General features: G+C 38.9%; 60 protein-coding genes and 4 long non-coding RNA genes across 112 annotated transcripts; 29 read left to right on the top strand and 35 right to left on the bottom strand.

Annotated features, from left to right (window-relative positions):
* Positions 1–9,592: 9,592 nt before the first annotated feature.
* LOC117569076 (transcription initiation factor TFIID subunit 7-like) lies at positions 9,593–10,519 on the bottom strand. The gene is made up of 2 exons (XM_034250090.2): positions 10,226–10,519; positions 9,593–10,170 (listed from the first exon to the last, which is right to left on the bottom strand). Exons 1-2 carry the CDS (start codon positions 10,322–10,324, stop codon positions 9,646–9,648), a joined length of 624 nt encoding a protein of 207 aa, XP_034105981.1. The 5' UTR covers positions 10,325–10,519; the 3' UTR covers positions 9,593–9,645.
* A 12,062-nt stretch (positions 10,520–22,581) lies between these two features.
* LOC117568654 (pickpocket protein 28) lies at positions 22,582–25,399 on the bottom strand. Its single transcript, XM_034249451.2, has 7 exons — positions 25,260–25,399; positions 25,007–25,207; positions 24,665–24,955; positions 23,986–24,092; positions 23,841–23,929; positions 23,188–23,773; positions 22,582–23,114 (listed from the first exon to the last, which is right to left on the bottom strand). Exons 1-7 carry the CDS (start codon positions 25,397–25,399, stop codon positions 22,804–22,806), a joined length of 1,725 nt encoding a protein of 574 aa, XP_034105342.1. The 3' UTR covers positions 22,582–22,803.
* Positions 25,400–26,014: 615 nt separating this feature from the next.
* On the top strand, positions 26,015–27,921 carry LOC117570223 (probable palmitoyltransferase ZDHHC24). The gene is made up of 3 exons (XM_034251722.2): positions 26,015–26,657; positions 26,724–27,714; positions 27,772–27,921. Exons 1-2 carry the CDS (start codon positions 26,426–26,428, stop codon positions 27,332–27,334), a joined length of 843 nt encoding a protein of 280 aa, XP_034107613.1. The 5' UTR covers positions 26,015–26,425; the 3' UTR covers positions 27,335–27,714; positions 27,772–27,921.
* Positions 27,922–28,395: 474 nt separating this feature from the next.
* On the top strand, positions 28,396–30,410 carry LOC117570224 (probable palmitoyltransferase ZDHHC24). 3 transcript variants are annotated; one of them, XM_034251724.2, is made up of 4 exons: positions 28,396–28,705; positions 28,764–29,582; positions 29,655–29,771; positions 29,827–30,410. In XM_034251724.2, the coding sequence occupies exons 2-4, from the start codon at positions 29,540–29,542 to the stop codon at positions 30,408–30,410; spliced, it is 744 nt and encodes a 247-aa protein (XP_034107615.1). In that variant the 5' UTR covers positions 28,396–28,705; positions 28,764–29,539. The 3 variants fall into 3 exon arrangements, with proteins under 3 accessions (XP_034107615.1, XP_034107614.1, XP_034107612.1); XM_034251723.2 differs by having other exon boundaries at positions 28,764–29,771; XM_034251721.2 differs by lacking the exons at positions 29,655–29,771; positions 29,827–30,410 and having other exon boundaries at positions 28,764–29,489.
* Positions 30,399–30,943, bottom strand: LOC117570225 (uncharacterized). The gene is made up of 2 exons (XM_034251725.2): positions 30,740–30,943; positions 30,399–30,690 (listed from the first exon to the last, which is right to left on the bottom strand). The coding sequence occupies exons 1-2, from the start codon at positions 30,917–30,919 to the stop codon at positions 30,487–30,489; spliced, it is 384 nt and encodes a 127-aa protein (XP_034107616.1). The 5' UTR covers positions 30,920–30,943; the 3' UTR covers positions 30,399–30,486.
* Positions 30,944–31,400: 457 nt separating this feature from the next.
* LOC117572495 (28S ribosomal protein S29, mitochondrial) lies at positions 31,401–32,823 on the top strand. Its single transcript, XM_034255345.2, has one exon. The coding sequence runs from the start codon at positions 31,528–31,530 to the stop codon at positions 32,728–32,730; it is 1,203 nt and encodes a 400-aa protein (XP_034111236.1). The 5' UTR covers positions 31,401–31,527; the 3' UTR covers positions 32,731–32,823.
* A 994-nt stretch (positions 32,824–33,817) lies between these two features.
* LOC117572493 (KH domain-containing, RNA-binding, signal transduction-associated protein 1) lies at positions 33,818–36,498 on the bottom strand. Its single transcript, XM_034255343.2, has 4 exons — positions 36,018–36,498; positions 35,317–35,899; positions 35,147–35,256; positions 33,818–35,079 (listed from the first exon to the last, which is right to left on the bottom strand). The coding sequence occupies exons 1-4, from the start codon at positions 36,283–36,285 to the stop codon at positions 34,838–34,840; spliced, it is 1,203 nt and encodes a 400-aa protein (XP_034111234.1). The 5' UTR covers positions 36,286–36,498; the 3' UTR covers positions 33,818–34,837.
* A 150-nt stretch (positions 36,499–36,648) lies between these two features.
* On the top strand, positions 36,649–39,512 carry LOC117572494 (KH domain-containing, RNA-binding, signal transduction-associated protein 2). The gene is made up of 5 exons (XM_034255344.2): positions 36,649–37,106; positions 37,160–37,664; positions 37,778–37,879; positions 37,953–38,137; positions 38,881–39,512. The coding sequence occupies exons 1-5, from the start codon at positions 36,842–36,844 to the stop codon at positions 39,024–39,026; spliced, it is 1,203 nt and encodes a 400-aa protein (XP_034111235.1). The 5' UTR covers positions 36,649–36,841; the 3' UTR covers positions 39,027–39,512.
* Positions 39,513–40,147: 635 nt separating this feature from the next.
* LOC117572498 (DNA polymerase epsilon subunit 4) lies at positions 40,148–40,837 on the bottom strand. The gene is made up of 2 exons (XM_034255349.2): positions 40,551–40,837; positions 40,148–40,479 (listed from the first exon to the last, which is right to left on the bottom strand). Exons 1-2 carry the CDS (start codon positions 40,741–40,743, stop codon positions 40,190–40,192), a joined length of 483 nt encoding a protein of 160 aa, XP_034111240.1. The 5' UTR covers positions 40,744–40,837; the 3' UTR covers positions 40,148–40,189.
* Positions 40,838–40,917: 80 nt separating this feature from the next.
* LOC117572496 (KH domain-containing, RNA-binding, signal transduction-associated protein 3) lies at positions 40,918–42,559 on the top strand. The gene is made up of 6 exons (XM_034255347.2): positions 40,918–41,161; positions 41,219–41,340; positions 41,406–41,770; positions 41,825–41,911; positions 42,058–42,143; positions 42,382–42,559. Exons 1-6 carry the CDS (start codon positions 41,005–41,007, stop codon positions 42,519–42,521), a joined length of 957 nt encoding a protein of 318 aa, XP_034111238.1. The 5' UTR covers positions 40,918–41,004; the 3' UTR covers positions 42,522–42,559.
* A 2,731-nt stretch (positions 42,560–45,290) lies between these two features.
* LOC117572497 (uncharacterized) lies at positions 45,291–50,339 on the bottom strand. Its single transcript, XM_034255348.2, has 3 exons — positions 49,942–50,339; positions 46,555–46,734; positions 45,291–46,449 (listed from the first exon to the last, which is right to left on the bottom strand). The coding sequence occupies exons 1-3, from the start codon at positions 50,000–50,002 to the stop codon at positions 46,160–46,162; spliced, it is 531 nt and encodes a 176-aa protein (XP_034111239.1). The 5' UTR covers positions 50,003–50,339; the 3' UTR covers positions 45,291–46,159.
* A 4,490-nt stretch (positions 50,340–54,829) lies between these two features.
* On the top strand, positions 54,830–64,560 carry LOC117570049 (uncharacterized). Its single transcript, XM_034251476.2, has 3 exons — positions 54,830–55,504; positions 63,768–63,965; positions 64,037–64,560. Exons 1-3 carry the CDS (start codon positions 55,435–55,437, stop codon positions 64,357–64,359), a joined length of 591 nt encoding a protein of 196 aa, XP_034107367.1. The 5' UTR covers positions 54,830–55,434; the 3' UTR covers positions 64,360–64,560.
* Positions 64,561–64,784: 224 nt separating this feature from the next.
* Positions 64,785–80,397, bottom strand: LOC117569081 (neogenin). The gene is made up of 7 exons (XM_034250097.2): positions 80,351–80,397; positions 76,659–76,833; positions 67,747–67,962; positions 67,360–67,682; positions 66,735–67,289; positions 66,484–66,676; positions 64,785–66,430 (listed from the first exon to the last, which is right to left on the bottom strand). The coding sequence occupies exons 2-7, from the start codon at positions 76,714–76,716 to the stop codon at positions 66,276–66,278; spliced, it is 1,500 nt and encodes a 499-aa protein (XP_034105988.1). The 5' UTR covers positions 76,717–76,833; positions 80,351–80,397; the 3' UTR covers positions 64,785–66,275.
* Positions 80,398–81,854: 1,457 nt separating this feature from the next.
* Positions 81,855–83,525, top strand: LOC117568629 (uncharacterized). The gene is made up of 4 exons (XM_034249420.2): positions 81,855–82,312; positions 82,369–82,485; positions 82,545–82,604; positions 82,908–83,525. Exons 1-4 carry the CDS (start codon positions 81,911–81,913, stop codon positions 83,523–83,525), a joined length of 1,197 nt encoding a protein of 398 aa, XP_034105311.1. The 5' UTR covers positions 81,855–81,910.
* A 19-nt stretch (positions 83,526–83,544) lies between these two features.
* On the bottom strand, positions 83,545–87,942 carry LOC117568625 (neurotrimin). The gene is made up of 6 exons (XM_034249415.2): positions 87,539–87,942; positions 85,881–86,360; positions 84,785–85,228; positions 84,658–84,723; positions 83,871–84,005; positions 83,545–83,804 (listed from the first exon to the last, which is right to left on the bottom strand). Exons 1-6 carry the CDS (start codon positions 87,717–87,719, stop codon positions 83,605–83,607), a joined length of 1,506 nt encoding a protein of 501 aa, XP_034105306.1. The 5' UTR covers positions 87,720–87,942; the 3' UTR covers positions 83,545–83,604.
* A 1,799-nt stretch (positions 87,943–89,741) lies between these two features.
* Positions 89,742–93,241, bottom strand: LOC117568621 (RNA polymerase-associated protein Rtf1). Its single transcript, XM_034249407.2, has 4 exons — positions 93,095–93,241; positions 92,004–92,964; positions 90,773–91,948; positions 89,742–90,700 (listed from the first exon to the last, which is right to left on the bottom strand). The coding sequence occupies exons 1-4, from the start codon at positions 93,173–93,175 to the stop codon at positions 90,594–90,596; spliced, it is 2,325 nt and encodes a 774-aa protein (XP_034105298.1). The 5' UTR covers positions 93,176–93,241; the 3' UTR covers positions 89,742–90,593.
* A 2,323-nt stretch (positions 93,242–95,564) lies between these two features.
* Positions 95,565–150,838, top strand: LOC117568616 (kazrin). Of its 8 annotated transcripts, XM_034249386.2 has the most exons (13): positions 95,567–96,468; positions 112,680–112,713; positions 133,443–133,990; positions 134,673–135,192; positions 138,853–139,242; positions 139,800–140,702; positions 140,771–140,831; positions 141,579–142,264; positions 143,040–143,201; positions 143,305–143,449; positions 147,502–147,613; positions 149,088–149,111; positions 149,172–150,838. In XM_034249386.2, exons 3-13 carry the CDS (start codon positions 133,877–133,879, stop codon positions 149,607–149,609), a joined length of 3,555 nt encoding a protein of 1,184 aa, XP_034105277.1. In that variant the 5' UTR covers positions 95,567–96,468; positions 112,680–112,713; positions 133,443–133,876; the 3' UTR covers positions 149,610–150,838. The 8 variants fall into 8 exon arrangements, with proteins under 8 accessions (XP_034105286.1, XP_034105285.1, XP_051860087.1 ...); XM_034249394.2 differs by lacking the exon at positions 147,502–147,613 and having other exon boundaries at positions 95,566–96,468; positions 149,172–149,448; XM_052004127.1 differs by lacking the exons at positions 149,088–149,111; positions 149,172–150,838 and adding an exon at positions 147,860–149,072 and having other exon boundaries at positions 95,566–96,468.
* Positions 130,855–131,645, bottom strand: LOC117566495 (uncharacterized). Its single transcript, XM_034246035.2, has one exon. The coding sequence runs from the start codon at positions 131,568–131,570 to the stop codon at positions 131,025–131,027; it is 546 nt and encodes a 181-aa protein (XP_034101926.2). The 5' UTR covers positions 131,571–131,645; the 3' UTR covers positions 130,855–131,024.
* A 47-nt stretch (positions 150,839–150,885) lies between the features above and the next one.
* Positions 150,886–151,479, bottom strand: LOC117568636 (uncharacterized). The gene has a single exon (XM_034249426.2). It carries the CDS (start codon positions 151,211–151,213, stop codon positions 151,049–151,051), a length of 165 nt encoding a protein of 54 aa, XP_034105317.1. The 5' UTR covers positions 151,214–151,479; the 3' UTR covers positions 150,886–151,048.
* A 104-nt stretch (positions 151,480–151,583) lies between these two features.
* LOC117568635 (uncharacterized) lies at positions 151,584–154,253 on the bottom strand. Its single transcript, XM_034249425.2, has 2 exons — positions 154,063–154,253; positions 151,584–152,246 (listed from the first exon to the last, which is right to left on the bottom strand). Exon 2 carries the CDS (start codon positions 152,231–152,233, stop codon positions 152,024–152,026), a length of 210 nt encoding a protein of 69 aa, XP_034105316.1. The 5' UTR covers positions 152,234–152,246; positions 154,063–154,253; the 3' UTR covers positions 151,584–152,023.
* On the top strand, positions 152,343–154,300 carry LOC117568628 (probable hydroxyacid-oxoacid transhydrogenase, mitochondrial). Its single transcript, XM_034249419.2, has 5 exons — positions 152,343–152,444; positions 152,508–152,592; positions 152,670–153,044; positions 153,109–153,250; positions 153,312–154,300. Exons 1-5 carry the CDS (start codon positions 152,395–152,397, stop codon positions 154,052–154,054), a joined length of 1,395 nt encoding a protein of 464 aa, XP_034105310.1. The 5' UTR covers positions 152,343–152,394; the 3' UTR covers positions 154,055–154,300.
* A 212-nt stretch (positions 154,301–154,512) lies between these two features.
* Positions 154,513–172,448, bottom strand: LOC117568619 (uncharacterized). Its single transcript, XM_034249398.2, has 7 exons — positions 172,335–172,448; positions 172,051–172,125; positions 158,849–159,407; positions 158,679–158,788; positions 157,681–158,143; positions 155,921–157,616; positions 154,513–155,851 (listed from the first exon to the last, which is right to left on the bottom strand). Exons 3-7 carry the CDS (start codon positions 159,389–159,391, stop codon positions 155,520–155,522), a joined length of 3,144 nt encoding a protein of 1,047 aa, XP_034105289.1. The 5' UTR covers positions 159,392–159,407; positions 172,051–172,125; positions 172,335–172,448; the 3' UTR covers positions 154,513–155,519.
* LOC117568638 (uncharacterized) lies at positions 164,346–165,584 on the top strand. The gene is made up of 3 exons (XR_004572161.2): positions 164,346–164,658; positions 164,715–164,797; positions 164,925–165,584. It is a non-coding gene; the product is annotated as an uncharacterized LOC117568638 (long non-coding RNA).
* An 846-nt stretch (positions 172,449–173,294) lies between the features above and the next one.
* On the top strand, positions 173,295–176,607 carry LOC117568622 (ATP-dependent zinc metalloprotease YME1L). Of its 5 annotated transcripts, XM_034249409.2 has the most exons (10): positions 173,295–173,445; positions 173,554–173,975; positions 174,040–174,099; positions 174,157–174,349; positions 174,416–174,508; positions 174,700–174,782; positions 174,839–175,155; positions 175,221–175,611; positions 175,670–176,369; positions 176,436–176,607. In XM_034249409.2, the coding sequence occupies exons 1-9, from the start codon at positions 173,419–173,421 to the stop codon at positions 176,328–176,330; spliced, it is 2,247 nt and encodes a 748-aa protein (XP_034105300.1). In that variant the 5' UTR covers positions 173,295–173,418; the 3' UTR covers positions 176,331–176,369; positions 176,436–176,607. The 5 variants fall into 5 exon arrangements, with proteins under 5 accessions (XP_034105300.1, XP_034105301.1, XP_034105299.1 ...); XM_034249410.2 differs by having other exon boundaries at positions 174,842–175,155; positions 175,670–176,607; XM_034249408.2 differs by having other exon boundaries at positions 175,670–176,607.
* A 380-nt stretch (positions 176,608–176,987) lies between these two features.
* On the top strand, positions 176,988–178,146 carry LOC117568632 (ER membrane protein complex subunit 8/9 homolog). Its single transcript, XM_034249423.2, has 2 exons — positions 176,988–177,275; positions 177,337–178,146. Exons 1-2 carry the CDS (start codon positions 177,078–177,080, stop codon positions 177,739–177,741), a joined length of 603 nt encoding a protein of 200 aa, XP_034105314.1. The 5' UTR covers positions 176,988–177,077; the 3' UTR covers positions 177,742–178,146.
* Positions 177,852–185,587, bottom strand: LOC117568620 (phosphatidylinositol 4-phosphate 5-kinase type-1 alpha). The gene is made up of 16 exons (XM_034249401.2): positions 185,089–185,587; positions 184,285–184,319; positions 184,059–184,214; positions 183,806–184,003; positions 183,600–183,742; positions 183,032–183,541; positions 182,868–182,972; positions 182,675–182,807; positions 182,519–182,606; positions 181,901–181,963; positions 181,445–181,528; positions 181,035–181,370; positions 179,819–180,062; positions 179,579–179,751; positions 179,345–179,430; positions 177,852–179,039 (listed from the first exon to the last, which is right to left on the bottom strand). Exons 1-16 carry the CDS (start codon positions 185,159–185,161, stop codon positions 179,031–179,033), a joined length of 2,436 nt encoding a protein of 811 aa, XP_034105292.1. The 5' UTR covers positions 185,162–185,587; the 3' UTR covers positions 177,852–179,030.
* Positions 185,588–186,429: 842 nt separating this feature from the next.
* On the bottom strand, positions 186,430–190,824 carry LOC117568631 (uncharacterized). Its single transcript, XM_034249421.2, has 6 exons — positions 189,314–190,824; positions 189,045–189,238; positions 188,654–188,816; positions 187,257–187,365; positions 187,011–187,192; positions 186,430–186,916 (listed from the first exon to the last, which is right to left on the bottom strand). The coding sequence occupies exons 1-6, from the start codon at positions 189,375–189,377 to the stop codon at positions 186,837–186,839; spliced, it is 792 nt and encodes a 263-aa protein (XP_034105312.1). The 5' UTR covers positions 189,378–190,824; the 3' UTR covers positions 186,430–186,836.
* A 1,696-nt stretch (positions 190,825–192,520) lies between these two features.
* LOC117568627 (fork head domain-containing protein FD3) lies at positions 192,521–195,893 on the bottom strand. The gene is made up of 2 exons (XM_034249418.2): positions 195,082–195,893; positions 192,521–194,221 (listed from the first exon to the last, which is right to left on the bottom strand). The coding sequence occupies exons 1-2, from the start codon at positions 195,426–195,428 to the stop codon at positions 193,111–193,113; spliced, it is 1,458 nt and encodes a 485-aa protein (XP_034105309.1). The 5' UTR covers positions 195,429–195,893; the 3' UTR covers positions 192,521–193,110.
* A 12,022-nt stretch (positions 195,894–207,915) lies between these two features.
* On the top strand, positions 207,916–211,752 carry LOC117568624 (inactivation-no-after-potential D protein). Its single transcript, XM_034249413.2, has 11 exons — positions 207,916–208,095; positions 208,998–209,158; positions 209,216–209,408; positions 209,466–209,662; positions 209,723–210,169; positions 210,228–210,380; positions 210,431–210,502; positions 210,563–210,674; positions 210,733–210,872; positions 210,938–211,234; positions 211,291–211,752. Exons 1-11 carry the CDS (start codon positions 208,056–208,058, stop codon positions 211,477–211,479), a joined length of 2,001 nt encoding a protein of 666 aa, XP_034105304.1. The 5' UTR covers positions 207,916–208,055; the 3' UTR covers positions 211,480–211,752.
* On the bottom strand, positions 211,582–212,568 carry LOC117568633 (60S ribosomal protein L23). The gene is made up of 4 exons (XM_034249424.2): positions 212,459–212,568; positions 212,243–212,326; positions 212,050–212,177; positions 211,582–211,863 (listed from the first exon to the last, which is right to left on the bottom strand). Exons 1-4 carry the CDS (start codon positions 212,469–212,471, stop codon positions 211,666–211,668), a joined length of 423 nt encoding a protein of 140 aa, XP_034105315.1. The 5' UTR covers positions 212,472–212,568; the 3' UTR covers positions 211,582–211,665.
* A 611-nt stretch (positions 212,569–213,179) lies between these two features.
* On the top strand, positions 213,180–214,807 carry LOC117568626 (uncharacterized). The gene is made up of 6 exons (XM_034249417.2): positions 213,180–213,480; positions 213,538–214,038; positions 214,091–214,246; positions 214,302–214,424; positions 214,481–214,560; positions 214,618–214,807. The coding sequence occupies exons 1-6, from the start codon at positions 213,289–213,291 to the stop codon at positions 214,805–214,807; spliced, it is 1,242 nt and encodes a 413-aa protein (XP_034105308.2). The 5' UTR covers positions 213,180–213,288.
* LOC117568615 (potassium/sodium hyperpolarization-activated cyclic nucleotide-gated channel 2) lies at positions 214,566–243,884 on the bottom strand. Of its 11 annotated transcripts, none has more exons than XM_034249376.2 (16): positions 240,112–243,884; positions 229,735–231,717; positions 226,752–226,929; positions 226,243–226,481; positions 226,014–226,177; positions 225,670–225,806; positions 225,471–225,623; positions 223,506–223,601; positions 220,022–220,171; positions 219,872–219,948; positions 218,827–219,138; positions 218,545–218,639; positions 218,386–218,474; positions 218,012–218,328; positions 215,294–217,145; positions 214,566–215,221 (listed from the first exon to the last, which is right to left on the bottom strand). In XM_034249376.2, the coding sequence occupies exons 1-15, from the start codon at positions 240,180–240,182 to the stop codon at positions 217,010–217,012; spliced, it is 4,197 nt and encodes a 1,398-aa protein (XP_034105267.1). In that variant the 5' UTR covers positions 240,183–243,884; the 3' UTR covers positions 214,566–215,221; positions 215,294–217,009. The 11 variants fall into 11 exon arrangements, with proteins under 11 accessions (XP_034105267.1, XP_034105270.1, XP_034105268.1 ...); XM_034249379.2 differs by having other exon boundaries at positions 225,471–225,608; positions 240,112–243,883; XM_034249377.2 differs by having other exon boundaries at positions 226,764–226,929; positions 240,112–243,878.
* On the top strand, positions 218,590–218,913 carry LOC127565480 (uncharacterized). Its single transcript, XR_007954785.1, has 2 exons — positions 218,590–218,718; positions 218,773–218,913. It is a non-coding gene; the product is annotated as an uncharacterized LOC127565480 (long non-coding RNA).
* Positions 243,885–245,395: 1,511 nt separating the features above from the next.
* LOC117568618 (chaoptin) lies at positions 245,396–249,945 on the bottom strand. Its single transcript, XM_034249396.2, has 10 exons — positions 249,835–249,945; positions 249,485–249,743; positions 249,014–249,174; positions 248,772–248,941; positions 248,109–248,711; positions 247,792–248,046; positions 247,126–247,737; positions 246,974–247,068; positions 246,031–246,918; positions 245,396–245,969 (listed from the first exon to the last, which is right to left on the bottom strand). The coding sequence occupies exons 2-10, from the start codon at positions 249,589–249,591 to the stop codon at positions 245,576–245,578; spliced, it is 3,285 nt and encodes a 1,094-aa protein (XP_034105287.1). The 5' UTR covers positions 249,592–249,743; positions 249,835–249,945; the 3' UTR covers positions 245,396–245,575.
* A 161-nt stretch (positions 249,946–250,106) lies between these two features.
* Positions 250,107–252,092, top strand: LOC117570254 (inactive selenide, water dikinase-like protein). Its single transcript, XM_034251767.2, has 2 exons — positions 250,107–250,247; positions 250,609–252,092. Exon 2 carries the CDS (start codon positions 250,629–250,631, stop codon positions 251,823–251,825), a length of 1,197 nt encoding a protein of 398 aa, XP_034107658.1. The 5' UTR covers positions 250,107–250,247; positions 250,609–250,628; the 3' UTR covers positions 251,826–252,092.
* A 599-nt stretch (positions 252,093–252,691) lies between these two features.
* LOC117571860 (mucin-5AC) lies at positions 252,692–259,854 on the top strand. Its single transcript, XM_034254255.2, has 7 exons — positions 252,692–252,979; positions 255,922–256,012; positions 256,082–256,278; positions 256,335–256,546; positions 256,602–257,644; positions 257,710–257,898; positions 257,959–259,854. Exons 2-7 carry the CDS (start codon positions 255,941–255,943, stop codon positions 258,091–258,093), a joined length of 1,848 nt encoding a protein of 615 aa, XP_034110146.1. The 5' UTR covers positions 252,692–252,979; positions 255,922–255,940; the 3' UTR covers positions 258,094–259,854.
* On the bottom strand, positions 259,062–261,625 carry LOC117571863 (beta-1,4-N-acetylgalactosaminyltransferase bre-4). The gene is made up of 6 exons (XM_034254258.2): positions 261,336–261,625; positions 260,947–261,263; positions 260,462–260,885; positions 260,279–260,401; positions 260,120–260,215; positions 259,062–260,058 (listed from the first exon to the last, which is right to left on the bottom strand). The coding sequence occupies exons 1-6, from the start codon at positions 261,461–261,463 to the stop codon at positions 259,917–259,919; spliced, it is 1,230 nt and encodes a 409-aa protein (XP_034110149.1). The 5' UTR covers positions 261,464–261,625; the 3' UTR covers positions 259,062–259,916.
* A 205-nt stretch (positions 261,626–261,830) lies between these two features.
* On the bottom strand, positions 261,831–264,106 carry LOC117571861 (dnaJ homolog subfamily C member 11). 3 transcript variants are annotated; one of them, XM_034254256.2, is made up of 6 exons: positions 263,832–264,105; positions 263,189–263,765; positions 262,814–263,111; positions 262,640–262,756; positions 262,160–262,583; positions 261,831–262,100 (listed from the first exon to the last, which is right to left on the bottom strand). In XM_034254256.2, exons 1-6 carry the CDS (start codon positions 263,901–263,903, stop codon positions 261,972–261,974), a joined length of 1,617 nt encoding a protein of 538 aa, XP_034110147.1. In that variant the 5' UTR covers positions 263,904–264,105; the 3' UTR covers positions 261,831–261,971. The 3 variants fall into 3 exon arrangements, with proteins under 3 accessions (XP_034110147.1, XP_051861318.1, XP_034110148.1); XM_052005358.1 differs by lacking the exon at positions 262,640–262,756 and having other exon boundaries at positions 262,826–263,111; positions 263,832–264,106; XM_034254257.2 differs by lacking the exon at positions 263,832–264,105 and having other exon boundaries at positions 262,814–263,134; positions 263,189–263,327.
* Positions 264,107–264,239: 133 nt separating this feature from the next.
* Positions 264,240–268,515, top strand: LOC117571859 (heat shock 70 kDa protein cognate 5). Of its 2 annotated transcripts, XR_007955008.1 has the most exons (7): positions 264,240–264,669; positions 264,788–264,831; positions 265,755–266,333; positions 266,396–267,500; positions 267,563–267,703; positions 267,766–268,199; positions 268,266–268,515. XR_007955008.1 is itself a non-coding variant. In XM_034254254.2 (6 exons), exons 1-6 carry the CDS (start codon positions 264,577–264,579, stop codon positions 267,856–267,858), a joined length of 2,055 nt encoding a protein of 684 aa, XP_034110145.1. In that variant the 5' UTR covers positions 264,240–264,576; the 3' UTR covers positions 267,859–268,515. The 2 variants fall into 2 exon arrangements, 1 of the variants encoding a protein (XP_034110145.1); XM_034254254.2 differs by having other exon boundaries at positions 267,766–268,515.
* Positions 268,516–268,607: 92 nt separating this feature from the next.
* Positions 268,608–275,369, bottom strand: LOC117566496 (ATP-dependent translocase ABCB1-like). Of its 2 annotated transcripts, none has more exons than XM_034246036.2 (9): positions 275,266–275,369; positions 272,967–273,186; positions 272,621–272,904; positions 270,612–272,544; positions 270,078–270,383; positions 269,880–270,019; positions 269,260–269,821; positions 269,045–269,191; positions 268,608–268,975 (listed from the first exon to the last, which is right to left on the bottom strand). In XM_034246036.2, exons 1-9 carry the CDS (start codon positions 275,292–275,294, stop codon positions 268,775–268,777), a joined length of 3,822 nt encoding a protein of 1,273 aa, XP_034101927.1. In that variant the 5' UTR covers positions 275,295–275,369; the 3' UTR covers positions 268,608–268,774. The 2 variants fall into 2 exon arrangements, with proteins under 2 accessions (XP_034101927.1, XP_051861317.1); XM_052005357.1 differs by lacking the exon at positions 275,266–275,369 and adding an exon at positions 274,829–274,866.
* Positions 275,370–277,551: 2,182 nt separating this feature from the next.
* LOC117569269 (ATP-dependent translocase ABCB1-like) lies at positions 277,552–283,949 on the bottom strand. Its single transcript, XM_034250369.2, has 9 exons — positions 283,724–283,949; positions 282,013–282,238; positions 281,668–281,951; positions 279,661–281,593; positions 279,064–279,369; positions 278,863–279,002; positions 278,241–278,802; positions 278,024–278,170; positions 277,552–277,954 (listed from the first exon to the last, which is right to left on the bottom strand). Exons 1-9 carry the CDS (start codon positions 283,837–283,839, stop codon positions 277,754–277,756), a joined length of 3,915 nt encoding a protein of 1,304 aa, XP_034106260.1. The 5' UTR covers positions 283,840–283,949; the 3' UTR covers positions 277,552–277,753.
* A 2,258-nt stretch (positions 283,950–286,207) lies between these two features.
* On the top strand, positions 286,208–288,542 carry LOC117567152 (cytochrome b5). Its single transcript, XM_034246966.2, has 2 exons — positions 286,208–286,410; positions 287,731–288,542. Exons 1-2 carry the CDS (start codon positions 286,291–286,293, stop codon positions 288,016–288,018), a joined length of 408 nt encoding a protein of 135 aa, XP_034102857.1. The 5' UTR covers positions 286,208–286,290; the 3' UTR covers positions 288,019–288,542.
* Positions 288,543–288,597: 55 nt separating this feature from the next.
* LOC117567145 (glycerol-3-phosphate dehydrogenase, mitochondrial) lies at positions 288,598–291,056 on the top strand. Its single transcript, XM_034246957.2, has one exon. The coding sequence runs from the start codon at positions 288,613–288,615 to the stop codon at positions 290,752–290,754; it is 2,142 nt and encodes a 713-aa protein (XP_034102848.1). The 5' UTR covers positions 288,598–288,612; the 3' UTR covers positions 290,755–291,056.
* Positions 291,057–291,203: 147 nt separating this feature from the next.
* LOC117567149 (ATP-dependent 6-phosphofructokinase) lies at positions 291,204–301,176 on the bottom strand. The gene is given in 16 exon segments (XM_052004957.1): positions 291,204–291,961; positions 292,026–292,868; positions 292,929–293,371; positions 293,735–293,906; positions 293,908–293,921; positions 295,121–295,229; positions 295,868–296,022; positions 296,086–296,427; positions 298,202–298,303; positions 299,191–299,337; positions 299,398–299,587; positions 299,643–299,917; positions 299,976–300,096; positions 300,202–300,815; positions 300,875–300,983; positions 301,042–301,176. Coding segments are annotated over 12 exon segments (2,850 nt in total). The 5' UTR covers positions 299,837–299,917; positions 299,976–300,096; positions 300,202–300,815; positions 300,875–300,983; positions 301,042–301,176; the 3' UTR covers positions 291,204–291,822.
* A 2,029-nt stretch (positions 301,177–303,205) lies between these two features.
* Positions 303,206–307,361, bottom strand: LOC117567150 (14-3-3 protein zeta). Of its 2 annotated transcripts, none has more exons than XM_034246963.2 (6): positions 307,212–307,361; positions 307,033–307,146; positions 306,770–306,896; positions 305,238–305,361; positions 304,963–305,126; positions 303,206–303,874 (listed from the first exon to the last, which is right to left on the bottom strand). In XM_034246963.2, exons 1-6 carry the CDS (start codon positions 307,271–307,273, stop codon positions 303,719–303,721), a joined length of 747 nt encoding a protein of 248 aa, XP_034102854.1. In that variant the 5' UTR covers positions 307,274–307,361; the 3' UTR covers positions 303,206–303,718. The 2 variants fall into 2 exon arrangements, with proteins under 2 accessions (XP_034102854.1, XP_034102855.1); XM_034246964.2 differs by lacking the exon at positions 304,963–305,126 and adding an exon at positions 304,585–304,748.
* Positions 307,276–316,322, bottom strand: LOC117567148 (SAGA-associated factor 29). 2 transcript variants are annotated; one of them, XR_007954943.1, is made up of 6 exons: positions 316,207–316,322; positions 315,916–316,149; positions 315,472–315,859; positions 315,137–315,408; positions 313,586–314,002; positions 307,276–307,467 (listed from the first exon to the last, which is right to left on the bottom strand). XR_007954943.1 is itself a non-coding variant. In XM_052004959.1 (4 exons), exons 1-4 carry the CDS (start codon positions 316,243–316,245, stop codon positions 315,197–315,199), a joined length of 873 nt encoding a protein of 290 aa, XP_051860919.1. In that variant the 5' UTR covers positions 316,246–316,308; the 3' UTR covers positions 315,123–315,196. The 2 variants fall into 2 exon arrangements, 1 of the variants encoding a protein (XP_051860919.1); XM_052004959.1 differs by lacking the exons at positions 307,276–307,467; positions 313,586–314,002 and having other exon boundaries at positions 315,123–315,408; positions 316,207–316,308.
* On the top strand, positions 314,075–315,155 carry LOC117567151 (mRNA turnover protein 4 homolog). The gene is made up of 3 exons (XM_034246965.2): positions 314,075–314,218; positions 314,287–314,534; positions 314,595–315,155. Exons 1-3 carry the CDS (start codon positions 314,191–314,193, stop codon positions 315,063–315,065), a joined length of 747 nt encoding a protein of 248 aa, XP_034102856.1. The 5' UTR covers positions 314,075–314,190; the 3' UTR covers positions 315,066–315,155.
* Positions 316,323–316,592: 270 nt separating the features above from the next.
* On the top strand, positions 316,593–318,073 carry LOC117567146 (diphosphomevalonate decarboxylase). Its single transcript, XM_034246958.2, has one exon. It carries the CDS (start codon positions 316,696–316,698, stop codon positions 317,866–317,868), a length of 1,173 nt encoding a protein of 390 aa, XP_034102849.1. The 5' UTR covers positions 316,593–316,695; the 3' UTR covers positions 317,869–318,073.
* A 572-nt stretch (positions 318,074–318,645) lies between these two features.
* Positions 318,646–320,596, bottom strand: LOC117567147 (transcription factor Jra). Its single transcript, XM_034246960.2, has 3 exons — positions 320,445–320,596; positions 319,620–320,208; positions 318,646–319,559 (listed from the first exon to the last, which is right to left on the bottom strand). Exons 2-3 carry the CDS (start codon positions 320,182–320,184, stop codon positions 319,225–319,227), a joined length of 900 nt encoding a protein of 299 aa, XP_034102851.1. The 5' UTR covers positions 320,185–320,208; positions 320,445–320,596; the 3' UTR covers positions 318,646–319,224.
* A 271-nt stretch (positions 320,597–320,867) lies between these two features.
* On the top strand, positions 320,868–321,525 carry LOC117567155 (60S ribosomal protein L29). Its single transcript, XM_034246967.2, has 3 exons — positions 320,868–320,947; positions 321,136–321,250; positions 321,318–321,525. Exons 2-3 carry the CDS (start codon positions 321,149–321,151, stop codon positions 321,444–321,446), a joined length of 231 nt encoding a protein of 76 aa, XP_034102858.1. The 5' UTR covers positions 320,868–320,947; positions 321,136–321,148; the 3' UTR covers positions 321,447–321,525.
* LOC127565610 (uncharacterized) lies at positions 321,150–321,847 on the bottom strand. The gene is made up of 2 exons (XR_007954944.1): positions 321,740–321,847; positions 321,150–321,618 (listed from the first exon to the last, which is right to left on the bottom strand). It is a non-coding gene; the product is annotated as an uncharacterized LOC127565610 (long non-coding RNA).
* A 325-nt stretch (positions 321,848–322,172) lies between these two features.
* On the top strand, positions 322,173–342,794 carry LOC117566406 (kinase D-interacting substrate of 220 kDa). 5 transcript variants are annotated; one of them, XM_052006101.1, is made up of 12 exons: positions 322,173–322,869; positions 333,961–334,095; positions 334,896–335,093; positions 335,166–336,726; positions 337,693–338,905; positions 338,971–339,149; positions 339,209–339,438; positions 339,501–339,671; positions 339,731–339,937; positions 340,154–340,541; positions 341,912–342,211; positions 342,292–342,793. In XM_052006101.1, exons 2-12 carry the CDS (start codon positions 333,985–333,987, stop codon positions 342,477–342,479), a joined length of 4,746 nt encoding a protein of 1,581 aa, XP_051862061.1. In that variant the 5' UTR covers positions 322,173–322,869; positions 333,961–333,984; the 3' UTR covers positions 342,480–342,793. The 5 variants fall into 5 exon arrangements, with proteins under 5 accessions (XP_051862061.1, XP_034101812.1, XP_034101817.1 ...); XM_034245921.2 differs by lacking the exon at positions 322,173–322,869 and adding an exon at positions 325,957–326,454 and having other exon boundaries at positions 342,292–342,794; XM_034245926.2 differs by lacking the exon at positions 322,173–322,869 and adding an exon at positions 328,063–328,153.
* A 470-nt stretch (positions 342,795–343,264) lies between these two features.
* LOC117569792 (glycogen debranching enzyme) lies at positions 343,265–351,909 on the top strand. Of its 7 annotated transcripts, none has more exons than XM_034251097.2 (8): positions 343,265–343,363; positions 346,252–346,592; positions 346,654–347,014; positions 347,080–348,483; positions 348,546–349,401; positions 349,458–349,635; positions 349,689–349,858; positions 349,915–351,909. In XM_034251097.2, the coding sequence occupies exons 2-8, from the start codon at positions 346,261–346,263 to the stop codon at positions 351,231–351,233; spliced, it is 4,620 nt and encodes a 1,539-aa protein (XP_034106988.1). In that variant the 5' UTR covers positions 343,265–343,363; positions 346,252–346,260; the 3' UTR covers positions 351,234–351,909. The 7 variants fall into 7 exon arrangements, with proteins under 7 accessions (XP_034106988.1, XP_034106989.1, XP_051861816.1 ...); XM_034251098.2 differs by lacking the exon at positions 343,265–343,363 and adding an exon at positions 343,609–343,671; XM_052005856.1 differs by lacking the exon at positions 343,265–343,363 and adding an exon at positions 343,730–343,829.
* On the bottom strand, positions 351,332–351,937 carry LOC127565740 (uncharacterized). The gene is made up of 2 exons (XM_052005857.1): positions 351,789–351,937; positions 351,332–351,733 (listed from the first exon to the last, which is right to left on the bottom strand). The coding sequence occupies exons 1-2, from the start codon at positions 351,885–351,887 to the stop codon at positions 351,482–351,484; spliced, it is 351 nt and encodes a 116-aa protein (XP_051861817.1). The 5' UTR covers positions 351,888–351,937; the 3' UTR covers positions 351,332–351,481.
* Positions 351,938–352,039: 102 nt separating this feature from the next.
* LOC117569793 (putative sodium-coupled neutral amino acid transporter 10) lies at positions 352,040–355,980 on the bottom strand. 2 transcript variants are annotated; one of them, XM_034251101.2, is made up of 5 exons: positions 355,668–355,980; positions 354,895–355,552; positions 354,688–354,836; positions 354,492–354,628; positions 352,040–354,437 (listed from the first exon to the last, which is right to left on the bottom strand). In XM_034251101.2, exons 2-5 carry the CDS (start codon positions 355,506–355,508, stop codon positions 352,656–352,658), a joined length of 2,682 nt encoding a protein of 893 aa, XP_034106992.1. In that variant the 5' UTR covers positions 355,509–355,552; positions 355,668–355,980; the 3' UTR covers positions 352,040–352,655. The 2 variants fall into 2 exon arrangements, with proteins under 2 accessions (XP_034106992.1, XP_034106991.1); XM_034251100.2 differs by having other exon boundaries at positions 352,041–354,437; positions 354,895–355,575.
* A 437-nt stretch (positions 355,981–356,417) lies between these two features.
* Positions 356,418–357,389, top strand: LOC117569798 (uncharacterized). Its single transcript, XM_034251111.2, has 4 exons — positions 356,418–356,518; positions 356,712–356,800; positions 356,879–357,101; positions 357,171–357,389. Exons 1-4 carry the CDS (start codon positions 356,510–356,512, stop codon positions 357,294–357,296), a joined length of 447 nt encoding a protein of 148 aa, XP_034107002.1. The 5' UTR covers positions 356,418–356,509; the 3' UTR covers positions 357,297–357,389.
* Positions 357,203–362,996, bottom strand: LOC117569794 (serine/threonine-protein kinase meng-po). 4 transcript variants are annotated; one of them, XM_052003646.1, is made up of 9 exons: positions 362,739–362,995; positions 361,638–361,820; positions 360,140–360,401; positions 359,987–360,086; positions 359,745–359,927; positions 359,513–359,684; positions 358,626–358,943; positions 358,211–358,559; positions 357,203–357,787 (listed from the first exon to the last, which is right to left on the bottom strand). In XM_052003646.1, exons 2-9 carry the CDS (start codon positions 361,692–361,694, stop codon positions 357,513–357,515), a joined length of 1,716 nt encoding a protein of 571 aa, XP_051859606.1. In that variant the 5' UTR covers positions 361,695–361,820; positions 362,739–362,995; the 3' UTR covers positions 357,203–357,512. The 4 variants fall into 4 exon arrangements, with proteins under 4 accessions (XP_051859606.1, XP_034106995.1, XP_034106993.1 ...); XM_034251104.2 differs by having other exon boundaries at positions 357,203–357,703; positions 362,739–362,994; XM_034251102.2 differs by having other exon boundaries at positions 357,203–358,559; positions 362,739–362,996.
* Positions 362,997–363,924: 928 nt separating this feature from the next.
* On the top strand, positions 363,925–374,225 carry LOC117569795 (sodium-dependent dopamine transporter). The gene is made up of 8 exons (XM_034251105.2): positions 363,925–364,193; positions 365,906–366,179; positions 370,261–370,395; positions 371,409–371,563; positions 371,621–371,790; positions 371,869–372,246; positions 372,305–372,542; positions 372,601–374,225. The coding sequence occupies exons 2-8, from the start codon at positions 365,999–366,001 to the stop codon at positions 373,222–373,224; spliced, it is 1,881 nt and encodes a 626-aa protein (XP_034106996.1). The 5' UTR covers positions 363,925–364,193; positions 365,906–365,998; the 3' UTR covers positions 373,225–374,225.
* A 663-nt stretch (positions 374,226–374,888) lies between these two features.
* Positions 374,889–386,842, bottom strand: LOC117569797 (gamma-1-syntrophin). Of its 4 annotated transcripts, none has more exons than XM_034251109.2 (10): positions 386,570–386,842; positions 382,814–382,878; positions 382,577–382,726; positions 382,189–382,474; positions 381,948–382,112; positions 381,690–381,874; positions 381,441–381,599; positions 379,804–380,028; positions 378,198–378,401; positions 374,889–378,079 (listed from the first exon to the last, which is right to left on the bottom strand). In XM_034251109.2, exons 2-10 carry the CDS (start codon positions 382,871–382,873, stop codon positions 377,969–377,971), a joined length of 1,545 nt encoding a protein of 514 aa, XP_034107000.1. In that variant the 5' UTR covers positions 382,874–382,878; positions 386,570–386,842; the 3' UTR covers positions 374,889–377,968. The 4 variants fall into 4 exon arrangements, with proteins under 4 accessions (XP_034107000.1, XP_034106999.1, XP_034106998.1 ...); XM_034251108.2 differs by lacking the exon at positions 386,570–386,842 and adding an exon at positions 384,674–385,709; XM_034251107.2 differs by having other exon boundaries at positions 382,577–382,878.
* Positions 386,843–403,226: 16,384 nt separating this feature from the next.
* LOC117570271 (cytosol aminopeptidase-like) lies at positions 403,227–405,102 on the bottom strand. The gene has a single exon (XM_034251787.2). It carries the CDS (start codon positions 404,918–404,920, stop codon positions 403,343–403,345), a length of 1,578 nt encoding a protein of 525 aa, XP_034107678.1. The 5' UTR covers positions 404,921–405,102; the 3' UTR covers positions 403,227–403,342.
* A 4,859-nt stretch (positions 405,103–409,961) lies between these two features.
* LOC117567337 (semaphorin-2A) lies at positions 409,962–460,634 on the bottom strand. 2 transcript variants are annotated; one of them, XM_034247256.2, is made up of 15 exons: positions 460,434–460,634; positions 455,132–455,456; positions 423,338–423,425; positions 423,224–423,275; positions 419,990–420,058; positions 419,026–419,133; positions 417,841–417,978; positions 416,989–417,121; positions 416,252–416,608; positions 414,624–414,852; positions 412,620–412,956; positions 412,378–412,541; positions 412,159–412,311; positions 411,976–412,084; positions 409,962–411,469 (listed from the first exon to the last, which is right to left on the bottom strand). In XM_034247256.2, the coding sequence occupies exons 2-15, from the start codon at positions 455,295–455,297 to the stop codon at positions 411,398–411,400; spliced, it is 2,175 nt and encodes a 724-aa protein (XP_034103147.1). In that variant the 5' UTR covers positions 455,298–455,456; positions 460,434–460,634; the 3' UTR covers positions 409,962–411,397. The 2 variants fall into 2 exon arrangements, with proteins under 2 accessions (XP_034103147.1, XP_034103149.1); XM_034247258.2 differs by lacking the exons at positions 455,132–455,456; positions 460,434–460,634 and adding exons at positions 436,316–436,732; positions 437,621–437,731.
* LOC127565441 (uncharacterized) lies at positions 433,246–433,458 on the top strand. Of its 2 annotated transcripts, none has more exons than XR_007954732.1 (2): positions 433,246–433,346; positions 433,416–433,458. It is a non-coding gene; the product is annotated as an uncharacterized LOC127565441 (long non-coding RNA). The 2 variants fall into 2 exon arrangements; XR_007954733.1 differs by having other exon boundaries at positions 433,413–433,458.
* Positions 460,635–461,828: 1,194 nt separating the features above from the next.
* On the top strand, positions 461,829–464,367 carry LOC117567336 (DNA ligase 1). The gene is made up of 2 exons (XM_034247255.2): positions 461,829–462,092; positions 462,152–464,367. The coding sequence occupies exons 1-2, from the start codon at positions 461,938–461,940 to the stop codon at positions 464,277–464,279; spliced, it is 2,283 nt and encodes a 760-aa protein (XP_034103146.1). The 5' UTR covers positions 461,829–461,937; the 3' UTR covers positions 464,280–464,367.
* A 4,345-nt stretch (positions 464,368–468,712) lies between these two features.
* LOC117570312 (cytosol aminopeptidase-like) lies at positions 468,713–470,699 on the bottom strand. The gene has a single exon (XM_034251854.2). It carries the CDS (start codon positions 470,528–470,530, stop codon positions 468,950–468,952), a length of 1,581 nt encoding a protein of 526 aa, XP_034107745.1. The 5' UTR covers positions 470,531–470,699; the 3' UTR covers positions 468,713–468,949.
* Positions 470,700–474,201: the final 3,502 nt, after the last annotated feature.

Raw genomic sequence — 474,201 nt, 5'->3', positions numbered from 1 at the left:
TATTTTAATATTACAGCAGAGAGAAATTATTGTCCATTTGAGTTTGAGGTCTGTTGGAATTCAATACTTTATGACCACGAGTCCAAATATATTTCCCACCCTCCAGTGGCATTATGAACTCGTGCTTATACTTTGTGAGCTGTTTTCTCTTCTGTTATTTTTGGTTTTTTATTGTGTGGCAAACGCCATAAATTTTTCATGTCCTTTTCTAAATAAAAAAAAAGAATCCTCCGTTGTGTGTTGAGATGCCTTTCACAAAAGGAATTTCATATGAAATTCCAGTAAACGAATTTGTGACTTTTTTAATGAAGCTAAACAACAATTATTATAACAAATTCTCAAACTGAACAGAAGTTGCAATCGCAGCAGCAGCAAGGGATGTCGAAGGGAAGGAGAAGCATGAGGATGAGACCCTGCGGCTGCGTTGAATGGGAACAGAATGCTTTATTTCAGCGTTTTTTTTTTTTTTGCTTTGCTGTGCTCGCTCTCTTAATGTTACCTTTACATTTGCCCTGGGCCTCTGTGGGCGCCCCGTCATCTGAAATTTTAGGTGACAAGTTGGTGTGCGACAAGGTAAAAGGCGGTACAACGGGGCGTATGAGGGTTGGCCTGGCTTTGCAATAGAGTCAGAGACTCTCTCATTCGCTCATTCGGTCTCTCACTCAGTCTCTCGTATGTCTCTTTGCGCTTGTGTGAGTAATATATATTGCTGAAAATTAAATTTTAATTATTCATGTATGTTGCTGGTAAATTTTAATTAAATGTTTTTATTTGCCACCCACTGCTTCCCGCTTCCGCCTTTCCAGCGATAGTCAACAGATGTACGCATGACTTCCATGCGGATCTGTTTAGCTTATTGTTTTGCAATATTTACGCGACTTTCTGGCTAAGGATTAAACTGCTCTTTGCATCCTAATTACACATATGCAAATATTTATTTACATCGCAGCAAATATTTATATCCGACAACATCGAAATTGAGGCCATGAAAAATACTCATTCCCCCAATTTATAATTTATTATGATTATTATTATTTTACAATTTCTTAGAATTTTATATTAAAGCCTGTTTTGCATGTGGGCTGATACATTTTTGGGGATTCCCATTCAGCATTTCAACATTTCAAATAAATTGTTTTTACTGACGAGTATAAGTATTCCATTTTGTTCAGCTACAATATTCTGGCGTTGACTTCAAGTGCCTGGTGATTCATTTGAATGCTCTCACATTTCTCTCTATCTCTCTCTCTCTCTGTCTCTGTCTCGCTCATTCCCTCTCTTTGTTTTTCAATGCTAATATATGCGATTGTGTGACTTCAGCTGCCACAAAACGAATTAATCTCTAACAGAAGCTTACCTACTCGTCTCTATTTTGTGCTACTCGATTGCCAATCTCTTTCTGCTTCTCCTTTTTATACACTTAAATTGTTGCAGTGGTCAATGGTAATTAACGTCAATTTCTTGTAGAATATTTGGTTTTATACTCATTACACATAGAAGGATATTGTAAAAGGAATGTATGTAACAGACCTCATAATATAACGTTAAGATTAGGTAAAAATCTTAAAAGTTATTCATGAAATAACTTTTTATGCTTGGCATATTTTAATGATAATATGCCATTTTTTGAGTTATATATGTATATTATAAATGTAGTATATCGTAAAATCAAATGTAAATTTCAGTATTTCGCAGTATTTTTATAGCCACTACCCATAGGGTAGAAGGGTATTATAACTTTGTGCCGGCAGGAAATGTATGTAACAGGTAGGAGGAGGCATCTCCGACCCTATAAAGTATATATATTCTTGATCAGCGTCAACAGCCGAGACGATATAGCCATGTCCGTCTGTCCGTCTGTCCGTATGAAACACTGGATCTCAGAGACTATAAGAGATAGAGCTATAATTTTTTTTCGACAGCATTTGTTATATTTGCACACAGATCAAGTTTGTTTCAAAATTTTGCCACGCCCACTTTCGCCCCCGCAAATCAAAAAAATCTAATAACAAACGTAATTTGAAAGCTAGAGTTACGAATTTTGGTATAGATAATATGTACTATAGTAGTGATGAGTATGATTCCTGAAAATTTGGTTGCGATTAGATAAAATTGTCGAAGTTATTAAAGAAATACTTTTACATGGGGCAAAAACGCCTACTTACAAGGGGTCTTAGTTACTTTGGCTGACAATCTGGTATATTGAGCCGTCTATGGTATATTTTGAATGCGGTACTTTATCGATATACCACATATACCATTCGGTATATTTTTAGTATTTTTGCAGTATATTTGGTATATTTTGAGAATAATACCGCAAAATATATTGCTTTTATTCAAAATGGGTAGCGGGTATCTCACAGTCGAGTACACTCGACTGTAGCTTTCTTACTTGTTTGGTATATTTAATGGTAATAACGTATTTGTTTAATTTTTTGAAATCAATTGTAGCATTCTTACTAGTTTGAACACAATCTATATAAACTGAATGCAGCAGTATAAAGTTACCGGTATAATTCAGTATTTTTTCGGTACTTAAAGTTGGTATATTTTAACGATAATACTACACTCTTTTGCCTTTATTAAGAGGTATTTCACAGCTGAGCACAATCGACTGCAGCTTATTTACCAGTTTGTATTTAAATGGAAATTTACAAGCTGCACTTGCCATTAATATTGGTTTCTATTAACGTCTCTGCAACAATTGGTAACTGCTGCACAAAGATAATTACACAAATGTCTCTTTGCCTGGACGCCATTGCAAGCTGCCTGCCTCAGGTTATTGTCCAGTTGCAGCTGCAACGCCATCTCCAACTCCAACTCCAACTCAATTTTGCAATTGCTGCTTTATAGTGCTGGCTTCAGTTCCAGTTTTAGATTGCATCGCTGCTATTGCCCACAAAATGGGCAACCGCCAATTGCACAATGGGCCTGCATGTTCGTTCGTGTTGTTCACGTTGCTGTTGTTCAACGGTGTTGTTGCTGCTGTTGTTCGCCTGTTTTTTTGTTTTTTTTTTTTTTTTTGTGTGTGCTTTTATCCTGGGGATAGCAAATGATTCCTAAATTTGCCAGCAGTCTCGCTTTTGTTTAGCAACGTTTCGCGCTTCGTGTGCAATTTCAATTTTCCGCCAGCGCTTTTTGCCATTCGCCATTCGTATTCGCATTCTCATTCCCATTCCCATTTCCATTGTCATTTCCTTGGGCCGCCTTTTGTGGGGACACACAAAAAGATAGAGACTGACTGAATTAGAGGAGGATCCAGAGAAAGAGAGAGGTGGGGAGGCGGTTGCAAAAGAAACATAGCTGCGGGTGCTTACAGAGAATGCTCGTAATCGGATTCGACTAGTTAAATTCATTCACTTTTTCATCGCTCTCGTAAACTGCGCACAAAATGGCCAATGAGCCCGTACGGAACACAGATGAGATGAAAATGCACACAAGATGGATGAAAAGTGGTTAGGGAAATTTTCGAAAAACTCGTCTAGCTACCCATTAAATCTCAATTATGTTGGCAGAAAAAGGGCCAAGCGCTGATGTCATTATAATGAATTGGACGCTGACTTCGTCTTTGAACCTTTTTTTTTTTGGGTTTTTGGTTTTTTGTGTGTTGTATGCGCAAATCATTTAAACTTATGTATGTCGAAGCAAACTTCCGGTTCGCTGGTCGCCCACAATTGTTAGCCAGGCTAAGCTAACAACCAGTCAGCTGCTGGTAGCCAAGAACATCACATGGCATTAGCGTTACCTTACTCCTGTGCTCAGGCCAAAAACTGAAAGCGAACCAAACCGAATAGAACAGAAGCCAAGACAAGGGAGCCCCAAGTTTCTTTTCTAAAATAACAGAGCCGACAAAGGCCGCAGGCGCTAGTAACAAGCAATACCCCTTAATCAAAGAGCAGCAGGCGAGAAGTGCTCGACTTAAAACTGATTAATTAAAGTACAAAATTGCAATTGAATAATTAAAAGTTGTCACTGCAAACGTTGCTGTTTATTATTTCACCTCTTTTAGATTTGAACAAAATTTCTGTTAGTCGTGCATACCCCATTTACAGTTGAGGCCCGAGTGGGCGCTTACAACTTGCAAATAGAAAGAAAAGTTTCCTTTTGTGTAACTTTTGCGTTTGTTATGTTTTAATAGGAGCAAACTTGGTCTCTGCCAATTTATTTGTTCCTTTGTTTTGCCAAATTCGTGGTGTGTGTATTTTACTATACTATGTTGTGTGTGGGTATGGGTGTGTGTGTGTGGGTGTCTTTCACAGCCAAACACTTCCATTTCGCACGTAGAGGTAGAGAGTAGACCATTTTGATAACTGAATAATCCAATGATTGTGCCATAAATTTAAGACTGTTTTATTGCCCCTAATTTGGCAGAAAATAGCGAACAAAAGGGTTTCGTCCATTTGATTGCTGAACCAAGAACAGAACCGCATTATTCGTGTTTAACCAGTTAATGCATTCACGCAACTTTCACGCTCGAATACGAGTGTGAATACAATGAATCTCTGAAATGGGTGCTATCAAAAAAACAGAAAACAGAAAACAAAAAAAAAAAAGAAAACAGAATTCTGCTTAAATGTTGGGAACGTGCTTTTTGCGTAACTTGTTTTTATCGCCGTGCAAAAACACATTCATAAATAAAAACTTTTGCTGCACTTTTGCTGTGCTCAGAGAGTTATGCTGCTGTAGTGAAAGGATAAAAACTTCTACTTCTACGCTTTGCTGTAGAACCTTGAAACCCTTTTGCTTGTAAAATGCATAAGTGCATGGCAATTGAAGATTATATACTACTATGTTGTTGGCCCACCAACAACAGCAACCACTGTAGTTGTATCTTTTGCAACTGATTTTCTTCCTTTCTCTGTGCTTTCACTATTACTTTGCTTTGCTTTCCTTTCGTTTCCATTCATTTCATTTGCTCTGTTCTACCAAATGTCGAACCAGGTCAGAAGTTGTTGCTGTTGTTGAAATGACCAAGAGATAACAGTCAACACAGCAGTTGGAAACTGCATGAAAGGCAATCAACTACATTCATTCACCAAACTGACAAGTCTTAACATGTTCATCTCGTAATAAAACTAGAAGCGTCACTTTGTCTCTTTTTATTTAATTCTCACTCACTATTGTTTGCCATTTTAACACAATTTTCGTTGAATTGGCGTTGAAAAGGTGTCGTCTGTTTTATCAAAAAAACGAAAAAACATTTGCAATATTGTTCGACGAAAATTAATAAGAAAATTCCAAGTGGATTGAATTCAATCCAATAAATATATATCTTCGTCTTCGGCTGCCCCCCCGAAAACAAGTCCTGGGAGAGAAATAAATAGCGACAGGAGAGGAGAGTGAGAGGTGAGCGAAGAGAGGAGATAGCTTAAATCCTGGAGTTGGAATGGACAACATGCTGTCCATGCCACAGTGTTTTCGCCTTGTGTACCAAGAAAAATGTTGCATGCCACTTGGATATTTAATGGTGTTCGCTGCAAATACAAAATACGACAGCGAGCAGGAGAAGAGTGCGAGTACTCAAACACAAATACAAATATATGGTACAAACGACACACACACACAAACACAAGTGCGCATAGAAAGCCATAAGTATACGTGAGAAATCAAAAATGTTGCGATAAGCACAAGGACTTGCTACTATAGTGTGTGTGTTTGTGTGTGTGTCCTTTGGCTTTTGCTTTCACTAAGCGATTGGGGAGTGTGTGAGTGCGAAAGGACTACAACAAGGATTATCGAGCACGTAGCAAAAATCGAATCGAATCGCATCGTATCGTATCGTATCGAATAGAAGCACAAATCGAGCCGAGTCGCATCGAACTTCAAATTTAGATTGAAGTGGCTCGCGACGAGGCAGCAACAACAACAACAACAGCAACAATAAGAAAAACAGCAACAAAAAATGACGCAAGCTGGGAAAGCTTCACCTTGTTAGCGGCTTGTTTGCTTTTCAATTTCGAGCTGAAGCCGAAAACGGCAATAAATCCTGTCCCAAGTGGGCGCACCGAGTACTCTTCCGCATCCTTCACAGGCGCGTCAAGTGCAAGCAATGCTTCGGAGGGGGAACACTCTCTCTCTCTTACCTTCTCTTTCCCTCCTTCGTGTGTTGCTCTCCAACTTCTTCTCTGTTTTCTTCCTCTATCCATGCCACTTGCATGAATTAAAATGTGACGCTTGGCATCCTCTGTGAATACGTTGCTGTCTGAAGTGTTCACCCCCCTTTTGCTTACCCCTCCACGCTTCTCTTCCTGTTTTCCATATCCTTTCCTGCCACAGAAATTGGCTGCCCTCGCGCTGCATGTGAGCATTGTGCATGCCACGCTTTGCATTTGAACACCTTGAGTCTCACACACACACTCACACTCATGCACATCTGCAGCGTCGCCTGCATTATTTAAATCTTTAACAGCGCAGATTCAAGTCTTTTCACCCCGATCGATGACTTGGCTTATGGCTTAAAGCCATCCAAGCAAATCCTTTCTGAGATTGGTTGCGTATAATTGAGCATAGAGCATATCTAAGTATTGTCACCATCGATATTACCTTGAAAGCGAACGCTTGTCTATATAGAAGATGCATCTATTGTTAACCATGCGACTGTCTAAGTAACTGGAATATCAATTTCTATTCACAGCGACATCTCCAGAGACTAGGTTCTAATTTGAGAGAAAGGCAATTACAAGATTTGCTCTGTCAGGATTGACTATTCTTCTTATAAGAAACAAAAACAAATGATTTCAATTTAAGAGCTTTTGATTATTTAGAAATTATGAATTGATAACCGAAATTTTGTGCCAAGAATTCTTTAATCCGGTTTTTTTGGTTTTATGAATTTTGCTTTCTGGTAATTCTGGTTAAGGAAACTTTCAATCTAGAGTTCCAGTTTCAAAAATATTGAATTCTCGTTTTAAGATCGAAAAATCCTCAAACTCAATATTTGGATTCTAGCTTTTGAAAGTCATATAGTATTTTATTCGGATTTACAGCTATTGATATTTCATTACCCTTCCAAATATAAATCTAATATTCCTACGTATCCACCTATCGTTCGCTTTTACCTAATTCGCATTTATAAATATTTATTTATTCAATTTTTATGTACACCCTTTTTCAAAGTTACTTACGCATATTTCTCCACTCTAAAGCTAAAATAGTAGTAGTTGAAAACAAAATTGAATTCACAGCTGGGGCAGCGGCAATTGATGCACGATGTACTCGTATAATAAACTGCTGAGGAGCAAAGTGAATACTCGTAATTTAAAGCGAACATACCAAAGGCATTTCTCCAGCTCATCGAAGTATTCATTTCGATGCGTTGACTGCGTGGGATCGTGGCAATAAAACAGTTTGAGCAACAGTCGAAGCAACGTGAAGTCAATCAATTGTGGCGATTTGCTGCCAGCAGCTTCAACATCTGGCTTAGCTTCAACTGCTGCTCCATCTCTATATCCATCGCCAAACTCTATCGCCCATCTTCATCTGGGTTCGTCCATCGAAATAAACAATTTATCTGCATGGCAAACAGTTGCCACTACTTAAGCCCGGTTGCGATGGTCTCGAGTAATAAATATTGCAGGCGTCATTTGTATGCTGCGCCACGTGTTTGCGACTCTCAGCTGGTGTTGGGTTAGTTTGGATGAGGCACATCGCAGAGAGTATAACCTGGTTGAAGTTCAGGTCCATGTTCATGTCCAGGACCAACATCAGACACAAAATAATGTGATGCAAATTTCGTGTAATCATATGCAAAGTTGCCCGGCGCACACAGACTACCTAAAGAACGTGGGAGGTTGCAACAAGAATGGGGGAAGGGGTTTGGTTGTGGGTGTAGAAAGTGGAGAGGAGGGGGAGTGGAGCAGCGTCAACGACAACGAAAGTTTATGTTCTCGACAGCTGGTGTGATGGGTGACAGGAGGCGTATCAAGGGTTTACGAGGTCAGCGAGATGTCAAGAGGTCGCTGCTGCGAGTAACTTTGCATACACTGAACAAAATTCAAAGTAAATGCAATCGAGTGCACTAAAAATTAGATTACTTCAAAATAGTCCTTTAAAACATTTCTTTCTCAAAACATAACAATTATTTCAATAATTTATAATCGAGCTCACCACAAATTTCGCTCAGTGCAGCCACTTGCCAGTGCATAACGAACTTACGTGCTCGCATAAATATTCATTAATTTGGTGGCAGCGCCTTTTCGTGTTGCAAGTAACGCTTATACGTTAGACAGAGCCACAAGAGCAGTACAAACACATGCATTCAATAAAAATTGTTTAAACAATTTAATTGACGTTGGGCAATGAATAGGCTAATGAGGCCAAAACGTGCAGCATTTTCCAGAAGTTCCTTTTAGCAATTTAAGGAAATTGCTGCGCCCTAACACGAAATTTGCAAAGCATCTCATTAAAATCTACTTTCTCAACTGGTTACCCCCTCTTTCCCTCCCCCGAAAAAAAGTGGACACAATCTGGGTCAGGGACAGCATCATCATCATTATCATCAGCAACTGCTTCTACATCTGCATCTGCTTCTACATCAGAAGCAGCTTCAGATGAGCTGCAGATGACATCTAAGAAGACGGGAAGGGGGGAGACGAACGAGAGACGTGACAGACATGCGACACTACTTACTACTCAAAGTGCAATATCAAAACTTAACCAGTTGCAATCTGTCCAAAATTTGCGTTTTCAATTAGGCCGCAAAGTGCAGGCGTTAAACTTTGATTAAACGAATGGCGTCAACACAATTAGGTCGACCCTGCAGTTAATTGACACACAGCTGAACAAACACAACCAATGCAGCACCTGCAGCGCCAACAACAACGACAACAACAACAACAAGGGGCTGCAACCACCACCACCACAACACCAACTACAAAAACAACAGTTGTAATAGAACAACAACTACACAATAGTATTACAAAGTGGGAACCGCATACACCCGAGGTACAAGGCATCTCGTTGGCGCCATTGCAAAGCCACAACACAAATCTTTAATGCCGATTCAACCGCATATGCGATTGTGGCACTGCCACAGTGTGTTCCATTGGTTAAAATCAGATAAAACCGATCGCATATTCATATATCTAAAATAAGAAATCGTTCAATAAGTGTAAACTATTCCTGAGAGAAAGAATCATTAAGAAAATTAAACGAAATTTCCAAAAACAAATTGAAAATCTTAAACAGAAGCATTATTATTTTAATAGTTTTAAAACAATTATCATAACAAGAACGAATATAGATTGTTATATACGAGTACAATTTCAAACTCAAAAATACGGGTTATTTTGATTGTAATCGTATCTTGATACACAAATTATAGCTTTTATAGCTTTTTTTATATACTCGTATTTACAGTTTTGTCTATATCGAAAATGGACAGCGAGTAAGGCACAGTCTAGCACGCTCTACTGTATCTTAATGTAATAAAGCTTAAATTGGTATATTATCTAAAGCCGTTCTTTTATATATCGGATCAGTTTCCCAGCTCTTTGGTAATTGAAGTAACATAGATTAGCTAGAATATATGTATTACCCGCATTGGTTAATATAATTAGTTATTATTCGAAACCCAACAAATTGTCGTTAAATTCTTCAGATAACATTTTTATTCCCATTGGTCAATAGCATAATGTGAGTTATTATTTATGCTGTGTTAACTTCTTGAAAGTCATTTTCGGTTTCTTCTTCATCCGAATCGCCATTGTCGGAACTAAAATGTAAGTCGACATTTATTGCTGCCTTATCGGCACGTATCAATCGCTTGACCATCTGAAGAGTCTCCTGCTCTGATAGCTTGTTGCTCTTCGACTTCTTCTTGTGATGTTTGCGATAACGTTTACGAATATTTCTTGTCGGCGGTGTGAGGCCATGTGGCAAAATGTTCTCCTCGTCAATATGCTCCACTCCGGCGATTCTTACCTCCTTGCTAGGCTGCGTTGTCTCGCGATTGCAGATCAACATTTCACTTATGTTGGCCACCTTATAGAAATTCACATTATCGGTTGTCTTATAGCTATCGACAATTGTCGGCAATCGCACCAATTTTCCCTGTAGAATCTCGTTGTTCGCAAAGACGATGGCCGAACGAAAGTCAAGATCCAAATGTAATGACAATTTATTGCTCACTTTTCCAGCAGTAATTGCTTCATGTATACTTTTAGCAATGTCCTGCCAAAAGCCAATATTTAATTTTAATTTCAATCTTATATTGCATTCAACTTACTTCGGGAAAACGTATAATAAACTGCTCCTCCAATTCCACTTCATTCGTCTCTTCATCACTACAGCTCGGCTCCGAATTCTGGTAATTATTCGCCAACATATTTTCTGCTCAATTTTTGGCCCCAGCCCAAGATGTATTAATACTGACGACAATGTGAAAACTTTTGACAGCTTTGACAGCTTAATTGCAAAAGTGTTGATTAACGTCTGACCTTCAGTTATCGGCAAGTGTCACGTCAATAACATACATGACATAAAATGTACTGATTTTTGGCTTGTTTGTTAATTTTGAAATAATGTACGAATTAATGTGAGACGTAAGTTATTCGTAAATTAAATTGTTTAATAGATATGTATGATAGTAAACCAAAGACCGTAAATGATGATTATCGTTGCGATATGTAAATAATATTAGATAATCTCCTGAAACGATCAGAATGTTGCGATCGTTTTAGGATCTTTTCAAAATTAATTATTATTAATGAGTATCTATTATGAATAGTACCATTCTGATCCTCTCAGGATCTTGCATCATTAATAATGATTAGTGTTGAGTAGTTTTTAAAAAGATCATCATAATGATTAGTGTTGAGTAGTGTTTAAAAAGATCATCATTCTTGATAAATAAAAATGAGTATATTCCCATTTGATTTGAGTTCTTAATCAAAATAAAAATTGATTTAAATTACAGCTATTGTACATTTTATGGATTGCTCATAACTTTAAAATACTCTTTTTTTTTTATAAGTATTTTTTCCATTTTAACCCACTGTGAAAGGGCAGCTTGGCAAGGGGTCGACAATTGTACGCTGGCCGCAAAACTGTATTGAAATTTGCGGTCAATGCAAAACAAATCTCAACTCCATTGAATGGCTACCATGAAGTGGAGAAGGACAATGTTGCTGCGGGGCGAAGAGAGCCAAAGAGAGGGAGAGACTAAGAGAGAGAGGGTGAAAGAGTGAAAGGGAGAGAAAGCAGTTGAGTGAAAGGCAATTGCGATTTGTGTTTTCAATTGATTTGCTTGAAATTGCATTTGGCATTGCATTGGCTATAGCAAATAGGCCGCAATCGAGAAGGCAGCCTTTGTCGAAGGCAGCCAGTCTCGGCATCCGCATTGGAATACTTGTGGTCGACTGTTAATCAAAGTATTGTCGGTACAAACACGGAGAGAGCCAGTGAAAGGCCTTTGGTCAAATGCAGAAAGACAGGCATGCCTAATTTATGGGCAACATGGCATTAAGTTAATTATTTATGTTTGCCCAAACCCAGATCCAGACCCCAACCCAGGAGAGCAACAACAGAACAAGTTGCTTCAAGTCGCTGTCTAGCTCAAAAAAAAACTGAAAAAGAATGAACGAAACAGTGGCGACAGAAGCCGCCTGGCCAAAAAGGACAACAAGGACGACACGGCACTCCACTCCATTCCACTCCCAAGTGTTGTTCTTTAATTTCAAAGTGATAAAAAATTAACACGACAGCAAGAGAACTTTGGTCCGCCCCTCGGGGCGTCCAAAATACTTACACACATTTCCCCTCTCCACATCTGGGCAACAAACACTTTAAGTGTAGCTGGCGAGATGAGAAATTGCCTCTTATTGGTGTCTGCCACTGCCATTAGTGCGTCCGTCTTGGACGCAGTGCCAAATGTCCCGCAGCCCACATCCGCACACTTGAGGTGAGAAAGCCGAGATGGAGACCAGATAGATAGCTAAAGAAACGCAGGGAGAGAGAGTGAGAGTGAGAGAAACAAAGAGAAGAGAACAAACTGGAACGTGGGCGTGCTTTAGCTGTCAGCTCTGGAAATGATTTATATTTGTTATTAAATTTGCAGTAGCATTTGAATACGAAATATATAGAATACGAAATGCGGAATACGGTATACGGCAGTTGGGAAGCCCTGGCATTTGATTGCTATTATTTGCCGACAGAATGAGGCCAATGGCGCCAGCCATGGGGATTTTCCCGCTGGTCGTAAAGTAGCCTGCCGCATTCCGTATATTGAAAAGTTGCCACTCAGCGGCAAGTGGACAGGAAACGGGATAGACGTTGCCTTCAGCCCGCAATTGACAAATGAAAACTTCTCACAAATTTTCGCTAATGCTAATGCCGCTGCTGATGCTTTAATGCCTCTGTTTTTTGCTGTTTGCTTGCTTTAAGGAATCTCGGCGAAATGTGGTATAGAAGGCATTTGATTACAGGGAGCCTGCGGCTAAATATCAATCAGGCTAACAAGCTCTACACACAACAGCCAGCTGTTCCTTGACTCAATGGAGCTGTCATCTATCACTGGTCGCCTCCCTTCTCTGCCTCCTCACATCTTTTCAAGATGTTGGCAAGTTTCCTGTATCCGGATTTTGGATTTACAGACTGACCAGCTGACCAATAGCCAATATTGGCGGTTGGAGGAAGGACGTGTGTTCCAATTTGAGAACAAAATCAATTTCAATTATGCATAATAATAGAAATTATTGAAGATTTATATGGAAATGGCATCGTTGCACAAATTGCTCAGCTCTTTTCTTTCCCTTGTCCCTTTTCTGTATTTTTTTATTTTGACTGGTTTGCCACGTTTCAGTTCTCCACATTTGCATACAAACGATGGACCTAAATATTTTCTTTTTTCTACTACGAGTCTACAAAGGAAAACATGCGAATGTGTGTGTGTGTGTGTGTGAGTGTGTTATTCATGAACAAGTATACTCGTATGTGTAAGCAAACATTTGATGCCTTTATTGCTTGGAGCATTTCACACGAGCGCTGCTCGGTTTATTGATCCCACGGCACAGTAGCACCGAATAGACGAAAATTGAATGTGATTGTGAATGTAAGCGTTAGTCTCTGATTGTGCGAGTGTGTGGTTGCGATTGTGGGTGTGGGTGTGAGTATGAGTATGCGGTGAATGCAGTGAATACACCAAGGAATTTGTAGCTAGAATTGTTCGTAAGACAGCTTCAATTGAGTGCATTCGTGCTTATGATTCCTTAGCTTAAAGTCGTTGATAAAATTGTCTGTTAACTGAATTCCGTAATTAGCTTTCGACATTTTCTTTAACTAAACTGAATCTACAAAGTACTAAATATTTAAGTTACCAAATTTCCGTTGTTTGGCTGCCATACGAAAACGGTATTTTAATATTGATGGGGAAATTGAAAAGCGAATTGGGAAATCAATTGCTGGTAAGTTTGCACAGAGCAGCACAACAAAGTTATTTACTTTAATTATTGATTGTTTCTCTCTTTAGAAGTCAACCGAAACATGATGCTAGTTTCCGACATTCCGAATATATTTTTTTTACCATTTTTACCACTGTGCCAGTCCAATCGCGTTAACACGGCAATCGCTCTGGCTCTGGCCATAAAGTAAAATGGCATCGAGATTAACGAGGCGAGGAAAGTGAGAGAAGCGCGTACAGTTCAAAATACAAATCATAATCGTGTAACACAAATCAAACTGAGATGATTTCCTAGATCCCATTTTATGACCCGTTGTCTCTGATCTAAGCAGCAAAAATAACAAAAACAAGAACAGGAAGCAGCTTAGTCAAAAGCTGAGCTCTGTAATCCCCAAAAGTCAAATGCGTATGCGTCACACACGAGGCACATGTGGCATGCGGAATGTGGCATGCGGCACGCTATACATACGCACTGTTAAGCGCCGGCCATTATTTGATTTGGCTTGCTTCCTGCGGCGCAAAGAGACACTGGGGAATCATTACGAAGAAAGCGCAACGAAATTGCCCAAAAGCCTTGAGAGAAAACGCGCGTTTAAACGGCATTTGAGCACAGGTATTACACACACATACACACACACAGTATATCACACGCATAACAAATATAGTAAAAGTTGGTAACTCAATCAAGTTAAACATATTTCAAGTATAACTCATCATAATAACTCGCTGACAAGAGCGCATTTAATCGGATTCTGATATAACACTTACTTCATAACTATGTGACAGTCATTTTCCAGTAATCTGAACGTATCGATAGTGATAATCGCTTCGCCACGATGCTCTCTCACACTCTCACTCTACACATGTTTACATAGACAGCTGTCAATTTAGCCGCTGGCTCCTTCTGGTCTTGTTCCGGGGGAAGCCCCCAAAAAATTGTGCGAGCGCGCAAAACTTTCTCGATTGCCTTAACACGAAGCACGTGCCGCGATGCTCACAAAGTTTGTAATATTCGTTTTGTCTCCTCGTTCTTTTTTTTTCGCCCGCCTCTCTCTTCTCTACATATATAAACTTATATCCTTATATTCGTGGCTTCGGGCTAGCTGACTGTGGCAAAAAAGAATGCCATCAATATGATGGCATTGTCTCAAGTTGAAGCAATTTCCGATAAATTGCGATACATCAGCCCAGGGGCGCACTAAATTTATAAATCAAAAAGAGACCAGAACAAAATAAAACATCATAATGTGATGGCAAAAAAAAGTAGTTTGCCATAACTTCGCTTAACTAGAATTTAATTTAAATTTCCCGAACTACCTTCACAGCTCTTAGTCCGCTACTGTCGTAACGCTGAAATGCTGTGGGTAAAGTTTCCTCTGTTTGTTGTGCATTTCTGATCAATTTCCGATTTAGGTTGCATCGCATAGCGGAATATGGTAGACAAAAGAAGCAACACACGCTCCATAGATAGGTCAAATGTTGCACAAACAAGTCAAGTAACAAGGCCAACTGCTCATTCGCTACAAAATTGTGCAACGATGCTGTGTACTAACCGTAATTACCCCAGCCAAGAGAACCGAGTACCAAGTAGCAAGTGACGAGCACCGAGATCCACTTCAACATAGCACTAGCTACCAGCAACAGCAGCAGCAGCAGCAGCCACAGCAGCAGCAGCAGCATTGTTGCCAAAGTGACGTTTGACAGATTTTTGCATAGCTTCACGGGCTGCACTGCGAAGAGTCGACGAGTCATTCACCGCTCATTGCCATATGCCGACAGGCGCACGCTTCTCGAGTGCGAGCACAGCCAAAGGAACTGAGGAGGGAGGATAGAGGAGAGCAGCGGCAGGATGCGAGGCTTGGCATTTACACAGTCGGATGATTTAGATAAACAAGACATGAGCTGTCACGCAAGGCAAAAGACCGTGTTGTGAGTCTGCCCTTGTGTGTGACTACCCTGCGAATTAAATTAATACAAATTGAAGGCTGTGCATGCCCTTCAGTTAACACACTTGCGAGTACAGGGTACATCACAAAGAAAAAGGCGGAAAAGCCAAAGCTGAAGCCAAGAAGTACGAGTAGTTATTACTACGCAGGATAAAGCAAAGAGATTAGGACAAATCTGTGATTCTGATTGTGCCAGCGATTGCAGTAGCTTTTCCTTTTGCTTTCTGTCTTCTGCCTTCTGCCTTTTCCCGTCTGCCATTTTCCTTTTGCTCATCGCTTTTTGCTTTATGGCTTTCACGCGTTTGGGCAGCAAAAATCCGAAATTGCCTTAATTGCAGTCCACTTCGCATTTCATTTAATTAGCCGTCAAATTGCCGAATTTAAGTCGACTTTTGTACATTTGAAGAGACACGTATAACTGAGTCATTGACATTGCATTTAGCCATTCGAATTTCCATAGTTAATAATGCGATAAATTGTTTATTATAGAATGCGTGTATTTAAAGAGCACACACACATGGAAAATTAATAATAGATGCAACTACAAATACAAATGGCGAATAAAAGCATTCATATTTGCTGCGAATCTAACAATATTGAGGTGTATTTTTAATTGCGATAGCATGTTTTGGATGGTTATGGGAATAATAAAATCGGTTCAGTAAACACGAAAAATATGCGAATATTTAACTAGCTTTGCCTACGCAATCGGCAAACATAAAATAAAGTTAATGTAATATTTTGCACGTTGAGTGTCGTAAAACTTAAATAACTCTCTCTGGGTCAATGCATAATCATATATGCATAAGTTCTATAAATTTGCATGACTCCTCAAATAAAATCAACCAACAACCAATTTAAATAATCCATGATAAAATCACACAAAAAAGAGAACAACAAAACTTTTTGATTAAACTAGAAAAGAGCTTGGCGAAGTGAAAAACTTTGTGAAATTGCTAGAAACCATTTTGATTAATTGTTTATAAGCAATTGTTATCAATTTCAGCGCATGCAAACTATAACAATAACTTATCTATTACGTTCGGATGTTTCTGATGGGGATTCAAGCGAAAACCAATTTAAAACACGTCGAGAGGAAGCTTGAACATAAAACTGAAAACTGAAAACCCACAATCAGCAAGTCAGAAATGAAAAGCCTGTCTCTACTGCATCGTAGTACTTCTGACCACTCAACTTCTGCATTTATGGGTCAATTAAGTCGGGAAGCATCTTAAGCAGAACATTTTCACCAAGTGTTTCGCAGGACTCTTCGATAATTACGTACTTTTCAGCGCCTTGCAACCTGTTGGCGAGCAGCGGTGGCAAGTACAACATGTTCATTGCGATAGCATCGCCACACTGAACTGTTACCAGTTGGGGGCACAGTTATGGGTGCCACATTTTGAAGAGTGCGGATGCTGTGCTCGTTTCTGCAGCGAGCGAGTGTCGGAGTCTGCGCTTGAGAAAACTGGGAACAGTTTTTGTATGGGAACAGTTTTGACCTTTGCTATCTCTCTGTCTGTCTGTCTGACTGACTAACTGTTTGTGTGGTCAGGGCAAGGGCCAAGTGTGCATTGCAGATAATTCGACTGATAATTAACAGAGTTGACGATCAATCTTCGCTCCCAGTTTTGGGCAGACAGTCACTCAGCCAATTTGAAATGCCCAGCCACAAGTCAACTCGTAATAATGAAATATTATTAAGCGCATGGGAAATTGCGTTACCCCTTTACTCTAATGCTTCCGATTCATGCGACTCACTTGTAACAGGAGCATGAACCAGAGCCAGAGCCAGAGCAGGAGCAGGAGCTCGAGTGTCCGTCTGTCCATCTGTGCGTCCGTGCGCAATTGTGGGATTAGCCTAATGAGGTGTGCAGGGCACCCACTGACCGTCTGATTGATGGTCATGATTATTCAGCCTGACAGGCTTACCAGTTGTCCAACTTCGTGTCGTCATCGTTCGCCCCCTCTATCCCTCTGAAACCAACTGCAAACACTGCGATGAATTTTATCTGTGCTATTCGAACCGAAATACATTTTGGTTGCCCCAGGCTAGAGCTCTCTCTCTCGCTCTATGTATATATAGTTATATCTCTGTGCATGTGTAAAATTACCTTATTTGAAATGCAATTTGCTGCATTAGGCGGCAAGTGGGAGGAGGTGGGCGTGGCTGCAACGACAAATTTGCATATTTTCTACGAATATTTAAACGTTGCCTCGGGGGGCATCGTCGCATTCTTACAACCCTTTTTTCGGGGCTTTGGCGTTAGCTTTGGCATTGGCTCACCTGCAAAATATTACACATGGGTGGCAACTGGGAGCTGTTTGGGGTCTGTGTGGCTGGTTTTGGGTTTGGTATGCCAACCTGTTATTGCTGTCGTTTTATAGCCGTGATGGAGGGCAAACAGCAAGCGTTCGCTCGAAGGTTCCATTAGCCAAATGTTACGAGTAGATACGGGTATTCGTCCTCCCACTCATACTCCTAACACCCAACACTCACACTCATATGGCGAATATTACGCCCTAAGTGGTTGCCATTAAATTCAATGTTGTGATCAAAGTTACCTTCCAAGGAGTGCACCGAACAAGTTTCTTCACTTAACAAATATGCCAAAATAGAGAAATGAGCATCAATTTTTTTTGCTGCCATTTCCCCTTCCAAGCGCTGAAAATCACCACTCAACAGTTTATCCATTATTCGCGTCGTAAATTTTGCAACGCACAACAAAATTATGGTCAATTTTCCCTGGGGGAAATAATTATATGATATTTATATTAGTTTTTACTGCTGCAAAGTGCTTTAAATTTAACTGCATTCGATTTATTTTAAGATTAATGCAATTTTAAACTCGCCAACGTGTCTACATAAGTATGAATAAATTGTTTTAAAATGCAATTAAGTCAAATTAGCAAAAGAGTAATTTAATCCACTACACATTGAAACTTAAATTGCGTCAATGGCAACAATATAAAATTAAATTAAATTAAATTAATGAAATTATCAATCAAATGATAAAGTCCAGAGAAACATTTTTTGATTAGGTGTTTGGCTAGTTTGTCATTCACCGAAGTTGGGAAAAAAGTTAGGATCTAAAATATAGCTTTTGCTCTTCCCAGAACTTTTAAATTTGCCTTAGTGGTTTAATTAATATGGAAAACTTTATTCTTATTTCACGATGAACTCCCGGAATCTACATTTTAGTATTTATTCGCTGCATATTTGGTACAAGGGTTTTATAACTTTTTCCTTAAATAAAGCGTATGTAACATCTCGTACCCCATGAAGTATATATATTTTTGAAATCTTATAGAAAAAACTATTTTATATGACTAAAAACGTCCCCTGTCAAATCTTAGTAGCCTTTAGTATATTTTGTTGGTATATTTGTTTCGTTTATTTTAAAATGAAAACTAGAAGTGATTATCTCACATTCGAGCTCACTCAACTGTAGCTTACTTTTTTGTTCATCTGATAAAAGAGTTCGAAATGTCCAATCCTTAGATGACCTCATGGTTTACATATATGTAATATGAGCTAATCTTTACAAACCGAATGTAATAATTAGTGCAAATGTACAAAATGTACCTCATTAAATATTTTGTAAATTATATATTTAAGTCGTTTTAAGCCTGTAAAACATTTTTGAAATGAAGAAGCTTTTATGCTCATGTCAAGGATTTTCGGAATCTAACGTAAAATTATATTTTTGAATTTGAACACATTTCACAACTGTGTTGGATTATTAATGAGGACCTTGAAGTGTTTGCTAGCAAGTTGCTCATAAGATTAGGTGACGAAGGAAAGTGTTTTGACATGTACAATCGGGGAATGAGTATCATTATTGAGGAAAAGACATCATGAAATATGAAAGAACATTTCCGAAGTCGAGAAGTTTTAATTGCTTTTCCGCATGCAACTTCTGGGCGCTTGCAACAGCAGCAGCAGCAGCAGAGGCAGTAGAAGCACCTAAGTAGAATTTGAACTAGCATCCATCCGCAACGTGTTTAGGGGCACTCACACACACACACACACGCAAGATTGTTGTGCAGCAGTCATATTTAAGAAGACATGCTCCCAACTGCACAACAACTTTGATGAATATGTAGTCGAGGTTGTGTGTGTGGGTGTGTGTGCATAAGCAAGCCATAAAGGAGACACAGCAGCTGGAATGTCATAAAGTTGACAATGCTTAAGGCTTACAGGCGTCCCCGGGCCACACATCCAACTACTGAATGATGCTATGCAGCATAACAAAACCAGCATAAATTATTTATACCTTAATCAAACCCGACCTCCGTCTAGTTATTGAACTATTCTGGCTTCGCCTTCTATGTATGCTCCAGCTCCTGTTGTGTCTGTGTGTGTGTGTCGCACAAAACTTCATTGTTAACTTGACAACTTTACTTGGAAATTGGATGTTAATTACTACAACTCGTGTGTGTGCATTTGTCCCACATCTGTCTGCCTCCTCTCTCTCGCTCTCGCTGTCGCTTTGGGTGTGGCTAGATGGGTGAAATAATATTATATACGATAATATAAATATTTCATTTAACCAACTAGTTGAAATACGCTTTGCTATTTTGTTTCTTGCTTCAGTTCTCTGAAAGTTTAATGTGATCATTTTTCATTTAAAGCCAAAGCTTTCCCTGTCCAATTCCCCCAAAGTGGGGAGGGAAGAACTGCTAACTGGCTAGTGGCAACTAGCAAACTGGGTAACTGCCATTGGCTCGATAACAACGCCATAAAGAATTGAATCCGGTTCTGTTCCTGACACTTATGGCGCTGCCCTGCAGGATGTATAGAATTCCGTGAACACGTCGTAATCATTTACACTAGTTGTCATCGTTGAAAGCTGAAAGCTGAGTTGCCTGTCCTTCGTTTACTTTACTTTATTTTACTTTAGTTTCGCCAAGTCTCCAAACCCAACACCAACCCCAACCTTAAATCCTTATCCACACCCTAGCGCTAACCCCATACACATTCGCCTCGCCAGCTACATCAGCTCTAGTTCTTCTTATTTGTTGCCGTCTGTCGTTGTCGTTGTTTTTATCTTGTACTTGCCCGTTATTGTTGTTGTTGTTCTCATTCGTATCTTGGCCACATTGTTGACTTGCCATAAAAACACCGAGCAAAAAACAGATGCAATGCACGTGGAAGCATCAAGCGTTGCAATTTCGCAAATTGTCTTGAAATGCAAGAATGCATTTCATTCGGTTTGCCCAACACCAACCCCCCCTCCTTTAACCCACTCTGTAACCATCTCCAGTCGCCTCCCTCTATTTTTAGCAGCAGTCTGCCTCCTCATCCTCATACTAATGCCCCAAACCGCCTTTTCGCCTCCCAGTTGCCCATCGCCAACACGCACTGCTGCTGCTGCTGCCTCTCCTTCTGCTGCTGCCTCTGCTGCTACTGCACCGCAGGCGTCTGCTACCCAAAATTATGAAAGTGGGCTGAGCGAGCTTCACAAATTTACAGAGACACAAATCATATAGTAACGAGGGTAGCTCAAAGATACAATTATAAATAATTGCGAGTACTAAGTATGTCTTGTATTCGTAAATTTTAAATTTTCATTATTAATTTATAATTTGTTAAGAATTTACAGATGTTAATTTAATATTGTTATCTACAAGATTCTTTAAAGTTATTATTATTATGCTATTTTTGAATTTGAAAGTATTTTTCTCCCATGTCAACAGCCGACTTCAAATAAAGACATAAATATTTAACTCAAATAAAATGAAAATTTTAAAAATTAAAGGCAATTTAAAGCGTATCATTTTGAAAGTAGAAATGATATTATTTAAAATCAAAAACAAATTTAATTTATTCAAATGCAATATTTATGGCAATGGTAATGATGTGATTACGATGTGATATTTTATATTGATATTATTTGCTACATCAAAATTAATTTTAACGTTCTATATACAACTTTAAAGCAATTGACAAAGCTACAGGCGAGTATGCACGACTGTGAGATAACCACTTTCAACAAAACCATATTCTACAAATACATACTATATATGATAGTATGTATGTACACCGAAAATATACAACAAAGTAATAAACAGAAGGCTATATTTGGTATATCGATATCAAAATATATCAGATTGTCAACTAAAGCAATTAAGACCCGATTGCGGTTATTAAATGCAGCTCATAATTATTTATTTCACATTCAATACCTTATGATATGACAGTTTGTTGTTGTCCAGCAAATACGATTTGTTCATGGAGGCAACAAGTGAATTGGCAATGCGAAAGTCCCGCTTGGCAAGGGGAAAATATAACGCATCCGCCAGGTAGGACAGATCAAAGCAGCCCGGCAAACATTGCTTGCGACACTTGGCGGCTTGGGCGGCATTCTTGAGTCGCATTGCCCGCCGAATACAGATCGTATCGCCCACGGTGCAAACACTGGCATTCCGATAGATGTGGGGATATTTGTGGGGAATGCAGGCGCACGCCTCGTAAAGGAACTTGGCATAAATTCTTGAATTATAAAAAAAACTCCTTTCACAATTGCTTACGTACTCATTGAGCCACCCTCGCTGCAGTCTAAGTATGTTATGCATGAACAAAATTAGTCACTTTGTGTGTAGGTCAGCAATTAAAGCCGAAGCGTAAGTATGAAATGTGCCATGTCTGAGAAAATTGTAAAAATTTTCCAAGTGCGAGCATAACTGTATGTATTGTAGCGCGTCTCTGCTCTAGCACATATACAATAATACTACACTCCATATGTGAAGCTCCACAATTGCAAGTCGTAAAAGTGTGCTGTGTGTTTTGCTGTGGTGTATTCGTGTGTATCCAAAGCAAAATTGGCAACTTTAAGAGCGCACCAAAGCGCACTCAGTGCCATAGATACTGCTGAAGTGGAAAAGAGAACTTCTAGTTACAGAAAAGCAATTTAGCTAAATGCGCTTATTGGCATAAAATATAATAAATAACCAAAGGACGAGTACATAGACCAAATACCAACTACTCGCATCAAGTACCTAGAAGATGTTGAGCAGGGAAACAAAAGGGGAAAAGGCTGCTTATTTAATCTCGGAACTCTTAATTGAAATCAGTATTCCGCTTCTTTTACAAGTAGTTATCATTTGGAACAGCTGCTGGCTCACACAAATTACTTACAGTTCTCTTCTATTAACCAGGGGCAAGGATCGATAGTTTCCCAACTTTCAGGCCAAGATTCTTTAATAACTTTAACTTTAATAATTTATATGCTAGGATTGCGTAGTTGATTTTAATAAACACAAGAATGCAAACTCATTATAATTATAGATTTCGCCATTAACTCGGGGACACTTGCAACCTCAAGCATGACATTTAAATGTGCTTCTACGATGACCTATTTCGTTGTGGGTTAAGTAACAAATATTTATACCGATGATGCTGCAGATTCTAGTTTCTCGGACAACACACAAATAGTAGTGTTTAATTTAATATTCAATTTAGTAGAAAGCTCTGTGTAACATGGGTTTTCTTGGCTTGAATACATCTTTTGTTGACTGACCACTGACATCTATGGCCTTTGACATGAATCCCTTGGGATAGAGTTCTCGAGTATGCCATAAGTTTTGGTTTTGCTTCGTCAGCTCTTGAACAGCATTCACATCGATGGTATTCTCTTTGGTTTCCACCAGTTTGCCACGTTTCCAGGCTATAAACTCTGAGATGGGCTTCAAAATAAGGAAATAAAACATTTCCGCTAACGAGATGACGCTGAATCCCATAAACAGTCCCATAACACCACCGATATTTGCTGGAAATGCAAGCAAAACTATTAATATCAACTCACCACATAAACACTATAAGAACAACAATCTCTTACGTACACAAGAACTCGGTCAATCCAATATAGACGTTCTTCATGCTGCCGTAATAGGCTGACTCCCTGTAGTACAAGTTCACGACCGCAATGTTGTCCAGCAAATACGATTTGTTCATGGAGGCAACAAGTGAATTGGCAATGCGAAAGTCCCGCTTGGCAAGAGGAAAATATAACGCATCCGCCAGGTAGGACAGATCAAAGCAGCCCGGCAAACATTGCTTGCGACACTTGGCGGCTTGGGCGGCATTCTCGAGTCGCATTGCCCGCCGAATACAGATCGTATCGCCCACGGTGCAAACACTGGCATTCCGATAGATGTGGGGATATTTGTGGGGAATGCAGGCGCAAGCCTCGTAAAGGAACTTGGCATAGCATTCGTTCTCGCAGTTGCGGCGCGAGTAATGGTTGTGATACAGCAACTTCCTCTCGTCCATAAAAATGCACTGTCGACTGTTGATGGCAATGGAGCGAATGCTTGGCATGGCCTCTGACCTGCTGACCTCCAGGCGAAAGTTCATCTCGTAGCCAATGCCAACGACAAGTCCTTCGTCCTTCATATCGGGCGTTGTGATGGGGTTGTGAAACAACAGCTTAAAATGTGCAGCATAAATTAAATTGTATATATTTAACGATTGTCCAACCAGTTTATTGACAGACCTTGAAGCCAGGTCCATTCGTGGAGGAACAAAAGTATTCATTCAATTGGGCATCGAGCACAACACTAAAGCCCATTGTTATGCCAGAACCTTAAGGGAAAAGAAAGTAATACCATCGAGCGTTATATGCATATCAATGCCCTTACCCACAGCTGGACGTGGATAATAACGGTTGGGCAAATCTTTGGGATAGCCAATCTCTGGATCCCAGGGCACAGACTCATTGCCAAGCCGGGAGCTTAAATTTCTACCTCTATTTTGAGATATAAAAAATTAAATTCTTAGCTGTTGATATTTACACTTTGTTAAATGTTAATCAAATTAATATGTTAGAAAAATATTTCAGATAATACTTAAAACCTAAGTCTCGTGTTTCGTTCTTATTGCAAAAATTTGTAATTTTGTAAAATTGTAAAATTTGTAAAAATTAAATTCTTAGCTGTAGATATTCAAGATACTTTCTTAAATGTTAATCAAATTAATATGGCAGAAAAATATTTCAGATATAACTAAAACCTAAGTCTAGTGTTTCGTTCTTATTGCGAAAATTTGTAATTTTCAGACTAATGTTCTTAGTATTTGTAACTTATTCCTGAAGTGGTCTTATTTTAGAAACATCATTATTAAGACGAATATTCTTGATTGTATCTGATATTTTTTCAGTGTAGATTCCGCTAAAGTCTGAAGAAAGTTTTCAAGTGTACAAGAGAAGTTGACTTCATTAAATATAAGACAATAAAATATATGTTAACTACCATTTTTAGATCGATGCCTGTTAAGTCTTTACAAATACTTACTTTTTACTTACGTCTAGTCATCACTTACTGTCGTTTATAAAGTCGCTCGGGTGGCAGAAAATTAAAGACACAGCAGAGTCCTTCGTCTGTGACAATCGGGCGAAATAACTCCAAACATTTATATTCAATAGCACTGAATCTGCAATAGCGTAACATTTGTTCACAAGTTTGTGAATGATTTGTCACAAACTCAGATATTTTCAAGGTGTTGTTTGCCAAAGAAGCATAAAAGGCAAGCTTTTCCGCATCAGTAGTTTCTTCGGTGTCCTCCATCTCATCGCTGCATAGCACTTTTAGCAGATCACTCTCTTGTGTACCACTAAAAAAAATTAAAGGTTATTAAACTATCTAAGAGTAAAACACTCCTTACTCCCTGTATTGAAACACTTTGCTGCGCTGCACCTGGTTCATGTTGCATATGGTGATGGCAGGAAAAGGCACTCTTAGTATAGATGTGGCATGTGGACTAATGCCTATGATGACTGGAGTGCTATTCCACTTATCGTATATGTTGGATATCAATTGGAAAGTCAGTACAAAAGCCACCACAAAAGCAATCAAAAAGAACGACCTTAAGAATTTCAATTAACGATAAAAAATAAATAATGATTAAATGCAATTACCTCTCCCAGATGCTGAGCGTCGCATCGCCCACAAACTTAAGTCCATGAAGTCCAGTTTCCTTAAGGAAAACTATCAAACTGTTCTGAAAACTCTTTAGCAAGAACAAATACGTCTTTTGTTTGTTATCTTTGCCTGCCATGACGACAACTAAGCACGTCTATTGAGTAGAGGTCCTGCTTATATACGAGTATTAAGCAGTAAAGCAATAACATTTTACACCAACTAATTAACTGCGTCTAATTAAAGTGTGAGTACTCTGGAAAACAATTAGAGCAATCGATTGATTGAAATGCTTTCAGCAATTTACCTGATTAATTTGTGGTTTCATTTGCACTGACTTATCTCCTTGATGTTTGGCTCCTATGCTAAGCCTATTATTTATCCTGGCATAATACAAGTTGAATTAACGTTTGAGCTGTCTACGAGCTAATACTAAGGATTAGTTGCTCTACACTTTAGAGGTAAATTCGCAAATATGCCAATATGTTAAGCACATTAATTTCCAATTACTTTGCAGATTTGTTTATTAATTCCACAGAGTGAACTTCTTGTTAAGTATGAGTAATAATTATGGTATTATTTCTAAATTAAAATAAATCTTCTAGTTTGTGGAGGATTTAAAAGTAAGCTAAACGATGTTCTCTAATAATATAATGACATTTATATATAATATCGTAACTTTATCTACTTATCAGACTATCAAAGCATCTAGTGTGACATTTCAACTCCAAATCAAAATATTTTATAATTCCCTAAAAAAAAAATAAATAGAGCAACAAACCCATTATGCTCACATGCGGGTTACTTTTGTGATAAGAAAAGTTCTTAAGGTTGCTCAAGTGCTTATCATTAAGCTTAAATGGTTGTAGTTTCTTCCACTTTGATCAAGAATGTGAAATATAAAAATAGAATATTCCAACGATATTCTTCTTCACCCATCTCAATAATTGAATAATTGAATATCTGATAGTTATGAGCAATTCACACATTATTCGTAATTGTTTATATGACACAATATCGCTCAAGTTTGTTTTGACTTATTGATAAAAAAAAGCTCACGTTGGAAAGCTCAAAGCTGTTAGCTACACGTGACGTTCGACCGGTTTGTGAGAGTGCCGGATTGGATGAATATCAGCTGCTTCAGTTCCACTCGAGTCGGTTCACCATGAAGGTGCGACGCAATCCGCTGCCCCGGCGCTTGGTCGATGCATTGTGCTATCTTGTGATCGGCGTATTTTTGCCAATTGTTTTCATATTCGAAATTATTGTTGTGCTGCCAGCGATTCATGAGCCGGGTGGCTTTTTACACACCTACACTTTCCTCATGGCAATGTTTCTGTTATTCAACATCAAGTCCAACATGATAGCGTGCATGATGATTGACACAAGCGTCGATAGTGAGTAAAAGTCAAAGTACTAAAAAAATTACAAGTCAATCACTCATTGCACTGACCTCATTCTAGGTGAACGCAGCAAAGAGCCGCCAGAGGGCGCTGTGGAGCGACACGGTTGGCGGCATTGCAGCACCTGCGATCGTTTAGCACCTCCCAGATCGTGGCACTGCAAAGTGTGCCGCGTTTGCATACTGAAGCGTGATCATCATTGCCTCTTCACTGCCTGCTGCATTGGCCAACATAATCATCGGTTCTTTATGTGCTTCACCTTCTACCTATTTGTGGGATCAGTCTATGCATTGAGTTATAACTCATACTACATGTGGGTGCTTAATGGCGCCACCTATTGCTCATGGTTAACAGCGATTAAGCTCATTTGCCCCATGTTCATGCTGGTCATAGGCAACTTCTGGACGAACCTACAATTGCTCTTCTATAGCCTGAACATTCTAGCTCTGCTTTACTCGATTGTTATATTGATCTATCATGTGCCCATTGTAATGCGTGGTGAAGTCTGTGCAGAGAGCGGCAAGGAGCACAATTATAATAAGGGAGTCTATGAAAATTTACAAAGTGTTTTTGGCAAGCGAATGCACTTGGTTTTGATCTCTCCGTTGGTCAAAAGCGAACTGCCGAGCGATGGCTACAGCTGGAGCACGGAAACTAAAAAGAACAGCTAGCTGTGGAAATTGGAAAATTTCAATATATTTTCTGATAGACTGAAAATAAAGTTAAGATTGTAACACTAATTTAAGCGAAATCTTTAACAACTTTGATGTACCATCGAAATTATATGTTTTTTGTTTCGTGAATAAACTCTTTAGAAGAATGAAATTACGCCGTACTTTTATGCCTCAACGTCTAGAAGAACTCTTTTGCTACCTTTTAATAGGGCTTCTCGTGCCTGTTGTTTTCATTTACGATATTATTATTGTACTTCCTGCAATCCATGAATCAGGAAGTTTCGCCTATTTCTTCACTATTCTAACGGGTCTCTTTCTGTTATTTAACATAGAAGGCAATCTCTTGGCCTGCATGCTGGTGGACACCAGTGTAGATCGTAAGTAGCACACCAAGTAAAAGGATCATATTAACACACTCGTTTCTACTGCATTAGAACTCGTTAAGCCACCATCAGAAGAATGTTCAGAGCATCTCAAGTGGCGACATTGCGATGCTTGCGATCGCTTGGCACCACCCAGATCTTGGCATTGTAAAGCATGTGGAGTTTGTATATTAAAACGCGATCATCATTGCTCATTCTCGGGTTGTTGCATTGGACATCAGAATCAGCGATATTTCTTCTGTTTTGTGCTGAACATGGCGATCATTGCATTCCTCGCAACGATCTATAGTACGAGCTATATTGTGATTAACTATCAAGATTTACGGAATGCGATAAAGAGTCCCATTTTACTTGTCAATGACCTTTGGATTAATTTGCAGCTCTCCGTTTATATTTTACACTTTATAGCTTTCATCTTCCCAGTCATGGCATTATCCTATCATTGTCCCATAATATTGCGTGGTGCAGTGTGTGCAGAGAAACAGAATCCAACATTTTCATATGATAATGGAGTGATTCGCAATTTGCAAACTGTTTTTGGCAATCGTATGCATTTGGTTTTGCTGTCGCCGTTGGTTAAAAGCGAACTGCCTGATAATGGCTACAGTTGGACGTCAAATTCTCCGATACAAAGGAAACTATAGCTCTTTATTCTGATCAAGTTTTCATTCACTTTTGACTGTAAACTCAATAAAAGAAAAGCACTCAAATTATATATATTTATAAATAAATTTCTCAAAAGTATAAATCGTCATGAAGCTCCGTCGCAATCCATTTCCCCAAAAAACATCCTCTCTCTTTTTATTTCTAACTCTGACCGTAATTGTGCCTCTTGGCTGGATCTACGATATTTGCATTGTTCTTCCGGCAATTCATGAACCAGGCGGACTTCCACATACTTTTACTTGCTTACTGGCCATCTTTCTGCTACTTAATATAGAGGGCAACTTTTTGGCCAGCATGATGACGGATACCAGTGTTGATTGTAAGAATTTAAATAAATGTAATCACTGAAGTCATTCCTTATGAATAAGTTTCCTTAGTTGAAAGCGCCGTGCCTCCTCCTGATGGAACCGAGGAGCGTTTGGAGTGGAAGCATTGCGACATATGCGATAAGTTAGCACCTCCTAAATCCCGACATTGCAAATACTGCGGTGTGTGTATATTGAAACGGCATCATCACTGCGGCTTTACAGGGTATTGTGTGGGCCATCAGAATCAAAGATACTTTTTGTGCTTTGTGTTGTACACAGTCATTGGATCTGTTCATTCGTTGATCTATAATGCGATTTACATGTGGGGACTTAATGGATCAGTCTATAGCAAAATCTATTTCAATTTCTGGCAATCGATTATCATGACTTGGTTTGATTTTACATTTTGGGAAATTCTGCAGGTTGTTGTCTTTGGACTCAACTTCCTTTTGGTGACCATTTCCATAGCTATTCTCTGTATGAATGCATCTACTTTATGGTGCAGTGATGTCTGTTGTCACAAGGAAGTGGAGTTCAAATACCATAATGGAGTTGTTAACAATTTGAAAAGCGTTTTTGGGCTACGCATGCACGTCGCTTGGCTATTTCCCTTCATCAATAGCCCATTACCCGAGGACGGTTATAACTGGGAAAAGGTTGCACATGGAGACTCCAGGAAAAAAATTGAAGATTGATTAACATTGATGTCTGTATTAAATATATTAATATTATTTTCATCAGTTCACTTCAAACGCATTCTCAAATAAATAAATAAAAAGTCAAACACATTGTCAAAATTGGAGAAATTTTGTAGAAAATCTACTACAATACTTTATACCTGAAGCATGAAGTTTCGACGGAATCCTTTACCTCAACAACTTGAGGAAGGTTTGTGCTTTCTTGCCGTAGGCCTTCTTCTGCCTATTATCTTTGTCTACGAGATAATCTATTTGTTGCCAGCGATTCATGAAAAAGGGAGCTTCGCATATGTCTTTAATCTGCTAATGGGCATTCTTCTGGTACTCAACATAGTGGGCAACCTAATTGCATGCATGATCATTGACACCAGTGTAGATCGTGAGTTAGTATTCTAATTTAAGGAGATAAAATCTAATACATTGCCATTTCTTAGATGATCGTGTGAAGGAAGCAACAAATGGAAACATTAAAGAATGGAAGCATTGCAATCGCTGCGATCGTTTGGCTCCTCCGAGATCCTGGCACTGTAAATTGTGTGGTGTCTGCATCTTGAGACGTGATCATCACTGCATGTTCTCTGGCTATTGCATTGGCCATCAAAATCATAGATATTTCATGTGTTTCTTGTTTCATCTGATGGTTGCATCAATCTATTCCACCGTCTATTATTCAATCTATCTTTGGAGAATTACTGGCTTTAAATTCATATTTCTTAGCTTGATAAGCAATTTGTTGGATTCGCTTGTAACGATTTTCTATGTCCTCAACTTAATTTTATTGGCTCTCGCATTTGCTGCACTTTGGAACTATGTGCCCATGATGATGGCAGGTGAAGTATCTGGTGAGCATAAGAAGAACCTAGAAAGTAAATATAATTTCGGATTGAATCGAAATTTGAGAACTGTGCTGGGAGAACGAATGCATGTGGTTTGGTTGTTTCCTACTATCAAAAGCAAGCTGTCTGAAGATGGTTACTCCTGGAACCCACAGTTAAAACAAGATCAATTGGGGGACTAATTATAAAATAAACTTTACAAGCATAACAGCAATAAAGTAACAGAGAGCATATATTTATAAGATAATTGTAAACAAATCATATATGAGATTCCTCCAGCCCATAAATAAGAACTGTTACCTTTGCACTTCTTGCTTTCGACCCATCGAAATGAAAGCTCCGCAAGCGCAGTGTCGTAAAGTTAAAGCCAATGCCACCTCGCATTATCTCCGTCAAAACACCAGATTCCAATTGACTCTCATCAAAGACCAATATCAGATTAATTCTAAATTTGAACTTGTTCTTGTCATTTGGTTAAATATGCATGCGTACAAATAGAAAATTTGCTTACTTGTTTAGCATTGTCAACGAAGTCCATATAGTACACACCACTCTTCCAACGAATCTCAACTTCATGGATGGGCACTGCAGACGGATGTTGATAACCAAACTGAATGGAGAAACCATCAATTTTAGCAACAAATTCAAATAAATAAATGATGCAAATTGACAGAAGTATCACAGGAGACATTCTAGTTACAATAAAGTATCTACCTTTCAATTGAAGCAGAATAGTTATTCTTATCAATTCTGCTAATTTTGCGATACTCAAACATTTTGTGTTTCTTGAACAGATAAGGGAAGAATGAATTTAATTAATTAAGTTGAACTGCCGCAAAGTATTTCTTTTAATTTAGAAAAATATGTAATATGGGCACATTTAATATCATATTCATAATATGATGCAACTCAATAATTCAAATTTAAAACGTCCGTTATTTCCAACTATTTAAATATGAGCAGCATACTATGCTACACACCGTTAATTGAGTATTTTGCTAGAACTATCGACAGTCTTGTTATTGTTATCGATATGTTCGTATTTAATTACCGCAAAATACCATTCCATTTCATATTTTTATAAAAATGGTATTCTAAGCGGCCGCTAATTTTTTGTTAAGTTTATTAAAATTTGACGTTAACACCCAACTTGCCCATTAAACAATTTAAAAATCGTTGTATCGATACAATTTACATGGTCACATTATTGCATTGATAGTGCCATCTCTAGTCGCTCTTTTTATTATTAAATAACACACGTTCCGCGAGCTCCTCCACAACTTTAGCTGTATATTGTTAATGAAAATGTTTCGCAAACAGCTTGGAAGCCTCTCGCGGATATCGACGCAACTCCAACGAAATGTCATAGCAAGTGGGGCAGCCAGTCGCACCGCTGAAATGTCTACGAATGTAGCACCGGCTTTGGATGCAGCTGCCCTCGATGAATTTCGCACAGCTGTTGCCAATCCTGGCGAGCACTCGACGCTGCAGTCTGCCAAGTTCTACACGATACCTGTGGAGCAGAAGAAGCAGATCTTCACGGGCGGTGGCCTGCCTAAACAGTACGAGCAACAGATTAAGACCTTTACTGAAACGTGCCTCATGGTGCGATCTCCTGCCCTGGAACTGCTGCAGTACATCAAGAACGCTGATCTAAGTAAGCCTGCTGTGCGTTACGTGCTCTATGGCGAGAATGGTGTAGGCAAGACTCTGACCATGGCCCATGTGCTGCATTATGGCGCCCTAAACGACTTTGTGCTGGTTCACGTACCCTGGGCACCCAATTGGATGAAACGACCCAAGGAAGCGTCCAATGCATCTGGCCAGGAAGGCTTCATTGATCTGCCTTTCGATGCGGCCGCTTGGCTGGTGCATTTCAAGAATCAGAACGCACAATTGCTACAGAAATTGCAGCTGAAGACGAGCAAGGAATACGTGTGGAGTAAGCGAGAGAGCACGCCAGCAGGAGCTTCGCTCATTGAGCTGGTCGAGCATGGCATTGCTCGCATTAAGTATGCCTCTGAAACGACAGCTGCGCTGATCGCGGAGCTGAAACAACTGGCCACCAACAACCAATGCAAGATAATGGTGGCCATCGATGGTTTCAATGCCTTCTTCCATCCCATCACACGCATCTTCTCGGACAACAAGCAGCGTGTGTCGCCGGATCGCATTACGCTCACACAGCCCTTCCTCGACATAACCAATTACGACTGGACGAACGGGGTGTGCATTCTGTCCGTGGATAAGATCGCAATGACCGAGGGCTACATGGATTCGTATATGCCACGCTATTTGCTGGGTAAGGAAGGCTTTGAGCATTTGGATCCATTTGTGCCCATCCATGTGAAGAACTACACCGAGAAGGAATTCATGAGCTACATCAGCTACTACTTAGATCGCCACTGGATCTCGAAGACGCCGCCAGGCTTTGAGAAGCAGCTCAAGTTCATGAGCAATATGAATCCTTACACATTGATGCAGCTTGTGAGAGGATTGTAGATGGATTAAGAGTGACTTTGTCATCATCTATGATACTTGTTATTAGTTTATACACTCTGTAATTAAATAAAATAAACGAAATCGTAAAATTAATCACTGAATGTGCATTGTTGTTCAACTGAAGAAAAGATTTTGGCAGTCTACCTATATTTTATTGTCTTATTCCGAGTACTTTAAACTTTTTTTGTGTACCTGTTGAATCCAATGGAATAGTTTACAAATATCTTGTATATATGTATATATTTAGCATGCTTGTGTGTCCATTTTAGATTTCAATTGCGATCAATTTAAGTGCGGGCTGTATAAGAAATAAAAAATGATTCTCATCAAAGTTTATTCAACATATATTCAATTCAAATTGGGAATTTATTTAACGATAATCAGCAATATATAATAATGCACTGTAAAATATAATGTGTGTGTGTTATGCATAAATGTGTGTTTTTTTTCTTTATGTGTTGATGTTTGTATGCATCAAATGAATAGAAATTTTATGTTTTTAGCGCTTCAGAAGCTCGCTGAACACACAGTACCAAAAAAAAAGATCTCACACATGTTGTGAGTGCTTACGACATACAATGATAGTTAGGATTGGTTTGTTTTCATTTGTTTAGGGAAATGCATAAACAAAAAACGATTTTTGATACTTCGAGCTTCGAGGTATGCAAATCGTATCTTAGGCAATATTTTTTGGTGTGCGGAAGTTGAAAAGTATAAGTATAAATAGTAGGTTTATCTTGCGTCTCGTTCACAAATAATAACTAAGCTGCAATTTAACATTGTCATCATATTTTGTATGTATATTTGCATAATTCTATTACAATTTTAGTTGCTTTCAACAACAATAACAATAATGTGTGGGTTTGCATTCTTTCTTATCATGTTTTTCATTAAATGTATTTTTATATGTATGTATTTTCGTTTTCATATTATTTGCTTTTCTGTGGAGTTAATTTTCTTGATTTTTCATTTATTTTTGTATGATGTGATAATGCTAAGCTATTTGATGCTGTATTATCGTAGTCATATGATCGGGCTTTCGCCGATATATGTGTAGATTCATGTTTGCATTATTAATTTTTTTGCCTTTTCTTGTTTTTTTTTTTTGGTTTATATTTATGTAAATATGTATTGTATGCTTGATTATATGTATGTAGGTATATGTTTTTGTTTTGTATGTGCCTCGGTGTGGATGTGATACATCATATTCAACTACACGCAAATACAAATCATTCAAAATCATAAATATAAAAAAAAAAATTAAAGAGAAAACACAAAATATTTGCAGTTTTTTCGATTGTGCAACGTAACAAATTAAAAAGCCTCCTCTTCATTAACGAAAGAAATTAAAATATTGATTGTAGAATGAGAGTAAATATTTCAAATTGATTCGTACGTATGCTCTAAATATGTTATAGTATTATATGTATAAATATGAAATGAAATGCGTCAGGTGTGATTATTATTAAATAAAACAAAACAAATTTAAAAACTCAAGACACCTTGGGGTCCGTCTGAATGACCAATTCACAAAATGCTCGCAGAGCCCAACACACAGCTCAAAAGAATGAATTGAGGGAAACAGTTAATCATAGCAAATGGCATCTAACGAGTGTCCTCTTTCAATCGAAAGTCCAATCTTAGTATTGGTGTTTATAGTGTGCAGTGTGTGTATGGTGTATTGTGTGTGTGTGTGTGTGGTGTCTGTTCATTTGGAGCATTCGTCTACTTAGGCTAGTTTCTTATACGTACATTCTCATTACTCATTTTGTTTTTTAGTTTTTCGTTTCGATCAGTTTTGGTTTTTTATCTGTTGGTTTTCCACTTTTCCAAATCGTGTTACAAGTCAATGTGTATGTGTGTTTTGTATTTATAATTATTACATCTACCTTTGGAGCAGTGTGTGTGTGTGTGTTGTGTGAGTGATTTGGCTTGCACCTAAATCGATGATCAAAGCCCAAATCAGATGGCGTCGCATGCAGATGCATTAAACATGGTATGTATGCAACATTTGCTAGGCGGGGCATGCATTTGGATGAGTTAATGATGACGATGACAATATGGTGAACAAACAGCGAGCGGCAGTCGGTGCAGCATTGCTTCTGTATTATTTCTTGACAAATTGATAAGGGGCGGCAGGGCGATAGTGTCGTATGGGCGGCACAGCGCCACCAATACCGCCTCCCGTGGCAGCCACAATGCTGTTCGTCATGATGCCACCGCCGGCATTTCCCATGCCGGCATTGCGTCCATTAAAACTGGCCGCACTCACCACCATGCCGGGCGGTGATGCCCGAACAATTGCCTGCGGCGGCAATGTAGTATGCATGGCGTTGCCCCTCTGGGCAGCTGCAAGACAAAGCTTCGATTAGAAGTGTTCTACAAGGATGCAAGTAGTTAGATTGAATGCACTCACCTGGCACATAGGGCTTTGGCTGGTGGTAAGTGTTATTGTGTGTGTTGTGTGAACGATAATAGACAGTCTCGTCGTTGTGATGATAGTGCGATTGCTGCTGAAACTTTTGTCTACGAGCGAGAAAACAAACATGAGTTTGGCACTTGAAATGTGATTAGATGGGCACTCACCTGTAGTTGCCTCCAGAACGATTGTTTCCATTGCCATTGCCACCAGCAGCAGCCGATTGTTGTTGTTGCTGCTGATGCTGCTGTTGTTGCTGCTGCTGTTGTTGTTGCTGCTGCAACTGGCGCAGTGTCAACTTCTTAGCAGCCTCCGGATCCTCCATAAGCTCCCTGTACTGCTCCTGACGTATGTCATCGTGCTTGTCGGGTATTAAATAGCGCCTAATCTCGGCCAGGGCGTAGGCAACACGGGCATAGGCCTCGGCGGGTGGCGCAATTGTCGACACCTCAACGTGGAGCGGAAGATTCAGGTGGGCATATTTGGCGTCCGCTGAGTTGCGCAGCTCCTCCTCGCGGGCACGATCCTTCATGGAGAAGCGGCCGAGTATGACGATTTTACACTGCGTTTCCTCCTGCAGCCGGCGCAGGGAGTTGCCCTTGGGGCCAAGCAGTTTGCCAACATAGTTGAATTTCTTATCCTTGATAGGCACGTGCACCTTCTGCGACAATTTGATCGTTCGCTGCTGATACACATCGGCATATTGATCTCTCGTTGGTATGCGACCATTTAGCTGAACTCGCTCCAAAGCTGCAAGATCGTTTAAATGTGTACACAAACTATTTAGTATATAATTACACACACACACACGCACACATTACAATCAGTGTGTACACACACTGAGATGTTGGCAAATCGATTTCATTACCTTCGTCAATTAGTTTTACGGCCAATGGAAACTGATTCTCCATGCGCGATCGCTCGCTCATCAGTTCCTGCATATATTTCTGAGCCGACTCATTTAGGCGCGCCGGTTGAGTCTTCTCGTTCTCACCAGAAGCAGTCGTCGCATTGTGTTGTTCATTCTCATGCTCACCATTGCTGGCACCTGAATTTACACTGACTGCTGCTGCCGCCGCCGCCGCTGCTGCCGCCGACGATGACCCTGGGCCCACACGCATTCCGTTTTCCGCCATTTGTCCTGCTTTCCCTAACGGCGCCCGTAGTTAATTGATGCGACGATTCTTACCAAAATTGGTGTCGGCACAGTGCGTGGCGCGTTTTTATCTAAATGGCCTCGTCGCCGAGCAGTCAATTCAATTTGAATTTATCAAATATGTTTGCAACCTCTTTGTGGCCCTAATTTTTTCTCTCTTTTTCCATCAAAGTGTGTACATATCTATCAAAAGTGGGAAAAATGCACTAGCTTCTTTCCATCGCAATGCGTGCCCAGCCCTGACAAGCCCAATTTAGCAACTACAAATTTGCATATCTATCGAACGATAGCAGCGATAGACAGTATATTTAGTATATTGTGCATCTTAAGTTAGTACATTTGGTAAATTCTATTGCGGTCACCCTGACCTCCCCATAGAGAAAAGAAAATTTTTTTCGCCCTAATATAAAACAATAAAAAAAAACAACAAATTAAATTTGTGCATTGAATTAATACGTGTTGACCAAAGTTTTTGCCAAGCATTTGTTGTGTGTTTCGCACATTTCCACTTAGAATTAACAAGAAATTGAACTAAAATGCCGCGAGACTACGACAGAGACTACAATGAAGACACCGCTGCCGACTACAAGCGCAAGCGACGTGATGATGAAGCAGCCGGCACCGGCAGTGCAGCAGATGCCCCAGAAGTCGACGGCAGCCATGGACATGCAACGAGTCACACACCGTTGCACGATACGCCACAGCTGAATGAGAAAACCAATGCGTACCTGCAGGAATGTTTGATGGAGAAGAAGACGCTAGAGAAAAAGAACATTATAACGAAGCGTCTGCTGGACGATGGTAAGTTCGAAAATCGTAAGATTCCATACATTCCTAATACAGTTCTTTGGCAGAGGTTGAAAAAATATTGGTGAGCGGTCGCATTCCAAAACCTGAGATATACGCTAATGTGTATAGTGAAAAGCCAATAAGAGTGGCTCAGAAAGTCCTCTTCCCCATCAAAGAGTATCCAAAATTCAATTTTGTCGGCAAAATACTGGGTCCCAAGGGCAATACACTGCGACAGCTGCAAGAGGAGACGCTCTGCAAGATGGTCGTCATGGGACGAAACTCCATGCGAGACCATGGCAAGGAGGAGGAGCTGCGCAGCTCGGGTAATCCAAAGTATGCACATCTCAGCAGAGATTTGCACGTAGAGATATCCACAGTGGCACCACCAGCTGAGGCATATCATCGCCTTGGTTATGCCCTGTGTGAGATACGCAAATTCATGATACCTGATGCCAATGACGACATTCGTCTCGAGCAACTGCGCGAAATGGACGGCAAGGAGCGAATGTATAAGAAATCTCATCACTACTCCAAATCATACGGCGAGCACGGCGCTTACAGTACTCGGTAAATTGCATGAATATTTGTATATTTAAGGAATAATCCAATTCCAATTAGATAGATATTTAAGAATAGAAATTTCAATTAATTCGTTTTCCTTTATTTCCGATTTATTAAAGCACGCCTCCGCCAGCGACATCTAAGCCGAAGGTATATTCGATTCTCGAAAAAGCGCGATATGTTATGGACGATCCCAACTATGGCATTGTTAAGGCTCATAGGTAAGATAGCAAAGAACAATTGTATCTAACTTGTACATGCCTAAGACAAAGCGACTTCTTTAAAATTCTTTAGATCGCGGGACCATGAATTATATGATCACCATGGGGAGTATGATCGATATGCGACCCCGCCGCCGACGCAATCGTCGAAGCACTCGAGTCATCACGCTCAGTACGACAGCAGTTCGTATGAGAGGGATTACCGCCGTGAGTATCATCCACACTCGTCTTCCTCATCCTACCCGGCGGCCTATCCAGGTAAGCGCATTCGTATTAAGTTAATTCATATCTTTCCCGCAGCAGGACTGTTTTCAAACGACTCATAAATAATCCGCGCGCAACTGTTGAAACCAAAAACCATTTTACAGCAACAAAAAAAAATTTAAAAAGAGTAAAAAACACAAAAAAAAAAGTAAAAAACAAATTAAATACAAAAAAGTTAAAACGCGACTCGAAATTCAAATTCAAACGGAAGAAGCCTGTCCTCTATATATATTTAACAAGATTTTAAATGCACTATACCTAATGAGCTGGCGATCAACTTAATTATATTACGACCGAAAATCACAATCTCGATATCAATATCAATCTCAAACTCAAACTATTACTACTAACAAACATTCGTACAAAAGCATTTCAAACACACATTTAATGCAATACTATCCAATACTCATCCATCAAATAAATACCAATTTTACCTACTTCAAAACCAACTGTGATAACACATCAAATTCTAAATGTAATTGACAATTTTATATGCAAAACAAAGAAAAAAGTACAAAATCAATTCGAATTCAAATTATTTAACTATTTACTGGGGGTAGTGCATTCAAAACCGGTTAAACAATAAAATATTTTTATTTTTTTTATGTATCTTAAGACAACTATGAAAACAAAAGAAAATTTAACCAATTCAAATTAAAAAAAAAATGAAATCAAGCACAGAGACAAAACAGACACTGAAAAAATCTAAACAACAATAAAAATTCTTTCCAAAATAGCAAAACCAAGCAACGGTCGTTCTTCATCGTCATATAGACCAACAACATCGGGCTCGGGATCACATTCATCGGCTCACTATGAAACTGGATCACGTTCTCGTGAAAGCGTGCGTTATCGCTCGGCTCCATACCCAAAAATGCGCTAATTCACATACTATATATATATTTCACAAAGCAAAAACAAAAACAAAAAAAAAGTAAAAACAAACAACCAATCAACAAAGTTAAGAGTTAGTCTTTCCAGCACCAACTGCGACAACAACAAAAAAAATTCCATTTAAAATCAATGCGAAAACAAAAATAAGAAAAAACACCCAAACAACAAAAATGTTTAATGTCTAATAATCCAACCAATAATACATCAAATCTATGCATACACTTACTTATAAATATCTACTATAATCGAAATCCAAAACAAAATGATAATGCAAAACCTATTTTATAGTACCATGTTTAAAAATATTTAATTTGTGTTCAAACCAAAAAAAAAAAAAAAAATAACAAAAAAGAAAAGAAAAGAAAAACAAAACGCAATTCAAACCCACAAACAACAAATAATAATAATGCAACAAACATAGGAAACGAAAAAAAAATTAAATACAAAAAAGCAAAGTTTAAAGTATTTGTCAAAACATCGTTAAATGCAATTCACAATAAATTAGTTAAACAATTTTACAATCAGAAAACTTTTAGACAAAAGACAACAAATCATTATACACACTCACACACCCCCATATAAGAAAAGTAAACAAATCCTATAATTATTCTAAAGAAATGTTAGCGTAAGTTTTGGAATTATTTTTCAAATAAGTTTATGAGCAGAACAAATTAAATAAACAATAAAGCATAAATAACAGAAACGCCCAACGACAAAGTAAGTATGAAAAAACGGCTTCAATAAAACTAAAACATGCAAAACAAAAACAAAAATGAAGAAACATAAATTTAAAGAAAAACCCAAATTTTCCCGGCTTCGTTGTAAATTCAGAGCGTTCAACGTTGTACACAAAAAATAAATGCGTATTTGAATGTTGTAACGTCGGTAACTGATCAATGATGATAATCTATAATTGTTTAATATACTACATACATAATTATTATTTATAAATTATAACCCTCAATGTGCGCATTCACAATAGAATGAATAAAATTTAATACTTATTTTAATTCTACATACTTCTCTCTCTCACTGTTCGTGGAACAACAGACACTATCCCAAATAAATACCAATTATAATTCAACCAAACTAAACATGGCGTTTTCTTATAAATAACTTTATTATCACATAACTAAAATAAGCGAATTGTATTTAAAAATTCATGGCACCATCCAGGAACATAAGACTATCGACGGCGGATATTGCTAGTTCGACGTCTCTTTTCTGCACAGTCTTCTTCTTCGACTGTGCAGTATACGAGAAGGACTCGCGTGCCAAGGACTCGATAAACAATTCCACAGCCCGGGTTACGGCGAAAACAGCTTCATTCGATGCGATTTGCAGGTCTGGATCGAGTTTCATTATGTTGCGAATGCGAGCCATAGGCAACTGGGTCAATTTGGCTTCATGTTCGTGTTCAGCTGCCTTGCCACCGTTCGTAGCTAAAATACAAACATACAATCAATTAATATGAAGCACACATCTGATACGACACTTTGAGATATCTACTTACTTGCTTTGCTTGACTCGTTGCCGTTTTTGGCCACATTTGTTGTTGCGCCATCTTCGTCAGTCGCTTTCTCATCATCATCGTTGTCGTCGTTGTTGCCGTTTTCGTGGTCCATCAACTCTTCACTCCCTTGCAACTCCTGTGTCAAGTCAGTCTCCTCCGTTAACTCATTTGGAAATAAATCTTCACTTGCCATTTTTTTTTAATTGTTGCCAATGTTTTTATTTTGCCTCTTAATGCGCTAGAGAAACAACGCAGACTGTTTTGCCGGCGCCAAAAGTATCGATATATTACTCTACTACACCACACCGCCAATCGATAAGAATAGTAAATCAAAAAGTATCGTTTGTCGAAGCCATTTTCGATAGCATGATAAATTTTGTGCGAAGAAGCAGAGTGTGTTGCAAACTATTATACAGAATTTTCACTTGAATTTTTATTAAAACGTTTTATCATTATGGATAGTTCAAATAGTGAATTTAATGAGAAACCAGCTCCACATGAGCATCAGCCACGTTTAAACGAAGTGGCCCAAAAGTTCTTGGCCGATTTAGACGAGGAGCGTCAACGTTTGTCCGCCGAGTTTCCATTGTGCGCCCTGTTGATTGACGAAGGTGCGATTTGTGAACAAACAACAACAGGCTATTGTGATTAATTAAAATTGCTTGCAGCTGTGGATCGTGTTTACTGTACTGGTCGTATTCCCGGCCGTGAATTCTATGCAGATGTCTACAAGCAGAAGCCCATGAAAATCACGCAGAAAGTGTTTGTACCTGTTAAACAGTATCCAAAGGTAAATGTCAAAAACGCAGTATGACTACGAATTTGTTGAATGAATTTCACATATTTTGTTTGTAGTTCAATTTCACTGGCAAAATCTTGGGACCCAAAGGCAATTCATTGCGCCGCCTGCAGGATGAAACACAATGCAAGATTGCCATCAAAGGTCGCAGTTCGATACGCGATCGCAGCAAGGAGGAACAGCTGCGCAATTCCGGGGATCCTCGCTATGCCCATCTGCAGAAGGATCTCTTCCTCGAGGTGAGCACAGTGGCAACGCCAGCCGAGTGCTATGCTCGCATAGCGTACGCTCTCGCCGAGATCCGTAAGTATCTAATTCCAGACAAAAACGACGAAGTCTCCCACGAACAGTTGCGTGAACTGATGGAAATGGATCCGGAATCTGCCAAAAACATACACGGGCCCAACCTGGAGGCTTACAGGTAAGCATTGTTGATCAATTAATGAACATGTAGTAATCATATTTGTAATTACAGATCGGTTTTCGATAAAAAGTTCGGCGGCAGCAGCGGTGCACCGAAATACTTGAATCTTATCAAGAGAACAGCGGAAAATCCGCCCGAGTAAGTTACTTGTAAAGTATAATTTTAAATAATTATTTCGAAAGCCACGGATAACGATTTGAACTCGCTGCAACGTCGACAATATTTGAGCTTTTGCCTTTCGTTTGAATTTTCCTCGATTGTTGATTTCTTGTTGTTATTTCTAGAGCGGAAGAGGCTGAGGAGGTGGCCTACGAATACGATCATAGAATGGCCAAGCGTGGGGCTCCATCTGGATATGAATACACCAAACGTAAGTCAATTCATTAACCAATCTTTTCTTTTAGATGTCCCTATATATGTAGATATTGTATCTTTTATTTGGTCTTTTGGGGTAAACACAAATAAAGCTGATCAAATATTAAATATGCATTTCAACTGAATGACTACAATTAATTTTACCATAACAAATTTTCTATTTATAACTTCATGTGTACCTACTCGATTCTAATCTCGTATAATATAATATAAAAAATGCATAAATTTTATAGCACGCCCATCAATAATACCAACAAACGCAGCTGCATATAAACGGCCTCAGCCCTATCAAACTGACATGAAACGTATGCGCGAACCGCCCATCAAGTCTTATAAACCCAATACGTATACCATACTCAAGAAGTATAAATAAACGCAAGTGATCAGAGACAAAAAAAAAAAAAAAACAAATTAAATATGAAATTACATATGCATACAATAAACCTAATGATAATACTACAAACAAAATGATGTAATAGTTAAAAAAAAACGAAAACAGACAAACAAAAAAAAAAAAACAAATAAGAATAATAATATTAATGAATAATTTATATGAAAAAATCGTTTCATTTTGTTTTGGCCTTGGGCGAAAACAATTTTGAAAAGAATTACCCATGCCCAATGCTAAATAAATATCAATAATAATATATAAATGAAATGGAATATACATACTTATAAAAGATTTTAATTGACTTCCAATTCAATATGAAAATATGAAATGTTCACGTTCCGCTCATTATCTCAGACACTGTAAGTATTTTTCATATTTCTGTCCCTGAAGCGTCGTGAGCATAATCCAAAAGCCAATCCATTACTTTATTACTTTCAAATTATATAAATAAGTAAAATAAAAACAAACGAAAAAAATCGATATCAAATAAAATATTTAAAGCAGCTATAAATATATTTGATTATAATAGATACTTAAAAGCCCCTTACATGATTTTTGTCACTAGCAATAGAAAATATAAACCGAAAAATATAAATTATATAACTGAGCCCCGTTTACCCAAATTGTTTATAAACCAAATGAATTTCTGATCACTTTAAATATATTGAATTATCAATGAAAAAGTTAAAGTTAATAACAAACAAAAATATGCGCATATTACAATAAGTTAATAAACATTTATAAAACTATTAAATTTGAGTGAATAAATAACATGCTCAGCACATTAACAATTATTTTATATTCAATGTAATAGATTTTGACCCAACAATTACTTTTCCAGCTAGCTGAGATCATTTGTTGAGAACAGCAAGTTGCCAAGGATAATCACATTTAAGATCTCAGCCAGTTATTGCAAGTAATGAAAATTTATGTATTTAATACTTTCAAGGTAAAGGAGAAAGGTACGTACGTTATTGTAATTTAATAAAAAAACACTGAATTATGAATAAATTCTGAATTAAACAAAATATTTACAACGTTGACTTTGATTTTAGAAGTAAGATTTTATAATTGAAGCTTACACATTTTGAGTGTCCTCGACTATGAGCTATCCGCTAACAATTTTCAATAAAAGCAAAACAGTTAAGTATAATATCAAATTAACATTATGTTTGGAACATCGATATACTTTATACTATCATTCAATATATACCATAGAGTACAATTACAAAATAATCTAAACTATCATTCAATATATACCATAGAGTACAATTACAAAATAATTAAAGAAGACTCCGTTTTTTGTTATATGAAATCATTTTTAAAATTATCTGCATAATTTTAAGCGGATAGAAAACATTTCACAAGCTAGTATTAAACTGTCTTGCTGTATGAACTAAAAATCGTGCGTGGGCAAGGCAAAACATAAAAACTTAATCTGTGTTGGACAATAACATCTGCTGTTATTGCACTATGGCTTATCGACTCTGCAATCTAGTATTTCGTACGGACGGATGGACATCTCTATGTATAGTCGGCTGTTAATCGAGACTATGTATACATTATAGGGTCGGCGACGCCTTCTGCCTGTTATATACATTTCCTTTCTATCTTATGGGTAGCGGATATAAAAATAGTTCACAAGTAGTTTAGCAAAAAAATATATCTTTAATAATCTAAAATATTTGATTCTCATTATATTACAATAACATATTCATTTGGTTCTTTTAGCTGAATATCTTAAAACTAAATTGATAATTGTATAAAATTCAAAACTTCATATGTGGGCATTACTCCTTTCTTCTTTATATCGTGCTATGCCCGATAATATATATTGCCTCCTGTAAAACTTGCGATCCAGATTTGTTTGAGAGTTTCCTCGTGTTGGGTTGGTGCATTCTGATTTTGTTGTTCCCTCTGCAATCGCTCTAGGATTCTGCGATAGACTTCTGCTGCTGTCTGCAGCTGATTACAGCGACTTTCTTCACAGACGCTCTTGTCACTCTGTAGATAAACCGGCGCAGTTTCAATGTCTTCAGTTTGTGGAATCATCTGCAGTAGAGTTGTGTTGAATGATTTGAATTGGTGCTGTGTGAAATGTGTAATTACCTTGCTTAAATGCAGCTGCACAGATTTTTGGATCGATGACTAGAAGTGTGTCCTGGCTGCAGTTCCGTTCTCGACTGTCTGCTGCAGGAAATGAAACATGTTTCTGAGCCGCGCTTGGCTTGCGTCGCTGCCACAGTCACTGCCACAGTCGCTGTCTCAGTCGGTCGGTTCCACCACCCTGGCAGAGTTGTGGTTCTCTGGTTCTACTTCTGCTTCTCTTAGTGGTCGTGGCCCATTGTGTTTGCCTCCGTTGCCATATGGCTGGCATGTCCTGCGCACATTGCGGAATTCCTACCCACAAGCTGCAGCTGGCTAAAGGACCTTTAGCACGTGTGCGACAGAGTACGTCGAGCTGCTTCCCTCTCGCTTGCAACGCGGCGGGTGTTTTTTCGTCTTCAGCCGCCCCTATTCATTTCGGTTGTCAGCGAAGAACACAGCGTGCCCTATGGATTTCTATAGCCCCTATATAAGGGTGGGTCGCAGTGCCGACTGCAACACATTGAAGAAACACAACAATATAAGAACTGAAATGTTCGTTCTGCATTGATTGCAACACAAACAGTTCACTCATTAGCTCATCAGCAGTCTGCATCTTCAGTAGCCCAGCTAAACGGATAAAGGATAATTCAATAAAACAGCAGATCTTGTTTATAGAAGCTCATTTTTATTATACTCTTTTAGGGAATTGCAAAGTTACTTGTAAGACACTAAAAAACTGTTCAACAAAATACTATGTATATATGTATGAATACAACTTAAAGCTTAACATAAACTTGCTTGAGATACTTTTTTGAATCTTCGTTAATCTTGAACTGATTATACTAAACCAAAGATGTTTGCTATGACTTTCAGTGATTTAGAAGACCTTCAAGGCATCGTTTCTATAATTGAACTTTAAAAATGCTGCAATAAATTTTATCTTCCATTCTAGCTTTATTATCTTAAACTCTTTTTTAGTTAAATATGTTTTATATTCTTTGAATTCTAAGGCAAATATTTATATGTTTTAAGGCCGATTTGTTGCGTTATATATTTGGTTAGGCTTGCAGAAATGTGTTGTAGCTTTGAGAGCAGTTTAGAAATTTGATATAAAGACTGGAAATAAGATAATACCTTTGATAGTCGGAAAAGTAGTAGCTTTAACATGAACATAAACATACCGATGTCTGGACTCGTATACTATATACACATACAAACCATCTAAAATTAGACACATACTATATATATTGGAGTATATATGTATATATGATCTCTTAGGTCTAAACTACTAGTAATAAAGCAACACCTAACATTTAACTAGATAAGCCATCGTCTGAAGTCCCACTGAAGGACAACCAAGGAATCCTTAACTCGAAAACAGGCCGAACAACAACTGAAGCTCCAAGCTCGCCTCTGACTGTGCGCAGTTCCAAGTAATTACAATACATAGATCATAGTTAGTCTAATCCTACTGCAAGGTAGTTCAAGTGCCGGTGGTGCAGTTGGTTAAATGTGTGCCACATGCAAGCGCTTCAGTAGCGAGGTGTTGCTGGATGCAGGAACGCCGTGGCAACCACAAATATGCAACCCATCACAGCTGGCCAGCCTATGGATGAAGCCCCACTTGTGGCCTGGTACTGAATGGTGACATATCGTCGCACTTCGTACGGATGAACTAGACAGGAAAAGTTGTAATGGGTGGCATTCTCCAGGGGTACGGTCAGGGTGAAGTGATCGTCGATGGTGATGTCTTTGGCCATCGACTTGTTGCCGGAGGAAATCGCCGATTCATCCTGATACCACATAATCACATGATGATTGCCTGAATGAGTCGAAAACACAAAAGCACGAAATGTCGTAATCAGTGTCAAAAGTCTAAGTTGGAGGCGGGTGATGAGTAACACCCATTGAATTTTGCGTATCCTACCATCATAGTTTTGAACTGGGCAATCGAGTTTCACACTTTCCGCACTGCGATTCGCATAGACAATGGCGTGCCCCTCCTTAAAGAAGGCTTTTATGGGGGCCTCTGTTACCTTTTCCAAATTTCCGGGCTGTTGCGGTGCTTCAGTGTCATCGTAATAATCTTCGACAGTATGGGCTGAAACTGTGTGAGAGAGAGAGAGAGGGTTATATGGATTAGGTTATATTGGCGGTAGCTGAATGAACTGGGCGAGGCAAGGTCAACACACGAGAGATAGCTGTCCGTCCACCTTGGATTCGGCGTAATTAAGGCCCAATTATGCATTGGGAAAACCACTCTACAAACATTTTGAACAAATCTAGAGATTTTCGTGCCGCGCGATAATCGAGCTTATCCCCCATATATCAGAACTGGGCCTAAGCTTTGGCTACCACTTCCACTTCCCTGACTCGCCCCCGACAACGACGACGACGAAGACGACAACATAAAACCATTAGGAAAAGGGCGCAGCTCCAAGTGGCAGCTCCACAGCGTGTCAACGCCCATTTGTATTGCGGGTATTCGAGTATACTCGAATACACTCACTAGCTCTCACTCACTCGAATATTCCCGTGTCTTCACATGCCATGTCACAGCGCTTCGAGGTCACCATTCGTTTATGGAATAACAGCTTCAGCACACGGGAATTGTCAGTCAGGAGTTTTCGGGATTTCATCGGACATCGGACATTGGACATTGGGGCACACTCCCCCATTGTCGACACGTATATGGACATGGACATGGACACGGACACTGTGTGGATATTCTATTGATTTACGCCAAGGTTCTTTAGCGACGCGAGTATTCAGAACTCACATTGAAGAATTCAACCGTATGTATTCGAATTGCTTGCGTCATTTGCACTTTTAGTCCATCATCGCCTCTTGGTCCCCACAAATTGGCAAACGTTTATAACACACACACACAGCGTGCCATTTTGTGGTTATTAGTTTAGTTTATTAAGACACACACACATGCACACGTATTGAATTGGGTCAGTGGCTCAGCTATTGGCCAAGTCAACAGATAGACAAAACTGTTCCTTAACTACACCGTCTTAGTTTATGGGTTTCCTTCTTAGTAAAGTCACTTGCCAAATTAAGATAATAAGATTAAATTGAATAACCTTTAAGGTGTTTATTTTATGGACCATTTCGCATTTTGTGAATCCCATTTTCATATTTATTATTTTTAATATGTTTTCTATAAATTAATCAGTAAAATACACATGAAAGAGCTTTCTCAGTGGACTTCTCTGATTGAAAGTCTATGCAAACTATTAATATTATATGTTCAACTTTTATATTAATATTATTATAGCAATATTTTGCATCTTTCCATTTTCAAAAGACATACTTCCGTGAAGCTTCTGCTGGCTAATCTTATACTTTCTTTGGATTGGATAATTAAGGAAATCGACTAATTCAATTCACATATTTATTGTCTTAGTCAGATTCTACTCCTTTTTCCCGCACTTTATTAATTTTTATATATCTTTTCTGAATAAAGCATAATTCTAACATAAATTTCTCTAATTAATAGTACAACTTTTGTGCATAATATTTTCAATTTCTTTACATGCAACTTAGGATATCTAGTGCAATGTCAAAGTCAATTGACAAAGAAATTATCACTTCAATGATGAAGACATTGAGTAAAAGTTATTGGTGAATAACAATTAACTCGTAAAGATATTCATTATTGTTGGATAACCCCCGCCTCGGATGCGTACTCATTTGGTCAGCTCCGGTTGGGTCTCCCTATGGCTTAATTATTCAAAGCCACTTTAATCATGTTGATATTTTTAACAATGTGCTCATTGCCCCATTCCATGGATGATTCTGTCGTTGGCACTAATTTGTCTATACTCACACACACACACATAAACTCACACTTACATACAATAGATACACATAACAATGTACAACAGTGGCAGCTACAAGTGGGTTCCAAATATAATAAAAAGAATAAAAAAAAATTGTCATTCGGCTGCCAAGACGCGTTTCCCATCATCGTTGTTGTTATGTTGGGCTCATGTTTGCGGCGGGTTTGTAAGGAAAGTCTCTTCACTTGTGGCTCCCAAGTACGTGACCATGATGTAGATAAGTGTTTTTTGGATCTCGAGCCATACGGAATGGCGAATATGTAACTTTATATGCATACATAAGCATTATTTGAATGCTTATTCATAGTTATTCTAATAAACTATGCGAAATTTGTGAGTCCAAGACACGTCGAAGGCGTTGTGCCTATTAATGTCAAACGATATTATAATTTATGCTTATTATTATAGGCGCGTTTATAGTCGAGGTGATTAGTCACCGTAGCAAAAGGAAGTAGTAGATAATTATACTCGACTTGTATTAAGAAAATTTAATATGACACCTAAAAGTATGCAACACTTTTTCTTGGATGCACCAAAGATCAGTTGACCTGATTTTGCTTTACAACTTATTTACTTTGACACATCTTTAATTCCTAAGCAACAATGCTTTAAACTTAAGTAAGCAAACACACTATCAAAGACTGTCATCTTTATCTCAAATGTAAATACGAGAAATGCATAAAATGCAGTGTAGTTGGTTTTTGGTTCTAACAGCAGCAGGGTTAAAGCCAGAGGCAGGGCAGGCCATCGATTTCTTGAGAGTTGCACAGTCAGCAGTTTGTATGGAATGCATGTGCTACAAATGGCTTATATGTATAAAACGTAGCCACTTGGTTTAAGGACTCTCATTTTTTCTATATCGCTGAGCTGTAATCTTGAGATTATACAATGCGTATGCATTGTTAGATAAAGAAAATCACAAAGTCTATGTTCACTATGGCTATAGAAAGACATACACATCAAACACATTTTATTAGATGCACTCTTGACAGAGATTTGAACAGAGCAGAACTCGTTGTCCAATTGGTTGATCTGTCAACGTGACGTATGATTGATAAGCTAAAAATGGGTGTTCATCTCATTATGCGTGGCATGTTAATTGTTAATCAGAAAAAACAAACCAAATGGCTGTTGATCCCAATTTGTTCAATGATTTTTTATATGAATATTGTTGCTTTGTGTTTTGTTTTGGTTCCAGATGTAGCCAAAGCTAATCTATATAGTCGCAAAAAGTCTGAATGCCAAAACCCGAAAACAGATGCTGCTATAAATACGTACGAGTGCGTATGAGTGTTCGCATGAATGTTTGTGCGTGGACTTGCAATATGCTTAAATAATTCTAAAATTAATACCGCCGAGATTCGAGAATATTAAACAGATTTTAAGTGTATATGAAATGATGAGTTATGTATTAATCAGTTCAACTCTATCTATAATGTATTTTGAGGATGTTCTTCACTTCATACCTGCCAGATGCAGAGATGCGATGATAACTGACAGCAGCAGCAGATGCGTCATTGTCGGCATTTTGTTTGTTTGGGGCCAGATAATATAGATGGCAGAAATGTAATTATGATAATGTCGTGTAGTGTCCAAATCGAAATTCTTTTCACTTTTCCGCTCTGTTGTTGTTATGCTTATTTCTTTTTTTTTTCTCGTTTTGTGCGAAACAAGAACCGAGAGACGAGAGAACCCGTTCACACTCAGCAACACTGAGACACTAAAAACTGTGCGTGGGTTGTGTGCGACTGTTGCTGTTGCAGTTGCCGATGATGATGTTGCCGATGTTGATGCTTTTGCCTTTTAGAGAGCAGCAGCAACGGAGCGGACCACGAACCGTGTTGTACTGACTGCTCGCGAATGCCAAATGAACTCGAGGAGCAGCATAACAACACAACACAACCCAACACACACATACACAGAAAAAGGAAATAAACGAAAACTATGCGAATGGATGATGACGATGACTCACACGGCACAACGCGCGCTCGCAGACTTGCTGCCCAATTGGAAATTTGGCGCATTTTCAGCTCCAACCATGTGTTCAGGATATTGGAGATGCACAGCTATTTCCATTTCTCACTCAGTCTCTTTCGCGTCGCGTCGCGCTCTAAATGTTCTCACTCATTCGACAATCGCATTTTAGCTTCCCCATTTCGTATTCACCGCATGCCCATGCGCAAATGATTCCATCGACAAGCGAAAAAAAAGAAAGAAAACAAGCATAAAGAAAGGGAGCCACAAAATGAAGTTAAAGTCGCGATGCAAGAAAAATAACAGCAGCAACAACAACAACAGCAATCAAAATGTCCCCAGCCAGTCCGTGGCCTAAATGTCGTAAAACTTTTAACTTATGAAGAGTATTCACATATACTCACAAACTCACATACTTTAAATTCTCGTATTGTGTGACGCCTAGGTCAATGCGATAGCATATTATCGGGTTCTATTGAAAAGAAATCATTTGATTATATTTATAGAGTTCGAGGAAATTAAAGACCCCATTAAGGAAAAATACTTAATTTGCAGAATGTTTCTGTAAAGAGATGCTTCAACAGGCTACAGAAAATGTATGATATTGTACAAAATATAAAGATTTAAAGAAATTAGATAAAAGTATTTAATATTCATAGTTAATAAATTTGCTTATAAATACGTGAGTATATTATGAAATTGAAATATTCAAAAATTAGTATTTAAAATGAAAAATTTAGTATAATAAATAAAAAATTTAAATATTATTCTTGTTAAGATTAACCTTGATAAGCTTTATATTAGACGATACATTTTCTTAGAAAAATACTTGTTATAATATAAAAATAATTAAAATCATTAAGGAAAAAGAAGCCTTTTACTAAAATTGTTGTAACAAACAAATAAAAGAGAAACAACCGTATTACTACTATTATAATAATAACAAAATAAATAAGGTACAAATATTTAAATAAAATTTATTCTCTTCAAGGTTAAATTACATGATGCATTTCCTAGTAAAATAATTATCATTATACCATATTTATTGATATGGTGCTTAACTATTTAAACAAGAAAACCAGCTCTATTACTAAATAGTTTATGACAGCTTGAACCTGTCACAATCAGCATCAGCAGCGTATTTCCAGTTCGTTAATCACACGATAATTGTTCTCTTCGAATTATGTGAATGGAAAATGTATGTGTGTGTGTGCGTGTGTGTTTGTTTTTCAGTGGGAGATTTAAAATGCTTTGGCGCATTTGCCAACACTTCAAATTCCAAGCAATTAAATTAGTTGACGTTGCCATGGCGGTGTCGTCGTTGACGATGGCTCCTGTTTTCCACTCATCACGAACTGCTCAATTCGCGGAAGCCGCAGACAAAACAACCCCCGACCAAAAGCACCCACACACATAAAGAGATGTGGCTGCGTCGCGTTGCCAACTATGCCGAATATTGCCGACTGTCGCTCTCTTAGCAATGCTGCGCTCTCTTTGCTGCTGCATGCTGAATGGGGCGAAGACGCGAGGGGGGGAATGTGATACAAATGGAGTCTGCGCGACGACTAAGATACAAAGGCAAACGTACTAGATGCAGATGCAGATACAGATCTGTGTTGGGTTCTTAATGCTGACAGCGCGCAGCTTTTAACTCACAAGCACACACACGTACACACCCGTATACACACACACATACACACACACTTTCATACACAAATTGTCGTTGTTGTTTGTTTGATTAATTTGTTTCCAAAGTTGTAAAGAAAATTCTGGGAAATTTGGTGAATGCCGCCGCCGCCTCCCAACAATGTGAATGTGTGGTTGTTGCTTGTTGTCTACGTGTAAATATAAATATTTGATTAATATCCTCTGGATTGCTGGAGCTGCAGGCGCGAACATGCAACATGTGCACTGTGCACTGTGCACCGTCTTCGTCTGCCACAAATCTCAGACAATCTCTGCCGCTGGCCAGACGTGGACCCCAAATCTGCATTTGCGGATGTTTACAAACTTGGCACCCAAGCGCAGCCAACTCAACCATTCAACCAGTTGCCCCCCCTAAACAGAAGACAACACAAACAACACACACTCTAAATGTGTGTGTGTGTGAATTCATAATGCATATTGCAAGCTGAGGAAGGAGAGAAATACTCGCAATCGTACAATACACACTTTGTTTTATGGTCGTAGATTAATTTTAATTGTTTGTTTGTCTCGCTTCAGCGTTGAACATATCAGCAAATGTTGCATGTTGCACATTACATGTGTCCACATGAGCACAAACAATTCGCTGTTGCTGTTGCTGCTGCTGTTGTTGCCACTGTCAGCGTCATATCTTGCCGCTGCAAGTGCACTCTCGTATCCGTAGGATGCATTTACAACTGCAAAACGACCCCTAAATGAACAACGTCAACGGCAAACCGCAGAGGCAACCACACAGACGCCATGCCACTCCAGTTTTTTGTAAGTAAATCACAGTGCTTACCAAAGGCAATCAACGGGCTTCCCATACAAATCGCTGGGAACGTCGCGATTTCATTAAGCAAATGCTCCAACTGCAACTACAACTGCAACTGCAACTGTATCTGCGACTTCATCGTCAACTGGAAAATGTATCTCGGGATGCTGCAGACATTCTGAGAAAGTAAGAGGAGAAGGCGGAGTAGGAGTCAGAGAAGCAGCATGTGGAGTTAACGAGCATGAGACGATTCCATATTTGCACACTGAATGGGAGGCGCTGCCCAATACAAAGAATTTAGCACAAGAATGCTGAAATGAGATAAACATGATATAATTACATTTCTTATGCCATTTCGAGTTGAATGCCAAATTAATTGCTAACCGATTGCCTCAAATTTAACCTACATATGCCTCGCATGGATATGAATCTTTTTGAGTCTTTCGGAGTGTGAGTTTATGGGCGTGTACAAGTATTATAACAAAAGATACAGTTGCATTCTTAACTTAACTGCGGCTAATTAATTATTCATTTGTGTGAGGAGAATATTTATTTCATTTAATGCAATTCCCTTGCATTGTATATTATCTTATTTACATACGCTTATGAATAGTACAGATTTATTCAATACTATATATTTAGAATTATTCAATTCACTATTCAATTTGTTTATTTTATTAATAAACTCTTAATATATTTCCAAGAACTGTGTACAATTTATTTATTTTTAACTGTATAGAATTCTATTGTACAACATTCCTAATGTCTTTCATTTTATGACACGTCTGCAATCTTGCAAATTTAATAACAAAATATTATTGATTTTTCTTATCTATTAATGGTAAAGCTTTGTTCTGGAAAAATTTTGGTTTTTGCACGGATTCAGGTTTATAGCACAAAAACTTTGGACCTCGTAGACCTTATAAAACTAATAAAAAGAGACTGTCAGAAACAGATACTATATAGTATTTGTTTCAAGCAACAAACTTCTTTAAATATTAAATAAATGAAGTGAACTGAATTTTGTTAAGTTGTGTTTTCTCCAAAATTATTATTTTCGCCAAACTTCACAGATTTTCAACTTCAAACAACAGCAAATTGCAAATCCAACGAATATAATTTGACTTCCCTGAATTAGAAAAAAGAAAATGGACAGTAAATAACCGTCTAGAAGCGGTCTTGGGCACTAGAGGGTTAAGCTATTTCAATTTCAATTTTATTTGAATTCAATTCTCATTTTTACTTTGAGTAAATTTCTTGGCATTAAATTCTAGATCATTCGCTATCTAAATTCGAGATCTTTCCATTTTTGTATAGTATGCTAATAATACTTAAAGTTTGGCAATCTTAATTTCAGTTCCTAACACATTATTTTGTTAAAAAGCACTTCATTTGTGTTTTGAGTATATTTCCAAACATTCTTTGAGAAATTCATATTCAATTCCATTTCTTCAATCTATTCTAGATCTTTCATGATGCTTTTCGCTTTTTGCTTGGCTTGCTAAAATCACTTTTTAATTCCACTATCATAAATGCAATCTAATACTGCTTTTCCTGTTTGTTTATTTTGAAAATGTTCCTTTCTTTTCCAGAGTGTGCATTTATACGAAAATTTTGTTTCACAAACAAATTCTTAACAATAATTCATATTTTTCAAGTATCCTATAAATAAGCTTTGTGAATATGTTTTATGCTCAGCATATTTCAAATACTTGGCAATGCTAACAGCCAATAGTTCTGCTTTTGCTTTGCTGGTATTTCAATCAAATACGCGCTGCTCTCTCTTAGTCTATGTTTTTCAGGTTGTCGCTCTCTTTGAATGGACTGCTGCGCTCTCTTCGTCTGCGCTGCTTATCGTTCGGTCTCACTCTACTAGCGGCGAACCCGAGCGCAGTGGCCGACGTCATTTGCTTTCGTGCTCTTGTAACGAACAGTCGGAATCCCAGCGACACGGCAAAGCCGAAACAGAAACCGAAAACGAACCGAAGCGAGCCGAACACACTCAGTTGGTAAAAGATTTTCATAAATTCGCGCCCTAAAGACATTCAAAAACAGCTACAAACGCGACACGTTAGTGCAATCAAGTTTGGTGCGGAGATCGGAATTGTTGTTATCGGGCGACAAACTTACGTTGTGGAACTTTTTTCCCTCTGGATTTCAACACAGTGCAGTGTCAGTGAAAAGGGTCGGAAGCGTGAATGAGCCACACAATTTAAGCTTAAATCGAAATCATAACAAAAAGAATAATAAATCTCTGGAAAAAAGTGCTGAATTCGAGTGTTTGTAGGCCGATAATTGGGACGCTGAACTCAAATTAATTACTCGGCAATAATTTTCTGAAAAATCACAAGAATAATAAACAAGCGATCGAACATAACTAACAAAAGACGCAAACCAAAGCGAAGACGTGTGACATAGTTTAAAAAAAAGAAGAAGAGAGAAAAAAAACAGTTCGGACGAATTGAGAATATTTCGGAGCGATTATCATACAACTTTCGAGTGTCAAACAGTTAAGAACGCTACCAAAATGGTGTCGAGTCGAGCCCTAAATAAACTCCTGATGTCTGCAGCATTATTGATCGCCGGCTGTTCCCTGGGTAAGTCCGATCTATCTACATATAACATATAGTATTAAAGAAAAGTGCAGCGGAAATCTGTTGCAATTGGGGACGGCGAAATGACTTATGTAAGTGAAGTGGGCATAATCTAATCTCTGTGATTATTTGGGACCCTTTGAACCGACATAATCGCCATACATCAGATTCCGATTGGAATGCGTTTTTTTTTTTATTTTCGAGCATCTGAATCTAAATAAAAATGATTGTGCGCTTCTCCGACTGAGTTGCTGTCGCTGGAATGTGGAATGTGAAATGTGTAGCACTATTTTTGACCTACATATGTTATGTTATGTATGTCCACTATTAAGCATACAACACGCATGCCCCGAACACATTGAACTTTGAGCATAGTACAGACAAAAAATCTCTCTTGATTCCAGAGGATTAGACAGTTTTTTCTTAAAATAGCCCCTTGACAATCCTGAGTTGTTATTAAAAAAAATTTGAATGTCTCATCATCATCTGCAAATTTAGAAACCCCACTGAGTCATCTAACAAAATTTAGTTGCAATGAAGCAAATGATTCACATTTTGGGTAAACCGCATGCAATATTTAAAACTCTGAAGACGGATTGATTCATCAGGGGGCATAAATTACAATTCTAAGACACACACGAAATGTGAAATTTGTCACAAGTATTCAAGCATTCTTTTGATGGATTCGTTGTGAATAGGAAATGACATTCGAGCGTGTTGGCATCAATTAACATTAATCGAGTTCCGCGTCTAAAGGTTAATCTTTCCTTGAGCTATTGCTCAATCAGCTCATATATATGCCATGAGTACCCACTGACATAAATGCTACCTGTTTGGGTGAGTACTCAAACGATTCGATTCGATTCGAGTTGAGTTGAGTCTCTGGCGCGCTTTTCAAAACAGTAAAAATCCATAATTTATTGGCGAAAGCTGTCACATTAATGCAATTATTTATCACGATCAATAGACAGAGTGCAGCTTGCAGAAATGGTATAAAACGATACGAAACAAAGTGAAGCCAACACTCCCTCATTCGTGTTTTGCTGGCTGGCACTCATTCAATAGGAAGTGAGTATGCCAATTTTGAATGAATGGAAAATGCCGCAACAACACACACAACGACAAATGAGGAGGGGGGCCAAGCTCAAGGCAGGGTGAGCAATTCATTCGCATATCGGTTACGCTGTTAATTATTCCATAGGTGCCTAATAGACAACAACAACAACAACAATGGTTAACAACAACAGTGTCTACATAAAGGAAGTGAGCAACTAGGCGGAAAACACAAACAACTTCGGACCAGGTAGCTGCAGACACTTCTTGGCCAGGGATCGAGTGCGAATCGCGACAGCTTCTTGGTTTCGGTTTAGGTTTCGGTTTGAGGGAAGCGTGAGAATGTGTGTTTTTTATTTGCACACATCCGAACGCTAGGGGGCGCCAGTCAACGCATCCCTCTGCCTGCGATCAATATGTATTTTCTTTAACCCTTTTACGTTGGCCATAAACAATGCGATTGCAATCTCAGATAATGGCATTAAGAGAGCGGTGCACATCGTTCCTTTCTCAAATTCGAAATGGCTATCAATTTTTCACATTTTGGTATTATAATATAATACTATGTTCGTCTGCTCTTTTTCTCCCTCTTCGAGCTGACATGGGTAAATAAGCCAAATGATCTGACCTTATCGCATTGCTCTTGTTTGTCTGTCTACCTTTGCTTCGCCTTGTTGGATCTTCCCTCTTTCGCATTAAATTTCACAACCGCGAATCCGAGAACTGAGCACAGAGCACAGAGTACGGAGGATAGACACAACACACAGCACACACAAAGCGATCCTCTTCTCTTTCGAGGTTGGGTCTCTCTGTCTTTTGCATAATTCTGTGGTATTTGCATACGCATTTATTTTGGAATCTCTGACTCATCGCAGATACATAGATCTCTGTTCCTCCTTGTTGTTGTTGTTGTTTCTTGTTTTTGTTGGAATTCTTGCGAGTGCAGATACGAGTTTTACTGCAGTCGCTTCATGTAAGCCGCCCGATTCATGACTATTCTCCCTCTCTTTTTCGCTGTTTACTGACTGCATGGCTGCATGCTACAGATGGGGGCTTTGTGGTGTGGGGCAAGAACGGGGCATGCCGCCGTCGTCGTCGCCGCCAAGCGGCAAAGCGAGTTAAACAAACTCGTAACCAATTCTCAACAATTAAAGAATCAATTTACTTAACTGAGCTGGCGAATTGGCGTTGCTGCTGCTGCTGCAGTTGATTCCCTCCTGCTGCTTGCTATTGCTGTTGTTGCTTCTGTGGTGCGGGTGCCGCCGCTTCGAAGCGGGGTTTGAGAGGAGGGAAGATAGACAGTGACTCGATTGCGGTCTCGGAGTGTGCGCACTCAAGTGGGGCAGCAGTCAAAGGCGGGTATTATTATTTGAGCATCTGTTGTTATGGTGACTCCCATGTGCAACCCAAAAAGACGAAACGAGTATTCATTCCGTCTGTACATAAGACACAATTCGAGTACTCACTCACTCTTTCTCTTACATTGTATATAAATTGTGCCACATTAAAACATAAAAATTAATCGTTTCGATCACAATGATAATGAAGAGCTGCTCAAGCTGATGATGATGATGATGATGATTCAGCTGCCACAGAAGCCAACAGAGTACAATGACTGGAAATCAATCTATAAACAAAATAATATTATAAAAGAGCTTAACTGCGCCCATTGACAACTATTTGCCATCGATTTGACTCTGACTCTGACTTCCCATTGTTGAAGGCAATCAATTCGAAATTTGACACCCTTTTCTCTTTTGTTTATACATTTAATTTAATCAAGCAACATTTACAAGCGTTTTATCAATGAAATCTCTACAAGCGGGCATAGTAAGAAAATAAACAGAATTGAATGTGAGTTAACTTTCGTTAAGTGATTTGTAAAACATAAACAAATACAGAAATTACTTAGAATCTTTTATTTGATTCAAATTGATTGGCAGATAATATATTTCCAGGAATTGAAATTGTATTTAACCTTTATTAAGGAATTTCTGAAACTTAAATAAAAACTGAAATTATCTATAGTATATTTTATATACTGAATTTTGATTCATCTTTAGGATTCCCCTGAAATTCTTCCAATATGTGATTAAGGTCATTACAAACAATAATATTTGTAGTATTATATAATGCATTTTTTTTTAAAGATTAGTTTCAAGAATAAATTTAAAATTAACTCTGATTAACTCTTCTTAAAGCAAAAATTATTTCTATAAAAATTTTTTTTTAAAAGGTTGTAAAGAATTTACAAGTGATAAAATAAATTTCTTTAAAAGAAAACAATACTGAAATAAAATAATTGGAAGTAATTTGTAATAATGGAACTTTTTTGATTGATTTCTCTTGGTTAGTTTTCCTTAAATGGCTGTCGAGACTTTTAATTCTCTCTTTTTGTTTAATTGATTTGAGTAACACACCCTTTCCCTTGGCCTTAACTCAATGGCAATTCGATATCGGTCTCCATTGATGGGTCTTCGCACTCTACAATTATGTATAACTATTACGCACACACTCAAACACACACACACACACACACACACACACAAATACATAAAATATAGTCGCACTTGAAAGGGAATGGACGTAGCATAGTAATAAATTACATAGAGGAGAATAGAGCGAACGAAAAAGAAATGAAATAAAACATAAAGAACTACAGAGAGTTGGCTGCCTTTTGCGCCAAATAGTTGGCGGTGCTGGATAAGGAGTGCCGCATATTAATTACATGCCACACAGCCACTTGAATGGAACACGAGCCCTGAGCCAAGCCAACCCAAGTCAAGCCAAGCCCTGCCCCAATCCCAATTCCAAACCCAAACCCGAATGAAGAGCGTTTTAATATGCAGTCGACGTAGTCGCTTTGCTTGGACTGTGCTCCAAGATTCGGTCATTGCTAGTGCTGTCGACTTGCGCCTATTTGTTGACCTATTGGATTTTTGTGTATACAACATATGCTATATATGTTATGTATGTACATATACATATATATACAACTTGTAGCTTTTGGCTATGTGCCCGCATCGCGCCACTTGCCACTTGCCGCTAGTTGCGACTTGCGACTCTCTCGAAACTCGCGTCTTGCGTCTCTTATAAGTGCCGACACGTGCACTTTGTTGAAACGGGAAACGTTGTCCATGGCTCCCCGATTTCCATTCCCATACCCATTGCCACTCTCAACTCCCTTCGATTTGAAGGCGATGGCTGGTGGCGCTGATCATAAAGCTGACGGGGCACGCACTGTGTGGCAGGCAGAGGCAAGTAAGTGAAATCAATGTTCTGTCTGAACTTCTATATTTGGTTAGTGTAAGTGCATATGCATGTCGATATGTTATTTATGTGTCGTTTCGTACTTTCATTTCAATTACAAAACGAACTCGAATTCGTGTTTGCATTTGAATTTGAATTGCGCTGGCCACTTGATCACATTTGTGGCCCGCTTCGTTTCAATTGAATGTCGATTAACGACCCTTCGTCTTCGTCTTCGTCTTCAGTCGAAATTCATTTTGTAACTACGAGTATAAATTATATATTTAAGTACTGCGATTTGCATTTTGCAACGCACAGCTTGCCATAATAGCCAGACAAAATGTTTAAGGCAAACATCTGCCATTCGATTGGCAATCCAATTGCCAATTCAATCCCCTTGACGGGGCACAGGACACGCGGCCTTTCAACTCTAATTGAATGCGAATATTCTCTTTTGGGTTGTGCATCTGTGTGGGTTTTTGTCAATGGGTTTTGGGAACGGGAGGCTGCACATCTGCCTGGATCGATGCGTAGGTAGACCTGGTTTTATAGCCATGGTTGTGTTGTTGTCCCTCGGGCTGTAACCTGATCGCTTTCACAGAACCAGAATGCCATTATCATTATCCGCTTCGTTTCATGTCTCTATCTGCCACCACGCCACACACAAACAGCATAATTTTCGGCTCGTATAACGCACAGTCAGTCAGTCAGTCCGTCAGTCAGTCAGTCAGTCATTCAGACTGCCTGCCAGTTGGCCAGTCAGGGCAAACCTGGACCTCAAGTCAGGGTCAGTCACGTAGGGGCTAACTCGAAAGCTGAAAACCTGAAAACACAGACGAAACAACGAGTCAGACAGACAGACAGACAGGAGATCAAAGATCAGAGCCACATCGGAGCACTTTTAGGCTGCACTCGCGGCTTATCAGGTAGTAAAAATGCTGCACTTGGATGATTCCAATGACTGGCAACTCTAAACTGGCAGACTGCAGGCGGGTCCCAGTGGACCCAGCGATACAGAACTCAGAACTCAGTGGTCATCGTCATCTACTGTCTAGGGTCAGCTTCGGGGGTTATTAGCTGAAATTTTCAGAATCATTGTGCTTATGATAAATTGATGTTGGCCTAATTCTGAGTACCAATTAAAACAGGAAAGCAACAACAATAACATCTATGTAGTAGATGAGCAACAATTGTGTTATCTTAAGCATTGAAAACATGACAAAGAAGCGTAGAAATCTTTCTCATGAGAATCCGTATTTTATTTGTTGAGCATTACATTACAAATCCAATAGGAAAACTCGAATATCAACTAATACTCTTTGGAATTATTTGGCCTTATAGCAGGATTTGATTAGCACTTGATTACACAGTGGAATGTGGAGCAATATCATGTCCAATAATTCAGTTTAAACAGTATTTTTTTACGGACACTTAATATCGTGGGAAACACGTGGTTTTTGTGTTCGGCATTTTGTTTATTTTCCTTCTCAGTTTTTTGCGTTTTTTTGCTTGTTATTATTAAACAGTTTACCTTCAAAATTTCAACACTCGGTCGAAGTGTAAACACAATTTTCGGTTCTTCTCGCTTCATTGAAAGAATGCAAAATAAAATGCAAAGAAGAAGAAGACGACCCCTCAGCAGCTTCTACTTATCGCATATATCTTCTGTTGTCGTCCACATCCTGGTTCATTGGCTTTTTTTCTGGGAAGCACAATTGCTTTTGTTGTTGCTGTTGCAGTTACTTCTTCTGCAGTTTTATGTGCCAAGTTTTACGACAAAGAGAAGTCGATGGGGTTAATGCGTTCGTTACTGTAGTGGTTGTGGCATCCGTATCCGGGTGAGTTAAGCATTTGTTCAAAAGGAATGCATCTTTCCCATCCTATTTCATTAGCATTCTTTCGAAACACATTTTGGATAATGTTGCGGTTTAGCTTCGTCTTTTTCTTCTTTTACAAAGTTGAAGAAATTATTGAGAGATGACAAGTTCAATCACCCTATATCCTATAGCTGCTGAAATTGAAGTCGTTTGACACCCTACTGCTTTCGTTAAGTTTTACTGCAGTTCAGTTTCTTCTGCTGCAAAGTTAAAGCGATTGCTAAGAGATGCCAAGTTCAATCACCCACATGCTGAATATATTCGATAGCTGCTGAAATTGTAGTTGCTTGATACCCTGCTAATCTCTGCATAGGGTACTTTCGTTAAGTTAAGCATCAGCTGTGTAGTTTCGTTAAGTAAGTAAGAGAATTGCGCTCATTAACGAAATCAATTATGCTAACATTGGAAGTTAGGCCTAATTGAATTGTAGTTGAAAGTGCTCAACTATTAATTTCAAGTGTGTGGGTATCTTGGTAGTCGGGCATGCTTGTGTTGGCATTTGGTGAACTCTTTGTTATTGTGCGAGTGTCCGAACTTTGTGTCTAGTTAGAATTTCAGCACGCAACGCTGCACAGCAAACGCGACAACACTAACAAAAGTGGCCATAATAAAGAGAGTGTGTCAGTGTGCAGACGTACGTATGTGCGTATGTGTGAGTGGTAAAGAATAACACAATAAAACGCATAGCCATAACAACAACAAGAGCAGTCAGCAGCAACGACGGCAACGGCGACAACAATAACAATAAACACAAGCAGTAGCGGCAGCGACGCGACCCTACAAATGGCAGCAGTGAAACACACAAATGTAAATTTAAACTTTTTTCACAATCGTCCGATCGTCTGTCTGCTGTCTCTGTCGCTCTCCCTCTCACACTCCTGCAGACACTTTGTCTGCGCAATGCGGCGCGAGGGTGTGATATGCTCGTGTCTGTGTGCACGCGTGTGTGTCTGTGTGTGTGCAGTGCAGTTGTCAGTTGATGAAAATGGACATTGTTGTGAAATGTTTTTTCGATTTTGTGTCCACTGTCGACACCACTAAAACAAAGTAGCGCAGAGTGACGCCGCTGCTGGCGTCGCTGCAGGCGTCGCTGGCAGCAGCACGGCTACTGCGGGCCATGGCACCAAATGTTTGGCCGCATTCAGCGCCTCTGTCCCCGTCTCGCTCCCACCCACAACATGTACATAGCATACGCATGCACATGTGGGTGCGGCGATCGGCCGAGCGACACGGACCTGGGGTTGGGGTCTGTTTTCTGTTTTCTCTTTCCATTCGCTTATTTTAATTTCTCGTCTCTCATTTCTCATTTGCCCCGTGCACCCAATTTTCATGTGACCCCATTTCCCTGAAATGTTTTCATACGACTTTGACAAAATGTATTCACGCAAGCATGTGTGTGTATGTGAACGCGTGTGTGTGTGTGTTTATGTAGGAGAAATGAAGGAAACGAAATGAATATTTGGAATTATGAAAAGCAGGGAAAAACATGCGAATTGCCTTAACCCAACAATGCAGCTGGTGTTCCCTGTCTGTCTGCCAACCGTCCCCCTTAATTGCATCCGTATCCGTTTGTTGTATCTCTATCTAAAGTAGGAGGATATGAATATGAGCTGCAAACTGTTTGAGTAAACATGAATAGAACTCACTCACTGATGAGCTGCCCTAATGCATTGCCAAAACAAAACACATATAGTATAGTATAGAATTTATATCGTACATCACGTCGTCGCGTCGGTTTTCGATTTCAATTTAATGCAGTGTAGAAAAACGCGATTAGCCGGCAGGAAATGTGGGTCATCAATATGCCACGCCCACGCCCATGCCCACAAAAAACAAACGCACCCACATTCACACCAGGCGCTAAACATAATGGGCTTTTTTTATGGTCCCTTTGTTTTACCAAAGCAATCAATGATTTTATGCACTGCTCAGATCAAAAGGTCTCGTAAAACCCCAGATAATGATGATAATGATAATGATCAGATCGTAAAATGATTTAAAATTCAAGGTGGCCACTATTACATAATTTTTTATTTATTATTCCCAATGAGTCCCCAATTAAAATATTTTAATTTCTCTGCTTGCAGTGTTTTCCTATCCATCGGGCACCGAGGACAACGAGGGCATGTTGAATGATGATTATGAATATGATGATGCATCGAATGTTCCCAGTCCACAGACGAAACCCGCCAAGGATATTGGACCACAGCAAAACATTAGTGTGACTGTTACCGGCATTCTGGGCGAGGAAGTTGTACTAAAGTGCGATACTAAGATCGGAAAAGGTTTGTAGGCAGAACTTCTTTAACTTAAATATTGATTTCATTCTAATTATTCATATTCTTGTGTTAAATAGATACCGTCATCAACTGGTACAGAGGAGAGAAAATTATTTCGACTGGAACAAATTTGGTGCAGCCCAACTTCAGCCTGAACCCAAGCAATTTCGATCTGACCATTCTGAACTCAAGTCCCCAAAGTGCCGGTGATTATTACTGCACACGTTATCCCAGTGGATCGCACACATTCATCAAGCTCGTCCTGAACGAACACTCGCTGGACATTATTACGCCGGAGAGCTCGAAGTCATCTCAGAGCAGCATACATGGACTTGCAGCGACGCTAATGTGGTCTTTGTCTGCGGTATTCGTGGCAGCTCTGCAGCAGTATAAACATTAGATTTATTGGTAGCTTAGTATTACGCAGCGATTTTTAAAATGTCCCCTGGATGTGCTTAGATATATATACATTACACTGAAATTGCATTTCTCTCTCCCGATACTGTCTCCAAAAGCTAAATAAGCTGCTTAAGTCTTGTTAATCGTGAATTTCCCCTTTTGTAAAGACAAACGATTTTATTTATTAAAAAAAAAACCAAAGTATAAACAGAAGACTTTTATTTTAACGTGTTTTCCGGATTTGGATTTGATCGAATGATCGGAATATTGCAAAAAAGTATAGCATACTTTTGGGGTCTTTTAAAATGCAGCAAATTGCTGCCCTGAAAAGTAGGCAACACTTTTTAATTCTGTTGGAGAAATTAAAATAATTGCGGATTTAGAAACTGCTGGAAATTTGATATATGCGAATATGAAATACACTAATTTATTAATGAATTTAGCTTTATTTATTTATCGGTATGTATATATTCTTAAAGTCGCATTAATTAAAAGGTAAATGAAAAAATTACAATATTTGTTTAAGACACTGGCTTTAAATATGTATGTATGCAAGTCGTATGTTAACAGGCCGGCTTTCGAAATTAGGTTTTGCAATTGCAAAATTCATATGGAACATTTTTAGATACAATCTTTGCGTTGATTACTGCAATTGGCACATTTATGTTTTATCTTTTATCTTTCAGTTGTTGTTGTTTACATTTTTATCATTATCAATAGCTTTTTCGATTTCGATTTCATTTTTAATATTTATATTATGATTCTTAAATAAAATATAAGTATACAAAATATATTCTTATATTGATGCTTTTTGATTGTATGTAAGTATATAATATATTCCGTATTCCATCTGATCGTATGTGTATATATATATATATGTATGTATATATTTATATGGCCAATGGCTAATTTCAGGTATTGTAGCAAAACAAATTTCAATCGAAGCCAAACAAATAAGCGACTCTCTATCCTTCTCTTTTTTCATAGATACTCGTTATGCTTAGATAGTATGTGTAATATGTATGTAACATATGTTTGTGTGTATGTAAATAAGTACTTGGTAACACGCCGTTTGTTCAATATCTCCCTTAAACAATAAGTATTCTTCTTCTCATAATCAATTCCCATCAAGAATATCGTTATCCTCGTCGTCATAATCATCGTAAAAAATAGTCGTACATATGTATGTGTTTTAAGGTACATATGTCTAAGCTTTGGTCTAGTTATCGTAATATATTTCCAGTGATTCACGTAATTCGATTATATTTTGTTTTCATTATTATTATTATGATTATTATTAAATAAAAAGTGTTTGCGTATGTCTCATTCAGACCATTTCAGTAGATGATCCTCATTTACCTTGTATCTTTTTATTTACACTCCTATCTGTATCTGTTTGTGTGTATCCGATTCTGTATTTGTTCAGGTAAGGAGGAAGTCTCTCTTGTACATACAAACAAATAAATATTATATGCTAGGTTTTGGGCGGTTTTCAACCAATCGTCGCAGTTATCTTTCCATCTTTAACTCCATCTTTAACTTTATCTAAACTAAGCTATATATTAATTCGCCGCTCTCTCTCTTGATCTCTCTTGCTAACTATTGATCTGGTTCTACATTTATGTGTGATTCTAGTTGCTTGTTGGCACAAATGTTTCAATTGGATTTGCTTATGCGTGATTGATTTTAGTTTCGACATTACATTTACATTTACATTAACATTAACATCAACATTAACATTGACCCCTTTCAGGCGCATTAGCATTTTTTGCATTCGCATTTGCATGTGTGTATAATTAGAATACTTGGGTATTTTGCATTGGCATTCTTATCGATATAAGCTGCTATTGCCTAGGTGACCATTTGAACCAGGTGCGCAGTGCTGTTCCTCCTGGTCCACTCCGTTGCCTTACGCTCTTAGAGTCGTAACAAAGCTATGCTGCCTGCGCTCATGATCAGAGCTGGGACTAAGCTGAATGTACACGCTGCATTCTTCTTTTCCTCACTATCGCCACCGCCGATGCCAAATCCAGCACGCACCAGATCCTCTGGCGGCGTTTCAACGCTCGAATCTGCAAGGTAAATAAGTAAATATCTTCCACGGATGAAATTATGGGCGTTTTACCCTCTGGATCCTTGATGACGACATCGTGATTGGGTGCAAAGTTCGACCAGCCGACGGTGTTCTTCGTCTTGACACGCACATGCCACAGTCCTGGCGTCAGTTCCATCTCGTGGGTAATCTTCCAGATGCCGCTCTCCTTGTCGTGGTTGTGATGCTGCGTCTTGATCATTGAGACGGTGCTCCAGTGAATAGACTGCACAAGAGAAGCAAGTGAATGAATTGAACCGGATTTCTCTTCCCTCTTTGCTTACCTTCGACAGCTTGTAGTCGAGCACAGCTTCAGAGAGCGGTTGCAGGCTGCGAACCAACCAATGCATCGTCACCTTGTTGCCCTCGATGGTGCTGTTCTCAAACTGTGGCGTCTCGGGCGCATAGCTCAGCTGGACACGGACCTCGTTGGAGCCAATGGAGTTCTCCACATGGCACAGATACTCACCCAGATCGCTGTCATCGGTATTCTTCACAATCAACGTGGTGCGATTGTGCTGCTTGTGCAGCGAATTCTTGATGGAATACTTATCGGACAGCGAGAGTGTTTTGCCATCCTTGATGAAGAAACTGATCGCAATGGGATTGGCACGATAGTCACAATAGATCTCGGCACTGCCGCCCTCCTGGGTGTTCACATGGTGTCGGTGTGTGGACACCTTGGGACTGTATTGAACGTCAACGTTGATCATGCCATGTGGTGGATCGTTGCTGCCATCGTCACCAAGACACTGATAAACGCCGGCGTCCTCTTCGTCCACGTTGTCCAGCACAATGACACCACTGGCCGGATCCCCAGCGGAGGTCAGTCGTTGACCCTAGAGAGTAGAGTATATGGAAATATATGTTAGTATGACAAAGATGAAGGTGAAAAAAGCAGAAACATACATTCAAGGACCATTTGATGTCCGTCTTGGTGGGCAGAAACGTTTGGCAGACAAGCCTGTGGTGGTCGCCCTGCTTGAACGTCTGCGAGCGATCCGTAACATCGCGATCGTCGCAAAGGATCGACAGCCGAGCGGCCACCGTCAGCGTTGTGTGTTGCCTCACATTCTGCGGCAGGATCGCACAGTAGTAATCGCCGCCATCCTCGGGCGTCACTCCCGCCAGACGCAGCGAATTGTTGCGCAGCGCTTCGAAGCGATTGTTGATCGCATTCGGTCCATTCGAGACAATTTGATCCTTCTTGTACCACAGCGCCACATTTGTGACTAGAAATTAATATACAAGTTTGAATTTAGCAACAGATTAGTTAAGTTTTCTTTCACTACTTACTGTCAAAGTTTCGGGCATCACAATTGAGAATCACATCATCTCCGGGCTTGGCTTTAACAAAGATCTCTTCCTGCTCAAAGTATGGCGGTACATTGACTTCCTCAACGGCTACCAGAGGTGCCTCTGTTCCAGAGTCTTCTCCGTCGTAATCAAAGTTATCATCATTCCTGTAGTCGTCATAGGCCACATCTTCAATTGGTGACGCATCACAAAAGTCTAAAACAACATTGAGATAGAAAGTTAGAGATGAGTCATGCGAAAAAGGAACAACATGTTTGCTATACTTGTTGTTTACATGGTCGATGGAGCTCTTAACTGGAACTGATAAAAATCACACCCCATCACCATTTAATGGGGAGCGTTGGCGTTGGCAAGGTTGTCATACGATCTGCACTCTCAAGTAATTGCTTCAACAGCTAGGAAATTGAATCGCAAAGCGGATGTGAAAAGGCAAAAGACAATCGAACCCTTTTCAAGGAAATTATAAATATGTGCATGAGTAACTCTGTGGAAAATAGTCAGCCTTTCAATCCATTACAATTTGTAAAAGAAGACAGAATTTGATGAGGTCAGCAGAGATATAAAAGATATTTACTCTACTCTGTATGAATAATATTTAGAGCATCGGCAGAGCTTAGAAAATGCTTCCGAAAACAATAACAAATAGATGACTGATGCAAACAAACAAATTGCAAGTGGAAGAAGTTGAAAAGATGATTAACACTGCAAAATAATTGGCATACAATCTTTAAAATATTCAGGAGATATATCTACGTAAACAAAAACAGTGACAATATGATGACTAAGTCTTCATTCAAATGAGATGCAAGAAACTCTATGAGTAACTCTTGTAGTGAGCAGCCAGGAAAAGCAAGAAATGACAAAGTAATAAATATAAATGAATACTATTTTAAATTTAAAAAGCATCACTTAATAACATCATCGACAAACACCATCTTCTCGATGAGAAACATTCCTTAATAGGAAAACATTTCAAGATCAGGAAACATGCAATCACGTTTTACCATAAAAACTACATTATTATGAACACGAAATTTGTATGAAGAACTATGCAAAGTTAAGAGTTCATAAAAACTTTTCAACTTTAGATATTAATCTGAATTTATCTCGACCAACAAATGTTCCATAAATGTAAAATAATTAGATCTTATCTCAATGAGGTAGATTTCAATCTGAAGTGATGTCGCGACAACTCTTCAAAACTTAGCCTCGTTTACAGCGATAAGTTATCAGCAATTTGGCAATTTCTAGATAATTTTCTGGAACGAATCATGTGGAACAAAGTGTGGAACAGCTTCTCAGATATAGTTCGAAATAACATTATAGCGAGAGTATGGGTTGTAATTATGATTTTTAATTGTAGGCAACCGAAATGGGATGCAACCATGAAAGAAACGAGTTTTGTGTTGTCAGTTTAGGGTGATGGAATCTTAATTAGCATCGATAAAGGCGTTGGCCCATGGCGACAAACGACAAGCGACAAACAATAAACCATAAATAAGAAACAACAAGCAAACAAACGACAACCGTATCAAGGTAATGTTGTCTTTTCGTATTACATGCACGTAATCAAAAGGCGGCGCTCGTTATATGTAAATCTAATGACTAATTTATCACTGCGAATCACAAATCACAAATCACCATTACCCATTAGACATTGGACATTAAAAAAATCGAAATTCGAAAATCCAATAACAATTTGCATGCCATATACGCGTAGAGAACTAACGGCAATTCCAATCTCACGACTCAATGCCCACACGTTAAAGCCAAACAAATTGAGTGACTCACTTACACATGCGCTAACGTCATCAAAATAAAAATCAAACAACTATATGCTCGGGATTATGGCTGCTCTTAAGTATTTTTCAAGCTGGCAAAAGAGTTACGCAAGTCAGCAACATCATCATCATCATCATTATTAAGGCTTCGTTATCAAGCGTCGATAAAAGCGTTTACCTTAAAGACTCTGCAATCAAACAGCCAAGACGACAGCTATCTTATCCAATCCGCGGTCATATCCGCACTCAGACAGACAGCAAGAAGCGCCTTTTATGGCATACAACTTGAACAAGACCAAAAACAAAAATGTATGGAGACTGAAAATGAAACTGCTTTTTGTTGTTAGCTTTGCGCAGTTGGTGGCCATTGAAGAGCATCCAAGAGCATCGATACATCGAGATAGAGACTGAGACAGAGACTGAGACAGAGACAGAGACCGAGACCTTCACCGACATCATTGAAACACCAAATGTGCAATCTTGGTCAGCCGCAGCCACAGTCGCTGTATTTGGTGAGTCAAGGCCAAAGAGCGTGGCAGTCGCAGCCCCCATCCTCAGCTTCCAGTGGCAATTCGCAGTCGCATTCGCAGTCTGGTAAGTGGGTCAGCTCAAGGGGCGCCCCAGGGCCTTCGACAGCCACATGCGTCAGCTGCCCCTCGGTAACACTCCATTTTCGCATTGTCCTTGGATCGATGTCTGGGGGGTTGCGACACACAAACACACACACACACACAGCCACTCAACAACAACAGCAGCAGCAGCAGGAGTCTATGATACCATATGGATGGATGGTAGAACACACTTTTTGCATGGCAGCTTCAGCTTCAGCTTTAGCTCCCACTTGCATTTGTTACTGTGTGTAACAATGGCGTCAGGACGACGCGGCGCCATTGCCGTTATCCTTGCACCCCCAAAGTGGATTTCTCTCTCATTCTCTCTCTATCTTCGTAACATCCTAACATCCTACGTTAGCTGTAATGGCTTTGGCTGTTGATGGCACGCATTGGGACTAGACCGGCGACATCCTGCGACTGCGACTTCGACTGCGACTGGGAATGGGAATGGGAATAGGAATGGCGTCAGCACGAAGAGAAGAATTCCGAATTTGTCATCTCTTATTGCTCTTGAATTCCTCAAACAAAATTAACTGTGCCAAGGGATGCCATGCAATTCGTTATGCCATCGCACAAATAAATTTATCAAACGTCAACTTGACTCAATGGCTCCAATAAGACTTTAGCTACAGCAAGTGCATAAATTCAATTGGAACTCTTAAGTAGTTCAAGTAAATTCGGATAGCTTTGATTACTTTTATGGTCATAGAGTACTTTTACATATTTGTGCGTCATTATTTTGAAGTACCATTTGTTATTTTAATGATTTTTATACTGTTTTAGAGTGGCAAAGACAAGTGCCAAATTTGTATTTTATTTTCAAAACTGACAATTAAAATTATAGTTCACTAAAGTGAAATTTCAAGCACTTCAAATCTTTCAAATATTAAACGAAATACTTTTTAAATTCCAGCCAAAATATGATCTATTAGTTATTTTCATTTTGTTTATTTTTAGTCTGATAAATTGTGAGTTTCCGCATGCTTTGATTGAGAACGAGATTTGGTATTGCAAAAATGTTTTAATTATAGATCCAGTATAAATCATTAGCTTTGCGAAAAAGGCAATTAATAATAATTATAGACTTTAAGATTAACTACGCCCATGCCTGGGAGTGTGCTCGCAAATTCTTGGCGTGTTTTTCAAACTAACATATCATTATTTATGACGAAATTAAGAAACTTTAATTTAAGGTGTATTTATAACCTTAGTAAAGTGTCGGTTGTTTCTTCAGAAATATGCACATTTTTCAAATATTCTCAAATATTAAAAGAACTACAAATATTTTATTTTTTTATTATAAAAAATCAATATTTTTATCAAAATTGAACAATGTGTATTATTAGGAATTTTTAAGTTGGTTGAATTTTTAATTTTTATGACATATTACTTAATAACGCATCTATTTGAATAGAAGTATTTTGTATAATTATTATATTTCATTTTGTAATGAATTAAATCTTTATTAATTGATTCCAGGAAGAAGTTTGACTTTGAATTTAAACCTTGAGTATATGAATAGCTATTATAAGGTGTTAGCTACGAATATGAAATTAAATATAAGTTTGTGAAAATCATTATTAGCTATTAAAGGAAACTTTATTTCATTATAGAAATGGGTAAAATGGAAATAATACTAAAATAATCGTTTATTAAAAGAAATTTAGAAATTTAGAGTTGGGTTACATTTTCTTTATTTTTTCGCACTTTTAATAAAACAATCCGATACTAAAATTAATGATGTTGAAATGTAATTTATTTCTAAAAATCTGGCATCTTAAACTAAAGAATCTTACGCGTGGGATATTAAAGGTATTTTAGATAGACTTACGGCGATTTCATTGAATCAATGAATGCAATGCAACAACTTTGGTCTTGGACATTGATTGTCGGGGAATTGTAATATCAGTAAGGTCAGCATGGGAGGCGTCGCTTTTGGCAGATAAGGAGATACTACAGAGAGACCGCGAGACCGCATTGATTGTTCCATTCAATTCAAGATTCAGTTCAAGATGATTGCTAATGGCACGTACTAAATATACAAGTGCGTGTTGTTAATACTGTTGTTGATATGTTTTTTTTTTTTTTTTTTGTTGCTACTTTACTATCGTCACGAATGATGCGCCCACCTCTCACTCTCTCTTCACAATCAGACTGCATTGCAATCGATGTTTTATTTCGTGTCCTACATACATATAAACATATGAGAATGTTTTGGGGAATAAATACCGAGAGAGAGAGGGAGAGAAGGAGAGAGATACCGTCGAGTTATTGGGTCAACTCGTAAACAAATAAAATGCCATGTCTGCTGTCTCAATGGAATATACTCGTCTTCGTTTCGTTTCGTTTTCGTTTCGCTTCATATAAATAAATATTAAAGTCTGGCTATAGCCAATTTTGGTTGTGGATCTGTCCCAAAACAAAACAAAACACAAATCCGCAACCGAAAAAATGGAATTTGCTATCGGATGGGGGATGAAACTTGGGCCATTAAAGCTTTCATGTCGGGGGTCATAAAAGTGCCACAGATAGCGTCTAGCGCCTAATGTTAATGGACAGCACAGCAACTGACCAAATGGTCTCAGACAGACGGCATAAATTTTGAACAGCGACTAGGCACATAATTCGATTCCATGAAATTTGCATAACGTCACAAATAAAAACAACTGCGAAAGTCGAAAATTGAATTGAAATCAATTGCTTCGGTTCGCTTGACTTTGCATTGAATGAGCTTCCGCACACACACACACACACGTACACTCATTTACACACACACACACACACACATAGACAACTACAGACCCGTGACAGAGAACTTTTGCGCACGGATCAACGAGGGCGTGCCTTTGATCCACGCAATTTGATGGATCAAATTATCCCCCCTACCATCCATCAACCATATGATTTATTCTGCGATTTTTCGGACAGCATTTCCATCAAAATCAATTCCAACAAACAAAACACAAAAAAAAAATGTGCAGGGCACGGCAAGTGAATGCGTAATATGAGATCTTTTCAAATACGTAAAGTTTCTTACAATTCGAAACATTCTTGAACTTATGCGAAATATCATTTTAGGGGAGCAGCTAATGCCTTTGGAGCACAATTTTAGGAATTCTTATGCACTCGATCAGAAAACGAAACTAAAAGCTTGCCGTGATACATGAGCTTGAAAAAAAACTCGAAACTTGGGTTTGGCTTTTGATTTCTTATGTTATCGACGGATCCCAAAGAGAGAATTCTGTGAATTTCTCCTATTTTTAACAAATTGTTTCCAAGAAATTAAAATTATAAAATATTAAAGATTAAATAGAAATTTAACTATATAATTCCGTCTTTATGTGTAAAGTTTTTTAAGTTGTCCATAAAACTCAAGCAAAGTCTAGAAGGAATTTTCTCAATTTTTTAATAAATATTTATGAAGAATTTGAAAAGTCTAACATGTACAATATTAATTATAAATGTATTTAAATTGTGCCTAAAAAAAATGATCGAAAATGTTATCAATATTTCCTTTAATCTAACAACTAATTCAGGAAATAAGAAATTTATAATAACAACTCTTTAAGAAATTTGCTAAAATATTATTAGAGTTTCTTTTAAAAAAATTGTTATTAATTTCTAGAAATTTCAAAATTTGAATATTTAAAAATTCCTTTAATTTAACAATTTAGTGATGAGAGCTTCTTAAGTTCCGCAAAAGACAAAAGTCTTCAGAGATTCTTGCCCAATTCTTTATTAAATTAAAATTGTTAAAATTTGAAGTATGAATTAGAAATTGGAAACTAAATTTGATAAAATGTTTGTAATTTAACAAATTTCAAATAACTAAATGTATAAAGTGATATATTAATTAGAAGTTTTTCAAGGTATTTCCACATTTGCCTAAACTTTGTCAGCGTTTGCTCTAATTATCAATTAAGTAAAGAGTAATAACCTTCGATCAAATTCAAGTATTAAAACATTGAGAATTTCTGAGAATTCTGAATATTTTTTTGAACTATGAAGTGCAAACAGATGATTGAATGACTTGACTTTTCTATATGTCGCAATTGTGAATTAACAAACATAATTCACACAGCTGCCGATTGTATCAACATCCGTCAAATTCGTTCAAATTTTTGATGCAACGAAAACATTTCCAAATATTCAAAAAAAAAAAAAAAAAACAAGTAGGAAAGCTACAGTCGAGTGTACTCGACTGTGAGATACCCGCTACCCATTTTGAATAAAAGAAATATATTTTGCGGTATTTTCTCAAAATATACCGAATATACCACAAAAATACTAAAAATATACCAAATGGTATATTTGGTATATCGACATAGTACCGCATTCAAAATATACCATAGACGGCACAATATACCAGATTGTCAGCCAAAGCAACTAAGACCCCTAGTAAGTAGGCGTTTTTGCCCATACAAAAGTATTTCTTTAATAACTTCGACAATTTTTATCTGATCGCAACCAAATTTTCAGGAATCATAACTACTATAGTTATTATTATATATACCAAAATTTGCAACTCTAGCTTTAAAATTAGGCTTGTTATTCGATTTTTTTGATTTGCAGGGGCGGAAGTGGGCGTGGCAAAAATTTGAAACAAACTTGATCTGCGTGCAAACATAACAAATGCTGTCGAAAAAAAATTATAGCTCTATCTCTTATAGTCTTTGAGATCCAGTGTTTCATACGGACAGACGGACAGACACACAGACACACAGACGGACAGACGGACATGGCTATATCGCTTCGGCTGTTGGCGCTGATCAAGAATATATATACTTTATAGGGTCGGAGATGCCTCCTTCTACCTGTTACATACATTTCCTGCCGGCACAAAGTTATAATACCCTTCTACCCTATGGGTAGCGGGTATAAAAATAAAAAAAAACATGGAAAATATGCTTTGAACTTGTTCTATTTTGATGTATTTATTTACTTCTTTCTTTGCCGTCATTTTTGGCAGAGTTTTTAGCCAACTATATGTATGGACGGGCGGATGGATGGTCTGGATCTGTATACATTGTCTAATGGTCAGATTTCGACATTTGCCATGCTGTCATGCCTTATCGCATGGCTAAAATTGGAAAAGCGCACAATTAATTAAAAAACAAAACATTTCGTGTTCATTCATGGCAAGGGTAAACTCTGCAGCAGCAAATTGGAAACTAGATGAAGACACACACGAGATCAGAGGTCGAAGAGGGGAGCGAAGAAGGGGAGAGAAGAGGAGGAGGCTTCGCACTGGCTGCGTGTCTGGCATGAGCAAATATCTAGCTAGCATAATAACAACAACAACAACAACAACAACAACAACATCAGACTGCCATTCTTTGCACAACAACATCAAATATTTACTCTTCCTATTGGATGTGACTTGGATTGGATTGGAGTGGAGAGCAGAGTGGAGAGTGGAGAGTGGAGAGTGGAGAGTGAAGAGTAGTAGAGAGGAGTAGAAGTGAAGACACATGGCCTCACAGCCTCAGACTCTACAATGTGTTCTGTTTACCGTTATCTGCTATAGCATTTGCGCCATAATTCGAAACGCGTATGAAATTTAACTTTCCAGAATAGATAAGCGACGCGTTCGTTCCGAGACGATAAGATATGCTGACTGCCTGAGTCCCCGGCCCAGGTCCAAGGGGTTTAACTTCTGCTGCTGCTGCTTTTGCTGCTTTGGCGGTGGCAATAAACGTAACCCACGTGGTACTTAGATACCGCCGAGGTACGAGCAAGTATGTGACACACATGTGTCTGTGTGTGTGTGTGTTGGTTGGTTGGTAAGCTAAACACACACAACACATCAGTGTGGCAGAGACTGACTGATATGTGGGCTTGCTCATGCCTATTAATATGGCACAAATGCCACATTGGTAATTCATAATTTTGACGCTTACGTAAAGCAAACTGCGATTATGAATTGTTTTGATTATTTCGTTTACTACGATTTCGTCGCTCGAGCGGTTAAATGAACTTTAATTCAGAGGTACTCATTGAACAATCAATTACAAATCAATTGACTTGCCGTTATAATAAATTGCTCAAATTCCTCAATTGTTGTTCAAACAACGCGCTCTCTCGTGCTCTCTTTTATTTATTAACAAATTTTCGTTTTTTTTTTTTGTTCAAATTTCACCAATTTTGTTTGCTACTAAAGCGCAGACCTTGCTCCGTATTTTATTGTTACTCATCAGAAGCGCAAAATTATATTATTGACGATGATAATACAGTTTTTTGTTTATTTTTCCAGTTTGTTCTATTAATTGATAAATTTAATCAGAATTGCTGTTCGAATGCCAGCATTGCGTATACGCAATAAATTGATTCAACTTTTTTTTTTTTGCCTACACTTTGATGGGCGTTCGCCCCAAGAGGGTTTTTACTAATCGAAATTGAAGCTTAAAGTGCCAATTAAAATTATCGCATTCCTCTATCATCATCTCTGGCTGGCAGCTGTGAAACCCTTTTTCGATGTAGAGAGAGTAAAACTTACCGCTATTAAATAGTCCAATTAACAGACAAATGAGTAACATCCACGTCGCAGCTCTCATTGTTCTCTGTCTCTGTCTATCTGTCTCTCTTTTGGGTTTGTTATCCGTTGTTTTAGTGTTGTTGTTGATGGCACGCACTTTGTGTATTTGTTTTACGTATCGGAGGTGGATCGTTAACTGTAATTAATATGTTTTGTTGCAAGCCGATTTAATTAATTTGCCACTAAATTGCTACAACCAATTGCAAAACCCAATTGGGTGCCGCAAAGCAAACGAAATTTCAATTTGTTTTTTTTTTTTATTTTAATAATTATTAAATTTTTGTTTGTCTTGTTAATCGCGTCACGTTCGGCGGAAACACAAAATTGGCCGAAAAGTAAAATCAAAGAAAAGCGCACGCATAATTCATTTATTGAATTCAAAATGAGACAAAAACAAAAATAAAAACTAAAACGAATAACATAAAATCGCAGCTGTGCGATAGAAATCACAGCTTCCAGCATACAGTGGACACATTTTTCGCTGATTGGCAGCTAAATGGTAAACATGGCTAATAGTTGTTGGTATTTGCTGCGAGTTATGCAAGTCAGAGCCACTCTCGTATTCAGTTGTAGTCAAGCGTCGTATCTCAATGATATTATGATCTCAGTGCGAAAATTGCAATTTGTTGTTGTTGTCTCACTCTCTGGTCGCTAAATTACCCCGTTACCCGCTCTTCGGTCAGCCAGCCTCCTCCCCCTCTCCTTTCTATCTCTATTTCTCTCTTGACTGACTCAATGCCACAGAGCGTTTGGCCGCCTGCCTGTAAAGTGGGTCGTGTCGGGTCGATGTGGTTAGTGCAAGCAAGGGGGGAGGGAGTAGCTACCCAGGGAGGTAGGTAGAGGGGGGGGGGGGGAGAGAGGGTGTGCCAAGTTGAAAAGCATGCAAATATGTATGCATATAAATAAATTAATGTGCAAATGCGAAAACTGAAAAACGAAAAACAGCAACTACTAAAAAAAAAAGGAAACACACCGAACCGCAAATACACTGCAACTGCACACAATGCAAATTGGCAGTGAAAGGGTATGCAAAACATTTTGAAAGATACATTCTCATGTTTACACTCAACACATAGAGCTCTATGCATATTATGTATACGTAGCGTGTGTCTTGGTGTTTGTTCTATGAATGTTGCTCACAAAAATACTGCATTTGCAATTTGTGTGTGTTTTTGAGTTGTTGCAACCAACGAACGAATGCTGAATATTCATTTGTATATTGACACACATCGGGGCACTCGCATTTGCCCGCTGTGTCCTAATGAATACACTCATTTCGCACTCTCCACAAAAATGCGCGCAAATAAAGCGTTAACTTGGCTCAGCAAATATATTCATTATAATCTAAATTACGTACAAACTACTATTTGCCCTAAACAAGTCTACAACAAGTGTATGCCATAATGAAAGCTCACAGTTATCGCAAGCAAGTAGGCGACTTTATTTTCCAAATACATTTATCAATAGGCAGCGCAAGTTACAAACGTTACTTTAAACACCTTTGCTTCTAACGAGGGCAGCTACAAGCATTTCTTTAGTTAATTTGAATTGTTTGGAAATTGTTGTATGATCTACAGTAACTGAATTTCATTATTTATTATACAAATATTTCATTTATATTTACGAATTCATAGGAAATTCCCATAGGTACAAGAAAATGATTTCATTATCAGCTGAATACACACGCACATAACATATTGTCAAGAGAATTGTGAAAATATGACTAATGGCAATTTGAAGAATTGCTGAAAATAAGGCCAACAAGTTTTGAGATGTACATCGAATTTGCATAACATAAAAAAGTGTATTTTATTACTTGACTTGTGTTGCCACATTAGCTATTGATTTAAGCAGCATTGTTGCAAGTTTAAAATGACGTCATCTCGAAAATAACACAGAAATACTTGAAGCGACCCTCTTGCTACGACAGTCGTTCGTCTTCGTCTTCGTTTACATCTTCGTTTTCTTCTTCGTATTCGTCTTGGGGTCGCAGCAATCACTGCTGCTTTACTTGCTTACTTTGCTTACTTGGTTGCCTGTCTCCTGCTCTATCTCTATCTCTGTCTCCGTCTCTGTCGCCCGCGCTGTCGTCGCCGTTTGGGTCTTGGTCTTGTCTCGTCTTGTTTTTTTGGTCTTTTTGGCGTTTGTTTATTTACATTGCGCTCGAAGTTTACACACACAAGCACAATCAGAATGCAGCCAAGGGCTGTGTGTGTGTGTGTGTGGGGCAGCTGCAGCTGCGCTCAGTTTGCTATTACAGCGATCTTTGCTATTGGGAATTGAAATCGGAATGCTTTACTTTGCTGGCCAGAATACGCCTCGCAATTGAATTGAAAACTTTTCGTTTCGTTTTTTTTTACTGTAAATAATACAATTCGCTTTTGTATGTTTCTTTTGGCCCCAACTCCTGCTAAACGAAACTGTGCCTGCGTTGTGTCCATCTGTGACAGCTTCTGCTGCCATTCCCGTTTCCTTTTTGGCAGTCAACTTTCCGCTCAATCATTTCGCTTTCGTTTTCGTTCGCTGTGCATTTTAGGAAGAGAGCCGGCTGCAGCGACAGCAACAGCGACTGCGACAACAACAACAGACAACTGTCGACAGTGGAGAGTTGAGAGAACAGTGTGATGGGGGTATTCGGGTATTTTACATATTTCAGCACAGAGTGTATTAGGGGTATTCGTGTGTTTTACATATTGCACATATATATTTATAGAATGCGCTACAAATGCATTTGCATAGTTGTTGTTGTTGTTTAGCTTGTGCTGCTGCTGTTGCTGTTGTTTTTGTTTCTAATTGCGATTGAGGCGATTGCCAAAATGCATTTGGGGTCTATAATTTGAGTTGGCTATTCGTAAATTGCCTTTGCTAGTGGCGAGATTTTTGTTCAAATGAATCACACGAGACTCGAATCAAAGACTCTACTACTCTGTGTGTTTGTCTGTGTGTGTGAATGAACTGGAGGCAGGCTTTGGGGCAGCTGCACCCGCCGTGGTTGCCGTTGCCGTTGTTGTTGTGGTTGTTGGGCTGCCAGGTAAAGAATGGATAAATGTGAAGTGCCTGTGCCATTTACACGGGGCAACATTAAGAGGAATAAACAGGTTTTGCGTTGCTCCGAGATGCGAACGATGTGCGACGTGAGAGAAACGGAGAAGGAGAAGGAGGTGGAGGAAGATGGAGGAGACTCGCAACTCGCAACAACAAATATTCGGCTGAAGCGTTACAAAAGGCAACCACAACAACTCTCTGGCAGCAGCAGCAGCAGCGACGACATATTGTGCGAGCACTTTTGATTTACGAGCAGGTAAAGTTAAAGCCAAAGGCAACCGAACTAGAAGTTGCTGCTCTTCCCACTTCCAGCGCGCTCACTGTTGTAACACTTGCACTTGCAACGCTTTCGCTCAAATTCAATTTCGTCGTGTCCAATTTGTTGTGGAGCCCTTCCAAAAAAAATTCATTTGTTTTAGATACAAATGTGTTTTTTTCCCAAAAAGCTTCAGCGATAGATAAATTTAATTGTATATGTGTATTGAATGTGTGTGTGTGTGCACAAAACAAATTGAAGTTTTCAAGTGCTTAATGGCCGTATTGATAGGAGTATTTTGTTGTATTTGTATTTTGAATTTCGTTTGGTGCGCTGCGCGCTCGTTTCGTACCCGACACGATGCTTTTCAAACGAGAACTGAAAGTAAGTGTAGCGCGTGCTTGGATGCCAAATGGGAGCCAAAAGCGCGCCGCAACGAAATGGAATGGAATGGAATGGAACACCAAACGGCTCTCACCATATTGCTGCTGCTGCTGCTGCTGTTGCTGTCTTTGCTGTTGCAGGTAAACAATTTGTGTCGCTCACTTCTTTCCGCGTTGCTCTTGTGGCGCCAAATTTTATCTGACCGAGAGAGAGAGAGAGAGAGAGAGGCAATCATATGGAGTATGAGTCGGAAAGATGCTCGCAATGTCACTGTCAATTGCTCTGTTGGTTTCGCTGATGCCGAAGCCCTACACTCAATAAATACCCTTCGCAAACAAAGTGGGGAGTTTTCGTTAAATTAAAAGGGTACAATTATAAAGTGCTGTTTAAAATTAAATACGAGTATTGAATACAATTCTTTTAAATACTTTTGCTTGCTATAAATAAGTGCATGAAATAAAAAAAGCAGAGATTAAAATTTTACTTTTTACCTAAAGACTTAGGTGATGTATGGCATAACTTCACATAACAATGCTAAGAATTCTGCAGCACGAATATGCTAATGATTAATCTCTCTGATGATAACTTTGTGAGTGTTTCTTGATAATCTTTTTAACAGGAATTTTTGCTTCAACTGACTGGTCAACGTTTTAGTTTTCGCGTTTATTTTCATGAACCACAGTGATCTAATCAAATGTTGATAAATTTCAGGAAGTTTTCTTATCTGATATGATGCAGACAAGCTGACTAACTTGATTAAATAGCAAACAGTATTCATAATTTATTATTGGCTTCAATAAAAAAAAGCATTCATTCAACCAGGTGAGCTCATGTTAAAAATAAATATGTTACATGCGAGGGCAAAATAAAGTACCAGCGATAGTAAACGGCAAAAGTTAGATTTTCTTTAAATTTGGAAAGTGTTTTTAGTAAAATTGGTATCTATATAATTAAAAATAATTGATAACCACATTAATTAGTATTAAATATTAAATATAATTTATAAGTTTTTATAATTTCAAATCAAATAAAATAAATTTACTAGCGAAGCAAGCGCAAAAAAATTAATTATTCAAATTTGGAAACATTGTAGTTTTAGTCATTTATAATTAGCTTAATAAAATAGTAAAAAGTCTTTATAATTTACTTAATATTTATTTTTAAATAGTAATATCATTCATTTAACTAAGATAATTTGAAAAGAAAATACGTTACCAGCAATTACATCATAAAAAAGGTTTTGTTAATTGAAATTTTCAAACCTAAAAATCATTGTCAATATTTTTTGGTGAAATGTTAATTTGTGCAACTAACATTAAATAAATGAAATAATGGAAAATAAAAATGCTTGTAGGCAAGACATTTAAAAAGCTGTTTAAAAATGGCGCCTATTCGCACGTTTTTTGCAAATGGCGAGCTAGTATTCATTTATGGCTGTGGTATATTTTAGTACTTTTTTGCAATTTATGTACTTGAGGTTACGCAGTGGCAAGCTGATTTCGCTGTTTGTTTACAATTGCGTTTAATAATGGAAGTGCCGCTAACTGAATTCACTGCAATCGACTTGGAGCGCGAGCTCTATGCCTATGGCCTGAACAAGGAGGGCACAAAGCAGGAGCGCTATGAGCGTCTGTTTACAGCTCGTCACAAGCTGAACTATCCACACCTGCGACCAAGGCGACCGGCAATCTCAAAGTTTGGTGCCCGGGTGCAGCTTGATGACTTTGCTGAGATTCGGGTTTATAGACAGGCTGAGTGTGACATATTGGCCAGTAAGTTGAAGTGGCGCATCGAGCAGGTGCGCAGAACAGAGGATAATGAGAGTTTGGAGTACTTTCATCCCGAGCTCTTGGAGCGAATTGATCGCAGGAAAACCTATATGATCAATATGGAAGAATTTGTGGTGCGAAAAAACCCATATGTTCACAAGGTAAGTCTGCAATACTTCGCTTATTAAAGCTGATTTACTAAATATATTTTGGGTAGATATTCACAATATTTGTATCTCGCACCACGGGAGAGGATCTTACTCTGTTGTATGCGAGGAGCATGGTACAATTAGCCACCATGGAAGAAGTTGATAGTGACAGCGTGGATTTATCAGTAAGCTTACTCATTATATAGACTAAAACAAATACATTAACTTTCTCAAATATATACAGTTAGTCTCAAACGATAAAAAGAAAGGTGAAGAGGTCAAACGTAAAGTTCCGGAAAAAGCTGTAAGTGAACTTAAACTAATAGTACTATAATAGTTGCTCTAAATCTTTAACTTAAATGCATTGCATATTAGTGCATTTCGCAATTAAATGCACAAATTTAAAGGAGTGAGAATGAATGAATGAATTGTGCAATTGTGTCTCTTTTGATAAAGTAGTTTATGTTTTTTGTACTGGAAATATTTAATTTTAATTACATATATTACAGATAAGTGCACAATTTTTTTGCTTAAGAGACACAAGCGCCTTGCAAATATCGACAAATCTATAGACAGCGTAGTTTTTACATTCTTTAAATCCTTGCAGATCATCTCGCCCCAGAATATTGCCAAAGCCTTGGGTTACATATTGAGAGAGCTGAAGAAGAAGACAATAACTAACTATGTAGGAGTTGTATGCGATTACACGAGAATGCACATGAAAGTTGTGACGGAATTGATCGAATCCAACGGACTGCAGATGCCGCCGTTAGTCGATGATATTCGTGATCTGCAGAGAGCATTGAGGAACATGTTCGCCCCGACTAGTGTGCGCATCGCAAGTCTTCTCATCACTGAGTTGTATACGGAGGCCACCTACAACGAGCAAATGAGCACAATTTGCAATAAGAACACCACAAAAGATAAGACAGCTGTGGCCCCATTGGATGAATTTATAGTACGACTCTCGAATATTTTGCGGGACATGTGGAAGCACGAGGAGCACGAAAAGAAATCCATCTCGTTGGTATGCTTAAACAACAAGATGGTTAAGATATATGGCCGTCACGTGAGCAGGGAGCTGCCTCCCATAACGTACGAGGATTGTGCAGCTGGCGCTGGGCTGCTGCAGCTGATGGTATTTGATGCCTTGTGGTGCATCACACCCGAACTGGAGCCCGAAGAGATCTATGCGAATCCAACAGTCTCTTCGCATGCCTCATAAATTCTAGATGGTTCTATACTTTGATATACTATATTTATTTTTTGGAACATTGAAACTCAGTACAATTAATTAGTTAATTTTATGTGTAATGCATTGCGAGGCCAATTTGTAAGCATATCGTTATGTAAGCCAAGGCGCTGTAAACTTGGCTAACAGCGCTGTTATTGTGCACCATGCTGGCCGTAAATATGTGCGATCTTTGCGTTATCTGATTGTCAAAGATCTCCTCCGTGGCATCGTACTGCAACTCCGATTCCGTTGAATAATTGGGTAGCTCAACTAGAATTTCAAGTGAATTTATATGTATTTGAATAGTTTTTAGATAACACAAAGTGGAGAACTTACCCTCGCCTCCAGTGGCAAAGCGCACTGTCTTGCTGCTGTCGCTCCAGCCAAAGCTGTTCCTGGCCAGCACAGAGACCTCATAGAGACTGGCCGGCTGCAGTCCATGTAGCGGGTAGGATGTCATGTAAATGGGACCTTAAATAAGGCATTAGAATATATTAAATGTAAATGCTAATTCAAAGAAGTCTTTATATCGAATATTAATTAAATAAGAATATGCTCTGTTATGTATTTATTTTGTTTAAGCAAGTCATGCCAAATTCTTTTTGTTTTAGAATATAAATAAATCTCTGTCAAAAACCTAAAACGAGTCATTAGAATATGATCTGAAATATTAATGGTAATTTAAAGAAGTTTCTATTATATATTTATTTTGTAAACGCAAGTAACGCCAAAGTCTTTTAGCATTAGCGTATAAATAAAAAGAATTTAAAGTCTGTCAAAAATGTCACTGTAAATGGAACCTTAAGGAAGCCTTTAAAATATGTGCTTAAATTTTAAATGCAAATTCAAAGAAGTCTATGAATAGAATATCAAATGAATAAGAATGTTTGTCTTATACATATATTTATTTTGTATAAGCAAGTCACGCCAAATTTGTTTGCTTTAGAATACAAATAAATAGAGTTATAGATCTCCGCTGACATCTTGATTTATTGTAAGCACAGCAAATATTTGGGAGACCAGATTTGTTGATTGCAAATTAGATTGACTGCATGTTTATTTTTGTGAAGAAGAGCTGCAGGAATGTTATTTATACTTATAGTCTACTATATCTTTAACTCACCAATTGTAACTTCAGCGGGAATCGTCAGCTCTGTCCAATTGGTTCTGACAGACTTTGTTAGATTTGCTTTAAAGTGAAGTAATACATTTAGAAGTATTTTTATTTAGCTTAATTCTCAAGCACTTACCTGAAGGAATCTGTCGGAACTTGAGCTTAAATTCCATAATGGGCAACAAGCTCTCCGTTTGCCACGCGAGCACATGCGAAGTGGAACTCTGAGTGCCGGGATTGATTTTAAAGACACATGGCATAGGGCGACCCGTGAGCTCAATGGTGGCACTCTTGAAGCCAATCGAGTTGCTGGCGCGACACTCGTATTGTCCCATGTCGGAATCCCGCACCTTGCGCACCGTCAGCACATGCTTGATGTGACTCACATGGCTATCGAGTGACTGAGTGTCGGGCAGTTCCATCTGCTGGCTGCCGATCTGGGCGCCAATGTGAATGGGCACTCCGTGATGGAACCACTGCAACGTGGCCGTGGGAGCAGACTCCACAATACACTCGAGTTGAGCGCGATCGCCAACCTTGGTGTAGACCACAGATTGCGTCAGCGACACCTCCGGAACAACTAAAATATGGGTGATTAAAGCAAATGATTTAATTAGATCGACTGTGAGACACGCGCTACCTATTTTTAATGAAAGCAAAAAAGTGCGGTATATTACGCTTAAATATTAAAATATACCAAAGTCTATATTTGGTATATTGATATTGTAATACACTTAAAGTATACCGAAAAGAGTGCAAAATATACCAGATTGTCGGCCAAAGCAACTCGGACCCCGAGTAAGTAAGCGAATTTGCCCATACAAAAGTGTTTCTTAAATAACCTTAACAATTTCAATCTGATCGCAAACAAATTTTTAGGAATCAGACTTATTATTGTATGCATCAATCTCTAGCTTCAAAATTGCGCTTGTTATTCGAACATTATTAATTTGTTTGGGCGGAAGTTGGCTTGCTAAATGTTTTAAACTATAGGTTTTCAACTTATAGCTCTATCTCCTATAGTCTCTGAGATCTATGGGTTCATACGGATGCACTGACAGGCAGACGGACATGGCTATATCGTCTTGGCTTTTAATGCTGATCGAGAATATATATACTTTATAGGGTCGAAGATGCCTCCTTCTGCCTGTTACATACATTTCCTGCACGCACAAAGTTATAATACCCCTCTACCCTGAGGGTAGCGGGTATGAAAAGTAAGCAAAACTTACAGAGCACATGAAGATAGACGCCAGCTACAGCTGGAGGACCAACGCCATTCACTGCCAGACACTCGATGAGTCCGGCCATGTCCCTTGATTTGATCTCGAAGATGTGACTCTGACGATTTGCCGCATTGCTGTATTGGTCCAGAGTGTTGCCATTTAGACGCCAACTAACGGCAGGTTGAGGTACGCCTTTGGTTAGACAAACCACCTCGAAGGTGGTGCCAATGGCCAGTTCCAAGTCACCGCTGGGTTCAGTGGCCACAATAGGTGCATAGAGCACTTCGATGGCATGAGTTTGCACTGCGTGATTGGTGTCCGACATGATTTCGCAGTAATATTCCCCGGTATCTTCGGGCTGCACATTGGCCACCTGCAAACTGCCATTCGACCAGAGCACAATGCGATCTGGAGGCGGCACTTCGGGATGTCGCGAATCCACCAGAGCAACATTATCGCGGTGCCAGCGCACAAAGCGGAAAGGAGCTGCAGAGAGGTGAGATACAGTTCAATTGTAAGCCAAGTCAAGCAACAGATACTTTTGTATCTTGCAGTTACATTTTAAAATTGGTTATGGAATTCAGTCAAAACGAAAGATTCAACATCAAATGCTCGTTTAATTACAACTATGTTAAATGTTTAATACTAGCAATTAAATATAACAACTAAACATATATGCTATGTGATTAAATATTTGCTATATGATTAAATATTTAAACAAAAACTGTCGAGTATCTGATTTAGTTATTTTGTATTTCAAATTGAATGTGCATATTATTATTTCTTTATATTTTGCTACTTTTCAATTTTGAAAAAATCTCTATTTTGATTTAAAATAATAAAGCATATGATTTTTTTTTTTATTAATTTTAGAATTTATTCTTCAAATTCGTATATTTTATTTTTGGTAACATAAATTGAAATTAACTTCTTAAATGTTATATGTAATTAACATATACCTGCTACGCATAGGGTAGGGTAATTAAAATTGATTCTTTTTATTTCATGCTCCAAGTTTCATTCAAGAAATCGAACTTGAATTCGATCTAAACACTTTATTTTTCTTTCGAAACTTATCTCAAACTTGGTATATAAATATTTTGAGAAATTAAAGTGTTTATTTTTTAACTAAATTTAATTACCAAACCATTTTTTTTAGTTATGTTCTTAACTATGGGAATTTAACTGGAAGTAAGTTTGATCTCCACTGAATCTTTTCATTAAATCGAAATAGAATAAGAAAACAAGATTCAAGACTGAAGCTGTCAACAACCCTTTTTAATAGACAAATTCTTCGACACTTCTGAGGGCTCTGGGAAGAGAGCATTTAGTAGTAAGATGTTAAATTAATAAAATCCGTTTAGGTTTCTACTATTGTCGACATTTGAAAGCGAATGAAGAAAATCCATTGTGATGAACAAATTTCCTTAGCTGGCTATTGTTAAGTCATTTGAGCGGTTTTATGTACGTAATCAATCGAATTAAATGTCATTGTGTTGCGCGGGTCCAATTGCCCCTTGTGGCGACACTGCCACAAAAGGAGGCACTTTCAAGGCCCGTTTTTAACTATGTATTTATTTATGTATCTTGAAGATACACTTGAAATATATCTTGGTCATTAATTAGCTACGCTTATTTATTTAGTGATTTAGTTTAGTGCTTACTGTCCAATTGGCACGGCAATGTAACGGTGGCATTCTCATAGGTCTTTATCGTTGTTGGAATGCTCTTGAACTTCTGATTATTCTCGAGATCATTGTTGAAATTGAGCTCGGCATTGATTCTAGAGAGTAGAGCCAGCAGCAGTAAAAGCAACAGATCAATTGAGCACACTTTGACACACATATTGTGTATTGTGTTAGCACTGGGATTTAAATTAAATTAAAGAACGAGAGTGAATGACGGCGATTTAACGACTTTTTCTAATGCACCAGGCGAGTACGAGACGCGTGTCACAAAAAATTACACAAAAATAGTTATTGCGGCGAGTTTGCAGTGCGCGACGAGCTCAACTGAACGCTTGAGCTGCCGATGTGGATCTGTTGCAAGTGACGGCATCCGAGTCGAGCAAAAGCCGAGCAGCCGCAGCCGCAGCGACTGAGCTCAAGATGGGGGCACTGACAGCGCAAAGAGGCGACGATGGACGATGAAGACAGCTCAGAGAGAAAAGAAATAAGAAAAGAAAAGCCACTTGCTATTTCTTGAACGCCTGTTGATTAACAGCCTTTAATGTTCGGCAACGCTCGAGATAGATATGTACATACATATGTATCTATAAGTACGCTCACATAAGTATCTACAGATGCATCGGAGCGTCCCCAAACGCAAACACAACACAACAAAGCAACGCCCACGCCAAGCATGTCCATTTGCATGGGATACGCATCGTTAGTTTTGTCAGCATTCTCTCCGATTCTGATTGTGATTTGGATTCTGTGGTTCAGATGCTGCCGTTAGCTTCTCTGATCTATTACATTCTCCGCTTCAGAGAACGTGCTTCTGTTGCATATTTCGAGATAAAATGTCATTGTGCCACAATGCCAAAACACTCTCTCACACTCTCACACTCGTATGCACATGCATGTTGCCCCCTCATCGACTATCTGCTTGACTGTCTCCTCCTGCTTTTCTGATCGGATCAGCCACATTCACATGGTCACGACGAGGTGTCGTCGCCTCGTCGGTCGAGCAGGAGTTCTGTCCATTTCTGGCCAAACATTCGCTCCCCTATGTTGGCATTTTGAATTCGGAATTCTGAATGCAAAGATTTGAACAAAACGAAAATCACATTTACCGGAAGTGCATCTACATACTCCATACTCCATAATACTATATAATGTGATATAGTGCTATAAATTATTGCATAATAGTTGAGTTGCTGCACATGAATGCAGTTTGCCAGTTTCCCCTCTTTTATGACATTCATGGAGTTTTTTTCTTTCGTTTCTAAATACGATCGTATGACAACTTCCTTCAATAATGAAATAATCTTGTTTTTGATTTATTTTTTTAGCTTTGTGCCTGCAGGAAATGGTTGTAACAGGCAGAAGGAGTCATCTACGGGTCTTAGATACTTTGGTATATTTTGTATTACATTCAAAATTATGGTATATTTTAAATATAATGGTATATTTAGAATAATAAAAATACAAATATATTCCAGTTTAAGTTGATTTCTAACTAATTTCAAATTAAGTATTCTAAAAACACAATCTTAAAGATGGCAAAAAAAGCAACAAATAAATTCGATTTCTTTTCTGAAACCAATAATTTTATATTTCTTTAAAAACTGATACTGATATCTATCTTCTTCCATTGCATGTCAATCACAGCTTCAGAACTCTAACAAGTTTATTGAAAATCATTCCATTAGCAATATATAAAACTCATAAATCACACAAAAATTCTCTGGTGACAATTTGTAAATATGAGGGAAGCACAAATTCTCTGATGGATTGTCAAATGAAAGGTTCTCCATAAGCAATGTCGTAATGTAACACACATATATACATATAACTTCTCAATTCAATTGTGATCTTTAGCGGCTCAATGCGTGTAGTTTCCAACGGAACATACGCCAAAAGATCTTTGTAACACGATCACATTCAATTAAAAGACAATTTCATCGAATTAATTAAATTACGGATAGAGATGGAGGGAGCCAAACCAACCCAAAACAGCTGCGCAAACAAACTGCAAACCAATTAAAAGAAGCATCGCCATCAGAGTCTTAACCCGATGGCGAGTCCAAGTCCGATTTCTCATCGTGGTACAGTTGAGTAATCAGTAGAGTAGAAGATGGTCAGCTTTTATGAAAGTGAAACTACATTTTGGGAGAAGTGGAATAAGTGTTTACAGCTTATGATACGAGTATAGCATTTTTATTTATGGACCTGGCTACATTTAAATTGATCTCTTTTAAATTTAATACAGCGTTCAATGCTTACAACCGACGCATTACAATTAATGTATTTATTATTATTTGTATAATTATAATTCTTATTATGCTTATAAGGGGGGCATTATCATCAACGATATATAGCAGAACATTACAATGATGTACGAGTATGTATCTATGCATGTCTTAAGTAATTGTTTATTGATGAAACAAATGAAAAGTGTGTGAAAAAGAGTGAAAAGAGAAGAGAGGGCAGATAGATTATATAGTACCTAATACATTCTTTAGAACTTAACGCTAAACAAAATTACAAAAGAAGTTTGTGATCCTTAGACTAATGCATATCAACAAGTAATAAATGTATATGAGTCTTTATTGTTTTGAGTTAAGTAAAATTCAGCTAATCGTTGATAATAAATTATAAAAAGATACATATGCATATGAATCGCAAACAGACACACAGATAAACAGGACACTGACAGACAAAAGGATACGAGAAATTATGCAGCGCTCTTTGCTCACTGAATGAGAATGAATATTTGGAATTGGTTGATCTCAGGTATGAATTTCTCTCAATACAGTACAAAGCGGCAATATATATTCGTAAATATAATACAATTCGTAAATTATGTCTATAGGTGATTCATCTTTCATTGTACTGCTAAAATGGAGCGTTAAGCTAACAAACATTTCCACCTTCTCCTCAAATAGTCACTTCGATCGAAAGATTACACGTTTAATTCGCAACTGGCAACTCGCAACTCTAGCCTAAGGGGTAAAGATATAGATAATGAAACGCTAATGTGGTTTCAACGTTGCAGCTAGATGAGACCGCGCTTCTTTTTGTAGTCTTCCAGGTTCAGTGAACGCTTGGACACCGTCTCGGTTGGTTTGTTCGCTGGCTTCGGCAACGCATTGGAGCTGTTCACTGTAATTAGAGAGAGAACGGATTGTTGTCACTAATTGGTTAATCATCTAAATATAGTTAATGGCAACTTACCTGGCAACGGCACATCCAGATCAATGTCGAAGTCGTGCAGCGAGTACAAACTGTAGTCCTTGCCGTCCGTTGCCTTTGCACTCGATGTGCTCGTCTCGTTCTTCTTTTTGCCCGGCGGTGGTGGTGGTAACGGTGCAGGAAGCATATCATCCTCGTCCTTCTTGCCACCCTTGAAGCCCATGCGAGGCTGTGTGATGCGTCTCGTGAATGGATCCGATATTTTTAGACCTTTGTTGGCACGCGCCTCCTCCATGATGGCCTTCTCGGCGTCCTGCACATTACGTTTGCGATTGCGATCGTTGATGTACGATATCAAGTTGAGACTGTGCGAACGTCGCTTGTCCAGCTCGGAGGCGCGACTCTCAAGCTGATCGATTTGCTGACCCAGATCGTTGGCAATGTCGTAGTCGCCGCGCAACATCGCTGCGTCGCGCTCCTTCATGAGGCAGGTCTTCTTCATGGCATAGTTGGTGGGGCGATTGCGGAAACGATTCTTCTCCTCCACAATCTTGTCCACATCCTCGTCCTTGAACTCGTAGTTGAGCGCCTTCTTGATGTCATTCTGTTTGATCTCAATCAGATCCATCGTTGGCATCGCCACATTCGCCTGCTGACACACCTCGTGCCATTTGTTGAACTCCGTTTCCGTAAACTCTTGATTCGATATAAATTCTAGTCGGAAGACACGCTCCTGTGTTCCATGTTTCAGCCGCAGCCCACGATTTGTGCGCGTAGTGCCCAGTGAGTAGATCTTTCCCGTCTCCACAACGCCAACAATCTCGGCCACACGATAGACTGGCTTCTGGCCGTTGTTGCCAATGCTGATGCGCACAAAGCAATTGACCACGGTGCTCTCGAAGATGGGCAGATTGACGAAACGTTCCATTTTGAAGCGCGACAGTCGCAGCTTGTTCAGATCCTCGCGATTGTTGATAAACACTGGACTCTTTGTGGCCTTCTCGTCGTCCTCCGATTCGCTGGACGCTTTGCTGCTATTGGAGCGCGAACGTTTGCCCACTGGCTTCTCATCGTCATCCCAATCGCTGCTGCCCGAGTCGTCTGAGTAGATTTCCGAGGCTTTCAGTTTGACGGCTGATTTGCAGCCCGAGACGCTCTCGAGTTCCTCTTTGTCATCATCCCGATCTCGTTCTGCTAATCGCTTGGCTTCCTCCTCCTCTGCAATGTCACTTGATTAGTTTTAATGTTTATTCAATTGGTATTTAATGCTTACCTCGTTTTGCTTTGCCTTCGCGTTTGGCCTTCAATGCAGCCATCGCATTGCTGCGTTTGTCATCCGTTTTGTTTGCCTCCACGTTCTTCTTGCGTTCCTTGGAACGCTCCTTGTGATCAAAGTAATCGGACACACCGCTGGCGCCCTGTTCGTCGCCACTCTTCTCACCGCTGCTCGTTCCTAAAGCCGAGCCAATGCTCGAGGTCGAGGGTCCTTCACGTATCGAGGGCAGTGGCGAGGGACTCTTGGCTGTGGCACGTGCCTCCAGCGCACTGATCTTGCTGGCCTCCAGTTCAGCGGGCATTGCCACCGGCATTGGTGGTGGCATTTCCTTGGTCTTCTTGCTGCGCTTCTCCTTCTTTGTCTTCTTCTTGGGTCCCTTTGTCTTCGATCGTTCATTTCGTTCTCCACGACGTGCCAGCTTCAATTTGCGCTCAATCTCCCATCTGGTGCGCATCAGGTCGCGTTGTTCGATGCGCTTAAAGATCTCAGTTTCTCGCTCCTTCTCAGACAAACCATTCAGACGCTTGCGATCCTCCTCGTCACCCATTAGATCATCATCGTAGCCATCGTCGAATTCAGAGTCCGAGCTGGACGACGATGAGCTGGACGAATCCGAGCCAGAGCTCGACGATGATGTCGACTTTGACTTGGATTTGTCATTGTCTGAATCACTGTCTGAGACCTCGCCCTCCTCCTGCTCGCTTAGCTGTTCGCCTGGTTTCTTTTGTTCGGGTTCAGCGCGTTTCTCGGCGACAGAGGCGGCAGCGGGTGCTGCGCCCTCGTCTTGACTGTCGTCATCCCAGTTCTCCTCGGATGAACTAGAATCTCTGCTTGCCTTCTTGGGACGCTTCTTCTTGGCGCCTTGTGCTCCCGATTTGTTGTTGGCCCAATCAGAGTCCGAGTCTGATTTGTTGGCATTGGCTGGCTTCTTCCTCTTTCTGGCTAGCGACAGTAAATCCTGTGTGCAAATAATTATAGATTTTTACATTGCGTCAATCATCCCTTTTCGATTTTTTGCATTTTTACTTTGGCGGCTTGCTTGCAAAAAGGGCGTCGGGGAATTTATTTAATGCGCAATTATACTTTACCGATTCCAAATTGGTATCCGCATCGCTGTCACTATCACTAGAATTGGAGTCGATCAAGGACTGCGTTCGACGTTTTCCCATCGCAATTAAGTAAAATTCGTGCCAAACAACAAAGTTAACCTGCAAACAGTGTGAAAATAAATAACTAACATACACATACATATAGCGATACAATCCTAACAGCTTTCTGCACTGTTATTAACAGTGGCAATCCAATTTTACCCGGGAAAAATCGCTCATGAGGAGCAAAAAATTAAATTTCTTATTTTGATACAATTTATTTCCTGAAATTATTAGTTTTGCAACTTTAAGTAGTTAAAATTTATAAAATTACTACAAAATTAGCAATGCATTTGAACTCTACATATGTTAATGTCAATTTAAATGTTAAGTAACATAACAATAAAAGCACAGAGTTCCTATATTTAATAATCTATTTCAATGTTAGTCGATAACTATATTTTAAATATTATATATACAAAAAACAGAAACTTTTAATAATGTAGACAAATACATGAAAATAATTTAAATTACAGCAAATTTAATTTCCATTTGCTCAAAAATGTTTGCTCAGAAAAGTGCATGGTCACATTGGAAGTCAGTTTTACAGGGCTGGGAAACATTCGTTACGTACCCGTCAAGAGCTGGCTGATATGTAACTCTAACGTTTATTTAAAATGTGTTCAATAGTGTGTTCTGCATTTTCATGAAATAAAGGTTGAAAACTCGATTATTCAATACGCTAATTACTATAAACTTCATGTTTTCTTAAATTCAGACACTTTAACTAATTGAATGACTAACGAAACTTATGGCTCAACTTAAATCGTCTTTCTGCTCTGATAGTTGCCAAATTCACTTTCGTTCAAGTTCAACTGCAATTTTGAGTTTTGCATAAAACAATTTCATTTTTAGTGTTTGCAGCATGCGCCGTCAAGCGCAACAGCGAATCACACTTAAAGTTAAACTGTGCAAAGAATGAAAAAATCAAGAAAATTGCAAGTGCAACTTTCTTATACTGAACACTTTATTCCCTTTCATTTTTTATAAATGTTTATTTTTTTGTTGTGGAAATAATTCGTTTGTAGCAATGTTATTTGAGGAATTTGTTATTTGTGCAACATTGCATATAGAGATGGAATTGTTTTCCTAATGCGTAACAGATTTCGTGACAAAATGGAAATGCAACTTACAAGACAGGGCATAAGAAGACAAAATTGAGAATATGCTCCAGTGCAATGCAAACAGCGTAACAGCAGCAACAGAAGAAGAAGAAGAAGATGCAGCACAGTCAGGAAAAGTGAAAGATTTGAAATGCAAATTTGGTTGCTGCACTGGCAGGACAAGGGGGAGGATAGCATGTTCTATGCAACTTTTGGACTGTGATAACTTTTTAATCTGTGGATGAGTTTGTTAGAATATATATCTGGGTAGTTATTTGATGCACAGTGTATAAGTTAAACGCAGTTTACCGCCAGAAATTGTTGGGTGGGTAGCATTTTAATTGTTTTGCCATACAAATATTAAACTAAATTAAACGCACCTGCAGCGCACGAATAAGTTCAATCAATATTAATTAAAATGCAGGCATATTTCCTTAGGGCATTCTCTGCCTGACGTTTTGCATGGGTGCTTCTGTTGTGTCTGGCGGTTTGAAAGGGTGTTTTTGGGCTGCCAAGGGGGGCTGGGGTGGAGGGCAGCAACGGTGGCTGCCTGAGCCCAGTTTCATAATTCGACTTAAATGCTACGAGGCAATTTGCAGTAGCAACAACAACAACAACGACGAGAATTGCACAAAGTGCACATTCCTGCCGACATAGCAGCAACTACTGCGGCTGCTGCTGCTGTTGCTATTGCTGCATTATTACAACTACAAAACCAACAACAATAACGATAACAATGTGCGTTAGAAGAATAACCATCCCACACACTCACACTTTGGCCTTAGTCACCCCGCGCTAACCCAACCACCACCCAAGCCACCCACCACACGTGAGAAAGAGCGTAACGACAGTGAGAGAGCGACCGCTGAGAGTAAACGTTACGTTGCGCTCAAAGCTCTGCGCGTAACTTCGACTTTACATTTGTTGTTGTCGCATGCGCAGCAGTAACGGGGTGGGCTGAGCTTTACTTTGCTGCGACTAATTTGCTTCGTTTGCCATTTTTGGGTGGTTGCCATTCAAAGCTCAACGCGCTGTTGCGTCGCATTTATTGTTTGAGTTTCGGTCTCTTTGCTGTTGTTGTTGTTGTAACTGACCAAATGGGGGAGAGTGAATGTAGGTGTGCGAACACTACACGAGTGACTGACTGACTGAGTGAGTGAGCGAGAGACAAGCAGTGCAAAGAGAGAGCTCAAACGAAGCTTTGCTGGCTTGTTGTTGATGTAATAAACAGCAATTCTACTTTCCAAAAGTTCAATTGAGAAATTCTCCGGTGAGCAAGCGTCTTTTTTTTTCGCCAGTTTCACGAAAGACGTTCGCGAGTGCGGTAACGCCAAGCATAATATACATATGTATTTTAACGGTAAACACAAACAAATATCCCGTTGTCTGTCTGTCTGTTGCGCGACGCGAGGGTGGAAAAATAACATTGCATCAGCATAAAAACGTTTGCTGACCAAAAAAATAAAAAATAATAAAAGTATACAACTTTTCGACAAAAACTACTCGAATACTATATTGAACTCGAGTATATGGCAAATTTTATGAAAGTGAATGAAATAATTAAATGTTAATGAGGTCGTGTTTGTGAGTGTGATCAGAGAATTTAAGCGGATAAAGCCAGCAGACAAAACCTATTTCAACTCTGCTAACTGTAACATGCCGTGTTGCGCCTTTACCCAAGGGTGAACGTGAACGTGAACGTGCATGTGCTTGCATGCTTGTGCTTGTGCTTGTTTGTTGTACGTGTGCCACCCTCACACTACGCCACCCCCTCCACAGTGGGGGTAAACTTCAACTTGCAACCGTGCTGTGTGAAAATCACACAGGAAAAACAAGCGCAGAGTTTTAGTTTAGTTTTTATTCGCACAAGCATTCGCTCACAGCCGCACAGCAAAGCCGCGGGTGTGTCGGCCACGGATACGGGGCACGGACACAGACACGGACATAGCCACGGAGTTGGAGACGCTGTCGGAGTCTGACAGTAGCAACAGTAAAAGCAACAGCAGCAGCCACAGCAACAGCAACAGCAACAACAACAGCAGCAGTTGCCACGGGACCATTTCGTTTTTGTTTTCGCCGTGTTAATTTGTCGTGCATTTGCAGCAACTGTGGAAAAACAACTGCGAAAAGTTAGTGCTCGATGCGAAAAAACGACAAAAAATAAAAAAGAAAAGAGTTTTTCTCCGGTTGCCAGCTAAAAAATACTATGAGGTGAGTGCAATGTGCAAATAACTGTTCTACTATTTTTTCTATCAGACTTGTTTTTGGATAAAATTGAAAAATAAATTATTAAAAAATTGATATTGACTGTACAGCAAAATTCAATGATACAAATATATATTCATATTCACGTTTTGCAAAAAGCTTTATGCTGAAACAACTTCAAAATTGTTGGAAACGTCATAGATGATATTTTTTATTGATATAGCTTTCAATTATTTTAGTTGAATATTTGAAAAATATATGATATTTTATTCGCACTGTTTGCTTTGTCGCTCAGTGTATGAGCAGCATTTGAAAAAATGAGCAACTGCAGCATAGAATAGTTAAAAGCTTAAGGTTAAACAAAGGCCCGAGAGTGCCACTTCATATTAAGGGTCGTCCCGTTGTCCGTTCCTGCGGCAAAATTCCAATTCGAATATCCAAATTTGAAATGAAATCAGAGACGAACAGGCACACAAACACAAATACACACACATACACATGCACACATATGCAAAGTGGACAGTCACTAACTAAACAAAAGAAGGCAATTCTGAAGAGCTTAAAATGCGTTTTGTCAACATTAGCAGAGGTCCGTGTCCCATACAAGTGGAGAGCGTGAGTGTGTTTGTGTGTTTTACCAGGGACGGGTAGATAAGTGTCATGTGTGTGGATAAAGGGGAATGATTAATGCTGCAGAAATTGCTTTCGAATTGCCGCCAACACAATACAATGAGAGCAGCGACAGCCGCAGCAACAATGGTGGATGGCGTTGTGGAACTTGTGGATGCTAATATGTGTGTGTTTGTGTGTGTGTGGATTCGATTTCTATGTGTATGCACAAAGCAGCGATGCCGCACCGCCTGTTGCCGCCAACCCTCAAGGACAGGAGATGGGATGGGATGGGGAGGGGGAGGGGTGACAGGGGTAAACAACCCTCGTCTTGAGGCAGCAGCAAACTGCAGCAAAGATGAATAATTCAAATACAGCCGCATCTGGTATGCGTGTGCATACAAAAAGCAGCTCCTAGCTTTAGCTGAGTAACGGTAACGGTAACGGTAACGGTAACTGCTGCCAGTCCCTGACAGGTTTCTGGCTCGGCAGGCTTAAGTGCATTATCCTTGAGTGAGTTGCACTGCAGCTTGGCTTAACCCTCAAAATAATTGCTTGCAACTTGCGACTTGCACCTCGCTGCCACGTCTTCCATTCTTTCTCTCTGTATTTTCTTTTTTATGTGCGACCTTCTCACAGTTTTCTCGACGGGTCCTTGAATCGTCTGCCCCCCACCTACTCCAAGCACTCCCCACTCTCTGCACATGCTGTAATCAATCGTTATGTGCTGCCTGCCACCAGACCGTGTTGCATGTCTCGTGAAGTGACAAGGAATTTAATATTTCCTTTTCCGTTTGACAGCAAAACATTTCGCATACAATTCGCATTCATTGACTCCACAGGGCGTCAGCATTCCATATATATAGAGATAGTAAATACTTCAAATGTGGCTTAAGCAATGTAAACGAACTTCTTGACTCACATTTGACGGGCCGCGGAGCACACAATTAACTTTATGAAATGTTTGTCAGGTATTACCACCACTTCAATTCCAACATCGTTGACATTTGACACTAATTTGGCTTCCAAGGCAGATTTCATAAAACTCTTGACGCAAGAATGTGTGAATCAAAAGTTCTTACTATGAAAATTATTTGAGTCATCTTCGCGTTGCTTTTCTGTTAAAACCTTTTTTTCAAATTTCTTACTTTGAACTTACTCTGTTAACACAATTTTCACATTTCTTACTTAGAAACTTGTTTGCCAAGTTTGAATTCATTCATAATTCATAGGAAAATAATTGCAGCTTTTTAGTTAATCTTTGTTGCTTGTTAGTGAGGTTAAATCTTTATGTATATCGAGCTTGCATTAAACAAATCCCTTTTTCTCGCTTGTAGAACCTTTTTTTAATTGGAACTTTTAACTACAACAAATATACGAAAGTAAAAGTTCCCTAAAGTTCACAATTTGTAGTTCTACTTTTTTTATTGCGCTTTATGTAAAGCTTAGGCAAACTCATTAACTCATTAATTAAGTTTCGTCAGGCGAAAAAGAACAACAAAATTGCTCATAATAAGATGGTTTTTTAAAGTAATCATTTATGTGTAACACTTGAATATAATAAACATTATTACTAAGATAGTTAAAGTAATACAAAATAAAAAAATCTAACAACACAGAATAACAAGATCTTCAGCTTTTCAAGATTAAAAAATCAAGCATTTTTGTAATTTATTTAAGCAACTCTGGTATTATTCAGATATTGATACTACTTCGGATTTCGCTGTATTTATTCCGGAAGTATTTTTCAGTGCAATAATATTTCATATCGACTTACTACTTTAATAACCATAGATTAAGCAAAAGCTTTTTAAAATTATTGATTGAAGTTTGTAATAAAGTGCAAATAATCTTTACTAAGAATAGCTGCAATAACTTCTTTGTTCGGCTTAAGTTGCGAGTTCAGGTTCAGTTTTAATTATAAATATTGTCCAGCTCTTGACATAAAGATATCATGGAGGAGCCTGTTCCGGGTCCTGTGCTATCTAACCTGATTAGCAGCTTTGTCTTGTGCCTGGCATTTCCTGACGGGTGTGTTATAAGACCCGAAGGGTGGCAACTAAATGTGGCAGGAGAGGTGTGTGTGTGTGGTAGAGAGGGGAGGGTTTGGTTTCGACTTTGCCCTGCCATTTCCACGCCGGGCACGTTTTTCTTTTTCCAGCGAAATTAGATTGCGTGCAGAATGTGGGCGAGCAAGTTGCTCGGCAGGTGCAAACTGCGGCGTCGTCGTCGTCGTCAGCAGTTTGGACGTGTGACGTATGAGTTTGTTGAGGGGTGAGTGGGGAGAGGGGGAGACTGAGAGAGACAAAGAGAGAGGGAGTGAGTGAGTGGGCTGATAAGTCAGACTCGCTGCTGCTGCTTCTCGTTTCTTTTGCTTTGGCTGAGGCATTGCGTGTGCAGCTATTGACAGGTTGCACGCCCCTCCTCACCCCCCGCCACCCACTGTGTGGCAATGTGGCATTTGCTGCGCTGCTGCTGCTGCTGCTGTTGCGCCGCGAAAACTTATGCACAACAACTAATCTCTTTAGTGCAATTAATTATGTTCCGGCGCCATTTTGTTAACCAGAGCACCCAACGCACACATTCATATAACGAGTGAGCGTTTCCAAGGCATTCCTTTCATTCACTCAACGCCTTGCTTGCCCCATCTGCCACTCGCCACTCGCCGCTTGCTGCTTGCCGCTTGCCGCATGGCCGAGCTGTTTTTCGCTGTTCCGCAAAACTTTATCCTTTCGTCCTGTCTGATAAGCCAGCCACAAAAACCCGCTTCACGCAACTTTTGCATGCCCATAGATTACTCATCGTCCTGCCCCTTCCCTCCCCCCTTCGAGCTGTGCAAAACCAACTTTCTGCCCACTTTTCAAACTCTTTAATCAGGCACGCAAAAAAATAGAAGAAGAAGCAAAGTTGTTCCCACAATATTGAGCATTGAGTATATAGTACACTCTATATAGATAACAAAATAGTAATTATCTTTTTTTTGCTGCCCACATTTCATTCAATACAAATAGCAATTTAATGAACAGAAAATACTTGCTCCTCCACATACACAATATATACGACTTTGGCACTTCAAAGTGTGTTTGATTCTCCTTGAATTTGTTCGCAATTAGCATACATGCTTATGTACTTACAAAGTTAAAACACAACGAGCATAAAAAAACAAAAAGAACTGACGTAAAGTTTTCGAATGCTGACACAGAGTTCGAGGATTAAGTCTTTTGAATCTGACGAGAGAGAGAGAGTGCTGAATGTGCAACCGCAAACAGAACCAGATAAGCGCCAACTTTTCCCCTAATGAAAGGCAAGAAAGAAGAGGCGAAGGCATTAAGAGGATTTGCATTCAAGTCAAACAGCGCAAATTTGTTAATGAAAGCAGCTCGAATATGTTTTGAATTTAATATGAAATACTTTACTCTAGAATGTCAAATGCACATTTGCAACTATTCAAATTATTTTGTCTCAGCTCAAAGTGGTATAATTGCATATTACGTATCCGACACGTAGGTTTCTTTGAGCTGCTTGAGTGTGGGCTCTGCTGCATATCTAATTAATTATGATTAGATATTAAACAATGTGATATTACAAATACGAGAATGTGCAAACTTAACTCGTATCCTAAAGCGCAACTTGTGTGTTATTCAATTATAACGCATACGCAGCGTTGTCCCGCACATAATTCACGTCTTCATGTGGGATGCGTAATTGCAAAGCTTGTTTGCAGGCCAATTAAGCGCAAATTAAATTATAAAACTTGGCATTCTTGATACGCCCACGATTCTCTCTGTTACTGTTTCTGTTGCTGTTACTGTTTCTGCTTCCATTTCAATTTCAATTTCAATTTGCGCTCAAGCCGAGTCGAGTCGTGTTTCAATGCCAGTCAGCTGGTCGTCGTCGTTGTCACTTAGTCAGCAGCAAACAAATCAGAGCCAAGTCCAAGACTCTTTTAGTGTATGAACTGTGATGTGGCGCGTCTCTTTCCGTCTTTCTTTCCTCGCTAAGTGAATGAAAATGAAAAAGTGCTGGTGGCACACAAGTTACGTGATCCGAATGCCTGAGCAACTCAACTCAACTCAACTCAACTGACAACGCGTATGACATGAGCAGCTTCAGGCAGCTCTAAAAGACGAGTGAGAATGACAACTGGTGAATGGGTCGACTACCCAAATTGGGTGGTACTAGCTAGCCCACAGGGCGGAGGGTGATGAAAGGGGAGGGAGGAGGCGACGTTGACTGGTCAACGCCTCGAACCATGCTGACTACAACAAATAAATCGCAGAGCAAATTAAATAATTTGTATTGCGGCTATTGTTGGTTCTGCTTTCCCTTTTTCCCTCCTCCTCGCATGCTCGCTTCTAGTATTTGAATTGGAACTATATAAATAGATGGGCATTGTCTGGCAATCGCATATTTTTTTCAAACGTTCGTTCGTTGTTCGTTGTCAAGCAAAGACCACAAATTAATTAAATTGTCTGCCCAACTCGAAAAAGTGTGAGAGGGGCGAAACTTAGGTAATTTCAGGCAGGTCAAGTGCCCAAAAAATATGCACTGCAAATTAAATTCAAAACGATTGTAAAAATGTCATAAATATTAAAGTAGATTTCCCTTGGCCGCCAAAAAAGCAAAAAAACAAAAACTGAGATTTCGACTACGAATTGCGATGCGACTTCTCTAGAGCCCTCAAATTGTTTTGCCCTTAATGAGCTGGCCAGATGGCTTTGCTTTGCTTTGCTCTCTCTGTTGTGTCGTCTTTTTTAGAAGAAGGAGGAGTGGTGGGGGGGGGGGGGGGGGTTCAAAGGTCATGCAGCCAACAAGCGGAAAAATGTCTAATTAAACTTTTAATTAAAACCATAAAAAGCATTTCAATGCCAGCCAAATGAAGCACTGTAAATTGCATAACCTTTGGCCCATTTCATGTTGTAATTGATCAACTGAAATTCTAGGCACGATATGAGGCAACATTATTGATATTATAATTTGTTTGGTATGCCGGTTTTTATACCCGCTATCCATAGGGTAGAAGGGTATTTTAACTTTGTGCTGGCAGGAAATGTAAAAGGTGGAAGCAATCATCTAGGACTTGATCAGCGTCAACAGCCTAGACGATATAGCTATGTCAGTCTGTCTGTCCGACCGCATGATCTCAGAGACTATAAGAGATAGAGATGCAATTTTTTTTTGTTATATTTTTACGCAAGTCAAGTTCATTTCAAAGGTCTGCCACGCCCACTGCCGCCCTCGCAAATAGATAAAAATAAAGTAAGAAACTTAAGATAAAGAGTTGATTCTGGGTAACAACTATTGTCCTATTTATTCCTGAAAATTTGATAGAAGTTCTTTATGAAATACTTTTGTTCAAGCAAAAGTTCTACTTACTACGGGTTTTAGTTGGCTTCACTGACAATCTGGTATATTTTGCACTATATAGTATATTTTGAATGTAGCACTATGTAAATATACCAAATCTTGGTATATTCTTGATCTTTTTGCGATATATTAATTCGGTATACTTGAAAATGAATATCGCACTATTTTGATTTCATTAAAAATAAGTAGCGGATATCTCACAGTCGAGCTTTATTACTTGTTTAATGTAGGACTATGCCAATATACCAAATATATCATTTGGTATATATTTCAGTACTTTTGCGGTAATTATGTTTGCTATATTTAAATAATTATGCCGCACCTATTTGCTTTTACTCAAACAGCTTAGCCGGTATCTCACAGTTGAGCACACTCGACTATAGCTTTCTGACTTGTTTTAATAAATTGCGTGTACTCAATTTGCATGCGCAATGGGTTAATATATCAATGGATCAGTGGCTGTACGAATAAATAGCGTATTTAATTCCATGACCATAAATTACGGCCATGCGATAGCTACAATTGTTGCAGCAGGAGCTGCAGCAGTTGCCACTTAGAATAAACCCACAGCAATAACTAGCTGCTGTCGTTGTCGTTGTAGTTGTTGTTGTTTATACCTGAAGATTGCATGCAACAACGATGTCAATATAACAGCAAAGAGAGCGAATGTGTAACCATAAACCAGCTGGTGACCACAAAAACAATTTGGTGGCTAGCAGAGGACAAGGAATAGAAACAGGACTCTCTCTATGCTGGGGTTCACGTGCGCTTTTCCATGTTAATGGTCGCATGTGGAGGGCGTCAGGGAAACAATTGTGTGTCATGCACTTTCAACCCCAGCGTCGTGTCATGTCTGGACACTGCTCCAACGAAGAGGCAGAGGGGAAGGGGAAGCGGAAGACGGACTTAGAGCCAGGGGGCGTGAGCAATTGTCTGGCGATGGGGCAACTAAAGCCAATGGACTAAATTGAGCAACAACAAGCAGCACGACAAAAGAAGCAACAGTCTGCTTGGGAGTCTCTTGCTATCCTTGTGTGTTTTTTTGGCTGATACATTCGTTTCGTTTGCTGTTCGTTGAGTGACAGTTTCGACTCCCCCTTTCCCCCCTCACTTAATGGCAAACCCCTGGCGCGTGTGCACGTGTTCAGCCATCCCCCCCTTCCCTCCGCCTGGTTCATTATTTTAGCCGGTGGCAAATGTTTTGCCAACCCTTCGCAGTGCGTTTTAATTTTGTTTGATGTATTGCCCTGGCTCACGCCCCCTTTTTTCTTTTTGATATTTCCCTCGTTTTGGTAAACCCCCCACCGTCAAATAAAAACGCTAGACAACTCCACTTCCAACCACTTGGCAGGCAATTGCAATTGAGTTCAGCGTGAAATCGATTCCATTGTTCTTTTTGGCAAATCTCTCGACGCGCGCTGCGGGCACAAAAATCTATTAGATCTCTTTTTAGGTGCGAGTGTGAATACACAATTCTATGCAGATTTATGCGATTTTCATTCTGATTTTCCACAACGCACCCGAAAGCAAACAGCAATTTCCGCCAGCTTTAAATTCAATAAACCAGTTCATCATTCTCGCACTCTTTCTCTCTCTCTCTATCTCTGTGCTCTGCGGGTTGGACTTTTAGTCCTGGCCAGGATCACGCATCCTGTGCTTCAATTGTCCGCGGTGTCGCAGCAGCAGCAGCTTCCCTTTACATCCTTTTGGCATCCCCAAAAATGAAAAAAAACAAAGAGCCATAAAAGCTGAAAGATGGCCAGCCATATTGTCGCTGGCTAAAAGCCCAAATTGGGTATTCTTTGGAGTGTAGATTGGTTAAAACAACCAAAAGTAGATTGCGAATGACCCGAGCTAAAAGCGAGCAGAAAGTCGAAAGAGAAAACACGACTAAGCAGCGCTTGAAAAACTAGCAATAAAATGGAATCAATAACTGAGAAAGCCTGGCTTTAAATTTTGGGGATAAAATGCCTTTCGTTTGTATATTGAATATTAATTTCTAGTCTAATACAAAGTTAGCTGTAAAACACTTTTTATAGTTGAATACAAAGTTAAGTATAAAACACTTTTCATTTACATCCTGAGGATAAATTGATAGTTAAATACCAAGTTACTGTATGCAATATTGCTTTAAATTCGATAGATAAAACACTTTTCGTTTGTATTTTGAAGAAAAATTCATAGTTAAATACAAAGTTAGAGATAAAACATTTTTAGCCTTAAGATAAATTCTTATTTGAATGCAAAGTGAAATACAAAATACTTTTCATAAGTGTATTGAGGATTCACTTGTGGTAAGTAAAGTTATTGTATTCAATGAGGTAGATAAAACACTTTAAATTTGTATCTTGAATATAAATTTTTAATGGAATACAAAACTAAATATAACACACTTTAAATTGTATTTTTAGGATAATTAAATTTTTGAAATATTATAGATACGTGAAACACATTTTATTGTATATTGAGGATAATTTCATAGATGAATGCATAGTTAAATATAAAATACTTTTCGGAAGTGTCTTGAGGATATATTTTTAGTTGAATGCGACAGTATTGTATTTAATGAGGTAAATAAAGCGCTTAAGATTTGAATTTTATCCTTTTATTAAAGGAATGCAAAGCTAATGATTAAATAAACACTTAGTTTTTAAGTGAATGCTAAGTTAGTGTGTTGAACGTGGTTTTAAAATAGATAAGTGAAACTCTTGTCATTTATATATTGAGGATAAATTCATAGTTGAATGCAAATTTATTGTATGCATTATAGCTATAGCATAAAGAGACAAAACACATGAAATTTGTATCTTGAAGATAAATGGAGAGTTGCATACAAAGTTATTGTGTAGAAAGATAAGGCACTTTTCGTTTGTGTCTTGAATATTAATGGATAGCTGCATTCAAAGTTATTTGCTCTTCGATATATCATATGCATAATAGTATCTCACAGATTTATTTTATGCAATGGTCACTATTATTTTGTTTGTCACTTTGTTTAATCAGTCTTCAAATTTGTTAAGTATCTACTAGATATATACTAGACTTTATATGCTCAATTGTATCTCACGGATACATTTATAGGAACGCTCACTATTATATGCCTAACACTTAGTTTAATCAGTCTTTAGATTTATAAGTGTATGTATGTTCACTATTTATTGATCTATTTGTTCAAGTGACTCGGAAAAATGTGGAAAATTAATGGCTGTAACGGTTTTAGGGTTTGGTTTTGTGAACTTGCTTCGAAGTACTTCTCGAATACTCGCTCTCTCTCTACTTTCAATCGAAAGTTGATGGAAAAAATGGTTAGACGCTCGCTGGCTCGGTAAGGAAATAAAAATTCCATCAACATCAAATGCAATTCCATTAGCACGAAATGATTTGATGCGCTCCATCGTCGTTATCTCTGTAGTGTGAAGCCGGTTGCTTTCGCTTTGGACATTGACAGGACAATGAACAGGAACCATGGGCGGGGGCGGGGCGGTGGCAGGGACAGGAAGGAAGGCGTAGCGATTGGAAAGCCATAAAGACGCATTCTCTATTTCTGTGTGTGTGTGTGTGTGAGTGAGTGTTTTGCTGTGTGGCCTCTGTTGGCTTTAGCTTTAGCTTCAACTTCAGCTTTAGCTTTAGCCAACAGACGCATTTTATGGCCAAATTGAGAGACAGCCACTTCGACCTCAGACAGGAAGCAACTGCTCCACAGCTACTCACAGGACTCACAGGAGTATCGCAACTATGGCACTCTTCTCTCAGTCAGTTCTTACTCGGTTCTCTGTCGTTTCTTCGTTTGTTTTCATTTGATTTTACGCAGTTGTTTTTGCTTTCGTTCATGTGTTTGCTGAGCTCTTCATAATAATCCAATATATCCCAGTCAGCTTTGTGTGTTCATTCCAAGTCCAAATTATGTTTCCATTTCCATTTCCACTCGCATTTCCATTAACTGCTGTTCGGTTTAGCCGCCGCATGGAATTATTAGCACAATTAGCAATTACCTGTCCTCCAGCTTCACCAGTTCACTGGGACAACGAGTTCATCATAATTTATGGCGCATGCTGTGTAAGTGCAGCTGCAACTGTGCCACATTGCAACGAGAGGGCAGTTTGAAAAATTTTCTTTGTGGATAATATTCTTGTTATTATTGCTGTCGGGTTGTTAATGTTTTCACTAGAATGTGTTACTGATTAATTTACAATTAAATCGATTACAATACTTAATACCTAAGAATTATTCTTTTTTAATAGTTATTACAATTCAACACTTTACTTGGTGTATATTAGTGTCATTCAAATGGATGACTGAAAATTCTTGTTTCCATAAAAGAAGTAGGGTTTTTGGAGGAATTTAGGGTGCAGTATCATATTTTCCAATATAATAATAATAATAAAATTAGATTACTCAACACACAGTTATAGTGTTAAGCTCATGATTATGAATTTATTTAATAAGGCTTTTTGTACCCTTTATTTTTAAGAATATATACAAATTGATATGCTCTTTAGAGGCAGAAATAGATATCTTCAATCATATAAAGTATATACAATATTCTGACTCAACATCAATAGCCTGTTTGACTGTCAAGATAAGGCTCAGTACCTTACGCATATTCTCATATGTTACATAAAAGTCTATCACCATCTTACGGGAGTTTATTTTAGATTTATTTCTAACGGAGTTGGAATTATAGAGTTATTAATTATAGTAAACTAGTTCGAGCAATAAAAGATTTAAAAATAAAGGGTCTACAATAGTCAATACCTGTAGATTTTTGACTTGTTTTAATTACAATCCTATGTAAAATCCAAATTGTTAAAATTGTGTTGATAATTGTAGAAATAAAAAAGTTGTAAATTGCAGTGTATATTAAGTGTTGGCATTGAATAGCAAATATCACAATGATATACATATATGTAATATATAAATGTCGAATAATGACATATTGGAACTGATGTCGACTTTAAAGTTAAGAGAGTCGGTTACATTCCTCTGGAGTTAGTTAATGTTATGCATAAATTAACTATATATCATTTATAGTGTGGTAAACACTTTTAATGGCTAATCATTCAGTTGCGTAGCTATACATATTATATTTATAGCATGTAGTATTAAAGATCTAACTATTAACAACAACTGTTCCGTTGGCAAGTTGTCATTTTATTTATTATTTATTTTTCCATTTATTTACTCGTTTAACAAACTTCTTAAATGGTTCTCCAATTCTCTTGCCACCCTCGCATGACATTCTCAGCGCTGTATCCACTTTGAGCGGCGGTGCAGCCAAATTAAATGATAGTTGCAACATTCCCCAGGATCTCGCTTCCTCTCTCCCTCTCTCTCGCTTTGTCTCTGCCATGTTCCTCACAGTGACCACACTAATGGGAATGGACTACCGCTGATGCTGCTGCTACTTTTGCTGTCCCAAAAATTCTATTAGCCTCGTCCAAGCAGCGTGTGGCACGCACTCGTGGGGCACACAGCTCGCAATCGCATTGGCCGTGTCTGTGTCCGTTGCGTGGTTGCAAGCTGCAATTTTAATTTGAGCGCAGCAACTCGGATGCTACAAAATAGAAGCCAAAACACTTTGTGGCACCTTTGAAATGGGAAACTGTGAGCACACTGAATAGCGCACTCTCGTAACACAATCTTTAACTAAACATTAACTTGGCCACTCGCTGCAGTAATTCAATCTAATTGCCTCGTTAATTTGTTGCATGCCACTTGCCACTGAGTCTCGTCCTTAGAAAAATGTTTGAAAAGTTTACAGCTGTCGCTTTAAGTGCCGCCATATGGTGTTACCTAAAGGCAGAAAGAGATGGAACGAATGAGAAAGAGAGAGAGAGAGAGATGGCAAATGGAATGTTGTGTAATGCACACCTTCCACAAAAGCTGGCTGGGAAACGGGCGACAGTTGCCCCCGAGCGAGGCATTAATTCCAACAGCTGCCACAGCTGTGCGACCAGAGATGCAGATGGCGTGGCACTTGGATGGGGCAGAGACACACACACACAAAGAGACAAGCATATGTATATAAGGAATTCCTACATTGCGCCATGCTTAGAAGTATGAGGCAATGGGAATTCCAAGCGTCACACACTGCGGTGGCTGCCACAGCTCCAGCTCCAGCTTCTGCTCCATCTCCAGCTGTTTTGCCGGTGTCGATCCCCGGATGAAGCACAGCAGCAGCAGCAGCAACTAGAAAATGGAATAGGAAATTGAGTGTGTGTAATGCGTGCTTATGGCGCCCATTTTAAATGCATTTCTCGCAGACATCCCGAAGTTAGCAACAAGTGATGTGGCATGCACCTTTGAGGGGGCAACACACATGACATACGAATGTGTGTGTGTGTGTGCTGCTGCTGCTCACTGAGTTTGTTCTTTTATTAAAATCGTGTTGCCTGTCAGAATAAACTCGATTTCCCAGCTCCTAGCTCACGTGCAGCGCCCTCTAGGAGTCATTTGCATATTGTCGCTCAACTGGAACTTGGCAAATTTCTTTCATTTCTCATATGTTTGCCCAGGTTGGCGGCTGTTGCCAACAATACTACAATATTAAAGAAGTTTCATTTCGTTACCACTTGCCATATGAGACGGGTACTCATACTCATACTCATATACTATACTACTCACAGTCAGACTCATACTCATAGTTGCATTTGTAGTCGCATGTCTCTGTTGCCTGCTGCTGTTGCAAATAAATTTGTCAAATTGCATTCCCAATTCGCTGTTTTTTGCTCTTCTCTCCTCTTCTCTTCTCTACCCTACGCTATCTCTCTATTTCATTCTCTCCATTGCCGCTTATGCAACTCCAAGCTGTCAGTTTGAAGCTTGGAGTAGTTCAGAGTCAAAGAGGAGAGTTGGGGTGTTGGGTGGAGAGTCTGCAGCAGCCACAAACAAGCGACAACACAGCAATATGGTTTTGGTCTACACTGCACGTCCACGTTCGTGTGCTTCCTCTCTATCTCCCTCTATCCACACTACACATTATTCTCCGCTCTCTTCGCTCCAGTTCACCACTGACAGCTTTTACACATTTCATTTTATTGTCACGTACGCGTTCATTTCGCAGTTTCGTAGTTTCTCTTTATGGTAGGTCGCTACTGCTGCGCTGCCGCTCTGCCGCTGCGCTGCTGCTGCTGCTGGTTTTTCCTCCAAAATTATTTCTATTGACATCCGCCATGTAAGGCCATGGGCCCAGAGTCGACGGATTTTACCTCAACAACTCTACGAGTAATTTATCATTTTTGTCGCACGTTGCTTCTTCGTTTCATTCTTCTTTTTTTCAAAAGCTTCATTTACATACAGGGTGTTGCTAATAAAATAGATGTCAACACCGCAACTTGGGATTTGTTTAGGATTGTGTGTGGATTGGGAAATTTTAAAGAAACTTCTAACGATTGAATAATCATATCAAATTCCTTGTGTAGAACTAGTAATTTTAGATTAACTATAAACGTAACTTATTTTTCATTTAATTTTTCATATAATAATGTAAGATGTAAGAAATAATAACAATTAAATTATGAGATTTATTTTTAAATAATTAAATGTCATAGAATTTACTTCTGCTGATTATTATTATAGAACATTATTTACTAGCACAAACTTTTCAAAGATTATGAAATATTATAGAATATAATATTATTTACTAAATGCGAATATATTTTATTTTCATGATTTGTTACTTTTAATTCATTCATCTTTGACATACCGAAAATATTCCGAAGGATTTAATGATATTTCAATTTTACTACTCTACTTTTTATGATTTTTGCTAGAGCTTCACAAAATATTGATATGAAAAAATGACGAGTACAAGTCAATAAAGTCAATTTTATATGCTATTATCTGATGTATTTCCGACATTGTAGCGTACATGAAAAGTTTACGATCTCAAGGCATAATCCTCGTCTTAATCTGTAGTGCTCAATTTCTGATGACAATTTGATTTGCAAATGCTTTGACATCTGCATAGCTCAGCAATTTGTAGTTAGGATGCAATTAAATCAGACACAGAAGCCAAAGCTAGGGATAGAAACCAAGAGAACCGATAAAAACTAAAGTCAAAATGAAAGAGAAAGAGAGAGAGATGGATAGTGAAGTAGTTTAAGAGTTTAAGCATCGTAAGTTGTTGCAGCTGAAGTTGAATTTGGAGAGCAGCTGCACTTAGTTAATTGACCATTAGAGTTCGCGTGCAATGTTAGCTTTAACTTTGCTAATCAGCTCTGAGTAAATTTTCTAGCAAATGAATTAAAATTCTTGGCAAATGAATTAAAGCGCTCGAGCTTGAGCTGAAGACATAAAAACTTGCCAAGCACTGAGCTTCTCTGGCAAGCAGTCAGGCAACCATCTATTCCTTGTTTGAAGGAGCAGACACAGCTGGAAAGGAGTGGAGATGGAAGACATTCGTGCCGCGCTAATTCAGTTTGCCGTATCATCTTTCAGTTTGTGTGCGGAGCACAAAAAGTTTCCAGCTGCATCCTTTTTTATTTTGGCAGTCAAGTCCTGGGGATAGTCGTGGATTACACGCAGATGCAGTTGCAGACGATAGCAGACGGTAGACAGCAGACGGCAGGCGACAGGAAATATGAAAACTAACAGACTTATTGCATTACTTACGCTAAATAACCCACTTACAAAATGGTGCACATGAAGAACCGACAGAATGACAAAACGACACGGCGAAAAACAGAGGTGGAACTTGAAGAAAAGCAGAAGCAGCAGCAGCAGGTAAAGCGTAAAGCGTAATGATAATGATAGTGATAATGGTAATGATGATGCGGCCAACTTATTAAATCCTCCTCCAGCGTCAGCTTCAGCGTCACAAATAGAGTTACAACCCGCTGACAGTTGCTACGCGTGCGGGGACGGGGGCGGAAACTTGACAATTCCACAAGGCAGCAACTTGACAGGCCCACTGACAGCTCTCCAGTTAACCAAGAGACAGAGAGACAGAGGGACAGAGAGAGAGCGAGGGAAATGCGAACAAAAGGGCCAAGGCAAAGTTTTGGCATCGCCAGTTGAATACCTGAAAAATCAGAGATACGTGCCACGCACACACACACACAAATACACACTCACACACAATCGCATATCGTATGTGCAAAGCTGGCATTCAGCATACGCATGTGAAAGGCGGATCGATGTGAAAATGTGGTTTGTACGCTTTTCCATACCCTGTGTTCAAATTACGCATCGTCAAAATGGGTTTTTCGCTTAACGAGTTTATTACGCGAGAGAAATTCGATCAGGGCATTATTAAAGTGTGTTGCTTATCGCTTAATTGAACGCTTTACATTTCCAGCGGCACCTTTTTCAATGAAATGAAACTTTAAACGTTTACTTAAGCATTTAAAATTTGTTTGCTGGCATTCTAGGGTAACATCTAGTCATGCGTGCTCGCAATATGTTGGCTCTTTGCAATGCTTTTCTTTGCGTAGCATTGCCGGGTCATAAAACTTGCATTCAGAGAATGGTTTTTGCATTCTTCGGTTGTTGTATTTGTATTTTTTACGCTCCTGCGGCTTCAGCTTCAGCTCTTGCTGTCCTTTGTTTTTAACTCGAAAGATTCTGAATTTTACATAAAGTATGACTTTACTGTTCCGTAATAATCTGAATGCTCGAAGAGAGATAGAGAGAGGAAGAGAGAGAAACTCGCATGCATGAATGTCTGCTGTTATGTATACAGTGCGTATACTTGTTTCTTTAATTTAAACTCGCACAAATGTCGTATGAATATATGAAAGCTTCTTTTGCATATGCAAAGAGAGAGAGAGAGAGAGAGAGAGAGACGTCCGGCGGGAGTTGAAAATGAAAATGAATGAAAATCTAATATGGCAGAAAACCCAATTAAATTCAGCACAAAGCAAGAACAAGGCATCTGGAAATAATTCTGTTTACGCTGAGCGCAAGACAAGTTAAATCTCCTTGTGGATGGCTCACAGCATCAGCATCAGCAGCAGCAGCAGCAGCAGCAGCTGTGTGCACTTTGCAGCTCTAACTGAAGCCGAAGCTAAGCCAGCGACAGGACGAATGCTGCTTGCGCCTGGGGGTAGGCAATGAAAAAGCGCAGCAGTTCACATTTGATTGGATTTGCAGTTTGTTGTGCTGTGCTGTGCTGTGCTGTGTGTTGTCTAAACTGCAAGCCCAAACAATTTGATAACAAAAACGAATTCCACAACTCAACTGCAAACTCAACTGCCAACTATTTTTAATTATTTTTCTATTTGTTCATTATTTATTTGCAGATGTGCATCTAAACAATTAAGCGACTACAGAGCGGTAAGTCTGGAACATTAGATTGTTTTGCAGTAGTTTTTCGGTTTTTGGTATTCCAGTCACGACATCCTCGATGGTCTGCCCAAAAAAGGAAGTCAGAACAGCTCAGCGTATTTTTATGGCAATCGTCACAGTTACAAGCGAAGTACGTGAGACTATTTCCCCAGTTACGCTATACGACTCTGTGTTGATCGTTGTTATACTCTGCTCGAAGTTCCACTACAAACATACATTTGCAACCATTCCATTTGATTCTCACTCCAAGTTGAGAGTTATATAACCCTTGCGCCACGTGTGAACTGCATTTTATTTTACAACTTCTGTTTTAAATGTAAATACAATCAGCAAACGAACGAAGGGAACGAAATCATCAGGAATCATTTACTCAAATCAAACACAAATGTAATCCTATTTGTTGACGTTTTCTTCTTTAATCTCTCTGGCAATCTCTTTAGTCAGAGGTTGTCTTAAGCACAACACGAAAATCGATTTAACTCAAGGTATTTCTAATGAGTCCTTGGGTGTTTTTGTTGCTGTGGTTTATCACACTTGTGAGTTTTTCTTTTCCCCAATGCGGTTACATCAGTTGAGCCACAACAAAGTTTAGGCTTTAAGCCAGTCGAAGTCATGCAGAAAATGCTTTAGTCGAGAGTGCTTGACTATTAAATTTATAAATTAAATTAAATATTATTATTACTGCTTTCTTTAAATTAGGGAAAATTTTTTTCACTTTACTTTCCAATCTTTCCAATTATTCAACTGAAATAAACATTGAATATTTATTTGTTACTACTTAAATAATTGCAAGAATTGTTTAGTTTTTGGTCCACTTGGTCTCTCCATTGGTGTTTAATCAGTCACAGGCTTTTGACAAATCATTTTATACATCGTAATGCATTCATTTTTTTATGTTAATATCCATATTTACTAAAATATTCAGTTAACCAAATTGAATAATTAAAAAATAAATACATTAAGCTGTTATAACTGAATTTTTTTCTCAAAGTTGCGTTTATAACACAATTTTTAAACGCGTTGGTCGTATGCACTGCTATTTCAAAGTTCACAGTTGTATATAAAAGATAAATTTGTTAATGCCTTTACTTATTTATTTCTTGATTTCTTTTCAAATATTTATATTCTCTTTTATTTTTGTTGATTATCATATCTCTTTTCTATTACTCATTTCTATATAAGTGTAATTTCTCGTAATCAATATACTCACGCTTCGATTACAGGGTATTGCAAAACATTTAAGTATACATATGTCAAACAAAAGTTCTACTTTTGTGGTGTTGGCAAAGGATTAAGAAAGCAAACGAAGCCGCAGTCAAAGAGCCGAGTGCTCGTACTTATTCATATACAAAATCCCACTCGCACTCGCACTCATACTTAAGTATGTGGCACAGTGGAGCAGAGCTGTGTGTGTGTGTGTGTGTGTGAGTGGCTTGACTTCGCCTTTTAATACGCACACTCGTAATTGATGTCAGCATTTGTGGGCCTGCAGCAAATCAATGCGAGCGTGAGCCGTGGTGCATATCAGATATAGCACTTGCTGCTTGCAACTTGCCACTTGGCAACCACCATTTGGTGGCACACTTGCTCCACTTGGTTTACTTTCCATTTTGTGGCATACATAATTCACTTGTTGACCGACTTTCGATCGATGTTTTGACCGGGGCTGAAAAGATTTCTTAGCGCGCTTAGCTTTAAAATCGAAACTTTAAAAAACTCGTGTTGACTCTCAACAATGTAGATGAAGGCGGCTATATCCTTTTTTTATGAGAGCAATGCGTTGCACTCTTTATGCCTGCCCCGGAGAGCATCGACAGCGCAGTATCTACAGTATCTTCTGTTTGGCCATAAAGTGTCGAGCCAAGAACTAATCGGTGGCAGCCATAAAAGTAAAACTGCCGCAGTTTTGGACCACAAAAGCAGCAGAGAGAACCTAAGCGTGAACAGAAAAGTTATTGGCCAGTAAAAGTAGAAGGTGAACAACGTTGAATGTAGACAGAGATAGAGAGAGAGAGTGAGAAGCTGCAGTGCCACATGTGGCAAGCGACAGTCTGTGGCTGCAGTTGTGTGACATCTTAAGTGCATTGGCCGCATCCCGAAGGGGGAATCCCATGGTCATAGCTGTTGCATTTATAGCCACATTTTAGCAACGAGCCAGACAAAGTCAAAACTAAAAGAGGAAACACACAACACACAACATACAACATACAACAGGCAACAGTCAACAGGCAACAAAAAAAAAATCCATGTTCTGCACTGTCGCAGTGCAAAAGTTTGTTCGCTTTTTACGGGCATTTTTATTAATTTGGGTACGCTCATGTGGGTCGACGACCCACAAACACCACAGCAGAGAAGAGAAGAGCAGAGCAGAGCGGAGCAGCTAAGAGCTCACAATGTGGTTTTTACGCGCTAAAGAACAAACACGGAGCGCGGAAATCCTGAACAGATTTATGAAAAACTATATCCGCAAAGCTTTTATGCCATGCATAGCGCGGCAGCCAACAGCGAGGACTGCGAGGCTGTACATTAATTTTAAGGATATTCTCATATGTACGTACGTACGTACATTCGTGCCATACCCAAAACTCTGTCAAGCATGTCGAAAGTTATGCACAGACCTAAATAATGCACCCTCGTAAATGTGCTTAATAAACCCGGTAATGCATTATTTATTTTCATTGTTTTCCGCTTCGGTCCCATCGCTCTTTACATTAAATCAAAGCGTTAAACTAAAACGTATTCAAATGCAACTACTTTATAAATAAAGTTTTTTTTTTTTAATTTAGTTTAGCTAATTTACATTTACATCACAATTCAGAAATGAGTTTTAAATTGAAATTATCTATCTTAATAAAATATATGTTAATTTTGTTCTTTTACTATTATTAAAACCAAAACAAGTAAGAAATATAAAGCGAGCGTGATTTCAATAAAAACAAAACTATTCAGTATTATCATTTAAACCAATTAATATTCCAAAAATATACTAAAACACATCGAAATGTATATTTAGTATATTTCTCTGTCGGGCATTCAGATTTATATATAAATAAACTAATAAGCTGCAAATAATAATTTATAAAATAAATATGAAATCTACCAAAAATATATATTTGGTATATTGATATAACAAGTGCTCCTAAAGACATTATATTTTTATATCTTAGAGTCCTTAAAATCTAGTTTCACATACAAGTAAATGGACAGACAGACAGATTTAAAAATAAATTAACAGACATATTGCATAATAATAATTTATAAAATACTGAAATAAAGGAAAATATATATTTGGTATATTGATATAACCAATGCTCTGAAACACGCTTTTTTCTTTGAGACCTTAGTGTACGGACAAACGGAATTATAGTCAGAATTAATAATAAATAAATATATATACCAAATTAAATGATTGGTATATTAATAATTAACGCTATCAAAAATATTATGTCTCTATCTCCTGTAGTCCATGAGTTCGTGGAACTTTTAAGGAATGGTCTAACAGACACATATACAAATAAATAAAATAAATAAAGTGCAATAATAACTTATAAGGAAATATGTTATTAAAAGTGCTTAAAGTTCTTGAATTTTATATGATTGATTTTCGGCTGATAGCTAGCTATCATTGAAGAATTATATTTTTTTGCCACTTGTTATCTTGGGAAACGGCAATAAAAATTCCCCCACTTTTTCTTTTGCTGCTCCTAACGAATTGTATTGATGTGTTGCTATCAAAATATAGTTTTCTTTCTGAAATATGGCTAAGTAGCTTAAAGGCTTTATGTGCCAGCTTCGCATTTTCAACTCGCTGCTTCCGAGGGCGGTTTCAAGAGTGCTTAAGAACATTCAAGTTTAACTTCAAATAGTCCTTAATTTATGCGAAACTTTCTTAAGCAGCGCACAATGAACTTGAGCTTCAATTTGTATCTATTTTTGGTACATCAAATAAACCCTGGGTTTATTTATACACTTTGAAGACAACCCTCGTTTGTATGTCTCTATATACTTGTATGTATAGTATTTCATATACTATTGCAAAACGTTTTGCCAGCTTATAAACTGCCAACGCACGTTCGTTCTCTGTTCTGTGTTTTGTGTGTAGTTCCGCAAAAAAGTTTTCGGCAATAATATATGAGAAATGCTTTCAAAAAGAATTCACAAAATTGTCTCTGCCGTTGTCGTTGACGTTGTCGTATGTCCCCCATCTTTATTACATATTCTTTCACTCGTCACAAGAGAGCACACAAGTTTTGCTAATAGAAGCGTACGAAAGGCGTATACAATGCCAGAGGGAATTTCTGTATTTCGACATGATAAATTGCCAAGCATTTAAAATGCTGGCGAGATTAAAGTAGTAGCTGAAAATTCATAACTCGAAATTTGATCGAATTATGTGAATTCGGTTTAAATTTGAATGTTGTGCCTCACGCAATTCAATTGCGCCTCTAAATGGTCGAGGGTATATTAATTACTTCATGCTAATAGCCACAAACATAACCACAGTCGAGAACGAGGACGAGAACGAAATCCCAAATAGCCAATTCACTGGGCCCGAGTCCCAAATTGGGGTAGGTGTTCAGAATTGTGGCCAGTCATTATGCTGGACGTTGGGAGGCGTTACGGCTGATGACCAAGGCTGGTCATATGCCAAACCAAAGAAAAAAAAGAAAATAAATATGAAAGGACTGAAAATAAAGAAAGCAAGCAACGGATGAAGCGTCGTCCTTTCGTGCCATGAATGAAACTTATTATCTGCGTCAGTTGTACACAAACACGTACGTCCCACAGTCCGTCTGTCCGTCCGTGCTCGTCGTGGCCTTTACTCTGCCTCTCTGCGCCCTCTGCTTGGCCATGACTGGGCGCAATAAAATCTTATTAAGGCGCTTTACAATAAGCGCTCAAAGGGGAATCTGAGGCTGCCACAACCACAACATCCAGAGCACGGCCAGAACTCTGGATGTGCACGGCCATAAGGCAAGACGACCGACAAATATTTCGATTTTACAAATGTGGCGCCAAACATTCCGAGCGGTCCCCTCCGAAAATGTTTATGTGCAGCATTCGCAACTGTAATAAAATATGAAAGCGAAAATATTGCGCATACGCCGCATCGTGCGCAAGCCATCGACTACATTTCGTTTGGGTCCCCCTGACCCACCAGTCATTAATAATATATATCTGCTTCCGGTCTCCGCTCCACAAGCTCAACATCGTCGACTACCAAGTGCGATAAACCGTTTAGCAATATCCGGACAAAACACAAGAGCGAGGAGAGAACGTGGCAACTAAACAACACACACCCACACACACACACACACACACCCACACACACGTAATACAAATAATTGCAGTTTTACTTTTAGTTATCGTATTGTTTTCTTAGTTTTTCTCTGCGTGTAGTGTCAAAGCATTTTGTTGACCCAACTATCGAACGTTTTATGGGCCCCATTCGATGTTGTTGCGGAAATGAATATGAAACTCGTGTATTTTGAAACCTCTCTAACGCGTTGTTGATTGCAGAATAAATGCAATTTAAAATGTTTTATTGCAATCGAAAAACAGAATAATTTATGGGCGTAATATATATTATTTAACTCTCGAATAAAATACACAATTCAAATATTGAAGAAAGGTTGTTTATTATTCAATTTAGTTTATTAATATGCAATATTAAATGCTAAAATAAAATAGAAATTCAAATATTAGAGAAATATCGTTTATTATTCACTCGATACTTGCAAAAAAGTCCTGAATTTAATCATATTTACAATTTAATCATTTATTCATGGAGATTATGAGAAAATAAAATAAAACATTTTTAAGTTTAATTGAAGTAGTGGAGAAATGTAATTTATTATTGAATGTAGGAACTCAATACTTTAAAGCAAATTAAGACACATATGCAAAATACTAATAATTCATGGAAATAATAATAAAATGAAAATTGATCAATTTCAATTAAAGTTGTCAGGATAGATAATTTATTATTGAATGCAGGAACTCAATACTTTAAACCAAAGTTATCAATTTAAATAACATCTTTACAATAATAATTATTAATGTGAATAACAAAACATTTCAAATAGCTTTTAGCAATTTTCATTGCAGTCGTAAAAATATATAATTTATTAGGCAATTTAGGAACTCGATGCTTGAAAGCAAAGTTTTGAATATAAAACACACATTTAAAATAATAATTATTCATGGAAATAATAATAAAATGCTAATATCTATTTTAATATAAGTAGTAAAATACGATATTTTAATAGTAAATTTACGAACTCGATTCATTCTCATTAAAGAATACAACATATTCTGGAAAATATCAACTATTTACTACTCAAATACAAATACAAATGGCATTTATAAAGATAGTTTATTACTCAATCTAGGTACTTAGTTCTTTAAAATAAAGCAATACTCCAAATTTAATCATGCAAATAATATAATAATCTAATACGTGAAGAAAGATAGTTTATTATCCACTTCACCAACTCAATACTTTCAAGCAAACTTCCCAAATTTAAAACACGTCTTTAAGAGCTATTCATTTCACTTGAGTAAAATAGCTGTCTGTCAATAGTGTCATGTGACAAACCCAAATCAAAAGCTCACATTCGAATGCTTCGAGCTGACTGCTCGAAATGTATTTATTTAAATTCCTCATGGAAATTGATTTAATTTTGGCGACGGGCAACTCAACAGATTATCAGTTCTTGCCTGCCGATAAGTCTTGACACTAAATTCAACAACATTTTGTGCTAAGGACATAATCCTATTACCAAATTGCACATCCCGAGAAATATATATTTGACTTTTATCTGCAGGCAAATCGAAGGCAAAGCACATATGAGATGATGACATCGATTCGATTCGAAGTCGAAGTCGAGGCAAGCAACTGTTGAATGGAATCTAGAGTGCAATATTTTTGGCTGTAGTTTCCATAGAGTTTAAATGGCAAAACACAACAATGGAAACAATAACGAATGAATATATATTTTCTTTTTGAGAGAGAGAGGGAGAGAGAAATACTCGCATATGAGTATTTTATTTATTTGATGCGAATTCGCATTCTTGCTTTATATTCATGCTTATTTATGTATTGGGTACTTTGAACAATGCCAAAACTTTGCCGACAGCTAAACACGCACACCGTCATACACCCGCACACCCCCTCACACACACATATACACGCCAGCAACGATATAGAAACTCACTCTGTGATACCTTGTTCGTGTTTTCGCACATCTGGGCTAAAAGTTTTGCCAATAAATGAAAATAGGAAGCACACGACGGATAACAACAAGATGTTGAAATAAGTTGTCAACCTAACGCCCCCTTCTCACCACGCCTCCAGCTCTGCTGCTGCCAGTTTCCGTCTTGAAAATGGCGACTGTCGACCGTCGAGCTTCTCCCGTCGACTCTCGACTCTCGGTTTGTCGCTTGTCGACGATAAGCGCACAACATTGATAAACATGCCCATTTTGTATCAGCAAGCAAGGGCGACTCGCTGCTAGTTTTAACACAGCGCACCAAAAGGAAGAAGAATGATGATGATGATGATGGCGATGATGATGCGGTTGTCTGGCAACGCATCAGATCGTTGACAACGCTTACACGCAGACACTTGCAATAACAGATGCAACTGCAGCAAATACAATTGTGTATTGCGTCGAGTGAAGTTCTTCTTGGCACGTTTGTGCTGCCTTTGTTATACCCTATACAGGATAGTTCAAGGGTTGTATCTACTAAGTAAAGTAAGAAACTTAAGTATATTGATGGGAGTTTCAGGCCTTAGTCGATTATTGCAATAAGGAATGGTATTCATTATTTCAATAAAATAATAATAATAACAATGAAGGTTTAAAATACATTTCAAATATAAAATGTATATTCATTATTTTTACTTTTTCTTGTGGCTCATTTTGAGTCCAACAATTTGTTAAGCGACTAAGGATTATTTTTTGAATATAGATTTATGTATTGAAACATTATATGATATGATATATGATACATATGATTTCTTAAATGGTTTTCTAAGTATTAGTATATTCCATATATAATTCACCAACTTATACGATATAAAATCTTAGAAAAATAAGATGTGGAGTACTTTCTGGACACGAAACTAAGTCATTACATATCACCAAAAAAAGATGCTTATATATTTATATAACTTATATGCTTACTGAGACATTGGAAAGTGAAGGATCTTTCGACTTATAAATATTATTATCACTAATAACGAGAATCTTAGTAAAATTTTTGTTAGCCGATTACTTTCGAGTAATTTAAATTGTTGTATGTTGTATTTTGCACTTCATAGTTTGGTCAGTAGATTTAAGTTATTGAAAAATGGTTTATAAATTATGTAAGCTAACTTAAAATGTAGTTTACTTCTGTTTCCTTACTGTTTCTAAACTGTCAAAGTGTCACAACTTTAAATCGATGGCTATCTTAGCGAGTGCGGAGTAACTGCAAGTTATTCATACTCATTGTTGCATTCGCACGTTGTTGGAATCGAATTGAGAAACGGTTTGCACGTCTTTCTGTGAGTTATAGAGGAGGAGGGAGGCGTGAATTGAGAGCAAAGTGTGTGCTCCAACTCGGGCAGCATTTGACTAACGACAAAGCCGTAAATTGCATTGCAAAAATGTTGCAATAGTGTTGGTAGACTTTACATGGGGCCAACTACGAGTATGATGAATAGTACCGATTTTCACTTGATTGTAAATGTATATACATATATACACGTTATATATAGCATGCAGATATGTGCGCGCATAGTTGTGCAGATGCTCATTGTCAAGCTCAACAATAGTCAGAGTAGGCGTAGTCTATAGAGATGAATGAACCTTTCATCTGCACACAAACACACATAGAAAATATAGTATAGTGATTGCGATATACGCGTATGTGTGTAAGCTGGCAATCGATTGATAACACAGACGTGTGCATATGTATGCTACACATATGCCTATACAATTTTGTTGGAGTTCATTTCATGCCGCTGTCGCTTCTCTCAGCTGCTGTCAGACCGATAAAACTCTCGATATATGTGTGTGTGTGTGTTTGTGTTTAAGTTGTGTTTTATGTTTTCACGTTTTGCGGCATCAGGATGATGCCGGTTCAAGCTGATAAAGTTTTATTAGCCGCCTGTGACAATAGGCGGAAGAAGTTTGACATTCATTTGATAACATTTCATAAGCATCAAGTTACAGAGACAAGTCAAAACTGTAGATGCAGCTCTGATGTTGTGGCCAGGCACTACAATGATTGTCACTTTACCACACACACACACAAACACACACGCCTGGGCAAATAAATACGTTGTAGCAATCTAATACGTATACGTAATATGGAGTATACGCATATTGAGTATACGCCAGGTGCGTTCGGATTATGAACACCAGTCAAGCACAAACTATCCACAACATATACCACACACACACACACACACACATAGCCTATGTATATACTTACTTAGTATGTCTAATGAGTGTGAGCTACAGTTGGGACAGTCAACCTCAGACGCCTCATCAGAATGTCGCAGGGGAAGGGAGAGAGAGAGAGAGGGACTGCAAACGAGCTTGCTTGTGGTATTTGACTATATGCGAGTCAGTGTTTGCACAGGCCAAGTAACTAATTACTCGTATCTCGACTAACAAATCAAATTAGTTTGTTCAACTCCAATAAAACTTAAATTGCAGCAATGCGACTAGGAGCAGAGCTCAATTCGGAGTTAGCCCCAGTTGACCTGTCTACAAAATTGGCAGCACAAGGCTCAGCAGCTCTAAAGATGGGAGAAAATTGCATGAATTTTATTACGTTATTGATTCGGCATGACATTTGCGTCACACATAATTTATTTGATTAATTTGGCATTAGTTTTGTGTTTGGTGTACTCAGTAGTAACTTAGTAATTCTCCTGTTTAGCATATTCAAATTTATGTTTCCTTTAACTTCATTTCATTTCTACTTGGTTTCCTTTTTCGGTTGATTTTATAATTTTCAATTTTATTTTCTACCTAGATATGTATATATTTTTATTGGTATACTACAACTATATGCCAATATAAATTGAATGTAACAAAAAAAAGGAGGTACCCCTCTATAATTATAATATATATTTCTAAGTAGAGTATAATTCTCCTGTAGTCCATAGTTTAGTATAAAATTCTACTAAATGTAGGCATTTTCATACATACATATGTATATATTTTATTATTTTGTGGTATAATAATAATATAGCAATAGGTAGCTAGTATCTCGAATTGAGTTTTCTCCCTTGTACAGTATATCATTATACTAAATTTAGTCATATGTGTATAACCGTATTTTTTGGTATAATAAAAATATTGCATAGCTGTTATCTCGGCTGTAATTTTTTCTCTTTTATAGTACATTATTATACCAAATGTTTCTATACGTATATTTTAGTATTTTTGGTACAATAATAATAATGCATTGGTTAGCGTTTATCTCGACTTTAATTTGTATAGTATTAAACCAAATATAGTCATCGGTATATTTTAGTATAGTAAAATTTTGCAAAATGAACATGTGCAATTTTTGCGCCTTTTTTTAGACAAATGATGGACGACAATTGAGTATTACATTTAAGAAGACGAACAGAGAAAAACAGAGAACGAGTGCAAGAGAAAAGTCTGGAGTGTGCATTGAATTTGAGTACTCGAGTGAATGGGTATTGTTATTCAATCTATGTGCACATGCTTAACGTAACATGGACACAATCACACAAATACACTTACAATCACACACTTGTGGTGGGCCATGGGAATGGACAAAGAGGCGGCAACAATGACAGTAATGCCATCATCATCTTCATCCTGTTGTCGGTGACTGCATTGATAAAGAGACAACAAGCAGCAGCAACAAACAATGGGATGAACAAGATGTGACAAAACACGAATAAACGTAACGACACGAATTAAAGTTAAATCCCATCTCTCTCTCTCTCTCTCTCTCTCTCTCTCTCGCTCACTTCGAAACTTCATTAATTATCATCAAAGTGTTGCATTTTATTTGCCAAAACCACAAAAAGCATGTTGCTGCTGTCAACGCCTGAAACTTTTCAGCAACAACTGCAAACATTTCATTAAATAATACAATTTGTGATTGTTATTGCTGCTAATCCCAAGCAGAGCAGCAGCAGCTGTTCAAGTGCACTTCTAAAGTTCATGCACAACTTATTTGCCAATTTGTTGCCATGGCAATGCAATGCAGTTTATAAGCTCTTGGCTCTGGTATCGTAGTATTTATTTACTGCTTCATTTGCAGCTTCATTTATTTTGCATTGACATTTAAAGTCGATTCGGCTGGATGCTCAGCATCCGAATGTGACCTTCGGCTTACGAAATGGCTAAAAAAAAACAACCGCAGTGCTCACATGGATTTTTGGTGATAGAAGCCCGCGCGGCCAACAAAATCAGCAAAAACGTAAACAAACACTTGGCCTTAGGCTCAAACTGTGTGTGTGTGTGTTTGTGGGAGAGGCAAAGGTGAAGCGAGGTGAAGGGAAGCAGCCAAGAGCCGAGGCGCTGGCTCGTGAAAGCTTTTAATGGTCGACGCAGGCGCAAGATCTCTCTCTCTCTCTCAGTGTGAGAGCGAGTCGTAGCTAAGCTTTGTGCGTGACGTCAGCTCCCTCAGCCACCCTCCACAACAACAACAACAACAACAACAAGAGCAACAAAGGAGTCGCCAAATGCCAAGGACTCTCACACGGATTCAGACTCGATTTCGACTCGGCAAATAACGCCAATGCCGCATTCGCTGCCGCTGCCGCTGCTGTTGATGATGATGCGGCTGCTGCTGCTGCTGCTGTTGATGGTGACGCTCAGTGCCGTTCGAGACATTCGCCAAGTGAGACGTGAGTGAGTGCCCAGTGAGGAAAATATATTCAATTTACACATACATTCAATACACGTATGTGTGTGTATACAATTTGCACGTGTATAAGTGCTGCGTGGGTGCTTCAAGTGTCTATGTGTTTGTGTTTGTGTGTGTGTGTGAAAGTGGATGCTTTTGAGCGTCAATAAAACAAACAAGTTTGGCAACCAACGAACGAAGCAGCCAGCAAGCACAATATCAACACCAATAACAACAGCAACAACAACAGCAACAAGGACAACAACAGGAGCAACAGCAGCAGCCACAGCGACAACAAATACAACAAGACTAACAATTAGCGCTTCAATTGCGAAACCAACAGAAAACGCTTGTGGTTCAGCCTCCCAGCTCGCTCCCTCCTCCTCCTCCTACCCCCTTTGCTAGCCACAGCAATATAGCGTTCAATTTAAAGGTAAATTGGTAAAGCAGGGCTTCAATATATTGCGTTGTTTGTGTGCTTCATTGCTGCTTATTGCGTTTGGTTCTCATGCGTTATTTACGCACTCGCTTTTAGCCCAAATGCCGCAGACAATGAAAACATCCAAACATATATTCGCGTATAGTACAAAAAAGCCACACACACACACAAACACACTTGAACATATAAAAATATGGCCAACAACCGCACGAGGCGTCGACAACGACGCCGACGACAAAAAGGCGACCAAAACACGAAAACATGGCCAAAATTCGCCGAAATTCGGTCAATATTTGTGTCTGACTTTGCGTATGTGTGTGTGTGAGTGTTTGTGTGTGTATTAAAAGTCTACTGACTACAAACAAAAAAAATACAAAAAAAAAAGAAAAGAAAAGGCGAAAAGGGAAATTTTCAGCAGTCTTGTGCTTTGACAGCGAGCAACGCTCTGTGTTTGCAACCAAATCTGTGTCAGCATAAATTGCGACGCAACGCGATTCTGTTTGAGCCTGGCCAAAAGCAAAAAAAATTATAAAGGGGGTAACACAAAACACAAAAATAAAAAAAGGCTAAAGCAGAACAAATGACAGGCGAAGCGCGGCGCATAAAGCAAATTATTATTTATGCAAGTTATTTTCGCCATAAATTATAACGAGTGTGAAATGCAAAAAAGGCATTATAGAAATAATAAACGCATTAAAGAGAAACTGTGTGCAAGGAAATTCAATACGCTGAAGTTGAGGCTTAGTTTAAATTGAAGTTTGATTTAGCAACGAGGTGTAGAAGTTGTTTTTGATTTGAAAATAAATAAAATAGTATAAATTGCTTCAATGAACATTTAATAATATTCACTTGTAAATATTTAAGTTAGGATTAAATAACTCAAAATTGAAATTAGGAAAGTTAGAGACAAATATGCGATATCGGCAAGCCTTTTTAAATAAAAGAATATTATTGCGAAATTATTCTAAAAATATACCAAATTAATATAAAAAATATATATGCAGAAGACAATATTTGGTATATCAATATACTATTATGCACCAAATATACCATAGAACACAAAATATACCAGATTGTCAACTATGATTCAAATTAATAAACCAACTAAATATATAAATATACAATGGGTTATATTTGGTATATCAATATACTATAACTTTCAATATATAAAAAGTACAAAATATGTTATGTCAGATTGTCAACTGCCTGTTACACACATTTGCTGTAGGCTAAAAGTTTGAACACCCTTCTATCCAACATGCAAATCTCGTTTTAAATATTTACAATTTATGTTTGCAAACTATGTTATCAAAGCACTCAGTTCAACATTATATTTATATTGCAATAGAATTTACAAGAAGGGCAATTCACTTTATTAAGCCTGCAAGTTGTAACTCAATTGAAAACTATTACTTATCTTTGGATATTTAATAAATAAACAGAATTTATTTCCACACTCAATTAAGAATTCCCAATATAATTGAAGTAGCAAAGTAATTTATTTTCTTTCTGTTCAATATTTAAATAAAATTGAGTTGCCAAATATTGAATAATACAATTCATATTTCTTTTGTGTCTGAATTGCATTCTCTAGTCAAGTTAAAGAAAGTTTAGTTGTTTTTCAAATTAAATTAATACAAGTTTCTGGCATGGCAAAATAATCAATCAATTGACAGTCATTTGTCAAACAACTTCCAATTGAGTTTTACTGACAAATTCAAAGCAATATTCTTTCATGCATTCACTAATTTATTTCGTAGCTCGCAAGGCAAACTTAATTTAATCACAGAGCCAATTAACTCTAATTATTATTTGATTTTTTGTCTGGGCACGCGTGAAATGTGCGTTGTGTAAATTCCACAAATTGTTTGCATTGCTGATGTCAATCAAGGCCACGTGTTGTTCTCACCTGTCCGAAACGACAGTTGTCAGGCGTGTCACAAGGTGATTCCCGTCAACGTAATCGCTTTCTCTTTTTTTATATGGTTATATACAGTCTTTAAGTAGACAGGACATGACTATCATTGGATCAGGAATTCATATCCGATCTGTGCTGCGCTGTGTCTGCGAAAAGGATTTTAAAGGCGAAGCTGTGAAGCGTTTTATGAACATGTTATTAAATCCTCTCGACAAGGATATGCATGCGAATGTTTTATGCTCGTCAAAGAGAGCGCACATGTGTGTGTGTGTGTGTGTGTGGCATGTATGTGTGGTGACACACAGGCATGGAAATAGCGAAATATTGCGTGCATTTTATTACAATTATTGTTACGCATACGCCATGTGGAGCAGCCCGTTGCGCGTAATAAATCGCTTGACAATAATTCACCCGGCCGAAGGAATGAAAACGCCATCAAGGTGCAGAGAGTGAAAAGGAGAGAAGTAGAAAGAGAGAAAGAGGAACGTAGGGAAGCAGAAAGAAGAAAAAGAAGCAGGCAAGGCAAGGCAAGGCTATTAAGAAGAGGGACTTAAAGTATTTCCCAAGTGGCAAGCTGTGCGCACTGCGCCCTTTTGGGGATTGTCGCCAGCACAGCACAGCACGGCATAGCAGTTAGCCAACCAGCCACGCCCCTACACATATATATATATATAGCCAAGAGATAGCCAAGCAAAAGGCTCACACATCCGCTTCATGCCTTGCGCCTTGTGCCGAACTGAGTTCCGCTTCCTGTTCCTGCCGCACACAAAAACAAAACGCAGACTTAGTTTGTAGGCTGCACAGTGTGATGCCACGCACCTTCCTGTGTCGTGGTATGTGGCTTGTGTGTGTGTGCACGCACACTTGCTGATTTGACATGCTCTTAATGCCAAGCAAAAACATAAGCTCAAGGACATGAGTGCAGCTCGTTTGCCGTCGGCCCCAATCTTCTTGCCGCTGCTCAAAGTGTGCCTCAATGTCATTATGTGTAAATTTTTAATGTTGCGAGCCCAAAGAGGTTGCAACACCAAGTGTAGCAACAGCAGCAAGAACAACCCCTCGAAAGTAGGTTATCAAATTGTGTAAGCAGAGGGTTAGGACTCTGGGGGGCTGCTGCCAAGTTGTTGCACTGAATCCTCCGCTGCCACATCTGCCGCAAGACACAAGAAACTTTTACTTATCGCACACACACACAGACACAGAGAGACAACAACATTTACACTGACATTTTAATGGCAAAATCATTTACTGACCCAAGATTACACAGCATTAGCAGCAGAGCTCATCCTGCCACCTTCGAGAAGGATGTCAATGCGGAGGCGGGGGGCAGCAGAATGAGGCATCAGCTGAAATATTTTGCATGTTTTACGCTACGGCTCGCTGCCAATTGGGTCAAGCATTTTCATTTCGCGCCTGGCAAAAATATTTAGTCTACCCAACACACACAAACACACACATTCGTAGCTTACTCACACCTCTAAGCGTAAGCAGAAACGGAAACCGGAAACCGCTTGCCAAACTTGCTTAGGGAGAACAACAAGTAGAAAAAGACAGAAAAAGTGGAAGAGAAAAAGAGAGGCGAGAACAAGCTATAGCCGCATCTATTTAGTTTAATGAAAAACACAAACTTTTCGTTGTTCTCCCGCCACTTGCCACTTGCCACTTGCTGCGCTGCGTTGCGCTGCCACAAATTAATTGCAAACTAAATGAGTTTCTCCACTCAAACTTTGACTTCTTCTCTATCTTGTTGAAACACACAGATTGCAGTCAATATACTCACTCGTACACACTAATTGTGTGCAGTCGGTTTAATGAGTAGATGAGGATCTCGTTCTAATTGAGCCACTCGGCGTATGCGCAATATTTCACAACTATCAACTATCAACTTTCAACTTTGCATGGAAAACACAAATAATTAGATGATAACTTCATTTATGGCATCGACGTTGAATATTCAGTTGCTGCTTGGAATTTATACGCAAAAAGTTTCCAGTTCCACACGATTATGAGGAACTTTATTATGTCGGAACACAAAAAGGCGAGCAAAATATGCTAAATGCTTCAGCTACTGAATGGCCAAGCCAATGGATGGATGTAAGGAAGGGAACATTGAGCCTTTTGCCTGAGCCTGCAGAATAATTTGCATATCAATGGAAAACATTACTTTAGCATGACGTTGATGTTGTCGATGTTGCTGGCTTTGACCTGCTTTAACATTTGCTCTATGCGTTTTTAGATTGAAGCAACTCGATAAGGATAATCGAGTAGAAGTAACCAGTCAACAGGAAATTCATTTCACCAAACGAAAAGTGAGTCATCAACTTGAGCTGGGGATATTCAAAACGCGTGCAGTAAAAATCAATGCACATTAGAATTGTGTTGATGGACAGTTCGATGTTGTCAGTTGTCTGTTTTTGGCGAATTGCGTTTACTTAACTTATTAATTTGCAATTAATTTCCATGTCAGCGTCAATTGCATGCAACAGCGAAACGAGCAGCAAAGGGAAGCGATGACAGCCAGCGGTAAATAGAGAGAAAGAGTAAAAGAGAGAGAGAGAGGTGAAGGTGAAGCCACTTAATGCTGCCTCGTTGGCTTTTCAGCTGGCACATTTCAGCAACAAATTTTGAAAATTTGTTTTCTGTGCCATTTGAATGCAAACTTTGCTGAGCTTGACTGCACCGCAAAATCTGACAGACAGCACGACGCTGCAGCTGCAGATACTCTCATGCATAGCATAGATACAGATACAGATACATCTGCATGTGTATGTTTGTGGGGTGTGGTATGTGTGGGTGTGTGGCTGTGTGCGTTATTGTCTGCGCAGAGATTGTTGACAGTTCGCTTGGAGCAAAATTCATAAATTTGCAGATTTTTCAAACAAAGCATATTTATGCAAAGTTGATGCTGAGTTTATGTGCTACAAAATTGTGTGTCTGCGGAAATATAATTATGCAACTTGTGTTAGGGATAAATTATGCACCTTGTTGAAGTCGAATAAGATGAGTAAACATAAAGATAAAGCGAGGTTGCAAAAGCTAAACTCACACACACACACACACACACAGATTACTCTAGGGTCCTGTGTTTAATTGAATTACACAGACACAGTTCAAATACCTTCAGCGCACCTCTCGTCACCCACAAATGGGTCAAGTATTTAAGTTGAACTTGGCCAACACATAGATGAATGCAGCCTGCCAAAGGCAAAGCCAAAGCCAAAGCTGTTGTTCAACTGTGTTTGGTTACTTTACCAGCTCAAAGCAGTCGAAGGGGGCGAAATTCTTGAGCTGCATGCGAATATATGCAATTACAGTTGAGTGCACATCCTTGCCAGAGTCTTTTGCTGTCTTTGACAGTGACTGAAGAATGGGCTGCCTTTGTGGCCAGCCAGCCAACCAGCTCCATAGCGCCATAGTTTTAATGGCCAGGCAGGAATATAATCAAAGCGCTCAACACTGGAGACGCAGCTAATTATGGCTTATGGTTGCAGCTTTGACATCAATTTCAGAACACTTTTGCTCGGCTCCTTTTGAATCGCGCATATTTAAGGCAAATTGCCCTGACCTGCATTCAGTTTGCCAGCAGTTGCCTTTCAAGTTTTGTGGTGAATTTGCGATCCTGGGAGGTTTAGCAACTGCTTCATTTATTCACGGAGTCACGGCATGTTGATAATTGCGCTCTAGGTTTTAGAGAGACGCATTTTGCTGATGGTTCAACCACAAAGAGCGAGAATATAATATGTTGGCACTGCCTGAAGTTGACAAGCGATTTCACTCAGTTTACGTTATGTGTTCGCTTGATGTTTGATGTTGCCCCCGCGGCCCACTTGAGAAAACTAGTTAATGTGCTCAAACTTTGCGACGCATTGAAAAGTCCTTTAACTTTTGGTGCAACTTTTTTAAGCCTCGACACGGAATGAATACATAAAAAAAATGTTGTTCTATACCAAGTGTGCGTTGAGTTCGAGTTGAAGTGACAGCGGCAGAAGCAGAGGACAGGCACACAGGATCTGTCGGTTGGAAATATGCCCAGCTAACCGGATGTATTGCCAACTAAAAGATACTTCTGCGTTTCCGTCTAACCTCATGCTGTCGTGCTATGCGTCGCAGATAGTTTCCGTATCGCAGCAACTCGCAGCGACTCTTCACCTGCTCGTTGTGCCTTCTCAGCGTCTCCAGGCGCTCGATTAAATGCCGCTCACGCCGTTGTCGATGCTCCTCCATATCACTGGCCAAGTGCTCCCTCGTTTTGAGCCAGTTCTCCATGTGTTTCGCGTGGTAATCAGCAACCACTTGCCTCACTCTATCCCCTTGCTGCTTGAGGCATTCGACGCGATCGTTTAGGAAAAGCTGCCGACGCTCCTCGACAGCTTGCCTCTTTAATTTGGTACTACGTTCACAGAATTTGCGTCGATAGTTGACCACATATCTGGGATAGTGTTCTTGCCGCGCATTTTCACAGTGAATATAGAAAGATACGCTGGGTTTTACATCTGCTTTGACTTCTTCCTGACAATAAGTCTGATATCTGTGAGAGAATGGCGACATAGGAGTTGAATAGACGACATCTGAGCACACGAAATGTGGACTAAAGTGCATTTTAGTTTTTCTTGAATTTTGTTCGGGTCTTCCAAAATGATATTTTGAAGTTTTAAGAACAGATTGATGTGACCCGAAAACATAGTATTAAAATGAAAGCTTGTTGTGCGTATGTTTTTCATTAGCAAAGTTTTGTGTCTGCAAATTGCAGATGGCAGACATTCTTTTAGTTCAGTTCCGAGATTAGTTCATGCACAAAGCATATACACGGATTTAACCCAAACTGAGGAAAGTTGTGTGTGTTATTATTATGATGATTAAAGTTGCTGTTTGTGTAGCACAGCGCCGACTGTTGGAGCTTGTTCCTCTCTGGGGTTTTGAGTGGGTCGCCACCATAAAATACATTACTATTAGTCCCATTTGAGGCATGTTTTGGGGGTAAGAGATTCCCTCGTAGCTTAAGTTCCCTAACTGCAACAACTGCGCACCAAACTGTGTGTGGCTGTGGTCATGTTCTGCTCATATATATATCCATCCTCCATTCTCCATCCACAGAGAGCACACATATGTTTTGTGGTCTGGAGTCAAGGTGCAGCCAGGTTGGCTTTACATAAGACTCCTTGTTGTGCCCGCTGGGCAAACCTATTGCACCACGAGTAGCCCGCTGCTTAAGCCTGGTATTTATGGTATTATTTGTCTGACCAACAACAGCAACAGCAAAAAAAGACGGAAAATAGAAGAAAACCTCAAACAACATCTTTGATGGTGTGTTGTTATTGTTTTCTTCTTTTTTTTTTTTTTGCTTTTTTAGTTTCGCCTCAATCGGATTAAAACCTCAACTCAGAGCTCAGAATTGTTGTGCACATTCACAAATATGAACTCGACCACAAAACGTTTCATATGTAAGCAACGATTCGGTGAAGCAAAAGCCACAACATTTATTTATTTGACCTGAAATTAAACTTTCGTAAAAGTTGATCAAACATGGCAAGCACGTAATAACCAAAGGAAACACTTTAAATAATTGAACAGAATGTTTTTAGCATTAAAGTTCTACGACATCGTAAACGATAAATGAATAAGTATGATGCATCGCTTCATAAATTTCGCACTATTGCTTTTAGTTGCTGATTGCATAATTACGCGAAACGTCAATTAACGAACGCTAATGATTTATGAAACATGATTTTTCATGGGCCTGTGTTGTGCACTAATAGCAAACTCAACACTTCTTCCACGTATCGAGTTGAGCAAAGTTTTTCCGGCTGTTCGCAAACGAGCAATTTTCCATTTCCATTTCCATTTTCATTATGAGCTTACGACTTTTGGGTTTACTGCTGACCGGGCATACAATACTCGTACATACAAACATACACACGTAGTGCAATGCAGTCAAACCGATGCCTGACACGCAAGACTCGACAAAATGGCCGCAAATTGAAGTCATGGCTAGCTCCCTGCCTGCCTGCCTGCCTTGAGTGTGTTAGTGTTGGCATGTGTGTGTTGTGCGGAGCAGCAAAAACTAGTTTGCAGCTTTTACGACCAACTGTAAAATTGAAGTCGGCAGACGGAATTAGATTTCCGCCAAAAATAAGTTCAATTTTCTCTGTATATATATATGTACATATACATAAGTACAGGCGCTAGACTTGATAAAAATACCAGAATACACAAAAATACTAAACAATCAATAAGTGATCGAAAGCGAAACAAAAAAAAATGGCGTCGCTAGCTTCTGTGTTTTGGTCACTTTTGTTATCGATAACTTGTTCAAGTGCAATCTCTCATCGCGAATGCAAATTCCATGCATAAATAATTAGGCGATGGATACGCCAGCATTATTGTGACATTATCTCTATATCAATGAAATTATTTGTCTATCTGTGAGTGGCAGCTTAGTGAAACGATTTCGTTTTTTCAATTTATTTGCAGATGAATTTGCAATTGCCGACGACGACAAACGAGAATCGTTAAACGCAGAGGTTGAGCAATTAAAGGATTAAGTGGAAGTGGAATTGGAAGTGGACGGTGAAGGAGCAAGGATAACCGAATCGACGCGACGCCCCAACATCCTGCGGCTTATCGGGCGTGTCTCTGTGTACGTATTCCCTCGGTCACTTTGTAACGTAGTCAGAATCAGAATGTTAGAGCGGGCTGCGCATGGTGCAAATTGTGGCAGTTGAAAAATACTCGTGTCAGTCAGTCGGGAACAGCACTTGTATTCAATACACACACAAGCAAGCAAGCAGGCAAGCAAGCATACATACATACAGGGAGTACTAACTGGGCAGCAACTAAAGAGCATAGTGAGCGATAGACAGACACGGTCGGTCAGCAGCTGCTGCTTCAGTGTGTGAGTGTGAGGTATGCAAATAAACGGTCTCGCTGCCGGACCAACCATGGCCGCATCAGAGCCACCAGAGCCGCCGCCACGCAATCCGGATCGCATAAATGCCTCTCTGCACAAGCTCGGCGAATCCGTAAGTACACCAAGTACAACAACCCGAAAAATGTACAAAAAAAAAACCTTAAAAAAATACGAACACCCCGTCAACACCTCCCCCCGCTACCACTCAAAATAAACCCGCTTGCCTCAGCCCCATAGCAGCAAACCACAAAAAAAAAACCAAAAAAAGAAGAAAAATCCAAAAATACGAAAAAAGAAGCTCCCTCATTCACTTGATGTTTAACCTAATTGGGCCTCATTCATTTGCTTGTTAGCGCCACTGGAAATCGGGGTAGGGGTTGAGGTCTAGGGGGTGGAGAGAGGTAGTAGAGGTGGGGGCAGGGTGCAGGGGTTCTCTACAACATACAATTTGCATGCCACTCTGCTCGTCATTCTCCTGGAGCTGCTCCACTTTCACATGCTACTACTTATAATGTATATATGTATTGCTCACTAGTTTCGGCACAATTTCCATTCCATTTCCACTCTCCGCACACACATTTTCATTGACTAATTGACTTGATACGGGAGGAGTCTGTCTGCCATTAGCTTCACTCTCTTTCTCTCTACTTTTCTCTCTCTCTCTCTCTATGTCTCTTTTATTCTCTGTTTTGGCATTTTCTGCTATCCTAGTTATGCATATACTACACGTAGAGCTGCTGCTGAATCTCTGATTGAAGTGCATCCATCCACTAAACACTTGCCTAACTTTGCAGAAAATTGTCAAGTCGCTGGACTCGAGTGTCACGGCTCTCAAAGAGAAGTCCGTCAACAACAACAAGCCCGTTAAGCCGCTGCTCTCCCTCGACAGCAGCAGCAATAGCAACAGCACGAATACACGAGACTTGGGTGTGGCCACCGCCTCAACGACAACCACGACAACAACATCAACAGCGCCGCCTGCCAAGCCGCCCGCCACACTGTTGGCCAACAAGCGGGATCTGACGCCCTCCGCCTCCGACAGCAGCTCGCCGGCCAGCTCGAATGGTAGCTCGTCAAATCAAACGCTGACGCCACCGATGACCATCGACAACCAGAATCGAATGGCCGCCAAAGGCGACACATTGGGCCAGAGTCAAGCACAAGCAATTGGGCTACCGCAATCGCAATTAGTGAATGGCAGCGGTGCTATTTCCATCTCCACAGCAGCCATGATCCATGCGAATAATTCCAATTTGATTGCAGCCGGTCACATGGCGCAGGTCTCTTCGCCCAGCAGCAGCCAACTCAGTGCGGGTAAGTGAGAAATATTCCCTCCTTCATCCTTTGATTTCCATCTCGACGACATTTCAGCTGCATTAGCTGTGCAACATTTTCGAGGGGGAGGGGAAAGATACACACATGAGTGGACGCAATTAGCTCGACTGCAAATGTTTTGTGGGACATTTATTTTATATACGAATTTTGTAATTTTTCAATTTGGAGGTGAAATTTAAAGCGACAGCAAGAAAGATTGTCTGCCATTTAAATGTCATTTCATTATTTACCACAAGAGAACAGACACGAAGAACGATATTTAAATATTTGCATAATTTATTAACATTCGAAAGCCGCGCTTCCGCTTTGGTCACATTATTCCACACCACCTTCATGGATGCGGGTCACACCTGTCCAAATGTCCTTCTTTGTGGTCATATGCTGTCTCCTCGTAATGGTTTAATGCCAGCCTTAAGCTTATCATTAAATCATTTCGCATTTCAAGTCCGTAATTGACTGAAGGCTTATTGCGAACACTGCGAAAAAGTTGTGATTTAAATTACCTCAAAAGTTGTTGCTAAAACCCACAGAGAGAACTTGCTGCAAGTGCAGCAATATTATTCTATAATTATTTAATTCAACAAAGATGGTAAAAAGTTTTCATCTTGCAAAGATAATACAAGTTGCCGTAGAGAAGTCATAGAGTTTTGTTCAACAGAGACTTCTTTGAACTTTCCGTTTAATGGAAAAGAATAATACAAGTGCTTTAAATACATTCAATATTGCACAATAGGAATATTTCTCTTAATGTTCTCCCCATTTAAAGCTTTAATATAATATAAAAATGACAGAAATCAATGCTGCTTTAATGAATTCTTGTTGAAAATGCGATAAGTTCTCAATACAAGCAAGTTATTTAAAGCACATTTCTCTCGAGCAACTTCTCAGATGCAGCAAAATCTGTTGTGTGTGCGAAATGTACTTTAAGCTACTTTTGACATTGGAAACTTGAACAATTCCTTTTCGATCAGACTCAAGCACAAAAACAAGCAGGTAGAGAGTTAGAACAGGAGGGGAGGCAGCTGGTTAACCGGAACCCAATCTGTTAAGCTGCTACGGGTCGAATTAAATTCCTGTAGCGTCCTGCGGCGATGGGCCATAAATGTCGGGGACATGCAGGACGAAATCCGGACAACGACCACAAAATGTAGCAACCGTATCCGTAGCGCACGCAAAGTATGAAAAACGCAAATCTGCGGCATTTCTCAATGCCCGTTCTCAATGCCTTGGCTCGCATTAGAAGACTGCAACTGGGTGGGCTCACTCCGTGCCACATCGCATGGGGCAAATGTGGCAGCAAATGTGTGTCTGTCGCCTGCAAGTAAAGTGCAGCTTGTAAGCCGCATTTCGCTGTGCAGTTGCCAGTGTGCCAATGCGATGGCATTTTCCTTGCTCGTCGAGGACACTGAAAATGCTCGAAATACGAACGAAACGAATACGATTGCGAATGCGAATACGAATTGCAGAGCGGTGGCAGTAAGTATGCAGAAGTAGTTGATGGCATGTGCTGGCCATTTTGCTACTCCTTGTGGCATTGGCAATCGCTTTAATGGCCTACCAGCCAACGGTTATGATGGATTGTGAAGGCCCAACACGGATCTGTCATCAACAACAGCAGCAGTTGGAGTTGCTGTTGCTGTTGCTGCTGCAGATTGCAGTTGTTAGTGGAATGCAATGAAATGACGAGGATGCATGCTAATGGATATGGTTGTTCTCGAACAAGGCGTGAATGTGGTCGCATATACAATACAATAACTATATATATACAGTATATACATATGTGTGAGTGTAAAGGCTGATTCAGACAGTAATGAGAAACCGGAATATTGAATCTCAATCAGCTTTCTGCACGGTCTTTGATATTATTAACGTTGAGTATGACCGACAGCAAAGTGCGCAGAGTTGTCAGTACTACATAAAATTAAATAAGGATAGGCATAAAAATGTCATTTAAATTGCTTATACTACTTGACAGCAAGGCATCTCATGTTGCCAGTAATAAAATGTCTCATTAACAAGTTAGAAAGCCGAACACACTAAACTGTGAGATTTTCGTTCTCCCTAATTTCAATTTCATGTGCGGTATTATTGTTAACACTATCAAAATTTACTATAACAAAAAATACTTAAGTATACAAAAAACTGTATTTTGGTATAATAATATACTACTACATTCAAAATATACCAGATAGTGAACCAAATATTAACTTTTACATTCTTTAAAACCTTAAAAAAGCTCCCACAAAGTTAAAATAACTTTGGGTATTGGATAGTTGCTATTCTGGCATATCAATAACCTACAATATTCAAAGGATACCATAGAGTACAAAATATACTAGATGGTTAACGAAATATTAATTCTTAAATATTTTTCTTAAATTTCTTAAAACTACAAAAACTCACGCACAAAGTTAAAGTATCAGGTATCAAAATGCAAAGTTAAATAGAGATAGATAGATAAGTTAAATAAAGATTGTAGAGCAGCAGTCTTGTAATTAAATTGAAAAGAAAATACTTTCAGAAATAAGCATAGATAGATTGAAGTTTTTGCAAGTAATCCGAGTGCAGTTGACTGACATTTTGCACAACATGTATTGTAATAAATACTAGAAATTTAAAAACTTCACATATATCGAGCGAATGTTGTGATTCAATAACATAATTACTACATTGCAACATGTGCAAATTGAATGGAAATGCCACCGAGAGTGAATGTGTGGGTGTTTAAGTTGTGTGTAAACATGATGTGTGCACATGACTGAGCGAATGTCGAGATAAAAGATTGCATTTCTGCCAACCAAAGGGGAATATGTATATACATATTTCTACATACATATATTCACATTCGTGTTTGGATTCGCATTCGTATTTGTATTCATTAAAATTGTGCATCATAATTATGCGCTCAACATAGATAAATTGTTGGTAAATCAATATTATTGTTGCTGCAACTCGTAAAATCTAAAAAAAAAATACGTACATATAATAATTGTTGTTGTTCTCGTTGTTGTTTATTCAATTTTCCGTTGTCGTTCGATGTCCTTTTGTACTTGTTTTACTCCTCACGGCATTTGATTTCACTCATTGTTTCCATCTCCTGCTCCTGCATGTTTCATGCTCCCACGTGTGCGTGTGTGTGTGAGTGTGTTGTTGTATAAGTGATCCAATCAAACCAGACACACACACTCCCACACATATAGACACCTACTAAACACAAACAATTCATTTCACATTGCTATAAATTCATCTTTTGCATTTCGTCATTATCATTATGGTTATCGTTGTTGTCATTATGATGTGCTTAAATCGTTGTTGTTGTTGTTGTTGATGTTGTTGTTTATTTTGTTAACACTCGACTCACATCAATCCAACCCAATCGAACCCAACTCCTCACTCTGCCAAAAACTGGATCAAACTCATCAACGCAAATCACGAATTCGACTGAATCCCTCGGTTTGTCTCTGTCTCTATCTGTGTGAATGTCTCTGTATGTGTGTGTATATGTATCGGGGGAGGGGGGAAAATTGCGAAAATTCGCAATATAAATACAAGAACTCAGCAACTACAATACGAGTACAATACAACATCATCAACAACAACAACATGAACTACAACAACAACTACAATATATAAATGCAGTCGACAAGAGAAATGCCAATGATGTTTGCTCGATTGTGAAATTAATGGAACCAGATCTGGCCACGGCCACAGCGGGCGCAACCTCATTACCAGCCATATCGAAGACAATGAAAATTAAATCCACAACAGCAGCAGCAGCAACAGCAGCGGCAGGAGGAGGAACGTTGTCGATGCCTGGCTGCATGCCAATTCCTTCACCAACAACAACAACATCGACATCATCATCATCCACCTCATGCCTGGCGCATTCCCCAACAGCCGCTGCCTCCGCGGCGCTGCTGATGCTGGAAGCTGCCACCACGACATCGACAAGCATGAGCATGAGCTGCATTCCAGATGGCAATCACAATCGCAGCGGCAGCAATGAGTCAAAGTTCACGTTTCGCTCAGGTAAGTCGATTGAGTTCCTCACGTAGTCACCAGTCACCATCTCCTCCTGCTCCTGCTCCTTCTCTCTCTCTCTCTCTCTCTGTCTCTCTCACTATCACTCACAATCACTCACTCACTCTGTCTCGCTCTGTATTTTTAATTGGAGCAGCAAGCACTCACATTAACATTTAACCCGCATGTCTTCACTCCTTTTCCTCCTCCTCCTCCTGCTCCTCCTCCATCTTCATCCAATTCCCAACTAGTTGCACTTGCTATTTAAGTTTGACTCGCTCCGTGAACAACTTGCTTTTGCTCGTTTGTTGTAGTCGTAGTAGTCTTTGTGGCATGCAAAGTGCGTCCAGTTTACAGCGGACTGGGGGGGAGATGGGGCTTCAAATGGGATTTCTAAGGGTTGCTAGCTGCTTATTGGGAATAGTCTTCGCGTAGTCTTCTCCACTCGACATTTGCGACAACCACTGCGTCCACACCACAGCTTCTCCACAGCTTGAGCTTGAGCCTAGCGCGGCACTCACACGGTCTGATCCTTAACACACACACTAATCCATGATCTATTGCAGAGTCGGCGATCAAGCTGCGCGATGAGAACGAACGCCTCAATGCCGAACTGTTGCGCTTGAGGCGTCTCCTCGAGCACTCAACAGACGGCGCCGTGGGTGGCATTGAACCCAGCGCTGATGTCGATGCAGTGCAGCCAACAGCAGCCGCATCGCAGGAGCGTATCGAACGCCTTGAAACCGAACTGCGTAGTGTGAAGAATCAGCTGCTGACCATGCGACTCGAACGCAAGAAGCTGCGCACAGACAAATCTGATCTTCTTGGTCAGGTGAAACAACTGTGCGCCTCGCTGCAGGAGAAGGAACAGGAGCTGCGCGATTTCATACGCAACTATCAGGAACGCGTTCGCGAAACAGAGTCAACAAATGCCAAGCTGTCCGGTGATCGAGATCGCGAACGCTTTCAGCTACTGAAGCAAGCTCGCGATGAGGCCGAACGATCCTTGGCGCTGGCTCAGCAGCTGTCCTCACGGGATCTGCAGCTGCAGCGACTGCAAGAGCAGTTGCAGGAGGCGCGACGTCAGCTCAGCGGTTGCCTCTCCGATCAGGAGAGTCTGCACTCCTTTGCGCCGCTGACGCCGCCCTCGGCTGCCTCTGGTATGCTCAGCCAGCTGGCTGGCGGATCAGGTCTGACGGGTGCCATGAGCGGACTGCGCACCGCTGACGACAGTGGGCGTGGCAATTCGAATTCGTTGTCCGCATTCAGCGGGAGCTTGAGCGGGGGTTCAGGTGCCACAGTCGGCGATCGCAACTCCTGCTCCAATGACTCGGGACTGCGCAACAGCAGCGATCGCGAGAGCACTGGCGGTGAGCTCAACTTTAGCGACGGCACCTGCGACAATGGACCCTGCATCACCGTCGATCCCGACAGCATCTCTCTAGTCTCCAGCCAGAACATGTACCAATGTAAGTAGTCAGGAATACATTTGGTTTAATCACTTTATGCTGACTTCTATCACTTTTCCCACTCACAGTTGGCACGCCCAAGGAACGCAGTCCCACATTGTCGCCACTCAACTCTGGCGCATACTCCAGGTGAGCAAGCACTCATAAGATGTATACTGTTGATATATTAAAGTTTACGTTATATAGCGGAAAGATATAAGTTTAAAGTGAAATTATTATTATTTTGAGGTATTAAAAACTGTTGTAAATTTCTCGTCTATTATTCCTTTTTTGTTAGGAAGTCACAATTATTTAAATATTTAGTTGTTATTGAAAACGGAAAGCTTCTTAATTTGTCAACAGAAATATGAAAATTAAGTACAATAAAAAAGGCTCTATGAAATTTGTTTAATTCTTTCAGTGCTACAAATTAGTTATATTATTTGGCATTTAAGATCATTGCTCAATCATAAACGGAAAAAGTGCATTGAAAGCCACTAATTAATTAAGAGTTTCTCTATTTGCTTATTATTAACAAAAATATAAGTATAGAAATTAAAAATTATATTATAATCTGAGGTATGCAGCACTGCTTTCATCATGATTATATACATATATTTCACGTATTATATGTCTAATATCGTATATATAATAATATTTATTTGAGGTATAAGTGACTGAGCTATTTTGGAGCATCTGTAGTACATTTTATGTACATATATGCATATGCATCACATTTTTCGTATTTTATCCTATTAAAAGATGATCCCAATAGAGCTCCCTCTTTAACCTGAAATAAGTTCTCGAGTCAGACATGAAAATTGTACTATATATCATTATATGTTACATTTAATATTATAATCCACACTAATAACCCTTTCTTTTGCTGTAATATAGATCTGTGGAGCAGCTCTCGCCAGATGCAGAGGGACCAGGCGGCGCCGGCGCCATCACACGCAAATTCGGCAACAAGAGCGGGCCGCTGGGCGCCCGCAATGGACGCGGTGGCACCTGGGGCAGCATCTCCCGTGTCTTTGCCCGGTCGCGCAATAAGAGCAAGGCGATGTCCGCCGATGGCGTCACCGAGTACAGCGACTACTCGTGGAATCCGCTGTCTGAGGAAGGCTACGCTGAGAAGCTGCGACTGCTGCGCGAGGCATCGCAGCTGCCCATTGAACGCTGGCGGGCGACTCAAGTGCTCGCCTGGCTGGAGGTGGCCCTGGGCATGCCACAGTATAGTGCACGCTGTGCGGAGAACGTGAAGAGTGGCAAGGTGCTGCTCGAGTTGAACGATGTGGAGTTGGAGGCGGGCCTCGGGCTAGTGCATCCCATGCATCGCAAGAAGCTGCGACTGGCCATCGAGGAGCAGCGACGTCCCGAACTCGTGCGCTATCCACTCATCACCCAGCTGGGACACACCTGGGTAGCATCCGAGTGGCTGCCGGACATCGGGTTGCCGCAGTATGCGGAACCTTTTCTGCAATCGCTCGTCGATGCACGCATGCTGGACACGCTCTCGAAGAAGGAACTGGAGAAGTTCCTCGGCGTGACGCGCAAGTTCCATCAGGCCAGCATAGTGCATGGTAATTAGATATATGTTATTAATTGAAATAGATAGATGTATATGGATATAGGGTAGAAGGACAAAAATAAATGTATTTACAATCCGTTTGTGTTAAGCATCTACAGGCGAAACGATATGTCCGTCTGTTCGTCTGTCTGTCCGTATGAACACCTAGATCCAGAGATTATAAGAAATAGAGCTAAAAATTTGTTGACGCTCTTGTTATAATCGTTATAATCACACCAAATCAAAATCATGGAAGTTGTTTGAAAAACGGCTGCAGTTGACGTGTCTTTATTTCTTTGGATGAAAATTTGGCATATTTTCAACTCTATGGTATGTTTTGGCTTGAGAAGTATATCGATATATCAAATATAGCCTTTGATATATTTTGGATATAGTAGTATATTGATATACAAAATATATATTTTTTGGTATATTCATTTGGTATATTCGAAGAATGTGATGATCGTTATGATCAGATCAAAATGTCAGAAGAAATTAAAAAACGGCTGCAGTTGTTGGGTCTTTATTTGATTGATTAGGAGTTTGGTATGTTTTGTACTGTGTGGTATATTTTTAGATTAAGTAGTATATCATATTACATTTGGTATAATTTGGTTAAGGTTATATATCGATATGGTAAATATAATTTATTTTTTGGTACACTAATTTGGTATATTCTAAGAATACTGTACTGTTTAAAAACGGGCAGCGCATATGTCACAGTTGAGCACACTCGACTGTAGCTTTCTTACTTGTTACTAATACTAATTTCGTGCTGCCTTCTGCAGGCATCCATGTGCTGCGTATCGTCAAGTACGACCGTCAGACGCTGGCCATGCGACGTGTGCAGTCGGAAACGGTTGACACGGATCCCATTGTTTGGACTAATCAACGCTTCATACGCTGGGTGCGCTCCATTGACCTCGGAGAGTATGCGGACAATCTCAAGGGTGAGTTTGCAATTGACCTCGTCTCGATAATATACGGCATAACATCGTATCTTGGGTGTACAATTTCATGAAACGCAACCATCCATCTCTAAATCGCTTACAGACAGCGGCGTTCATGGTGGCCTGGTGGTGTTGGAGCCATCCTTCTCGGGCGATACCATGGCCACGGCTTTGGGTATTCCGCCATCGAAGAACATAATACGTCGACATCTGAACACGGAATTCGATGCCCTCATCCTGCCCGCAAGGTGAGTGCTCAAACCACGCCCCCCTCCCCCAATCCCCTGCATCCTATCATCCTGGCAATCACGAGCACATCATATGTGTGTGTGCGTGTGCAGCCCTGGTATAATACAACTACTACAACAACAGCTATTATGAATTATCCCTCGTATTGATATCGTCTAAGTATGTATAGCGTAATACAACCTTTTGATTAGAATTTCCTTTGTTTCGTTCACATTTGATTGGTTTGTTGTATTTTGCATACTCTCACTCACTCACTCACTCACTTGCTCATTCACTCTCACTCACTCTCTCACTTGCTCATTCACTCATCCACGCATTGTTAGTCGTATACGTAATTTGATTCGATTTTATTTGTTTTTGCCATTATGCTTTAATGCTTTTGTGATTCAGTTGGGTCAGTTTTCATCATTCCTGCACGCTTCCCATAATCAACATCATCATCATCACTCACTCACCAGTCACTCTGCATTCATATTCATATTCGCATTCGTGAATAGAGAGGAAATAAGTGAATGGCTTTCGCATTTCCATGACAACTTCTGCGAATTCGAGTTATTGTTGATCCTGTTTAAATTATGGCGACAAGCCAAGCACACTAAATTCATCCTGATTCGATCAAGTTTTCCAACTCATAAATTAAAGAACTTATTTTAAATTAACTTGTAAAGAAAGAGAATTATCCTTGAATGCTAGTAAAAGTGGGGAATAATATGCAAAGCATTAATCATATTTATAATACTAGTCAGTGAATCATGGCTAAAATCATTTGCGGTTCGTTGACTGCTCAAAACACGATTATTATTCATTCTGTAATCGATTTGCAATAGGAAATAAATACAGAAACACACTCACACACAATGTTTGTCGTCTATTGCTTACATTCATTCATTATTCACATCATTCGAAACATGCAAACATTTGTGTAAAATGCTTTTCTTGATTTCAACTTCTGATTTGCATAAATTCTAACCAAATGCAATTATGTATATCATCGAATAGTCAAAAGCGCATACTATATGGACTGGCTGCTGAAACGAGTACTCACATATACTCACAACTCATTCAGTCCATCATCATCGTAAATCGTAAATCGTTTATCGTATATGTTGTTTATCATCTATCTGTCTCTTCTCTCGTCCATACAATTTGTACTTCTTTGTGAACTAGCGAATAAATCAAATAAATATATTTACTATATAATCGTATCATCATCTAGCATTTAGCATTCAGTATTCACATACGTATCAGTATCGTTGAGTCTATAACGACTCAATAACTTACATATTTTAAATGTGTGCCGTGATTTTTGTGTGCGTGTTTTAGAGCATGTCTAAAATGCCGTCAAATGCCGCACTAATTGGCTTCTGCCTCATTTTTCTCTCTCTCTCTCTCTCTCTTTCTCTCCCCCCCAAATTTCTCTCTTCTCTTCCAACAACTCGATATCAAAAAAATATATATTTTCTAAAAAAATGCAGATACATTATTTACTGTCAAATGGAAGAATTTCAAATGGAAAACTCCCGGCAATTGGCCAAATTACAGGGCCATTAAATCTCACATGAAAATAATTTAACGACACAAAACAAAAAAAAAAAAACAGAAAAAATCATCTAGAAATTATATCATAAAATCACATGAAACGATGAACGTAATACGTGTGGCAAGAAAATATGTATTTGTAATGAGAAAACTCGATGGGATTCAATATACAAAAATTGTGTCTAGCTAAGCTGATTGATAATTCTAGAAAGAGAACAATAATTGGAGCACAGCGCTAATCAAATCAAATCATAATTACTCGTAAACCTAAACGTAATCATAAACGTAAACGTAAACGTAATACTCGTGTAGCATAGTAATGAATGAATTCGATATATACATAAAAAACTGAAGGATCAAATCGTAATGAATCGAATCAAAATGAATCACATTCTCTTCGCAATCAAACCGAAACCCAAACCTTTCCCCAAAAAATCCATTTAAAGAGTGAAATAAAGAGAACTTAGTACATAAAAATTAAATAAATACTTAGCACATATCGGGATTCTAAAAGAGCTTTGCATTATCGATATGTCCATACATTAGATACAGACAAGATCTTAGAGCAAACCAGCTGTTGATGTCGATTTACACCAAATATATAAAACGAAAACAACCGAAACTTTTTGCATTTAAGCCAAAACACCAAAAGTAAAAGCCGCCAAAGAAAAAATCTAACAAATAAAAGCGACACAATAGCAAAACGATGTTAATTGCATTCATAGCTTAAGTATATCAATTACCAAATTTAATATTTAGTAGACTCGAGATACAGAAACGGATACGAGATACAACAATAGCAACAGATACAGATACAAATTCATTTAATATTTTAGGTATAGTGGGCCAGCAACTTTTTCGGGTAGAGTAATTCATAGAATGTGGAGCAAACATATAAAAGATATAGATGTGAAATAAATGTATTTAATTACACTTATGCAAATTTGCAGGTACCGAGAAATTCGCATTGCATTCTTTAGATACTTATTAGACACATACACACACATACATAGTATTTAATGTGTAGCGAAAACATTCTTGAAGCCACTTGAAATAATTGTGAAAATTGCAAAACGCTTGGCTTTGTAACTAATGTGGGCAGCCGTCCACTGTGATACAGATACAGATACAGATACATAGAGAAACATTACTGGCACATGCATACACAGATACATATACATGCAAACATTACATGCATACATATATTTAGTACATATGGTAGAAGCAAATGCGAATTGGATTTATTTGCACACTCGAGAGCAGTTTAGCAACTGTAAAGTAATCCATAAGATAAACCACATACAACATGAACCTACATTACATACATAGCTACTCACATACACATGTACATTGTAAAATACACACTCACACGCACACATTTAGAGCCAGCCATAAATTAGCTTGTTTTGTTCTAGATGTTGCATACTTTTGAGCGCTTCAAAAATGCCGCCGTTGTGTTAGCTTGCTTTTGCTTTCCTCTTTTGTTCTCATTTTCGTTGTCTCCCGCCCCACCTCCATGCCACAAAGAAGTGAAGTGAACTCTTCCCCCTCTCCCACACATTCCCCCAGAGCAATTTGCCTCGTCTCTTGATTAAGTCATTTGTTCAGAATGCAAAGCAATGTCAATTGTAAGTAACATTCGAGTGATTTTGAGTATAACAAAAAAGTAGTACACACACTTTTTGCCTAAGTATAACACGTAACATTTATGTCTATGTCTATGTCTACTATATAATTATGTAGTCTGACTACACACACACCCACACATACAAGCATACATGCATTTATCTCCTACTATTTGTTGGGGCCGCATTTCATCTATCCACTTTACATATATAAATAGACATATTCGTACTATATTTAAGAATTTTATTATAATAGTTATAATTAATTAATTTTGTTGTTTACGCTACAAGTAGTCAATTATGCAAATGCAATAAAACAAAAGCAAAACAAAAAAAAAAAAAAAAAAAAAAAGATACAATCGATACACACTAATTTCCTTAATATTATTAACCGTTTTTTGTCTTTGTCCCGTTTCTTTTCTACTTTCTACTTTCCATATTTTCACATCTTTCTTTCCATTTTGTATTGTAAACTCAAACTCAACGGCTTGTTGTTGCTATCCTTGTCTTGATTGTTTACAATAATGCATAATACAACACAACAACAACAATAACTACTACTACAACTACAACAACAACGACACTGTGCGTGTGACTGTGTGCGTGCGCGTGTGTGTGCGCTTGCCTGCCCGCCTGCCTCTCTGTCACTGTCACTGTCTCTCTCTCTCTCTCTCTCTTTGTCTGCCTGCCTGCCCCGTTATGTGTGTGTGTACTCGTTACTCATTTGTGCCAAAATGCAACAACAAAATTGTGAACAATGCACATACATGAATACACACACCTCACTCCCACACACACACGCACACACACACACACTGACTCGCTCACTCACACCTTGACACCCAAAACGAAAACAATCCGGTTGTATTGCAATGTTTGTTGTGTAGAGCAACTTTGGGTCAAGGCATACGTTCCGGTTGCGGCATAGTGCCACTTACAGGACCCGGCGGACTGCAGCACTATGCCACAACAGATCGACGCTCGAGTGGCAGCCTACGGGTAAGTCTCAACTATATCATATTATATATATCTATGTATATCTAGCTATCTAGCTATACTATCGTACTCTACTTGTCTCGCACACATCTCACAAGTGAAACTCTAATCTCTCATCTCAAACTCAAAACTCAATTGGTTGCCTACGCGTCAAAAACAAAAAAAAAAAAAAAAAACAACATAAAAAAAAATGCTCAAATATTTTCGAAACTAATCTCGTACTCGTTTCTGCCTCTGTACTTATCTTAGCCTGATTTGACGTGAAGCTTTTGTTGTCTCTCTGTGTCTATGCCTCTATATATGATTATGATTACTCGTAATACTTATCGCTTTCAGTACTTGTGTAGAATGTCAAGGATCATACTATTCGTATTCGTATGCGTATTGATATTAGTTTTGCTCACTTTTAAGTTTCTCACAACATGACATGGATAAAAAAAGAAAACATCTCAAAACAAGTACTTTGAGCACACAGTACAACGATGTTTCAACACTTATAGCGTATTTACCTAGCATTAATATTCCAATAAGTATCTTCAGAATACGAAACAATACCATGATCTTATACAAGTCTAAGGATAAGTACATATAAAAATATATATACAATAACATATAACTTAAATAGCTAAGTATCTTTTATCTTTTCCAAATACTATTTTGCATACTCCTTATACTTTGGCATGTTTATCGAAGATATATACTTTCTGTGGACCCAAGACTTCTTCTTCACTTTGCAAAATAAACCATACCACGCATTAAACATTCATAGATACATACAAAACGATGTATTCTACAAGATACTCCAGTTAAAGATATATAATTAGCAAATGGGGAACTCAAACATAAATAATTTGGTAATGGTGTAATTAGGAATTAAGTTAATATCGTTTTGCAATGCTCTTTCTGCCAACATAAAGATGCATTTTTAGTTTACAATGAGTTGTACTCAATTAGCTAGTCCAATTATTTAGGGTCTTTTAACGCTATAGCGTGTATTTAAGTGAAATTCAAGAAATATCAGAAGAACATGAAATTGGAACATATGATGTAATGTTTATTAAGTGTGGCAAAACGTGAAATCTATAATTTAAGCACGCTAAAACACTATGGTTTAAGCAGATAAATACTATACGAAAATTTACACATACAAATATAATCGAAATTATAATACTTACACGTAAGTAAAACAGTAATAAATAAAGAGCATTTTGTAAAATGCACCAACTATGGAGAAATAATTAAACTACATGTAAACTGTTCAAATCAAGATCTTTTATTTAATTTCGCGGGTTCAAGTAACATTTTAAACGACCAACGAGACCAGAAGTTTCACGACAAATTCAGAGATAAAAGAGTTCTGGACAATTGACAATAATTCGATTGAGCGGGTGATAAACATATATGAGAGTTGAATACAAAAACTAATTTCTAATTTTTTCAATCTTGTCTTCCCATCTTCTGTTCTTGTGCCATACAGATTTCGGCATGGAAAGGATCTCAGGTAATGATCATAAATTAGATTTTAAATATCAAATTCTAATTATGTTTCGGTCCTTTGCAGAGTTCTCTTTCAAAAGCCTTTCGGTTCAACACAAAACCCAACCGGGCCGGCGATCGCAGCTCCTTCGGAAACTCCACCTCCCCAACGCCATCGTACAGCAGCAGCGAGGGCGGCGGAGGAATATACGCTACCATAGGTCCTCACCAGATGCAATCGCTTCATCATCCGCCTCACCACTTCCTTCCACCACCCACAACCGCACCACCACCCCCACCCATCTCAGGAGGAGTCAACTATGGCCCACCACCGGCCGGACATCGTGTGAGTGCTCCGCCCGTAGGCAGCATCCTGGATCCCAATGGGCCAGATGGTCATCTGCTCTACGAGCAGAACAGTCGACGCGTGAAGAGCATCAGCGACATCGGTGTGGCAAGCAGCGGCAGCATGGGAGCATGTAGTCTAGGTGGCATATCGGCTTCATCCGATTCGCCAGCATGAGCTAATTGTAGAGCGTTGTTGTAAGTCTAGATAGGTGAGCAATGTCAGAATTGTCGTAGTATCTTCATTCCCTTCGTGTGAGCTTGAATTCCAAAGAGAATAAAAGTGATAAGTTAGGAGTATATGATATATATATTAAAAAGATAGAAATATGTATAAACTGGATTCAATTACATTCAACACAAGACCCACCTTATCAAAGTGATGCGAGAAACACTTGTGCATTCAACGGATACATATGTCAAGATACAAATACAAACAAAAAACACAACACAAAGAGAAACAACTAAGCATATTTGATGAAATCAGATTGAAACTACAACACAAACAGTGAAAACGTAAACATAATTAATAATAATATTCATGGATATTTATGTATGTATGTACTTAGCTCTAAGTTCGACTCGAATGCATGCAATTAAATAGGAGAAAAGGCAATTCATTAATTAAATTAATTCGGCATGAGGCGTCATTCCGCCTGCAGAGCTGCAACTGCAAAATGCAAATGAAAACAACTTTATTAGGCTAATAAGAACGTATTTAATTGTAAATTTAGTTTTCAATTGATTTAATTATACGTATAATTATACTCGATGATATTGCAAACGGCAAAATGCACACGACCGAAAAACAAATTGTTGTGTGCGTGCGCAATAAATTTTAATTTCCGCAGATTGCATTGAATTGGATTTGAAATAATAATAAACTGCTTTTGTAACTGCAATTTAGATAAATTGAAATTATTTTGTAAGCTAAACCCCATTTGCCCAAGCCCAAAACCAAACCTTTTTCAACCACCAAAACCCCAATTTCAACTTCCAATAACAAACGTAGCTAAACAAATAAACCCTGACGAATATTCAAATGTAATAAAGTGCAGAAATGTGCAAAACTGTTAATGTGGCTATAAACAAACATAAGTATAATTTATATGGAAATAGCTAAGTAAATATTTATATATATATATAATTAATGAAATAATAATGCAAATGTACTCCAATCAATTTGAGATTAACGAACTTGAATCGCAACAACCAAACCAAAAACCGCAAGAGTCAAAATAGCTCCCTCTATCTTCAGCCGATAAATGATATCCTGCATTATTGTCCTTCCTACCATTGCAATTCCTAAAGCATATATTGTATCAATAATATGAGATGTTTATTTTTAAGCAGACCAATTTAACTCTAGCATTACGAACAGGTAAAACTATCGAATAAAACAATGATCAAAACTAACGAGTCTGGACTTCATTTATTTCTCAAAACACTGTGAATAATGTTCAAGTGCGTTTATTTCAAATATTACACAAGTAAAACTTCAACAAATTGCATTTTCTCCAATCCAAAGCACTTCACCTTCACCTTGATAACATTTGTGCGTGCATCGCGAGTCTGCTCCTGTTGGGTGCAGTGGACAGGAGCATCCTGCTGGGTTTGCTAGCGTCGATCTTCGATATTATCCGTCCTGGGACGACGAGTGGTGTTCGGACGACCCTTTGGCTCTGGTCCCGGCTGAGGAAGCGGCTCGGCGGCTGCCATGGAGCCAATGCCACCCACAAGGGCCAAAACACTGAGCAGCAGGAACAAATTAAACCACTTCATATTAAAGTCGATAGCTGGTCGAAGCTTTGCTGGAGTCACTTAGTCGTTAACTGATGACTGCTGCCAGTTTCAGCGTCGTTTTTATGGTCCACAGCGCAGAAGTTTATGTCAATGGCGATGAGAAAACCTATCAACATCGTTTAGTTTATGTTCGAAGATCGAGCAACAAGATTTGCAAAATTGAGTTGTAAATTTCGTGATAAAAATGGGCGGACATTCATTTAGGTAATTGACTGCAACAACATTGAACAATTGTTTGCCGAATTATTCACATTGTGCCGCGCACTCACCGTGAGATCTCTGGCAGAGACATTTCTCTAGATTCTTGACAGCTTGACACTTAAAACTGACACAATTTACGGCATTTACATTTGAGGTATTTCGATATCGCATTGTATTTGAATGTTTTAACAACGTTTTGTGATTTAAATGCAGTGATAGCTTATAGTTACAATAATACATCGAAATTACATAAATAATAAATATAGAATAATATAAACGTGATACTATGCAAATGACAGTGTTGTGATGTACAAATTCCATCGAATATTTTCGGAAGTACGCCGAAAATTTGTTGGTCAAATACGTTAATGCATACAATGAATACAAATACAATAGTTGACTAACGGGAACATTTAAGAAATACGCGTAATTTGTAAATACAAATATACTGTCCAATTGGGAGTATATCTATTAAATAACTAATAATAACCGAGCGTTCTCTAAAAACATGATTATCATTAACGAAACATTTTTCAAAAATGCAGTTAACGAAATGGAAAATATATACAATAACAAATTTTATTATAATTATTGAGAGTCCATGCAATAATTGTTGTGCAATATTAGTTTCTCCTGAAAGCATTGCGTGAACATGTTGTTTTCTCGCTCCTGTCTCAGCTCCTCGCCAATCTGCTCCCACATATTCTCAAATCCACAGTCCCACTGGGAGTTGCTGATGTCATCATCGTTGAATGTGTCATCAAAGCAGAAAGAGTATTCACGTACGTAATCACACATTTTGAATTTGTAACTGAAAGAAGCGATAACAAAACGGTTATTCAGCATTAATCGATAAATACAGTTTTAAAGCGACAGGTATGATCGATGCCTATCGAAAGTGGGCATCCCCACAACTAGCGCTGTTATCACTGCAAAGCAATCACAGCTGTTGAACGAAGATGTCGCGCAAAAATGTTTTAAACTTAATCAACACGATCGTTGGTGGCTCGTAAGTAGCAATTATTATCAAGTAACCAGTTTATCGAATATAATTGTTGTATAATTAATATAGATGTAAGTGTCCCGCCCACTCGCATAATTATGGATCCACAGCGGCGGCCGCAAAGCAAACGGGATTGAAAGAGTATGCCTTCGAGGTAAGTCTTCTCGCTGTCCAAAGTCCAGTTAATTAACGAGATAAACTGTAATCTAATATATAATTTGCATGCCGCAGATGTCGGCATCGACAGTGCGCTTTGGACCAGGTGTGAGTGCAGAGCTTGGTGCTGATCTGTCCAACTGGGGGGCAAAGAATGTTTGCCTGGTGACGGACAAGAATGTGGCCAAGCTGCCATCGGTGCGTGTTGCTCTCGATTCGTTGGCTCGCCATGGAATCAACTATCAGGTGTATGACGAGACGCGTGTGGAGCCAACGGATCAAAGTTTCTGGCATGCTGCCCAGTTTGCGCGTCGCAATCAGTTTGATGCATTCGTCGCCATTGGCGGCGGTTCCGCCATGGACACTGCGAAAGTAGCGAATCTGTTCAGCAGCGATCCAGCTGCAGAGTTGCTAGACTATGTCAACGCTCCCATTGGTAAGGCGAAGGAGGTAAGTCGAGTAGTAAAATCATCAGCAAAACAGAGTTAACGTCAACTTTTTTTCTGTTTTGTAGATTTCTGTTAAACTGAAGCCACTTATCGCAGTACCCACCACGTCTGGCACTGGATCGGAGACCACTGGAGTGGCCATATTTGACTATCAGCGTCTGCATGCCAAGACAGGCATTTCCAGCAAGCATCTGAAGCCGACTCTAGGTAAGCAGCTGCCCCCTTAAAATTCCATTTGTCAACAACTCTACACGTCTTCATTCCGCAGCTATCGTGGATCCTCTGCATACGCTCTCGCAGCCGGAACGTGTGATGGCATTTGCGGGCTTTGATGTCTTCTGCCATGCGCTGGAGAGCTTCACGGCTGTCGACTATCGCGAGCGTGGTCCAGCTCCCTCCAACCCCAGTCTACGGCCAACGTACCAGGGCAGAAATCCCATTTCCGATGTCTGGGCACGTTTTGCCCTCGACACCATACGCAGCAATTTCATCGACGCCATTTATCAGCCCGACAATCTGGCAGCACGCTCTAGCATGCATCTGGCATCCACCATGGCGGGTGTAGGCTTTGGCAATGCTGGTGTGCATCTTTGCCACGGTCTCTCGTATCCCATCTCGGGGCATGTGCGAAACTACAAACCCAAGGGCTACTCCGACAGCCATGCTCTGATTCCACATGGCCTCTCTGTGGTAATAAGTGCTCCGGCTGTATTTGAGTTTACAGCTGCTGCATGCCCAGAGCGTCACCTCGAAGCTGCTCAGCTTTTGGGTGCTGACACCTCAGGCGTTACAGCCGCTGATGCCGGGCGTCTTTTGGCGGACATAATGCGAGGTTATATGCAGCGTGCGGGCATTGAAAATGGCCTCCAGGAGCTGGGCTTTGGCAGTGGCGATATTCCAGCTCTGGTTGAGGGAACGCTACCCCAAGAACGCATTACGAAGATGGCACCTCGCGAACAATCGCGTGAAGATTTGGCCAAACTCTTTGAGAATTCAATGCAAGTTTATTAAACACTTACCCTCTTTTTTCTTTCTCGGTTAAGTTCTTTTTCACTGGGGAGCAAATGTAAACTAACGGATCTATTTAGTGAAGTTGGCTGCATTGATTCATTTCAGAGATTAGTTAATGTTCAGCTGGAACCAGTTCCACAGCGAGCATAAAACTGAAGTGTCAAATAATTAGTGTTAATCGACACATATGTATATTTAAAAATGTAATGTTAATGTGAATGTAAATAAACCAAAACTTCATTTGAATATCTTGTGAAGTGATCCATTTTTCTATTAAATTTCAAAGTTGACAGTTTATTTGTTTTATAAAAGATAGAAAATGTAAGTGTTATATCGATGTGTACCCAATATACCAATTCATAAATAAGTATATGTATATTTTTATATTTAACACATATGGAATATGTATTTGTTGTATATATATTATAGATACTATATCATATAAAGATTATGTTCAATTTGGTTAAAATAATTTATTGATTTCGGAAAATGTGTGTTCAAAGTCCAACATTTACTTGATTTAATTGAAGGGATAATATAAAAAAGACTTAACGTAGTTTATTAATATGCTTTGCGTCATCATCATATCATTCTTTGCCCAGAATAGAAATCAAAAAGCGATATTTTGAAGGGGTCTGACAGGTTCAGATCGACAGTTACAGTTAAAGATAGAGTTACAGTTACAGTTACAGTTACACACATCCACACTTTGCCCAACCGTTTCAATATGACTGATTGCCAGTGGTAAATATTCTTTCATAAAAAATTAGTATATCTCGATATTATTAATTTCGGCAAAATGGCACTTAAATCCTCAAATCGTCCGCTTTCAAAATAAAAAGTTGTAAGACAGAAATCTATTGATCTGCGTCTTGAAAAAATACAATATAAAGTAGTAGGTCTTTATGTCAATACGTTCTGACGAAGAAGATGTTAAGAATACGGCGACTCAATCAGTTTAAAAGTCCGTTGCTCCCGAAACGGTTGCTAAACTGTTCGCTCGTGATCTCTGCCTCTGCGTAGTGCCATCGGTGCAGTCGCTGCAACCGGCTTAAGTACAACAATAACTATGTGCTATATAGATAGTTTTCCTTTTGTTTTCTCTTCTTTTCATATATGTTTTCGGGGTCTGGTGGAGGGAGGGGGGTTTGGGGCATTCCTCAGTATTTTCTTCAGTTTTTGCTAATACTTTTTCGCGCATAACGCCAAGAGATGACTCTTGATCTTGCTCTTCGCTCCGCTTCTAGCTCTGCTCTTTGCCAACGGGTTATTTATCGTTTCATTCGTTTCTTATTGTACGGTTTTATCTTTTGTATTTCTTGATCTGTTGTTTTTGTTTTTGCAAAATGGTGTTTTAACTATGAATTAACTTATAAATTAAAAAAACAGCGCAACACACTCCCGCACTCGACGAAGTCCTTCTCGGAGCTGCTCTCTCTTTCTTACTGTGCGGTACGGTATGGACTTAGACCTGATTGATTGGCGCATATTTGTGCACCTTTGGTTGTTTTGGTTCCTTGCTAACCGCCGGCTTAACAATGTCCTCGGAGAGCTTCTGGTACACAAAGGAGTTCTTCGAGGCCAGAATGGCCATGCGATAACGCTCGCCCCGCTTGTGCAGAACCATCGCAGCGATCTTGAAGAGACCGAACAGAATCATTAGCAAGCAGCAGACGACAATGATTGTGGGCGCAATGTATTTGTAGCTCATATTGTAGACATGACCACGCTGAATGAAGATCTCCTCCTCATCCTCCTCGTCGCTGTTCTCCTCTTCGCTATCAGATCCAAGTTTATCTGCAAGATAAAAGTATACAAATTAGAGATAACGCAATGAGGAACTATTAAACAACTACAAACACGAACCTAGCAAGAACTTGTCCTTAGTTTCCTTGGACAAATCGATTTCCTCAACCTTAATGCCATCATAGACCTTGGGCTTCAGCACGGATTCCATGTACTTCTGGAAGGCGGCATCACTCTTCTTCTTTTTGTCGCTCTTCTTGGCATCATCATCTTCATCACTGTCGCTATCATCTTCATACTCGCTGTCTTCCTCGTACTCGCTGTCATTGTCAGTATCTTGCTCCTTATCCTCGCCACCATTGTTCAAGTCCTCTTCACCACTCTCCAAGAGCTCGGAATCGTTGTCCTTGTTGTTCTCCGTGCTCAGAGATCCCTTCATGATCTTCTGCATATTGCTCAGCTTATTCTTATCTAGCACACTCTTGTCCAGCACGCTCAACAGCTTATCCTCATCATCCTTCAGCTTGCGCTCGGTTTCTGCAATGCGTTTCTCGAGATCAAACTCCTTATCGCTAATGGTGCCATTGTGCTTGCACACCTCCTGAGCCAACTGAGTCCAGCCCATCTGGTACTGAATGTTGATCAGCGAGACATCATCCAGACTGGATAATACTGGCGCCTTCTTCGACATCACTTTGTGCAGCGACACGTAGCTAATGAAGTTCTGGAAATCATCGTTGCAGTACAGCGGATTTTGGGTAAGATCCAGAGAACGCAGGTTCTTGAAGGTCTTGATGTCTTCGGCAGCAACGTATTTAATCAAATTGCCAGAGGCATTCACGCCACGCAGTGTCTCGAAGATCTTAAGATCCTTGGCCAATCCCGTATCACGGAACATGGACAACGAGGTCAGCTCGCAATCGTTGACATCCAGATAACGCAGCTGTTGCAGCGGCAAGAAGAGTCCCATGGAAAGACTGGTGATGGGATTGCCAGCCAAATTGAGCTTGGTCAGTTCGCTGTTCTCCTTGAAGACAAGTTCGTCCAACTTCACAATCAAATTGTTGCTCAAATCCAAGTCGATGAGCTTGGTCAAACTGGCGAATGTATCATGTGGCAGATTGTTAATGTTGTTCCAGGCCAACTTAAGCGTAGTCAGATGTGGCATTGTAGAGAAGGTCTTGTGTCCCAAGGCGCCAACAGCGCAATTGGACAGATCCAAATAGTAGACGGTAAAGAAGCCATTGTAGCTAAGGAAGCCATCGGTTGGCAGCTGGCTCAAGCGAGGATTATCATTGAGGCGAATGACATCGAGCTCAGAGTTCTTGAAGAACAGCATGCTGGATACTTGATCCAGTTCGTTCATCGACAGATCAATGTGACGCAGGCTCTTCAGCGTAAGGAAGGAATCAGGCTGAATCTTGGTGATGCCGTTGCCCTTAAGATTCAGATTGGTCAAGCCGGGCATCTTGTCGAACATGCTGTGACGCACATGGACAATGGAATTGAAGCTCAAATCCACCTGTTGCAGTTCCTTAATACCAAAGTGCAAATCACCAGTGAATGTGTTGTACTTAAGGTGGAGAATAGACATGCTGGTGCCATTGAAGAGGTTGGCCGGCAGTTCCTTCAGCGAATTGTAAGACAGATCCAATTCCTCGATGGTGTCAACCGATTCAAAGAGCTTCTCGGGAATCTTTTGCAAGTTGTTCTGCGACAGATTAATATACACAATGCTGGACAGTTTGGAGAAGGCGGTGGGATTCAGTTCCATCAGGTTGTTGCGCGACAAATCCAATTCCTCAATGGTGGAAGACTAGGAAAGCAATTAAGATATAAGTAATGAAATCTTAGCTATGTATGTTCAATATAATACATACTTTGAGCAGATAATGGAGGCTAGAAACGGCGCTCAGATCGTTGCCGGAGATGGTGAGCATGCGCAGCTTCTTGTTGTGAGCAAAGGTATCGGGATTGAAGACAGCGAGTCCAACATCGGTCATATTAACAGCATACAGGTCGTCCAGACCAAGGAAGGCATCGGCATGCATGTACTGAACCGTGCAATTGGCAATCTTAATCGAGGCCACAAACTTCAGTCCCAGCTGCTGGAAGAACTTAGGACCCAGTGGAATGGGATACTTTGGACCGACATTTGTCACCACCAAATCGGTGATATCCGAGCCGAATTTCTGTGTGCCCAAATCCAGTCGGGAGCAAGTTGCCACCAGGTAGCTGTTGATGTTGCGAGAGCAGGTGCAGTATCTAGGGCATGGCACATTTTCGCTGAACACGACCTGCTCCTCATCCTGAATTTTGTCGGACTCATCGTCATCATCGGAGCTGCAAAGGAAAAGTTAAAAGTTAACAAATGAATTCATACAAATAAGGATTGTAAATAATTTGGTTGCGTGTTTTACAAAATTGTTGAATAATGTATAAAATTAATAAATACATTTAAAATGCATAAATCTGAATCTATCGAAATAGAAAATATGAATAGGAAAGTAACTTCATAGCTAATTTCATTGTTTGCTAACAACGCTTAATTTAATGCAGATAGTATTTAACTGACAAATCGATGTGACTACATTATAACCAAATAATTGAATCTGTCGGCGCGAAATTTAGTGAATTCATTATGACAATTGACTTGTTTTCCACTGTTCGATGGATGATTCATTTATATTGCAAATGATAAATGCAAAAACTTATCTTGCTTTTAGTTATCTAAACTCTGCCTGCCAACAATGGAAAACAGACCTCATGGCCAGCGCTTATCAGCAGCCTCAAAGCCTCGAGAGATTTGTTTGCAATGAATCGGATACAACGGTAAACTAGAAGGACAGGTAACGAGATAACTGCTTGGATAACTTACTCGTCTGCGTCGTCGTCATCATCATCGTCGTCTTCGTCGATGTACTCGTCGTAACTGGCGTCAATGTCATTCTCCTTGGTGTCACCATCGACATCCTTGCTGATCTTGGCCTGAAATGCATTATAGTAAAGTTATTTAGGATTTTCGAAGTCACCAAGAGCAACACCCACCTTTGGCTTGGCTGTTGTGCTCTCCTCAATGGGATGCAGCTTGGGCGTTGTGGTCTTGACAACCTTGGTCTTCTTGGTGCGTGTTGTGGTGCTCGTCTCCTTGACCACATTATCCGATTCATCTTCCTCGGAGCTATCATAGTTCTCCATCTCATAGTCATAGTCATCATCGTACTCATAGTTCTCCTCAGTATTATTCTTGATGCTTGTGGCATTCTCTGAATTCACACGATCGGGCAGCATTTTGTTGAAACGCGGATCCTCAGCCAAAGCCAGATTGTGCTTGGCTGCCTCGATCAGATCCTCCAGTGTCTCATCACTGACTGGATGCTTTGCCTTTGGCTTTGGAGCTGGCGTTGTACTCACAGTTTTGTTTGTCTCAGTGTCAAGCAACTCATTGGAGTCCAATTCAGTGCTGGCAACGTCATCGTTGAGTAGTTTAGCTTTGGCTGCAGGAGCTGGCTGCAGAGCACTGGAGTGGCTCAGATGGAGACCCACCAGTGAGATGACCAGCAGCAACACCAGTCTTAGCTGGCGACCCATTTTTATCGATCGTATACTAAAACGAAATAAGTTAAGATGCAATTCTAAGTAATGTTTTTGTTTTTTTTTTTTTTAAATTCCGAAAATATATGAGAAAACAGTGCGACTTTCCGGTGGAATAGAATACTTATGAAACTATTCATTCTGATACCAAGAATACAACAACTTCTGGCATTTTCAAAGTTTATCTTATCTCGCACACATATATGAACAGAGTACAGAGATAAGGGAAAATAACGTAAAACGTATAACGAACGAGAAAACGCTTATTTAATCAGCCATAACGAACACGACTCTTGCATACCCAGTTGGAACTGCAGTGGGCGATAATGTTAACCGGATCTGGTTGAAAATGTCACTTCAAATTTCAGACACTTGCCTAACGGACAACCGTAGTCAGTCTACTGTCTGTGCATCACAGGTAACCCTACAAATATATAGTTATCGATATAGTAATATATATACAACTGCTCAACTTCTCTCTCGCACTCTTTGTTTGCCTCTCTCTTTCTCTCTCTGTTGATGCGCCTAATTAGCGCCTCCTGAAGCGATGCGAAAGAGTTGACATCATTGGACTCAAATGCGCTTGCTAATCTCATTGGCACATTTAATTCAACACTGTTAGAGACCCGTGGGGATTTTCGCTCAGTGTTCAAGTTTTTTTTTTTGCCTCTCTTCATTTATTTGCTTATCGACAATTACGATTTGTGTTTTTGTTGATAAAAAAAAATACAAAATAAAAAACAAACAAGTTATGATTCTTCGTATATTTCGAATGTGTTACTCAGAAGTTGACAAACAATTGCTTTCAGTTTTTTTGGTAATGTTGTGAAAACTTTATTGAATACTAAGTATATTCAACAGGTAAACGAGGCACTTGAGGTACTTCCCCCACTTGCACTGAGTAATTTATCGGAGGCAAATGCTAATACAAGTCAAGTGCTTAAAGTATAACGATGGCAAGTTCAAGTGCTTAAAGTATAACGAATGCAAAGAAATGAGAAAACCCACAAATTGCACCAGGTTGAAAAATGGGTTTTCCAAACAGTGCAACGACTTTATTGAACACCTGTTATTCTGATTGTGGTTATAAAGAATCACACAAAAACGAGATTGCAACACGTTTTTTTAGCTCAAACTTTTATAGAGATTTTTTTATTTCAATATGATAAGCAGTTTGCTAATTAAATCATTATTAAATATTTTGTTAAAATCTGATGATTATTTTTCTAATTAAGTCATTAAATATTATTAGGAAACTATACAAAATCTATATTCTAATTAAGTCTCGCATTTTTATTATGAATTTATAAGTATTGTACATATAAGCACATTTTTAGTTTAGTTTAAATACTATATATGTGTACAACCAATAAATGTTTATTATTAATACTACTTCTGTAATTGCTATCAGCTGACTTTTATAAATTTAGCTGCTTGCTCAAAATAATTGTAAAACAAGTGAGAAAGCTACAGTTGAGTGTGCTCGACTGTAAGATACTCGCTACCCATTTTGAAAATAGTGCAACAATTAAAATATACAAAATAAATAGTCTTCAAAAATACTACAAATATACTAAAGGTTACATTTGGTATATTAATATACCAAAGAGTACAAAATATACCAGATTGCGTCTTTGCGCATACAATAACTTCTACAAATCTTATCTGAACGCAATCAAATTCGCGACTCTAGCTAAAAAATTACGCTTGTTATTCAATTCAACATCGATTTTCGGGGGCGGATGTGGGCAAAAATTTGAAACAAACTAAAATTTGCAAACAAAACAAGTGCTTTCTAAAAAATATATGATTATATACATCTTATAGGGTCGGAGATGCCTCTTTCTGCCTGTTACATACAGGAGGCACAAAGCTATAATACTTCTGCCTTATGTGTAGAGGGTATAAAACAAAAACAAATTATGCCTCTAATTTTCTTACATCTCATTTCTGCTATCGTAGCTGCCACAATAACCAGTTTTGTTTGCTTAATATTAGTGAATTGGATTCCTGAAACTAATTAACAATTACGAATCCTAAATGCCACCGCATATTAATAAGTCGCAAAAAACCAGTTCGAAAGAGAGTTGCTTAGGGAATTCTCGCACTCAAATCGATTGTTTTGTTTGCCAAACAGTCGCGAGGTTGAAGACTATTTGTGTTTCCTGCTTTTGCCATTAATCTAAATTAACTTATACGAAGTACGAAGCACTCGACAACGTTTCCAATTCAGCTCCTCACATTTCAAACGCTATTAACGTCACTTTTCAATGCAATTGCACAAATGTTTTGTGTGTGTGTTTTCCAAAGAAGCTCCTTTGACAAAAGGGCGCCCAGCACGTAGACCAAAGCCATAAACAAATGAATAAATATGCATAAATATTATTTGCAAATGACGTAGAATAGTAGTAAAATGCCAGACGCATTTGCGCTCTCTTTGCCTGAAATTCGAATACAATTCCCCAATGGAGTGTTTGGTTTTTTGTGAAATGAAACAAAAGAGAAAATTTTGAAAAATTCAGTGTAGTAAACAAAGCGCTTTTCAGTTCAATATAGTAATTGTTGTATTCTGTATTTCGTTTGTTGTTCAGTGGGGCAAACGTGTGTGTGCGCAAAATGGAAATGCGCAGTTAGATTGATTGCGGCGCCATCAGTGAAAATGTGGCATTTATCTATATAATGTATGACCATATCGGGTGATAATGCACACACATGCATGTATTGCATGGCACAAACACACACTCGCAACGATCGAACTCGTTTAATTAGAGGTGGATAGATACAGTCGTAGCTGCAGATACTTATCGTTGTATCCATGAAATCGCTTTGAATTTTTGTCTTGCCCAGTTTGTCTGCCACAAATTGCGTGGGTGTCAACTTGAATGTTTGCAACGCCCGAGTGAACGACAGAGAGAGAGAGAGGGAGAAATATATTTATGTGCAGTCAGAGATGCAGACGCAGAGGGAAAAGTGCGCTTTGGACCGGCATTCAAACGTGTTTAGGTTTTTAGGTCTTAGCCACGCTTATTGCCAGCATTTCGTCGAGTCACGAACTCCATTCGGAGTTGGCTTTAGCTGGCAACTGGCAACTGGCAACAGGGCAACAACAGCTTCGTCGCATTGTCGCCAAGTTTCAATGGAGGAGCAGCCGCTGCTAAAGCTGAAGCTGAGGCTGGTCGATCAGAGGCGCCGTCGCCATCGCCGACGACAGCGACATCGACACGATACCATAATTAATTCCATTTGCTATTGCTATTGCCATTGCTATTGGCTGTAGCGATTGCTGTTGTTATTGTTGTGTGTTGTGTGTTGCCATTGCAGTGCTACGAAGTGGATGTGTTCAAGTTTAGAAAATAAAACCGGTACCGCCACTGGCCATACTTGTACGTGTATGCAAATCAGATTGCGAGTCGGAAATCATGAGTCAACCAATTCATCATATGTACACCGAGTATCTCTTCATTTTTTATTGTCTTGTTGTTTTTTGTTATATTCCTCCCATTTATTATTGGCACACGCTGCTGCATCTCTCAACTTTACCGACAACCGACAACTACTATAAAAACTTCAACTTCGCTGTTACGGTCAATGTCTCAGCGACCAATTTGATTAACTGTCTCTCAGAATGTTCTGTTTTTGTTTACTCTTCCAACTGTGTGTGTGTGTGTGTGCTTAGATGATATGAATAAATAGAACCAAGTGGATTTCAGTGTTTCGTTTCGTTACGCTCACAAACATTCCGATCAATGTTGACAGAGACAAACACTTTCCAGATCTCCGACAGCTTAACGAGTTCATAACAATAACGCCCGACACTTTTCAACTTTCATTTGGCATTTATCGAGATCACCTCGACATGATGTAGTAACAACACTTCCGCAACAATACAATTCTTGGTATTATGTAAATTTATTTTAATCACAATTAATTGATAATTTTAGTGCGTCTTATGTAAATATATGTATGTGTAAGCATATTCATAAGATGTTTGAAGTGTATTTCTTTCTGTCGATGTCCAAAAACCAGTCGCTTCGTATTGAATATATTCTGCAGTCTGGTTTCGTAAGCAGTGCTAAACCGGTTCAAGAAGGACTCGTAACCGGTTCTTGGATCGATTATTGGAAATGCAGCGATGAGCTAAATAACAATATCTTGCATTGAAATATGCCATTGCCATAAAATGATTAATATTTCATTTGATATCTAACATACTTTATGACACTATAAAAGAACTTCTTTCATGCTGTAATGATTTATAGCTCCCCATGAATTACAGTTAAAAAAAAAATATCATGTTGTATCGCGTGTCGAGAAAGGAAAAAAACAAAACTGCGATTTGTTCGTGGTATTGCGATGAGTTTGAAATTAGTTATTTATTTGATCACACAAAAATGATACTCGGTCTGGTCTGGTTTGCTTTGGTCTGGGCGTCAGTTTGGGTTTTGTCAACAGACCGCATTGACCGATCGACATTTCCCATGTGGCTGTGGCAGCCAACCCGCAGTTGGGTATAGCATTCCCTTTCCCCATTCCCCAACGATCGACACGAGTTTCAAGTTACAAACAACAACAGACAATAACAAAATGTCATCTGGCGCTGCATGTGGAGCAGCAGCCGAGAAGAGCAGCTGGTTAGTGACTGCCCCATGAAAGTTATCAGTGATCAATTTTTGGGCGCAGTCGCAATCGCAGTTGACAAGTTGAATATTGGAAATTGGGTGCGGCGATGTAGTCTAAACAATGCTATGATCGATGCTCTAATGGCAGCGACAAACAGTTATCTAAGTATGCGTCACAAGGTCGCAAATTGCTGAACTCAGGATAGACCATGGCTGCTTCAGGTAGTTTCGCCTTGACTTCGGCTTAAGATTTCACTGCTGAACTCGTCAAGTTCAAGCGAAAAAAAACCCTCAAAAGACATGTGTGTGGGTGCTGTTGTGTCTCGATTGAGCTGTATCGTTAAAAATAGCCGGGTCGACGTAAGTATTCGATTTAAAACAGGAAGTGAAATGAGAAACGAGTCACCTTTCAGCATGTTGACGCTTTCTGTTGAATCGTATCAAAAGCAGGTAGATAAACCATTTGGCCACCCGTGTTCCTTTTGGGCGATGATTGAAAAACTGCAACGGAAGTGTTTCCGCACAACTGCAAGATACTAAAGTATCTCAGGGATGCAATCGAGCGAATACCAAATGAGAGAAGGAGAGCGAGAGTGAACAAACAACAGCACAGCAGCAGCTTCTACGCGTTTAGATATCTGTCGAGTTGAGTTCAGGTTTTCACCGCACCTTGATCACGACTTAATCTCGTTTATTGACAGTTCATTAGCAGCCCCAGACAGCGTGATATATTTTATAATCGGATACTAAGCCGCTCGTCGCTCTCATTGCCACCAAAACATATGTAAGTCAAGTTGCAAATGCAAAGCAACTGCACATCTGCCACAAATGACATTGTATACTACACTATATACATTATACATATGTTAGTTCGACTTTAAGTCATAATTTCTGCAACGTTAACGTTTTAGTTGCAGGAGCGTAACACTGCCACAGACTTCGTTTATTTTTTGTTTTTGTGGTGTACAATGGAAAAATTGCTCAAGGCGTGCACATAAAAAATGCCGACATTTGACCACACACAAAAGACAGAGAGCGAAAAAAAATAAAGAGAGAGGGAGAGGGAGAGAGAGAGAGACTGGCAAACACACAACGAAAAAAGGGGGAAACTGCTGTGAGACTTGAACAACAACAAGAAAGCGGCTTAAAGAGATGGCCAGACTGGTTTTTGGCTGGAAATTGCGACTTCGAAGCGTCAACAGTGACCGCCGCAGTAGCCAAAGTCGAAGCTATAGTAGAAGCCGAAGTCGAAGTCAGCTCTCGACCAGCTGCCCAAGTTGCCAAAGCGAAAACAACAACAACAAAGTTACAGAGCCCGAAGCTCAAAGCTGAAGCCAAGCCCCAGACAGATGATATTCTTGAGTTTTTAAATTCTTGGTAAAAACAATTTCAATTTACTTTGCAACGATGAAGAAACTACCTAAAAAAGGCATATCAGTCATTGTTCAAGCCAAGCTTATTTGCTTTTTGGCCACACAAAACTATGGAGACATTCTCGTAGTCGTATTTGTATTAGTATTTGTGTGCTCATCATGACGTTGATAATCACGATAATCATGTTGATGGTTAGCAGTCATGTGCTGAATTTAAAAAAGTGCCATAAAAAAGAGTCTATATCGAAATGGGTTTTCTGTGAAACAACATTCGAGCCTTGTGCAAAGATGTGAATGTGCTAAGCAGAGCTAATGAATAAAATGATTTAATAATTGTGTAGCACACAAGTTGGTAATCAAAATACTATAATAAATCTATTCCAAAAGTACGCAGCCCAGAGAATAGAGAATTGTGTGTTTATTTGAAAAACAAAAGCAGGGAAATTCTTTTATTGCAATTGTAGTTTAAAAGTGTGCATTAAATGAGTGCAATGAATTATTCAAATCGATTTGAATAGCTGCAACTCACGTCATACTCGTGTTTTTATTTATTTCTGAAATATTTTCAGAATTGCGAAATAAATAATATGCATTGGAATTTGTTGCGTTTCCACCTAGCTGATGAAATTGTAAGTACTACGCGAATATAAGGTCTTTGTTTGTATCTGGATTCGCCATTGTTTTTTTTCTGACACTTCAGCATTTGTTTATAAGACTGAGTCTGGCAGCTGTCAACAAAATGTAGGGGGGCTTTGCTTATCGTTGAATGATCCCTAGCAGTATGGAGTCGACATAGATGGCTGATGATGGTTGACGACACCACATCACTTGTGATTAATCGAGCTTACAACTTTGATTGCCCAGCGAATTCTGCTGATAAAGTTGACTCCGTTATCGGACCGTCGTGAAAGGAGCCAACAGGTTTTTTCTTTCTCCTTCACCTTCCACATTTTGTACTTAGTGGTCAGTTCAGGCTCGATACTTAATTATTTTTGGTACTTATTAAAGTATCTTTAAGTGATTTCGTCAATTTTGGGAGCGATAAAAGCAGAATTTATGGGCGCTTCCTTCGATATCGAATCGAATTGCGATTGCCATATAAAGCAAGTCGAATTGACTGGGCTTTGTTTTAATTATAGCCATATGCATATATGCATAAGTGTATATAGACATTGATTCTTTCCAGGAAACAAGGCATAAATTAAGTGCTGGCTAAATCCGGCTTCATTAGTGTGCACTTGAAGAAGTGTCTTGCCACTCCCCAACGACAGTAGTAACAGATGATATATTGACTAGGAGTTGAGCTAGGCATGCATATTCAAAACAGTTGTCATTGCTTGTTCGAAACTTTTCCACAACAATGTGCGAGATTTTCCAGCTGAGCTTTGCACCTGAATTCCAGTTTAAAACAGTTTGCACAGGCAAACTGCCTGCCTTTGTTTCGACGACGACTTCGGCGGGCTTATTATTGCCACTTCTGAAAGGTATATCATTCAACACTTTGAGTCGCCTGTCAGCACGTAGGTCTCCCTTAAGATTGCAGATTGCACGGCCCGGGGGCTTTAGGTGGAGTTCATGAAACTGTCAACGTGCTAATGCTCACACGTTGCACTCGCAAATTTATTGACGTCTGTGTATAGTATTTATTGTATTTATAATATTATTTCCCTGTCAAATTGCTGTTATTATCAAGCAAGTCGAAGTCTTTTGTTTAACATTTGCATTTACATTTCTCTTTTGCTGCAATGGGGCGTGGACCCTGCCCTTCGATTGTCGCTTTGGATTTTGGTTTTCTTTGCCATATTTGCATTGGCATGCTGTGTGAAGTTGAATGCCGCGCGATTGCAATTCGACGATCTCTGAATTAATTAACTGCAGAAATGGAATCTCAAATGTCTGTCTTTTTGAGCTGCCAGCGCAGGCGTGCCACAGTCTGAGAGCCACATTCAACGGCAACGTCGTCAGAACCAGGCCCAAACACAGTCGACTGTTGTTGGCCACGTCCACATTCCTGGCACCAAGCAAAGCCGCACGTAGCTGTTGCCGGTTCCCAAATTGGACAAATCGACAGACGGACAGACGCGTAGCGGTGCACGTAACATAACATATAGTAACGTAACGTAACTCACTCCTCCCACTCTGAGTCATTTGTTGGCCCATAGTCGGAGTTGATGCTGATGCTGTTGCTGGAGGCAACTCTGCGCGTCTGACGCAAATCAAATTCACTTCATTTCATTAGCCTTTCACACACACACATTGAAATCAGAGCCAAGCCGATTGACTGCCGCCTCTGTTATGGTCATAAGAGCATTTCAGCCAAGAGCTTGTCATTGGCTTAATACGTTATTTATGATTGCATGTGGGGCCAGCCACGAAACTAAATCGAAATCTACTATTCGTTCGACCATTTGTCATGATCTTTGCTGAGAAAGCTTTAACACAGTTGCTCTGAAACACTTCGTTAGACCTCCCACATTTCAGCTCGATACAATTAGAACTGTTAGAAAGAAAACTGTAACACCTTCAAAGTGTATTCATAATGATTCGTGAATAGGTTATCAAAACCAAGCCAAGTATTCACTGTTAGAAGCCCTCGAAGCTCTCGATTGTATTCAACTCACTATCAAGTAGTTTCCGGAATTTATGGCTTAGGCTAAACCTAAGCTATTTGCCCAGTGAAAGTTGAGAAGTCGTTGCAATTGAAATTCAATTTGTGCTGCACTCACTCGCTTATGGGCATGGCAAATCGAATACCTTGCCACACACACACACACTTAGAGAGCTACGTCATGCTTGGGGCATGCAATATGAATTCTTGTTTGTCACTTGCCTTGATCAGATTGAAGCCAACGAGCTGGAGAATGGTGTTTCAATTTAGCGCCAAGTCCAAGTGTCGACCATCTGACAGCGTTTGGCGGCTCTAAGAACTCGTCTGTTGCAGAAAGTGATTAATGATCACGCTCAGTCTGTCTGTCTGTCCGTCTGTCTGTTTATTCGTCGCTCTGTTGGTCGTTCGCACAGTCAGGCTTGATTAAATAAGCCCAGGGTTAAGGTAAATGTCACAGCAACATACGTAGTTGCGTATTGCGGCTATGAAATTTCACGGCTCATTAAACAAACGTAAATCGAAAAAATTACGTATACGACATAGACCAAAAATAAACAAAACCAATACGCAAGCATCGAGTAGAGCATTGAGGAAAGTGCATTCGACTTTAACTCACTCGAAACGCGCTTTTAAACTCTCAGCGCTGCTCCTGTTTGGTGAGGCTTACAAAACGAGTGCGAGTAAATTTTGAATATGACATCATTTGCCAGAAGAAACACTTCAAAATCACTCAGAATATGTACGTACGTACTTAGTTATTTTAAGAATCGCTATTTTGGCATGACAGTCATGCGCCGATTCGCTAACTAGGCAATAGCGACAATAAACAAATGAGTGCGCTGCTAACGAAGCTGCTCAACTTTATGAACACCCTGTACAAGTTGCTGAATTATGCATTTCTCAGTTTTTATTATCAACCAAAATACTTAAGATCATTCCCATTCATGAAACCCAGTTGCAAGATATTTTAAATTCTCAATCAACGCTTAATAGGCGTGATCTGTTTTCGTAAGAAGCTCTCTCTCTCTCTCTCTCTCGAGTACATTAACTTAATCACAACTGGGAAGATGCTACCTAGTGATTGGTGCCAGGCTGTGCAGGGTATGTGTACGCCTTGTCATTACGCATACGCCGCATGTGCCGACACTTAAAGTTGCTGTTGCTGTTTTGTGAATGCGAAAACAACTAGCAACTAACCGAGTTTGCCTACACACAAAGTGCGCCAGTTGCTGTTGTATACACATAGTACTATATGTAGTTATTGTAATTGCTGTTGTTATTGCTGTTGCTGTTGTTGTTGTTGTTATTGCTGGCAGCTCGTTGAACAACATTTAGTTTTGCCAAATGTTTGTCTGGCACTTTGACGAATTCGTTAAGCTGCTCATAAAGTTTAAGCACAGTGTTCATAATTTACCCACCTCCTCCTCCCCAAATGTGGAGTTCAACAAGCTTCACTTTGTCTCGAGTTGGACTTCGTCTTGGCCTGCCATAATGTTTGTTGTTAACAACTCTCAACGCGCAGAGCTGTTGACACAAGTACAGCATAGGCATCTAGTCAATTACCGCTGTAATCGTGTGGACCAGAGGTCTCGTGTTGGAGCCACAGTCGCAGTCGCAGTCTCGACCAGACCCGAGCGCTTTGACCTCATTAGCTCGGCACACGAAACGATACTCGGAATCGGAGTCGCAGTCGCAGTCGATGTCGAAGTCCGAGACGGAGTCGCAGTCGCAGTAGGTTTACTCTATTTTTACTGTATGTACTCGACTCGCTTATGTTTGCGCCGTCTTTTATCTGTGGGCCGGCTTATGGCAACATGCCCAGATTAGATAATGTCACCAAAAGACCTGGCGACAGTGCCATGATGGAAAGGTCTCCCATACTCGCCATTCCTTGATGAACTTTTCAAGTGATCGTAAGCTCATTAAAACTAGCTAACAAAGTTGCAATCATAATTTTGATTACAAAACTGGGTTGTCGCTGGTTTGGCGAGGACTTTCTGTCCGGGTTAATTGACTTGTATGCGAATCAATTTGCATACAGTGATTTCAGCTTGTATTCGTGAGTTTTCATTGCATTGCAACACACCTATTTTCTGTCTGCCTATCGTAATCATGTCGCACCTCGAAACTGTCCATACAACTTACACACACACTCTTACATACACACGCACACTCATGTTGAGGTCCATAAATTCATATCTCTTGATGGGGCATTACTTTACGAGCATGTACGATTATGTGGTGTATTGATGGTCTTTGTTATACTTCACTCAGCCATGAAATTGATAAAAATTCTAACCGCGAGTATGAAATTCCAATAAATACAAATGCCGCATTAAAAAACTGTTCAAAACTTGTTTTGAATTATTTATGTACATATATTTTCGAATTTGTTTTCGATGACGATGCCGATGGCGATGTCGCTCTTTTTGCTGCCAGGAAGCGCTATTATTAAAGTAGGCATTAATTTGTATGATTAAAACTAAGATCTGAAATGTGAAGTATTTCGAAAAGAAAAACTGCACGAGAGTCAGACGAATGCATTAATTATTCTGCTGGCCAGCTGCAGTTTTGTCGCTTTTCTCGTGAATGTCAGCGAAATGCTAAAGTCTATATTGAATCGGGTTCAGGTTTGTCGGGCGTTACGAATGTACGAAACGTCTTGGCAAATGCCTCTCTCGAGTTTCGTACACAATGCGAGCATGTAAGTGTGTAGAAATATATGAAGGTGACTTCTTTTCGAATGCATTACCGGTTTTGCTTCCCCTCTCTTTCTGCCACAACCCGCAGAGTATCGTCAATTCGATGCTCATCGGTTACGAACCCCTTGCCCAAAGAGCAAAGCGAGAGTCGCGTTTTAAAGGAAAGAGCAAAGACTTACAACAGAGAGCCACTCACACATACACAGAGTACTAATACTAGCGCACTCACAGGTGTAATCTTATCTACCTTTACAATACCCTTGCAGCGGGTAAAACAGCTTTGACATGAAGCAGACAAAAGCTGTCTATAAAGACGCGACTTATCGTGCTGAGTCAACATTATTGCTATATTGCATTAAAGCACGAATCTGTTTTCATCGTTCATAGTCTGAATTCAAGGATGTGTCATCTGAATCATAAAGAAATTCATTTTCTTCGTTTTTGTTGTATATCATTGAGTAGAACTCTAAAATTATAAGAGTATGATTTCGTCGTGGAGTCGACGATAGATTTTTTTTCAGCTGCCGTTCGGCACTTTTGAAATTGTGAAAATAAAGCGCGTTTTTCTTTTACGCGGACTATAACTGTTTGTTTTTCTAGATGTCTGCTCAGACCTCGCGCTCTTTATATACATATCTCGAGTGTCTTGGAGATCGGAGACAGAGCCGAAATGCGAATGCAGCAGTTTTTGCAGTTCGCTGCAGCAACTGTATACACCTTGATGGCCTCAAGCTGAGAGTGTGTGTGTGTATACCGTAAATGCAAGAGTGTGTACATAAGTGTAAGAGAGTCAGATGTCTGCGAAGTTTATGCATGGACTGGTCTGTATGCTGATAAAGCTGTGAAATTGCAGGAGAGAACTGGGCCAGCCAGCGACAGCAAAAAGTTTAGATAATGCCAACATAAGTTGAAAATTTTATATGTCACCCAATATACGAGTTGGAGTGCGAGTATGTGTATGTATACACACATACAGACAGACGCTCTCACAAATGCATTGCAGCTGTTGGCTTAGATATGGCACAGCAAAGGTAGCCGCGGGCAGGTAATGAAGCCACAGGTAGGTAGACGACAAGCCACTAAACGCATACATATTCATTCACACACACTGGCCCATCTAGTATATGCGACAGTGGCTTGGAAAGCACGTGCGGTAGAGCGAACACACACTAGCTGCATGATCTCTGACCGCGCACAGCCTGTTGCTGTCACACTCTTTCATTTTGCGTTTACTTGTAAATGACGAAATCCCATCCCTCAAATTTCCATTCAAATTCAATGTCTGGTTTGAGCCAGAAAACTGCACTTGCCCCTTCTCTGCATCTTCATTGAAAGAATTAAATAAAACACTTACCGTGCGTTTTTTGTAGGCTGCGCAAAATGCGTTGCTGTCGAATGATGCGAAGTAATCCAAATTTCAATTTGATCGCTAAAATAAACACAAAACGAAAACAAACACAAACTTAAGCTGAAGGTTTTATCTTCCACTGCACATGCGTATGTGCATATATTTATATTTTGTATACGCAATATTTTCTAGGTATTTAATGAAATTTTTAATTTGTCACGTTTTTAAAAAACTTAAGTATGCAGATAGCTTTTATTTTATCTGATAAATAAGTGAAACGAAGCCGTTACCGATATCTCTCGTATGCGGCAGAATTCCCGCTTCTCTCGGAACGAAATCGTTTTAACACCTGTTGAAGTTCAAACTCGACTGATCGTCGAATGTTGTTGAAAAGTGTGACTGCGACTTGGTTCCAAAAGATTCTTTTTTAAAGAGATACTAAAATATACCATCCCACTTAGTGGTATAATTAGTATTTTTAAATCTACGCGCACAACCATTGCAATTATTAAAAATACCGTTTCAATGTTAAAAAATTAATCCAAAAAATAATACGAAATCAAATGAACATTGAAAATTGTGCGGATGTGTTACAAAAAACCCTAAATACTTGTTAAACAATAAAACAAAATATTTAATTTTATCTATGAGACACCCTATATCTTAAAACTTGTTCTAATGAACAAATCAATGATTCCATACTTTTGCAATTATATTATTGTCTTCGATTCGCTTTATTCTTAAAGAACTTCTTTAAAAGAAGCTACTAACTAACTATTAACCACTTAGTGATTATTCAAATAATTTATTTTTATTAAGCAAGTACAACACAAAACTGTACAGTTTTATGAACACCATTCCCAACGGCTGTGCAACAGCCCACATAATGGTTGCGAATTATGAATGGATGAAATTAATAATTAATCTAAATGGCAGCCCATAAAAATAAATTTTTGTCACACTCACTATATTTGACAATATTTTGTGATTTTAGTCAAATCAATTTAAAACGAAGTATGTTAAATTTTTACAGCTGTTCGCAATGTGACCGTATGCTAATTTTTAAAACTTTTTAATAAAAAAAGCCTATCAAAAAGCAAACAGTAAGTGCGCCAAAAACGGAAATAGAGCTTTTATAGAATGAGTTTTAATGGTCAAAACACTGGAAATTGCAAAAAATTAAAAATCCACTATAATTCAAATTCACTCATTAGGCGCGCTTGCCACTGAATGAGGGTTACCACACAAGTTCAGGGATGCAACACGGACGCGACTAGATTATGACATTTTAGCCTGTCAAAAGTTTTTGTCGTCCGCTCGCTCCGATCTGAGCCTGTTATTGTAATTAAATAAAAATTTTTGTATAACTCGAGAATGTTTTCTGCCAACACACACTCTGTGGTAAGTGCAGGCCAACTACGATACGTTTATCTATTGATTGGTTTTGATTTCACTTGCTATCTCACAACCAACAAGCATCACTGACTTTTGGTTCTCATTCAATGTCAGCCCTACCTATATCTGGGTAATTTTAGTCGAAAACCCCACTATTACACAGTGAAGCGCACAAAACTGCAGGGTAATGCCAGTGTACCACGCTTCTTTGCCGACAAATCGAAGTCATCCAGCAGCGTCAGCAGCAGTAACGGCAGCCCTGGACAGGGGAAGAGACATGACCTCGTGCTGGACTTTAAGAACCTGATCGTAAAGTCGGGTGCCAGCCTGCAAACAATTGTTGAGAGGGCCGCTCGGATGAATGGCATCTTCGACAAACAGCTGGTCAGCGAGACAATGGCCAAGGTGACGTCGCTGTTGTCGGGAATGAATGATATACACGTCACACTCGAAGAACCAGCGGCACAAATCGGTCGTAACAAAATGCAAAATTATAAGTTTGAATTGGCTCTGAATGCACCACAAGCTAACAGTAGGTGAGTTGATTATTCTATGCAATATTTTTTTGATTTAGTATTGATTATTACTTTAAACTTACAGCAATTTATATCCAACTGTGATGAGAGGCCTGCTGACACCACTATATTCTAGCTATCAAATGTAAGTGCACCTCAATTATAATAGAATTTGAATTGAATATAACATTTCTTAATACAGTAAACAATTGCGCGGCTTCAAAACGGATCGTTCCATTGAGGCCGAACAGAAACGCAATCCGACGATGTCAACCAGACTTAAATCAGCGTTCCAAGGCACACCACAAAAGCCAGATGGAGAATTCCAAATTCAAGCCGATAAACTAAAAAGACTCATTGCTAAATCCGGCGAAAGTGGCAGCGTTCAAAATGCGGTAGGCTCTTTAGAATAATACTTGCATTACAAACTCCCTTACTCTCTGATTTCATTTGTTTTGCAGGAAAACATCAAAATTGCATTTGCTGAAGGTTACTTGGCAGCATCGAATGCCGAGGACTCGCAGAAATCAGGCAAAACAATGAAATATCTTAAGGTAAGTTCAAGCCCTTCTTTCCAAAGGAGTTTGTTTAAATGTTTTAATATTCCTATCTATTGTGTTCCTTAACCTTCCTCGTTGCTCCCTATCTTGTTCAATGACATTTAAGTGTTCCCTGTTTATACTATCCCAGTGTCGCCTGTTCTGCTCCTTAGTGTTTTCAATAATGCTCAGTAATTATCACACAGTTTTTCCAGACATTAATAGTTATCGTTGTCTTCATTGGGATCTTCTTGAGCTTCTTCACCTCATCGAATGGATCGGTGTTTCGGTAAGTTTTCAAGCCTATTTCACCACCTCGAACATCACTTACACCATCTTATTCAGCAGTATACAACTGGGGAACCAGGTCGAGGTGGATCCTGAAGAAATACACGTCACATTCGATGATGTCAAGGGTTGCGATGAAGCCAAACAGGAACTGAAAGAGGTTGTCGAGTTCCTTAAGAATCCCGACAAGTTTTCCAATTTGGGTGGCAAGCTGCCCAAAGGTGTTCTTCTTGTGGGCCCGCCCGGCACGGGAAAAACTTTGCTTGCACGTGCTGTCGCTGGCGAAGCAAACGTTCCATTCTTCCATGCCGCTGGACCTGAGTTTGACGAAGTTCTCGTTGGCCAGGGCGCCAGACGTGTGCGAGATTTGTTCAGTAAGTCCACACAATATAAATTAATATATTCCATGATCTAACTTATTATTTGTTGATGTTTACAGAGGCAGCTAAAGCCCGCGCTCCCTGCGTGATATTCATTGACGAAATTGATTCGGTTGGCGCAAAGCGCACAAATTCCGTTCTGCATCCGTATGCGAATCAGACCATAAATCAATTGCTCTCCGAGATGGATGGTTTCCATCAGAACGCTGGCGTCATTGTTTTAGGTGCAACGAATCGTCGCGACGATTTGGATCAGGCATTGCTGCGTCCAGGTCGCTTTGACGTTGAAGTCATGGTCTCGACGCCAGACTTTACAGGGCGCAAGGAAATTCTTTCGTTGTATTTGGAAAAGATTCTGCATGATGACGTGGACTTGGACATGTTAGCGCGTGGCACCTCAGGATTTACTGGCGCAGATTTGGAGAACATGATAAATCAGGCAGCGTTAAGGTGGGAGAAATGTGTATTAGGCTGTGATCACTTATATTTAATTATATTCTTTTTGTAGAGCGGCCATTGATGGAGCTGAGACTGTGAGCATGAAGCACTTGGAGACCGCTCGCGACAAAGTACTTATGGGTCCAGAGCGTAAGGCGCGTCTGCCCGACGAGGAAGCAAACACAATTACAGCATACCATGAGGGTGGCCATGCGATTGTCGCCTATTACACCAAGGAATCGCATCCCCTGCATAAGGTAACAATTATGCCGCGTGGTCCTTCTCTCGGCCACACCGCTTACATCCCCGAAAAGGAACGCTACCATGTCACAAAGGCACAGCTGCTCGCCATGATGGACACAATGATGGGCGGCCGTGCTGCAGAGGAGATCATCTTTGGAACCGAAAAAATCACGTCGGGAGCGAGCAGTGATTTAAAACAAGCTACGGCAATTGCCACACACATGGTAAAGGATTGGGGCATGTCTGAAAAAGTCGGTCTGCGAACCATTGAGTCTGCCAAGGGTCTGGGGAGCGGAGAAACACTAGGACCCAACACTGTGGAGGCTGTCGATACTGAGATCAAGCGCATTCTAAGCGACAGTTATGAGCGAGCGAAGGCGATTCTGAAGAAGCATACAAAGGAACACAAAGCACTGGCTGAGGCCCTGTTAAAATATGAGACTCTGGATGCTGACGATATCAAGGCAATACTGAATGACAACCAGTAGTAGAAGACGTATTTCGAGGAGTGGAATTAGTTGGGTCATGTACTGCATACAAACAAACATATATACATACATTAATATATATATATATATATACGTATATTTTAGTTACAATATTATAAACGTGAAAACACACTGCGAAAGAAATACTATATACATAACAACAACAAACAAGGTCGGGACGCAGACGGACAGTTAAGAATAAAAATGTTATACATATTTTTGTTATGTTTTCAATAACACCATCGAAAGTTATTTTGGAATAAAATCTATAAATTCACTATAGAATGTGTAAGCTAATTAGAGGAAGTGTTTTTATTCAGTCGTGGCATGATGAATTTCTAACAGCAATAGAAAGTCACAAATACATCACTAGAATGATTAAATTTAAAACTACATAGAATTAATAGTAATTTTTATTTAAAATGCATTTAAATTTGAAACCTTGGCACTTAGAACTAATAGTAATTTATTATTCAAAATGCATTTAGATTGAAAACTACTTTTAAAAAAAGTTCTGTTGCAAAATAATATTGAAAACAATCCACAGTTTGAGAATCATTGAATAAGCATCTGATAATTTTCAGTATTTTTATACTAAAAAGTATTTGGTCCCTTTGTGTCGCTTACATATGTTTATCGATACAGCTATCGTTGATTCTTCACCTCTAGCACACTGATAGTTAATTGATTGTACAAAGTTACAGGTCAGCTTTTCGGCAAGAAAAATTTACGAAATAATCTGTTGCAATGAGTGAATATGAGTTTTCCGAGACCGCATATACTAAAATCATATTCCATGCGGCCAAATATCCACATCAAGCCGTAAATGGCCTATTGTTGGCCGAGAAAAAGCCCAAGGGTTCAGTTGTGCAAATCATTGATGCTATTCCACTTTTTCATCAATGCCTGCAGGTCACACCAATGGCTGAAATAGCTCTCATGCAGGTCTGTATTAAGCCGGAAGACAACAATTGGGGTTATTTTAATAAAACTGGTGCAATTGCAGATCGACTCGTATGCCGACAATGAGGGACTGGTGATTGCCGGCTACTATGCGGCTCCAGAGAACTTTTACGACAATCAAATTGAAAAGGCGCCCGCTGCCAAGATTGCGGACAAAATACAGGAGAATTTCAAGAACGCATGCTTTGCGATAGTCGACAATAAGCTAGTCACATTGGAGCACAATCGATCTGCACTGCAGGTTTACAGTTACTCGAATGATCGCTGGTCAAAGGCCAAGCATTGGTTAACGCAATCGTCACAGACTCTGGAAGGCGTGTCACTGCTCCTGAAGCGTGGAGCGATGCGTGATGTTATTGATTTCGATAATCATCTGGATAATCCTGAGAATGACTGGACCAATCAGTTTCTGAATCAATCGCTGAAGGATCTGCAAAAGTTATACTAACTAATGAATATTGTAAACCAATGTGCCACCTTGAGTTAAGTCCTTGGTGTTCCCTGTATCCCCCTAAGTATGTTATAAATTATAGCGAAAATGGTGTTTTTAAATGAAGGAGCAGAGCCGGAAATTCAACCTTGCAATTTAATTTATTGTATTTAATTACAATTGGATTTCAGTAATCTTTAGAATAATGCATATAAGTTAAATAACATTCAACTAATTAATAAATAATCAATTCATTCGTATTCGTAATCGGTTTGGAGTAAAAGTCCGTGGGTCTAATGACTCGTCTGTCTGTCTGTCCGTTCTGTTTAAGCTGTGTCCTTGTCTGTAAAGTGCGCGTCATTTAAACCTAAAAGATGTTTACAATTACATTTAATAAATACAAATGAAGTAATATGCATAGAATTTTGCGTTTGCTTATGTTTTGTTTGCTTTTTGGTTTTCAATCCTATAAATTTAAATATGTTACAACAATATTGTAATATCGCGATTGCTGATTATACATAAGTACATAATACGTATGTGGATATATCGTCGGAGATCGAAAGTATCGCAAAAACATTTTATTTAATATTAAATGTATTTTTGTATAGTTTTCAATATATATAGATGTATGTATATATATATATATATATATATATATATATATTATAATTATGCATACATTCATTTTGTCAATAATTTTTCGAGTTTTGAACGCCGAACGAACCTTTATTACATACACAATATATTATACGCGGGGCAAAAGGAACGGGAACTGGTATTTCTTTATAGGTATGTGGTATATAGTATGGTTTTGTTTGCATGTTGATAACGTTTGCGTCTTATTTGATCTTAAGTTTTGCTCTGTATATATATATATTTTTGTTTTGGTTGTTGTTGTATAATATCAATTATAATTATTGTTGCAAATAGATAAATTTATTGTATCGTATGCGTATTTTATATGTTTCTTTTGTATACGTGTTGAACGATATCTGTTTGCTGGTATCCAGTGTACTATATAGTATATGCGTCTCTATAGTCGATATTTCGTTAACGAGTCGTGGATGTGTCTGTAAAACTGTGGTACTTGGAGTTCTACGAGGAAGGGGGAAAATAGGGCGCGTTACTTTTGATTATATCCTAGCTATACAAGTGCACTCGAATACACAACTTCATTCCGATCAATACAATATCTATTCGCACCATGTATATAAGAAGTAGTTGTTGTTGTTGTTGTTCTGGTTGATGTTGTTGTTCTTGTTGTGTCTTGTGTGTTATCAATTCATCCATCAGCGCATGCTATGTTAGTTGATCTATAAAAATGCAATATATGTAGTTAGAGATTAATGCGTGTATCTCAGCACGTTGTGGGAGAAGCAAAGGTGAGTTGAGTTGAGAAGGCAAAGAAAATGATTTGAGTTCAGATTCGATTTGATTCGATTGTTGGAGGATGCGTGTGAAACTGTCGCTCATATCGGGAGTAGACTGTAGTGGTCTGTGGTGGTGGTTGTGGTGTGTGTATGTTGTGGTGGAGTGTGCGTGTGTGTGTGTGTGAATCAACTACCATATACTAAGTTTATTCTATCTAGAGTTTGCCCACACCAGCACTGATATTTACCATTCCCGAGGACAGAGAGTTGATGGCATCTTCCACCGTCGGCTTGTGTCGATCGATTTTAGATGAGTTTATGGGCGAGAAGTTGTCTACGATAGTAAGCGTGAATGAATATACAACATACACAGATACAGATAACAGATACGGATACAAAACAGATAAACAACAGATACGGTTAACATAAAAGGCGATCGCAAAAAATATACACAAACATATGAAATTGAAAGTGCCAATTACCGAGATCACCACTCGAACTGGAGTCCGTAAAACTGGGTGTGCCCTCTGTCCAAGTGGGTGTCGAGCCCTCACCTGATGCCGGTGGCGTCCAGGCCAGGCCACCACGTGACCCATAGTGACTGCTCGACGATGTGTCCACCGCCAGAAACGTGTCCAAATGCACCTCCGAAACGCTGCAAGGAAAGGAAGACAATGAGATAGAGATCAAGAATTGAGAGTATTTAGGGGAGATGAGTGTACCTAACGATATCCTCCTTGTAGGAGCCTCGATAGGCGGGACCAATGTTCATTTTACGATCCAAATACTGTGGCTGTTGCTGATAGTAATGAGTGGACTGACTCGACTGCTGCTGCTGCTGTTGCTGATGGTGATGATGATGATGCGACCTGCGACCCATCGACGATGTGCTGTTCTTGTTCGAACTGTCCTCGGAGATGTCGTCAAAGGCAGGGGGAGGTGTTGAACTGCATGATGGAGTTGTGCCTAGCAATACATGAGAACACAAAATACGATTACAATTACAATGAGTTTCAAAGGTTAAAGCTCAAGAGGGAACAATGGGGCAAAAGGCAAGCGAGATGGAAGCATGTTGCAAGTCTACACTCTACACACAACTGTTGCGTCGCAAGTCAAACGAATCACGCTGTGTGGCACCATTCGATTGAGTGTCCGTGCTCTCGGGTATTGTGGAAGGCGCTGCCTTCGGAGCACGTCGCTTGCCACGTCGTGGCCGCTGTGGCGCCACCAACTGTGGCAGCTGCTGCTCAAGCGTTACCCCCTCCTCTGGTGGTAATTCTATGGTGGGCAAAGGTCGCTTGCGGGTGTAAGGACTTTCCAGTTCGCGCTTCACCTCGAGAAAGGCGCTGACCGATTGCAGCAGATTGTCTTCTTGATTGTCGCAGGCGGCATCGTCGCCCAGCGCCAGATCCGCACAGTGCAGATAGCGATTGCGCTTCTGCTGCTTGCGTTGCAGCTTCTCCAGCTGCTGGGCACGTCGAGGCGACTGCCGGGTGCTCAGACTACCGCTGAGCGTGGTTCGAGCAGTGCGATAGCTCTCGGCTCGAATGGGTGGAAAGCTGCGCACTATGCTGCCCACTGAGGAACGTTCGCTGCGTGCTATGAAACTATTCTGGCGCTGAAAGATGTCCACGTGGCTCAGCAGACGCGGCTGCTGTCGGCGATAGCTGCTCTCCGAGCGTGCCGTCGAGTAAGCGGACTGCACGGACTCGCGACGTCGCACCGAGCTGCTGCGCTGCACTGCAGCAGGAGCAGGAGTCGGCGTTACATGTGTCGGACTGTCGGCAACGATGAAAAGATCGTGCAGCTCCAGCCAATCCTGCACATTGCTGGGCGAACGTCGTTCCCCGAAATGCGGCACTGCATCATTGCGGGGCAACTGGAGCGTGTTGTGGCTGGACTCGGGTAAGTCTGTGTTTGAAGTGCTATATGCTATACCTGGCGTGGTCGAGTGTGCCCGACTGTCCTGTGTGTCCTTGCGCCGCGGCGATCCTCGCGGTGGCACTGGCGGCGGCACACGCGCCTTCAGGTTGCTGCTCGCCGCTGGAGCAGCTGCCGATCCGGAGGTGGACGCACGTTGCCGCACTGGCGGTGGCACATTGCTCTGGCTAGCGGCACTCGAGTGACGTCCGCTCTCTCGATCGCGATCACGATCCCGGTCTCTATCCCGATCCCGTTCGCGTTCCCTTTCCGAGCTTGTGCCCGCGGACGTGGGCTCTGTGGTTGGCGTCTTCGTTGGCTGATGGATTTTGCCGCTACTGTGGGAATGCGAAGCTGCAGAAGCATAGCAGGGAATTTTTTGTTGGGGATTAGTCTGCTGTGAAGCCTCTAGAGGATGCTCAACTTACGTCGGATGGCCTCGTTCTCGCTGTCGATGGAGCGTTGTATGGCCTTGGAGAGACTTTTTCTCTTCGACGGCGAATGCTTTAGAGCTGCAACGGCAAATATCAAGGATTAATGCAATACAATTTTAGGGAATTACAATAAATAAATTGTGAAGCACAGAGCAATCGAAGCAATTACGCCAAGCGAAAGTTCTTGAGTGTGAGATAGGATTTGCAGAGAGAGAGAGAGAGATTTGAAAAGTGAACACTAACGTGAGATCGAGAGACATGCTTTGCATCCGGTTTGATTGAACAACCAAGTGCAGGAACAGAAAAAACATCAATTAAAACTTAATACACTTAATAATATTATCAAAATTAATCAAAAATAAAGGCTGTAAATACAAGTCGTTAATCGTAATAAAAATGAATAAGAAATGAGCATTAGAGTGGTGATTGTTATTTGTTTTGTTGCTTTACCTATATAACTGGTTACCAAGGTACGAAATTTTCTGTGATTTCCTTTGATCTCTGGGAGATCCACTATGCGTACAAGTGAGTAATGCATTAAACGTAATAATCAATAAAGAAGAGAAGCAGAGAACGGCATATTGTTTTTCGTTTTTTCGATTTTTCGTAAAAATACAAATTCAATTACTGATTACAATTGAGTTTCAAAAAGAGATTTAAAGAGTTTTGAGACTAGCCGACTACCGATAGATGGCGCTCGCGGGGGCAAGTGTGTACATACTATATTGCATTTTTGCTGCTGCCCAAAACTGAACTGAATATGAAAACCATAATTAGCGGCAATTACCAATACTCATATACATAGTCTTACAATTAATATTCAATTAATGTATAGTATGTGTGTGTGTGTGAGAGAGAGAGAGAGTGTGAAGGCTACGCAACAAAAATAATCGACTAGAAAAAGTCGGTCAGCAAATGTGTGAACATGTTTAAGGAGCTGCTTTTTAGATTGAGTTTGGAATTCCACTGGCAATTTGCCCAACAAACTTGCACACACAAAAATGCTTATATAGTACATAGTGTACTTAGCCCCAACTGCGAATGCGACTGCGACTGCGACTGACTTACGCGATGGTATCTTGCGGAATACGGTCTTGGCCATAAAGTTCTGAAATCTTTGAGCATAGAACGAGGGTCGACACACCGAGACGGTCTCCTAAAGTTGCAAGTTGCAAATGAATAGTTAGTATTACAAAGTGTATAATCCATTAATTGCGCACTTACGCCATCGTGTATGATGCTTTTGAATGTGTGCTCCAGCTTCTTCTTGAGCCTGTACGACTGAAGGATGTCAATGATGCCAATGTAGAGCAACAGACGCTCGCCCTTCTCGCTGCGTGCTGGAATGCCACCAGGTCTAGACGAGCAATCGATTAATTTAAACATTGTCTAACTAGTACTTGCACTTGTTACTCACGGCACATCCTCCTCATCGTCGATGGGCTCGCTCTCCGCCTGAATGCTCTCCATGGCCGTCGAGTGTGCCACGAGTCGCTGTCGATTCACCGATCTGTATGCCACACTATGCCACATTAGTCGTCACATTATGTTGCGTTTAACATCAACTACTTTGCTACTCACTTATTTCTGCTAATGCCCGTTGCCGTGTCTCGATCCCTGGCGTCTGACTCCTCAAGCGGTTCATCCACATCTGAGTCCTCGGCAAGCGGTGCTTTCATCGGCTTCCGGTGCTCACTCTGCTTCTCCTTGAGTGCCACATCCAAATTGTGCACGCCCAGCAGCAGCGAATAGTCCATAATCTTGAAGGATTCGAGCACTGTGCAATCCCTCTGAATGGTTTTGATGAGGGCCGAATAGGTTTCCGCCTCGAGGAATATGCCATTGGGATGCTGTTCCATAAAGTCGAGATCCTTGTACGTTGGCGATTTCTTGGCACGCTCCGCTTTCGATGCTTTGCGCTTGAACGTCGAACCCTTGAGATCGTACTTCAGATGCATTCGCACCGCCGATGGCAGCAGATTGTTCATGACCACCAATCGAATGTTTTTGGCATTGCTCGTCTGCAGGCAGTAGAGACCGAAGAACTTCGGCAATAACGTGCGCGGATTTTGATTCAGATTCATATAGTAACTGCAAAGCGATAGCGTGTGTGTTAGCGAGGTTCCACTGTGCGGAAAATGCTGCTTACCCAGGCAGTAGTTTTTGTAAAAATTCACCCTCTTTGTGTTGCACCGTTTTGATAATGAACTCATCGTCGTCCGTCAAATAGAATATAGAGCCGGAAGCACCAGGATTCGATAATTCGCGCAAAGGCGAAGTGCACATAGACATCTGTGATCATAAAGAGGCGATTGTAGAATGGAATACTTGATATAATAATCAGAATTGATTTACCATAAAATCATCTGGCTGTATGCCAAACAAATCACGAAAATAACGAAAAGCGATGGGTGCATAGATCTTATATCTGAATTCACTATAATGGTGGGCAGGTGTAAGGCTAGAACCCTCTGGCGGAAACGTAATGCTCTCGATTTCCCAGAAGTCCATCATAAGTAGATCACGTTTGGGCTTCGATGCCAAGCTGCCGACCTGCGAATTACGATTTAATTCAATACTATTCAGATATATATAGTATAACACTTACTGTATGCTGTATTCCCAGCTGTATGGAGCCCATAATCTGCGATGTCTGTATCTTCTTGTAGGTAATCTCGCCACCTTCGCCAACACGTCGATGTCCAAGCTTGCGCTCCTTGTCCGTCTTGTTGACCTGTCGCTCCCGCAACGGCCGATTGCCGAGCTGCGAATAAAGCACACGAAAAATAGTTCGATATGTAATGGATGTACTTACGTGTAATGGATGTACTTACGTCGGGTGACGAGTTACCCACATGGTCGGTGGAGGCTACAAGGTTTTACAAGGTGTATTATTAGTTAAGTATTGTGTTAAGTGCGAGTAGATTCATATGTGAGTGCGAGTACACTCGTAAATATTATATAGTATATTCGAATTTTGGTTGCTCATGTATAATTTAGAGTTAGTGCGGCACATGAATAGCCAATGACCCAACTGGGAACCACTTCAGCATGGGCTTGAGCTTGAACTTGGGTTAGGTACACATACACTCAAACACATTCATTTACGCACATGAAGGCATTTACACATGCTCACACACACATACACACACTCACACACGGGGGGCAGAGCCATAAATAGTTGACAGGTTGTTGGCCGTTTGAAAGTTTCTTTTGTTATCATTCGCTTAACGAGTCTCTCGAAAATATAAATAACAAGTGCAAACGAGTTGGCTCAATCGCTCAATCACTCAGTCGACCAGTCAGTCAGTCAGCAGGCAGTCAATGCCTCAAATGGGGGTGGCCTGCTGCCTGCTGCCTTCTGACTGCTGCCTGCTGCCTGCTGCTTTCGTTCGACCCGTGAGACACATGCGCCACGGCCACTTCCATTTGCCATTCATTGATTTTTTTTTTTTTTTTTTTGCGTCTGTTTAGAAAAGTTTACAATGGAAATGCCAATGCTTGACCAATAGCAAGGTTCTTCAACTGTTTTTTTCTTTGCCATTTAAGTATTAAGTATCACAGCCGTTTATCTGCTTATCTGCGCTTATCCGTTTATCTGTTTATCTGTTTATCAGTTTATCAGGAAGTAACATTACCATTCGGTTCCGCCAGTTTCGCCTGCGATGTTGAGGAGCTGTCCATGTCAATGGTGTCGTCTCCGGACGCCATGCTGACGCATTTGCTGCTCCTGCTGCTCCGGCTTCTTTTGCAACTCGAATTTCTCCTGCTCTGCAAAAATATTTGCCCACGTTTCCACCCACAAACTCAAGCTATTCGTCAACTAATACTAGGACATGCTGCTCAGCTTGCTTTTGCTTTGCTTTGCTTTTTTTTTGTGTGATAACGATTACGGTCTATTTCGACGTTTGCTTTTGTTAATACTGCTGTTAATAATTCTTTTGCTGCTGCTGCTGTGATTCGAGATTATTTCAATTATCCAATCAATGGGCCAAGGGAGCAGAAACCTTGGCTCTTGTCTCCCGTCTCTCGTCTGGCCTATGGCGTCAACTTTTTGCTGTCTACATAAGTTCACAACGATGTTGATTTCTCTTCTCTGCTGCTGCTGCTGCTGCCGATGTCTCTGCTGCTGCCACTACTGTCATTTTCACTGCATACTCATAGGCGCACTGGAAGGCGCGCTGGAAGTGTTCGACTGAGCATGCGCACCAGGGCTGCACACTCGAAAACACAATCCGTTAAATCAGAGTTGCATTTCAAGGCGCCACATGGTCGACTATATAAATTTAAATAAATTTAAATTTCACAAAATTGATTCTTTCATATTATAAATTTAGAATTTCATATTATCAATTTAGCGATACAGAGCAATAGTTGACTAAGTAATGTTGTAATTCTATTAATTTAAAAGATGTTATATTTTAGCTGAACCTGTTATTTATTCATTACACATAATTAAATTCTGTTGGCAGCCAATAAATTTGAGGAAATCAAATCGCACAAACGTTTTCTTGCACCTAATACAACATTTTGAGAATTCAAATCACTTTTTTTCAGATAATCTTCTCAATTTTAATCCACCTAAATTGTACAGGAATTTGAGAGCTCCAAACACTTTTTCTACATAATTTCTAAATTAAATATTTCCTTCGATATTTATTAAGCAAAAGTGTTCGCTCTCAAACTCCTCATCAACCTGGATTTAATCACTTTTTACCATTTTTAGCACAATCTATGCACACAACTAATTAATCGAATGAATCCAGAAATAAGACTGTCGTCATATCCAAATTCAAAGCAATTCCACATTTAGTTATTTCAGAATTAAAGAGCACTAATACTTGGTTGTTTACCCAGGCGTATACTTAATGTGGGAGTAAAGTAAAAGTGGAGCAGACATTCGTTTAATGCACTTTTAATGTTTTCGTTTTTTATTAGCGTTTCTGTACTCAATTATACCTATACATCATATATAACTATTTATATATATATATATATTTATTTATGTGGTAAATATATATGAATACAATAATTTGTTTTAGTTTCTTGTTGTTCTTGTTGTTTGTTTGTTCTCAGCTTCGATTTGAATGTTTGTTGTGTGTGTGTGTGTGTTTGAAGAGTCTTGTTTAAGTGTCTGTTTGTTATTTAGTAGTGTTTGTCTGTCTGTATTTATGGGGGTGTAAGTGTTGTCTGTTGTTTGTTGTGTTTGTTATCGTTTTCTCTTACATTTACATGCATTTACAAAATAAGCGCTTTTTTAAAAATACCGCAAAAAATTACGTTTATCGTTAAAAATTCTATTTAAAAATGAGAAATAAAGAATTGTAAACATTCTATACGAACATAAAAACAAATACGTACATAGCCTACAAAAAACACTACCAAACTAACTGCTTAAAGCTAAAGATGCGATCGACATAACTACGGCGACTGTTGTCCATTTGCGTTGTATATTTGTGGCTTTATCTGCAATATGATAATAGTAGATTATTAATATGGAATGATTGAGGGGGGCATTCAAGTGGTTCCAACTGCCAGCTGCCAGCTTACCTCTACTTACCATAGAAAATAGTCTCCCTGCGTTTGGTATAGTTTGTGCCAAGCAGGAAAAACGCACATGTTATCGGTGTGGGCGATTCGAGTTGATCTCTAGGAATGCGCGTTCGCACTGTCATGCTGTACAGACCACTCGGATTCTGATCCAACTGCGTGAGCACCGAGTCCAGTATGTGTGTATCGAAGCTATATTTCAAATGGTATCTCATCAATTACAAATCGAATATGAATACGAGTGAGTTTCACTTACATGACAGATAGAACTGGTTGAGGGAAAACATTTTGCACGGCGCACATGATGTCCACATCGGTCTGTTCGCCACCCATGCGTGCCTCCAGCATGAAATCCGATTCAGGAACTGTTTGCGGATCAAATGTGACCATGGGAATGGGAAGGCGGGCAAAGGAGGAAAAAACAACAACAAATCCGTGAGAATTAATCAAGTGTCAAACTAAACAAAATATAAAAACAAAACTTTCGAAATAACATAAAAAAGAACGAGCGACAACACCAAACAAAAAAAAAAAAAAAAAAACAAAGAGTAAAGGACACAAAAAACAAAACACAAATAAAAACAAAAACAACAGGCGGCTGCTGGCTGGTCGCTTATAACCGCAACGACTGCCACATGACACGCATGCAAATATGAGTCGCACGTGCCACAAACACACACAGTCACATACACATACACACAAACACACATCAGTCATCCACTCACACCCCCTCCACATATGGCAACACACCCACCCAACACCTATGCAAACAACTTCACGCCATAAACAGGTGAGGAAACTCAAGTCCGGCAAAGCCGACTACTCAACTGCACTATACAAAGTAGTTTGGAATGGAAACTTATAGAAAAATAAGTTTAGGAATGCTGGAAGTTATTCAGACACAAATTTTAAATACATTTTTGAAAGTGTTTATATTAAAGAGGAATCTAAGATTGTTTTATCAAATAGATTTGTCTTTATCTAACATTTCTTAACAACACTATATACTTGGAATTGGAATGGAAACTTATAGAAATGTATCTAAAGAAAGATATAAGTTGTCAAGTCTCTTCGTTCTGGATAACACAAAATTTAAATCAGATGTTTAGAATCTTTATATTCTATCAAAAACCTAAGATATGTTTTATCAACTATATATTTCCTGATTTAGCATTAGAAGTAAATTGTATGAATTTAATACTATACAGAAATAATTGAAGGTAAGTATAGTGAACAAGTTGGACATCTTTGTTTGGTAAAATTAATCAGATAGAACCCTTTATTAAATCTATTACTGGCTATAATCTTCATAGATTTCATTGTACGAAAATAAAGATTTAATTTTTGTTTGTATATTACCATTAGAACGTACTACAAAATAACCATTCGTAAAACAATTTTGAAATTGAATATATATAAATTTATGTGTTAATATAATTCCCTTAAATTAGCCCTGACTTTTAAACAATGCACAAAAATACATTTCTTGGTATAAATGATAAACAAAATTATAAAGAAAAGATCAATTTAAAGAGATAGTTGAAGCACGTGCTACTAATAAGAGCTATACCCCATTGAGTAGAGTGTAAGTTCGTATGGCATAAAAAACAATAGGTATAGCATGTAAATTGTAGAACCCTCCCACACACATACCGATTATTTGTAAGCGGGCACTTCGCTTATCCGTGGACTCAAAGGTTTGCACGGCACAAGTGTATTCCCCCGTCATGTTCCAGTCGGGATTCTTTATCGATATAACACCGGGACTGCCCTCCATGGTGAATATTTTGGTGTCTATCTTTGCTTTCATGAAGCCCTACAGAGTTAATGACAAGGCAGCACCAACAACAAAGAAGAAGAAGAAGAAGAAGAGAAGAAAGCGAATTTTATGTTAATTAATTTTTGTGTTGTGTGTGTTGCTTGTTTTCTTCTTTTTTTTTTGCCGACTACTCTTGACTTTTGTCTAAATGGGGTGACGATGGATAATATGACGGTGCTGAGAGGATGACGAAGTCGAAGACAACGACGGATGACGATGACTCACCATGGCGAAACCCTTTACGGAGGGTATCCACTGATAGATGGAGTGATTGTTGAAGAGCCACTTGAGGACGAAGCCCTTCTCCCGCGGCGCCATTTCGTACTCGCAGTCCAGCACCAGAGGATCGGGCTCATTATCACGTTCGAGTGTGTAGGTGTGCGGCACCCGCAGATTGGTAATGCGCACCGTGTGCGTCACTAGCGAAGGAGATCAAAAAGGGATTAGCAGAGTTCAATACGTGATCAGAGACAGAGAGAGATCTCTAGGCTTACCCGTGAGCAGAGTGAGGCCGGCCAGCAGCGTTGCGCACAATATGCTCCAGCTCCAGCTCGCCATGTGCGCGTCCTGTTCGTCGACCTGATGTTGGTCGTCGTACTTCCTGTTGTTGGTCTTGTCGTTTTGCTGCCGTCCTTAGCGTCCTTGCTGCTGCCTCTCGTTGTACTGGACGTATGCGTTATTTTTTCGTTGTCTCTCCTTGGATGTTTTGCTTTTGGTTTTTTATTGGTCACAGGCGCTGCTTCTGGTTTTGGCTGAGGATAAGGTTAAGGCTAAGGCTTTGGCTTCGGCTGTCCTCCGCCCCCGGCAAGTGCGCATCGCTTCAACAGCCTTTGAGGCGTTTAGTCACACGCATTATCACTTTGCTCATTACCATAAACATAACATCACACCAAACAACAGGCCAGCTCTGGACCTGAGAGTGTTGAGTGCAGAGTGCTGAGACCTGGCTACACGACACGACTCGAGAGGGGGTGAGGGAAGCAAGGCGAAGCGGAGCTGCTGCTGCTGCTGCTGCTGAGGGGTGGTTGAATGTTGAAAGTTTTTGCTACTGTTTGGGGGCACAAAACTTTTCTATGCTCTATGCGATGAGCTCAGCTTTGCGATTGCGATTCCCGTTTGCCGTTTGCTATTTGCCATTTGTGATTTGAGATTGCGATTGCGATTTGTGAACACAACAGAGAATTGCAATCTATAATTGATTCACACACATCGAGCACATCTTGATATGCTTTTCTTTTCACTGCGCACATCTATCTCCGTATAACCACTATGTATATCGAACTTTTTAGTGAAGTGCAATTGCATTTAATATCGAGCAATTGAAACTTTGCACATATACAACTTGATGTTGGTGAAAAATCGACTTTTTACTCTCTCCCGAGTGTGTGTGTGCGATTGTGTGTGTGTGGGGAATTATGCCAAATGGAGTTTGCAGCTCCGTATCCGTATCGCTTCGTACCGCTAACGCTGACGCTGCTGGATACCAATAGTGTTGGTATCTTCTATTTAACTGTTGTCCTTTTTCCAGCCTAGCTTTTAATGTTTTAACACACACTGGAATACAACGCTACGTAGACCAGAGAGTCACTTGCTTGCTCTCCACTCGGCTCGACTCGCAAACTTGTCTCGCGACTCCGACTCAGCGAGTTGCTGAGCTTTTTTTTTGGTGGTAAGCGTATCGCGAGCTTTTCCTTTTGGCGCATACACAACATGTCGTCCTTTTTTATCCTAACCGAAAAGCCACAATCAGCTGTTGGCCATCGATTCAGCGCATGCGCCAATTCTGACAGTTGTCCGCTTCTGACGTTTCGCCTTTTGACAGTTCGCCAACTGTCAGTCTGAGCTGAACTGAGCTAAGATGAGCTGAGAACTCTGTGCAACATTGTAATGGTGCCTTTGGAATTGGGGTTGCAATGTCGACTTGTTGCAAGTGTCTCGACTGAGCTAATTGTTGGCCAACTTAATGCCTAATTAGTGCCTCAACTCAACTGTTGCCTCGACTAACGACTGCTGTTGGCTTTAAAATGTTGCCTTCTTTTCAGGGATATAATTAAAGATTGAATTCAATCTGAATGGTTGCCTACATTGCTTGGATTTGTTTTAAATAGTAAGTCTAAAATGCTGTTTTAAATTAATCATGCGAATTGACTCAGTTAGGCAGGTATTATACATACTATATACATATACTATATAATATATTTTGTATATTTTCTTATTGATATAATTGAATTGAAATTGATCATTTATTTAAATATTTACCCAGAAATTGATAATTTTGCTACTTCATTATGTGTTGACTGTTTTTTTTTTTTAACTTATTATTCGATAGCCATATACACACTTTAGGTTAATTCAAATAACTATTTAGACTTCATCGTAGAGGGGCAATAAAATATGAAATTCTATTCTATTAAATGATCAATTATGGTAATTGTAGGGAAGATTACTTAGCTTACCTCTCCTATAAACGAGATACTCTAGCAAATATATAAATATATTATATATAAACCTTTTTGAGTAGTCTTTGGGTAAATGTTATTTTATATATAGGACTGCAGGAAAACTTAATAAAATTAGAATTCCTCAGCCAGACACTCTAAAAAAAAATATGCAGTGTTTTGACCAACGACAAAGCCAATAATTTTGTTAGAAAGAAACGACTTTAAAGAATCATCTACCTTTCAATAAGAGTCAATAAACAATTTTTGACTACAATGTTTATATTGTATATACATATATGTATCATAATTATTATATATTTACCAGGAATATAAAGCTGACAAACTATTTGTAAGACCTGCGAATAAATTTCCAAAACAAAAATGAATAAAACACTCAATTAACTCATAAACACAAAGCCTAAGCTCACAATGGGAACGCGAGCTTACAATAATCAGTAATGAGATAACAGACAAATACAATATATAGTATATTGAGGAAGAGATTGTGAGTTCTAGGAGAGCGTGAAGCAAAACAAAAATAGATGATAACAAATCAGCAACAAAAGCACAAATTGCTTTGCAAGCAAAACTAAATCTGGCCAATTTGTTCTTTTATTTAGGTACAACGTTAAATAGAACAAACAGTTTAATTTAGTTAATTAATTGGTTAATTAGTTAATTCACAATTTAACTTACATACAAGTATGGGTAAGGGATATGGTTAATCATAAAATATAAAATACAAAGAGGAGTAAGAGGATGATATGAATCAAAACTATATTTTCGGGAAACAAAACTAGTCTGACTGTGAATGCGATAATAAGTTTACTAAGACTCTTATGTAATTTTGCTTAACTACAAAGCTTGATTATGATGTCCTATCGGTATTCGTAAACTGCTTCAATGAAATATAATAGAGTAATTAAAAATAAAACATTTAGAAATACAAAATATCAATAACACATTAAGAAATATAAAATTCTCCAAAGGCCTTTTTATACAATATAATCCTTACACCAATGTTGATTGCTATTATCTCAGTTATTACTCAGAATTAAATTTCGAAATTTCTAATTGCATATAACTTTAGTAAATTTCGACATAGGTGGGTAGCGGTCAAAATATATTTTGAATTTTAATTTATATTTTTAAAATCATGATGGCTTTGGAATATTCCTTTATTAAATCATTTATTCTCCCTAACTGTTCTTTAGATTGTATTAAAAATCAACTGCATTTTGTTTTCTAATTATACGGTTTATTAAATTTTCAATAACATCAGCAAATCACTTAAGGACTAGACTATATTTAATAGTGTTTTGATGTGCTGCGCGCATTGCCATACTCAATACAATTATAATTACAGACACTCAGAGACAGACGATCGGTATATGTATATAGTACATGCACATATATGTATGCTATATATATGTATATGGTAACTCTATAGAATTCGCTTTAAAAGTATGCTATAAATATGTAATTGTTTGATATATGTCTTTGTTGTTGTTCTTACTGGATGTTACACTCAGGTTTAAACGTAATTTAGTTTAAATATATGTTTTTATATCGTGCTTAATATACATTTCAAGTGGAGAGCGTTTTTCTTGGTCGCATTAAAACTTTCGTATTGGCATCGAATATACATCCCAGGGATAATCACTACATGAATGAGGGGGTGGGGGCGTAATGAGATGCATATCGCGTACAACTAGAGTTTACAACGTAAAGAAGAAGTTATAGTAGTTAAAATTGTGTGCTTAGATCACGGGAATATACACAAGCCGATGACTAACACTAATGCCTAAGACTAAGCGACTAAATCAATCAGTGAAATTTCAAGCCTAATCCTAGTCACTGGTCGCCCCATCGCTGTGCCCATGACCGATCAGTGTCTCGATGCGAAAGTCCTTGGCACTCGTCTGTCGGGCGCAACGCAGCGTCGCCGGATCGTTGTCCATGTGCAGAAGCGTCGTCCGGCTCAGCGATCGATGCGAGTGCGCTTGCAACGGAGTTGGAGTCGGAGTCAGCGTCTTGGGACTGGACGTAATGGCTAACGAGCTGTTGGACGCCTCGGCATGATGATCGAAGAGCAGCACGTAGGGAGAGGTGCGCTCCGGGAGCTCATCGCGTGCATCGGGATCGCGTGCGCTGTTTGTCTCTGGACGATTCGTGGGATTCGTGCACACCGAGTCAACGGAATCCGATATGTGTGAGTCCTGCTCATGCTCGTTGGCACTCTCCACATCGATCTTGTCGCACGACGCGTCATCCGCATCGGCATCCACATCATCGTTGTACACATTGAGATCCGCATAGTTGCCTCGCTCGGGATAATCAGCTGCTCCTAATCCGGTGGCAGCAGCGGACACATCAAACACATAGGGATTCTTGTACTTGCTGGCTCTGCTCGCATCGCTGGTCACGCTGCCAGCTCCACCTCCACCTCCTCCTCCTCCACTACTGCTGTGAGGCAGTGCATCCGCCACTTCAGCTCGGCGATTGATGAACGCGAGGCGATCGAACTTATCGCTGTTGTTCTGATAGAACGATGCCTCAGCATTGGCGAAGAAGTTGAATTTCTTGTCCACACGCAGCGCCGTGTCGAACACATCGCTGGGCGTGTGCATCACATCGAAGTCGCGGCTTCCATTGAAGTTGGGCACATTGAAGTGCACCGGCACCAACGGCACCGGTTTCCGTATCCAGAATGGCGACAGCGTGCCAAAGACGGCGGGAAACGAGAAGCGCTGTATTGCCGGCGCTCGTTTGTAGCGTTTCCGGCGACGCAGGAAGCTTCCGTTGTCGAACATGTCCTCGGCCAGAGGATCCAGCGTCCAGAAGTTGCCTTTTCCCGGGTTGCCCGGCTCGCGTGGAACTTTGATGAAACAGTCGTTCAGACTGAGGTTGTGGCGAATGGAGTTTTGCCAAGCGGGAAACTTGTCTTTGTAGTACGGGAAACTGCAAACGATAGAAGAACTTCTCATTAGTTTTGGGTAGAAATTAGGTTTTCTTGGAAAGCTGGAAAGAACGAGAGATAGGCGGTCTTCTAAGTCTATTGATATTGAAAACACCTAAATTACACAGAAAATGTATAATAAAATACCTTCCAAGTTTATAAATATTTACTCTATTTTTATTCGCCATAAACTTTAATATTTAATTTAATAAGTAAATCGTTTGTATAACTTGTAATGATAACGATTACTTTACAGGCATGTATGTCTTATACATATATTTTCAGATAATTGTTTAATAATTGTTTTCCTTATTGATATTCCAGATCACTCAGCAAATAATTCAATACTTGTTTTTATCTAAAAATAAGTGATTTTTTTAAATTGGTATGAGAATTAACTGCATACTATGTAAATGTGTTTGTCCTATATACGTAACGTATATGGACGTATTATTTGCAATTAATGAAATTCAATATTGATATTCAAAGAAGAATGTAAAAAATAAAACATCAACAATAATTCAATTTAGTTGTCTTATTGTATTAGAAAAAGTGAGCTCTAGAAAATTTATTCCTCTTCCTAATAAATAAACTTTAAATATTTATAATCCGTTTAACATATAATTTATTTTAATTCTATCACATAATATTCAATAATTTAAAAAAATATGTATATCTATTAAAAATATTTGGAATTCCGAGAATTAGAATTTATGAAATTTGCTTAGTTTCGACTTGAGAGTCAAATTCTTTGTGTTTTTCAAAAGATGATAAGGAAAAGTCTTGCATATTCGAAAACTATATATGATATAATGAGTAACCATCATAGAGGTGATTACGGATTATGTTTAACCCCACTTACCGGGACATAATAAAATCACATATTCCACTGAGTGTTAGTTTCTTGTGCGGCGACTGCAGTATGGCCATGGTGATGAGAGCAATGTAGGAATACGGCGGCTTCACCAGAGGACCGCCGGCTGCTCCGCTGCCGTTGTTGGTGCCGCTGCTGTTGTCACCGCTGCTGCCGCCGGCGGCCGACGGCTCAAAGTCGCTGTCATCACAGATCATGGACATTTCATCGGCCACCGCAGCGGCAGCGGCAGCACGGGAGGAAGTGATGCCGGCGCCACGTTGGCTCTTGTGCAGCGGCGGAGACTGAGAGTCGCCATCGTGCAGCGCATGAATGGGATCCGTTGTTGTATGCATTATTTGCTGATATAACTTGGTGAGATCTGTCTTTAAACTTGTACTTTATTTATGTATATCGATGAAATTGCTTAACTAAGTGAGATAGAGGACGCAACACTTGTTTGACTTTAGCTCAGAAACTGATTCACTTTACTTGTAATTCATTTAAATTGATTTCACAATTCTAGCACATTGCATTAACTCCGCGATTAGTTTTGTTTCAATTTGCGTTATCGTAATCGATCGTTATCGTTTCGTTTTACGTTTCCGCATTCGCATTCGCATTTGCATTTAACTTTAACTTTGTGTTAAGCGATTAAGTTTTGAGTTGTGTCGCGGCATCCGTCGGTTTGTCTGTTTTAGGCGGAATCCTTTTGCCAAATGTTAACTGAATCGCAACGAAAACGAAAATCTTCTCGCCCGAAATGTTTTTCTACATAACTCAAACATTTATTTATCGAAACCGCTGCCGCTGTCGCTTCCATGAGCTTTTGTCGCCGCTGCTATGTTTTCGTATCTCGAATAACTGTGATTCTACTGCCGACGTCGTCGTCGTCGTCGTCGTTAGTCCGACGCCGCAGCAATGGCAGCAGCAGCGCAGTCGGCGTCTGCGTCGACGCCAACGTCAGCATCGGCGCACGTCAGGCAGCATCCCCGCTGTTGTTGCGTGCGTGCGAGAGTGACGGCGATATGTTGTGAGCTGCTCTCTTCAGGGGATGACTGAGATTGTAAACCAATCTACGACCAACTGCACACCTCCCTCCCCCCACAGGGGCACACACACACACACACACATACGCACAGACTACGTAATAACATAAAATGGTGGAGTGCTGCTTGCTGTAAATGTGATATTTGTGTTTTCCTCTGCACGCCTCGCTTCTTCCCTCTGTCGCTGTCGCTGTCGCAGCTACTATTGTGTAATGCAAACGGGACTCAAATTGGCAACGACGACGACGCGACGACAGAAGCCAAAACTCATGGCATCTCTCCCCCCCTCTGCTCACCGATCCCCCCGCAGTGGCTGTCGAGCAACATTTTCACAAATTTAGATACCTTTTGCTGGCTGCGTTGACGTCGTGGCTCTTAATAATGTTTCATTATGTCAGCCGCACACACACACACACACACATACTCAGCTAGCAACTGAGCGAGAGAAAGAGAGCAAGGTGTACGTGTGTATGTGTATGTGCTGATATACGCTCTCGTTCAAATGTTAGCATTTTTATGTGCGAATGTTTTTCTAACCGTATGTCGGGCTCGTTGCTCGTTCTCATTTCAGCACAGCACAGCCTCCTCTCGCCTTTCCCCTTTGCGTCCCTCTTTCTGCTCTTGCTCGACGCCAATGCGCCATTTTCGCAACATCCTTAACACAATTGGGAGGGTATTTTGTATGCCACTGTGTGTGAGTGAGTTTCTGTATGTGTGTGCATTATTTCTCTTTTTCATTTTCGCTGTTTTTGTTCTTTAGTTGTTAGACATTATTGTTGCTGTTGTTATTGTTGCTGCTGCTGTTGCTGCTGTTATTATTGTTGCTGTTTTTGTTGCTGCTGCTGTTATTGTTGTTCTTGTTGCTGTTGTTGCTGTTGCTTGCTGCTGTTGTTCGCGTCTTCCCTTTTCAAATTAAACATTCAGTAGTCAGTTTTATTTGTTGTACTTTGTTCAAATTAGTTTTCAGTTTTGCGGAAGTTGCCAGCTCACACACACACACACACATTCATTCACATCTTCATTCTCCCGCACACTCACACACACACACACACACACACTCATATACAAGCTAAACAATAATGGCTGGCAGCTCCCACCTCCAGCTTGAGCGCCAGGACAATATTGATATCGTTTCATTCTCCTTGCTTGATTTTCATTATTCTATTTTCTTCTGCTTTTTCCCATTTCTATTCCCCCACTCCCCCCTCCCCATCTTTTGGCTCTCTTTCAGCCATCTCAATCTCCGCCCCATTCGCCAGCCAAAAACTCACTTGGCCACACTTACAAATCACTGATTTTTAGCCAACTTTATGGGCGTGGTAACGCCTTTGTACAAATCCACATCTAGGTATGAGTATGAGTGTGTGTGTGGGTGGGTGTGTGTGTGTGTGCAAAAGTCTTTATTGGGTTTAGGGTTCTGGTTGCCGTTGTGCAATTTAGTTGTGGTAAATTTATTGCGGATTTCCTTTGTCTTTTTACGAGCTCAGTTGGACATCGAAGCGAACTCAACTCTGCAGAATTTCTGCTACCAAACAAAGAAGCACAACCAAAAGTAATAAACTACAGATTTTCAAACGTTATTGATCTTCATTTATTTACTCCATTTTATGGACAAACATTGTCTACATTCGTTAGATCTATTTTTCTTCCAACTTGACAATTTATGAGAGAAGCAACTGTTTAATTAATATATATCTTCTCTTAATTAATATAATATATATTCCTTTCTTATTATTCAATATTCAGAACGAGTTATTTACGTTCTTATTATGGTCGATGCCTAATTAGAACGTATGATATGTATATAGAGTTGCCTGATTAAAGATAAAAAGAATATAATGGGAACATCAAAGAGTACGTTTTATTTTATAATATAAATAATGTACACATAATATAAATTCAATCTTAAAGATAAATAGTTGTTAGCTAACAAATAATTTTTTCTGAGCTCTTAAAATAGGAAAGAATATTGCCTAAACATAGATATCAGTTAAAAACAAGTAAGAAAGCTACAGTCGAGTGTACTCGACTGTGAGATACCCGCTACCCATTTTGAATAAAAGAAATATATTTTGCGGTATTTTTCTCAAAATATATGGAATATACTGCTAAAATACTAAAAATATACCAAATGGTATATTTAGTATATCGATATAGTACCACATTCAAAATATACCATAGACGGCACAAAACACCAGATTGTCAGCCAAAGCAACTCAGACCCCTAGTAAGTAAGCGTTTTTGCCATACAAAAGTATTTCATAACTTTGACAATTTCTATCTGATCGCAACCAAATTTTCAGGAATCATAACTACAATAGTATTTATTGTATATACCAAAATTCGCAACACTAGCTTTAAAATTACGCTTGTTATTCGATTTTTTTGAAACAAACTTGATCTGCGTGCAAACATAACAAATGCTGTTGAAAATTATAGCTCTATCTCTTATAGTCTCTGAGATCCAGTGTTTCATACGGACAGACGGACAGACACACAGACGGACAAACGGACAAACGGACATGGCTAGATCGTCTCGGCTGTTGACGCTGATTAAGAATATATATACTTTATAGGGTCGGAGATGCCTCCTTTTACCTGTTACATACATTTCCTGCCGGCACAAAGTTATAATACCCTTCTACCCAATGGGTAGCGGGTATAAAAATGGTGAATTAAATTTTGCTTGTTTTATAGACAAGTATGCAATCGCTCCTATTTTATTGGAATTCAAATTATAAATTATTTATTCTAAACAACAACGTTTAGAAAATAATAATAATAATATATATTGTTGAACTTGAGAATTTTTTTCTGTTTTAAGATAATTGCAAAAATTAAGAAAATCGTCCGCAAACCAAAAAATTCACGAATTTAGATATTTTATCGTTAAACAGAACAAGTTCCTAGAATCAATCTTAGCTCTAAATATAGTTTTAATACAAAGCTTTAAGAATAACCTTCACCTAAAACAATTTTAGTTTTGTTTTCACTGACAGAGAATTACCCATATGCAAGAATTTTGCATCATCTTCAATTGATTTTAAGATTCCTTTTCTGCAAATAAATATATTAGTACAAAGAACATTGAAAAATAACATAAATTATGAATATAATTAATTGAAAAGTGATCAAACAAACATTTTATTCCCGTTATGTCGCAAAATAAAACATAGGTGCATATTTACCTCGAAAAAGAGATTGATTTAAATCAATTTATATTTTAAAAATAAATTATTAATCTTTTTTAGATACTTACAAATATATTTCTTTCGTGAAAACATCCATTCTGAGACATTTTTTTAGTGCAATTAATTCAAGAATGTTGTGTATAATAGAGAAAGAACAATTATAGAAAATAAGTTGAACCTAAATAAGTTATTTCAGTATAAGACTTGTTTTAGCAAATGCCAAAATTAAATTGAATACTTAATTATTCAATAAATGTAGATTATATAAGAATATAATTTGATTAAAAACAAATTAAAATAATATTTTTTGTTAAAAAACATTTTGGTAGCGCATTAGTCAAACGATTAAGTTGGTCTGATTGGTGGAATTGGTAATTTGTTATCATTTCCGTGAGTACACTTACCGCCATAAGTATAATTACAGTTGCCCCTAGCAGCGCTCGCTTAGAGTTTAGAGTTTACTTTTTTAAAGGCACTCACAGCTTACGGCTAAGGATAACGACCCATATCCCACATGCTCTGTGACAGCCCCTGTCAGTCTACGGTTAATCATCGCTTAAGCACAGCATGGCACAGAGATTGGGACTGAGACTAGGATTGAGTATGACATGGTTGTGTTGTGTGCGGTGCTGTGCTGTGGTGTGGTGTGGGGAGCTCAAGTTGAGCGTAAGGATGCGATGCATTTAAGCTTTTTGAGGGGAACAATTAACTTATGCGCAAACAATAACGCCAAAGAATGCACGCTGTCAGAGGAACCAGAATCGAGAATCGAGAATCGTGAACCAACTACCACATCCTGCTAAGCGGAGTGAGGAAGTAAACAGCGGGGTAGCGGGGTGCGGTGAGCGGTGAGCGGTGAGCGGCAATAGCGGCATGATCCAGCAATAATCCTTCTTTTGTCAGCAAATTTATTGCACACAAACAAACAGGCCGCCCAAAGGACAACGCAAAGGAGATGAATGTTGGCTGGGAGTTGGGCAAACGATGAACGTCGAACGTTAAACGTTGAACGCCTTTGACAATATACATTTTTATTGCGAAATCTGCAAAAGGCAAATAAAAGATTTGACACTCGAATTGCTTTGACTGGAGACTGGAAGCCACTATAAAATTGGTTGTTGTCAAGGCAAGACTGAGACAATGTCTTCCTTCGGCTGCACTAATTTGCAGCCCAGGTCCTTTTCTTTCCTTTTGCTTTTGCGTAGCACCTGCTTGGCTGGCAGCTAAATCGCAAAGGCAAACATGCACTTCAATGGATACAAGGATATGCTCGGCATTGTTGTTGTCGGTCAGGTTTAATGGCAGCTCTTCTTATGTCATTATTAAATCTTTGAAGTATATGCAGAGAAAAAAACAGCAACACACACTTGAATACTTGAGTGACGCTCAATTTGATGGGCATCAGTGGCGGCATCAGGAATCAACCCTCGAATGGGAAAAATCACAGCAGGCTGCAGTTGGTAGTCGACAACTCCACATCCACATCAACCACAGCTCAGCGGAGCTCAGAGTTTGGCTCAATTTCTGGGCTACAAATCGCTTCAACCTGCCTGCGCAGGCAAAACAAGTGGCAAAGCATAACAAAGGAGTCCAAGCTGGAATATTTTACGCTCGATTTATCCGCTTTGCTCGGAACAAGGAGGAGGTGAAGGGAAGTTGCTGCAGCAGCAAGTGGCAGCCTGTTTCGAGACTCATTTCATTCATTTGTTCATTTGAGGACGAAGATGATGATGATGATGATTCTGGTGCCGCTTAAGCCTCTTGTTTGGCGGCAATAAAAATCGAGGCAGCACAACAACCCACCCCTCAGCAAGGACTCGAACTGCACACAGGATGTCAATTTCTCAATTCATAAATAAAAACCCAAAGCCCTTTGAATGTGTCAGCACAAGTGTGGAAATTACAACCATTCCCATAGATTCAATTCATTTGGAGTGGGCGCGTGGTACTTTTGATTGCACTGTGTTATTGTTGTTTATTTGCCAGTGTGCGAATACGTGTGTGTGTGTGTCTCTGTGTGTGTGTGTGAGTGCAGCAACGTTGCCGCCTAAACCGCACGTTCCGCCAAATAAGCCAAAGGATTTGCGCCTCCTGCCCGCTGCCTCGGTAAACGGGGAAAGGGCTTGAGTTTTCGTGTGGATTGCTTTGCATGCTCGCAGGCACACTTGGATCGCATTAAGTTGATTTATTATGCAGTGAAGAATTCAATTAAGTAGGATGATTGTCACTTGTCCGTATGCCACGATAAAATCATACGACTCGTTGTCCCATCGCTCTCTTTGCCGTAGACTTTTTATGACTTTTCTCGCTCTCTGCTGCTAAACGTTTAATTTGTGGGGCGTGATTATTTCGACAGTTGTTAATAGTTGGCAATGATCCTTTGGCTTTCGCATCCAGCCACAGATAATCATTTATTTGTTTTGACTGACGACGGGATTGAGAGTAAGAGTCAAAGAAGAAGGCATTCAACTTATTTGTTTTGTGCATGCCTTATGAAAGATAATTTTGTTCGGAAGAATCGACTGCTGTTAGGGTAGAATGGATATTTTTATAGCGTGGAAAGAATATATTGCAAAAAAAAGTAAATTTTGATTAATTGGTTTATTGTATATTTTTAATATCCTTCGATACACAATTGTAGTTTCAACTTTAAATTGTATAACTAATTTATTCTAATCACCATAAATAAATATTTTTTAACCTATTATGTAAATTATTTTAGTTGCTTTTTACCAACTGCAATTTTTTAATTTTAAAAAATAAAATGGTAATATTTCATGAGTTAAATCTAGATTATGAAGCAAATTTTGCAAGTAGAAATTTATCCTGCATATTTATATTTATTTCATATTATTATACATCATCTTATGTATACATATGTATATATTAATCATAAATACAGTTACATATAACTTTATTTTCAGATGAATTTCATAAGAATACAAAGCATATATGTAGAATAATATTTTTCCATTTCTTATTTAAATTATAAGGTCTATTATAGATTATTTTTCAATTTAAAATATCTGTGTATAATACTATAGTTTTAAGTAAATTAAGTTTATTATCATAAAATATGTAGTCTTTTTTATACCCGCTACCCATAGGGTAGAACGGTATTATAACTTTGTGCCTACAGGCAATGTATATAACAGGCAGAAGTAAGCATTGCTAACCCTATGAAATATATGTACATATATTCTTGATCAGCATCAACAGTCGTTGATGCCATGTGCGTCTGTCCCGCAGTTAGTAAGAACACCTCGATCCCAAAGACTATAAGAGATAGAAACATAAGTTTTCTACAGCACTTGCAAGCAGATGAAGTTTTACTTAAATTTTGCCACTCCTTCTTCCGCCCCGCAGATCGTTAAGAATCGAGTAACAATCGTAAATTTGAAGCTAAAATTTGAAGCTAACTTTTATGCGATCCTATTCTGCGATCGATTTATAGTTTCTTTGGCTGATAATCTGGTATAATTTTAATCTAATATTTTAATCTAATCTATCAAAATACCAAATATAGCCTAGGGTTTAATTTTAATATTTTTGTGGAATATTAATTTGGTATATTTAAGAATTAGTACCGCACTGTTTCCCTTTCCTAGTTTTAAATATCTAAATATTAATTAAAACTTAAAATCTAAAGAAATACAAAATATAGTACATAAATTAGTAAATATAACTAATCCTAAAAATTACTTTAAAAAAAACATGTATTAAAATATATTACACTTCCAGTGAAATATGGAAAATTGTTATTGCCTTTTTCCGTTCAGAGTTTCGCAATGCTATTTATAGCATAATTGGATAAAATTGTGAATGTATGAAAGTGTCAAAATACGAACGTGGGTGTTAATGCGAATAGAGTGACATACACACGATGATAAAAATAGAAATGACAAAACAGAATGAAACGCAAAAAAATAGTAATGTTGCCAAAGGCAATGTCAATGAAAGATGACTGCAAAAAATGTATGTTTTTGAAAACAAACTTTATGTAATAAATTTTTCGGCAACTGAAACTTTATTAACAGGAATTCAGTTTCTAATAAAAAGGAGAATCCTTCTCCATCCAAACTCTGAAAGTGCAACCACTTGAAAAGAGTGTAAAAAATGCTAGAGTGTGTAAAAACACAATAACAAGAAGCTCAGCATAAACGAGTGGCATGTAAAGTTGCACAGAAAGAGAGAGACACCTAATAACTTCTGGTGTGGCACGTGTCGAACGTGCGTCGGTTAACGGGTGTTGGGTAATTCACACTTCCTGCCAGGACAACGCGATTGCAATTTGCCGCCGGAATTTCATTAAATAATCGTTAGTGTAAATCAATTTGTTAGATCAAAGTGGAAGCCTCAATTGCGCTGAACTGAATTTTGGGCGACATGGCGACAAATGAAAAGAAAATAGAGGCATAGGCTATATGATAATGGTGAGATGATATTATCAATTTGACAGCAAATATTTGCAGGACATTGATGACGAAATTACAAAACATTTGCACGTGTCTGCGAACCGCGACACTTGAAGTGTGAACACGTGCCACGACCAACAACGGACTATCAGTGTCCAAAATCAACAATATTGAACGCAATATAAATAGGCATTGATATAATGAGGGGTTAACTTTCACATCAAGAGGGAAAACTTGGCTGGCAAGTGATTGAATCAAACTTCTTCTCAATGTGATGGGCAGCACATGGCTCTCAAGTTTCGTATTTGTATTTATATTTGCTTCCTTTTCGATTTGCCATTCGAAATCCATCAAAAGCTTCATTGGCGTAATCGCATTAGGTCTTTAGCCTCATCCGGTAAATAAAATGTTTTCGTCATGGTTTTACGCAAGCAACTCTCAAGCAAAAACATTCATTCAATTGTCTACTGTCCTGCATGTCTGTCGCTGCTGCTGTGAAAAGTACAAGCATTTGAAATTTAATTTAACGCATTTACATGCGGCTTAAGATTTCAGCTTCGGCTTCAGCATCGGCTTCAGGGCATGGTAAACAAATCAAATATATTTAGGAGTAGAAACTCAAACAAAGGGATGCGACGACATCCAAATGAAATTTGCTTTTTTTTCGGGCAGACGCAGCAGCAGCAGTAAACGCACTTGATGCCCAGGTTCAGTCAGTTCAGCCCACTTCCAGGTTCATCATCTGCGACCCTGCGCACATGCTCTGCCTTCATCTCTACGGTGAGGCGGGGGGTGGGCCTCTTAGTGTCCTTGGTGGTTGTTGGCAGCGAGTTAAAAACTCAATATTTGAATAACTTACTACCGTGCGAGTGAACTTTTTGAGGCGCACTCGAGCTAAGGGACGCTTCGGATCCTGTGTGCCTGCGTGTATGTGTGTGTGTGTGTGCCGAAAAGGACAATTATTTGTTTACGCGTTGTCATTTAAATTGAGTTCTAATGTTGACAGCACACAACATACAAATCTCCCTTCGGTTCACGTAAAATTGACCAAAATAAAAACTGCGACAATGTTTGTATGTAGTTGTGATTACAAACAGTTGCAGATACTACGAATACAGGATTCAGATTCAGATACAAGTGCGCACTGCGACGACACTCAACAGGAAGCGAGAGAGTGCCGAAGGGAAAGGGAAAGGAAGAGGGGAGGGGTAGTGCCAATGCCATTTATGTGGGCACCATTATTTGCTCTATCACGTTCGCATTTCAAAAGTTATGAGCCCATTAGATCCGTAGTAAACACAAATATCCATAATCCATACCACGGGGCATGCCATTCCACAGTCCTGCGAGTCCTGCGAGAGAGTCCTGGCTTATCCTTATACGACTCGTACACATGTACGCGTAATTGTTTGTTGATGTCCTCGTCTGTCGTGAGAGTATTCAGTAGCTTCACTTTTACGTCTACGTTTCCATTTCGATTTTATTTTCCTCATCTTTTTCTCTTTTGTTTTGTTCGCATACTGCCTGTTGCCTGTTTAAATACTTTTCACGTTGTCAGCTCGAAAGTGTTTTGGGTTTAACATTGTCAAGATAATGAAAAGTCTTGGCCGAAAGTTGTTGCTCGAAATATGAAAAGTTTTTCCTGTTTGCTAATAAAAGTTATCGTCCATCTATATATCGTGTTCATCTTTATTATATTACCAATAAGAAAACTTATTGGAAATGAATTCTATTCTGCTGAAAATTGAAAAAAAAATCAGAAAATAAACTTCGCATTAAATTTAGAAACAATTTAAATAATTATTTATTTTCTTAGTTTCTACAATGACACAAATTTAGTGGGAACACTTCTCTAATATTGGCTCGTGATAGTATATGGTATTTTACGACGCATAGTATATTTTAAAAATGATGTTTTTTATTTATATTATGTGTTACCTTCTAATAAGAATTAAAAAATATAATAGCTGTCATCGGCTTTCCATATTTTAAATATAACTTAATCATAAAATTTTGATGTAGCGAAAAAAAAACATAAAGCTTTATGTTCACATCTTCCAGTAAAGCTAAATTAAAGGGTATTTATTAATTAACTTATACTTATAAATATATTCAAATACTACAAATATAAACAATGTATTATAGTTTAAATATAAAAAGATAAAGCAACATGTTTATAGAGTACTTAATCAATAGGATCTCTTTTTTTTACTTGCTCGCTGAATCATAATCTCAGCTTATTAAAGCGCCTCTCGAGGTGATTATGAACGAGTATTTCAAGCGGCAGCAATATTGAAATATACCGAGTGTAACGGCTTTTTGCCGCTCTGAAGTGTTTTTGCGCAAAAACTGTAATTTTTATTCATTTCCAGGACGCACTCAGAAGTGGCTGCTAAACGATTATTAGCAATTTGATATAACTGCATGTAAGTACAACACAAGAACAAGTCAACAACGGATTCACACACACACACGAACACATGGGCACACGGTCACATACATACATATTAGCAGGCATACATACAACATACACGTGTAGCTACTTACATAAGAGCATAGCGCGATGCTGTTGTCTCAATGTCTATGTATGTGTGTGACAGCAAACAATACAAAAATCACTTCAGTTAACTAAATCGTCGCAACAACCATGCGCCGACTGCGACGCAGCGCACACAAGCACACACACTTGAATACATAGAGGATGCTGCTAGGCGAGTGCGAAGCACAGTGCAGAACACACACTCTCTTTCCTTCTCTGCCTCACACAATCGCATGCTGACAGCGGCCATTGCAAAAGGCGTGCCAGCAGCCAAACGTCTAGCCAATCAGCATTCAGCTCTGCCATGCGACAGCAACAGCGACAGCAGGCAGCGCAGCGACGTCGACTGCGCAGCGCAATGAGCAAAGGAAGAAGGGGAGAACAGGAATGTGAGAGATGAAACTGAGGCCGCCATTTGCCGCTGCGGATGCGTGCAGCGCTGAAAGTTAAGCTCATTGCCATATTTTTGCTTTTTGCTTTGCTGTGTGTTTTTGTTTTTGTTGTTGTTGTTGTTGCTGCTGCTGCCGCTGCTGCTTTTACTGTTCTCTTTTGAATTTACTTTACTAACAAAACATGACTGTTGGGAGGCAAAAAGGAAATTGTTTTATCAAATGGGTTTCCTTACGCTTTTTTATTATGAAATTAATTTTCAACATCGTTTCCCCAGTCCCTCGCATTTTACTCCCTTCTCTTCCCTTCCACTCCATTCAGTGCCATAAGCAAGTAATTCCCGCTCTTTGAACGTCTCCACTGTTTACTCTACATTTTTGCATTGCGTTTCTCCCCGGCCTCGCTTCGCTTCGAGTAATATTCATATTTCAGTTCCTTTGGAGTATTTAATGGAAATGTTTGCGTAGCTTTGTTGCCCAGTTTCTCACTCCATTCCCCTTCCCCCCTTTGGCTGAGCATTAAAATGCAAATCTTGATTATGCATTTAAGTTGTGCAGACAAATTAAATTCATTCGCATAACGAATACCCGTAATTACAACGAACCCATCCACCATTAGCGAGTTGTCCTTAGTAGTTGGAGCACACACATATTGTCTTACGCATTCACATATGTGTCTCTTCTTTTGTGCATGTTGCACTTGCTGTGTTTATTACATGAAAACAGAGAAATGGCTAAAATCGATGGGCATTTGGCCAAATGCACTTGATGGGCTTCCATTCGGTGTGGAGTGCTGAGTTTTCCATCGCACGACTGCAAGACAAATTGGCAAAGGGGCAGACAAATTAATATTGTAATATGGCCAATAAAGATGCCCGCAACTGGACACAGTCTTTGTCATCATGTGGTCTCAAATGTTATGACTGCTTTACCCACCAATGTGTCCACATGCGTGCATAACTGTGTGTGTGTGTGTGTGTGTACGTTGCGTCATAACTGTCAAGTTACCGCAACAAACAGCGAAAGTTACTCAATGCAATTGAAGCCAATGTGAAATACTCTCGCCAAATCAATAACACTGACCAACAAAGCACAAATTTGCATCGCAATACGAATTGCCATTATATCCGGCACCACTGTGCAAAGCCCCCCACTTTGTTGGGCAGTGTAATCGATACGAAAATCAGACTCAAAATAGAATGACCACTAAGTCAGTTAGCAAGAATGCCAGACGGCTAATTGTAAAATCAGTTTAGGCGCGATTTTCAATGGGCTCACTGCAAAAAGCTCACAACTAGAAACTACAAAAAATAAAATAATTTACAAAAACTAACTAATAACTCGATATTTAATGTTTATCGCTTGAAACCTTTCAACACGAATAAATTTATTCACTAAATATGGTTCAATTCCAAGGGAATCCCGGTGCCGGCGGCGGTGGTCAGTACTTTAAATTCAAAAGTGCAATAACAATCTAATTAAATCAAGGATTATATAAAACAAGCTGACATTGAGCATACATGTAAACACTAATTGTGCATAAATTCGTGTTTATAATTGATTAAAACTAGCAATTAAGTGAAGATAAAGTGAAATACTTTTTTAGCAGCTTTAAAGTTATTTTTTCTAATTGGATTATACAATTTGCTGGATCTGCCAATATGAATACATAATGTGTTGGTCAATATCAAGATGTTTTGGTTTAAGGACTCAATGTTTTATTAAGTTTTACTAGCTGGAAGTTTAAAGACGAAAAGGATATACGACTATAAAACTTTCGAAATTATTTACCGCTTTGTTTTAAATTAAAAATGTTTTGGAAATCCTTATTTTGACATTGGCCTACAATCATTATTAATGGAGATTTAATATAATTCTGGCTGCCCTAATTAAATTGGCCTTTTCCAAAATTTTGAAATTTAAAATTTCCATAAAGCACTTAATTAGAAAAAAAATGATTGAATTTTAAAGCAGTGCAATTTTACATCACATTTATAATGAAATTATATTATATTAAAATAATTAGCAAATAATAATTTTATTATGTTTATTATTTAATATGAAACTAAAATTTCGAAGTTTCTATTAATTTAATATTAAAATTATAGTTTTATAATATTTTAGTGTATCAGCTGTATTTATTTCTGGTTGTTGATATAATTATTAGCAATGTTATGAAATAAAATAACGTGCGTGACAATGAAAATTGGAAAATAATTCATATTAACAAATTGCATACTATAATATAAACTTTCATAAAACTTGCTACTATACAAATATTTGATATATTCCCATTTTTCCTTATAATCCTTTATTTATTATTTTGGATCAACCCCCTGCAGAGCACATTCATATGGTGACGTTGGATAAAACGGGCAAGAAATCATTCGGCATTTGCATTGTGCGGGGTGAGGTGAAGGATTCGCCGAATACGAAAACGACGGGTATTTTTATAAAGGGAATCGTGCCCGATAGTCCAGCGCATCTTTGTGCGAAATTAAAGGTCAGTAAGTGTGTGACAACTGCCAAGAAACATGGAATAACAGCGACGTATTCGCAGGTTGGTGATAGGATTCTCTCGCTGAATGGCAAGGATGTGCGAAACTCCACGGAACAGGCGGTCATTGATCTCATCAAGGAGGCGGACTATAAGATCGATCTGGAGATACACACGTTCGACAAGAGCGAAGAGTCTAACAAAAATGATCCACGCAGCAATGGCTATATGCAGGCAAAGAATAAGTTCAATCAAGGTAAGTTTGGAGATTAATAGAGGCATCTGATGAGACTGTGAATCATCCTACTCCTAGAGCAAACACCCAACAACAATATGGGTAACATGGGCACCATGGGAGCGGGCAGACAACCGACTGTTCGCAACGATCCAAAGCGCAATGCAACTTTCTCGGCATCGCAGCGCGTCAAACACGTGCCAACCCACTACGACGAGGACGATGAGGATACCCGCGACATGACCGGACGCATACGCACCGAAGCAGGATACGAGGCGAGTATATTTTGGATATCAATTGCAAACATATTGCTAAAAAGTTCTTTCGCTGCGCAGATTGATCGCGCCTCTGCTGGCAACTGCAAGCTGAACAAGCAGGAGAAGGAACGCGACAAGGAGCAGGAGGATGAGTTTGGCTACACGATGGCCAAGATCAACAAGCGCTATAACATGATGAAGGATCTGCGACGCATCGAGTTCGAACGTCAGGCCAATATACCGCTGGGCATCGCGCTAGCCGGTCACAAGGATCGCCAGAAAATGGCCTGTTTCATTGCGGGCGTCGATCCCAAAGGAATGCTGGCCAACGTGGATGTGAAGCCAGGTGACGAGATTGTCGAGGTTAACGGCAATGTACTAAAGAATCGCTGCCACTTGAATGCCACGGCTGTGTTCAAGAATGTCGAGGGCGAGAAGCTCGTCCTGATCACATCGCGTCGCAAGCCGAACGACGAGGGCATGTGTGTGAAGCCCATCAAGAAGTTCCCCACTTCCAGCGATGAGGCAAGGCTTGAATAGTTTTTTACTCTTTCAAAAACCATTAAGATCTTCCATCTTGCAGACCAAGTTCTTATTTGATCAGTTCCCTAAAGCACGCACAGTGCAAGTGCGCAAGGAGGGCTTCTTGGGCATCATGGTCATCTACGGCAAGCACGTCGAGGTGGGCAACGGTATCTTCGTCTCCGATTTACGCGAGGGTTCCAATGCCGAGGCGGTAAGTGGAAAAACCATGCAAGTTAAATACTTTAAATATCAACCTTCCAGGCGGGCATCAAAGTGGGTGACATGCTGTTGGCGGTTAACCAAGATGTGACACTCGAGTCCAACTACGATGAAGTAAATCAATAGCCAATATTACGAGATCAGCGATACAGCGAATAACGTATACTTTTACAGGCGACTGGACTGCTAAAGCGAGCCGAGGGCAATGTGACTATGATACTGCTGACGCTCAAGAGCGAGGAGTCCATAAAGGCCGAGAAAGAAGTGGAGGAAAAGAAAAAAGAGGGTGAGTTCAAGAGCAATACAAAGTTAAAGCCTGTAAAATGCTATCCACTCCTTTGCAGAAGCCAAAAAGGAGGAAGAAAAGCCACAGGAACCTGCAACAGCCGAAATTAAACCAAACAAAAAGGTGCTCATCGAGGTGAAGGTAGACAAGAAACCATTGGGTGTCGTTGTGACTGGCGGCAAGAACAACCACGTCAGGGTAAGCTGTACATCTTCCCGCATTACAATTGCCCGCGGTTTCATTTAATCCATCAATCGTTGCAGACTGGTTGTGTCATCACACACATTTATCCGGAGGGCGCTTTGGCCGCAGACAATCGCCTGAAGATCTTCGATCATATTTGCGACATCAACGGCGTGGCCGTGCATTGCGAGAGCCTAACCACGCTCAAGGTACATCAGCTGTTCCATGTGACATACGAGAAAACTGTCAACTTTACCGTCTATCGTGCCGATCCGCCCGAGTTGGAGAAGTTCAATGTGGACTTTATGAAGAAAAGCGGCAAGGAACTTGGCCTCTCACTGACGCCCAACGAACGTGGTTGCACCATCTCCGATATGGTAAGTGTCCAACACGTCAGGCACATATGATAATAAATTAAGTCACGCTCTTACAGATACAAGGACAATATCCAGAAATCGATAATAAGCTGCAACGCGGCGACATCATAACCAAATTCAACGGCGACTCGCTGGAGGGTTGCACATTCCCCGTGTGCTATGCACTGTTCAAGGGCGCCAATGGCAAGATATCGATGGAGGTGACACGACCGAAGCCAACACTACGCACCGAAGCACCTAAATAAGGCATAGAAAATACAAAGAGAATAGAAAACGAAATTCATCCACCGTCCGTCGTGTTGTTGTTTTTAGTCCGCCATCAATATTGAAATGAAATAAAAAGAATCTTGAAGACGTCAGTTCTAATTTAATAACATCTGGTGTTGTTCCGTTATATATTGGGTATATTTTTCATTGACAGGCAAAACTGCTTATGCTATAGAGCTTGCATTCGATGCGATACGGGGCCACAGATCAGCGCATTCCTTGGCAACTGGCCCGGTTATGGCCGAGCCTTTCATTTCGCCTTTATTGTTTACAATGACCCCCGCATTGTCCTCAAAGTATATAAAAACACCATCCCTCCTCCTGAACGGTTTACGCTGCCGAATGACCACGGCAGGCATAACCTGAAAGACAAAAAACACGCGCGTGCAAACAAACAATTAGTAAATAATTGATACGTGCAAGCAAGATAGCAGTAGTCAGTAGAGAAGTGGACACACTTTACAGGTGGTTGTTGTAATCGTTTTATTGTACACTATACATTGCCTACTGCTGTCTTGCACTTTTTAGTAACAACTCAACAAACTTACCTTCTTTCTCAACTCAGGCTTGCCCTTCTTGACGGTGGCAACAAACATGTCACCGACGCCAGCGGCAGGCAAACGGTTCAGGCGACCGCGAATGCCGTGCACAGCAATAACGTACAGGTTCTTGGCACCTATCAAATAAATTCATTTCATTACCATATTTCTTATTGGTATTTTGATTCTATTAGCCCATTACCTGTGTTGTCAGCGCAATTCATAACAGCGCCTACGGGCAAACCCAGCGAGATGCGGAATTTGCCTCCCGCGGTACCACCACGTCCTAAATGACAGAAAACACAAATAATTAATTAAACGGCCATTATCACTCGAACACTTCATCATTGCATTATTGTTTTGCATTAATTCACAGTATTTTACACGATTAATTCGGATTTATTTTTTTGGAAAATACCTCTCTTCGACATTTTGCTGCTTGTTCGGAACCGAAAGGAAGTAAAAAGAAAGAGCTGGTTCGGCTATCGAACCGCAGCCAACTTAGCGCGAACTAGTGGAGCTGCCACACTTCATACACAATGAACAAAGTTCTTCTACAACGTTGCCACATAAAATGTTGTCGAACTAGTTATCGATTAAAAAATATTCGATAGCTTATATATTCAAAATATTTTATATTATTAATATTTAACGTATTCAATGAATTGGTTGTAGGATTAATCGTATATGTACATTAAATCTTAGAAATATATTCGACAGCCAGCTTAAAAAATATATTTAATTTATTGAAGAAGTCACTTAACATTTTTATTAATTAAATACTGTTTTTAGAAAATATCGCTTTCAATCGCAGTCAAACGAAACCATATTATTCACGACTAAGCAGTGTGACTATAAAAAATGAAAAAAATACACTTTATAGAAAAATACTAAAAATACCAAAAACGATTTTAAGGTCTGCTCGTCATTCATCGAGCAAATAAGGCCCGTTATTTATCAAGAATAAATATTTTAATACAAATCATATTTATTGCAATTGTGTATTTTATTGTTAAAAACAAATCTTTAAGAAAGTTTCAATCGCTTTCAATAAAATACAATAACTCTTAACAAGAATTACATATATTATGAGAAAATAAAAATTCTCAACAACGTGTGATCGAAGTTAATAACTGGGATAAATTATGTGTATTGTTAAATTCAGCTTGCGGTCACACTGTCACTTGCTTCAAGCGCTAAAATTCCAATGAGGCACAAGTTAATCAATTCGAACAGCGTCGGATCAATATGGAAGAGCAAGGATTGTTAAGTTATGTGAAAAAAATGGTACACTCCTTAATCGTTTCAACGCCACAGGATATGACTGTGGAACAATTGAAACGTGATTATATTAACGTAGACGGAGTTCCTCTACCCTTTAGCAAGCTGGGCTTTAAAGACGTTGAAAGCTTTTTGCGTTCTATTCCTGACACTGTTTCTGTAAGTTTCTCAATAATTTAAAATTATTCGACGTAAATAAATTTTCTTAATTTAAAGGTAAGAGGATGTGGTCCTATGGCTCTATTGGTGGCCAAGAAAAATGAGAAATCGGCCCACATTCAAAGTTTGGTCCAATGCCAAAAGAAGCCAAGTGTAAAAGCGCGCAAACAAATTTGGTCAAGATATCCTACCGAACGATCAGATCTTGTCTTCGTGAATGAGAAGTCGAACGCAAGCAGGCCAGTTTACAATAATAATCGAGGACGACGAAGCTATGCGACCAACAAAAACAACTACAACTCAAGACAGGTGCATCAACGACCTTCGACAAACTCAATCGCAAGTTCGCTTAAGAAGGTCTCTATTGCAAATGTCGAAGAAGAAGACAATGTCAAACATTGCATGCCCGATAATAAGGAGGATATTAAGCCCATTATTTCTGATCATACGGACAAAAATGACAATAATTTGGATAAAAAACCAATTGCAACTTATCACACAGAATATATATCATCGGACGAAGGCTGTGATGAAGATGCCCTTCCAGCGTATGCTGTGGTAAGTTTAATGATATTGTTGCTATCTTTACTACATATTCTATCAATTTTAGGATGACCAAATTCGAAATTTAATTGTAAACGATAACGATTTCGATGTGAAACCCGAAATTAGAACTGTATTAATAGAGCCCAAAAAAGAGCCCGTCGACAAATACGTATCCTCCGATGATGGTAACGATGAGGAAGCCATACCGGGATATGCTGTGGTAACTTAATTGCATAATGCTAGTTTTCTAATTGCTAAATATTGTGTATTCAAAGGATGACCGTGTCTTAAAAGTGGACTATCCAACGGATGCTGTTCGTTATGATTTTGTACTGCCAGTTCGCGACATCAATAAGAGACTTAAGCTAGATGATCGCATTCGAGTGAAGCTTGTGTCGGTAATTTAAATCCTACTTTAGTTGTAATGCATATTTGAATCACTCTTTATACGCAGGTATCAAGTCCACACAGCTTCTTCTTTTGGATACAGGACGAGGAGTACGATACCTACAAAGCAATGGCAATTAATATGCAGTGAGTTTAGATTTAAAAGCAGTTATGTCACCAAAAAATACATTTTAAATTTTACAGATTCTATTATAGAGACATAGATATGAAAAAATACACTATTCCATTGCACCTTGTTATGCCTGGACATTTGGGAGCCATTCACACCAGGGGAACTTTCTGGCAGCGCGTTCGTGTGCTTGCTGTGAAGATGGGCCATCCAATGAATATTGAGGCATGTGTAATATTAGTTCTTTGTATTATACAAATGTAATTGAGCCTAGCCTTTATGTCACAGGTGGAGCTTATCGATACGGCCGAGAGAATGTGGATTACCCACAGCGATCTGAAGTGTCTATCCAAAGATTTTGCCACACTGCCAGCTCAATGTCTTTACGGAAGACTGGCCAATATTATGCCCAGGCAAGGTGGACACTTTTCTGCAGATGCCAGCAAATATTTTTACGATCTCGTAGCTTACCGCCAACTCTTTGCAAAAGTCGAGAAAATCAACAATGCGGTAAATTAAATATTCAATATTATCAAATGTTTCCACATATATATTATTGCTTATTTCAGGATAACGCCGTTCACATGATACTTGTGGACTCGAGTTCGAGTTCGAAATCTGCTGTGAATATTAATTTAACACTCCTCGAGCGAGGATTGGTGCTCCGCAGCTATAATCCTTAAAATTTTACTATTATTAATACGATTTTCCATTTATAATTAGTTTTTGTCATTAATATTAATGATTTACCTTTATGTATTGAAAAACGTTGAAATATCCCAAGTTTTTGTTAATTTTAAGAGAAAATTTGAAAGCAAATTAAGCATAGCATGCTTTAAGTTTCAATGAAAGAATTGATATTATGTTATGTTAAGGCAAACGCTGTCCTTCTGCATTTCTTTTATTAGTTTACGTATAATAAAATACTAAGTTACATAAATCGTTAAACAAGTTGCTGTCTTTCACTTGATTTATTTTGAAAATAAGACAAACAAAGACATACAAACTACCGTATGTAATTGCAAAAAGATCTCGCTCGCAACTAAATAGTATTGTTGGAAACAGAATGTTGAATTAAAAATATAATTTGCAATAAATATTCGTACATTATTCAAACTGAATCGTTATAACAATTCCCTATAAAAGACAACATTATCTATTAATGTGTGTGTGTTTCATTTTCTTGTTGTATATGTATGTATGTATGTTGTTGTTGTTGTTGTGTATATATAGTTAATGCTTGTTGCTTGTTACCGTTGAAATGACGGCAACCTGAGGTTCTCTTTTATTCTACTACATTGTGTGTGTGTGTGAGTGTGTGTGTGTATAGGTGAAAAACTAATAGTTCAACTACTAATGCATTTCGTTAAATTTGCTTCTTTTTGTTTTTGTTTAATAATATTGTAGTTGTTCATCTTGTTTTGTATGTCGTATTGCTGAGTGTTGTTGGGTTTTTTCTTCTTCATTTTGCAATGCGTATTTAAATATGCTATATAATCGCAATAATACATAATTGTTGGTTGCACTCGAGTACATAATAGCTACGCGCATTAATTTTCATTTACTTTTTTTTTTACCTTTTTTTTTGTTTTGGTTTTTGGAATGCATAACGTAACATTGTTGTTTTTGTTATTATATCATAAGTTTATGCACGTCTTTAAATGTTTAACTACAGGTGTTTGAGTGTGTGTATTCTTGTTGTTTTGGGTGTTTTCTCTTGTATTGGTATGGGTAATTGTGGGTGTGTGATACTGTTAGTAGTAGTAGGTCCATAGGACTAACACCTAGGTAGCAATTCAAAAGTCTATTCACTTCGTTATCGTTACAATATCGTGGGCATAAAACTTACATGTAGATTTACTACTTATATATGTATGTATGTATGTCTGTTAGTCTGTGTGTGTGTGTGTATGTTGCAACTGCGTGTATGTGTGTGAGTTTTTCCTATGGCTGTGTGATATCTGTGTGACTGCTTTAACTGGCTGCTGAATTTTTTGTTTATCGTATAAGTTATTTATGTACTCATCTTTTTTTTTTTGGTTTTTAATTTTTTTTTTCGATTCTTATATTAAAGTTCATCACAGTTAGCGGAGCTGAAATTATGAATAATTATTGAGGACATTGTTGTGTAATACGTTTTCTATCTCTTCATTTTTTTTTTTTTTCGTTTTGTTTTTGTTTGTTTGTTGTTGTCATTTTCTACTAAATCGCAATTGCATATATACTTGTATGTAGACTACCGTAAATTGATTCATCTTTTAGGGTTTTCTTCATTTTACTAATTATTATATACGCAAGTGTGTGTGTGTATGTGTTTGTATCTGTGTCTGCGTTGCTTTTATGTGTGTGTGTGTGTATGTATTACTATTTTCTGTTTTGTTCTTTTGGGTTGCAAACCGCTACTCAGATGGTTGCTCGATGCGTGATGCTGGCTGTTCCAGGGCCCTTGATGATGATGCCTCAGTGTCATGGAGTATTGCCCTCGAATAGAGCGCGAAACTCGCCGCTTCTGGGTCTGGGGAGACCCTCGCGTATTGTTTGCACCGGCTCAGCAATGCTCGACTCTGACCCATGCAGTAAATTCTCCTTGAGATCCATGTCACTGCGGAGCAAGAGAATAGATTAATAAGCTTCGACTAGAGCTCTACTTTCCCTTGTAATATAGCCTTAGGTAAAGCTTTAGTTTAGGAAGAATATCTCAATAAGCAATTTAAGATATTTTTAATTACGTTTTTTTAGCGGGCAAATGACGTACATACGTACGGGACAATAACGCCATATAATTTTAAGCAAAGTTAGGAACAGCACTCTTAAAGTTTAATTTAAATAACTTAACCTTCCCCTTGAAATATTATACACCTTTTCAGAATAAAGCTTAAGTCTTGGAAGACTGATCTCAAGAAATAATATATAACAACTGCTATGACATATTATACCATACTTAGTAAACGCAATCATATGTAAAATTAGAACTATTAAATCATTACTTGCAACTATACAAAGTTTTATTAAGTTATTTTAACAACAGCAAGAATGATTTACACATAAACCTTCAACCATCATGCGGGGGAAATTCTTAAATAAATAAAGTTATACTTGAAAATGCGGACACTTCTAATAGAAGGACTCTTCCTTTAAGGGAATACTTTTTATGCGATAATCTTTATCTTACAACAGCTGCGAAATTGAAAATAAAAAAATGTTTCCGCTAAAAATCCATTAAAAAAAAAAACAACTAAACATAACATCCCAATTTAACTTTTATTACATAAGGGAATAACTAAATTATACATATATAAATAAAAAAAAAACGTTTTTTTTTGTAATACTTAATACAAAAAGTTATAATATTAGTTATATGAAAAAAATAGAAATACAAATTGGTGCTATTTTTGTGAGTACACCCCCGTTGGCCGCACAAAAACTCATTAGTGTAAATAATTGCTAATATTAACTAATATAACTTACTCATCTTTGCAGTCATCGGCTTCGGCGGCCAATGCATTGACCACCGCCGTAATTGTGTTTGATTCTGGATTGCTTAGTTGCTCATCTTTTTGTTGCATTATATTTGGATTTTTGCCGATCTTATTGAGTCGCTCGGCAGCCACGGTTTCCATGGTCTTGCGCATCAGCGGATACTGGTCCAGAACGCAATTGAAATGATCCACGCTCAATGAGAATAGATTGCAATAGGTTTCGGCTCGCACGCTGGCCACACGACGCGCATTGGTCAGCAAACAGATCTCACCGAAGTAAGATCCATCCGATAGTGAGGTGGCAACCTGATAAATGCAGATTATATAATCAACTCATTATCTTATTTAGTCTTCAAAACTTACCTCGCCGTTGGCCATAACAATGTCCACAACGCCCTCCTGTATGAAGTACATCTTAGTACCGATCGTGCCCTCCTTTATGATAATATCACCTTCAAGCGAAACGAGGTTTTGAGGTTAGTTTTACGATTGTCAACGTTATGGTTGCAAAAGTCATATTACCTGGTTGGAAAACTTCGTATTTCAGTTTGGTAACTACGTCGGAAACGAAATTCGAATCGGCATTAGCAAAAAAAGGCACTGACGCCACGAGGGACCTGTGAGCAAAGCAAACGCAATTATAGATTAATAAGTGAACGGAAATGTGGTGGGATTAAAATTAGTTTGTGTGATTAAGTATTGTTGTGCGATTGTTGGTTAAACACTCAGCCTGATGATGTATGTCTACAGATGCAGTAGCTAATGCTGATTTGCAGTTAATGCCGCTACATTTAGATCGCCCACCTGCAATTGTAGTTGATGACATCCTCGCGCAATTTCTCGCTCAACTCGCCAAGTATCAACTCTTCATCGAAGAATTTACCCTGGTACCGATGTTCGAAATATTCCGTAATGCGTTGCCGCATATCGCGCGGCAACTTGCGATACGCCATATACTCCTCCACCTGTTTGACCTTCTCGCGATACTGCCGCCTGCTGGAGTCCAAGCTCTGTATTAGATTGGTCGCATGACCAAGGAACAATGCATAACATGTGGCGCCCGATATCATCGATAGCATCGTCAGCCACATGTCCGTTAGTGACTGTGGTGGAAATCTACAAAAAATTAAAAAATATTCAAAAATTAAAATGTGTAGAAAGTCTCAAGCAGATCATAGCATATTAGTTATTTAAACACATCATGAAAAGCTTACTTTTATAGTTGACATTCCTGAAGTTTTAAATTTTCTTTTGATATGAAGAATCATTATGTGCCGAATACTTCTCTATCTAGCTTATAGGATTATCATTGATAAGCATTATAGTCACTAAAATTTAGCTGTTTAAAGGAAACGACATACGGACGTTCTTTCTTCTCCCATGTAAATATTTCGTATAAAATAAAACACGAAAGAAATCTAAGGTTGAGTGTGCTCTATTATAAGACCCCCGCAATCCGTTTTTAATAGAAGCAAAAGAGTGCAATATTATTCTTAGAATATACCCAATTAATACACCAAAAAGACTAAAGTATACCGAAGGCTAATCGCAATCAAATTTATAGGAACGGGACAAAAATCTAACACAAACTTGATGTGGTTAACAATAACAAGTGCTGTCGAAAATTAAATTTATAGAAAATTATAGTTCTATCTCTTATAGTCTGCGCAATCTAGGCGTTTATAAGGACAGTCAGACAGACGAACATTACTATATAGTCTCGGCTGTTTATGCTGCTTAAAAATATATATACTTTATGGGGACTGCTTGTTACATATGTACATTTCTAGTAAGTTATTATACCCTTCTACCCTATTGATAACGGGTATACACGTCGCTCTTTATTTACCTGCCATAACCTATGCACAGCATATGCGACATGGCCTTGAACAATGCCCATGAATACTGCTCCAGCCAATACGATTCCTGAAAAATAAAAAACAAAAATAATAATATTATTATTATCAGATATTCCTGTGGCTAAACTATGAAAACTTGCCTGTAACTCATTGATGGATACCCAGGAATTTGATGGAAAACCCTGTAACATTGGCACTAAGAACTGCAGACAACCGCTCCAGTGTCCGATCAAGAGCATCATACAAATCAAATTGAAGATCCTCATGAATACCGAGGCCATATTGAGGAACTGCAACCAGAGTTATCAATAAAGAGTGCACATCAACGCAAGCCCAGCACCGCACTGTCTTTACATGTATGCGTGTGTGTGTGTGTGTGTAAGTGTGTTTGTGTGTGTTGTACTTATTTGGTGTTTTTGTATGTTTTGGAGTATTAGGTGTATAACAATTTGTGAGTTTCACATTTAAAATACGACAAACCAAAATATATATTATTATTATTATTATATATTGAGAAACCCAAAATCGAATTCCGTTCAATTTGAATTTTTCTTTTTTGGTTTTCCGGCTGCCGTTGAACGCGTCATACAAAAATACGTACAAATAATTTGCGCCAAAATTTTCCATAAAAGAAGCAACCAAAAAAACCAAAAAAATTGTAACCAAACCACAGCCAAAAAAAAAAAGAAAGAATCAAATAAAATAAAAACAAAATTTATAATGATAAACAATTGCGAAGTGCTAAGCAACAACAGCTGGCAGTTTATACTTTCAACAGTGATGCCAATAAGTATGCAAACGCCTTAATTAGTTTGTTAGTTTTTCTTTTTTTAAAGAGGTATCAGTATAAGCTATCAGTTTGTTGCCCCGACACACACTCAAAAAGGCTGGCTCTAAAAATGCAGAGAGAAAAACGCTATCAATCAATATAGAATTCGATAGTATACGAAATACCAAAAAAAAAAGAATACAACAAAAAAAGGATAAGATATATTTATATTATATTATAGTAATTTGTATGTGAGTCTAGTGTTAGGCAATACAACAGTGTAGTACAACCTGAGAGCAATCAATCAAACCAGTTTCTACATTGTTTTTTTGTTTTTTGTTTTGTTTGTTGGTTTTTATTGTGCAAATCAGCTGCTATTATGGTACAAGTGCTCATCTTAACTTTTGCTCAATTCCAAAATAAGTAATACTGTTGATACTTAGCATGGTATATGGAAGTAAGTATGATAAATATATATAATTATGCTCACTAAGCCGTTCAAACGTTCAAATTATTCAAGTATTCCAAAGTATTATACAACGAAAAGCATTTTTTGTTTTTGGTTTTTTTTTTTTTTTAATTCTCAGTTGTTAGTTCTACATTTTTTCTGTACAGAATATTAAGGAACAAACCAACAAAACGTAACGAAATTAAACAAAAAAGATAAACCATAACGGAGTGAGAGACAGACAGAGAGAGAGAGAGAGAGAGTAAAATTGCAATCAAGTTTCAGTTGTTTCTTTGGTTGTGTGTTGTGTGTGTTTGTGTGTGTTCAGGTGAACTACAAGATATGGGAAGTTGCCTGGACTTTGAAGACACAGCTCACCAATGCATTGGTGCATGGATTCTTGGCCTTTTACATTTTACACAGACTTACGAAACGAAGAAGATTGGCACGCGAATCTCAGCTGGAAATCTTTGTACAACAGAAGAACCAAAGAGAGAAGAGAACCAAAGAAGAACCCATAACCATGTAAACAAAATCAAGTATACGTAACGCAAGAAGAGAATAAACCAAACACAAAAAAAGTAAAGTAATTGGCAACAGTAGCAGAGTTAAATTAGTTAGCTTTACAGTTGTACTAAATACAGTTGAGAAGAGTAGCGTAGAGAGTAGAGTAGAGTAGAGAATAGAGTAGTAGAGAGTAGCGTAGTAGCGGAGAGAGTAGGAGGCAATAAAGCGCGCAGCACAAAATGGCGCCAAAAACAAAAGCAAAAGCATTGATTACGATATCAATCAAACGTGTATTGTAGTTGTTGTTGTTCTTGTTCTGCTTGTTGTTGTTTGTTTGTTTGTTTGTTGTTGTTGTTGTTGTTGTGACAGTAGCAAGTATTACAGATAGCAAGTATTATTATTACTGTACTGTGTGAGCGAGTTTTGCATATGCCCAAATAAGTATGCTATACAAAACGTTCAATTGTGTTTCAGTACTTTTCAATTAGCAACACTTGCAGCTTGCTGCTACGCTTACCATTACATTTGTTTGCTCTTGTAATGGCAGTCATTGATATTACTGTTGTTGTTATTGTTGTTGTTGTGTTCTGTGAGTGGGGTGCAGCATTTTGGCCAACAAGCTTACGCAAAAGCAACGTTCAAACAATTCGCAGTCGCAGCAGCAACCTTTGGCATTTTGTACATGAGAGCGAGCGACTGAGGTCGAGTACGAGTTGTTATTGTTGTTGTTTTGTAGATGGGTTGTTGCTGCGATATTGTATGTATTTATATATATATATGTAGGTAATTGTCTGTATGCAAATATACAATTCATCAATCGACTACAAATATATGGGGCGCTATTTTACGAGTTCTATTTTACTGGCAGACCATATCATTGATGTGTTTTTGTTATATTGTTTTCTTTTTTTTTGTAGTTAATGTTTTGTAATCGTATTGCCAAGTGGTAAAGCAAAAAGCATTGAACAAACTATGTATATAGTATAAGAACTGTTATTTTTGTATTTATGCCGTTTTCTCATTATTATATTTTACATGTGTTGTTTGTTTGTCATTCGCATTCGCATTCGGACTCGGATTCGGATTCGCGTTTTGATTTGACTTGGAAATCTTCACCTAAGCGTCTCAATGCAATTCACAGACAGATGTCAATTGGGGGTTTCTTGTTTGTTTGTTTTGTTTTATTTACAAATGGTTGATAATAAAAAGAGAGAGAGAGAGAGCAAAAGGACTAAAGCTAGTTTTACTAAAACTAATCGTTGGCTAAGAAGAAAATCGAATCTAGACATGCTCATGCATGAAGCCTACGTCTATAGGTATATAGTCTATAAGCTTCGCCTTCAAAAGGAATCGGACACAGATCGGACATGGACTATCCATCTATAACCCACACCTAGTGAAGTGCATGAAAACCAGCTTCGATTCCAACCGAAGTGCAGATACATATATGATTTTTATTGTTTTTTTTTTCGTTTTAACTTTTTGTTTTTTTTTTTTTTGTTGATGCTTCAAATCAAGAACATATGTATGTAGTATGTCAATCAATCAATCAATCAATCAATATGTATATAAAAAGGCAGTCTTAGAAAATTTACAGAATGTACGAACGAACATTAAAATCAAGCAAACATGATCAACGAACAATCGAACAATCGAACGAACCAACGAACGAACGAAATATGCACTAAAACTCAATTTTGGTTTAATCATATCTCAAATGTGAGTTATGTTCCAACCAATAATACATAATTATAATGTCAATCAATCAAGGCTTTTTGTTTTTGTTTATCAAAAAATTGAATTTGTTTTTTGTTTTTTAAATAGTGTTGAATTTTTTTTTTGTTTTGTTTATAGTTCTTAAAAATTTTAAAGATGTTTTGGTTTTGTATTTGGTTGTTACCTTGAGAATTAGGTTGCTTTTTGTCAAGCCATCTTTGTCTTTTCTGTGCATTCTCCCTCTGCGATCAGCACTTTTTTTCTGTAGATTCTGCAGAATCTAAAAACCATATATATACACAGGTACTTTAGGCCCTCATCATTTCTAAGATTTGTTTGTTTGTTAATTTTAAAATAGTTTGTTGTTTTTTGTTGATTTGTTTTGTTTCATAGTCTGATTTTTGATAAGCAAATTGTTGTTGATTTTTTTTTGGTTTATTTTTTTGTATGCGTGGCGAAAATGTCATCATTATAGATATTTGGTTTTGTTTTCAAAAATAAATACATATGTATGTATACAATCATAAAACAATAAACAGAGTCCAAGTTGAAGTTTCTGTTGTACGTTATTTACTTATTTTTTTTGTTTTGTTTTTTTAATAATTTTGTTGGGTGACGTTGCGCAAGAAAGTGTTTTGTTGTTATTGTAGTAGTTGGTTTGGTTGTGGAGAAAAAGCATTTGTCAACACTTGAAGATGTTTGAAATGTTTCTCAGTTGTGGTACTTCGACTTAGGAAAAAAAGACTCCAAAGATTTTTTTGTACATAGTGCAATGAAGATTTGGCTTTTTTTGTTGTTGGAGTGCATCAAAAGACAGCAAGAAAATCAAGATCGACCAAAATGATAAAAGAAGACATGAAATTCCAAAAGATATACAATATATATATTTATATTTGAAAATCAAGTGGGAAAAAGAAACGGAAAAGAATCGACCAAACATATACATATATGAAAGAAAGCAACTGAAGAAGATCACTTACTCCCCTCGCCCTCGCCCTGCCGCGATCGAGCGAAGGTTCAAGCGTAGCGGGCGCGAGACATGGTGAATAATAAAAATGTTTACGAGCATTGAGCATTGAGTATTGACGATCGAGTATTGAAACGAATCGCGAGCGAGTTGAGCGGCTGAGAAGAGGCGCTGTGTTGTGAGGTGTTTGTTGTTATTATTGTTTTTTGATCTTGTTTTTCATTTCTTTTTTTTTGTTATTTTTGTAGCCAGCTTGAGGAGTTTGGACGTGGACATGGACGGTGGACTAGGGCTTGGAGGCGCAACGCAATGCAACGCAACACAAGTTGACGAAAAAAAACAAATAGAACATATTTATATTTATTTCTTTTGTGGTTGGCGGAAAAAGTACAAATTACTTGATGGAAAATTTACAAAAAAACAAACTGGGCTTGGTTGGGCTTTTATTGTACAGCACGGCAGGAAGAATTGGTCGCATTTATATTGGTACATTCAGTACATATATATATATATTTAAATATAGGTAGAATATATATATAATGATGAAACAAACATAAATCAAAACACAACGTAAAGTGAAATCAAAGAGACACACACATAGTACGAGTATACTAAGGTTCTGTATAACAACTGAAATTTTTATAGTTTGAACATTTTGCGCGCCATATAAAACTAGTTAATCAAATGTAGAGTTTGTTGTTTTTTTTTGTGTTTGTTCTGGTTCTGTTTTTGTTATCTTTCGAGAAGAGTGAGCACTTTGGACTACATAGATAGACAACTCTCTGACCACTGTCCAACTGACTGTCTGTACTAAGCCTAAACCCAGACCTAGGCTCTTTTCGACTCTTTCGAACATTTTTTCGGTGTGGAATGTATTGCAGTAATGAGATTCATACGTCGATCTTAAAGGTCACAACATATTGTGGCAAAATCAAAACTGATTTGAGAATAATCAACGTAACCGATCAAAAACTAAACTGAACAATGGACGAAATTGTAAATTGAAAGTCAATATCAAATATTAAGTATACGTATATAAACATTATCAAATATGACGAAAGAAAGAAATTCAAAACAAATATATGTATATAAAAGTACATAATAATCATATGTACACATACGTAGTTATACTATGCAAAGAAAAATGTAAAGTGTTTTGCCAAAATTGAACCGTGTACTTACATAGACCTCCTCCCATTGCGATACGTAGCGCACGAGGCGAGACAGACGCAGCAGGCGAACTAAGGAAAGTAATTTAGCTAGACGCAGGATGCGCAAAGCGCGTCCGGCATGCAAGATTTGGAAAGAATCAGAGAAATCCTGCAATTTCATAATCTTAATCAAAATGTTGCGTACTGTTTCTTAAATACAAATAACTTACTTGATTGAAAATTAAAAATATATAATCTAATGGTATCGACGAAATCAAATCGAGAAAAAACCAGGTTCTTAAATAGTGTTTAGCTATAAGCTTTGGATCCAATATTACTTGTTCAGCGTTGTCTTGTTGCATAATTCCTGTAATTGCACAAGCAAACACATATAAGAAATTCCACAAACATACACACAAAATGTGTGCGCGATTATTATTGGAAAATTAGCACACTTGAATTTCATTATTTTGCGAATTGCGAACTGCAAATTGCAAATTGTTATTAAATATAATATATGTAAGAAAAGATCGATTAAATGGATGTAGTTATAAGACTGTTGACAGTACGTTACCTGTTCTAAAATTGACTACAATATCTATTAAAAAAATAGTATCACTTAGGCAGTTGAAGGCAATCCATCGTGTGCTCAGATCATCGTTGAAGAATGATATTGCGACTGGCAGGATAATAAGATTTGCTACTAATAATAAAAGCATGCAAAGGTCCCAGTAAAACCTGTTTCAAGAAAATTACAAAAATTTGTATCTTATAAATAGTTTATATACGATATATTTGCTTACCTGAATGAACTGCACGGGTGTATGACCCAATGTCCGGAAGTTTTCTGACGTATGCGCTCTTTGACCAAAGCCTTGCGGCTGCCAAATAATTTCATGGCCAGACGATTGTCCGTCGGCTGGAACCATGATTGCAATTGACTTTTTAGGAAATTCGCCGAGACTTTTTCCGAGACTATCGGTATGTTGGGCATTGGCTCCTCTTTCGGAGTGCCGTACAACGACACATCATCAAAGTGTACCTGCGCCATCCGTATGTGCGAGTGGGAGGAAAGGAAAAATCCCAAAAGTGATGTTAGTGGTATTCAAAGCTGATTCAAAGCTGCCTCTCAATTATTAAGTCAACAACAAGTGTAATGTGTGTGCTCTATTTATACGACCGAGTGAGTGAGTGAGTGATAATTGCACTCGTGAATAATCTTGTTTAAGTGTGATGATGATGTCTCAGCTCAGTTTTGAAGGGATCAATTAAGTGTGAATGAAGTCCCTGGCTCTACAAGTACTAATAAAACCTTTGCTCTTGCCATTTCGGTTCCTTGGTCGCATATTAGCAGTGCCTCATCATCGAAAGCGGTGACCAGCGAGTCGGTGCAGGTGTTTTCAAATGAAATTCGCAAGTCGTTCTCATTCACATTCAATACGGAGCAATACGAGCAGCGTACTGATTCCTCGCTATCGCCGTTTAGCAAACTGCAATAATAATAACACAATAATAACTGTTAAAACACAATGTTTACACTGAAACCAATAAATATAACTACTATATACAATATAGAGTTGCAACAAATTCCAATGTATTGTAGAGTAATCGGAGTGAAAGTATGTTTATGCTTTATGTCGGGGCTTTTTGTTGTTTAATTGATGCACACGCACTTGATCCGAGCTATGTTTATAGATCCAGATCTCACCTTGCATTCGGTGATTGTCAAGGTCTCTCTCGCCTCGGCGTCGTCGACACTATCAATGCGACTCTGACTCTGTCTCTTTTTCTCAGTTTCTGGCTTTTTGCGGAAATGTTGCCCTATTGACACACGAAATCGCGTGAAGTGTGTTTGTGTTCTGATGGAATGCCTATTGTTTGGTTGTATTCTTTCTTTATGTTGTATTATTATTTATGTACACACTTTTTTTGTTTGTTATTTTTGTTAATCTGCTCACGGTTTCACTGCACTACACTAAGTTCTCTATTCACTTCTCTTCGCCTCTGTTCAGTTCTGTGTTGTTCACACTCAATTGAGTGTAGTTTTTTAAATGGGAAAGCTTCGTTTTAATTAAGCCTGATGAAGCTGATTTAATTTAATCTTCACTCGCATTAGACTAATGAATTTATTAAACAATTTTAGTACTTTTTTTTCCGCGCTATAATTAATTTCTTTGTAATTGGGAATGGAAAATAAGGGAAATGCACTATAGAATTTGCTGCGCGGGCAAAAACCACAAATGAAAAGCACAAAACATTTTTTCAATATTATCACGATCGGTTTCTGGTCAATATATATACGCGACTATAAAGCACACACAACATACATGTGATTTATGTATGCACATTATTGCTGAACTTGACAGTTTGTAGTATCAATATCAATATCAGTTTCAGTTTTGATTGCGCTTTTAATTGTGGTTTGCGTTAATTTTTGTCGCCAGCTTGTAATTGAAAACGTGTTCAAGCAGCTGTTTGCCAGCAATTTGACGACCGAAGCCTGATGCTTGTTCTTGTTATCGCTGCGTTCTGTTTTGTTGTGAAACGTGCGCGGCGCGCAAAATTAATATTACTTTTGAGTTGTGGGCACTCTACTCCATGAGCCGTCGTAGACCGAACCATATAGACCGTCGTTTATCTTCTCCAAGTTATTACAATCGCGCTAACCGAGCGCAACTAGCGGCGGCTATCGCAATGCGCAGCCAACGAACGCCGGCAAACACTCCGAATATCAAGCGCGAGAGTCCGAAACCAAAAACGATTCCGAAAAACGATTCGTGTGTGCGTCGTCGTGTGTGAGTCGTGCGTTCATACATATGTTTGCTTGTGTGTTGCGCGGCTCGCGAGCGTCCTCCAGTTTGGTGTTTGTTTTGTTTGCTTGTTGATTGCTTTACAGTTATGTTCGCTTGTTTGTTACCTCGACTTTCAATTTGTGGCAATCGATAATAAACCCGGGGCGAGATCGCGATCACAATCGCGATTGACATCGAGATCGCACGAGATGCCGAAAAGGGAATTTGTGCGCGTAATTAAATAATTGATCACAACTCGACACTCAAAGACTCAAAGCTCTAGAGCTACACTTAAACACATTATTGTTGTTGATTTCTTTTTACATTGACAGCCGCTGTTGCTGCCGTATTTTTTTGTGATTTTATTATTTCTTTGCACGTGTATGTGTGTGGTTTTTTTTTTCGTAAGTTAATTTAGATTTTGCTTCAAAGTTGTCTGAAGCTGTGCTGCTGAGGCGACTTGATAACCTGTTCTGAGGCACTCTCGCTGCCTGTTGCACAATAAATAAATAAAAACAAATATTTTGTTGTGTGTACGTTTGTATGTCAGTGTGTGTGTGTGTGTGTGTGTGTGTGTGCTGCGTTGCTTTTTAATTGATTGTGCGATACAACGCGAAGCATCGGCCGCAAATTATACCCGGACTATAATTTGTTTGCTTGCTATTCTTAAAAACAAAACAAAAATTTACGCCAATAAAAGCACGAAAAGCTATCATCAACACCAAATTACCTCTAGATTTTATGTAAATGAATTGGCCTAACGGGTCTACCGGGTGGCGAGAGGCCAACAACAACGACAACGGCAACAGCTTCGCGAACCGAACAGATAAATAGTTGCAGAGCGAAAGAGAGCGAGCGAGAAAACGCAACAATCTAGTGCAATAAATTATAGATTCGTTTTAAACGAATTGCGCGCGAACTTAGTCACTGGGAAGCGAAAACTATTATGCTAATAAATAATGCCGGGAGTTTTCCGCATCAACAAACAATCAACACAATTCTGAATATCCAATTCAATATCAAATTCACGGTCACTGCACAACTATCGATACAGCTGTCGATACAGCAACGATAGATCCTGTGTGCGATACTCGCGGCAATCGATTGCACGTTGAAACGATCCTGCCAACCGTTTTTATATTTGAAACTGCGCAACGCGACGTGTTGAAGTTGACTGTTCGCGAGGTATTTCGGTAATTACGCGGCCATTCTTCCCAGAGTAATCCCAGACTCGATTCAGACTCCAAAGCAGACACTCAGACGATGCTGATGGCTTTATGCAAATGCCGCACACGATAAGCGAAGGTAGAAAAAAAAAAACCGAAACCGGTAGACGTGAACTTAACGACGACGACGACGACGACGACAACGTCGCGTCGACGCTTTGCATGCGTAATTCGCCAGCGAACTGGGCAAAACTGGTAACTGGTTAATGCTAGTGATAAGAATTCTCAAGTATGTGTAGTTGAGGGTTTTTTCTGTTTGTTGTCAGGGTAAACTCACCGCTCGCTGAGCTTGCTCTTGTGCCGTCGTATGTGACGTCGATTGAAGCTATTGGTGCACGATGTGGACGTGGGCCGTGCTGGCTGATGATGTACACCAAAGTTGTGCAGTTGCAGCGATTTCAATGTTGCCGGCGCTGTCGATGCCTGTCCAGCGCTCAGCGCATGCACATGTGCGTGTGCGTGTCCCTGGCCGTGTCCTTGGCCCAACACTCCAGCGCTGGCTACTGTGATCGTTGATTCGCCAACCGCCTCATTGGCCGCCTCGGAGCCCTGCTGCGAACCGTTGCTGGACGAGTGATGCGTGTAATCCGTGGGGGCGCTCAGCTGGCGATTAAACTCCGCCTTGCGGCGTGTGATGTCCGTGAGGCAGTATTTGTTTAGATGCCCGTTGCTGGAGACCGAACTCTTGGGTGACGAGGCCAGATGTTGCGTATACGCCGTGTGTGCCTGTCCCTGGCCCTGATGACTGTGGGCATGTAGCTTGTGGCATGAATTACTGCTCACGCTTAGCTTGTTGCCGGCGTTGTGCAGCAGATTGTTGCAGTTCTTGCCGCTGATCTTGGCCGCCAGCGAATGCGGCACCGGCGGACTTTTGCCCGTCGTTGGTATGGTGTTGCTACCACCGCTGCCGCGATACTCCTTGTCGTCGCTCTCGCTGCGCACGGACGCCCGATACGCCGGAAATGTCTTCGTCTTGCTCTTCAGCGAACCGTTGAGCAGCAGCTGCTGCTGTCGCGCCGCAACCGCCGATAGCGCCGGCAACTGTTGTTGTCGTGACGCCGCTGCTGCTGCTGCCGCCGAGGATGAGGAGGAAGTGGAGCAACCGGGTGCTGAGATTGATGCCGGCACTGGATTCGTTGTGCTGACCACTTGCGGTTGCAGTGAATGCTTCTTCTCAACGAGATACAGATTCAGATACTTATCACCCGGATGCAACGAGTTATCCGACACCGCGTTCGATTTCGAAATGATTTGTCCCTTCTTCTTGGCGGTGCGTGTCTTGAGCGATAGATTGCGTAGCTTCTTCGACTGCTCCTTGATCTTGTTGGTGCGCAGAAACGATGGACTATTCGCAATGCACTTGAATATGTACGTTTGATTCACCAGCTGCTGCTTGTCGCTGCCCGTATCGTAGTCGCTGTTCAGATTGAGATTGAGATTGGTAAAATGCGGCTCCGATAGCTGTTGTTCACTGTAATGGCTCTTAAGCAGTCCACTCGCTGTCGCAGTGCCACCACCAAGATTACTGCCGCCAACTGCCGCTGCTGTTGCTGTTGCAATGTCAGATGTGGCTGGGGCTGCACTCAAGCTGCGTGTGTATTCGTGACAGGCATCGTACAGAGCCGATTGGCCGCCAGTGCTGCTCACACTCTGTGTGCCACAGCTGACCGGACTGTGACTGTAGCTATGGCTGTGACTGTGATCGATGATACGCAGTCCGCTGCGACTGTCGCAGGAGTTTTGCTTTGAGATGCCGCTGGATAGCCGACTGTTGCTGCGTTGCCGCTGCGCGCGTGCCTCATCAAAGCCCAGCTGGCCCAAGCCAGCGGCGCCCCTCAGCAGCGAGACACTGTCGCCGTCCCCGCCGCCGCCGATGCCACCGTAGACACCAAGAGCGTCGTCGGCGTCCGCGTCGTCGTCGTCGTTGTCACGAGCTGTTTGCTCGCTGCGGCGACTTCGTGTGGCAAGTGCGACTCCAACGCTGCCGCTGCTGCAGCTATGCTGATCAGCCGCCGGACTGGGACTCGGGCTGTTGCGCACCGATGACGAATGCGACTGCGAGTGGATGGGAATCGACCCAGCTCCAGCTGTCGCGGAGTTGCTGCTGCTGCCCGCCTGTGCGTAGCTGAGGCTGACCAGAGACTGCCGCACCAGATGTTGATGTGAATGCGAGTGACGCTGCTGCTGCTGATGTTGCTGCTGCTGCTGCTGGTGATGCTGCTGCTGCTGATCGTCGGGGTACAAGTTGTCTCGGCTAGCGCTACAAGAGGCACAGACAAACAAGAATGAGAACCGGGTAAATGATACAGAATGAATGGCGACAGTCGCCGGCAAACACACAAATTTATCTATTTGAAATTGGCAAAAAAGAAAATAAAACAACAAACTATACAAATGTGCAGCGGGGGTGGGGGTGAGGGGGTTGGAGAACGGGCGCAAGATCAAGGAGAATGGGGCATAAAGTGGTCAGAAAGAGAGAGAGAAAGAGAGATACTACGCTAAAGTGAGCAGGAAACGGTGTGGAAAACACACGCCGCGAGACAAACAAATAAACAAAAGAACTCTGTTGTTAATTATAAATATTGATTGTGCAATTGTGTGAGTTTCTGAGCTTCCAAACAAAACTGAAGGAATAGAATTGAATAGAGAAGAGAAGAGAGTGAGAGTGAGGAGGGAGATGTGGAAGTGGGAGGCTTGGGAGGTGGTGTGACATGGAGGCTTGAGCTTGAACTGAATGGCTCAATGTGAGTTCATCATAAGTGCTGGGTACATGTGATACAATTTATACACAAGTAAATATTTATAGCAATATATATACAATGGGCCAGGCCAGACCAGCCGACATGCTCATCTGCTTTTGATCGCGCGAAAAATTGAACTAAATTAATGTATAGAAACACGCATGGCACTCAGATAGAGATAGAGATACAAACAAATTCAACTAGAGATAGATATAGAGATATATATGTGTATGTATGTATATACAGCTACTGCGGATACACGCTCACAGCCAAGCCAAGTATCCAAGTGTGTAGAGAAACATTGCAAGCAAATCCCGCCGCACATTGTGCAAATATCAAAGATATATAACCGTAACCTTAGACCTCTTTTTCCCCCAAACTCGAACTGAACGGAAGTTGCTCTAAATTAAATTTTCCTAAAAGCAAAACAGATAAGATAAGCACCGCAATACAGCAATCTGTGTTCCCCACTCATTTGTTTGACATGCCCCCGCAAATTGCCCTTGGAAATCGCCTCGAGTTCATAAATTATACCACATCATTGTTGATCTTGTAATTTAGATAGAGCTAATAGAATAACTTGTAGTGCCAAATATATCTATGATCTTCACAAAGGCCTAGGCTAACACTTAAACTAATATAGTTCTTGAATTCTGCTTAAAGTAACAAAGGCAGCTCAACAAATTATAATTGGGTTAAAGATATAATTTATTGTAGGTTTTAATCAAATTCTTGACAGCTTAAAGGAATTGAAATTCGCTGTCTATTCCTATTTCTACCTCTCTAGTAATAATTGAAGTAAATAAAATGTCAATCCAATAAATTATAATACATTTTTTTAAATAGATCTTTAGTAATACTAAAATTATTGAAATCATTTATTGTCGAACACAGAACAGAACACATCGTAGAATATTCTGACTGATTTAAAAGCCGGTTGACCTTTATTTCTTAATAACATGAACATAAAATCATATCTATATCTTTATCATGAAAATCTTTAAAGAAAGGGATTGATATCATATTGAAAAACAGATTACGCATAAAAAGCTCGTCTTTTTATAACTTTCAAAACTATCCATAGCATTAAAATACATATTCAAAAAAATCGGATTGCCACTTAGTTAGTAACTCAACTCTTTAAAATCCATATTTTTAATTGAATCTCTGACTAAAATCCCCCACAGTTGTTTATAAACAAAGGTCACATCCATAATTCTCACCAACTATTATTTCAAATCTCATATAATTAAATGCGTTATTTAAACTCGCAATTTTCTAATCTGAAAAATGCAAGAGCGTTTTACGATACAGTTTCCTCTCTCGAAATACCCTCGACTATGGCCTGCAAAATCCTTGTTTATTGTTATGCAAATGGGGAGCTGGGTCAAACTGTGTGTATGTGTGTGTGTGTGCGTGTGTGTAAGGTCGAATAGTCGAATGGTTGGTTGCAGGTAGAAGAAGCTTATAGAAATTTGCATATTTTATCGTTATGCACTGTTACATTTTCAAGGGCAAAAAGTGGGCCATGCAAATGGGCCGCAGCCCACTGTGCGCACTGCTCAGTGAGGTGGTTATGGTGGGTATTGTTAAAAAGAATGTTGATGAAAATGTATGTACGCATGTCGCGATGTATGTATGATGAATACTCGGTAGTTCGAACAAAAGAAAGAACAATTCAAATGCTTCGCTAATAAGTAAGTAAGTATGTGTCATGTCAGTGTGCGTGATACCGAGTATCTATCATATCATATCATACAATAGTTATAGCTGTGTGTGCACTCAAATTGTGGCAGTTATTCAAGAGAAGGAGAGTGAGAGCACAATGCTGGTTTTTTGGTTTTTGTTCAGAGTCAGTTGGTTGGTGCTATCGATGATGGGTTCTGCTTCAGTCGCAATCTCAACTTGTTTGGCACGCAAACGAGACAACGGACAAATTTCTCTATTTATTTTGTTTTATATTTTTTTTCTTTCTTTCTTCTTTTTGTTAGGCAAAGTGTCAACAAATGCAAATATTTTATTAGCTTCAACTGTGTGTGTGTGTGCGCGCAATTTGAGTGCAAAAATCGAACCGTTGAGCAAACTAAAATCAATTTCACTCAATTAAGTGCTCACGCCATGCATTCGCACACACAAAACGGAGAGTACACACAGCAAATGCAATTATCTGAATTTGGATTCGAATCGAATTTGAATACGAGTTCGAGTTTGAGTTTCCAGCTGGCAAATATTTGCGCACGTAATGTGCATTAGCAAAATGACTGTGCATTTGGATTTGGGCGCACGAAAGCCCTTCAAAGATACAGCTACAGCTACAGCTACAGCTGTAGATACAGATACAGATACAGATACATTTACAGATATGCCTGCATTAATCCGATTTCAAGTTCAACTTGAAATGAAAGCGACAGCAACGCTTCGCACTACACACAAAACTTAAGCTACATCATCAACTTCAGGTTTAGTTTTCGGGGTTTGAGTTTTGGGTTCAGGGTTTGCGTTTTCTTATTTCACATTTCGATCTTTTATTGTCAATTTTATTATGTATTTTTCATTTGGACTTCGGCATACTCGAATTACGTATGTCAAGTGTTGCGGACACAAAATGTCGTTAGGCTTTTTTTCTTTTTTTTTCGTTTGAGGGGCAACCTGAAGCCGCATCCGGATCAAGAGCATTGCCAAGTGGCTGGTCTGCTGGTGTGTCCACCTTAGGCCAGATAATTTTATTGAGTGTGGGACCTGCTCCAATGTCAACTTTGGCGCATTGGAGACACATCTCGAGTGGCTGAGACCCTTCACATTGAGAGCACGTGCTTGCATCCTCGGGGCAATCGGATTTGTCTTTTGATGGCGATGCTGATGTTGATGCCAGATGCCTGATGCCTGATGCTGCTCTTGGTGTTGGTGATTGTGCTTTGTGGTCAGGGACTGCCTTGGGAAGTACAGACAGGGGAGGAGAGGGAGACTTGGAGGGTAGTCAGTCAGGTCTCGGACTTGCTTACAGTTTCTCGGTCGGTCGGTCGGACTCTTGCGTCACAGTGAGGCCCCCCTTTTAAATACAATACGACTCAATTATTAATTCAAAAGCCAATTGAAGGCATTAAGCGTAAATTCGAGAAGCGTAATTGCGCCCGGTCGCTGCTGCTGCTGCTGCTGTTTCTGCTGTTGCATTCCATTTCGTTTATCGAAATTATATCAATTTTACAGTAGCAACTGCAGCCCACGAGGCGATGGGAATATATGCCATATAATGGAGATATTGTATGTACATGTTCTCGCACAAGCGAGGGAGGTTTGAACCGTAGTCAAAAAGCATCAGATGTGTGATTGACAATCTGGCATATTTTGTATTATAAATATACCATACTTAAAATTCAATAGTATATCGATGTACCAAATATAGCCTTCAATATAATTTAGTATTCATTTAATATATTAATTTGGTTTATTTGAAGAATAGTAACCCATTCTTTAGCTTTTATTACAAATGGGTTGCGGGTATCTTATCGTCGAGTACACTCGAATGTAGCTTTTGTTGTTAGTGCAAAAAATATTTATTATTCTTTTAGTCGTACATTTAAAGAAACAGAAGAATATGAGATAAACTGTGTTTTTAGAAAGAAGCCCACTTTGTTTTATAACTATTTTTTTTCTTATTTCAAATCCTAGAAATAAGTATATGGTACACCCATGGAATAAGCGTTGAAATAGATCCATTAGCAAAATAACATCATTGAAAAATTTATTCATTTCTTACAAAGACACTTCACTTTTAAGGCAAATTGAAAAACAGTCTTTTTGTTATCTATAAACATAGAAATATCCATGTATAAACAACCAAAACTAAATATGGTGTAATATTAAATAGCTTTTCATTATTAACTTTCTAAGTAAACCAATCTATATCCCAATACACGCATTTCAAATGGCATATAAAAACTTTTTTTATTGAGAAAGTTAGATTTTTCCACACTCTTTTCTTTACACCACAACCCCGCAAACTGTTCTGCCCACCCTCGCGCTGTCGTCAGGCTGTCGAGTTGCCCAGTTTCGGGCATGAGTTTTGTGCAAAGAAACCACAAAGCAATTGGCCTGCTCTAATTTTAGCAAAAATATTCATAAGTCTATTATTAATTATGCATGTCTTGAACTTTGCCACACATTTGGAAGTTGGCAGCGTCACAAGTTGTGCAACATTCCGGTCGAGTATATTTTTAAACAATTGCGCAAATTGATTTGTTAATTGCAATACAATGAAATGAAAGCATTTCGCAGAAATTAAATGCATATATATCAGAAATGCAAATATGAAATCGTATTGGAAATGGCAATGACAATGCGAGTGCAATTCCGATTGCGATTGCAAATGGAACAAACAAATTAATGAACAAATCAAAGCTAAACAATTTGCTAAACATGCCACTCAATTTTCATGTTTTAGTTGTTCAAATGTTTACAGTGCTCCAATCACAGTCATCGCTGTCATCGTCTCTAATTGCAAGTCGATTCGATGCGATTCGATGCGAACGCAATTTTGATATTGTATAATTGATAATTCAATTAGCTACGTTCTGGAGAAACGACGTACAGCTAGATACTTATTTATATTTCCAATTGGGACAGACACCTAATTCCGTATTCTTCGCACTCGGATAGTTTAGTTAGTCATTTAGTTATTTAACTAAAACCGGTTTTGTGGCACACAAAGGATCAATCAGTCGTCTAGCTAAATTGAAATGAGCCATTGTCAAGTGTCTACTGCGATAATTAATTGGAATTTTTCGGTTATTCTGCCTGAAGGTCAGCAGCTACTACAATAGGTACTATAATGGCATCGTCTATAAAAAGAACCATCAGTTATTTCTGACACAACTGGACATTAATTGCGAGAACTTTCGCAACGCACAACAACAACAACCACAAAATTGTTGCGTGTGTGTGTGTGTGCGAGAGAGTTTTTATATATTTTGCAAATTGAGCTGGAAATACAATAAAATCAACCGACATGCCAATTCAAAATTAATGTCATTGATCTTAAAATTAAATTACTGTGAAATATAGAAATCTAAAATATGACCAGACGCCACACAAAAACACATACTATATGTTATGGCGAAGTGGTTACTGACTGAATCTGGCGGGGGTTGCGGGTGGCAGCAAAGCAAGCTTCAAAAACACGAGCAATTATTTGATTAAAGCATTGAATTATTGTATTTAAATATTACGAGGTTCATTGGCATTCGCATTTGGGACAAAAAAGGGACAAATTATGAATGCAAATCATAATGATAATATATAGTACATTGAGAAGAGCTAGAGTAGAGGGGGAGAAAGGGGGAGATAGCAGAGTGCGTCATACAACTATTAAAAAAAATGTATTAGGTATATCATTTTAACAAGAAATTTTGTTTGCATTGTGTTTACTATTGAAAGTAGCTTGCAAATGGGGGAAAAAATAGGAAGAGAGCAAATAGCATTAAAAGTGTTATGGGGACGTTCTGTAGCAAGTACATAAGAGTAGTAAGTATTAAGTATAAGTATAAGTAGTAGTAGTAGAGTAGTATTAATAGTAGAATTAGTAGTAAGTACTTTTAGTTTAAGTTGTAGTAGTTAATTTGTATTTTTGATTAATAGTTGAAAGGTAGAGAGGCAGAGAGTGGCTATTTGAAATTTGAAATTTGTCAGTACCTTAACTGATGATGTCAGTAGTAGGCAAAATTAGCTTCCACAGCGAAATACTTATACTTGAAACTCAATCGAATGTTTTTACGCTGATTCTTTTTTGGTTTTTGATTTCGATTTCGATTTCGATTACGATTTCACTTTGTTTCTTTTGATTTTGTTTTTGTTTATATTTTGTTGGTAGCAAAACTTGTTTTGCTTGCGCTTCTGTTTTGGTTGTTTTTTTTTTTTATTATTATTTTTATTTGGTTTTTGATTGTTTTTTAAGTTTTGTTCATTTCAACTTTTGTACTTTTAAGCAAGTTTTCTGTAAAAACAACAACAACAATGACAAACATAAATTCAAATGTACAGCTTTTTTGTTTTTTGGTGGTTTTTTTACCTTGAAACGAACCGAAACGGAACACAAACGTAACGAAATGAGATTGGTAATGAAACGAAATGGAATTAAACTAAAACGTAAAACTAAGTTGATAAGCCGGATTCCAGTTTCCATCATTCCTGACGAGTTGCCAATTTCCGCTCTAACACAATGCTGAATCCGGCTGGCCAACACACACACACACACATACATATATAGTAGTACTCTATGTACATGTGTATGCTAAGAAGTGTTATTGTGTATGTGTGTGACTGTGTGGGTGTGATGCTGCTGTCAACACAGCATAGAAAAATGTGTAACTAGTTCAATTGGAAACATCGAGATTTCCACACACAAAAAGACCAACAAAATGAGTTTATCTATTGCTCTTTCCTTCTGACTGTCTGCTTTATAGGGTGTATGTGTGTGTGTGTGTATGTGTCTTTGTATGTGGGGAACTATGTGCAGGCAACAGCAACAACGATAACAACACACAAGTACACACACACACAAACTATACAGATGCAAATGCAAATATGTATGCATGTGTAGTATGTACATAGAAAGCCGAAATTCGGTCAGTGGTTTAATCATTGAAGTAAAAGCGAATGCTTCCGCTGCTGCATTTTGATGCTGCTGTCGTTGGACATGTACATTGGGATATGCAACACAAATACACGAAATACAAACATACTCACACACACATTCACATACAAATACGCATACAGATACGAACACATGTAGGACAAGTAATTGAATGGCGCCTGTGTGTATGCAACGCTTTCTGCACACTACGTACAAGTGCACTCAACGTACTTTGACACTATTTTCTCGAACGCTTGCTCATTGTTGTTGGCGTTGGCGTTGTCGATGTCGTTGTCGTTGTAGCTGTCGTGTGTTCGTGTTTGCCATTGTTGTTGCTGTTGCTATTGTTGCTATACTCGCCATTGTTGGCCGTTTGGCTTTTAATCTAGTTTCGTAATTGCATTGACTAAGTGACGGATGACTGCCCCCGAGTCGAGTCCAGCTAGGCTCAGTCTCCTTTCTACAGCTGTCGCCGCAATGGACGACATACTTGTGCTGTGTGGTGGGGAGGGGGCATTGCATGGATTTGTATTGGATTCGATGGACGGAAATCAATTGCAATTGTGCTCTCAAGCCAAAGGAAATAAGCATAATGGAGCAAATAAGAACTTGAACATTCAAACGTAAGTGTCTAAATATCTGCTGCCCACGATGTTGTCCCCGCTCACTCAACACACACACACGCACACACATACAGATTGGCAACAACACAAGAACAACAACAGTAACATCAACATCAACAACAACATCAACAATCAATACCAACAGTTGAACTAAACAAGAAACAAACAAACAAACGAACAAACAAACTCAGCAAACAAACGAAAAGAATGGCAAAATGTTCAAAACGTAAAGGAAAACGTAGACGAAAATGAAATACGAAATACGAAAACGGAAACAGAAACGGAAATACATTCATGTAAATATTTTAAAATGTACACGTACACATGCACATGTAAGCGTGTCGATGTGTGCGTGTGCGCTGGGGCACAAGGTGTTTGCAGGATGTTTCAAGTCCACTAAATTATTTACGGTCACACTTTGTAAATATTTAATGAAATGTTGGGATTTCTTGTCCCATATTATCTGCATACACATTGAAACATCCATACACTCACACATACATATGTACATGCTTACATGTTGTATACTGTATACGAGATACGTAACGTAAGGTAATGTAACGTAACAGCCATACGTTAAATGAACAACAATTTGGTAATACAAGTAGTATGGATAGTAATATATTATTATGGTTTCAAGACAATTCAAAATAATTGCATACCGTTGGTCGTTGGTAAATGTTCCAAATGCTCCAGGACCGCTGACTCGGCGCTGTGTGTGTTTAACGTGCATTTTCTTTTAGCTACATACACAAACACACACACACACACCCCCACACCACACTCTCTTCGTCGCCCCTCCTCTTAGCAGGTCCGCCACATGGAAACGGCGAAATTGGTTACCGTTTATCGTTTATCGTCGCTCCGCCAAAACGAAAAATATAAAAACTTTCGCCTTCCTCCGTGCTTCTCCCACACGTTTGTTCACATGCAGTCGCACTCTCGCACACACACGCTCACGCTTGCAGAGCGAGAGAGAGAGAGAGAGGAACACACTCTCAGCTGCTGCTGCTGTTGTCGCGGCTGACGTTGAATTTGTATTACGTTTAAGTTGTCGTTGTTGTTTTTTTTCTTTCTTATTGTTGTTGTTGTTTTTGTTGTTATTGGCATAGAGCAAACGTCGCAACGCCTGGCGCAATTCTGGGACTTATCATCGTATGCTGCTGCTGCTGCTGCATATGGTAATCGACAGCGTGTGTGATTGTATATGTGTGTGCGTGTGCTTGCTTGTTTGTTTGTTTGCTTGTTGGGTGTATGTGTATATCTGTCACTTTCTGTCTTGCTCGCACCAACTTTCCCTTCTCACTCGCACTTTCTCACTCACTGTTTCAGTCGTTGAGTGTTGTAGGTGCAAGTTCCGTTTCGATTTTTGGCATTAACTAATACAAGAACAAGTACACGACGACGACATATACGGACACATAAACAAAATAATTGCTTTTCGTTGTTGTTGCTTCGCTAGGCTTCGCTATCGCACTATAGCTATCTCACTCACATCGCCCGCATGCTGAGCACTTTTTTTCTTCTTTTTGTAACGTTTTAAATGGGGAAGGAGGGCTGGGAGTTTTCTGCTCCTTCGTTTTGTTACTGATTTTTGTTTTTATTGTTGCTATGCTTGTTTTTATTGTTTTACAGTTTTACTGTTTTATCGCTCACTTATTTAGCACTGCTTTTTTTTCACTAAGATAGTGAATGTGTGTGTGAGTGAGTGACTGTGTGCGTTTTGTTGGTGGGTTATAGTTATAGAGAGGTGTTGAGTAACGTAGAGTAGGTTGGTTGGTTGGTTGCTTGACTGACGGTCTAAAAGGTAGTCTCTAAAATAGTTAACAGCACTAGTTGTATTGCTTATGAGTTGGTTGGGTTGGTTTTGGTTTTGAGGTTATGTTTAACGCGTATGTTGACTACTGAGTTAATATATTAATACCATATGTTGCTATTATGTTCTGTCGGCGCTTGTTATATTATATATGTATATATAATGTGGTTTACTTTTTACTTTTATGTTTTTCGTGTTCTTTTGTACTTTGGATTATAGACGTTGTTTTATCATCTAGGGGGCTGTCAGTAGCGTTATTATTATTTGTTTGTTAGGTGGAGTTTTTATTTATTATTATTGTTTGTTGGTGGCGATGATAGGCGGGGCAGGCGAACTGAACTGAAGGATGGTGGGCAGGGCAGGGAGCACACAGAGAGTTTTTCGGTTTCGTTAGTTTTCAGTTATGTCACGATCGTTTAATTATATGTTTCGAATATCACAAGAAACAGCTATAATCGAGTTATCTTTCGCTTTTTTCGCTTTCCGTTTGCATCACTTAAATATAGTATGAACTTATTATGTATTATCCAGGCGAACGCAAAAAAGTATGCTATGATTTCGTTTCGACAAGTAGTTTATTCACCCCTTCCTTCTCCTGGTCGCTCTTGTAGTCAATTTAATGCTTGGTCTCGTGGTCGTGAAAGTTTAATGAACGCAACGAATTTTGCGGTCTTGTTGAAAGTTGTGAGTCAAGTTAAGGCGTTATGGTGTTACCATTACTTATACATTTATATATGTAGTTGCTATTGCTGTTGCTGTAGCTGTAGCTTAGCTGTCGTGGTCCTGGGGACGGGCCTTAGTTTGAAGCCGGGAGCTGGGATGCCGGGGCGTGGCCCTAAGCCGTAAGCCGTATGCCGTGTAACGTAAGAAACCCAACGCAGGTAAAATTTGCTTATATATTTCTATATATATATATATATGTATGTGTATATATCTCTCTAACTGTAGCCTAGAAAGTAGCACAAGCAACACGCGAGCAAATTTGGAGGCGTGAGCTTTTTTGCTTGCCGGCAGCAAGAGGCAGCTGAAGCGGCAGAGGCGACTGCGTTGTCCTTCTCCTTGTTCTGCACGTTTTTACTTTAGCTTTAATTAGTGCATTAGTTGCTTCTTCTTTGCTTTCGTTTTCGTTTTAGTTTTATCTTTGCGTTATGTTCTAATTTAGGCCTAGGTCGAGTTTTGGAGTTGAAGTTGAAGTTCGTTGCGGCTTTATAAAAATAAATCCATATATAGTATATATATATGTATATATATTTAGTTATATTCTAAGCAATTTGTATATAGATATACATATATGTATATGTATATATGTGTATAGAGAGAGGCAACTACTTGGTAGTTTGTTAGTCGTTAAGTGCGTGGTTGATTATATATGTATATTCAATTTGATTCGCTACATGAAGAAGACGCTTGTCCTACAAACTACGAGGTTTCCTTTAGCTCTAGCTCTAGTTATATCAGTTAATGCATCCAGTGTTGAACAATTCGCGTAACGGCAACTACATTATATAAATAGCATCGATATATATATATAATCGCATATAAGTATGTATGTTTTTGGTTTGGATTTTCTGGTATATAACTTCTCTATATAATTGTATTGTATTATTTGTATATAGTTTTTTTTTGTTATTTCTTGGTTTGTTTATAGCACTTTTTTCTTTGTATATAATAGGTATTTTAAATAATTATAGCGAGGGAGTTTTTTCTGTTTTTTTTGTTGTATATTTTTAAAAGTAATTCGTTCTTGCTAAATTTTGTTCAGTAATTTTATCGTTAGTTGATGCTGCTGCTTCTTCTATTTTCGCTCAATTTGCGCGTGTCTTAATGTCTGTGAGTGTGTATGTGTGTGTGTTTGTGCATTTGCATGAGTGTGTGTGTTTTATAATTTGCTCAATTTCTTTGTTGCAGGTACATTGGTTGTGGTTTGCTTTTTGGTTTTTGTTGTTTTGACTTTTTGGTTTTGCTATTTTTGGGAGTTTCGTTTAGCTCGCTTTTAGGCGTTTCCGGGGCGTTGATTAAATAATGCTGAACTTGACGTTGGTTTCGCTTTTGCAATAGTTTGCTTTTCTGTTTCAGTTGTTATTGTGACGTTTTCCTTTTCTTTCTTATATATTCCTTCGTGTTTTTTTTTTTAGTTTTTGAGTCCTTCTATTTGATTATGTAATTATGCTTGGTCTCTTATTGAATATTGAACTGCGTTACATGCCATTTTTTTTTTTTGCTTCCTTCCTTTCAGCTGCTGCGGCTGTTTGTGGTAGTTTCGTCAATTGTGCGAAAGGACGTACGTAAGTAGTTCGTCATCAATATTTAGCACACTCACACAAACACACATACAGAGATAGGGAGCCACGTATGTGCATACATAATTTATGGGCGCCACACTGATACACACTCACACACGCAGAGACAAACGCAGCGACTGCCCCACTGTGCCTGCAAGTGTATGTGTTTAAGCGTGCGCGTGTCTTAATGTGTGTGTGTATGTGTGTGGGTTAATCTAGTGAATGGAACATCAAACGTTTGACAAGTTTTTAACAAATTCTTTACGCAACACAATTGACACACACACACACACTGTCACACTCGCAAACTCGCACACACGATGGCCGCAAAAAAAGACGTTAAGAAAAACGGAACAGAAGAAAGTGCACGTTAAATCAATGCTTCTTTTGACCTCTATTACATTTTCGTTCGCCTTCGCTTGCGCCTTCGCCCTCGCTTCGCTTCGCTTTTGTCGTCTCCTGCTACCTGGAACTTTTTTTTCTCTCTCTCGCTTTCCTTTCTTTTCAATGTCCCGTGTTACGGCACAAGTTGGCAGCGTGTTTCCCTTTTCGCTTACGTTTTTTTTTTCTTTCCCGTTTAACGTTTCGTTTTCTTGGGGAAAGTATTTAATGCGTTAATCGGATTGTTCAGTAATTTATCGCGATGTGTTTTTAATATTATCACAAATGCGGATTTATTGAACTTAATGCATTTTGGGCGTAATGCAGTATTTATGCCAGAATAATAATTTGTTGGTCACAGCAGCACTCACTTATATTATTATATGTATTATACTATGTACTTTCTATTGAAATCTCTTTACATAACGATTCCTGGTACTGTGTGACTGACTGACTGTGACTCGCTGCTGTGCTGTGCTGAGCTGTTCTATGCTGAGCTGAGCGGAGAACACGACACGAACGAACTCAGCGCGACAAGTGAATCTTCGCATGGCACTGCCACTGACGTGCGCCGTGTGAGCCTGTGAAATTTCGCTGAAAATCGATAAGGATACCAAGCAAGCAAAGTGCCAGCGCAAATGCAAAAGCAAAGTCACCAAAAAAAAAAAAAAACTAAAAGCACAACACACAATGAAAACGAAAACGAATATGAGAGCGAACGCAGCCAGTGAAAGTGCACATGTACTAAGCGTGCCGATACAGTGGCGGCCAGCAAAGTGTGCACAGTCTGCGACGAAGTAAAGTGGAACATATTAAGTGAAAGCAAAATGAAATAATATTATTACAAAATAATTATATTATATATATAAAATATTATATTTTATTTTATATTTAATACAATAAATTCCTTTTTTTTTAAGTATTTTGTTATTAACAGCAAATTTTATATTATTAATATTGATATTATTGCAAAATATAAGCTCGAGTGAATTTCAATATCGGAAGCATTTTTCTTTTATCTTTGCACTTACACATGGCACACAATTTTATCCACCACTGTGCACTCACCAAGTTGAGCACACTATCATGCGAGTGCGCATTTGTTTGGCAAGCTTTCGCCTTTGCTCAAAGTCCTTGCTGCGCTCTCTGAGTGTAGCTGCTGTAATCGTCTTCGTTGTTGTCGCTGTCGTTGCTGTTGCCGTTGCCTTTGCCGACATTATCGTCATTCTGTGACGTTTGCTCGTGCAAGAACAACAAACAGCCGAAGCGAGCCGAACGTCAAACGAGAGACAACGAAATGGCAGTGGTTGAGTTGCCTCCTTGTTCCTTTGTGTTTTCGCTGTGAATGAAAGTTCGAGCGCATCAGCTGGTAGGGCTTTAACATATTCTCAATTGTGCTCAACAAACGACGACCTGCCCGACCTCCGGCCCCGCCTCACCCCCTCCCAACCAACCAACACAATCGAAGTGATGGCGGCAACGGCGACCAAGTAAACAAATACATGTGCGCAGGGCGGCGCGCACATGTTCAACTTCAACTGTTGGCAACTGTGTGTGGCATGTAGTAAGGTCAGAGCGGCGCGTGTCCTTACTGTGCGTGCTGTCAGTAAACACACAAGGCGTCTATTCTTCTGTGACTTTATATATTTAATGAATAAAGGCAACAAACAATGTTAAAGCTAAATATAGAACACAGGTAAACGGTGACTTTGTGACACTCCCCGATCCTCTCACATTAAAGTTGCCAAAGAAAAAAGTCCTGGGCAACTTGAGGGATGGCAACGCTTGACACTGGCCGGCAAACCAACGTCGTATTTTGCCATCGCTATCACGCGATACAATGCAGATCTCGGCACCACGCAACTTCTCCTCTCCATGCTGCTGCAGCTCTGAAATGGCAATCTGGGCTGTTCGCTGGTTATAGGCATAATCCGCCTGATGGAGCAACTCGTTGCCGCCACTTCGCACGTACACATTAAAGTCGGCCACGTCGCCGATGCCAGAGACAAACCAGCTGAGTGTTAGATTGCCTACCTTGGTACTACAAGCAAAAGTAGAAAAAATTACGTATACGTCGATCTAAAAGGTGTTGCTCAACTTACGTTTTCACCTCACGGAAGCGTACGTCAGTCAGCTGCTCATAGTCGCTGCCCGCATACAGTTCCTTTTCATCTTCCAGGCAATTCAAATGCTCATCATCCACCTGCAGCAAATGCTGATCCCTCGTCAGAGTTGGCGTGCGGCAAACAACGTTTTGCCAATCCTCGCTAGGCGTCGTCTGCTGCAGCATGTAGTGCTTTAAGGGTCTTAGATTGCAGCCGCAATACAGTGGATTTTGAGAGAACAGCACTTGACTGCCATTCCGCATGCTGCCAACCAACGATGCGGGAATGTCCTCCAGACTGTTGTTTCTTAAATCAACATATTTCAATGACTGCGTCTTCTCGAGATTGGCAAAGGGCATATGATAGATTTTATTATTCGACACAATCAAGCTGCTCAAGTTCTTGGGCAAATCAAAGATATGCTCCTCGGACATCAGGTTTGCCAGCTCGTTGTTGGACAAGTCCAGCAGCTGCAGTGATGTAAAATTGGAGACGACACCGCGACGCAGCTCATTGATTTGATTGTGCGATAGATTCAGCTGAACCAGCTTCTTAGTGCCAAAGGTTATGTCATAAGTTAGCACCGGCATTTGATTGTAACTCAAGTCCAGATACTTCAGATTGTACGGTATATACTGATGCGATGGGAATGTTTTCTTAGTCACAAAGCTAATGCGATTGTGGCTCAAATTTAGCCTCTCCAAACTGAGCAAATCATCCAGCACACCATTTGTTTTATTGTCCAATTTGGAGAGAAAATTGTGGGACAAGTCCAGCGTACGCAGCGAGGGCAATCCAATGAATATATCATTTGGCAGCTGTTGTATGCCATTCGACGACAAATTGAGCGTGAGCAGCTGCAAAAGTCCCTCGAACGCGCGTTTACTATAAACAGATGAAGTAATTAGCTGGTAAACAGAATGATGTGGCTAATGTTTACCTTATGTCTTGCACTTGATTGTTGTAAAGATTGAGCTCAAACAGAACGGGCAGCTTGCCGAACGCACCCTTCTCCAACACGCTGATATTGTTGTTCTAAAAACAGACAGAATATTAAGATATGATGAGATATAATTAAAGACTAAAACCTACTTCCAGATAGAGATATTGCAGCGTAGACATGACAGCAACTGCTTCCATTGGCGGCTGAGTAATGCCGTTATTCTGCAGCAGTAGTCGCTGCACCACCAGCAATCCAACAAAGCTTTGTGCATCTAGGCTATCGCCAATCTGATTATGGCTCAAATCCAAGTAAATTAGGGAATTCATAACAGGCCAAGTGCCCGCCGGAATGGAACTGATGTTGTTATGACTCAGGTGTAGTTCATTCAACGAAATGGGCAATTGAAACAGTTTCTCCAACTGATTATTATTCAGATGTAGCTCCCGCATGCTCGTCAGCTTGGCCAGCGAGCCACGCACTATGGAGACTAGCTTATTGTAACTGAGATCCATCTCCAGCAGTGTTGGCAATGTGCCAAATGTTGAGGACTTAATCTCTTCCATGCTATTGTGAGCCAGGTTTAGTGAACGCAGTGAAAATAGCGTTTGGAAGACACCGTTGAATATGGACGAGATGTTGTTATGCGATACATCAATTGTGTGCAGTTCGTACAGCTTGGGGAAGCAGTTCTTGGGTATCTCGCTGATGCTATTGTGGGATGCATTCAACACGCGCAGACCAGACATGTTTTGCAAGGGAACCTATTAAATGCAAATCATTAATATCAATAGCAAATGTGTAAACAGTAATCTTACATGTGCCAAATTAGTCAAGCTATTAAAGCTAAGCTGAAACTCAGTGGCAAAGGTTGTTTCATCGAAGCTGCGACGCGAAAAGTTGCTCAATCGATTGTGAGACAGATCAAGTACTGTAATATTAACACAGTTTTCAAAGGCGGCGGTTTCAATTAGTTCCAGAGCATTGTGCGACACGTTAATGACTGCTTGATAAATGTCTTTGAATGAGTTCTTCTCTATTTTGGTAATGTTGTTCTCGGCCAAATCTAGCAGCTACATAAAAACAAATCAAATTCATCATAAACTACAGATTGTGAAAGAAGTTCTTTACCCACCTCAACATAGTTCATTTGCGTAAACATCTGGTACTCAATCTTCTGCAGCTTATTGCGTGCCAAGTCAATTGTGCCGATGCGAGCAACAGATCCAAAGGTGCCACGTCCCACTTCTTTGATGACATTATCGCTAAGAAAAAGGCGACGCAAAAAACGCATGCCACGAAAACTATTCGCATCCAGTTTGCCAATGTTGTTGTGCGAAAGATGCAGCACTTTAAGTACTGAATTTCTGGCAAAAGTTCCTCGACTCAATTCGTTGAGCGCATTATGCGAGACATTGCACCAACCCAACTTGGTTAGATCGGAGATGTGCTGCGCCTCCAATTTCTTGATTTTATTGTGACTAATATCCAGTACTTCCAATTCGCGTAGATTCTTAAATTGATTGCGTTTAAGGTTCTCCAGTTGATTGCCATGCAAGTCCAAGGTTTTTAGTTTGCGCAGAGGTTGAAATGTTTCCACGGGCAAATCACTTAGGCGTCCATTTGTAAGTCGCATAATTTCTAATCTGTTAGTAATCTCCTGTCCCAAAAAGAGATCCTTTGGTAGTTGTTCGAAAGCATGTCCTTCAATGACAATTTGGCTAGTTTTGCCCAGGATCTGTAATATTCATTGATTGCTTAACATATGATACATTTTAGACGCGAAATCATTACTTACGCCAAAGCCCAGCGGACCAATATGACTCAGATTTGTGTGAATCAAGTGGAGTCGCTCTAAAGTATTATTCATGCCATAAAACACATAGTCATCGATGGTCGCAAGCGGTGTCTCCACAATGATTAAAACACGCGCTTTAACATGAGCAAAGAGCGGTCCAAAAAGACGCACTATAACAAACGATAATAATGAGCATTCTCGGATTTAATCACTGTTACGAATAAATTATTAAAACAGCTTACCAAAGTGCCCCTTGTAGATGGTCAACTCCTCAATGGGCATCTCCAGCGATGCCAAGTTCTGCAGGGCCACTGATAAAGTGGCCAAATTGGTGTTTTCACAACGCACGAAGAGTCCATCATCACTGCCCTTGGTGCACAGGCAGGGATACAAGATCTGAGGTCTGCACAACAATGAAATTCATTAAATTATGAAATATTGATAATAAGAAACATTGCATTATTTAAATTAAGCCAAAACTTACAAAACTAAGAATCACATGCAACGAAAATAAAGAAATTATCCGAAAAGTGAAATTACACAATAATTTCCATAATTGTATATCCTATGTAATAATTAATAACTTGATTGTATATAGCATTTAATGGTACTTTTAATTTGTGTAAAAAAAACGGAAGTACTGTTGGGAATGCAATTAAACATAATTGCAATTAATTCTAATAGTCTTAGCTATATGGTAGTTAAGAACTTACTTCTTGGGACATTTATATTCGGGTTCGCCATAAACGTATTCAGACCGGACCAAAGCGAATAACTGCAACACGCAGAGAACAAGTATGCGCAGGCGTAGCTGAATCATGGTCAACTTATTAACTTGTTATTTCTTTGTTTGTATATTGGTATTGTTGTGGTGTCGTCAGCGAATTGTTTTAGCCATGGCAAGAGCGAGTTTGTTGCTTGAGTCTCTTGATTTGTCGAGTTCCGATTAACTGTAACACATTAGCGAGCTAGCTGCAAACGAAAATATCCAGAATTAACCAATTTTATTCGTATGAATGAGAGTTAACACATCGTTATTAACTGTTTCTTTCGTCACTTTTACTTTTTTTAAGCTGCGCTCGCGCAACAGGTTCCGCTTCTCTTTAACTCTGCTTCGCAACTGCCCGTTCGCTTCAACTGACTTTGTTTATATGCTGCATTTTAGTTATTTGTGCACATAATAAATTTATAAGTGTGCGCCAATTTTCACTCATTGTTATATGCAAATTTAAATTAATTTTACTTTACAAATTGTAAATATTTATTTTAATAACGAAAACAAGAAACTGCAACGCGCAATCATTTTTGAAACCAGTTGGCAGCGCTTAAGTTGTCAAAACGATAGTTCGAACATCGATATACAGCACATGCAACCATATTCAGACAGCGACAGCAGTGCAAAAGCAAAATCAACGCGCTAAATAAAAAATTTTTGCCCGGTTATTAAGCAAATTGTCTTTGTTGTGAACATTTAACGTAAGTAATATTGCGCTATAAAACGCAATGGCAAACTGTGCACTTGTAAAACAATCCAAAATTTGGATTTTGTAAATTGAAGAAAGTGGACATTGTTCACGTTTTGTTCTTTGACGACGGGGAGAAATACTGACTTCGCCCGATTCAGCCGCCATCGTACGAATACCCAATCGCAGCTCGCGCTACTCACACATACACTACTTTGCTCTAAAAATCCGTGTACATACACGTCTGTTTGCGCATGTATTTGTGTCTAGGGAGAACGCGAGTTATTTGCTGCCGCCCGTTTTATTGGCGGCAAAAAGTGCGTAATTCTAGTTGGAACTTATCAACTAATCTTCCAATAACATTTCATCCACAGGCATAGCATACAATACAACAATGAGTTACGCTGCAGATGTTTTGAATGCTGCTCATCTCGAGCTACATGGCGGTGGCGATGCTGAGCTGCGTCGCCCCTTCGATCCCACCGCCCACGATCTGGACGCATCTTTCCGCCTGACACGTTTCGCCGACTTAAAGGGACGTGGCTGCAAAGTGCCGCAAGAGGTACTCTCCAAACTGGTGTCAGCACTGCAGCAGGACTACTCTGCTCAGGATCAGGAGGCTCAGTTCCTTAACGTGGCCATTCCCCGCATTGGCATCGGACTCGATTGTGCCGTCATTCCGTTGCGCCATGGCGGCCTGTGCTTGGTCCAGACCACCGACTTCTTCTATCCCATTGTCGATGATCCTTACATGATGGGCAAAATTGCGTGCGCCAATGTGCTAAGTGATTTGTATGCGATGGGTGTCACTGATTGTGACAATATGCTAATGTTGCTTGCAGTCAGCACCAAGATGACAGAGAAGGAGCGCGATGTGGTGATTCCGCTGATAATGCGCGGCTTTAAAGACTCCGCCTTGGAGGCGGGCACCACCGTCACTGGCGGTCAGAGCGTTGTCAATCCCTGGTGCACCATTGGTGGCGTCGCTTCCACTATTTGCCAACCCAATGAGTACATTGTGCCCGATAACGCTGTGGTCGGGGACGTGTTGGTGCTGACCAAGCCACTGGGCACCCAAGTAGCCGTGAATGCACATCAGTGGATCGATCAGCCAGAGCGCTGGAATCGCATTAAGCTTGTCGTCTCCGAGGAAGATGTGCGCAAGGCTTATCACCGTGCCATGAGCTCCATGTCGCGTTTGAATCGCGTAGCCGCCCGACTAATGCACAAGTACAATGCCCATGGTGCTACGGATATTACCGGCTTTGGTCTTCTGGGTCATGCTCAGACTCTGGCCGCCCATCAGAAGAAGGACGTGTCCTTTGTTATACACAATCTACCCGTGATTGCCAAAATGGCTGCTGTAGCCAAGGCTTGCGGCAACATGTTCCAGTTGCTGCAAGGACATTCCGCTGAAACGTCGGGTGGATTGCTCATCTGCTTGCCACGCGAACAGGCGGCTGCCTATTGCAAGGACATTGAGAAACAGGAGGGATACCAGGCCTGGATCATTGGCATTGTGGAAAAGGGTAACAAAACGGCACGCATCATCGATAAGCCACGTGTCATTGAGGTGCCCGCCAAGGATTAGATTCCTTTTTCTTTATACATATGTATTTCTTATTGAGCACAGCCAATGTTTTCGTGCTTGCTGCGGGAGAGCTCTCAAGTTACAACGCAATTTATGAGTGAACTAAGTTACCGTTTTTTGTAAAAGGAAATGCTAAACTACATATACATACATCATTTATTAATAATAACAAACTCTGATCTATTACGAAATCCATGGACACCGCTAATAATAATATGAATGAATAAATAAAATACACTTGACTTTTTTGTCGGGAGCAAAATGCAAATATAAAAGCAATCGCACTTTATTTACAATTTAGCCGCCAAGCGAAAAGCTCCATGTGTGTGTGTGTTTGATTTGTACAGACTACAACGCAAAAAATAAGCTTTTGTTGAGCAGATCTTTGACAGCGCCAATTGGATGCTTTGCTGAGCGAATTCTAAAATGTGAGCGCAACAGGTCTGATCGCATTTGTCGTTTGTCTTTGAGTAGAGAGTGGGCATGACGTCACAAACTCAAATATTTGAGTTAGAAATTCGCATGTGTTTGGGCATAATGAGTGAGGTTTTAGGTATTGAATTTGGTTGTTTATTATTAAATTAAAATGGTAATTGAAAATGCAATGCAATACATTTAAAATGTAAACAAGCATATTTCGAAAACTTTTCAAACTTAAATTTTACAAATTGAATTTGATTTGTTACTTTTTGTTGCTGAACAAAGCAGTGACGTATGCGCAGCTAGATTGAGAGCGAGAGAGTGTGAGAGCAAGAGCAAATGAGCAGCAAACGTCTAGCATAACCTGCAGGTCAGTCCATTGTGGATCCGACTCGATCTCTGCGCTGCTCTGCTCTGCTCACAGCAAGTGCAAAATTGAAGCCTCAGTCAGTACTGCACAAACCAGCGACGCGCGTACGCGTATTGAAAGCAAAGCTGTTCCGTTACCGTTACGTTTTGTAGTAGTCGTCTCACGAATACATACACTAACAACTAAAAAGCACACACACACTTACATATACAAAACGAATTTCTAAGACTAACGCGCCCGCGCATTGTAGCAATATATCTTTTGGCTGAACACTGAACTCGCTGTCGACGCCGCTGTCAGCAACAACAACAAGACCGAGGCAAAAGTCTGCAACCATTCATTTTGGGTTTTGGAAAAGTGCACAGTGAGTGTTTTGTGAATTTATAATTTGAATGCATGTGTAGTAGTGGATGTGCAAATAAGCGTCTATGTGTGCGTGTATCAACGGAATCTAGCTATCTATTGAACTGTCAGACGAGCTTAGAAAACAAACTGATGACGGCGACAAACGCACAAAGTAGAAACGAGTTTCAGTTTTTCCCTACGTATACGTGATGTATATATGTCTGTATGTGTGTATCATGTAGCTGTATCTATTGTAACATGTAATTGTGTGTATGCGCACTCTACAAGCAAAGAGAAATTCAATTTGTGTTCAATAAAAATACGCATTGCTTTTTTGTATCCGCATCGCATCCTCTTCATGTATTTTTATATGCATTACGTTGGGTTGCGATGAATCATGTACAAAATTTGGAGGAGGAGAAGCGCACTCGTTTTATTTTATATTTTTGGGTTTTTTTTTCAATTTCGTATCAAGAGCAACAACAAACAGCAGTATTGAAAGCCAAAAGAACAGTGGCAGTGAACTATTTTTAGAATTATTTGTTTTCATACACACACACATACAACATACACAACTCTTGTTGGCAAAAGCATCGCAATGAACAAAAAGGCGACGAAAACATTATTTGCCTGTCAAGCAGCCATTCTTTTGCCACGCTCCCTGTCTTTCTCTTTCTTTCGCTCTCTAGTATTTTGCTGGTAAATTGAAATTTAAATCAAAAAGCGAACAACAATAATTATAACGACCAATTTTTTTACATTAGCTTATTTTGAGTCAATTTAAATTAGCCAAGTTCAAACGGTGTCTGTGTTGCTTGTTTATGCTGCTTTCAGTATATTGCTGACTCGATTGAACTGTGCGCTGACTGCGTAGGTGGCAGAGGAGGCGACAACAACGACAACAACGAAAGCAGCGTCATCAGCGCCACACAAATTGGCAACCCAGCAAACACACACAGTCAGGCGTTAGAACTTGCACACACACGCACACATATGCAAGAGTTATGTGCGTATGTGTGTGCGAGTTGTACGCCTTTTTTCGCCTACGTTTTCAATTTGATTTTCGGCTATTTCAGCAACAGCAACAACACCTTGCTTTGCTTTGCTCATTTCGGTTATTTCAAACTTGTTGTTCGTTTGCTATTTTGTTTATTTTATGTTTGCCTACGTACGTATCTCTGCCGCAAGCATTCTGCGAGCCGAACCACCGCCCCCTCCACCCACTCTAATGCCAGACACAAACAGCAAGAGTAACAGCAACATGTTCCCACTTTTGTTGTCTCTCGTTCCGATTATATGAGATCATTTTGAATTGTATGCAAAAACAAAAACACACACGCATGCATACAAAGATACATGTTAGCACACACACACACACACGCAGTTAAATGCTCCAACTTGTGCTCTCAGCGTGCTCTTGTTGTTGTGTTGTTGCGTGCTTTGTTGTTGGTGTTCTAAGAAAATAAATTCACCTCAAAGCGCCACTGAAAAACGTGCTGTGTGTGATCACAGATCAGGCGTCAATTAGACGCAGCCTTTTATTTATATTATGATGTTTTATGTGCGTCTACTATATAATCGTCTATACATATATATGTATATGTATTAAACTGCTTACGTGAGCTTCTTTATTAGCTAAACTATTGACCATATGGCGACGGAATACGAATACGAGCGAATTGCAGATTATTACGATCATGTCTCTCGCAGTCTCAAGGAGCTTCATTTCAATTTTGATCTGACGCGTCACCTTTAGTCAATGTGATTTATTTCCATTTACTGTTTACTGTTTTGTTGTGCGACAAGTTTGAGTTAAAATTGTTCGGTTTACGACTCTCTGTAGAATGATGTCATTATTTTGGCTATCCTTGTGTGTTTTGCATCTGTCATTCTCACTCTCTCTCTCACTCTCACTCACTCAGTCTTCCATCCACCTTATACAAAGTCATTCATTGAAAATCTCACTCAAGGTTATCGGCTAAATCACAAAAAAAAAATAAAATAAAATAAAATACGACTCAGACCCAGACAGAATTTAAGGCAAACAAACGAAGATACAGGTTTTTCTGATTGCAAATTTTTTGGCAGACAAAAAAGGAACACGTTAAAGGACACGTTAAAAGTGAAAACCAGTTTGACATTGAAATTACAAGTCTTTTGTGTTTTTGTTTTAACTTATATCCGTTCTGAAAATCAATGTCATTATCATTTTTTATTTTCGTATACCTCGTGTTTCAAGTTGGGAGATTTGTTGCGACAGATAAATGTATGTTTGTTATTGAACAACAAAAGCTGACGTAGTCCCGATAATAATATGGTTGTTTAAACAATTTGCATGTGCCCCCAAGCGAGCTGCAATTAAATAAATTAAATGTCAGGCGCAAATTGGTAATTAACAATAACACGTATACGAACTGTGGCCACATGAAATTTCATTTTTGTTTCGATATTTGGAGATGAATGTATTTTTAAATTTTGTGAAAATTCCATTTTGAAAAAATTCTTCAACCTAATATGGTAAATATTTGGTAATCGATTAGAAACTACAGAGTATTTACGCATCGGAGGGGAACTCTTCGTTTTTTAGGTCCATTGACAGATAATCACTCCAAGTGTTGCCCACTTCAGATGAGTTAAGCTCCATTAATGCGCCAAAAATATCGCCATGGAATTGGGATCGTTGTTCTAAAAAACAACTCACCATTTTTGTACATATTGAAAAGTCTCTCGCAGTCTCGTCGTGGGTGTAATGTATACAAAAAATGCTTAAAATTCTTATGAACCACTACGACGACGACGACGTTGAATCAACCTGTCAGTGTGAAGTCGTTTACGCTTGCTTCTACACCCACAGAGCAGCCAGCTCGCTTAATGTACAAATAAGAATCTGAATGAGAATACGACTCACTCATATTTTACATTGAAATAATTTCCATATTTTCGCTTGATGTCATTTTGCAGCAGAAAACATTAATTGGAAATGCAGTACTCGAGCAGCTCGGAAAATTACTCATCCTCGATGAGAGACACTCCATCGAAATGGAACGGACGTGTAAGTAAAATTAGTAATCATTTTTAGTAGCCTTACATTGATGGCGTTATTGTTTTGCTATTTGAATAGAACGACAAGAATTATGCATACAAGAAGTCATCGTATCAATACTCAAGTTCAAGCGACAATAATGCCTCGTATCAGAGCAAGACACCCGATCAGAACATTGATCAGTTGGATGCTCTGCTGGAGGACCTGAAGCAGGAGCGTCAGATTACCAACAGAGAGCGTGATTCGCTGCCCACTGGCACCAGCTATAGAACACTGTAAGTGCGCTGTGAATTAACTACAATTCATTGACTAATCCTATAAATTTAAATAGTGAACGCACTGATCCTTCTGGCACTGTCACCAAGACAACGCGTGTGATCAAGACAACGAAGCATTCTGGCGGCCAGCAACCCTTCAACGATGATGTGGAAACCTTTAATCCCAGTGACTACAGCACACTGCAGTCGACGGCCAAGTACTCCAGCTTTCAGGACACCTTAAAGCGTGACGAGTATCTCAACAAGGAGAAGCCGTATACGCTGGGTAAGATTATCTCTTCATTGTTGTAACTTGGTAGTAATTAATTATTATTTTGCAGCCCATTCACCGAATGGCGACTATTCGAGCAGAACCAAGATTTATGAGAGCAATCGCACGATCAACAACAATGTCGAGCTGGTGCCAACAGTGAACACCACACAGACCTTGACCAGCAACGTGAACATTGACAAAGAGCTGCAGGATATAGCTTTGAGCGATGGCATTCTGCCTGCACCCGGCACTAAGGTGACCACCACTGTGCGCACTTACACCTATGAGATCCCACCAAATGCACCCGGCAGCACCACCAGCACGATCAATCGCAACAACAACACGCTCAGCTACAAGCATCACGAAACGCACAACACGAACACCAGCAGCCAGAACTACTCACAGTTGTCGCCATCGCATATTCCCCAAACGGTTGTCTACAACACCGAGAGCTACTCGACCCTTAACAAACCCAACGATCGTCCATTGGTCACCAATCAATCGTACGAGATTCGCGAGCACAAGGAGACCACCACACGTGGCGTGAGTCCACAGCCGCGTCAATTGCCTCTGGGACCAGCTGGAAGTCCTCCAAATGGTGGACCACCCAACAGCAGTCGCACCATTGTCTACAACATACACAAGACCGACAATGTGAACAACATTGTATCGGAGCCGCGTTATCCACACAGTCCGGCCCACAGTCCCAACTATGGATCACCACATAGTCCGGCACAGCCACAGTTGCCACCAGGCGGCACCAATCGCTATTATTACAAGGAGACCGAGACATCGAATACAGTCAATACCATCCATGGCCCCCCCAATGGTGGTGGTCCGTACCCGGTGGAACCTCCACATCCGGCTCCGCTGAAGCTGCTGCCCAACAACAATTATCCACAACCACAGAATGGCAATGGTTATCCACCAAATACCACCAGCTACACATATAAATACTCGTCCACATCGAATACCACAAACAATCGTCGCGGTCCTGGTGGCCCAGACTATGGCACCCCATCGCCCTTCCCCGTGGATGGTGTGGAGTATCCGATTGGCAATGGCAATCCACCACAGCGTGTGGACGATCTGATGCAGTCCTTCAACACTGTAAGCTAACGTTAGGTAGAGTTCTACTTCTGTATGTCGCTTATCAATTTTATGTTGCTGTTTAGACCGATCATGTGGATCGCGTGGACATTGAGACACCAGTGCGCAAGCGCGAGATTGAGACCGCAGTCGCGTCACCTCAGCAGCAGCATGTGCCCTCCGTCAACAAGGCCGGCAAGGAGGTCTACTATCCACCTGGCCACGACACCATCATCACCAGGCGCGAGGAAATGCACGCTGGATCTGCGGGAGGCGTAAGTTGACCTTAATTCGCATTCGCAATTGCAACCTGCTAATGAATTTTCCGCTTGCAGGGTCGCTGGGCCAAGGGCTCGGGCATGTACGAGTACGAGTCGGGATCCAAGTCAAAGACGAAAACCAAGTCTGGAGGAGCTGTTGTGCCAGTGTGCTTGCCCCTCTGCTGCGCCATGCCCTGCTCCATCATGTAAAGGAGCATCGGGAAAGCGAAGTTCGCATTGCAACGAGTCGATTACACTTGTATATAGGATTCTAATATTGCCGTTAATAGGTCTAACGCTAATTCCTGCCCTGCCCCAACCAACCCCTAAGTACAGCTTGTCGTTGATATTTCTATTTAATCTAATCAATTTTTTTTCGGTTCTCGCTTCTCTCTATGAATGCTCTTATTGTTGTAATTTGTTGACCAAATTGATTTATATACTTTATATATGATATATAATGTTTTACTATATATATATATATTATATCGTTTCGTATTGTATGTATATATATGTATAATTACTATTTCTAAACTAGGCATTGCCTAACAATTTTGTTGGATTTGGTAGTAGTTTTATCCTAACACCTAGTTTTTGCTCCAAATTTGAAATGATTTGCTCACGCTCTCACACGTTTTCTCCCTATTGTCAATCTCAATCCCACTGAAAACTGAAAAGCATTTATATTACAACGTGACCAGTGAAAAGCCTAAGCAAAGCAAGCCCCACAGCAGGCCAATATAATTTTAAGTTTTTATTTTGAAAGCCAATTGTTTTAACTGTATTTTGCATACCAAACTAATAAATGAGCCACGGAATTTAATTCCCCACTCGCCATAATTTGTATACAAGTATGTGTGTTTCCCCTTTGACCCCCGCTCCCCTCTCGAATATTATCTGTTACTAATCATCGGCCCTAAAAACGCGCCACGTACTCGTAAATGTAACCCAGACTTATCGTAAAAAGGTAACAAATAGTCGTTACAAAGCCATAAATATTCTCTAATACACAAACGTAACCATAATAAAAAAAACGAAATCTAACCAACGAAATGATAAATTAAACTTTTAATTGGTCATCGTTTTGGGCTTAATATTCATAGCAGTATTGATGGCATGATGGATGATGAATAATGAATGAATGAATACCCGCATTCAAAGAAATATATACAGCTTAGTAGTTTGGTACATATAGTAAAAGATTTATTCTGGTATAGTAAAATGTAATTTTTATAAGTTTTACATTTGGTATTGTATATTAAAGTATGGTAGGTAATAAACACCCTTGCAGAGGGTGATCAAAATACTCTTTCTTTTTACTTGGCACACGAGTTTTATAAAAACCGGTTGTCGGTCGGATCGGATCGGAACACTAAATAAAAAAAGAGATTCAATAGACTAAACAGTTCAAATAGTTGCCTTCTCTGATATTCGATTAAAATGTACGCTTAAGGATATTATGATAGCCAAGTATTATTTGAAATCGAATGTTACCACATCTTCTGCAAGGGTATATGCTATAGATTCGGTTTACCGAATATTCAATGTATTTTCTCTGCGTCTTTTCGTCGTGTAATTATCTTTTTTTGCTCGAATAACAATTTGTATATCACAAAAGTAATATCTACATTTCACCTTGTAGGAATTGGTGTAGAATTTTTTGTCTAGTTATTTAAAGAGATTCGTTAATAAAAAAATGATTTAGGGCAAAAACGGAAAATCAACAAAGTCCACATATTCATCGAGAATACATAGAATATTCAATGGGGCTAATAGTACTACCAAAAGTACATAGTGTAATTCTATATTATTGACTGGACATGCTACATACACAATATGTGTGTCTATTATTCTTTGATAATTAGGCTACTTTGAAAAAGTAATGTTGTCATTTTTTGTACATATTATATAAGTAATATTCAAAACGTTGCACTGAATTGAGATTCTTATTGCAATCTTGTCTTCTTGACAGCAGTTTTCGAAAAATTGGAAACTACTGTGGCTTCGCATTATTTGCTGATTTCTGTTTGAGGCTAACTCTTGCGCTCTGAGTTCTTTAGCTCTGCTAAATACCAAGTAAAAGTTGGAAACTCTTTGATGCTATAGATTTCGTATTTAATCGAGTTGATGCCATCCATTTCAATCTTACCGATACCATTCTGGAGATTCTCGTATCTAAAGAAGGAAAACAAAAAGTTGTAATATGGATAGTATGTAAATTAAATTATTCACTCACCGTTTGGGATTTGCTTTCTCCTTCAGATGCTTCAACATTGTATAGCGAGCTATATTAATCGGATAGCGTGATATGAATAAGTTGGCGTGCTTCAATCTGCATTAAGAAAAAGTAGATTAGTGTTTCAACTCTGCATTAGAATAATATTATTTTGTGTACCTGTTGGACATATCATCGTCTTCACCTCCCCAGCCAAAGAACGAATTGGAAAAGCCATTAACAGCTTGGAAATGCTGTCGAGTCATGGCAGAAACTCCGCCAAATATTGATCGATAAGGCAACCTGTAAATTGAATGACAGATATGTGAATTTGCTAATGATCAAGAGATAATTTCGACGTACTTGAAGTTCAACGAGTCAATTGCAACGGACATGTGCCGCGGCTGACGTGGACAGTTGTACAGATTGCGGTCATCCAGGGGTATAAGGTCGACATCGTGGAATATAAAACAGTCCCACTGATAAAGCTTTAAGGCCTCCAAGTATCCGATATTCATCATGGCAGCACGGTTAAAGGGCTTGCCATTGGTTTGCTCTATAATAAAGATGCGATAGGCAATCCGTTGTTTCATTAGGAATGGATGTATGTTGCGCAGAAAGACCGACAGATGTGCGTATCGATCGCGGAACGGCACAATGATGGCAACATGATGCTGTGCCACGCAATCTGTTGGCTGATAAGCGCCACCTGGGCGCAGCAAAGGCCCCAGCTCTGCTTCAATAATATCAAGGGATTCGAGGGTTGTGTTCGGCGTGATGGGTCCACCTGCGAAAAGTAAATGTTATTAGTTAAGTAACTGCTGTATGTAACGATGTTTTCTGCGTACCATCTCGTGGATCGGGATCTGTGCAGTTTGGTGTCAACGACATTTCGGGCTTCTGGGTGCTGTTTGCATAATCATTTGGAAAGTAATTATGCGCTTGATTTAAGTCTTGTGAAATGGAAGTAGCATTTGCAGTCGCAATCACAGTTCTGGTTGTTGGTGAGGTCGAGTTGCGATTGGAGTGCAACTCGCGCTCCTTTGCAACGGGAGCCAAAGGAGCAGCGGGCAAGATGTTTGTATTGCCCTCTCTATCGCTCCCGCTGTCATTTTTATTGTTTTTGGGTATGTGTATGTGTGCATACTTGTGCACCCGCCGTATGCTGTAAACACAGGGTTAATCACATGTGTTTGCTAGCTAACATTGCTAGAATGCTAATCAGTTGTGCACTCACCTTAACTTGCTGAGAGATGTATTGCTTGCGCCATCCGAATCGGAAGTCCAGAGGAAGTTAAGCAGCAGCAGAAGACATATTGCGCCGACCAAAAAGCGTATGAGATTCGGCTTTGTGTAAATGAACATGGTCCATCGATTGCATCATTCCTTTTTAGTCTTGTTTGCTATTTAACAAATAGCATTCTAAATTGCTATTTGCCCTCGTTTTCACCTAATAACTAAAAACACAAGTTCCAATTTATTGTTGTTCGATTCCACGTCCGCCCACCTTGCAAGCACCAAAACCAATCAGCTGATTTCAATCAAGAAATTATACACAGGGTGACTCGTGCGTATTGCTCCTTGCGCGCCGCTTTTAAATGCGATAATAAAACATTTTCCCCACCGTCATTGCTTATTTATTGGATAAGAAGTGACACATATAAAAAGCATCTGAAGCAATAGTACGACCCATATCATATACAGAATATCGTTATCGCAAAACCGTAGCAAGTTTTAAAAATAAATTTGCCTATCAATATCAATAGGTAGGTATATTTTGTATGTTTGTACGGCTACTACGACGAATTATAAAAACAATTTTAACACAAGACTGAAGATTTATACAAATTAGCAATTGGGGCGCTCTCATCGATTATCCTGGCAGTCGTACTGGTTCATTGTCCTTTACATTAATTGTCTTAGGTACATCATTAAATGTATATTCTATGCGTAAGATCTTGTCGTCTCCTAAACTCGGATCAAAGAAGCCAGGTAAATCGCTCTGGGAAAAAGGAAAACCAATTAGTCACTATATTCATTATTTCATAGAGATAAACTCACCTTTGAGGACTCGTACAACTGTAGTATGCCGTCTCTGACTAGACACTGTATCGGTATTGTTACATCGTGTGATGCCTCCGGCTTAAATTGCGTACTATTTTCGCTTAAGCAACCATAGATGGCTCTTGTGATGATCAAACCTTTGCGTGCCTGCTCCTCGTTTGTGATGCGATTATAGGTGCTCTGCATCAAATGTATGGCTGCCATTGCCTCCAGTTTCTTGGCAACAAGCCGCTGCTCATTCTGACGCTTTGAGCGCTCCACTTCAATGCTCTTGCGATCCGCTTCCATTGGATCCATGATGGCCTTCTTCACAAAGAACCACGCAATTATTGGCGTCACTGAAGCATAGAATACAGCAGCGGGCACAATTTCATCACTCAGATGTATTGGGAACACATACGATTGATTTGACCGAATTATTCTGAAAGAACACAGCACTTTAGTTGGTTTTAACACGTAAATTAAGCCAGAACTCACTTCAGCTTCAGGATAACACCGGAGGGCACTCCAATGGAGACGGTGGCGACCAAAGAACTGTATTTGGAAACCTTCTTTTCTACGCCATACTCGCCCATGAAGCCAAAGGTGCCCACTCTGGAAATGGACAACGAATTAGTAAATTTTGTTCAACTTAGTTAATATTTGTCTTACTTGGCGGACAACTTCAGCTTCATCTCGTTCTCTAGCATCTTGCGAGTATACGACATAGTAAAGTAGATATGTGGAGTGCCCAGGACAAAGGATGTGCTGATCGCATGTTGATCAGTGGAGTGATCAATTTGCGTGGTCATTGACGACTGTGGTCCCGCATTCAGCGTCAAGCTGCCAATAGTGTGCTTGTCCAGCTGCACAGCAAGTGTGGAAAACACGGCGGGTATCACGCCATTCTCTTGGAAATTCATGTTTGTCCCTCCATTCACCGATACCTTCGACGTAAGCGTGCGTCCACCTGTTGCAAATGCATTCGAAAAACTGGACAACTCAATAAACCGCATGGAGCGAGCATCTGAAGCGCACATCGCTTACCCTTAAGTCCCAAAAGGAAGCCATTACCGGCTCCGAGGCAAATCTCTAGCCAGCCCTTATTGAGGAGTCGTCGACCGGCAATCATGAATCCGCCGTTGCCGGTGCCATTGCTGGAATACAGATTGCCGCTCATCACAATCATATCCTTCCGCGTGATTGGCGCCTCAATGGACTGGGCAATACTCATGGAACCGATCTCCACGCGCGGCATCTCGGACTCATCGTAGGGAGTGAATATTTCGGTAGCATTCACATTGATCGTGATGTTGCCGCGAGGATTTGTGCGTTGTTGCATACGACGTTCGGCTGCCGCTTGTGCCAAGCGCTCGTACTCTTCCCTGATCTCTGCCGGCGTCTTGGTTCGATGCACAATTTCCCAGCCCTCCGTCTTCAGACCTTTCTCGCCCACCGAATCGTAGATGGCACGCTGGTGGGGATCGGAGAGCACTTCATAGGCGCGTTTCGTACGATTAAACATCATCTCGGCCTTTTGTTTGCTCTCCGGATCCTGATGTTTATCCGGATGATAAATGCGGCTTTGCTTGCGGTAAGCGCTGTTAATTTGCTCCTGCGTTGCCTGCCCTCAACACAACAGATAATCAATCATTTAATTAATTCATTACATAAATTTAAATACACTTACATCTCGCGGCAAATTGAGAAATGTGTAATAGTTCTCATCGAGTTCGGCGTCGGATTCATTGTCGGATGCCATAATTAATAAATGCCGCCCGCTTTCTACACTTGTCTAACCGAAAGATAACGCTCAGAGAGTCTTGTGTGCTGGCGGCTGTGCGATAACAGCAGCAGCATCGGTCGAACCGTAGTTATATGATTTAATTTTGGTGAAAATTTTGAAACTATTATTTTTTTTACTCCTACTTTACGCAATAATAACAACACGTGTGATGGAACACGAAACGATGGGAAAACCTTACGAACACAGGGTGTTTCGCTTGGAACTTGTTGAGAAGGCGAGCAATATAATGTCATATCAATAAAATACTTTGTCAACGCAAATATTACAGTTGTAATTACCGAACACACAACTTTTAACTAAATCCCGCGCAGCTTTTGTACAACAATTTAAAGAAATCACGAATACGCTTGCCACTTGAAGAACGTTGACAGCTCTGTCCGTGTTATCGAATGCAACGTTGCGTGTTTCATTTCCATTCGAGCATTGACGATATATTTCATAACATCGATAAGTCAATTGCCTTTTAACGTCACTCTTTTCTATCTCTTCCAGCCCTCGCAAGGGAAACGTGCTCGTTGTTCGTTTGTTCTGACGAAATTTTCGCTTCGAAAAGCGGTGCAGTGTGCAGCTGTTGTTAATTGATAATTTTGTGCAAGTGTGACAGATTACAACAATTTAAAAATCAAAAATGCTGCGCGTTCCCAAATTCTTACCGCGTCTTGCACGCCAGGCCAGTTATGCAGTGCCATCGAATGTGCCCGCTGCTTCTAGCATATTCCGCGTAAGTATTAAAGAAATGAAAGCTTTACATAATACTCCGCCGCGCGGCATTGTTTCCATGTTCTTGTTAATGTTTCGTGAATAAACTAACATTATTACATTTTATTTATCAATTACAGAGCCTGCCCGCAGCTTGCAATGGATTGTCTGGTCTTCGCTACAAGTAAGTGAACTTTGACATTTCTTGTATTTTGCATTTACATAAATGTTTTAAAGTGTACCGCATCGCAATGCGGCTCATTGAAGATCAAACAATAGACAGTGCTTATGTAATAGACCATGTTTCATACAATAATTGAACAATAAGAATTGCTCTAGTAGCAACTAGCTTGCATCAGTCTGTCTAATATCAATAGAAAGTTCATTACACACCTTCACCGGGTAGTAACTGTTTAAGTATGTGTGCATAGGAGAGTGAGTATATGTGGGTGAATGTAAGTTGTGAACATGCATGTGCATTCGAATATGGAAACTTCTAGCCATTCATTTACTACAATTACTTTCCAATATTATAATTGTGCGCTTATAGTAAATCTAAAAATTTTATTGGTGTTATATAATGTCAATTCACAAACTTTCTTTTTAAGTACTTGGTACTTTCTGACGCATTTATGTTTTTATAAACATTTCACAGTAGTTTACTAATCGTATTCCAATTTTAAATAAGTTGCAGTGAAATGAACAATTAGATTTTTCTGAACTTTAGTATCAACGGCAATACCATATTGACTGATTATATGCAAAAATGGTTGTGCAGAAAGAATACTCGGTGTTGTGTTTTCTTAATTAAATTTCATATTTATCCAATAATATTCCATCTATAAAGTAAACATAAAATACAAGACAGCAATAACTAAATACTTTGCTAATATCTAGTATATGTTTTAAGAGTAAATCCGCATATAGCCGTTATTCACAGTACTATTATTACATACCCCTACTATAGCTATTGCTATGAGGCTCTGCTTATCTTTTGGCCTGTTGCCGGCACGGCTTGCTTATCAATTTTGCGCGTGTCTCTCGAACTTGGTACTTAATATGTATTGTCTCTCTCTCTCTCTCTATCTTGTTGCTATTTTCTAATAGATCTGGCGAGGTTAAGGGTGCTGTCATCGGTATCGATTTGGGTACTACCAACTCCTGCGTGGCCGTCATGGAGGGCAAGCAGGCTAAGGTGATTGAGAATGCGGAAGGTGCACGCACAACACCTTCTCATGTGGCATTCACCAAGGACGGCGAACGTTTGGTTGGCATGCCGGCAAAGCGTCAGGCTGTCACCAATTCGGCCAACACTTTCTATGCCACAAAGCGTTTGATTGGTCGCCGCTTCGATGATCCCGAGGTGAAGAAAGATATCACAAACCTGTCATACAAAGTGGTGAAGGCGTCCAACGGTGATGCCTGGGTTTCGGCCACAGATGGCAAAGTCTACTCGCCATCGCAGATCGGTGCCTTTGTGCTCATCAAAATGAAGGAGACCGCTGAGGCTTACTTGAACACTCCTGTCAAGAATGCTGTGGTTACTGTTCCCGCTTACTTCAACGATTCGCAACGTCAGGCTACCAAGGATGCTGGTCAAATTGCTGGCCTGAATGTGCTGCGTGTAATCAACGAGCCCACAGCCGCTGCTCTGGCCTACGGCATGGACAAGACTGAGGATAAAATGTAAGCAAAAGCAATATTTCCAGATTCTTTCAATATTAATGCATATTCGATTTGCATTGTAGCATTGCTGTCTACGATTTGGGTGGCGGTACTTTTGATATTTCCATTCTGGAGATCCAGAAGGGCGTCTTCGAGGTAAAGTCCACCAATGGTGACACTTTGCTGGGAGGTGAGGATTTCGACAATGCTATTGTCAACTTCTTGGTGGCTGAATTCAAGAAGGACAGCGGTATTGATATCCGCAAGGATAACATTGCCATGCAGCGTCTCAAGGAGGCCGCTGAGAAGGCCAAGTGCGAGTTGTCTTCCTCTCAACAGACCGACATCAATCTGCCCTATCTGACCATGGATGCCGCTGGTCCTCAGCACATGAATTTAAAGATGACACGCTCCAAGCTGGAAAGTCTTGTGGGTGACCTCATCAAGCGCACAATTCAGCCCTGCCAGAAGGCTCTGTCTGATGCCGAGGTGTCCAAGTCAGAGATCGGAGAGGTGCTGCTGGTCGGTGGTATGACTCGTATGCCCAAGGTGCAGTCCACAGTGCAAGATCTGTTCGGTCGCCAACCATCGCGTTCGGTTAATCCTGATGAGGCTGTGGCTGTCGGCGCTGCCGTGCAGGGTGGTGTGCTGGCTGGTGATGTTACCGATGTGCTTCTGCTCGATGTCACTCCCCTGTCGCTGGGTATTGAGACCTTGGGTGGCGTGTTCACCCGTTTGATTTCCCGCAACACCACAATTCCCACCAAGAAGTCGCAGGTCTTCTCAACGGCTAGCGATGGCCAGACCCAGGTGGAGATTAAGGTGCACCAGGGCGAGCGTGAGATGGCTAACGATAACAAAATGCTGGGCTCCTTCACATTGGTCGGAATTCCACCAGCACCTCGCGGTGTTCCCCAAATCGAGGTTGTTTTCGACATTGATGCCAACGGTATTGTGCACGTGTCGGCCAAGGATAAGGGCACTGGCAAGGAGCAACAGATTGTGATTCAGTCCAGCGGTGGTCTGAGCAAGGATGAAATCGAAAACATGATCAAGAAGGCCGAGGAATACGCCAGTGCTGATAAGAAGAAGCGAGAACTGATTGAAATTGTTAACCAGGGCGAGAGCATTGTGCACGACACTGAAACCAAAATGGAGGAATTCAAGAGCCAGCTGCCCGCCGAAGAGGTAAATAGTTAATCAATGTTATTAGCTAAACTATTTCATAATACAACTTTACGTACTTTTAGTGCGAGAAACTGAAAACCGAAATTGCTGATCTGCGCACTCTGCTGGCCAACAAGGAGACAGCTGATCCAGAGGAGGTCAGGAAAGCCACTTCTGCGCTGCAGCAGGCTTCATTGAAGCTCTTCGAGATGGCCTACAAGAAGGTTAGACAACTAAAAACACATATTTCAAATGTATTTGCTTTAACATTTCTCTTTTCTTGTAGATGTCTGCTGAACGTGAGAGCTCTGGCGCTAGCTCAAGCAGCAGCAGTTCAGGCGAAGCTTCTGGTGAGACCAAGAAGGAGGAGAAAAACTAAATTAGGCAACCATAGGCGTAGTTGTTGTTTCCCTTAATTCATAATAATCACATTTGGATTTCGATTAAGTTTTACGTTAAACATAAAGCACACACATCATATTCCTGATTCTTCAAAATCATAAATAATGTCCCCCCACAAACTAATCACACGTAAGAAAAACAAAAAAAGCATTTACCCAAATTGTGTAGTAATATGCGAGGACGAAAAGCGGAAAGGACCTTCAAGATGCCAGATACCAACGATCCAGTTGCCAGATGCATTAAGTTTTTATTGTTTATAATGTAACTGAAGATCTGGATCGCAAAGTCCTATGTAAAATATTTTATTTTTAATTTTTGGTAAAGTTCTGTTGTGCTTGCTGTAAGATTTCCCCTATTTTTACCTTACATATTATTTTAAACTAGCTGTAGTTGTACAATAACGAGCACAGCAGCAGCTCAACTCGAACCAAACCCAAACACAGGACCGGGATCGGTTGGCAGATTGAAAGTCATAATTTAAGCAAAATTGTACATTGGTTTCCAGTGGATAACCAATAGATTGACTGGGTAAAACGCAATTTCAAGGTCGATATAAATAATACTATGTAAACTTAAAATATACGTGAACAAAACTATTATTTACAAACTGAACAAACTATTTTTATGAATTGAACTTGACTATTATTTTATCTTATCGGTTTTATGGTGGGTAATAAAATGTCGCAAACTTTGTTATGCATTGTATTGAATTGTGAATTCAATAATTGTAATATATTTAAGTTTTTACCTTCGGTTTTATTTATACTTTTATGTTTTAGCATGTCGTTAACTTTGGTCTTAAGTGCTAATAACGTTTTTAAATTGTATAATACTAGTTTAACATTGATCGAAGTTTCAAATAAGCGTAAGAGTTTTAACTAGACGACGAGTATTTACGCAGCGCCTGTTTGTAATTTGTACAGTGTGTAGTAGAGACCACGATTCTGAAGTAGGTCTTTGTGGGTGCCGCTCTCACAGACGACACCGTTCTCGAACACGTAGATGATATCCGAGTCGATGACTGTGGACAATCTATGGGCTATGCTAATGGTGGTCCGTCCTTCAGCGGCAGCATCCAAGGCCTCTTGAACGATCTATTTAAAAAGGCAACAAAATATATATTAAACAAATCGCTCAACACCAGTTAGAACACTTTGACATACCTTTTCACTTTCGGCGTCCAAAGCTGAAGTAGCCTCGTCCAGCAGAAGGATTTTAGGATTACGGATAAGTGCACGTGCAATGGCAATACGTTGCTTCTGTCCTCCGGACAACTGTGTGCCCTTCTCACCCATGCGTGTTTCGTAGCCCTGAAAGAAAGGAAAGAAATTACTTTAGTTAACTGACAACTAAATCCATTGAATGCAAATTTACTTACCAGGGGTAAGGCTGCAATGAATTGATGAATATTTGACTTCTTTGCCGACTCAATAACCTCCTGATCCGTCACGATTCTAGAGTTATCACCATACGCAATATTGTCGCGAATGGTGCGGTCAAAAAGAATCGGTTCTTGTGACACAATTCCCAATTGCATGCGCAGATTAGATATGGACAACTCGCGAAGATCATGTTCATCGATCTGAACGGAACCAGCGTCCACATCGTAGAATCGCTGCAGTAGTTGAATACAAGTGGATTTCCCACAACCTGATGGACCCACCAAGGCTACCTTTTGACCATTTCGCACCGCAAGTATCAAGCCCTTGAGCACTTGAATCTCCCGACGTGTGGGATAGCTGAACTCAGCTTTATCGAAGAGCACATTGCCATTGGAGTGCCATGGTTTCATGGAGACACCCGGCTTGTCGGCAATGAGAGGTTTACGATCAAGGAACTTTAGAATAGACTTAGCTGCGGTAACACCCTTTTGCATGTTTGGTGCAAAGGCCAAGGCACTGGCAATCGATGCAGTGCCCATGATCAGAGCCTCGGAAACTCTGCAAGAATTAAAGTTGCAGTTGAAGCAGAAGATATGGTTGTTATTGTGCAACTCACTTGAAGACGTCACCAAAGAGCATGCCACGATTGACCACACGCCAACCACCATAGTACATGCAAGCTGTATAGGCAAAGAACATTATGGATCTGGCCAGACCATAGACAACTCCTCGGAAATGAGTGTTCCTCTTCGATTTCTATAAATGCAAAACATGTTAAACATAAAATAGGAAAATAGACAAATGAAGAACTAACCTCTACAGCAGGTGTTAACATAACAACATAATTCCTGTGGAACATATCTTCACGACCCAATGAAACGACAGTGCGTATATTGGACACCACTTCAACGGCCAATTTGGTTGTATCCTGCAGAATCTTGGCATTGCCCATATTCTCCTGCTCCATTAATTTGTCTTGCAGATAGAACGAGACGAGAATAAAGGGCATAAAAGCAATCGCTACCAAACCCAAGCTCCATTCGTAGTACATGGCCAAGGCGATGCCCAAGACAATCGTGGCAACCGATTGGATAATGCTACCAATGCGCTGACCTGTGGCCTGAAAAAGTTTATGAAAGCTTTGGTTAGATATTTGCAGTTCGAATGACAGAGAGTTCTGAAAAATATGTGCAATCGATTGACCTTCTTCTTTATTATATTCTTTTAATTGATTTTTAAATTATTTTCTTAGAATTGATTATCTGATTGCAAATAAGTGTTCAGAAGTAGTATTGTTGTTAGTTTCTAGTTTCTATGAGGATGGTTACTGAATTTAAAATCAACTTACCCCCTGTACGGCTGCAGCATCTCCAGATAAGCGAGCACAGAGACTGCCAGTGCCATTGGCACGATCGTCGAACCAGGCAACTTCCTGTTTTAGCATTGCCTCAAACAACAGTCCTCTCAAACGTTCAGTTAGACATTCGCCGGCAACGCCAAACAAATAGATCTGCATAAATGTAGCGATGCCGACAACAATGCCAGCGATCACAAAGTACAAGCTATACATGTTGGTATTTTCGCGAACGTAATCATCATCCGGGGATTGCATCACCTGAATGATGCTGCCGAAAAGCTGAGCAAACACGGGCATGGCAAAACCCATGATGATAGAGCTGATACAGGCAATAGTGATTTGAACCCATTCGGGTTTATTCAACCCCATCGCACGCCTAATGGGCGATGGTTCCTTCTCCTTCTTTTTCTTCTTATTAGTCGTTTCCTTTTCTTCCTCCTCTTCCTCATGCAAGATCTTAATCTCCTGATCGTCTTCATCCTTAATGTCAAAGTTCTTGTAGATGTCTCCGGTGGGACTCAACACACTGCCATCATCGTCACCCATCTGTGTGGTCACCAGATTGAAGTAGTGATTCTTCAGCATCATCAGTTCCTGATGAGTCCCGGATTCGACAATTTGTCCACTGTTGATGACCACAATCTTATCGGCACGTCGAACAGTGGACAAACGATGGGCCACAATAATGGTGGTGCGTCCCTTGCTGACCTTCTCCAGCGCAGCCTGCACTTTGGCCTCACTAGCTGTGTCCAGAGCGGAGGTAGCCTCATCGAGAAGAAGAATTTCCGGATCACGAATCAAAGCTCGAGCAATGGCAATACGTTGCTTCTGTCCGCCGGACAACTGAGCACCTCGTTCGCCCACCAACGTATCGTAGCCCTTGGGCAATTTCTTGATGAAGACGGCAGCATTGGCAGCAGCAGCCGCTGCCTCGATGTCTTCCCTGGTAGCATCTTCACGACCATAGCGAATGTTCTCGTAGATCGACTGGCCAAAGAGCACGGGCTCCTGTCCGACGACACCGATGCGCGAGCGCAGCCAATTGATGTTGATGTCCTTGATGTTGTGGCCGTTGAAGAAGAGGTCTCCGCCCTGGGGATCGTAGTAACGCTGCAACAGCTGGATGCACGTGGACTTGCCACAACCCGAGGGTCCCACCAAGGCGACAGTTTCGCCACGATGAATCGTCAGATTGAGCTTTTGCAGAATGGGAATTTCTTTGCGCGTGGGATATTGGAACTCAACATCGCGGAATTCAATTTTGGTCAAGGGTTCGTTTAAACGTTTGCCGCGTGGCTCCAACGGATTAATGGTTGGCTCTTGTTCGATGATGTGGAAAACCTTGGCACAAGCACCTTTGGCAATGCCAAATGCTTCGATATAGGGCGAGCCCATGCCTATGCTCATGGAGCCCATCATGACAGAGAAGAAGACAGTGATCATGGTGCCAGGATCATAATTGGCAAAATAGGGTTCGTGACGACCTTTAATAACCAAGTCAACGCCGTACCAGAAGGCTAAGGCATATGAAGCATATATGAAGAACCAGAGCAAGCCAAAGCCAATGCCCGAAAACATGTTGCGCTTAATGTTCAGCAGCTTAGCTGCAACCACTTTTGATTTGTAAGCAGACACCTCTTTGGCTTCGCCTTCAAATGCTTTCACTGTCCGCACTCCGGATAGCGCCTCTTCGGCGACGACAGCGGCACTAGCATAAATGCTCACCTCCTGCTTGGCCAGTTTGGATGTGGCAACGGCCACAAAGCCCATAGCAATGAATGTCATTGGCAGACTGGTCAAACAAACCAATGTCAATTGCCAGCCTTTGATAAAGGCCAAAATGAGGGAACCAACGAATGCGACAAAGAAATGTATGAAGATCACAACTTTTTCACCCAAACCATCTTCCATCTTTGACAGATCTCTGCGGGGATTATAAGGAAGAGAAGAGAAATTTAATAGAAGCTACATTTAACAAAATTGATGCAAACACTACTTACTCGTTCATGCGACTGGCGACTTCTCCGCTCTGATGAAAATCATACCAGCTCATATCCTGATGCAGCACAGACTTGAAGAACTTGGATCGAATGGACATAATTTGAGAGTGGGCAGCATAATTGAAGCACGTGACGGAGATGTAACTGCAAACAAGCATCACAATGGCAATATACGTGTTGTTTAACGAGAATTTCTGCACGGCATCGAGTAAGGCATTGGAATTGTCATCGTCTCTCGTATATCTGGTACCTTGCTCTTGAAGACCACTCAAGTTAATCATATCCTAAATGGTTAGTTTTACCATTAATATCTAATTTTTCGATCATAAGTATTTATCAAAATTACATTTGTGAGATCACCAAAGATCAAACTGTTTGCTGGCGTCGTTAAACCGGTGGCAATAGCACCGAGAAAGCCTATAAAATAAAGTATACGATCTTTCGTTGTGGCATATCGAAACATCTTCACGAAACTAACTGGCTTAATGTCTTCTTTGGGTTTGCCATCGTCTTCAGTCTCCTGCTCAGCGTTCTTCTTGGACTTCTTTTTCGACTTTTTCGGTTCACTGAAAAAATAATACAAATTGAAGCATTCAAAATAATTTAACTCTATATATTGATTAGACATCGGTTCGTTTACCACACAACCAGTCTCAAATTTGTGCATTACCACAAATGAAACTACGATACGCTTATCTGAAGTACTATACGTATATCGAATTGTGCAAATCATTAATGCATTTCAATTATTCAAATATTATAAATGAAGATAAGTATTCCTGTCTTTTTTGTATAGTAATTGCTGTAGAAAATTATATCACTATAAAATTCCATTGATAATGGTATCGTTTGGTGACATACATAAGCTTCTAATAAAACTCTCTGTTATTATCTATATTAGCTAATTAATATAACTATTAGTTTATTTATTAGCTAATTAATATAACTATTAGTTTATATATATAATATGATAGTAAGATTACGTATATAGCTACTATTAATTTAAGTCTTGCCGATTATAAAGTATATCGAGTACTACACTTTAAATATAAACTCTCTTTTTTAAAAGTGCATGACATATTTCGGTTGCAATGGCATACATATGATATGTATGTATATGGCAATACTATGCTCCGTTAGAATTTAATTGTCTGCAACAATTATAAATGCAACTATTTCCATAAATGATACCCGGTTGCATCACTATTATTTTTTTAATTGTCATTGGCTGTAAACTTGATGATAATTCATATCAATTGAAGATAAGGAAAATTACTACATATCGCAGCTACGATTGTAAAATTGTAGGAAAATAGTATCGACATCTTACTTTTAATTCTTTCTGGTTTGGATATTATAATATATACAAGAGCGGCATGCTAACGACGGTATTTGAAAAAGAAATTGATTTGGAAGATTAAATTTAAATTTTTATGAGTCTCTGCCCTGCAAATGAGAATTTTAGATAGACCAGCCAGGACGAAAAAGTTATTAAGAAAACCATAATAGAAATTGTTTGTTGCTCAATTAATTGCATATGTCAAGGGTGGCGGAAAAACGGTAGCCGGGATCTTTTATTTGAGATTGAAATTCACAGAATTCGAGTAGTGGGTATTTCTCAGTCACCAGACTGTAGCATTCAAAAGAAAATAATAAGTGAATTTTGCAACATAAACACATTGTGTCTTTATCATTTGTGGCTGAAATTTTGCACATTTTGTGTTTTATTTTCATGAAATATAAATTGAACAAAATGAAAAATTTCAGCTCTACAAAATTACATATAAATATTTGATTTATTTCCATACTTTAATATATGTAGGTGGAAGGATATGGTTTAATACAGAAAACACTTTTATTTAATTCGACGGTTAATTAATCGGATGAAATGAATATGGGTAATTCTCTGAAGGATGTCGCGTGCGACCAGCTTTACAGTGACAAAAAAAAAAACATATTCTGAAACAATTTTTTTTTCTGTTTTGTTTTCTGTTCTGATAATTGCAAAAATCAAAAAATTCGTACGCAAAACCAAAAAATTAACGAATTTATATATTTTATCGTAAAACAGAACAAGTTCCTAAAATCAATCTTAGCTCTAAAAATAGTGCTAATCCAAAGCTTTAAGAATAACCTTCACTTATTTTTAAAATTGTTTTAGTTTATGTTTTTTTTATCACTGTAAAGCTGTTCGCACACGATATTTACCAGAGAATTACCCATATATACATACTCCTTGAATTTTGAGTTTCCCATGCAGAATTTCGTGAAGTTTGATAATGGTTATCAATTTTTAGGTTCCATAAAAATATTTTAAATGATCTCGTGCTGATAGTCAACCTTGGAATGCAGAACTCAACAATTGAGCATTCTTTAAAATTAAGTTTTTTTTCTTTTTTTCATTCTTTTTATACAGTCCATATTTAATGAAATTCCTTGCAATACAATCACGTGGGGTGCATTTTTTCTTGTTTTTACTTTTCTTGAAAGAGCATAGCAAATCAACTCATGTAAACTTTTTAACTCCCGAGCTTTTGCTTTCAATTTCACAATTCGATGACATTTTTTCGTGTTTTTACTTTTCTTGGCTGAGCATAAAAATAATATTTTCAGATTAAATTATACTAAAGCACTTTTTAACTCACGAGCTTTTGCTTTCCTTACGACCGGTCATTGCGAAATTATTTGATCTATTTCTGTAATCCTTTGGCTTTTAACGCGTCTAAGGGAATTCCGAGACGGATGCACGTGCAAACTTAATCTGACCACAGTTAGAAGCAGACTTATGAAATTCGTCGAAATATATGGGTTTTTATTCAAACAGGCAACAAATAGGCTAGGAAGCAAGTTATATTAGTTGATATAGGTTCATGCTGATAATGTTTATCAGCTTATTGTGCTATTATTATGGTAAGAGTAGACGAAAAGAGAGACAATAAACAAATACTTCGCCTTAAGAGCATCCTAGTAAAACACATTTTCATTCACGACCATTTCTAAATAATCTTACACAATGCGGCTGAAATTATACACTTAGCTCAAACTTTATAGTTAGCGGTTGCTTAGCATATCCTCTTCTAACACAAATTTGATCAAACATAATTTGAATTATAGAAAGTTAAAAAAAACATTGCTTTTATACGGTTTATATATATTTTATTATTTTATATTACTATGTTATTTTATTATATTATTATTTTTTATTAGCATGTGGGCATCCGCAAGTTTTCCACTTTAAGCACTTAAAATTATAAACAAAATCTAAAGCGCTTCTTTTTGCATAAAGAACCGCTGAAAAACAAAATTCAGGAAAACAACTCACAAATTTAAATTGAAAAACCATGCATATACATATGTATGTTTATGTTGTTTAGGGTTAATATGATTTTTAAGAGTTTATTTTGAATTGGGGGCGTTTACATTTTGATAATTCAATTTACCCAACGCTACTATGGATTTCATCATTGTTTTTGAAAATTAAGAATAAAGAGCGAATCACAAATTACACGCTTTGCTTACTCTTCCGTTGGTATTTATCACACTCATTTTGTTATCAATCAGTATAGCCTGAAACGAGAACCAATAGGATTACAGAACAAATTGATGGTGTATGTGAATGAAATTGTAATTACAGTTTGAATGAGTACATATGTACTTTATTAATTGGTCACAATTTTGAGTTTGTTGGGCACATATTAAGTATACGACACATACATCAGACTGTCTCATAAACGCATCAACATATTTTTTGATAAGTCATTGAACATCACTCATACATATTCTATATGTATATAGTAATAATTCCAGACTCATTGGCTGACAAACTATTGATGCATAGCCCACAACACAATTTAAAAATTAAAAATATTGCAAACAAAATCAAAACGGAAAGGTGGAAATATCCTCATTTTTATCGTAGCTCTAACTATAGTAATTATTAAAGGATAAGACATATTGTTGTTTGGAAAGCTGTAGCCATATAATGTCTCAAAAAGATTGCCAAGACAAAAGTACAAAATCTATAGTGTGCTCGACTGCGAGATACCCGCTAGCCATTTTCAATTAAAACTAAACTTTCTCGGCACACTTCAAGAATAAACATATATTTATACTATTTGCGTTACTAAGGTTTTTTAGTAGCTTGCATGCACAAATAGTATCGTATATTAAGGATCAAATTAAATGCTTTATTGTATACTTACATATTTGTACGTTCGTATATGTTATCAGTAGTTACTAAGCACATAAAGTTTGTCTGTGACTTCAAACAAGAAGTGTCAAAATAATGATAATGCAATTAGCCGATCGAAATGTAGGCGATCGTTAACAGGGCCAACGAGCATTCAGTGCTGCCGGTAGAAACAGCGTTCCAGGAAGAAGCTGTTACTGCATTACATTATCTTTAACTATCTACTGCTCTCGATATACATACATATGTATATGGAGTCGGAGAGCCCAGTTTTCCTATCGCCACAAAATTATAAAACCCCTCTAAAAACCATCGGTTTGCGGCCAAGAGTCTCAGCCACCACTCCCACAAGAGAAGTAACTAACTAACTGAAGCTCAGTTACTCTGAAGAGATCAATCAAAAGACCAGCTAGAGCTATACATATTATTTTTTACTAGTTAGAATGTTGATACTTTTTTTCTGTGTATACAAAAACAACTCAAACCTAAACACAGGACGGGGTTCAACGATTTCTAGTGTAGATAAGTTTAGATTGTGTAAACTTAAAACATACGTGAACCATAATATTATTTACAAACTTAACAAACAATTCTTTTCATGGATTGAGTGTGTTTGTCAATTAATCTTATCAGTTTTACTCCAGGCAAGCAATCAGGTACTTAATTATAGTGAATAAATCGAGTTACTTCCTTGTTATGCATTATATTGAATTGTAAATTTAATAATGTTGTTATATTATATATTGGATTTAATTTTGTTATTTATTCATAATTTGATGTATTAACAGTTCGTTTCACTTTGGTCTTAAATACTAATAATGTTCTTAACGATCTACGCTTATATAAATGCCTATGGATTGTCACTTATTATATGATAGTAATACTAGTTTATCATTGATCGAAGTTCCAAATAAGCCTAAAGGTTTTGACTAGACGACGAGTATTTACGCAGCGCCAGATTGCAATTTGTACAACGTATAGTAGAGACCACGATTCTGGAGTAGCTCCTTGTGGCTGCCGCTCTCACAGACGACACCGTTTTCGAACACATAGATGACATCCGAGTCGACAACGGTGGACAATCTGTGGGCTATGCTAATGGTGGTCCGTCCTTCAGCGGCAGCATCCAAGGCCTCTTGAACGATCTATTTGAAAAGGCAACAAAATATGTATTAAACAAATCGCTCAACACCAGTTAGAACACTTTGACTAACCTTTTCACTTTCGGCGTCCAAAGCTGAAGTAGCCTCGTCCAGCAGAAGGATTTTAGGATTTCGGATAAGTGCGCGTGCAATGGCAATACGTTGCTTCTGTCCGCCGGACAACTGTGTGCCCTTCTCTCCCATGCGGGTTTCGTAGCCCTAAAAGAAATCAATGAACGATAAGTTAAATTAACTGGCCAAATAAATACATGAGTCCAATGTTACTTACCAAGGGTAAGGATGCAATGAATTGATGAATGTTTGATTTCTTTGCCGACGCAATAACCTCCTGATCCGTCACGATTCTGGAGTTATCACCATATGCAATATTCTCGCGAATGGTGCGGTCGAAAAGAATCGGTTCTTGTGACACAATTCCCAATTGCATGCGCAGATTAGATATGGCCAAATCGCGGAGATCGTGCTCATCGATCTGCACTGAACCAACGTCGGCATCGTAGAATCGCTGCACCAGCTGAATACAAGTGGATTTGCCACAACCCGAGGGACCCACCAGGGCCACTTTTTGGCCGTTTTGAACCGCAAGTATCAGACCCTTAAGCACCTGGATCTCCTGTCGCGTAGGATAGCTGAACTCTACCTTATCGAAGAGCACGTTTCCATTGGAGTGCCATGGTTTCCTGGAGACATCCGGTTTGTCGCCAATCAGAGGTTTACGCTCAAGGAACTGCAGAATGGTTGCCGCAGCAGAGACACCCTTTTGCATGTTGGGTGCAAAAGCCAAGGCGCTAGCAATCGATGCGGTGCCCATAATTAGAGCCTGAGAAACTCTGTAGATGAAGGAAAGTTGCAGTTGATGCAGAAATTATGGTTGTCATTGTTCAACTCACTTGAAGACGTCACCAAAGAGCATGCCACGATTAACCACACACCAACCACCATAGTACATGCAAGCTGCGTAGGCGAAGAACATCATAGATCTAGCCAGACCATAGACAATGCCACGATAGTGGGTATTCTTCTTGGATTTCTACAAATGGAATCATGGCAAATATGAGTAAAAGCAGGAGAACATCATAGGGATAACTTACCTCAACCGCAGGGGTTAGCATGTCAATGTAGTTCTTGTGGAACATATCTTCACGACCCAAGGAAACGACCGTGCGTATATTGGACACCACTTCGACGGCCAGTTTGGTGGTGTTTTCCATGATCTTGGCATTGCCCATGTTCTCCTGAGCCATCACAGTACGTTGCAAATAGAACGAGATGAGAATGAAGGGCATAAAGGCCATGGCCACAAGTCCCAAGCTCCACTCGTAGTACATGGCCAAGGCGACGCCCAAGACGATCGTGGAAATCGATTGGATAATGCTGCCAATGCGCTGACCTGTCGCCTGTAAAAATTCATCAAATGTTTACTAAGCAATTTCTAATTCACGAGTTGCAGCCAACAACAAAAGTTTGATTAACGTTTGCTTATCTACCCCATCTACTATTGGCTATCGGTCATGTCAGCTACGAGCTCCAATATATATAGATTGATATTGAGCAAATTATCAGCGCAAAACACTTATCGCACAAGTGGCAAAGTATTTGGACAATTGTTAAGAGGTTGTAAACTTATGTGAATCAACAAATTGGCGTTAGGCAGACTTTGATTGGTAAATTGCTGGTGGTATACTTACGCCCTGAACAGCGGCGGCATCTCCAGATAAGCGAGCGCAAAGACTGCCGGTACCATTAGCACGGTCATCGAACCAGGCAACCTCCTGATTCAACATCGCCTCAAACATCAGTCCTCTCAAGCGTTCCGTTAGACGTTCGCCCGCAATTCCAAACAGATAGATCTGCATGAATGTGGCGATACCGACAACAATGCCAACGATCACGAAGTACAAACTGTATTGATTGGTATTTTCACGCACATAGTCATCATCCGTAGACTGCAACACCTGAATGATGCTGCCGAAAAGCTGAGCAAACAAGGGCATGGCACAACCCATGATAATGGAACTGATGCAGCCAATAGTGATTTGAAGCCATTCGGGTTTATTCATCCGAATCACACCCATCATAGGCGATGGTTCCTTCTCCTTCTTTTTCTTCTTATCGATCGCTTGCTCTTCTTCCTCTTCTTCCTCATGCAAGATCTTAATCTCCTGATCGTCTTCATCCTTAATGTCAAAGTTCTTGTAGATATCTCCGGTGGGACTCAACACACTGCCATCATCGTCACCCATCTGTGTGGTCACCAGATTGAAGTAGTGATTCTTCAGCATCATCAGCTCCTGATGAGTTCCGGATTCGACAATTTGTCCACTGTTGATCACCACAATCTTATCGGCACGTCGCACAGTCGATAGACGATGGGCCACAATAATGGTGGTGCGTCCCTTGCTGACCTTCTCCAGCGCAGCCTGCACTTTGGCCTCACTAGCTGTGTCCAGAGCGGAGGTAGCCTCATCGAGGAGAAGAATTTCCGGATCACGAATCAAAGCTCGAGCAATGGCAATACGTTGCTTCTGTCCGCCGGACAACTGAGCACCTCGTTCGCCCACCAACGTATCGTAGCCCTTGGGCAATTTCTTGATGAAGACGGCAGCATTGGCAGCAGCAGCCGCAGCCTCGATGTCTTCCCTGGTGGCATCTTCACGACCATAGCGAATGTTCTCGTAGATCGACTGGCCAAACAGCACGGGCTCCTGTCCGACGACACCAATGCGCGAGCGCAGCCAATTGATGTTGATGTCCTTGATGTTGTGGCCGTTGAAGAAGAGGTCTCCGCCCTGGGGATCGTAGTAACGCTGCAACAGCTGGATGCACGTGGACTTGCCACAACCCGAGGGTCCCACCAAGGCGACAGTTTCGCCACGATGAATCGTCAGATTGAGCTTCTGCAGAATGGGAATTTCTTTGCGTGTGGGATATTGGAACTCAACATCGCGGAATTCAATTTTGGTCAGGGGTTCATTCAATCGCTTGCCACGTGGCTCGAGGGGATTAATGGTTGGCTCTTGTTCAATAATGTGGAAGACCTTAGCGCAAGCACCTTTGGCAATGCCAAAAGCTTCAATATAAGGCGAGGCCATGCCTATGTTCATTGAGCCCATCATGATGGAGAAGAAGACAGTGATCATGGTGCCAGGATCATAATTGGCAAAATAGGGTTCGTGACGACCCTTAATAACCAAGCCAACGCCATACCAAAAGGCTAAGGCATATGAAGCATATATGAAGAACCAGAGCAGGCCAAATCCAATGCCCGAGAACATGTTGCGCTTAATGTTCAGCAGCTTAGCTGCAATCACTTTTGATTTGTAAGCAGACACCTCTTTGGCTTCGCCTTCAAATGCCTTCACTGTCCGCACTCCGGAGAGCGCCTCTTCGGCAACGACAGCGGCACTTGCATAGATGTTCACCTCCTGCTTGGCTAGCTTGGATGTGGCAATGGCCACAAAGCCCATGGCAATGAAGGTCACCGGCATACTGGTCAAACACACCAAAGATAACTGCCAGCCCTTGACGAAGGCCAAGACAATGGAGCCAGCGAACGCGACAATAAAATGCACAAAGATCACAACTTTTTCACCCAGGCCATCCTCCATTTTCGACAGATCTCTGCATAGAAAAAAGAAGAGGGAGAATTGTAATTAATCTCCGAATTAATCTTTGAATTTAGTGCAAACACTTACTCGTTCATGCGACTGGCGACTTCACCGCTCTGATGGAAATCATACCAGCTCATATCCTGATGCAGCACAGACTTGAAGAACTTGGATCGAATGGACATAATTTGAGAGTGGGCAGCATAATTGAAGCATGTGACGGAGAGGTAACTGCAGACGAGCATCACAATACCAATATATGTATTGTTCAGTGAGAATTGCTGCACGGCATCGAGTAAGGCATTAGAACCAGGATCGTCTCTCTGATACCTGGTTCCTCCTTCTTGTAAACCACTCAAGTTAATCATATCCTAAAGGTAAGTTGCACTATTAATATTCAATTTTTCTAAAGTCATACTATATTAAACATACGTTTGTGAGATCACCAAAGATCAAACTGTTCGCTGGCGTCGTTAGACCCGTAGCGATAGCACCGACAAATCCAATAAAATAAAGTATACGATCCTTCGTTGTGGCATATCGGAACATCGAAAAGAAACTAACAGGCTTAATATCTTCCTTGGGTCTGCCATCGTCTTCCTCAGTGTCTTCAGCGTTGTCATGCTTGGATTTCTTCTTCTTCGACTTATTGGGTTCACTGAAGAATAAAAAAGATATTGAAGCACGCGCCTTTTATGAATATCATTCAAAACCATTGAACATTATATATGGGCAATTTAACTAGTCATCGGTTTGTTTATCGCCAACCCGGGGCCCATTCAAGGCCTCTTGAGTTTACGTAAAATCGTTAAAGAAACTACGCTACGCCTATAGTATATGAGATTATGTATATCAATAATTCATATCAACGTCGTCATAGGATCACATTTTTTAATGGACGCGTTAACGTATCAATAGATCACGCTTAGTCAATTTATATAAATTCACGCGTTATAAGCGCCAAAAGATATGTGTTCGTTTCTTTGTTATAATTTTGATTGGTGCAGTAAATTTTATGATTTCGAATTCCGACTTTCTGAAGCTCGCTATGATAATGGTACAATCGCTCAGTCATGATTACATTAGCTTCTGGTAGACCTCTCAATTATTATCTGTCTGGCTATTAGTTAATTCATTTACTTATTAGCTTATCATATATAACAATCGTAAGATTACATAGTCAATATTTATATTTTTTGCTCATACGTATTGTTATTCATTAAAGTATTTACGATTATAAAGCGCAATCGCATTTTTCCTTTAGAAACTTCAAGTCATGAGTACTACATTATGAATGCTAACACTTCTCTGTTTAATTTTCATATTGTCTTTCTTAATTTTTAGTTGTTCTGTCTTTTTTATAGTGTTCTACAATTTAATTTGAAGTTAAATTAAATAGAAAATTTTCCATAAATAATACTAGATTGCATCATTATTATTTATTTTTAAGTTTTATGGCTGTAAACCTGATAATAAATCATATCATTGGTGGTGCACATTTGAAGATAGGGCTAATTATATCACAATTACGATTGTAAATGATCGGAACATTATAATGATGAAACCTTCCTTATTATGGACAACTTTAAAATTAAATTACTTCACACAATTGCTTTGAAATATTATTCATTATTTGACTGATTTTTATAAGATTTCTGTGTGCACTTTAAGAAAAAAAAAAAAAACAAATAAATGTTGTGTATCGTCTGTTAATTAAAACACGGTAAATTCTTAAAAATGTTGAATGCTAACAAAGCACAATAACCGGAATTTGATAATTGTTATCAATATTCCAGAAAAATATTTTAAATGGTTTCATTGGTACAGCCAAACTAGAACCAACTGCACGTGTGAGCACTTTTTAATCTTAAGTTGAACATATCCTTTAAATAATTTCAATTCTTAATTGAATAAAAAATTTTAACTTTTTAATGTCTATTAAATCATTAAATCTTGAGTAATATTATCACTAATAACACGCGATGAAACACATTTAATCGTGTTCAATAATTCTTATCAATTTCATGATTTGGTGAAGTTTTGTTAGTCTTTATCAAATAAATATATTTTTTAATTGAATTAAACTAATTTAATTAAAATTAATTATGCAAAACACAAACTGATATCCAATTTTTCAACTCACAAGCTTTTGCGTTCTTTATCGTTTGCAGCAAAGGATTCACCCAAAACGATATTCGATTTATATTGTGACAATCGATTGTCGTCGTCCTTGACGACATTACCGTTCGACGCGGTCATTGCGCAATTTATCGATCTATTTGTATAGTCCTTTGGAATTTACTGTACATATAAGAAAATTGCGGATTGGAAGAGCGTGTGAACTGAATCTGACCACAGGTAAAAAGAGACTTATGAAATTCGGCAAAACATATGGGCTTATATTCAAACAGGCAACAGGCTAGGCAACAAATTATATTAGTTGATATCGGTTATGCTGATAATGTTTATCAGCTTATTGTGCTATTAATATGGTAAGAGTAGGCGGAAAAAGAGAGACCACGTGTTAATAAAATGAAGAGTGAATTTCAATTTGTATTATCAAAAGTCTAATAAGAACAAATATTTGGTTTTAAGAGAATTTTACTGATTTTAATTTCGATTAACGAAAATTTCACAATAATCCCGCGCAATGTGGCTTTAACTAATGGCCAATAAAACTAACACATTTTAGTTGGGCTTCACAATTCAGGTTGTTAAATTAACTCTCCCTGATTATGAATGTCATCATTATTGGTAAGAAAAAAACAATAATAGAGAGCGAACAACGCATTACTCACACCGCTTACTCTCTGTTAATATTTATCGCAATCATTTTCTTATCAATGAGAAAAGCGTGACCCAAGTAACACAAGAACCAATAGGATTATTGCAGATCAAAGCTTGTATACGAAATAGAAATTAACATTTTGTATTTATTCAATCGAGTACATATAAACAATTATTGAGCATTTACTAGATTGCGTTTAAAGTACAGAATTAATCATCGACCATAATGGAACATATTATGTGTATTAGGGTAGGCTAAAAACAAGACAAATGAGTTTCTAAGTGGATAGAATCAAGAAACGTGACTTGATATATAGACAGAGTTGAGAAACACGAGACTTTCTTATGGCAGTGGCGTAGAACATAAAGGTGACACTTTCCGTAAAAATATCATAGTACTAAGAGCCAATACTGAGTACTGTCAAATATGATTCAGTGCCAACATTTTGATAACTGCTAATCACGATGCATGAACAAAATGAGTTCGTCTATACTGTCGTGTCAAAGAGAAGAACGAAATCAAAACCAAAATGTACTTTTGCTGTGTTGTCGCCAATTTGTCTGAGCAATGTCAAGATCTATGTTATTGACAAAGGTCATAAAGTTATGTCAATTTTATTTCATTCTGTACCCAAGCAAGGCACTCAACGAACAAACTTAAATATAAACGTATTTATGTATGCATCACCATTATACCATAATTATATTACAAAAATACGAGCTAATGATAATGCTACGATTTTGATAGTTATTCATTGTATATAATGATTATTTTTAAGTAGTTTACTAAATTTGAGTCATAACCATTACTTTTGATTAAAAGAAATAAAAACTAATGATGATTTATTTTTACAGCTTAAAAATAAAAACGTATGTAAATTGGATATACATATACATACATATATATTTTTATATATATTATTATCATTTGAACATAACTAACGGAAAATAATACTTAGATTGGAAGTTTAATAAATTTCGATCATAACCTTTACAAAAAATTAAAAACTAATGATGACTTATTTGTATCGCTTAAAAATCGTGTGTCAATATAAAATTTTTTAAACAAATTGTTTCTGCTTTTTAAAAATACACATTGAATATTTATTAAAATTTTAATAATATGAACGTAACTAACGGTAAATAACATAGGTGGGATTTATTTACCACAGTAATTTATTATACATACTAAATAGCTTTATCGCTATGCAAGTCATTGAAAGCCCGCCCTATGATAATAGTACATATTTAACGAAAACATTATGATTCTGGAGTGTGTGTGGTTTATCGTTTGACAACTATCACAGACACAGATCACAGTCAAAGTTATAAGTGCAAAAGAAATACAATAATAATATAAATAATTATAATATAGTACATATTATAATAATGTAAAAGTCTGACAGTTGGAATATTTAAGTTGAATACCAGAAACGGTGTTTTAAAAGAGTGTTATATAGAGTTTCCATTTTGATTTAAAATGTTTTGAATAATAACTTAAGTGTGTGATTTAAAATGGTTAGAGTTATAATTTTTATAATCCGCACATAATTGCATAAATTAATTACTTGAATTCGCTATTCCAATCTGAAAAGTACGCCAAATTCAAATTACGTTAAAGTCGTAAAAAATTAATAAAAGAGTGACAACTCTGGACTTGGGTTTTCCGAAGAGCTAATCAAACGTAAGCCAAAAAATGTATTGTTTAGTAAGACCGTACGCGGAGAAAGAAATAATTTTTGGTATAAAGAACTGAAAATTACCAGAATTATTTTGTAGGTATTTTTTGGTTTAGTACGTTATCTCATTTGCGTTTAAAAGTGTATTTGAAAAATTGAAGAGCGGTCACATCCCAATCACAGGTGTTCAATAAAAAGTTGGTGATAGAAAGAAATAGAAACGCAATTCAACAAGTCATCAAACATGTCGAGCGGTGATGAAAAAACTTTTACGCGTGCGGAAGTCGCCAAACACAACACCAACAAGGACACATGGCTGCTCATCCACAACAGCGTTTACGATGTCACCGCATTTCTGAACGAGGTGAGCATGCCCTAGGCAAAAACAGCAAAAAAAGAACAACAACAACAGTTAGCTTAAGTTAGAGAAGTACACGTCGAAATCAGGGCGCGGGCATTAAGTCATTCCGGCGGACTAGTGTATTAGTGTGGTGAAAAGTTGTCTTATCATGGCGAATTGAGTTTTTACAATTCGTTTCAATCGTGTTAGATGTTCACCTTTGAGATCCCATAATAATAATGCGAGCAAGTACAATGCGTGCATATAAATACATGTGTATGTAGTTGCTACCAGCGTGCAACAAACCAAATGGCAGTGTAGACTTGGTCTGTACTTTGACCTATGGTCATTAGTTGACCTGCTATTTTTGTACACCATACATTTCCATTTGTTGAACAAAAACCAGTCGTATATTTGTGTTTATAATTTCAATATATTTTATTTTTACAAATTTGTTGGTGACGCAGTTGGAATTTGTTGTCATTATCAATGGGAATAGGAAATAGGGCAAAAGTTAAACGAATTTCGGTGTAAACGGAATTAACATATGATTTATATGAAAAATAGGACTGTGAAGTCTTGTGTAATTACAGTACGACTGTGCATAATAAATCTAGAATTTAGTTATGTATATAGCAGCAGATGTTTCAAGTGATTTTAAGTATTGCTCGAAATGCGGGTACTTTGAGAATTGGGAGAGAAAGAGCAGGTATATATTCAATTCATGCTTACGTTCAGAATTTAAATACTATTACATATGTATTATATATGTATGTTAACTACATAGAAACGGTAGCCATTTATTAAAAACAAGTTGTGAGCAGTTTACCAACAAAAAAAAACCTAAACAAATCTATACTTTACGTTTATGTATCTATGAACTGCATTATTGATGTTATTATAAGATAAAAACGAGTTCGATACTTTGATAATATATGTATGTATGTGTACATAAACAAATGTCGCTGTCATTGTGATACTTGCTTGTTTTTAATAGTTGTTGTGATAAGACTTGCCGGCTACTCTAAGAAGGCGCAATCTAATCATTACGCTGCATTTTCTTAACTTAAAAAACTAAAGTAGTATGATGAAAGACTCACGTTCACCATGCAAGTTATATGTTGGGCGTTGACCAACACTGATTAGCTATCCCCCTTCACAATAGGAAGAATCAACTTCCATGTTACATACTTTATCAGATGGACAATACAATGAGACATGGGTTTTGAATGTTTTAAACATTAGATTTATTTTTATTTTTCGATTCTCGATATTTCACGGTCAAGAGACGAGACTGTTTTGCATATGGGCATCTACATGTATTAAATATTCGTATTCTTGCAGCATCCCGGCGGTGAGGAAGTGCTCATCGAGCAGGCCGGCAAAGATGCCACCGAGAACTTTGAGGACGTGGGCCACAGCAACGATGCCCGCGAAATGATGAAGAAGTACAAAATCGGTGAGCTTGTGGCCAGCGAGCGCACCAATGTTGCACAGAAATCGGAACCCACATGGAGCACAGACACGCAGGCCGAGGAGAGTTCGGTGAAATCATGGATAGTGCCTCTAGTGCTCTGCCTGGTTGCTACGCTTTTCTACAAGTTCTTCTTTGGCGGCGCTAAGCAACAGTAAATGCCAAATGATGCAGCTGCAGCTCTAGCTTCCCTCATCCCGATGATTACCTCTCTTTTTTCTGACTGCCACACACAACAACAACAACAACAACACACAAACATACACAACACACAAATATATGATGTAGTCGCATTCCAATGCCATGCCTTTAAAAAAAGAATCCAAAAATTGTTCGTTGTGTGTTGCATGCATGCTGCTTGCAGGAGGTAATTTGTGGAGACACCATCTATGCGGTGGCTGTTGCAGCTAGATGCTGAGATTTTGAGTAGAAAGAATTTGTGCTAAGTTTTAAAGATATAAATGAGAAAGAGAAAATTTAAGGAAAGAATGAAGACATAATGAATTATTGTGAATGTTTTGGCATCTTGTTTCTTATTATTTTTGTACTAATCGCTTTAGTGAGTGGGATTGAGTTTTCTTACACTAGATAATCTGTTTTTGTAACTTTCCAAAATGCAACACACAAAAATTTTACACATATATTTAAATATACAAATAAATATAAACGTATTCAAAATTCATCTGTTGTCCCACCTTAGTTGTCAATCGAATAAGATTTGATTGATTTCATATTGCTTGCACATAGAAACCATGTCAAAATTGTTCCATGTAGCTCTGCTGGCTGGCAGCTCCATGCTGGGCATCTCCTCACTCACCTTGTGCCAGGAGCAGCGCAACAAGGCGCCACAAATGAAACGTGAGCTCCCCACGCGCAGCATGAATCTGGAGGCATTGCGACGCACCGAATACGACATCCTGATCATTGGCGGCGGCGCAGTTGGAGCTGGTTGTGCGCTTGATTCGGCGACGCGGGGCTTGAAGACCGCTCTGGTGGAAGCCGATGATTTCGGCAGTGGCACCTCGTCCAAGTCCAGTAAATTACTGCATGGCGGACTCAGGGATCTGGATCAGGCCATCTCCAAGCTGGACTTGGCCGCCTTTCGACGTGTGCGCACCTCGCTGGAGGAGCGCAGTAATATTGCCAATATGGCACCACACTTGAATCAACCCGTGCCCATCATGCTGCCAGTGCATCACTGGTGGCAACTGCCCTCGTATTGGGCCAAGCTGCACATCTATCATTTGATGGCACCCGGCACCACTCGAGGATTCCAATACATTAGCACACCCGAGGCACTGGACATATTTCCCATGCTGCCACGCGATATCTACGGAGCCTTTGTCTTCTACGAGGGTCAGCACGATGATGCGCGGTTGTGTCTCGCTGTCATCTTGACTGCTTCACGTTATGGTGCCGATGTCTGTAATCACATGAAGGTCACCGAACTGCTGCGGAACAAGCATGAGCAAATTGTGGGAGCCAAGGCAACTGATCAGTTGACTGGAAAAACGTACAAGATACGCGCCAAGGTGGTCATCAATGCCACGGGTCCGATGAGCGATAGCATCTGCCGGCTAGAGGATGTCAATGCGGTGCCACATTGCTCGCCCACCTGGGCCTCTCACATTGTCCTGCCACCGTTCTACTGTCCCGAGGAAGTGGGCCTCTTCGATCCCTGCACGCGAAGTGGCTCCGCCATCTATTTCCTACCCTGGCTGGGACACACGCTGATGGGCACCTCGGATGAGCTGCGTGAATCGTCGGCGGGGCCACAGCCCACGGAAATGCCCACGGAAATGGAGGTGCAATATCTGTTGGATGGCATCAAGAACTATATCAATCCCAATTTCGATGTGCGCCGCTGTGATGTTCTGGCTGTTTGGGGTGGTTACAAGCCGCTGCCCACGGAGACGGATGAACTGAAGGATTCACTGCTCAAGAATCATCTGATTACCCTGGGCAAGGGCAAAATGTTGTCTATTGTGGGCGGAACCTGGTCTTCGTTCCGAATCATCGCCGAAGAGGCAATCGATGAGGCCATTCGAACTGGGCGCCTGCATCCATTGCGCCTCAACTCGATTACGGCGTCGTCCTGCAAACTAGATGGTGCCGATGGCTGGACACCGAATATGTTTATACGCTTGGTGCAGGATTTCGGACTGGAGCGTGATGTGGCGAAACATTTGACCGACACCTATGGATCGAATGCCTGCAAAGTGGCCGTCTGTGCTCATCCCAGCGGCAGTTGGCCTATCACCGGCAAGCGATTGCATTCCGAGTTTCCCTACATCGAAGCGGAGGTGCGTCAGGGAATTAAGGATTACGCCTGCACGTTGGTGGACATGGTTGCGCGTCGTCTGCGGGTTGCCTTCCTCAATGTGCACGTGGCCGAAGAGATATTGCCAAAAGTGGCCGACGTGATGGCTCACGAGCTGCAGTGGTCGAAGAAGAGAAGGGCGCAAGAAATCGAGGAAGGGAAACTCTTTCTCAGCACACAGATGGGTCAATCACCCGCGAATGCGTCGTCGGACCATGTGAATATTCCGATTAAAATGTCTGTGGAGCAGGTGCAAAAGTATGCGGCGCATTTCAAGAGCCTGGACACCGAAGATACGGGCTTTGTGTCCATCAACAAATGCTGTGCGGCCATGAAAACCTTTGGCGTCAAAGAGGTGCCCGTGGATCTGATGCACAACGTTCTGCGTGACATTGACTGCCATTCGCAGGGCAAGGTTAATCTCTACGAGTTTCTGCTGCTCATGTCCGCTGTGGTTCATGGGGATACGGCGTATTTGCGCTATGCCAAGTTGCGATTGGATCAAAAGCTCAGCGCGATTAACAATCGCAAGCGACAAGTGATCTCAGTGGAGAGATCAGGTGGTGGACTATAAAATACATGATTCTCACTTAAATTGTTGAATGTCTCTAAATTACATGTTTAATTTTACCCCAAAAATCAAAAGTCGGTTGGGCGAAGTTGCCACATCGACGAAATAAGAACGCACTTTAATGAAACTTGACGAAACTTTTAACGAGCTTTCTTTCCCCTATTTAATAAACTTGACAGCGCATTTTGGGTTTATTTTTATTTCGAATGGAAACCCTTTGTAATAATATTTGTTCCGTTGATTTGCAATTAGTAACATTTGATATTCTCTTAACAAATCCCAAAGGTTTTCACATACATACATGTATGTATGTATTAGTTGTTCTGTATTTGTAACATTTTTCTTTCTATATAGATATTTGTTTCAACAATTACAATAATATACGCATAGTGTGGGTACATTGTATTTGTCAAACCAGTTAAACAACACAATTATTAAACATTTGCCATGCGTGTATTTTCTATTTGTGTATTTGTGCGTAATACACGTACAATGTTAAACAATCATAAACAATTACAATGTGTATGTAGTATGCTCTAAATGGGGAGAAGGAAGAAATACTCGAGAAAGAAACGAAATGTATGCATTTAAACTAAAATAAATAATATTGTATTGTAATGTATGTATATAGAGAAATATATAAATATTTGTTTTGGGGGCATGTGTTGTATGTACAAAAACATACATAATTTGTATGTATAACTTGAATCATGGGTATTATATCGGGCATACTATAGACACTATGTACCACTCGGTGGCATGAATTATTATTGATTTGGCTAATCTAAATGTTAGCTCCTAAACATTTGACCTGAGCTGTGAAATTTATTGTATACATATATGTAATATTATTGTATGCATGCCATTTTTAAATAAATGAATAACAAACGTGAGTGTTACAACAGCAGCGCAGTAGACTTAGTTATCAAAGAATTATATGTGCATATTTGAAAAAAAATAATAAAACACTGAGATTGATACGCGGTGTGATCATTGTTTGTGCACTGGGCATGATAAATATGCGGGATAGTGTTGCTCTTGTTGTTGTGGTTCCTCTCAGTTGTGTCGGGCTTAAGCGACAGCATCAGTATCGCACTCCTCCTCGACGGTAATGTACATGCCCTCCTCCTCATAGGCAGAGTCGTGCTTGGCCAAGATTCTCAATAGTGGACGCAGACGCAGCCACCACTGTTTCTTCGGGATGCGTTGGCTACAGAGGCAAAAGGAAATCAATTAGGGATTACTTCAATACTCTCACTAAGCCATTCACTTACTCAAAGTTTGTCTCGCCAATGAGATCGACCAGAGGTGTAAAACGATACTGACGCGACACAATGCCGAGCAGCGTTGCAGTGTCGTTGGACTTGCAGTTGACGACGCCATTGGCATCGATGTTGTTCTTGATCTGCGTGGCCAGCCAATCAACGCACTTGGCAGCCATTTTGGTGCCCATGTTACGATCGAAGGGCGTGGGTGAGCCACCCTGTTGCATATGGCCCAAGATGTTCATGCGGCAGGTGAAGAGACCCTTGCCCTCCTCCGAATACAGACGGTAGATGAAGTCTGTGGTGTAGTTTTCGCTGGCCTTCTCGTTGCGCAAAATGAGACCACGCGACACACCCTCGGCCATTTTGGAAGCCATGTGATAGACATCCTGCTGCAAGTCCTTGATCGAGAACTTCTCTTCGAAGATGTAGGCAGCATCGGCGCCACCAGCCAAGCCAGCCAATGTGGCCAAGTAACCGCAATAGCCGCCCATGGTCTCAATGACGAAGACACGACGCTTGGTACCCTGAGCCGACTGACGAATGCGATCACAGATTTCGGTGATCTCATTGAGACCAGTGTCGCAACCCAGCGAGAACTCTGTGCCGGGCACATTGTTGGAAATGGTCGAGGGCACAACCACAATGGGGATGCAGAATTCTGGATAGTTTTCGCGCTGATCGGCGATCTGGCCAGCGGCATGATAACTCTCGAAGCCACCAATGATCAGCAGACCCTGGATCTTGAACTCCTTGAGGCGGGCAGCAATTTCCTTGAATTTACCCTCGGGCAGAGTACGCTTGGTACCCAAATAAGCGCCACCTTGGCCAACCCAGCCAGACACATCAGACCTGCAATGGAAGTAAATCAGTTAGCAGAGGTAATAAGCTTTAAATAGACAGCATACAGACCATCCCAGTTCGCGCACATTGCCAGCAATGAGACCCTCGACACCATCGTTGACACCGTAGACAACATCACCGCGATAAATCGCATTGCGGACAAAACTGCGCACAGCGGCGTTCATGCCACAAGCGGGGGCACCAATGTGCATCACGGCTAGCCTGTAGCCCTCAATACCCTTGCCCTGAGAATCGAAGCACTCCTTGGGCGGCTTCAAGCGGGTCAACATCTTGTAGGTCTCCAAATTACGCTCAAAGGAGCGACCACGCAGCTTCACAGCATCAGCCCAGCGCTTCTCTTTCATGGCCTTGGCCACGGCCTGGGTGCGTTCAACGCACTCCATCAATGGCACACGCACCGTCTGGTTGCCGTCCAGAGAGATGACCACAGGCACCGAGTCGGGCGTGGCCTCCATCAGGGCCAGAGTGGCCTCAGCACCCATGCGACAGGCCTGTAAACAGAAATAATTCACATATTAATTTATGTATTACAAATTAACAATCAAATTCACTAAGTTTATCCTCAAAAAGCTTTTATTGCTTTCAAAAATTACAGCCCTCCGCTATTTACTCGAAAAGTGTGGCAGATTTTTCACGAATTTTATTCCAGAAACATTGTTTAGTCTCGAAACACTAGTTTTAGGGAACGATTTCAAATTGAATAGGAATAAACCCTGCCTTTTTGCACGATAAAATGTCTTAAACTATAAAAAAAAAACTGCTGCCTTGTTGCTTTACTCTTTGCTCTGTGCCTTGATAGTTCATCCAGTCAATCAAGACAAATAACGGTATATATATAGATAGCGGAAACTTACCAAGACACGATCGAAGGCGCTAGGGTTGCCACCACGCTGCACGTGACCCAAGACAGTGATACGAGCATCGTGCTTAAGACGCTCATCGATGACCTTCCTCACATCCTCGGCGGTAATTGGATGACCTTCACGATCCATGGCACCTTCGGCAACAATGACAATGTTCAGACGGGCCAGCCGAACGCTCCTATTGGATTAATCGGGGAATAACAGCAGATATTTGTTAAACACTATTCTTAAAAGCCGTTTTTAAAATAATAGTTAATGATGTTAGTGTACACAGAATGGCCATAAAAGCAATGGAGTGTAGGCAAGTGGACAAAACATACATATAAGAAAACAACAAATAGATGTAGTTATATAATATGTATATAAATCCTATGTAAAGGTATTGACATAAGAGATGATAGTGAAAGTATGAGAGAAGGTGAGGTGGAAACCAACAAAAAGAAAAAACAAACAATTTACTTGTCAAGCTACGTAAGAATATGGTGTTGATTTCAAGGCAATTAAATTGCCCTGAAACTGTTAGCCTTAACTACACTTTAACCCAATAAAAGCCAATTTAATTGCCAATTAGTGTGTTTGCCAGAACGTGTTTGACAAAAAGCAGCTGCAGTTGCTCATTTTTGGAACATCTGTCAAAACGCACGATTAGTTTCAGAAATGTTAGATTTTGAATTTTTTGATTTATCAAAATGGTAACGGAAAAATCGAGAAGAAACAATAACACCGCAGAGAAAGAGAGTGAGTAAAAGAGAAATAGGGAGTAATTTTTGTTTTTACTTAAAACCTGAACCATTCGCTGACCTGAAGGAGTTTTTTGCTGAGATGTTCCTGCCAGTCAATTGGTGCAGGCTCTTCGGGAATAAACATAAAATCAGCTTCTGTAGCGATAGCTGCGGAAATGGCTAAGTAGCTAAAAACAAAAATAATAAAACACAGAGAAACAATGTGGCATATATGAGATGAATATTGTTATTTGATATATATTATTCACATTATGATTAGGATCGGGGAATCTTGCTGAAAGGAAAGGAATCACACATCGTATAGCTATTGATGACGATAAAAAAAATATATATATTTTGATGTATTTTAAAATAAACTGAAGAGTAGACTAAAGAGAATCACTTGTCGAGCAATATCGTAAGCAATTATAAAGCACAGAGTACAATTATCATATTTTAATACTAAATGCTGTTTGATTTTCGTGCCTAATTGCGTGTAGGATGAATGCAAAGTGTATAATGGATATGTTTTCATTCGATTTCATTTTAAATACATTCTGTAATCGAGCTGTGTAGTCTCTAGAGAAGTGCACAACCAAAAGCAATGAGATAGAGAGAGAGAAATAGAGAAAGAGTTAAAAAGTTCACATCTTGCCTGAGCTAATTGAGTGCAAAGCCTATCTGGCCAATCGGTTTTCGGTGGCATTTCGGGTATAAATATGAAATCAGCCTCGCTTGCCAATCCGCCGACCAGTGCTAAATAACTGTAAAAATATGTAGTTATACAAAGGGATTATACATAGGATAATAAACATAGATAAGGGGGCAGTCTCTAAGATAGGTTACAAAAGATAAATCGCAACAAATAGTTAGCACGAGATGTACACAAAGAGTACAAAAATGATGAAATAACATCGAAACAAGTGAAAATACTTTTCCAATTTCAATAGAGCAGCAGAGTACGGCTTTCTCTTCCTAATCTTTGTAATCAGCATCGAGTATTTTCAGAGAGTGAAACGGAAAAATTAAAAACATCAAGTGCGCTTCGATTCGTATAAACAAAAAAAAAGACGAAAAGAGCGAGAGAAATTCCGAGACATACAAATATTTAAAGTATGTACGACTGTGAGAGACATGAATCGATCTTCTGATTGCTTGCCTGTTCCAGTTTGAGAATCAGACGATCGGGCCAATCTTGTGGCGGCGGAGACTCTGGGAGAAAGACATAATCTGCCTCGGAAATAATGCCAGCTACAACGGGTAAATAACTGTAGGTATTGGAAGGTATTTAACATTACCGTTGCAATTCACAAAAATTGCACAAAAAAAGTAGATGTTACATCACAATCTATCATCGTCATCATCATTAAAAAATCAGTCAATCCGATAACAATCGACTTACCCACAATGACGACCCATGACCTCCATAATGAAGGTGCGCTGATGCGAGTACGCCGTGCTGGAGATGGCATCGATGGCCTCAATGATGCGATGCAAAGCCGTATCGGTACCAATGGTCATGTCCGTGCCACAGAAATCGTTATCAATGGAGCCCACCTAGGGAAAAAAATTACCATGTAGTTTATATAAATTATAATTTATTCAACAGCAACTTCTTACCAAACCAACAATGTGCAGCACATTGTACTTCTCCTTCTGCTCAGAGGTGATGGTGTTGTTCTTCTGCAGCTCATCCAGCAGGCTGGACCACTCCTGACGGAACAGGTTGGCGCCAGTCAGCGAACCGTCACCACCAATCACAACCAGATTGGTAATACCGCGTTGCACCAAGTTGTTGGCAGCCTTCAAGCGGCCGGCACGTTCACGGAAGTCCTGGCAACGGGCGGAGCCAATGATGGTGCCACCACGATGGATAATGGAAGAGACCGAAGCCCAAGAAGCCTCCTGGATGCAGTCGCCGCCATCAACCATGCCTTGGTAGCCTTCCCGGATGAAGTAGACCTATAAAGAATGATTTTGAAATTGTCATAAGTATTTTTCCAGGCATTTCTTAAACTAATTCTCTTTATAAATACAAGCAATGATTACTTATGCATAATATCAAGCCATTGACATATGATCCGCACCCAATTACCACATTATCAACACTTATCAGGCCTAATTAGTGATAACGCTCAGCTGCGATTATAAATAAGTGAATGAGAAACTAAATTGTAGTTGTCAAGTTACTAGGTCTGACTGTTGAAATAATAACAAATCAATTGTAGCAAGCAGACATCTATTCTATATTTAGAAATTCCTTATAAACGTGACTCCGTTGGAGAGGATAAAGCTGATTCATGCGCATTAAAATGCACTACGCATTCAAGTTTTATGTAAGCACAGTAAACAATGTTATATGCGGTTAGAAACCAAGAAGGTATGGAACCATTTTTGTATTTACTATATAATAATAATATATGTACATTGATCTATAAACTATTAAAAGAGACAAAGATCAAAGTCAGGTGTCACTGAGAACTGATTGAAATTGATTGAGTTCACTAATTTTCTCAATTGCAAATTAAATAAGTGAAAGTTGTTAACTGTCAAGTGAAATTGAACGCGAATATGCATAATTGCACCATTTCAAGTATTTCCCAATTCCATCTTGCTCTTTCATGATCTAAACATGAAACATAGCCTTACCCTTTGGGGAAGGACACAGACTCATAAAAAGCCATAATTGATAGCAAGAAAATAAAAGTGACATTGAGAAAGCAGCCTCGCAACAAATTCAATTTCATTGCGAAAATGAAAATCATGAAATTCTGTGTGCAATTTATTTCAATTATTTAAATTTGGATACAAGATAAAATTGCCACATTCCGGATGACGAAGCTTTAATACCCTCGCTGCAAATTGCTGCTATAATAAAAATTCGATTTTATTTTTTAATTGTTTGGAATGCGTTGAACATATTTTCGACACAAATTTCATAGTTTCTATGGGAACCAGCATATTATATGTCTATGATGACTAAAATACCAAGCCCAGCTAAGAATATTTATTATTTTTAAAATTATTAAGCGATTATAAACATATCGTGACTATATAATACTACGTTTTGCTAGAGTGATAATTAAATATATAGTAAGTGTGTTGCAAACACATGAAGTAAAAGCCGCTCATCAACACTTTAATTTATAGTATGTTTGGTAATCAATGAAAACACAGTAAGTAATTGACTTTTTAAACAATAACCGCATTTTCTCAGATATTTCTGCGTCTCTTGATCTCGTCTGTAAGTCGCCCGAAATAAACTCAATGTCAAATGTGCGCACACACAGATACAAATTGATTGTGTAGGTGTGTCAGTGTGCGTGCATGAGTGTGTGTTTTTGTGTGAGTGAGTGAGAAGTGTGAGGCGCTTTTATTTTATTTAAATATTTTCTTTCAGGCTAACATGGCCGTTATCTAACGGCACTTGACACCAAAAGAGCAAGCTAATTTGTTTAATTACTTTTAGGTGCAATAAAATGTTTAAATTTTCACAATATGCAAGTAATTGAATTTCAATTTCCCTTTTTACAGGGTATAGAAAGAATACTACAGGGTTCAATGGCTGCACTTGTGGGCGCAGCTGACCGATAAGAATGAGTAGACCCACTTGGTTAATTATGTCAATAGTATTGAATACATATTTGCATGGAATGCGTGTACGTATACCACCACATACACACATACATACGTACATATATCAAAGTGAAAGCACTTGGCAGAGGTCACAACTTACCTTGCATCCCAAGTAGATGGCCATGCGGACACAGGCTCTCACAGCCGCATTCATGCCCTGGGAGTCGCCACCACTGGTGAAGACGGCCAGACCCTTGTCACGCTGCGAGCCGCGTGCCAGGAAACGTTGATTAATATCACTATTCATTTTGAATCCTTCAGCAAATGATGTTGTAGGTATAATATGTTGGATTATTCCTTTTAATTTGTCAGTTCAACACACAAGAACGCACTGCGGCGAGAGAGAGAGAGAGACGTTTCACTGTTGCACCGATTGTATGTGAATTGATTCACATAAGCACTAGCACAGCACAGCACTGGAGGAGCTTCGAGGAAGCCAAGTCAAAGTCAACGGGAGATGTCCAAATAAATGACGACAAAAAATTAGGCTGCCGCGGCTGTTGGTGGTGTGTGTTATGCCTGCGAGACGATTTTCAGTAACTGGCTACGAGAGCGCGTCGGTCGAGCACAGAAGTTTTGGTTTTGACGTTTCAAGGTGACCTTTAAACGCAGCAAACGCTTTTTTCGCTAAGCGCAACTACCGACGCGACGGCACTGATGCAATGAACTGGTTGTGTGGTGTTTGTTACACTGCTGCCACCTTACAACGCCTCGAATGTGGTTGTTTAACACGAACTGCGACTTTTGAAATGGTGTTTAATTAATATTATTTTCTTATTATGCCAAAGAGAGGTTGAAATTGTGCTATCAATATTTCGCTATTGTGGGCGAAAATGGGCGAGATTACCCTATTGGACTCTTTTGTTTACCCCACACAACTGAGTGTGAGTGTCAGAATGACAGCTGTGCAACAGCTGTTCGCGACCAACGGATAAAAGCTCTCTCACAATCGCTTTCTCTCTCTCTCACGCTTGTGAGCTTTCTGTTCGTGCGCAGCTCGAGCTTTTCGTCGGCGCGTCAACGTGCGTTTGTAACCGTTGGCAGTTTAAACCTTGCGTATGCCTGTATTTGGGTGCGGTTGTCACTTACGAATGGTTTGCGATATGGATGCACGTAGTCAAAGACGTCTTGAAAGCTATGCAAGCAGCTTTGTAACTCTTTTATCTCCTTTTCGCGTTTCTTACATATTCGCTCCTCTTCTTTTTCCGAATTTGTAACGCAGCCTTTTTGGGACAACTATATATATAGAATATATATATAAATACTAAGAGAAGAGTATACTAAAAGAATACTTACTTTCCGTTGAATGTTGTAGAAATGGATCAAGTCCACATTATTCAAGTTTTGGAAACCATCGCCGCTTCCATTCAGCTTTCCTTCGCCTTGCAATAATTGGTTCCTAGCTAGATTAACGGCAGATCCTTTAATAGTTTTGCTCAAATCACGATATTCTGAATTTTTGACGGTTTCGGAATACATTTGCTTACTAGAAATTGTTCTATTTAATACTTATACGTCAGAGATACAAATTATAAGTGTACCTTTTTTGAAATAACTCGTCAAGTTTACCAAAATGTTGAATAATGTCATGTACAGCACAGAGAACGGAAATCCATTCTACAGTATTATCGCACAAGTAATGGTAATACAATTCAATATCACTGTCACGCAAAGCCATTAAATAGTGGAATTTTTGAATGGGATCCTGGCATTTCGACAAAGTCTCTTCAATCATGGTCAACTTATCACTTATGCTTACTTGATTGTGGATATGCTTTATGTGAATTCCATTATGACACCATTGCGTATTTTTATGCTAAGCCATTTTCAAATAGTTATAGAAATATTTCTCGCCATATAATAATCCATCTTACCTCTGTTAAATGCACTGATTTCAAGTCGTTATAGCAATGTTTAAAACTGCTAATATTTGATAAACACCGATTTATTCGACAATATTGATGCCTTGGCGGCAATCCCTCTACTTGAAAAAAACTATGGAAAATAAATAAGATCGCAGATTTCTTAACATACATATATTTGCCGACACAAACCTGCCTATTAATTTGGTAAATACTCGAAATTTGTTGGGATACATACCAATTTAGTAAACTTAAAAATTTTGCATTTTATATTTTGATTAAAAAGACGATGCCTAATCCAAATTCACATTTTCCCAAATCAACAATGTAAAACAGAAGCTCACTCTGTTCTTTCCTATATTTGAAAAGGCCTCAGTTGGTTTTCAGATATACCATTAAACATTTCTCTGGTGATATCATTAGAGGTCTTTTAATCCAGCTTGCAGATGATTTAACCACCTTTTTGACCTTTTCCGATTCCCTTTTCTTTATTTCACTAATGCGTTTTTTCAAATATTCTATAGTATCTGGAGGATCAAGTGGTTTAAGTGGTTTCTTCTTGGTCTCCTTCATTAGAACTTGGCTTAGTTTTTGCCCAACTAAAAGGCGCCTGTATTTCTGAATGATATTATCAACGGCGTATAATATGGTCAAGACCTCTGAAGTGTTATTGCACAGAAAATTATAATACAGGTTAATATCTTGTTCCCGCAATGCCATTAAATGGTCATATTTTTTTACAGGATCTTCAAGAGTTTGCAATTGTTTCTTAAAACCATTTAGGTAATTATCCGAGGAATATTGACTATTTACTGCTGGTATTTTCATAGTTTCCTTTAGAGCATTTATGCGCTTAATATAATATAGAAAAAAGCTGAATTCCATATATATTTTATTTATCAGGGACTTACTTTCATTTCAATATCGGACACTGTGAACCCTCCATAATATTTACTATATTTGGTATAATAACGATTAACACATGAAAATTGATTCTTTGGCACCAAATTCGATAGTCGCCTAAAGCTATAGGATATTAGAAGTTTTTTTTTTGATACGTGACAAGAATCCGACGTACCTGGTTGAAAATTTGGTGAAGAGGCGAACTGAGCTTGAGAGCATTCTCATAAAAGTAAAATTTCAAATTTTGAAGGCAGTGTTAAATGCTTAGATATTTTTGCTATATACTAGTAAATTTTAAATGCCCGACATACTTTGGTTACAGCACAACAAATCATGTGTTGCGATCGCCACAGCGATAAGGTTTAACAGGCACGTGATTGTTAGAAATCTTATCTTAATATGGGTAGTTCGAAATGAAACGCAATTGTTCTCTTGTTTTTTATTTTTATTTTGTTTTTTTTTTTTTTTTTTGGTAATTAAGAAACTGTAATTTCAATAAACTTAAATTTTCACATCAATCTTTGCCTCCATTTTGCATACAATTAATGTGTGCTCATTGTTTATAACTCATTTAGATCTTTTATAGTATGCATGTATTATGTATTGCAGTTTCATTTATTATTTGTATTGTTATTATTTGTATTTATGTATTTTGTAAGCGTAAATTCAATTGCGAAAATATACATTTACTTTTCTTATACTCACACATGTATACGAATACACCCATATGTATATACATATATATTTGCATATTATTTTCATTTACTGGACAATAATAGTATATATATATTTATATAAATATGTGCATATTTATTTTAGCGATTTTATGTAGCTCTTGTTTTTGGTGACGCTTTCTTGAGTTAAAATTGAATATACTTAGATTTCAATGCAAGTATTTTTTTGTTTGTTTATATTTTGATTAGTTCTTATCATTTCCTGTTGTTTTTTGTTTGTTTGTTACTGTCTGTCTGTTTGTTGATGATCAACCATAAAGCAATATGAGTTGAATTTGAATAGTTTCATTATAGCATTTAATAAAGCACAATCAATCAAATGAAAATGTAATATTAATAAAAATTATATATTTTTGCATCCACAATTGCTTCACACACCGATCGCTTTGAATAGAATTTGACATTGAAACACATCGATTATAAGAAAAAAATGAAGACACTGAGACATTTATAATAACAATTGCACATTGATACTGTTATTGCTGTTGCTTCTGCATAATTGCATATAGTTAGTATATAGTATATAAGTATGTAATAGATAGTTATCGCATCGATCAAAATCTCATTCCTGATCCAGCTGACATAATTACCGACGACAAAAAAGGAAAGTATTAGAACAAAATATTCGAAGGAAAAACATTAAAATAGGCACAATAGAACTTATGCCCTCACTAGTAGATTCCAAATATATAATTTATTATCTGGCTGTATTTGGTTTGTCATTGTCGCTAGCACAATGAAACATTTCGACATGATAAATGAATTCATATTTATATATATATATAGATATTTCGCATTTTTTCTTGCTTACGCAAATTCAACATATTACTTTGGTTTAATCATTTCTTGGCGTTTTTAACAATTCTTTCGTCCAAACAATGCCAAACCGAGACTCAAAAATCATAAGAAATTCGAATGAAAATTGGGAGAAAATAAAAGTTAGGGTTTCTGTTGTTGTTTTTTTTTTATTTGTTGTATTTTAGAAAAGAAAGAATTACAAATAATACATAATTTGTTTCTTTTGGTTCGCTTGGGTTCTGCCCCTTTTGGGACAGATTGTTCTTCTTTGACGACGAAAAATATATAGAGGCATTATTTGTAATTACATATTTGTTTAAACCAATTTAGCCTTTGTTGATTTAATTATTTGATTTTTTTTTAAGGAAAGCGACGCAGCGCATTAAACAAAAAATAAAAGACATATTTTGTTGTTGACTGTGTCTTGTGTTCTGTTGTATGTTAATATAAAACAAAATGTAATTATTTATTAAAACATAATTATAATAAATAATATTACTTTTAGGCATAGTGTATAGGGTACGCAGTTGGCGTAAACAGCGGATATGTAAATAACTAAACAAAACAAAATTCACATCTTAGCCATTACACAATGCACTTGTTACTATTCTTAGCCATTTCATCTTAATGCTGTTCTTTGTGTAGCTGATACTTTACGTTGATTGATTGTTTGTTTGCTTTTCGATCAATTCGCGTATAATTCGTATATAATGAATATTTTGCGAGAGCATTTATTAGTAACAAAGACAACTTGAACGGCATGTGAAGCAAATTAAGACGTTTTCTGTTTTTATTTGTAGACTTTAATTGGCTTTTTCTGTAAGTTGTTCTTTATACATTATTTGCTCGAATACACATATTGATTTCATTAGAAAATGTTTGTTTTTGTTTTTCTTCTTTTTTTGGTTTTTCTCTGCCTTTTCTTCAATTGCAATATGCACAAACGCATATTCTTATATACTGTCTAATCAGATTCATTTTCCTCAACTTTGTATAATCATGACAATAGTCCACAAATTCATTTCAAACAACTATCATCACTCATTTACAAACTTAATCAGTATTCTCGGCTGTTTTTTTGTTTTTTGTGTTTTTTTTTTTCATTATTCATTTGTGTCGCTGCTGATGTTTTGGATGTTGGTTTTGATGTTGCTTTTATTATTACATTACTGCTGCTCTGCTGCCTTGTATTACCTTCGACTTCAAAGAATTGTTTTTATATTTCTTGCTTTTGTTTTGTTTTGTTTTTGTTTGTTTGTTTTGTTTTGTATTACTGAATAATATTTGCATAGTCAAAAAGGAAACATTTTAGTTGTTTGGTTAGTTGTCACCGCCCTCCTGTGGCTCATCACCATCACCCTGGGTATCTGAGGTCCAAAGAGTCAGGTTATCTCTCAACAGTTGCATGATGAGTGTTGAGTCTTTGTATGAATCCTCATTGAGTGTGTCCAGCTCGGCTATCGCGTCATCGAACGCCTGTGTTCAATACAATAATAATTCGATTAGTAATGCTTTCAAGAATAGAAAAAATAAGATCATAATTCAACAATGCAAAAATGCCGGCAAGGTAAATGCAAGTTCAAGTTCAAGTACTTCATCGAGTGCATAACGAAAGCATTTCAATTCAATTAGAGGAACATTTACAACTGATTTAGTATTAGAGATATTTGTATAGTACCTAGTGTTGTGTTGTTTTCATTAAGCAAAAATTGAAAAGCAAAAAAATAATACAAATTAAAAATAAAAATACATATTTTATCTGCAAACTCAAACTATATACTTTTGTAACCTTTTGGTTAATGCACTTTCTCTTACAATCATTAAACTTCACCAGCAAGGTACGGACCGCATTGTGGAGTGTTAGCGGGCACAAACACACAGCAGAGACTTAAGCCAGGTCAGTGCATTTTGGCCAACATGCGAATTAAAACAGAGAGCTGCATGTGTGTGTGTTGTATATTTTATATATGTTTATAGTGCATACGGTTCATTGTATGTTGCTCAGAGAGAGAGAGACTGTGAGTTAACAATGTTTTGTGTATTGTGTTTGTTTAAAAGCAAAGTTGAGGATGTTAGTCAACGTAACAACAACAACAACGACAACAACGATAGTTAAATTAATATCAACAAACATAAATGTGTAAGAAAATAGACTGTAGAAAACGAAACAAAAAAAATGACTGAACCTGTTTAGCTAAATGACAAGCCCTCGCTGGTGAATTGATAATTTCGTAATAGAAGACGGAAAAGTTGAGTGCAAGACCTAATCTGATTGGGTGTGTAGGCTGCATTTTAGTTTTTGCAATATCGAATGCCTCTTGATAAGCTTTTTTCGAGTCCTCAACGACGTCTTAAATTATGTACGTTAATAATGGTACCAAAATAAATGAAACAAAAAGAAAATAAACAACCATAGTTTACAATTAGTTCATGGAATAATATTTAAACACTCGATGCTTAAATACGTTTATGATAGATAAAATGAATTGAAATGATTTCCTTCTTTTCTTTAGTCGCACACTTTGCTTGCCAGACATTTTGCCAAAATGAATTGGGGTATTAACCTGTTTAGCCAATTGGCAAGCCTTGTCTGGAGAATTCAAAATCTCATAATAGAAGACTGAGAAGTTAAGTGCAAGACCCAAGCGGATGGGATGTGTTGGCTGCATTTTACCCTTGCTAATGTCAAATGCATCCTGGTAAGCGGTTTGGGAATCGTCAACAACGGCTGCGTTTTTGTTTGATTAATAATAATAAAAGTTTACAATTTGTTCATGTGCTTAGAGAATAGGAATATTATTTTTGAATAGCAATCGTCGGTGGCATCGACGATACTTACTGTTGCGTGCGTCTCCTGTGGCGACCTCAGCTAAATACCTGTAATAATCTCCCTTCATCTTCAGATAGAAAACCTTGCTTTCTGGATTGCTGGCTTTTGGAATAAGATATTTGTCCAGAAGTCCCTGTAAGTAGAAGCAAACAAGGAAGAGAGAGAGATAGCATATTAATATAAGCACACATTTATAATTGAGTTTCGCAAATGCAGCTGTAACAACATTGTAGCTTATTGTACCTCAGCCTAACACACACAAACACAATGCGTAAACATATAAATAAACATTCCTAATTGCTGGCGCGGACAATAAGCTGCTATTAATCCCATTTGATGCCATACTTTACATTACTCGAAGTCGATACAGCTATAAAAATAAAGCGAGCAAGCTGTCCGGGCTGTCTGCTGTCTGTATGTATGCCAATTTTACAGTTGACTGCAACACTTCAAAGTCTTATCGATTTTCTGTCCCCAAAGAAAACGAAAGCTAACGACAGCCCCCAACAAACCTGAGCGGACCGGACGGATGGATGAGATGGGGAGGGAGGTGGTTGTGGGGGGCATAAACCCAACACAAACACACAGACATACATACATACACACAGTGTACAATGTACTTTGATTTATTTTTAAACTTTGTGGCTCTGAAATGTTGTATCTAAAACGTATTTCACTTTATAGGTCAACACTCTTCTGCACTGCCCCACAGTCTGTGTCCACGCTTTGGAAAATATATAAATTGCTGTGACCGCTTTGGCAAAAAAAAAAAAAAAAAGAAAAACACTGAAGAAAAACAAAAGAAAAACTGTAATTAAATTGACATTAATCAATCCGTGTGTTGGCCCTTTGTTGGCTGTTGCTATCTGCGATTTGGTAAGACATATACATACATAATATATCTTGCTACACGAGAGCATACAAGTATGTGTGTGTTTGTGGGGTGTGTCTTACTGTATAGGACGTGCAACGCCGCAGGCATACAGCAGCAGCAACATGTCTGGAAAATTTCTATTTAAAAATAGATTTATTGATTCTAATAGAATTGGCTGCACACACATCGCATAAAAAGCGGAGGAAAAGAAAAGTATTGGACACATCGATGGGTTTTTGGGATGATGATGATGATGCTGATGAGGCGGCAGAGGATTGTAACTTCAAACTAGCGCTCAAGTGTGGCAAGGTAATTGGTTTAAACACAGCTGTATATGATACCATTTATATTTATACATAAAACAGGATGCTTTTGTGCTCCACACACCACAACGCAATACGAAACAGGACTTGCGCAGTAGCGAACAGCTGCCACAGTTGGGTAGTCAGTCAGTCAGTCAGGAGGGAACCCATCATAATTTGCTTATTAGACAGCGCTGCGCTAACCATGTTCATGTTCATGGTCATGGGCATGCGACATGAGACAGCAGATACGATAGACAGATAGATAGATAGGTGGTAATAGAGTAGCTATATATATACGCTATGTGTGTGTAATAACAATTGTGTTGTACTATTTTATATGTGTCTGTCTATATAATACGTACCAGAACTTCATAGCAAATTTCTCTAAGCTCCTTCTCCACACGCTCTCTGTACTCGCGGGCGAGCTGTTGTTTTCTGGCGGATGCTTCGGTTTTCTGCTCGATGGAGGAAATGACGCGCCACGATGACCTGTTGGTTGAATTTGATTTGGTTTTGGGTTGTTAATTAATTTCATTTAGGTGTGGTTGTGGTTGTTAACATCAATTTGTTATCTACACGAACCAGCGAACGAACATATATATTATATGTATTTAGCGACTCTTACCTGCGCGCTCCAACCACATTTTTGTAGGCAACGGAGAGCAGATTTCTTTCTTCATTTGACAGCTCGACGCCCGTCTCTGTGACTGATTTCATGGCCTGGGCCATGTCATCGTAACTATAAATACGAAAGTGATTTATTCAAATATATTTACAAATATATATTTATTTATATATATTTACCGCTCTGACTGCTCGGCCAATTTTGCCTTCTGGACCAATTCTTCCTTATCGACTGTCGACATGATGCTGTTTGTTGTTGTTTTAGTTACTTGACCAAACTAAGAATAATTTGTAAATGTGTCTGTGTTTCGTGTTTGTGATTTAGTTGCACACACGCACGATTCTCTGTTGCAGTTACAGATAGACAGCAGAAAAATTAATTAAAGTAAGAGGAATCCACAGCTCAAAGCGTCGCGCACAGTATGTGACTGGTTATCTGCAAAAATTAAATACAACAACAAAACACAAATTCGATTAATTCAAATATAATTGATTGTCACTCTTCGCGCTCAGTGTGTGTATAATGGAATTTCCCACGCTAACTATATAATTTATTAGCCGCAAGTTCAAACACACATATTCGCAATGCGGCGACGATTATTAATAGTTTGTGCTCATAATATATATTCTCCTATTCCAGAAACATCTTTCGCACTGTGAGAGAGGAACAAACCATTCACAGCCCACTCTCAATTATTCGAAGATTAATTCATTTGCGAGATTCTCTCGCCAAGTTTTAGTTTTAGTGTAACACGTTTCACCAACACAATCAAACACACACACAGCAAACACACACACAAACACACTCACACACAATGCTGTGGAAAGGCGGAAACCCGAAAAATGAAATGTGTTTGCCGCTTGAGTGTTGCGCTTTCAACCAGGCCCGAAACTCGACTAAAAGAGAACTTGGCTTTAGCTGTGGCTGAAAGGCTGCCTCGGAATCGACTCGACGATGAGCTGCCGCTGCTGCTGCTGCTGAGGCAACGACGCGTCGTGGTGCGGCAAGGGAAAGGAAAGGAAGTCAGAGGCGGTGTGGATGAATAGCAGCTGCGCGTTGCAAGCTTTTGCTGATACTTATTTCAGATATGCTGCTGCTACTGCTGCTCTTGTTGCCCCCCACCACTCCCCATCATATACATATCAGACACAAAAAAAGAAAAAGCAAAAAAAGGAAAGAGGAAAGAATATGTCTTAACAAGTTGTGCTCATCATCAACATGTGTTGTACATGCGTACACACATTTGAAGGATCTAAATTCGTCTATATGTATCAACACATATTAAACTTTGAATCTTTGTGTGGCAATTAGCATCCATTGAAGGTCCATGACTCATCATCATCGCCATCAACGGGATGTCACATGAGTGTGATGCACTTGATTTCAACGCAAGTACTAAACATATTCATACTCGAATTAAATGAAGTGGAAATAACGTAAGACACGTAACTTAAACTCGCAATTCCAAGATTTAATCAATGTTTTATTTATAAACAGTTTGAATGTCAATAAACAGTTGTGCCCCCTCCCAAAACAAAACAGCTGTGAGTCACATAAATAAATATTGTATCCGCAATCGTATTGTGTCCATTCACATATTGATAGCAGAGATACTTACATACATACATATATTATGATACAAAGGGTAACCTGTTGCCATTTACCTAGCCGATGAATGCTCAATGAATGCCCCACTTGCCACACAGACACATGTATCTCTCTCTGTATTTCTGTATCTGCCACCTGTATCTGCTAGTGGTAACGGGTGTATTACATAAATATTGATTGATTATTATTTATAAATAAAACACACCAACTAACCAGTGTGGCTGATTGATACATTTTCCATTATCCTCCTTGGGGGACGGACACATAATCCAACAAACGACAAAATTATTAACCCCCGGAGGAGCTTTCACTGTCATTACTCAAGAGGACATTTTGCTTGCGCCGCGCGATAGCTTTTAGTCTAATGTGCTTTTGACAGCTACATAATACACAGGTGAACGTGACTACCGTGTGTGTGTGTATGTGTGGGTGTGAGGAGTATGCTTTGTAGTATGTGTGTTTGCATTGTTGTAGCTTTTAAATTGTTTGCCAATTCCATTACACGTGCCGTCGCATTAAGAAAGACATCGGATCTGATCTTTTCCCCTCCCTCTCCCGGTGCACCACACTCCTCAAACTTCAAGATGCACATTGATACGAAATGAATGTGCACCGGAATGTTCATTTGGAAGAAGAAGACAAAAATACAGGCAGACATAGCAAGCGAATGGAATGAAAAAATAAAATAAAACCAACAGCAGCGGCAAAAGCAACAGCAACAACAACAACGACAATAAACGCATACATACAGAGAAAAAAAGTTAAAAATAAACTATGAATAAAAATTTAAAACGAAATAAAGAGAGAAATCTGTGGGCTTGTATCTATGCTAGTGTGATAGTGTGTGTGTATGTCTGTGTATGTGCGTGTGAGTGCTTGGTCTATGAGCAACGAACCAAGTATGTACGCACATTCATACGTTTGCATGCAGATGAATTTACAATGTATTGTGTACAGATGTCAATAGATAAATGCACAATGACCCCAATGCAGCACAAGAGTTGAGTGCTATCGTGGTAAGTGCTGTAAACAATAACTTGGTAAAAAACAATCAGAATAAATCAAATCGATTATCGTTCATCCTCTTCTTGTTATCTATGTATGTACGTTGAGATTGTGTATTAACACAATCTCACAACAATCGACCGTCAAAGTCTTGAAAACATTGACCCTTTGGCAGCAGACAAGTCTGTATTCAAACATACAATACAGACAACTAACTATATATCGTCTATACATATATTTACTATATATCAAATAATGGCGATTTTTTGGCGTTGCTCGTTTTTAGGTCAATTGACGTGTTTACCGTACAGTTAATAGAAAGAACTTAACAGAGCGGAACGGGCCAAGTATTGTATGTGATTTTTTTTTGTCCCATTTCTGAAAAACATTCATTTATATGTATGTAAAGCAAAAGATTTACATGTGCATAGGGGAGTGAGAAACGATTAAATAGCCCAAATTGAGACTGACTGGGAGCCAGCCAGCCACTCCCTCCTACATTTGAAAGAGCGGCAATGAAGCGAAATCTATGCGTCATGGACTGCGTCATTTATTTGTGTTGTTGGACATGCCGCACACAATGAGGAAGTGGCGCGAGTTGCTGCAAGAGGCGACTGTATGAATATAAAACTATTTTCGATGTAAAACCTCAGAGACTTCATGCACATATCACACGGACACACATACACTTGCATCTGTGTTTAGACAAGTGTGTTACAACTACCATGAAGAAACGCTAATTGTTGGCGAAATGTCATTGCCGTCGGTCAGTGGTACACAGATGGAAGATAACGGCAAATAAAATTCGAAACCGTTTGTAGAATTCTGCGATGACGGCAACTTTGACTACTGGCAAAACGGCGATAGTAAGCAATAAGTATGAGTGTGTGCATGTGTGTGTGTTGTAGAGAATACACCACACCGGGCGGCAAACAGCTAACTCACCACACCGGCCCCATGAGGTCGTCGCGACAGCGGTATTCGCTCGACGCTGCGGCTACATGCGCAGTAGGAACGAACGAACGAAAAAAAAAACGACTATAGAGAAACGCAGATAAGAACAAAATTCCAATACACAATGATTTGACAAATGCGACTCAAAGGACATTTTTACATCAAATGCATGTTGATGTAAAAACAAATTAAAGAAGAAATCAAATTGCATACTTATATGTACTTTATGGCACGCAAGAAACAAGTGTGTGTCGGTTAGTTGAGGGGGTTGCAAGGGGGGTTAGGCGCGCAACAAAATGTATAAAAATAATCCCAACAGACGATAGAGAGAGTGAGAAGGGGGAGAGCGAGAAAGATGGAGAGCTGGCGACACAAGAGAACGAACTCACACCAGAGGCAACAGCGAGATAGAGTCAAGTGAGTAAGAGCAGTGCGGCATAAAAGAACACGTAACCGCGTGTGTCGCTTACATACATATGTACATGTATGTGTGTGCATGCTCATACATCTATTCAGATATACATACATACATTGGTATATATTGTTACATATATTCCAATGGATGAACGTACATCTGTGTGTGGTGAATTGTGACACAGCAAATCCAATAAAACCAAGTACGTGATGTATGATGTATGCGAGTACTTAATTTTCGCCAGCAATAATATACAAATTATCAGATACATAGGAAAATTGTGTGTGTGCTAGAGGATATATCACTGCTATCTCAATGTACAAGTGCGTAATACATTTAGCACACATACAAGTGTACTTTACATTCATACACTTTATTAGTTCATATGTGTTTTAGCTATTGACGACAACGACGACGACGTCTACGAACCAAACGCCTAGCGACCAGCAAGCAGCAGAACACACACTTAAAGCACTACAAATTCGCCTTCGCATTAGCCAACTCAGTTGTTGCCACGGCCGTCAGCGCAATCAAGCGAACGAACGAAAAGCACTGAAAATACGAAGCTGCTAACGAATCTCACACATACACACACATATACAAAATTGACCAATACTTATACACTGTTCGTATGTATGTATTTTTTGCACAAATTCACAGTTCTCAACATTTTTCGTCTTTTTGCGTAGTATTTTTATCGATCGCTCCCATGGAAGCATGTAGAAAAATTTTCATGCATGCGGCTTTTGCACATGTTTTTCTTTAGTTTTTTCGTTAATTCCAGTAAAATTGAAAATGTCCAATTTGTGTTGTTGCATAAATTAATTATGCACACGTGCATTTGTCACATTTTAGTCACTTAAGGTTTTACAATTTTTTTTATATGGTTATGTATGTACATATGTAGTAGTATGTACATATATTTCGCCCCATATTACTAATGCAAATTGGTTACCTTACATTCGATTCACTCGAAACGACAACGACGACTACCAACGAACGAACGGCGAACGACTAAAAGTGACGGCAAATGTGTTGCACACAGTAAGCAAACGCTCTGTATCTGTGTATACGCCTCTTCGTGTATATATGCATGTGTAGGTAGACACACACATACTTAAACAGGCGGCAGCGCTCTTGCCGCTACAGCAGATGAGAGAAAGAGACGCCGAACAAAGAGTAGGAGTAGGTAACAAAAAAAAAAAAATGAGTAAATACGTGTCAGCGTTGCCAACCTGGCTTTTGAATAGTGTTGCCAGGTGTGACGCAAGTGAAATGGGTTCGTTAAGTTTTTAAATGCGCACACAGACCTGTTGTTGTTGATGTATGCTGAAGCTAGTTATATAGAGATAGCATATTAGCATAAGTAAATTACAAGGAAAGAGTTCATTAGGCCATTACAATAGCGCAATTACTAATTGTTGTTTGCGAATGATTTAAGCAGGTATGAATTTGTTGGCCATTATTACAAGCTGCACTTAGCATATGACGCATGCCACTGAAATGTTGTGCTGTGGGGAGGAGCTTCGCTTGTGTTCGCTGTCGTCGCTGTCAATTGTGCGCAATTGTCGTTTAATTGAGTAATTTGAATGAGACGGACGAGCATTGGCGCTGTGTCGGAATTATACGTACGTAAAGTACGTCAGTCAGTTAAATTTTTGGAATCGAATGTAACAAATTGTATTTGTGTAAGACGACGACGACAACAGTACGTGTCGCTTGAAGCATTTTACCAATTTTTACTGTGAGATGTTCAATAATGTTAGCAAAATCCAACAGCTCCCAATTAATGGCACTTGGTCTTACGTTAAGCCCTTGAATTGCAACAACTCACGCACTGACTAATCGTACCTGTTGAAACCTTCAAGCTCTTATCTGAGTACACTGATTAAATTTATTTTTTTTAACTTCAGCCGCCTGTGACGGTGTCTTATCAGTAATTGTGTGCTCTTGATAAGCACCAGAAAAATTATTGCTTTAATTCTAATGTTGATTCCATTGAATTTACGCAGAGCAGCAAGCAGCAACCGGCCAACCAAAGCATATCCGAGTCGAGCCAACAACAACTAAAACTGTGCTCTCAGCGCTTTTTGAATTCTAACTGATTAACAAATGTTGTTGATGTTGGCAATGCCGTTGTTGGGCTTTACTCGTCGCGTATTCACAAAATTACGTCATCAGCGTCCTACTTGAAGCAAGTAATTTTGTTCTGAAGCGTTTGCATATTACTACTGCTATTCGCTATAATAAAGTTGCACAACAACTCGCTTATCACACGTAGTCTTTTATGAATGTTGCAATATGCATGCTTGCAAATTAATTCACTTAGCGTTGCAGATCGATACATGTGAAAAAATGCGGTCTGAGTTTCGCCGACAACATGGCGCTTCTTTGACAAGTAACAAAAAATTGAGTAATCGAATTGCGACGCGGACGAGTTCATAAATATATTACTCACTGCGCCTTACTAATTAAAATGTTTATGACAAGACACGTCCTGGTTGAGACACTGTGATAATTTAATTATCTTTTGTAACCTTAGATACGTAAAATTACTACGTAAACACACACCTCTGTCGGCTATTGCTGTAGTGAATGGTAGAGCTGGAACTAGAGGTGGATAAACATTCGAGAAGCATCGGTGACACTATCGATGCATCGATGAATATAAACAGTATATAAATTTAAAATTCTTAAGAGCAACTATTATAAAAATGCTAAAAATATATATGATTTATTTATTCAACTTTACATTTTAAATTTATAACAATGTAGTCGATAACACATTAGGTTGGCAGGTTTTTAAAATTACACCCAGTGTGCTAATTTTCAAGCGCGTTGGCAGAACGAAACCATCGATAAGTTTAATTTTCATTATTCACTGACTAAATAATAAATATAAAGTACCATTAACGTTTTTTTTTAATTATTTAATGAAGATATTGGCGTTGTCAAGTATGTTCCAACAAAATTTTATTTTTAGGAAAGCTGAAATAAAAAAAGTATTTACAAATGTGGTACATTTGTAGACAGTAGTAATTAGTATTTTTATCGATGTAAAATAGTTCGCTTTTAAATATTTCTCGCGGTCACACAGCTATCATCGTTGCGGTCGCACGTGTTTACTAGTGTGTTTAAATTTCAGATCAAGTTAGAAATATATAAAAACTGCTACAATGCCGCGCTCGAAACGTGATAAGAAAGGTACCCAAAAAACTATTAATCAACAATAATAAACCTCACATATAATTTGTGTTCCGGTATTTTGGTAGTGTCCCTAACGAAGACAGACCGCAAGGGTTTGGCATGGAAACAGCGGATCATCGAAGATATTCGGGTTTGCGTTGAGAAGTATCCCAACATTTTCGTGTTTCAGGTACAGAATATGCGTAATAATCTGCTTAAAGATCTGAGACAGGAGTGGAAACGTAACTCACGTTTCATCTTTGGCAAAAACCGCATAATGCAAATCGGATTGGGTCGCAATAAAGCTGAGGAAGTGGAGACGGGCATTCACAAGGTACAACTTGATAACAACTTCTAAAATCATTAATATTCAATTTCACAATCTTCTAAACAGCTTTCGAAGCGTCTTAGTGGTCAAGTGGGTCTGTTATTTACGGAAAAGTCCAAATCAGAAGTTCTGGAATGGGCCGAAAACTATTGGGCTGTAGAATATGCTCGCAGTGGTTTTAAAGCAACTGAAACTGTTACTTTGCCAGCCGGGCCACTTGAGGAATTCGCTCACTCCATGGAGCCACATTTGCGTTCATTGGGACTGCCCACGAAGCTCGAAAAGGGCATTGTAACCATCTACAGTGATTACACTGTCTGCGAGGAGGGCAAGGTACTGACCCCAGAGCAAGCACGTATCCTGAAATTGATTGGGAAACCTATGGCCAAGTTTCGCCTGACTATGAAGTGCTCGTGGACAAAGGCCGATGGCTTCCAGCTATATGTTGAGGATGATGTACAGGAGGATACAGCGGAAACCCCAATGGAAGAGGATGAAGATAACGAAGATGATGATGACGAGGACGAGGAGGAATGAATTAATAGCTAATAATTGCAAATAGAAGTTAAGTTTATGAATATGTATATAATTATATATATAGATCTTACAACAATTGGTGAGATGATACTTGAATGTTTTTAATTTTCCCCATTTTTTGTTGTTATTGCTTAAGCTGATGAGAGATTTCCACTGCCGCTGCTGCCACCTTTCTTGGTGGGTCTGTATGCAATGACATATCTTTGGGCTACAGGCAGCGGTTCCGCATACCCATTTAAATACGACGAGTCCTCAAATAGCACATAATCTTCGGTAGCTGTTTGTGGCAGGCGATTCACGATAGCTTTGTAGAAACACGTAGTTTGTGGGTACAAAGCCATCACTAAATAAGATATGGAATGAGAGATTAGCTTGCTTTAAAGTCATGCGCTAGTTGTGTGCTTACCAACTGTATCTTTGGGAAAGAGTGCATGACCATCGGTCTCCGGATTCGCACGCATCAATGGCAGTGGAATAACTTTGCGTTTGCTTAGTACATGGCGATCCTTTTGTTCCTCGTCAATGTCAATGACATCGTATTTGTTCTGGCGATGTAGAAACTGCACCACCTCAGCCAAGATCCAGTTCTCCTCCTCATCAATGCCCTTGGCCAAGGCGGCCACATTGTCGCCTACTTTGGCTACATAGCTACTCTCAGCTGGAATTGCTCCGCAAAGAGCCGGAGCTCGTTCGCCTGGTTTGCTAACGAATAGCGGCAACGTTTGCGCCGACAGTTGAACCATTTTCATGAGTGCACCACGACGAATGGCTTCTTTATTTCCCGCATTTCTAGCCTGCAAGAAAAAAGTTTAGTTGGAACTCCTCAAATATTTCGCTATCTAAATGTTACTTGAATGCGACGTTCATTCCGTATGTTGCGTATTTCATGGATTTTAGCCAACGCTGCTCTTATCGTTGCTTCCTCCTGTGTGGCCTCCAAGATCTTTGACTGCAGCAGACTCTTCAATTTCGGAGTCGCTATCTGACTTTGCTGGGCTCGCACAATATTTGCAATAGAAGTTTCTGCACGACGCCGTTCACTGTCCACTTTGTGTATGTGTTGTTGTATGTCTTTCAGTCGTTCCTGTAGCACATTGATTAATTCATATTTGTACATTCTCATGTTCGTGATTAAACTAACCTGAATTTGTTGTGCCGCACTTTCTGCAGTTAATGGCATTTTGTTTTTTTTTTTTAATTACTTTAAGAAAGATATTTGTTTACGTTCGTATGTTAGCAGATTCTACACTAGTGTGACCACAAGTTTAATTTAACAATATACCGGTAGAAAATAAGTGAATGTTCATACCGTGGAGTGCTCAAAGATTACTTCAATTTTCTGGCAATCCAGTTTTGAAATTTAAATTTATATCATTTATTTTATATATTTATATATACATATACACATTTATTTATTTATTATATTAAATATTTCACGCAATAATACTAACTTATTTGGGTGACCATGTACAAAATACTAAAGCCCATAAACATTGCAGTGTTATATTTTAGTCGACTATCGGGTGTTGTTATCGGGCGAGCAGTGGAATTTGTAGTGAAAGCTGGGGAAAGTGTTTTTTTTTTTGTTTGGATTGGATGTCTACATTGTTTATACGACTACCAGCGAAGAATGTATTCCGCAACGTGTGAAGCTCCCGTAAATATGGCCCTTGTGAAATACTGGGGCAAAAGAAACGAGGAACTGATACTGCCCATCAATGACTCCATCAGCATGACACTTGACGCAAATGAGATGTCGGCAAAAACAACCGTTGCTGCTTCCGAGAGTTTTAAACAAAATCGCATGTGGCTGAATGGTGAGGTCGTTCCATTTGAGGATAACGCACGTCTTATGCGTTGCCTAGAAGGCGTGCAGCGTTTGGCACTGGCCAATGGCGGTCTCAAATTTCCCCTCTCATGGAAACTGCACATTGCATCCTACAACAATTTCCCCACTGCAGCTGGCCTGGCTTCGAGTGCAGCCGGATACGCCTGCTTAGTGTACACGCTGGCACGCCTATACGAGATACCAATGAACGAGCAGCTTACAACGATTGCACGCCAGGGCAGCGGTTCCGCCTGCCGCAGTTTACACGGCGGCTTCGTGCAATGGCATCGAGGAATAGCGGATGATGGCAGCGATTCGATTGCCGAGCAACTGGTGACCGCCGAACATTGGCCCAACATGCACATGCTCATACTGGTAGTGAACGATGCACGCAAGAAGACGGGCTCCACAAAGGGCATGCAAAGTGCCGTGGAGACATCAACATTAATACAACATCGTGCCACAACGATTGTGCCGCAACGTATCAAAGAACTGAGGACGGCGATTCAAGCGCGAGACTTTAAGACGTTCGCCGAGCTGACGATGAGGGATTCAAATCAATTGCACGCCATTGCGTTGGACACTTATCCGCCATGTGTTTACATGAACGAAGTGTCGCATGCGATAGTGAATTTCGTGCATGATTACAACGAATCCGTTGGAGAAGTGAAGGCAGCCTATACCTTCGATGCTGGACCCAACGGATGCCTCTATGTGTTGGCTGAAAATGTGGCGCCTCTCTTGGCAGCCATTCAGGTGGCATTCCCCAACGATGCCCAGCAAAGTGTCGAGTACTTGAAAGGCATTCCAGTGCCACCAGTTGAGCTCAAGAAGATGGCCACAAATGGAATTGCGGAACATGTCAATCCCAAGAATCTGCTGAAATACATCATTCATACCAAGATCGGAGACGGACCAAGACAGCTCAGCGATGAAAAGAGCCTTTTAATCGACGGTTTGCCACTGCCTAAATAACTTTTGTTATCCAGTATTTTTGCGGTCACAAATTGCGAAGGTTTTAGCTAATTTATAGTTATATAACGGGTTGGGTTGGGAGCCTTCGAATCTTTATTTATTTTACCTTACTTTAAGGTAGCTCAACATTGACACTTTTTTACCTTTGCACCTTCATTGTATTTATTTTGTTGTTAACCCATTTGCAATAAACATTTTTCCTGTACTTTGTTATCTTATGACTTTTGTTATTATAATTTCTGTGGTCTTTTGCCCTCATTTTGCACTCGAAATATATATTTTCAATTCGTTTTGAGCATCTACATACATAAGTATTGTTTTCAATTGTCATGTTTGTTGTGTTCTCTCTTTTGTTTAACAAATGCGGGTTTTATATTTAACTTTCAATCAACTTCGCACTACTGTGCGCAACAACTAGAGATGGGAGTCCGTTATCGTGCCTTACAATAGCATTCGTGAGTGTTTCCATCTTGTTCGTGCTTCACATTAAAGGACAAATAATACAAATAATTGCATTTAATGGTAATGGTGACAATAATCTTCATCAGAAGACACCTATTATACTCAAACATATTCCGAATTTTAATAAATTTAAAAGTAGCTTTAGTATTAGTCATTCTATTCCAAGAAAAAAGATCATATCTGTGTCAATTAGGAATTTTACAGCCCCAAGCTTGGAATAACAAATAAAGCGTGTTTAAATTTTCGATGAATACTGTTATTATCTCTTTAAATGGAACTTAAGCTTCTGCCCAGTGAAGAGTATTCTCAGATATATAGTAAATATATATTTTCTTATAATCAAACACGTAAAGTAATACTTGATCTTAAAACTAGACATATATAAGTACATATATGCATGATGTATGTACACATCTACAACTAAATAAAAAAGCACTTTCCAAAAGCAATTCAAATAACTTTAGCAAATAAAATAAGGCATTGCACATTAGTATAAAATCAAAGCTTAAGCAGTAAACGACAATATCTACTTGTGTTTTTGTTTAAACTTTAAAGGCACTCCAAGCCATTCATTGATTGTGTGATTTAGCTTGTGGACTCACTGCAGTCCGTCAGCTGGTCAACGGCCTCAATTACCACATGATTGTTTGGCAGAGCATCCAAATCGAAAGTGCTGGACGTTGCATTCAGCAATAATTCAAGGGAGATTTCCTGCTCCAAGGCTACGGCTGATAGCAACACTTCACCACTTTCCTCGTCCACGGCCGTCTCAATTGCATCTTCAATTTCCTGTTCCTGTTCCAATTGTTCCTCTGTTTCGGCTTCTGTATCATTGTCGTCCGGCAATAAGCTCGACATATACTGTTGCACGCTCTCCTCACTTATAGCCCTATGTTATTTGCTCGAAAGTAGCGCTGAGTTGGGAATCGCTTGAACGGTGCAACCGGCTTCCATATGTTCGATAACCTGTTGCTTCAGCTGGGCCACATGATCTTTCAGACCCTTGACAATGCCCGCCAAATCCGTATTCTCGCCCTTGAGCATTTTGACGCGATCCTCCAGCTTGGAGATGCGCTCCAGCTTGCGCTTGCGGCATTTGGAGGCAGCCACACGATTCCGTTGACGCTTGCGTTCCAGCTTAATCTTCTCCTGGTCGGCCATGTCGATGGGACTCACAGTCGGGGAACCTGCCGAATTCTGTGGCTCATCTTTGATGACAGGAAAGCGATCTATGTGATAGAAGCATATTAATTTCGATACTTTAGAAATGCAAACAAGGTGAAACTTACCCACTGTGTTGTAGATAATTGTGCCACCACTAATGCCATTATTAACAGCTGTCATCGCGTTGCCGGCTGCTGAAGAATTATTTGCAGGCGCTGTGTTGGGATTACCCAGATATGCTTGGGTATTCTTGCTGGTATGAAGATTCTGCAATGCATCTTCAAAGCCCTTGCCAAATGCCTCCTGCTCCGAGGTGATTTGACCCACTTTCGATGGGAAAACTGTACCGGGCTGTGGTGTCTGCATCAGATTGCTGGACAACAGAATTTTTTCCAAGTCCGGAGTATTTAAAGTTTTGCCTTGCAAGTCTGGTGAATCAATGTTCAAGTGATCGATGACCCGTTTATTTGTTACTTTATTGAGGTCCAAAAACGCTGGTCGCTTATTCACGATGGCTGTTGATGTTGTTGAACTGCTGTTATTGGGTGTTTGAAATTCCATCGAGTCTTCGGTGCCAAGTGCTTCTGGTTCCGTTTTAGGTACTATCGCAGCGGCGTTAGCACTGTTACTGTTGCTTGAATTATTGGCCGATAAAGCGGCAGCGGTTGCGGCGGAAACGATTGTTTTCATTTTTCCTCTGAATATGACGTCAGACTGCGAAGCGAGAGAGCACAAATAAAATAAATGGGTTGCTGTTGTCGTGATAACTTGTTTTTAGATGATGACTCATAGGTTTTTTCTTTCCTCTCACTCTAACACATAACAACCCAACCGCCCGCACACAAACACAACGACATTGTCACATGCACACTCTTGTGTATATTTTTGTATGCAATACGTGCGTACAGAAGATAACTTCATAGTTATTTATTTATGGCAGGTTTACTTACCTATCCCAAAACACAATTATAGTGCTGTGAGCTTTGCGAAAATTTTCACGATACAATACACTTTTTTTGGTGGTTTAAAAGAACGAGAATTTAATTTATATTTTTGATACGGTCAAGTGAATTTGCGTTGTATTTTCGAAGTGAAGAAACATCGATGGCAACATTGAAGTATCGATATGTTTTTTAAAATGGATAAGAAATCGATCTTTTATGGTACACTGATGTTTGATGTCAAATAATAATAATATTATAAATAAATTTAATTTCAAATAATAAAAAGTATTTTTCAAAAAGAAACTTTAGAATAACGAGGTTTTCTTGGCTTTTGTTTACAATTGCATATACTTCGTTGTTTACTATTCACAATGAACCAAATAAAGGAGTTGCCAGAGTTTTTTGAAACATATAACAGCTGTTTTTAGTCTATCGATAAGCAACGTTAAGGTAATGTATCGATAGTGACTCTGCTTCTTCCTCTTCTTTTCCGCTGAACTGTCAGAAACGTAGGTCGCAAATGAAAAAGATTATAATTAAAAATCTATGAAAATGTTGTTTATACTAAACAATCGGCATTTGTTGCACTCATTATGGCAAAAAGGATATCGTAAATGGTGTACTAAATTTAATATTTTCTGTTTTCATATTGTGGTACCTTCCGATTGGCCGTCGACTATTACTTGATACCCAACAGTTGATAATTCGCAATGGCCAAGTCCAAGAATCACACAAATCATAACCAGAACAAGAAGGCTCACCGCAATGGCATCAAGCGCCCACTGCGTAAGCGCCACGAGTCCACCCTGGGTGTAAGTAGAATTCAACCAACCAACTAGTTAATTGCAAAATCAATCTAAAATTGTGAATTTTCCACAGATGGATGTCAAGTTCCTGATCAATCAGCGTTATGCCCGCAAGGGAAATCTTTCCCGCGAGGAGTCAGTGAAGCGTTACAACGAGCGCATTGCTGCCCAGCAAGGCAAGCCCAAGCCCGTTAAATTGTAAATTCCAGGTCGCATTCGTTCTATGTTTTGAGTGAATATCGCGTCTTAGAATAAATGAAAAAAACTTTTTAACAAATGCATCCAAAGTGTTGTTTCTGGCGTAGTGAAAGTTATTCGGGATTTTGCAATATTCGAAAGACATTTTTCAGGATTTCAATGATTCAAAGAGCCAGCTGGAATTAGATCGAACATTTATTACAAATGTGTGGCGATGTTTGATATGGAAATGGTTCGTTAAAATGTCTAAGCAACAAATAGCTTATTTCGTGTATGCTACTTATAATTCATAAAAACCATGATAAAACCGGAGATTCGAATGTGTTAAAAACATTGCATTTGAACATTAGCTGAATGGGAAGCTGGGATTAGTGCTTCTTAAGACCACTGCCACAACCAGATAGAAAAAGCTTTATGGACTTTTATTATTTTTTTTATTAAATATTTTTAGTTTAAAAAGATATTCCAAAGAAAGCTGTTTTCTTGAACAGCTGTAGAGGTGTGACCATCAGAAAATTTTAATAATATACTGAGATAACATTTTCTATACCATCAAGTATATTTGCCTCGTCGTTTACGGCCTCACTGTGCTGCCTTGTATTATTAAAAATTTAATTATTTGCTAGTCTGGCAACCTTGGTTTGGCATCAGCATTTTGCCAAGCAAACAATTTCTTAGCCACCGAATTGTATGGGAAATTCGTAAATGCTTGCACCATTGTTTGTTGGGTAGTCAAATCGCAGCGAACGTAGAACTGTCGTTCGGTCGCCAATACACATATATGTAATTTAATTTAATAATAGTACAATACATTTTAGAGTGTGAAGACATTGTGTCATAAATATATGAATTATATTATTCGCCAATTATGTAAACGGCAAAAACGGTGCTAGTTAAAATCAAATTGAGCAGTGAAAGAATCATTTTTCGCGCAGTGTGCTGTGGATGCTTGCTTATTATATGTACGTGAATATGTACATACATATGTATGTACTTGTATATTTTACTTCGTGTTCGTGACAGTTTATTTTACTTACATTAAGTAGTTTTTACATCTAAACGTATACTACACATATTTCTAAAACGATAAAGAAAGCAATTAAAGTGCTACTGTTAAGACAAACAGTGTAAAAGTCAACGTGAGAATAAAAATAATCAGCTATATCGACGTTTCATTGTCACACATACACGCACACATCCACACAACAAGCGCACCGCGGACACACGTGCGTGTCTACCTACACACATACACCCACACACTCAACACACACACTTTTGCATACAAAGCAGCGCTCAGCTGTGCTCAGCTGTCATTTGTTGTCAATGTGTTTGATCCTGCCACAGTGTTTTGTTTTGCGCGGCAAGCTTGCAAATCGGTGTACCGTAACAACGGCAATAGCAACAACAACAATTGATTGACTCAACCGGTAAGTTTAATTCATATATTCGTAGAACACACTTAACAATTGATGAGGGCGATTCTTTGTTTAATTCAACTTTTGTTTTTCGCAGTAAATCAAGTAAATTAAAAATCGAAATATATATGTATTTAACGTTTAACTACTAGTATTTGCTTTTGTGGGTTGACTTAAATGCTTAGAATGACACGAACCCATACAATTAGTATACATGGTAATATGAATTTAAATTGCACAGACACGTTTGTCTCTCATCCATAATTTAAGTAGATTTGTGCGTAGTCATGATTTTCAAATAACTTAAACGGGTAGTGTTTGATATATTATATATGTAGATGTGTAGTATTATTGTAGAAGTTGGGGTGTTAATTACTTAAACAACATTGTCATTTTGTGTGAGAAAACAATTTGCTTGTCTGTAGATTTCCTAACTAAACTCCAAATCAACATGTCCATAAACTAACAGTTGATCTTCAGTTTCGCCAAGTCTTTGACGTGAATATCTGAGTGACAAGTTATGTATAAATTGAGATATTATTAAACATATCGGGTTCTAGCCACGCAAATAACGATTTTACTTAGAGCTCGGTTTGTTCATCTTCATCGAATGTAAATAATAAACCCGTAAATATTTATTCAATATATTGTGTGAGTACAACGTTAAATGGTTTTTAATAATCCTATTTCAAAGGCGGAAATCAATACATTGATTAGTTCCGTTTGCTTTACGGGGGACGCAATAGCATAATGTCTTTGTGATCCGTCATAATTAAATTGAATAATGGCATAATGCCAGTGTGCTCGACCGTAAAGCACACTTTATCTCCATTGTTACTGTGTCATTTATATTTACCAACTGTGTTGATGTTGGCACGGCGCTTATCGTCGTCACAAATGGTTGATAAGAAAGTTACTTGAGTCGGTCTGTTCTTATTATTATTATTTCTTTTTTATTTTGTTATTGAAATCTGACGGCGCTTCGTGTTGTCAATGCAACGCTAGCGATTGCAGTGATTTATGATTCATGACCTCGTCTATATCCAACATCCACATAATGAGAATACTATCAAAGTTATAGCGATTGTTTAAGAGTTTGGGCAACTGCAAACATTTTAAATTCCACTAACGTTATCTAAAGCTCCAGAGACAACTACAAACAGTTGAGAAACGGAGCTTGATGATCATCAAAGACTGTGATTAAGTTGTTGTTATTTACTTGCAAGTGCTAATTTGCATTGTTACCTTAATAAATCAATTTTAACAACAATCAAACTTGACAGACGTATCTACTCTAATTATGAGTTCATATAATACTGTACTCAATGGGTTTGATCTTCAACTCGACTCTTTTGAAAGTCATTTTTTGTGTTGCGTCATACAGAATTTCTAAGAACAAACCAGCTTTCACATTCCACTTAAATTTGTCAAAATAAAAACCAGTTATGTTCGTTTTCTTTATATAATTGTTAAACTATAATTGTTAAACTATTTATAGGGTACTTTTTAGTCGAGTGCTAAGTATGAGCTTATTTTTATCATATTGCTAAGATCAATACTCCACAAATTAATGTTAATTTATCTGATCAAAAATGTAGGAAATTGAAGCGAATAAATCACATCTACGGTAGATAACCATTTGTCCAAAATATTTCTCAGTTGTGATCGAAAGCCTGAAAGTGACAGAGATTAGGTTGATGTCCGATTGTCAGAGAGAGTGTCAGAAACGTTTTGAAAGTAATATATCTATCACGTATTAAAATGGTTGAAAATATACCAGTCTATTCTATATCACACTATATGGAATCCCTACTACCGCCCGAAGAACAAGTGAGTTATTTTGTTTCCCCCATTTCGCATCTCAGCTATCCAAGTACTTGAATGAGTCAGACGATACTCTTTACACACAGGAAAAGTACTGTGTAGTTTCATAATTTTATTGCTTACAAACAAGAGTCTATTATAATGCCAATTTTTAATAATAGATCACGGCTACTTGGCGTTTGCTAGGTGTACAAGATTATTTGTCTGTGTGCCCAGCTATTCGTGGAAGTGTTGATTGAGCCATGGCAGATAATCAACAAATTTGCTTTGCAAATTGTTTTGGCAAGTTCTTGATATAAATACATATAAATATATGCATATTGTTGCATTGCATTTTTATTGCTTACAATCAAAGCACATGTGTCCAATAAACACGCTGTTATAATTGCATACTGTCTGATTTTCCATGACAGCCCAAAAGTATGCAACGCTTTTTGTGCACAAGTGCACATCGTATTCATGGGGAGCAGCACAACAAATCCGCAATCACAATTTGAATGATGGGGTTGTTGGGCAAAGCATTGATTAATTGTGTTTCTTTAATGCATTTCATTGTTATAAAAGTGTATGCATGTATTTAGTGTGAGTTTGCATGTCTGACTATGAAGTGGTGAATGTAAACATAAACAGAAAATGTTGTTCATAATTGTGTGTTTTGGGATGTCGGTGGCACCCGGCTCGGCTTGTTATCAGTCAACGAGATCACTCTCAACTTAAATACGACAGTAAAACAAAGCGGAGACAGAGAGCAAGTTGTTAGCACTGGAGAAAGAGAGAGATAGAGAGCGGTAATTTTAAGTTCTCTCGCGAGTCGAGACTGACAACTCGCTTTACGATAACCAAATAGAAATGTATTAAGTAGCCGTTGTCATTATTCATTTTTGGCGCTAGTCATAATTGTTTGCGCGTGTGTGTGTGTGTGTGTTTGGTCTGCATGTAGTTTGTATATAAGCGCCGTTAATGTTGCGCTAAATTGTTGTGCTTTTATCTGGAAAACAACCAAGAACAACGGTGTGGGAATGACAGACTATCGGATACTCTATTTTATACAAAATGTAAGAATTCTCTGATAATTATTATCACCAGCTTTATCGAATAACATAAACATTGCTACAGTTCATTTGAACTGTGCCAAATTTATGCTACCCGCTTTGCTATACCACAGACGTACAGGGTATTAGTAGTAGTGAGTGTAAGGCACATGGTTTGAGCTGCATAATGTGCCGTCAGCGCCTATCCGGACTGTTCCCTGCGGTTAGTTTTCCAGCAGTGCGCGTCGCGTGAGCTCGACATTTCCGAGCGATACAGAATCGGAATCAAAACTTGAATATATTTATATTTTGTTTCGCCAAAACTAATGGCAACAAGTTAATTACATTATTTAAGGGTTATCAGTACTGTAGATTCGATTAAAGATTAAGCATTCGCCAAAACAACATGCTGAAATAATTGCCGACCGTCGAATATAAATTGCTGCTCTAAACGAAATCTCTGTGTATTGTGTGTATTCTACGAACTATTTGTTCTGTGTTAAATGGCCGTTTAAGTGTTTTAGTCAGTACTATTCAAATAGTCAAAATGGGTCGCACCCCCAAATTGGATCAAGTGGGACGCTCCTATTCGGAGATGTCGCCGTTAAATCCGCCCTTGTCGGCACACTCCACGGCCACGACGAGCTCCGGCCATGAGCGTAACGATTCCGGTGGATATGGTAGCTTATTTCCATTCGGATTCCTTCGCGGCTCCTTTGGACGCAGTGGTAATTCGATTCAGGTGGGTATTACTACAATGAGTTCATGGGTATTATTACTACATAGAGTAGAGTGAAAAGTACTAGGTTCTATTGCCAAAAGCGTTTTGCCATATGTTTTGATGTCAACTGTTGGTTTATCTGATAAGCAATGCGGGCGGGGCGCAATATAGATATTTTTTTTGTTTTTTTTGGGTCCGCCGCCGCCGCCGCCAGACAGGCAAGTCAAACATATGTTTATACACATCTGTGTGTAGTTTATATACCACTCACTATATATGCTGATTATAATGCTACAGGCGGCTGTAAATCGATAGCAAGCAGACCACTGAGTAATGTTTTCTGATGTGTGTATTTATGAACACAATTTGCATCTGTTTGTTTATAGTTGGTAATTTAATATCGACTGTGCTTTAATCAATTATTTGCTGTTTTTACTCGTATTTATGAATATTTATTTGTTTATTTCAAGTAATACTAAGTTACAAAAGCGTAAGTTAATTCTTAATTATTGGCAACTCTGTTTTGAAATCTTTTCGAAAACAGCCTAAAAGTAGGCAACCAATTTTTTGTGGCCTGCCTATTGTGTGAGTGTGTTTGTGTATGTGTGAATGCACTTGACTCAGGCTTTTGGACATTCGGAATGGGAGATTTAGAACAGGTATTTTACAAGTATTTCCAGTACTTGAGGCTACTAATAATTAATTATTGTTACTTTCGAGTTAAAACTTATCTGTGCATACTTAAGGAAATAATCCAAGAATGTTTTATACGTATTCTTAAGTGCTAATAAATACAAGAATATTTGAATATATGTCAATTTTTGCAGTCGGGATGTCTTTATTTGTTGTCTTCATTGTTAAATCGATATCGCAATTACGCTTGTTGTCCGTACTGTCAAGAGAAGAGCGAATACACTGCAAATATTAATTTGCAGTGCACTGCGAGTCGCATGCACATTCTATATAGTATATAACTATACATTATATACAGCTGAAAGATAGATATATCTCGCATCATCTCAGAGCTTCACAGCACTTTTGAGTGCCTTCCCAGCAAGCTGTAAATTACTATTGACACTCACTGTCGGCAATAATAAACTTTATTATGGACTGTCATAATTGAAGGCGGCATTCTAAGCAATCGCCCTCCACGGGCCGCTTCACACAGAAACTCAAAGTCAAAGACAAGACTTTGATTCAGTTTTATTTGACTCGCAGCCTGGAACGCGTCTTCGTGGCAAACTCGACTCGATTCGTCTTTTTTTTTGTGTTGTATTTTGTTGCCACGCGACTAATCGAATTTTTGGGCAAAAAGTGTGAAAATAATTACCAAGAAAAAAAAAAGAATAAATTAGAGGAAAGAAAACTGATTTCAATTAGCAAATAGGAAGTGCTGGTTTCTGGCAATCCTCTGCTTAATATCCGTTCGTTATCAGAGTCGAGTGCTTATCGGGGATCTCTCCGAGATGCTTTGTTTGTTCAATTAATTAAAAGTCAAAGACAATCTGCGTATCTCGTTGTTCATATATGGATGTTGCATGCAGTGTGGACCACACAGTTCACTTTGGAACGCCTCCGAAAAGCGGTCGACCAAATAGAAAAGATTGCAATACTTTTTCAATAATCGCAGCGGAAAAATACCTTCAAGACGGAACTTAACGGCGCGAGTTTGACCAAAATGTTTAAGGCCCGCTTAAAAACGCATCCGGGTGAATCTGAGGTGAATCTTTATTGCAATCGATAGTGTGTAACTTTGTAATTGTTATTTATGCAATTTATAATGTGTGCTTACACTTAGTTTATAGTTGTAATCTGTGTTTACCGTGATAAGTTTACAATAACGATTGTGGACGTCAACAAAGTGCAAACACTGTAAAGTAGGACAGATATTATCTACACAGGGAAACTAACCTGATGTTAAAGAGATGTTATATGAAATAGCAGCCATCAAAAAAGCTGCTGGATACTCTCAAATTTATGTGTATTCTTTATTTATTGCCTGCAATTGATTTGTGTCTTGCATCTCTCTGTATTCACATAACAATTAATATTTGTTGTTCATTCGTAAGGGGAAACTGGGAACGCAGAGATTTTCAAGCTCTTTATGAATGTCATTTCACTTGTGTTGAATCAACAATGTGAACATGCCTTTTAATCAAGACAATTAGACATGTGCAAGAAATTGTTGAATAAAAGATACTTTTTACAACAGAACTCTAACTACACATATAGAACATGTGAGAGACACCAACACACACAAAGACACACACTTAATTACTAATCAGTTATCCCAGTTGGCAGCCACAGCTCTCTCCATAGCCGGAGGGGCCTCATTAAACTTAACTTGCGATAAAGTTGAGGTGTCAGAAGGTAACAAGCACACACAAAGAAAACAGCTAACATGCAGTCGGATGATAAAGCGTCCAAGCTGAACAAAAACCCAGCCACAAAGACGACGTCTGACCCAAAGACACACACGACTTCAACAACAACAGCAGCAGCAACCACAACTGTTGCTGCTGCAGACTCCAACTCGAAGTCGAGCAAACAACGGACAATCAGCGCTTTGGTACGCGGTCTTCATGACACGGGCACAAATGATCTGCAGTCGCTGCATCGTCCGCTGCTGGAGCGTGAGGAGCGACTGCTGATGTTTGCGTCGAATCACAATTCCAAATCCACGCCAAACACAAGCACGCTGGGACGTCGAGGTGCGGGTAGCGAGTTGGCTCCACATGCGTCGCTGCCGCGTCTAGTGATCAACATCGAGGCATCCGCCGATGCAACGCCGCTGGATGCAACAAGTTGCAACACAACAGCAGCGACAACAACAACCACGGGCAGTGCATTAGCATTATCGCCATCGCCAACACCGACGCGTTCCCTCACCCCCGATAGCTATGGCCAGGAGTTGAACGGAGATGCCGGCAGTGGGAGTTATCATCCAGAGCTGAGCATCACGCCGAACACAACGCGACGTTTCAGTCACTTTAATTTGGCGTTACGTCGCTTCTCCCACATCCACGTACATGTACATCTCTTCTTCTTATTATTTCACCATTCGTTTGTTGTCTGTCTTTTTTTATTGCCTTGACTTTCGATTTAACCAACATACATGTTGCTTTTGCGGCTGTCTTTGTTCTTGTCTTTGGCTGGCTGACTGACTATGCTTCTAACCCTCAAGTCCTGGCTGCCCAAGCGATAACCTGTCCTTAACTACATACAAGTATCTAAAAATAAAACCCAAGACGCTATTTTTATGCCCTGCCCTGCCCTGCCCTGCCTCTCTCTTCTCCTTCTATGCTACTTCTTATGTGATCCAACAAGAGTTCAATGTGCTTTCCTGCCTGTCGTTAACTCTCTTTTTATTGTTGCTCCTTGTGTACACATTCTATTTTTATTGCGTTTCCTCTTTTATTTTTTTTTTTGCCAAGTTCTACAATTAATAATACCAAATCGATTAACGTACACTAGTGCACTAAGTTTACTTAAGCTCTGATGGGCTATTTTAAGGAAATGAATGAATGCACTTCAAATTGAGTGTGTCACGCAATGTAGATAAACCTAACTAGAGACTAGTCTGAAGTCTGTAAGTGTTTAATATAGCTTTGTTCATTTTGCCGACACACGACGAGAATCAAACTTTTCGTATTGACAATCGTTTATAGTCTGTCGAAAAGTTATCGATAGCTGTCCATCAGTGTCGATAACAAAAACAACAGCAGCGGCGTAAAAGAGAACAGACAATAATGTATTAGCCATTATTGGACAAGGCTATAAACACGAATAATAATAATCATAATTATGTACTCGTAATTTTCGAGTACTTCCAATTTTTCAATCGTTTCGTTTGCCAAGCAAACATTTTCTATGCAGCTGATTAAATTTTCTTGACTTTTAATCAATGTGTGCAAATATTTATGCACAACTTTGGTAATAATTTTGAAAACCAATATTACAATTAACCCCAATACGAACTACGAATTAAGTGGATACGAAAAATTCCCCACTAAAGTTAAAGATACGCTCATCAATTGAGTTTAGTTTAGTGTCTTCGTTTAGCTAATTTACCACTTGCCGCGTTTTTAATTAAACTAATGCGCGCGCTCAAAGAGAGAAAGAGAGAGATAGAGAGAGAGAGAGTGTTGAGTGTGCTGCTGGCAAATCAATTAACAATTAACAAATGCACTGCACTATACACACCAGTTAAGGTTATTAACTGCAGTTGGCCTTTACAATGTCAGGCCAGGCCCCAGAGAAACTTTTCGTAATTTGTGTTTTGTTTTTTTTACTGCGCACAATGGGTTTGGCACCACTGTGCGTGTTGGAGCCGCTAGAATGGCAGCCAAAAGACGACGCAGCATTGGTCATTGGTCAACTGTTGAACTGGTCATTGGTCACTTTAGTCTTCAGTTCAGTTCAGTTTTAGTTTTAGTTTTAGTCGCTGGCAGTGCGTGTTGTTGGCCAGAGCGTGTGAACGGAAAATGCAGCGACGAAGGAAAAGCATTTGTTGACTGTGTGCCTAAATATAGCTACTGGCCAAATTGGCAAACACGTTTTAAGTGGCTGCGGAACAAGGCAAAATTACAGCATTTCATATAGTGCGCGCACGGATGTATCTCGTAGATACCTATCGAAGTATCTCCACATGCCTATCTACTGCGTATCTTTGTATCTAGTTACATGTGTAGTCATACAGAGACGATCGCGCGCTCTGCAATTTGTAATCAGTGCCAGTTTTCGAGTTTTAAGTTTTGCGTGCCCGCTTAAAATCGTACCGAGAGCGAGAGAGAGAAAGAGAGAGAGGGAGAACGACAGAGTATTTGGCTTGTTGATAAGCAACACCGTCATGCGATACCCAACAACAACAACAGCAACAACAGCGACAGCTAACCAACCAAGTCAAGCAACCGTCTAACCAGCACACATCCAATAGCTTGCACATGGCTGCTGCTTTTGCTTTTGCTCCATTGGCTTCGCACATTCAAAGGCGATCCGTCGTCGCGCACAGAAGCGTTCTTGCAGATACATTCGCTGAGTTCTTCTCTCTCGCGCGATATAAACTAATAACAAACATATTTAAGAATGCATTTTACGATTGCCGCTTAAAGGCACGCGCTGCTTTAATTACGCGTATCTACTTAATATTATTATTTTTTTTTATAAATGGTGCCAGTGTCTTTTGTCGTAAATCGTAAATCATGACTTTTTATCAGTCTTGAGTAAATAAAACAATTCAAAGATTTAATTTACAATTGTTTAACATCTGCAAGTGCAACGCGAAACAGCTGACAAAATGAAGCTCTCAAAGAGCTTAGACGAATTAATTCTAAACGCGTCGCGTTTGAGTTTAAATAATCTGCGATCGCCGACGAAGAAAAAGCCCAAAAATGTTAGTATTCATTAGGAACCAAAATTCATAAATAGTTTTTCATAAATATTTATAGTGATCTCGAAGAAGTAAAACTACAAAAATTGTTGTCAGTTGTTTTCAAGTTATGCCTTAATGCGTTTTAGCACCGAAAATAAAGGCGAGATATGTTTGTATCTAGATACACAACCTTAATCACACCTTTTTGCATACGCTCCAGACGTCTCGATATTTGCCAACAATTATTTACAAACATTTTCACGCCTTAAAAACGTTAATAAACGAAATCAATTTGTTACAATTCGCCTCGAAACTCATTACAAGGCATCAGCATTCTCTTTAGTTTCTAGCATCTAAATGAAGTTCTCTTTCGTCACACACATAATTTTAGTTAGGCGTTGATTCATCAGCATTTGCTTAGAACTGTGACAGCTTGACAGCTTCATTCCGCTTGATTTTGGACCATATTTAAATTGGTATGTGCCAGTTAAGCTACTGCAAAACGTGAGTGCTGGCTTATTTCGCACTGGCAAATACAGTAATCTCTCGTTGGCATTGTTATCATGCTTGGTCTGGTCGGTACATATATAGGGGGCATCTACATATGTATGTCCAAAATCAAGCCATCTACAAGAATTCTATATTAGATAAACGAGAATACCTTTTTCCTTTCGAGATTTATTAGGCGCCACTATCAATGGTATTTCTGAGGTTGGGCATTAAGTCTTGACAGCTGTCTGTCTCAGCTCGACTAAGAAATATGGACATATCACTGACCATTTGACAGCCATAAGTTATCCCAAATGAACCGATATTTTATCTCACATATATTTTGCTTCTTATCAATTTTTGATGTTCCTCTGCTTCACTGACGTTGCAAATTGTCTCCTTTTGCAGTTGTATAACAAATCAATTGCCAAACGCATTAATTATGAAAGTCCAATTCTAAGAAACATCTTATAAAGTTGATTATGGCGAATATTCGTGAACAAGTTGATTCACTTTTACCTTTAATCATATCTCTTCTAAGGGACACTTTAGCCTTCTTTTGTTATCATTAACCTTTATACGTGAAAATCAAGTGCAATTTATCTTTATTTATGCTTTCTCAAGTATTTTGATAAAAACAATGAGTAATACTTAAATAGCCTTATTAACCACACAAAGTGTTGACAATTGCTGACGATTATCACAATGTAGAAATGTAATTAGTACATTCTTGTATATTAGAATAATTTATAAGTGGAATTAGTACAGTCCTTTAAATTAAAACAGTTCAATAAATGCTATTAACAGATGCCAGAAGAATAGCTTAAAATGCGTACTTAGAATGCAATCTGTTAATTATTTAACAGCTTTTACACCATATTAAAATTGCTGACTACAAAATTACGCAATGTAATTAGAAACTATTTATTTCCACAAAGATTTTTTGTTCTTACGAAGAGAAAAATATGGTCAACAAATGGACTAGTTGAATAAGAACTTTATAACTACATATTTATAACTGCTGTTTAAAAGGATGTAATATTAAAGTAATATTTACTCTATTACGAAAACTTTACTTAATAAGTAAAATTGTTAACAAATGTTGAACGTTATCAATAATATTAGCATACTTACATAAATTTGCATCTTTTTAACATTATGAGTTGCATATTTGTTGCTTTTGCTGAATATATAACTTGAGAACTTTAACAAATGTATAGATATTCATAAGAATTAATTGATATTACTGTTTGCCAATATATTGCTCCAATATTAATTGTGTATTTCCCATAAATTGTTCTAATCAAATATGACGTTTGCATTGTAATTAAATTTGTCCCTTTTTGGAAGTTCCCCTTTCGAGTTCGAGTGTAATATTTGCATTGTATTTGAGTTATTTCTTAATATCGGAACATGAACGTTTCTTTAGCATGTGACTTGCAAATTGAAATAACGAATGCAGACTTGGATATTTAATTAAAAAATAAAAAAGTTGTTTGCAAGCGTTTCGTAACCCAATTAAATGATATTCCATTTTCCCCACCAACCCCACATTTAGTCGAAGAGAACTAATCTTTGGCATTGCATGTTGTATTCAATTATTCGCAAAAACTGTTTGTTTGATGTGCTTGTCTTCCTTTGTTTTCTTTTGTTTTATCACAATTTAGAACATAAATCGATACGGAGAATCCATGGGTTCACTCGGACATCGCGCCCTGCTGCAGTACATCGATAATAATGATATTTCTGGTCTGCGCGCTATACTCGACAGTCGTCATCTAACCATCGATGATCGCGATGAGGTGAGTCACCATAAATATTATTATTCCTAATTTGATTATTAGTCTTGAATTTAATTGATTACTTTTCGGCTATCTGCAGTTGAATGTTAAATGATAATATTTAATATTTAATTCTTTAATTTCATTCTTTATCAAATTGATTTGTAGTTTGGCATTTTATTTTGTTTCTTTCTTGATTAGTTGAAAGTAAAATTATGCTGTTATATTATGTAATTTCTTTCTTTACTTGGCTTTGAAATATTGCCTTTTATTGTCTTACTTTCTTAACTATCTAAACTTGGTCATTGGCAAAAAAAGTAAAGTTAAATTGTTATATTTCCATAAAATAATAATACATAGTTTGAGTACTTTTCACCACACAACATTTATTGCTTAGATCTTTTGTATATGATGTAATTTTATTTTGTTTATAGTTTTTTTTTTATTTATTTATTTCCATATTTTGTTTTTTTATTTATTTATTTTCATATTTTCATTTTGTTTATTGATTAGTTTTCCGTCCTTTTATCTAGTAACTACACTAAATTTATGATGTATTTTTATTTTATTTAGTATTTACTCATATGTATATTTTATTCCTGTTTTCTTTGCATTTATTGGTAATTTATTTTATTATGTACTTTTATTATATATTTTTGTATTCATATTTTATTTATTTTAATTTCATTTCTGTTCTCTAACTTTCTATACATATGTATATATAGTATTCTATACAATTTTAAAACTAGAAAATATTATATTTAATATTTTGATAATTTCACTTCTGTTATGAACTAATCTTTTATTACCTTTTCAAATAGAATGCTACCACTGTGCTTATGGTGGTCGCTGGACGCGGTTTAACTGCTTTTGTGCGTGAGTTCTTGTCTCGTGGCGCCGATGTGCAGGCGGAGGATTTGGACAACTGGACAGCTTTGCTGTGTGCCACACGCAATGGACACTTTGATGTGGTGCAACTGCTGCTGGATCATGGAGCCGAAATCGAGCATCGCGATATGGTAATTAAAGGAAGCTCATAGTCTTATTCCCACTTTCCTCTAACTTCAATTTTCCTCACTCTTCTCTCTTAGGGCGGCTGGACTTCGTTGATGTGGGCTGCGTATCGCGGGCACACGGATTTGGTGCGTCTGCTGCTGGACAAGGGAGCGGATGGAAATGCGCATGGCAATTACCATTTGGGTGCGTTGCTTTGGGCCGCAGGACGTGGCTTCAAGGACATTGTGGAGCTGCTGATACAGCGAGGCGCCAAGGTGAATGTGGGCGACAAGTACGGCACCACAGCGCTGGTCTGGGCGTGTAGGCGTGGCAACGTGGAGATTGTCGACACGTTGCTGAAGGCGGGCTCCAATGTGGACACCGCTGGCATGTACTCCTGGACACCGTTGCTGGTGGCAGCCTCGGGCGGACACACAGACTGCGTCAGTTCGCTACTCGAGAAGAAGCCCAATGTGAATGCTTTGGACAAGGATGGCATGACGGCCCTGTGCATCGCCAGTCGTGAGGGTTCCCAGGACATTGCGGCGGCACTGATTGCCGCTGGTGCCTACATTAATATCCAGGATCGAGGCGGTGACACTCCGATGATTCATGCTGTCAAGGGCGGACATCGCACTGTGGTCGAAGCGTTGCTGAAGAAGCACGCCGATGTGGACATTCAGGGCAAGGATCGCAAGACGGCGATTTACACGGCCGTGGAGAAGGGACACACGCAGATTGTCAAGATGCTACTGTCCACGAATCCCGACCTGGAATCATCCACCAAGGATGGCGATACGCCGCTTCTCCGCGCCGTGCGCAATCGCAATCTGGAGATTGTGCACATGCTGCTCGATCGCAAGGCCAAGGTGACGGCCAGTGATAAGCGTGGCGACACCTGCCTGCACATTGCGATGCGTGCTCGCTCCAAGGCCATTGTGGAGGCACTGCTGCGCAATCCGAAGCACAGCCAGCTGTTGTACCGCGCCAACAAGGCGGGCGAGACGCCCTACAACATCGATTCCCTGCACCAGAAGACGATTCTCGGCCAAGTGTTTGGCGCCCGACGTCTCAACACCAACGAGGACTCCGAGGGTATGCTGGGCTATGAGCTGTACTCCTCGGCGCTGGCGGATGTGCTCAGCGAACCGACTCTGACCACACCGATTACGGTGGGTCTGTACGCCAAGTGGGGCAGTGGCAAGAGTTTTCTGCTCAACAAACTGCGCGAGGAGATGAATAACTTCGCTCGCCAATGGGCCGAACCCCCGACGAAGATTGGAGGATTGCTTTTCATCGTTTGCCTGCATATTTCGCTGCTCATTGGCACCATTGTGGGTTTGAGCACGTGGTCAGCTCTGTGGGGTTCACTGGCTGCCTTACTTTTCTTGCTGCTTGCGTATCTTCTGTTGGCAGCTGCAAAGTACTGCAACTACCAAATGGACATGTTCTGGGCCTACTCGGTGCTGCATGGCCTGGAGAAGCGTATCACACGTCTGCGACTCATACTGCAGGTGACGTTCTGTCATCCACCTGGACCACAGGCAGACTCCCAACCTAAACCTGTGCGGTTTCACTTTGCCGAGGCGAGCAGCGCTTCTCCAACGGGAGATGGCGCCGTGGCTCACATGTTAGCAGCACTTCTGGATGCCATGGGTAAGTGGTAGCTACGGGTAGATATCGGTTATATATATGCCAAAGTATATTGCAATTAATTGCGTTTAATTAAACAATGTGTCACAATTTTGTAGATTATTTTCTTGCCTGATTTAAATTGAATTCATTAAACCATTCTAATGTTGTTTGTAAAGTGTGAGGAATTGAAATAGTTGTATAGGGAAATATATTCATCAAAATATCAGAAACCGAACTTAGCTTATTTTAGTTTCATTATCAATAGTAGATTTTAACATTCAGCTACTTCTTTCATAGATTAGAAGGGTCCTAAGGGTAGCTGGGAGAAATATCAGGAAAGGGGCACTTTTGGAATTTGTACTTGGACGTAAAAATCTTCAAATTTTAAACAATGTAAGCTCGATACTTTATAGAGAAATTGCAGAATAATTTTTCTTTTCACTTGATATGTATTAAACACATGACAATTTTCCAATTATGTGATATTATTTATTGAACAAAATTCCCGAGAATTTGATTGCGGTCGGATTAAGATTGTAGAAGTAAATTAAAGAGCTTCTCCAATCAGATCTGCGCTGCTTTGGCTTACAATCCGGTATATTTTGACGTCTATAGTATATTTCGAATTTAGTAATTTAAATTCTAAATATACTATATATCAAATATAACCTATATCGATATACCGATATATTTTAGTATTTTTGGGCTATATTAATTTAGTATATTTTAAGAATAATCCCGCACTGTTTTGCTTTCATTAAAAATGTTTAGCGGGTATTTGACAGTCAAGCACACTCAACTGTAGTTTTGTTACTTGCTTTCATTAGGGACAATATAATATTATATATGAAATATCATTTTAACGATATCTTTATTATTAGAATAGATTTCTATTTCAATTTAAAGTATTGGCATATGAAGAATTATAGAATAGTTTATTACAATATTACGAACCTTTCATATAACCTACCTCTCTATTTCCTTCAGAATCCCACTATGGCTGGCTGGCCACTCGCTTGTATCGTGCCTTTCGCCCCAAGTGCCTCAAGATGGACGTCGGCTGGCGTTGGCGTCGCATGTGCTGTCTGCCCATTGTGCTGCTCTTTGAACTCGGTTTGGTTTCCCTCGTCGCAGGCATCGCCCTGATTGTGGCATACTTTACGCATGCTAATGAATCGGAGCGGGAACGCATACTTGTGTCTGTCTATGTGATTGCTGCGGTGTTGGTGGGACTCATCTGCACCCATCTGCATGTGCTGGCCAAAGTCTTTGGCTCGCTGTTCATCTCGCACAAGCGGCAGCTGAAACGCGCTGTGCGCTCCAACGAGAATGCGCCGCTCACGCTGCTCGGCGCCGAGGTGGCTGTGCTGACGGACATGGTCAAGTGTTTGGATGCGTTTACCAATCAACAGAGTCGACTCGTAGGCGTTGTCGATGCCCTCGACTCTTGTGATACGGAACGCATTCTTACACTTCTAAATGCAGTGCAGACGTTGCTCTCATCACCCAATCGTCCCTTTGTGCTGCTCATCTCTGTGGATCCGCATGTGATTGCCAAGGCAGCCGAAGCGAACAGCAGACGCCTATTCACCGAGGGCGGCATTGGTGGTCACGATTTTCTGCGCAACCTGGTGCATTTGCCGGTGTATTTGCAGAACTCGGGACTGCGCAAGGTGCAGCGTGCCCAGATGACAGCGCTGCTCTTTAAGCGCAGCGGCGTCGACTATCAGGTGGACGATGGACCCACTTTGGGACACTCGGTGTCTGCACGACGTCTCTCCAACGCCTCGGAGATCATGTCCAGTCAGGAGAAGCTGCGGGCGCCACACAATGCTCAGCGTGGCGGCGGCGGTGGCAAGAAACTGCGACTCTCCGAATCGGTGGCCAGCTCGATTGGCTCCAATCTGCATCGACTGGGTCAGAACCAGCAAGGTGTGATCGACTTGTCGCGCATTGTGCTCACCGATGACTATTTCAGCGATGTGAATCCGCGCAGCATGCGACGCCTGATGAACGTAATCTACATCACGGTGCGTTTGCTGAAAGCATTCCAGATCGACTTTAGCTGGTATCGTCTCAGTTCCTGGATCAATCTCACCGAACAGTGGCCACTGCGTGCCAGTATGATTGTTCTCCATCACGATCAGTACATGGACAGCAATGCCGACGACAACATTTCGCTGCAGAGCGTCTACGAGAAGTAATTAAATGCCACCTGAACTTCAATGTTTTCTATTCTAAATATCTTTGTTTAATTTCTCTTAGAGTGCGTCCCAAATTGGCGTGTTTGCGTGAGGCAGCTCCACTGCTGGAGCTTGATCGTGATGAGCGCAAATTGGATGCCTTCTTGCAGCTGCATAAATCCGATTTGCTGGTCGCAGACTTGCGCATCTTTTTGCCGTTTACCATCAATCTGGATCCTTATCTCCGCAAGGTACTAAAAGGTAAGTACGAAATGTGCAGTTTACGTTAGACTCTTACTCACTATATGTCATATTCACAGAGGATCAACAAGTCATCGAAGACGAAGGCTCGCTTGTGCTGCAAACACGTCCCAGCGTCTCGCACAGCATGCGTCCACATCCCGCGCCCACCACCTATGTGCCTTCGCCTCAAATGTATCCGCCTTACCAAATGCTGCAGAACGAGTTTGCGGTTAACGAATTGCGGCCGCGTAATCTGTCCCTAGAGCCAACGACACCTTTGATACCATCGCCCAGCGATTCATTTGGCGTGAGTAAATGTTATTTTCTCGAATTGTGCATAAATTATGATTGATGATTCATTTTGGGCAGGATGATATACTGCAAACGAAGCTCACGGATCTCACCGTTGAGGGAGTCATCAGTCTGTTGGAACGCATCGATGATCTGAAGCCAACGCTGCAGAAATTGGCGCCGGTACTGCGTGACAATGCCATCAATGGACGCGTGTTAAAGCACTGCGAACTGACGGATCTCAAGGCGGTTAGTCAGCTAATCGATGGTAGTCGAGAATGAACTTAAGTTTGCCTTTCTTAATGCAGGTGCTGGGACTGAGCTTCGGACATTGGGAACTGTTTCGTTTGCTAATCACCACGCTGAGGGATTGCGAGCGTCTGCCACGCAAGGTGCGTCCACAACCCGCGCTTACAGAGACGGCAGCCAACCCGACCGTCATCAGAGAAATACCAGAAGCGTTGCCAGCTCCTTCGCTATCGCGCAGAAACTCAGTCAGTCATATGGAGAAACAGGTTAGTTGTAAACTTAGTTAGGTTTAAAGTTAATGGACTTAGATAGCTAAAATCGAATCATGCTTTGATTTATTTCTGAAATCATGCTTACGCTAATAGTCGAAGATCCATGATTATGAGTATCTGCAGGTAAAAAAAAGGAGTTTAGTTTATGATTTAGTTTTTATGTAATTTATGCTAAGTTCGTATTGTTAATTGTATTTCTAACATTCTTAGGTTACGCTTGAGGAGCAGATGATCTGCGGCGCATTGCAAACCCTCAACGAGGAGGCCTTCGAGGATGTGGCGAGCAGTGAGCGTCCAAGTCCGTCCGGTTTGCCCACAGGTGAGATGTTAGCTGCAGCCGCACAGCTGCAATTAGCACCCATTTGCGAGACCTCAGAGTTTGGTTCGCCCTCCGACGAGCAGCGGGTGAACAGTCTCCTGCAATACAACAACAACAATAACAGCAATAATAACAACAACAATAGCAGCAGCAACAATGCGACACAATCGAAATATTTAAATAGCGAATACACTCGCAGTGCCAGCTCGCATTCCCTGCAAAGTCTTAACGCAGCTGCAACAGGCGGCGGTGGCGCCTCTGGTGGCCTTCAGATGCGTGGTAACAGCAGTGCCGATTTAATAAATGTTGTTAGCGGTGGCAGCAGCGGTGGTTATGGTGTTCATAATGGTAGTGGTGTTGGTGTTGGTTCTTCTGCTTTCCATAGCTATCACAATTCACATAGTTTAGTGCGCGGATCGCGTCCGAATTCCATAACCGACGAATTCCTCATTGAACCAATGATGCCGTATACGACGGTGCCAACGGTGGTTGTGGTGCCCAACAGTGATATAAATTACGACGATACCAAACTATAAACGCCCATCTATAGTACTAACTAACATATCTGTATTTAAAACGAAAAACAAACCAAAAAAACGAGCTTCCTAATTTTCATGAACATGTAAAATAAAATGCAAAACAAAGCTTAAAATAATATGCATGTACACTAACTCTTAAAAACTAAGCATAATAATAATAATAATAAAATGATTAATACTATTAGTTATTAGACAACACGTGTAATCGGTGTTACTGCAGGTCTGGTTAAATCATAGTTTTAACTTTAAGCTTATTTAATTAAGTTAACAATTTATACTAAACAACTAGCTGGATAATAATCTACTATATCTGTGCCATTAAAGCAGTTCAAGCTAAACTAAAATATTAAAAACGTTTAAACGCTTTTAAAGATTCATTTTAAAAGTGCTTCAATAGAAACTTTTGGTAGCTCATGTTGCTTTTATGCATTTTTGTATTTTTTATTTTCGGTATTATTTTTCTGGTGCTTCATCCAAGTTCTACAAGATAGAAAGAAGTGCTAACATTTGTTTTTTATTGTTTTGTTAAGTATTATGTGTAACATGGACTGCACGATTATTTAAAATTAGTTTTAAGTTGACATAACGACTAACAATCTAATAAAATGCTGCTTCCAGAAATCGGAGTTATTAACCAACATTTATGTGGAAAGATCAAATAAATAATCATACGAACAACTCTTTACCAAATGCATTTTATTGTAGTGTATTTTATAACATTTTGTTTAAGAAATATCTGCCTATTGGACAAGGGTAAATTGATTATTAATTGCTTTCATCTTTGCTCACTAATTTTCATTTAACCCACATTTGCATGTTTAATAAATGTCTTTTAATGTTTACTTAGATTAGCTTGTAAATAATTTATAAATAATAAATGTACAACAAAAAGGTCTTTGGGTAACTGTACATAAGTTTAGTTCTTTTAGTTTGTAAATAAAATAAAGCTGCTCTTCATTTTCGTCGTCAACAAAAGGCCAAAGAGACTGCGTCAGTGCAACATCCAATTGTTAACTTTTGTCACATTTTGTGTGCTTCCCCTGTTTTCGAACTTTTCCCAATTTTGTGAAATTTCTAACTTTGTTCTTCAATCGTCAATGTTGTTTCTAGAACTCGAATTGGCAACTACGAGTGCCATGTTGACACCCAATTTGCTAACCTCTGGTTCACCGATGCAGCAACGTCGGGACTCGATACTAAAGCAGCAAGGCAGCGTCAAATCAGAGAAGCGAGTATCGATCAAACAAACGCCTAGCAGCAGCAATCTTGCCGGCATCAACAACAACAACAATAATAATAACAATAATGCCAAGCTAGCACCCAATGTGGAATACGTTTCGGAGCGTCAAATGGAACTGGCAACGGGCCAAGGCAGCAGTAAAGGCCGGCTGACCACTAAACCACCGGCAGGTAATTAAATTTGCTATAAATATGTGTTTCTTTTAATAGTCTGTTTGTATACTATTCGTTGTTTTTTGTATGTTTTTCAGGTCCCCGACCAGCCTCTCTGATCATAACCAAAAACGATTCAACCTCGCAATTTCAGCTGCTGCGCTCCTCATCTATTGAATACGAAGACATCGAGGCGCAGCAGCATTCTATACGTGCTATTAGAACCACACTACTTGAGCAGCAAGAAGATGAGTCCGCACCACTTGTGTTTACGGTGCGAAAATGATAGTAGGTCTATAGAGACTGCAATCAGATGCGGCAGCAACAAGAAATTCAATATGTGCTTTTTACTTAGTGCCAGTTAAATTAAGTTACTGATAGGTTATAGTTCGAGTAATGCGTCTCACTGTTAAACGTAAATCGCGTCATAAACAAATGTTGATAGAGAAAATTGTTCACAAATATACACTTACTACTATTATGAATTTAATATGCATACTACATAAAAGTATGCATACGACAATTAAGACAATTATATTTAATAAAAAGCTTTACAAACAAGCCAAAAAACACTATATCCTCACAAATAAATTACCAAGATTTCAAAGAAAATTTCTTAGTATTTACCTTCAAAAATAATTTGAATTTCAGTTATTTTTCGTTACTCTAATGCACGCAACGTAACGTAAGGGATTACGTAGCGTTAACAATTGCAACTTTCGATATTCTTCATTTATCGATAAGGGCGCATTCGTTCTCATTCTCGTATTTTTCTAAAAAGTGAGGGATCACATGACTAGTTTTAAAAAAATGCTACAGAAAATATCTAGAATTATTTGTAGATTAGGAATGAAATGAGATTAATTAAATTTGTGCAATCGTTGTGGAAGTGTAACCAGGTAGTTATTCTGTATTTTGGTATATCCCATCAGCGTACTTCTTACATATGCTGCTTTTGGTCACACCTAATAAATAAAACAGCTTTAGGAAAGCTCTTTCGTTTGTTTTTGTTTGTGATTCTAAAAAATGTCCTCGTCAATTTTTAATGGCTGCAGAAAAGCAACAATAAATTATGTGGCCGTAAATCAAATAGCACATATTAATCAGTGAACTAATGCTAATTTCAAATTTGCAAAGAATAATTTCGTGTTATTATAGGCTAACATTACCGTAAGTAAACAATCATTGCCCTTGCGACCTTTCGAAAACGTGTTTTTCTTCCGTTTTACAACGCCCTACATTATGCTTGTGTATGTAATATGTGTGTGTCTGCATAGTCAATACATGCGGAGAACTTCATTGTATACACAAAGAAACCACAACATTGTGAAAGAGAAAGCAAATGAATGTACAGCTGATTTTTGTTTACCAGCAACTGAGGGTGCGACATTCTCTTGCCGGAACAGCTGATGAGCGCACGAAAACTTGAAAGGTCACCTTGAGCTCAATAAAAAAAGAATTGAGGAATTTATTTGCTGGTAAAGTTTAATTCAGCAACACATCATAGTTTTCGGTGAAAAAATAAATAAAATTAAATAGTGGCATAATAATTAATTTGAATACAAAAATAAAATAAAATAAATAGATTTTAGTCAAAATATCTACAAATTATTGGCGAAACACTTTGCCAGTGCAAGTAAAAAAAAATATATTATCTAAGTGTTGATATATGTACATGCTCGAATTTTGGGGGTCAATCTATGCAAAAATACATTTAAATATGTTCGTTAATCAGACATATGTTTGAATAATTGCAAATCTATGAGCATACAGATGTCTATAAGTATGTAGGTCAATGGACGCAATAAACTTGTGTCTATTTTTAAGCGAGACAACAAAATGTTTACTTAGAATTCAACTTTAAGCCAAACGATAAATACGATAAACAAACGAGAAGCATTTCTGCTAGAAACTAGATAAGAAAATGCAGTTGAACCGGTAAAAATAATAGCAAGGACTTGCACAGTGTGAAAATTTGTAAATGCATAATGCAAAAGCTAAAATGGTTGCGAAATTCGCTTAACTATTGCGTATGCTTGTGTTAGTTGGTGTAATAAAGTTGAAATCAGTATTATCTAACGACCTTTAATACTTCGTTCGGCACGTAAGCTTTGCATGCATGCAATGCACCAAAGTCATGGGCGCCGTTAAAAAGCTTCACGCTTAGTTGCCAAAGCAAAGCTTCTATGTCGTTATTATAAGAAAACACTCAAATCACACACGCACACGCATGCATTTAGTCATTTATTAAGCTCACTTAGCATTTGCACTTGCTCGTTTTAGTTTTATATTTTTGTTGTTAAAATAGTATTTATTTTTTAATGCTTCATTAACGATCAACAGCTGTCTGGCTTTAGTAGCGGCGGTTAATTAGCGCAAAAGTAACGCTTCGATTGTATCTTGTGAGCTTTGCGTTACTCTAAAAATGATAGCAGAGGGTTTCAAGTGGCTGTTTAACGTCCTAATGGGCTATCAGCTCTTTCGCTGGCTCATCGATAACTATGTACGAATAACCAATGGCGGGATGCAACAAGTGCAGCAGCTACCACAACAACAAACTTGTGATAAGCAGCAAGAGCAGTCGGCCAGGCCGGCGCAGCAGGCGAATGCTAAGCTTAAAACAAAAGAAGAAGAAGCAGCAGCAGCAACAGCTGAGCCGGCGAGCAGAGTAACGGTGCCAGTTGAGTTTAGTGCTAATGAGCAGCTTAGTGGTGCAGCAAGTATGGGGAATGCAAACAGCAGCAGCAGCAACAGCCGCCGCCGCCGAAGCAGCAGCAGCAGCAACAACAGCATCAACATCAATATCAACAACAACACAACAACAACAACTACTACTACTAGCACAACAACAACAACAACTACTACTACCACCAAGAGCACCCGCAACAAATCATTACAAAAACGCCACAGTGATGAGGTATGATCACAATCTGAGATTGTCTACAAAATTATGTCGTAAATAAGTACATGCATTACACATGATCAAAATATGTATATTATATATAATATTGCTGATATGTGACTGTATGTATTTATGTGATTGTATTGGAAAAGCATAGCACAGACTTAATCAAAAGGTGCAACCAGCGGCCAGTGACTGCTTCAGTCTGTGCCGTGTGCTCCTCGTGTTCTAATTAAACTCGAAATCAAAAATCGAAAATCGATCTATAAAAATTACTTCCACTGTGGTGTTGTAACTGATTGCTTGTGTGAGTCCAAGTCCGAGTCTGTCAATCTCTAATCTATAATCAATGTGTAATCGCTGAAACTAAAAATAAACTGGCGCCGGCGCAAGTGAAAATCCTTGCAATTATATAACCGAGCTTAAAATATCCTTAAGGACCTTTAAGGAGTAGCTTTTTGTGGTCTCTGCATTTTTCAATTATTTCTTTATTAATTAATGGTTCCCTCTGGTTGTGGCTGCAAAGTGCTTTAATTTTTTTTATTGTTTGTATTCGCTTTACTCAATTTTTATTGGGGTGACATTGAGAGTGAATTGAATTGAATCGATTCAAATTGATTGCCTCAAGGCATATCTGTCTGCTCATCTATGTAAACATACGTCTCTTAAGTATATAAATTTCTTATGTACTTTCATCTGTTAATCTTTACTTTACAGAAATCGTATGAATTCATTGATTTCCATATGTTCATTTCATAAAGTTCTAATGTTCCGAATTCTAAAATAAGCCTTATTTTTAAAGCTCATACATTTCTTATATATATTCCGATCCAAATATCTTTGTGCTTGTTTATGTATGTAATCATGTCCTTTTTTATGCAAAAAGTGTAATATTTTTGTTTTTAGTTTTATAGCTCACTTTAATTTCGAATGTTCCTACATGTTTTATTTACATTTGGAGTAAATATAAGAGTAATATAATATAGATTCATATATTTCATAACCACATTGATATCTTTTGTGTAAACATTACAGATATTTCGGAAGTTGATACCTCCTTAATGAGATTCTATGTTTGATGTACTTATAATTCTTATGTACATCCCGACTACTTGTGAACATTTTCAATTTCATAGCTTTCGTGATTCTTTTGCAGGCTGTAAAAATGAGCAAGAGCACGGAATCGCACAGCATTCCCATAGCTGAGGGCACGAATGCTGAGCATGTGTTGTACCGCTTGAAACGTGGCTCCAAACTATGCGTCCATCCGGATGTCGCATTGCTGGGTCGCAAGATCCTGTTGCTCACCAATTATCCGGCTGAGGGCAAGAAGTTTGTGCGCACCGAATACCGAGTGCTTGGCTGGCAGCTCAAGGATGGCAAGCAGGTGACCAGCGTGGAGCATCCCGAGGTGCATGTGGTGGACACAGATATCTACAGCGAACTGCAGCTCAACATGTCCGGCACATATCGTTTCTATTTTACCTATGCCGATCGGTAAGTAATTCATACAGAGAATGTCTGTTCCTAAACGGTAATCCTTTTGCTCCTTTTGCAGTGAAAGAACATTTACCGATGAAGCAGCTGATGGTGCGCTCTATGTGCAGGTGGAGCCCACGTTGCATGTGGGTCCACCCGGTGCCCAGAAGATCATTCCGCTGAACTCGGTGCGTTGTCAGACGGTGATGACGAAGCTGTTGGGACCGCTCAATACTTGGGAGGCCAAGCTGCGCGTGGCCAAGGAGTCGGGTTACAATGTCATTCACTTTACGCCCATTCAAGAGTTGGGCGGTTCCCGTTCCGGGTATTCGCTGCGTGATCAGCTGCGTGTCAGTTCAAATTTTGCTGCCAAGAAGGGCGATAAGGTCACGTTCGACGATGTGGAGAAGGTCATCAAGAAGTGTCGCCAGGAATGGGGCGTAAGTTAGTTATGTGGGGAATCGTTTAATTATTCTACTAATTGATTTTGCTTTTCTCCTTCTAGGTGGCCTCAATTTGTGACATTGTGTTGAATCACACGGCTAACGAATCCGAGTGGCTGTTGAGTCATCCGGATGCCACGTATTCCTGTGCGACGTGCCCTTATTTGCGTCCCGCCTTCCTGCTGGACGCTGCATTTGCACAGTGCGGCGCCGATATTGCATCGGGCAGCTTAGAGCATGTTGGCGTACCTCAGGTCATCGATCAGGAATGCCATTTGGAAGCCTTAAAGTACCAATTGCACACTACCTACCTGGCCAAGGTCAATATCCATGAACTGTATCAGTGCGATGTCATGAAGTATGTCAATGAATTCATGACCCAAGTGCGCACTCGTGAGCCGCCCCAAAATGTAGCAAAGCAGTCGCGCTTCTCGGAGATCAAGCTGATACAGGATCCGGAATATCGACGCTTGGGTAGCACCATTGATTTCGAGTTGGCGTTGGAGGTCTTTAATGCTTTCCATGGCGACTGTTTCGATGAGGAGTCGCGTTTCCGCAAATGCGCCGAGACACTGCGCCATCATTTGGACGCACTCAACGACAGCGTACGCGCCGAACTTCAGGGCTACCTCAACTATGCCATTGACAATTGCTTGGCTGGCATACGCTATGAGCGTGTCCAGGGTGATGGACCGCGTGTGCGTGAAATCTCCATCAAACATGCGGTGTTCATGACGTACTTCACCCACACGGGCACCGAGGGCAAGACGCTGTCGGAGATTGAGCAGGATATGTATGGCAAGGCGGGCGAATTCTTTATGGCTCACAATGGCTGGGTCATGGGCTCCAGCGATCCGCTGTTGGACTTTGCCGAACAGCAGCCTGGACGTGGAAATGTGTATCTGAAGCGTGAGCTCATCGCTTGGGGTGACAGTGTGAAATTGCGCTTTGGCAAGCGACCTGAGGATAGTCCATATCTGTGGCAACATATGACCGAATATGTGGAGACCACAGCACGCATTTTCGATGGCGTTCGTCTCGACAATTGCCACTCAACGCCGTTGCATGTGGCCGAGTACTTGTTGGATAAGGCGCGCAAAATCAATCCCGAGTTGTACGTGGTTGCCGAGCTGTTCACCAACTCGGATGGCACCGATAATGTCTTTGTTAATCGCTTAGGCATTACGTCGCTAATCCGAGAGGCGCTTTCTGCTTGGGATTCGCACGAGCAGGGGCGTCTGGTGTATCGTTATGGTGGCGTACCCGTTGGGGGTTTCTATGCGAATCCCAAACGCGACGTGGCTCCAAGTGTGGCGCATGCACTCTTCATGGATCTGACACACGACAATCCTTCCGCTGTAGAGAAGCGTTCGGTCTACGATCTTTTGCCCTCCTCTGCTTTGGTGGCCATGGCTTGCTGTGCCACGGGCAGCAATCGTGGCTACGATGAATTGGTGCCACATCATGTGAGCTGCAATTCCGAATCTTTGAATCTATCTTTATTTAATGTGCTTTAATTACTTTGCAGATTCATGTGGTCGATGAAGAACGTCCGTATCAGGAGTGGGGCAAACAAGTTGACTTTAACACTGGCATCGTTGCCGCCAAGCGTGCTTTGAACTTACTCCACGGTCAGCTAGCGGAGGAAGGCTTCAGCCAGGTGTACGTCGATCAAATGGATCCCAATGTGGTTGCAATTACTCGCCATTCGCCCACCACACATCAAACTGTTATTCTGGTGGCTCACACCGCTTTCGGTTATCCCTACCCCAATGCAGGCCCTACCAGTGTGCGTCCGTTGCGCTTTGAAGGTGTGCTAGATGAGATCATACTGGAGGCTAATCTGACCACGAAGAGCGACAAGCCTTTTGATCGTCCGGCGCCCTTCAAAAAGGACGAGCATGTGCTTAACGGTTTCACACAGTTCCAACTGTCGTTGCAGGAGCACATTCCGCTCAGCAAATCGCAGGTGTTTGAGACCAGCTCCTATGTGGATGGCAACAACACCCAGTTGAATTTCTCCAATTTACGTCCTGGCACAGTGGTTGCTATTCGTGTGTCATTGCATGCCAGTGTGCGCAATAATTTCGATCGTCTGCAGCAGGTCACGAATGCCCTGCGCGTTGAGTCGGGATCGGAGTGCAAGGAACTGCAGGAGATTGTCTCCAAGCTGGACTTGACGGCGCTGAGTCGCGCGCTCTTCAGTTGTGATCAGGAGGAACGCGATATGGGCTTGGGTGGCTCTGCCTATGATATTCCCAACTTTGGGCCAATTGTGTATTGCGGTCTGCAGGGTTTTGTTTCGCTACTCACGGAAATTTCACCACGCGATGATCTGGGTCATCCATTGTGCAACAATTTGCGTGATGGCAACTGGATGATGGGTAAGTATAAATAGTATATGTAGCAGCAATTTATACTGATTTATACTTCTACTTAGATTATATTGCCGATCGCCTGAATAACTTTGAGGATCTGCGACCACTTTCGGTCTGGCTGAAGGCTACGTTTGAGCCACTGAAGAATGTGCCACGCTACCTCGTGCCTTGTTACTTCGATGCCCTTGTGAGCGGAGTTTACAATGTGCTCGTTAACCAGGTCAACCAGCTGATGCCCAGGTGAGGCAGCAGATTGTTACGACTAAGCATTTAATTAATAATTCTTTTACTAGTTTCATACGTGATGGTCATCACTTTACCCAAGCTCTGGCGTTATCTACGCTGCAGTTTCTGGCCGTCTGCAGGTCCGCCAATCTGCCCGGCTTCAGTCCAGCGCTCAACCCACCAAAGCCCCCCAAGCAGTGTGTTACTTTGTCTGCCGGATTGCCGCACTTCTCTACAGGTAAGTCAATTTTATCTATAATGAATTATGCGTGTCATTAAGGTCTTAATCTTTAGGTTACATGCGCTGCTGGGGTCGTGACACGTTCATTGCATTGCGCGGCACATTGTTGCTCACTGGCAGATTCAGCGAGGCACGTTTCATCATTTTAGGCTTTGCAGCTGCCATGCGTCATGGTCTGATACCCAATTTGTTGGACAACGGCTCCAAACCTCGTCTCAATTGCCGTGATGCCGTCTGGTGGTGGCTGCACAGCATTAAGCAGTATGTCGAGGATGCACCCAAAGGAGGCGACATTCTCAAGGATAAGGTGTCGCGCATCTTCCCCTACGATGACTCGGAGCCACATGCGCCTGGAGCCTTCGATCAGTTGCTCTACGACGTCATGCAGGAGGGACTGCAGGTGCATTTCCAAGGATTGCAGTATCGCGAACGCAATGCTGGCCACGAGATTGATGCGCACATGGTGGATCAGGGTTTCAACAATCATATTGGCGTGCATCCGGACACTGGTTTTGTGTTTGGCGGCAACAGCGCCAATTGCGGCACCTGGATGGACAAAATGGGCTCTTCCGAGAAGGCTGGCAATCGTGGACGTCCCAGCACACCGCGTGATGGTTCGGCCGTTGAATTGATTGGCCTGGAGTACGCTGTATTACGTTTCATGCAGGGATTGAGCGAGCGTCAAGTGATTCCCTACAGCGGCGTTGAGCGCAAGGGTCCGTCGGGAGAACAGACAAAGTGGAGCTACAAGGAGTGGGCAGATCGCATACAGAAGAACTTCGATCAGCATTTCTTTGTGAAGGACACGGACACCACGTCGGTGGCCAACAAGAAGGGCATCTACAAGGACAGCTGTGGCGCCACCCAGGACTGGACCGATTTCCAGCTGCGTTGCAACTTCCCCATCACACTTACAGTGGCTCCAGATCTATGCGATCCTCAGAACGCTTGGCGTGCGCTTGAGGCGGCCCGGAAACATTTGCTGGGTCCGTTGGGCATGAAGACATTGGATCCCGACGATTGGAGTTACAGGGCCAACTATGATAACTCCAATGATTCAACAGATTGCACTGTAGCCCATGGCGCCAACTATCATCAGGGACCCGAATGGGTGTGGCCCATCGGTTTCTACTTGCGTGCACGCCTGATCTTTGCCAGAAAGTGTGGCTTCCTCGACGTGGTCATTGCCGAGACGTGGGCTATACTGCGTGCCCATCTGCGCGAGCTGCAGACATCTCATTGGCGAGGTCTGCCCGAGTTGACCAACGACAATGGCAGCTACTGCCATGACTCTTGCCGCACCCAGGCCTGGAGCATAGGCACAGTGCTGGAGGTGCTCCATGATTTGCATGCTCTGGGCGCCGATAAATAGTTCGAGCCACTGCCGTCATATCTAATCAACGAATCTCTCGATTGCAGAGATATATAATTATTAACTTAACTAAATTATGCAGAAGGCAAAAAGGAAAATATTGGTAGATGCTACAAAGAATTTGGTTTAATGATTCAATTAATGGGCGTAACCATAAAAGTTATTTGTTCAATTTGTTACCAAAGTTGTTGATCATCCCATACTCTATTAAAGTTCTTTAATCTCTAACTGTAGTCTGTGTTTGCATGCTATGAAAAATAACTATTCCTGGCTATACGCATGCAGGACGTTTTTGGCGGATAGATGGGTCCACTGTTTTTCGTAGATATATCGCACAGGGATACTGGGCGTATAACTTCTGGTTTAATTTCCAGATTTAGTTGATCGGCATCTTTGGAAGTATCTGCTGACTGTAAGCTTATTGCTGGTGCTTCTAGCTCAATCTCTTCTTCAACCTCTTGGGGTAAGATCTCGCAATCCTCTAGTTTTTTTGTTTCCAACTTTAAAGCATTTATTGAAAATTGATAATACATATACTCTCAAAGGCGAACTTACACATGGGCGTCTCTTGAACACCTGGAACGCTGCAGTACAGGTGAATTCGTAGACGCCCTGCAGGACCATCTTTTGAACAACATCTAAAACGATCGACATCTTGCTTACTCAGAAGTGATTACGATCTCAAAATGGGGCTATTGGATAACATAAACATCTAACCAGATTATAACTAGAAGCAGTACAAATTTTGAAAAATTCCGATATGTTAAAAAGAACACATGATTGTTATTACAATATTTTATTTTTGGAAGTTTCGGCAAACTATAGATACATTATATTTAAGAATATATAGAGTATCAGAACATAAATAAAAAGAGATAAATAATAGTAAGTGCATAAACATGAAACACAACATGGCTAAACATTTATTTTACAGCTCATTTTATTATTTATTTTTTGTTTAAGGAACAGTATTGAGACCATTTCAATATACTTATAAGTATATTTGATTTCAATACCTTACATGTTATGTTGGGTACTATCAGTTACAAATCATAAAGGCACTTCTCTCTTAGAGCTGCGTAGATAAATAAAAAAAAGTAATTAAACCGAAAATAGGGATTATAGAGGAATTCTCTTCGGCAGTTAAAATATGATAAATATTAATATAATTAAATTCATTATAGTATTACTACAGGTTGCCTTTGGTCAAGCATTCTTGACTACACAATGGTCTTTTATTTACATAGATAATAGGAATTGTTAACTTTTAGTATGCTACACTCATACTAATACAATATTAGCCCTAAAACTAAGTTTAATGTATATGTACATAAAGCTAATTTGCCCTGTGAAAATCACACTGGAACTGTACGTAAGTATAAATATCAAGTGATGCTTCACTATGCTCTGGATTACGTACTCCTAACTCTTTTCATGTTTAGTGTTGGTTTCGGAGGACGGCGTTGTTGTCGTCGATGTTGTGTCTTCATCTTCATCCTGTATGGACTTTAGTTCACGTCCCATATTTTCGATTTGTAAACTAACTCCATTGTTCACCTCATTGAGCTTGGGCTCAGGAAGACAGTTTTCGTTGCCGTCCACATCGCGTTTAATGCGGATCATGGGAGAGGCAGTCGTAATCTGTTGCTCCTTTACTTGCAACAGCTCTCGCCGAATGGCTTCCACATTGACAACATCGCTAGATTTGTTGGCCTGCGCATCTGCTGCCAAAGTTTTGTTTGCTTTTGTCCGAGTGGCATTCGCCAGTAGCACAAGAGGCAGCGGCAGTCGTTGAACTAGCGATGGCGCCACGTCCGCAGTTCCATTCTTAAGCAGCTCTCCCGTTTTGTAGGAGAGCGGCTCGAAGACGCCGGCATGCGCCTCCTGCTCCTCACGTGCGTGCGCATTCTCTGTTAGCATTTCCATCAATGAAACCGGTTTACGTTCTTTGACTACTGGGTTAGCTTCTTGTGGCTGTGGTTGTGGTTGAGGTTGTGGTTGAGGTTGTGGTTGAGGTTGTGGTTGAGGTTGTGGTTGAGGCTGCGGTTGTGCCTCTAGTTGTTGTGGCTGTGGCTGCGGTTGCTCAACCTTCTTAAGTTCTTCCTCTTGACGATTGGTTTCCTTGACTTTGTTCAACGCCTCGGCGAGTTCATTGACAACCAAAGGCTTTGGATTGTCAGGGTTTTGTTTGGCCAACTCATCATTCAGCTTGTCCATGCTGCGTTCGAGTAATTTCATGGTATTTTCATTCTGTGGCTTTTGCTTGGCCAACTCCACATTCAACTCATCCACGGTACGTTCCAACTGTTGCATTTTTTCCTTGAGTTCCTTTTGTGTTTCACGAAGTTCGTCTGCATTTCTTTTATTGTCCTTTTGCTCCTCGGCTGTTATTTCCTCTTCCTTTTTGATGGCAGCACCATCAATCGTTTGCTGTGCAGCTACTGGCAATTCCGCAGGCGGTTTTGACTTCCTGGGTTCAGGAGCTGCAACAACAGTATCTTTTACTTTTTCAACTGTTAAGCTTTTCTTCTCAATTGCCTCAGCTTCTTTTATTTGCTCTGGTTTTGCATCAACTTTGGGCGCGTTTTCTGCTTTGTCCAAAGGTGGTTCGTCTTTCGTATCTTTCGAATGTGATTCGTCTACAGGCAGCGGAGGCATCGGTGGGTTATCTGACGAAGCACTTTCTACAATTGGCTTCTCTGCAATTTTAACGCTTTCAGCGTTAACTACACGTTTGCCATCATCTAGATTTTTTAATACTTTTTTAACAGCAGCTTCGTTGGGTTCTTTAACTAAGTGTTTTAAAATCTCGGAGTTTTGCAATTGTATGTCTAGTGCTGGCGGTGGTTTTACGTTGGGTGTTAGTGGTGTAACCATTTGAACACCATCAAATTGAGGGCCCGAGCTCTGGGCATCGATGGCATTCAGATTCGCATAGGTGCCGAGTATCATGAGGCAAAAGCCGCTCACAAATACAAATTGGGCTAAGGTGCGTTCCGTCGATTCCTTTTTGATGATCTTTCTAAAACTGGATGCTGGAAACATGATGCAAATGGCCACGCCAATTGTGGATCCAACCAATCCAATGATCAGCTCCACCGATGGAATCACCAGCGCAACGCAAAGTGAGAAGACCACAATGAAGAGCGTAATAAACCGAAAGCGACGCTCTGGTATGTAACTGCTGTTCTCCACGTGTCCCTGCTGCAAGAGAAAACATAGATTAGATAATGTAACTTTGTAAATTGAAGCACAAACCTTCCGGTACAACAGAGAGTAGATGCTGGCACGGCAGGGGAAAATAACCAGCGGAAAACTAAATGCAATTGAGAGTACAAAACCAATTTTAATGATATCGCTACCAAATGAGGGCGATAAGTTAACCAAAATGTTGCCTATTAAAAGAACATTAGTTATACAGTATAGAAATGGACGAAAGTAAGAATTATGTTACCGGAAAACGTATGCTGACAGTAAGCCACATAACCAAAGAATCCAACAGATATATAGACAAAGGTACAAATCCAAGTAGCATTGCGAACAATGCCATTCAACTTATCCAAACTCTGATTGTTGATGCTGTCAAAGACTTCGAAGAGCTGCCTGCAATTTTTAGATAAAAGTTAGCATTGCTATATAACTAGTTTTTTAATTAACTTACATTTGACACGATAGAGCCATGCTGAAGATGGGCAAGCATTGTAGCACTCCAGCAGGTTCCCAGTAGAGTACTTTCTCGGTCCAATCATTGGCCACAATATGCGACTCCGATTCCAGCACAATCTTAAGCATGAGACACACGTAGAAACCAATGGAAGCGGTGCATACAGCCGATAAGCTGTCCACATTGCGTAGCATGCCTAATGGAACAATGCAACAGATAGTTATAGCTATCATAACGACCGTGCGCAAGTGATCGTGTTCGGCGATATCCAGCGAAAATAGCTTGCAAACAATTTGTGGTCCCAGGTCGCCCACAACAACGAAATACGTTATACATGTACCGATAAGGTAACCAATTATACAGAGTTCTGCTAATAGTTTGCCGGATGTGCCGAATGCGTGGAGACCCAGAAGTTCGAAACTTTTGCGACGTGTCAGCAGCGATGTTTTGATCAGATAGTGACAGCAAATGCGAGTTATCCAATTGCTGAGCACCAGCAGCACAATAGACAGTATGATGCCGCACTTTTGAAAGCAGAACGGCATGGCCAAAATGCCCACGCCAATGATGCTATTGGCCAGCGTCATAACATGACCCGAGTGAGAGAACATGATGCAAGTTTGGAAACTTTCTCCTGACGATGAGCTAAGCGAAACTGTGGAAAATTATTGTAGGGCACTGCCAAGGTAGTAACGTAGCAAAAAACGAAGAAGAAAACAAAGAAATAGTTTTTAGCACACACCATTGTAATCGGAATGGTAATCACTTACCTCTCTTATCGCTGAGAATGGATGGCGCCGCACTTGTGCAAGCAAAAACACAAACAAAAACAAAAACAAATAATTGAAACTGAAGGCAGTTGGCGTTGCGACTGTGTTTGTCTCACATTGAGCAAGTGAATACTTTTTATAAAATACTATTTTAGGCGGAAATTGCATTTGTTTGCTGTTCACATTTTACGCAAGTCGAGTTCAAGAGTCTTTTAAAACATATTTTTGGTAACGTCAGCATTGTTTAGATTGCGCCCAGTAGTGTTTGTTGTTTCGTTTACTTCTGAGCAGTTACAATTGGATGGAGGCTAGAGATGGGAAAACATCTATGGCGAACTAAATCGATTAAACAATTCTTACAACATCGATTTTTATTTATAAAGCAACGGCGCTTGTTCAAACTTAAAATTTATTTAATATTTAATATATTAGGTCGTACTTTTATATGAATTTCTAATATAAATAAACTTCTTTGAAAAATAACTTTCTTAATGAACGAATCACCGTTAAAAAAATACCAAAAATTAGCTGTTTCCCTACAGAACTGGTTCACGGAATTCCTGTTGACCAGCACAGCTGATGAGACTCTGGTATGACTTACGAAGTGACAAACAAATTATCTAAAAAATTTGAATATCTATTAAAGAATCTTCGAAATACGAAATAACAAATAATAATTATAATTAATTTAAAAAATCAGGCAACATGGAGTTGTTTCTAGTTTTAAACAGTGTGACCAGCAATACAATTTAAATTTCACTAGGTGGCAGCACAACTTTTTGTGCCCGGTGGCAAGGCTGCGGTGCTTGTTTCTTTCCGTTCCGTAGACTGCAAACGTCAAGATGGCCGATGTAAATTTTATTTAAAAATCTAAAAAAATATTAAGCATCTGTGAGCAGAATTACTTAAATTGCAACATATTTTCAATATGGATTATTCTGCGCATGAATGCCAATGTTATTTTAGAGTTTTATGTGTTGTATTGAGTTAAAAAGTGTACACAGTTTGTGCTAATCAATACCGTTTATTTTTTTGTGCAAACAGCAAGTTGATGAAACTCTTAAGAAGAAGCGTACCTTCAAGAAGTTCACCTACCGTGGTGTGGACTTGGATCAGCTGTTGGATATGCCCAAGTAAGTAGTTTAGTTTTTAAGCGACTTCAGCCGAGAGCGTCCTAAACTAACCTCATTGTTTGCCTTTGCGTCCCTTAGCAACCAGCTGGTTGAGCTGATGCACAGCCGTGCCCGCAGGCGTTTCTCCCGCGGCCTGAAGCGCAAGCCGATGGCTCTGATCAAGAAGCTCCGCAAGGCCAAGAAGGAGGCTCCCCCAAATGAGAAGCCCGAGATTGTGAAGACTCATCTGAGGAACATGATCATCGTCCCCGAGATGACCGGCTCCATCATTGGCGTTTACAATGGCAAGGACTTCGGCCAGGTAAGCTAATCAAAGAACTGAAGTGTCGTGAAGTGATAGGACTAAAGTAGTTTTTTTTTCTTTCGACAGGTTGAAGTTAAGCCTGAAATGATTGGCCACTACTTGGGCGAATTCGCGTTGACCTACAAACCCGTCAAGCACGGTAGGCCCGGTATTGGTGCCACCCACAGCTCACGTTTTATTCCCCTCAAGTAAGCGGCATTGTCTGCAACAGAGTTGTCCCCGACTCTGGCTTGTTTTTGGATTTTTACGCATAATAAATGGAAACGTAATTTTTTAAGAACGTAATGATGCCTTTCAATTGAAAACGACAAACGGAAGATGAAGTGTTTTTGACAAATTTACGTTTAATTTTTATTGGAACTTGCAAATAGTATTGTGTAGCATAGCGTGGATGTGATGTTGCACAAGCTATCTGCGCTTTCGCGCGCTGTTGTTAGTGACGACGACTCGGTCGTAAGCCGTATCCTTCAAATTGGATTCGCGTGCTCCACCTCCTCCTCCATTGTAAACCATTTGCCGGGCATTGCTATGTGGATGTTGTGGATGGTGTGTGGTCATCGTATCGTTCACATCAGCTGATCCATACGCGCTGTCTTTGACTTGAGAATCATTGTGGGAGCGATTAAAATAATTCGAGTGGACGGCAGATGGCACAGCAGGTGCCTGGACTGGATTAGACAGCACTGGGAGTTGAGCAAGCGATTGGAAGGCATTAGTTAAGCCCATAAAAGTCACCGTTTTATTTTGATTAGTTCGATTGTTATTACCACTGCTGAAGTAGGCACTGCCATTGGGTGCATTACTGTTGCTCTGTTGCAACAGCAACGGTTGCAGACTCTGCTGGTTAATATTTGTGTTAAAAGCGGTAAAGGAGTTGACATTATCAATGGCCGGCATGCTGTTGTACATGGCCCCCTGCAGTGAGTCGGACTTGGAGCGGTGCAGAATACTCTTGGTGGCACCCCGTGTGCCAACGCCGATGGAGTTCTTAGCGGCAGGAGTGGAGGAGCGGGCGTCGTGCGGCACATCGAGTGCGGTTAGTAGTTGGTTGTTGCTCTGTGATTGAGTTAAATAGCCCTCCACTTGCAGCAGTGGCTGAGCCTTACCTAAGCGGTTCAGCTCCATTTCCATAGAATTATAAATGGTCAGATTGCTGGCCAGCATATCCTGCCTGGAGCCCAGCGTTAGCAAACTGTCTGCATTGTTGAGCGTCGACGACGATGCCAAACTCATCGACTTGGATGTGTGCATGGCCATGCCCATCTCACTTGGTCCCTGCTGCAGTGCTCCAGTGCGTGGATCGAAGTGCTTCTGTGTGGCATCTTTCAGTGTGCTCTTGATCTCTTTGGATTTCTCCGGCTGCTGTGGCTGGCGTATGGAGGAGATGTGGCCGGGCATCGGTTCACGTGAGACAGACGATGTTGGCGATGCCGAGTTTGTCTCCTCGTTCTCTTCCTGTCAAGCAGAAGGGTGCAACAAATTAAATAAAAAATGATTACACTTCTGTGGTGTGATACCCACCTCATCCTCCTCTGTGATGATGGACGATTCAATCCAGTCTTTTATGCGATTCTTCTTGAGCTGACGATCGACATTTGTCTCGATGCCACAGTCGGCCAGAGTGTAAAGCAGGCGATTCTTCTCGTCGGGGCTGCTGTGAAAGGAATACATGGAAGGGCACAGCTCGTCTGTCTCATATTCAGCCATTTCCTTCTCCGCCGTCTTGGCCAGCCAGCGATCGTCCATGAACTTGGTCAAGTCGCCCAGACTCTTTGGCCTGTTGCCGCTTCTAGGTTCCAGAAACCGTTTAAACATGCGCTGAGCACGTGAAGTTAATAGCTGCAAAAAATAAACAGATTTTACAATTAAAAAAATATAATTAATGTTTATTTGTTAGCACTTAAATAGAAGTTTTAAATTATGTATAAATGGTAATATAATCAATATATTCTTTATTAGACCCTTCACTTTTAATAAATTGAAAACAGGTTTTTTCTTTCTCAAAATGTGATTTCTAAGATTTCGGATAGTAATTTCTTAAAATACAATAGTACATTGGCTTGCGTGAAATTTCAAAGTATTTTAAAGAAAAGTGAAGAATCTATTACTGTTCACATTTCACCGTATCTCTTTTGTTTATTCTTAAATAAATAGTTTTTTAATGTTAAAGGTCTTGATTTTGCCCTCTTCATATAAAATGTATTATATATTTGGAAATAATTAGTTTTTGTTTATTTAAATTTCACTTTCAATATTACCTAATTTTGTTATTTTAAAGTTCACTTCTAATATTACCAGAAGTATTTAATTGCTGTGTAATAAATTTGTATTCCCTAGCTTTTAATTTAATTATAAACATTTATTTATAGGCTAGTTTTTAATTATTATTCTATTTATTCTCATATTACCTTGAATAGTTTTGGTGTGCGTCGTAGAGGCATCATCATTATGCTGCCTTGCCAGACCATATATCGCATATAGCGAGGATCCTCGGAACAAGCTTTCTGCCAAGGCAGACAACCTGTGAGGCAGACAAATATGACGATGCCAAACTGCCAAACATCGTGACTGGGATCGGCTCTAGAAAATGTAAAAGATACAAATGTATCTGGCAGCTAGTGTTCGATTTCAGAGACTTACTTGTAGGTGCCTTCGGGCTTGACTTCTAATACTTCTGGTGGACTGTAGGGCAACCATTCATTGCGCCGTTCCACTAAGGTACCAGTTTGAAAGGATTCGCCGAAGTCGCACAGTTTGATGCGTTGAAAGTCTGAGCGATATATGAGCACATTATCTAGCTTGATATCGCGATGCACAATGTCTCTATAAGTGACAGAAGTTAACATTTTCGTTATTCATTATAATGTATCATTTAAACTCACTTTGAATGCATGTAATCTATGGCGGAGGCCAACTGTTTAGCCACACGTTTGCTGTACACTTCTCCCACGCCGGTTTCAGTTACATTTGACGTAAGATCACCTGATTGATGAATAATTATTGAAGATTCGTTATAAGTGGAGATCATCACTTACCCAGTGGTGCATATTCCTGGGTGAATACATAAAATCCCGCCGTCTCAAAGGCCACATCGTATGTGGTTACGATGTGCCGATGCACGCCCAGATGCAGTCCATAGTGAAATTCGCGATAGAAGTCACGTAATGTCACATATGGCTTAGGAACCGCTTTCAGTACCATTTCGGTTTGAGATCCCCGATGTTCAACCAACAAAATCTTTCCGAACCATCCTTCGCCAACAATTTGTATGATATCAAACTCATCCACCAGTTGTATCTGAGATCAGAGAACAATTCAATTAGATGGCATGCATTAATACCGCAAGCTGATTGATGGTGTCTGCCATGAAATGTTGTGAACAGTTTAATAATTACCCAATATATATGTTCACCCCCGGTCAGACATATTTAATGTTACTCTATTTTTGATATAATGCCCAGTCGCTGTTTGCTGCCCAATAAAATGAGTTTTTTTTGCTGTCTTTCTTTTTTCATTTTAGGGTAGCGTTAACTATTAGCTCAGCGAAGAGAATGTTGGCTCAGTGCCAAACGGAATGATTTTAGATTACGAATATGAACGAAGTCTATATACCCTCGAAATGTTTTTATAATAAATCTGAGGTATACACCTGTTTGTTTCAAATAAGATTTAAATTCAATTTCGAAGATTATTTTAATAATCTGTTTAAGTTTTTTATCTAAGGAAATTATCATATATGCTATTTGATTTTAAAAATAAATATTTGTACTTTGTATTACATATTCTTCTCATATAAAATTATGATATCCGTAACGAAAGAGAAAGTAGAAATTTTGCTAATTAACATGAAATAATTTGAAATACTCTTTGTCATAGGGTATAAAAAATATGGCATACAGTTTGCAACGCACCGAAGCGTGTGTCTGCATTTGATCAGGATGAGAACAAATCTACAAATCCATGTCTGAATGAAAAACTTTTTGATCTTCGAGATAAAATATGAGGATCATGTCTATGCCACGTTTTGTTCAAGTGCCTTAAATCCACTACGTGGTAAAAATAATTTTGTATATTCATGAGAACAACGGAAATCCCTTTTTGGGTTTCGCCAAATTCGCAATAATAAAGTCAATGGTAATATATAATTATTAGTAATTTTCTACAGTCTAAGATTCTCTTCTAGACTAAAGTGTTTTCTTCTGAAATGATGCATATGTGGAAAGTAATTTTAATTGCTTCGTTCTAAATTTCCAGACGTTGCATGTAAATATTTCCAGTCATTAAATATTTTCTTGGTAGTGTTCTATTGTTAAGTAAAAATGCGAAAATGCGAAATTCGCCAAATTCACATTTATTATGACGAATCCAGAGCTGTGCGGGAGGTCGATCAGTTAGTCTCTCGATTCTGAGAGACATGTGCCATATTTTGATTTGAGTTTTATTGACTTACAATGCAAATGTTGTTGTTTTTGTTCTTGTTTTCTTATGTATGTTTAATATACAAAAACGCAGTGTAAACATTTCAGAAATTACCTTTTCCAATTCGAATTCACGAATTTTGTGTATATGCCCTCGTGGTTTCTTCGACATTTTGGCGTATTACATGTGTGTTCACAATTTATGCGAATTTTATAATGTTCGAATGTTTTCTCAGGAGTGTGTATTTCAATCAGTTCAAATCACATCAGATACAAGTATGTATTTGCTTTCAAACCACTAAAGAAAAGTAGAATAGAAAAGCGAATTGCGATTAAGAGTGTATTTTTGTTTTCCGTATTTTAAACAAGAAACGGCAACAACGCCGCAGCGCGTTGTAAATATTTATAGCGGCTCTGTTTGCTGCACAAAGGCAATCATCATACATACATATATTTACATACGTATGCGAATATGCACTCGTATGCCTCTCAGATACATATGTATCTTTTGTGGGCCTGCTTTTACATGCGTTTGTGTGTGTGTGTGTGTATCTTTCATCGTGTGGCAGACAGGTTAAAAAAATTATAAGATAAATATCTTCGCAGCTTTGGTGTTGGCTGGCAGAAAAATGTGTTTTCATTGTTGGCTCACTTCCTGGAAAATGGGCGGCAAATGCGCTAAATAAATTATTGCATTTTTATGTAGTCCTTTTCTTGCTTTTTTTGTTGTTGTTGTTGTTGTTTTGTGCAATGCGTAATTTTGTTTTTAGCTGTCGGCATCCCAAAAATACAATTGCTATTAAGTGCCAATCGGCTTAAGTTCAATGTTGTGCAAATATATTTAGTTTAGCTCTGCTTGTTGTTGTCAAACAAATATTTAATTGAACGGTCTAGCTGTCTGCACACTCACACTCACACTACCACTTAAAAGCACACAGATACACACACTAATACACTCACAAACACATGTAAATCGAGGAAAAATGCGAATAGTATTTTGTTTAGTTCAGACTGTGTTTTTGCCTAGGTTTTTGCTTTTGTGAAATTCGCCTCAAATCTTTTCAATTTCTTTTCTTTTGCTATTTGTTGTTGGTTTGTGTTTTGTGTATTTCTTGCCTACACTTTTGCATATTATCAACAGCGAAATTAAAAATAATGCTTCTTGCCTCTTATATAAAAACATAAACGAACAGAATCAAAAATCTATTTCACTGACATTTCAATATGCTCAGCAGAAAAAATGTCCGTTATTTATTTCGAGTAACTTTTAAATCAATTCATTTAAATCAGCTGCAATTACAATTTCCCGATCACATTGATTTTGATTTGTTTCACTTTCTCAACACTTCTTTTCTTTTTAGATTAATTTATTTTTTAAGGAGCGTTGCACTGTTTTGCACAATGCGTTTATTTCTTAGTTCTGCATTATCCGTGGCCGCATTCGATGAAAACCCGTTGCCAACTGCTCTCGACTCTCGCGGATTTGTCGCTGGCCATGCGAAATGTATTGAAAATGTTTAAAAAAAGACATTTTGTTTACGCTGTTTTCATTTCATTTCGACGTGTGCGAGATTTTTTCGAAATATTTTAAAGTTTTTTCGAAACTTTTCCGCGGCAGAGAGAGCACAAGAGAGCAAGGAGAGAACGATGGCATAAATAATAGTTGTGCTCTTGCCGTAACAAACGTATGTATTCGATGATCTTGCAAAACTTTGCTATAATCGTCTATAAAAGTGTTACACATAGAGGAAATACATATTTATTGAACATATGTTTGTGTTTAGTCAATATTTAGATGCGAAATATTTTTATTAGTTGTGTGGAGAGACATGCGTTCAAAATGAAAATATAAATATACTTAGGGGTGGTGTTTTATAGTTTTTTAATTTTAAATTTATGAATTGTTTTTATATGTTTGTGTTTGTATTAATAAATGATATATTTAGATGTCAAGTTATTCATTCAATTTGTTTCACTTGAAGCGCAGTGCAGAAGATTAACAGCGCCGCTTAACAGAGCGCTGTTAAGCAAAAAGCTCAGCATCGGAGGCTGTTAAAGCACTCAAAGCTTGCGCTGGTAAATATGTATGTGCTTTGTATGTATGTATGTATATACACACGTTCATACACTTGCGTACATACGCACAAAGGCAACTCTAATTGGTCACTTCCGTTTGGACGACGTTTCCTTGGCGCATGCGACGTTCAACTTCAACAGTTGCTGCGTTTGACACACATATACACAGAGTTTTAGAGTTGTTCATGTTGTTTTAGTGTGTATGTGTGCGTGTGAGTGTTTCGGTATATGCAGAGGCTGGGAGGGTGCAGGTGCAGCCAACCACTTGTCGCGGGCTATAAAAGCGAGCGACAAAGTCAAACTTGCTTGCATACGTTTGAATGTTACCGTTAGCGCAACAACTGAATTGTTTTGGTGTTGCCCAATATTCAGTAGTTATAGTTGTTGTCCAGCTAGTCGATGTGCCACGGTCAGTGAGAGTATGTGTTCTAGTATTTGCAGCTGCCAATTCAAGTGATAAGTGATAAGAACTGGCCTGCCATCGTTTTTAAAACATTTCGCAATTAATTCTTTCTGCAATTATTTATTTTGTGAATTTGAGACATCTGTAAAATGGATTGGGAAAAGTGATTGATTTGAGCTTTGAGAAGAATAGGTAAGAATGCTTTAAGTGGCAGATATTTTTCTTAAATCTTTACCAGAGTTATTATATTAAAAGTTTAAAATAATAAAGTTATCAAAATTGATAAACAACATTTTCATTTAATGTCTGATTTATTTGTTTTTTTTATGTATAAAATATATTTTTAAGTGATGCGTTAATTTTACCTTAGTTATCACAATATTGCTTATTTAATTTAATATAGTATACAAAATAATATAAATAAAAAATTATTTCATTTCTTTTAATTTGTTTTTTGTTTAATTTATATGTGCTTCTATATCTTTTCTACAGATACCATTATAATGAAAGTGCTAGCTTATATAATTTAAAAATTTCATACACGAAGTTTTAGTTTAATTTGTTAAGTGTTTCGATAGCTATACTGTAGTTATTAATATATTGAAAATTTCAATAAATAAAATCATAAAAATATATGGAGAAAATGCTTGTTTATTTTTTTTATTCCCAAACCTTTAGAATTTATTTACTATTATTTTTATTATATTATATCTTTTACCGAAAACGTTTCCAAATATGTCAAATACTCGAAATTTTATTACGATGTGGCACTGCCTAATAACAAATCTTAAATTACATATTTTTCTTCATCTTAAGTAATTAGAAATCGCATACAAATCAAATACTTTAACAAAGCTTACATAGTATGTATTATAAACTATTTAATTGGTAAGCCTATTAAATCAGGTATCTGCTGTTCAATCACTGAATACATGTTTCATATATTGTTTAATGCATATACTTAATACTTAATATTTATACTTAATATTTATTAAAACTATAATCCAAAGAAACTTACTTTTTTTCTTTGTATTCGCAAAATAATCTCCAAATGATTTCGAAACTGAATATTAAATTTAAATTGGACCATAGAAGAATTTTCACCTTTGCTCCTTACGCTAGTTAAGAATAAATTTTAAGAAAATAATTTCTCTTACCATCACGCTTTTTAATAATGCAGCAAAAATTAATAAAAGCGAATCTATTTATAATCTAGTTTTCTGTGAGACGAACTAAAATGCTGTCTTCACCGTAAAACACTGAGCTTTGCGCTCTTTAAATTATTTAATTGAATCTTCAGTCTGGATTGGGTTTAATTGAGTAGAGCTCTCAGCTTGAATTAAGTCAATGCGCGCATTTAAGTGGGACAATTAATTATGCGAATCGTTTGTGACAATACGAAAAAAAAAAAATTAAAAAAAAATGTATACATGTTATGTATTTTGTTGAGTTTTACACGATTGAGAACAATGAAAGGAAAGTTAACATACATATGTATGGTTTGGCATTTGTGTGCTATAATTGTGAAGTGTTTGTGTGTGCGGCCGCCACACGTCGTATGCGTAATATGCGAACACTCGAGCACTCGAAGGGCTAGAGAGCACATGTCGTGGCCAAACAGATTTCAAGTGTGTATGGACATTTCACTTTCACACAAAATCTCACCTGCTTGCTACACACACTCCTCCCGCACACTCCACACGGCTCAATTGAGCATCAAGTGTCGGCTTAAACACTCAAGCAGCAGAAGCAGCAGCATATATCGAAATTGTCGTCTGCCACAAACATGCAGAATTAAATGAGTGTTAGCCCAAAAGTGAGAGACAGAGAGTGTGTGAGAGAGTTGCAGTAATTGCAATTAAATTTTTAATGTAATCGTGTATCTGTTTCTTGTGATTTTGTAGTGTGTGGATTGGCGTGCGACGGACGGAGTTGGCAACTAAAACGACGACGACGACGACGTTTTGGCCAAGGACACGGACATCGTCGCAACGGCGATGTCACCGACCGGACAAATAGCAAAGACGTCCACGCCACACGACAACGATAACACAAGCATCAACGATCAGCGTGAAACATGGAGCGGCAAGGTGGATTTTTTATTATCGGTTATTGGATTCGCCGTCGATTTAGCAAACGTCTGGAGATTTCCCTATTTGTGCTACAAAAATGGCGGTGGTAAGTTGCGAAAGAAAATCTCTCTCTTTATCTTAAGTGTCTATACATATTTCGTATGCTTATTCTTAAGTCTTGGCTTGGCTTGGGTGGCCAATTAGGGACACAGTCGCATGAACAATGGCACAAAAATCATTTATAAGGCTTTACACATCATTGAGCGCCACCAGGAACTCCTCAACCACCGCAACGACGACGACGACGACGACGACGAGAACAAGTGACTTGGCCTTGTTAACACTTTGACAAGTGCTATGTGAAAATGCGTGCGAAGTGCCTGCCATTAACTGGGCAGTGAATGGATGAGTGCGGGGAGAGTGTGGGGAGACTGGGAAGGGGGGGGGTGGGGGACGTAAGTGCGTACTTCCTATACGAAATTACCCAGAGTCCAGACGTGCGACTCCAAAGAAAGAAATAAGTTCATGCGAGAATATGCTTAGGACTTGTGATCTTCGTTTCGCAACGCCATCATTCAAAACAATTTCAAAGTTAAGTGCTTTTGTATGACAACTAAATCTGGCAGTCATAATCGCATTTGCCTCCCCCACTTACTCCTTTTGCCACACCATTTCCTTGCCACAATCTGACAGCGCGAAGTGACTAAGCATCGCCAGAAGGGTGTGTGTGTGTGTGTGTGTGTGTGCAGGACACGCTTTTCTAGGCTTTTATTGTTACTCGCTTGATGTATGTACATACATACATACATATCACATACATACACATCAAAATAAAGACATATTTCCACTTCTTAGAACGTATGCTACGCATTGTGGCAAATTCATGTGCCGCACACGTTTTTGACGGCGGCACTTAGGCGTTGAAATGAGTTTTCATTCATGTGTGTGTGTGTGTGTGTGTGTGTGTGTGTGTGCCAGCTGGCTGGTTGCCTTTTTCCTTTATAGTTTTATGACTATTTCATACTTACATACTCATATAGTATATATTGTTGCTGCTCGCTCTCAGCTCTTAAAAAATAAATTGTTATTTCATACGCTCCATTGCACTCAATCAGTGACAGCTTAGTATTCATTTTTATTATATTTTATGATATTATTTTCATCTTTCTGCACACTCCCCCCTTCTGCCTCTCCCTCTTCTTTTTCTTACGTTGCCAGGCTTAAGCCGAGCCACAACGTTGCGCTACCTACAGGTTGCGATTATTAGCTTTTAATGCCATCAGCTTAGTGGGCATTTAATTTTTCCTCGTCCTGCTTGGCGGAGCAACTGGTGAAATACCTCAACATTAGCTGCTTCCCCAAGCAATTGCACTCGTGAGCACCTTGACACAGTTCTTTAAATAAATGCAGCTTATTAAATGGTTAAAAAACTAGTTCAAGAAATGACAAGTCAGCAGAGATTGCGGCTTACGGATCAACTTGGCTTATATGAGTACAATTGTTGATATTTAGGATTTCAGTCTCTTTTACTAAATATTTATTGTGTCGGACTGTTAATATTGTTTGAAGCTCAATAATTTATGAAACAACACTAAAATGAAGCCCCTATTTAATTATTCTCAATATTTATAAAGAAAAACAATTTCATTATTGAGTTTAAACGCAATATTTATGTTAATTTAATTAATTTAATATAATTTGTTAAATCATTTTTAATTGAATTTTAATCTTTATCCGCTTAACTAATGAAAAGTTCTACATTCTCAACCTTTTAACGATTCAGATTTTATATTCATGACATTTGATAAAATTTCAGAAATAAACTGAAGATATTTCACCTGATTTCTACAATTTCAAGTTGCATCTTGTTATTATATTTAAAGTTTTATTTATGCGAATGTGAAGGATTTTTAATGTAAAGTTCTTTCAACTTTCAACAAGTTATCTACTAAGCTTCTTTATTTTGTTTGTTTACAATGAAGTATTTAAGCTAATGCAAATTGAAAAAAGAAACCTATTATTGGCATTCATCTCATATTTATAGCCCAGGTTTAAGATACAATATTTAATTTGCTTTTCTATTTATTTTAACTGACACTTTGGTAGTATATGAAAATCAAACTCAAATGCGAACAAATAAGCAATAATATTTTTGTGGAAAATAATCTAATCAAAACCTACCTAAATAGATTCTGCATCTGATGAATACATTTAAGCTTCAACTTAAAGATACATAAAGTTGAAGCTTAAATGTATTCATCAGATGCAGAATCTATTTAATGAAGTAGTTCCAAAAATAAAGTCAAGTGCTGAAGTTAGTCGCTTAAAGTGACTATTCAATCATGTTATCAATATTCAATCTTTCACACCAAAAAAAAAGAAAAAAAAAATGGAAATGAAATACCGGAAATGCTATGTAAAGTAGCGGAAATTACAGCTTCAACAGCAGAGCTGCATTTGATTTTAAGATCCTTATCTGGGCATGGTATTTATTTTAGGTTTTGTTTTACATTTTCTACATAATTGACAGCGCTATGTTCAAGCGCCTTTTTTACTAGTGAGTGAGTGTGTGTGTGTGAGGGAGTGTGTATATGAGTATAATGGCTGGTTGTGTCTGTGTTGTAGCCGTCGACGACTTTGTCGCCCACTTTGCCTGCTAATAGACATAATCAAATCATAAAACGCCCCGCTGTCACTCAACAAAGTATCGATGGCACTTTAGCAATTGCCAGGGCAGAGCTCACCAGGCAGGGCTGAGGCAAAAAAGGGAGAAGACCAAGGGGAGAGAGGGGAAGAGGTATGCCGGGGTGGTAAAAGCTAACCGACCACGCCAAGGGACAACGGCAACTGCACGAGACAGTCGAGGAGGTCCGTGCCTTGTTCTCTTCTATATCCCAATGCCAGCCCAGCCTGGATGCTGTTAATGTTTTTAAAATGTCCTTAGAGTGGCACTTGTGAAACAATTTGATTTTGTGTGTATCTCTGTGTGTGTGTGTGTCGAAGTGTGTGTGTGGGTGCCAACCATAGAGCTTGACACGGGTCAATCACACACAGATTCACACACACCTCTGTCGCATATTGTTATTCATAATCGGGTGTCGTAAAATAAGTATTAGAAAAAGTTGATTGCGCTTTAATCATAACTGCCCAATGGAAGTTGGCTTAATTCAAGCAAATTGCTTGCACTTTTCGAACGACATTAATGTTAGCTACATTGATAGAAAAGTTTCTAGATAACCTTGCAACTATAGCGACTCTGAATCTCCTTTTATATTTCAAACATGTTTTGTTTCGAAAGAGTGAATTAATACAAAAATGAATCAAAGACAGGTATATTTATTATACAGAATATTTAGAAAAGAATAATTGAAAATTAAAAGACAGCATATTCAGTATAAACCGACTGTCTTGCACTTACAATCTAATGACTCAATTACACTCAATTACTTTTGATTATTACCTTAATTATTTATCAAAAATACAATCTTCATTTAAATATTTTCTTTACTGCGCGCCACTTCTTAGGAATTTTTGTTGTGCCCTATCTTAAATCTGTAGATTTCTTAAGGGATGTGGTAATATAACAATTTAATATAATTTGCTGCATATTTTGCTTTAATTGCGACCAATAATAATACTATTCCAAATTTAAGTCATAATAGAAAAATTTGACTATCTCCAATAATTAGATTTTATTGATTTAAAAAAATTGACTTTTATTTTCATAAATGTTTATTTTAACGACTCTTTAGAAGCTTTTTAAAAGGAAAAGAAAAATAATTAATACAATAACATGAACAAACTATAGTATGTTTGAATGGAACAAATTAAAATGAAGTCATTCAAATCATCAGTCGAATTTATTCTGTATGTGTCGCTCACACTATTTAACCTTGCAACTATAGTTTAATGATAAAACAAATTTGCTTTTATGAGACTGATTAAAAAAAAACATTTTAATTTTAGTATTTAACAATTTTTCGAGAATTTTTGAAATTAAACTAATAATGCGACAATTAAAAGTCGAAGGTAGGATTATCAAAAATTGGTTATTGGGTGTTTCAGCACAGTTTAATATGCGAAAATCAGTCAAAGTTAAAAGATTAGACACAATAAGTTGTACGATACAGGTGTGAAATAATAATATATTTTATTTTAATATTTAATTATTTTTGATGACTTTTCAGGCGCTTTTCTTGTGCCCTACTGCATTATGTTGGTGGTGGGCGGCATACCTCTATTTTATATGGAGCTGGCGCTGGGTCAGCACAATCGTAAAGGAGCCATCACCTGCTGGGGTCGCTTAGTGCCGCTCTTTAAGGGTAAGTCAAGCAGCAATAGCTGTAATCTTATACATTTAATAATAAAATAAAAAAATAACAAATTATAATACTACAGTCGAGTTTCCTTTACTGCGAGATACCTGTTACCCATTGTTAATACCACAATATTCTAAACATATACCAAAAATATATCAAAACAAGAAAGTTACAGTCGAGTGTGCTCGACTGTGAGATACCCGCTACCCATTTTCAATAAAAGCAAAATATTGCGGTATTTTTTAAAATATACCGAAAATACTAAAAATATACCAAATGGTATTTTTGTTATACCGATATAGTACCACATTCAAAATATACCATAGACGGCATAATATACCAGATTGTCGGCTAAAGCAACTAAAACCCATAGTAAGTAGGCGTTTTTGCCCATGCAAAAGTATTTCTTTAATAACTTCCACAATTTGTATCTGTTCGCAACCAAATTTTCAGGAATCACAATTACTATAAATATTATTGTATTACATACCAAAATTCGCAGCTCTAGCTCTAAAGTTACGCTTGTTATTCGATTTTTTTGATTTGCGGGGGCGGAAGTGGGCGTGGCAAAAATTTGAAACAAACTTGATCTGCGTGCAAACATAACAAATGCTGTCGAAAAAAATTATAGCTCTATCTCTTATAGTCTCTGAGATCCAGTGACACACGGACAGACGGACATGGCTAGATCGTCTCGGCTATTGATGCTGATCAAGAATATATACTTTATAAGGTCGGAGATGCCTCCTTCTACCTGTTACATACATTTCCTGCCGGCACAAAGTTATAATACCCTTCTACCCTATGGGTAGCGGGTATAAAAATGTTAAAAGACACCGAATGCTGTATTTGGTATATCGATATAGTACTACATTTTAGATATAACAAAATATATCAGATTGTCAGTCAATGTAACGAGAGCTATAGAAGAAGAATCCGCTAAACGGAACTTTCGGCTAATGTATTTGTTTGCTACGCGAGTTTTCACTGTAGTGGAGTCTCTTTCTTTGTTGCAGGCATTGGCTATGCTGTTGTGCTGATAGCCTTCTATGTGGACTTTTATTACAATGTGATCATTGCGTGGTCGCTGCGTTTCTTCTTTGCCTCCTTCACCAATGTGTTGCCGTGGACGTCGTGCAACAATCCTTGGAATACGCCCAACTGCAAGCCGGTAAATACAAATACACTATAATACACTATATACAAATTGTGAATAATTTGTGCTTAGTTTGAGGGTCAAAACACGCGTCCAGTGGTTGGCAATCTGAGTGATTTCTATGCGTTCAGCAATCAGAGTTTGTTTCTGGCCAACGAGACGTATGCGAATGTAACATTCGCCAGCATTGCGCCCGCTGTGCCCGTCGAGCGATTTCAATCGGCTGCCTCCGAATACTTCAAGTGAGTGGCAAACAGACAGAGAGACAAACATACATATCGACGGATGTACTCAATCATACTCGAATCTATCATTCACAGTCGCTATATACTTGAGCTGAATCAGAGCGAGGGGCTGCACGATCTGGGTCACATACGCTGGGACATGGCGTTGTGCCTGCTCATGGTCTATCTGATATGCTACTTCTCGCTGTGGAAGGGCATTAGCACCTCGGGCAAAGTGGTTTGGTTCACCGCTCTCTTCCCATATGCCGTGCTGCTGATATTACTCATACGCGGCATTACACTGCCCGGCTCGGCGATGGGCATACAGTATTATTTGAGTCCCAATTTTGATGCCATCTTCAAGGCGGAAGTGTGGGTCGATGCGGCCACACAGGTGTTCTTCTCCTTGGGTCCAGGCTTTGGTGTGCTGCTGGCCTACGCGTCGTATAATAAATATCACAACAATGTTTACAAGTACTTAACATTTTTTATATATTTTCGGAAGAGTTTGCTAATTGATTTGGCTTTGCAGAGATGCGCTGCTCACCAGTTTCATCAACTCGGCCACGAGTTTTGTGGCTGGCTTTGTGATATTCTCGGTGCTGGGCTACATGGCGCACACATCTGGGGTGCGGATTGAGGATGTGGCCACTGAGGGACCTGGCTTGGTGTTTGTTGTGTATCCAGCTGCAATTGCCACTATGCCGGGCAGCATCTTCTGGGCGCTGATCTTCTTTATGATGCTGCTAACTCTGGGATTGGACAGCTCGGTAAGCTTTGAGTTTGACTGTCAATGAATGCGTATAATTCCATTTTTCTACTTCTCAGTTTGGTGGCTCGGAGGCCATTATCACAGCGCTGAGTGATGAGTTCCCCAAGATACGCAAAAACCGCGAACTCTTTGTCGCTGGGCTGTTCTCCTTGTACTTTGTGGTTGGCCTCGCCAGCTGCACTCAAGGTGGCTTCTACTTCTTCCATCTGCTGGATCGCTATGCCGCCGGCTACTCTATATTGATCGCCGTGTTCTTCGAGGCCATTGCCGTGTCGTGGATCTATGGCACGAAGCGTTTCAGCGATGATATTCGCGATATGATTGGCTTTCCCCCTGGCAGATATTGGCAAGTTTGCTGGCGCTTTGTGGCGCCCATTTTTCTGCTCTTCATCACTGTCTATGGGCTGCTCGGCTATGAGCCGTTGACGTATGCGGATTACGTGTATCCCGACTGGGCGAATGCCTTGGGCTGGAGCATAGCTGGTTCCTCGGTCATCATGATACCCGCAGTGGCCATTTACAAGCTGATTGTGACACCCGGCAGCCTAAGGCAGCGTTTAAAGACGCTCACAACCCCGTGGCGAGATCAGCAGCTGGCCGTGAATGGCGTGACCACCGAGGTGACGGTGACGTTGGTTCGTCTGGCGGATGCTGAGGCGAATGAGGCGGCCGATGTTTGAGTTCGACCGATAGCACGTTTTCAGATCTATTACGTATAGGTTTGAGTGGTGGGAAATTTACCAACAACTTCAACTTCAACTTGAGTGAGGGTTTAACATTAACATTGAGTTATCAGTTATCAGTTTTAGCTTAGCACTTACGACACATTCGGATCTAGCTAAACTAATGCAAATTTCGCATACAACGTACTTACACTTAGGTTTCGATGCCAAAATATAAATCAAATGTTGTAGCTGAAAACCATAAGTTTACAGTTAAGACTAGCCAGTAGTTTCATAATGCCAAAATACACATACATAAATACATAACTTATAACTATACGATACGAGTTTATACCCCAAAAAATATAATTACAAATATTATTAACGTTTACATACAAGATGAAGTATGTAGAATTATTGAAAACGCTGTGTAGATAATACAGAAATATTTAAGCAACAATTTGTAATTGGTACGAAGCCAACATTGAGCATATGCAAAATGGAATTTAAGGTAACTCTCGAGATCCTTGCTTCGAGGTCTGCATGAGTTTGTATATGTACATACACCTACACATACATACGTACATAGCTTTATTATATAGTGTCAGCGTAGCGGAAGCTTTAACCAGAAATGTGTTATGTATATAAGGCTAATAACCCAAATACAAATTGAGCTAATGTTATCATTATCCCTGCCATAGAAGTAGTTACCGACATTTGGCAAATTCTTTTTTACACAGCCATAAAAAGAGTTTGCCAAGTCGCATGATTCATTTAATCAATCAATTGTTGCTTCAAAAACACATTCACAAAATGTATATTAAGTTATAGGTGTTATCGTTAAGTGAGCATAGCAAAGTTGCCAGCCATCGACTTTGCTGCAATGTTATTTAAATCATAATTATTATCAATCATAATTATTATCAATATTGTTTACAAAGGTGATTTTCAATGCATTTTCACGCAGCCATGTGAAAATGCAATGTGATGAACAAATAATCATATTTAAATTATTTATACTCAACTGTTTTTTATGTTTAAATAAATCACATCAATATTTTTAGTTGGTATTACTAAACACATGTGTATTTTATTGAAGCAGGGAAGGGGAAATTTTAGAAAGAAAAGATGTGAATTGAACATTCAAAAATATTTCTACAGAGGATAGGATTTCAAGCTATTCTAAACAAAAATTCGTATTTATAGAAAAAATTTATTTTAAATTCAATATTCCACTGAAGTCTCAATTTTAATTTGTATTACTCAAAACAAGTTGTACATCAATGTACCGAAAAATACCAAAATATACCAATGGTCATATTTGGTATATCTAAATATTATTACTTTGAGGCAGTAGATAGCGCATAAAAATTATAAAATAAAACAAAGTATATATTATTACTTCTATGCGTTAGATATAATAATATATCCTTTGATATATTATACAAAATATTGTCTTTGGTATATTTCAGTTTATTTTCGTTACAAAAATTTAGTATATTTAAAGAATAATACTGAATGTTTTGATTGAAAATGGGTAGCCGGTATCTCATAGCTGGGCACACTCGACTGCAGCTTGTTTAAATTAATTTAAAATTTAAAATATTGCATAGAAGGTATTAAAATATCCTCAAAGCTGTTCCACTGATATCTAAAATAATTCAAGTTGCATATTTTGGGGCATTATTTGTTTTATTCATAATATTGGTTATTGATTTTCGCAATTATCGAAACGAATACATTCATTAATATAATAATTTTCGGGTAATTATAAAACTGCAAAAGAATCGTAAGTATTAACTTAGGTAAAGTGATGGTGTGACATTTATGTAACATAGGAGTGTACATTCTTAAAGCTTATCGTATGTTAGATGCACATGAATCGGATGTGTTTGATTCCTTGTTTTATTGTTACATTAATTGCGTTAACAATGCGCAGCTAAAGATACTTTGATAGATATAAAGCCGATAGCTTGATCTTTCTTTTTGTTATTTTAAGTGGTATACAAGCAATGAATAGATCAGCATTATGTTTGATTTGCTGTTCTGTCTTATATGATATACACACACATTACAATAAATTCTATGTACTTAGTTATAGGGTATGCACAGTTAAACTTTGGTATTTGGTGTAAGGTTTGGGCTGCAAACCCCTGCAGATATCATTGAAGAAGAATGTAGAGAGATGTTTTAATAAAATTTGAGAATAGAATAGTGAATATTAGAGAATTATTTGGACATAATCTGCAAGGGGGCTTAACTTTGTATTGTTTATTTAAAAATAGTATTTTGCATTATTATTACTGCCTTTGGTTATATTTGGTAATATTTGTGGTGCATTTACGTATTTTGGTCTGTGTTAAGGTGCCTTGATTGAGAAGTTAAATACAAAAGCCTACAGGATCGTTTATGGATCTTCTTAATTTAACTGCAGTCTGTGACTTTTGCATACGAAACTTTAAATCGTTCTGAAGTATTTCAAAATCTATTAATACAGTATCTGATCTGTATATGAGAATTAATTCTTGAATACATCGTAAAATCCTTTAAATAGTTTCATGAGCTCTATTGGATTATTATATATGTATATTTATCATTTAGTATATATATAGCTTTGTTTGTTTTGTGTCTGTTGTCTGTTGGTATACTGTAGTATATTCTGTAAATATGTAGTTGGTATTTTTTCTATATTCTTTTGTTATACTCGTAATATTTATTTATTTCGTATTTATACATTGTTGCTATGTGGTGCTTCTTTAGAGTTTCGTTTTTGTTTTTTGCAAGGTTTATTCGCTGGTTTTTGTATTCTTGTAAATTTGCAGTCTACATAAATATTCAATATTGTATGTGTATATGTATGTTTGTCTGAAATTAAGCAAGCGAGGGTAGTCACAGAAGTTCACGAACGAGGTTAAAACAAATTAAATTATTAATGATTATTTTTAATTCGAACTTTTACTTCTGCAACTATCTCGCTTGTGTTTATGCATGTCTTTTTTCAAAATATCATTGCAGGATTGATAAAGCTCATTTAACGGACAATTTGTTAACGTATAAGGATTGTTAGATTATTATTGATATAATATTATAATAGTTCAGTATTAATTGCAATGACATTTTATCTCTGGCAAGCCAAAGTAAATCGAGTTAGTGTATCTTGTTGTTGTGTATACGATTAGCTACTACATATATATTTAATCCATTAATTTTCTGTCACATTTAGCTTTGTCCTTGTTCATATTCAAATACATATACATATATGCATGTATCTATGAGTATGTATGTACATCTATAAGTGAGTACGTGGGCTTGATAATTGATATTATTGATATGATTGCGTTGATGAGTTGCGTTGACTGTTGCTGCTGGCAAGGAAGTACCTGTAATTACTACAACTACAAGTACAAGTCCGATTATATATGATTATGTACTAGTGGCTATAACTAGTACTAATCTGTGTGATTACATCTAACAATATTCAAGCATTAATGGCTGTCTTAGTACATTTTGTGCTGAGTTAAGTTGAGTACAATAAATCAACCATTTATTCCAATGACTAATGCCTTATGAATACAAGCAACAAATTGTTCTGGGTGTGTGTGTGTGTGTTTAAGTGTGTGAGTGTGAAAGACACGTTTGAATTGACGCATGACATGTTTTTGTTTTTGTTTCTGTTTTTTTTTTGGGTTCATGTTTTGGTTACTTTTTTGTTGGTTGGTTTTGTTTATTTACAATGGAGAATCACTTAAATTATCGGCTGACTTTTAATGTGGGTGTAAAATCTAATAAAATATGAATGTAAATTGCGAATGCGAATTTCGGTGGCTGTTTTCAATGTTTCAATGTGTGTGCAATAATAAAATTTGTCGTTTAAAATTTAACTTGATTAGTCTAAATTAATGAGAGAATGTTTAATGTAATTTGAACTTTTTCGTTTTTGTTTTGTATGCGCTTCGAATAGCAATGCCTAAAACTAAATGAGTAAATAATTGATTTAATTCGGTTGAATTGAATTGAATTGAAAAAGCGCAAAGTTTTGTAGAATAAATATCTAGTAATAATACAATAATAACAATAGCATTTTCCTTTTCATTTGCATTTGCATTTTCATTAAAATTGAAAATTAAATTTTCACTATAATGCACATGGTTTCCATTTCCATTTATAATGTTTTTAGTTGACCAAAATAACTAGAGTTTTCACTCAATTCGATTAATCAGTTGAATCAGTTGATGTTTTGCAGCTTTCGTTATTTGTTTTTAGTAATTGTGTAAAGCCCAAGTTTGACAATAAGTATAAATATTACTAATATAATTGCTAATAGCTAATTGTTAATTGTTCGTTATATATATGTATGTATATAAGATATATTTAAGTACTCGTACTCAATTGTTTACAATTACAACGTTTTTAACTAATTTTTACTTTTGAATATAGGAAAGAAGCCTAGAGCACGCTTAAATTTACTGTGTTGCACCAAGAGATTTCACTTTAAGTATATCATTCGTTCTACGTTTTCTTTTTGTTCATCTTGTTTTATATTTGTAATAATTTCATATATCAAATGTAACTCAAATTCAACTAATTATTACTGCAATTACTTAGTATCTATAACTGGCTTACTTGCAAACATTTGTATCTTAAACATATTGATCTCAATTGTATTTTTAAAATACAAATTGTTTAGTTTTCTTTAAGCTTACTATAATAAATTTTTGATTTTCAGATTATCGATAGCGCTATGGTGATAATTATCGATAGCTTAGGTCTGCTGTATCGAGCTCAAAAATGCCGGATCCACTGAAGCAACTTTGGCGGTGAGAAACGCGTGCATACAAAATAGCAAACTCTGCAGAACCTGGCACTCTAATTCCTATACATGAAACACGAGAGGGGCAAAAAGGATACGATTTAGTAGATTTCGAGAATGTATTTTCAATGGTGGCGGGTAGTAAAAGCAATTAAGAAATTTATCAACTTTTGACACTTGCCTTTGTCTCAATTGCCCGCGTCTCGTTGTCCTGGAAATGTAGCTTCAATTTCGATTTGCCATCGTCACTGGAGCCGCGCAGCTGTGAGAACTTATACTGCCAGACCACAGCGGAGTCGGCCCCCTCAGTCAGTGAGAATCCCGCCTGCCAGTCAAGTGTCAAGCCACCGCTTTTGCCATGATGCGAAACGGCAAAGGTCTTGCGCTATATATATAGATATGGATATAGATATATAATTAAGGATATACGTATATGTAAATATATATGTATGTATATGGTAGATATTGGGCAAGTTTGTATTTATTTATAGCGTGCACACTTCGTTGATTGAGTCTCACTTCTAAAATATTACGTATACGCCCCGAACACCAACACAAAGCGAATGCTTTTCATATCAATACTTGTAGCACTTGTAGCTCTGTCTCTAATGGCCAAAAATAACAGCTAATACAAAAGGTTCAATAGTCTCTTTTGCTTGTCTCAAAGTGTTCGAAATTGCACACGAAATTCGTATCGATTCTGTCCTGGCCAAAATTGCTTTCATTCTGTTGCGTCGTTTATGTCGGTCATTGGCTTGCCTCTCTGGTTTCTTCTTCTTCTTTTTGTGCAGCTTACAAAAACTACGAAAAACTGCTTGTGTGTGAGTATGTGTGGATGGAACACTTGCAACATTAAATAAATTGCCGCAACGTTTGTGTCGTCGTCATTGGCTATAACAGCAACTTTGTCTTTGAACTTTAAATGGGTCTTGGCCAATAAATACTTAAGCGTGAGAAATATTTATTTTCTATTTGCAAAATTTGTAGCGTAACGCAATTTTATTTATAATCTCAGTAGTTAACAAGTGAAAAAGCTAAAGTCGAGTGTGCTCGACTTTGAGACACCAGCTACCGATTTTATATAAAAGCAAAACAGTGCGGTATTCATTTTAGAATAAACCAAATTAATATACCGCAAAATATTAAAAATATATTAAAGTGTATATTTAGTATATTGATAAAATGCTGAATTCAAAATATACCAAAGATTGCAAAATATACCAGATTGTCAGACAAAACAACTAAGAATCGTAGTAGATAGACCTTTTTTATCTTCGATAGCAACCAAAATTTTCAGGAATCATAAAAATTAAAAAGAATGTTATAAATACCCTTCTACCCTTTGAGTTGCAGATATAAAAAGTTCATAAGTATCTTTGAATCTGAAATGGGTTTGACAAATAAATACTTGAATATTCTCGACGTTCTTCTAATTGCGAAATATGTAGTTTAATATATGTATATATAATTTCGGTAATTGGAAACTTGTTAAATTTCTACATTCTCCATTGATTTAAGTTGAGGTCAGCAGCCATGACCTTTTGGTTCAAGGCAGTTTCAGTGTTTCGTTTTAAAAATTAACGAGTAATTGGAATCACGTTCACGTTTATCGGAGTTTACATAGCGACCAACTGTCTGGTTGGCTAATTACAAACAAACATGCGAAATTATAAACAGTTTCAGTTGCAGGCAGTACACCGCAAGTACTCGTATGCATGTACTTAATGAAGGTCATGTGAAAGCGTGTTGTATATGTTTGTTGTTGCTGTTGTTGTTGTTGTACTTACGCCCAATTTGATTACGCTGGTCACAATTGCGGCGTTCCAACTGTTCTCGATGCGCAGCAACTCTTGGCGGGTTTCCACGCTCAAATAACGCGGCTCGTGTCCAGAACTTTGCAACAAAAAACAATGCTGTCGGCTATCCACAGTCTCCGACTCCTTCACAATGCGAAACATTGTTTGATAAACTTTATACACCACCAAAGCCTTGCTAATACCCGCCACATTCAGCTGCAAATAAAAACAGAAAGAAGGAGATAGAGAGAGAGAAGCACATTATACTTTATTGAGAAGTCTGACAACTCTGACACTCTACTTAAATCTGATATTATTTTTAAAGCATACACTAAGTGCTCATCTCAGTCTGTCAAACTGTGTGCAATTGCGCCACTGCTGACAGCGATGAGTGAGTGGCAAGTGGAGCCCAACTATGTGGAATCATCCTGTAAGCCGTGGGCCAACATTTCATGCAGGTTGCAGGTTGCATTCACCCACCACCGCCCCCACCCGTTCACGGTGCAAAAGGCTGCTCATTAGAGCAAAAGTACAATTTTTCGTGCACATGTTTCTCTATGAGACAGTATGTGTGTGGATGTGTGTGTGTGTGGATGTGTGTGTGTGTGGTTGTTGGGTGCTCCAAAAGGGTTGTATCTTGACACATAAAATTAGCACAGCATGGAGCGACGTTTGCTTTGAGCAAGTTTAGGCAAATGCACACAAAGGGGGAGCAACATGACAAAGCTGACTGAAAATGCTTCCATATCCAATTAGATGCATAATAAAGTTGGCAATTGAAGAAAAAGATATGCATCCAAATAAAAGTAGCTTTAAGTGCGTATTAAATTTGTTAAATGATGAGAGATGGGAATAACAAAGTAAGAAAGCTACGGTTGAGTGTGCTCGACTGTGAGAGTTGTGAATAACAAAGTAAGAAATCTGAGTTTGAGTGTGCTCAACTGTGAGAGACCCAATATCGTTTCTCAATAAAAGCAAAATAGTGTAGTATTCGGATTTAAATATACTAAAATATTATACCAAAATAATACAGAAAAATACCGAAATGTATACCATATATAGCATATTGATAAAAGTGCTGTTAAAGAACAAGTAGAAAAGCTACTGTCAATGGTGATCGACTGTGAGATACCCGCTACACATTATTGTTAGCATAAACCAAGTTAATATACTGAAAAGATACTAAAATATACCGTAAGATATGTTTGGTATATCTATATGGTACTATATTCAAAATATACTATAGTGTACAATATTGTGCAGCTTGTAAATCAAAGCAATGTTATAGCTATCTTTTTTGTATCTAATTTAGTTTCTGAGATATAGTGTTTCGTATTGAAAGACGGACAGACAGACCAATGACCATTAAGAGATGCCGGCACAAAGTCATAATACCCTTCAATGTTATGACTAGCGGGTATGAAAAGTATGTTTAAACTTAAATATGACCTCACATAAATTGATGGCTTTTCGCTTAAATAAATAAATAAATAATGTGCCAAATAAATGAGAACAAACGATTATATTGTTACGCTCTTGTCCTAATTAGTTTTGAATATTGAAGCAACAATCATAACTACACACTGATTACATATGTATGTATGTAGAATATTTAAACAACAACTTACTGGAGGCGTTTCGAATAGCATCACTTCGGTGCCTTTGAGCAGCAGAAATCGAGGCTTATAGCTCTGCCATGATATATTGTTGTTGATAACTCCCTCATTGACCCAGCCCATGTACTCAATGCGTTCGCCCACGGCAAAATTGCGATTGTAAAGTTTCATCTGGCAAAAGTGATAAAGAAAACGAAATTATATTTTGTACAAAATAACATTCTCTTCTTCAACCATTTGTTTTGTCAATATTTAACTCACCTGCAGATGTGTAAGGCCCACAACATTGTCGGTAATTAGTTTTAACCACTGGCTAAGTATCGCCAGCTCATCACAGTGTATGACCCCGGTGGTGACACCATTCAGACCACGCACCTCGAATGCATTCGGACGCAGCTTGTCCGTGCCATAGATGTAACGTGTGACATAGGCCATCATTAGCGGCACTGCAGAGTTGTGAAAATAGCTTAGCAAAAAGAGAATTTCGAGTGGGCTGTGCACTACTCGAGGAGTACTTACCAGCCACCACATCAGTCCAACGTTTCTCGGGCTCCGAGCAAATTGACATTGGCCGACTGCAGCTGCGACTTATGGTGCCGCTATTTACGGATGACTTGTATCCCTCGTCGGCCTTCAGCTCGGCACATGTGACATCGTTGTCCGAGTCGGGCGTGTCTTTTGTTACTGCAAAAAACACGATTGATTTCAATTGAATTCGTTTCGTTTAAAGTTACATGCAGTCAGTCAGAGCTCAACTTACGTTGCTTCTGCAGGAAGGGCGTTGCGGCGCGGTAATGTTTCACTGTGAGGACAACAATGTCGCCGGCATTGCGCAGTATGTTGACCGCATCGTCGTGTGGACAGGCTGTGATATATTCACCGTTCACCTTGATGATGGCATCGCCCACAAACAGTTGGCCGGTGATGTCCGCCGCCTGATCCTTGTAGATACGCGATATTAATATGGGCAATTTATGTTCAGCGCCACCTTTTATGCTGAGGCCAAGGCCGCCTTGCTTCTGTCTCGTTATTTGCACCATACGCTCCTGATGTTATTTGGTGTTGTTGTTGTTGTTGTCATCAAGCAAAAGTTGTTCAACATGATTTTCTTAGCTACTTAATGAAGAACAACAAGTGTATTAACATACCTTGGATTCCATCGGGGGTCCATTGTGCTGTGAGCTTGTTGGCGTAACAATTTCCAACTTTTGCAAGGTCAACAATTCCATTGTTAAGTTAAGTCTAAGTGGTTCTGGCCTGCTCTTGCCATCGCTAACATGTACCATGCCAGATCGCACCTGTTGCATATTGGAATATTCGTGAATGTTCAAAGAGATGTTGATTAATGACAACCCCCCAAAAAAATTACAAATCTTGCACCTCACCTTCAAGTTTTGATCGAGTTTTTCCTCAATCGGCGTCGCCATGGTGTCTGAGAGCTTCATATTTTCTGCAAAAGTATTTAGGGAAAAGTCTACTGAAGTATAATTTGATATTACAGCGCAATAATCAGCAATTCTGAGCAATTGAGAAAGACTCCTCTCCAAACCACAATCCAAAAAGTTTCGTTAGCCTTTTTCGCTATAATCTACAATTACATTTGCGACGTATACTTAATTTGCGCTCAATGCTCGACTTGGCTAGTTGAATTCGCAATAATCTGGGGGAGGAATGGGTGAGTAAACCTCTTTCTGGATAAGCCTATCATTTGAGCAGACGTTGGCACACACAAGCTAAGCGGGGTTGCTCTTGAGTTCAGAAGGTTTTCTTTCTTGCTTTCTTTTTTCCTTTCTTTGTTGGCAAGGTCGAGCATGCGAGTACTTAAGTTAGCAAGCGCATGTACTAAACAATAAAGTCATTAGCTCACAAATGAGTTTAGTGCAAAAGGAAATACGTTTATTTATAGAGTAAACTATACCGCATTATAATGCTATTATAAATAAATCATTTAATTGGCTGGAATTTAATGCGTGCCACCTTGAAAGTTGGCGCTGTTTCTTATTACCTTGTGGGGGGGAAAGTTTTGAGCTCGTGGCAAGGATGTGGCAAATATTATTGCCATGGCAACTGAGGAAATACGACCAGGACAACTAAAGCATTTGCGGTTACCGCATCGACCTATTGACTTTTCACAAAACCAAATGCGTTGATTTTGCATTGATTTCCATTTTAATTGGCTTGTGATTATTTATGGTTTTACGCAATTATCAGCTGGTGAATTATTTGCATAAATAAATTGAATTAGCGCGTGGTCATTGATTTACAATTGTTATTAATGGAATGCAAAATATTCATAATTGTTGCGCATATACATTTGTCTATTTTAAGCCATACTTAAATGTCTTAAAATAGATGTTATTGTTGCTTAGACCACATGGTCTAATTGAAAATGTGTATTATAAGTATATTTAGAATAATATCGACAGACAGCACACATCTACACACGTGCATATGTTTTCAATTAAAACGAAAATAAATATGCAAGCGGAAAATGTTATAATACAAATGACTGAAAACACATTTGAAGTGCTCTTTCGCTCGAAGTGTGGCTGCAGCTGGCGAAGTAATGAATAATACAAGAACAACACAAGTGCCGACATACTTACATAAATACATACATACATGTACTTATGTATATATATGTATGTTTGGCTGAGGTGTTGATGTAGGGATGAGTCTGACTGCTGACTGCCGTATGGCCACAGCACTTTCACTGCCATCTCCCCTCCCCTCCCCACCCCTAATGCATTTGAGCATTGAAAGCAGAGCCCCTCAATTTGTTTGAGTGCCTCGGCGAAGGCAGTATTTCTGGGGAAAAACAGGTGTTATTCCAAATGATATTGCGCTTTAGTTTTCAACCATAATAATAACAATCGTATCCGGGAAACCAAAAGTGCCATAATTGCTATCGATATGTGATATGCCTTGGCAACCCCGACCCGAGGCTTAAACCCAAAGATAAACAAACATACTCCAACATACCCGTCTGTTGTTTTAGTTAATGTTGCAAAGTGCAAAATGTGAAAGAGTTTTGACAGATCTGTCCCCACGTTTCGTGGGCATAGAAAAACAGATGAACGAAACGGGGCCGGAGGAGGAGGAGGAAATGGTGAACCCGAAACGCATAAATATTTCATTATTCGCTCATTCGCTGGCCCGTAAAAGTTGGCAAGTGGCAAGTGGCATGTAGCAAGTAGTCGTAGTAGCAGCAAGTACCATCGAGATGATACAATTTATGCACTTACCACAGACACACACACGTGCGTGCACCCCCGAGCTGTTGACCTGGGCTACGGCTACGGCTACGGCTACCTTTGATTATGGCTATATTACGTGGATGTGGATGTTGATGTGGACGTGAACTCTGTCGTTGTTCTTGTTGTTGTAGTTGTTCTGGCTGTTGGCTGTTGGCGTGCGTGTCTCGAAACTCGTTACGTTAGCCAGCAGGCAATACGGATTGGGGGTGGTTATGGTATGCTACGCTTTCCTATACGGAGTACTGGAGTTGCTGACTCTCTGGCTCTGGCTGTGGCTCAAACTAAACAAGCCAACATGTTCGCTGAAAGCTGAGCAGCGATGAGCTGAGCTCGCGCTCTCTCCCTCGTTGCGTTGCGTCGCGTCGTCGTTGACAATCAGCTGTGCTGTTTGCTGTCTCACAAAAAGAGCAGCACAGTTAAAGGAAAACTTTTTTCTTATTTCTTTTTTTGGGGCTGCTGCTCAACTGAAGTGTTACATATATTTCTATATAGTATATGTGCTCCGATTTAATTGCCGCACTATTCACAAGTCAAAACGCTTCACGTTTCACACAGCGTTATGCAAATTGTTTATAATTATTGCAACTACTTTTTTTCCCGTCGATTTTATTGCTTGTATCGCATGTCACAGCAAATTCGGTTCAGATTGCAAATGCATTTACAATTTGACTTAATCGAGTTGTTGTTTTTGTTGTTATATTTTTCCTTTCCGCCCAACAATCGCACTTGGAATTGGGTCACATTTTTGCATGTTATTGTTGCAATTGTGAATTCATTAAATGGCAATTTCGATGTCGTTGCCAAAGGCAGGCAAACACACAAAAACTAACTAACGTTTGACCACCAGCACAAACTCGAATAAGTATGCTAACATTTTTTTTGTTGGTTTTTGTCACTGTTTTCCTTGGCTGTTCTCCTTGCTCGCTCTCTTTCTCTTTGGCTTCATTCACTTCACATATCCACTTGGTGGATTTTGTATCGTTCATCCGCTTCCGCCGCTGGCGCACAACGTTTTGAAAGGCTGTTCGCGAACGCACTGAAATTCAATTCGTTCTGAAGTCAAATGCGTGCCAAGAGAGCAATTTGGATACAATCTCTCACCCACACAGCCGCGCGGCCACACATATGTATACACGCACACACAGGCGCAGAGGCACAAACACATGTTCGGGCATGCACATGATAGCTTTGCAGCCTTGCAGAGCACATGCTTAAGCGTTGCGGGCGTTGCCACACTGTTTGGAGAGAGCTTTTTGTGCTTTTATAATAAGTAGTTCTGCTTATGCAAGAATCGATAACTTAATGGTAATCAAGTTTTTCATGCATATGAAATTATTTACTTTAATTAGTTTTCTTATCGAGAAAACTTGGTAATACAGTAATGTTTGTGCGTGTTCAAACTTTATTTGTTCGATTAAATTCCCTTGAGGTGCCCTAACAAAATAATGCTCCCCAAATTCATGGGGGAATTAATAAGTTTCCAAAAGCATGGAATTATATAACTTTTAATATAAATCATCGCAATTTCACAACCTCAAGGGAATTTCCGTAAAAGCTTTAATAATGCGGTACTTATTTGGTAAATCATTCATTTGCCTGAAAGCTTCCGTTGAACTTTTGTAACAACTTTAAGCTCACTATGCTTAACATGTAGTTTCCATGTTCAGAACACAGATGGCGCTGCAAACTTAATGAAAGAAACCAAGCAAAGGAGAAACGTAATGGGTTGATCTATGGGATTTATCAATGTGCGTTTGGTGTTAGTGCATGTGATTATAGCACTAGATTAGCTTTGATCTTATGAAAGTACTATCTCTTAATGTTATATAGCATGTGCAAAGTTAAATGAATTTTCGTTAAATGTTAATTAGAAGGTGGACTTACCTGCGTTAGCTCATTAAAACTTTGCGATTTCGACTCATTGCCCTCCGCTTCTTGTGCCATTCCTTGGTATTGTTTTCTTTTTGGTTGTGGGCCTGGGCCAGGCAAATATTGTTGTGCACAACGGGCACTTTGGGCTCGGTGATAAGCCAAGAATAAATAGCATTCGCAAACAATGGCAGGCAAAGTTAATTAATGAGTTAGCAGAGCATCGCAGAAGTTTCAAAGATTTGGAATTACACACACACATTTACATACAATCTCAGGGATGAAATTACTTAAGTGAAAAAGCACACATGATGGGCAAGTAATTTCCAAGTGCCGCGAGAGTTGAGGAAGTTGAGAATATTCGAGGGATGGAGGATGAGCTTGAAAACTTTTTAATAAACATTTTATTGATGGCAATTGACAATTATGCAAAACGGTCAGAGGAATATGAAAATGCGAGTAATGTGCAAACACGAAAGGTGACAGCCAACAAAAAAAAAAACTTGGAACTGGAATTAAGAATACTTTTGCTACTCGTATCTATCTCGAAGTATCTGCGAATATTTGTGCCCCAAAGCGGAGGCAGAGACATAGAGGCAACGTGCTGATGAAGTGACAACAAAAACAAGCAGACAAAGTTGCAAACATACTCAAAAATGGCCAGGGGCTGCAATGTGCTGAGAAGTTCACAACGCCGACAACGACAACACACAAAAAGGTGACACCCAACTTAATAAACTCGCTCCGAAACTCAGGAAGGAGTGAAGCGGAGGTAAAAGCGAAGGCAAAGGCGAAGCAGCAGCTTCGGCAGGTGCATGGATCATTTCTAGCTTGTGCTCTTTGTGTTTGTGCCTTTGTCTTGACACCGGTGCTCTGGCAGCGAAAGCAATCGGTTGGGTTTTAGGTTTTGGGGGGGGGGGTTTCAGGTTTTTAGGGTTTAAGGCGATGGTGACGAAGGCGACGGCGAAGGCGACGGCGTCGGTGACGGCGTCGGCATTATTGACAAAAGTTTTGCGTGTGTTTTTGGGATTCTGGGTGGAGATTGCAGGATTGCGGGATTGCCAGGGATTGTGGATAGAGGCGCAGCAGCACATTTTTGTTAGCTGATTGAAATTAGTTGAAGCATAAAAAAGTTTGTTTGCTAACAATTTTATACAAAAATATTTCGTTGCAAAGTAAAATTATGACTGCTTTGCATATTTTTCGGTTACCAATGTAAAACTTTAGCCTTTCAACTTATTGGCAAATGTTGGAATTTATGGGCCTGGCGCCGGGTCCTGAGCCAATGTTGGTTTTATTTTGCAACAACAATGAGCTGCGGTTTAACAAGACCAACGTCTCCGCATTTTCCTCTTTGTTTTTTACCACTCACACTCACACTTGCACTCTGTCTCTCTCTTTCTTGCTAGCTATTGCAATTGCTTTGTGAATCTCCATTTCTATCGCTATCTCAGCTCATGCTGTGCGCCTTTTCCGGACTGCTTGAGGTCCTCTAATGGCATTAGCAGCCTGTCTGTTGACTTTGTTGAAACTGTTATTGACTTTGCCAAATGCGACGCCCTTAAAGCCAAAATGATGCACACTTTGCTTTCTTTGCTCTCCAAGTCTTCACTCTCTGCAAATTCTATTTAACCTCTATGCTCTATGCTCCTTTTTGCGTGTCAATCTTTTCAAAGGTAACGCTCGACACCATCTAAACAAAATTACGTATACGCCGCATATAAACAAGCTGAGATGCCAAGGCGTCGCGCCGTTGTGCACAAATTGTAAGTGAATAATTATGTTATATTCTGTGGCTTAATGAACTTAAGAGAGCTCTTTGGTTGCCTCCTAGACATGGCAGCTTGTTGTTGTTGTTGTTGCTTGCTCCTTTTGCTAACCTTGGAGCCGTCAGCTTTCATTCGGTTGCCCAGCGGGAATTGACAGCATGAAATCCATCTACTTTTTTCTCACACATTGCAAAATTAATTCAATTGCTTGTTTTTTATATAGTTGTGTGTAAATTAGTTTTACTATTCGTGTGATTTTATAAATTTAATTGAAATATTAAGGCATTATGGCTTTAACAGAGTAAGTTTCATGCTGTGTTTTTTGGCTGCAACAAATTGCGGCATATAGAAAACAGATAACGCCCCGGGGCACTTGTGTCTTGACTTAAAATTCCAAGCACGAGTTGTGCCACAAATAAATAAATCTATATGATTTGGCACGCTTGAAGTGGCAAATTAAAAATGTAATTACGCTTGATTCAGTATTCTTAACGCTTCAATAAAATACTAGACGTACTCAATTAAATTGGCTGGTGATTGGTCTTTGGTTTTTGTGTTTGCCACTAAATAATTTTCTGCTGGCATTACATAAATGATTTCATGTTTTTGAGGCCAATACAAGTGACACCGCAAAAGCCAAATGAATGCACATATTTTGATTTGCCAACCGCAATGAGAGCAGCGCTTTCCCCGCAGCACGTCCTGTGTTATCAAAATATTTGGGCAGTGTGTGTGCGGACTCGGCGAGAATGCAAATGCAACATTCATTGGGTAATGCCAATGCCTAAAAATGCATAATGAGTGGGCACGAGTTTCTACTAGCTTCCTCTGTAGTGGAGTGTAAAGTAAGAGAGAGGGGGAGGGGAAGGTGCTGCTGCTGTTGACCAGACGACATAAATCACGTAGGAACTCACACGGGCCCCGTATGATTCATATGCATGCTTTTACATATATAAAAGCCACAGTGTTGCTATTTAATATACCCTGTATAACAAAAATGGCCCTAGGGACTGCTACAAATTATTATTGGTATAGGAATTACAATTGTGTATAATATGAATTACATTTTATTAGTTTATTTTCCATTCGATATTGAAATTGCTAACTTTTGGAATAATATTTTTTTCAATCTTCATATTATTGTCATTTACTGTAAAAAATACTTGTATAGAATATTTATAATCTTTAAACATATATATGAATACAAAGGAATACATTTTTTTTTCTTAATTTTCATATTTTTAATATTTACTTAAAGAATTATTACATTCAGTGATACTTACTATGTATATATTTATTTTGTAGTCAAAGCAAAGTTAAAAAAAAAAACCTTTTCAGAGTTATTATATTATTAAAAAATATTTACTATAAAATTATACATGTGTAAAATATAAATTAACTTTTTTTAGCATTTTATTTTTTTTGCAATATTAAAAGTGATACTTTAAAGTATAATTCATTTTTTAATTCCTCAAATAAACAAATCATTATATTTATTGTAGTTCATGCTCTATTTTATTTTTGATTGTTGTTGATTTAGCTTTTTTCCATGTTCGTTTCAAAGTTTAATCCTTATTATGTAATATGTTTAATACATTTTTTAGTTTATTGAATTTGAATACTTTTGTTGTAAATAATTTTCATATAGTAATATATGTAGATATTCCAATGTATTCAACCACATTAATTTTATTGAATTGTATACTTTATGTATGTGCTTTTTTTATTTAGTAAAAATTCATACATTTTTTATAAATTCTATTTTTAGATGATGTTTATTAAATAAATATAAATTTTGCCATGTACACAGTATTTTTGTGTTTAATATATTTATCAATCGTATTAATTTTATTGAATTGTACGTGTTTTTGTGATAATTTCAAGTGGCGTCTTTGCTAATTTCACATAATTTGCAAATTGAAGCGAATGAATTGACATGCCAATGATGATTGCAGAATTGTTCAATTGAACGCGAGACGCCGGTGCACAAAAGTAGTTTGAGTTGAACGGAGCTAGAATTAATCTTTTGATAGAGTGAAATATGCTGTTGGGGGAGGGAGGCAAACAAAAGTAGGAAAAGACAGGCAAGTGCATAACAAGAGAGGCTTAAGCTGAAGGCAGAATTGCAGCCTGAGCATGAAATGAATGCATGTGGCAGCAGCAATCGCACCCGCAACTGTGGCAACAGCAACATAAGCAGCAAGAGCAACAGAAACAGCAGCAGCCACAGCAACAACAACAGAAAGAACAACAACAACAACACACACGCCATGCAGGCGACATTCATTTTTTTTTCGAATCTACCGCACGGAAAATGCATTCAATTTGGCATGGAGCACGATTCGGGCGAATGCATAGCAATCAAAATGCGGTTAGTTGCGTGTGGCATTGCCGACAACAACAGCAACAGCAGCAACAACAACAACAGCAACAGCTGAACGCAGCTGCATGCAACAACCGCGGTAACAATACTGACAACGCAATGACAACAACGGCAAAAGCAGCAACAGCAGCAAACAAAAAACGAAAAAAACAAAAATGACAATTGTCAACAATTTTAATTTTCATATACATGCCATGGCAAAAACAACAACAGCGGCAACAAAAACAAGCATAACTTTTGCGTTATGACAATGGCCGCAGTTCTCCACATGCTCAACACTTTACACACACACACGCAGCACAGAACACACACCATCACACATGCACATATGAAAGCAGCAACATACAAATGGATTTCTGTATGGGCCTCGGTAATGGAAGTTTATGAGCTCCTGTTGGCCCGCATTGAACAATACGGCCATAACTGTGGCTTCTGATATATTTCTCTCTCTGTCCATATGTCCGTCTGTCTGTCTGTTTTCTGTCCTTGCCTCGTGTCCGGTCCAGCTGACCGCATGTTGCAGCAAAAGCTGCAACGTATCTACGATTTGCAACTGATTGTTCCTTTTGCGTTTCAACTGCATTAACAACCGGATAAAGACAAAAGCCAGCGAATTGACTACAAACTGCGGTCAATCTAAGCCATTATCGATTGACTGCGTTTTCGATACAAAGTCACATTTCTTATTGAAGAAAAAATATATTAAATACTAATTTAGGTAAGGTATTAATTTATATTAAAAGATGTTACTTAAAAGTCATTATTCTAAAATAATTTGTGGAAAAAATAAATAAATAGTGGAAAGCCTCAAGATAAGATTAAGATTATCATCAAAAATATACAAAGTATGTATAGAATACATATTGATATAGTACACAAATAAGAAAGCTATAGTCAAGTGTGCTCGACTATAAGATACCCGCTACCAATTTCGATTAAATGCGGTATAGTGCGATATTTATCTTAAAATATAACAAATTAAAGGCTCTATTTGGTAAAGAAGTGCTACATTTAAAATATTCCATAGAGTACAAAATAAGTGTTTTTTCCAATACAAAAGAATTTCTGAAATAACTTAAACAATTTTTATCTGATCGCATCCAAATACTGTAATTATACCAACAATTGCAACTTTAGGCTTTTTATTCACATTTTTTCATTTCCGAAGTACCATTAAAAAAAAGGAACACAAATAGTAAAATAAAAGTACATAGGAAATTAATATTTTCATTAACTCCTAACTTTCAAGCTAGCCGAGCTATCTCATAAATTAAGCAATATTTTAGAAATATATCTTTTTTCTAATGACCAAGTATTTTATAATAAAATATATTATTAGAAATCTATATTTTTTCTAAAAATAACATATATTCACAAAATAGGTACATCAAAAGCGCCCGAGCTTTTCATAATGTTAAAACCTCCTTTAGACATTTCTGTTACCACTGTTAATATATTAAAAAAAAAAATGAAATTTAAAAAAAAAAATAAGTACAAAAGAAACTGAAAACCAATTTGGCTGCTCAACTATTTGAATTCTAATAATATTTCCACATAAATTAAACAAAGAGTAATTGAAAGATTCCTGAAATGAATTTATTTTCATAATGAAATTTTGAATATACTCGTAATTGCGCCAAATTTTGATAGTCAAGCACTATTAGCGAAATTTGAAACGATAATTTTATAACTACCATTTTAATATATTCATTTCGCAATATTGCGAATTTCAATCAGCATAAATTAAGCACGCATATTGATTGTCATTTAATTGATTTGCGATATACGTAATGTAAATGTCAATAAATATGTTTAAAATGATTCGAAGCGGTTGTTGTTGAACTTTGGTCACACTGGCTGGCATTTTAATCACATCCGTATCCGCAGAGCATCGCTATAATTGGATTTCGGCGGTTTTGTTTTAAGCTTTTCGCTACTCCTTTCGTTTTTTGATTTTATTTCATTCACGTTCTCGTTGTCGTTGCTGTTCTCGTTCTCTCTCTCTTCCTCGTTTTGTCGGTTCTTTGGCTGCGACTGCGATTGTGACTGCGACTGCGGTTTGTTAATTATGAATAATGAAAATTTGATGAGTACTCGTACATTTTTGCTGCAGCTCTTGATGTTGTTTGGCTGTGTGTTGTTTTAGTTCTTTGGCGTTTGGATCCGTTATTGTCCATTTTATTGCTGTTTGGCCAACCGCATATTTAGTTAATATTTAAAATGCATGCATATTGGAGTGGTCATCGCATTTGCATGCTGTGGCTATGCGAATTATCAATAAACACATTTCTGTTTTTATTTATATTCGTTTTATTTTTCTCGTTTTTCTGAATTGCCAGTTGCACTTTAAATTCAAATCAAATAAGAGCACACTCTGATTTATGGTGCTTGCATTTTGTGAGTGCCAGCGTTAAATTGCATTATGCGACGTTCGCTCGCTAAGCGTATTAATTAATTAAAAATGAGCATAAATAAGTACATAAATCAATTATCAGTTTCAATAAGACGCTGTGTGCAGTGCAAAAGGAAAACTGCAGCTTGCTCTTGCTTTGGCACCGGGCAATTACTTTGCTGAAAAGCCCTGCAAGCGGCTACAGCACAAGAGGACGATAAAAACTGGCAACATGGCGTTCAAAGTGCACAAAATGGCGGTAATTCACGCTTTGTTGCCGCCCGCGCGGCCATAACGAATGAATGAATGAATGAGCGGCCGCAAAAAGGAGGCAAACCAGCAACGATGGCGCCAATAGAAGTGCGGACGGCAAGTGCCAAGCAAAACAGCAACAGCAACACCAACAGCTAAAGCAAGAATGAATAGCGAACACCGCACAAAAAAACGAGTGCACCAAGAATAGTTATTAAAGAGAGGAGAAGTTTAGTCGATGTGGTTAGACCCTGTAAAATTGACAGCACTTTTTTGTGTAGTGATTAATTACAGTAAAATGGAAACAATGTTTCGATGATAATGATAAGAGGGAGCGGACTGTGAGGCAGAAAAAATACAAGAAATGCAACGATGTTGAAATAAAGATAAAGTAGTTACAATAATAAATACGTAAATTAGAATATTCATTTTCGGGAATTGTTTAATGACATTTAGTGATGGACATTTTAATTTATAATCTCTAATTTACAGTGCTACAAATGTAGACATACACATAAATTAAAAGATATAAGAGACATGGTATTAATATTATATTTGACATATATGAATTTAGAAAATATAGAAATCATTTTCATTGAAAAGCATAAAACTTATAAAAGGAAATCATTTACAAACTTATATTATTATTAATTATTCTTAGTACGTATTATATTGTTAATAAAAGCAATACATTTACAATTATTACTTTTTATGCAGACTGCATATTCTATTTACTTTTTATTAACCAAGAAATATTATGCATTTGATGCTATCTTGTGTATCAGAAATATAACTCTTCAGTTAATATTACTATATGATTTTTGCAAAATAAATTTACAAAATAAATAGTTTCTTTAAAAAGGCATGGAGTAAGTGGAAGTTATTAACCCAATTACATTACTGTAATTAAATTATTTATTATTGTACCAATAAAGGAAATCAATTTGAAATTATATTTTTCATGCAGATTGTACATTCAATTAAATTGTACTTAACCAAGAATGATTCTACATTTAATTCTACATTGCGTATACGTAATATTGCGCATACAAATCATGAGTTTAGATTACTAATTGCATGTTCAATTTTATATTAATACAATTAAATTGTAATGTAAATTTATTATTATTATATATGTATATATTATATATTATGCTTTATAATCAACATCAATAAATTAGAAACTGTATTTATCATGCAGCTTTACATTTTTGCCTAACCAAGAAAGATTCAGTTTTTGGTGCCATTTCACGTATACGTAATATAGTGCATACACCGCTCGATTAATTATGAAAAGGGTATAAAGCGATGCCATGGACTAGAAAAAACTATGTGAACAGGCAGACTGCACTCACAACTGTGCAGCGAAGAAAAGATATTGTTAGTTTTTTGCTCAGCTTTGTGCTGTGCTTCTCATTTTTTTTTTTTTTTTTTTTGCATTGCCGGCGCTAAACTTTTCCAATGCGCTTTGCGCTTTTCTTGTGCCAGTTGCCAAGCGTGAATTGTTCATAAGGATGATGCGAGAGTGTCAAGGAGTGTTTGAGAGTTCAGCAAAGATGGTGGAAACTGGGCGCAGGGAAACGAAGGGGGAATGCCATTAATGATATCCTTTCGTGTGGGCAATGCAATTACTTTGGTCCAACTTGCGTACAATTATTTATGCATTTTTATTGATGCAGCCAAATGGACGAAGATGTCTTAAATGCCCATCAATTTGTAAGCAGCAGCAAAGAGATAGAGATGGTGCACTTAGGGCACTCGTGTAAATCAAATAAGAACTTGCTAATCAAATCAAAAGTGAATGCCACAAGTTGCAGGTAGTGCTCGTAAAAGAAGAAACTGACAACTACATTTAACTGCAAACTTTTTCAAGAGTTAGTCAAGCATATTTGACAAATTCACTTAACTTGCAACAACCATAAATAATACGCACACGCACATATATATTCATATGTGTGTGTGTGTGTGTGCTTACTTGTGGCATATTTTTGTGAGTGATTTTGTTGTGCTTGACTTTGTGCAAATGAAAAACCAACATCCGAACTTGCTCAACTTTTGCTGAGTGCATGTTGCATTTTGAATGAGTCAAGTGAAAGTTGATGAATAACCGCATTCACATGTGTGGGTGTGTGTGTACTATATAGATAGCATAAGTCTGGTTACATTTGATGAAGCGGCCAAGCGCATATTTCAATTACACGGCAGCTGTGCAAAGGGAGAAAGCGAGAGAGAGAGAGAGAGCAAATGGCATCGAGCAACTCGCAACTGGCAACTGGCAACTGGCACATTTTGCGCTTAATTTCATTTCCGTTTAAGTGCCGTTACAAATGGCCGGTCATCTTTGGCCAAAAGGCACAACAATGGAGCAGTTGGTGTCGTTTGGCCAGAGTATTGAGTTGAGCAGTAAATTTCATTTTAAAAGCATTTCATTTACATTTTGTCCATTTCAGTTGCCCATTGAAATTTCCAGCTAACAACTTTTTGGCCAACATCAGCAGCAGCTACAGTTTTTCTCCCTCTCTCTCTCGCTCTCTCTCTCTTTCTCTTTGGCATTTTATTGTTTTGCCATTATTTCAGGTGTATGCGAGGGTGTGTGTGTGTGTGTGTGTGTGTGTTGGCCAACGATTTTTATGACCCGAACGTAGCGTTTGCAACTCCTGATCCGCTTTCTGCTCTGCTCACTAATCCGTCTGTGTTTTTAGTGCCGAAAATTTTAACGACGCGTCTTTGGAATTTGCTTAAGGAATCTATAAGCAAAGCCCATTCAATGTGTGTGCTTGTGTGTGTGTTTGTGTGCTTGTGTGTTGTTGTTTCTCCTGCGATTTTTCACTTTGTCTGGTCTTCAGTTGAGTTTCTTCCTATGTTGCAGTCGTTGTTTGTTTTTATGCGCGGCCGTTGGTTGAACGCTTCGCTGCTTTGATTTGCCCTCTTCAACCCCCCGCTTCCCTCTTCTACCCTTGTGCTTGCCCTTTGCCCTTTGCTCAGTGTCTTTGGCTTTCAGACCCTGGCCCCTGTTTCCAATTCCCGATTACTTGGACAGCGAACGAGATAGTGGCCAAAAGAAGAGCGGGAGGAAGAAAGTATGAGTGTAAGTGAATGTGTGTGTGAGTGAATGTGAGTGTATTTGAACCACGGCAAGGCGCACTCGTGCGCTCTTCGGGCTACAAAGCAACAAATCGAGTTTGCGAATAAATGAAATTACTTTTCGGTCTAATGACCATCATCTGCTGATTTTATTAGATTTGTTTCCTTTGCTCTGTTTGTTTGCTGCTTCTGCTGCTTCAACTTCAGTTTCAGCTACTGTTGCTGTCGCTGTCGCTGCTGCATCTCCAGAGTCTCGAGACAGTGAATGAAACTGCGACTTTGACTGCGAGACTCGAACTGCGTCTGTCTGCGGCTGCAGTGGAGGAATGTGAGAATGGTAACTGAAACCCAACCTGGCTAACTGGCAGCTAACTTTAAATGACTTTTGTGCCCAATCGGTGTAAGCAAATGGCTGATAAGGTAACAGCAACAGCCACCGTATTCCTTACGTCTCCCACCTCTTGTGGGTTAACTCACGGTTCAAGGGTCAAGCATTGTGGCAGTTGTTGACTGCGTTTAGCATAATTTGTACTCAAATGTCGTCGCCAATGACACCAGCTGAATGTTCAGCATACAATTTGCTTAAGTTCACTTTTGATTTCACAAATTTGTAACTATGACATTAGAGGAGCAAGTAAAATAATGGAAATGAAATTCCTGCAACAATTTGTTGTGAGAATTGAATTTTGTTACCAAAAGTTTATCGTTAATAAAAATTTCTTCTGTATTTTATTATTATGATAAAAAATTTAATTGAAATTTAAATTTTTAATTTCGTTTAGGTTTTAGAGTCTTTTAGCTCAAACTCTTATCTTTAAGGCTTTTTAAAATTTCTACTATTATATTAATATAAATTTAAGAGGTATAGTCAACATAAAAAAAAAATAGTTATATTTAAGTGGGAAGATTGCTTAAGTTAGTGATTTAGAGATGTGAATTCAAGAAAATGTTGTCAAATGCCTATTCCTATTGTTCAGGGTTTAGATATACTATATATGTTTATACACATATACAACTGAAGTAAATTGTTTTCATTTATATGCATAATTTCCGAAATTTTTGTTAAGTAAGTGATGTATACTAATGATAAATAAATAAAAATCAACGCATTCAATCATATTTACATTAATTTAAGTCATTAATATTTCCCTTTTCTTATATTAGCATCATTTAAATTCAGCTTAATTTATATTTATGTTGTATTTCCTTCTTATAATCCATGGTTTTCATATATCCTTCTAATATGTGTTTCCAAAGCGTAATTTAAGTTTAATATGATTAAACTTGAATTAAATTTATAATTCTAAAATAGTTGTTTTGAAATTGTGTTAGTTCGTAATTTTATTTTGTTTAAAATTTACTTCTATTATTTACTATTTACTATTTCATAAACTAATTTACTATTGGTAATGTTAAGATTAATATTAGTAAGGTTATTAGCAAATTCATCTTTCTGTTTAATCCAAGTTTTAAGTGCAACTTTCAACTCGTGTAATTGCCGTTTTACCTTCACAGCTGAGGCTCTATTCAATTGCTGCTTGGCCTTTGAGTAATGGGGCTGTTGTTGTAGCCAAGTTGTGGGCGAACTAACCATTTGTTTGGGTGTGGCGTGGCGTGTGAAGGGGAGGGGGGAGGGGTAAGCCAACACACATTAAAGCACAAATCCATTCCAATTTCCATTTCGCCAGCCTGTTTTCATATATTGTGTATTTTGGCTTCGAATTTGTTTGCTAATGTGCCAGAACGTCCCCTGCTGGCTTTTTGACAGCGTTGCCCTGCCAGGTTCACCTGTTGTTCCCTCAGTGAGTGTACGTGTGTGGGTGTGTTTGTATTTTGTGCGCCTTCCGCATTTGCCTCTGACATTTCATTTTTTATGAAACATCTTATTTTTCTAATTTGCAACAGCAGGTGTCGCCATTTTGTGCCATTTTGTTTATAACACGCTCGCCTCACTCGCATTGGCAATATGCGAAGAAGAAGAGACGAAGATGACGCTAAAGCGAAAGCTGAAAAAAAGAAGCAGGCAGCTCAGCTCTTGCCTTCCCTTTCTCACCCGCTGAGAGCAACCCCCTCAATTTCAATGCTCTGGCAATTTTCATGCTGTTTAATAACGCGCTCTTCTTCTTCTTGCAGTTGTTGTTGTTGTTGCTTTTCTGCTTCTTTGTTGTTATTTTGGGTCTTGTTGTTGTTGCTGCTGTTGCTGCTGTTTTTGTTCTTGTTTGCTTGGGTGTAAATTCAGTTTACTGTAAAATTTAATAGAAAGGAAATTTTTCGCACAACTGGCGCATATGAGTTTATGTGTATGTGTGTGTCCCCTCTGAGGGTGTGTGTGTGTGTGTGCGTGCAAATTGGCGTCCTTTGTTTATAGTGTTTCACATGTTTGCATATAAAGTGAAAATTCTTGTTAAGCGCGCTGTAAAAATGCGTTTAATAAGCTGAACGCACAATCAGATGGCGTCTTCTCTTCTCTTCCTCTTCCTCATCCTCATCGTGGACCACCTGGCTGGCAATTCACCCACACATTTTCTTCGGTTTTCCTCGTTTTCCCCCACACATACATCTAGCTGATTTTGAGTTTTGGCGTCTTTATTAATTCATAAAACGGCGTCGACAGGTGTCGCCGACGATTTGCTATATGTTTGCTTTGCTTTTGTTATTACTTTTATGGGACCCCGAGTGGCCCGAGTTCAACACTCTTATGCAACAACAACAGCTTGTTGAATAAGCAGCGTAAAGATTGAAATACAGCGTAAACAAAAGTGGCCAAAGTTAAACAGAAACAAAAGCAAGCATATTCACTAAGCATTCACTCTCGTATTCATACACGTATTCACACACTCACACTCGTGGCTATAATTCGTTATCTCTGGGGCGTATCAAAATCACGCTTGATTAACTTTTTCAAGTCATTTAACAAATAAGCAAAAAAATCCGTACATTTCTCTCTTTCTCAGGCAAGTCCAACTCCAAGTCCAAGTCCAACCCGTGTCTTAGCTTGGCCCGGGGAGCAAACGTTTATGCGCCTTCAGCCAATTGCCGTTACCATTTTAGCCAATTGCAAGAAACTCTCTGTGTGTGTCTGTTTATTTTTTAATTTGCCCCTCATATTTGCAGCCATCAATGTTCTTATGCACAACCAAATGGCCAATAAAACCTTAAATCGCATAAAGCTCCCAGAGGAGTATCTATATAAACGTTATTAAATGTCAGTCTCCACTTCAAACGACATCTTAGCATTGTTATTAACTAGAATGCATAACAATATTAAGAAAAAAAAGCTACATAAAACAGCTTAAATTAAACTTGACAGAAATGTTTCGCAAGCAAGACAGTTGACGCTTGAATAATTCGCAAAGCAAAATAAGCACGCTTATAAAAATACCCCTTAAATAAAAAATATGTATAATAAATTTGCGCGAAAGTCATGTGCATTTTAAATACGAGTAAGAGGAAAAAGATATTAAACTTAGAACATTTTGTAACCCTCTCAGGATTACATTAAATTGCGATGACTTCAAAAATGAATGATGTCCAATTAAAAATAATATAAAATTGAATATAATTCAACATTTTGTTAATGCCAAAATGCAGACAAAAGAACAATAGTCAAAAATATAAAAAAATATTTATCAAAATAAAAATATTAAAAAAGTATAATTTTGAGTTAAATTGTACCTCTGGTCAATTTCTATACTACATATAAACAACTTTTTAATAAATCGCTCAGCAATGTAGAATTTAAAACTATATAAAAAGACAAATGAACAAAAATTACTTGGATTTAAAAGAGACAATATAAATAAAGTATAAAGTATTTAGTAATTAAGAGTAGCACACGTAAATTACAAAATCGTTTTGTTCAATATTATTTTTTTTTCAATTATAAAATTTTTTGAAGTAAATAGCTTGGTAAAATAGAAATACAAAAATGATAGTGAAGCAGGTAAAAGTAAAATGCAAAGTGCATTTTAAATGCGAGAAAGATGAACAGGTTATTACCTATAATATATATTGCAATTAAACATTTCCTTATCACAAAGTATTTTAAGTAAGTCGCAAAGAAGAATCCTAATTCTGACTACAAAGTAGCTAAGCAAGTATCTTTTAAAATACAGATTTATGCTTAAAACTCTTATAGCATAAGTCTTTACTGTCATTAGAAAGCTTTTTAGCATCAGTGATATTCCTAGCACATTTTCTTATGTAATAAAGAAATAAGTAATAATAAATATTAAGATAATAATAAATAGTTTCTTACAGAGTATTCTTAGCTCTTTCTTGTCCAGTCATCATTCAATTTCCTACATTTCGTTCAGCTTGATAAGCTCCATAAAGCATCAAGGAGAAACTGTCATGAAAATTGTTTTTCTTGGCAAGGAATATTGTAATTTAAATCTTTTGTTTCGCACTCACGAGCATAATCTTGATTAGTTTAGCGGTCATTGGCTGGCAAATGAAGTTGTAAAGGACAAAGGACAAGTGGGAATTTGCCATAAATTTGTGGAATAGTAAATTGCAAATACAGACGACGACGACGACTAAGCATCTGAGAAGATATGTGTGTCTGTGGTGTGACTAAAGCACTAAATTAAGCACACACTAAAACCAGAAACAGAAAACAGATGCAGACGGAACGAGGCTCGTCCTTTGTGTTGTTGTTGCTGTTGTTGTTGTGTTTGGCTGCGGCTAATGGCCAAATGGAATTTTCGTAAATTAGCATTAATTAATCAATGTAGCAAATGAATTTGTAAGCCAGATTTGTCCAAGCCAAAGGTGAGCATCAGGCAAGCCATTAAATAAATAAAATCAGCTTCTTGTTTAGCTTTGGATTTTGGCTTTTCCTTGCATGCATGCATGCAAACAAGGACTCAGGACTCGGGTCCTTTCAATGTGTAATCAAGCAGTTTGTGATTTGACATTTGAAAGCGAGATTAAATTTGATTGTGCGCAAATGCTGCAAGCAAAACACACACACACATTCGCATTTTGGTGGCAAGGACAACGTCTTTAGCGCTTGGGTTCCAATTGCTACGATTGCTCCGTTTGGCTTTGTAAAGCAAAGCAAAGCAAAGCAAGCTTTGCCGGCAGCTGGCAGCTGCTGCAGCAGTGTCAAATACGAGCAGCCAAAATCTGCATTTGCAAATACACAACTAGCACACACACACATGCACAAATTCCCTTCCCGGTTGGTTAAATTAAATATTGAGCCAGAGCATTGCTTCTGCCTCCGACTGTGATTAGCCCTAATGTCATATGCCTCGTTGCATGGCACAAAACAGACGCACAAATGCTTCACTCTAAAGTAAACACAGCACTGTATACAATACTCGATCGCATTTGTGGTAGACACGAGGCAGAAGCACAGGTGTAATCAAGTCAGCACAATAAATGCCATTGATTGAACAGCTTTAAGGTAATTTCATTGTCAAAAGCCCAAACAATTTATGGTAAATAATAACGCCAAAGCTCAAGCACATCAAAGACCAAAGGCTGACTGACTGACGACTGATTTGACTTCACTTGCCTTGGCTTTGGTAATTTGATGAGTTGCAAGCAAAGCTAAGCTAGCAGTCGATAAGCCGGCTATGTAATGCCACAAGCACACACACACACACATACACACTCATACACGCACACACGTCAGGCACACCTGTCTTCATTGCTCTGTCTCTCTGTTTATCTCTCTGTCTGCCTTTCGCTGTCTGTGTGCGTGGAATCAGGCGCAGCTTAAGACACTCAATCAAATGTGCAAAATCAATTGCTGACACACGCTAATCAGACAACATTTATACGTCTGCCGAGCTGTAAATGAAAATGTTGTTCAGCTGCGAAGAAAGACTTACAAGTTACCCTGTATTTAAAAAGAAGGAGCAACATACCTAAATGAATATTTTAACATCGAATTTAATCATATTTTGGTATAAACTAAACCAATTTTATAATAATAGAAAAGTTATTTTTAAACTATTTATAATTTTTTATTTCATTTAATTTATTAATAAAGATTTTATATATTTGTTGTACAGTTGTAAACTTTGGAATAGCAGGATTTGTCGCATATTTCTTTTTGCTAGTTGATCACTTTATTCTGGTGAAATGGAACATGGAAATAGGAAAATGGTTGAATAAGTTAAAAATTAATATATTCATTTTCATATTCATATAATAGTATTTTGCAATTTTTAACACGTAAGTCGTAAGCACTGCTATTTCAAAGTTCACAGCAGTTCACAATATGTTAAGCATACCAATGTTATTATTTTGGCATCTCATTAATATTGTTATATACTAAATTTGTATATGTTTTTAAAATGTATTTATTTAGCTTATAGTTGAATTTATTTTTGTTGTATCCAATATATATTATTTCATATATAATTTATTTATTGTATTTTCAAAATATGATAACCAAGGTTTACTTTTTAAGTTATATATGAAATCATTAATATTTCTATTCAGCTTCATTCCAATACGACCCAACAGTCTCACCCAAACAGGGTATAGACGCTATACTATAGAGTGTATATAGAAATATAACCGTCAGGACGTGTTCCTCCTTTTGAGCCCCACACACAGCGCAATATAAGCTTTGCATAGCATACTTTTGCGCGTCGTTGACGCGTCTAAGAAAAGCTCAGCGTTTATGGTCGTAAATTCGATTTGCGCTTCAATCAACAGCTGCACACGTTCTCATTCCCCTACCCCATCCCTTTGGCCAGCGCTATGTTGAGTAATTGAAAACGACAGAGCAGATACGACGAAGCAGGTTTGTCAAGGCAAAACAAATTGTGGTAATCGTCTGAATCTGATCATTTTTAATCCAAAATCAAAAAAAGTAATATGACTTCCAAATAACATACTATACTAAATACACGATAAATGTCTATGCATCGAGAGGTAACTACTTTTCAAGACTGGGAACAGGCCATTTGATACATAAACTGAATCACTGTGCGTGTTGGCCGTCCGGTCATGCAATCCCTCAGCAGATACGGCAGCGGATTAACCTTGGTCGTCATGCCGGTGCCCCGAATGTCCAGATGCGCCCAATCTAAGCACGGCACCAGCGAATGCAGGACGGCAGCTGCCAAGCAGGACGAAGCGGGTCCACGGCCACAATTGCTCATGTCATACGTTGAGTTGCTAGTGATGATCTCCTTGAAGTAGCGGAAGAGCGGCATGCGCCAGATACGATCGCCAGTGATGCCGCCAGCCTTGCGGAACTGCTTGGCCAGGTACGCCGAATTGCTCCACAATCCCGTCGAGCTGCCGCCAAGGCCATAGCTGACGCCACGCGCCACCGAGCCAATGGTCAAGATCATTTTCGGCTTGAAGTTCGCCTGAGCATAGAGCAGGGGATCTGCCATCATAACGACCGCCGCCTTGTCGACGTTCTTAATGCCCAAGGTGACGCCATTGAGCAGAGTCACCACATCGCCACACTTCACCGCCATGCCCGATGGCATGTGCTCGCAGAGTGGAATTACGGCCGTGATATTCATGGGCAGCGAGAGGGCGGCGGCAGCGCGCAGGACGCCAACGCAGACGGCAGCTCCGGACATGGCGCCACGATAGATGTCCATGCCATTCTTGGGCTTGAGGCACAGGCCGCCGCTGTGGAAGGTCAGACCCTGGCCCAGCATGAGCACGCCTTTCTCCTCGGGTGCGGTGCCGCAGTAGGTGCACTCCAGCAGCAGCGGGGGCTCGCAGGATCCCTTGGCGATCATGAGGAACGAGTTGAGGCTCATATCTTCGATCCAGTCCATTGAGCGCACCTCCACAGACACGCCACACGGGCACAGCGCATCCACAGCAGCTTGAGCAAAGATGGAGGGCGTCATCTGATTCGCCGGCGTATCGGAGAGACGTCTCGCCAGATTCTGTGACTCCGCCTTGAACAGACCACGCACCCAGGCATCGTGATCGCCCTTGCCGTACATGTGCAACTTCGGGGTGGCCAGACGATGTTTCTTGCGCTGGTTGGCATTGTAGCGCCACACCGCCAAGGCGGCACCCTCGGCCGCCTGTTCGGGAAAGTCCATGCCATCCACATGCACCTCGGCCATGCGTTGCAGCTGCAGGGCTCGCGCTCCTGTGCCCGCCGCAATGCGGACGTTTTCCATGCCCTCGTCCAGTTCCTCGAGCTCATTGTAGCCAGCTCCTGCCACGCCCATGCCGACGACAGCTACCGTAGAGTATTCACCCTCGAGACCATTGAAGAGCAGTCCTTTGCCTGGCCTTCCGTCCATTCCACGTTCACGTATCAAACTCATTATCTTGCCACCGACAGCGTCATCGAGCAGCACAGCATTCTCCGAGGATCGAATGGGCTTGTCGCCATCTTTCTGGTACACGCCCACAACAACGCCCTTGGGCTTGTCGCACTTCGAGGAAAACGCACGCAACGCACGCACATTCACTCTGCTCTTGTAGGACAAGAGACTGCGAGCCACCTTAACCATACGAACATCGCGATACGAAGACATTATTCAAAAAAAATAAAAAACAATGTGGAGTTTCGTCTTGGAAATGTACAAATATTGTATAAAATTAAACGAATCTAGAATTTTACGTTTTACACTTGAAATTTTTTACATTCGAAATTTTCAGAAAATTGGAAATGATTTTTAAGGAATTAGTTCTGTGCTCAGTCCGACAAGTTGTACTGAAGTGAACTCAAATGTTGATGAAAACTCACACACAAACTGCTGCACAGGTTGTGACGTAGCCGGCCAACGCCTTCCTTGATCTGATGAAAAACTTTATCATACTCTTCGTTCTCTCATTTACTGAAATGCATAATGACACTTAATATGCAGCAAGTACTTCCGTCAAAGAGAAGTAAAAAAAATCAAATTTAATATCATATGAATTTTAATTTTGTGTGCGACGTGCGACGTGGGACAGACGACGGAAGCTGCCGCTGCTGGCCAAATGCACAAGCTCAACAATAATAATAGGTGCACATAATTAATTTTCCAAGCCAGTGAATCAAGCATAATTGGGCTTAATTTTTTGGTGCGAAAAAATGCGCTTTAAGCGCAAATGAGGAGCTCAGATACGGCTACGGCTACGGCTACGAATATGGAGACGGAGAAGGAGAAGGACATGGTCGCGAGTTCAAATGGAACTCGGTGACAAAGAAGACTTCATGATTATGCAGGGGAAATGACTGAGGATGGACGATGAAGTTGGGGCTATATAATAGAGTTATCGCGATAGAAACTTGCTGAATATGTAAATCACTTTTGCGTAGTATTTGCTTAATAGTATTCAAGTTAATTTTGGCTGGCAATTTTTGGTATTATTTTAAGTGTTGTTATTTAGCAGCTAATTCATTACAAGGCAACATTTCAAAATATTGGAATTAGAAGTATTCAAAGATAATCAAAATAAGCTCAATAAAAGCTTTTGTTTGCTTTCTAATGATTTTTTAAAGAATACATGGTAAACGAGTAAGAAACCTACAGTCGGGTATGCTCAACTGTGGGATATCCTTCTTCCAATCTTCAATAAATCAGTATTGTCGAAATATTTTAGAAATATACCGCAAAATTACTAAAAATAATGTTGTAGGCTTTATTTGGTATATATATATATTGTACTGCATTTAAAATATACCATAGAATACCGAATATAGCAGGCTATATTCGCAGAAGGCTATAACATACATGGCTATACATGTATGTATATAGATATTATACTGCTTTTAAAATATACCACAGAGTACAAAATATACTAGATGTCAGCATCATGAGCAATAATTACTATTTCTAAAAACATTCTGCAAAATGACAAGTTCTTTAAAAAATCAAAGGTACTAGACTTAGGTTACAAAAATCTTAAAATCGAAAAATACGAATAATTGAATGACATTTGAATAATAATAGTGATAGGCATAATTCGTATAATACAAAAAAAGTATAGTTAATTAATACTTTTTAATTTTATTAAATTTTTTGTGGTTTTAACAGATTTTTCCTCTATAAATAAGAACATCAAATATATTAGAATAAAATCTTCATTTAATAGCTTTTTTTTTGCCAGTGTATGCATTATAAATTTAATTGGATTGAGAGCTGCTTTCGAATGAGTTTGGTTTAAAAAAAGTCTTTGCCCTTTGTTCGCAATTTACTTTTGATCTCTTGCTTGCTAAGAATACAACAAAACTATGTTTCAATCAGAGTGCCAATCAAAAATCTTATCGTCAAGTGCCAAATGTTGCAAATGTATTTTCTTGCAAGCCGCATAACGAATAAATTGTTAAAGATTTCCAATTAAAAGTTACAAACAGGTATAGAAAGTTATATGAATACTCGTAAATCTGTAGTTTTAATTATACTTATCTTGTTGTCCATGCACAAATACTTAAGATTTGTATTTGTCAAACAGCAGTGAGACTGGAATTCAATTTAAGTTCAACAAAGTGTGGACTTTTGTGTCTGAATATGAATTTCGAGTATGTGTGAGTGCGAGTGTGAGTGTAAAACTGCCAACTGCTACAATTCACAAGCATAAAAGTGTGCAAATGGAAATACGAATTTGTAGCTGCAGTTCGAGGTATTTGTCTTTCATGGGATAGAACACAGAGATAGCAACAGACAGAGCGACATAGCGAAAGGGAAGTGTTGGAGAATTGGGTGTGCACATTAACCCAATAATCTTTGGTGCAGCAGCTGAAATGCCCCGAAACCAAATTTGAAATTTTGTTATTTCTCACCTTTGCGCTTGACCTGGTCGCTTGATAAGACAGACATGGCCAAGACAGACACAGCTACAGAACAGAACAGCAAATATCCAGAACAGAATTGCTCAGCAAATGAATGTCCTGCAGCAGCAACCCACAATCACACTCACACACACACACACTCAGTACAAAGCAAACAGAAAAGCGGAGCTATAAGGACAGAAGACAGACGGAGAATGGGCAGAAAACTTGTGGTTTAGCTTTTGGCCTGCCTGGTTAGTATGTCTCTGTGTGTGTGTGTGTGAGTGTGTGTGCGACAATCATAAATGTCGCCTTGTTGGATGATAAAATATTTGCACAAGTTGAATAGTTCAAAGTATTTCATTTTAAATTAACATTTGTCTTGGCGCACTCAGTTGGAATTATGCAATGTGGTCGCCGATAAGCTCATTTCAGCTCTCTCTCTCTCTCCTCTCTCTCTGTATTCCGTCGACGCAATCTTTGCTTTTCGACTCAAGCATTCCAATTAATATGCAACTGCTAACTAACTAAGTGCAGCTTTAAGCCAGGGGTAAGAACATGCATATTCCCATAAACCTAAAGCTATGACCATAATTTAGTCGGATCTCTCTCCACTCTCTCTCCTCTCTCCACCATCTCTCGCAACTTTTAGCCATGCACTTTGTCTGGCTTGAGTTAACACACACATCGCATCACATGTACGGTGAACAGCCCTCAGTCTCCTCTACGTGTGTGTGAGATTCTCACGCATGAACACATTTTCGGGTCGCATTTGATGCTGCAGTTGTGTGCAGAAAGGACTTCGCAGTCCTATTAAGCGGCTTACAAGTAAAATGCTGCCAGATTTTAATTGTCTGCACGGAAGCAGTCGAAAAGAGCACGACCAAAAATACAAGAAACAAGAACAGCAACAACAATCATAGCACGTCGCATACGGGCCACGTTGCGTATGCGTAATGTGACATAGACTGTATGCCTGAAGGCTTATTTCGTGAGTATAAATAAGTGTGAGACTTCATGTGAGTGTTAGTGTGTGTGTGTGTGCCTCTTAAGTAAATTTCAGTGTAGTACATGGGGCAGGGCAAACACTTACGGTCTGTTGCGCATCAGTTGCTTGTCATGGTTTAGCAGCCAACCAACTAACCAACCAACAATCCTGCGGCAGTCAAATTAATTGTACCTGAACAGCAGCAAAAACCTGAAGACGCTATAAAAGTCTTTTGCATTTGCTCAGCTCATGATGTAATCTTAAAATTTCTTTGCAATTTCAATTTCATAACAAAATGCTTGCAATAAAAGTATGAGACTTTATGGAGCAAGCAAAAAGTCAATGCTTTGCGTATTTGAAAACTGCATGCTAAGGTCACAAGTATTGCTTGGTAATGTAACTTAGGTTCCACCCCATATTTCTATTCTTTAACTTACCAAATTTACATTTGATTGTCAGTGAAATTTCTAAGCCAAAGTACAACCCAACACTCTCAAAGCACAGAGTTTTTAATAATCGAGAATGTTCAGCAATAGCTCGCTTTTGCGTCGTCGTGTGCCACAAAATAGGCAGCGAAAACGGCGTGTGATAAACTTTAAATTGTTTTTTAATGGTATTTGCCGTATAATCGAAATAACAACAAAAAAAAAAAAGGAAAAGCGAACACAAGAAGAAAATAACACAAAAAAGATTAACTGCTGTTGGGCTCTTAAAATTTGCAATTTGGATATTCAACGTGCGCAGCAACAGCTCCCCGTCGAAATGCCGAAACACCGAAATGCTGAAACGCTGGACACAATAAAATAATGAGCACCAAATTACACAAAGCGTGGAAAAATGGCCGTGGGCACCATTAACCAGGCCCAGAGAGAGAGAGAGAGAGAGAGAGTGGATAGCGGAGCGCTCAAATGAATTCTAAAAGCTTTTGCGCCAAAGTGTTGACAACCATTTTGGTAATATGCTCAAGCAGACAGCCAGGCGCAAGCTGGCAGAATGGACGATGGCACCCTGCCGGGGCCAAAAGGATGCTAAAACAATTACAACGACTGCCAGGGACGAGGCAATAACAACAACAACAACAGCTACGACGAAGACAACGACAATGACAGGCGCAGATTCCAGCAAAATTTATTTGCTGTGCGATAATTTTAAAGAACAAAGACGAAAATTTTCGTAGCAATTCAGCTGGCAGGCGGCTGGCAAAAGGCGCAAAATATGGAAATCGGGGTATGGGTAACTGCCTTCGTTTTATTTTGTGCCCTATTTCGACCTTTGTGAAAGCCAAATATTGCTCGCAGCTTGGGCTTTAATTAGCTCAGGATATGCAAAAGGGATAAGACGCCTTAGAGGTCTATATTAATACAACTCTCTAACTTATTTCTACATTAATTCATCTCTTTAATATGCAGTTTTTTATTAAGAATATTTCCTCTTAGCATAAACTAGGCCAAGTCATACCACAAATTCTGTTTCGTAATTTTTGCTGCCTTTTCCTTAGTGTGAAATTAAGTGCAGGAAATTATTTGAGGCATTTTCAACAATGCGTGTAATTTTTGTTGCTGCTGTTTTCATTTAATTTTCATTTCTTTTTTACAGACTGATTTAATTTCTCGCTCTTTTTTTCCCCCTGCGCAACTTTTCTAATTCTTTTGTGATTGTGATTTGCGCCCGAACTTTTTTTATCTCTCTCCGTTTTCACAGTCAGAACTTGGGGTAGTTATTATCCACTTCATGGGGGCGCAGCATTGCAGATAACAAATTGTGGAAATGTAATGGAAAATTATGTTGATAATTTGAATTTGAATCATTGCCCAATGAAAAAGATATCAAGTTTGTTTTTATAGATACGTTTTTTTTTTTATTAAAATTTAATTTATAACTAAACGCTTAGTAACTAAAATGTTGTCGATTTAGCTTAAGTACACATAGAACAGTATGCTAAAAATTCATATTTTCGGTTTATTTTTGCTTTATTGTGTCTTGGCAAGTTTAGTTGAAATCAAAATTCGGATTATGATGTGAAGAAACGATTAAGTTGCATGTGAAATTGACAAAATTGCGAATTATGCGAGTTTTTATTATGTTATGTTGTGTATAAACTATGGACCGATTTGATGTAGATTGTATTTATATATTATTTGTATAATTCAGCGTTGGATATTTTACTACTGCTTTGTAATATTTTATATTTATTATTATGTATGTATATTGCTCATTGACGTTACTTAGTTGAAGTTGCAGTTCATCTAGTTTAGTTTAGTTCAATTAAGCAAATCTGATTTAATTTCCATAATATTTTAGTATGCTTATCAATATGTACGTTTGAATGTGTTGTTGTGCGTATTTAATGCGGCAGTTGCTTTAAATGCATTTCATTTCATATTTAGTTACTCATTCATCTCGTGATATGATTCAGATGATGATGATTTAATCTGGCAAATTCATAAATGTATCAAAACTTAACATCACATTGCTTCTCCAATTACAATTACGTGTAGGTTTATTCGACTTTTATTTAGATGCAATTCGTGTTTATATGTATGCTAAATGCTAACTGCTATTTCGTATATTAAGGTTAATTTTAGTTTAATTATGATTCGATTGATTTAATTATGAATTACGTGAATGAAATGCTGGCTCATTTTGCTGATTTACTTTTACGTTTATGTGTAATACTTGTTTGCTTGTTCATCCTTTAGTTTTGTATTTGTCGATAGAATTATTAACATGTTGAAACGTTGCGTTTACTTTAAGTATGCATTAAGTATGCTTAAATATGTAATTTTATTTATATTGTATTAAATGTAAAATGTTTATTATATTAACGATATGAAGTGATCTTTTATTGTTTGTTTCTTCGTTTTTGTAGCTAACTATTGATGAATTATTATATTTCTGTTATTGCGCAGACGAATGTCTTATTTTCTTTAGATGTTTGCAATTGCAATTAAAGTATCGAGTATGCTGAATAAATGCACTGTACTGGAAGTGGTTCGCTATACATATGTACGTTGATATCCGTATAAATGCAGTTGATCGAGTTTACGAGTTCGCGGTTTACATATTGCTTAAATTTATTTAAACTTATTTATTCAGTTTAGCGCCAATCGATTGCTATTTGCATCCACAACTCAACTCAACTCAAGTCGTCTATTGAATTTGATTTAAATTGTAAACTCATCTCTGGGTGGTTCAATGAATTTAGTAGAAACGTTTGATGGACGTGCTTGGTGGCGGCATGTTGACGACAAAACTATTGTCGTGGTATCAAACGTTGTTCTTGCGGAAGATATCATTTGGATGTTGGTTGCTGCTGAAGTTCTGGCGCGTCGAGCATTGCTGTTTTTGGGGGGGCGATAAAACAAATTGAAGGTAATGTTGATGAGTATTATATGCATATTATATTGAAGTACACAACAACGATACACAAAATGATTGCATTTTAATTGCTCATGTATGTGGCGCTGAATACCTGTCACATAGGCAATTAGCATACGTTCGAAACGTATGTATAAAGCATCGCTCAATCAGACCATCAGGACGTCAGGTGCGGGTGGCAGGTGGTGTTTAGATAATGATAGCTTAACTACTTTACACTGTTTGTGATTTGACGTTATGTGTGCTGTGTGTGGTGTCAGCTTGCCAGCCCGTGGCGGCGTCAGCGTCAGCGGCAAGTTATTAAAATAATTGCCCGCCAAATCATTTATTATGGCATGTGTCTGCCCCCGATTGCACGGACAACGGACATCGGACATTGGACATTGGACAACGGACACGACAACACGGCGTCGGCTCATTAGTGTGCGGCCTAAGCTCTTATAATTTCAATCAGGCAAATAACTTACCGCTTGCTTCTTTTCCCAGGACTTCATGGCTGTTTTATATTTCTCGAATTCATGACACCAATCCGAATAGATTTTCTGATAGTCATTGCTTTTGTTCGGTGGCGTGCATCTGTGCGCGGGGGTAAAAAGAAACGGGGCAATAATTATAAGTCAATTATTGGCCATTTAATGTGCTGGACTCACCTATGCGCATCGACGGTTATGTTATAGCTGCACAACAGCGAGCCACCAAGGTGGCAATCGTAGCGTCCACCGTCGGCCTCATTCACCGATACCACAACCAGTCCTCGCTCCGTGGTCTCAATGTATTTGGTGGGGCTGTACTTGATCTCATAGCTGCAAGCAAAAGCGTATTCGATTGAGGTAAACTTGAATGTTGCATGCTTGACGCATTTGACTCACCGTCCTCTGTCCTTGGAGTGATGATACCAGGTGACCTGTTCGTTCTTCAGCACTTCGGGTATCTTGACAAAGCAACCCAGATGCACACTCTGGCCATAGGTGACAACGATTTTCTTCTTTAGCACACTGGAGTCACAAATGTCGCTTGTCTCGTTCGCCACATCCTGTTGTCGAACAAAATAAAGAGTAAAAAATTTGCATTTTTGTTTACAATGAAATGATTTGGACTCTCTGAATCTCACCTGCAGCAAATCCAATTCGTATGGACGGCACGTGTTGGCTTCCTTGTCCCAGCCGCAGTATGGATCACGGACGCAACGGAAGCAATTGTCGTAACGGCGATTGCACATTGCCAAATCGATTTGCTTGATGCGATGATCGGTGCCCACATACAGAGATTTACGTGTCTGGCTGATTTCCATCACCTGGATGGCCTCATTGGGTGCCACTTCAAAGATGTCCAAAAGTTTCGACAGCGACTCGCCATTGCGATAATACTGTACGATTTTATAGATGCGACCCAGATTGGTGCCCACATAGTATACGGTGTACTCCTGGTTCAATATGTCGATTTTGATTCTGCCACACACACAAAACAAAACAAAAGAGAGAAAATCCCAAACAGTTTAAAGAGCGAGTTACATACAATGGCTGAGATTAAAATACATGAAACGATGCAATGCGTTGCGAAATTAAATGCTTATTTAATATGATAAACGACCTGAATATTAACGAAATTAAATAAAACCCCACTTCTCTCTCTCTCTCTGATCCATCTGCATTCTTTTCATTCGCATTTATGTTTTTTTGTTGTTGTCTTTTATTATTGTTTCCCATATTAATAGCGGGCTTGTAACACCTGAGCGTGTCGGCAACTTGCAACTGTTGTGCGATGCGAGTAAATGTCGGTATTAAAATTCGTCACATGATTTCGCCATTTGCTGCCCGCCAGTTGTCAGTTGCCGAGCAATTAATCCATATAGAAAACCCCATGTAAATAATATTATATGGCAGTCACATTTTTTTGAACGCAATTATGCATATTATTTATCTATTTTTAATATTCGACTGCAATTAAATTTGAAATGCCAATAAATTTGCAAGTAATCACAATACAACACAAAAAAACGAAACTACATTTTTGCCATGTTTTTTAAGGTGAAGCAACGGAAAAATGTGATTATCAAATAACATTTCATCAGAATGTTGCTATTGTATTTTTAATTACAACATTCATTTGCATTAATGCGTTAATGACTGAAAATGAGCCAGTTTTTCAGCTGCAAGTTATTTTTCAATTTCAAGCACATTAATCTTATCCGAAGATTTCATTTTGTATTTGTTTCTTTTTTATGTTTTAATGAGTTTTTATTAAAATGTTGTTATATTAGGAAGTTAATAGTTTGAAAACTTAGAAACTGCATAATGATAGGTGTTGCATTGTAGTGGCTTTGGTTAATAATAACATATATTTTGAATATCGTATTATATTAATATATGAAATTACAATATTTTGTCAGTATATTTTAAGTAATAATACTGCTTTCGAAATATTTTAAACTTTTTTCTGTGGTATTTAAGATAATGTGGTATAGATTTCATTATTATTATATATTATATTATTGTATTTTTTTGGTATATTATTTTGTTAGTAGAGCATTCAATTTAATGTACATATGTGGATTGCGCTACAGATTTAACATGAGATATTATTGTTTTATATTTCTTCTATTAAAGTGATGTCAAATGAACATCGGTTTTATCTAGAAATAAATTGTCAGTCCAAATATTATTTAAATACATTCATTATTAAAATGCGAAACTATCGTGATTTTATCGACATCAATGTGTGCTTGGATAATTTGTTTCTATGTTATTTTTATTTATGATAAATCTGTACTTTTGTTTGGCCACAATGAGGAATGTTTCAAATTGATGTTGATATCGCTTTTATTTTGGGAGCACAAAACACGCTTGACTTGGCTTAATTAAAGCACTCAAATGATGAAATGAGTTTGCTCGAACATGAAATTGCACTTTGAGAGACAAACCACAAACAGAAACACAGAAACAAATCGTAGAATACGCAAATAAATTAAAAATTGAATAAAAACCATCCTTCGTGTATAGGTAAAGAACATATACATACATACAAAATGTACGTATGTATGTTGAATAGGAGCATAGCCAAGGAATGCGATGAGAAAAGGAGGGAGAGAGAGATAACAAGTGGAAATAAAACTTACTTGTCAACAACGAGCTTTGTGAACACCAAATCCCTTTTATAATAGACCGGATTGTTGTGCTCGTGATTTACGGCTTTGTCCATAAGTGGATGCGAGCGTATGAAATTCAGGACGGTATCTGGCAGATTTGAGGTATCGTTGACACATGTGCCGGGTCGCGGATCTGGCACACGAGAGTTCAGCACCGGCAGCCAGGCGGAGTTTGACGAGGATTGCTCCTTAAATTTACCTGCGGAAAAAGAGAGAATGAAAACAATATATAAGGCATTATATTTTCGACTTTGAACTGAGCAACCAACATGCCAGGTGGCAAGTGTTGCAATTGAAGTTTTAAATCTGCGACCCCAAAGTGTCAGCTGTGTTGTGCTTGGGCGTAAACGTTAAGAGTCTCTAAGTGGGCGTGGCTCAGTGGCAGTGTGTGTGTGTGGCAATAATCCATTCAAATGGATTTTCTAATACGATTTATGTTGCTCCGCACACGCTGCAAAAAGAAAGAGAGAGCGGGCACTGAAATTACAAAACACTCAACGTCGTGAGTGCTCAGCTCCCACTCTACCTTCACAGTGTGTGTGTTTGCTGCCGCTGCTGCTACTGCTATTGGATCTGTACGCTACACCTATATTGGATTTATCGCAACTGAAACTGTAGCTAGAGTTGTCCCCGTCCACTGAGCTCTGGGCTCGCCGTGTGGCACGAAAATCACATGAGGGCCAGCTGAAACCAATGTGCTGCAGTTTTGCAAATAAAATTTACCGATAAGTTGCATTTGCCATTTGCCAATCCTATTGCTATTGCTATTGCTATAGCTATTCGTATTTCGATTTCTATTTCTATTTCTATTCTTGTTTCTATTACTATTTCCACTCAAAGCACTTGAGGGATTGAGCGCAATTTAGTTGCTCGCTCGCAAAACAAAAGAGAAAATTGCACGTCAGTTGAGTTGACAGTTGGCAACATTGTGGCTCCGATAACGTTCATCACATGTGTGCGGGCATCCATTTTGCATACAACACTTAACATCTACATAAGCACATGCCTGCATACATAAGTAATACACGAGGGTTGCCTCGAAGGTTGCGAGATTCCCTTTACGACTTAAGCAGCTGAGAACTTGTGGTCTAGGCATCTAAGACTATTTAGCTTTCATTTAAAAATAGGACTATTATTAATATTCTATTACTATTAAACAATTCTTTAAGTAATGAATTGCTCATCCATATATATTAAATAAAGCGTTTATATAAAGGATAAAGAGACTAATCAGCTGTCATTTAAATATAGTCATGATCAATAATAAATCAATTTATTAAGTTGGCATTTAAATATAGAAAAACTAATTAGTGGACGTTTAAATATAGAAGTTATATTCATAACACAGGGATTTATTTCTATTAAGTTGTCACTTAGATGAAGATGAAATCTTTTCCAATAATTTCTATGCTCTAAACTCTTATGTTTCACTTTGAATTTTCAAACTTCAAATTCAAACTATAAATTTTTAAATGAATCAAACATCTTTAACACACTTTGTCACAAGAAGCCACATCTCTATGTGATGCACACAACATACTCTTTGTGCCACCCACGCTTATGCAATCGAATGACTAGAATGGAACTGCTGCACTCACCATTGAAAGCGGCTTGGACCTCGTTAATGTGGAAGCTGCACACGGCTGATCCAATCAGGCCATTGGTGCTGGTCGTGAATGTTGCATAGAAGCGTGTCTTGTCCGTGGGCAGTTGATAAACCGATTGTATCTCATTGAAGTAGAACGGAAATTCGCCCGAAATGCTGCAGTTGAGTCGTGCCTTTAGATATGTGGCCCAATTGTGGGCCAACAGATTCTTGCCTCCAACATCCTTTTTGCAAACACGTGCAATCCGCGAATAGACCGCCTTGCCGCAGTTAATGTACTCCACGGCTGTTTCTCGGAAAAAGAAGTACACATACTCGCCAATATCAAAGGAGCCAACGAAATTCGGTTCTGTAAAGAAACATAGAAAGTTGAGATGAGATGAGAGGAGTAAAGATTCTTTCTGACGCAGATTGATGACCTGCTGCTTTGAGTAACGATCTACATAATTGAATAGCCTAAGCCGATTAGCTGTCGGCTACTCATGAATCGCATCATCACACAATACCACTCACACACACACACACCACAGTGCGTATACGTAATACAAACAAAAAGAATACATAACAAAAAAGTAAAAAAAAAAATAGAAGAGGATTCAAGCGCGAAATCATTTGTAACGCGCCATAGCATCCAGAATCCTTTTTCAATTTTTATCTAGTGCCACAGCCATGAGCTTCGGTTGGCTTTGGTTGAGTTGCTTCTGTTCTCTTTTTTTGTTTGTTACTTACTGTCCAACCACTTGGAATCATATTTGAGCGTGCGTTTGAATTTGTATTCCAAGCGCTTTGCTGACGTATTATACAAATCCGTGCGAAAGATCACAGTATCCGCCTTCGTGAACTCAGCATTGGTGCCCGAGTACTGTGTGGAAAGATACAAAATACAAATAGAGTGAATCAGAGTGAGATGCGCCAGCTGCTTGTATAGAACTGTTGCTATTGCTGTGTTTAGGTTATGGAAAAGTTGCTGTCGATTTGCAGAGTGTACACTAATTTTTATTTGGTATATTTGCTATATAAGAGTTAAGTTTTGCATTCTATAATTAAATTTATTACTACAAAAGATAGTATATAGCAATAAATTTAATTCCTTTATTCTCATTTCCCTTGGCAGAAATGATTTTAAATACCAGATTGTGAAGTTAAATTCATTAAGTTTATCAATTCAATAAGTCAGAATTTTGTAATCCTTCCTTTTATTTATAATATTACAAAATTTATTTTCTTTTTAAAAAATATAGTTCAATATATAATAAGTATGTATGTATACATTTTGGAATTTGTACTTTTGGAATAATCAATTTTTTCTTTTACTACTATGCTCCTCGGATTAATTTGATCTACTAACAAAATAAATCTAAGCTTTGTCAACTTTTTATTATTTCAATTTAGTTTAAATTTGTATATTAAAATAGAGTTCAATATATTTGCTATAATTTTCTATTCATTATAATCATAATAAATATATATAATTTTATATTATATTATTTCTCGTCTTACTTTTTTTTACTTATTGTTGTATAGCAGAAATATTTTAATTGTTAACTCTCTTTTTTTTTTAAATTTAATTAATTTACTTACCAGACCAGGCAGTCCGCCAGGATTTCCCTCCTCCACGTAGATGGCCGTTGAGTTGTCCAAAGGATCGTAGGGACACTTGGCAATGCCAAGACCAACTCCAATCACGTATTCTGAGCGTGGCAGATGCGTCAGATTGGACTATACCAAAGAAATAAAAAAAGAGTTTAAATTACTTACTAATTTGCTGCTTCAGATCGAACAAAACTCTCCAATTAATTTTCATTTCAATATTATTTTGTGCATTTTCAAAGAAAAGCCCCTCGAAAGTTGTTGCTAATTGTTGCTGCGGAACAATGCACCAAAAAATATCTCTGGAATCCCTTTTTGCGCAAATATTGTTTTTGGTTTATAGTTTGGCTTGCTTTTGAGTATTTTGTGTACTTTTGAGCAGTCGCATCAGAATGCATTTTTGATTGGTGTTCACCTCTTTAAAAGTGCATTCTCATTGTATTTTGTATTTCTAAAGAAATCAAAATGTGAAGAGGGGATTGCTGCAAAAGGTTCAATAGTGTGTGATTTGAATGCAGCTGAGCAGTAATGACTATTTTCACAATGCATGGCAAAAAACTTATATGTGTGCCAAGAAATTTATAACAAGAAAGCTGTAGCCGAGTTTGCTCAACTGTGAGATACCAGACCATTATGTATATTTATATACTGCAAAAATACCAAAATATGCCGAAAGCTTTATTTGGCATATTGATATAGTACTACATTTAGTATAAACCCATATTCTAAAACTATACCAATTTAATATACCGCAAAAATTCAAAAATATGCCGAAAGCTTTATTTGGCATATTGATACAATACTATATTCAAAATAACCTATAGAGTACAAATTATAAACTGTATCTTTATTCCTATAGTCTCTGAGATATTGGTGTTCATACGGACATGGCTAGATCGTCTCGGCTGTTGACGCTCCTTCTGTTATAAAAAAAGTTATAATACCCTTCTACTCTATGAGTAGCGGGTATAAAAAGATGACAACGTCTATTCAGCTCATATACCAGTATGAAAAGAACACATGCGTGGCTTTGCTTTGTGTGCGTGTAACGAGGCTGTTTCCGGATTGCGATCTTAAGTCAATACACACACAAAGTTGGCCTCAAAAATCTCTTTTGAATAGTTGCATAGTTACAAAATGTGTCCTTGGCTGCAGCTGAAAGTTGTGTATACTCACATAGATGACATAATCCTTGGGATTGTGTGCATTGGTGCCACACACGTAGAGCCTATCGCCTTGCTGCATCGATTGTATGACACGCACATGGTTCTTGCAATCGAACACCTGTAACGAGAGAGAATTTGAGACAAAATCATTGTATTGGGTTCAATTAAAGCAGCTACAAAGTATGCTATGTAGTAAAAATGGCAACATTAAGTACACGCATAGTCGCACAAACACACTCGTACGCAATAATAAATCAAAATTGGTCGAGTGTGCTCGAGCAATGCAACAATTTGTAATAGCACGCGTCGTTGCAGCCACTGTCGCTAAATCAATTGGCAACAATGCAACACAATGCTAGAAAATCCCTGCCACAGACGCAGCATTATGATGACTTAAGCAACACACACATCGAAGCATATATACAGACAGTTCAATTGACATCTAGTTGGAAGGCAGAATCAGCTGCAGACATGACAGAGCGCAATGTGTGTGTAGCATGCCACACACGAAAGTGGAGCGCACGATAGAAAGGAAAAAACGCGCTTGCTACAAATTGAAAAGCCACAAATAAATTGAAAAAGATTTCAAATGAAAGGATTTGCTGTCACATTATAAACGAGTTACAATAACAGCGCCAAGCTAACAGAAGCGCCAACGTTGCACTTGCAACTTGCCACACACACAGCTACAGCTATAGCTAGAGCAATTCGGTTACGTTCGAATTTCAAATTGCAGCAACTCGCGTGCGCCGCGCTCAAAAAAAGAGAAGAAAAATGGATTTGCGCGCGCTGTGTAATCAGTTAGCTCACCATATGATATAGAAATCAATCAAATCGTTGTGCATGCTACAATTGTGCTTGCTGCTAAGTGCCATCATCAACATCATCATCATCATCGCCGTCGGCTCATTGATTGTTTACATTACGTATACGACAAGGTTAACAAGCTTGTTGTTTTCTCTTTATGCACTCACCTGACTTTTGCCCTTCGACACACAGCTGACCACATCGTCACGCGTTGGCTCCAAATTGATCACATCGCGCTGCAAGTAAATAAATAAAAGCAGGTTAATAAAGCAATCGATTTAATAGAAAATTGCGAGTAAATTATAAACTGAAATTCACATTTATTAATGACAATCCCGCACTTGAAATATTAATATTAATACATTTGCTTGTAGCATTTTCTTTCCATTTTTTCGGCTGCTCGCATAAACTACAACTAGAAGCTAAGAGGGAGAAAGTGGAGGAGGAGGAGGAGTTGGCATAGACTTCGTGGCATGCTTTCAAGCAAATTGATTTATAAATCACGTAATGTAACGAGCACATACGAAATATTTTCAAGCAAAATACGCGCACGCATCGCACAGACGGTTAAAACCACCCAACACAGAGCACAGCACAGAGTACAGAGCAGCTCAGAGAGCCAACATAAAACCAAAATCATGTATTATTTAGTAAAATTTGCATTTGCCGCATAAAGCAGTCACTGCGGCACTGACTGTGGCAGCAACAGCTACAGCAACAGCAACACAGTGCGCACCTTGCCTGGTCGAGTATTTTCGTCCTGGCTGTAGGCAACGGAGCCAAATGATGCCCACGGCGAACGCAGTTACTCGCACTCTCTGCGAGTGTGTGTGTGTATGTGTGTGAAATAACACATAAAATATATTGACGTATGCCGCAAGAGCAGCTAGCTGACTGCCCCTTGTGCCCCCGTCCGCTGCAGGATGATGTTGATGGGTAGTTTGCCTGTTCGCCAGTTGGGCAGGTGGCGGCTCTGGCAATGTGGATGTCTCGAAACGACAGCAAAACGTGGCGTCTTTTCAGTTTTATGATACGTTTGCGGCCAGGTTTCAGCTGTTGCAGGTGCAGACACACACACACAGCACACACCATATACACCACACAACGTTTCACTCATAAAACACGCTTTTGTATGACATAAATTCATAAACAGCCTCCGCACACACTCTCGCACACTCGCACACTACAGATGTTATAGCAAGTGTATATATGGCTATATATACAGAATGCTTCGTGTTATCGACTCTCACGAGTTTCGATAATTCGCAAGTTCGACGTTTATGTGGAATTACTCACAAAACACACACAATCGCACACACCAAATATGTATTCACACCTTCGAAGACCGAAGCATATTTTTCACACTGCGCAAAATATGAATGCCTTAATAAGATAAAGACTATATTATGCACAAATCGAAAAACAAAGACAAAGGGTAAAGGATGCTTAGAGATATTTTTTGGTACATCATTGTTATTTATTCATTTATATTAAATATAGTATTAAATACTACATTTAGTTTTAAGGAAAAGTGAGTACTGGCTGCGGGGGGCTTCGACTCGACAAACAATTGTAATTGTCTTCTCCAAGAAATAAAAATATAACATGCATATGTACATATATAATTAAGGTAGATCTCTTATTCACATAACAATATTAAGTTCATCCATTTGTTTTAATATTCTAATTAATACAATTAAGCAAACAGCAAATAATGTTACAACATATAGTAATATAAGTACTCTTTTTACTATATTTTATGTAAATATGTATATACATATATGCTATACAATTTTTATTATCTTTTTTTAAAGATGAAAATATTTCTTAAAAACAAAAACATGTAATTTTAAGATCCTTATATATGATTTAGCCTTTAAACTACATCAATGAAAATTTGTCATTTTAATTAGTTTAATTAGTTTGCTTGTATTTGTTACAAATCGCTGTACGAATTAAATGAATAAAGTAAACTACACAAAATGACATATTTTTATCAGTAAGTACTATAGACAATTTCCAACAATTTCTCTTGAATTCTATTGATAACTATTATTCAACATAAGTTCAATCAATTTACTACATGAGCTGCGCTAATTGAACAAAAATAGGTTTGCCCATGAGATTTTTCTGAATAATTATTAATTTATTTAAATATTTTCTCTATGAAATATAATCTGTAATAAGAAATAGAACAACTACGGTAAAAACAGCTTTTACTAATTGATTTTCCTGCTGTTTGCTGTATTTCACTTTTAGCTGTCAAACTTTGACCTAAAAACTTCAATTTCTAATCATGAGTCTAAATTTACGATTTAAATAGTCAAAGATTCGTACGAAACTTAAAAGTAAAGCAGCTGCTGCTAAACTGAACTACAGCTTATATTTTATTAATACGCATAATAAATGGGACAGGATAAGAGAGAGAGTAATCCTTGTAAATGGTCGGTTTGAAAAGCATTGAAACATTCAGTTGTGGGTCCCACTACAGCTTTGAATAGTTGATTGTTTTTCTCTCAGTGTACATAAATTATGCGGTACTCAGCCATTACCACGTGGAGGAGCGTGGCAGTGGAGAGTGGAATCTGGGCTCGTGTGCATGGCCATGGCCAAAACTCGAAAGCGGAATGCCCATAATGCAGCCCCCAGAGCGCATATTAAATATGTTTTTTTCCATGCCTTGCCTTGCCCTTTTTTTGTTACTTATGCTTTGTTGTTCGTTGTATGTAGGTGGACAGGGACGAGTTTTAGCTCTGGTTGAATTGGGTTTGGGTTGCGTAACTAAAACAGATATTTTTCACTCGTTTACTTCGGGGAATCGAAGATTTGTGGCATCGCATTTGATGCACGCCTAAAAGGTGGCTAAGCTTTTGCTCTGGTTGCGGTTGTTGGTGTTGTTGTTGTGTGTTGACAACGTCCGACAACAACAAGAACAACAACATCAACAGCAATGGCTAAAAGGACAGGCTTAAGCCAGTGGCGGCTATTTGGCAACTACACACACACTAACACATTCACCCGGAGATATGGACAATTTTCGTGTGGAAGGCGCGTAATGAATTTTTAAAAATATGCCGCAGCGTGGCAAAGCTTGTTTGCCTAAAAGCGTGCTACACGTTTTATGTGCTGCTGCTGCTGCTGCTCGTTGTTAGATTTGTGGCCTGGGGAATTGTGCACAACAACAAGAGAGAGCAACAAAAAACAGCAGCAGCAACAACAAGAACAATAGCAACCACTCAACAAGCTGCGTTTGAAACGAAACTCGTGGGAGCTTAGCCTAAAAGCAAATGCTAGGATTATACTTGTATCCTTATTGTTATTGCCGCAGTACACAGCAGTAGTTGGCTTGCTGTTCTCTGTATTGTTGTCAGTTTGTTACAGTTTAATGCATGCATACTTACATCACAATACGACGACGAAATATTCTGCAAATTCAAACGGAATACACGATCCCTGCAAATAGATAGACATTGATTTTATAGTTGAGTTGGATTTATTTTAATCGCTCTACTTACATGGCGCCCACATAAAGCGAATCGCGCTCCTCGTTCATATGGAAGGTGCGGTAATAGAGCTTGCCGCATGTGAATTCGCGCACATGATCTGTAAGTAAGAGAGAACAAGAAGTCACTATTTAATACACAGCAAATAAGCGTTAGTTAGCTTAATTCCATATTCAATATTTGGACAACAAATTTTCTTAAGTGAGAGCTAGCTGGCTGGCCACACATACACACACACACACACACACACTCACATAAACACACATATCACCCAAAAATTCAAGTTCTACTTCATTCCCGTTTCCATTCGTAGTCCCAGTCCAATGTCCGACACAAATGAGCGCCTGTCAACAAAGTTTATGCACAGACGTTGACAAAACGCAAACACAGTGCACAGCAAGAAGGAGAGACAACAGCAGGAGGAGGAGGAGTAGGAGGAGGAGCAGGCACACAAAGCACAGCCACAGGCAGGCCACACACAAAGACAAACATCACAGAGAATGAGACAGAGAGAGAATGGGAGATAGAGACGAAGCATGCGAGTGAGATATCCCATTTCAATCAAATGACATTTTGACATTTCTCTTTGCCGGACACTATCGCCGGCGACGTCGGCAAATGTAGCCAAAGTGCAAGCTTTAAATGTTGTTTATTTACTTTTAACTTTGACCAACACAAATACACACACACACACACACATAGTCACATTTAGAGACAGCGAGGAGGGGGCAAAAAGTGCACTGACTAATGTAAAGAACTGCGCTGCAAACTGGACAAAGAAACTTTAGATCGTATTTCAATTTGGCAACTTTTGGGAGTATGCGTTGCTAGAGAGACTGATTTAATTTTTTGCTTGTTTAGATTTATTAAGCAATTGAAGGAGTAGAGGCAATATAAGAGTTAACAAATATGAAAATTTAAAAATAAACTGAAAACACACAAAAGATATTTGGATTTTGATTTGAATAAGCGAAAACTAATGAGTATCAAATTTTCTGCTTATGTTTTGCTATCCTTAAAATCAGAGACTGATTTCACTTTTTTGAATATCTTTATTAAGCAATTAAATCAGTACAAGCAATATATTAGAAACAATATTTGAGACTGTTGAAAAGACAACGCTCAAAAGTATGCTCTACAAAATTTATAGCTTAGTTTTTCATAGAAAACTGTGAAACATCCATTTAGCTGCTTAAGCTTTGTTCTCCTTAAAGTCAGAGACTGGTTTCATTTCTGCTTCTATATTTTTATTAAGCCATCGAAGCAGTACAATCAATATAACAGCTTGACATATTTGAGACTGATAAAACTAAACTGAAAAACGCACAAAAGTATGCTACGAAGAGTTGTGAGTTGGATTTTGATTTGAATAGGCGACAACTGCTGTCATATCCAATCAATTTGCTGCTGTAATATGGGAATAAATAATAAAGCCTTGTTAATTATATTTAAGCATGTGATGTGCGTGTGTGTGCTTTGCGTGTGGATGTGTGTGTGTGTGTTGCGTATACTTATTATGTTAATTTCATTGACGTCGCGCTGTCTGCGCGTTGTTTACGCTGAGCTTGAGAGAACGCTGAACATGCATTTACTTAATTAAACTAATTAATATTTGCTTAGAGTGCCTGACCACACACATACACTCGCACCGAAGCATTGTCATTTAATGTGATTGTCAGACAGTAAACTCTACATGTCGATATCGATATGTCGAGCAATTAATTTTCTGACATCTCTTGGCATTTATGCGATTATTGAAGAGTCTGCAAAGTGCCAAGAATTCAAGCTCTATTCTCAAATGAAAGCACATTTAATTGAAGTCATAATGCTGTCAGGCTTAACAATGGCAAAAATGCTTTTTAATCTTGTCTCGCATGCTAAGTAATGAAATGTATTCAGCATTCAGTTGACCCCAAAACACAAGATATGTCGCATCAAAATAAAAACAAACTCAAATCCGCATTCTTAACAAAAAACATTTCCACATATCGAAGAATATATCTGTCGGTGTGTGTGTGTGTGTATGACTAACTCTCGCATACAACAATGGAAAATGCAAATGCCCTTTTCATCGCTGTTATCCCCCCACTCCGACGGCTTCACTCTTCGGCCACAAGTGCAGCTATTTTTGATTTCCGATTTAAAGAACATTTTGGACAAAAGCAAACACCGAAGCCAAGGCCCGGCCAAAAGTAGCAGCGTCAATAAAGGAAAAGCACAGAAAAAAAAAACTCCGACAAAAAAAGGAATCTGCGTCTTTTGTTTGCCAACGGGAAACAACTACAACAATGTACCATCTACATATGCATATATGCATGTGAGTGTGTGTGTGTGTATGTTTTTGCATATATTGCGCAGAATTCGGGTAAATGTCCTTGCCAAACCGGAAGTCGACTTGTATACGCTTGAATTGTTATTGTACCCGCTGCTGTACTCTCCTTCCTATACACACACACACACACATATACGTATATATATGTATAGTATGTATATGTACTCGCATTTGTTTGCCGCTTGCTGTCGAACTTTTTCCGCATTTTGTAGTTTTGCTTTTTTACTTTTTTTTTCATGCCCGCTTCATTTTCTTTATTTTTTTTCTTGCTTCTTGTTTTTCTTTTCAGTTAGTTGTTGGCCGCTTTTCCGTTTTGTGTTGAGTTTTGTGACTTTAAGCTTTAAAACATATTCCCGATTTGTCTTAAGGCTAATGAATAAGCTTCAAATTGCACTTAAGACGAGCTAGCTTAAGGTGTCAAATGCCAGCTGGGAAGGCAAGTTGCGCTTTTAGAGCCTAATGAAGCACATAAGTTGAGCAAAGTTTGTGCAGCTAGCAAATTGAGTTTTTAACTTAACGAAGGGAAGTAGGTTAAAGCAACTGCTGTTAAACCTAGTTAGCTAGACAAATTTAGTTAGTTCAACTAATTTGTAGTGTTTCTTGTACATTTTAGGCGCCAGTAGGGATAAGTAGTTTACCAAAAAAATAAGCAAAACATGACTATAAAAGCAGTCTGCATAAATATGCCAAAATACGTACACTGAGAGAAATATAAAGTACTGTTTAGGAATCAGGAGTTCGAAATATGAAAACTTGAACAAGATTTTTGGTTTAAATACGACATTTTACTTTTAACTCTTGATAAATTATGATTTAAATATTTTGGAGCTTGTTTTATATTGTTCTTTATTATTTTATTCATTATATTCTTTTATTATTCACTTTAATGAATATACAATATTCTTATAAACATGTTCAAATAGATTCAATCTTTTAGTTTTCAGTATTTCAAAGTATTATATTCGAACACAACTAAGCATTGAGCCGCTTGCATCATCTCTAATTATTAAACTGTCTTTGGGTCCAACGATTATAGAAAAGGAATTGCAACATTTGGTGTTATTAGATTTACAATTCACAAGAATTTTTCGAATAAAATATTTTTATTTTTTTTTTTATAGGTTGTTAAGAAATAGTTAACGTAATATATAGAATTCTATATTTAAGAATTTTGTTCATTTCATAATAATTTGTCATAAAAGTGAGAAAATTTATTAATCATTTGTTTAAGAATCGGGATAGATTTAAGAATAGTATTTACAGCTTAAATTGTTCTGCTTTTTTCGAGTGTACAGACATTTACGCATTAATTGGGTCTGTATCAATATGCTAACATTTGCTCGCATTGCTTGTAGTTAAATTTATGTGCACGAAAACTGTAAATGTTTATTGGGCTTATTAAGGGGGAACAAACGAACGAGAGAACATCTTTGCAATGCAAAACGATCTGTGGCATATTTACGATGCCAATTTGCTAGTTCCATTGTCAGTCTACAATTGTCTCTCACACACAGCATAAATACGCGTACAGCAGTCTATAAAAATATTATATATGTATCACAGAGACAGAGAGATATGGCCATAAATGTTGTAGGGATATTGGAAGGATGATGATGGTAGGCAAGTCTGCAATGTTTATTTACATGCAGAACGGGGCGACAGCATAAATTGTTACGAGTGCTGCGGAAACCAGAGACTAACTGTCTCTGTCTCTACCTCCAGCTCTTCTTCGTTCTCGATTCTATCCTGGGAGCGATAATAAATTACAAATTGAACGGAAGCTAATCGTAGGCATATGTATTCTGGTTTGCGCCGGAAGGGCGACAACAATTTCAACAGCGTATTGATAGCTGTCAGCAGTGAGTATTTAGTTGCATTTGATTGCTGCAAGTTGGAAAGCTGTTGCATGCGACATTTCGAACTCGCAGCGAATATGGGAAATGCCATCAAATTTTAAGCCAAAAAGCAGTCGTAAATGTGCTTTAGCAACCTTCCAAAACTTGCCATCGACGTCGACATCGACATCAACGTCTGGTTTATTTGCTTTTAATCCAAGTCCAATCAAAATCAAATTGCATTTACGAGCTGCCTTTGAAAGCGCGCAATTTTATGGCATCCAAACATTTTTACTCGCTTTTTTCTTTTTTTTTTTTTTTGTTGTTGGTCGGCAATTCCTACTTTAGATTTTCGGGGGACTTTTCTTTCATTTCGTTTTTTTATATTTTTATTATGGATATACAGAGAGAAAGAGAAGCTCTGTATGCGTAAGTAAGAGAAGTACTCGTATTTATGACTCCATATATGTCAATAATTTTTATGCGCTTCATAAATATGCGTGCGTCTTTACGACCGACCGACAGTCTCAAGTCTGAAGTCTGATGTCGGTTGTCCTCTTGCCTCTCGCTGTCAAATCAATTTCGTTAGCTCCCCTCGGAAATGACGGAAAAATGTCATTTTGAAAAGCGTTATTATCGAATCAAATACAAAAGAAATAACGAGACTCAAATGCAGTAAACATATTGCAAGCCCACCTCAGACGCATGCCTTCGGGCTTTCGATTCAGAGCTCTGGTGGCAGCAGGACATTTGAAATCCTTTGAAATGTCACAATTACCCGTCCGCCCCTTTCAAGGAGCTTTAAGCATCCCATATAGCTGCCACAAACAGCCAAAGCAAATGAAAGGTAAACTGCCACATGTGATGAAGGTTAACTGCAGCAAGAGCTATGTAAAACAGTTCAAAAGATTAACTTTTTATACCCGCTACCCATAGGGCAGAAGGATATTTAAAGAAATACTTTTGAGTTGGATTTTAGCTGCTTTGGCTGACAATTTTGTATATTTTGTACTCTGTGGTATATTTCAAATGTAGTATTTCTGCGATATACTAATTCGGTATATCTTAGTATTTTTGTGGTATTATGTTTGGCTGACAATCTGGTATATTTTGTGCTCTATGGTATATATCGAATGAAGTATTGCAACGATATACCAAATATGGTCTTTGGTATATTTTAGTATTTTTGTGGTATTATGTTTGGCTTACAATCTGGTATATTTTGTGCTCTATGGTATATATCGAATGTAGTATTGCAACGATATACCAAATATGACATTGGGTATATTTTAGTATTTTTGTGGTATTGTGTTTGGCTGACAATCTGGTATATTTTGTGCTCTATGGTATATATAGAATGAAGTATTGCAACGATATACCAAATATGGCCTTTGGTATATTTTAGTATTTTTGTGGTATATTTTAAAAATAATACCATACTATTTTGCTATTATTCCTATGGGTCTTAGTTGATTTGGCTGGCAATCAATATATATATTAAATTTTCCTTTGGTATATTTTACTATTTTTGGTATATTTTAAGAACAGTTCCGCAGTGTTTGGAATTTATTGAAAGTGGGTAGCGAGTATCTCACAGTCGAGCACACTTAACTTTCCTACTTGCTCTCTTTTGGGTGAGAAATTCGCCAGAAGAGAAGTTAGAAGTGGAGTTTTAGTTTGAATTGCAAAGAATTTATTGTTGCCAGGCATAAATTAGACAAGTTTCTAAACTTGGTTATAATAGTTACCAAGAAGTATTTGTGCATAATTCATGCGTGTTTGCCAAAGACATTCGCCAAATATATGTTTTTAGTCTCAGTCTCAGTCTTAGTCTCATTCGGTAATCCCAGTTGACGATGACGTCGCATCTATGCAAATTTCCCATTATTTTCCTGGCTAATTATGAGCAATGGTTTCCTCTTCCTGCCGCAATTCTCTCTCGCTGTGTGTGTGGGCAACTACGTCAGCATAAAGCACTCGAAAACTGTCTAGACGTCTGATGTCTAGGCGTGTTGTTATCCACACTTGTGCGCTGATTCGTGGCCTGCGGCCCCAGTGGGGCAGAGCAGAGCAGAGCAAGTTGCAACTTGGGTGTTGCAAGTTGCCAGTTGGCAGTAGTCTACAGACTGTCCCGACCGCTTTCAAGTGGTTGCCATTTCATTTGCTGAGAAATTGCATGTAAAAATAATTAAAACGCAGCAGCACTTGCCACACACACATACACACATATACACACAGCTGTGACGCAAGCTGATCTTTAAGCCGCGCTTCATGCATTTTTGTGTTGGCATCAATATTGCAACTGCAGCGCGCATTAAAGTTGCTGCAGTCATTTTCGCCTGCAGAGTGCGAAACATTTTCAACTCTATTTAGTTCGTTTTATAGCTGTCGACAACGCTCGGATCGTGGGGCAAACAGCGGGGGACACAGCAGCAGTTGAGTTCATTTTGTTGCCAAATAGCAAATGCAAAAACAGTCGTCATAAAAAGCAGCAGCAGCAGCAGCAGCATTGCCAACAACAAAAAGCAGCTGAAAAGCATTTATGCGCTAGCTTGCAACGACGGGGGGAGGAGTCGAAGGAGCATGCAAAGGACATTGAGTGGAGCTTGCGCCCAAAAGCAGGCAACAAAAACGCAACAAATGCGGCAACCGTTTCATTTTTGGTGTTTTACTTGCATGCAACGAGCGGCAGCAACTTCATTTGATGAGCCCGCAGCAGAGAAGAGAATGAAAGCGAGCTTGGGGGCAGCATCACGTGGCAGCGTGGCACATGTGTGTGCAGGTTTTTGTGGCGTGGCAGACATACACACACACACACAGAGTGTGTCCATTTCGAGCGCCATAAACGAGCACTAACAATTTGAAGTTTTGTTTTTTTTTGTTGCATGCAACAACAACAACTCTTGGGTTACCTAGAGCAGTTAGTTAGTTGAGCGAATGCAGAAAACACACAGAGCTTGCTACATTTTGCGGTGGCAAAATGAGCACTTAAGTATGCGGATGATATGCTAACTGCAACTTTTGCATAATTAAAAGCATTAAGAGTTTACTCCCGAGACTCTTACTCTCTCTTTTTCAAACCTTGCCACATCTTGCCTGCATTTGATTAACAATTCAAACGTTGCAATTTGCTAGCAACAAATTTCTGCACATTTCCTAAAATTAATTTGTTCATAATGTAATGCAATTCAAGTGACCAAAAACTAATACTCTTGACTCTCTCTCTCTCTCCTCTCTTTTCGAATCCATATGCAAATGCGAAATGCAGTCGCAGGAGCTACTGTCAAAATTACAAATGCAAATTAATATTAAGTGACTTGTTTGTCTCTGTCGCTCTCTCAGTCTCTTGACTGTTTGTTGGGTATGTGTTGTGCAATTACTTGCACACGCACACACACATTTCATCTGGCATTTTCGTTTAAATAATTGAATTTCACTAACGACCAACAAAACATGACAAACTCTCTTGGCAAAAGCATTAAGTTGGCTTTTCCCCTAACTTCTAATGTGCAATTAATGTCATTCAGTTTGCATTTTGCATTTAACATTACATAATTAATTGCACTAGTTAGTTGTAACTGTTACTGCTGTAATTGAATCAGCTGCATTATGAGTATTTAATAGATTCTCGTTTGACTTTCTGCTCTACTGATAAATTATCCCATATTCATTCTCTGCTCTCTTTTTCCTCCCCATCTTTTTATCAGCCGCAACCGGAATTGCTTTTTGTTCTGAGTCGCTGCTAGTTGAGAGTTTATCAATCAAATGTTGCGAAACTTTGGCAAGCGTTTTATTCAGAAAGTTTTCAGCTTAATGATTTGTAAATATGAAAAGCGAATGCGCGATAAAGAAAAGCACAGCGAATGCAACGAAAAGACACAGAGAAATGCTGTATGATGTATTAAGTTTATATATGCAGTGAAGATGTCGAGAAAACTATGAGCTTGGAAATTTGATTAGGATCAGATAAAAATCTAAGAAATTATTCAAGAATAAACTGCTGCTTGAGCAAACGAATCTAGGTTGCTTTAGTTGACAATTTGGTATATTTTAAATGGAGTAGTATATGATATACCAAATATAGCTACTGCAAAGAAGTATTGATTGTTTTAGTTGATGATCTGGTATATTTTAAATGAACTAGTATATTGATATACCAAATATAGATACTGCAAAGAAGTATTGATTGCTTTAGTTGATGATCTGGTATATTTTAAATGCAGTAGTATATCGATATACCAAATATATCAGCTGCAAACGCTTCTTGATTGCTTTAGTTGAAAATATGGTATTATTTAAATGTTATATTATATCAATATACTAAACATAGTCTGCGGTATATTTCATTATTTTTTCAGTACATTGATTTCGTATACTTTAATCATAAAAACGCACTGTTTAACCGTTATTCAAAATACATAGCGGGTATCTCATAGTCGAGCACACTCGTTTGTAGGTTTCTTGTTCCTTATTTCATATTAATATTTATAACAATATAATTCTAATTATTTGACTATACTTAAGAATATAGTTTAAAGCACATCTTTTGTGCCTTCGTGACACAGTTTTGATGACCATTTTCACGATGACAATGGAACTCTGTTCAAACCAGCTGCATTGTGGGGGGAAGCGCCAAGACACACACAAAGCAGTGGCAAGTAGCAAGTGGCAAGTGTACTTGGTAAGTACTATAGTTGCAACTACTTATTTCGCTCATAAATTGTAGCGTCAAAGTTGTTGGAAAGAAACGTGATTTTGCTGTCGCTTATAAGTTCGAGTTGAGTTGAGTTGAGTTGAGCAAAAGGACTTTAAAACATACTTTTTAATGATGGCTTTTGTCCTTTGCTGTGTCCTGTGTCCACACCCACAACTTGGCTGCTGCTGTTGCTGCTAACATTATTAATTTTTGCGTCAGGTGTTCGGATTGAAACTCAATTTTGTTAGCGCTCTGCTCTGCTCTGCTCCTGTTGCAAAGTTTTCGTTAACACACTTTGGGCCGGACTGAATACAGCAAAGAGGCTGATCAAAGCGCAACTGGGACAGAGTAACCAACAAGGACACACACACGCACACATACAGTGACATTTAGTGTTACCCACTAGAGAGAGGGAAAGAGGGAGAAAGCAGCTTTTCTGCCGTGCGTTCTCAGCTTTTGAGCTAACAGCTTTTGACATTGCATTAACGCCAGTTGGCGACGCGTTCGCTGCTGCTTTAGCACAGCTTGTCAACCTCGATGGCAAGCAGGAACATGGTGCGGGGCAACGCCTGTACACTTCGTTACTCAATTTGTGGCAAGGAACTTTCATTATGTGTGTGCGCTGCGTAACATGTGACTCTCATAAAAGTCGACCCCGCGCCACACACAGCGACAAACACAAAAGCTTGAGTAGTACTTTACTGAAAACGTGTCACTGAGTTTTAATTGCGCGAACTCCAACACACACACACATACATACACACACTCACAGTAAGTACAACATTAGTGTTTTGTGCGTGGTCAGTGTTTGGATAACGCCTACACAGTTCAGCTTATCGCTTGCGTTTTATTGGGTCAAGCATTTGTGCAACAGTTTGAAATGCACCCCGCTACTTGCAGTGCATGCGCAACTGTGCAAGCAGTGCAATTGCAGATCACAAATAAATGTCTTGCTAAGCAGTGCAATTTATTTGGTGCCTTTGCCAAACGGCTTCTTTGATCTGTTTTATTTATTGTTTCTTGAACTATAGATAGTCATCATTATTATAATTGTCAGACAGTTCCCCTTCACATTGTACAACACAAAAAACTAACAAGTTTCTCGACTTCGATAGAACTCTATAGAGACTGTGGCTGCTACCTGACTCGTCACCTTTTGTCCGTTTCCGTCTACCTAATGAAGTCATTCTATCAATAATGAGCAACTCTACACTCTTCACACAGCAGGGGCGTGGCCGAGCCGAAAAAAAAAAACAAAGGGCAACTGACAGGCAGACAGCGTTCTGTTCTCTTTCAGAGACAATTTAAAAATAGAACTACGAGAGCATCTGCTCGCAACGCTGAGTCAACAAATGAACTGACAAAAAATCGGAGGAAACGGGGCGAAGTTCGTTGATGCAGCGGCGTGGAACGGAGGAGTGGGAAACGTGCTGCACTTTGGGGCATTTGGGACTTCACAGCTGGACGAGTGTGAGCGCATAAATTGTGATCAAATTCGAATGCAATTAATTTCACTAAATCAATAAAAATAACAATTTTTCATTGCATGTGGCCAAACACAAACTAAGCAACTTTATTCGGCCATGAAAATTTATAGTTGACATTTTATTTTGTATAGTTTTAAGCTCTCTCTTTATATTTTTTTGTTTTCGGTGTTCTGTGTTGTGTTTGTGGCTTTTCGCTTAATTTATGGCTTAAACCACACACACACACGACTACATTTAAGCACATACATAGAAATATAAACGAGTCTCTAAAGCAGCTGCTGCATTTTTTAAGGAAGCGACAGCAACGTGCATATGGCTTAGTCAATAGACTGTACAGGAGCAAGAAGAGCCAGGAGCCAGGAGCAAGGAGCAAGGACACTCTACTCTGGACACCTCTATGCAGCATTCTGTGTTAAAAGTATGCGCAAACAACTTGAGCGTTTCCTTAATCGCCTCACGTTTCTGCTACAAGTGCTTAGCCGGCGAGTTTACTACAATATGCGTCAACAACAACAACGGCAACGAGGAAAAAAAATACAGTTTGTTGTTGCTGGAACGTGAACTTTGTGCTGCGGTTATAGCTGAGTCTGTCAGCCGTGTGTTGCATGCCACACTCACACACTCCGCCCCCTTTTGGACAGCATCTCTGAACGTGAACTATTAGAAAATGTTTACTGGACATGTACATGCAACATGAAGCTGCCTCTGTGCCACTGCGGCTGCTACGTATAAAAAGAACTTCAATAGACTATGAAAATAGTGCCAATCAAACTGCCTTTAGAAAATAGTTGCCAACCATTTGAATATGTGCTTTTTGTGCGATGTCTATTAACATTAACAGACGCTTTAACAGCGCAATAACATAAGCGTAACATTAAGAAAACCTTAATCGTTAATAACATTATTTGTTCAGGAATTAGCTTTATTTTTTATAATATTCTCTTGAATACTCTAGAAAATAGTTGTCAATCATTTACATATGTTGTGGTTTTATGCTCTGTCCATTATTATGAGCAGACACCTTAACAGCCCAATAACATTAGCATCGGCGCTTAATAATCTTGTGTCAACGATTGTTTTTAAGAAAACTGTCTTGGAAACAGTCTGGCAAATAGTTGGATAACATTTAAATATGTATATTAGTTAAATTGGTGTTTCATGCTCTCTATATTAACATTTGCACTCGTCTTAACAGCGCAATAACATTCGTGTAATAAAAAAGAACAAATGGCTCATTTCATGTGCTTATAATAAACACATATTTATTAAAGAAAATTTGTTTGTTTTTCAGATTAAAAATAGTTATCAAGTACCTAAATGTGTTGGTTGATTTGAGGTTATATGCTTTGTCTATTAACACTAACAGTAGCTTTAACAGCGCGATAACATTATCGTAACATTTATAGTTTATAACATTAGCTCATTACGTATGCGTTTAATAATCAGTTTCATTTCAATTTTGCAATTTGCTTCGTTTTCGATTCGTAGGAAATGTTGTTAAATTTATTGCATGCGTATATTTTCAAATTAAATTTTGCCGACAAAATGATTAATGAATCGTTTTTGGAGGCGACTTTGAAGAGAAACAGAAACAGAAACCAAATAACATACAGTGAACAGCTTCCCAAGCTCATTTGGATTCGGTTAATGTAAATGACTCAATAAAGCGAATCATAATTTATCCGGTTTTTCAATCAGATGGTCGTAAAATTGCTTTTTCTTGTTTGAAAGAAATTGTGGTCTAAAAATGTACACAAAAAAGAAGAAGTATAAAACCTATTTGAGCTACTCTTGGCAACTTATTCGGGGGCTTTGAACTTTCCAATGCGTTCTTATATGCAGAGTATATAGCATAATCCCGCATTTTTAGTTAATATGTGTGTGATTACTTTGGTATTTATGCAATGCTGAAAAATGAATATGAATATGAATATGAATAACAATGCTTTCGCTCTGATATTAATATGCAAATTACACGATGCTGGAAAAATAATATAAATTACAACAATACAGAAGGACAACCAATGCATTAAAAAGTAGTCAGTGCTTAAAAAATATCATTTGTTCTTTTTTTTTTTTTTTTGCTTAAATGCCTGTGGCAATAATGACAAAAACGTGTTGAATTAATATCGGGGCCATTAAAATAAATAACAAAAACAATATTGCCGCAAATAAATTACAATTATATTTTTTTTGTTTATTATTTTGATTGCATGTAAATTGAAAAATAATAGCGCTTCCCAAAGTACAGATTAAATTTTATTGATGATTTTTTTCAAAATGCATTCGCGCTGAGTTGCAATAAATAAACAATTGAGAATTAGCTAGATTGCTGACTAAGGAATGCAAAATAAACAATGATTATTTAAACTGATTGTGGAAACCCAGTTAATTGTGGGTCTGCAATTTCTTATTAAACATGCTACTCATTAACACTTAACAAAGAGGGCAAATTAGTTTATTAAGAAGTTTTTCTCAGAAAACCGTCTTGGAACATATTTAACATGTTATCAATGCAGTCAAAACACTAATTGCACTGCTTTTCGTATATCCGACCGCAAGCAGTGCAAATGCATTCCTGTTGGCATTGCAGAGTGGGGCTTAGTCTATAAATATCGCGGATTTATATCATTAGTTTACCTCGCTTGTGTTTGCCATAACTGGACTGATCGTTGCCGGCACAGCAGGGTTGTTCATAGTAGAAATTCCATGTGTTTTCATAGTCGCCTGCAATTTGTTGTATTCCGCATGCCAGCAGAAGCAGCAGCAGTGGCAGCGAAAGAATCAATTGCACTTGCATGCTGAACCTGCTTGCACTGCTTGTTTTTCCTTACTTTTTTTCTTTTGGGTGTGGGCACACTGTGCTGCCCAAACCTCAATTGGATTACTGCGTTTTTTTCGCCTTAATTTGCAGTCGGCTCACTTCCACTCACACACGTTCACCCAACAAGAGAGAGAGGGCGAGTTGGGAAATGTTTTCGATGCTGTTTGTTGATCCAAATGGCAACCGCTGGCAATTTACTTGCCAAGCCGCATGAAAAAAGTCCTTTTAAATAACTGTTAACACATTTAAGTTGTATTATTTTTAATGGTCGCGCAATATTTTTACACTTGTTCCGCAATTGCGATGAAATTGATTTTCCAGCAGCAGCGGAAAATGGATTTTAAATAAATTTTCAGTGCGCAATGCGTGGTAACAATTTCGATTTGATTAATTATAAATGCAGACTCACACACACACATAAACAATTGAGCATACACACATAACGAGTGTAGTTTGAATTTTTACAGTTTCGCGCGTTTGTGCATTCAATTTTCGAGGCATTTAGCACTCGACAATTGATAAAAAAGAAAAAGGTACACACAGCATAAACACATAAAAAACCAGGCGACAAACTGGTTTCAGTAGTTGGAACCCACGCAGCAACAACCACAACAACGACAACAAAGAGCAGGCCGAAAAATTCTTCAACATTTCCGCCAAGCGATCGGACAAGTGCGAGCGAGACGCTATGTGCGAGCGGCGCAACATGTAAACAAGCTGCTTTGCGAGGTTGCCAGAGCGGCGGCGCACACTCTTTTTGTTCATTTTATTGCTTAATTTAAATTTGCAGATAACCAAGATTCACTTAACCAAGAAGGTGAAATACTAGACTCTTTGCTTTATGTCTTTTAGCTATCAGTTTCATTTAAAACATCTGTTGCGCGTATGCCTCTCTTTCTTTTTTAATCTGGCACCTCAAGTACTGCTTGCATTGCAATGCAAGAAATGTATACATTGACATATGTACGTATGTGTATGAGCGTATGTGCATACACACATAGTTCAAGATGCATACACACTAAATAAATACAAAAAAAAATAGCACTCGTTATATGAGAAAATTGCTCAATATATTGTGTGGTGGGCATCTGCAGTACTCTTTGTTTGGAACTAATATGTACATTCACGAATATCCGAAAGGCTATTTCCAATACAAAAACGACAATTCACATCATACAAAAACCGAACGCAGCCACAGACGCGCAAACTGTGTTAAAAGACAACAACAAGATCACTGACGGGTGTGACCGCAGGTGGAATTTAAAAATAATCCACTAAGTGTTTACCATTTGCACCGTAAGCACAAGTTATTAGTGCGTGTACACTGTTTTAGGTATATTAGTATTTTTAAAAAAGTCATTTGGTTTTTATTCTCATTTATTCGAAATATAAGTTTTAGAATTGTCAACATAACAAATTTTTCAATTTATTCGTTAAAAAAGTAATAAATAAAAATCGAGCAAAAGGCGAGTAAAGTGCACATCTGGTATTTTTAGTATTTTGCTGGTCATACTGATCAGAGGTTCCATGAATTAGTGAGGCAGTCTTCAGCAATCGGTGTTCATATATCGATAATACGTTGACGCGTGGGAAATACTTAATTTAAATTGAAGCCAAACAATACTGACAGGCCATAATTCAATTAACGCCTTGTTAATTTGAAATCGCATCAACAGCAGATGGCACAAAGAGTATATTTAACTTGTGCACTGAACTCTCAAATGATTTAATAACAATGGAAATCAATAGAAAGTAATTTTCAATATTTCATTTGGTCATCGTGGACATATTTCATTTGTGATTTATCATGAATTTCATAAACGGCATTTTCTCGAATGTGTTGTCGGTTTGCCTTTGCTCGATTTGCGGCATTTTGGCCACAAATAAAAGCCTAAAAGCAACAAAATGCGGCCGCACGACGCATAATTCCCAGACTGGGTGGCCAACTGGAATTTAAAATGGACACCTTGCTTTGAATACCAACTGTGAGGCTAAGATGAGGTTAGGGGCGAGGGGTGGAGAACAGAAAAGCCGTGGGCTGCATGTGGCATCATGGTCATGGCTATTCTGGAAGTTTTTGCTGGGAAAGCGGCAACACGTTCTAACACGTTTGCTAGACAAAATTGTTTCAAAACGGAAAAGTATGCTAAAATTGCAGCACGCGCCGTCGTCTGGTTGATTCTTCTCATTTTGCATTGCAGTTTCAATTTTGGAATGCAAAGTCGTGCACGACGCTTCCTCTTTGTGTTTGTATGTTGTCTGTGTGTTTGTATGTGTGTGTGGCTATTCTAAAGTGCCTCTTGCTCTGTCTCTCCATTCGCATTGTCTTTACTTCTTTCTGTCTCTGTCTGGCTAGCTGTCTAGCTGTCTGTGCTTAATGCTCGGTGCTCAAAATGTGATTATTTTAAATGCTGCCGCCTGCTGCCGACGACGCCGGCGACATAACAATTTTGAATGGAGCTCGAAATAAAAGTCATTTTGTTAAGCAGACAAACGCACTCAAAGCGAAACGTCGTTTCACCTGCACTACGCACACACACACACACATGTATAGATATGCATGCCATTGACGTTGTCTGGTCTGGTCTGGTCTCTCTGTTTTTACCTTTGGGCGGCAATTAAAAACAGTTTGGCAGTCACAGTCGCTGCTGCAATTGAATCTCTTGCGGCGCCACAAAGTATGCAATGGCTTCTCCCTTAAATACGTCTTCACTACACACACGCATACGAAAGTGTGAGTAGTTATACACATACATACATATATATTTAATTAAAAGGCAAGCCGTTTATGTTTTCATTTTTGGCAAGTGCGTCCTTTATGCTGCGCCGCATTTAATATCTGCAATTGTCAATGGAACTAGCTCACTTGTCTCATTCTCTCGCTGACTATCTCTTTCTGTCTGTCTATCTGTTTGTCTGTTTGCCTGCTAATGAGTTTTCGCAGCGTCGCCTTGCCTCATTATGCCGCATGCATCATGTTTGTCTCTCTCGCCATGATACTCTTGAAAATTTTGACACATGCTACACACACACACACACACACACACACACACACAGACACAACACGCATACACACATAGTCACTCATTTTGGTGGCTGCTTTGATGTCGTATACACTTTTTCCTTTCGTTACATTTTGTTTTTCATTTTTTTTCTCCCTTTTTTGGCAGCTTTTCAAGTGCAGCAGCTCTTAACATTGTTGTTGTTTGTATCCAAGTTGTTGTTGTCGTTGTCATTGTCATTTGTTTTCGCATACAGCAGCAAAACGTTTCTTTACACAATGTCAACTTTCAACAAAGGACTTTAATTAAGTCCTTAATGACAGCTTAATTTAGCGCACTTTGGGCACACTTCGTGTGCTTTGACACATGCCAAAGACCGCTTCCTACCCCACTCCTCATTATCTACGCTCTCACTCTCCTTCTCTCTCCCCCATTTCTCATTGCTTCTTTCTTGTTTTTCGCTATTTGTCTGTGTTGTTAGTTTCGCCTTTCCTCTTGCATAATTTACATGACCATTTAATACCTTAAGCTCCTGAAATAGCATTTTGATGATCAACAAATAAAAACATGGCAAACTTGCTGCTTGACCAACAATGTTATTGTTGTTGTCACAGTTGTTGTATTGCTGTTGTGTTGTTATTGTCTGGTGTCTGTGGTCACTCAAGCTGTCAGCAGCGAGCGGCAACTTTTATGCATTATATAAAAAGTTGCACAAATAACCAAAGAACAGCGGCAACAACAAGAAAAACAGGCAAAAAAGTGATAAAAACTATTTGTAGTGTTGTCGTTGTCGTGGTTATTGTTGTTGTTGTTGTTGTCGTTTTCGTTGTCGTTGTTATTGTGCCCAAGTTGGCTTACTCAAGTTACTTACAAAGATTTCAATGCACTTTACTCAGCAACTTGTTCGCGCAGAAAAAAAAGAGTGACCAGACAACAACGACAACAATTTGACTTCTGCAAACTGTCAGAGCAAGCAAATGGCACTAAATATTAAGTTTGCCTTTGCATCTTGACCAGCAAGAAGAAGAAGGAGAACGAGAAGAAGAAGAAGACGTAGTAGTGGAAAACCTTAACGTAAACTGTTGGGCAGGCTCAACACAGGACGACAAACAGCGCAAAACTTGGACGGGGACAAAACTAATGAAAGCTTTTGTGAGCTGCGTGTGTGCGACTGTGTGTGAGTGTGTGTGTGTGTGTAGTCTGGTGTGTTGCTGCTGTTACTTTGCAAAGTTTTTGCCTTTTGGCTCGACCACAGAATTTCTCATGAGCTACACAACTACGAGTGTATAAAAACAACAACAGAGCGGCACTTATTTCAAGTTCAATTAATTTTAAGTGGGGCGGCCATTGTATTGCACATGCTTCTTCTTCTTGTTCTCGTTCTTCTTCTTCTACATCTCTCTTTGGTTTCTGTTCTTGTTGCTGCGGCTTTTTGTTTGCTCTGCATGGCTTGTTTGTTTGTTTACTTGTGTTTTCTACCTCAACTTCAGTCAGACATGCAATGTCAACGCCTGTATTTATGCTATAAATAATGCAACATATTTTGCATAATGACAACTTTGGGCCCCAAATACCGCATCGCATCGAAGCAAAATGTTGGTGGCGTTGCGTTTATGCAACCGCAACGAAGCCTAATTGTATGTTGCACAAATTATATGCCTGTGGCAGCCACAGCAAACAAGCAAGCGTCGTTGCATAGTTTTGTGGCACAACAAATCGAATTCGCCAATGAACCATGCGATATTCGAAATAACAATAATATGAATGGAAAACATAATTGAAATGAAGACAGCAATGAAGAAATGTGACAAAAAGTTAGACTACATTTAAATTAATTCAATCAATTTGGCAAATAAATCAAATTAAATAAGCTAAGCAAATGACAATTGCAGAAAATAATTCAAAAGAGTTAAATCAATTTAACAAATAAAATTGAAACAACTAGTGGCATTAAATTTATTCATTGTGCTAATAGAACAATCCTTTAGAAAACAGCTCAGTTCAAAGACAACACAATGAATTTCAAAAGATAAATATTATATTTATGGGTTATTGACATGTTTGTAATGCAAAACCAAATAAATGTCATTGTAACAATACAGTTACATTTTCAAGTGACTAAAAAATATCCAATGCAGTTATTTGTATAAAAAATTAATGAATTCTCAAACCCAAAAAAAAAAGAAAAAAAAGCTTAAAGCATATAAACTGTTATCCAATATGCAAAAGCATACTTTAAAACTGCTTTAGGCGTTGTTCAGCAAAAAAGCTTGTGGAGCTTTGTGGAATAGTATTTTTTAAAATATCAATTAAATGCCGCATTTGAGTAGTTGGCAATCAAACAGTATTTTTTTTTTTTTTTTTTGCTTTTGTATAGCATTTGGTTACAGTTAAAAATTCATTAAACTACTGTTTATTTCCATAAGCTTTTGTTGATTTTGCTGCATTTCATTGGCATATTTTTTTAATGCACAAAAAAAAAAACTGCTCAACATGCACGTTAATTTGGTTGCGATGCTTTTTATGGCCAAAAGCGGATTTGCTGCAACTTAAAGTTGCATTTAATGTGAAAAATGCCAAGCCTTGATTTGAAGTATGTGTGTGTGTATGTGCGAGAGAGAGAGAGAGAGAAGAGTGTGAGTGACACGCGACAGGGATTAATGTCAGCTAACATGACATTTAGCGCTGAAGAACTGAGAGACTCAGAGGCGGCCTAGGACAAAGTCAAGTTCTAGTCACAGTACAGCGACGTCTGTGTCACGGCCACCGCAACAGCAACAGCAGCAGGAGAAACAACAACAAAAACAACTGCAGACAGCGATAACAACAAAAGCCAAAAGGCAAATCTTGTCTAGCTGCCGTCTGGGTCGAGAGAAAGAATAAAGAAGAGTGTAAGGTGCACAGAGATGAGTGCAGTGAACAAACAAGGGATAGAGACAGCAACAGTTGAATGGAAAGAGATAGCAATCAGCTAGCCAGGAAGTGGCAAAGTCTAACTCTCTCTCTGCGTGTGTGTGTGTGTGTGTGGTGCATAATTAAAAAACCATTTGGGCGACGTGGTTCAACTACTTTCGGATTTATATTGTGTCACTCAATGCAAATGCAGCAGACGGTGTAAAATTCGTTGCATTTCAAATGCGTCGGCTTCAGCACAAAAACAACAACAACAACAACACCGACGACAACAACTAAAACAACGTGATGAACAGAAAAGGAAAAAAGCGTCGCATTCACAAACATTCACAAAAGGAATCAACAGACTAGAAGAAGTGCTTGCAAAACTTTTGCCGTCTTCTGATAAATGTTAGAACTTTGCCAGAAATCACTTTAAAACTGTTAGTTCAGAATGTATTTGCTTCATCTGAAAGATACTTTCCATCTGACGCGAATATATCAGCAAGTGTGTGCTATCTACTTATTTATATCTTTGGGGTAGTTCATTTTATCAACGTCTTTAATTTTGTATGGTAATAATTAGTTGAGAAATTTTCTACAGCAACAATTTTAGTCTTCTTTGCTCCAATCAAAAGATTGTGTAATTTGTTCGAGATATACACATTTGTGTTTATATTAACTTCAAATTCCTTGGAACTAAAAAAAAAAAAAAATACAATCTGTAGAAAGGTAATGTATTTCATTTATTTCAATTCGTTATGTTTCTTTTTAATCAATTTTTATCGACCACGAACAATTAGAGCTTTATTATCGATTCCCTTATTTCTTCCTTACGATATTTTTTTCTTTTTCTTTCGATTGTTGTGTAGTACTTGATTACAGTGTTCTTCGTTAAGTGTTGTATAATGCATAAATATTTATGGAAAGTAAAGAAATCAACTCCACAAATCTTAATAATGTGTGAAATAGTAAAAGTGTTCTGTGTTGGCATGAGTTCATTTAATCGTTTAAAATTACTATTAATGAAATGAATCTTTACATTCAATTGTGTGCAGTGTGGTGGAGGAAATTCTCTCAACTATATCTTTTTGTCAAAATATAGCCCAAAGTCCGTTTTAGCTAAATTACTATTGACCAAGTTTCAATAAAGCCAATTCTCTGTAATAACTCATTTGCCTTTGGGCTGTCCAGGTGCTGTCATCGTCAGTTGCCAAAGTAAAAGCAAAAGCAAAGGTTTGTGGCCTAAACTCTTTTAATTAAATTTAGAATAATGAAAAATTAGCAATATAAAAGCTCAACAACAAAAGTGGAAATCTGCAGCTGATGAAGGCAGTGTCGAGTGGCGGCAACAGCAAAGATGACAGCAGTTGCCACAGTAGCAGCGACACCAACAGCGGCAACATGAAGTCTTTGTTGCCACTGAGTGTTGCCTGTTGTGGCCCCGTTCGTCACTTAAGCACAGAAGCCGCAGCCGCAGTAGCAGCAACAGCAGCAGCCAACGTCGTTGCATTTGCAGCAGCAATTGCTCCACAAAGGCTGAAAGGATGAGGCTGAAGTTGAAGCTGAGGATGAGGATGAAGCGCCTTCGCCTCAGCTTCAGGCTCAACCGAAAAGCCAAACCGCACGCTAACAAGCTGGCAGCATGGGCCAAAAGTGCGCTTGACGGGGGTTGGCTTTGGCTTGAAAATTAGTTGGCAGCAAGTTGCGGGTGAGAGGTAATTGCAGCATCAGCAAAATGCTGCTCAGCACAACAATATGGCAGCAAGGACATTGAGGCGGCTGGCTCTATGTAACTTTGTGTGTGACCCATACGCACAATGCAACAGCAAAACAATTAACAGCAAAGACGAGGGAGGTGAAAGGGGAAGGTTTGCTTTGGTCTCTGCACCGACATCTCATGCATAAATCATCTGGCAGAATTTTAATTCCGAATGTCAAACTGACATAACAAAGCTGGGCGCATAGGCAAAACGGCAAACGCTTGCGTTCGTTTTGCATCTAGGGATTTTTGCCTTCGATTTTCGCTTCTGACATGTTGGTATTCAAATTGCCGTTTGTTAGGCCCGTTTGTAGCAAGCAGCCAGAAGTCTGCCTCTGCCTCTGACTCTGCTACTGACTCTGCCTCATACTGCAATCCAATTCGGTTTGGTCTCAGTTCCAGGTGCAGTTTGCAATTGTTGCCTCGTCCATGTCTTTGGACAGGATAATAATTGAATTTCAAAGGCAACGATGACAATGACAGCAAAAAGTCAGCACACTCATACGTTGCACATAGTTCGTCTTGTTTGTAGTTTGTGCATAGTTCTAGTTGCCACAGCAAAGTTGCCACAAAATGCCAGATTATGAATTTATCAATGTCGCAGGTTTATTGAAATTGATTTCCGCTCTTCAGAGGCAGTTGCATTTCCGTTTCCGTTGTCGTTCTCGTTCTCGTTGCGCAACAAGAGTTCCTGTTGTCTCATGTCTCATGTCGACTTGCATTTATGCAAATAACACAAACGAATAGAGAGAAGGAGAAGGATGAATGACAGAGTCATGTATAAGTTTATTACATTTGCTCATAATTGATTGAGCAGCTTCGGCGATGTTTGCATCATGGGAAAGGGAACAGTTCATTACTCCATACTCATTTGCATTAGATCAAGCTAAATATTCTATTCTATTTAAGATGAATTTTCAATTTTTCATCTTTGTTTTCCATTTGGAATTTTTGAGCTGCGTTTGAAAGTAGACACAATTTTCAATTTCAATTTTATTTTTGCATAATCGTAAGGTGTTTCCTCATTGAATTCATGCTGCACTCAGAGAGGGGAAATACCCATAAGAACTTTACTAAATTCCTTTTGATGGGGAGACTTTTCCTTTGTTTGCTGCCGACTCGACTCGACTCGAGTCTGTCTGGGCTTGAAAGCCAATGCATCATTAGCAAAAAAGAGAGACTGAAATTATGAAATGACTTAGTAGTATTTTCAGAATTCAGAATTCTTCAGAGTGTCTTTTCGGTATTGTAAACGACGAGAGCACATTATTAATTGCACAGTCTCCCATGGAATACTTGCCTTTATTATTGTTCCTGCCATTCTGTCTGTCTATCTGAATGCCTCTCACTCTCCTTCGCTCTGCGTCTGTCTGATTGCGCAGCACAAACAATGGATTGTGCCTTTGTTGCCATTAAGTAAGTAGGCTTACTAAGTTGCAGCTGCAGCAACAATTCATTGTTCAATTTTAAGCGTATTACAAATGCGAACCAAGTAGCGTCTTTATACCCTTTCGCTGAGTCTAATGGCAAAACGTCTAATGAGTGCCATAAGTTTTGTTATTAAATTTCGATTATGTTGCTAATTAAATGAGGTAATAAATGAATATACGTCAAGTTATTATAATAAAAAGTAAGTGCTTATTTTTGAGATGATGTTCAATCTCCAAATTATTTCATTTATCAATTTAGTGCGCCACATTTTATGAGATTTTTAGTCAACTCGGAAACTTTGGCTAATATTTAAGAAATTTATTTCTTAATTTTCAAGTTCATTTTATAAATTATTTTAATGGTCGTATAACGTTTCATTCAATTGAGAAAGTAGAGTTGTTAAAAAATGTTAAATTAAGCAATTACGTTTAAAGTAATATTGGACATATTATTTAAGATTGTTTGCAATAATCGTAAATTCAAAATAATGGAGAATTTCTAAATGAATTTATTGGCTTTTATAGAGTATTCTTTTATTGGCTATGCCCTAAGCAATGTGAAAGTTTGTCAGCTGCGTTTTGTAAATTTTTTTGTAGCATACCTTTGAGCGCACCCCGCTTGTTTCTGACATTTGTGTTTTGTCATGACAAAGCCACAGAAACAGAGCGGAATAGAAAGCCAGAAATAGATCAAGAGAGAAGGAGAGAAGTGTAGAAAGAGATAGAAAGTCGTTTACACACACACGGACACTAAACTCGTTGCGACTCAAGTGCAAATAAGCAATAAGGCGTCGAGTGTGTAAATCATTTGGCATTTTCAATTTTACTTCAACATCAACTTGAGCTTCAACCACAGGCAACAACTACTTGGAGCTAGGTGAAGTTGACCAGAAAAGCACCCAGCTCTCAAAGTGGCACAGCACAGAGAAATGGAAACTTTTTGGTGGCACATGGAAAACATCTCTTGCTCCACCCATATGGCCAATGGCTACTTGTGTTTTCAGTGCACTTGTTTTAGTTGTCTATGGATGCGCTTGTATGCACATTCCCACATTCACATTCACATACTCGTAATTGTGCTTAACATGAAGTTTTACTACTTAAAAGATCCCCTACTACACATACTATAGTACATATATATATTCTATTTCGAAAATAAGCCTTTTTGTTAGTGGCATTGAGTGCTGTTTGGTTTCGTTTGGGATTGCTTTGTATTCCGAGCTGAGGGTTGAGTTGGGGTTGAGACTCGTTTCCTCGTCATGCAGCTGCCACTTGGGAGCGCATATCCACATGCCTCTGCAATTGACGTGCTAACCAACAACACTGTGAGTACTTCAGTTAGTTTGTGTGTGTGTGTGTGCCTGATCTCTTTCCCTTTTGAGTATGCAACGTGCTGCCCCACCGATTGCTACTCTAATTTTCCCTTTTTGCTACTCTTGTGCCTTCTCTCTGCTCGAACTGCCTTCGAACAGACGTATTGCAGTTTTGCATATGTTCATTCTTTGTTCAATTGTTGTTGTTGCCTGTGTGTTTGTTTGGTGTTGATTCCCCAGCGTGTTTGTCTATTGTTATTGCTCTTGCCCAGCATTTTACATCAAACTCTGTAGTGCCAAGCTGTCCGTCTGTCTGTCTCTTACTCTCTAGGAAGTCTGTCCAACTGTCTAGCTGTTGCTTTGTTTAGTTGGCGTATTTGTTACCAGGACACGGATGCAACTTTTGGGCCACTCTTATGCAAAATGCATGTACTACACTCCGAGTTGTTGTCTAAAACTTTGTGCCCTGAGATTTTGGTGCTGCGTAAAACCCACAACACAAATTGGCAGCTTTAAAATAACATTGAAGTTGCTTTTTAGCTTGTTTCTGTAATTACGTCACACAGCTTGCGCAAATATGACAGCTAAAAAATTAATTATTTGGGCCATAATTTGACCCCCAGCATTGCGCGCACACCAACATACACACACACAGCCATACAAAAAAGTTGAAATCGAAAAACCGTGCGCGTCCCTTTGAAGTGCTCGCAACACGGGCCGCACAGCTGGAGGCTGCAACTGAAAGTTGCTTTATTTCCTACCTGAAATGTTGCTGCCTCCGGGCAACAGCAACTCGCTGTTAGTAGTTGCCTTCCAAATATTTTCGCATTTAAAAATTGCGCCTATTTTTAGTAATAATTACAACAAAATCCAACCAAATAACTCCGCCATCGTTGCTGACCTTATGCCATCCACAGGAAATTAGCCTTGTTAGTGCCAAGTTTTTAATAGCAATTTCCCAAAAATTTCAATTTATGCCGAACCTCATTTAAATTAGCAGCATTATTATGCATAAATTTACGTACTTTCAAAGGGCTTTTCAGGGAAGATTTATTTTCTATTTCAATTTATAGTCTAAGACTATGTACAAAATAAAAAACTATATAAATATTAATAATAAAAATCCTCCAAATCAATTCAATTTTAATTTATGTTGAATCAGTTTTATTTTGCATGACTTTGCTTACTTTAAGGGCAAGATAATATTTCTATTTAAAAAATTGTGTTCATAGTTATTATTTGAATTGTTTAGGTTGCTGTTTAAAATATAAATCTTCTTATAATTATCTTATCATGTAAAATGTACTTTCTGAATTGGAAAATTTATTTATAGTTTATGTCTAAAGTGTTGATTAAGATAACAATTTTGCACATGATTTCAATTTGAATTCATGTCGAATCTCATATAAATTAGCATATATTTTCAAACTCTATTTCTCTCTCTCATTTAAATTTGCATTAATTTTCTAGCTTCAAAAAGCTTTTTGAAGACAATATGTGTTTTCTATTTTTAAAAATTAATTGATGCTTTCACAAGCAAGATCTATTGTGAAATAAATTTCAGTTTAAAATCAAAATTTTTGCACATCAATTCAACTTTAATTCATTTTGTGTTTTGTATAAATTAGCATAAATTTGTATACTTTCAAAAGATGAATTTCTTATTTTAACAAAATAAATTTATAGTTGATATCTAAAATGCTGTTTGAAAAATAAATTTTGAATATTAATTAATTCAATTTCAATTTCTGTTCAAATTTTCATACTTTCAAAGAGCTTTACAAGCAAGACGATTTTTTTTTTTTGTTTTTTAAATAGATTCAAGATATTTAACTTGCTATTTATGTTAAAATCAAAATTATAAAGGGCATCTTATAATTAATAGTTTAAAATGCTGTTTAAAATAAAAATCTTGCTTATCAATTCATTTTCAATTTATGTTGAAGCTTATATAAATAAGCATACATTTTTGTACTTTTATAATGCTTCACAAGCTAAAGGTGTTGATATTTGATATTTAAAATGCAGTTTAAAATAAAAGGCTTGTAAATCAAAGGCTTGTTAAATTTTGAGAATATTTTGGATCAACAGAGAAGTTGAATGCAATTATCGTAGAATTTCATTACTTGAAATGAGTTTCGTCTTTTGCTTTAGTAAACAAATTAATAAACTTTATTCTAATCGGCTGTCATAAGCTTCAAAATTAAACGTATGAATTAATTCACATGCTTAATAATGCTGAATTACAGGACTGCTCGACGAGGAAATACCCTGTATGTCACATAGTTCACTACACAACAAAATCAACTACATTTTAATATAACAGCTTATATATAGGCTCATTTCTACTACTTATATCATAGCAATCAAAAATGTTGTCTAATATCTATCAGTGATTAGACACCAGTTGTCAATTTACAGGGTATAGAAATGCGCACTAACGCAATTAAGTGACGCGCTGAGAAAAAGGAATGATAAGTAAACATGACAAGGCTTTTAAGTTTATTGCGCCAGCCAACTCTCATTTGGCTCATGCCAGAGCAAGGACATTTAACTACGCCATAACCTTCCCCATTCCCCTCCTCCTCCTCTTTTGTGCCGTTCCCATGCATTAAGGGTGCACCGGCATATGCGAGCTGTGTGTGGTGGCTTCTACTTTCCTTTTTTTTCCTTTTTTGTTTCTGTATTTTCCTATGGTTTTTCATCCCATGACGGAGGGGGGATGGGAAATTGTGCACTTACTGTCACTTTTCATATGCAAAGCACTTTGTGTCTGTCGCTAATTTAATAATATTCAGCATTTTACAAGCGGAGCAGACATCCAAAATGTTTGCGGCAATGCTGTCGACCAGAGTTACAAAGTGTCCAATTAAATGATTTTTACCCTGTCGTTAGACCCTACCATTGAATGGGAATAGCGAATGTTCTCTCATGGATCCACCTGGTTGCCCTCAGTCTTCTTTTCTCTTCCTCTCTCTCTCTCTCTCCGCAGCCACTCGCGATTTTTTCACAGTCAGTGCATTTTGCAATAAATATCCGAAATTGCAATTGGCAAACACACACGCAAACTATTTGGCAAGCATTTTGGCTACGGAAGTTGTGAAAAATCGTTGACAAGCGACAAAACACTTGACAGCGTCAGCAGCCCAAGGAAACAGCAGCAACAAAAAATCCAGCCAAAAAATGTCACAGTCACACAAAAAATATATGTATATATAGAAAGAAAGCAAAACAAAAACCAAAACCAAATCACAGGGAGTTGCAACGACAACATGGAACAATGTGTTTGCCTCAAGTGAAGCACAGCAAGATATCCTATAGCTAACATTATTTTTATTTGAGGAATTTATAAGTAGAAAATAGAGAGACTACAATTACGGTTATATTTTATCATTTTCTATCTTTTAATATTTATAGATTTCGACATTTGGTAGAATCTTTTATAGAACATCTTTTCTAGCAACATCGATTAGCTTATAAAATGTATATTTCAGTGTTAGAAAGGAGAACAAGTTAATAATATATATTATATACATTATTATTTTGATCTTAAGCAATTATTTTTTCATTGACTATTTTTGTTTTTAATTATATATTATTATTATATATTTATATTATTAATAGTAAGTTAGTATGTGGCATAAGAAATGTTACCTAATTACTTGTATTTGTAAAACAACATTTTCTTTCATCGCTACGTATACGTAATATTTCATGTACCCATCTTAAGCACCTCACCGCTCTAGGGTATCACAAGAGAAAATGGCAAAAGAATCACAGGGAAAAAAATGGCAGAACGTGTAAAAATTTGTGGTGCAAGCAAAGCCGAAAAAGGTGCAAAAAATGTGTAAATGTGCAATCAAATGAAAGAAAACCAATAATCGAAAAAAATGCCAATGCAGCGCACACAACTTAGGAATTATTGGCTCGCCTCGCTGCAGGGGTGTGTGTGTGTGTGCAAAGGATTCGCGTAATGGAGAAGAGGCTGGCGAACAAAGGGAAGTGAGGGAAGGTTGAACAGCAATTGCAGTCAGGCAAGAAAATGCACTAAATAAAACATGAAATAGCTGAAAATCGAGCATGTGAGCAGCCGAGGCTCGTGGCTGGCAGGTGTGTGCACAACAGTCTGTGTGTGTGTGACAAGAATTTCAGCTATAAATTGTTGTCACAATGTATATTGTAAGTGCGGCAAAAGAGAGGCGAATGAGAAAATAAATGCAGAGCGAATGAGAGAAACAATAAATCAAGTTGAGTTGCGTTTGCGTTGCGATGCGTAAATTGCAAAACAAAAACGAGGGGCGCATCTTCAAATTGCGAACTCGAAAGAAGACAGAAACAGAAACAGAAGCGGAAGCTGAACTTGAGGGTTAAACTCACACTATAAGAACAACCTATTGTTCAGATGCGTTCTTAAGGTACTTCCGCGAGAGCGAGAAAGTTCAAATGTCAAAATGCAAAATATTAATCATCATTATTTCAATCAACATTTATTAACATGGACTTTGCATTAGCACATAATGTATTTTGTGCCTTTGACCTCTGCCCCCTCCCGCACTTCGGAACTAGAAAAAGGGACCAAACATCGTTGTCGCATCCTTTGCCATCCGCCACACGCACATTATATCTATCTATATAGTAGAGAGAAGTGAGGCTAAACCACATTTTCAATTCGCCACAGGACAGTGAAGTCAAAAGGACCTTGCAGCTAACCAACTTCCCTTGCTCTCGCTTTCTGTCTACCATAAACACTCTCACAACCCTGTCACAGGCCACGGCCCGGCCGTTTGTCTTTGTAGCGTAGCCTGTCTGTGGTTACTCTCCTCCCTCCCCTCCCCCCTCTTAGCTGTTCTCTTACTCTCGGAATGTTGTGTGCTTGGAGTATCCTTTGGCTTGCCGTTGCCCAGCATCAGTCATTTGTCTTTTGTCATATTAATAATTCCCTTTTATTATTTTCACCATTACCGCACCAAAAATTTATATATATATATAATGTGTTGCTGATGGTCATGCTCTCTCCTCCCTTCCTCTCGCTCCCTTTGATCCCCAGCGTCCCTCATTATTCGACATTTATAATTTCTGGCTGTAAAGGTGCCGCGCACGCACCTTTTTGGCGCTGCGTTTTTTTCCCCCTTTTGCTGTGGCTGCTGTTCTGCGCTTTTTGCTGTGCTCTCATTAATAATAATAAGTATAGGAGGGGGTCGAAATAGCCCTCCTTCCCTCTCTCGCTGGGTTATCGGTGGCATTGTTAGACAAAAAGCTCCGCTTAATGCCATTTATACCCATCCTTAAAAGTTAATCATCTCAAGCAGCGTCCTGCTCATCTCATTTTTTAATACGCACTCATAGATCATTAATATAAATTCCAGAATGACGGCAAAGTAATATTAATGCCTCGCATAAAAAATGCTGTCAAGTGACTTGAGTTCAGTTTGAGTTTGAGTTTGAGTTTGAGTTTGAATTGAGTTAAGTGCTGCCATTTTCCAACCACTTTTCTAGCATTTGCCGATTGTTAATTGTTAGACGAATATAAATATGGCCGCAAGACTCAACTAAAGAACTTTAAAGTTCTATCATAACTTTGGCATTTCACTACAATGTGTGTGTGTGTGCGTTGGGAAAACTTAAACGAATTGTTCATTGTTCAATTAGAAAAGTTCGGGATGGAGTAGGGAGGCAATCTGAAGCACTTTCACATGTTGTTGGCAGCTTTTTAAGTGCTTTCCAGATGCAAAAACAATTGGAAAACATTACGAAATCTTTGGCATAAAAGGATAACATGTGTGAGAGCCAAGAAAGTTGTAAATCTACTTGAAAATACTTTGGAATACGTTTATTTGATTAGCATTATTTTTCGAGGCAAAGACCCCAAAAGACAATTTGGCTAATTCAAATCAAAGACACACACACACACACTCTGAAATACATGACATACACACGCAATCAAGTGGCATCAGCCGCAGCACACAAGTCAAGTAAAATGATTTGCAATTATTATTGTTTAATAAGTGCATAAGCCGACACTTATCCGATCCAAAAGACACAGACTTCATAACAAATGCCCTTGATGCCCGTTGTTGATGTCGCACAAGTTTGTGGCAAGAAGCCGTCGCTCAAAAGCAACAGAAGCCGAAGCCGCACAACAAAAGAATTTATATGCTGGGGTAGCACAAATTATCATAAGATGGCAGCATTTTTGAAACCCACCCGAGAAAACCCGAAAAAACGAGAGTGAAGCCAATTGTTGCTTCGAGTGGCATAAATCCGGGCACCGCATTGAAGCACTCAGCTCTCGCAGTTCGCTGCTCGAATCTGGCAAAACTCGTCTTCTTAGGCAAATGATAAATTGACAAATTTATTTGGGTCAAAGCGTGCCGCATTCATCATAATTTGCTCTTGGCCCCGTTGTGTGTGCCAGCTGGCCAAGAAAATTGAAAATTTTGTGAAATGGGCTCAGACTGTGTGCGCGTTGTGTGGCACTTGGGTTGTATTTTTAATGGAGTTTACTTCTTCGGGGGCCTAACACTAACAACTAAGCAAGACTGACACTTTTGGCTAATGCACATATAATGAGCTTAAGCCAAGCGAATGCCAAGGTTTTCACTTCTCCAACTCTGCAACTCGAAACAAGAACGTAAAATTGAAACTGGACCTTGTAGTGAGTTTCTCTGTTTCTGAATCTGGGTCCAAATGCGAGCCTCGAGCATTCATTTGCATAATTAATATTGATGTACTTATGTTGTGCTGCTTCGAGTTCGTTGTTTTGTCATTGTTTATTTATTGTGCCACTGCCAAATGAGCAACATCCACCTGATTGAAGTTTCCCAGGCAACGGAGCTCTAACATTGAAAGCCGTACACAACAGAGCTTCGAACAGAGACAGATATAAAGACAAATATATATGCAATAGATAGAGACGGAGCTACAGCTCTTCAGCTTATCATTGAGGCAACAATGGACTGCAATTGCAAGTCGATTTCAGTGTCTACAAATGCAATTGTTGCAGCTATTTATGAATAATGCAAAACATTTTCAATTTACAAGTGGACTCCCAATTCGAACAAGATAGACGGATACAAGCACATATACTATAAATTTCTATACAGTCGAACTTTGCTCGATTTGAACTTGCAGAAAGGTTCATTGCACACTAAAGCTGTCTACTTAAAATAAATGTATAATAAGAGTAATTTAATTGGATATCCAAGTTCGTTCACTGCTGCAAAGTTATGCTTAAAGATAGCTGCAGGTTAATTGCTCCATTTGTATAATAGCCAATTGCTTATTTGGAATTGAACTCATCAATTATCAAGCACATTTCCTAATATCAAGTTACTTTAGATATACGATTAATTTCCTTGTGATTGGTAGAGAAATTGACGCACAGAGACAGACAATGAGAGTGGCAAACTTATTGATAGAAATAAATAATTAATCAAGCGCAATGTTTGATTTCAAATTATGGGTTATTTATGGAAATAGTAAGTCAAGTACATAAATACAAAACAATGAAGAAAGCTACATGTGCTCGACATTTTCAATACAAAAATATAATAATGTAAAAGCAACACAATGCGGTATTATTTTTGAAATATACCGACTTAATGCACTGAAACAATACTAAAATATATCAAAGGCTATATTTGGAATATTGCTATACTATTTAATTTGAAATATACCAAATTAATGCACTGAAATGTAATGCAAATTAATGTAGTGAAAACATATGTAAATATACTAATGACTACATTTGGTGTATGAATATACTATTACATTTAAATATACCTAATTAATGCGCTTAAATATACAAAATGCTATATTTGGTATATGCTTTAACTAGTACATTCCAAATATTATAGTATATCATAGAGTACAAATATTCAATGGATTCCTTAAAATGCTTTCTATACAGAAATTCGTCTTATATATTCAACAAAAACATTTCTTGTTGCTCGCTTAGAAACCTCTAAACATATTGTTAAGAAAATTATTCCTTACTGACCCACTTTAAAATTGCATTGTACACAGCTAAATGTATATTTGTTGTGCGATGTTTATCATGTCGCATTTGCTTTTCTAAAAGGCTTCGGCCAATCAGGTGTGAAACACTTCTTTGTGGGGTGTGATTATAATGCAACAATGTATGGCAACCCGGGACAGAGCACGAACCCATTGTTGTGCACAAGCAAGAGAACTCGATGCATTTGTTTTTGTAATCACACTTGGACACACTTACCTGGTGACAGCTCCTCGGTAATCCCTTGAATGGTGCGCGTGAACAGTGTCAACATAAGGACACTGGCCAACAGCAGCCATTGGCGTTGCTGCCACACATGTTGGGCATGTTGTTGCTGTGGCTGCTGCTGTTGCTGCCGGTGTTGCACTTGTCGAGTTGTTTGCATTGCTGCTGCTGCTGCTGCCACGCAGGTGACTGCCACTGTTTGTTCTCTCGCACACACTCTTTAATGTAGTAGGCAAGTAGTTGTACTTATGTAACTACTCCTCATACATATGCTTGTGTATTCTGGATTGTTTCGATAGTGTTGTCAGCTAAGTTGCAGCTGCAAAAGAAAAGAACATATCGTTAAGAAAACAATCACGATTCTGCCATTAGCTAAATAACACTATTATTAGAAGTTGTCCAGTCGTTTACTTGCATGGTAAATTGACTGGAAAGTTAGTTGTTAGAAACAAACTATTTATTAATAAAAAAATATTCTTTAAAAATGAATTTGATTACTGTTGAATTTGTCTGTAAACGTATCAGATAATATTATATTAATATAAGAATTGATCAAACTTAAATTGTAAGCTATAAACTCTTTGTATTTATTAATTTGAAGCTTATAATCTACGTAAATGGAATTCAAACGAATTAATTCGATTTTACTTTGTTTGGTGATTCCTTTAAAGTTTTGTTATTCTTGCTGAATTTTATTTAAAAAATGCTGGAGTATTTTTGAAAAAATTAAGAAAAACAAAATGAAAATAAAGAAAAAATTATATAAAAGTTGTAGAATATTCATTTAATTCATTTAATTAAAATATAATCGGAATAGGTTATAAAATTAGGAAAAACATAATTACCAAATATGTGTTAAGTTTTATTTCTTCGATGGAATAATTTAAAATTAAATAGAAAATATGTTTTTGATACTAACAAGAAACATTACTATCCATACGTTTAATTTATTGTTTCTAATATTTTTTCTTTACATTTGATAACATTATTAAATATGAAAAGAAAACGTTGAAAATTATTTGGATGATGCGGAAAATCGAATCTATCAATTTCTAATGTAAATAACTTTAGTAAAAAACACATTGCCAACATCTTTATAATTATGTTTTGTATCAATTTAACACATTTAATTTATTGTTTCTTAGTCTTTTCATAATGATCTTTTTTATTTAATGATAATTTACAATTATTTGCCGAAAATTCAATCCATCAATTTATAATGAGAATAAGTTATAAAATTAGTAAACAAAAATGGCCAACATCTTCATAATTATGTTTAGTATTAATTCTTCAGAAAGTTCCCCTAAGAAATACTATCAGAGGGTGAGACTCGGTTTTGTTGACGCGTCTCGCATTTGTTGGACAATTTGCCAGGCGAAGATGAAGTCAAATCATTAATATTTTCAACGTTGACTATATTGACAGGCAGCGTCGTCTCGTTTTGTCTGACGTGCACAAAATCAGACCGTGTTCGCCGTGACCGTGGCCGTAGCCAACGCAATCGCATCCGCGTCCGCGTTTTGCAGTTGCTCTTGGTGGCAAGCCGGGCACATCACTCACAGAGAGGACCGCGCGCCGCAAAGTATGCAACGTCATGCGGCGCTGCGGTGCGTTTCATCATCGTGGCGATGGCTATGCGAACTGAACTGGGACTGGTTGGTAATGGTAACAGTCAGCGGGAAAGGGAGGACGGTGGACGGTGGACAACGGGCAACATCACCGTTAGCGATGCTCGTGGGCGCGCTGGGGCTACACGTCAAACACATTCATCACAAGTGCCAGAGTGACAGATGGCAAATGCGCCTACAGCTGCTTTTTCTTCTGTCCCACTCTGACTCTCTCTCTGTCTCTCACTCGCTTTTTCTCTCTGTCTCGCCGAGTGGCCTGCTTGGCCTTATGTCATTCGCAAGGGCAAAAGGACAAATGAAAATTTTCCAATTATTGCAGACACTCACTTGGCTACGCGGCCGCAACGTAAATTTAACGCTTTAAACTGACGCCCATTTGTCCATTTTTCATGCAGCCGAAGCGAAATCTAAAATTTAGATGAACGCAAATCATTTGTCAACGCTCTAAAATACCCTATAGAGTACATATATAATATGAAATATACTCTGACTGCATTTTTAAAGCCAATCTCTTTGGCTTTGTGCCCAAAATGTCAGAAATGTCACCAAGCGTGGGCGGCAAAAAAATAAACAGAGTATTTATGGACAGAAGAACAGCAAAAAAAAGAAGCTTGCCAAAGCAAGCAACAGTTTGGAAACAGTTTACATACTTTTTAACAACATCAATCAGTGACAGAAATATCATTTATTACAGCATCTAGATGGTGAACTCTTACAGGGTATCTGTCAGTCGTATAAATAGCATATTTCCCATTCGTGTTACAGTTTCCAGTGACGCGGCAGTTGATCAAAAACGCATTTTGACTCTGTCAGCGTCAGCGGACACGATTTTAATAAACGTAATGTGGCCACATGTGCGACTGACATGATTTGGCATTATCGCAGGATAACCGAGCACCGAAAATACAGCACATATACTCTCTCTCTACTCTCGTATGTAGTATATTTAGAAGTATGTTGTTTAGTGAAAGTGAGAGAAATTTTTTGGGCCAGCAGTGGAAGATTGGCTTTCCATTTTGCTGATGTCGTTGCGAGGGTCAGGCTTTGGGATTTTGATAAATATATTTTCGATTTTTTCGAACATCTTTTGCTGGCATATGCTGAGTAATTACACATACACACATACACATGCACTACACATACTTTGCTGTAGAATATTGATTGAATTTGAGCTTTATTTTGCGGGGCTGGCTTGGCTTGCCATATGCCAATGCAAAGTATAACACAAAGCCGCCCCATAAAAGCCACTTTCATTTTCACATTTTCACAAAGTGTTCAGCTAGAAACTTTCGCTAATATCGAATGTAAAACGCTCCAAAACCACGTGTGTGTGTGTGAGTGTAAGATTGTGTGTATGTGTGTGTGTTTGTGTGTGGCAAGTTTTACGAGCGCCTGTTAACCGCGGGTATTTACACTAAGTCTAATGAAATGTTTAACAAGCACTTTGCTGTGCGCAAATCCCAATGACCCATAATATTAGCATAAAATCACTTGGCAGCCAAGCAAGGGGCGGACTAAGGAAAAACGCCAGCCACCCAGCACTGTCCTCTTGCCCCTGACTCTTCTGTGTGTGTGTGTGTGTGTCTCATAAATAGTGTGGCAGCAACCAGAGTGAGTGAGTGTGACTACTTGGTTAGTCTGCCAACGTTGCATGCCACGCCTGAGGGCCTCAAGCAAAATGCTCATTTAAATTGCGCACTTTAAAGTTTTTGGACGAGCGTGAAAGGCTTAACGAAGCGATCCACAAACTCGATTAGTCCTACTCCATATATCTTTCTCTCTCTTTCTGGACAAGTACATCAACAGCATCAGCATCAACATCAGCATTAGGAGCAGGGAATCTCGAGTGTTGGCGTATTTTCAATTTGAACGCATAAATTTTTATGTTGGTCATACTTTATTTACTGTACTGGCCCCATTCTTTCTCTCTCACTCTCTCTCAGTCTCTTGCTCTCGCTCTACGCTGTTTGTTTCCACAAAATAAATTACATTAAAATTCTAAGCCATCAGCCGCTGTGGAAATTTATTTTTGCACATTATCCGCTTGCCGCAAATTGTATTTATTCCGCAGTCTGCGCTCTGCGTTTGCTTCCGGCCAGCAAAATAACAAAATAACAAAACAACAGCCAAAAAAGCAACAACAGCTGCTGACGTTTTAGTGGCACTTACTCTCAACTCATACCTAAAACTCGCCACTGTTCTCCGCTCTGTTACTGTTGCTGCTGTTGCTGCTGTTGCTGCCACTGACCAAAGTTGTAAAGTATCCTTCAAGGCAATTAGTTTATTTGTACAATTTCATTTCATTTAGGCGGTCGGAATTTTAATGCATTTCATTAAGTTTCTGTGTAAATTTTACACTTTCATTTGTTCCACAAAAAAGGACTAAAACGGCACAGACAATCAGAGTTGTAAGGAACGAGAGCCTGCCTGAAAATAACTGGCACATCGCATACCTAATAAACCTAAAATTTCTCTTCTTTATGAGTTTATTTATTTTACTATATATATTTTATAAAGAAAATTTATATGTCTACATAAATTCTGCAGTGAAAAGCATAAATATAAACAAGTACCTACATTAGTAAATAAAGAAGCTAAAACATAAAGTGTCAAGAACTCATTTTTAGGTCAGCCGTTTAAACCATATTAACATAAATACATTTGTATTATCGTCCAAAGGGGGATAAAGCATTATTTTGCATTGTTTAAATTTACCATTCCAATACAATACAAACACATTAATAGACCGTTTACACTGAGGTTTTTGCAAGACAAATTTAAGTTGATTTGCTTCCTTTGTTTTTTGTTTATCGGTATGTTAATCTGCTTAAGTACAAAACCAAATAGATATTTACTTTTCTTTTCTCTTTAAATATGGACACTTGAATATATCCCTTATATATTTCAAAAAAATTTTAATTTAGAAACACCTTTTTGATTATAACACGATATTCGAACTATTGTTTATGTTAGTATTAAAATTTAAATAAAAGTAATATAGAGAATTCAAGAGAATTTAATTTACGAATTAAAAAATATATTCGGCATAATTCGAATAATACCAATAGGTGCAAAATTAAAATTAAAAAATTAAACAGCCTGAGGAACTCTGATACTTCAGATGCACATTGTACTCTAGAACTTAGTTCAAAGTTAAAAATAATGATAAATAAATACATGAATATAATTTTGTGGAAGAAATTGTTATTATTAATTTATTAGTTAAGAAAAAATATTTATATCACAGACCTTTTTAATATTTCTTTATATTTGCAAGGCAAGGAATAATAGAACATATTGCAAAGTCAGATGTTTGACATAGAACGTAATTGCGAATACCCAGACATATACAAATATAGTAAGCAAGGAAAAATGTTGGAAAATGTTCAGAGACTATATTGAAGTCTCTTATTTTCCAAATATATGAAAAGCTAATATTGATGGCAACCTTTGATGGAAATACCTTCATACAAGTCAATCTTGCATACTCCATTTATTTATGCTTGGCAATAGCAGCACACTAGTGTACCCACACATACACAAACATTCACAGTTACATATACACTCTCATGCTCAAGTGTGTGTACACACATACAAAGGGAATATTTATGCAGCATTTGCTCACATCCAAATGTATAAATTATCTGTATTACGACACTGATACTTACTCAAATAAGGAGCACAGTTAAAATCCCTTTTGTTTATTAACAAATGCAGCTATGCAGTTAAAGTGTAGCATATTTCATTGAATGTTTTGGCAGCGCAGAAAAAATGTAAACACAATTTGGTATAATACACAAATAGAAGGGCCACAAAGAGACGCGTTGAGCGCGCCGAGCGTCTCTCTGCTTTTGTTTCTGAGTTCTGCACTTTGATTTAAGGCACTAGTAGCACTTTTCTTAAGTTAATTTCATAGTCTACACAAAGTGCACTAATTCATTGATTAACTGCATTGATTTACTTAATGTTTAACTGGGTTTTTAGCATAAAAACAATATACACGAAAAATCCACAACCGTACGAATTTCGATGACAGACGGAGAAGTCGATGCGCTCTCATTGCGTGTGCTGTTCCATTCCGCAACGTTTCGTCCTATTGGGCAGCTGCTCTCCTGAGAGAGAGAGCACAGTGAGAACACAGCGCAGCTGTTTCAATGTGATTCACGTCCCTTTGGACGGGGGTGGGAAGCGGCCTTTGGCAACTGGCAACTGTCAAACTGACAGCCGAGTCCAATTCAAGGGTTTTATGCGAATCTGAAACTGCGCAGACGCTGCGCTCGCTCGCCAGCTGTTTCGTTGCCACAACGTTCCATATTTGCTGGCAGGCTGGCAAAAGGACGTTTGGATGTTTGGGCTGTCAAGGGTTGTTGAGCATCTCACACAACTCTCGCATCTCCTGCATCTCGCACCCCTGCTAACTGCTCCGATACCGACAATTACCTGGAGAATTGGCATTAGCCCATTTTCGTTGCGTTATAAATTGCGATTGTCACTTTGGAGCATTTTGTGTGTGGAGAGTTGAGAAGGTGGTGCTCCTATGGTCGCCTGTCTGTCATACTGAGCTAGCAAGCTGGCAGTGCACATTGTGCCCAGAGGGTGTCTGGGTGTCTGCTACTTCGATGCTATGACTTTCATTTCGTTCGATTACATGTCCAACCTCCTTCCACTTTCCTCTACTCAACAACACCCCTTTGGCTCCTCACACTGCTTATGCAATTACATTTAACTTTGGCTGAATCTGAAGATGAAACACGAGCCATAGCATCGGAGGAAGGGGGATGGACCAAGGAGTTGCGTTGCCTGTGACATGGAATTAATTTTCGATTTTATTGTCAGTTTTTCAACTGTTTAGTTGTTGCTGCTGCTGCTGCTGTTGGTGCTGCGCCTGACTTTGATTTAATTGAAAATGCATGAATATGCAATTTTTAGATCGTATAAACTCGTAACTGCCAGTTTTTATTGCCTGACTCATTGAGTTGGAAGTGCTCAAAATTTTAGGTTTAATGGCCCATTTGGCTAACGTCAACATACCCTAGACTTAACTGACTTGAATTACAAAACACACGCACATAAAAATATTCATGAATTTTAGTTAATTCAACAGAAATTTACATTAAAACACACACGTAATAATACAAATAGATATTTATATATAGTTTATTTTTTATCAACATGAGTATGTGGGAGGATTTTATTAAGTGTTTCAGGAAAGGCACCAAGATCAAGGGATGCTCAGCGGACAAGATTGCAGAGCTTTTCCAGCGAGTTCCTCCGGGTCAGCGCAAAAATTTAATAGAGTTTTCCAACAAACACAATGAATACGTAGAGTAAGTTAGTTCTTTCTATACTCAATGCAGTTTTAATGTATTCCAACTTCTTTGCAAAGTCGTGTGCGCAAATATCCAGATAAAATGCCAACTATCGATTGGAAATATTACAAGACGAATGTGCGAAAAGAAATGGTTGATTGGGTGACGGATTTCGAGAAGAAATACGATAATGTCGACAGCATGTTTTCGAATCGTCATTCCATGATTGATTTTTCCAAATACTTTGGCGAATTGGAAAAGCAAACGGAAGAAGTGAAATTGGAAGTTAAGAAATTCAAGGAGGCATCCAATGAACGTATCAAACTTCTACAGCTGAAAATGGATGAGCTGAAATGCATGAAACCCTATTCCGAAATGACCATGGAGGAGTTTTGTTTTGCCCATCCCAATGAGGCGCCCGATTTTATAAATAAACCTACTTTCTGGCCGCACACTGTCGAGGAGAATTTACCCAACGTGGAGCATGTTCATGAAGAGGAGGCGAAAAAGGAACCACAGAAAGATAAATCTGATCCTAAAAAGCCACCTCCAACAGATGCTCCTGCTGGCAGTGAGAAGCCGAATAAGGGAAAGGAAGTGGATAGTAAGAAGCCAGCTGATTCTCCTAAAGAACCAGAGAAAGGAAAAGTACAAGCTGTGCAAGTTGAACCGAAAGAATCAACCGAAAGCCAGATTACAGAAAAGGTCACAGAATTAGCTTCTAAAGGAATTGAATTAGTCAAGGAATTAGGATCTAAAGCAATCGTTGTGCTGCAGAATTTGTGGGAGAAATGGGAAGCTAAGCGAAGACAGGTGGCGAAGGATGCTGAAGCAGAAAGAAAGAAGAAAGAATCCGCAAATGCAGTTAAGACTCTTGATGGAAAAGCGGTTAGAGACGTTGCTTCACCTGAAATTTGCAATAAGACCATAATTCGAGGTGAGGAAATGGCCAAGGCTGATGTTAAAGAACAACACGTTGACTTGACCATCGAAGGAGAAACGGATCCGGACGAACAGATTTCTAAGCAAAAGACGAGAGAGGCAAAGGGCAAGGGTACAGTATGTAAGGAGGAAGGTGAAACAGTCTGCTCCCAGAAATGTCAGGATAAAAATGAAGAAATTGAAACAATTTGCCAGAAATATGAGGAAAAGAAAAGCAAGGAAGATGCCGATAATATTTGCCAGAAATATGAGGAAAAAAAGAAAACCGAAGATGTCGATTCAGTTTGTTACCAGAAATATCAGGAGAAAAAGAAAGCTAGCAGACTGAGTGCAGAGGAAGAAAAGTCGTGTAAAGAAGCCGCAACACAAGACGATGCCAAGTTGTTAGCAAAGCAGAGCGAAGATGAATGCAAGAAGCCCAAAAAAGAGGAGAACAAGTGTAAACCAGATGAGAAAGCTTCGCTTGATACAACACTAAAACCTGCAGCAAATGCTGAGCAACCAACAAGTGTTGTAAATGCTTCAACTCCAACTTCAGGTGATGACAATACCATAATAGGAATGCATCATGAGTGTCTCACAGCTGAGAATGAGATATTTTTGGGATCAAAAAGACCGACAAAGATTGACACTGAGCAGAATAAAGTTGAGGCATTCGATAAGAATAAGGTTCAAGCGTCTGATGGCAAAAAGATTGAGATTTCTGATCACAAAACTGAACCAGCTGTGCAACCGAAGCAAGTCTCACAAAATGAAATAATTGCAGCTGCATTGGAGAAACAATTGTTTAAGACTAAAAGTTCCACAGTTCCCAAATCGGAGCTTTCAGATGAAGGCAGCAACGAGTTCAAATCTTCGTCAGATGCTAAACAGCTGGGTAAGCAACAGAAAGCGCAAGGAGATCCCGAAGAGATTGCCAAGAACATGTTCAAAATGGCCACAGGAGCTGCTCAACTGCTGTCGGATGCCAAGCGGAGCATTGAGCAGGTGCACAGAGAGAATGCTGGCCAAATTGAAGTGCTGCAACATGCCTATGAGACGGCAGAAAAGCAAATCAATCTGGCTCTAAGTCAGGCCTACAGTGCTTTAGCTTCCGCTAAGAAACTCGCACATCGTGCTCAAAGTACTTTGGAGGCCGACGAGCAGAAACTGGTGGCCACCATTGAGAAGCACTCGATGTTGGCCAAGTTGTTGGCCAATCAGGCTGTGACGATGCAGAAAGAAATCTCAAAACTTCTCGCTGGTCTCAACAAGAAACAATGAGTTTAGAGTTTATTATATATTTGAATGTAATTTTACATTGCATGTTCGAACTGTGTTCGCATTAAATTTGCGGTTAAATTTTCAAAAACCAAGTGAAAGCGAAGCGGGTGTTGCAGGGTGCAAGGTGTGTGTTGCATGATGATGGTGCTTTCTGTGCTACATATGCAAATTTTGTTTGGAAAGCTCAAGCAATAAATTTTGGTGCAAAAAGCTAAGCGAAATATCGAAACTTTTGCTGAGAGTGGCCGAAACTTTGCGGTGAATTAGCCAAAAATTTCACTTTGGCCAAAAGCGTTGCGTTACGATATCTGAGTGTGTGTGTGTCTGAGTGTGTGTGTGTGAGATAGGTGTGGGTGTGTCAGCTGGCCTAGTAGATTGCATAATTATGCAAATGTGTTGTTTTTGGGCATTCAAAGTGGCGCATTTGAAAGTGTTGCCTACTTGTTGGCCCTCTCCACGCTTTTCTCCTCCATCCCCCTCCATTTCGCTGCACAATTTTCACAATCAAAACACATTTGCATAATTATACAAAGCACATTTCCTACACACCTAAAAGTGCGAGTGTGAGTGCGAGTGTTTGCATTTAATTCAAGTTTGATAGTTTGTTATAAGCTTTAAGCCGAACGCAACGCATCGAGGGCACTAGAACAATGGATTCGTTAAAATAAGAGAAACAACAATCGGGCTTTGTTTTATTTGTATTTTTATTTTTATTTGCAATTTCAAAAGGATGGGTGGGAGGGGAAGGAGGAAAAGTTTTGGTCTTTTAACAAGCCATATAAATTCAATTTGGAGCCAAACTCCTTGATGAGCAACGTAAAGTGCGTTTTGTAAGCTCGAATTAGCATATTGCCTTAATCGATTTCATAGGTGACAAAAACACTTTGAAAGGACGACAGTTAATTTACCTTTTGGGACAGTTTTCGTTTTCAGGATATTTGCATATTTCGATGGCAGATTCAAAGGATGTTTTGTGATTAGGCTAAAAAGGATTATTCATGAGCCTGAGCTGAGCTGAGTTGAGTTGAGTTGAGCTGAGTGCCCAAAAATTGTGTTTAAAGCACAATCGTTATCGTAATGTCAGCCAATATTCAAGGCAGCCGCCATTTGGCAGCCCAATTTCGAAACGCAAAACTCTCAGTCTGAATTCAATGCCAAAAATGTTTAGAGACAAAGACAGTCAGACAGACAGCGACAGCGACAGCGATAGAGACAGAGTTTTGGCTTATAGTTTTAAGTTTTATGTGCTGCCTTGTTGACAATTGCCCGCTGTTTCTTGTTGCACTCTCGTCGCATTGTCGGAAATATAAAATATGGCCATTATGTTTATTGTTTTGCAACCACACACAGAGAGAAGGAGAGTTGCATGTTGCAAGAGTTGTCACTGGCAATTTCCAATTGAAATAGATTTTTTGGCAAATGCTTTCAGATTGTTGTGTGTGGCATTGTTTTTTGGCAGCACTCCAGGCATAATTAAAAGCCTTTGTTTGGCCTCAAGATGCCGCCATAGAGACTTGGTTATGGCCATAAGCACTTGACTGGTTGTTAACATTTTTTACTACCGTCGTTTGTGGCATTACCCGGGATTATTTTGGCCACCAAAGTAATATGTAGTAAGTATGTTTGTTAGTTTGCGTGTGTGTTGTGCTGTGTGCCGTGTTTTTAGTGTATTATTCTCTTTGTTTGCCCGGCTCACCTGGCTGCCTGCCTGATTAACGCTTTTTATGGCTGCGCAAATATTTGAGGCAGTTTTTAATAGGCTACTTCTGGGCCTAAGTTATGTGGAGAAAAGCCTAATTAGCAGCGTTTAACTAAGCCTCACGGCCCCACTGTGTGTGTTTGTGTGCTTTTAATGCGACGTGATCGTGGTTATTAAAACAACAAAAAGGGGTAAATGCCAACCCAACGGGCTCACCCTTAGCTGCCTTGTAGTTGTAGTTGTAGTTGGCTGCCAGCAAAATGTAAATTTCAGCTGAGTGCCTCATTGCTTACACGTTGTCCACGCAGCATGGCGCCGCAGAAGAGAGCTCCTGCTGCTCCAGTTCCTGTTGCCTGCTGCCTGCTACTCGGCGTTGCCTTGATTAGTCCAGGTCGAGGCTGCTGCTGCTGCCACCTCCACTTCTGCCACACACACACACACACCAAGACTCACAACGTGTCCTTCACATTCAGTAACTAGACAGGAGCAAAGGCACCGCAACACACTTAACGACGTAGTTAGCGTTAGTTAACGTATGTACGTGATATCGTTAAACTGGTATAACGTTACAAGACCCCCACAGCATAATAAGTGTCTTATTAGTTATGCCAGCACACCAACATCAGCAGCAACAGCAGCAACAGCAGCAGCAGCAACATCACGATTCAGTTACTACGATTATTGTTGGTGCACCTACGATGGACATTCCAACCAACATTCAACCCCGTTCACGCATTCACGGATCACGCATCACGTGCCAAGCTGGGAGCTGGGAGCAGGGAATCATTGGATGCCACTTGACAATTTCCATGCGACCAGCTCGAAATTTGAATAGAGAATCCGTTTTGTTTACACAACTCTCGCTGTTGCGCTGAATGACTAATGCGCCAATATCATTGACTGGGGGGCGACAATTTGCAATATATCGAAGCATTACGATATGCCAGCTTCCACATCCAATTAGCCGGTTGTTCAAGCAGTTGGCAATTGATAAGCGTCAATGACTTTTAATTAATTCAAGGCAAATATTGTGGCACAACAATTGCAAGTTTTCCTTTTCGTTTTTTTTATATTTATTTTTAGTGGCGCAGTGTAGGAAGAAGTCCAAAATCAACAAAACAACTTGAAATCTATTTGCACAGCTAAGAGCCAAAATGCTGTCCACATTACAACAAAAAAAAAAACGAGGGAGAAGGTAATGGAAAGAATGGATGAAGGGCAGAGGAAAAGTAGAAGACGAAGATGAAATTAACGCAGAGGCAGAGGCAACGAAATGAAAATTAAATTCCAAACAGCCCTTGGCCTCAACTCCTGTACTCCAAGTGGTTGTTGCGATGGAGGAGAGGATGAAGGAGAGATTGCTGTTGGAGTGGTGCAGGTCCTGCGGCCCACGGTCCAGTTCCAGGTAATCGCAAACGTGTAGTATTTACTTTTAGCTTTGCTTGTTTATTTTTTAATTTCCTTCCAATTAAGCAACAAACAAGCCGCCTTCCCAAACAAACTCCCCCACTTTGAATTCTCCTTCTCGCTCTTTTGCTCTCTTATCGACTCGCCCCCTGTTCGAACTCAACGCAGCTGACGTTGGCAATAAAAACGCCAAATGAAACGAAATGAAATCTAGTCAAAGTTACGTAAATGTTAACGCAATCGCAATCGCAAACGTAATGAAAACACGTTGGCACAATTCATTTAAAATCTACATTGGGCCAAAACAATTTGGCATTCCAAAGACACAAGGACACAGAACGTACAACGTAGAACGTAGAACACAGGACACAGATGTGTATGCTTTTAGGCGCATTTGTGGTTAATTTCCATTCGCACGACTTGCGGTTCTCTTCAGGCGAGCAGAAGGAGAACTCCTGTGCTCCGATCCTGTGTCCCTTTATGCTCATTACTTATGCACAAGTTGTACGCATAAATAAAACATGTCAGGCGAGTGCGAGCCTAACTGACTTGCGGCTGTCGACTCCTATGTACACACACATACACCCCGTCCGATCCCTACTAGGATCCATATCCATAACCCCGACTCACGCGATTTTTGTAGGCAACACGCATAGCACTTGACAAAGGTTCGTAATGTGGGGACCAAAACAATTAGTTGCCGACCGGGCAAAAAGCGACTGTTGATAAGCCTTAACTATGTGCAATAAACAAGTATTTTATAAATACTTTAGTTTTCACAACTGTCCCATCAATCTTAAGAAGAAAAGAATTTGCAGCGACAATATTTAAGACAAAAATCAATGCAGAAATTATAAAAATATGTATTGTTAAAAAATATTTTTATGACTTAACTAAATAAGTATATGCAATTATAGTGTGTAATAATAAACTATTTGAACTATTTAAGCTATTAAATTCAAGAAAAAATACAAGTTGTTAAAAAAAGCTCTAGCAGTTTACGCAAGCTTTTTAAAGACTCCCAATTTGTAAGTGTTTTATAATTCATCAACTGGATTGTTCAAATAATATCTATAGCTCATCTTGTAACTTCCTCTGTGATCATCTGAGCAACTTCGCAAATAAAAGTTTTATTAAGCATATTATTTTATTGTTGTTCTCATTGGAATTAATATTAAATTTTGCTTATCTTGAAAATTTTATTTGCAAATTTCAAATTGCACAAATTCGTGCTACACATTTTTACAACTATTTAAACTGAACAAGGGAACAAAATCATATTTACTATTGAAATTATCAATTAGGTATTATTACAATGTACTGAAGATTACATTTTACATTCTTATTTATTCTTTGTATGTAATTAATATTCAGAGATTTCTTAAACATCGTACGTAGGTTATTATTATTACATAAGTAAATAGCAAGTGAAAATCATACCCTTTAAAAATCATCCATTATAAGACATAAACTGGGACGATTACGAAAACGAAAAGACACTCAAAACCAAAATCTGACAAATCTCTACAAACAATTTCGTACACAAATCTAATACACTAAAAAGTCACTTCAGGGCCATCTGGTGGAGGAACTGAATAATGGTGCGAGTTGGTCGACCGCTCATGCGACCCTCCAGAAGATAAAGTGGCGTACCGTGTCCACACAACATTCCGGTGCCCTTAGAGTCAATATGCGCAAAGTCCGCGCAGTTGACAAGCGATTGGAGCACTGCGGCGCCCAGGCAAGAGGAGGCGGGTCCTTTGCCTTGATTGCACAGATCGTAGGTCATGCTGGGTCCGACGAGTTGCTTGAAGTGCTTCCAGAGTGGCATGCGCCACATGCGATCACCCGTGAGGGAGCCCGCTTTCTTGAACTGCTTCCACAGTGTGGTCCGATTGGTCCACACGCCCGTGGCTGCTGCACCCAGTCCGAATTTCACTCCCCTGGCGTATGTGCCAATATCTACCAGCGTCGAGGGTTTCTTTGCACTCTGGGCATACAAAAGGGGATCGGCCATCATTGCAATGCCAGCCAGAGCAGTGTTCTTGACACCCAACGTTGTGCCATTCATTAGGGTGATCACATCGCCCGGCTTGACAGCCATGCCCGATGGCATGTTCTCGCAAAGAGGGAGCACAGCGGACACATTGATGGGCAGCGACAAAGCTGCCGCCGCTCGAATGGCAGCCACAACAGTTGCGGCTCCACTCACCGAGGCACGGTTCTTGTCCATACCGTTTTTCTCCTTCAGGCACAACCCCCCACTATTGAAGGTCAGACCTTTTCCCAGCAGCGTGATGGCTTTGTCTTCCGGGGAGGCACCTACGTAGTTGATCTCGAGGAGAACTGGTGGCTCACATGAGCCTTTGGCCACCATCAAAAACGAATTGAGGCCTTGCGCTTCGATCCAGTCCATGGTGCGCACCTCGACTGATACACCACAGGGACACAGGGCATCAATGGTGGCCTGAGCAAAGATTGTGGGCGTCATGTGGTTGCTTGGCGTGTCCGACAAACGACGCGCCAAGTTCTGCGACTCTGCCTTGAAGAGTCCTCGCGTCCAGGCATCGACACCTTCCGTGCCATACAGTTCCACTTTGGGTATAGAGTGGCGCTTGTTTTTCAATTTGTTGGTGTTGTAACGCCACACGGCCAAGGCTGCTCCCTCGGCTGCCTGTTCGGGGTACTCCATGCCATCTACGTAGACTATTTTGCAGCCATGCAACTGCAGGAATCGAGCGCCAGCTGCGGCCGCAATACGTGTATTCTCCATGCCCAGATCGATGTTTTCCTCCTCATCGAAACCTGCGTTCTGTGGACCTACGCCAATGACGGCCACACTTGAGAACTCTTTGTCCACATTGCTAAACATTCGTCCTTTGCCCAACTCTCCGGTCATACCCGACTCCCGCACCAATTCTGATATTTTTCCACTCACACGATCGTCAAATTTCTCACCGCCCGACGTCAGCTGGGGATCTTTCTCGCCTGACTTCAGGTATAGCCCGATTACGACGCCATTCATGCTATCGCATTTGGTCCGCATCTGCATGTATCTGGCACCTGGTGCCTTGGATGCAATGCGACTCATTCGAAGTAAATTCAAGGCGGATTTACTATAAACTGTGGCCTGTGATTTTGCCATTTTAATCGTTTTTTTATATATCTTTTCTGATTTAGAATACGCTCTCCAACAATATAGATATATGTATTAAATAGTTGCACTTTAATTTTAACAATTTTTCGAAAGGTTACAAAAAAAAAAACTGTGTTTTAAAAATATTAAGCGCTAAGCATTTAAATACACTGAATATACTGAACTGACTGAGGAACTTTTCCAATCGGTCTCTATGAAAATCGAGTTGAGTTGGAAGTTTGAATCTGGTGAACTATGATGGGAATTATTTCTTAATATGAAGCAATCGAATTTCCTTTCTTTTTATTTTATAAACGGAAGTGAATAATAAAAAAGAGTAGTGCTACGTATTTTAAATGCAGCACCTTAATTTATTGGGTCGGTGATGACTCTTTTTTCCAGAAAATTATAATACCCTTCTACCCTTTTAGTAGTAGAGACCAAAAACGATTTTCATTCTCATTTCCTTAACGCGCTATTAACTTGTCTCCATCTCAAGACTCGTTTTCCACCTTTTGTGTGATTTAATGGTCAAGCAATTGACAAATTGACAACCTGCTGACAGGCTGAAAGACAATTATGGCACTCATGGCACTTTTGAGTCAGATTGAAGTTTCAGCTACCACTTCAACCGTGGCTCTCGACTTGCAATTTGATGTCATGCAAATGATTAAATTTGCAATTATACAAAAAATCAACAACAACAACGGTAACAATCTGACGTAATGAGTAAGTGCAATTGAGAGAAGCCCAGGAGAGAGAAAAAAGGGGAAAAACACTCGTTGAGACTGCAAAAAAATGCAACGAAGCCGCAGACGAAACACGTAAAAGCAATAAAGCAATAAATTGCCCAATTTGAAGCACTATTGTAGCCAATAATTTGCAGAGCCACTTGGCTGCCTGGTTGGTCGGCTGGTTGGTTGGTTGGTTGGTCGGTTGTTTGGTTGCCCAGTTCGCCAGTTGGTTGGCCATGGATCACACACACAGACATACGCACACAGATATGCGCTTGTGCCCATATAATTTCAACAGAAATATGCACATTTGTCAATGTCGCGTGATTGATGTGGTCGAACGCATTTCCGCCAAGCAGCCATCGCGGCCAAATAAAAAAAGCAAAAAAAATCAGAGAAAAAAATAACGACAGTCAACAGCGTGTAATGTACACACACACACACATACAGACGTGTAGTGGCGGCAAATAAAAACAGCGAGAAACAATTTTTTAATACTATATGTATATACATATAAGTGCAAAGAGAAGGTTGGGAGCATGATTGCGTGTGAGACCCCAAAGGATGCTGGCGGCTGCGTTGGCGACATTACGCGATTTTACGCATGATTTAAAATTAATGACAGCAAGGGAGAGGCTAAGGGATTGTGAGAGGGAGAGAGAGAGAGAAAAATGGAATCGAAGTTGTAACATAATGTGTAGCACACACAACAAAAAGCAAACACACCTCTCACACATGAGAGAGAGAGAGAGAGAGAGCGAGAGGGGGACAGAGCAGCAGCAAAGTGGAGTCGCAGGCAGTCAGGATGTTTAATTTCCTAAATGCATAAATCTCACTAATACGCACAACAAAATCTAAGCGCGGCTTATACGATTGCCGCTTTTTTGTGTCTGGCTAACAACAACGAGAACAACATCCGAAAATCATAAACAAACTTCAAAGGACATTTACGGCGGACAGTCGACAACTGCCCAATGCCAAATGTGTGAATAAAAAAGCGAATGTTGAGCTTATTACGCACAGATACGAGTCAGAGGCAAGCACACACAACAACACAGCACCTAGGCAACCACAACAATTCAGCTTCATTTGTGCTGACACACGCACAAGCACACGCACACACACAGAGAACATTTGTTACGTATACGCAATGTTGGCGCTACCTGCACACCGATAACGGCCTACTTGCCCACGCAATGTTTTCATTTCTATTTCCGTTTTCACTGAACGCCGCCGCACAATGCCCACTTTAAACTTACGACTCTTTGGATAAGTCGACGGGGTGTGTGTTTGTCCATGTGTGTGTGTGAGTGTTTGAGTGTGTGAGTGTCTGCCTCTGCTCACCTTTCAGACTCTGCTCGCCCGTTCATTCGTTTGTTTGTTTGTTTGTTTGTTTGCTTGCTTGTTCGTTTGTTAGTCGGTTTGTTTGTCGGTTTATGCTTTAACCTACGGAAAATTGCCAATTGTTGTTGGCATGCAAATTTATGGCTTATTTGTTTTGCCTTTTGTATTGCGGCTTCCAAACGCACAGACATATACATATGTATGTGTGTAAGGAGATTCGTGTGTATGTTTCCTTGCAGCCAACCGCTTAATGCACGTCAACCCTTTTCACAGCACTAATACAATTGAACAGGAGCGTTCGAAAGACACATTTTGAAATTCATTTGAGAAAGCAAAACTCTATTGAATTGATAGAAATTTAATTCACGTCAATTTGCAAAAGTAATCTTAAGCTTATAACGAAACAATTTGAAATAAATATATAAATAATTGCACATAACTACGTACGTAGTTAGTATAATTGAAAGTGAAAGTTTAAATTAAATATAAACTACGCAAGAAAATAAAAGTGTTATAAAAGTGTTAGGCCTTAGACACACTTCAAGCCGCTCCTGTTAATTTTTACGGCAAGTTTTGCTTTCTGACCCAAATGCCGGAAGTCAGACGACGATGCAGGCAAAAAGCTTTGACCTATCAGTAGATTTCATTAACAGAAATTTAGATAAGCATTAGTGTTGATGCTATCCTTAGGCTTCATTCGAGAGTGTGCGAGTGTGAGTGTGGACTTTGGGGACTCATATGAGCAAAAGTTTTGCCACTTTGGCGACTTTAATGTGTAGCAGAATTACACTTCAACAGTTAAATGTGGACACATTGACTAGATAGATAGATAGTCCGTATTTGAAGTACATTTGTTGCTTGCAGAAAAGTGCACAATCTGTACATGGAATATCTCTCTCATGTGGCTCGTAAATTTGCCAGCTGCATAAATCACGCAATTGAATTCTAATTTTTGGTTTATACCAAGACAAGCAGACAGACAGGCAGCCAGACAGACAGACAGACAGACAGACTGAGAGATAGATAGACAAGCAGACAGTTATCGGGCTGCAGAATGAGAGTTAGAGTAGCTTATTGTGTGGCTGCCTAAGTCGAAATCAATCATGATTTTTAATGCACAAATGGGAGCAATTACAGTCAGTCGAGCAGACAAAAGAATTTACACTTGATTTATAGTTGTTTTGCCTGCCAGCTGATTGTTTGTGTTTATTATGTGTTGCCAGTAAGTGTGTGTGAGTGCAATTTAATCTTTTGTCTAGCCGATTTCATCATAATGAATGCAAACACCAGTTAAAGAGTTGTAAGTACATTGAACGGCAATTGCAAATGAGTCTGAAGTAATTGTTACTACATTGAATGAAAGTAAAAGTCGAAGCGAGTCGATTGTACGCGCTATAATCTGTCAACACCTTACCAAACCAACAATTAGCACCTCTTCACAAAGTCAAATACTGTCTCGAGCAAGCTATAAAAGACTCGGTTAAACTTGACCCAAAACTATTTCTCGTTTCTCGCGTGCAACATCATGAAGTATTCGGTGATTGTGACGCTCTGTTTTTGCAGTTTGCTTAGCTTGACAGCGGCGAATTTAATCGATGATCT

This window comes from Drosophila albomicans, chromosome 3 (assembly GCF_009650485.2).
Source record: "Drosophila albomicans strain 15112-1751.03 chromosome 3, ASM965048v2, whole genome shotgun sequence".
Classification (NCBI taxonomy): domain Eukaryota; kingdom Metazoa; phylum Arthropoda; class Insecta; order Diptera; family Drosophilidae; genus Drosophila; species Drosophila albomicans.
This window is presented reverse-complemented; position numbering and strand designations above follow the sequence as displayed.

Excerpts from the sequence above, each read along its gene's own strand:
- LOC117568615 (XM_034249376.2), bottom strand. The coding sequence starts at position 240,182 with ATGCACGTTAAACACACACAGCGCCGAGTCAGCGGTCCTGGAGCATTT. Across the intron at positions 231,718-240,111 it reads ACATTTACCAACGACCAACG|CGCTAGCCGAGACAACTTGT; the intron begins GTATGCAATTAT and ends TGCCTCTTGTAG. Across the intron at positions 218,640-218,826 it reads GTCATCAACTACAATTGCAG|GTCCCTCGTGGCGTCAGTGC; the intron begins GTGGGCGATCTA and ends CTTTGCTCACAG.
- LOC117568631 (XM_034249421.2), bottom strand. The coding sequence starts at position 189,377 with ATGGCGAGCTGGAGCTGGAGCATATTGTGCGCAACGCTGCTGGCCGGC. Across the intron at positions 188,817-189,044 it reads CCGTAAAGGGTTTCGCCATG|GGCTTCATGAAAGCAAAGAT; the intron begins GTGAGTCATCGT and ends TTAACTCTGTAG. Across the intron at positions 187,366-188,653 it reads TGCCCGCTTACAAATAATCG|TTCCTGAATCGGATTTCATG; the intron begins GTATGTGTGTGG and ends ATCCGCAAACAG.
- LOC117568654 (XM_034249451.2), bottom strand. The coding sequence starts at position 25,399 with ATGGCAGGCAAAGATAACAAACAAAAGACGTATTTGTTCTTGCTAAAG. Across the intron at positions 25,208-25,259 it reads ACGCTCAGCATCTGGGAGAG|GTCGTTCTTTTTGATTGCTT; the intron begins GTAATTGCATTT and ends GAAATTCTTAAG. Across the intron at positions 24,956-25,006 it reads AAAGTGTTTCAATACAGGGA|TGGTACACAAGAGAGTGATC; the intron begins GTAAGGAGTGTT and ends AATTTTTTTTAG.
- LOC117568625 (XM_034249415.2), bottom strand. The coding sequence starts at position 87,719 with ATGTGTGTCAAAGTGTGCTCAATTGATCTGTTGCTTTTACTGCTGCTG. Across the intron at positions 85,229-85,880 it reads CGTCTATCTTCATGTGCTCT|TTGTTCCGGAGGTGTCGCTG; the intron begins GTAAGTTTTGCT and ends CCCATATTTTAG. Across the intron at positions 83,805-83,870 it reads CTTTGCCACTGGAGGCGAGG|TTGAGCTACCCAATTATTCA; the intron begins GTAAGTTCTCCA and ends TTGAAATTCTAG.
- LOC117569792 (XM_034251093.2), top strand. The coding sequence starts at position 344,718 with ATGCAACAAGTGCAGCAGCTACCACAACAACAAACTTGTGATAAGCAG. Across the intron at positions 347,015-347,079 it reads AGTGTCGCCAGGAATGGGGC|GTGGCCTCAATTTGTGACAT; the intron begins GTAAGTTAGTTA and ends TTCTCCTTCTAG. Across the intron at positions 349,402-349,457 it reads TGATGGCAACTGGATGATGG|ATTATATTGCCGATCGCCTG; the intron begins GTAAGTATAAAT and ends ACTTCTACTTAG.
- LOC117570271 (XM_034251787.2), bottom strand. The coding sequence starts at position 404,920 with ATGTCTTCGTATCGCGATGTTCGTATGGTTAAGGTGGCTCGCAGTCTC.
- LOC117568632 (XM_034249423.2), top strand. The coding sequence starts at position 177,078 with ATGAGTGAATATGAGTTTTCCGAGACCGCATATACTAAAATCATATTC. Across the intron at positions 177,276-177,336 it reads CTGAAATAGCTCTCATGCAG|ATCGACTCGTATGCCGACAA; the intron begins GTCTGTATTAAG and ends GTGCAATTGCAG.
- LOC117568626 (XM_034249417.2), top strand. The coding sequence starts at position 213,289 with ATGGAAGAGCAAGGATTGTTAAGTTATGTGAAAAAAATGGTACACTCC. Across the intron at positions 214,247-214,301 it reads CCATACCGGGATATGCTGTG|GATGACCGTGTCTTAAAAGT; the intron begins GTAACTTAATTG and ends GTGTATTCAAAG. Across the intron at positions 214,561-214,617 it reads GCAATGGCAATTAATATGCA|ATTCTATTATAGAGACATAG; the intron begins GTGAGTTTAGAT and ends TAAATTTTACAG.
- LOC117568635 (XM_034249425.2), bottom strand. The coding sequence starts at position 152,233 with ATGTGTGATTACGTACGTGAATACTCTTTCTGCTTTGATGACACATTC.
- LOC117568619 (XM_034249398.2), bottom strand. The coding sequence starts at position 159,391 with ATGGGTCGCCAGCTAAGACTGGTGTTGCTGCTGGTCATCTCACTGGTG. Across the intron at positions 158,789-158,848 it reads GCACAACAGCCAAGCCAAAG|GCCAAGATCAGCAAGGATGT; the intron begins GTGGGTGTTGCT and ends AATGCATTTCAG. Across the intron at positions 157,617-157,680 it reads GCCTCCATTATCTGCTCAAA|TCTTCCACCATTGAGGAATT; the intron begins GTATGTATTATA and ends TTGCTTTCCTAG.
- LOC117567147 (XM_034246960.2), bottom strand. The coding sequence starts at position 320,184 with ATGAAAACAATCGTTTCCGCCGCAACCGCTGCCGCTTTATCGGCCAAT. Across the intron at positions 319,560-319,619 it reads AATTATCTACAACACAGTGG|ATCGCTTTCCTGTCATCAAA; the intron begins GTAAGTTTCACC and ends TCTATCACATAG.
- LOC127565740 (XM_052005857.1), bottom strand. The coding sequence starts at position 351,887 with ATGTCGATCGTTTTAGATGTTGTTCAAAAGATGGTCCTGCAGGGCGTC. Across the intron at positions 351,734-351,788 it reads TGTTCAAGAGACGCCCATGT|TTGGAAACAAAAAAACTAGA; the intron begins GTAAGTTCGCCT and ends AATGCTTTAAAG.
- LOC117568628 (XM_034249419.2), top strand. The coding sequence starts at position 152,395 with ATGTCGCGCAAAAATGTTTTAAACTTAATCAACACGATCGTTGGTGGC. Across the intron at positions 152,593-152,669 it reads TGAAAGAGTATGCCTTCGAG|ATGTCGGCATCGACAGTGCG; the intron begins GTAAGTCTTCTC and ends TGCATGCCGCAG. Across the intron at positions 153,251-153,311 it reads GCATCTGAAGCCGACTCTAG|CTATCGTGGATCCTCTGCAT; the intron begins GTAAGCAGCTGC and ends TTCATTCCGCAG.
- LOC117568622 (XM_034249409.2), top strand. The coding sequence starts at position 173,419 with ATGTTTTCTGCCAACACACACTCTGTG. Across the intron at positions 174,783-174,838 it reads TCGAATGGATCGGTGTTTCG|CAGTATACAACTGGGGAACC; the intron begins GTAAGTTTTCAA and ends CATCTTATTCAG. Across the intron at positions 175,612-175,669 it reads ATAAATCAGGCAGCGTTAAG|AGCGGCCATTGATGGAGCTG; the intron begins GTGGGAGAAATG and ends TTCTTTTTGTAG.
- LOC117567150 (XM_034246963.2), bottom strand. The coding sequence starts at position 307,273 with ATGTCGACAGTCGATAAGGAAGAATTGGTCCAGAAGGCAAAATTGGCC. Across the intron at positions 307,147-307,211 it reads TTGGCCGAGCAGTCAGAGCG|TTACGATGACATGGCCCAGG; the intron begins GTAAATATATAT and ends TCGTATTTATAG. Across the intron at positions 305,127-305,237 it reads CACAGGAGACGCACGCAACA|CCGTTGTTGACGATTCCCAA; the intron begins GTAAGTATCGTC and ends ACAAAAACGCAG.
- LOC117567151 (XM_034246965.2), top strand. The coding sequence starts at position 314,191 with ATGCCGCGCTCGAAACGTGATAAGAAAG. Across the intron at positions 314,219-314,286 it reads CTCGAAACGTGATAAGAAAG|TGTCCCTAACGAAGACAGAC; the intron begins GTACCCAAAAAA and ends GTATTTTGGTAG. Across the intron at positions 314,535-314,594 it reads TGGAGACGGGCATTCACAAG|CTTTCGAAGCGTCTTAGTGG; the intron begins GTACAACTTGAT and ends TCTTCTAAACAG.
- LOC117567155 (XM_034246967.2), top strand. The coding sequence starts at position 321,149 with ATGGCCAAGTCCAAGAATCACACAAATCATAACCAGAACAAGAAGGCT. Across the intron at positions 321,251-321,317 it reads GCCACGAGTCCACCCTGGGT|ATGGATGTCAAGTTCCTGAT; the intron begins GTAAGTAGAATT and ends AATTTTCCACAG.
- LOC117567336 (XM_034247255.2), top strand. The coding sequence starts at position 461,938 with ATGAGTATGTGGGAGGATTTTATTAAGTGTTTCAGGAAAGGCACCAAG. Across the intron at positions 462,093-462,151 it reads AAACACAATGAATACGTAGA|TCGTGTGCGCAAATATCCAG; the intron begins GTAAGTTAGTTC and ends TTCTTTGCAAAG.
- LOC117568636 (XM_034249426.2), bottom strand. The coding sequence starts at position 151,213 with ATGAAGTGGTTTAATTTGTTCCTGCTGCTCAGTGTTTTGGCCCTTGTG.
- LOC117569797 (XM_034251107.2), bottom strand. The coding sequence starts at position 382,873 with ATGAAGCTCTCAGACACCATGGCGACGCCGATTGAGGAAAAACTCGAT. Across the intron at positions 382,113-382,188 it reads GCCCTTCCTGCAGAAGCAAC|TAACAAAAGACACGCCCGAC; the intron begins GTAAGTTGAGCT and ends TGTTTTTTGCAG. Across the intron at positions 380,029-381,440 it reads TGCTATTCGAAACGCCTCCA|CTGAATGTGGCGGGTATTAG; the intron begins GTAAGTTGTTGT and ends TTTTATTTGCAG.
- LOC117572498 (XM_034255349.2), bottom strand. The coding sequence starts at position 40,743 with ATGGCAAGTGAAGATTTATTTCCAAATGAGTTAACGGAGGAGACTGAC. Across the intron at positions 40,480-40,550 it reads CAACGAGTCAAGCAAAGCAA|CTACGAACGGTGGCAAGGCA; the intron begins GTAAGTAGATAT and ends TTTGTATTTTAG.
- LOC117568620 (XM_034249401.2), bottom strand. The coding sequence starts at position 185,161 with ATGGCGTCCGGAGACGACACCATTGACATGGACAGCTCCTCAACATCG. Across the intron at positions 184,320-185,088 it reads GAAACTGGCGGAACCGAATG|CCTCCACCGACCATGTGGGT; the intron begins GTAATGTTACTT and ends AAAACCTTGTAG. Across the intron at positions 181,529-181,900 it reads CTTGGTAACCAGTTATATAG|CTCTAAAGCATTCGCCGTCG; the intron begins GTAAAGCAACAA and ends TTGCCGTTGCAG.
- LOC117569076 (XM_034250090.2), bottom strand. The coding sequence starts at position 10,324 with ATGTTGGCGAATAATTACCAGAATTCGGAGCCGAGCTGTAGTGATGAA. Across the intron at positions 10,171-10,225 it reads TTATTATACGTTTTCCCGAA|GACATTGCTAAAAGTATACA; the intron begins GTAAGTTGAATG and ends GGCTTTTGGCAG.
- LOC117570254 (XM_034251767.2), top strand. The coding sequence starts at position 250,629 with ATGAGTTACGCTGCAGATGTTTTGAATGCTGCTCATCTCGAGCTACAT.
- LOC117568629 (XM_034249420.2), top strand. The coding sequence starts at position 81,911 with ATGGAAGTGCCGCTAACTGAATTCACTGCAATCGACTTGGAGCGCGAG. Across the intron at positions 82,486-82,544 it reads GTGACAGCGTGGATTTATCA|TTAGTCTCAAACGATAAAAA; the intron begins GTAAGCTTACTC and ends AAATATATACAG. Across the intron at positions 82,605-82,907 it reads GTAAAGTTCCGGAAAAAGCT|ATCATCTCGCCCCAGAATAT; the intron begins GTAAGTGAACTT and ends AAATCCTTGCAG.
- LOC117569794 (XM_034251102.2), bottom strand. The coding sequence starts at position 361,694 with ATGTCGAAGAAACCACGAGGGCATATACACAAAATTCGTGAATTCGAA. Across the intron at positions 358,944-359,512 it reads GCACACCAAAACTATTCAAG|CTATTAACTTCACGTGCTCA; the intron begins GTAATATGAGAA and ends TATTTTTTGCAG. Across the intron at positions 358,560-358,625 it reads TCATCACAGAGGAGGATGAG|GAAGAGAACGAGGAGACAAA; the intron begins GTGGGTATCACA and ends TCTGCTTGACAG.
- LOC117567148 (XM_052004959.1), bottom strand. The coding sequence starts at position 316,245 with ATGCCATTAACTGCAGAAAGTGCGGCACAACAAATTCAG. Across the intron at positions 316,150-316,206 it reads GTGCGGCACAACAAATTCAG|GAACGACTGAAAGACATACA; the intron begins GTTAGTTTAATC and ends AATGTGCTACAG. Across the intron at positions 315,860-315,915 it reads GGAATGAACGTCGCATTCAA|GCTAGAAATGCGGGAAATAA; the intron begins GTAACATTTAGA and ends TTTTTCTTGCAG.
- LOC117571861 (XM_034254256.2), bottom strand. The coding sequence starts at position 263,903 with ATGGCATCCGACAATGAATCCGACGCCGAACTCGATGAGAACTATTAC. Across the intron at positions 263,766-263,831 it reads TTCTCAATTTGCCGCGAGAT|GCAACGCAGGAGCAAATTAA; the intron begins GTAAGTGTATTT and ends TGTTGAGGGCAG. Across the intron at positions 262,101-262,159 it reads AGTTGTACGAGTCCTCAAAG|AGCGATTTACCTGGCTTCTT; the intron begins GTGAGTTTATCT and ends CCTTTTTCCCAG.
- LOC117570225 (XM_034251725.2), bottom strand. The coding sequence starts at position 30,919 with ATGTCTCCTGTGATACTTCTGTCAATTTGCATCATTTATTTATTTGAA. Across the intron at positions 30,691-30,739 it reads TCGTTGACAATGCTAAACAA|AACAAGTTCAAATTTAGAAT; the intron begins GTAAGCAAATTT and ends CCAAATGACAAG.
- LOC117569793 (XM_034251101.2), bottom strand. The coding sequence starts at position 355,508 with ATGTTCTCTCACTCGGGTCATGTTATGACGCTGGCCAATAGCATCATT. Across the intron at positions 354,629-354,687 it reads CTGTCAGCATACGTTTTCCG|GCAACATTTTGGTTAACTTA; the intron begins GTAACATAATTC and ends TTCTTTTAATAG. Across the intron at positions 354,438-354,491 it reads ACTCTCTGTTGTACCGGAAG|CAGGGACACGTGGAGAACAG; the intron begins GTTTGTGCTTCA and ends TTTCTCTTGCAG.
- LOC117572496 (XM_034255347.2), top strand. The coding sequence starts at position 41,005 with ATGGATAGTTCAAATAGTGAATTTAATGAGAAACCAGCTCCACATGAG. Across the intron at positions 41,771-41,824 it reads CCCAACCTGGAGGCTTACAG|ATCGGTTTTCGATAAAAAGT; the intron begins GTAAGCATTGTT and ends TTGTAATTACAG. Across the intron at positions 42,144-42,381 it reads TGGATATGAATACACCAAAC|CACGCCCATCAATAATACCA; the intron begins GTAAGTCAATTC and ends TAAATTTTATAG.
- LOC117570312 (XM_034251854.2), bottom strand. The coding sequence starts at position 470,530 with ATGGCAAAATCACAGGCCACAGTTTATAGTAAATCCGCCTTGAATTTA.
- LOC117569795 (XM_034251105.2), top strand. The coding sequence starts at position 365,999 with ATGTCACCGACCGGACAAATAGCAAAGACGTCCACGCCACACGACAAC. Across the intron at positions 371,564-371,620 it reads ATACGCCCAACTGCAAGCCG|TTTGAGGGTCAAAACACGCG; the intron begins GTAAATACAAAT and ends ATTTGTGCTTAG. Across the intron at positions 371,791-371,868 it reads GCTGCCTCCGAATACTTCAA|TCGCTATATACTTGAGCTGA; the intron begins GTGAGTGGCAAA and ends TATCATTCACAG.
- LOC117570224 (XM_034251721.2), top strand. The coding sequence starts at position 28,474 with ATGAAGCTCCGTCGCAATCCATTTCCCCAAAAAACATCCTCTCTCTTT. Across the intron at positions 28,706-28,763 it reads GACGGATACCAGTGTTGATT|TTGAAAGCGCCGTGCCTCCT; the intron begins GTAAGAATTTAA and ends AAGTTTCCTTAG.
- LOC117572495 (XM_034255345.2), top strand. The coding sequence starts at position 31,528 with ATGAAAATGTTTCGCAAACAGCTTGGAAGCCTCTCGCGGATATCGACG.
- LOC117568618 (XM_034249396.2), bottom strand. The coding sequence starts at position 249,591 with ATGATTCAGCTACGCCTGCGCATACTTGTTCTCTGCGTGTTGCAGTTA. Across the intron at positions 248,712-248,771 it reads TTGGTCCGCTGGGCTTTGGC|ATCCTGGGCAAAACTAGCCA; the intron begins GTAAGTAATGAT and ends TGAATATTACAG. Across the intron at positions 245,970-246,030 it reads CGCTTCCGTGAGGTGAAAAC|TACCAAGGTAGGCAATCTAA; the intron begins GTAAGTTGAGCA and ends TTTTGCTTGTAG.
- LOC117571863 (XM_034254258.2), bottom strand. The coding sequence starts at position 261,463 with ATGTTCATTTACACAAAGCCGAATCTCATACGCTTTTTGGTCGGCGCA. Across the intron at positions 260,402-260,461 it reads ATTGACTCGTTGAACTTCAA|GTTGCCTTATCGATCAATAT; the intron begins GTACGTCGAAAT and ends TTCAATTTACAG. Across the intron at positions 260,059-260,119 it reads GAGAAAGCAAATCCCAAACG|ATACGAGAATCTCCAGAATG; the intron begins GTGAGTGAATAA and ends TTCCTTCTTTAG.
- LOC117569798 (XM_034251111.2), top strand. Across the intron at positions 356,801-356,878 it reads CAGCTGTTGGATATGCCCAA|CAACCAGCTGGTTGAGCTGA; the intron begins GTAAGTAGTTTA and ends TGCGTCCCTTAG. Across the intron at positions 357,102-357,170 it reads ATGGCAAGGACTTCGGCCAG|GTTGAAGTTAAGCCTGAAAT; the intron begins GTAAGCTAATCA and ends TTCTTTCGACAG.
- LOC117568624 (XM_034249413.2), top strand. The coding sequence starts at position 208,056 with ATGGTTCAATTCCAAGGGAATCCCGGTGCCGGCGGCGGTG. Across the intron at positions 210,675-210,732 it reads GGAGGAAAAGAAAAAAGAGG|AAGCCAAAAAGGAGGAAGAA; the intron begins GTGAGTTCAAGA and ends ACTCCTTTGCAG. Across the intron at positions 210,873-210,937 it reads GCAAGAACAACCACGTCAGG|ACTGGTTGTGTCATCACACA; the intron begins GTAAGCTGTACA and ends CAATCGTTGCAG.
- LOC117569081 (XM_034250097.2), bottom strand. The coding sequence starts at position 76,716 with ATGAGAGCTGCGACGTGGATGTTACTCATTTGTCTGTTAATTGGACTA. Across the intron at positions 67,963-76,658 it reads AATTGGACTATTTAATAGCG|ACTTTTGTGATGCGTCACCA; the intron begins GTAAGTTTTACT and ends ATGTTGTTTTAG. Across the intron at positions 67,683-67,746 it reads TGATGCCCGAAACTTTGACA|TCACAAATGTGGCGCTGTGG; the intron begins GTAAGTAGTGAA and ends ATTAATTTCTAG.
- LOC117568616 (XM_052004126.1), top strand. The coding sequence starts at position 133,877 with ATGCAAATAAACGGTCTCGCTGCCGGACCAACCATGGCCGCATCAGAG. Across the intron at positions 140,703-140,770 it reads CAGCCAGAACATGTACCAAT|TTGGCACGCCCAAGGAACGC; the intron begins GTAAGTAGTCAG and ends TCCCACTCACAG. Across the intron at positions 142,265-143,039 it reads TCAGGCCAGCATAGTGCATG|GCATCCATGTGCTGCGTATC; the intron begins GTAATTAGATAT and ends TGCCTTCTGCAG.
- LOC117566406 (XM_034245921.2), top strand. The coding sequence starts at position 326,260 with ATGGGTCGCACCCCCAAATTGGATCAAGTGGGACGCTCCTATTCGGAG. Across the intron at positions 336,727-337,692 it reads AGCACTTCTGGATGCCATGG|AATCCCACTATGGCTGGCTG; the intron begins GTAAGTGGTAGC and ends TATTTCCTTCAG. Across the intron at positions 339,938-340,153 it reads TCAGTCATATGGAGAAACAG|GTTACGCTTGAGGAGCAGAT; the intron begins GTTAGTTGTAAA and ends TAACATTCTTAG.
- LOC117569269 (XM_034250369.2), bottom strand. The coding sequence starts at position 283,839 with ATGACCGCGTCGAACGGTAATGTCGTCAAGGACGACGACAATCGATTG. Across the intron at positions 279,370-279,660 it reads ATGCCGCCGCTGTTCAGGGC|GCGACAGGTCAGCGCATTGG; the intron begins GTAAGTATACCA and ends GAATTTTTACAG. Across the intron at positions 277,955-278,023 it reads TGGACGCCGAAAGTGAAAAG|ATCGTTCAAGAGGCCTTGGA; the intron begins GTTAGTCAAAGT and ends CTTTTCAAATAG.
- LOC117568627 (XM_034249418.2), bottom strand. The coding sequence starts at position 195,428 with ATGCATACAACAACGGATCCCATTCATGCGCTGCACGATGGCGACTCT. Across the intron at positions 194,222-195,081 it reads TGTGATTTTATTATGTCCCG|TTTCCCGTACTACAAAGACA; the intron begins GTAAGTGGGGTT and ends TATCGTTTGCAG.
- LOC117567152 (XM_034246966.2), top strand. The coding sequence starts at position 286,291 with ATGTCGAGCGGTGATGAAAAAACTTTTACGCGTGCGGAAGTCGCCAAA. Across the intron at positions 286,411-287,730 it reads TCACCGCATTTCTGAACGAG|CATCCCGGCGGTGAGGAAGT; the intron begins GTGAGCATGCCC and ends GTATTCTTGCAG.
- LOC117567146 (XM_034246958.2), top strand. The coding sequence starts at position 316,696 with ATGTATTCCGCAACGTGTGAAGCTCCCGTAAATATGGCCCTTGTGAAA.
- LOC117570049 (XM_034251476.2), top strand. The coding sequence starts at position 55,435 with ATGGTGTCGAGTCGAGCCCTAAATAAACTCCTGATGTCTGCAGCATTA. Across the intron at positions 55,505-63,767 it reads GATCGCCGGCTGTTCCCTGG|TGTTTTCCTATCCATCGGGC; the intron begins GTAAGTCCGATC and ends CTCTGCTTGCAG. Across the intron at positions 63,966-64,036 it reads CGATACTAAGATCGGAAAAG|ATACCGTCATCAACTGGTAC; the intron begins GTTTGTAGGCAG and ends TGTGTTAAATAG.
- LOC117566495 (XM_034246035.2), bottom strand. The coding sequence starts at position 131,570 with ATGCACTTTAGTCCACATTTCGTGTGCTCAGATGTCGTCTATTCAACT.
- LOC117566496 (XM_034246036.2), bottom strand. The coding sequence starts at position 275,294 with ATGACCGGTCGTAAGGAAAGCAAAAGCTC. Across the intron at positions 272,905-272,966 it reads TCTTTGGTGATCTCACAAAT|GATATGATTAACTTGAGTGG; the intron begins GTAATTTTGATA and ends CTAACCATTTAG. Across the intron at positions 272,545-272,620 it reads GTCGCCAGTCGCATGAACGA|AGATCTGTCAAAGATGGAAG; the intron begins GTAAGTAGTGTT and ends TAATCCCCGCAG.
- LOC117572497 (XM_034255348.2), bottom strand. The coding sequence starts at position 50,002 with ATGCCGACAATGACGCATCTGCTGCTGCTGTCAGTTATCATCGCATCT. Across the intron at positions 46,735-49,941 it reads CGCATCTCTGCATCTGGCAG|TTTCAGCCCATACTGTCGAA; the intron begins GTATGAAGTGAA and ends TCTCTCACACAG. Across the intron at positions 46,450-46,554 it reads CCCAGTTCAAAACTATGATG|GCAATCATCATGTGATTATG; the intron begins GTAGGATACGCA and ends CGACTCATTCAG.
- LOC117568621 (XM_034249407.2), bottom strand. The coding sequence starts at position 93,175 with ATGGGAAAACGTCGAACGCAGTCCTTGATCGACTCCAATTCTAGTGAT. Across the intron at positions 92,965-93,094 it reads CGGATACCAATTTGGAATCG|GATTTACTGTCGCTAGCCAG; the intron begins GTAAAGTATAAT and ends ATTTGCACACAG. Across the intron at positions 90,701-90,772 it reads TCTGGATGTGCCGTTGCCAG|TGAACAGCTCCAATGCGTTG; the intron begins GTAAGTTGCCAT and ends CTCTAATTACAG.
- LOC117570223 (XM_034251722.2), top strand. The coding sequence starts at position 26,426 with ATGAAGGTGCGACGCAATCCGCTGCCCCGGCGCTTGGTCGATGCATTG. Across the intron at positions 26,658-26,723 it reads GATTGACACAAGCGTCGATA|GTGAACGCAGCAAAGAGCCG; the intron begins GTGAGTAAAAGT and ends ACCTCATTCTAG.
- LOC117567337 (XM_034247256.2), bottom strand. The coding sequence starts at position 455,297 with ATGCAAACAACTCGACAAGTGCAACACCGGCAGCAACAGCAGCAGCCA. Across the intron at positions 423,276-423,337 it reads TCGCTTTATGTGGGCGCCAT|GGATCGTGTATTCCGTTTGA; the intron begins GTAAGTAGAGCG and ends ATCTATTTGCAG. Across the intron at positions 412,085-412,158 it reads ATAACCGTCGATGCGCATAG|ATGCACGCCACCGAACAAAA; the intron begins GTGAGTCCAGCA and ends CCCCGCGCACAG.
- LOC117567145 (XM_034246957.2), top strand. The coding sequence starts at position 288,613 with ATGTCAAAATTGTTCCATGTAGCTCTGCTGGCTGGCAGCTCCATGCTG.
- LOC117568633 (XM_034249424.2), bottom strand. Across the intron at positions 212,178-212,242 it reads GAATTGCGCTGACAACACAG|GTGCCAAGAACCTGTACGTT; the intron begins GTAATGGGCTAA and ends TTTATTTGATAG. Across the intron at positions 211,864-212,049 it reads AGCCTGAGTTGAGAAAGAAG|GTTATGCCTGCCGTGGTCAT; the intron begins GTAAGTTTGTTG and ends TTTGTCTTTCAG.
- LOC117572493 (XM_034255343.2), bottom strand. The coding sequence starts at position 36,285 with ATGGCGGAAAACGGAATGCGTGTGGGCCCAGGGTCATCGTCGGCGGCA. Across the intron at positions 35,900-36,017 it reads CGTAAAACTAATTGACGAAG|CTTTGGAGCGAGTTCAGCTA; the intron begins GTAATGAAATCG and ends ACGATCTTGCAG. Across the intron at positions 35,257-35,316 it reads CGTTCTGGAGGCAACTACAG|ACAAAAGTTTCAGCAGCAAT; the intron begins GTGAGTGCCCAT and ends TCTCGCTCGTAG.
- LOC117572494 (XM_034255344.2), top strand. The coding sequence starts at position 36,842 with ATGCCGCGAGACTACGACAGAGACTACAATGAAGACACCGCTGCCGAC. Across the intron at positions 37,107-37,159 it reads GAAGCGTCTGCTGGACGATG|AGGTTGAAAAAATATTGGTG; the intron begins GTAAGTTCGAAA and ends GTTCTTTGGCAG. Across the intron at positions 37,665-37,777 it reads CACGGCGCTTACAGTACTCG|CACGCCTCCGCCAGCGACAT; the intron begins GTAAATTGCATG and ends GATTTATTAAAG.
- LOC117571859 (XM_034254254.2), top strand. The coding sequence starts at position 264,577 with ATGCTGCGCGTTCCCAAATTCTTACCGCGTCTTGCACGCCAGGCCAGT. Across the intron at positions 264,832-265,754 it reads TTGTCTGGTCTTCGCTACAA|ATCTGGCGAGGTTAAGGGTG; the intron begins GTAAGTGAACTT and ends ATTTTCTAATAG. Across the intron at positions 266,334-266,395 it reads GACAAGACTGAGGATAAAAT|CATTGCTGTCTACGATTTGG; the intron begins GTAAGCAAAAGC and ends TTTGCATTGTAG.
- LOC117571860 (XM_034254255.2), top strand. The coding sequence starts at position 255,941 with ATGCAGTACTCGAGCAGCTCGGAAAATTACTCATCCTCGATGAGAGAC. Across the intron at positions 256,279-256,334 it reads GGCACCAGCTATAGAACACT|TGAACGCACTGATCCTTCTG; the intron begins GTAAGTGCGCTG and ends AAATTTAAATAG. Across the intron at positions 257,899-257,958 it reads ACGCTGGATCTGCGGGAGGC|GGTCGCTGGGCCAAGGGCTC; the intron begins GTAAGTTGACCT and ends TTCCGCTTGCAG.